Below are 576,716 nucleotides of genomic sequence, written 5' to 3'. Positions count from 1 at the left end.
GCGAGATAAGTTTTACTATCATTTGAACAGGAGTAGATGGCTCGAGATCTAACATGCTTAAAAAGATGAAGAACTCATAGGTCTAGGGTAAAGGAGACATCCTCTAACATACCAATTTACTTAACTCAAGAAGCCAAAATGTAGAAAAATGTTTTTAAAAAATCTCTAAATTTCTGAAATATTCAGTAACATAACTACATTCTTAGGGTCCAAATACACCTGGTCCCACTCACACAAGGAAAGAGCAGCAGACTCATAATCTCTCTTGCTAATTTTAAACTTTTGAGACTCTTCTAATGAAATCTGTTTCATATCCCATTCCACGTGATACAATGGAAGTTATCCAGAGCTTAGTTCCCTAAATGTGGCCACTATGAAGAATCAATCTTGCACACATTCTTTTCTGGATTTCCTACCCCTGCATTATCTGGTATTTTTCACTAGCTAGTCTCTCAACATTGCTCAGCAAGAATTTTGCTCAGGTTTAAACAACTGCATTCCTGATTCCCTAATAAAGCCTGTTTTGTAAGCTCAAAAATCCTCTAAATTTCAGCAGTAGTTTAGGCTTAACAAAGTCCTTCCCTTTTTTATCACACACACACACACACAATTATCAATACTCTTACCTCTCCATCCCTTCATCATTACTCAGATCCAATACTAACCTTTCCACTATCCCCTTGATCCTAACTCCATCTACCAGATCCAGAAGCATCACAATAAAGATCATGTTTTCTTGCTCTAAAAAAGTTGCATTTAAATATCCTTCCTGCAATTGTGAGCTAGGTGATCTTGGTCATATAATAAATGGTTCAGTTTCCTCTATGGAAAACTGAAGGTATTAATCTTCAGTTTTCTTCCGGAGGACAGTTAAAAGAGATAATGTATGTAAAGTGCATGTCCTTCACCTACCTTAACCTCACCATAAAAAAGAAAAAGACAAGAAAAGAAAGTCCTTATTAAGACAGTTTCCCTTAACAGATAATTTTCTGGCTCATACCACTCTCCAGTTGTGTAACTCCTTCCGTTCTGTCTTTTCTTTTCATTGCTAAGCCTCTTGAAAAGCTAGTATTTATTTGCTCACTGATCTCACTGCACTCAGAGCCTCATCTCCAACTCTTTCCTCCTTCTCCCATTGTTTTGTGCTCAGTCATGACTTTCTAATGACTGAATTCACATGAACTCTTCTCAGTTCACAACGGATTTTACCATTCTGTAGTATTTACAGGCAGAGCCTGTATTGTCTTAAAACCATGCTTTCCCAAGTTTTCCGAGAGCATATTCTCTTCTAATTCTTCGTCTACTTCACTGAGCTCTCTTTACCATCCCCTTTGGTCAGCTACTTTCCCTTGTTTATGTGTGTCTCCTGGAAGCGTTGTCTTCCTGGTTTATCCCTTGCTGCAGTCGATGTCTGTAAGCTAATCACTGACAACAAGTCTCCTCTTTCCTGGACTTGAAAATGTCCCTCTGCACATACTTTTTGTTTGTTGGTTTGGTTTGCCCATCTGGCAAATTATTGGCTGTAACATCACTTTCAACCCTAACCAGGTAACCCCAAATCAAATGTATAACTTTAAATGATAAAACTCTTTTATCAAAGGATTTCCTGTGTAACCCAATTGAATGAAGAAATAAACACGGGGGAAGAGAAAAAATGAGCAGCACAGAAGAAAACAAGCATAATTCTATAGTCTACCCTCTGAGTGCGCTGGATTGCTATGTGTTTGTTCATTTTGTAAAACTGCAAGAAAAAGAAGCAGTGCTCTTTATCATATTCATAATATCTTTAGCCTTTTATCTTTAAAAAGTCTTCTGAAAATGCTCTCCAAGTTCTTAAGGTGTTAAAGCAACACTCTACCATTCACTTTAAGAGCAAAATGAGTACCTAGGAAAAGAAAAAAGAACATGTTTTTGACTTGACTTTTCCTGAAAAAAAAAATTGTCCCTAAAATGTCACAAGCACATAAATGCATATCCCTGACTCTGAAGAGGTCTTATTCATTGTTCCCCCAATTTGCATCTGTTTGACTAGTTTTATGAATTCTTAATTAAGCCTTTGTTCACAGAAAAGTAATATTTGGTGAATCTAATTATTTCTTGATTTGATATGAGTTAGAAAAAATCCTTGCCTCTGTTTTCCCTCTCCTCCTTTTCCTCACACCTGAGCTTCCATCTTCATATTACACAGTCAGTATTGCCTGAAAACTACTTCTTCTACTAAGGCTGTCTTTGCCTACATCAACGTCTGGTGCCTCACTTCCGGACACTCTGCATTTTATCCTGTGTTCTGCTCCCTGATCCTTCTGTGACCCCAGCCTTCCGGCCTCTCCAACAGCTCCCACTGAGTAGCTCACAGCTTTTCTCACTTCTCCCACACACAGCCACCTCCTGGCACAATCTTCCTTCAAGGGCTTAGAGCTGCTACTAAGAAACAGAAACTTACACAAGTGAATAAAAACAACAACACAAACCCTATAGCTGTGCACTAGAGGATAAATCAGATGTTCCTATGCAATAACCTTTAATTTTTTAAAGATTTTTCTGAGAGTAGACTTGTATCTTCAGCTAGGAATCAAATAAAGGGAGATACCACATCTGAGATGGCTTTGCTACTGCTCTTTTCTCTGTCTGGAATGATTTTTCCTGAGATATCTCTTTGGTTGATGCCTTCACTTCCTTCACTCAGATCTCAGCTTATCAGTGAGAGCTACTGTGAACACCTTATTTGGTGCTTCAACCTCTACCACCTGTCCCCTCTGGCATTCTGGGTTATCTTTACCTTGCTCTGTTTTTATTTATTTTGCCATGGGACTTAAAATCTGATCATATATTAGGTCATCAGTTTACTATATTTTTCATCCTTATTTTTAATTCTTCAGCTCCAGCAAGGCAGAGACTTTTGTAGAATTCCAAACACAAAGATCCTGGCAGCAGTGGACATTTAAAAAATACTCTAATAATGAATGTAAGAGAAGGAAGGAAGGAGTAAGGAACCTAGGGAGGGAGGGAAGGATAGGAGGAAGGAAGGAATGAAGGATAGTAATTAGAAGCCAAATAAAGGATTAATTCTCTCTTTCTGCAACTTTAGTGCATATTTATTTCAGTTCAGTTCAACGAGGGTTTACTGAACACCACTATAATTTAACTATTACTGAGTGTTACAATACATAGATAAATGATAAATTCACCCTTAGTTAAAGGAGCTTGTAATGATTTGGGAATACGACCATCTTTTCATAATGCAGGGAAGTATTATAGATGTTGGAATATTGTGTGATGGGAATGCTGTGCTAGATTTTCACTTTAAACCCATCCTCGTTGCTTCTCGATAATCCAGTGGCGAGGATGGGGGTGCTGTGTGAAGCACAACAATAGAGGCTTTGAGACCAGTCAGGAGGCTTATGCAATAGTCAGGTTAAAGAGGATGTGTGCCTGAACTACAGCAATGGTGACATCGACAGGAAGGCAGGGATGGACCTCTGAAGTATTTGGGAGATAACATCAGAGGAACAGGATGAATGGTTAAGGATGAGAGATTTGCTGGTAGTAAGGTGTGGATTTCAGAATAAGCAAATTAAATTGATTCAGCATTATGACAACTATTATTTAATACAGTTACCTGACAGTAGAAGGGATACCCAATCCGGTGATCACAGCAAAGGAATCAGGAGAACCTGATACTGAGAAACCCCAATTTGGGGTGTTCCTAGTGTTTCCAGCTGCTGAAAGTTAACTGATATTATCAGAGCCAGGCATTGGGAAGGAGTCAGGGGACGCATCAGCTCAAAGAGCCAACAGTTATTCAGTTTTGTTCTATATGTTTACTTATTTGATTTGCCCTAAGACAAGTTACTAATATTTTTTTTTTTAATTTCAGAGAGTGGTAAGAAAGGAGAATATGCCAATTCAGTCCATTTTCTATGAAACCAAAGATTTAGAAAATAAGTTGAGAAAAATGCATGAAAAGTGTTGCACTTACTTAAAACAAGAATGCCATGGAAAGTCCGACATATTAATACATGATTTAACAAGTATCTGTTAGTGTCATAGCGCATAATTCATCACTCCATGTGGATGGGCACATTATCTTGTTTGTCCCTCTGACTCTAGGATCTAGCCCAGGTCTTGGCAGTATTGGATCTCAATAAATCTTCTTTTGATAGCTGAACAAATGAATGAAAAGAAAGATTATTAACAACATGGGCTTTGGAACCAGAGAGAAATGTTTTATCTCCTAGAACTGCCACCTTGAGAGAGCTACTTTATTTTCTGAATTCAGTGTCCTCATATGTAAAATAGAAATAATAATAACTCTACCTCATAGGGCTGCTGACATTTAAAAATAATAATAATTATTTAAAACACTTAGCATAGTGACCAGCATGTAGTGTGTGTTCAATAAGTGTTAATAATTACTATAATGTTTCTGTTTGTGTGCCAGGTGGATTTTAAGCCACAAATAAATTTGAATTTTTAAAGCAGCCTTCAAAATCGTGACCATTATTGTGTACTCAGTAAGCCAGAGGGCAAATCCCTTGAACTGAATCTCAGTGAGGAAAACAGATCTTCAACCCCTTTTCCTATAAACCTTCAGTTGCATTATTTCACCATTTTTTCTCTTTTTTGACTACCCTTAATCAAAGATAAGAAATATGTCATATAATTAAATGCTTAAAAATGAAACCGTTTGCCTTATAATGGAAAGTGCTGAGAAATGACTAGTCATATTTTAAAAATAGTTTATTCTTTTAGAGAATATGTTTGAATTATATTTATGTAATGAATATATTCAGTGGTTTCTACAAACTTAGAGGTGTCTTAGAAGTGTAATGCAAGTTTCATTGTACTCCCTGGAAACTGACGGGATCCTATGTAGCACATGTTGTAGGTTTAGTGCTCTTTAGGAAAGTTCCACAATCACAAAAAGCCCAGGACCCACTCTAGCTGTTGATGAGATGGATAAAAACTGCATGATCAGGTACCATCTTCCTTTTAAGAAGTCTTATCATCCATTAACAAGGCAGGTCTGGAGGAGAACATAAGAGAAACTGTAGTGTTAGACTCACTGACCACCTAGTGGCTCAAATACAAGATCTAGACTAAGAAATACAGAAGGCACCGAGGAGCTTCGGTAAAGGGAATAAAACCTAGCGACCCAAATGGATTCATAAGAACAAGTCCTGTTTTTTAATTCATTCATCCATTCAGGCCCTTGGTTATTTGGTCAGTTATGCCACCCATGCTAATTAAATGCCAAATAAGAGCCAGGCCTCTGGCCAGCTGCTGCCAGTGATTGATAATCATTATGAGGTCTTCTATCCAGTCAACAAATTAATGCAGTCATTCGCCTATCTTGACTCTTCTGTGAAGTTGTGAATAGCTACCTGATTACTAGTGTTAACTACATGACCAAATTCTGAATCCTGAAGAGCAATCGTTAGTTTTGTTTTTGCCAAGAAACAAACAAAAAAATACACGATACACTGGGAATAGATACTCAAGCAGAGAAATTTCCCCTGAGTGCGATAGAGGGCTATTCTAAATCAATCAATAAATTGAGTTGGAAATGAATTATGTTTAGGCAGCATTGCCTACAGGCAAGAAAACTTTCCTGAAAGACATTTCCGTAAAATTCCCTTTGCTCCTATGGATGATTGATTTTAAAACCAGACATTAGCATTCCAGTAGAATATTTTTTAAGGTAGTGTTTTGCCCAGAATTGTAAGGAAGATTACTAAGGCCGCCCATGTGTATTGCAACCACTTGATGTTTATAATTCCCACTCAGGCTTCAACTGTAGCTAGGAAAACATTCTTATTGATCAGATTATCATCCTGTTTTTCCCCGACAGACATGGGGTTCAGAATTAGGATCCTTCTCAACACAGCAGAGTTAAAGGTAAGTCCTATTTGTCTCTCTTAGTTCAATAAATAGATGGGCTGACTAGTGATCTGGAATGTTTATGTTATTGATATAATTCATCATTAATTTTGGTGATACCTCATCAAGATAAATGAGCTTATATATTTAATATAAAGAGTCATGTAAAATTCCTTGTTCAGTACTTTGAAAATTAATAATAAGTGCAATTTTTGATAGATTATATCAACAGCCATGTTACAATGGGTGAACATTTAAGTTAGAATGAATGTCAGAAGCAATGACTTGACTAAAATGTTTGCTATTTTTATATAATCCGTTAAGTCTTTGATTATTTGAAAAGCATAAGAAAATGAGTTGAATAATATATGCAAATTCTCTTGCCCTTCTCAAAGGAAAGATAAAATGTAAAGCTTGGAATTAATTCTCTCAAGCATTATGTTTCCTACATAACTAACTTTTTAGTGCTAAAATGTATTTACTTCAATAAAACATGACTGTCTAAATGAAAGAATAAATCTTTAAAACACAAATACCAAATTTCTGTGGTTAACATTCAGTAATTTCTAAGAAAAATTTTGACAAATCCAATGGACAGTAGTCAGAAAACAAATCTATTTTATATAACTTCACTCAAAACCAATGAAATATTAGAAATTCAAGTGAAAAATAAATATAAATCCTAGCTTGGAAATAGTTACATTTCAAAATGGGAGTTGGGGGGAACTGCATATATATAGTCAATTAACCAATCAAAGTGAATGTGTTACAGTTATTCTGTGTCATGCATGACAAAGTAGAGGTCAAAAGCTGCTTAAATCAATGGAAGAAACATATGGTAAAGGGTCAGATTCATATATTTCATTCTCAGATAGGCGATCCTGGAACAATATTCATAAAATACTTACATATGATATATAGTGTTGTTCTTCCTTAATAAATGCTTTTCAGTTAGAAACTATAGCTACTTTAATTGCATTTACTGTAAACTCTAGACACTTGAAAAACGTGCAGAGAGGTTATCAACTAGTGGGAGAGATTGTACTACAGAGCTTGGAAGAAACTGGTTATCTGCTTGGAAGTTCAGTTTTTCTAAGTCTGTCTTAGCCTCAATGCACATTAAAATAGAAGAATGCACAGTATTAGATTTAGGAAAAATTCTCTTAATCAGCAATTTGGAGGAGAAGCCTAATAATCTACATTTCTTATGTATATCTGATGTAATACTGATGAATAACCAACTTTGAGAAATCCTGATATAAAAGTTTGATAAGAAGATCTGGGTACTGAGTAGAAATGCTGTCACCAAACTGGGACAAGCTACTCACCTGCTATGGTCCTTAGTTTATTTATCTATAAAATAAGGGTGTTGGGCTAAGTAGGATCTGCAGACATCTAGCAACACTTAAATGGTTATGGAGACTGTTGTGTGTATTGTGACAAACATTGGTAATAATGAGGTAGAATAGAATAGAAGAGACAGTACTATAGGGCATTACACATGCTAAATGTAACTGCTGCATTGTGAAACTTTTTTTGGTTGTGTGTGTATATGTACACTGGGATATGATTTTGTTTACAGTGAGATGTGGTCAATTAAAGAACACTTGACTAGATGACTTCTAAAATTTCTTTCATTTGAAAATATTAAAAATATGATATTTCTTCCCCTGGGCTAGGGACTTCAAGGGCAGAATCACTGAAGTGTTTAAAGAGGAAAATCAATCTACACATCACTTCTATGTCTAATATGTATTAAAGGAAATGAAGTAGAAAACTGCAAACATTAGTATGATTTTAAAAATATTGCCCCATTCAAGATCAATATATTTCTGTGTGCTAGAAATAACAAACGAAAAAAAAATCTAGGGAATAAATATTATCTATTTTAATAGTAAATGAAATATGAAACATTCATGAATATACAGAGCATTATACAGATATTATTTAAGTTAAAATAACCATTTTTAAGACAAATAAGTACAATAAAATAAAAACACATAGGAACATATGAAAATGTCTAGTGCTAATTTTTGTTAGAACATGAATGAATCAACAATTCAAATAGATCAGAAATCAGTGGAACAGAAAGTCAAGAAATAAACACGTAACACATACACAAATACATGCATAGAGGATTTAATAAAGAATGTATAGTACCACTCTGAAGCAGTGATTCTCAGCCTTAGCTGTACGTTATAATCACCTGGGGAGGTTTAAGAAGTACTGATGCCTGGATGCCAACCCCAGAGATTCCAATTTAATTGCTCTGGGGTGTGGCCTGGGTACTGGGAGTTTTAAAAGCCCCCTAACTAATTATATATAATATTCAGCCAAAGTTGAGTATTATTGCTTAAGGGAATTGAACGCTTTTATTTACAATCACACATCAAAATCTGAACTTTGACAACAAACCCTCCAGGTGCATAAAATGAGCTAGACCATGTATTCTAATTCATCTTGACTGTCATCTTCATGGGTTTTTCTGTCCCCAGTTACTACTGTCATTATCAATTATAACCCCTAAGCATACTTGAGATTAATCAGAGTTAGAAAAATGCCTTGTTACTTTGGTATATTATGAAGAATAACAAAGAAAACCATATAGTATATAAAAATATATATGCATTTCAAGGGGAAATTATTTTAATCACTCACATTTGACTTATAACTAAAGCCCATAGGCTTAGTCCTATTTTATCCTTTACTCCCCATATCTCCTTGACCCTTGACACGTTTCTGTCAAGGCCAAGGGAATATATATCTTTGCCCACTGTGGGTCTTTTCACTCTGCACAATTTTTCATTTTTCCTGATATTCATGCTTCTTTTCAGGTGAGTCAAACATACCAGTGGAGATACTTTTATACATTAAACATGCTTATTCTCATTGTGAGATCAGAAGTATAATATCATGTCCATAAAATTCTTATAAACACACAAACACATTTGAATTAAAAAAAAATGTAAGAATAGTTTAGAATGTTTCAAAACAGAAGAGGTTAAGGGAAACTAATTTTCCATAAAAAGATTTTAAGAAAATGAAGGATAATAATAATGTGTATTGGTTATTGGTGATCTGTTAGGAAGAAAGTCAAGTATGAGTCCTACAGTACACTAAGATAAATTACAACAATATTAAAACTCAATAGAAAAATCAATGGAAACCTCAAATATTAAAGCTTACTAATCAATTGAAGTTAGGGTAGGGAGATAAACTGGATTATACAATTTGGCCAATGTAGTTACTTGAGCCCTGACAAGTAGAAAAAGATGGCAGAAGAAATGTGTAAAAAGTTGAGGTAGAAGTCTAAGTGTGAGAGGTAACTGACCAGCCTCTGCTGGCTTTGAAGGGGACCATGAGGCAGGAAATATGGGTGAGACTCTACATGCTGAGATCCCTGGCTGGCATCCAACATGGAACCAGGGACCTCAGTCTAAACACATGGAGGTGAATTCTACCATCAACTTGAATGAGTCTGGGAGCATGCTCTCCCAGGGCCTCAAGAAAGGAAGGCAGCTCTGCCAACACCTTGATTCTAGCTTTGTGAATTTGAAGCATGGAACTGAGTGAGCCATACTGTCTATAGTCTTCTGACTCATGTAAACTGTGAGATAATAAATAGGTGTGTTAAGTTGCTAAATCTGTGGTAATTTGTTATGGCAGCAACAGAAAAGTAACATAGCACCTCTCCACTTCATACAATGCACCGAAGTTACTGGTAACTGATGTACATTCAATGGCTCCCAGTTGTCCCCAGGATGAAGACCAAGAATTATAAAGTACTTCATGATCTGACCCTTGTTTATCTCTCCAGTTTATTCTTATTCATTCCCCACTCCCAATGTCCAAGCCCCAAAGTATTTGTTCTTCATATGGCTTACCATTCTTCTTTTTTTCAAATCTCAATTTCCCAGCTTTGGATAGCCAGCTCCGCTAATCTTTTATATCCTGGTTTACATATTCTGTGGAAACTTAGGGACTGGTTTAGGTTCACCATTTTTATTAACTGTTATATAACCTGCACTTACATTCTCATAGTACTTTTATCATCCAGATTTATAAATGTCTGTTTGCTTATTTATAGTTCCTGTAGACCTATCTCTAATTTCTAATTCATGTAAACTGAAAGCTTATTAATGTATTCACTCATATATATTGTGAAACAAACCCCAGTTGAGCATACACTAAAAGGTAAAGAACTAAGGAGACGGAATTACCAGAGATGAGTTTTCTGTGGAAATGATATTCAAGAGGAGATTTAAAGTATTAGAAAGGACTAGCCATTGGAATCATTGTGAAAATCATTGTTGGGAGGCAAGAATGTCTGAGGTTAAATCTTGAGTTTTTGTTGATTTCTAGAACAGAATTTATATTTTATGCTTATTTCTATGAAAGTGATGCAATGTAGTGATGGGCTACATAAAGAGTGGTTTGGAGGACACAGGATAGGACAGTTTGAGTTTATCTTCTTAGTATCAGAGATGTTAGTGAATTGGTCTAAAGTGTTGGCCATAAACAAAGAAAAAAGAATTTGGATTAAATCAAAGGAACCTACTAATAGTTTTAATGTGTACATGATAAAGAACTGTACATCATTGAAGGCTTACTGTTCACAATTGTTTACCTAAAAATGACATAATGTCCTTCATGTAGTAGGCATTCCTGAATAATTATTGACTGAATGAGTGAATAAGAGAAAGAATAACAAAATACTTATGAGACTAAAAGTGATTTCCTTGTGGAAGGGAAAATATGCCATCTATGATGGCATAAATTACACAAAGCAGAGTCCCTGTTACATATTTGGTGCCCAGTAAGTAACTGCCTGTGAAAGGAAGACAGATTTTCTGTAGAGTTTAATGTTACTTGAATTCCAAATATTTCTTCTCGCTATCTACATTTGTCTTTTGTCAAACTTGATGCATAAAATGAAAATATATATATTAGCATGCATTAACCAGTTTCTTTGACATAATGAGTATTTAACAAAAATGATACACAGTTGAGTAATTTTGATACAGTGCCATTTTCTTTTTGATAACTGTTATATGGATTAATTTTCTCATTTGCTCCTTTAAAGTGTAAAAGTTGAAAAAAATGCACATTTTAATCACAATATTTGTTTTACTTCCAGTTTTTGAAGTCAAAGACAGAATTCTAAGTAAATAGTTGAGCAACATTTGAATATTGCAATGACTCAAAACTATAAAATCTAATCTATCGAATTACTATGCTTAGAATAATGTTAATATTTCTAAAGCAATTGAGAACCACTTCTTCAATAAATTAATTAAAATGTTAAATTTTTTTTTTACTTAAATGGACTTAATTTTTCTTGGTATAAGATTTAAACAAAGACTAAAATTTAAACGATAACTAATTTTTGCTTTTCAGGTAAATGTCTGCTAACAATTTTTAGCAATTAGTAAGCTATACATTCTTAATTATCAATATAAAATATCTAGTTGTGTTGTCACTTGGGTGTCTGGAATTAGACATTTTTCTTCTTTCATTAATTGCATCTATATAAAACTATTTTTTTCTGACAATGCTAATGTAATATTCCTTAAATATTGTTAAGTATGCTCTACAATTTCCTTTGAGCTATATAATAAGATATTTTACATACAATATTAAAAGATGAATTATTACTTCAAATCAAGCATATTAAAAACAAATGTTTCATTACAGAATATTTTATGCTTTTGTTTAGTGAAAAACAAGTGGATGGTAAGATTACATTTAAGTCAAGCTTTATTTCTTTTTCCAATAGGTAACCTGACAGTTTCTAATCCTCAGTGTAAATCCTCAATTTTTTTTTAATTGAAGTATAGTCAGTCACACTGTGTCAATTTCTGTTGGTTTTTTCCCCCCCATTTTTTGAGCACTTATAAAGTAGAAGGACTAACCTGAGCCCTTTTTAGAATATTAATTTCAGAAAAGTGTTCCAAAAACATTATTCCCAAGACATGGGAGTATCAGAACAAGTACTAATTATTTTATGAAGGGTCAATGACATTCTCCCTCTATCTACCCATCCCTTATTTTCTTCAATAATTAGTTCATTTATTTGTCCAACATATATATTGAATGCTGGCAATGTCCTCGACACATGAATTTACACTCTTGAAAATGATACATATGGTATCTGCTCTCATGAGCTTATCATCTAGTCTAGGGCACAGACATGAAAACATAAACACAAATTATAATAGAAGCAACAAAAGATGAAAATAAACCTAAGAAATCAATTTTGCGCTTGAACTCCTTTACCTCTGATTTCATATCTACTATTAATATAGTATGAAAATAAAAAATATGATACATTCAGGCATTAGGAAGCCACCAAATGGTTAAATTGTGCCCGTAACCCCCTCCCCCCAAAAGATGTTTATCAGGAACCTATAATTGTGAACTTTATTTGGGAACAGGATCTTTGCAGATATAATTAAGTTAAGCATCTCAAGATAAGGATACCCTAGAATTAGAATGGCCCCTAAATCTACCAACAGGCATCTCCATGAGAGATGGGCAAAGAGAAATTTGAAACAATGACACAGGGGAGAAAGCCAAGTGAAGATGAAGGCAGAGACTGGAGTTACGCAGCCGCAAACCAAGAAGCCTCTGGAGCCAACCAGAAGCTTAAAGAGGTAGGGAGTTATTTTCCCTTAGACCCTTCAGAGGAAGTGCAGCCTTGCTACCTCCTTGACTTAGGACTTCTGGCCTCCAGAACCGTGGGAAAATAAATTTCTGTTGTTTTAAGGCACCAACTTTGTAGCAATTTGTTCTGAAAGCCCTAGGAAACTAATATAGAGTGGCAGGGCCTGACTTATTTTTAAAAGGCTATGGAAACATAATTTTAGAAGTGTGAAGGCCAGGTGAGGGCTGCCTTCATTACCCAACTAAGGAACGTTTATGGTCTGGACCAATATGTAAGTTGAGATGGAAGCAGTGGATCGGGGAAGTCAATCAATATGACTCTCAGAACATTTGCAGAAATAGTTGGGTAGATGGGGATATTGTTTACTTAGATGTGAAAGACAGGCAGAATAGTGGGGGAGAGGGTAGTTTTTATTCAAATATGAAATAGGAGATAAAAGAAGAGGAAATGTCATAGTAAATTTTGATTGTCACTATATACGCAAGATTTATGGACACAGACACACACATGCTTTTATTTGTGTTCTAAGCTCCTATTTAAATTACATTCTTAATGTAGATTACAATTTCAAATATTTGAAGACCATCTTTTAAAGGATAAAACTTTGATGTAAGAAGTTTATTTACCTAAGGGAGGCAAAGGAAGCAACGAGCACAGAGAAAGATTTCACAGGGCGCTGACGATGCAGAGTGGTGAGAACCCATCTCCGCCCATGATGGATGTTTTAAAGGTCAGCAAGTTTCAAGATTTACATCATAAACATGGATAGAACTGTGTCACGTGGCCACGGGAGAGGCAAATGCTTTCTAGTAGACCAAGTATAATATGCAAAACCAATGATGTAGTAACGCAGGTTATGTTGCAGGCACTTTAGTAATGAATAGATCGTTGCCCAGAGCAACCTGCTCTTCTTCTTACTGGACTGGGAACGTGTCTAGATGGAGCTCAGTGTCCTTAGCTTGGCCTTGCTGGAGGGCTCCATTCCGCTGCCTCGGCAGTGCCTCCTGGCTCTTGGAAGTAGCACATGGACAGGAGGCTGTGCTCTGATCAGAAGCCCAAGAGGGGTGTCCTGACTGCTAGTCAAGAGTTCAGGCTGCCGAACTGCTCATCTTTCGGTGGCCGGTCAGAACGTAGTGCCCATGTATTCATATTCGGTACATGTTAATCAGCAGACTCATTCCAAAATTTCAACACTGCCTCCCACTGAAAATGCTCGGGTTTTAAAGTTTGGTTTACTTTTGAGCTTTTTCTCCTTCTTACGTGGCTCTCGATAGCAGTGCAGTTATAATGAGCCAAGCCAGCCATTACTCCATTAGGGTGTATGTATGCCTCAGAGCAGGGATCTCAAATTACCTCTGAGCACCCTTCCCCAAAGCTTCACCGGGCTGAGCCCCGGGCCCGGTGCCGGGGCTGTGCCCCCTTCTCAGCCTGGGGGAGTCTCAGCAAGGGGGCTGCCTGACAGCTGCCTCTCTTGCTCCTTTGCATCTGTGAATCCAACCTTTGCTCCCAACTCCTGCAACCTGCTAAAGACCTCCAGTTAATCAGAACTGCTCATCCGCAGAATCAGGTGCCTTTGTTCTTTATATTTTTTCCCATCCTTTATTTTCCTTTTTAATCTCCTAGTTATAGTAGAGAAAAAATTTACTTTAATCAAGCTCCAGTATAGCTTGTGTCAAGACTTAATAAAGCGCTTGACTTAATAAATGAATAAATAAATACATAGATAAATAAGTAAAATTGAATAGGTCATTGCAGATGTACGTGCGAGTATACAAAGAAGGGGGTGGCCCATGTGGAGGCAAGAAGTAGTATCTCATGGTCCTAAAATGTCACACAATAGATTCTGCTTGGATCTTTGTGATTTGGGAAGATGCTGATGGGTTTTAAAAGGTGGTGTTCAGGATCTGAACAGATTTTTAGTACCGAGAAGCTACATTCTGTGTCTCAGGAAGTTTCTAAGAGTGTATATTGGCTTTAATTAGCACAAAAGAATATGTTACTGCTCTATTTGTTTGAGACAAATATACCTACAATAACTGAGGATGGAAGCAATGCCCCACTGCTCCCTCACTTCTGAGGATAACAACAATGTTCTGTGATTCTCTTCTGTTTTCATCCTTCAAGACAATAAATATTTTTAAAAGTAGAAGTACAAAGAACATTTTTAGAGTCAAATTGGTGGTGGTGGGGCTTTAAACTTGAAGAAACATCATCAATAAGGGCATCTGAATCCAGTTTTTTTAGATCCAGTTTCTCTCTCTCTCCTCTGATAATCTGGACAGTGAGCTGTGTCACTGAATATAGAGATAGTCCCCTGTAAGGATTTTAAATGTTTATATATATATTTTATATATATATACACACACACACATATATATATATACACATACAGACATAATACACACACCCATATATATTTATTGAAGTATAGTCAATTTACAATGTTGTGCCAATTTCTGGTATACATCACAATGCTTCAGTCATACATGAACATACAGATATTTGTTTTCATATTTTTTCACCATAGATTACTACACTATATTGAATATAGTTCCCTGTGCTATACAGTATGAACTTGTTGTTTATCTATTTTATATACGTTAGTATCTGCAAATCTCGAACTCCCAGTTTAACCTTTCCCACCCTCTTCCCCTCCGGTAACCATAAGTTTGTTTTCTATGTCTGTGAGTTTCTTTCTGTTCTGTAAATAGGTTCGTCTGTCTTTTTTAGATTTAACATATAAGTGTTATCGTATGCTATTTTTCTTTCTCTTTCTGGCTTACTTTACTTGGAATGACAGTTATTTTCAAAAAAAAATGGAAGAAATCTTAGTACTCTTTTGTTTTGGTAGTCTAGCATTATTTGATTCAATAAAGTTTCATGAGTTCCTACCAGGTATGAATAGTCTTCTAAATTGGAAGGAACAAAGATGGTAAAGAATATACTTAATTTTCAGTAGCTCAAATCTAATGAGTGAGAAAAAAATAACTAATGGTTTTTAATGATCAGACTATAATGGAGCATACAAAAGAGATTTAAATAATTTTCTTTGGAGTGTCTATGGTTACTGAGGAAAGGATGGTGATAATTATGACCAGTGGGATCTGGGAAACCTTCTTAGAGGAGGTAGACTTTGTGGAAAATACTTAGGAGTGTGGAGAATTGGGAGTGGGGTCACAGCATCTTTTGAGGAAGTAATCTCTGAATGTCAAGGTGCTAGTGCTGAGGATCATTGAAATATTTTTTGAACATACTGGTGGCATCAGAAATTTTGTTTTTTCATAAAATCATGCTCATGACAGTGCTTAGACCCTGCTAGAGTGGATATGCTGGAATAAATCGTCCTGATTCACAACCTTCTTCACATCTGCTAGCTCCTCCTTTCATTATTTTCTTTACCTGTGTGTACTTACAATTCATTCATTTATTCATCAGATTGAGGGGTTTTTGTTGCAAGTTATCACAACCATAGATTTAAATATTCTAAAGGGACTTTTTGGGCTTATATCACTAAAAGAGTCAGAAGTAGGGAAGGCTTCAGGCTATGTTTAATCTCATTGCTCAAATCATACTAATTTTTATTTTTCCCCTCAGCTCATTCTGCTTCATGTGGATCCTAATCTCATAGAACTTTCTCTTCGTGGTCACAAATTGTTTTCTAAGGTCTGGGCTCTAGATAGTTCCACATTCAATGGGTGTTTCTATATTCATATTCCATCGATAGACCCTCATTGTCCCAACCATCCAAAAGAAAAAAAAAACAAAACTCTCCAATCTTTGTTCAGATTAGATCAATTTAGATCAGGTGCTCTTCCCAGAACCAATTCCTGGGGTTAGAAACATGACATTAAACCACGATTTTCAGCATCCATTACTACTGACATTTTGGCCAGATAATTCTTAAATGGGGAAAAAAATTGTCTTCTGTATTGGAGATGTGTGGTAACATCCCTGACCTCTACCCATTAGATGCCATGCTATTAACTCCTCTCACAAAAAAAGTCCCCAAATATTGCTGAAGGCCCTCTGGAGGGCTCCTGGTTGAGAACCACTAAATTAGGCTGATGCAGTTAAGTCTGAACTCTAAGCCAGGAGTAGAGAGGGATTCCCCTGAAGCCAGGTCCTGAGAAAATAATGGTGTAGAAAGACTGTGCTTTTTATTTGAGGATAATTAAGAGAAAGGGAGAAAGACGCTAGTAGCCAAAAAGACAAAGTATATGCTAAAAATACATTTTCTCATTCATTCATTGAACATAAATGAATTACAAACTGATTACATATGTGATAATATGATAGGAAAAGTGAAGAGTGAGTTAAGTCTGGTGTCTACACCTAACAGCACAAAAGTCTACAATCACGGTCTACATTCCAAGTTACAGACCTTTCAGAATTAAAACACACACACACACACACACATCTGTCTCTATAGCTTTCTAAGTATAACTCTTATATTTTTTAATCAATGATTTACTTCTCTGTTTTACCCCTAAATACACAGTGATCTCCTTGAGAGCAGATTATTATTTATCCCTGCTACATATCACCAGTGCCTAGAACAAAGTAGGCTCTCATTAAATGTTTTATGAAAGAAGGAAGCTCTTTTTATGCAACAATTACCATTCTCATTAATGCCAAGGATTCTTGATATAGAATCTCTATATCTTAATAATCATTGCTTTGTTGTAAAGTCCCATGATTAATAGTAACATACCCTATCTTGTATTCTTATTTACAGTTTGATTTTACATAAGTAGTGATAAAATATGGAGGAGAAGGAATTATGAGTTCCCATACAGCTGCCATAACCTGATCTAACAGCTAATACACCAGAGCTTCATTTGACAGGGACATAGTTTATATTCGCCAACTACCATGGCTTTTATATCACTTGTGCATAATAAGACCTGCTTTGGGGTATTTTTTTTTTCCTAGCTGTAACTTACTAGTCTCTAAAATAATGTATCACACAGATGCTATAAATTTTCTACTGGGAAATGTATTAATTGATAATAGCAGATGGTAGATAAGAATGAAAGAGTACTAGGGCATTTGGTAATATACAAAGAGGATTAACTAAAGCAGAAAAAGTAGTATTTTATTCCAAGAATATCAGGTGGAATTGGAGAGAAGCTGCACACCTTGGATGCAAACAACTAGCAATTCAAAGCCTTGGTCCCAATGAGGATAATGTAGACCCTGTTCCTATACCTTAAAATTTGGTCTAGCCCTTACCTAACAAAGCTACCAGTATTCAATAAACAGAATCTGTAAGTTATAAAAATTAACATTGGTCCCTGATAACACAGTCTAAAGCCTCACTGCATGTGCCTGTCTTATTCTTTTTCTGGGTTATTTGACTCTGAATCTCTTATTTTCTGATTTAGGCTCCATGCTTGTCCTTTAGACCTGAGAACAAGTCTTTTTTTTTTACAGCATCATCGTCTTTGTTACCATGTATTAAGTGGTAAGTGCTAATCAAGATGCTAAATTCATTACTTAGGATTTTTACTGTTGAGTCCTCACAACCTTTTGAGATTGTTACTTTCCCCTCAGAGGGGAGGCAAACTCCTAGATGGCACCCAAGATTTCCTGTTCCTTGTGCAGATGCCCTGCCAATACCTGGGGTTGTGAATAGGAGGCATGTTATTTCCATGATCAGGTTATGTTATGTTGCATTTATGTGACTTTAAGAAAGAGGGATTATCCAAACGTGCCTAATTTAATTATATGGCCCCTTTGTCTCACACTGGTCAAAAAGAAATCAGAAATACCTGCTCTGGCTGGCTTGGAGGAAAGCAAATGCCCATGTTGGGAGCTTCCCAGGAAAGGGACAGCTTCTAAGAGCTGAGAATAAAACCCAGATGTTGGCTCTAGGGGAAGAGAGGATCCCAGTCCTCTAATGGCAGATGATATCTGCCCCATTGCAAAAATAAGCTTAGAAGCAGATTTTTTTTTCCCCTGTGAACCTCTACATGAAAAAACAGCCTGGCTGATTTCAGTCTTAAGCAGAAAAATAAGCCATCCTATTCTGGACTTCTGACCTAATGAACTATGGGCTGACGAATGGATTTTTCTTTAGCCATTCAATGTACGATATTTTGCTCCTCAGCAATGGTCAACTAATACTTCTCATATGTATTTCACTTAGCTATCAACTAGGTAAGAAATGTAGGGGTTCATAAGGGCTATTAGATAAGAGTGGAAGCTTCACAAAGAGTTTTCCTGGCCTTGAATTCTAACTCTGCCGTGTCTAGCAATGTGACTTTGAGGAAACTGTTTAATCACCACAAAACCTCAATTCCTCATTTGAAAGTGTAGTTGATGGCAAGATATACCTTGTAGAACTTTAAAAGATTAAAACAGATGAAGATGATAAAGCTTCTCATCTGGTGTGAGGTGCATATAAACGTTCATATACTGGCCGACATGTTTACCACAAGGTCATCCATCAAACCTTCAGGGCTTGGAGAAATGAGAAATTTAGCCAAGGTTGCAGACCTACTAAATTGCGAATCACTTTTCCCTCAAACCTGTATGGCTTTCCAATCTCTGTACTTACCCCTATTGAATTAATTCACTCCCCTTGGAATAGATTCTGGCATATTTGTCCTCAGGCTGTGTTGGCTTCTCCCACCTGTGTTAACTAAGACATCTCACAAACCTAGAGGAGATCTAGATTTAAAAAAAAAAAAAGAAGAAGAACATTAAAAATGTAGATCTTTTCAGTAATATCTCATGTCTTTAGAATTCTAGATCTCTGATACAGCAAATGGTCCTTTGAAACAGCCTCTGAAGTACGCGATGGAGAGTTTTTCTGCTGGGGCTCTGAGGAAAAGTGCTGTTATCTGTTCCTGACCTTTTCTCTTTCTCTCACTGGCTAACCTTCACCTGCCTTCAGGAAGCGTTAGCAATTAGAATCTGACCCCCAGGTGTAATAGCGCCTGCCTACAGCGGGACATGGGGCGCCTAACAGACCAGCTTTTGGTGTACAGATCCCTAAGGAGTATTTGCAGTCCTGTAACCAGTCCCGATCTGTAGTAATTCAGGTGAAATCATCTATCTACTCATCTAAAACCATTTAAAAACCTTTTCCACAGTAAATGAAGCCCTAGAGAGGTGGTGGAATGTTATTAGAAAAGAACATTACTAAAGAATTCAAGGTTTTACAATTTCATAAACCAAAAAGAGTAACTCTAAAGCAGAGATTTGGCCTCTACCGGCAGATTTTCTCCCCAGCTTCAAGACTGTGCATTGATGAAAATGTGGACAAATTGATTGGGTTAGAAAGATAATCGTCTGCTACAAAAGTAATTGAAAAAGTTAACGAATTTAGAGTGCTCTAGTGGAGGAGAAATAGCTGCAGGCTACGAAAACTGGCTTCTGCCAGTTCTATTTCACACAAATAATTATTTCAAGAGACAAGTGAAGTCTTATTTATTGGCAGTAGGACATGGATCCTTGGTGATCACCAATGAAAAAGGAAACTGCGAAATTAATTTATACTAAGCAAAACTGCACTCAATGCAGCAAAGCTGCCCTTTGAATTTCAGTTGGCATTTGGGCAATTATTATCACCTCAGGTCATTTGAACACTGCAGCCAGTGCTCCGTCAGGTTTCACGACAGTCTTCCAGTTGCATATTTCATTTTTTACCATGCGTTGATCTATAACATATGACAAGAGTTATTACCTGTGATGTGTAATGATGAGACTATCAGCTGAGAAGAAAATGCTTAAAAATTATTTAATCTCATATCAGTATTATCACTCAAATGAATATATCTTATGCCTTAAGAAGAAAATCAGTCACTAGGAGGTTTGAATTATTTATTGCTATTTGTTCTGGAGGTTCTTAGAAAAGAGAAAAGGGGAAAAAAAAATCACTCTAAAACTAACCTAAGCATGCAAACCATGCCTTCACATATATGAGGGAAAAAGTGTAAAATGTCAAGTTGTCCTAGCCTAAAGACACAAATGTATTTTCCTTTTCTCATCAACTGTTTTCTTTTAGAATTGTACGCAGTAGTGTATATAAATTACTGTATAAATATTTTGAAAGTGATTCTGGGGTAGTGGTGAAGGAAAGTCTTGATTTTTAATATTTGTTCACTTCTTTGTTGTGAATATCCCCCACCAAGGATAGTTGCAAGTGGTACCAACATGATATCATGGAAGGAAGAGTTGGGAAAAGATGCTCACAGTCAGCTTATCTGAGCCCTTAGGAACTGGCCTCAACATACCATTGGTTGTGTCCTGTTATATTAAGAGCTTCAGAGAAAATGCCCTGAGAAAAATGACTCAAACATCCCCCACCCCCGTGCATTGTGCTTTAATCTATCATACATTGTCATTATTTTTGTTTACTAGTCTGCATTTCTCACTAGAATGAAAGACTTTTTTCTATGATATTGATAACCATAGTAGCTAGCAGAATCCTTAGACATAATAAATACTCAATAAACATTGTTAAAAGAACTTCCCTGAATTATCTTATCTTATCGCCTCCCAAGACTCAGACAGGAGCCAAAATTGAGCTAAATGGAAGCATAATTTTGTGGTGCTAAGAGTTGGTCAATACTTTAAAGAAAATCTCAAACCTGATATAGACCTTTCTCTCTTTTAATTCCCAGACTGCTTTTGTATTTTCTCAGCTATCGAACACAAAACAAGTATTCTCAAGGATATGCAGAAGCATGCCAAATTCAATAATAATATTTTGCATGGCAGTTAGGATATATTTATCACTTTTCATCTTCCAAACAACACAGAGAGTCAGATATCCTTTCACAAATGACAACAGTTATTTTCCCAAGGTCATGAAGTTAGTTGACCATGAACCTGAGTGCGGAAGAAAATATGTTCCATAGCTAATTTCCTCCTTCTCCCTTTGGTACCATATTTCAATCATTTTATTACTTAACAGAAAGATCAACCACACTGAATTCTACTATCAAATTGTCTGCCTTGCACTAAGTGTTGAGAGCATGAGGATAAGCTTACACTTCTGTTCTAATTCTTCAGACGTACGCCAAGGATAGGCGCATGTGACTAAATAGTATACACTGTTATTTGTGCTGCAGAAGAGTTATTAACATAGTATTATGACACTAAGAACAGTGGGCGATTATTTTTACCTTGTGAATCAGAAGAGGTGTCACAATGTAATTCTGTTCAGTGATGCACAGAATGAAAGCATCTAGCTTTGAATCTGAGTATGACTTGAAATTATTAATGTCATTAAATTATATCTTCCTATTTTGATTAAGCACTTAAATTCTTCTTTAAAGCTATGCACTAAATATTGTCTGTTCCCTTATTTGTCATGCCGTGATCTTTGGAGAAGCTATTATCTTCCCTTATCCCAATCCTAATAAAAGTTGTGGCCAAAAATAGGCACGTGAAAAAATGCTGAATACTGCTAATTATCAGACAAATGCAAATCAAAACTATAATGAGGTTCTCACTTCACACAAATCAGAATGGCCATCATTCAAAAGTCCACAAACGATAAATGCTGGAGAGGGTGTGGAGGAAAGGGAACCCTCCTACACTGTTGGTGGGAATGTAGTTTGGTGCAGCCATTATGGAAAACAGTATGGAGATGCCTCAAAAAACTAAAAATAGACTTTCCAAATGATTCAGCAATCCCACTCTTGGGCATATATCCAGAGTCAACCTTAATTCAAAAAGATACATGCTCCCTAATGTTCATAACAGCACTATTTACAATAGCCAAGACATGGAAACAACCTAAATGTCCATCAGCAGATGACTGGGTAAAGAAGCTGTGGTATATTTATACAATGGAATACTACTCAGCCATAAAAAGTGATAAAATAATGCCATATGCAGCAACATAGATGGACTTGGAGATAGTTATTCTAAGTGAAGTAAGCCAGAAAGAGAAAGAAAAACACCATATGATATCACTTATATGTGGAATCTTAAAAAAAAAAGACAAACAAAGTTATTTACAAAACAGAAACAGACTCAGAAAACAAACTTATGGTTACCAGTGGGGGAGGGGTAGGAAGGGATAAATTGGGAGTTTGAGATTTACAGATACTAACTAATATATATAAAATAGATATATAATTTTTAAGATATATAACAATTTTATACTGTATAACACATGGAACTATATTCAATATCTTATGGTAACTGCAGTGAAAAAGAACATGTGAATATATGTATGTTCATTATCTGACTGAAGCATTATACTGTATACCAGAAATTGAAATAATGTGATAAACTGACTATACTTCAATAAAAAATACAACATAAATAAATAAATACAGTTATGATGAGTAAAAATATTTTGTTATATTTAAAAAATGTTAAGTGGCCAAGAAAAAGATGGTCAATTAATTTATAAAGAACTATATAAATGGAGTCAACATTTTACCATCGATTTGGAAGTACAAGATGTTTTTATAATTTTTTTTCCAAAATATTTTCTGTGGCTCTTTGAATTAAATGCTTTCATAATATACATGCATGTATATTATAAAAAATTCTGTGAAAATCTCACAGAATACTGTCACATGAACACAGCTGTGAAATTTCTTTAAAAATTCAGTATTTGTTGAGTGCTTTTTTGTGTACTATGGTGAACCCTTCATCTCAGGAAGTTTTTAGAAAATTGGGATACCTTGTAAAGCCTGTAACAAACCTAAAATCGGGCTGAGGGGGTCAGTGATAAGCAGTTTTGTGTAGAGTACATGTTTCAAAGAGAAGCAGGACATTTAAAACCTGAATACTCTCTTCATTTCTATTTTTACATTTTTTGAATTGACTTTACTCTGTCTCTCGTCACCAGCTTCCCCATCTCTTCTCACATAACATTTCTCCCCAACACCCCTCCAGCCCCTGCAAAATGTATTCCTCAACTTTATTGCTTTAATTTTAAAGAATAGAAAGGAAAAAAAAAACTTTTTCAAAAGGTTTCAAGGACTAGCAGTCATCACATGCTCAGGGCTAGGAGATGGACCTTAGGACCTTAGGACCATCTGCCTGCTCAGTAGCCATTTCTTTTCCTTCAGTGTGTGGCATTGTGGTGGACTATCAATCAGAGTGAAAGTCACAGCCAAGGGTGAAAGGGGGTCACCTCACCAAAGTGTGACCAGTCAGTCTGCCTCCCTTGGGAACTGTGGACACATAGGGTGAGAAGCAGTAAGTCAACCCCAGCAAAACCGAATTTGGCTAAGCCATTAACTACTGCCATGGTGAACACCATCAGAAGCCCCAGCCGACTCATTTCTGTTAGACCCATTACATCAAGGCAACTCACTCTACCCCTCTGATCTTCCTTCTATGCAAAGAGTTCCACAATCAGTCTACACCCCACATTCTGTAAACACCCTCTGGGCAGCTGCCTGGAGCCCAGGTTCTCTCTCCTTTTCCCACTTCCTCTTACTGCTCATGGGACTCCTCACCCCGAGATGCCCTATGCTTGCATATTCCTCAATAATAACCCATTAAGTTATGTGTGTCCCTGTCACTGGTGTGATGATTTTTTGAAACTGACACCTTTAAAATGGGCAGAGTGGCAGACCCTGGCAGCAGACAGAGGTAGGACTGTAATAGGAAACTTGAATCTTGAGAAGCATGAAAAAAAAAGCATTGGCATTTATTCATCTGGCAGAGATACCCAAGGGTACCCTGAGTAGTTCCAATTACCAAGGCTGCTGGGTTTCTCACTTCTCTGTGCCTGGTTCTTGACCCTCCCATTTGATAGTGCACATTCCCCCAAACATCAGATACATTTTCTTTAAAAATAATTAGCTAAAGTTAGATTGACTGTAACCAAAGAATTACAAGTTATTTAATGGACTTAATGAGACTAGTCCTTTATTTGGGGGGGAAAAAAAGGAAACAAAAGCAAATCAGAGCTGCTTTTGAATACCCACCCACCCACACTCACACACGTACAATCATGCACACAAACGCATATACAAACACACACACACACATCTTAACAGCTGGCCAAGCCAAAAGATATTTCTACTAATCCACAAAGACTCACCCAGTTTACTCATTACCTCTGTGGCCACACATATTTTCTACTTTTATTCAAGAGAGAAATTTTCTCCCTCCTCTTAGCTCCCATGGCTCTGAACACAAGCCTGTATTTAGACTCTGCTTTAAGGATAATGGTAAAAATAACTGATATTTATTTAATGGTCACCGTGTGCCAGCGCTGTTCTAAGAACTTTGTGCTCCTATTTCATCCTCAGAGCAGGCATTATTATTATCATCCCATTATGCAAATGAGGAAACCAAGTTCAAAGTAACTCGCCCAGGGTTTCACAGCTTGGATGACAAAGACAGAACCTGAGTCCAATGTCATTCATTTCATCATTACCTTACACTGCATATAACTTGGATTTTTATACTTTTCTTATGTGACGCTCTCAACCTGTCCACACCAGAACTGGGGAGTGTGTATTGGACATTATATTTGCCTAGTGCCCAGCAGAGTACTTAGCACATTTTAGGAAATCTATATATATCTGTTAAATAATTTTCTTAAAGGAGTCAAAAGAGATAACTTGAATTTTTCACTTTTCAATCAGCTATTTTGACATAATTTCAACATAGACTAGGTTTCTTTCAATGCAGGTGAAAAATTAAGTTAGCGATCACCCAAGAAAGAGTCTGGAAAAATAAAAATAGGAGCTGCAGTTCTGACAAGACTTCAGTGACTATATTACATCAACCTCTAAATGAAGGGGCTTAAATATCTGCATGAAAGAGAAAAGGGCAAAGGGATTTGAAGATTATCAGCTGATAATCAGGGACAGGAAAGCTCTAGAGAGGGTATTATTGAAAAATATAAACCACCAACAAAATACGCCCTAAAATGTGTGTGTAAGACAGAGCTAATTGTCCATTTCTATCAGCAACTAAGGAAATGTGATGGTGTGTTTTCAACTCAACCCTTCAGACTTTATATATACTTCTGGGGAAGTTGAAGTTCCATTGCTTAATATAGCATGACACTCTGGAGATTTTTCTTAAAAAAATGAATTGTATTTCAATGGTAGGAAAAGAATGTTGATGGTAAAACAGACCGTTATCTTAGAAAAGCAAAATGCCCCTCTAGGTACAACACAGCACCATGGGCTGCAGGAGACAAATGACACGGAGAGGGAGAGACTGAAAAATGTGATAGGCAGCCTGGCTTTAGGCACCTGGATTGCTAAAGAAGCCGCATGTCAGGTAAGCTCCCCAAGGGTCGTTTTAGTCACTCATTTAGCATAACCTGAGGTCGAAATGTCATGTGTCTCAACAAAATCCCAGCGATACACCCAAGGAAAAGTGCTCGTTTCTCTCTCACCCGAAGCCACTGAGCCCCGTGAGCTCACACAGGGTCCTCTTAAAGCCAAAAAGAAGTAATGAAGTTAGTAATGGAGGCAATTAACAAGTGATAATGTGACTTACATCTGTCACAATCCAGATATCAGGAACTATTTATATTTAAATATCTAGACACGGATTTGGGTTACTTACCTATGGATAATGAGACTTCATGCTTTCCAGCCATTTTCACTCTCCAAATTATGTGCATTCCAGGCTTTCGGGGGGGGGGGGGGGTTGCAGTGTGTTTAGAATGCTGAATATACTTCAGTGTATTGAGGCCAGCTCATGACTGCAGAGTAAGAAAGGAAGTGGAAACGTTCAGAAAAAGTAAGGTTATTAAATCTACAAAAAAATTCAGTGAAAGTTGGCTTGAAAGGAAATAAGGCTTAGATTTGCAAATGTATAAAGAGTGACAATAGGCTAAGTGACCCCCACCTATAACAAGTTGCTCATGTAACTACTGACAGGTCTCTAGGATGGTTGCTAGTAGGAGTGTAACAGCACAACAGAGCACCCCCACCACTGTCAGCCCACCAAAAAAACCCCAATTTTTCTCTTGGATACCCACTTTAGGACTCTGTACAGATTTGTCTTTTCTAAGATCATACCCACATGCTGACCGTCATCCCATAGGCATGTCATAGGACAGATTCTGGCTTCCTCATGAATACAGTCTTATTCTTTGCAATGTGGACACTGAGTTGTAAGTCAGAAAGTAAAACTTATGCTGCCTGGTTTCATGTGTGCTTGTGTGTGTGTGTGTGTGCGCACATGTGTGTGTGTTGCCTTGTTAGTGGTGGTAGTACTCACCTGGCTCAACCTGTAGGGACAAGCCCCCATTGTTCAGCTCAGTCTGATCATAGATGAACAGCAAGGCTCCACCACACCCCCGTGCTCAGCCACGCCTGTAATACTGCAACCTGAGACGTAAGTACTATTTATGGGAGAAACACCCTTGTGTATTTCCATTTTCTACAGATAACTGTAATTTTGAATCTCTCTGCTGCAAGCATCTTACTTTTCACCTTTAATAAAAACAGTGGTTCGTGGAAGGGGTGGTCAAGATAAATAAGCTACCATACTTTCAAAAATGGAAGTCAAGTTACTCTCTTTAGGGAGGGTATAGCTCAGTGGTAGAGAATGTGCATACATGCACGAGGTCCTGGGTTCAATTCCCAGTACCTCCATTAAATAAACAAACAAACAAACAAACCTAATTACCACCTTCCCAAAAAAAGATACTCCTTTTATGTACCCACAGCTATTCAGGGAATCTAGGTGTCCTACCCCCACCCCCTTTTGTTTTTCCCACTTGTTCACATCTATGGTCAGTGCAGGGAGGGTTGGTGGGTGATGCGTGCTCACAGACTGGTGCCGAGTGGCAGGGCAGAGGAAGCAGGGGGCCCTGGCTCTGAGGCAGCTCATCCCTTAAAGACATCAGCTCTGCTCCTTGTTCTGCAGTGGAGGGCCCCAGCTCTCTCCCCACCCCGGATTACTCTCCCTCTTTATCTAATTTTAGTTACCAATTGACCTTCTCACTGCTCTTTTCTCCAGACCCACTTTTTGTCTCCCTAAGGAAAAAGCCAGAACTGCAATCAATTAATATATTAAAGACATCACTCTCCTACAACATGCTAGTTTGAAGTATTTCATATCTTCCTATGTTTAGTTCACTAAATATAGTGAAACTCTGGTAAACTCTGTGTCTATGTGTGTGTAACTGCTCATTGTTTTACTGGTTAATACTGTATAAAGAGGAGAATTTAATTTGAATTTGCCCAACACGTGAGCTAGGTGGGCTCACACGTTGGTGGCCTGGCTCAACCTGAAAGCTGTGGCATGCTCGAGGTCCAAGCTGAGTCTAACACTGAAAAAACAGTGAACAGAACTATGAAGCCAGAAGCAGCACAGACAATCCAGAAATAGGGTCAGCATTCAAGGAGATTCTGTATAAGAGGTTTAACATAGCAAAGTTTATGTGATGTTCAGATCATCAACAATCTAAACCAGTTCAGACAAGTTCACCCTGGGATAGATCTGTATGGGCATTTTTTAGTGTTACTGATACACCTTCTGTCTTTCGTACAAATCTGGGCCACAAGTTCAAGCAGGCATAAAGTGCGACTTTAACACTGCCTGACAAAAGTGTTTCTATATTAAACTCAATTCTGATGGATGGTTAAAAGACAAAAATGTCAGTCACATGGAAATTTCTCTCTACTGTGTGTTTGGTTTTCCCTAAAGTCTGAAGGACGGTGCCCCAGGATTGTGGATGGGACCATCTGGCCATGATTGGCCATTGATCCACTTCAGGGTCCTCTGAGGTTTACCTGGTCCTGCCTCATCCTTTGTTACATGAAGGTTGCAGCTATTCTGTCCTTTCTTCCCAAATACGAGGTCTCTCTGAATCCAGGTCTAGCAAAGCTCACTTGTTATTCCTCTGGGGACCACTCTGATGCCCCTAGAAACTCTCTGGTGGAGCTTAGACCCTCTCTGTCTAGAGACATCAACCTCAATTACTGCCACTCCTTCTCCTGCGTCTTTCTGGGCACAGAGTTTTAATCTGCCTGGAATATACTTTTGAAGTGAAGCATGAGCACCATTTACCTTCACTAGACCTACCTGAAGTTTCTCTTCTCCTTCTGTTCCCTTGAGTTTGGCTGAGACGGAACATCACTTTTGAGGACGATTCCAGCACATGGACACTTTGCTTCTCCTTCTCACCCCTGACTCCAAGTGAGAACTGTATCTCCTACTCCAGGGAGTGGGGAAAACCTAACTCAGCTTTGTCATCTCTTCTTCCAAAACTTTTTATTCTTATATCTGGCTCTCAGTGTTAAAAACCAAATGGATGCATGACCAATGTAAGAGAAATATCAAGAAAAATCTATGCTATGTATTACTTGCATCCACACAGGACCTTGTTGTTTCATGTTTATTTACTTTTTCTTTAAAATGGCCAAACTTTATGGTCATGGTAAATATTATCAATAATTAACAATCAGAAATAAAGTAATAGTATTCACATAGGTCAAGCTGTCACCCAAATCTTGGGATAAGAACTAGATTAGAACTCAAGTCTAGTGACAGGTCAGGACTACAGCATGCATAGTAGAAAGAATGTTTCAAATTGTCTTCACATTTTTATTCATATGACAACACTAACAAAAATGCTAAAAAACCAACGTGTTCAGTTTCTAATAAATGATCAAATGTACGTATGTTGGTGCAAGAAAACAAGGTGTGTCCTTAACTTGTGAGATGGCCACTGTGTCAGAGAATATAAAGAAATTTATATCTGGAGGAAACCTCATCATACTTACCTGAAGTGTCTTGAGGTCAGTGAGTCCCCTCACAATTGTTTATTATACCCATTTCTGATGTTTGAGGCATGGATGTTATTTCTAACTATAACATGTTTACAAATTCAAATTTTACAAGTTCAAATAACATGACGAATATTCAACTCTATCAAGATACATCTCATCCTGTTCTGTATACCCTTAGACCATAGTCTCCCAACTTTTGCTTCATACTAGAATTATCTTTGGAGATTTATATTTCCAGAAATATACTGATTTAATTGGTCTGGGTTAGGACCTAGGATTGGATTACTATAAATTAGCTCTTCTAGGTCATTCTCAAATTCAGTCATGGTTGCAAACTATTGCCTTAAAAAATTGTCCCTGTATTAGTCATAATCTACTTCTGTTGTATTTAAACTTCCAGTAGGGTGAACAACACCAGTTCAGTTGCACTGAATGAAACTACATTTGGGTCCTGATGAATCTCTCTGTCTGTCTGTCTCTCTGTCTGTCTGTCTCTCTCTGTGAGCCTGCTGTCCATCTCTCTCTCTGTCTTTCCCCCTCATCCCTCCCTCTGTCAGTATCTCTAGTAGGGAAAACAACCTGTGAAGAGTGATGCTCCCTTGCCTCCCAAGTTCAAATATTCCTAATGCTGAGACTTAAATTCTCCGTCATATTACAAGTGCCTCTCTCACTCTGACATTTTCATATTCTATTTGGGCACCTGTAAGGAGTGAGTAAGGTGAAGGCTATTGTAAAATGAAGTAAACATCATTCTAAATTGATTTTCCTTTCAGAACTCAGAACATCCAGTCCATGCTCCAAGCCTGTGGACCAAAGCTTACTGACATCCTTTTAAATCTCCAGAGTGATGATATTTCCATGTTCGTTGGGAAGTCGTCCAGAAGAACATGTGGCAATATTGACTTTAGTGAGAGAGTTTATTTCTATGCCTATGTGTTGAGTCATTCCATAGACTCAGCTTTGCTCTTACTTCATTGTCAGCCCTCCAGAGCCCAGTAACCTGTGACAGCTGAGTTATTGTGTTCTTTATGAAGACTGCTTCTACCATAAGCCCTTACTGCTGTTTTTCTTTGAGCCAATTCTCCTCAAAGCAATTTATCATCTTGTCTACTGAAACTGCTATAGCTCTCGTATCATTTCATTTATATGTTCCCTATGCAGCAGCCTCTAATGACCATTTAATAATATGGAAGAAGAGGCAGACATGTCCTCTGGGCAACACCTTATTTTAAATAATAGAATAGCTGGTTTACAATTAGAAAAGAATGGAGCATTTCAGCTCTAGCAGTCAGAAAAAATCTCTCACTCAACTGGACTGACTGGTCGTCTGTCTCTCTGCACATACGTGGCTCTATTGTAGGTACTTGTGTCTAGACTTGCCTCCACCGTTAAACAATCACACGGTTGCAGCGAGAGTTGGTTTCTTTTACATCTTGCTCTTCATGGTAGCACTTGGAAGCGATGTTACCGAGGCAGAGCTAAATCTGCTGTACAGATAATCTTGCTTTATATTTGAAATCACTGCATATTAGAATTATATACAAGAATACTCTGCCAACGCTCAGTAGAATGGCTGGCTTTTAAGAAACATATCCTTAAATATCAAATATGCAAAGAAGAAAATGGTAAATCAATTAACATGCTTGTTTTAATGGTTTATGACTAATACATTTTGCCTCTTTGAGTAAGAACTCAAAGGCATGTTACTCAACAGATGCTCATTGATCAAGTCATTCAAGCAAATATGTGATAATATGTTTACTTTCCCTCAATTCTTATTGTCATCAGGATGTAAGTCTCATCTCTCCCATGTCAAGTACACTTTGGAGAAATGTACCTGATGTGCGTAGGAGACTTTGTGTATGTTTTCTTTTGGGCTTTTGAGGTTAAAAACAGAAATTTACCTTCGTGAGAAAGTACTTGAGATTTGACATCAGAATGAAGGATAAATTCAAAAGACAAGATCATAAGGCTTGTGGGTAGTGTTTAAACTGGGTATGTTTTTAAATATCAGCGTATCAACTTTCTACAAACTAGCCAGACAAAGAGGATGTTGACACTGTCCCTGTTCATAACCTTCAATGGGTATGTCTGAGTCATAAAAAATAAACTCTCATTTAAGAATCTTGCATTTTGAAAATGATTTTATATGACTTCATATGGAGTAGATGGATACATCATTTCATATTCTACTAACTAATTAGGCGAACTTCTAATTAACAATGTTCATATATACCCTTCTCCTTTCAAGCAAGTCAATTCAACAAAGAGCCACTTGTAACTTATGGATACTATGAAGTTACATCAGCCTACCCTGGTTAACAACAACAAACATGAAAGATAAAATGACAACATATGATTATCTCTTACAAGGTAGTTTCAGGTAAAGTTGCCCTTGTTTATCCTTCCTCCATAAAGAGAATCTCAAAATCCCTAGAATATAGCAAAATAGGCCAGCATGCATAAACATTTAATAAATGTTGAGTGAATAAACGTAGAATAAGCCCAATTAAGGCTGAATAAATAGACAGATGAGCAAATAAATTCATGAAAACAAAATATGGTAACCATGAGACATGCCAATGATAAAGAAATAGGCTGTACCACAAATGATAAATATTGGAGAGGGTATGGAGAAAAGGGAACCCACCTATACTGTTGGTGGGAATGTAGTTTGGTGCAGCCATTATGGAAAAACAGTGTGGAAATTCCATAAAAAATTAAAAATAGTCTTACTATATGATCCAGCAATCTCACTCCTGGATGTATATCTGGAGGGATCTCTAATTCAAAAAGTTATATGCACTCCAATATTCATAGCATCACTATCTACAATGGCCAAGACATGGAAACAAGCTAAATGTCCATTAACAAATGACAGGATAAAGAAGATGTGGTGTGCATATACAATGGAATACTACTCAGCTCTAAAAACAGAACAAAATAATGCCATTTGCAGCAACATGGATAGACCTGGAGATCATCATTGTAAGTGAAGTAAGCCAGAAAGAGAAAGAAAAATACCATATGATGTCACTTACATGTGGAATCTTAAAAAAAAAAAGAGACACAAATGAACTTGTTTACAAAATAGAAACGACTCACAGACATAGAAGACAAACTTACAGTTACCAGGGGGAAAAGAGGTAGGAAAGGATAAATTGGGAGTTTGAGATTTGCTGATACTAACTACTATATAAAATAGATAGACAGGTTTCTACTGTATAACACAGGGAACTATATTCAATATCTTGTAACTTGTAATGAAAAAGAATATGAAAAGGAATGTATGTATGTATATGTATGACTGAAACATCATGCTATAAACCAGAAATTGACACAACATTATAAACTCTATCTTTCAATAGAAAAAGAACACAAAAAAATAAAATAAAGTAGATGAACAAGTTTCTACTGTATAGCACAGGGAACTGTATTCAATAACTTGTAGTAACTTATAATGAAAAAGAAAATGAAAACAAAAAGAATGAATGAATGAGTCATATTGAGAAAACAAAAAAGTTAAAGATGAAAAAAAAAGAAATAGACTTTAAAGCTCTACCTTTCCTGACATTGGATCATACTATCCGCATTAGTCTGTTGTGTAGGTCACAATTTCCATCTCAAGATCTTTTAAATAGGTTTCCATTCTTCCTTACAATAAAGTGCTATATATATTAGCTTTACATCTTTGCATGAAATTTTCCTTTTGTTGGTAAAAATGGGTTTTACTTTTTTGCCTTTCCTATTTATAGAAACCCATACTTAACTCTACCAATAAAAGTTTCAAGACTTCTTCAAACACCAATGTATTTGCACTGGGGTTGGTATTTTCTCAGTGAAAACATTCATCCAATTCTAATAACATGTCAGTAGAGAGTTTAAATTTGTTCTTCCACATTCTGTATGGTCAGTGATGCTAAAGGATGTATTCAAGAAGATATGTGGGGTATACATCATGGGCATGATTCTGAAACCAGCTGATCTATAAATGCATTTGCTTTGCAGTTCGAATGTTCCCTGGATGCCTCCAGATGGATTTAGTGGACATTTTAAATCAGTTCTCTATACTGGTCTATCACTGACTGGAGAGAAATCATGCAAAAGTTTATACAGTTTGAATCACTAATTTAAATCGGTTCTGAGAGAACATGTAGGTATTTTTTCCACCTGTGCTCTTAAAGTTTCTTCCATGTTTACCTACAAAATCACATATCATATAGTACTGGACATTTTCATTAACATGGATGTCTTCTCTGTTTATCTTAGAAGCAGGGACTAGGTTTATCTAATTCTAAATACACAGGAGATACACATACACTTGTGCATTGCTGTTCTTGTTGTTGAGTAAACTCCTTATTACTTGCTTGACCCATCCATCTTACAGTTGCTCAGAGGCTAAGAAAGAAAAATGGAAAGAGACACCAGGTGGCTTTTAGCATTCTACTTCCATGCAAAGTCAACACTGTGTTCTGGTTTACTGACGTGGAATACTGCTTAACTTATGAACCAGATTTGATGGACAGACACAGGTTGATAAAATTCACAAAAGTTTGCATGTGTGAGTCAAATTGCAAATTTTTTAATTTGCTATTACCTCTATGATGACATCTTCTTTCCATCCAAAGGCCTTCTTTTGGATATCCAAAAAATGATACATGCTTCTCATCAGTGATGGCTTCCTTACCATCTTCATGTGGAGCTGAGCATCACAGCAGGTATCTGCAGGTGACATCTAAAGAGCATCAATCATACTAATTGGCATTTATTTATCTTCTTGTTCTTTTCCATGGCTTGAGTCCTTTGAGACAAGGACTTTGACTCAGCTACTATTGTATGTATCACATGCAAAAGAGTGGCTGACCTATTATAGACACCCCATAGGTGACATTAGTACTGAAATCTGCTTATTTTATTATATGCAAGTAATTAGGCAACCTCTTTCTCTGTGCCTTCTCCATAGGTTACTGCTGCTGTACCAAAGAAGACTCTTACAAAAACCCTGAGATGATAAGCTAGATGTTCCTTTATCAGAGGTTACCTCTGCTGCCTTGGGCAACTCATGCATAGGAAAGCATAAATCCTTCCAGCTAGGATCAGATATATCTCTGTTGGTAGACAAAGCAGCTATCGGTTGAGCTTCTTTAATTATAAGTGGGTTCTGCAGTATCTATTATTATTGTAGTTATGAATACTAGGTTTTATAAGGGAGCTCAATAATTCTAACAAATTAAAGTGTGAAATAAAAAGCAGATATAGAAAAATTAGATATGAGTGTAGAGTGTACACCTGTCTTTGTGACTGAGTACATAAAGGTACCACTTGAAACATTTTGCCCCTACGAAACTATTTCAGAGGGATCATTGGGCTGTTTTTGTCTAAGTATGTTCACAGCTGCAGTTAAGGCAGGATGATGGAAATGATCAGCCTCAGGTCTGTTGCCATTCATCTTGAGCCCAGGATTCCAAGAGTTTGTAGCTATTATTATATCACATCCAGCAATTTACTCAAATGAAATCTTGCAGAAATTCTGTATAATGTTTGAAATGTGTGAATTTAAGCTGTATAACCACGTAGTGCACAGGATGAAAGGTACTGTAAGCTGTGATCTACACTACCTGAGCATTACAAGGTCTGTGTCAATGAAAAAATCCATTCATGACTAATGGCTTCAGTTCTGGTATACCAAAGTCATCCTATTATCTACTGGTGATTTAATTGGTGGATAAATGATTTATCCTAGCTTCAGGGGCAATATATATTGAACTTGAAAATACTAAACTATTATTTGATGTAATTTGGTCATCAAAACAAAAACGAAATCATTGCTAACTAATGCAAGGTGAAAGAAGATTCTTGAATGGTGTCTCTAGTTTGGAAGTATTTAAGCATCCCCATGACTGACCAATTTTATATCTATGTATATATGCATGTATACATCATGCATTTGATAAATTTGTCTAGCATATCATGCTTACAAAATCCATATTTGCTGAATAAAATAAAAGGAATAGAAATGTTATGTGCATGAACTTTATATTATTAATGCATTAAATATTAATCTGAAGCCATAGTGCAAAGAGGTTTTCTTCCTGCAAACAGAAATTATTACTTTTTTTTACATTTACCTAATAACTTTGTGTGCCAGTGTTTTCAGTAAGGATGGTTAGCACCTCTGAGAGAACATTCAATCTGCCTGGCTATCCAAGTAATAGCAAATTGAGGGTACAGATCATAGGATCTTAGTCCTGGATGGGAGCTCAGAAATAATTTAGTCTGCATAGATGAGGGCCCTTAGGTCCAGAGCTGCTGAATGATTCATGTAAGTTCCCATAATTGCCTAGTGACAGAGCTGGGATTAGAACCCTTGTCAGCTGACACAGAACCCAGGGCCCTATGCTTCCCCACCAATGACCCCTAGAAAATGACTACCAACATATCAGCATGACCTTGGTTACTTAAAATTCACTTCTCAGACTATAGCAATGCTTATGGAAATCGTAATCCAGAGGCTGCCCTAAAGTTCATTTTTGTACAGTTAGCTTTAAAAAATTTGGGGAAATCTGGGGCTGTTCTTAGGAAAGGGACCCGTGAAAGGGGATTTCTGACTTTTCCCAAGGCCCTCAGGTGCCTGGAAGGGGCATTCTCGGGAGAGACTGATGTGCTAGAAGGTACTGTTCTAACACTGGTGAGAAGCATGAGAGTTCACATTCACACAGAACTCAGTTGGGTTATAGTTGCTCCACAAAACAACGAGAGGTATTGAGGAAAACATTGAGGTATGATGCTTCCCCGGTCTCCAGACCTGCTTTCTTAAGGTAGCGCTAGGGAGTGTGGGCTTTTAAAGGATCAGCTCTGGTAAGTAGTTTATAGCATCAAGGTTACCCTAGAAAGCTCAGTGGGTGGGGCACCCTCATCCAGCTGCCTTCCCAGATGTTGCTAGGAGAAGACTGCCCTGACCAGCTGGCTAGAGGACTCAGGAGATCCATAGACTGTTCAAAGGAGACACCCAGTTGCTTAAGGAAGCAACATCTGGGTTTGTCACGATGTCAACTTACTAACATGAACTTCAGATTTATCTAAGAAGATACGTTTCTGAAGTTTTACTTCGTCAGTCATCCCAAACACGGATGCAGTTCTCATTTTCTGCCTTGTCTTGTGACTATCAAAAGGGAGGGAAAACTGATTCAGATTATTTGCTACCTTTTTTGGTACTTCAGTTTACTTTCTGCTAAGGGACACAGAGATGCAATCTCGTTGAATCATCGCAATGATCTTAAGAAATTTTTAGCAATGCCTTATTTTTGAAAATGTGGAAACAGAGACTGAGATACGGAAATGGCTAGCCTAAATTCTTTCTAAGAAGCTATGCAGGATTGAAATTCGAAAACAGGTCTGCCCCACTCTAAAGTTCATGCTTTTCCTACTGTACTGGGTGTTCCCTCCTATTCTTGTCCTTTTACTCTACATCTACCTAAGAAGACTGAATTACAGTCTCAAAAAAACTGTGGGGATACTAGCTCTGGTCTTCAGATGGTACTCTTCTTACTCAGTTACAAGAGTATAGACACAATATTCCAGATGGGGAGATTGAAAGCAAGGTACGGCTGATAATCCATTGTCTTCCAAGCTCTCAATGTAGCTTCAAGTGCAGGAAGAATATCTAAAGAATTTGAAAATGATGACATGACATGCTTCATTTGCTGCTGTAGCTGTAAATCTCGGAATACCAAGTGGCAGACAGGACACTTGGCCAAGACGGAATCAGGGGCATCTTGTCTTGCTCCTTTATACACACAGGTTGCTATGGTTACAGGAGGTACTGAATTGAGAGGGGCTTGAAGAAGCCACTCTAATATTTCAGTTCATGGGATGTTAGTGAACGTTTCTCTTTCTGGGAACAGGTGGTAGAGTAACACCGTCCCAGCGCACAGTGAACACAGTGTGACAAATAAAATATTGCCAGAGTGATTTTTTTGGTGAAATGTTTCTTTTTCTTTACCTTTTCCTTTATATTACCCTATAATACAAAAGAGCTAAAGCTGTAAAGAGGAGAAAGTGTCCTGGCAACTGTGACAGTGTTACTCTCAAGATCACAGAGGGGAGAGTTGAGCTCAGTGGCCTGATTACATCCACAAAGCATTTTCTCTACAATTTGCTGCCTCTTCTTTCCCTAAATAGAACCCATAATTAAAACTACTTTGGGTTCACTAAGGTTCACTAAATGGGTCTGAAGCTGGACTTTATAAATAAGCTTTTGTTGTTGAAGAATGAATATATATATATATATATATATATATATATATATATATTTGTTCAAGAATATATATGTTGCATTTCTATACCTCATTTGGGGATAGAATCAGACAGCTGTTTTTTGTCCTTCTTCCTTGTACTGAAATCAAACTTCCAAGCTTTGTATACAGTCAGATAATAGCTATATCAGAATAATTGTATTTTCTTTAAATTAAAAAAAAAAAAACCTATTCTAACCACTAGCATGCTGATTACAACAGTCAGAAAAATGGTAACATCTGACCTGCCCTTATCAATGTCCCAGCCAATTAAGAGGATTAATGCATTTCTTGTAGACATCAGGCGCGTGCCTATGGGAAGCAATGGTTCTTGTTTTGAAAACTTAAGGGCTATAGGACACTGTCACAAGATAAAGTCTGTGTATGAACAATAGAGATAGGTTTATTTAATTTAAACACCATCCTGATTTGTATTTCAAAATAAACAAGATGGTCTTTGGAAGAAAGCAGCAAAATGTTTCTAGGGGAAAATAGCATTTAGAGAAAAATGTAAATTATGCCATTTCTGAAAAGTAAGTGCATCATTTGATGCAATCTGAAGTGACCATTTCACTTATCTGCATACATTGTTTCATAAAATATATGGCTCCCAGATTCTATAAAATAAAATTTTTTTTAAAGGATGATAATTGAAGGCAAATTTGATCCTTCTAACCCCAGCTAATTTGACAGCCTTATTAAAACTGAGGTCTCTAATGAACATTCTAGATAGATAAAGTCAGAGCACATTGGGTGCAAAATATTCCTGTTAGAGTATAAGCACATGTACTTCAGAAACACAAGGTGTCCCTCTTTTTTTTTAGTTCATTTTTGGGGGGTGGGGAGGTAACTGGGTTTATTATTTAATTATTCATTTTATGGAGGTACTGGGGGATTGAATCCAGGACCTCGTGCATGCTAAGCATGTGCTCTACCACTAAGCTATACCCTCCCCCACCAAGGTGTTCCTCTTTTTCACTCTTCCAGCTCCAGCACCCAGAAGAGGGACTTTTGTTTTATCTCCCTGACACCCTCTACTCTTTATTTTCCTTTAAAAACTGTTTCTTTCTTGGCTACACAGAATGGGAAAATTCACTGAACTCATCTCTCCATGGTCCAAGGGATGGTCATATGACTCAAGACCAACTAGACTTCTTCCCTACGATTTTAAATTCTGTAATAAAAAGAATAGGAGATTTTCTTTGAAGGTGAAAAGCTGTTAGAATAAAAGAAAAAGACACCTACTGCCATAATTTTTGATGTTCAGAAGACATCCACACACATAAAGAGAACACAAAGCTGGTATGTGAAGTAGAGAGAAGAGACAGCCCGAACTAAAACTAAGTGCTAACTTCCAGTCAGCCCTCAGTGCTGCTCACCCTCCACTATGTCATCATTTGCTTACATGAGTTAAAATTTCCATTTTGTCTTAAGCTGACTCATTTTTTTAAATTGTAATAGATATTTTTCTTGACTAAAACCACAGTGTCTACTTCTTCTAATACGGGGATGTGAGATCCAAGAAAAATCTCCTCACCTTCTCCACATCTCATTTTCCCATCTGTAAAATGAGAGTGTGGCTCTGAATAATTTGTAATGACCGTCTAACTCTCATAGTCTGATTCCCCTCGAGCTATGGATCTGTAAAACTTGTCTCATGTTTGGTTGCCACAAGTGTGACTGATGATTAGCGTATAAAACAAATTGTCCTTGCATTATCCCATTTGTTTGTAGTCATTTTCTATTCTGATGGCTCTGCTTCTCAACTGTTTCTCTCATTGAAGAAGCAGTTACCAAAACTTTACTCACAATGTGGAACTCAAAACTAACCTCTACTTTCTCCATTCCAGGCCTAAGGCTGTTGTAGGAGGATCATGAGGGCTTCTGAACGATTGTCCAACAAAGCGAAATCCCAGACTTTTTAGGCAGTTATTCTCAAACTTTTCTACAGAAATGTCCTCAATAGCCGGAGAGTTAAATATGTTTTCTGTGGGGTTCCAGAGCTGTGTGAACAGGAAATAAACTATTGCAAGGACAAAATGTATTTTAAGCTAGAGACTTGGCTTTAAAGAATCCAACATATTGTATATTCTATTCAGTAATACAAAAGCAGTGCTGTAATTTACTTAAAATGAAGGAAAATGCATGCTTCAGATGGATACACCATGTTTAGCTTTTCATATCCTGAATATAATAACCCACAGGTGATTGAGAAGCACAGGCTGTTAGTACTTATGGCTCCTATTAACATGTTTTCTGAAAGTGAAATCATATAAAGCCAGCAGTGTTACCAAGTCCAAACTGGTTCTATTCACACAACAGGCCAATAAATCAGGAGACAAGTTGTTGGGGCAAGGAATAATGACTTTATACAGAAAGCTGGCAGACCAAGAAAATGGCATACTAACGTTCTGGAGAACCATCTTCCCCAAGTCAGAATTCAGGCTTCTTTTATTCTAAAAGGGGGGAGGGGGTGATTGTTGTAAACTTCTTGGTGTCGGAATCCTTTGTTCTTGCAGCTGTCCAAGTAGGTCAGGTCATGATGTTCTTATAAATTTCCAACAAGACAAATGTTATTCTGTATTCTACAACTTTTTATCTCTATGTGAATGGAAACGTGTTATATCCTTAAAGGTCAGAGCCTTGAGAATGGGCTATTCTGTACACTCCAGGCTCTAGGCAACATGCTTTTACAAAAGGTTCAGAACCAGCATGACTAAGTATAGAAAACAGAGCACAGGGTTAGAGCTAAAGGAGCAGATCTCACATTGACCATTATTCTTCCCTGTTGCAGCAATACATATTAACAGAAGCTTGAATCATCTCATCAGGCTTTCTTCATTCAATTTTAAAGAGAATGGAAAACACAACAGATAAATTTGAAGAAATGGAAGAGCTCAGGAAAAGTTCAAAGCATTAAGCAAACTCAAAAGGATACTTAAATATCCAGAGGGCAGCTTCAAAGCAGGGAGTAGCTGAAGATAAAACAGTAGAAGTGAAAAGAATTGCTCACGTGGGGTGGGGTTGCAGTGGTACCCAAAGCATCTCTGTTACTATCCCAGGAGAAGAGTGAATAGTAGCTATGACAAAAAATATGTGGTAGCATCAGAGAAGACAGAATCTTCAGAACCTTGGAGAAACAGAGTGATCCTGAGACAAACAGGGGTTCCTGGGGCTGGACTGCAGAAAAACCTGCTTATGGAGAATGAGAGCTACCACTTTCTTTTCAGAAACTTGCTTACTTTTACTTATCACATGGCATTAACAGATTGTTGCCTAACTTTGGACATTTCAAAAGGAGAGGAACTTTTCTGTCAGTTCTGATATGATAATTGCAGAATATACATCCTTTAATTGAACATCCTTTAATTGAATCACTTGGCCAGGATTCCAAATAACAAAATGTCTATTATGCTATTCTCTGCGCAATAGAAGTTACGCAACATGTTTCTTTTTAGAAGAGAGAAGAAAAAGTAAAAACCACCCCCAGATGACCACTTTTCACTTTTATTTTATCGAGAAAGGTGAGGAACATGCATAAAATACATGTTCTTGAATTTATCTCCATTGGGTACAGAGAGAAAAGAGCTCATTATTCTTCTAATGTGCAGATTTGACTTTATTGACACCCTAGCAGTATGTCAATCGCTCAGTATATCTCCCTAGGCTGTAGTCTTACAGACTTCCTTTTCTTCTGTTTTTTTTTTTTTTTTTTTTTACTTAGCATTCTTGGTACATTTCCAAGGATGTCTCTTTATGCAATCTTACAATCCACTTCTGAAATAATAACTATAATTTCAAAGATAACTGTTCATTACGTGCTCTGTCTACCACATAAGCATGTCTAATTATTTGTAAATGGACCACACCTTGCACGTATTAGGTAGTAAACATATGAATTCAGTTTAAAAACTATATCAAGTAATACATTCTGGTGAGGGTAGGCATTTCTTTTTTAATTCATTTTGTGTCTCCATGGACTGGCTCTGTGCCTCACATCCAGCAGGTATGAAACAAATGCTTGTTGAATAATAAATGAATGAATAAATTAATGATTAGATGGATTAATTAATAGGTAAATAGTTGTAACTACCAAAAATTTTGATGAATGCATAGAATTATAGAATTTAATTGCCAAGTGAGATCATTTAGTTCTACCAAAATCTGACCTGGTGACCAGAATAATGGCCTTAAAGATGCTGAAGTCTTATTTCTCCAAAACCTACGAATACGTTACCTTACATAGCAAAAGGGACTTGGCAGATGTCTGTTAAGGATTTGAGACAGGAAGAGAATCCTTGATTATCCAGGTGAGCCTAATATAATCACAAGGGTCCTTAAAAGAGGGAGGCTGCATGTCAGAAACAAAAAAGGCAATGTGACCATAGAAGCAGAAACAGAGAGAGATTTGAAGATGCCTCCTTACTATCTTTGAGGATGGAAGAAGGGGGCAAGATCCAAGGAATGATGGGAGCGTTTAGAGGCTGGGGAAGACAAGAAAACAGATCATCTTTAGAGCTTCTAGGAAAAAAAAAAACAGCCCTGCTGACACCTTGACATTAGCATGGTGAGATTTATTTTTGGACTCTGACCTCCAGAACTGTGAGATAGTAAATTTGTGTTGTTTAAAGCATTCATTCAGTGTGTGGCAATTTGTTACAGCAGCAAAAGGTATTGAGTAGTCCTACTCAGTGGATCTGGAATAAAGTCAGGAACCTGAAATTTACCAAGTACCCTCAGTATCTCTGAGGCAGTAATTATGTGGGAAACCCTGATATATTTTGTCACACCCATTTTGTACTTGAAAAGAACCACAATGTTAAGATCTCAATAGCATTAGTATAGACATAAGTTCAATTTACCATGTTCCAAAAACATGTTTGGAAAAACAAACCAGAAAAAAAGCCCCAAACTATTAACAGTGTATTTTGTAGATAGATATTGATTTTCTCCCCCTGCTTTTACAAAGAGAACAATGGCCAGCATGTGTTTTCACAGGGGGTGTTCGAGATAATACCCTCTATGCATTGTTTCAAGCAGAAATTCTCTGTCTATCATTTCTGCTGTATTATTTTACATCTTTCAAAGACGCTCACATTTCACTGCAGGGAGCCAAAGCTGGTCTGTGTTAACATCTCTAACTGCAAACCATGGTAGTGTTTACTTTCCTTTCTCTTGAGTAGACTGTTGGTGGTTTTCTCTATCTCCTTCTGTGAAGAGTATGATAAACATGTGGTGTGAGCACATATTTTTCTGTCTCCTTTAAATTATGTTACTAAATTATACTAACTGTGGCTTCATTAAATACATAGGACACATTTGGAGTTTTAACAATTTTAGAGCCATTCAGTAGGTATGTTAGTACTGCTTGTTTTCTAAAAATATTAAAATTAAGGATGGAAGTCTAATGTGCATTAGTAACTTAGTATAAATTTAGGCTACAAATAGAAAAGGGAAAAATTATAATTCACCAAGGGAATTCTCAGAAATGACTCTTTCAAAATGATAGAATTTTAAAGCAGGTGTTGGGAAGACATCCTATATTCTTACATCTACTTTTTTCATTCCATTTAACAATCAGTGTAATTATTACTGTTTAATCCTTTTAAATTTGACATTGTTCTAATGTGTGCTCTTATGCGAACATTTCCTTTGGCGCTTCATCTCACACTATCTCTCTTTAAAAAGCAAGTTTCTCTATAGGGACAAATTTTACTGTGGCTGCCCGATTTCCTCCTTTCAGCATGATTATTCAGCAGGTAAGCTCTGAGACTCTGTGTGTATTTTTTTCAATTTGTCTACAGAAAAATAATGGACTCAGAGACGCACAGTTGTAAGGGCCTGTGGCTGTCATTTATGCTGCTTCCCATCCAAGACTTAAAGCCTTGATTTTAGTGACTACGTGGAAAATTGAAATGCCATTTACAAGATTTCAAGGACCCTCACTATTAAACTGAGATCCTCAGCCTTTTTGCTGGTATATTGTTATTGTCGGAGACATTAAGCAACTAGACCTCTCTTGGGGACCGACTGTAGCTGCTTCACTCCCGGATTAATAATGAGGGAAGGAAATTTTCCCTGGTTTTGTCAGTGAGACTCTGGAGCACTCTCTCTGTTTTCCTTATGCCTGCTTTAGTGACTACAGAGGGTTTTCTTGCCAGATATACACACAGTAGCAAAAACTGAAGCCTCTCTCTTAGCTAATGAGCAGCAAAATATAAGCTTGGGACCGTCTCTGTGGAAACTTTTGAATACGGTGACCTACCAGTGCTGAATGTGTTTGAGGTGACAATTCTCATAGAAGGCAGATTGTCACAAATGGGAGATGGTAAGACTGTATGAGAGCTACTAAATTTATCTCTGCCTCAGTTTCCATCACTGGAAAGGCATCATCATCTAATTCACAGTCATCAGGATTAATGAGTAATCTAAATTATATTAAATTTCTCAGGGATAGGCATTATATAAATAGGAAGCACTCTATTAAATGGGCAAAAAATTCAAGAAAGGAAGGCTAAACTTAATATATAAAATGTGGTCTCAAATGTAAGTAATTGACCACAAATCAGGACTTTGGGCCAATTACTGGCCATCCAATCTGTGTCATTTGAAAAAAATTGTACAGAACATCCTTTCTTCACTTACAAAATTTGCTTTTACATGAAGTAGATAATTTAGCACCAAATAAGAACATAGTTCCATTTCCTCCATGTATCACTGCAGACTGCTAAAAAAAGAATTATATTAAATTGGTAGTCAGAATCTTTCCTCAAATGATAATTGGATCTCAGATTCAGAGAACACCATTCAATTGGAAAGAAATGGCCAGAAGAAACATAAGGCCTCTGTACATATAATATTTTATATATAATATTATATATATTATATATATATTATAATATATTAAATATATTATATATAATATAAAATATTGTTTATTTTCTTAAATATTACATCAAGTTCACTCCACAGAGGGAGAAAACATTGATCCTAAACATGTATCTGATATTATGCTTTAAAATGCCACTTGTAAATTGTTTATACTTGTTATTCATGCTGTGAAGTCTACTTACAGACAGTAAGAATCCTTATTAATTTTTACAGAATTGTCCATTGAATGCACAGTACTCTGCTAAGATATTTTGATGGACTTGGTGCAGAGAAACAATAAGGGCAAAAGTTATCTGGACCCTTTGTCATAATCAGTATGCTATTGTTAGTCTTATATAAGAATGTCTCCATAGTTAAGAATTTGTGTTTTTATCAAGTAATATTCAGACTTTTAGAATATGCATACAAACTGTGATCTGAATAAAACTAGTATTTATGATGGAAAAGAAGTAGACTCACGTAGAAAGCCTTCATAGTTTGTCACTGGGGATTTTGGTAGGAAAGTTATTAATATAGATATTTGTTTATCAGGGAGCTCTTCATTGAATTGAGAGCTATAAGCTATGAGGAATATTTTACTGGAAATATACCTGCAAGAAGCCCTATGCATTTTCCAAACAAAGAAAATAAACATCACTTATCTGGAAAACAGGTTGAAGATAAGTTCTAGCATGATAAGATATATTTAAAGCACTAAAGACAAATCAGAACAACACATGATCCCCAAATAGAATTGAACACTTTTTGGCTAGATATGATTCTAAAAACTCTTTGCCTAAATGATTCAGACTGGATTTGTGTGATTTCCCCTATGTCCTCTTCATGACCACTGGGAAGTCTTGTAGATCCCAGGGAAACATAAATTGAGTTAAGTGAGTTCACAAATTCCACTAAGACCTGTGTGTTGTCCAGGATGGTTGGTATTTCAACCCAGATAATTATGTAGTATAAATTATGGAAGGTGAGAGAAGGAATAAAATTAACATATTCAACAAAACTCCCCATGTTTCATGGGGTAAATACAGTCTCTGGGAATCTATCTGTAAGTAAACATTTTACAAATTCTTTTATCCAGAAATATTTTGTTTCTGAATTAACTCTATATATGTCCCTGCGCACGCGCACGCACACACACACACATATCAAACATTTTATATTATTCTAAATATATGCCCGGAATTGTGCTAAGCATTTTATGTGTATATTTATTGCATTCTTTACATCTAGGAAGTTGTCTTGGCCTGTTTAGGCTGCTATATACCATACTAAAATACAGACTGGGTGGCTTATAAACAACAGAAATTTGTTTCCCCATACTTGAGCCTGGAAGTCCAAGATCACGGTGGCGCCAGCATACTTACACCCTGGTGAGGGTCCTCTCCTGAGCAGCAGACTGCCTAATTCTTCTGTGTCCTCGTCAGGTGGAAGTGGTGGGGATGCTCTGTGGGGACTCTTAGAAAAAAACACTAATCCCATTCATGAAAATTCCACCCTCATGACTTAATTACCTCTCAAAGGCCCCAGCTCCTAATACGGTCGCCTTTGGGGGTTGGGTTGCAACAAACTAATTTTGAGGGGACACATTCCAACCATAGTAAAAGGTAAAATATTGATATAATGTTTCCAATTAATACTGACAAGATTTCTTGTTAAGTGTAGTGACTAAATACTTGAGTCAAAGGATGAAGAAACAAAGATAAAGAGTAGTTAGCAAAAAAAGTTTTACACGTAAAATGCTTTGAAGTCCATTAGGAGTGATGCAAATATCATAACCAGAAGATCTTAAGGACTTTCATCCAAGAAAGGAAAATACTAAATGATACCCATATCAAACTGCTCATTCTATTTAAACGTCAAAACCCTATCTGAAACTTCAGAGTGTAACTCTGCCCCTTAAATTAAAACACAGTATTGGTTTTACGTATTGCTTCTTGAGTGAAAACATGTTCGCCATTAAACTATGAATTTCCAAGTTTTTCTTCCATAAACCACTTTTAGAATGCCTCTTCGTTCCACCTCATTATAGAAGAACACTTGTTTCCCCCCATAAAGCAGTGTCTTGATACAGAAAGTATAATATATCATTCAAGTGACCCTTTAAGACATTGTACTTTGAAAACTATAGTTTTTGAACTAATGACTATGTTGTAACTATACAGAAATAATGAAGTTATTGTCCTCTATATCATAGAATTTTGGTAGAATGAACAGTTGCTAAAGCCAAAGGGTGAAAGCATTATAAAAGTTATTTTATATGTCTTAATTTATACATCAGTGTTTCAAAAATGTCACATCTCAAATTGTTGATGTCTACATTTATTTTGGCTTTGTATCTGCATACATCTAAATGTGCTACGCTTTGGTTAAAGTTCCCTTCTGTTAGCTACAGCTGTCTTACTCCTCTCTCTAGGAAATACTATTTTAAGAAGGATTAAAAAATTATCACTTAATGTATGTTTCTGTTTGAAAGTTAATTTAAATATATATTTGGTTATATTTGATGTATATTTATGTGTATTATATTTACATATTTCCAAACACTTTGTAAGAATCAGAAAAATGTGAGCTATATCAGTTGATATAACAACTCAAAAGTAATCATTTCTCACCCCAATGCCTTGTCTCTTTTCTTCTGATATAAAGACGGTACAGAGAAGTCAGCTTTCTTAAACATGTTCCATTTTGACTCACAGTTGTCAACTACTTGTAGGGAGAAGTAAATGTGAATTTCTTTATTTAGAATATTGACCCTGGGGGGAGGTATATTTCCAAAGGCAAAAGCTTTTATAGGCTTCAGTGGCTCAAATTTTAAATATATAATTCCAGAGATCATTTCTTCCAATTTTCTTTTTTCGGTTAGGAAGAATTACAATGCAATTTCAAATTCAATTCAAGTCTCTGACCCTGATCTACTAGATCATAAATATACCCAATCCAATTACATCAGTGACCAAAGAACACTTTCTATTTTCTTGGTGATGCTTCTTCTCATTGTTTCCCAAGAATGCGACAGACTTAGTGAGCAGAAGTCCAGTTATATGGGAGAGTAATAGCTAACACGACAGATTTTCCCCCAACTGCTATAAGAAGACATCACACTTTGACGATGATGTGAAATAAGCATTTCAGCCCAGCTGCTTAACCCAATGCTCCTTTTAACACTTTAACCTTTTAATGTAATGGGGAAGGTTAAAAGTTAACAATATTTCATTATTTCTCAAATACATCAATTTCAAAGTAAATCAATTACCCAGACAGTAATATTTCACGTTTTCATTATCTATTAGGTACTGAAACCCAGAGAGTTATCTGTGAAAGAAATAAAAACATATTAGAGATATTTTTAAAAAGTCTTCATGTCCAAACCATGGAGCAGATCAGTTAAGAAAAATGGATCAGGAAAGAGAACAACAGGATTCATGGGTCTATTTCTTTTATTTTGTTTTATTTTTGCATTTTCAAAATGTTTACTGATACATGGAGCTTGCTTTTAAATAAGCTGCATTTTTGCTTACATTTGAGAATGCTTATCCTTCAAACGGTAATATGCAATGGTAGGTAAAGTTACTAGTGCAATGTGACCACTGAAATCCAATTGAGGGCTCCAGGAGAGTGAGCCCTTTGAAGAGTCTTTTGTTGTGATTGAATAAGGACAGTCACAGGCATGGCGAGTAATATGTTCTGAGCAAAGATGCCCCATGTGTCCAAATATTTGGACTCATTGGGGTGATGTCTTTCTCAGAGATGATGAGAGCAGCACATTCTTCTCTCATTTTCTACCTATTTGACCTTGGTCTAATCACCAAGCCTCACTGTGCTATGATTCTCTTCACCAAAACATAAAATACTAACTTATTAATAAGAGACCAGTGAGAACAATAATGAGTATTAGCAAATTAGAATGTGTTCCAAATCCATAGTTAAACTGTTAACACAAGGAAGGTAAAAAGCCCTCAGTTTGTCGTAGCCAGGAAAAAGAATTTGAATGGGAGACTGAAAGTGTGATATAAACAGAAAGTTTGTTAATAGAACAAAATTCAGTATAATACACCTTCAAGAACTGAAGGCGGGCCAACCCCAGAGAGAAAAATGGTGGTGCTCGCTTGTTTCTCCTGTCTTATATCCTGGCGTAGGGGCATCTCATGACTGAATGACAGCTCACATCCATTGAGTGCTCAGGTAGCCCAGCTCTTTTGTGCATGTTTTTACCCACGATGCACACAGAAAAAACCTACTGGGAAGGGGCCCAAACCACAAGGCTAATTATATTATAATGAGTATTGGGTCATGTTAAGCCAGGTCCTTCTCTCTACTGCACAGCTGCAGCATTCAATTCTAACTAGCTTCTCTATTGGCACTCATTTAGAGAAAGTAAAACCCTTTGAAGCCCCTTATTCTGAGCACAGGTGTAATGTTATCTTCTGGATTGCTCCCTCCCCTTTCTCTCCCCTTGCCTGGTGCTTATTTCTATCTAACTGCCTAACAAAACCATGAATTATCCATTTTTGTGACTATTAGGACCCTTAAACAATCAACTCTAAACATATCCAAAATTTCTTTTGTAACACATAGTGTAGTGTTTCTCCCTTGAAATTGTAATCAAAACACTCAAATCATATGAGGAAAAAAGTTTCTTTGATAATATACTTTCTTTTCCTTTTTAGAGACTTCTGAAGTAGGTGGAAATTTCAGCTATAATTGAACAGATAAGTTATCTGTGACCCTCTGTACCTATTCATTTGGAGGACAAAAGCAGTAGGCTCATTAGATCCAACCAGATCACAGATGACTTTGCTTGTGTATGGTTTTAGTTAACCAAGATTGTCTACAGGACCGTGAGCCTCACACTTAGCTTTCAGTGGAATTTGACTTGTAAGAATAAATCAGTGCTTTGGAAATGTCATGTTCTTATGTTAATGAGCTTATAATTAAGCAGAACGCACATGGTTTTCTTTACAGAGTTCCACCCACAAGGATTCTATTGATTTACTGCTTCATTATATGAAATAGCATGTCAGGGTGAAGGTGAAGCAGAAAACAAATTATGATCTAATCTAAGATGTAGATCTGTATTGGAGTGAGAGTGCTGACCTGTGAAATAAATTCAAGGAGGATTTACAAAATCAGTCCTATTGTCAAAATGATGAAAGGAGATCTTCTCTGGGTGTTGCACTGGGGACTGCAAAGTCAGGAAGTTTCTAGAGGTACTCATGAACTTAAAATGCTAAAATAGTTTGCACATATTTGCATTAATCAGGAATGTATTTTTTTTAATTGTAGAAGGAATAATTTAGTATCCTTTAACATATCTTTATATATAGAAAAAATAAGTTGTGGAGAACAGTGTTGCATGGAGAGGAATTACTAAAATTAAATGTGTGAGTGTTGAATATGATATACATACAACTATATGTAAATAATTTAAAATGTGAATAAATATATAATAACATATACAATATATAAATATATATATATAAATATAAAATATATACAGTTTAGTTTTGTATATATTCTCAAATATCACTGTTGTCACTAAAATTACTTTGAGACTATTAAGTTGTCATGGAACTTCCTCACTTAGAAACCTTCCTCAAGAAAGGGAATCTTCATCTTTATCAAATGAAAGAATGTCTACATATAGACAAAGCATTTGTAACTGTAAAGCAAGAACTTAGTTATCATTATTCTTTAATTATTTAGTCAACATCATCGAGCACTAATTTGTATCAAAATAAGTATAATTCCTAGAATAAAGGAATGAACAAAGCAGTCCCTGTCCTATGGAAGTTCATAAAAATTGACAAGTTAAATATGACACAAAAGCAGGGTGCTATAAGACCACTGAGGAGGATCACAAAAAAGGGGTATGACCTCTAGAAAGGCTGCAAGCTTAGAACCCAAGAAAACAAGAACCTATCGTAAGTAATGTGTTTAAACAATTCTAAGAACATAGACCATTTTTCTCATTTATATAATTAGTGCTTTGAAAGAACTATTTATAGGATCTTGAACTTTAAATAGCCTATGATTCTAAGGTATTGTGCCTAGATCATAAAATTACATTTGATAAAATAATGTTTGAAAGTAAGCTTACATCTGATCTGAGGTAGAAAATTGGTGTTTTACTAGATTGACAAATGCATTTTACCTGCCCAAATGAATTTCTGATGTTATTTCTACTTCATTTAGAAGTGCTTTAATTAGATGGCTATGGCACATTCTCAAGGTAGTTCTTGTTTCTGAAACAAGATCTGATCCATCCACAGATGTACATTATTCCAAGGAGGTGCACTCTTGTCTTTGTTATTTGTATTTGAATTGGAACTCTGATCCATGTAGAACATATGAATTAAAGATGCATTCATAGAGAGAAGGAGAAAGAAAAAAGGAAACAAAAGAAAGAGGGAAAGAAGGAAATCTTAAGTTTTGTCTGCTCCTCAACTCAAATTATACAATCTATAGACTGCAAAAGAGATAAAATGCTATTTTGTGACATTACTGAAGTTAAAGACTTATCCTATATTCAGTAATTTTCAAATAAATCAAGTTACAAAATTTTATTTGAGATCTTCCAAAGAGATTGTAAGGAACTAAGGCAGATAGAGAGAGCATACTTAGGACTGAGGTGGTAGAGTCCCATTTGAATTTTAAGGAAAAACACCTGTATTGGGATATGCTTACCTTAAGTATAATTTTTAAAGATTACTTTCAGTAGCTATTGTTGATAAGATAACCATGAGAATTCCACTTAAGTTTTATGTCTGATAAATACAAAGAAATGCAAAGAGAAACTGATTATTAATTTGCCCTCTTGTGAAATGCTGACTATAAATTTAATCTCAGATAACAACACAGAGAAAGAATATTAGTTTTGAGGAATCTGGTGTCTCATATATTTGCCACAGATTGTTATCATCGTCACTATAGAGAATGTTAAATTTGTAAATTAGTATGTATCGTAAAGATAATGTCTAGTTAAAAAGCCAGTTTGAAAATCACTTCGTTTTAAAAAAAGCTTAAAAAAATGATATTCTGTTTGACATATCTTTAAAATAGAAACTCATTATTTCCTTTAGTTGAAGATGATTATTATAATAAAGTATATTATTTACTAAAATCTTCTCAGTGCCAGAAATATTCATTCACTCATTCATTCAACAAATAATTGTCTAGTACTTATGGTGTGCTAGTTACTGTCCTAAGCAGTGAATAAAACAGTTCAAGGAGGTCACATTTTATTGGGACAAAGCAGGTAGCAAATAAATAAAAATACGTATTGAACATGTCAGTCTGTTATGTAGAAGAGTAAAACATGGTATAAGGGTGGAGACTGATAACGGGAGGACAGATGCTGCTTTATGTAGAGTAGTATCTTAGTCAGCTGGGGCTGCCATAACAGATTAACACAGTCAGGGGGGTTTAAACAACAAGTATTTACTTCTCACAGTTCTGGAGTGGGAGGTCCAAGATCAAGGTGCCAGCAGATTCGGTTCCTGGTGACAGCCCTCTTCCTGGCATAGAGATGGCATTTCTTGTTATGTCCTCACACAGTAGAGAGAGAACAAGTTAGCTCTCTTCCGTTTCTCATCATAGGGACTCCACTTTCATGATCTAGTTACTTTCCAAAGACCCCACTTCCAAATAGTATCATCTTAGGGCTTCAATATATGAGTTTTGGAGGGACACAAAAATTAAGTCCCTAGCGGACAGGCAAAAAGGTTTTTTCAATGAAGTGACATTTGTGCAAATACATGGAAGAAAGGGGGGAGTCAGGCCTATAGATACCTGGGGAAGATTGTTCTGGAAAAAGTTCCTGAAGTATGAGGTGATTAGCATGTTCAAGCAATAGGGAAAAAGCCAATGATGAAATGAATGGAGGCAGAGGACACTGACAGAGGGTAGTGTAGTTGGGTAGTGATGCCTGTGGTTTTGTAAGCCAGGGAAAAGGACTTTGACAAATAGGAGTTGAAGAGGGGGTATACCTCAGTGGTAGAGCATTTGACTGCAGACAAATAGGAGCTGAATTCAGCATACATTTTTTTTTTATTGAAGTATAGTCTGTTTACAATGTTGTGTTAGTTTCTGGTGTACAGCATAGTGATTCAGTTTTTTATATATATATAAATACAAATTATAAATATAAATATATATGTATACACACATACACACACATTCTTTTTCATTATAGGCTATTACAGGATATTGAATATAGTTCCAGGTGCTATACAGTAGGACCTTGTTTACCTATTTTATATATAGTAGAGAGTATCTGCAAATCCCGAACTCCAAATTTATCCCTCCACATCCCTTTTCCACTGGTAACCATAAGATTGTTTTCTATGTCTATGAGTCTGTTTCTGTTTTGTAACTAAGTTCATTTGTGTTATGTTTTAGATTCCACATATAAGTGATAGCATATGGCACTTTTCTTTCTCTTTCTGGCTGACTTCACTTAGTATGATAATCTCCAGGTCCATTCATGTAGCTGCAAATGGCATTATTTCATTCATTTTTATGGCTGAGTAGTATTCCTGTGTGTGTGTGTGTTATCATTGTGTGTATGCCATGACATCTTTATCTAGTCATCTGTTGATGGACATTTAGGTTGCTTTCATGTCTTGGTTATTGTTAATAGTGCTATTACGAACATTGAGGTGCATGTATCTTTTTGAATTAGAGTTTCCTCTGGATATACATATTTAACTTAGAAAAAACAGCTTTAAGGACTGTATGTAGATTGTGAGATTTGTGATAAATTATCCAATGATGACTCTAAGTTTTTTGTTGTAAAGCAATGGGTCAAATGCAGTTACCATATACTGAGGTGGGGAGGATTATAAGGCAGACTAATTGGGGAAGTCACTGAATTTAGCTTTGTAAATGCTGTTTTGAGATATCAATTAGCTATCCAGATGGAAATTTCAAGAAGGTGGTTGAACATCAGAATCTTGAGTTTAGTATAAGGTCAGGACTAGAAGGGTACATTCATAGATAAAGTCTTACAAAAACTATTAGTGGAAATATTATTCTTCCTAATATGTAAATGAAAAAACTGAGATCTATATTGTTTAATTTATTTTCTAATAATGAACTCTAAGTTAATCCAGCTCTGTCTGATGGTATATACCATGGTCTTTCTTTTAGTATGGCTTAAGTTATAGACATTAAAGATTCAAAATAAACCAACTCCAATGTAATATTAAGAAGGAAAACTTCTTAATTATCCATTCTCCTTTTTTGTGGAAAGTCTGACCCAAAGGAACTTGAATTCATTTACTAAGTCATTAACAGTGTGTATTGAGCTCCTTTATATGCCAGACAGAAAGACAGGTTATGTCTCTGACTTCATAAAGCTTATGTTCAATAAAGGGATAACTACTAGTGTACACTTTTAGATTAAACTGAGTGCTTTCATACCATTGAGAAAATGAGTGAGAATGAGTAGTCAGGGAAAACCTCTACTTAAGTGGACTACCAAGTATTGAGAAAAAAACCAAACATGTCTAAATCCAGGAGTGGGCATGGGAGAATGGTTGGGGATCGGTATTAGCAAGTTATTGCAGGTGTTGGAGATGGAGTGGAGGGGAGGGGAGCCAGAGGACTTATCAAGCAGATGGACTAGCAAGTAAAAAGTTCCTGAACTAAGAGAATCACCAGTTAAAATTCATTTTTATTTGCTGCCAGTTATTTTTAAATAATTTAGAGCCACTCACATCTTTCTGGTCTATAGATTTCTTATTAAGGTTGCCTCCAATAGATTCATGGATCCCCACACTAAACCCCACATGTACACACCTAAGAAACATTGGCACGACTTGTGATCTTCAAAAGCATGATGTTAATCTTTATTCCAGCAGCGTGAGATGGTGAGAAAGATTGAGAATTCAAGATAGGTCATGGAAATCAGAAAGCTGATAAAGCTCAACAGAAGAATGAAACCAAAATCCTTCCTCCTGCTGTGTTGCATTAGGAGAGAAAATATTTCTGTGACATATATTATCTTGGGTCAAAAGGCACTTCTTTGGAAAGATTGTGCTATGTCACATTGCTCTCTGTGGGGTCTCTCTGGTGAGGGTAATGAAATTCTTCTAGCTCTCAGCAGCCAGACGGATGCTTGTCTTTTCTGGATTACCCTATGTGCCAAAGAATGCCCAAAACTTCTGCGAGAAAGGGCACTGTACTGATGCTTTCCATTAGCTTTGGGGACCTACCTAAATTTTTCTAATACTCAGATATTTTGGATGTGGAATCTATGCCTCTGACTACAGTGCCAAGTGAAAAGGAGAATCTGGAAAAAAAATTATGAAATAAACTGTTAGTAAAGGATAAACATATCAATATATTCCAGAAGGCACCCGATAAATCCACGGAAAATACATATATTCTGGGTCAGACAGAAGAAAACAACAAAGACATCCATTATTTCAGAGATCAATGTGGATAAATAAATACACCTAAATGGCAGTTTAATTAACTCAAACGCATATGCAGTCCATATCACCAATGATTTTAAAATAAACTCTGCAAATACTTTCTGAGGCCAGAATATAATTAAATGTTTCAATGCTTATATGGAGAAAAAAATGGACCTAAACTTCAAGAAACCCAAATAAAATCTACATTTACAGAGAGTGTTCTAGGTAACAACGCATGTGTTCATATTTTACCTTTCATATTTTATCACTGGTAAATTATTAGTCTCAATTTAAGGTTCACAGAGGATAAGGAAGCTTCCAGATTTCAGAAAATAATAAATGATAGATCCAAGTTGCGGAACTCGATCCTAGTATAGAAGAACTCTAAATTTCACAATTCTTCCCAAATGGAAGAAAGCCGTAATTGGTTAGTTGCGTTCACCAGGCCACTTCCCCATGTTCTCACTTCCTGTTCATGTTACACTGAGTGGGGAAAAAAGGAAAATAAACACCATAATGTTTAATTACAGTCATCCTTTAGTTCCATGATTTTGCATGTAATTTATAGAAATTAAAATATTACAAATTGAATAAACTTTATCTTCCGTATTACACATGGCATCCAGTTTCTTCAGGATTTGGGTCATATCTAGATAAATAATTTCTTTCAATTAACCATAAAAATAGTAAAATAACTGATGTTGCTTTTCTTGAAGAAACTATTCATAATATCCACATTAAGAACGCCAAGGTCTTGCTCAAACATAATGATATTTTAAAGTGGAATGAATCTTAGTATTTAGAGAAAAGGCTATTCTCTTAGAAAAGTACCTGCAATTGTACAGAAAAGCCTCCACAAACTAATTATATTCTAAATTTAAATTCCATCCTAAATAGAATTAAATTTATAAACTCTTCAATGGGGGAAAACCAAAAGCCACAAATCAAAAAACTTGGAAAAGAAGAATAGGTCCTGGAAAATGATTCGTTTCCAATGGGAACGAATCTTCCATAAAGATTTTACTCTAGTCACATGCAGGAGGTTTTCTATTATGCTCTATCTCAATTTTTCCAAAAGAAGAGAAACACAAAACAGGTTCTCCTTTATAGAAAGAGGAAACAAAAGAAAGGAGCAGATTGCACTGCATGGAAAGGTGGTATATGAGTTTTTAAATAGAACTGACAAAAGCTGACTGCTTTTCTAGATTGGAATAGAAAGAACAGAAATTCTGCACAGCAAGAGGACTTCATAGTCAAGCCTAACTTCTCTCAAAATTTGAAGGAAAAAGGCTTATTAGTAATTGGATATCTATGGTAATTTTTCTTAGTGATATATATAATAATTTTTTCTGTAAACTTATAAATGTGATATTAAATCTTTTGATCTCTGTGCTACTCATGAACACAGAAGAATCGATTACTTCTTTCTCTATGACGTCAACACAGTTTATAATTATCTTTAACTTTGCATTGTCCTACTGTGTGGGTTGCCAAATATTTTCTGGACTGGGTTATCCAAACCTTTTCAATCCAACTTGTAATTTGTAACTTTGATTTCTTTTCAATCAATCCGATTAAAATTCAAGAAAATAATAAGGACATCAACCAGTTTTCTAAGACTCTGTCTATCCTGGTTTTCAAACAGGATATTCTCATAATGTAGATCTCCTTTTCTTCAAGAGGCATGTGACTGATGGCCAGTGTGATGTTAGTGAATTCACCTGGATTAGGCACATGAATTCCTAACTTTCTCCTCTTGGGAAAGCCAGAGAAGAAATCATACTGAAGGATTTCTTTGTTAGCTCCCCCCTCGCTGCAGCCTTCAAAACAGAGCCAGCTCCTGACTGGTCCAATGCCCTGCCAATCTGTAATATAAGAAGCAGAGGTTCCTGGGTAATCATTTTATATCCTTACAAAACTAAGCCAGAGGGGTAGGTGTCTAATTATTTTCCAGGCTCAGTTGCTTTATTTTACTGATTGACACAAAAGGTACCTAACACAAGAAAGAAAATGACCTGATCTGTACAAAGTCACCTTTGAATCTTTGTGTTCACCAATGGCAAAGCCATATACTATATATTTTCCCTTTCAACTCCCTTAAAAGCATTATCTAATTAGATGAATGCTTTGATAAGGAGGAAACCAGGGTCACTTTTCTAAAAAGAAGAAATTTCATAGTGATTATAAGGCTATGTGAGAGCTGTGATACATTAAAGACACACTGATGATAATAATAATATAATCATAATAAAAGCACTGGTTTAAATTGACAGACTTTAGAGGGGAAAATGATGGTCTAGGTCAACTGGTCTAGTAGTTAATGACACTGACATCTTAACCTTCCCTTAGCCTGATGCATTTGCAAACATCTGAACCCACCAGGGATTTAATTTTTACTAATTTTTTTTCTTTCCAGAAACCACGATGATTACTAATCAACAATCATAGTTTAATAGTGTCTTCACAGTGGTTTTCTGATGCAGCATGAATAATTGCCTACCATATGCATCGCTCAACTTTCATAACAAACCTCAGCTCTGAATTGAAAACTAAACGTGCTAATCTATTCACTGCACTGAGCTCATGCATGAAGTGCAAGAGAATGTCAGAGAAGTTATCCTTTTCTTCACATAGCCTTTATTTTTTCCCTCCATTCTCTCTTCAAGCTTTTCAGCACATCACTGTCACCACCAACGACCACTACACGAGGTGGTAGCCTGGGCTTCTAGCTGATCCCATTCGTGGACCCCCAATATCGATAGTTCTTGACTCATAAGCGGAAGTGAAAATGATTGGTTAGCCCCATCCTTTGCCCTGGAATAAATGTGCTTGCACGCCTCAGAATACTTTGTATTTCTTTATTCAAAACAGGACAGTAATTGTAAAGACTAAGAAGCTGAGACCAAGTGTCCTAGCAAAAGGGGGAGTGTGCACTAAAAAATTACTTACTGATGGAGAGGGTAGCTGCTTCTATTCAGAGCTATTGGTTCTTCCATAGTATAAGTACTAAGTTGACATAACTTGCAGGTGCTAGCCATGATTTTCTTAAAAAATTGTTCGTTTTTACACTCTGAAGTGATAAAACTCCCTCTTTCCTGAGTACATGTTTCCAGTGCATCTGTAGAGTCCTCAGAAAGCAGGGAGACAATGTTCAGAGTGAACAGTGTTTATGGATCTAAAAAACCCTTTTGAGCTGTAAAGAATGAAAAATAGGTATTATGACCTAGTGATGAAAGTATCAAGTGCAGGGCTCCCCCAAGGGGATTTAAGGCACAGAATTTATCAAGGATTAAGCTAAAGGGCAGAACCAAATAGAATATTTGGTGGGGTTGGCTAATAATAGCAGAGTCCCTTATGGAGAGTGTCCACTGTTGATTTCTGTCCCCTCACTCTGCTGCTCTGCTCTGTCTCTACCTCCTCCCTCCACTCCTCCAACTTCAGTAAAGAATCTTTTCCCCACAGAAGTTTCATTCAAAGTGATTCACTGTGTTTGGAGTCAATCGGGTTTAAATCGTACTTCCATCCATGACTAACCTGGGTGACTCTGACGAGTTTTTTTAGTGGTGGTTGCTCTTTCAAAGTTTGTTTCCTAACTTGGAAAATGTTGATAATTATAGTAACTCCTTTATATGAGGGTAGTAGGATTAAACGGGTTACCATAGATGTCAAGTATTTGCAAGATGGTTGGCACACAGTAGGTACCCAATAAATAGTGTCAATGAATACTAGATCTTATGTCGTGGAGAGAAAAACAATTGCCTATTGAATACATTGGTACCTCTACCTGGCTGTAGGCTTTCTTGGTCCAGTGGCTTTTTTTTCTCATGAGCAGGAGTCACGGAGATATTGTATTCTTCATGGGACTAACAAATGCCATCAGCACCAGTTTTCAACTTCCCTGGGCAGTTGAAATCAAGCTGTAAGATGGTTGTCTTTCTAATAGAAAACAAGGTCATTTTCATTAAAACAAATGATACAGGTGCAGACAAATGTCACCAGCACTTTTACAAAGTTCCTATAACAATGGGGATTGGAAAAAGTAGAAACTCTTTCCTGATGAACATTCTAAGGTGAATCCAGCCGTGCCTGGCCCTGGTGCACCTCTCCAAAGTTGATAGAACCCATCATGTTACCTGTTAACTATGGACTCTGTCTGAGATTACAGATGTGTACGCGTAACATTTACACTGTTCATTTAAGACATTTGCTGAACTCATTGTGATCATCTTTATCATCATCATCAGCAGCAGCATAACAATCATCATTAGAATGGTGTTAAAAATGTCTTAAATATGGTGGAAAGAATAAAAATGGGTAGCACTTTGTTCTGCCCTCTCAGGTGCTTATAATTTAGGTGGTTATATAATAATAAGACCTAAAATGTGTAACTCCAACCCAAACTAGCTCCCTGTCTTCCAACTCTGCTATATATTTGCCTATTTAGCAATTCTACTTGGCTCTCTAAAAGGCAATTCAGACTGTACAAAGACAAAACCAAACTCTTAATCCTTTTCCATAACTCATTCCTGTTATTACAGTTTCCTATGTAAGTAAAGACTTTCGAGCTAACAGAGTGTTCAGATCCAGAACCTTGGACAATCTTTTAATTTCTCTATTTTCACTATAATACACATTGAATCTATAAGAAACTGCTATTAGCTTCAACGCCAAGGTATATTTTACATCCATCTCCACTACCATTATCTTAGCCCAAGTCAACATCTTTATATAAAGTATGTAAATATCCATGGATTAGAGTATATTTCCTTGACATTAGCATTTGTTTTATATTCACAATACATGATCCACCTGAAATTTCAATCAAGAGGGCTTCAGAAGCAGCAGAAGCAAACAACAGAAAAAAAAAGTAACAAAATTAAAGGTCTAATCATGGTTTTATCTCTACTTTTTAACCATGATTAAATGGTTTAATCAGTTTAAAAAACCAAAAAACAAAAATAAAAACTGTTTTGCCTAAATTACCCCTTTGTAAAATGTGCATATCACATTTGTCCTATAGGACAGTTTATTGTGATCTTCTTTTTTTCCCCTTGCTCTGGTATGTCAGATGAAAAAAATAAAAACTCACAGTGATTTTATCTTCCCACTTCCGTTTTACAAAAGTCATTCTTTAAAGCACCTTGGAGGGACTGGCTGGAGGGTGTGAAAGGAGGATTAAAAATTTCTTTCTACTTTGAAAGCCTCATTAGATGATCCTCCTGTTAGCAGTTGAAAGACTCCCTCTTAGAATGGAGATCTCACAAGAGGTGGGTTCTTGTCTGCTGACTGGAAAGAATTCATAGCTGAGGCACAGGGACAGAGTAATAGCTGCTTTATTTCTCAAAAGAGGAAAAGGAAGAAAAGCACTCAAGCAAGGAAAAAGGAAGAAAAGCCTTGAATGAGGAAAAGGCATTCGAGCAGAGCGCCATCAGCCAAGATGGTCAGTAGAGACAGTTTGGCCTGGGTCAGGTCACATGGACTTTTATGAAAGGCTTCTGCCATTATGTCCTCTTTCCCGATGTGATGGAGCCAATCAGTCCTTGTATGGGCTTTTCCAGTGGGTTGTCATGGCAATCAACTGTCATGGTACTGGTGGGTGTGTCATTTAGCATGCTAATACATTACAGTGAGTGTATAATGAGGCTTAAGGTCCATAGGAAGTCACATCCTCCACCATTTTGGGCTCTGTTGATTCTAACCAGTTCTTATTTCTTCTCATTGCACCTGCCTCCTGAAACTTAGATAAAAGTCATTGGTTTCTAGGAGAGGGAGAGACAGGGTTATGTATGATCCTGGGGGCAATAGCCTTGGTAACAAAAAGGAAAATTGCTTTTACTCAGAATGCTTGCAATACGGTGGACCCAGTGTTCCCCCCAATAAGCCGTCTGATGATTCTGCTCAGTCATAAACAAGAGGCAAAGGTTGGCAAGGTGGGGGAGGGGGCTTTGTTCCTGCAGAAGAACTTAAACATAATGTTATGTATACTCCTCAAGGAGGAACCAGGACTCTGCCACAGGTCTACACTGTTTCTTCTCTGCTCCCCCGCTTCTCTCTGCATTCCCTCCCTTCCCTGATTAGCAACTGTTTGAATCTACCTTTTGGAACTCAAGGAAGGTCAAGGAGACTGCAGGAATTCTATTTCTTTCAAAAGAGAAATGGGGACAGAAAGAATTTGTACCAGGGAGGGCCCACAGGGTCCAGCTTACTTTCACTCCAGCTAGATGCTTTGAGAAGAAGCCAGTGAAAAATAACAAAAGTGGGAGAACTGAGCACTGAAGCCTTTCTAAGCTACTGTACTGAGTGATACTTTTCACAAAATGGTGAGTTCCTGATTCCCACTTACACACAATATCCTAGATAAGGGATGGCAGACTTTTTATACTAAGCTTCTTGTCTTGCAAACAGAATCACTGACCCATTGTGAAAGAGTCTACAGTCAGAGAGTAGGTCTCCTGGGAAGACATCCCAGTTCTTTACCCTGAAAATGTCATCTGATAGTATGTGGAGGGACAGTTTGGCAGCATTTTGCAACCAAAGTATATCAAGGATGGTGATCATCATGGACCAGTTCTCATTCTTTAGAGACACAATTTCATTCAGTTGGAGAAAGAGTCCAATGATAACTAATACTGGACTTCTCATCAAACCTGTAAGTGGAAACTGAACCTAATATTTAAATAAAATAAAATAAAACACTTTAATTAGTTGAATCAATAAAAATAATTATCAGAGCTGAATTTATGCCAGGATCCCTACCAAACATAGGGGTATCAATAAGATATAATGAATAAAAACATAAGTAGGCCCTATCCTTATGAAATTTATACACTGATAATTTCTCAGGTGGACTTTTATCCAATGTACCTAACTCCCCAAATACCGAATTTGTTACTCTACATTTATTTAATCAATAAGCAACTATTTTTCTACATGATATTTTCAATAATTACTTCAGTAACTTTTCTCAATCAATTCAAATCAGTCACTTAGATTTCAAGATTATCCATTACCTATCTTTTAATTTCACTCATTTTTCAATCCTAATTGCTACTATAATAAAGAATTTGTTTCCATCCTCAGTGTTTTCATTCTAGTTGAGAATGCAGCTTTGTAATATGCTTTGGTAATTTACGCCCTTCATAAAAACTTATTTCAATCTGCCAGCATTTATCAATTATCTACCAAGAACGGTCCAATCTGTGGAATTCTCTTTGGTATTTAATCAATTTTTTTTTCAATTTTTTTGATTGGTTGATTTCTGGCATTGTAATAGAATAAAAATTCTTGAGTGCCTCTTACAGATTATTGCAGTAATGGCCCCCAACTTATCCCAGTCACTCCCTGGCCACATTTTAGGGAACCATCCCCACACTGATTCTGGGCTTGACAAGTAACTTTGTTTGACTAACAAGACAGTAGCAAAATTGATGAAAGCTTGGAAAGAGATTTCTCATTGGTGTTGTGAACAAGGCCAAACTAGATTCCTTGAATATGAGAGGCCACAGTGAGTCAAACTAAGGCCCCTCAGCTGACTGTCGGCTAGCCCTAGCTGAGCCGGCAACCATGCGCAGATCCAAGATTGAGACCCAGCCGAGATCAGCTGATCCTGGCCCAGATCAACAAAACCATGTTGTTGGGCCAGGCTAGCTTGTTAATTCTCTGAACAATAAGCTAAACAGATGTTATTTTCTTAAACCACTAGATTTTGGGGTGATTCATTACACTACAAAGCGAACAAACACAGAAACCAACAATTTAAGTATGTAGATAATACTCAACTACGCTAGTTCTCTACTCTCATAAATTTCTTGTGGAAATTAAATTACTATAAGGTTTACCACATCCAGAGCCTTGAAGCTTCAAATATAATCTGATATAGTTCAGATTAAAATACAACAGACTTTGAATATTCTAATACATGATTGTTAAAATAAAATGGAGCCTAAATAAAAATCGTATATGTTTAGCCTTTTATGATTATGAAATATTTTTTCAGATATGAATGACATTTTTAGAAAGAGTTTTTTTTTTATTATTTGTCTTTATACTCTTAAAATAATATGTAGACATTACAAGTAATGTTGAAATAGTTTGTAGTTTTGCCTCTTTAATTAGTTAAACTTGATCTTTCCCATGGTACTACATTAAGTTACGTGTGTGTGCTTTTTAATATATTTGAGAAGAGTTTGAAAAAGCTTAGAAGTAAATCTCAGGGTGACTTCAGCTCTTACGCCCTCCAAATAAATCCCAAACACCACTAATATCTTAGAAACTTTGTTTTATTTTTCTATTTTAGAAACTAAGCAAAATTATAATCCTTTGACAACTTCCCAAGTCTCTTGAAAATATTCCAAAATATATAGGAAACTTAAAATAACCCTAGCCAATAAATTGAGAGTGGAATTTTGCATCTTTGCCTCTCCAGAATGGGTTTTACTCTTTCCAGTATACACAAGGCATATTAATACATGCAAATGCCCAATAAAGTCCTGGCTATTTGGAACCACATACTGTATTTTAGGATAGCTTTAAAAAAATTCTTGGTTTTCTTGATTTCCAAAACAAATTGTTTTAAGGTAATTTAGTATTGGTATTCAATTATATGTAATAAATGTTGTGAGTTTTGTTTTTGAGAATGAGTAAATTTCAAACAATAAGTAATGTATTTCACTTAAAGGATAAACATGTTCCAAAACACTGTCAATCTAATGTTCTAACTAACTAGAACTCATTGCGATTGCAAACTCTTTGGCTGTCAGCCAGAGTTTTAAAATTCTACACCAGTTTTCACAGCACTATATTATGAAAATCTTAAGTGTTTTCAAGCAATTGTTTTGCTTTTACTAGCCTGCATTTCTGAGAACTTTTCTTAACCTCGAATTCAGTAAACAAATACACGTTTTTAATTTTATAATTTTAAACATTTTATAAATATTTTTTATAAAAATAGTTCGAATTCATAACAGTGGATGTGAGGTTTTAATAATAACCCTGGTAATGCTAAATATACAGAGTCCTTTAGCATTTTCAGGGGATATGTCTTCCTTGGAAAGTTACTTAAGGATTTTCTTTTACAGAAAACCATGTAGGCTGTGCTCTCTTGAGTTATAATTGCTTAGACAAAATGTAAGTGGGTTTTGTGTATCTGTTCACATCATAGTCTATGACAGCTATTGGTAAGAAATTCATTATAGAGATTGTGAGCTAGATAGTTTGTAGGAAGAGTTCAAGATCCCTGCCCTGTAGTTAGTTATCAGTTTAGGAGACATATATGTTATGTAGTTAGATAAGTGGCAGCACTGGGCAGATAAAGTGGAAAAGATGGAGGATGGTCCAGAAGATGGCTTTATGCCCACCTTCAGCAGAAAGGGGCTTTGCTTCCTCTAAATGAGTGCCAGCAAGAAACAGGTTAGATCCTGACAGCTGCACCTGCGCGGTAGTGACAAGGACCTAACTGGACATGACCCTATGCTCATCGTAACATAATTAGCATTAGGGTTTAGGTTCCCTCCCATGGGTTTTTCTGTGTGCATCATGGGTAAGGACATGTGCAGAAGGGGACTAGCATGACTGAGCACTCCAGGGGCAAGAGCCAACAATCAAGGGACCACCTCTAAGCAAAGGGGTAAGAGAAGTGGCAAACAAAGACCACTGCTATCTGCCCTTGAATCAGCCTGCCTCCTGTTTTTAGAGGTGTACTTTCCCTTTGCTGAATAAAGCCCTTGAAATCTTTCGCTATACAATGCTTCTGTCTTCTGTCTGAATTCTTTTCTTTCAGTTATGACAAGAACTGGGGTCTTTTCCCTTCCCCTTTTAGGGTAACCTATATATATTCAAAATGAATATATATATAGTCAAAATGAATATGCTAGCACATTTATATGTAAAACATTCCATTTGTTCTTAGACTTTTCTCTTTGACCATAAAAGTAACAATTGATATTTAAGTATTACATGCCAAGTGTGCTAAGTGTTTTATACCTTTATTTACCCAATACATTTATTAAGTGAGTTCTATCATTATTACCATTTTACACTTGGTGCCCGAGGCAGCAAAGCTAGTACTGTTTGGATCATTCGTCAAACACTGATTGTCTAACACAAAAAGCATACTCTTTATCCAAGTGAAATTTGTAGAGATACAGTGAAATATTCATTCAAAAACTTCCTATAGTGTCCAACTACTTGAGTGAATTTATACTACTGCAGATTTTAAACTGCATTTGGCTTAAAATGATGCAGTGATGGAAAAAAAAGGCAACAAGCAGATAATGAGGCCATGATTCTGTCATTTGTTCAAGCTGATAAATTATTTGCCACTTCTGTCTGCATTTTTTTTAAATTGGCTTGGCAAAAGAATTAGTGTTAGGTCTGAATGTTTAATTTTCCTGAATTGTCCATCAAATCTGGTAGGTTCAATCTGTCCTGTATCGAGAGAGGCCATCCACAGGCAAAATAATTGTTATTTTCTATTACTCATTTTTATAAAATAATTAAGTATGCCAAGGGTAGAAAAGTACATACTTTCCATTCATTTTGTAAAAGAAGATTAGGAGGAAGGATTCATGAGCATTTCAGGACTAATAGAGAGGGACAAAGCACAGATTTGATTTCTTTACCAGTAAGGCTTTTTAGGCAAAACAGGATTTTAGAAGTTTTTAGTAACATCATGGTGATGATAGCTGTAAAGGCAAAGTTAGAGAAGAGGGGACATTTCACAGCTGGGGCAAAATGATCAGGTATGGTTGAGTATCATTCTGTGTGATGCTTTGAAGCTCAGCCTGCTTTAGTTTGTAATATAATCAAGCAGGAAGGCATTGTTGATCTTTAACTAAAAGTGTGTCACAAGCAACTTAACACAATGATGTAACTTAAGTAACTTTTATACTAGTGTTAACCACAATTATTAATATGGGGAAAACTGCCAAAAGAGGCAGAAATACAAAGAGAAATCTTTTGTCTTGTTTTTGTTTTCATATAATGATCTGAACACATTCTCTGTGTAATTTAAGTATAAATAAAAGCTATAAAACTCTTTTAGGATGTTTTGGTAGATTTCTTCAAAGTCCCCCAAAATTCATTCTTTAAAGTCAGTTACTCTTCAAAGAGTCCGTTTTCTAACTTGAAACATCTATGATAATGCTGTGGATTATTTTTAGTTGATTCTAACTCATGTTATTTTTGAGAACATAAGGAAAGTTTATTGTGTGATAAAATTGGAAATCACAGGATGTGTATTATGTCAGAAAGTGATGGCAGATAAATGTCTGATAAGAATACCTATTATGAAGAGAGATGGAACTGAAACATAATAGACAAGAGCCATTTTAAGGAAATAAATTACATCTTATTCTACATTCTCATGTTCTTCCTCTTTGCCACAGATATTATATGCTCTATTTCTGTCCATAAATGTTATTTAATGCAGTATAAAGGTTCACATTTGCTATTCCATATTTTTTTGCATCATAGCACAATATTAACTGAAGACTGCCTACTGATAGGAGAGCATGTTCATTGAATTTTTCAAGCAATTTCATTTTCTTTCATAGATGTGCAAAAAGAAGGCAAAGATTTAGAGAGCCTTATTTGTCATTAGTTCACTTGTCACTGATAAAGATGACACTATCTAGGAGTTATTGCAGATTGCAGATCATGACCTCCTTTGTGATTCCAATTTAACCCTTAGGGTGAATTGGTTAACTCTTATCAACTAGGACCTAAAAGTCAATTTCAAACTGATGAAACTGATATGTAGTTGTGATAATTCCAGAAATACAGAGCTGGAAAATTCTGGAATGAATTTATAACTAAGCATCTGATTCAGTCCCCTGTCACTAATTTTAATAATGAAACTTGCAGATTCAGTTTAAAAGATAGGTATATATACTTTTTTTGTTGTCACATCCTTGTCCTTTTTAGACTCATAGGACCTGGTGCTTACCTAACCTAAGATTTGTCAAGTTGTACTGTTGTTGCCTGTTTATTTGTCTGTCTCTCCTACTAGACCGATGTGCTTGGAGGGACTTCATCAGTCACAATTGTTGTGAAATGAAAGGAAGGAAGGAAGGAAGGAGTGGAAGAAAATAGGGAGGATGAAAAGAAGAGACAATGAAAATAGAGATGAGCCTGAAGAAGAATGAATCAAAGTCTAATTCTTAGAATATGTAAAGAAAAGGAACAGGCAACTTTTGGTGAGGAAAACTAGTATTAATCATTTGTACACAGGTGTTTATGAAGGGTAAGTAAGTGTTCATAGTAAGAAATATGCAATGCTGGTAAATGAAAGCAGCTGCAATGAAAGATGGATTTGGGGATGGTTGATTGTTGACACAAGATTAATGATGATGGTGGTGGTGGTGGTGGAAAAGAAGAAATTTAAATAATAGCTTTGAATTTAGGGTAGGAAATTTCTGTCAGTAAAGTTTTACAAAACTTCCAAAAAACTCTTTAATCTTTTAGAAATACATTGTAAAATCTGCCCTAAGTGTAATAAATTAATTCATACTAGGAGAACTTGGAGACCAAGACTCTTAGGTTTATGACTGTTTTGAAGTGCTACAATGTGCTTCATATATATAGAGAGGGAGAGATTTAGAAGATTATTGAACCCAAAAATCAGAAAATAAAATATTTCAACAGCCTTTAAAAAATCAAAACCTGGGGAACACACTCTCTCTACATAAGCACACACCTTATTAACATACCCTTATGTATTTACTATATATACATATATATAAAATATATATACTTTAAGTAAATATAAATAAAAGATATCTTTCCTCCCCATTTGAATAAGAACATTAATTCTACAGAGAAGTACTCAAGGCCACCAACTAAATATAATGAGAGGAAAATATATTAAGATCTTGTTAATGAGTATGTCAAAACATACTCCTATAAGCTGTCACTCAACTAATTTTCTTACTAGCTATCAGCAGATTGGGGCTTGTCAAGACTTGGGTAAAACAATGAAAATCAAGGAATTTTAAAGTGCATACAAAGTCTGTTAAAATATTTTTTCTTTATTTCCTTTTATATCACACCATTGTAATCCATTTCTTAGAAGAATTTGCAAACTAGTATGCTTTTTACACATATTTAAAGACAAAAATAAGTCTTCACTAGATCAGCTCCACCTAAGAAGTGCAAACTTGCTCTCATCTTTCATCATAAAACAAAATCTTTTTTTTTTTTTTTTTGGTAACAACAATCTTTCATCATTACTTTTTGTTAAGGTTATGCACATTTAATTAAAAGAATTGTTTTGAATTTCAGCCTTTGTTAAAGTAAGACTCCATTTCCGGTTACATCAGTTGGAATAGGAATCTTAAAGCACAGTCTTCCTAGTAAGATGATGGTTGCTCAAGGACCAGCAGCATCTTCTGTTCTTCTTGCCTTTCAAAGCAATTCAGGCCCACAGTTCTTCTGATATCTTGGCTGAAATCATCTTTTTTTTTTTTTTTTTTTTGCAGTAGATAAAAAACATCTGAAATGATCTCAATGTGCTCTCATCTCCAAGGAAAAATTCTTTTACACCATGACAAATTTTTCTGGGGCTAGAGAAACTCAACACAGCAAAAACATAAATTGTTTTGCCTTCTGAACCCAGTATATACAAATATGGGTCAATAGGAGGCAGTGCAATATAATAGTTAACAGCATACAGTGTGTGATTACACCGCCTGGGCAGGATTACTGATTCCACCACTACTTAGATGTGTGATCTGAGGCAAGTTACTCAGCCTCTCTCTGCCTCATTTTTTTTCATCTAGTTCTTCTGGTTGTTATGAGCATTAAGGAAGTTAGTATACATTAAATGAGTTAATATTTGGAACAGTCCCTGGGACATAAGAAACTTTCAGTATGTGTTTGCTATTATTTTAAATACAGAGATTTTTGTTATACAGTATTGGTGATAGACCATTTTTAAACTTCTAGTGTTAGCTGAATTTGGGTGCTGAATAACTATTAGTTCCTTTTTCACTCTTCCACTCTTCTCTGCTTCATAGAAAATATACAAGTTAATGGATATGAAATCTGTTTTGTAATGGTTTGTCTCTCTGAAATAACTGTATTACAATGACCCCTCAGCAATTGATCAGACAGGCTTATAAATATTAATTAACTATCATTTCTGTGCCAGATTTTAAAACATGAATATTTTCAGTTTGTTTACATGCACAGTTTGGGGGCAATACACAGTAAATAATTTGCTTATATTGGTATAAAAATAGTTAATTCTGGAGAATTAATAATAAAATAGACCCAAGTTTGTATATGTAGACATGATTGTATGTAAGGCACTCTTAAGTGTGACTGTTACAAGCACAGTGAAGCTGCAATAAATCACCCCCAAAATGTTAAATTCCTCAGAGAGAGGAATTTCTCTCGCGGTAAAGTTGCTCTTTTATTATGGCTTGGAATTCCCAAAGAAGACTATTCTAGGGTCCAGCTGGGGAAGGTCACATTCATAAATCATGGATTTCCAATTCATACTCTCTCAGGAAACAAGATCATTTAACTTGGAAAGAAAATTGCACCACAACTAGTAGTTTTCAGTTAAAATTTCCTTCTGCTTCTGCAGCATTTGAAACCCAGATAAAACCTAAAGAGCAACCCATTTGAGAATGAAAGTGACAGATGAATGTAAGGAGATGAAAAGATGGAATTGGGGCAGAAGGAGGTCAAATAACCTTAATTGGTCCATTCAACTCACTTTCTTCCCTTTTATTTATTTTTTTATGGCAGCCAATACCTGTAATCCTTAGTCATGTTGAGACACTTTTCTAGTACTTTTTACTCTTTAATAATAACATCGTAAATACAGCAGGCCTTCTGTATCCTCAGGTTTGCATCTGCAGTTATTGGAGGAGGGGGCTGTCCAACTGTACTATGCCATTTTGTATAAAGAACTTGAGTATCTGCTGATTTTAGAATGAGGGGGTGGTCCTGGAACCATTGCTTCATTATCTGAAACAATAAACATGCATTTCCTTTTAGTTAATTCTAAAGCATATTAATCCCTTGACTTTTAAAATATCTTCAGAACAAGTACTAAATAACAAGATTCCACATCATGCTTTGTCCTCTGTAAGTTGACCAATCAATCTATTATACCTATTATTATAAATAGGTTACACCTATTAATAAGGCAGTCAGTGAAGTCCCTTTGAACTTGGGATGTAGTAAGGGTAGCTCACATCACATATTTACAAACGTGCATTGAAATCTAGTATTTTAAAGACTCCGTAAACAGTATTCACCTAGTAAGTTCTCACAATGTTCTTACTACGTCGCAATCTAAGTGATAAGTATGTTATTAACGTAACTCATTTATTCCTCATACAATCTTTTTATATGATTAAAATTTTATTATCTTCATTTAATAAATGAGGAAAGCAAAATACTTGAAGATTAAGGACTTTGCCTAAGTCCTTGATTGAATAATATTCAGAACTTGGCAGTTTGACTCAAGTTTATACTCTTAAGATGCTAGCATGCTGCTTCTCCATCAGCAACAGCAGAACTGCATGGTGCTGTCCTTGAAACTAATCTTGGGGGTTGTTCCTTATTGTGATTTTATATTTAATTGTTTTTAAAGAGATCTGTATTAACCAGGATAAGAATCACATCTGTCTTTGTCTTCTTGAGTCATTAGTGCTTAACCTGGTATCTGGTAAATGGTTGGTGTTATATAATTACTTATTTATTAAATGAATAATTTAACAAGAAGAAATGAATGAATAATTCTGAAAAGCTAATTATTCAGTTTTCTGAAACATGACTTATAATAGGGAACTCATAATTCGAAAGTCAATCAATTTCCAAAAAAATAATCAATATTGCTAACTGTGACAATATAACCCTTCATCTTTTACATTTGGCTACTTTTTTTGCTTCACACTATTTCTCTGTTACTACTCAGATAATTTAGTTTATCTTCAATTACTACTGCTCAAGTCTACCTTATTTTTATTTTTATACCCAGTCTTGGTCCCATTAGAAATATTTGAATCAATATTCAAGAAAGTAGAATGAGAGTAAGTCATGGGAAAGTTGGGACTAGTGTAATAGACTATTTACTTTTCAACCTTATCTTACAGTAAAATATGTTCCCCATTGCTGTGGTCTGAACTTTCCCCCAAAATTCATATGTTAACTTCTAACCCCCAACGATGATGGTTTTAGGAGGTAGGGCATTGGGGAGGTGATTAAGTCATGAAGGTAGAGCCCTTATGAGTGGGGCTAGTGTTCTCAAAGAGACCCAACAGACTTGCTGGCCCTTTGCACCATGTGCAGACACAGAGAGAAACTCAGTCTGCAGGCCAGGAGGGAGCCCTCACCAGAAGCTGACCATGCTAGCACCCTGACTTTGAAATTCCACCTCTCCAGATCTGTGAGAAATCAATCTCTCAGTCTGTAGTATTTTGTTACAGCAACCGGAATGACTAAGATGATCACATATTATATAATATATTAACTACACAAATATATATTTACACATCTCATTTCCTCATTCATTCATTCAACAAGTGTTTTTTTCTTTAAATACTAAGATATACTGGAGATATAGTATAGTCAGCACAATAACAAAAAAAAATCTGCCCTTTTAAAGCTCATATAGAAGAGAATAAAAGTTTGTAAAACCTAAAATGACAATATAATAATTTTTTAAAAAACTATATATATCAATCTAAGACATAATTTAGTTTATTTTCAGGGACTATTTATAGTAGTAGTAGTAGTAGTAGTAGTAATAATAATAATAATAACAAAAATAAGCTAGAAAAAATTTTAAATGTCCCTACTGTATAAGATTGGGCCCTCCTTCCTTATCTCTGATCACCTGGTACTACACAGCCAAGTTCAGGTTGCTTCTTCCACTAGAATAGGACAAAGAGGAAGCAATGTTTGTCATATAAACCGGGTGCAAGTCTAAATCCACCGGGGATTGCATTGATGATCTCTATTTGCTCTGGAAGCATGATTGTTTTTACTGCCCTCCTGAGCCTCAGGTCCGCCCCACACATTTGTACAAATTGTATCCTCTTCAAGGGCACCCAGCCAAGAGGGCAGGAGTGGCAGCTGAAATCTAGCTGCAGGCTTGCTTGGCAGACATGACCCTCAGCATGAGGCTGCGTCAACCTGGAAGAAGGGATTCTTTGCTGTAATTGATCATCTTAAAGGGAGCTCCTTTTTCCCAGTTGGTCTGCCAGAGAAGACTCCTTTTAGTAAAGTATCCTCATAGATTGAGCACTGTTTTCTGACACCGTCCCTGCTGGTAACCCTGCTGAGCCTGTCACTATCTCTTCCAGACACTTGCATGGTATTTCCATTATCTTTATCCTCACTTTACCATTGTCTTATGAGTTGACGTCTTCAGTAAACCCTCCTGGAAGTCAGTGTTTAAATTAATGCTCTTATAGATGTGTGTGTTCTTGACATTGCTCATATTTACCTGTTCATGTGCATGAGTTTGTTTTCCCTAACAAAGCAGTGGGACTAAAAGTAGGAAATGAGATAGAGAAGTTGGGAGGATGACGAAATATTGGCCCGGATGGATATCAAATCCGAATCATAATTTTCTGCATCTCTATTTACAGTGTGAAAAGAAGGGAAAAATTATAGATCCTGAGTAACCAAATTACTATTATAAACATGAGTGGATGTTTAATAAACTTACTGGCTGAATAAGCTTTGTTACTTGAAATGATAGCAAAAATAATATAACAACTCATAAGTCTGTTGTTTTCATGAAATGAGGTATTGAATGTGAAATTCTTAGCAAGGTGCCTGGCAGACAGAGTTCAAAGAAATTAGGTATTTTTAAACTACTATATACAGGCATTGTCATAGTGGGGAAAAAAAGCCCTTACAGCTAGACCATGATAGGCTGCGTAAATTATCACCCCCAGTCCTCAGTTTATGGATCCTAAAATTAAGGGATGCACTTGAGCTCTTAGGTGATCTTTCAAAACTTAAAATTCTGTTGTTTTATAGCAAGAAATGGTAGACATGAGGAAGAAAAGAAAATGAAGTTTAACACTAGCAAAAAAATGACCAGGATTTTGGTTGGCTGAGAAACCGTATAAAAACATTTTAAACTGAGAATATAAAAGTGAAACCTGTTAAAAGATGAATTGAGGCATATTAAAAAATGTAAGAGTTTATTTGAGCAAAATCCATTCCAAATGGGCGGCAATGAATGGGAAGTGGTTAGAAGGGCTTCGCAGATGGGAACTCCCTCCACCGCCACCTCCAGTGGAGTGGAGGGTAAGGACAGATTTTTATAGAAGAAAGACAGAAAGAAGCAAAGTAAGAAAATAATCAATTTTGGTTTTCAAAATTATCAAGTTGGTTTTCAATTTCATAACACTGAGGCATTTTCAAGTTCAGGGTTTGATCTTCTTCTGCAGGTTACCATCTCATTAGAGCCACCTCAGTCCAATGTCCGCCTTGTTTAATTGGTTTAACAAGCTTTTGTTCAGGAACAGTGAGAAGCTTACTTTTATAAAATAAATAATCACTTTAAAAGGAAGCATCTGCCCCTGGATCCCAGGTAAAATGCAGACTACCTAGAATTATGACTGATTTTAATTTTAAAATATAACTCATATTGTGTTTAAATTGAACATCTTAAAATTAAAGTTAGTCCTGCATAAGCTACGCTCAGTTTTGAGAGTAAATGTTTGTCATTAATTTTAGAAGAAATCCTAAAAGATACTTGGGGTCAATGACTTGCCACCATGATGACTAGGATTATTATTTTTTGCTTGTCTCATCAGTAGTAAAATGGACACATTTTAGTGAATCTGAGTTAGTTAAATCTCATTGAAATGAATTTGGAAAGCTGTCCTCTAAAATATCCCTGCCTGTTTTTTTTTGTTTTTTTCTTCTTTTTTCCTTTCTTTCTTACTTGTTAATCCCTAGAAAGCTTGGCACATAATTATTCATGTGTAAAGGACAGAAAAGATGGGATTGCGTGATAGAGGACATTGTGACTGCCTCTAAATGTCTCATTTTGCATACCTAAAATCTGTCTTGACCCCCATCTCTCAGAGTCATCAATAGAATAATTGAAATATTTGAGAAACAACTACCCATTTCAAGTTACAAAGGCTTTATTACTTTGGCAAGGGTTCCTTTGGCTACAGCAAATCTAAAATGTGGATGGGAGAAATGTGTTTAGTGTTTGCAAAAATAGGTGCTGCTAAATTGTTTCTTTAAATAAAATCGAAGTCAGCAAAAATGTGGTTCTACAGCTGCTATTTCACAGTGAGTTCCACTGCCTACCAGAATAGAAGAATTTTTAAGCTTTTATAGGAGAATCTACTTCCGTTTTGTTAATTATTCCTTTTTTTCATATTCACGATAAAAAAAAAAGAAACATAGTTTTTACAAATCTCACTTTCTTGGAAGTTGATGACACTGGGAAAAAAAGAAGAGTAGTGTTCTTGTCTGGGATATCTATAAAGTCAAGGCTTAATTTTTGCATGGAATTTATGTGAATATTATATCAAGTGTTAAAAAAAATGTGGTCAGTACTCTTTGGTTTCTTATAAATTGGTTTTCACTTGAAATGCTTTATATAGTATAATAAATTGATTGCCACTGTATATTGGTTTGTGTTTATAATATATTGGATTGACTGAATAATAAATCTTTCTTTTCAGCAATTACTTTTATTGGTGTGAGTAAATTATACTGGATTCACAGTGAGTCAAAATGTTTTGCATATAAATTATACTATCTTTGGTCAGGTGATGTTGAGTTTAACACTTAATTTAAAGATTGGAGAAATACACACACACACACACAAACACACGCACACACACACACACACACACACACATGCATATCTGTGAATATTGCATCCTTTATGACAATTATATCATTTTTTGCCAGTAACAATCATTCACTCCAAAGCCTAATAGTAAACTTGAAGAGATTTGATTAAATTATATAAATCTTTTCATGCTCTATACCAGTTTGTGTTTCAATGTTTGGTGTAAAAGCTGCACTGACTGAATGTGTTTTATTATTATTCTGAACTTTATCAAGGTGTGTAGTACATGAAAAATCACATTTCAGTCCAATATAAGGAAGAATATTTTAAAAATTATAGCTTTGCAAAAATAGGAATTGCCTCAATTTTTTTGTGATCATACAAAATGGCTATGTCTAATAACAATATATTTATTTGCAGCTCAAATTTTTGCACTTGTTAAAAGTTTGATTTAGGTGGCATTCCTTTTAAAATGTGAAGATTCTATTATTTTCTGCAGTTTATATAATTTTATAATTCCTAAATATCACTACCTATTTAATTACTTCAGTCTACATTAAATCAGTAACAGTTTTGTGCCTACTGTATTGGATATCACAGATACAGAATATTTCCATTGTTGCAGAAGTTTCCACAAGACATCATTCATTAAAAACAAAGAACTTTAGCAATAGATTTGTTATAATTTAGCATTTGTTACTCTGAATTATTCCATGGCATGTTATATCAAGTGTTAGATAAATGATTTTTTTTTAAGTAATAGGATAATGGATTTTTTAAAAAAGACTATGCTAGACAAAATTAAACAGTTTTATTAGCTCAGGATTCAATAGATCCATAATAAATTTAACGTGTTTGAACACTGTGGCTCTTAAAGAGGTTGTATGTTATATAATATCTCAAAAATTTTTATAACTGTAGGAGTGCCACATCTCCTTATTTTTCTTTTGAAGAGTCTCTTTTAGAATCGCATCTGTGAAATGTTATTTTATTTTATTTTATTTTATTTTATTTTATTTTATTTTTTAACTTTTTATTAAGTTATAGTCATTTTACAATGTTATGTCAAATTCCAGTGTAGAGCACAATTTTTCAGTTATGCATGAACATACATATATTCATTGTCACTTTTTTTTTTTCGCTGTGAGCTACCACAAGATCTTGTATATCTTTTCCTGTACTATACAGTATAATCTTGTTTATCTATTTTAACAACTATCAAAGAGAGGGAATTTTTTTGTATTACGGAAAATATTTGCATCAAGATATTTACATCATGCTCATTTTAGGTCATTATGATTCTATTTTATAAAATACTTTATTGCATTAATGAGATCTTAACTACAATAGCCTTTAGCAGATACCTATTATCAAATTAGAAAATGCATGGCATCAAATAGAAACTAACATCCCAATGTACTACTATTCATTAAATAAATAGACTGTATTTCTTTTTTTATTGCAGTGTGACTGACTTACAATATTATATTAATTTCAGGTGTACAACATAGTGAACAATATTTTTATAGAGTTATCCATAGACTATATTTCTAATGGAATGTGGTAATGATTTATTTCAATTTACAGAATCAATAATAAGAATACATTACTTACACATCTTCTAACCAATTCATGCTTCTCTCTTTCTTCTTAAATTTCTTCACAGGTTACTTTTCATGAAATCTTTAACTACCTTAAAATTTTTTTTCCCCAAATACTAGCTTAAATATTCTGTTGGTATCAGTAGCTAGTATGTACAGAATTTTTACTATGTTTTAGGCAATGTACTGCTCTTTTTTCCAATATTTTTACTCTATCTTCACAATATTCACTATAAATTTAAATATCCTTACCCTTTTTATGTATCGCTAATTTGGTACTTGAAATGATTGGTGTGTCCATAGATACATCTACAGCTAGTGAGTGGCAATAATGGGTCTTGAACCTAGATCTTTTTGACTCCATGTTCTTTCCAATCTTACATAGTGTCTCAAGTCTTAAAGAATTATTTCCTTTTTTGCTGATACGTTTTTATTTGGCTGGAAGACATATTTCTGAATTATTCCAAAGTTTATATTGTATTTTCACTAGACCTATGTAAGCTTCATGCTTTGAGGCTTTGTGCCTCAGTTCTTGAGAGTGTTCTCACAGAAAGTATGACCACCATCCTAACCTTTTTCACACTATTAGGCCAAATGTGTGCAACTCCAAGACCTGGGCATTATGTATCTCATGCCCCCCTTTCTCCATCTTCAAAGCCAACAACAGCAGGTTGAGGCCTTTTCTCATTGCACCCCTCCAACCCCCACTTCCGCCTCCCTCTTCCACCATGCAAGAACTTTAAGATTACGTTAGGCCCACCCAGATGACCCAGACAACGTTTCCACGTTAAGGTCAGTTAATTAGCAAACTTCATTCCATGTGCAATCTTAATTCTTTTAACATGTAATCAGGTTCCAGTGATTTAAACACGTATATCTTTAAAGGGTCATTATTCTGCCTAATGTAGGGTGAAATACATGTGTGTGTGTTCTTTTTACTCTTGAATAAAATGTCTAGAATTTTGTGTATCTGTTTAGTCTGCATCCTTTCCTATTGTAATAAACATGTCAGGACAAACTCAGGAAAACCTGACCATCTGCCACGCATTTCTTTTTGTTAGGGTTAAAGACAAGATTAGTGACAAGGAATGTACAATCCATGAGTCATTTGCTTTCCATCTGACTTTGTAATGTGTCCATGATATGATTGCATAGGGAGTACTTATTTAAAAACCTCATCTTGCTATTCTGTATTTATGCCTCAGTATTAATGTATGGCAAAATGTAATATCTATTTTCTCATTGGAATGCTTCTATTTGATAAATTAGGTAATCTAAACTGCGAGAATATTTTCCTCAAGAGGCAAAATAAGTCATTTTTATTTTGAAAGAAAAATATCTTACATGCGTATTTATTTATAACAAACTAGAATTTGGCAACAGTGTGTAATCCCTGCTCTCATTTTTCAAACCCCTTCGGGGAATGTGTTAAAATGTGTTAATGTAGCTGAGATAAACTGGATTTTACATTTACAGAATCCCCTTCACTGTACGTTCCTGGGTTAGAATTGGCCAGAAGAATTTACGCGAGATTAAGAGATGGAAGCAAAAGAGAGGATTTTGATTTTAGGAATTTATTTCTGCGTGATTCTGGGAAATAGATGGGCTGCAGGGGGGTTTTCAACAATAGCCCCTGTTATGGATGCTAGGAAGGTGACCATGTGGGCACCTTGTATCCTCTTTAACCCAAATACCCAACTTCGTGGTTGCTTTAATCTGTGGGAAAAGACCTTGGTGACTGAAAGCTGAGCACAAGGTGGGTAGGAAAGAGGAACTTATCAGCCCAGTTCTGCCATGTGTTATTCTTTAATAATCACTCTGAAGGTCATCACATGTGTCCTTGGCATTTTTGAAACTACAGCATCTTAACAGCTAAATAATATCTAATAATAAATCCTTAATTCTTCAACAGATAATTGAGACTTGTTTTCTTAGTTGAATACATCTGTTGGCTTTGTATCTTTAAGGCCTCCTTTTTTTTTTTTTTTTCTTTTTGGTATTTGTTTAATTTTCTGAGAATATACCTTCTTGGTTTTCAAACTATTATAATTTTTAAAGAAAAATCTTCTTCCATTTCTCAGCACTTTAAAAGAAAGAAGAACTACTTTTATGTGCCCTGTCTGCTATCTTTCCAAAGTTCAGTTTCAATGTTTATTGATAAAACATGCTTTTTTCTTTTAAAATGGTTATGAGAGGAAGTAGCTTTAGTATACGAGGTGCCTCACGCCTGCTAGGAATCCACGAAATTCGTGATCACTCGGGCAAATTGTTCAACTTGTCTCTTTAAATTGACTATATTTATCCCAAAATAATCCATACAAATCAAAGTGAAAAATGTTTTTAATAATGACTTTGAGATTTAACTTCACTTTGAATAGTTGAGATAAGCACCTATTTTTTTATTCCCTCCTGATTTTCACTGATATGAAGAATTTAAAACTGATTAAATCCCATGTGGAATATTCTGTGATTCAAACATCTACCTGTATAGACTGCATCATGAAAGACTGAAAATTGTACTGCAATTGTCTTTCTTTTTTTTTTTGGTGATGTTACTTAATGCCAATGGACATTCACTTTATATTGATTTTTGGGATCTAGATCTCCTTCACACGTTGATACCTCCACAGATAATTAGCTGTAAAATCATAATTGATATTTAAATGAACAAGATTATCATGGTCTACACCATGCTCAACTATTGGCATTTATTGCGAATATAAAGATCACACATTGTAAAGATCAATATCAAAATCATCAACAGATATTTCAAAAAGTAAAGATATCAAAACAACTGCAGACCTACTAAATCTAGCTGACATCATTATCATTTTATCTATTTATCATCTAATTTCTGATCATTTGCTATCAAAGGTAGTGAATCACTATAGACTTTAGATGAATTGTATAGAAATATAAACCTTCCTTAATATTCCCATAATAGGGTGTGTGACTGTGTCACATTAAAACTGGAAAGAAGTAATGGCATCTTTCATCCTTTCTTTTCTTCCTTTCTTTATGCATTTTTTTTTAAAAGTGAAAATGTTCTAGCAGTTTCTCTACTGAATCCCTCTCAGGTTATGTTAGCCACAATTGGGCCATATCCTCATTTCCAGTAAATAAAATGGAACCATGCTGATTGGCTTAAACTTAGATTAGGCATGGCTCACCCACTGACCAGGGACAAGAATTACCTTTCCTGAGTTTTACAGAGGCAAGTTGGACATATAAATGAGAACACCAACCAGGAAGACAGGTAAGCGGATGGTGACAACAACCAATAGTATTGGATGTACATTTTTTCACATTTGTATCATCAGTACCTTCAACCATGCATAGCATAAGTGAAAAGCATATTAAATTCATCCTGCCTGAATTGTAAAAACTTACATTCAGGCTGCTCTGCACCTTGCTATTGCAATAGAATAAAATTCACCATTGTTTTTAAAGTAATTAAAGAGTGGTAAAGAGTGTTCAATAAAATACTGAAGGTGAACTTAAAAATAAGGAAGTCGTTCCACAAAGCTACCACACTATTTGTCCGAGGTAGAAGTGCCTTCCTCAGTTCCATCAGTCCGAGAGAAACTCAGTTTGACATAGTGAGGGATTTCTAGGTCATTAGGAGTTGAAGCTTTGTCAGAGTTTACAGTACATGCCAAATGGTGTGTTAAGCTCTTTGAAGAATTCTCAGGAATAAAAAGTCTATTTCTTCCCCAAACTCTAACTAATTGAGTTTGCTCATAATTTGGCAATAAGATGCCATAGCAACTTCCAGGCCAAAAAAGAGAACTTTAGTAATTTACAAAGCTAAGGCATAGAAGACAATTTATATCTTTTACTGATTTCAATAATTAACAGAATAAACTTGTTCCTTTTCACTCAAATATATGCATTCTTCAGGAAGCCAAATATAAAAGGTAATCTATTTTCATCCAAGATTTTCTTCCTATATTGACTCTTTATCCTGCTTTTCTAACACCTAGTTGAACAATCTGAAGCAATATCACTGACAAAAAACTGTGAAAGAACTTAAAAACAGTTACATTTTGCTGATTTTAGATCAACATATTGGATAGCAGAAGCTAAAATCTTATAGACCTAAATTTTTCAGTAGTGTTTACAGAGGTGTGTTCCTGTATGTTTTCATTTTTATTTGTTTTGCTTTATTTTGCTTTGTTATGTTCCGTTTTGCTTTTGAGGGACTAAGAAATACACAAAAATTTCAGACCTTGCAGTTACATATATCTGGTTTTAAATTATTGTTCTATAATCATGGGCAATTAACTTCTCTGTTGTTCAATTTCTTCATTTATAAAACGTTTTCACTAATATCCAAAGAGTTTTGCAAATTACACATAATACGCCCAGCATTGCCTGGGACATAGTATATGCTCAACAAATGGTAGTTATTTATGTTTTATTAATTATAACTTTCACGACAGAAGACCAAACCATCAATTCAGTCTGATACATAATATTAGGACTTAATTTTGGCCCTTCTTAAAGTGTGTAATCTTGGACAAGTATTTTGTTCATGTTGATTTCCCAGCAGATCACATCACACACAGCCTCTTCTGGCTAAACTGATTTTTTTTTTCAAAAATATTTTGCATGGCTAAATTGCAGAACCTTTAAATTATATCTCTAAGCCCATAGTACTTAAAAATAAACTCTTGATTGTCGGATTCCATTAAAAGTAGAATGAACTGACACTTTGACTATTGAGTAGTAAAGGAAAACCAAAGGACAAAATGGCCTGTACATTTTCAAAATATTTGTCTCTAATCAGTTATATTTAGCATGAATTAATAGGAGAGTTCTAGCTTTCCAGTTTTTTAAGAGGAATTAATTTGATACTGCCCACCCTACTAGCTTCTGACTTGGAGGTCTGACTTCATCAATTAAATTCACAGCAGATTAATTAGCTAGTAATTTAGGAAGTTAATCATCATTCAGTTATACTTATTAAGTGTCTTTGTGTTCATGAAACTTGTGTTGGAAGATTGGTTTGGGAGGACTGAAATCTTGCTTGAAGAAACATTTAAGTGGTTTGGACACCCCAGCTTCAACCTAAATGATATTCTTGGTGCTGCTCATCCCTTTATCACTGTTTAAGGATAGATACTGAGTACAATACAAAAGTGTGTAAGAAACGTATTATGTGTATTAGAGCTGACATGGCTTTCATTAGGGCCTGATTAAATTATATTCCATGTTAAATATCCTGAATGATTTTCAGCTTTATGCTCACAACTTGCAATCTTTTTTTCTTTCCTTTCTCTGGGAAATTTTTCACATCCAGTCTTAGCCCACAGATGAAAGTCAGTTTTGTGATTTCTTCCTAAAGGCTAATGGAAATTTGTTCAAATCACAATTTGCCCAATTCAGTGGAAATACCTGCCTTGGTTCACTCAGCTAATGAGTAGTCGAATTTGGTAGAGTGAAGGAGTTTGAAGTCACGAATGAGGCAAATCTTCAAAGTCTGTGAAATATTTACATAAATTGTGGCCAAATCAAGCTAGCCTTTTAGTCTTTTTATTTTTAATGCTGCTGTTTCCTTAAAGATTTATGTAACAGTTACTGCAAATCTAAAAATAAAATATACTTATAAGCATGTATACATATAGACCCATGTATGCAGAAGCACCTGTACACATATCCTGGGTTGCCTTCTGAAAATTACATATTTACATCTGTGACTGCAGAGGTAGGAGACACTGCTGGCTGGTGAGAGACCACTCATGGATTTCCCTGAGTTGCATTGTCTTCCTTTTCTTTACTTTTCTGTATTTGTGAGAACTGATGAAAGAAAGTTCACCTCTTCACTTAGTTTGCCATTCTTGAATTCTTTACAATTAGACATAACTTCAGTGAGGATGCTAACTGTAAGATTTGTTCTCATATGTAGAGAATTCTAGCAAAAGGTTTTCCAGAACAGCTTTAGTCTGTAAAACTTTAACCTCTTTCAAGATATGCTTTATTTTCTCCAATCTCCTTTGCACGTGGTGCAGTACAAGCATGCTCTTTCTTACTCTGGCTTTAGTTAACTACAGAACAACAGGCTTGGCACCACCTTTAACCTCATGTATCCTCTTGTATAAAGTAAGTGATTACAATGTATTTGCTCCTTGAGGTCATTCCCTAGAAGAATCTCAGAACTGACGACTTCAGAGACATAATCTCATAGACCAGCTTGCTACAATGCTTTGTGCAGAATATTGTGTTAGATTTACAATGATCTGATGCCCTCCTGGGGAGCTGGAGGAGTGGGAAGAGAGGTGCAGGCAAGGTGACATGACATTTGGTACATTCTTAGCAGCCATCAGAGCTAAGATTTCCAGCAACACTGATTAGTGTCGCTGTCAAGAAATTAAACCATTCAAAATTTTTTGCAAAGAAATCTACTATAACAATTTTACAAATGTTTTAAACAGTTTCTTTGCACTTAATAAATCCTATTCTTCTTCTTCTAAAAACGTTAATAAATGAAGATATGAGACAACCTGAATCTTCACACACAGAACAGAAATCTTTACAGAATCTTGTATTATTCTTTTTTAAAGCATGAATGTGTTTCCTGCACATTTTATTCTATGAGGAAAAATAAATTTGTCAATATTTGGGTACATACTTTTACTTCAATTACTTGCCAGATTCATACCAGAATAAACACTCAGCATATGATTTATTATCATTTCAACAATCAAGTTTTAACAAAGTATTATAGTTATAATTCATCTTTCTTTTTGAAGGATAAGAAAGGATATTTCACATAGCAACATTTTAAAATAGCTATTTGTAAAGCCATTTTTTAGTGAATTAGGAACAATGGTGACATTTGGGGGGTAAAGGGTAAGATGTGGGTGGAAAAGAGGTGTTCTGCCAGATATACTAAGACACTCAAGGTTGCACGTGTGTGCAGTGGACCAACAACCATTGTTTGCTATCATTAAATATTCTTCTACCTTAGACTTCCCTTTTGTGAAAGCTTTTTCCTTTTGTGGTTGACCTTGATGTTCACATTAACCTGATTTTGTCAGTTTTGAAGCATCCAGTAAGGGAAAGGTTGAATCCGTGTTGTGATTTACCACTAACCTAAACCCAGAGAGATGCCCCTGGGTGGTGCTCTCCCTGTGTCCCCACTTTTGTTGGAGAATTAACCAGGAACATAAACTTGCTTCAATTTTACCTGCCGTGGTTTATCTCTGACCCCACTCTCCACTGAGGATACAGACATGGAGTTTTACTGCTTACACTATTTTTGACAGCCTAAGGTGAACTTTTCTTGTAATCTACCTCTAAATCAACTCAGACTAAACTTGAAGAAGAAGAAGAAGGAAAAAGCAAACTATTGTTGTATATGTAAAGAAAGAGAATGTTTTATTTTGCAACTTCTAAAGTTTTATGAATTTGACTTCATCACATTTTTGAACCCACATCAGTTCTTCTTGTGTAATAGAAAAGAACAAATCTGACTCCATATTAGATCTGTTTCTTTGGCTTTAACCCTGTGCTCTGTTTCCTGGGGTTAGTCATGCTGGTTTTGTACCTTTTGTAAAAGAATGTTGCCTATAGCCTGAAATATACAGGAGAGCCTATTCTCAAGTCTGTGACCTTTAAGGATATTAATGTTTTTCACTTTATATAAAGATAAAAATTTGCAGACTAGAAAATAACATTTGTTTTGTTGGAGGTTTTCAGGGACACCATGATCTGACCCACGTGGACAGCTGCAAGGAGTTTGTAACAACCACACCCCCTCCCCTTTTTATTACAAAAGGAGACTGAATTCTGACTGGGGGAAAGATGGTTCTCCAGGACATTAGTCTGCCATCTTCTCGGTCTGTCAGCTTTCCAAATAAAGTCATTATTCCTTGCCCCAACACCTTGTCTCCCAATTTATTGACCTGTCATTGGTGAGCAGAACAAGTTTGGACTTGGTAAAATTTGTTTTTCCCAATGGAAAAACTTATCCATGTGAGTCCCAAGGTTGTATTATATGTCTAGTTATATGATTGACATAAGGTTTCATAATAACTGAAAGTGTAAGTTGTTCTTTGCGTACACCTCTGAGGGACATGTACAGGGTTGTTACAGACCCACCCAATCCTACCCCACCTCATTCAAAAGATCAGGCAATGTTTGTCACCCTCAAAGGGGAGTAAAAAATATGTTCAAATTTTAAAATTTGTAAGAGAAAAATAATTTTTGCTTGAGGTGTGACTTCTAAAATATTGTGAGAATTTATTTTGTGGTAAACTACATCAGAATTATTTCCTGAAAGTAAGAAAATGCCCGACAGCCCCTTTTCTTTTTTTTCTTCCTTTTTTTTTTTTTCCACAGTCAGAGGAAAATCAGAAATTATTTTGGTAGAGAGTACAAATTAGTACACAAATGAACACACGCCTGTTAAATTTTCTAGAGATTCGTGGAGTGGTTGAAAACAGAAATTTAAAATTATAGGTAGGTCAGAGATAATCATGATGTTTGAAACATTTTCCTGTGTTTACGCATTCGAAGTATCCTAATTCTTTATAAACTAAGTTTAATTAATGTATGTGTGTATGTATTTCCTTCTTTCCTTCCTTCCTTTCTTCCCTTCCTTTCTTTCTTTTTTTTTATCCCTGTGAATAAGCTGGAATTTTGTTAGGGTGACTTGCCCTGCAGTGGCTTCTTGACCCCATGGACTGCATGTCTACGATCTTGATGAGATGTACGGGACATTGACCCCAACTAGCCAGAAATTCACCAGCCTTTTTTTTTCTTTTTTGGCAAGGCAGGTAATGCAGAGATGGGAAAGCAAAATTAAAGTACATAAAAGAAAAAAAAAATAGGAATCTTAGGAAATTTGTATCACTCCTTTGGACCTCAGTTTATACACTTGTAAATTGAGGAAGAAAGGGCAATAGACTGAAATTAACATTTATTTACTGATTTCCTCACCTTTTTGTTCTTCATAATACCCAAATGAAAAGTTATTTTATCCTTATTTCATTGAAATGGATTAAGAGAAATATTAAATAACTTTTTCTTGATAAAGACACAAAAACATCAGAATCCTAATTTGACTCTATCTTGAGTCTTCATGTCTCCAATATTTATGTTTTTCTCCATTTTATCTCATTATACAAAATAAGATTGCCTTTTACATAAAGTAAAAGAAACAAAAACCCCTCTCTTTTATGACAGAATTTAGAAGTTAAAAACCCATGTTTAAGATCTTAATGAGATACAGCTTTATAAACATTAATTCTACTGTGTCCTTAGATATCCAGAGAGAGATCTAATGGTGAGATTTGGTAAAGGATAGAAATGAGTTTGAAGATATAATAAAAAGATGAGTAGGCCCTTAGAGAAGGCAGAGTGAAGAAAAGATGGAGACAGTAACCAAAAATGGACCTCTACTAATTCTGGAAATCATATAGAACTCTTTTTTAAGAACTGAAATAGCTAATATTTCAATGATTAAATTGTAAAGTCACCTTTGTCTCTTTATATCTTCCTGAACATTTAATAAACTTCGTTACATGGATGATTTTGCTTCATGCAAGGTGATTTCCTGTTTTCAATTTCTTGGTTACTGGACTTCAGTTTATATAATAAATATACTTGGTACAAAGTGTGATGGCCTTGGGCACACTTAAGTCATTTGTGTTTTCCAGACCACTTGTTTTCTATGATTAAATATAGACAATAATATTCACAAAAAGTACTTCACTGGCTCTATTTCTATCTTTTGTAGGAATTCAGATCATCATCAAATTTGTCAAAGTTTTGGAAATCTACCAGAGAGTCTTTGTACAGTGTAGATGGAAAGCTCTGAGCTACTTCTGGTATCTTCCACAGCTTTGCCCTATGTCAGAGCCAAGCTGGCACTTTGACGCTGCTGACCGATGTGGACACTGCTCCCATTGGTGCCTGGCGATGACAACCAAGCCAAATTAGTTGCTTTTGAGAGTCTGCTGATATTGGCTTTCTGACTGCCCATCAGCAATACTGAGCACATAAGTGTCGTCATATTCATCACGACTCCCACACACATCCCTTCCATTCTTAACGGAACGTTTAGCACCAAAATGACTTAACACTTAACACATAGAGTTTTCATTATACCAAGGGCCTTAGCAAAACGTAATTATTTCCAGTTAAAAACTTCCTACTCTGTCATCTTAGGACTCAATCATGGGTGATGTGCCTCAAGACAACCTGAGTAAGACCCTCCATACTGTCCTCAAATTGATTAGCAGGCAGGCCTGACATGAGCTGATTTGTGACATTCAAATGACTACTACTTTACTATTCACATGATTTACATATATATAATCTGTATCTGTATCAAAGCAACTAATGGATTGGGTTAAAAACAAAAATTTAGATGTGTTATTGAGTTAAGCTTCCCATTCCTTCATACACACACACACACACACACACACACACCCCTCAAGCTGTGTTATTTGAAGAAATGTGTATTGACTCTTCCAGGAGAATGACAAAGACACATGGAGGTCAGAAGCTCTTAACAGGAGAGGCAGTTCTAGGGAACAGAAGTCGATTATACAAACTATCAATTGATTATGAAGCCAAAGTAAATGTCAGTCCCCTTATATACCTTTGAGAAAAGGATGCTGAGACATACAATAACAGCACAGTGGTTGGCCAAGTTCTCCAAACTCTGACAAAACAAGCGCCCATATGTAGCTCCTTAATGTGCAGCATAATGAGACATAAAACAGTGAAATCAGGCATTTTGTTCTGAATAACCAAAGTCATCATTCATTGAAAAGGACATATGTGTCTCCAAGATGGGGTCTTAAACTATAGTAAAACTTTCAATTTATCACCATCACCTTCCATTTCATGTTTCCAACTTCTTTGGCCACATCAAGGAAACTTGGGGCAGGATAGAAAGCCTTGGAGGGAGGGATTCACCGGAATTAAAAACTCAGTTTAAAGCTAGTCCCTTCTGCTCTGTGGATCTTTGCTTTAGCTATTTATACTTGAGGGAACAAATCACTGAGAATTTTGATTCTGTGTTCTGGGGGTGGTATTAATTTATTTCCATCTGCATAGGATTCAAGAGAAAAAAATTTTAATGAGCTCTGCACAAGCTTTTAACCAGACAAACGTGGGTTCAGATCCCGACCTGGCGGTGTTATCATCAGAAAGTTGTCACATTTCTCGGTTTACTCCTATCAAAAGAAAATGATAACTACTTCATGGAGATCATTGAATGGGAAAGTTATTAGAAACTCTGTTGTAGGTCATGGTAGAGTAGATATTCAATGCTTCTTCCCTCCATAAGAAGACAAAGTGGCCACTTTGCACTGTACAACCGTATAGAATGTACCAGCCTCTTAAATCATTCTGTATACATTCCCTAAATGGTGATTATGTCAAAATATTTACTATGGGGGTTTCCGAGGACTTTCTTGATTCTTGAGGAGCCAAGTGCAGGGGAAACTGCATCACTTTCTGTCTGTTACTCAATTGATTCCCTCTAGTTCCCTGGCTTTCCACCCATAGCTCCCGAAGGCTCTTGGCATCCGCAGCCCTGCTCTAACCCTTCACTGGGTTAGACTGAGCTATCCATTTAGCACCTAATTGAGTCATCGGACAGTATCTCTGACATTGCCTGGCCACAAAGGACAACTGATCGACCTGCACACCCCATGCCCGCCATCCCTCTGCAAATCTATCTGTCTCTGTAATTGACACCATTTCCATCCAGTTGCTCAGCCTAAAAGCTAAGGAGGATGCACGAGCTTGCTGGTTTCACTCCTTTGTGATGGTAAGTTCACTCAGGTTTCCCTTAAAAATGATATCCCCAAACAACCATTTCTTCCCACTTCCTCTGCTAAAGCTACGAACATCTCTCATCTAGACTAACGTAAGAGTCTCCTAATAGGTTTCCCTGCCTTGACTCTTTAGCTCCCTTAACGTACATTCTCTGCCAAAGATTCTGACAAAGACCCTTCTAACAGAACTAGGCAGTCTCTTCTGAGCCCTGTTTCAGACTGAGTCTCATCCCTGGGCCCTGTCCTTGGCCTGCTGAAGCCAGTTTTAGCAAAGAACCTTGATAAGTCAGCTGAACAAGAACGCCTGCCCTTGGTACCTGAACACTCTTGATATCTGATCAAGTTCACCATCCCCTACTTTGACATGTAAGACCTTGGCAGGTCTTTGGCAAGAATCTCCTTAGATCAGTTCAGCAAGAATCTCCTTATTCTTGAGGTCTCCTCTTAGTGATTTTCCTCCCACTGACTTTCTCACTTGGCTTGTTGGCTCTTAACCCCCAGCTGTCTTTGCTGTGTTTGGAATTGAGCTCAGTTGTCTTATGGCAGAAGCCTCCTCCTCCAACTGTGGCAGTTACTGAGTGAAATTGGTCTTTACTGCGTTAGTGTCCAGCTGTTTTTCTCTTGGAGATTAGTTACCTTTCTTCAGAAAGTAGTCACACTTTATAAACTATGACTCACTTCTTGTTATTTCCCAATGAAATAGAATGAAATCCTATATTCTTTGCCAGTCTTCAAGATATTACATAATCTGAACCTCTCTGATTTTCCTTCTGCTTTCTTCCCTCTTTTCCTCTTAGATTTTTCATATAGCTGCATCTATCTCATCAGTTAGGATGTTGTTTAAATGCCAATTTTCTCGGAAGGGCTTCAGTGAATTCCCTACCCCAAGTCACACCCCCTCAGTCCCATCACTATGTCATTATTCTGTTTATTTTCTTTGTTGCCCCTCCCAGTGTCTAAAATGTTCTTCTTATTAATTTTTGTGATTATTGTCTGAGTCCTTGCAGTAAAACAGAGCCAGGCTTTTGATGTGTGCTGAGTAAATATTTTTCACTAGCTATCTGCCTGCCTGCTTGTTTGTCCTATAGAACCAGGAGGTAAGAATCATAAACGCAAAATAACATAAAAAATAAAGAAAACACACTACAACCGAGGGGGGAAAAACATGCTTTGCTCTTCAATAATGAAAACAATTTTTCAAAAGTTTCCATCAGGAGTCATCCTATTGGAAATGAATAAATAATATATAGAGCAGGAAACACACATTCTTAATTCAAGGACAGATTTTAGATCAAAAGCTTGACTAACCTCTTAAAATCCTTAGTGTTCTAGATGAAAAGTCACCTCAGGGGGCAATTAGAGGATATACTCATTAAACCAATCGTACAAAGGCCGTGCAGCCTGGGTGAAAGAGGTTAGGCAGGACCATTAAGAAGTAACCTGGAAAACCAGTCATTTGAACGACTTTGCGTCGGAGGGTACCTTACAGCAAGCAGACACCAGGCAACTGCATTTGGTTTCAAGTTCAAAGTTACAGAGTACAAAGGATAAAGGAACTCTGCCCTCCCTTCTTATTTAACTAGTTTTAATTTGAACTTCAATATGGAAGTTGGGTGACAAAGAAGTATGTCCTAAAGACTTTACAAAATGCTAAGGTTATTTAAGTTACATAAGGTATTTAAAATTGGTCCGTAGCTTAGGAACAAGGGTAAGATCTCTTCCACCTCTCCCATCAATAATAGCCCAAAGTGACCAAAAACTTTGGTGTTTGGTGGCTAAAGCTGAGCCCTTCAATCATAAAATTGATGTCCCCTTTTTATATAATTGTCTCTGGTACATCTGGAGAAGGAAAATCAGGCTTAAGAAACTAAGAGAGACTTAGGCATGATGGAGACCTACAACAGAGAGAAAAAATGATTTATCTTTTTATCTTGTGAACAAGACCTATAGCAAAGTAGAGATCCAAAACCTTACACAGAGCCATCATGAAGATGGATCAGACAACGTCAGAAAAAAAAATGTTCATTTCTCCATGCCTTTCTAACCTCTGCCACCAGTTTCAGAATTAAATTGCTCTTTTCTTTTTGAGTTAGTAATTTGTCTCTTCGATTTCTCAGTTATTGAGAAAACAACAAAATATCATGTCTGCTGAAACTCAGGCAGAACTTCTTCCTTTTCTGAAAGAAAGGAGACACCTCCATGGGCCAGGTCTGGAGACAGTCCTGAGAAATAACATATTGAGTCATTCTCTGGGGCTGGGTGACCCAATCAACAGCACTGATAGTTTTTCCACTTATAAGCTTGGACTTCCTCACCTAGGACTTAGAGGCTTAATAAATCTGTGGTCTGTTTCAAACAAGGCTTCAACTGACAAAGGTAAGAATAAGAGGGATGGAGATAAATCATGATTCTTTTCTTCCAAAATTATTATTTTATTTTATATTTTGGTGGAGGGATGTAATTAGGTTTATTTATTTACTTATTATTTTTAGAGGAGGTGCTGGGGATTGAACCTGAGACCTCATGCATGCTGAGCATGTGCTCTACCACTTGAGCTATAATATACCTCCCCCTCAAAATTACTTTTTGTCACCAAGGGTAAGATTTCAATCTAATTTTTTAAAACTATATCTGGTTAATATTTACGGCCTTTAAGAAGACAACGTTCTTTTAGGAGAATGAGATAGCGACATGAGTTATATCTCTGGCACTGTTTTTAAATCTTGAGAGTATGACTTTGGGCATTCCTTGAGACTGATGAGCCAGTGCATTGACTAGCCAACGCAATTCACATTGTTGAAGTCAACATAAGCAGAAACTCCTGAAGTTGTCCAGTCCTGGTTCTAAATACCTGAATCCAGTGGACCTGGCCATCTCAACATCTATGACAGTCACTAACAGAGAGAGGACTTGGAACTCGATAATTTCTAAGCTTCTACACAGTTGTAAAACCATGTGGTTCTTTCTGCTTCTTCGGCGCTTTACAAAATTAGCAAGATCTCTTAGCAAAAGGGTTCCCAACAAGAGATTCCAGACTTCAAGGATTCATTGCTTGAATTTTGGAAAAGGCCCAGCCACTGTCTTTTTGAATATTACCTCCTCATTATGATGTTTTCTTTCTTCTAGAAGCTCAATTACTTTTACGTTGAAACTTTTTAGCCATTCTTCACATCTCATGTTCTGTGTAATAGTCCCCATTTCTGTACTATACTCTATTTACTTTATTTAGATTGAAAAACTTGTTTACCAATTTTTTCTACTGTGAATTTTTACTGGTTTAGCATTCAGATAAGTAGTTTAAAATCAATTTATTTTTCTTTCCTAGGATTTGAGTTTATTTTTGTTTGTCTTTTAATATTGCTCTATTTTTATGTCTCTTGTTTTATAGAATCTTAGTAGCTATTTTTATTTACTTAAACATAGACATCATTATGCCATGTGTTTGGGCTCCAAATTAAAAAACAGATCACACACTAGGAAAAATATTTTTTATGTATCTCATGAAGGATTAGCATTGAGAAATTACTCCTAAAATTCCTAAGAAATCAAGCCAATAAAAGTGATGGTAATGACATGGATGGCAGAATATATTTTTAAAAGTTTAAACTGCAGTAATAAACAGGGAAATAAAAATTAAAACTACAGTAAGATGACTATAAATCCAATAGATTGGTAAAAATTTTAATTGTCTGATAATACCAAATTTTTTCAAATATGTGATGTAATGGGAACTGTGATATCAGTACTGATAGAAGTAACATTATTAAAAACAATTTGTAAAATTACTTGTTATCTTTTGTAAAGTTCTACATTTCAAATTATATAATTTACCCATCCTTTTGATTGAACGTACACACTTTACAGAAACTCTTGCACATGGACACCAGAAGACAAACACAGTAATGATTGAGTTTGTAACAGCAAAACAAATGAAAATCTAACCCAAATGCTCAACTGTTACCTGAAAACTGAGTTCACCTCTTGATGGTTGTTGACCCAAAAGACACAACCAAGCCAAAGAGTGGGAGAAGGAAGGATTTATTACTTGCAGCAAGTGAGGAGAACATGGGTGATCTTTTCCAAAGCAGTGTCTCCCCAATAACAAAACTGGGGAAGTTCTAAGCTAAGGGTACATGCATATTCATGAAAGGGCTTGGATGATGTCATAGAATTTGGGCAAAGGTCAACAGAGTCCAAGCTTTAGTTGACTGACATCACAAGGCTCAGAAAAGGTCACAATCATTATCTTTTAGGTTCCAATTGATCTGGTGGTTGAGCGCTTCAGGTTAATCTTTCTGACTGAAACAGAACTGGGAGTCTTTACAACTGATATCTTTGCTGTTGTTACTTCTCTTGCCTGATAACAGTCATTTGTTCCTACATTCCTTGTCCCTTCAAGACCATTAATTACTGAGACCTGTTCAATGACAGGATTATTCAAGGATAAGCATTGTGGCCAAGTTTAGATCACAAATTGGCTTAGGTCAAAATGACTTCTCTTATGTCAAGAAAGCCATGCCCAGTTCTCTTTCTCCAGGGACCCACTACCCTGTCTGCTTCTAAAACAAGAGAATGAATAAATACACTACAGTAGATTAAAAAAAATGAAAATTAAGTGGTATTTAGAGTGAAGCAACAGTAGTTACACACGATAGATGACTATTAGAATAAGTCACATTTTTGCTATTAAAAAAGGAGATCATAGGAAAACAAACAGAACTAAAAGTGATATTTATGGATATATATATATATATATGGTAAAGATGTAAAAAACAAAACAAAAGAATAATTTAAAAAATAAGCTTAAATCAGTATTCCATGTTGTCTTTAAGAGAACAGCTAAGGTTATCGGGGATAGACAGGTGTTAAAAAAAATTCAACTGAATAAATTAAAGATCTAATTGACTTTATTCAGTGATTTATGAATTGGGCAGCATCCCATCTAGCAAATATAAAGGGGCTCCAAGAAGTGTACATAGTGGAGGATTTTTTTCAGGTAAGAAACGCTGGGACAAGGAAGTTACTAGCAAAGAGTGGGTTATTATAGGCAAGGTCACCTTCCTTTGGCAAAAGGCAGGGGACTGTCCGGCAGATTACCTCACTAGTGCTAACCAGGTAATTCCAGATGGACTGGTTTAAAATTCCACTTCTGGGACAGGTTGAAACTGTAATTAAGCTAGTTGTTATTTCTCAGTTTGGTGATGTGAGCTTAGCACAAGTGACACCATTTTAAGCCTGTTGACTTTTTTTAACACATGGAACTACAAGTTTATATAATAATTGTTTCTTTGATTTCTGAGTCTTCTACAAGTGTTAAGTTTATTGTTGTGCTTAATTTAGGTTACATACTTTATATATATTAATTAATCTAAGTTAAAGTATAGTTTTTAAGTCCAATTTTAAGTTAATATACACCAGTCTGTTAACTCAGTTTAGTTCTAAGGATGGGGGCTTGTTAGATTATAAAGGATCTTCATTTGATATATATATTATTAATCATCTTTACCTTTGCACATATATGTGTTATTTGATAGCTGATGATACTTTCCAACAGAGGATATTGTCTGATGCAACCATTCCTTAGAGAACAAAGGAATGGAAGAACCATCCATACTATCTGCACCCCAAACATGTTAATTTCTAGACTTTCCCTCAAATCAAGATCACACCCACATTTCAAATCTTCCTTCTCTGGATATGTTATGAAATTGTCCCCAGATCTCAGGAGGAAAATCAAACACGTTTCTACTTTGAGGTGTTTCAAAATGAAGGAAAAAAAGATTAGTGTATTTTTCAGTGAAAAAGATGCTAGCATTTTCTGAAAAACAGTTACCAGAAAGTTGTCATAAAAATGGATGCTCCATTGCTCTCTAAAAGTATTCAATTACAATGTTGTTTTAAGTACCTAATATTTCAGACTAACTAAAACCCAATTTTTCCTTAAGCTACATTTTTTCCCCCTTGAATTGCTTTTTCAAGGCATCCAATAAATAAGGCAGGCTTTCTTTAATTACTGAAGTCTAGCTATGAAAGGAGAGTGATCAGAGAAAAGGAGGTTGTAGTTGGCTTTCACTGTTCTTTTGTTATCTCTTCTGTTTCCTGCTGTGATACAAATGATTCTCTTTAGCTTGCTGACAGTGGCATTTGCTTTGGGCTAAAAAAAAAAAAAAAAAGCTTCAGAACACCAGCTAGAAAAATGAATGTTTGTTATTTCAACAAATTGCAACATCTTCAAAATCCAACATTTGTCTTTATCACACAGTTGTAATAATATGAACAATGTAGCCTATCTCTCTGCTGTGGAATATCCTTAGTGCTCAGCTTCTGGGATGAAGTCAAAGATACATTATCAAGAACACCATGGTGTGAAGTTTGAAACAATTAAATTAACTGGGATTAAGCATAAACACATAATAAAATCATCTTTGAAATCATTTAGCAATCCTTGGGACATTCCCTCTTATTCTTTGGAAATGTTATCTCCTGGATTAATGTCACTGTCCCTGACACTGCTTCTGTCATAATTCTAGCTTTTTTCAGTACCTAGATTTATGCTCATTCTTATACTCTCTTCTCTTGGTTTGTTTTTCTTAGTCACTCTACCTCGACTTCAGTAACATTAAGGTCATGATCTAAGCTTTGTCATTATAAATATTGCATCTTTCCATAATTCCAATATCAAGTATTCCATTCTCCACCACAAACTCCTCTCTCTCGACTCTCTGACTCTGAAACCTAACTCCCACAATGCTTTGACCCTATGTCGCTTAATTTTTCTCCCATTCACTATCCCTCACTGATGTTCTTACTTCCTTTCTCACAGAACTTAAATTTCACGGTTAATCATTATAAATCTTCCCATACATACACTCTGAGGAATGTTGCCTCCCTTGCTTTGTTGTAATGTCTTAGCAAGACTCCAAATCTGGTTAAAACTAAACTCATGTTTTAACTTGTATCCTAACTTGACTGTTAGCTAGGGTAAAGGATAAATTGTTTGAATAAAGAAACCTCGAAAATGTAAGGACCTAAATAAAAGAGAAGTTCATTTTTTCCTCAACTAAAGATACCAAGACGAGTGGTCCAGTTAAGCAGCGAGCCTGGACTCCATGCAGACATTCAGGGACGTGGGTTTCCTTTTTCCTTTCCCATTGTTACAGCATTATCCTTACTTCCTGACTAGAGTTGGGTAACTAGGCATGACCATGACTTAATTCATATAATCTGGAAAGAGCGGAGATGTAGTTTAATAACATTCCTTTTAACAGCTGAGGCAGGAGTCTCCTTTATCACTTCTGCTCACACTCCCAGGTAAGGTGTTGTCACATTTCTACACCTCTGTAAGAGGGAATCTGTGAAATAGAAAAGTCTAGGCTGGATAGACATTTGTATAACTTGACCTGATTACATGAAAGGGATTTTGGTGGAAAGTTAACAGCTGTTGTATCTGAACAAAGCTGGAGAAAAACATATACTCTTTTGACAAATATTATGTCAAATTCAGAACTACTGACCATAAGTGGTCTCTTAATTATGCTTGACAATTATAATATTTTTTTAGGTGTTTCCTTTCTAGACCCATTTTATATGTATCTATACCTTTTCTTTTATGTCACTGAGTAAATAAAAACAATCGGAACGTCAATTTGAGACACATCCCAACATCTACTCATCTCCCTACATTAGCTTCCATGTATTGTTTCTTCCCATTTCTTACTGTATATGAATCCTCTGTGACTGTAAGCTAAGCTCATCGTGAGTACATTAGATACCATCTAATTTCACCTATCCAGGGCCACCTTCGTAGGAGTTTTCCCCTTCTCTTCTGTATTATCAATTCCCCCTTTTTACTGAGTCATCTACATCACCATAAAAATACATTTGTAATATATATATGGTATATATTTATGGTTTACCATATGGAATAATTAAATATGCCATCTTTAAAATAAAGGAATCCCTCTTGATTTCATATATCACACTAGTTCCCCTGTTTATGTTCCTAATTACTGTAAAGTGTTTTTGAAATAGTGGTCAATAAATGTCTTTGTTTCCCTTTCTCTGTCTCTGTCTTTCTCCCTCTCTCTTTATATATGTATCTTTATTGCCTCCAGCATTCCCCCAAAGCTACTATTCTCAGGATTACAAATGACATTCATTTTGCTAACTCTAATGGCCGATTTTATTTTCAGTGCTCATCTTACGTGACCTTTCAGCATCATTTAACACAATCACTCTACCTAGGAGCATTACATTAGATATGCATGGGACCACAAGCCTCTTGTTTTCCTTCTACTTCACTAGCCAGTCTTTCTCATTCTCATTTCGACTTCCTCCTTATCACCCTGCTGCTAAAGGTTGGAAATACCCTTTGACTTAGTTTTTTTAGTTTTTTTGATCTATGCGGCTTCTTGTAGTAACCTCACCCAGTTTCATGGCTTTAAGCATTAACTATATGTTAAAGAATCCAGACCTGTGTGTCTTACAATGCACTTAACATTCTCCCTTAGATGTCGAATAGGGATCTGAAATATAAAATGTTTAAATATAGCCTCTTCACCTTCACCCCTACATCTCATCCTCCCATTTCAATTAACGGCAACTTCATTCCCCTAATTGTTGAGACAGAAAACAGAGCTAACTTTGAATACATTATTTCATGCCATGCATTCATTCTTTCAGCAAATGCAATTGGTTTTAATTTCACAATAGAGACAGATTCTAAATATTTTTTCACCATCATTATCACTCTGATCTAAGCTACACCATTGTTCACTTCTATAACTACAAATGGTTCCTAATTATTCTCCCCAGTTCTGTCCTTTCCCCCAAAGTCGTTCTTAGCAAGATAGGTAGAGTGATCCTGTTAAGGTCAAGGCTAATCATGACACTCCTGTGCCCAAAACATTCAAGTGACTTCTCATCTCAAAGTCTTACATATTTATAGTGGCCTAGCCTTTCCTTGTCTTTCTAATTTCACCTCCCACCATGCAGTAGTTCAGCGCATGGGCTCAGAAGCCTGATGTTTCTAGGTTCAAATGATGGTCCCATCACTTTCCAGATGTTATTTAACCCTTGTACTCCTCAGTGTCCTCTTCTGTATAATGGGGATAATAACACCTATATCACTGGGGTTTTTCTAAGATTAAATGAGTTAAATAAAAAGTACCTAGAATATTCCTGATACAGTATCAGTGCTCAATAAGCATTAGTTTCTACTTCTTTCTTTCTCTCACTCAGTTTCCACTATCCAGTGACTCCTTATTGCTCCTTAAATATATCTAGTCTATTCTTTCCTCAGAGCCCTAATACCTGTTTCCTTTTTGCTTTGCCTGAGTTCTATACCCCCATGTATTCTCACAACTTCTATTCTCATCTCATTTCAGTCTTTGCTCAAAGTTCAGTGAGGCTTCTATGACCACCATATTTAAAGTTGAATTGCCAACCCTGCATTGGTCCTCCCCATCCTCATCTGCATGAACTTGTCACTGTCATGTATATATTTACTAATTTTTGCCCCTAAACCCTAGAAGAGGGGCAAATGCTTAACAAATATGTATTGAATAAATAAATGAACAAAATATAACTTATTGTGTGTTCACTATTTCTCAATTATTGTGTTCAACTTACGCACACTTACCATATTTTATCCTTACAGCAATCCACTAGGCAGACATAACCTCTGTTTTACAAATTCAAAACCAAAACCTCAGAGAAGTTGTATAATTTGCCTAAGATCACAAAGCTACAAACTGATAGAATGGAACTCAGACTGGTATCTTTATGACTCTAGTACACATTTTATATGGTCCTTTAAATAACAAATCAAGTTAATTTTTATGACATTATGACATTGCAAAAAAATTAAGATTGCATATGCTTTATACCTAGATGCTAATATTTATCCTGGATGATATTTAAAGATTGAAACTTGTATTTTAGGTTGTACCACCTTTAAAAATGTCTAAAGATCCTTTGTATTCTCTAACATCATATTCAAAAACAAACTCAAAATAGGTAGAAAACCTAAATATAAGACCAGATACCATAAAACTTCTAGAGAAAAATATAGTCAGAACACTCTTTGGCATAAATTATAGTGCTATTTTATTGGATCTGTCTCCTCAGGCAAAGGAAACAAAAACAAATATAAACAAATGGGACCTAATCAAACTTAAAAGCTTTTGCACAGCAAAGGAAACAGTCAACAAAATGAAAAGACAACCTACTAAATGGGAGAAGATATTTGGAAACGATATGACTGATAAAGGGTTAATAGCCAAAATATATAAAGAGCTCATAACACTGAATATCTAAAAAAATTGATTTAAAAATGAGCAGAAGTCCTGAATAGATAGATATTTTTCCAAAGAGGACATGCAGATGGCTAACGGGCACATGAAAAGATGCTCAACATTGCTAATCACCAGGGAAATGCAAGTCAAAACTGCAGTGAGATATCACCTCACACATGTCAGAATAGCTGTCATCAAAAAGAACATAAATAACAAATGTTGGCAAGGATGTGGAGAAAAGAGAACCCTCATACACTGTTGGTGGGAATATATATTGGTGCAGCCACTGTGGAAAAGAGTATGGAAGTTTCTCAAAAAATGAAAAATAAGACTACCATATGACTCAATAATTCCACTCCTGGGTATATCTCCAAAAAAACCAAAAGCAGTAATTTGAAAAGATATATGCAGCTCAATGTTCTCAGCAACATTATTTACAATTGTCAAGATATGGTAACAACTTAAGAATTGTTGTTTTTCCAACAGATGAATGGGTAAAGATGTGGTGTGTGTGTATATATATATGTATATCTATATATATATGTGTGTGTGTGTGTGTATACATATAAATAAAATGAACTACAATTCAGCCATAAAAATTATGACCCTTTGCTGTTGTAACAACATGGATGGACTTAGAGGCTGTTATGCTAAGTGAAATAAGTCAGACAGAGAAAGACAGATACTGTATGATATCACTTATTTGAAAAATCTAAAAAAATACAACAAACTAGTGAATAGAACAAAACTGAAGCAGACTCACAGATACAGAGTCTAGTGGTTACCAATGGGGAGAGGGAAAGGGGGGGCAACATACGGGTAGGTGATTAAGGAGTGCAAACTATTAGGTTTAAAATAAACTACAAGGATATATTGTATAACACCGGTAAGATAGTCAATAATCTACAATAACTATATATGGAGTAGAACATTTAAAACTTGTGAATCACTATGTTGTACATCTGTAACTTATATACTATTATATACCAACTATACTTCAATAAAAAAGCACCGCCCCTTCAAAATTATGTATATGTGTCTGTGCATGCGTGTGCGCGCGTGCACACGCACACACACACTATTGTGGGCTAGATTAGTTGAGCAAAAAAAAGAAAAAAGAAAAACTAGAACTTGTATTTTAGTTGTGCCATCTTTAAAAATGTTTAAAGATATTTTGGATATGTCTAGTAAAATAAAAGCACACATGAGAGCTCAGTTTTATCTGAGGACTTACTGAGGATTATAGCCTAAGAGACAGTCTCTCAGACAGCTCTGAGGAACTGCTCCAAAGAGGTAAGGGGGGAGGTTAGTATGTAGTGATTTTGGAGCAGGGGTACCTGCAACCCAGTACACATCTCTGCAGAAAGTTGCACGAGGCTTTGTTAATGATTTTAGTACTTTTCTATGTAGAAGCAGATGCAAGAAACTGGGTCCATAAAATTTTCTCCTGAAAATATCTTACTCTCTGAAGGCCTGTCCCACCAGTTTTCCAAAAGCAGAGAGTGGCTCATTCCTGATCTCCACCCTGAACTCCTTTCAGGGTGTATTAAAAGTCAGCAACTTCTTCGTGACTTCATTCTTACAGAACCAGATGGTGAGCAACATTTTTTAACTGTCATATGTATCTAAAAAATGTTAAATCACGTCTCAAAAGGAATTGACTGGTTTTAATGAATTGCTCTGATACAGAGGCACACAGCGCCATTATTAGAAATTTATTACCATACTATATAGTAAACAGTTTTACTATTAGTATAAATACATTTCATGTGGTGAAGAATTACATAAAAATTTCTGAAAGTCTGAGAGCACATAAGATTCTGCTCTTTGTTCCTCATAACTCACCTGTTTGAAAAATGATTAGGTCCTTGACCTCGATTACAAGTAAAACAACACCAGAACACAACAGCTTTACATCTAATTTCTAGCTCCAAACTTACCAAGGTACTAAGTAGAAACACTTAATTTCTGTGTCAAAGTAGAAACTATTGTTTTAAAACCTAGAACCAAAGGAAATAAGTTATATTTTGCTTGATGCCTGTTCAAAGAATAACATTTCCCTTGAATTTAAAAATAAAGCCAATAAGCATTTGATCAGGAATAATTGCATCAAGGAATAATCTCCTCCTTCCTGGAAGGAGAAGATTGAGGTTAGTTAAGAATCAAGTGAATTAGTTTGAAACTGATCTACGATTTTAAAAGGGTAAATATTTCTAGGTAGCTGACCTTTACTATTACTGAACTAAATAAATTGGTTCTCAGAAATATGGCAGAAATCAAGAAGAACTGTAATTTTCTCATTAAGGAGATAATTACCCAAATAGGAATGCAATTACCCAATGATGAACAGTTGGGAAAGATAGATTCAATTTTACGAGTGAGAATTGAAAAGCTGTCAGAGAAAGTTCCAGAGGGAACAAAGGAGGCACTCACCCTGGTCACAGATCTCCACTATTCTTAATGACAACTATGAACATTTTACCTTAAAAGAGACACCTGCTGAGCCACACAATGGAAGGAGATCTGGGTGGAATTGATGCTTTCCCATATTCAGGGCATCTTAGTGCTAGCTGATTGGATAGATAAGGTGAGAAATAAGAAAAATGCTCTGCTACTCCATCTTCAAATCTGTCATATTATCTCATAGCAAGGCATTTTCTCACTTTCCTGACTAATCTTTTGTCCTTTTTTTTTCAGTCATTCTCAGAATATCTGGTATCTCAGCAACCATTTTAGATTTTTGTTTATTTATTCAGGCTGATTTCCTATACATTAAGCCTTAAGAAGGTAAGATTCATAAGGTTGGCTTATAATTTGGGAGAATTCCCATTTGAAAATAATAGAATTTAATCTATTTGGATGTTGGTTAGGATCTATGATACTGAATTCTCCAGATAGTGTGTATCCACCAAAATACAAACAAATCTTGGATGAGACTTTTTGCAATGTGATATTACAATGAAGGGTACCAGAATATGTCACCTCAAAACACACCTTTTTGGCGTACAAGTTATTTTGAGCTGGAAGCCATTTAGAGCCAGCAGACCAAAAAAATCTCTGAATATAGGGCACACATTTTCTTTGTTTAAAGGTAATTTACATTTATAAAGAAAATTTCTATTTGTAAAGGTGTCTCCCTCTCATATACCAGGAAGAGAAATGTTAGTGGATGGAAGACTCCCCCTTGAATGGGGATCCCACAAAAGATGGGTTCTTGCCTGATGGCTGGAAAGAAGTTACAGCTGAGGCAGAGGGACAAAGTGAAAGCTGCTTTATTTCTCAAAAGAGGAAAAGGAAGGAAGGTGCTCGAGTGCAGAAGAGGAAAGAAAGGCGTTCGAGCGAGGAGAAGGCACTGGAGCAGGGAGCCGTCAGCCAAGATGGCCCAGTAGAAACAGCTCCAGCAGTGGCTTTGGGCCACCTGGACTTTTACGGGAGGCTTCTGCCATCATGTCCTTGTTCCGGGTGTGCTGGAGCTAATCATTTTTCTTTTCCATCCTTGCACGTGGGCTTTTCTGGTTGTTGCCATGGCAATCATCAAAGGTCAAGGTGCCGGAGGGTACGTTGCTTAGCATGCCAGCGCATCACAGTGACCGTACAAGGACGCCCAAGGTCCAATGGAAGTCAAATCCTTGGCTCTACAGGTCCCAACTAGTTCGTATTTCTCCTCTTTGCCTCCTGAGACTTAGAGTAATTTGTTTCTATTTGAGGGAGGGGTATGATCCTGGAGGCAACAGCCTTGCTAACCAGGACCCTGCCCCAGGGCTGCACTATTGTTTCTTGACTGTTCCTCTCTTGTTTCTGCATTGCCTCCCTTCCCTGATTTGCAACTGTTTGAATCTGCCCTTTGGAACTCAGGGAAGGTTGAGGAAGCTGAATGAAGCCTATTTCCTACTTACAAGAAATGGGAAACATGGAAAGATTTGTACCAAGGAGGACCCCACAGTGTCCTGCTACATATCAGGAAAGCTCAGCAACTCTTATTAATGATAAGGCATTGACTTAAATCTGCAGAACAGACTTTACTAAACAACTCTTGTTCACCTTATTTGTCTTAGTCACCTTCCCATAACTTGCCTCCCCTTCCCGGAATCCCACAACCTCTTCCCCTTTGTTTAGCCTAGGATGGTATATGCAACCTTAATTATTTAACCATTGCCTTGAGCCCCTTCTCTTTGCATAGGTGTGTAATTAACACTGTGGGTTTCTTTTAAACTCTTGTTAATCTCTCTCTTAACAGTTTGATTCACAGGCCCCAGGCAAGGAATCTTAGATGGGTAGAGGAAAAAAAAATGTTTTTCATTCACTGTTGCCTCCCATCTGCCTTTAATTCACCTGCTCGTTTCACTCCTTACTTCATCATGTTTAGACTCAAATACCATGGAAAGACCTCTTTCCAACCTACTTTCTCTAAAAATAATAGTCCCTGGCCTCTCCAAATCTGTCCCTCTGCAGTTTGCACTTACTCACTTCCTTCCACTTATCACTATATATCATTCTGTTATATGCTTACATGCTTATGTTGTACACTTACATGCTTACGTTCTGTCTCTCCTTCTAGAAAGTAAGCTTCATAAATTCAGGGTTACGTTCACTGATTAATCCTAACTACTAAGACATTGCCTAGAATGTATTAGATGATTAATATGTAAATGTTGAGTAGATGAATGGATCCCCTCTTCTCAAATAATTCTTATAAGCAGCTTATTTTTCTATTAAAATTAAATCTTACCCATTCAGAATAAAAAAAAAAAAAAACCACTACAGAATATTACTAAAGGTTCAAGGATAAGACAAATAAAGAGTTTAAAGGTAAAGTTATGAGTATGTTTTGAAGACAAGTGTATTGCACTTTTTTTTTTGCATTATCCGTAATTAGTATTTTTCTTTGTATCTGGTTAAGATTTTACCCAAGCAAAAGAATTAGAGGAGAGGGGAAGAGAAAAAAGGAGTAGAAACCTGTATTTGGGGATGCCTATTACGAAATAGCACCATGCTTGTGTATTTTAGGACAGAGTGATGGCCCACAAGCACAATTTTCAAAATGAGAACCGTGAGTCTTAATGTACCCAGCAATAAATTTTAAAAAGGGATAGAGAGAGAATTCAAACTGGACTTAGCTAACTCAAAAACCTGAATCATTTTTGCTAGTACTAATGCTATTTCATTCAAATTTTATTTCGGCAATTCTTAGATAACATTTAGGCTATGTTTGGGAAGAAGGAAGAATGAAATGCTAAACAGAACATTTTTTAAAAAATTATATAGAAATAATTGATAAAATGAATATAAAACAGTGTGCCTTACTTTCAAAAACAATTTTTTTCTTTCAGTTTTTCTCCCTGCTTTATTCCTCATTTCTCCCCTTTCGCCAGGTTATGGTACACCAAAACTGATACCTGGAATTGCAAATTTAGGGGAGCTAGAAAAGGGAAGGCTTGGGATGTAGATTTCAGACCTTTATAGTGAAATTGTATGAAACCTGGAAGGACTGACAATTTTCCACTGTGACCCTCACTCTTCTCACACACCTGTTTCTCTACATCCCTTCTTACACACCTGTTTCTCTACATCCCTTCTTACACATGAATTTACCCCCTAAATTTTCCTCCCAACACCACTTGATAAAATCCACATTGCCAAAATTCTGGCTGCTAATCTATAAAAAAAATTCCTCCTTTTTCCAGGATCTATATTTGATTGAACAGTTTCTGAAATCAGCTGGGATTTGACTGAACATTCCCTGGCTCCCCAACCAAATGAAAAATTTGCACTCGCTTTCTCCTAGATAGCATGCTCTTTCAGAGATGTCTCACACCTGGCATTTAAAAATAATAACTTACGGTAACGATGTTCTGGTTGATTTTCATCCAGAGTACATTTTCCCAGGGGGGCTTATTGATAAGACAGGGCTTCCTCTTCTGTGAAAAACTGCCTTCAAATTTATCCTGAGTAGATTACAAGTGTAACCCCAGAGACTGACTTCCTTGGGTGCTCCTCAGTGTGGCCCTAGCTGATAGGGGTCTGAGGACACTCCCAGCAGTCCCAGCAGGCAGGCAGGGAGAATGATGAGCAACATCGATTCCACTGTGGTGCACTGAGCATTCCCCAATAGGGGCTCTGTCTGCTTCAGAAGCCAGCCTCGTTTTGTGCCTCTGTCCACCAGTGGACAAGGTCCCCGTGGAGCTTCTGGACAGTTCCTTGGTCCAGGTGCTGGAGAGGCATGCTGTGCAGCATGAAGACCAACCAGTCAGACAGAGCTCCAGCCAGTCCACCTGAATGGCTGAATTCACATTTATTAGATGCTTCTGTCTCTTTGTCTCTAGGGGCATCCAAGCCAGAGTCCTCGTGACTGCTTAACAATGCTTCCTCTGGACTTAGAGTTTCACCATTCCTTTGAAATGCTGATTCGTTTTCCATCTATTCTTCTAATCTAATTCTTCTAAATTTTAACATTACATCTGTCAATGAAAGCAAAGGAATTATTATTAGATTATTTAAATAAAAATTCAAAAGTATAAACTTTGAAATGATTTCAAAGATCTGTTTGAAAATTAGAATTGCTTTTTTAATCCATTTTTTTGGTTTTCTATGTTTGATTTTTCCTTTTTTTGTTGTTAACAATGTCTGTGAAATTTTTCAAGATATCAGTATTAAAAATCTTAATCAGGTATTCTGAATAACTCCTTCAATGATAAAAAAAAGTCATACTCACTGATGTAAGCACATTTTTTCTCATTAAAATTTTGAGTATTTTATTTTAAAATTTATAGCAAATATTGTTATATTTCTCAAAACTGGATTTGTTTTCTTAGAAAATGAAATGAGTCTTTTCAACAAGCCTCTTATAAATAAAAGTTCCCAAATCCAGTCTACCCCATTGTGACAAGTAAATTTTATTATTTTCTATATATGGCACAATGTAAACAATGCTGAGAAGCCCTGACTTAAAGAATTTACAGAGGCTTCTGGTCTCTGGGCTTAGAACTTGTGATCACTGAATACTTGTGTATCCATTGGCTGAAAAGATCACGTAAAAAATACAGCCAATCCATATTGACGTAACTTCGTGAGAGTTACACAGTGCAGGCATAATCTTGAAAATCACCTCTAAACTCTTTTTAAATAGATAAGAGATAGACAGAATGAAGAACAGATAGATAGATGGTAGACAGATAAAGAAAAAAAGAAAGAGGAGATATATAGGTATATTCTCAATAAATGTTCATATGCCACAGTTTCATTTTTGTATTTTCTGGAATTCAAGTATTTGAGGACATGCTGCCCTCTGCACCAGCACCCTCCCCAAAATACCAACCCAGCTAGCATGATTCACCCCTTATGATGACATCTATCAGCCAGTTATTTCACTTTATTTTATAATGTGGAAATTTGTAGCTAATTATATTGTTACCTTCTGTAGCCAAATAGACTCCACATGGCCTCTAACCCAAATATTGGCTCTCCAGTTGAAAGAAGAAAGAAAGAAAGAAAGAAAGAAAGAAAGAAAGAAAGAAAGAAAGAAAGAAAGGAAAAGAAAAAGAGGTTAAAAGAAGCTTTAAGCATTCCTAGTAGCACAGCCCACTCCACCGTTTAGAAATCCAGTTTCTAAAAGAAGTAGTTTTGCATTTGCAGACATTTCTCTTGGTTTGTGTCTACACAAGTACTCATGGACTATGGATGATGTAATGTCCAATAAAAGGAATAAATTTAGGGAAAATTTTTAGGCATCTTGACTTGTTGGTAGCAGAGAGATTTTCAATATGTGCACGTCTCCACTGCAACTTTCTGCTCCTTGATGTAAAGGTTGCCTTTTCTAACCTGTGTTTCAATCACTTTCTATGGTGGTTTTGGGGCTACCTGTGTCCTGTACTGATGTGATTGTGTTGGTATCATTTTAAATGACAGGTTTTCTAGTTTATGTTGTTTTGTGTTTTTATAATTTGACTAAAGGTTTACTTGTACAAAGAATCAGATAAATAATAACTATATGAAAATTATTAATTATGGTGTGAGCATGGAAAGTGGTAAAATGAGTAGATGTGATCTGTTTAATATTTCAGAGACTGAATCAGCTTTCAAGTTCATCTCTATGATAAGTTTAGTTACTTAAATCTTAAAATCCCTTACATATGATTAAGGTGCCAATGCGATTAAACACTTAAGCTTTGAATAGCCTCCAAAAAGATGATCGCAGAGGAATTATCTGTCCCTATGAGCAAATAAAATCTTTGATAATATCATCACCGATTCTGTTTACAATTTCTGACTGACAGCTTAGAGCAGATGGGAGATGGAGAACCAAGGGGCTTCATTACTTTAAAGGTTTTAAATTAATGCCCACAGGATTTAAAGAAATGGTGGTGATATATGAAAACAGGTTTCTATAGGGAAATCAACATTATTTTTACAATGTGCATCATTTTGGGCCATTCTAATCTTCTGTAGTAGAGAGTAACCTTTGTTTTGTTGGAGGTTTACATGGACATCATAACCTGGCCCACGGGGAAGGCTGCAAGAACAAAGAACGCCTGCAGCAAGAAGATTGCAACGATCAACCACACCCCCTCCCTTGTTTTTTTGTATAAAAGGAGCCTGTATTCTGACTAGAGCAGAATGGTTCTTCAAGACCTTAATCTGCCATCCTTTTGGTCTGCTGGCTTTATAAATAAAGCTGCTATTCCTTGCCCCAACACCTCCTCTCCCGATTTATTGGCCTGTCGGGCAGCAAGCAGAAGAGTTTGGACTTGGCAAAAATTTCATTCCCTTTTTAGACAAAGAAACTGAAGTTGATAGAGGAAAAATTTTGCCAATTCATAGGCTATATTTTTAAATTCTGAAAAAATAAGCCTAGAAGAAAAGCAAATATGAACAAGAAAATATCTTAATAAAATTCAAAAAATATATATTTTTAATAACTCACTGCCATTTGGTGTATCACTACTTGACTGTGAAAAGCAAGAGATCTGTAAAGGATCAGTTAATGTAAAATTTTTTTTGCTAAAAGCATTTTGGTTATTGTCAAACATAACAGGAGGGAGTGACTTGGGCCACTTGGAAAAGAACAGTTCAATAAACATCATTAATATATACTTTGAAAATAATTAAATCTAATGAATTTATCCATTTTTGAGCAAAGCCTAATATAGAGTATTTAGCTCAACTGTATTATTTAACCTAAGATGAGAACTTTCTTTTTACTTATTAAATCTCACTGTAAATGTCTGTATCTCTGGGATGTGATGAAGAATCACAGTGAAAACTGTTTAGAAAAAGAGAAAAAGAAAATACACTTGCTCAGTAATAGCCCTTAGCTTTCTTCCTTCAAATGTCCTGTCTACCTCTTACAACATTTCTAACCAGGAAAGATCTTAACAGGTGAGTTGGCAATTATCAATCCTTAGGACCCATGGAATTAAGAGCAATATATTTCAGGAACAAACACAAACCAGAATTTGTACCATACCACCTTTTTGGGGGTAGGATTGCAGAATAGAGTATAAATTCAGCAGCTCAGACCCAAAATACATTTAGACCAACAATGATCCATTGGTCTAAAACATTGTACACAGGGGAGCTTTAAATAAGATGTAATCGTTTATTATCAGGGTGATTTATTTTTGCATGTCAAAACCAGCCCACTAACTAACGTTGATTTTGCCTCACCTTCATATTTTCTTTGTCCTTGTTCTCTCATTCGCCCCTTTCTTCTCAGACCCATCTTTTTTTTTTTTCTTTAATCTTCCTCTTCCTTTTTTTTTTTTTTTTGAGGTTTAAATCCAATTTGGAAAAAAAAGGAAGTATGTGAGATCAACAGAGAGTGCCTGGAAGCACATGGCTTCAAAACTTTGACTATTAAATGCCCTTTTTGTGCAATGAATGTAGAATTTAAAAAGAAAAGATAGCTGTTCAAATAATTAGATGTAACCAGAGAAAGCACTCTAACCCCATCCCTCTCTCCCTCTCTCATAGCCACCCTGTTATGTTTTTATACATAGTTTATCTACTGCTGACTGTAGGCTATTTATGAAGAATTGCTTAAAAACAAACCAAAGTCCGAATCTGAAGATAATTATTTTGATCATCATTACATTAGGATGGATTTTAATGCAATCAGTGCATTAATTTCATTATCTAGTACTACAATAGAAGACATAGCAATCTAGCCTGTCCTCCCTTATTTCGCAGATAAAGATGGTGAAATCCAGAGAGGTTATGTATCTTTCCTGAACACTGGTTTTTTAGTGAAATATCAAGTACTAACACCCAACTTTCCCATTGTCACCCGTCTATACTCTACCATGTAACAATATTTTAAGGAAAGCATGCTAAATTCTTTCTCATGTATTAGTATGTCATAAAAGCATTTTTACATTCATTTAAAATAGTAAATATATTTTAATATTAAACCCCCATAGTAACTTCAAAATCAACAATTCAACTGACACCACTTTATCTCCCCTCAAAATCTACTAATATTTTCTTTTTTCTCTCTCAGATTTTGATTAATTATGGAGTGATTATCCCAATTTTCTAAGCAAGAAATCTAGGAATCATTTGAGAGCTGAGGTTTTTTTTAAGTTAATTTTATTTTTTAACTTTTTAATATATATTTTTATCGAAGTACAGTTAGTTTACAATGTGTCAATTTCTGGTGTACAGCACAATACTTTAGTCACATACGAATATACATATATTTGTTCTCATATTCTTCTTCACCATATGTTACAAGAAATTGGATATGGTTCCCTGTGCTATAAAGTATAAACTTGTTGTTTATCTACTTTATATATATTAGTATCTGCAAATCTTGAACTCCCAATTTATCCCTTCCCATCTCCCAACCCCCCTGGTAATAATACGGTTTTGTGAGTCTGTTTCTGTTTTGTAAATAAGTTCGTTTGTCTCTCTCTCTTTTTTTTTCTTCTTAGATTCCATGTATAAATGATCTTGTATTTTTTCTTTCTCTTTCTGGCTTACTTCACTTAGAATGACAGATGACTGGATAAAGAAGCTGTGGTATATTTATACAATGGAATACTACTCAGCCATAAAAAATAATAAAATAATGCCATTTGCAGCAACGTGGATGAGCCTGTAGAATGTCATTCTAAGTGAAGTAAGCCAGACAGAATTTTTTTTTTTAAGGCAAGATCTATATATGAGTGTAATGGTCTTTTTGACAACTTCAGTAGGCTAAGTTGCCAGTTATCTAACCCACCCTTAATCTAGTATTACTATAAAGATATCTTGTAGATGTGATTAAAATCAATAATCAGATGTCTTCAAGGAAGAGAGATTATCCTAGATAATCTGCAGCTTCAGCCATGCTTGAGAGTTTCAGTTAATCCTTCTTGACAGCCTGCCATAGAGAATTGTGTAAGTTAATTCCTTGCAATAGATAGACAAAGATACAGATGTAGACACAGATACAGGGATAGAAAATATAGACAGATGATGATAGAGATAGAGATAAACTCCTACTGATTTTACCTCTCTGGTTGAACTCTGATTGATACTCTGAGCTTGAATTTCAAGGTATCTGAGAAAACTACCTGTAATTATATGTAACATTTGTGTGTGCTAACATGTGTGTGTTTAATGAAGAAGGGGAGGATTTTAGAATCACTTGTGTAGATTCTTCCTTTTCATTTAGTCCCCATATCTAATTGGACAAAAAGGTACTTTCATGTCCAACTTCTTAAAATCATGTTAATCTATCTGCTTCACTTATTCTCCACTGACTGCCTTATTTCATGCCTCCCTGATTTTTCTCTCAAACCATTTGTAATAGTCTTGTTAATGGGTTATCCGGTTCTAGTTTCTTCTCCTTTGCATGCCACTCTCCACAATGGTGCTAGAGTGATCTTTCTGAAAACCAGTCTCAATCAGTCAAGTGTTTCCAGTCACCCAAACTCCTTAAATGTAAGAACAAGGCTAAGACCTGATAATTCCAATTTTCTAACTTCAGTTACTATCAGTTTCCCATATGTTCTGGGGATCTTGCGTCTCTGAGCCCATTTATAATCCCTGAACTTGGCACACATTTTAAAATACTTGTTTCTACTGCAAGAAAGTCCACCATTCTTGTACCACTTGTCTGAAAACTTTCCTTTCCTTTGACATTCAAAAAGATGGGAACTCTTTAAGACGTCTTCCCTGTCCTCTCCAGGCACAGTTAAAAACGTCTTTCTTTCTGAGTCCATGTGTACATAATTGTACCATATCTTGTTTGTCTTTATCTCTTTATTATCTATCTATCTAATCTGTGAATCTATGTAATTTTGGTTCTCTAATTGAAATATGAGTATGTGAAGGGAGGGATCTTTTATTCCTCATATTTCTAGATACCACTAGTTTAATTTTTAGAATTTAGTGTCATCATTTTATTTTAAATGAAAATTATAGAAATAATTGCATTCTATCAATATTTACATCAAATAAGATTTGGGGGTGTTTTGTGCCTACAATAATTTTTGCAACTGTGCTGCTCAGAGATTTGCCATAATCCACTGTGATGATTTCATGAATGGTGTTATATTTTCAGTGCTTTTTGTTAAATTGTTGGCTTATTGACATTTAAAGTTTGTATACATAAGTCGTATACACCTTAAGAATTAGCCCCTTCTTTATCCCCAATTTGCCTCATACCTTTGAATGGGTACACATAATCCTACAGAAAATAAAGAAATATACAAAGCAAATAAATAAAAGATAACCAAAATTCCGTCCTAAATGTAGGAACCCATGATTGGGTTAACAAATTGTAACAGACCCCAGCCGCTTGTCTCCTTAAAGAAGAGCAAATGTGCTTAGTAACTGCCTTGCTTGCATAGTTGAGGTTTTAGATAGCACTCTGCTCCTTGCAAATTAACGACCCAGGCCCTCGGCTATAAACGCTGGGCGTGCCTACTGTTAGACAGTCTTCTATCCCCAAAGCAAGGAACTGGCTGGGCTGGTGGTCTGCTTTAGCATATCTATAAGAATGTATCTTGCTCCCCTCTTCCCATGACTTCCCTAAAGGTAAACTGTAGGCCCCCAAAGGAACGAGTCTTGGGCCGGAATGGTAAACAAGTTATAAGAAGCTGCAGACTCAGAGGTGAGAAGGCTGGTTAGCCAATGATAGGTAAGACCCCCAGAGGGGGGCGACCTAAGACAGGCACAGCCGCCTGAGTCCAAAAAAAAGGTTAAGCAGCTTCTCAGACTTCTGCCCTGATAAGCTGTAAGGCTCGCTGATGCCAACACGAACATGATCTACCAAAAGATAAAGGGTCTTCTGACCTTGAACCAGACTCTACAGTCTCGATCCCACCCTGTCTTTCCCTAAATTCCTGCATTCCATCACACAATTGTCAATGATTTCTCCTTTGATTGTACACAATAAATATGGGAGCATTTGAGAGGTTCGTGGAGTTGGCTCCCAACTCCCTCTCGCTCTCTTGACTTTTTCCAGAGTCTCGAGTAGTTCATTGTGACTCGGTGGGACTTCTGCCAGCCAGAACCCACAACTGGTGATGAACCCACACCTAAGTTTCTGAACTTTGTGTCCTACTATTAGACCTGCCTTACTAGTTCTCACTGTGCTGTGACTTCTCCCCCTTACCTTGAATCATTGACAAAATCATACAATCTTGGCTAGATTATAAACTCTAAAAAGAGAGGAATTGTCAGTCTTACCCTAGCACATTGTCTGGCACATGGTAGTTCATAAATACTTTCTAGACCTTGAATGAACATATTTTGCTCTCACCATTTTTCTTTTATTTTTTCATAAATCTTTATGACTCTATAGAATATTTGCTTTTATTTTTTTGTCATATTTTAATTGATTTAGAAATGTTTAAGACCCTTCTACTACATGATTTCTAAAGTTTCTTTTAAAAATAATGTTTGTTAAAGTTCCACATAAAGGGATTTGAGTCAGTACATTAGGCAGTAATCCAGTTAGGCTGGCATATCTGACCATGACTGTTTTTCATTCAGTTTTTAACTCTTCAAGGTGATTGTCTCCTTTTTATCATTCTACAAAGCATTTCTCTTTGGGATAAAGTAAATACAAACTTTTGATAAACATATTATTATAAATTAAGCTCCAGAATTTCACATATTTTATTTTGGTTTAAATTTACATTCTTGAAAATAATCAGAAAAATTTATCTATTTGATACATAAACATCAATTATATCTGTAAGTAGATATTTGATTTATTTCCTCATCATACACAAAATAATTCATTCCTACCTTATATATTTTTTAAAAAATTTTAAACTTTTTTGGGGGGAGGTAATTATGTTTATTTATTTATTAATTTTAATTTTTTTTTTAATGGAGATACTGAGGATTGAACCCAGGACCTTGTGCATGCTAAGCATGTGCTCTACCACTGAGCTATGCCCTACCACCTTCCTACCTAATATTTGACGGCAGGCTGTATTTTCCCTCAGAAGTTCTGACTGCTGGATAATTTCAACTTGTCCTTCTGATTGGTTGGTTGTTTTTTTGTTGTATGTTTTATGAGCGACATGCCAACTTATTTCAAAATGGCCTTCAGCCAGGATGAAAATCGATGAAACTCCTTCAAGTTTAAGGAGTCGCTTGTCCCTTTAATGCCATCTTGAGTCTTCTTTGCTGTGTGTGTCGAGATATAACTGAAAGATTCATCTCCGGAAAAAATTGTAGACTTTATATTTTGAAATGACAATTTCTAATACCAGCTAAATTATTATATTTTATAGCATAAAAATCTATAGAAATCTAAAAATGAACATATTCTTTGTCAATAAGAACAAGTCACATTTTGTCGGTAAGTTATACTTGGACACAAATCCTGGCCCCAGCATTTAGCAAATGATCTTGAACAGCTTAGGCTTCATTTTTTGAATGTCAGGTTCCTCGTATCCAAAGTGGGGCTTATAGTGCTAACCACCTCTAAGACCCCTGTGGGGTTTCTATTAAACAATCAAGTCAAGGACTGGCCTGTAGTAATTCAGTAATAAACAACTGTATTCTAATTGCTAAATTAGTATAGAAGCAATAATTTCCCCCATTCTTTTAAGGCAGTTTTAAAGATTGAACTCACTTATTCATTTATCTTATTAGCATATTTTTAAAACATGTGTCAGGGTCAGGCACTTCTGCACTCTGATAATACAGCACTGTGGACAAACCTTTGATCTCTTAACACTTATTGTCTGCTAGGGGAAAAATATGTATCAGTGCAAGTCATTAGGAGTAAATTTCAAAGCAATTTGGTTAATAATAAAATTACTATAATATACAGTATATACTATGTTCCGAGGCATTATTCCTAGCACTTACCTATATTAATTCATTTAATCTTCACAAGACTATCCCATTTATATTCTTATCATCCCATTTTAAGGTGAGAAGCATGAAGCAATGGCATGTGAAGTAACTTGTTCATTGTCAGGGAGTCAATGTCTTGTAAAATTTGGGGACTCTTGATATTGTTTTCAAGCCCAACTCTTAATTACTAAATAATTTTATCTCATTGCATAAAAAAATAGGAGCTAAAAAAATGTTCAGAATGTCAAAGCTATTTCTATGAACCATTGGTAAACTCATTGAGAACCTCTCTCTATTAATCTGGCCACAGCAGTGTTACATAGTACATACAGTAGATGGCTCAGGCCCATGTATCGTTCTCTAATTCACTTCTGTATTAACAAGAAGTCAAAATTATTAAAATCTAAACCAAACAGTTTTTGCTCTTTAACTATTTTTCAGTGAATTCTATAGAAAATGCACTAAAGTCCTATATACAAATTATTAATTGCTTAACTTCATAAACAAGAGACGTGACTATTACAATGAAAAAAAAATCAATGTGACATGTGACCATCCTTGCGGGAGTCAGCTGCAGTACGGTTGGGATAGTGGCTTTTTTCCCTTCCCCAAAGGGGTTGATGATGCTTCTTTCCAATTGATTATGCATTACAAAATTTAACAAACCAGCCCTATTTCACTGTAGCTTCTCACACTACAGTAATTGAATTTCTATTATCAGATTCTCTTGCAGAATCTCTTTGCAATAAAAGTTTGCTATAACAGAAATGTACTTATACTTCCTTGACTCCTAGAACACAGGGTACCATTATCAGTGTTAGACAACTTCACAAGCTGAACAGATATAGATAGGAAGTGGATCATTTTTCCCTTTCCCTAAATTGTTGCTTTGGAAAGGATAGAGAAACAGTTCTTTTTCTCCACCACTCCCATCCAAGGACCATGTTGTTAATGTAAAGGGGCAGAGAATAGAACAGTCCTTGGATATGTTTCCTCAGTAGGTTGAACAACTAAGACAAAAACCATCTGATCCTTTCTATGTCCTTTGCAGCCTCTTCTACCCCCACCACATATTTGTGAAGAGGTAGAAAGTTAGATGTTTCTGGCAGTCACATATTGATAAGATTAAACAGAAAGCTTATTTAGCCTTCCTGGACTAGTCAGGAGGCTACAATATATTAATTAATCTATCTTCACATTATGGGGTATTAAAACTTACCCCATCTTTAATGAATTAGAGTATTTTTCATCAATTGGCAGTTGTCCTTAGGCTGTAAGCTTCTTTAGACATAAAATTCAGAAAGTAGGAGTCGTGAGAGCTTGGATGATCATAACTCTAATCTCTAACATCCAGTAACATTTAGAAGTTATATTCCTGAAAACAGGCAGAGTGAGAAAGCAAGAGAAATGAAAGAAGGTGAATAAACAGTAAGGATGAGGGTGCTAACCTTTACATTTACCTAAAAACACTTTGTATATTTTGCCGTATTAATTCTTACAGTTACCACATGAAACTCATTTCCAATCATCAGACCTCAGATCATGTAAGTAGGTAGCTAATAAGCAGCAAAAATTGTATTTGAACTTAGCTCTTTCTTACTCCAAATCTTTTCAATACTCATGTTTCTTCAGTAAGGAAGTCAAATAATTCTAGTTTCATTCCCAAACCCAAATATAACCATGGGGCTGTCTCCAGGACACTATTACCAAAAGACTTTAGGTGGCTTCCAAAGAAATGATGTGATTCCACAGTTAACTCTGACAACGGATGATCCACAGTGTAGGGACAGTTTTCTTGTTTCCTGGAATTTCAAAGAAGAAATCCTGAAAATAATTTTATAGGTAAATAGGCTTCAGTATACAATAAGAATGAGAATCTTCAGTTCAGTTTCTAAGGATGTAGAATTCTGGTCATATTTTTGATTCCATGCCCTGGAGAAATAGAAAAGCCAAACCTGTTATCCTGGATTTGAAAACAGTCTCAAATTTATACTGGTACTAAATATCTATGAGCCCCCTAGATAAGATATTTTGAATCACAGAATTTTGTTATTGGAAGTAGCTGAAGAATAAAATCAAACTCCCTCATTTGCACTGTGGACATTTAAAAATGCCTTATTAACTTGCCTAAAGTGACTAAAAAGTGAGGGACAGAGCTGGAGTCAGAATCCAGTTTTGGAATTCATGCCTGCTCTATATCTTGTAGACTTTTTAGTCCCTTAATCAAGCATATTACTTCAGTTATTTAACAGTTTTCCATTTTTTAAAATATTTAATTTTTTGTTTAATATTTTGTGTTATATATAAATAACAAAAAGAATATTAACTTGTATAAATAATTGGTCATTTTTAATGCAAATGTCTAACTTACAAATAATATTGCAAATATCTTTGAAGAAAGCTTAGAACAACCCTAAGAACAAATTTTCAGACTCATCTTTAATCTGTGTTAAACAAATATGTCTTTGATTATTCAAGACAATGAAAGAATGCCTTGGCCTTAGATTATCAATCACAAATAAAACAAACAGGTATGTAAATATAGTAGAAACAAGTGACATTTAATGAAATCTTAATTTTTAACTTGTTAGGCAGTCTAACAAATTAAAGTGAAAAATTTTCCTGAATGACTAGAGTTTTACACAAAACACTTGAAATTATTGTTTTAATACGAATGATCGTCCACCTTCTTTGGTATTTCCTGTCTTGAGTCAAATAAGACACACAGTGTCTAAGCAGATCTCTAGAATATAAACGGAACATATCACAAATTGTAGCATAGTAAGCCTCTTTTTAAATCTGAGACTGGTTCTCATGTACAAGACATTCCCATGAGCAACATTGTCATACCTCAGTCCTTTTGTTCACGTTTGTGTTGCTGTTTCAAATAAGGAACCGATTTGTGTCATGTTATCTTTATATCCTCAGCACCTAGCACAGTATCTTGCATAGAATAGGTGTTCAACAGAACTATTAAACTAACAAATGATACATAGGGACAATTATGCTAGCAATATAATTATAGCAAAAAGATCACATAGTAACAGTATAAAATTCTGATTCATAAAACAGTATATTCTAATATTAGTCTGTAAAAAGTCTTAGTTATGGTGGAATTTAAAAAATACTTTTGTCTGAGATCTTTGAATCTCCTAGAACGGCAATTAAAATGATAACCAAAGCAACACCTTTCACAAAATGTGTATATTTGACAAAGGATAAAGATACATTTTGGTAAACAGTGGAAAATTTCAGGACTTTCTAAAAATAAACAATGTTGTTTGGAAGAAAAGGAAAGCACTGATTTTAGTTAATGAATGTTTGTCAACTATTTGCAATACAGGATTCTTCATACTGGAGATGTTTTCTTTACAGCCACAGATAGATTGAACGTTGCCTTGAAAATGCCATCTTCAGGCTTCTTTCTGTTGTGAGCATGCAGTCAGTGCAGTCAAGTGTCTGTTGCTGCCAGTGCTTGCTCTGGTTTTCAAATTAAAATCCATGCCCTGGAGTGGTGTCGTGGAAAACTGATGGACATTGAGTGGCCACACAGGCAAAGTAGCAGGGATGATGGGACTAACACCAGTTTAGCAGATCAATACCGGTCAGGGCTGATTTTCAGATTCCCTTCCTTAACCGATTTTGGTGGAAGTGCTAATAAGCAGTGAAAGAGACAAAGCATGGTCTAAAGTAGAAAGAAAAAAACACGAAACATTGCTTGCTGAATTATTTTTCTCTTGATTCACACAGAGGAATCCAAATATCTAGGTTTTGGACAAAGTCCTCTCAGTTTGGGTTGCTTCAGATCGTTTGTTCTTCCATTTGTGTAAATAAGGACAAACGGGATGAGCGGGGCATTGCTTTCTCAATTAGTCTTCTGACTCGGTAATGAACGAACAGCCACATTTTCTGTCCTTTTTGGACAGTCTGTTAGCCTTCAGACAGTTCCCTAAGGTTTGATTATCTGGTAGAAACTTAAGGAAATATGTACTGTCCAGATAATGCCTGTATTTTCTAATTCTATTGACAGAAATTTCATTTACATATTTATTGTGCATAGGTTAGAGCAGGCAGCTAATTAGGTATGAGCAGAGAAAGGGAGACACAGGCCTAATGACAGGCAAAAAAAGGAGGGTCCAAATGCCAGAAACCATACATCATGTAAACAACAGGGGTCCTTGGGCAGGCAAAGCAAAGCAGAAACCTTGAGACTGGTAAGAAATCACCGATTTGAGGGTGACAGGTGACCTGGAGGCCAACAAAGAAAGGTGAGAAAAGGCAGGAATCTCCAGTATCCAAATGTAACCTTTTGCTCATTATGCCCTCATTACAATAAAATTAGCCTTGCAGATTAGAAGTACCTGTCATGCACCGATGCCATGACACTTTGTATCCAGACTAAATAAGGACAAAAATCCCTCCTCCCTTTGGGAAGGTGGAGTTGGGATGAAAATCAGGGAATACGACCCCAAGCCCTTGCATCTCTAATAAATATTCCACCCACTCATTTTTGTACCTTATGTAATCAGCTTCCCAAAGAAACACAGCACAGCTGCTCCCCTGAGCCTGCCTGCTCTCCTCTTAAGAGTGTCCTATCCATCCCTAATAGATCCGCACTTTACTTTTTTAACCTCTGTGTCTTGTCTCGGAATTACTGTGTGACGAGACAAGGACCTAACTGTCGGCAACACACAGACGTACACATACATACACATATACATATAGTTATTTACTCATTGTTTTCTTAAGATATTCTAATGTTAGACTGTTTTTTATGTGCATCCTTTAGATTACAGTCAAGAAACAGTGAATATACTGATTACTACTTAGCAGCGGCTAACTTCTTGGAATCAGAACCCCGAAGTTACAATGACTTAAATGTAATAGAAAGGTTTTTCTCACATAGGCAATCCGAGATAATTGTAGATTGGCCGATGTGTGGTTCTCACCCACTTTATTATTTAAAGACCCAGGTGGTAGGGACTCTGCCTTCTTCCACACACATCTTCTAATCCAGCCCACACTTTGATGTCCAGCCAGTGAAAAGGGAAAAAGAGAACGAGCCAACAGGATCGTTCACATAAGAGGAGGTGGAGCAGGAGGTGGGGTTGAGCAGTGGCGGGTGATTAAGAACGAAGCGTGGAAGTTCATGTATTATTCCGCTCACGTTTTATCAATTATAATGTGGCCAAAACTGAAACCAAGAGAAATTGAAAAATGTGGATGACATCTGTGTCCAGGAAGAAAAGAAGACAGGTTGTGTGGGGCACCTGGCTGTCTTTGTACAAATAATACACACAAGGAGTGGGGGAGGATGCTGTGGAATGCCGATGCTGCTTTAGTTTCGCTTTAGATGACTTTATCTACATCCCAAACTATTGTTTCTTATTTTATTAACTATTATTATAATTATTTCTCCGGGACAAAATCTCCCAGAGAAGTTTTGTTGATTCTCTTTCCCTACAAGAAAATAGGTCTTTTAAGTAAATTTTTAATGCACATAACGGAAGAGACCGTCTTTATATTCAAATATGTCCTGAATGTTGAATTAATAATGATACAAAGGATTCTCAGTGGTGTATTTGTGAACCAGGATCCACTTTATCATACTTTTTTTTTTTAATCGATGAATGAACTGAATAGATATTCCTGTTGTACCAGTGGCTTCATAAATCTATGTAGTTGACATAGCTGGTTGAAAACACTCTTTCTCAATTTCTTTCATGCTGTTTCTCCAGCATTTCTAGCTTAGAGTTCTGGAAGCTAATTTTTTTCCACAGATAATTACCATTTTATGAGGAAATTCACCAATGAAAATTATTATACATTCGGAAGAGTACTTCAGAGCCTATTTACAAACCAGGCAGGAAGTATGTAGATTTCATGCCTGGAAAAGCATAAATAAAATTCATTTTTAATCATGTAATTGTACTGTCATTTGTTTCCATGTAATTGGAGAGGAATTACAATTCTATTCATACCCTGGGTCCACTTCTGGAATAAAGCAAATGTACTGTGAAAATGTCAGGAGCATAGTTTTGAATTATTGCTTTTAAGGGCTATAGTACTATACTTTTTGGTGTTTGATCAAGTGTAAGGAATGTCTGGTAGGATAACACTGATGCAAAGCCTGAGTTTCTAAGCAGAGGATTAATTAAACAAACAAAATACTGAAATCTTTCTTTCACATAAGGTCGCTGCCAGGGGAAACGATTTTTTTTTTTTTAAATGCAGTTATCCAATAGTTACTGCTTTCTTTAACTTTTTAAGTGGATATGTCTGTAACACTCATATTTTATAGGTCAGTTAGGGAACTTCCCTTTCCCTGAGCCATAGATTCCTCAATCTAAACAGAGGAGCAAAATAACATACAGGTCACAATTAATTTAAGGGAAGGAACATAAGTGAAGCCAAGCCTACCACCCGGCGTATTTATAAACTTTTCATAAATACTGCTTTCCTTCTCTTTCCCCTTATCACAGGCACACAGGTATAGGCAGAGCTAAAGCCAGGATCTGAACTTGAATTTTCTGATTTTGTAGTTGGTATGTTTCTGTTTTGTAACCAGCAACTGCTATTTTAGAACATTCAAAATGCCTTAGTACACTTGAATGCAGGTGTTTTCATGGTGTGAATCTATTCAAAATGATCTTCTACCATCACCACCGAAAAATGATAAGGAAAACAAACAACAAAACGAAAAGAGTAAACAATCCAAAGAGAAGATTAGTAGTAAAGACAGTTCTGTGTCAAAGGTGAGAAGAGCTCTGTCATACGTGGAATAAAGGTGTCCTCCTCTTTTGTGCTTTTTAAAAACGATCTCAACTGCTAAGTCAGACCGAGAGAGGAAAATACATGATGATCTCTTTTATCAGGATAAATTGAAAAAAACAAGCAAACAAACATCATCATAAATACAGAGAAAACAGATTAGTGGTTACCAACACTAAGGTTGAGGGGGAGGGGAGGTGGTGTGGGAGAAATAAGTAAAAAAAAAAAAATTTAAATAAAAAATGACCTCAGCATCCACAGTGCTTGGTATTTTCAAGGAAAGTGTCTCATTTCCATTAACAAGGAAACCTCTTAATTCACAAATATGCACAGTGGGGGATGTGTGTTAATAGCACTCTTCGCAATCGATAATGTGGTGCAGTTAATGTATCTCAGCTTGAATTAACTTTACCACAAGCCATTGTTTCCTTTTCATACAGCACAGGATCCTGTGGAAAAATCTCTTAGAATCTCACAAGGGGAATTCAATTAACATTACTCACTACTGTACAGCGACATAAAAATGGAGGCTATTTTAACCTTTCTCAAGTTTCCTGCTGATCAATTCAATGCTCTCCATTACTTTTAACTCCGGTTATTATAAACTCACCTTCATTTGTTCAGAAAATACCTTTCCACTAATGGGGCAGAGTACGTCTGCCAATAGGAAGTCAGAATAGGCTCAACAGACTGAAAAGATTCCTGAAAATTGTGTGTAGGTTTGTCCTTGGCATGACATCACTTAACGTGGTGTATTTTTAACCCGGGAGCTTCTACTACTAGAATTTCAGCCCCACGACTGCCTTTTGACATGTAGCTCCTCTAATTGGAGTACACTTTACCTTGTAAAATCCAGATTTTTGTCATTAAAAAGTATTAAGAGCTTTAGTTACCAGAAAATGGTAACACAGTTTTGCTTGAACACACAAGTTACTTATCCTCCCTGAAATAATTTTATAGGCAAGAAAATACTTTATAGGTATAGACATAAATAAAAGACTAAAGTGCCCTCCTTTGCTTCCTTCTCCCTCAGTGCGCATATTCTATCACACAGTTTCCGATAATTTTATTTCTCAGATAGTGCCATTTTTCACAGTCCCTGAAGTCACCACTCAATGTCAAGAGGAGGGACCTCCAATCGGTCTCCCATAACCACTCTAGCACCCCCCAACCCCTCTCTCGCACTACAACAAGAGTTGTCTTCAAACTTCAAATCTTCTCATGACATATGCTTTGATAAAATATTTCCATGGATGCTCCAAGCTCTTAGGATTAAAGACCAACATCCTTGCAGACAACCTTGCTTAGCTCAGCCTTTCCTCAACCTCTTAAGTGTCACATGCCTCACTCTACCTTTCGATCTCTGGGTCACATTGAATTTTCAATGTTTTAGCTATGCTAAGCCTTTCCACGTGTAATTTGTTAGTTTTATTATTTTATTAACATATGCAAAGAAAGAAAGCATACCATGAGAAGAAAGACTTTTTCTTTACTGGCTGTCACATTGTTGGTACTAATAAATACCAACTGAATGAAGAAAGCGAACAGAGAAGATGTTTTATCAGTGATGCTTTCCATGAGTCCAGGAGTGGAGAAAAGTTAAATTCAGTTCGTCAACCACATTTATATCTCCCATCACTGATTTCCTACATTTGGCTTAGTCATGCAGTATTAATTCAACAAATTATGAACAAAAGAAAGAGTATATGGCCACAAAGTGCTTACTATATATTTAGAAATACAACAGTGAAATGGACTAGACTATAAAATGGGAAAAGAGCTCCAATTCATCCATTACTAGTTATTTTGTATCACGAACTCTTTTTCACCTCAGAAAGGCAATGTCAGTTAAGCAGATAGCTTTTCAATATGAAGATGGTTTAGCTTTTGGTATTTAAAGGAAAGAAAACCATTTCTTTAAGACAAAAACATCTTTTATTGTTATTGTTGTTAGGATCCATAACATGTATATTATCCAATAGTTATTAATCAGTCAAATTGAATCAGTTTCTTTCAGCTCTTAATACAAAAATAGTTAAATATATGTATTTATGTATATCTTGCTATCAAGTAATGTTCTGACCAGCCCTCCTTACTACCCATCTGGATTGTGTGTCTTCCAAATATACAATTGTTTTACTTTAATCAGATGTATGCAATTATTGTTTAACACACAATCTCTAGCTATGTCACATGACTGTGTAGGGACAGCAGTCTCTGAATACCACTTGCCTGAAATCCTTACTCAACAACCAACAGAGCAGAGTAGGAAAATGGGAACAGTGCTCAAAAGCTTGAATTCTAGTTTTGATGCCAGAAATTCCTCACTAGTGGTTTTGTACAAGTTATTTGAAAATTTGAGCTTCAGTGTTCTTATATTTAGTGTAGAGATAGCAGCTCTTGCCTTGACAAAAGGATGATTATGAATATGATATGATGTAAAAAGTATGAAGTAAACTTTCTCCAAGATAATCCTGAAGACCATTGGTCCCAGAGATTGTCCTAAAGAAAGATACCTGTGGTCAAATAAGTTCAGAAAATATTTTATAGTCTAAAAGGTCATAAAAGGTGAACAAAGCAATTTAGTATATTAACATTCAGGTGGGTCATGCCTTAAGGGAAATTTTTTTTTTTTTTTGTATTTAACACAATATTTTCCAAATTTATTCAATCATGAAACTTTTTTATATCAGTAAAGCATAATAACACAATTGCTGAAATGCTATAACATTAGTATGTATGTTTATGCATGAAACATATTGAATCAGATTTCCAAGGAAGAAGGAAAATATTAATAAAGAAAAATGAAATGATTACATATGTATATTATGTTTGGCATCTGTACGATATTGGCATTCCATATTATATTATTTTGATGACAAATAAAATATTTGGTTAAATATATGTATTTCTCACCTCTAGGCTACCACATGTAACATAATGTCAAACTTTGTAAATATTTGCTATCAGATATAATTAGCTAGAAGATCAAATATAAAACTAGTCTAACTTTTTTTCCTCTTACAAAGGTAGTAATGATTACTCAACTTCAATCTGAGACTAAAAAGGCAGGTGGAGAAGGGGAATCACACTACTTAGGTGGCTCACTGAAAGCTTCTAGAAACATTCCTCATCCCTCCAATTAGCCTAAACTCTTCAGATGTTTGCTAGTACTTGTCACGTGTTGTAGAGTAACTTATTCTTGGGGGACATTAGATTTCAGTTATTCAGGTAATATAAGTTGTGCGTTAATATATGCTCAGAGTAAGCTTGTGTGGGGAAGCAACCATTTGTATTATTTCTCTTTGTCTACTTGGTAGCCACCATATACTTGTTTATGTTCAGTTTGAATTTAGAGCTAAAGACAAAATTGGTGAATGGCTGTAGCTGAATCACAATTTTATGGGCCTTTGGCTTTAGAAGAGCATACAGTTTAGTGCAATTTCACTAACATCTGTTCGCCTCACAGTACTATACATAAGAAAGGTAGTACGGACTAATGACACATGTGACTATTAGTGGTTTAATTTTAAAGGTTGCTCAATAGTGATTTTTTAAAATTTTATTTGTTTATTTTATTACTATTTCTTTTAATGGAGGTACTGGGGATTGAACCCAGGACCTCCAGCATGCTAAGCAAGCACTCTACCACTGAGCTATACCCTCCCCTAATGGTGGTTTGGTTTTATGATCATTTCTGTTTTATAAAAACTAAACCAACCAAAACAAACAAATGCTAATGCAGAAAATTCCCCAATCTTAATTTCAGCTTAAAAATTATTTTGCAATAATAATTGTATTGTTCTTTGGAGTGGTGACTCTCAAAGTGAGGTCCCTGGACCAGAAACTTCAACACAAAGATCTCATGGAAAACTGTTAGAAATGCAGACGTTTTGTCTCTACCCCAGATCTACTGAATCCGAACTTCCGGGAATGGGGCTCAGCAGTCTGCTTTCATAAGTAGTTCACGTGATTCTAATGACCTGCAGCTTGAGGTTTTGCCTCTCCAGGGACATTTGGCAAGCTTTAGAAACATTTTTGTTTGTGAAAGCTGGAGAAGGGCCTGGCATTAATGGATAGGGGCTAGAGATGCTGCTAACCATCCCCAACATGCAGTCCCGATGAAAAATTAGTATCCAGCCTCAAGTATCACTATTGAGAGTGAAAGGTCTGGCTTCAAAGAAGTCCTGTAGGGACCTGTAATACTGAGAACACCACCCATCGAGGTGGACCCCAGCAGGTTAGCAGTATATTTCATACATTTTTGTAAGCCAAGTACATCTACCTTTTAAGGATTTTTATGTGTTTTACACAAACTTAATTTATAGGCTGGATCCCTGTAATGTCTTTGTGAATTAGTGATTAGATGGACTCAGTTCTTTACTACTTTCAAGGACATGACATGTGGACTAACTAGTTACTGAAGTCTTTTGATAGAGAGGCAACTAAATTTAAACAAAAAACTATCTCTCTTCTCCTTCATCCGATGACCTACAACGTGTTCTTCTTCCAATTTGTGATTTTGTCATACTACTCAGTGTCACTTAGTCATTAGAACTATTCTATGGCATGTACAAGGAGGATTAATCAAGAATGGAAATAATTAGTCCAGTCCTTATAATCTAACGCCACTGTGATGCCACTGTAATAACGACTGAGAAAAGATATATTTATTCTGAATTTTGAATTTGGAAGACATTGCACAACATGGGAGGCCTCTGTTTACTTCCTCTATTTGACTATGCAAGTCTAATGGTTCCCAGTAGCTGTGGCATGTGGTTTCTTACAGAATATGATCTATCCACTTGTTCATTTATTATTTCATTTTCTTAGCACTTCTTGAATGTTCTATATAATTGACATTTTTTTTCAATGCTAAATATACAATAATGACTCAAAAAGGTAAACTTCTACTAGGGCAGGAAAAAATTAAAAAATAATATAATGCGAAGTTTAGATGTAATTGGTTATTACATGATTAAACAATAGTCCTTGACTATTTCTTCAGCCAAGGAACTATGAAGGAGTGTCGTATAACTTCACAATGTGCAATTACTTTCACTTTATTTTGTTTTCTGTTTATTTGTGTTTTTCCCTTTGAAGACTAAACTACAAGTATTTCTTTTCCCTGGAGGGACTTAAATATACTGTGTTTTTCATCGCGGCAGTGTGAGAGAGGATTCTAGACAGAAGAGAGAAAAAGAAAAGGACAGGGCATGCAGGTCAGGAAAAGCTGCAGGGCTAAGCACACAAACTAAACATATTCCCAGGATAAGAAAAGCAGATAATCAGCACTTTGCAAAGCATATTGGAGAGAAAGAAGTAAACGTCTCTGTGGTCTTCATGTTAAAAAGACACATCTCCTCTGGAATAACAAATCATCCAATCCTGACACCACACTTGCTGGTCTATAAACTTGCATGAGCTATTTAATCTCTCTGAGACCAATTTCTTCTTCAGAAAAATGTGTGAAAGAATTGTACCAGCTTCATAGGATTATTGTGGGAATTAAGTGAGATTATTCACATAATATTTCCCTACAGTTCCACATACAAATGAAATGCTCAGCAAAAATTTATTTTACCATCATTATTGTTAACTTTTTAAAACTAGAAAATCTGGACTCAATAATATGGGCATAACACATCCTTAGATAATGCTAACTGACTTCAACTAAGGTATTTTACAATAATCATGCAACATTTATCATAGAAAAATACCGAGAGTTGATAAAACAAAATGAAAACAGTTACTGCTTCATTTTGTTGATATAAAATATTTTTCTCGCTCATACTTCCTATAATTTTGAAATTTGCAACAATTTAATATGAGTTACTTTTAAGATCAAGAAAACAGTATATTTGGAAAAATGTTTAATGCATCAATTCTAATAGTGCTACTTTATGCCTATCTGCATGCAGAGTAATTAATGCAAATATATAGGTATATAGGAGTAGAAAAGTAAGACCAGATCTTATTTTCACAAAGATTGAAGACAAGATTTCCAAATTTTGATGACCTTGAATAAATTTATAAGGCTTAGTTAGAAGAAAAAGAAAAATAAGAGGACATTCAAGTGAATTGAATAGCAAATGCCCTGGCATCAAGGAGAAATGGTAAAGCATCTTTGCAGAATTACAAGTGGTTTCATAGTTCAGGAGTAAAGAATACTGAGAATTAGTGCAAGGTGAGACTGAAACTGTGGCCAGGGTTTTATATGACTCATGAAAGATTATAAATTGCACCATTTTAACAAAGCAAGACCACTCTGGATTGAGGACTGTGAGCTGGAGCTAGTTAAGAGACTACAGCAAAAACCACAGTGGAAAAAGAAAACAAAAAAATTAAAATAGCCATCTCAGTGGGATTAAATTATAAGAATCAGACTAATTATTTCCATTTTTGATTAATCCTCCTTGTATATTCCATAGAATAGCTTTAATTACTAAGTGACCCTGAGTAGTATGAGAAAATAATAAAATGGAAGAAGAACAGGTTGTAGGTCATTAGATAAAGGAGGAGAGAGAGAGTTTTTTGTTTAACTTTAGTTGGATATATAGGTTGGCTATGGTACAACTATTTCTTGTCTGAGTAATTGGAGATGTCAATAATCTGACTGAGAAGCATGGGGAAGAATTTGATAGCTTTTGATGATAGAAAAATAGTTAAGGTGGATACAGGAATGAAGTATCAGCAATAATCTGTTTAAAATAAAGGACAAAATGTGTCATGAGGATGATACAAAGATATGGTTGGCAGAAGCATAGAGTTTATGTAAGGATCAGAGGAGGGAAGGAAGATTTGAGCTGGATTAGAAATGCTCTAGCAAGCCAAATGTAGAAGTTAATACTTAAGTCTATTTGGAAAGGAGTACTAATTATCTAGGCAGGGCAACAGCATTTCTATTTAACATATGTTTTGGTATAAAAATATAACATAAAGATCATAAAACACGACTATGAACAATTATACATCAAATAATTGGCAACCTATAAGAAGTGGATAAATTCCTAGATACAACCTCCCAAGACTGAATCATAAAGAAATAGAAAATCTGACCAGACAGATTACTAGCATAGCTATTGAAACACTAATGAAAAAACCCCCCAAAATGAAATTCAGGGCCAGACAGCTTCACTGGTGAATTCCACCAAACATTCTAAGAAGAATGAATACCAATTGTTTTGTTTTTAAGCATATTTTATTGATTTATAATCATTTTAAATTGTTGTGTCAAATTCCAGTGTACAGCACAAGTTTTTAGTTATACATGAACATATATGTATTCATTGCCACATTTTTTTCTCTGTGAGCTACCACAAGATCTTGTATGTATTTCCCTATGCTATAATATTGTTTATCTATTCTACATTTTGAAATCCCAGTCTATCCCTTCCCACCCCTTGCCCGCTTGGCAACAAGTTTGTATTCTATGTCTATGAGTCTGTTTCTGTTGAATACCAATTGTTAAACTTCCTTGAAGAATAGAAGAGAAAATACTTTCAAATTCATTTTGTGAGGCCAACACTATCCCAATACCAAAACCAGGCAAGGACACCACAAGAAAGGAAAACTATAGGCCAATATCCCAGATGAGCATCAATGCAAAAATCCTCAACAAAATATTAGCAAACCAAGCTTAAAATTCATGAAAAGAATGACACAATCAAGTGGGTTTTTTTCCAGATATGCCAGCAAGTTTCAACATCTGTAAGTCAATTAACATGATACACTATGTTAATCAAATGAAAGATAAAAATTATGTGACCATCTCAATAGATGCAGAGAAAGCATTTGACAAAATTCAACATCTATTTATGATAAGAACTCTCAACAAAGTGGCTATAGAGGGAACATAACATAATATGGGCCATATATGACAAATCCACAGCTAACATCATATTCAACAGTGAAAAGCTAAAAGTTTTTTTCTCTAAGGTCAGGAACAAGAAAAGGATACCCTCAATTGCCACTATTATTCAACATAACCAGAGAAATCAAGCAAATAAAATAAAATAAAATAAAAGGCATCCAAATTGAAAAGAAAGAAATAAATCTGTCACTACTTGGAGATGACATGATATTATATATAGGAAACCTTAAAGACTCCATCAAAAACTGTTAGAACTAATCAATGACTTCAGTAAAGCTGCAGAATTCAAAATCTGTAGACAAAAATCTGTTGTGTTTCTATATACTAATAATGAACTATCAGAAAAAGACATTAAGAAAACAATCCCATTCACAACTACATCAAAAATAATGCAATCCTAGAAATAAAGTTAACCAAGGAGGTAATAGACTGAAAACTAAAAGACATCGGTGAAAGAAATTGAGGCAGACACAAAGAAATGGAAAGAGATCTTGTGCTTATGAATCAGAAGAATCAGTATTGTTAATCTACCTACTCAAAGCAATCTACAGGTTTAATAAAATCCTTATCAAAATTCCAGTGACATTTTTCATAGAAATAGAACAAATAATCTTAAAATTTGTATGGAACCAAAAGATCCTGAATCACCAAAGCAATCTTGAGAACAAAGCTGGAGGCATCATTCTCCCTGACTTCAAACTATGTTTTATAGCTATTGCAATCAAAACAGTATGATACGTGGGAAGAAAAGACATATAGATTGATGGAACATAATAGAGAACTCAGAAATAAACATTTTATATTTGGTCAATTAATCTATGACAAAAGAGTCAAGAATATACACTAGAGGAAAAAGCAATCTCTTTAATAAATGGTAGTGGGAAAACTGGACAGCTACATACAAAAGAATGAACCTGGACAACTATCTTACAGCATACGCAAAAATTAACTCAAAATAAGTTAAAGACTTGAATATACAATGTGAAACCATAAAACTTTTAGGACAAAGATTGGCCTTGTAATAACTCTTTTTTTTTTTTTTTATTTGCTGCCAAAAGCAACGTTAACAAAAGCAAAAGTAAACAAGTGGAGACTTCAAACTAAAAAGCTTCTGCACAGCAAAGGAAAGCATAAAAAAAAAAAAAAAAAAGGAAAAGGCAACCTACTGAATGGGAGAAAAAAACTTGCAAATCATGTATCTGATAGAAGTTAGTACTATTTAAAATATAGACAGAATTCACAAAACTCAATGGCAAAAATCAAACAATCTGATTAAAAAATGGGCAGAGATCTGAACAGACATTTTTTCAAAGAATGGAATCCAACAGATGGACAATAGGTACATAGAAAGATGCTCGAGATCATTAATCATACGGAAATGCAAATCAAAATCACCATGAGATATCACTTCACATCTATCAGAATAACTATTATCAGAGAGGGAAAAAATAAAAATTGCTAGTGAGGATGTGGAGAAAGGATACTCTCATACACTGTTGGTGGAGAATGTAAATTGGTGCAGCCACTATAGAAAACAGTATGGAGTTTCCTCAACAAATTAAAAATAGAGCTACAATATGATCCAGCAATTCCACTTCTGAGTATTTCTCCAAAGAAAACAAAACCACTAACTTGAAAAGATATATGCACCCTAATGTTCATTGCAGCATTAATTACAATAGCTAAGATATGGGGAAAAAAACTGTCCATCAATGGATGAATGGATAAAAATGATGTTTACACACACACACACACACACACACACACACACAGGAATATTACTCAGTCATAAAAAAGGAAATATTTCCATTTGCAACAACATGGATAAAACCTGAAGGCATTATGCCAAATAGGTCAGACAGACAAAGACAAATACCATATGATCTCACTTATTTGTGGAGTCTAGAAAAAAAAGAAAACTGAAGCTCATAGACACAGGGAACACACTGGTGCTTACCAGAGGCTGGGACTGAGGGTTTGGCCAAAAAGTGAAGGGTGACAACAGGTACAAATTTCCAGCTATAAAATAGGGGAGTCATGGGGATGTAATGTTCAATATGGTGACTCTTGTTAATAATACTCTATTGCATATTTGAAAATATGCTAAGAAAGTAGATTTTAAAATTTCTTATCACACACACACAAAATGTTTATCTATATATGATGATGGATGGTAACTAGACTTACTGCGCTGATCATTTTACAATATATACAAATATCAAGTCATTAGATCATATGCTTGAAACTAATAAGTCAATTATAACTTCATTTTAACGATGTATAGTGTAGTGTTAGGAGAAAAGGTATAAAAGCAATCTGCCTAGGTTTAAATCCCTGCCCTGATATTTACTACCAGTGTGATTCTGAGCAACTGGTTAACCTCTTAGTTTCTTGGTTGTGTCATCTGCAAAATGGTGTTCATAAGATTGCCTGTTTTTCTTGGTACTTATGAATGTGTTAATATATGCGCCACTTTGTAGAAAGTGATATATATACACATATGTATAAAATATATGAACATAGATACAGCAAATATTGTTCTGTCATATTTCTTTTATTCCACTATTGAAATATGAGATCCTCTCTGTTTTCAATTATGACTGCAATCAAAAAAGGGAACAGCTCTCCTCTTTTTAATGATAATGTTTTATTTTTTTTCTGGAGATTGAATTACAAGATCCTTCTCATTCTGAATATCATAATCATGTCATATTTTGATGTGTATAGACATCATAGTTAAGAATTTGCAAAACAGTACAATTTCCAATTCATCCTAGGGTATTGGGTTTTTTATGACTATCTTTTTAAATCCAAATTGAATTATTTATATGTCAACTTATTGACAATTTTTGCTAGTATTTCTAGAGTATTGTTTTTAAAATAATCTTAACAACTAAATTTTATAGCGCAGATGTCCTAACAGACGTGATTTCTTATGTTTTTACCTATTTACACTTTTATTTATTACTGCTTTCTGAAAGAGTTAGAATATAAACATCCAAAGTCATTTCAAAACATTTGACTTGATATTTTATTTCTTTTATATGATAATCGTGCAGCTCATAAAAATTTGCTGAGCTCCTAAAATGCTCCAGGTTCTTAGTGAGTACTGGGGTTAAAATCATAATGTGACATGTAAAGTGGTATTGTATATTCAATAATATCTACTGAAGGGAGCATTATATGTATCAGTAAAATATACATAGTTGCCATGGAAGTTCAGTTCAACATATATTTTTTGTGCGCATAATATATCAACCAGATCAAATTCTCAGGGTACTGTGTCATTTACCAGCTTATTGGCCTCAGTCTTAGATTTATTCTGCGTTGCTTTTTCTGAACAAATTAGCATGGGTCCTTTTAAACATTTTCTTTTTCCCAGATGGCACAGTGTTAAGCTTTGTCAGCAGTTTGTGCTGGAAACGTTGTAAGATGAGGATGCGTTCCTTCCTTATTCCAGTGTGCTTCTCTTAGACCCTTTCAGTACACCCAGTGCCCAGTTCCTGCAGCAAGGGTGACTTTTATAGCACATATGCCTTCTATAGCTCCCAGATTCTGTGGTGCACGGAGGGGAACATCATCCCTGTGGACAGCTTCCCCTGGTACCTAACAAGTCAGATTTCCAGCAAGTTCTACTGATGCAGCACCAGAGGGACTTCCATGCCAGTCAGTGAGCCATGTTTATTTCCTCTCTAGTGAGGTCTAGATCACAGCCCTTGGAGCAAGGAGGTTCCTTATATTTGCTTTTCCTCCATTTTTTAGAGTTCTCCTTAACTCTTACTATCAAAACTTCATTACTCCAAACCCCTGTTATAATTAATATTCTTTACATTATACTTTCTATTTTCAAATTACCATACATTTTCTCTCTCCTGAGAGAACCTGGCAGATACAGAGATCAAATCTAAGCTAGAGGTCTTTGAGAAGTTTAACCATAAGAGGTGTCTTCTTGAGACGAATTTTGATATTGGGTAGATGCTAGTTAAGAGGATAAGGGGAGACAGATACGAGTTTCAGGCAGAGGTAATGAGTGGCTAGAACAGGAAGATGTTTAAGTCATGGTTCTCATTCTCGAAGTGTGATCCCAAGACTAGGAGCATCAGCATCACTTGGGAAAGCCGTAGGAATACAAACACCCAAGACCTACTGAGTCAGAAACTCTGGGGATAGGCTCCGCAATTTTTGTTTCAACAAGTCTTGAGGTGATTGTTACACACACTGAAGTCTGAGAACAACTACTTGGACTGGAAATGATTTAGATGTGATATTGTTCCATTCTAGCCCTACATTTTAATCGCAGTAAACGTGCTACTTTATATATGTGTCTACTTTCCAAGTTCTTGAAATCTGATACTATTACCACAATGAAAAAAGAAAAAAGTCAACACAAAAATAAAAACAAACAAAAAAAATGGGAGCATGTAAAAATGAAATATGATGAGTAAAGGAAAAAGAAGCATTTTTAATCAAAAATGTCAGCTTTTAAAATCCTGTTGTACTGTTGGTGGGAATGTAGTTTGGTGCAGCCATTATGAAAAACAGTATGGAGATTCCTCAAAAAACTAAAAATAGACTTACCATAGGATCCAGCAATCTTACTCCTGAGCATCTATCTGGAGAGAACTCTAATTCAAAAAGATACATGCACCCCAACGTTCATAGAAGTGCTGTTTACAATAGCCAAGACATGAAAACAACCTAAAAGCCCACTGACAGATGACTGGATAAAGAAACTGTGGTGTATTTATACAATGGGATACTACTCAACCATAAAAAACAGAATAAAATAATACCATTTGTAGCAACATGAATGGACCTGGAGATAGTCATTCTAAGTGAAGTAAGCCAGGAAGAGAGAGAAAAACACCATATGATATCACTTATATGTGGAATCTAAAAAAAAAAAAAAGACAAATGAACTTATTTACAAAACAGAGACTCACAGACATAGAAAACAAAGTATGGTTACCTGGGGGGGAAAAGGAGTGGGAAGGGATAAATTGGGAATTTGAGATTTGCAGATACTAACTACTATATATAAAATAGATAAACAATAAGGACCTACTGTACAGCACAGGGAACTATGTTCAATATTTTATATTAACCTATAATAAAAAAGAATATGAAAATGAATATATGTATGTATATGCATGACTGAAATGTTAAGCAGTACACCAGAACTTGACACAACATTGTAAACTGACTACAGTTCAACAAAAAATTTTTTAAAAATCACATTGTATACCTTAAATATATACAATTTTCACTTGTCATTTATACCTCAATAAATTTAGAAAAAATAAAAACAAAAGAATAAATTTGGGAGTTTGAGATTTGCAAACTTGCAGACATAGTAAACAATTCTATAATTACCAGGGGAAAGGGGGGTGCGAAGGGATAAATTTGGGAGTTTGAGATTGGCAAATGTTAGTCACTAAATATAAAAATAGATTTAAAAAAATCAAGTTTCTTCTGTATAGCACAGGGAACTATATTCACTATCTTGCAATAACTTTTAATGAAAAAAATATGAAAAAGAATATATGTATGTATATGCATGACTGGGACATTATGCTATACACCAGAAATCGACACATTGTCACTGACTGTACTTCAATTAAAAAAATAAAATAAAATAAAAAACTAAGTGTTTAATACTATGTATTTTAATTCTTCTAATAATGCAATCTCCTGGCGCACAGAGGATTAAACTCTATATTAAAATCATTGTTGTCTTTCAGCTTACACTAAGCCATATACATCAATGTGACAATGTTCTCTGCATGGCCTAGTATTAGGAACTTCTCCACTAACAAGGTTTTGATCATTTCATTGATTTTTTTTTTTTTCAGTTGCCTAAAGTCATTCAGTAGAACTCATATTATTGTGGAGTGGTAAACAGGATGTGTTTTAAGGTCATCTTATTCATGTGAATAAAATGTGAAATATATTTCCATTAGCTAGAATGCGAGGCACTCCTTCTCAAGGTTAATTGTTTCCTCTGATCTCCAGTTAAAACTTGTTATTCTTAAACCAAGAGAAGATACTAATTGGAGGCTTTGGTTCTTTTTAAGATAAGGAACAAATAGCCTTCAAAATTAGCTCAAAAACAATTATGATACATTATATGATAGGTTCACTCCTGGATGTTCTGTTTTTAAAAGTCAAAAGATATTTTAAAGGGAGAAATAGCCAAAAAAAAAAAAAAAAAGAAAGAATTATTTTATTTTGCTAAAGTAACTTAAGTTAATCTTAGAGCAATTTAAAAAGAATATGTACTTTCCCACTATTTCATAGGCGATAATAATCATTAAAACAAGGTACAGCCCAGATCAAAAGTTTTTATAAAGTGCTTTAAAACATACGTGTTTGCAGGTTCATAGGGAAGCAGTGACAATGCTCAATTGTATGAGCACCAGAACGTAACACTCCAGTAATGATTAATGTAGTGTCTGAACCAAAAATGATGACTGCAAGTTATTATTTCAAACTATTGTAACTTTTTCCAAACGCAGAATCTCTGTGATTCATTCAAGTTTTGGAAATTTTTCTCTTTACAATAGTACGGACTGCTGAAATTTATTATAAGAAGTTTTTTTCCTAACACTCACTATTTCCACACTATTTGTCTTGTACATTCATAGGTATTTACAATCACATGCATAATACAGTCCATTTTTTCTACCATTGGAGATAAAGCATTTTCAACCATTATAATACACACCTGGGGGACTCTATATATTAGAAGTTGGCAGGTAAGAAGCTAAGTTTCAAAATATAGTATCTTGCGTGATGAAACTATGAAGTTATTAGAAGTTCTTAAAATCCGTAATTAGCAGCCTGAAACTTTGGTATCAATGCAATAAAAAAGTACCCTGTCATTCTGGTGAGTATGATTTTGAATATATTACTAATCCAACTAGTTGAACCAAAGAAAACAAAGCTAGAGAAACAGATGACTACAGTTTTCCTTTTTAAAATACGCAGACATGGGAAAACCCTGATGGGTAATGGAACTCAGATAAAATCAATCTTGGGTCCACATTCACAAAAAGAGAAACACTGAAGAGCAGACAATGGAAACAGACAATCAATCATCAGCTGCTTGCCCCTGTCATCTTTCTGCCTCTATCCCACTAAGCCAGAAAGGCTTTGAGTAAATAACAGTGATGAAAATTGCTACTCTGAGAACATCATATTAAGAGACATAGAAGTGCAACGCTTAGGCCACTATTTTATAAATATTTGGTAAGATGATATCAAATAAAAGCCATCTCTTGGGGCCCATTTAGCTAGGTGATAGAAACAAATAGAGAAGTAACTAGAAACTATTCTCAAAGTCACAGTATCGTTGCAAAATGATACTGAGCAAACGGTATCCTACATCTTTGTGGTGTGAAACTGTAAGAACTCAAACAAAAATATTGATGCTGAATCACAGTGCTCCTGTTACACAAAACAGAAAAATGGTTTTGGAAAATCGTATAGCTTTTAAGCACTAGAAATATTAGGCCATACACAATGGAACAGAGGTAAACAGAGTGGAACACTGCCTTCTAACAACGCCTTCAGTTACTCTCATCTGTCTTTTGTACATTTTGCTAAATCCATGTACCATCTTGTGGTCTTGGCTGTACATGATTACTAGCTTTTTTCTTCCTCAGTATATTTTATGGACCATCTTCTTGACTCATATAAATATATCTAAAAAGGAAACTTTATGTTACCACTTTATTTATAATAATAAAGCCAGTGTTGTTTAACAGAAGAAAACATTTAAAATGAGACAGCACCAGCAAGAGTGGACCAATATTTTCCTTCTAGCATCTTCTGTCTAGCCAAACTTTCAGTCAATAATTCAGAGAGGAAAGCATTTCTGAATTTTGAGCAAGAGCTTAAAAATTATCTAACATGTACTCATTCTTAGGAAACCAAGAAAAATGAAGAAATGGGATCTAGACATCAAAATTTCTTACATTAGAAGGCAAGAAAGGAAATTTCAAGGTGTGAAATTTGCAGTAAGTCCAGAAAGCAAATAGTTTAGACTGAAGTAGGAGGACAGAGAATGGTGATGTAGAACCCACCAGGAAAACAAAACATTAGATAGATAGATAGATAGATAGATAGATAGATAGATAGATAGATGATAAATAGATAGATAGATGATAGATAGATAGATAGATAGATAGATAGATAGATAGATAGATAGATTATGTGGTATCTTTGAGAACTAGAAATTAAATATTGATAGTCAATTGATACATAAATTGGCTTACTGAAATTGATAAGGGATAGTTCCTTTGAACATAAGCAAGTGATTTTTTTTTTTTAATAGAGGTACTGGGGATTGTACCTAGGACCTCACACATGGTGAGCATGTGCTCTACCACTCTCCAAGCAAGTAATTTTATCAAGTAATTTTAAAAAGGCAAATTTTAACCCCATAAACATAAAAGAATATTCCATAGCACAAAAATAACCATCAAAGAGTTGTTGAACTTGCAGTGACCCAAATTATGTAGTCATAACATGGTAATAATGAATACATTTTAATTCACATTGTGATTTATCAGTATTGAGGGAAATGGCAAAGAAGGAAGTGATATCTAAACCACACTTTAATAGGAAATAGGTGATGATATAAGCAGATATATCTAAAATTAATGAATCAGGAAATGGAAGCATAAATATGTTATTTGAAAATAAATAATACAAGGAAAAGTCACAACTAAAAGAAATGAATATTGTTGCTCAGGGAGTGAGATTAGGTTGAGCTGGAAGATATTCGGTAGAAAAATACTTCAACATTTACATATTTTTCTTTGACAAAAATAGGATTCAACTTGCAAAGAAAAGGAAATTGCAGCAGCAAGGAAATGAGTGTTCTCAGTGTAATTCTTCCTGCCCAACCTGTGACAGGTACATGGCCTGCATGTCATGAATTGTGGGTCTTTTGTGATCCTTCTGAGCAGATAGAAAATCATTAATCACAAAAAAGAGGTATCTTTTCTTTTTAAATAAAGGTTTCTAAGATAGCTATCTATACAAATAAATCTAGTACAATCTTACGAGCTTAGAAAATAAATAAAATTCACTTTTGTTACAGTGGCTATTGTATTTCTGAAACTTTAAAATTGTGTTATATTTTACTGTATGAAATCATGTTAATGATATTACCATTATTGCACTGGCTCCTATAACACACGTTTTATCAGATACATATATTTATATATTTTAAAAAATATATAGAATATATAAATATTAAGTATATAAATATATTGTTGCTAGTGGAGTCTGAGATTCTTGGGAGAAAGAACTTTACATTCTTCCCTGATTTTGGGGTGCCTGGAAGAGAGTAAGTATTCAATATATGCTTTTTAAAAATGATTATGATTAATTGAAGAATTTAAAACCTTACGTCTCACTATTGGTTGAAAGAGGTAAAAAGTTTTTTCACAAACTTCAGAGCTTAGGTTACAGAGCGCAGACAGGGTGTCTCCTTCTACTTAATGGAGAAGAAAACTGATACTTACTGAGGTATGACAACAGAATGTGTGTTTCCTGGACATTCATTGCTTTATTGGCCATAGTCATAGTATCATGAAAGAGATACTATTATTTTTCTTTATATGCATGAAGAAACTGACATTTTTTTCTTGAGCTAAGAACAGCTAAGAACAAGTCTACAGCTAAGAACTGAGACTTGAAACCAAGTCAATCTGACTCCAAAGTTCAGGGGTCTTTTCTAGTCTACTCTACAAACTTATAAAGAGGGAAGACACTCAAATTAGGACTCAGAGGACGAATCAGTAGTAAGACAATTGTCAATTCTATAGAAGTCTCTATTGTCTTTCTTTCACGTCTACAAAAGAGAGACTTGTAATGTGTTGGAAAGTCTGAAAGTATTTAAGTTCTTGCAAAATCATAGGAGCCAATGCAATCAATAATGGTAATATCATTTGCATGATTTCATACAGTAAAATATAACACAATTTTAAACTTTTAGAAATACAATAGCCACTTCTTTTTAAATTTCTTATAATTGTGTGGGAAGGAGTTTGGCTAAGATATGTGAAAACTTGAATAATCATTGCAATAATCTGGAGAATTAATTATGAAATTCTCTGCATTGAATCAACAATTTCCAATTACATTTAAGACCATTCTTTCTAGTGAGTGTCTTGTTTGTTTGCTGTATTTCTCCTCATGGACTACTTTGAGAAAACTATTCTTTAAAATATGCTGTAGATTTATTCAGAAGCACTTCATAATTTTAGCACAACTATTTATGTCAAAAGGCACACCGTGGAAAGATGAAAGTTTCTAGCCAGCACATAGGACTGGGGAGTATTTTTCCTGGTACAAGGCTTTGCTACTCTGTAACAATAAATGGCCTTTCTAGTTCTCAGTGTGTCTGGCTCCAGAAATTAATGCCAGCAGTCAAACTGGAAATCTCACTGGACTGAGCACTAGAAAAAATTCTGAAGGATCATAGCAACAAGGAAAAAGCATTCAAAGTCTAAAACCAAGAACTAATCTGAGCTATTAGAAAAGCTTTGCAAACTATTTATCCTAGTGTTTACTTTTAAATAAAGAATTAAATGTGTAATATATTGGGCAAGTGGAAGAAAGTGTTTGTTTTAGCATCATATAGTGGAAGAACAGTAAGCTGGGGTCTCTGATTAACTAGCAAAGCATTTACACAATAAGTAATGAAGCATTATAAAAATAATGATTTATGCCAATGAAATAATAAAACTTCTTGTTCATTGAGAATTGTATACTAGAAAACCTGTGAAAAGCAGTAAAATTCATTCTAATTGAAAGTCCACATCTAGGTCACAAGAACAGGAAATGTCTTGATTTATTTTGTAAAATACATACTCAGGTCCGTAATAGTTACATGAATTCCTTAGAGCAGAAGTGCTTCAGAATATTTTAGTTTTGTGCTCTGATTATAAGAAGTTAATACAATCTCTACACCTTACAGGACATCATTCACAAGATTTGACTCAGCATTTCATGACTACATATGTTAATAGTTTAGAAGCCAAAAATATAGTTATTCTCAAAAGTATAATTCTGAAGATTTAGCTACCAGTGTGCTTCACGTATGAGAAAAAGTACCCAGAGGAATATGTAAGGTTGCAACAACCACCGTATTATAAACTAGGAAACAAAAAACACATATAAAGAAAGAAAAATATGTAAGAAATGATGCAGATGTAAATGAGCAAGGGTATTCATAGATTCAGGGAATGGTAGAGTTTGGGGAGACTTCAGAGACCAGACAGCAAACACCTCATTTTTCAGCTGGGGGAAAATAAAGCTCAGAGGTGTTACAACACTCAAACCATACAGTCCTAAGGCAAGTCAATGTTGCAAAGTTACTAGACTCATTATTAAAATTACCCAGTCTTGTTTACATGACCAGGGATATGCTCTATTTCTCACTTTCTTAGAATATACCTCTAAAGGGAAAGATCAGATCAGTAAATGTTTCCCATTTACTACCTAAGTCACTTATTTTATTTGTCCTGAAATCAACAGAGGTTTAATATAGTGATGACCAAGAGCCCAATTAACTTCTTTGCAAGTTCTTTATTGCTGCTAAGTGTATTTAAAATCCAGAATGTATAACCATTAAATAACCTTTGACGTAACTTTTTATACACTGTGAATTTTATAACAGTAAATGTGTTCTAAGTTCTTGACCACAAAATAGCTTCCTTTTCTGATGGCTTTGTTGCCTGGTATTCCATTAGTGAAGGTCATTTTCTGTCTCTCTGTCTACTTCTAACAACAAATATTTATCAAAGACAGTGTGTGCTCTAGGCACTGTGATAGCTGTGGGGACAATAACTGAAAATCAAGACATAAAGGAAAAACCAGTAGCTGCTTCTGCAGTTTTGGAAAAGTGACTTAAGCTCTTGAATCCCTTATATCTGTAAAATCAGAGGTTATTAGGCACACAGGAGATTAGGAATGGAATCACTAGTGGGGTGGTTTCCCATCACAGGTTGTCAAGAATAGAGTAGACTTAGAGGTTCCTGTGACATGACTGGGGTTGGGAGACATTCATTTTACAGGAAACCACCTCATGAAGAGTTATTTTACAACTAATATTGTGGGAAATACTCAGCTGTTAATGGTATACATTATATTTCATACCTCAGTTAAACAGAATTATTTATTTCAAGGCTGCTAGTTGAAATCAAGATATAGTGGAAATAGGATATTTGGGGGTGTAAAAGAGGAGAGATTATAAATTCAGAGAGAAAAATATAAGGAAAGTGGGTATTTATCAGGAAAAAAGAGAGAAAGACTACTAAGAAAGGAAAGTAGGTACAGAAATAAAAGGAAGAAAGTATTAAACATAAACTTTGTCTATCTAGGTGACAATACTCTTCCCTCCCACTTTGCAAGGATAAACCGAGTTTTCCTGTATCTCAGTTATACATCAAGTTGGAAGAACTTACTTTTAATTTTACATCAAGGTCATGATTTTGTGCATATTGCCTATTGAGGATGCTGCACTGCCAGATACTGCCTTCAGTTCTAGAGGACTTATTCCTTCCGCTCTTGGGAAGGTTGCTGGTTGATAATTCTTAGCCGAGAGTTCACTTTGGGAATTGTCTTAAACGAAGATGACCAACTTCCCGAAGGACAAACTCTGGTCCCTGGGAAGATCACATCCAATGACAGGTAAATGCTGGAATATAAAGACGTGGCCTCCTTACCTCAACTTTGGAAACCTCTAAAGGATTATCTCAGTTTCAGTGTGTCCCATGGGATCAACTTACCGTGACTGCTTTGTAAGCTGACTTCTCTCCGTGATGCACTGAACCTGAGGGCACGTGCTAACAAAACTCCATCATCTAATCTCCTTTGCTAAGTCTGCTTCCCAGGAAACCTGATCTACGACAATGCCTTCCTTTTACCATAATTTATTATATGATGTTCCTTGGATTACTTTTGGATAAGCATTTCACTTATTAGACCAAACTATATGGAATCTATTTTCTCTTCATGCACAGAACTACACAGGCCCTTAGAAAAACAAGAGGTTCACTACATTGGAAGAGTGAAATAATGAAATGTTAGTTTTCAAGATATTGGCAAAGGCCAAAAATAGTTAAGCAAGGAAGGAAAAGAAGAGGTAAAATGGAGAAAAGCCATCTAAACATGATTACAGGGAATGAATGACACTTGACCATTATAAAGAGACATGTATGTTTTTTCCTTTCTTTCAAAAATATTTTAATCATTGCATGCATGCTGATTTACAGATGCAATAAAATATTGCAAAAGGATAAAGTTAAAACATTAAAAATGATTTTATTTATTATGTAGGAAACATACAAAGAAAAGTAACATAATGGACACTGTGAGCTTTTACAAAGTCACTACTTTTTGCTGATAAACAGAAATGTGAAGTTAGGTTAGAAATTACCTTTTACTGTATTTTAATTTGTTTTTACTCTTGGGATTATATATTGGCTGGATTCATCATTGTCTTTTCAGTACTGAAACTTTGTGGACTTTTCCAAAATTTTTAGGTGTGTCAAAGTAACAGACAAATAAAATCATAAAGACCATGCTGCAATTCAATTTTCCAAAGGATTCACTTGTTTGGGTCTCTCTGATTCATGACTAAAGATTTGGGTCCCCTTGCCCTGCTATCAAAGCTCAACAAACAACTTACCATAAATGAAGAACATTTGCATTGGTAATAGGATAAATTCATATACATATGTACAAGCATATGTGAAATCAATAAATATTTGGCTACAAAGGTGATATTTAGAGTTCCTTGTTCATACTCACTGGTGCTATGGAACAGGAAGAATGTCGAGTGGTATGATTTGTCCCAAAAGCTAATCAAATATTTCAGATAAGGCTTAGATATAAAATATAATGTGCTGAACCTTTGTTCCTTTGTAAGAGTAATTCAAAAATAAAAACCTCAAAAGAATCAATAGTGAATTGCTGATGATTTTGGAACTAATAGGGTAGGAGAACTAGAAAGTGGATTGCAACTCCAAAATAAGAGTCTTAAAAAAAAGAACACACTTATTAACCTCAAAGAAATGTTCAACTGGTAATTGGTGAATGTACTCAGATGAACATGAATTATTGTACATTTTTAGTTACCCTGTAAAGTCTAGAGATCTAACAGTGAATTAAGTTATATTCTGTAGTCGTGGTATGCTGACAATAAACCAGAACTCCTTCAGAAGGGATTTTAATTGAGGATTTTATCTTAATTATGAAAGGGGACGTCTAAGAAGTGGTTTAAGCCTAAGTGCAATAGAATTTAACAAGAAACAGTTCAGATTCTGGCTAAAGGCGATTAACCTGAATAAAATCTATTTTATTTAGGAGTGCAAGCACCTAAAATTGAAGAGGTAAGGAAGTAAGCATCATCTCCTTTTGAATATGTAAAATTGTCCAATCTATAAATGAGTTGGAAAAGCTTTTCAGTTTCTGTAGAAAAACTGTTCTTAAGGAAAGCTTAGTTAGCTGTCATATTACACAAAAATATCTATAGTTCAAAGACGCTATTTTCACATGGTTGGTTAATCTAGTAAAAGCTTCTTTGCATTTCTAAAATACATTTTTGAAGTGTTTTGGCTGCTGATAATTTTTTCTTTTGAAAATTAATCATACCAAATGCAGATATGCATAGCCACTAACACTTTCAGTATTAATTTATATTTAACATATATCAATGCTAAATAAGTGTATGAGGCATATTGATGGGCATGACAAATATTGATTACCGTTTTGCAGCAAATAAAAAAATTAGCACAATTATTCATTAGATTTTTTTAACTCTCACATGTTGTGAACGCTACTATTTTCAAATTCTACATATCTAATATTTTTAAAAAAGCTTACATAAACTCATTTTGAAATGTTTTTTAAGTTGTAAGGCTTTATTTTAAAAGAAATTAAATGGATAAACAAGGAGAGGACACTGTTTTCAAATTAGTGTTATCTCTTGACTTTCTGAGGTGTCACTCAAGCCTTTAGATCTTAAATCAACATAGCTTCAAAATTATTTCTGTATGTTCATTCATTTCTTACTTGAGCACGTTTATTTAGGACTTCATATGTTCCAAGTCAAAAGGCTAGGTGCTGGGGATGTTATCAGAAGGCAGAAACTACTCCTATTCTGTGAGCATACACAGTCTACCTGGGGAAGCTAAATTAAAGCTCTGTAGTATGGCTTAATGATGGACATGATATGTGATACAACAAGGACTAGGTGGGCACACAGGAGGAACACTCAGCCTAGTCTAGGAGAGTCCACAGAAGACTTCCCAATGGAAAAACATCAAAGTTATTTGGGTTAAAATGGTTCAGGTTGTTTTAGTTAGTTAAGGCAAGTGTGTGGTGATAATTAAATGATCTAAAATATATGATGTCTGAAAAATAATCTTACTTATATTATTTACAAAACAATTCTAGCCTGTTACTCTTGCCTGTAGCCTGTCTTTCTTCCCTTTAGTGATATGGTGACCTAGGACTCTTCTTTTTGGGGGCTTCTATTCCACCATCTCCTACTTCTTTATCATTATTTGCACTCAGCTATTGGAAGTAATGAAATAGCATGGAAGAGTCAGATTTGAGTTTCAAAGACTTGAATCAGAGCTAGGATACTTATGTTCATTCTTTTGACAAAAAAACTAGACACATGGCCAAACCAAGATGGAATAGTGGCTAAGAAATATATTACATGGCTAGAAAACTGTAACAAATCTGTACTATGGAAAGAGTTAAGGAATGTTAGTAGATAAATACCCATCTCAGACAGGACATAAAGGTGCAGGTGTTAGGGAGAGTGGTTAGAATAGAAAATGTTAAGATATAGCAGTCTAGCATACGTTCATGCTTTATTCAAAATAATGAATACAGTGCATACATACTGCTCAGGGAAGGAGTCTTGAGAAAATAAGAAAAACAGAACAAACAAATGAAAATTTATCAGAAACATCTACAAACTTTGAAAGAAACATATTATATTGCGGATGACTAAAAAGAGAGTCAACTTTTGAGTTTTTTTAATGGAAACAAATCATTGAAACTGTTTAACGAAAAAAAAGAGCTATTCAGGATTTAAGAACCCAACTCAAATTGATTAGATATAAACTAAAAAGATGATAAACAATTTGGGGAGGAATTGGTCTGTCCTGATGCTCTGAAGTTAGAATCCAGTTTACTTATATGAGGAGCACACCATTCGCACATTGATCAGTTCCAATATAAAGCTAGGTCAAAGCACTGAGTTCCAGGATGATTTAGGAGCTAATAGAGCAAGGAAGGTAGGCTCTGGAGTCAGGTTTTTCAGAAGGTTTATCCTTAGGATGGCCAGTAGTTAAGTCCCAAAACAGCAGTTAATTTTTCACAAAAGGGACCAATCCCTGAGAAGAGAGCAGTCGCGTATGGTGGATCCAAGCAAGAAGGGGGTCGAATTTAGGATATTTATAGTGACAACACAATGCGCAAAAAATCAAAAGACCAGGTGAAATATATGACAAAAAGTTTCCTAGGTCTACGTGAGGACCTGCAAAGCGAGAAAAGAGTAGTAGGGGAAATAGGAAAAGTGGTATTTCGCTTTCTCTTAGGTCCCAGATACCCTTCACTGGGACACAGAACCAGCCTGTGTGTCCCTGGCCACCTGCATGACACTTGCTCAGGACTCAGGCTGCCATCCCTACTGATTTACACAGTGCCTTGCTGTCTCCAACATTCCAGTTCCTCCCCTGGGAAGGCAGGTCAAATAAAAGAAAGAAATGGAGACGAAAGAGAGAGAGAAAAAATTTGACAACTTTTTCATTTTTACCTTGATTTTAATTATCTACTTAAACATCACTATGTGTCTATTTATGGGTTATTTCCTAGCATATAATAATATAAGCTCTATGAAAGCAATATGAATACCATGTTTTCTTCATTGCCCAAGGCACAGTAAATTGAATAAATTCTCTTTCGATAACTAGGCCATCAAATATTCTCTACGTCTCAAGATGAGAATCTCTGGAGCAAAATATGAGAATCAGCAAAGTTTGCGTAGGACACGTACAATATAATTGACGGTTTAAAGGTTAGTCAGTATAACACTCTCACAGGAAGTTACAGACAGAAGATTCCACTGTGAATTCTCTTCATTTGGGTTTTCTTTGTTTCAAGTTTAAACGTATGTGGTGAGCAGTATGCGAGTCAAGCTGGGTTGAGTTTGACAGAGGACAGGCTTTATAACGTCTCTTGTTATTCTTGCCTGGGTGCCACTTGCTTTATATGAGGGCCTCTCAGTGTTAAGCAGTTTCTGTAACTGCTTTTTGTTGTTGTCTAGCTCTTTCCTAACAATCTGACAATTCATGAGACTATATGTCAACTTCCATGAAGGAGGAGAGTTAAGATGAAGTAATCTTGATTCTGTGGAGTCAGACCAAATCTCTTTTTTGTCTTCTTCTTTTGAATTTCCACCTTCGCTAGACCCAGCCTACGTAAACAGATGGAGAGGAAGTAAGGATATTTTCTGGCCCTGTTGCTACATTTCAATAAGCATATATGCATTTGCTTTCTATTTTTCTAGTTAATATTCTTCCTGTACTGCAATGAGTGGCTGTTAATTACTCTTTAAAGTTAGAACCGTTAGTCTAGGCCAGACACTCTCAGTTTGGTCCAAGCTAGTTAACCAGAGTTGGGAAGCTGTTAATAACAGCACCATTTCCTTTATCTATTTCTTGTGCCCTTTTGCACAGATATCTCCCTGAAGGACTTCTCAGGAGAGGGGTATCATTGGGTTTGAGCACAATTAGAAGTTTCCTGGCTTGTCTAGCCCAGAATGATCTTAATATCACCACTGATCTCTCATTTTACCATTCTCATTAGTGCATTTAAAATTTATAAATTTATAAATACCCAGTTCCAAATAAAACTAATATTTTACTCTCTCAAAAACAAAATGGTGCTATCCATGAGATTCTTCTTTAAAGAACTAAGATATATCAATTTATAACCTTTTTAATTCTCTTGGAATGAAATAGCTGGTTTTAGAAACTCTCAATTTATTTAAACCACCAGAGTGGCATTAAGAACATTCTGGCTTCCTAACACTTAGGGAATGGTGCTCCAATAACCTGGAAGACACCCACCATACAGTTTTAAAACATACTTCTAGGAAGAAATTTTAGATCACAAGAATTAACAAATTAAAACAAATTTGGATTAACAGAATAAAACACAAAGAAAATTCTCTCTGAATGATGGAAGTAGGACACTCAGTAACATTTTTAACCTGAATATTATCAACGTATTAAATGTAAGAGTGAGTGAGAAGTATGGAATGACACTCACACTAAATAAATTTAATGCAATAAAAAAATTTTAATGTTTTAAAATGCATTTTTTTTCTTTGAAGGAGATTTTTCATGAGCCTTAAGGGAGGTGCTAATTATTACTTCTTCAGCGATTGGGAAAGACACAAATTTCTTATTAGGGGTCTAAGAAAATAGTTTTTGTCATGCTTTAATGCTCCAGTTTTAAATGTCTAATTGCTTTAATTAGTTTCTTCAAAGCTATATGCATTTAAAAATAATAAATTTAAACAGAGTTCACAGTTTTGGAAGAGTTTATATGGTTTCATCGTCAGAAATTAAACGTACCCAAAAGCAACTTTGTGAAGTACGTATGTGTTAATTGGGACATTAGAGAATGAATTTTGGCTATACTTCTAAGAGATATAAATAGCAAATGACTGTGTGATTCCTAAATACACTGTATTAGAGGGTAGGTTTACTATTATATCCCTGGCTGGAATTTAAGCATCTTGAGACCTGGAAGCATGCTTTACTCATCTTTAAAATACCAGCATCTGCTAAGGTTATAGTTCCTACTAGGCTTTCAATAAATATTTCTTAATAAAAAGAATGGAAAGATACATTTAAAATATGAAATTAGTTTCTTTAAATTACTTATAAATGGATAATTCGTTTTTGGTTCAACTAAGTCTTAACCTGCTATGATTTTATCTGTTAAACAGAATGCTGCAGTGAGTTCATGCCATGGTGTACAGAGCAGGTTATAACTTGCTTTGAATAAAAATCAAAGGTTATGATACTTCTGTAAACCAAATCAGGAAGTGTTTTTTTTCCAGAACGTTCAATTCTGTAGCCAGTAAGTGTGGTCAGGGCGACAATGCTGCTGCTGAAACACAGAGAAGTGAAGAGTGAGAGTTGGTGAAGTGTCCGCGGTGTCTGTGAGACATCATCATGTTGTAAGAACACAAGAGCTCTACTTGTTCTATTTGTTTGATGTGATTTTAGATCTTACTTCTTTCAAACACATTTCTTTCAAACAAAAATTCTTATATTTCAAAAGTTTGCCTCAACTCCCTGGCATCTTGCAGAAGCACTTTGTGATGCTACAGACATAGTGAGCGAGTGTATACTACAAACTGAAAAGGACCTCAAGTCACACAGGAATGACTCAGTATTAACTAACCTCATATGAATAGTTACACACCGTGGGTTAAATTATGTCTTACTGAAAATGTATATAGCTCTATGTGGCCAAACCCTTATATTTGCATTTTAGGCCATAAGTGTACGTACTCCAGAAAAAGCTAAATTTTTCAAGCTTCAGAAATCACCTCAGTAATCATTTGGACCATGTTAGACTGCATAAAATAGTCCGACTTAAAATAAAATACATTGTGTGTATATATTTCAGTAAGTACCTTTGTCTATATTTAAAGAATTGTCCGAGTATACATTCAATTGACAGAATTATACACACCTTTCTACTAGTGTAGACCATTATGTCTTTGCTATAAAATTTGCCAGTCTTTGGATTAAACATATTTTTTAAACTAGATAAATTTATTGGGCTATCACATAAAGCAGATATGTCAGTTAATAAAATTACTAACATCATTTATAATCAAGATAAATATATATTTTGATGTTATAGTTATTATCTCACTGAAAAACCCACAATGAATAGATTTGAGATCATAGAAGTGAAGTTAATTTAAATTTACCTACACAGTCATCTCTGAAAGTTCTATGTGTACCCCTCTTATAAAGGTTAATTTTTCTTCCTAATAGTCATTTGTGGGTGGAAATTAATCCTTATATTTTTGGTTGATATTGATATCAAATTATTTTATGTGCTGATGAAATTTCCAGAATAAATTTCTTTCCATATTTCCTCCTCACTCATTTTTCCTTTTAAGAGTTACATATAAATCTCACATGTAGTAATACATCCAGGCAGGCAAACGTCCTGACCAAAGCTAAGTCAGTCCTTGTCCATCCTTCCTTCAATGTCATCGGCAGCCAGAAGGCAAAAAAATTATTCAGTGCTTTCTTTGAATCGTATACTAGAATATTCCCTGAGTTTATACTGAACTAACAATAGATATCAAAAATTCTCCTTTCCCTGGACTTGTAGCTGCATAGTCAGCATTTTATGCTTCTTTGTCTATTTGCTTTTCTCTGTGGATGACCTTACATTTGAGAACTTTTTTTCATTTGATGTTCTTTGTTGTTGTTACATACAGCTTAGAAGCACACTATGTTCACTATAATCTTAGGCAATTAGTTTCATGGATTTATTTCTATAATTTTGTTGCTAAGAGTCATAGGAAAAGACAAAGATTGTTCAAATAAATTTTATCAGCCCTTTCCTGCCCCTCCAGATACCATGTTCAAACTCTGACAGATAACCCAGGCAAGCTGCTGCAGTGAGTGAGGATGTGATTTTAGAAGGGCTGTGCAATGAAATTTGTAGCTGGCTTACTCTTCAGCATTGTTTCTTGCTTAAGGACTTGAAATAAATAGTAGGATATGATGGGCAATTTTGGAAAATCCATGATACAGAATGCTGTCGATTTAGGCACTTTCTTGACCATGGGATTACACATCCAGTGTTCACTAAGAAAAATAAATCTTTCTCTCTTCCAGTTTGGCTAACATTTACTGTCAACAAAAAGAATCAAACAAACAAAAAAAACAAAAACAAGAAACAAGGATAGATGCATAGCTAAATTTTCTTCCCTTATCCTGGTTAAAAAAAATATACTGTATCTTTTGGGTACCCATTCTACACAGAGAATCATCAGAAATCCTTATAAATGTGATGCTGAGGGCAGGATGTCCCCAAATCTTCCACTGTCCTGTGGTTAACACTTCCTTTCCCTCTGTACTCCCTCATAAGCCCAGAAACTTAGTATGAGAGTGTTTGGGGAAGGGAGAAGAAAAATCCATTCCATTTTGTAACTTCTAAAGCAGGGGTGCTCTTATGGAATTCTCCATCTCACACTTGGTCTCACCTTCGGAGAATGCCAACTGTCTTCTACATCATGTTTGCCCTACTGGACACAAAGTATGAGGAAGATGGGACTGTGTGCACAGAAACTTTCTACAAAATATTTTGGTGAGTGGCTGAGGGGTTTTCTTTACAAAAACAAAAACTCAGAATTGAATATTAGACAATCTTGACCTAAAATGGACCTACTACTTTCATTACTGGGAGTGCTTTTCCCTCCATGATAGTTGGCATGAAGTTGAATAGAATGATATTTGATTGTTCTACGATTTTGAATTTCTCTGTTCAAAATTTCCTGTTGTAAGCAAAGAATTCTTAATTATGTGAAAGCTATTTACACAGGAGTAAGGTTCCAAGAGTGATAAACAATGATAAGCTTTAGATGGGCAACACATCTAAAATGTCCTCAATGACCACATTAGATACAAGAGACCGTAGTGTAATGGCTTGACATGAGCCCAGCTCTGGCACCCCACCGCGTGGGTAACACTGAAGCCACACGCTGCCTGTGGCCCTGAGAAAACTTCTGCATGTCTCAGTTTTTAAATCTGCAAATTGGAAATAATAGTGGTATCCATTTTGTCGGGCTGTTTCCACCTTTAAATCTGTTGACTGGAAATTCTGCGTCAGTTGCAAACAGGTATAGTCTTTAAGATTTGTAATTATGATAATATCAGAAGATTTTTTTCCAAGTTTTTTTATAAATACTCCAAACAGAAATAAAAGTTTAATGAATTTCCTGTGTGTGAGTGATTTCATGTTCTACTCTGTTCCCCCAAATTAGGTAAATATTCTGAAACCTGATCTGCTTAATAAAACTACTCAGTTGACTGGAAAAGATTACATCATAGAGACCAAAACAAAATTAATTCTCACCTGTGAGGCTATGGCTAATTAAGGTAAAATTAGATCATTCCTTTTTAATTAAATAAATATTGAGTGCCATTATTAGAACCAGACTGTAGGTAGCAGTCTTTATCACACTTTCACGCCCTGTGTCTGGGCTTCTGACCTCTCACCACTTCCCTCCCTCACAAGGATTATTTCCTTCAACAAAAGTGTTTATTCTCAAATCCTAACCACAGACTAGTGACTTCCTAAAATAAGTTTATCAAATTAGTGAAAGACTGAGATACATCCTGTTTTGGCTATTTGTAGTCAAATTCATCTCTTTCTTCCTGGATGGTACAAAGTTGTGCCCTCAGAAAGGTAAAGTAAAAAAGTCTTTTTATTTATTTATTTTTGGTCTGATTCTCTGCTTCATCTGTCCTTAACTAGAGCGATGGGTGTACAATTGCCTATGTACTGATAAGGAAGGGTCACAGGCGGGGAGGTCTAGTGGAGGATTTCTCCTTAGTAATTGATGTCTCTAACTGCCATGTCCCTCAAGGCAGTGGGGCCCATCGCTGATTCACAGCAGGGGGTACAATAAAGGAGTACTACATTTTCCAACGGGCAATGGGAAAAGTCTTCATTTACATCTGTTGTCCTCATGAGTTCTTCCTTCTGGGCAAAACCAACTTCTTCATGACAGAGAATCTGGAGTGTGTCTATGAATGGCCTTGAAAGCAGGTATGTGGCCCTCAGTCAAATTACTGCTGGGAGAAAAAATTGTTTCCTTTCAATCATCATCTAATCTTTACCTTCGTTTTTAAGCTACTGACCCAAAGGTAGAAATATATATTTTTTTACTCTGTATGAATCTAGAAAATGTCACTCATTACCTAGGTAGAAGGAAGTAAAAATGTGAGCTCTGTGCAAGGAATGTGGAAACTGCTTGTATCCCAATTCTGATTTCGCCACTGTCTCTCTGACTTTGATTAAATCTCACTTTCTCTACTCACTTCTTTGTTCATTCATTCATTCATTCATTCAGATATATACTGAATGGTTACTACATGCCAAGCCCTGCTCAGTTTATGAACAGTCCCCAGGCAAAATGTTTGTATGCAGTAACTTAGTGGACAACACAGAATAACATAGATGAAAAATGAATAAAAATTAGAGGGCAAAGAGTCCTCTAATCAGGATTTGATAGTGGAGAACAGTAGAGTGAGTACCTAACTCTGTTGCCCAAGAAAGGAAATAAGACCTTTTCAAAGAAGTAATGTCCAGCTGAAAATTGAAGAATGATGCAAGCAAGAAAAAGCCAAAGAACAAGGATACATATAGACATCCTTATCTATCGATCTATCGATTTTTCGATCTATCAGTTTATCTATATTAAATGTATAGTTCTAGATGTATTCCCAAAGGGACATATTTGGGGAGGAAAATGAGATTAAATTGAAATAAAATCCTGGACTGAGTTTTAGTCACAGTAAGGAATTTTAACTTTATCTTGAATACAATGGAAAATCATTATTAGTTTTTTAATACTGAACTGACATATTGATTTTAGAAAGAGTTCCTGAAAATCAGGGAGTTGAAGGAGTTGAGAGAATTAAAACTGTAAAGCTCCACAATTAAATGATTTCTGATCAACACGATCGACATAAAATATATGCTACCACATAACCCAGAGATGGGCACTATATTCTAAGATAGAGCATATTATAATATAAAAATCTAATGATAAAATACAATGCTTTGCACCAGGAAGTCATTTAATACATGTTTATTGAATTAATGATGAGTGAATTGTTCCAAGAAGGTCTTAGAAACTGCGCAGAACAAAACTCATATTTATGTGTAAGAAATGAAACACTGAAATATGGTTCTTTATTGTTCTCTCCTTTCTATTTTAAACAATTATTATCTCAAATTTGGGAAAGTATTTTAAAGTGCTATGAAATTCATTGAAAACTCCAAAGTAAAAGTTAATAAAATAGTATTTAGTTAATTAACATAACTGAATAAGCATTTAAACATATTTCAGTGAGGCCACTCTGATATATTCTTTGAAATAACAGTGATACAAAGGACTTAACAGAAGGCTATACACAGATATTCTGAATGCAAAGGAAAGTATGTACTTAATTTCCACTTCAGGACAGATGAATGCAGGTTGGTTGCAAGGCATTTCAAAAACACATTTCAAAGGAGATAATGTATTTGAATACATTTAATCCAGCACAATGTTAGAAAGTAAAGCTCTGAGCCTCTCTGAAATAAACTAATATCTTCTTGAAAACAATCTCTTGAAACCTTGGAAGACTACCCCATCACTAAAAAAGAAACATGTCTAAAAAATAAAGGTCAACCTGGAGAAATTGTCAATTTTCCTCCTGTAAAGTTAAATAAGCTTTTCTTCAGAAGGAGTAGGTGAGGGGGGGTGATACCAAGGTTGAGTGAATCTCTATTCTATCATTCAGATTTCCAGTTGGTTTCTTCAAGCAAGTAATTGCAGAGAAATGAGTTCTTCTCTCAATAGCTAGTAATTTTTCTTACTCTTCAAACTATGGCTTTCACATCAGTCCTAGAGGCCTTTAATGCCAGTTACACTTCCTCAGACTTTTAACTAGCACTAAGGCTCTCAGTCAAAACGCACATGAAGGAGAATTGGATGACTTTTAGGGCTGACGATAAGAGCTCAGGGCTTTCTTCTTAGGTGCATCCGCATTATTTTCTCTGATAGATTGCTTTTAGCTTTGTTATAAAGTTATTTTGTAGCCTTCCTCCTATTTCGGTTATTGATTAAGAAACAAAGCATTTACCCTCCAGATATCTAACTTAATTCTAAGTAAGGTGGGTAGCGTTACAAGTCTGTGTTTTCTGTACTTGCAAATAGTGTTTAGTTCATTCTGTTGAAGTCTATAAACTAGGTGTATTTATCAATCACCAGAATCAATCATTTTATTAATTTATCAGGAAGGACTTACAGTAAGAAGTCTAATTATAAGGAATTAGCTCATCTGATCATAATCATAATTCCATTGAATCTGGTTATTCCTGAAATGTGCAGTCAGGAAGCTGGACACCCAGGAGAGCCTTTTTTTTTTCCTTTCTCTTTTTTTTTTCCTTCTTCTTTTTTTTTTTTTTTTTCAATTCATAGGCCAAAAGTCTAGAAGCCCTGGAAGAGCTGATATTTCAGTTCAAGTATGAAGGCAGGAAAAAGCCAATATTCCTGTTCAAAGACAATCAGACAGAAAGAATTCTCTCTTCCTCAGGAAAGTTTCAGCCTTCTTGGGCTATTCAGGCTTTCAACTGACTAGATGAAGCCTATTGCATTATGGGGGGCAATGGGCTTAACTCAGTCTTCCGATTTAAAAGTCAAACTCATCCACAAACATGCTCACCAAAACACCCAGAATAAGGTTTGACTAAATTTCTGGGCACCCCATGGCCCAGTCAAGTTGACACATAAAATTAACCATCATGTTAGGAATAGTATTTCTTTTTTCATGGCTTTGGAGTGAATTACCAGTTAAAATAATTCAAAAAACCAAACCAAAACAAACAAACAGACACTATGAATTCATCTACAAAACAGAAACAGAGTCAGACATAGTAAACGATTTTATGGTTACCAGGGAAAGGGGGTGGGGACGGATAAATTTGGCAGCTTGATACTTACAAATGTTAGCCACTATATATAAAAATAGATTAAAAGATTGTTTCTTTGGCTAGCACAGGGAACTAGGCTCAATATCTTGTAATAACCTTTAATAGAAAAAATGAAAATGAATATATGTATGTATATTCAAGACTGGGACATTGTGCTGAACACCAGAAATTGATACATTGTAATTGACTGTACTTCAATAAAAAAAAAAAGACAGGAATTAACAACTAAACTCATCAATTTTTTTCAAAATTAAAAAAAGAAATCATAAATATATATTCTCTATATACTAGTAATAGAGTAATTATAATAAAAGTAACTTCTAATTCTCCTTCAGTTTTTGAAATGTGCCAAACATTGAGCTCATAATTTTACATTCACTGTTAATTAGGAAACTATACTTACTAATCAAAGAAAGATTCACAGCCAAAGTAAGTAAAATCCAGATAGAACTGAACATTTTTGGAGCACAGCCAGTTCCCATGTCTTCATTTCCACGTTGCATGAAGTGTATAGATTTGGCCCAGAACCTCAGCTGGACTATGTTTCTATTTATCTGAAACTTGCTAAAATGTGGGAGATGCTACAGTGAGGCAGATCCCTGCTCATTGGAAGGAGACTCTTTCAATTATTAATGGAATCCAATAGCAGACAAAAGCCATGCACTCTTATCCAAGCAGGGTCTGGAAAAGTACTTTTGTGTATTTTACTGAGGATATTCAAGGACGAGGTAAAAGATTGTGCTGGAGAGATGGCTCCTTTTAATTCTGAAATCCCTTCAAATGTAGGAAAATATTTTCTTTTTTGGTAAAAGTTTAATTCAGATTTTTTTTCACTCTTTGAAAATATACATTTTTGTAACCTTTCAGAAAATCAATTTGACACTTATACGAGGAGACTTAAAAATATATATCACTCCTAAGGTCAACTATGGACTTTGGGTAATTATGGCATGTTAATCTAGGACCATCACTGGTTAAAAAAAAAAAAAGCACCGTCCTGAAGATTGATGTTGACAACGGGGGAGGCTTGCAAGTGTGAGGGAAGGATATATGAGAAATCTCTTTACCTTCCTTTCAAATTTGTTCTATACCTAAAACTACTCTTTAAAAATTCTTTAAAAAAGTGTAACTATATTGATCCAATAATTTCAGTAATTCCACTTGGAGTTGTATATTTTAAGAAGTAATCAAAGTTAGTGATAAAGATTTATAAATAAAAATATTCTTTACTAATATATATTTAGTAGATTAAAACATGGCAATAGCCTAAATATTCAATCCTTGGAAATTAATTTAATAAATTATGGAGTAACTATAAGATGTAATGCCAAAAGCCAAAGATAATATGATTACTTAATGATATGGAAAATATTCAAAGATGATGCCCAAGTTGGACAGTTTATTTGCTCAAGAGAAGTGAAAACACATTTGAAGACTTGTACCCAATTATTCATAGCAGTTTTTTGTAATGTCATTTCCACTCCCTCCTCTGGACTGATATTTTTTCATTACATAAATGGATCCTGAATAATGAGTTCATGGAACAGATCTGATGTTAGCAAGGATTTTTAATTGCATGCATAAAATTAAAAAACTTCTCCCACTAATGTGTGAAAAATATAGATCATACTCTGCTCAATGAGAGTTCATAAAGCTGTCTTAATGGTAAAGCTGTCTTCCTTTCCTCATTCTGTCAATGATGTTTCAAAGTAAAAGAGATGTCGAAGGGTGATACCATCAGTGGAAAGATCACCAAACACCCTGCCAGGCCCAATTCCTGCTGGAAGAGGCTGAGTGGGGAGTTCACCCCTTTGAGGAATCACAATGGCTTGGCATTGCACAAGGAACTTAAAGATTTTATATAAAATAATTCTTGAGCTTATGTTTGGTGCGCCCTAGAGTGCAGGTACCACACGGGCCATTTCTCTTTTTATAGCCTCCTGGGACTCGTTTCTCTGGGACTATGGAGACTAAGGACCATATATTCCCGTGTGCAGGCAGTGGATAATCCCTGAAGGGATGGAGTGGCTGCATCTGTATACTTTGGAGCTGACTCTGTCGGTAGAAGAGTAAAAATGACTGAGTGGCCTCTGAGGAGCTTCTTAACCTTGAGCATTACATTTTCTAAGAAGCATGGACTACTTAATGAACTCTTGGGACTTTTGAAAGTGTAAATGAGTGGGTAACTTGATAAATCCAATAAATTAATTTTTTGTGATGGTGGTAATGACATATTGGCATTTTGCAAAAGCTCATTTGTTAACGACTAGTGAAATCTTAGACATCATTTCTCATTCAAATTTCCCATCAATATCTCGTCAAATAAAGGCCACAGAAAGTCTGCCAGATGCAAAGTGGCCTTCGTGGAGTGAGTAGATTACCTTACGAGGTTCTGCTTTAAAGGAAGTCTTGCTTTTGAATTTGCCTGTACAAAGCTGACATTGTTCAAGCTGTTGGTTTAGCGCTCAAATGAAGCACAGAGTTGTGAAAACTCACTCTCTACCTCTGGAGTTTACAGTAGCTGTTTGGATAGTTACCTGTTCAGGTTCTGCAGCTACCTTAGAAAGAATTGGAGCATCGCAGCGTCGGAACCCACAGTGCAATCACCAAAATACTGAGGTCATTTTTTTTTTTTCAGTCTGCATTTACAGATATAAAGGTACAATTTGGATTCTCAGAAAGCAAAGTGAAGTGGTAACAAGATGCTTTATAGATCAGTGACCCAGCCCTTTCCATAGACTACAGCTGTAGAAATATTATCCACCTCCCCACATTTGAGATTATAACCTATAGATGTATAGTGTGTGTGTGTGTGTGTGTGTGTGTGTGTGTGTATTGATAGTAGACTCATACTGAGGAAAGGTCATCTAAACTCAATGTCTGATGTATCTTCCTTCTAGAACAAAAGAAAAAAAATAAATGAGAGACTTACCGCATAAAGGTTTTCAACCTAACTGGGAAATTCTATTTATTTATATAGAAACTTTGACTTTAGGATGAAAATAATTTATGTATTTCACAATAGAAAAATTTGGAATAAAAAATATGGGTTGTTGAATAATATCACTTTAGTTTCTCGTTTCTGCTTCTGAATAGTTCTTTCTCTAAAGAGCATGGATAGCCCTACCACAAAGATAGTTCAGAAGTGTGAAAGTGATTTGAAGATAGTAAATAAAATGAAAATCTGTAATTTTCTCTATTAATTACATGGAAAAAGCGCACATGATGATTCCAACTGAATGAAAAAGAAAGCCTTATAATTCATATTTTTTTAAAGTCTGACTGCAAAGATCTATGATATTTGCATATGAATTCCCTTCAACTTGCAAGATCTCAGTTTGTAAAGTAAACTAGGAATAGAAAGAAACAGTGAAAAACCTTGCTTCTCAAAAAATGTTCTCTTTTTATAAAATGACTTTTATAATATTTTTAAGAGGACACTATTACTTTCTGAGCTATTGTTTGAAGAAAATCTATTATTTAAAATTGAGGACTTTGGGATTGTATTATACTTTCTGCTTCATGGATAATACGACTCTTTCCTTTATCAGATATTCTTTTCAGTGAGAGACAGTTTACATTTATTACATGTAAGTTTCGATTGCAGTTCAGAAAACGTGTTCTTTTAACAGCCCTTGTTTCTGAATAAAAACCCTTTTAAGGTGTCCTCGCTGGGCTGTACCTCTGTAGACTTTCTTTCCTTTCACAAAATGAGCAATATATATTATGAAGAAGAATTATATTTTTGGCTCCTTGTTGATTTTACCATATTCTTCATTTGTGGGTATGAAAGGTGTGCCCCTCTTTCCTAGTTAATACAGTAAGAAAATAAAAGCTACAAACATCCAATACAGGGCAAAAATAACCTTATTTTCTATATACTATGGAGTTGACCTGAACACTCCATTAAATAATTTCTTAAGGAAAGTAATTATCTCAAGCAAACGGCATAATGATTTTGAATGGTCTTAGTGGGAGATTAGAAATAAGCATAAATCATATCTTTGTACCTATATGTTTACCTCATGAAATCTAATAACTTCAATTATCAGGATTTTCCTAATGTTCTTTTCTAAATTTGTCATACATGAAATATGAAGTATCTAATAATTACTTTGTAGCCCTAAAACTAACTTTAGGATTATTAAAGGATACAGGTTAAGTGATTTCTAATATGGAATAACTCATATTGAAAACAATGTAATGAATATAGGAGGGGTGTAGTCACGCAAGCATTCTGACAGTTTATATATATTCTGGTCTGAACCATTGTTTTCTGTAAAATTTAAGAAAAATCCTATTATTTGAATTTTTGGCCAAGTGATTACTGGTAAAGTGTTTGGTACAATAATAACACTGATTCAACCACAGTTTTGTTTTCAAATATGTTTAATGTGATGATTGTAACAGTTCTGATGAAAATGAAAAGGTAGGGTATCAAAGTGTAATGAGCATCAGTCTCTCAGGCAGAAGCATCTGTGTATATTTTCCACTTCTGCTGATGCAAAGTTGTACAATATTAGCAAACTTAACTTCTCTAAACCTCATGTTTAAAGTGGACAGAATAATGCCTACTTCTCATTATTGTTGTGATGACTTAATGAGTTAGATGATGGGTATAAAGTGTACTACCAGCTCCCAGAAGATATAAAAAGGGATGATTATTATTTGTCACAGAGACATGTTAGCTCTTTGTCAAATTCAGTTTTCTTCCTTTTAGGCAAATAGATAGACAACATTTTCCAGCCTCCCTTGCATTATGGGGTGACTGTGTCGCAGAGGTCCAGCAAATGGAATGCAAGCAGAAGTGACATGCATTACTTCCAGGCTTGGCCCGTGGAGACCCCCCACGGAGACCCCCCACATGGGATTTTCCATATTCTTCCTCGTGCCATCAGCTTATGTAGACAAACTATGTGTTGAAGGTGGGAGAGGTATGAGATAAAAGAATTTGGGGTCCCTCAATCACCAGCTAGGGAAGAAAACTGCTCAAAAGCACCCATTTTGGATTACATATGAGTTAAATATAAAATACCATATATTGCCCATTATCTATTTTTGTGCCTTTTTTTTGTTAGAGTAGCTAGTGTTACCTTAATTGAATGTGTTGTTATTAACAGTGCTATTTACTCTTTTCATCATGTCAATAGAAAATAAAAAGAGTGGAATATGAATTATCATTTATAGCACAAATGCCATGCTGCCAGGTGCCACGTCCCAGATTCTCCGTAGACTATATTCCATATCATACCTTTATTAAAGAGAATTAGTAACAAGCAAAACTAATGTTGGTTAACTAAGTGGAAAGTCAACTTTTAGTGCAATGATATTAAGTAACTCAAAGAGTCAGCCGAGGCAGACTGGCGAACCAATGTCAGAATATAGAAAGACACCAAGTGAAAAATATGTGACGATGGGTGTCTTTACCCTGTAGACAGTCTGAAGGGGATTCTGTCCTTGGCTGTGTGCCATGAGGTGCTTCAGCATTCAGGGGACACTGACGCTCCTGCTGGACATCATCCCTCCGAACTGTTACAAGGCTTCTGTCACTAACACTAGATCCAGAGCCCCCTGGGAAACCCTGGTTGACTGAGTCAGTGCCACGGTCCAGTGCATTGATTCACAGTTGTTGAGGAGAGAGAGTTCTGGCCCCCTTCAGCTTTGCGAGTAGAAGGCAGAGGCTTCTCCTTCTGCACATTCACATATTTGGAATTCTTAAAAGTAAAAAGGCAGTTGGGGTTCTAGTAAAACAAAATCAAACTCAAAAGAATGCTGCAGCTCACTATTTTGAACTCTAAATATTTACATACATCATTTCTCCCCTTTCGTTCCCCCAGATACGCTCTGTCCTAACTAACTCTGGGGTAATGAGGCCTGGACTCACCTTCCCTCCACAGGGGGACACACAAGGTTTCCATCAATATTTACAACCACGTCCAGGAAATCTTTATCTTTGGTAACTTATAATCAAAAATCTTAAAGGTTAATTCCACCAATGCTTCTCCCAGTTGATGTTGGGAGAGGAGGGAGGAAAATAATGGAAATCAGTTGGAGACTACATTCCTCCTTCTACAACTAGTCAATTAGCCAAAGTCGATTAGCTCCTCTACTGTCTGTTTCACATTTTCTTTCCTGCCAGCCATCACTTCAATTGGTTGAGAGACTCCTTAATGCAGTTTATATTCAAAATCTGTATTCCCTGGGAATATGTGACTTTCCAAGCCCTACCTGAGTGTGTGCTCTGGTCATCCATTAGCTTCTCTCACTCAGTGTGGAGGGATCAGGAAGCATTGAGTGAGTTCGTTAATATATTCATCTCTGATTCGTAGCATAGACCCTAATTCACTTTAACATTGCAAGGTTTTTTTTTCCCCCGAAGCCCATGGACCGTGGTGCTAGCAGAGGCATTCCAAGTAAAATGGACTTAAGTATCTATCCCATCAGAGATAAATTACTCCTCCTCCATGTCTGAAGAGGTCTAATATAATACATATGCACCTGTCGTCATGATGGCCCTAATAAGTAATAACTATACCGTGTGCCAGGCACTGATCCAATACCCTATTCAGTGGGGGATTGCGGTCGTCTCCATTATACACTTTTGGACTCATACTGGAGAGTGAAATCGTTTGCTACTGCTGACAATTAGCATCAGTTTTGTACTTCAGCAACAGGCTAGTCAGTCTAGCCTTACTAAGGAGAGGATTATCGTTGAATCTGTTCATAGCCCGTCTTCCTTTCCCCCCATTGTGGCCCTTTTTGCTATCAATTTCATTGGGAAAATGTTAGGTTTGCTGATTCCCATCCCCAGGACAGTTTAAGTTGTTGCACTTGGTAAGTAAGTTTCTGTGCGGTTAGAGCTAATGGTGAATATTCGCAAATGACGCATGTTCTTACACTCTGGCCCCATTCCAAAACGACCTTCTATGAAATCTTCCCCCAAACTTCTTATTAATAATTCATTCTTGGTCCTGCAAAGCCCTTGGTCATTTTTATAAAAATTAACCTCCCTTCACAAATTGCTGTAGATTCTAACATGCCAATTTTCTTCCTGGAAAATTGAAAAAAAAAACACCCAAAACAAACAAACCCAAAACCCCCCAAAAAACCAAGATGTACTTCTTGCTACTCAGCCCATGAGAAGTTTTAACATTTCTGTCTTCTTTCTAAGGTATTTCTGAATGCTACTGAAATACGTTAGCTACTGTTTGCTCTGCACGTGCATTGATTAACCAGATTCGCACTATTTTTTTTTTCCTGAAATTTATTCAAACGGTGAAAAAGGAACTCTCCATGAGATTATGAAGGTGGATTGAAGGAAAATCAGCACTGGCAGCAGCAGGCCAGATGACAGGATCAACTCTCTGATCATGAAATACACATATGACTTCAGTGCCTGCCCAGACCCATTCCTCGGACATCTGTCACTTGAAAACGAAATCGTGCTGGTTACAGCTAACTGATGGGTCAGTGGAAGAAAGAACAACCATTGATGGCGGCTTGGTCTCCATATCAGTTATTTCTTTTCTATCAGGTTCCACTAGTTAATCAAGAGCTACTTCTTACAAGGAGAAGAAAACCAGATTGCCATCTGCCCTAATTCAGAGGCTCGCTGTAGGCTCCGTATGACAACAGACTGCAGAAGATACTTTGAGCTTCATGGAAACTAATAACTTATATGCCCCTAGTGAAAGAGTTAATGATTTTGGAAACTAGTCCAGCCCATACATCTTCTCTTGCTGCGTACTCCCCTCACGATTGGAAACTTTCGGGTTTTAAGTGAGCAAGAACAGCACATCCCAAAGTAGCATATGTTGACTCTATTAGCATCTAAAAATAATTATACAGAGAAATGATGTTATTTTCAGGATATATATGCTGTTTCATGGTGAAAAAAGAATAAAAGTTTAGCCACACCAGGTAATGGATCTTTTAATTACCATGCTTACTCAGTTTCTACAGCTATTGTTTACCTCATTTACTATACCTACTTATTTTATTATTATTATTTTTTTATCTTTTTCTTCTTTTCTCTGAAAGTAGCCAAACCACCATGTAAAGCCAGATGCAGGTCTTCTGCCAAATTGCTTCTAAACTAAGACAGGAGGTTTTCAGTGTCGTAGCTCTGAGCCCCCATGCTTCACATTGCTAAGACACTGTGGGGGTGAAACACAGGTTCTCACATTCCTGTTTAACTCAATCACTGCCATAAATGTAAGCTTTCTTCAAGTAGTACCTCTGACCTTATAATTCTATAATTGTGTGCATATATCCTCAAGGACTCAACCCTCTCCCCCACCTCCACCTAAACTACTCCAGTGTGCCCGTGGCTAGGGAGGCGTCTTTGTGTCCCTTTTCAAGCACTGAAAACTTATATTCAACGTGATGATATTTTGAGGAGGGGCCTTTGTGAGGTGATTAGTTCCTGAGGGCAGAGCCCCCATAAGTAGAATTAACGTTCTTACAAAGAGGCTCTGGAGCGCTCCCTGGCCCTTTTACCACGTGAGGACTCTGGGACAAGGCGCTTCAATCTCGCACCAGATACTGACCATGGTCTTGGGCTTTTCAGTCTCCAGAACTGTGAGAAATAAATATTTGTTTGTGAGCCACCCAGTTTATGACATTTTTATAGCAGCATGAACAGACTAAGGCACCCGTGGAATCCTGAAACGCAATCAGCAGTCTCCCCTTGATTCTTCAGCATTTGGCAGTGCACTCCTTGGCCGCTGCTCAGCGCGCCCCTTACACTCAACTGAGAATGTGTTGGTTCTGCTAGACAAACAGCTGTCGTTGAAGCCCACCGAAGCGAAATATGTTTATTGTCACACATTTCAGAGACACCAGAATCAGGAGTTAGAGCCACCACTCCATTCAAATGTCCCTGCAAATCTACACTATTTGGGTTAAAGTCTGCAAATGGTACTTTTTTTTTTTCTTTAAAAATGTTCTCAGTTGATATTAAATGCATCAGAAACTATTCTGAGGCAAGACACTAAAAGTATGTTGTTCATTAAACATGTAAAGAGGACACTGAAATTTAGGTCATGGTTATACAAATAACATACTGGGATTTTAATTAGAAATGTAATATGAGTAGCTGTGCTGTTAACACTCCCAATTTGGAAATGAATTAAAATATTTTAAGAGAAGTTTCATGGAAAAAAAAAAATCAAACATATAACTTTGGCTTGATTAAAGGGAGTTTTCAAAAAATAAAAAAAATTTCCTGGATTGGCCACGATGCTCATTTTGACTCCTCATGATTATCAAGATATTCTGGTTGCATTGATTTCTTTGCCTTCTCACTGCTTCTGCTCATTTAAGCAGCTTCTCCAGCATGTGAAAGGAGAGAAATTAAAACTCTAATCAACCTGGCTTATTACTTACAGATTTATAATAAAATCAAAACCCAAAATGAGTTCTTGCTATTTGTAAGTTTCATTTATTAAGGAATCATTTACTTTGACACATAATAATAATATAACAAAACTAGACACAATAAGAAAACCAGTAATTTGCCAGTAATTTGGCATCACAGCACTTTCTTACAGCCCTGTTCCATGCGTGGTAGGATCACTGAAATAATAATTGTTTATAGCGGTAATAAGTACAATCTGAACTGAAGTCACCACATTTGGAGGCACACACACAAAAATGCCATTTTTCAAAAAAAAAAATCATCTTAAGGTTGTTCTTCATCTTGTTGTTTGTTGTTGTTTTACTTTGTGTTTTGGAAATTAGTACAATAAAGACACAACAAAAGCTCCGGAGTCCTGGAAATGGTTAGAAAACATTAATTTCAGCAGTTAATGGGAATTCAGTATGACCAGCTATTTAGTGTTATTCATTAGTATTTATTTTTGTCACTGGTTTGACTTTTACATTTGGAAATGCATCTATGAGGCATTACATTGCAATGCATTCTCTGCAGAAACCTTCATAAATATTCTTTATAGCATCTTTGTTTGCATTTCCTTCAATTGCACCAATCTATCCTTGTCCCTATTCCCTGTACACTTTAAATTTATTCATCCAAAATGGACTACAAAGCCTGTAAAACTTTGAAGTCTAAGTGTTGCTATAGGAGACTTCTTTTAGCATCTTTCTCCTATTATCTCATATTTTTCTTACTGTTCCCAGTCAGAGAAGTTCTTTCTGCTTTACATGTTTCAGCCGTTTCTTCAACAAGCTAAACTTAAATATTAAATTTAAATATTTATCATGGCATTAATATTTTTAGCACTGCCGTGTGCTAAGTGGCTGATGCTGGTGTCTGTGACTTGTTAGGGATGTTGACTCCTTTTGATCTTCCAGATCACATCTAGTCTGAAGGCCTTCATTATTATTAATTTAGTGGCTCTGGCTGAGAACTTTGAATCAAATTAGTTAATGAAAAATTAAAATGTAAAGGTTACTGAAAATATTCTGTCTTGTTTTCTTTACTTGGTTGAAAGGGATGAGGAGAAATTTTGATATTTCACGATAGCTAGTGCTACATGGTGTGGTGTGTCCTACATCTACTCAGGTGAGTTAGACTTTGTGATGGTTCATCTGTGATGGTGCAGTGGTTCCAGGGGTCTATGACCTTGGCATTTGGATTTGGTCTTTCAGGGGTAGGGGGCGTAACTTACGTGTTTTCCCCTCCAAATTCTTAACGGCTTAAGGCCATTTTGTTTCAAAGTGTTAAACCTCGGGGGACCTGGGGCTGGCTTATTAGCAATTTCAAGTGAGCCAGAAGAACTAACTGTATGTACTTTACAAATCTCTGTAACATTATAAGGATACTATATAACATTATAAAGATGTTATGTTCTAAAGTGGATCACAACGTTTATGTTTCAAAATGAGACCTAGTAGAACATAATGAGATGAATTGAAGTTTTAAAGGTGTTTTTCGTTTGTTTGTTTTTTTAACATAGCATTAGGGGCATTTGTTCTCACATATTCGACCCCTCCCTTTCTGATGTGCTGAACCTGTAACCACCCTGACTCAGAGTACACTTATCTGAATATCCGGGAAAGGAGAACTTCCTTTTGGTAGAAGGGAGGTGATTTTGCTATTAACTTTTTACCATATCTTCTTCCCTATGATTATACTTTGGGGAATTCTATGGCTTGGATGCTCTCCTTTATAAAAGAACACAAGATAGGAACCAAAAGTGAACGTACCAGCAGTCCCCTCTGGTACTCCTCTCTGCCTAATGCTGCATTTGGGGAAAGTGATATTTTTAACAGTTCAATGGCAATAATAATATAAAAAAACCTCCACTAAAATCCAATAAAAATCCCACTTAATAGGAGTATGGTGTGAGGGGTAAGAAAGGGTTTTTGGGAGATACTCTCACAAATTTTAATATAGAAGCAAGACACCAGGCTCCAGTGTCTTTCACTAGGAGTCTGCAATTTCAATAAACTTATAATCTCATCACTGACTCTTAACGTTTTTGTTATATCAGAGACAACACAAAACCGCTATATATATTTATCAAGCAAGATGTTGCACCATAAATGACCCATCAGTGTTTCTATGAACATAGAAACTGTGTCTAGCATGTTCAATTAACCCCAGATTTTAATCCAAGAGAAATAGCATTTTGATAGCCTTTCCCACAAACCTAGCCCTCAATTATGCTTGTGAAGGGCAAGCACGACTCATCTGTCAGGTCCATTGCTCCATGTGGATATTTTAAACTGTTTTCCTCAAAGGTGAGAGGAGTGCAAGACACTTAAGCGTCTGTGGGTCCTGACTAGTACATACATGGTGAATGCTCACAGTCTCAAGAATAATTCTTTCCCCGAGCATTACTTTTCTGAGAAATTGTCAAAATGTGCTTGAATAGAAGTCACTTCTTTTATTGTTAAAATCACATGCTAAAAACAGTGAGCTACATGGCAATTTCATGTGCATCCGATTGCCAGTAAACAGTCTTGAACTGTAAAAATATCACTGGTACAGCTAAAGGGGCTTTGGATTTTGTTCTTGTCTGCTGTTTAGCATTTGAGGGACAGTCAGCTCTCAAGTAAGCATCTGCACTATAAAACCATATTAATAAAAGAGTAAATAGCATTATGATTATTGTTATTATCATTATCTTTGTTTTAATCCTGTGTTGGTGGTTCTGGGCATAGAAATCAACAATGGGGAATTTTTTTTTTTTCTGTATTATTTAAAGTAAATTTTCCCCCCCAATTTTTATTTAATTTTGTTTTCCAGAATATTTAAGATTCTATAGACATTAGGTATTTTTTTTCTTTTCAATAAACATGGACTTTAGGAGGATGTATACCTTGCATAAATTTTACTTATGTAGTGACAGAAAAAGTCACAAACTTCACCATTACCTCACTGTTTGCTAAGTTGATCAGATAGCACAACCACAGCCCCACTCTAATCCCATCTCCGAATAACAAACAAAACAAAACAAACAAAAAACAGAGGAAAAAAACGTTACACAGAGATACATGCTTTACCCAATTGAATTTATGCCCAGCTAACGAAATGTCAAGGCCCCTTTATCCTGAGCCATGTTTGTTATTTCAAACAATACAATTTTTAAAAAATGTTTTTTAAATTTTCATTTTGTGATTCACAATGTTGTGTTAGAGCGCGCTGAGGCAGAGAGTGAAAACACTTTTTAAGCATGACAATCGCCCGTGTAAGAAAGGAACCTGAGTGCGTGTGATTTGCACTGTCCTTAGAGAAAGGCAGATTGCTCAGAGCTGTGCTTTATGAAGACAATCATTTGGCATCTCGATGGTTTGTCATGCTGCTTAATCTCTTCCGTGGGTCAATTTGATTCAACGGAACATTTCTGGAAAATGTAACTATCTTCAAAGGATCTAAATAATCCATAGACACTGGAGTTGTGACATATGCTAGTATTAACGACTCCAGTCATTGCCTAGACAAAAGTAACAGTAAATACATCCCTTAAAAAGCACTTAAATTACCCATAAAATATAGATGTTATCTGATATACTCTCAATTACAAACCAGGGGTTTGATGCTTGTAAAATGACAGATGAACTCAAGAGTTCTTAAGATGTTCTAATTACAGTTATAGCTAGTGATTACAGCTAACAATTATAGAGCCTTTTCTCTGAGACAGAAAAACACACTGGCATATAATAAATGCCACAAAACTTTTAGGTATTATTATTGTTATGTTTATGATGATTATTCCTAGTTGAGAGTTCTTTGCACTCTATCAAGTCTTGATGTTTTTCATTTTCCCACTCTTCATCAACTATATTATCTTATTCCTATTTCACTCTCTCTCCTTTAACCCTACCAGGTAGTTCCTGAATAAAACACAGCAAGAGAAATGGATTTACTCTGAAATTAATAAAGCATCAATTTCAGGGCTCCACTCGAATGGACCCCTTCCAAAACCTTGTCAGGACCTTAGCAATGAGTGGGTTGTGTTTATTTGCAAGATCTTAAAATACAATATTTTAGCTGATCAGTTAAGAATACTATCCCCTACTCCAAGTTCCCTTTATTTTCTGCTGTCAGAGTGGTCTTGGGATATTTTTTCCTTGATTAAAGTAAAGAGACGTTGAGTTGGAGATTCATTTAATTTAAATTTAATAGGGTATATTTATGTGGTCCATGTATGCATAGTCAGCTAGCCATCCTGGTATAGGTATGACTCCTAAGAACACTTGTAACAGGCACTGTGTTGATTCAGTATATTAAGACTCTAAGATTATGACCTGAGGTGTAACTGCAAAGTATACAGCTGATGGAGAAAAAACAAAGTTGGAAATGTCCAGAGGCAGAAGTTCTTGAGCCTTCTCCAATCATCAGACATGTAAGATAATAAGTGATCAATTTAGTTACATTAAATATCTAATTACACAGAAGTTCTTTTTTTGATAGAGGTTTTCCTGATTTGATAGCATTTTTTAAAGTACACATCTCACCTACAGTAGAATTACAAAGTGAAGGAAATTTACCACGTTTTGTTATCTCTAAAAAAACACAAATTTTGATCAGCCTCAGAAGAGGACAGTCTACATTATCTTTGTATTTTAAGTGTAAAAAACAATGTTGTAAACTCATTTGAAGAAGTAATCCATGTACAGCCAAAGAGCTGGGAAAAAGAGAAGTGCCAGTTAGTTAAAAAATAATGTTCTTTTTCTGTGTTCTGTCTTTTGGTATTTGCTATCTTGTTTGTGTATTTTCAGTTTTCTCAAAGGCTGAGATATCTGGCCTTCTTGGAATCCCCCTCCAGCACTAATGTGTTTTATTAAAGATTGAGGTTGGTAACCACAACCAGAGAACAGTTTTTCTCTAGTTGTGAACCTCTTTGAAGAGGTTGTAAAACAAGAGCCTCTATCTTTGACTTGAATTTGGTTATAATGGGCAGCCTATTTATGCATGAAGTCCAACTGAAACTGAAACCAAGGAATTACCTTTGTTCCCCCGAATTTACCGTAGGACATTCTGTTCCTAACTGCTGTTTTAAACCTCAACACCTAATGTCAGTGGGGAGATACTCTCATTAGGAGCACACATGGTAGACATTTTGAAAGTATGCATGCTCAAAACCTCAGTCCTACAAATATTTGCCTAAAACCAGGTAGAACAAGCTTGAATCTGTCAGGCCACAGGAGACGAAAGGGTATATAATCACCGGCTGGCACATTTCATGGTCTCAAGTCCCATGCCTTCGCCTTTTCTTTTTCTTCTCATTTAGATGTTGACCTAAAAAGGTATAGATCATTCTTAAATGTGATTTCAGCTCAGCTACCAGCCTACACTTGGGAGTTGGAAAATTATTATTGTTAGTTCTGATAATAAAATATTCAAGAATGCTGACAGACTGCTAGGTGCAAATCCATATTAAATCTGTCTTTACTGAGTTTGTTCTAAGAAGATGCAGCACTGCATATGAAATGTAGGATTGTGGAATCCAAATAATCCAACTTATGTCAAAACTAAACAAATCATCTACCACGGTCTCAAGAAAATAATAATAATAATAGCCTGTCTAGAGCACATTATCTGTAGCAACCTGTGAACAAAATTCTTCCGTGAATACATTAGCATGCAAGTGCAGATCTTGCCAGGTGTAGATTCTGCTTATTCTCAGTCCTCAGGTTTTTAAAATTTCTTTGATAACCTAATATACCAATTTGAGATATGAATTTACTGTCTACGGGATTTTAAGCTTCAGAAATGCTAGATTGCCAACTTTCCAGTCTTTCTTACTCCTGCATTAATTAATGCAAACCAGTGTGATGAGTTCCACAGGGTTCCACTGGCAGTTGCCTGAAGTACAGCCTGCTTGCCATCTATTCTATAACGGAAAAGTTGAATGTAGAAACTCAGAAAGTGGGATGTTATAAATATCTCCTTCACCATCCCTTGCAAGTAGATTAAAGTCAGTGACAGAGAGCAGAGTAAACTTCAGTTAGAGAAATCATCTTCCTATTAGGAAGAAGTGTGGTGTCCATTTGGACTCTCCTTCTCAAAATTATCCTAAGGGACTTGGACAGGACCAGAACGGAATAATGAGAATTATTAGGCAGGGGGAAATCTGGCCTTCTTCTACTCTAGTAGACCTGTGCGTAATTATACCCAACACCCATACCTACCGACAGTTGCGTTTTACTTCAGCTGAAAGGATAGAAGTTGAAGTGGGAACTTTAGTTAATACCTCAAGATGTTTTTGCTTGATAAGAATGAAAAGTAATTAACTATATTTAAAACATGTAGTAATCATAATATTTGGTAGCCGTTTTTAGGATTGCATTCTCGATACATTGAGAATGAGTGACATCGGATTTGAAGACTGCACCACAAAAGTAGTTAAGCCTGCATCTTCTCTGATGCTATTTCTTTTATGCAGTAGTTCCTGGGTTCTTTATGACTGATTCAGATTTTATAAGGATCCTTTTGATGCCTCTGGTCATCTTGATGTTCAAGGTCATGGCTGATTTTTCTGAAAATTTGAAGTTTGTTACTATTTCTGTCACTACCCTTGACACCCTTGAGTCGGGAACAGCAAGCTCTTAGCCACTGGTGGAGGCAGAGCCTTCCTGCCCACCACACAGCATCAGAGTGGCTCCAGGCTTAGCGAGAAATCCTGGAGAACCAGGCCCTACGCAGTCTGATGTGGAACCGGGGACATAATTGACATTTTTGATTTGCAATGCCTTTTTTTCCAGGAGTCTTTTAATTTCATTCAATTCTAATCAACTGATTGTTTTGTAAACTCCAGCTCTGCGGCAGGCATTATGCTGAGAATAAAACACAATCCTGCCTTCAAGCAGATCATATCCTCTTCTATAAAACAGACAAATATACCAACAGTAAAACGCATACTATAGTGGCAATTTGCTCCAGTGGTTGCTTCTGAGAGCAACCAGTTATGGGACACCTCTCTCAGCCCGGGTGAATCAAAGAAAACATCATGAGTGGGTAATAGATGGGCTTAGTCTTGAAGGATGAGTAGGTATTAGGGACTGAGAGATGAAAGAGAAATACAGAAAGAAAGCAACATGTATAAATCTCAGCCAGCTTCTTGAAGAGTCATGATTGTGGGGGAAGAAGTGCAAATAGCTTAAACTGGCACATGGAGGTGGTAAACAGAGAACATTGTATAAAGAGAGCCAGCCCTGATTTGGAGACCTGACTTTATGCTGAAACAGTGAGGAGCCATAGATGGATTTTAGGAGATATAAAAAGAAAAGTCATAATAAGATTTATATTTTAAATGCATCACTTTGGATATGTATGAAACATGGATGGAGGAAATTAGAAGTGGAGTAGTTAAGATGAAGGAGACAAAGGAGTTAAGTGGAGTACCCTTTATTGCAAGTGCTGCAATGTAGAAACCACGTGATCCTTTTAAAAGGTTGATTGACGATGACAGTCCTGGGTTGCAATTCTGGTTGTGCCACTCATTACCTATGCAGTTTTAGTTAAAATATATTTAATCTCTCTAGGTCTCAGCTTCTGCTTTCTTAAATTCTTGAGGGATTAAACGCTGCAGCATAAGTGATGTTCTTGGCATAGTGCCTGGATTATATTATACAATAAATAAATGTAGGAAATCCACTATTACTATTAATCCCAAAGACAATAGCAATAACAGTTAAAAAAGAACAGTTGTAAGTGATTAGTCAAATACTGTGGCAAAATGTCAGCTAATTTCAGGAGTAATATTTTTGAAAAGAGAATGTCACAAAGATGCTCCCTTGGGTAAAAACACAAGTAAAACAAAATTATCAAGAATCCCTCACGTGCAACAACAATCATACCATAACAATGACAACAGCAACCACCAACATCAACCACAACTTGAATGAATTTGATTCTTTCTTTGTCATGACACAGAGCAAAAACCAAGAGGCAGTTTGCTGAACTGTTCACATATATAATATCATCGCAAATAGCCAATCTTCCTGTGTCATTTTACCTCGTGAATTTTACTAAAAATACAAACTCAAAAGTAGGAGGAAGCAAAAATGATTCTTCACTGATTACATGAAGAAGAGAGAAAAGAACTAGGAAAAAGAGAGATGAGGGAGTGGGAGGGAGAGTATGAATAGATAAATAGGTTTGGGGGGAAGAGATCCACGATTCCTTAGACATTTTCTAGGCATGATGCACTGTTTTGCGCATAATGAATCCTTGTAACAACATTGTAAACTATAGAAGATTGCTACTATTTTATTGACTGGGAAACAGAAATTCCAAAAGGTTACATTAGTTAGTGAAATTTACACCACTGGGAGGAAGTTGTGGTCAAAACAAAGAAAAAAATAAATGTATACAAACCAAATGAGCTCCAGAGTGAATCTGCTCATGGCTGAATCTGAAGTGTTGGAGATTCTTCTGAGAGGTTTGACTTAACTGGATTTGCAGGCAAATAGTGCTGTAGAGTCAAACAGTCCTTTGGATAAATGTGTTCTTCCAGAGTGTTTAGTAAAAATCCACTCACCTGAATAAATGCCCTGATTAATAGTCAATCAAAAATAGTTTAAGGAATGGGAGTTATCTGATCAATTGTTGCTGTTGGCTGGCCCTGTGTATACACAATATTATCTTATTTAAAATTATTGCCTAGCTACATTAGGTCAGGTAGAGAGGATGGTTGATTCCCATAGGGTAAACTATTTCTCAACAGAAAATCCTTTGGTGAGGAATCACCGAAGACTATGGTGAATGAACATAAAAATTTAAAATCCCTACATTAAGACAAAAGAAAAAAATACTGCCAGAGGCAGTTTGCAAAGAAATTACATCGGGGTGCAGTGAAGAGAATCCTAAGAGGAAAAGGGTTCATTCAATGAGTGAGCTCTTTAGGGGAGCTATTATTTGATTAAGCAAGCTATTTATTTAAATAGAGTATGCTATAGGACTAGTTTAATCCAGGTCCTGAAGGCTATTTTAATGGGTCTGAGGAGTGCTTCTGAAAAAACATACCTGATTTTTTGATCACTACAAATTTAATCACAGAGATAAACCCCTTTACTGAAAATCTTGTTAAGCTTCTGGTCAGGTTGAGAGGACATGTCCAAGAGAAGTTGAGAACTATAAAGTTTAATCTGGTCCTAGGTAGCCTTTCAATTGAAGAATGTAAGGATCTCAGAAGCAATGGGAAAGTAATATCGGATTTTAATGACATCTGTTGAAAAAGACATATCAATAGGGAAAGAAAAATAAAATTAGGGATCTCCTTTAGATCCAGATGGTAACTTTGATGTAAACCTAAGTAGCCCGGTCAAAGATGGAGACCACATGGACTGTTGCACAATTTAGCCAAACCAGTTCTGACCGATGTACACTTTTTGGAAATTATGTTTTCATCTCATGAGCTTAGAGGGAATTTTTAAGGCTAAAAGAACAACGAATGAATATGCAAAGAAGATCTCACATCTATATTTGAAAATGTTCAAAAGTGATAATATATGCGCCCTGTATTCAGCTCATGTGCCTTATTCTAGCTCTTTTAGTTGTATGTGGTCTGTGTTCTTTTTAATTGGTGGTCATCCTGTATCAGTTGTTACTAACTCTGAATGTCATCTGGCAATGAGAGATACTATTTGTTTTCAAACAGACAACTTGAACATTTGTTTAAAGTAAAGAAAAATGCACTGAAGTATCAACACTGTATTTTAAAAGACACTTTGGGAGGGATATTGGATTGTGAAAGAGAATGAAATGGGAAAAAACCAAGGTGACTATGTGTACTTTCCGGCTGCTTTGAGTATTTGTAACAGGTATGTGCATTCATGTATTATTACTATAAATTTAAAAATTAAATATATAATAAATCTATGAACAATAAGCAATAGGCAGAATTATAAACTACAGGGGTTAATTCCCAGGGTTATTTTCTACAGGAAACTAATGGACAAAATCTTTAAACACTTGGTATGTGACTCTGTTTTTTGATCAGTGACTTTAATTCATGTCCTCTATGGACCAGTCAAGATGGATACAGCTTCTTTTCCAAAGGGAAACTCATAATTTATTATATATTAATGTAAGGAGACAGTGACCCTCCTTGGAAAGGGTTACAGAAGTAATTGCTGATTTTCTATCCACATACCACAGTGAAAACTAAGACATAGTTACCTATTGAGATTACTACAACTCTAACTGAAGAATGAGGCCATAACAATTTGAATTTTCAAAACGTGTACAAATAAGGTTTAAGAAATTGAGCATGTGATCAAAACTTCCTTTCAGTTAAGCTGAGAACCCACATCAAAAGCACTCAGTGCCCCATGATCTTTAAGAAGAGAAACAAAGAACAGATGAGTCAATTTTAGGAAATAAATGTCTGTATCCCCATGGGGGTAATCTTCACCCAGCACAACAGAAATGATTGTTTCCTTGGAAATTGGTAGGATGATCCCTTCTAAGGACTTAGGCTATTTTATAATACTGTATGCAGGCAACAGATACAAATATGAAATGTTATATTTATTCAAAAAAATAGGAGTGGCTATATTAATATCAGATACAGTAGACTTCAGGTTAAAGAAAATTACCAGAGACAGAGAGGGGCATTTATAATATAATAGTAATTACATCTGGAAGACCTAGCCGAACTGCAATATATGTGAAACCACAGTTGGTAGAACTGAAAGGAGACATAGACAAATACACAGTTAAATTTGGAAAGCCAATATCCTTCTAAACAATAGTCAAAATTAGCAAGGATTTAGATGAATTTAAGAACACCATCAACCAATAGCATGGGATTAAGAATTATAGAGCACTCCACCAAAAAGAGCAGAATATATATAATAATTATCAATTGCCCCAGAAGACATAGGAAGATAGATTTTATATAGTGCCATAAAACAAACTTGAAAAAATTTTGAATTATTTTTATCATGCAGTGTTCTCCAGTGACAATGATATCAAATTTAAAAACAAAAAAATTAAAGAAAATACCCAAACACTTCCAAACAGAACCACACACTACTAAATAATCTATGAATCAAAGAAGAAGTCTTAAAGGGAAATTTAAAAAAGTACATGGAACTCAAGAAAATGAAAATACTCATATTATAATTGTGGAAAGTTAAATCAGTGCCAAGAGGTAAATTTACAGTATTAATGCATGCATTAGAAACAAGGAAAAGTCTCAGATCAGTAGTTTTAACTCTTACCTCATGAAACTAGAAAAAAGGAAAACTAAACTCAAACCAAGCAAAATAAAGAAATAATAAAGAACAGAACTTATTAAAATTGAAAACAAACAAACAGAAAAATACAGAAACTTAAGAAAACAAAGAGCTGGTTCATTAAAAGATTAATAAAATTGAAAAGTAAGTAAGATTCTAGTAAAACTGACAAGGAAAAAGAAAAAGATAAAAATTATGACTATCAGGAGTTAAAAAAAAAAGAGAGATATCACTGGAGACCCCACAGACCTCAAATGAATAATAATTCTGAACAATTCCAAAATATAAATCTGACAACTCAGATGAAATGAAATAATCCTTTGTAAAGAACTAATTACTAGACTCATGGAATATTAAATAAATAATCTGAATAGCCCTTATAACTATTAAGGAAAATGAATTCATAATTTGAATCCCTTTCAAAAAAATACTCCAACAATAGATGATTTTACTGGAGAGACTCTTTCAGAGTTGTCTTATGTTTGCTTTATGTGTGATAAGCATTATGTTTAATCTCCATGGTTTTTAGTTGTACTTAGCGATAGGAATAAAATAAGTGTTTCTACTCTATTTTCACAAAAATGGAAGCCCATAATGACTTATTTTTAAGCATCCCAGCTGGAATAAAGAGCTAATCAATTTACAAATGTAGAGAAAAACTGGTAATGTACAATGTGAGATAAAGAATCTCAGACTCTGCTTGCCAGTGGCAACCCTGTTTAAGACATAGATTTTTACAGAAGAAAAACATATTAGAGCTAGATTATGTTTTACCTATTGGAAGCACTGTGTAAATAGTTAATAACACAGATCACTTCTGCTAACTTGGAACTCAATAGTTATTTAAATTCTACCAGATGTCAGAATGAAAATATTCATCCAGGACATAAAATGACAATAGAACACTTTATAGATGTAGGACAATTGACTTCTTAGGTGGGAAGGCAGGAATTAAATATGTAAATGAGGTAAATAGAACAATAATGTCAAGTAAGTTCAGATGCAGAAGAGTAAGGAAGAAGATGAAACTGAATTTCTTCAATAAATTTGGGAAAGATACAGAAAAGGAGAAATTAAATAAATTATTTACATAGGAAAAGATATTAGACTGTATATGAATGTAACAAATAATATTATATCTTATTATAATACTAAATATTAGGCATCATAGAGATTTCAGTATATGTTACAGCTTTTTATTAGACTTCCCAGGACACAGTAAGGACACTGAAAACTCTAAACTGAGAAACTGAGAAACTCTATATTGATAAGAATACTTATATGTAAATAAATGCTTAAGATATTTATTTATTCTTTATCCCAAACATGCTCGAGGTGGATTTTTGTCTTTTTTCTTAAAAATACAATTATTGTTAAATCAAATACAGTTTCCCCCCACCATCAGAAAGTAGAGTGTTCCTATGAAACCTTTCCTAAGCCAAAATGGTGTAAAAGGAAAAAGCAATTACCTGGGACACATCTTGCTAAGGGATGCAGAGAATAAATTGAGACAAAGCACAGATGCTCACAGACACAATTCAAGGTTATGATGACTTGATGCTGAGATGCTCCTGTATTTTGCGGGGAGGGGCTTGGTGGTGCCCCTCTCAGTGCCTCATAATGGCTTACTGCAAAACAGACACTGAATGATATTTTAGCTTTTCACCTTTTTTTTTTTTCATAAAAGTGAATATTCTCTTCGGATATTTTTTTTCCAGTTAGCAAACACAGGTATTAATGTAGGTCTTTTGTAAAAGTGAAATAGCATAAAGTGAACTTTCGAAAAGTGGGGGAAACTTGTAATTATTTCAGTAATTGCAATTTGAGAACCTGTCAAAGTTTTAAGTTGTTCTATGCAAGGAGAGTGAGTCAAAACTTTTAATTTGTAAAATCCTTTGCTTGAGGCACAATGTTACTTTTTAAAAAGATAATTGTAGAAAGTAGAATAACATTTCTAAGATACTTCCCCCGCCAACAATTGTCCCTTCAAAAAGGTTTTATTACATATGAAAATACTAAGGAAATGGGCTGTCAAAGCTTCAGTGAAACAAAGCCTAATTTTGAAGTATTGTATCTGTACGTGTACTTATATTGTTAATCCTCCGAGGTACAAAACTATTTTCTAATCTACTATATAAGGCAGAAATATAAATGCCTTTCCTTTTTTATCATTTAAAATAAGTTTTAAAAATAAAATTGCCTAGGGCATTAGAAATAATTGTATGGGTATGAACTTTTTCCCTAAGTTACTCTATTAGGGCACATTGGGTAGGAAAACTGATTTTTTTGTGAATAGAAGTGAGAAGAAAAAAAAAGGCAAAAGGTGGTAACAGGTAATTCTGTATTCCTGTTTCCCACTTCTCTCTCAGTTTCCTTCATTTTGTACTGTAAATCAAAAGGGTTATGTAAGAGGCTTCATGCCGACAACTATGGGCCAGCGGTCCCAAGGTTCTTGCCCTGCTCTTGCTGTCCTGAGATCTTTGGTGCATCGCTAAATCCCACAGTGTCAGCTTTCTCTGTGCGCTGAGTATGAGTGCTACATTAGCTGATTGTACATTTCTGTTCTTTATGAATATTACACAATTTATACATTTTTGTTCACTCTGAGGAAATATAGCTTTTCATCACAATTCATTAGTTTGCAAATTAATCTCAGAGGAGAAACCAGATACGTAACAAAAATGTATACATATATGGCATTCAAATCAATGTACCTAGACACCGTATCTTTCTAATTGAAGGTTGGTGATCACTATTTTGCTGAATCATCTTGAAGAACAGATTCTTGAAAATGTAGGCTTTGAAACTCAAGGTCTTGAGTGGTTTCTCATTGCTAATGGTGTAGTAGTTATTGGTTTAGACATGAGGCATCACAAGAGACAGGTAGAGTTGTGAATATGTGAGAAGCTTCTAGGCAAGTGTATGGGGACCATGGAGCAGGAACCAGTGAAGCAGGAACAGGGAAAACTAGTTGTTGGACCTTAGTGGGTATTGGGTCCCAGTAGGTCTGCACCCGGGGGGATAGACTTCTGACCAAGTCCAGCACCTAGGGGACTCAGCACCTTGCAATGTGATCAACTCTTTCCCTTTAATCAAAGCATGAACTGCTTATTTTCTGTTTAACCTATTAAGACAGTTGTTAATTTTATTCTATTAAATGTAGAGGCTCTGAAATAACCATGATTTTTTTTCAAACTCAAATTCAAGGAATTTGTTAGCAGCATTTATTTAGTTTTTACCTTGAGCATCACAGCTGTCACGAGTAGCACATGTAGGATGCAAACTTTAAGATGCGAAAACCTTTGTGTCTCAAAAAGTATCCTATAATTACCCTATGTTAAAGGATTCAGCTTGCCACGTGTAGTTTCCGTAAAATATGAGGATTAACATGATTTCATATTTTTCTGTTGGTCAGCTTTAAACATTTATGCACAAGTGTATGCATCATAATAAGAGGCTCAAGAATCCAATCCTTCAACTTGAGAAAAAAGGCACTTCTTTCATATTTTCAGTCATTTTTGTTCTGTTTATAACATAACTATGTAAATATAGTCTATTCTCAGAATATATTGTAGACATATACATTTTTGACACTTAAATGCATATCCATATACCTAAGTGCAATTCAAACCCTCAGGAGAAGATTTATTTTTCTTTTAATTTTAAAATTTTTTATTGATGTACATTCTGTTTACAAATTGATGTTAATTTCTGGTGTATAGCATATGTTTCAGTTATACATATCATATATTCCTTTTCATATTATTTTTCCTTATGGTTTATTATCAGATATTGAATATAGTTCTCTGTGCTATACAGTAGAACCCTGTTGTTTACCTATTTTATATATAAATAGTATCTATAAATTTTATTAAAGTTTTACTAAAAAGAAATTAATCATATTAAAAATTAGAAACTTTAGATATAAGTCCATGAATTTATCAGCTCTCATTGTATATAAATTCTATCAAAACACCCTTTAGGTATCAGATATGGACGTAACCTTTGACTGTTTCCCAGATGGTGATAAACAACTATTTTCTTTCATCTTTTAAATAACCTGCTTATCACAAATAATAATAAAAAAAATTACCCACCATCAAACTTACCAAACAAAGCACTAATGATACTTAAAAACCTCAGTGTATGTTTTTCTCATCACATTTTCCTTTAGACCCCTCAGGGGAGGCCACCGCCCTTAAATCTGTATTTATCATTTCCTTGATTTTTTAAAAAAATTTTACTATTACTTATCTGTCACTTAAAATTATTGTTCAGTTTCACCTGACTTTGATCTTGATGTCAGTGTTGCAAGGTATTCCTCTGAAATTTGCCTTTTTCCCTATTCAAACTTACTTTTATGGATTCATCTACTTGATTCATAGAGGTAAATTTGATTCAGTTTAATTGCTGATTGTACATTATATTTATCCATTATATGGTTGATTATATTTAAGCTATTTTAATATTTTTCTTATTAGAAATAATTCACCAGAAATATTCCTATAGTTACTTCTGAATGCACTGATCCAAGATTTTTCTGGATTTACTAAAATGGTCATATAAATTGAATACAAATTGGTTCTCTTAAATCAGGAATAAGGCAAAATGGCTAGTTCACCACTTTCTTATTCAAAATTTTTCTGGGGTTCTAATCACTGAAAAAAGGCAAGAAAAATTACAAAAATGAGAAAGGTGGAAGTGAAACTCCCTAGATGCAGATTTGTGTCTGTTGGAAATTCACAAAACTACAGAACGGCTACTGAAACTCAATACTGAACTTAGCAAGGTCAGAATATAAAAGGTTAATATAAAAGAATCAACTACATTGTAACATACAAACATAAAACAAGTGGAAAAGTGTTTTTTGAATCCTATTTTCAATAATGTCAAAAACATAAAAATATGTCCCACAAAAATAAATGCAAGACCTCTTCTCTGAAAATTACAAATATTGCTGGAAGAAATTAAAAAATACATAAATGGCAATATACATTAAGTTCATACAGTGGAAGACTCACTGCTATGATGACAAGTCTTCCAAACTGGTCTATTATAAATTTAAAACATGTCAATAAAAATTCTGTCAAGACATTTTTTGTGTGGAAATTGGCAAGGTAATTTTAAAATTTAGACAGCACTTAGAATTATGAATGCAAATTTAAAAAGATAATGTTGTTGGAATTATGATACTGATTTTATGACTTAACTATAAAGCTACCACAATAAAAACAGTGGGCATTGACAAAACATAGCAGTATAATTCATTGTACAAAACAGAGATTTCTGACAAAGATACAAAGACAGTTCAGCAGAGGGAAAGATGATCTGTCTCATTAGTGTCACTGGATCAACTGGGCATATACATGGAAAACACCCCCAAAATCATAAACATCAACTCTTACATCAACCACACACAAATAACTCAAAATATTATAGACCTAAATATAAAACCTAAAACCTAAAGCATTAAAATTCTAGAACAAAACAGGAGAAAATATTTGCAAACTCATGGTAGGCAAATGTTTCTTAGAACAACAACAACAAAAAAAGCAAAAACCATGCAAGGAAAAGAAATAACAAATTGGATGTCACCAAAATTAAAGCTCTTCAAAACATTTGACTAGGAAAATAAAGATGGCAAACCACAGACTGGTAGAAAATATTCATAACATCCAGACAACAAAGAATTTATGTACAGATGCATAAATATCTTTCTTAATTCAATAAGAAGTAGATATAACACAGCAAAAAAACAGGAAAAAAATGACCAGACTCTTCATTAAAGAAGATGACAAATGACCAATGAGAACATGAAAAAATGACATCATCAGTTATCAAAGAAATCCCAACCAAAAACCACAGTGAGATATTACTACATATTTTTAAAAATAGCTAAAGTTTAAGAAAACACAGGAAATACCAAGTGTTGACAGGATGTGAGGGCATGGGACCTCTCACACTTTGCAGAGGGGAAGTGAAAATGGTCCAACCAAACTGGAAAACATTTGGCAGTTTCTCAAAATGTGAACATATCCTACCGTATGACTGAGACAGCTGATTCCTAGGTATTTAGCCAAGAGGAACAAAAGCACATATCCATACCAGACAAACACTATAGAAAAATGTTCAGAGCAACTATATTTGCAATTGCTCAAAACTACAAATGATTCAAAAATCCACAAATTATACTATATTCTATCCAATTGTCCCCAAATTATGGTATCTTCTTACAGTAGAATACTTACAGCATTTAAAAAAAAAAGGTTGATACACGGCAACATACATGATGAGTCTTAAAATTATTATGGTGAGAGAAAGAAAGCCAAGCAAAAATTAAAACATATGACATGAATCATTAATATAAAATTAGAGAAAATGCAAACCAGTTTAGAATGACCAGAAGAAAATTAGTCATCACCTGCAGACGGAGCTGAGGGAAGGAAGGGGATTAGAAACGAGCAAAAGGAACTTTCTGGGGTGATGGAAGTATTTGCTAACTTGATTATGGTGATGATTTCACAAGCATACACATACTCCAAAACTGATCAAATTGTACAATTCAAGTATCTTCTGAATTTCAATTATATTTCAAGTATCTTCTGAATTTCAATTATATTTCAAAAAGTCATTAAAACAGATAATAGTCTGATACCCGTGGGGATGACATAAAGAGTATTTTCAGATCAGTGAATTGTGAAGTGGAAAATTCTATTCCTTTTATTGTACCATAAGCATACTCCTCACCCCCAATTAAAATATATCATCCCTGTCAGCCTGAATTGTATTTGTGAGTTTTCATACAGCTTCCTCAATTTTCTTTATATACCTAGTTGATAGCAGATAATTTAACTTAATATATTACTTATTTACCCAGTAACTATTTATTAAGCACCAATTTATGGCAGAAAGTATTCTAAGCCCTGGATACAGCAGAAAATACAGTTTCATTCTGGTAAAAAGAGACACAAAACCAGTAAGTGTATTCTAAACTAAGATATATGAAGTAGAATAATATTCCCAGTTATTGAAAAAATGGATGAGTGAAGGAATGAATATAAATTTGTCTTGCACGTCTGAACACATTTTATGTTTAGCTGTGCTATAGAATTGCTTCCAACTTAAAGTAAAAGAAAACCTAATCCATAGTAGTTAAAGAAAGAGTGTTTATTTTTGCCATGAAGTGTGAACTTTGGAGCAAGGTGATGGCTCGCCTTGTTCCGGTTACTCAGTGTTCCATGTTATCCAGGCTCCTCTGGCTTTCACTTTTTCTAGCTTTCTTGTAGTTTGTTTGTTCCATTCTTACTGCCTCATTATTACAACATGGCTGCTGTACTATCAGGCATTTAGAGTGGGCTTAAAATTATCAGTAGTAATTCTCCTCTCTCTTCCTCAGCTCCAAAACCACTGAATAGATAGACACAGAAATCACACACAGTTAAATATGTCTTCTCTGTCTCTGATTATCCTCACTTGGTGACAGGTCTCGGCACTGTAGTCAAATGAGGTCTTTAAAACACACTTGCCCAGTTATGCACACAAAATGTGCTATGACCCTCCACAGCTAGACTTTTGAAGGCCTCCCTTTCAAGGTCAGGTGAATGTGCCACCACCTGAATGAACAGAGAAGACCTTTGTCCTGAGGACGAATGCTCCAGGGACTAGGCTATATACATGTTGTTTCTTTCCTCAGTCTTTCTTCCCCTCTGGGAAGGGAGTGCAAGAAGCAGGAAGACAATGGAAGCTGTTTCTGCGCTGATTATAAACCAAGATCATTTAGATAATTTTCTATGGAGTGTTGGGAAAAAAACGGAGCCTGAATATCTACTTTAATTTGGAGTTGGGTTTCTTCAGTCTTTACATGCTTTATCAATAAGAAGAAATTTAACATGGAAAAGAAATAACTGGACCTAGGCAATAAATAGAGGTTTACAATCAAAATCACACTGAATTCGAAGTGAAGTGAAAAAAAAAGGTTTTGTGACCTTGCATATTGCAAGCTTCTCCATCATAGTCTCTGAATTGTTACTATGTTGAAAGGAGTTACCATGTAAGCACTCAGTATCTATCTATCTATCTATCTATCTATCTATCTATCTATCTATCTATCTATCTATCTATCCATCCATCCTTCCATCCATCCATCCATCGTAAATGCCAGGTCCTAAGTATATGTGCATACATCCTAAGTTTAATGTATGTACACTTGCTATATGACAAACAGTCTTGGTTTTGTTCTGTGACAAAAGGCTAGACCTCAAAACCAAACCAACTGCCTTGTAAATACTGAATCTGAGTCAAAGTGATAATAAAATAAAAAGATACAGATTATCTCAAGCACTGGACAAAAAGCATATTCAAAGGCAGGTGAGTGATACTGGATGCAAGAAAATAAACAGAGCTATGGTAACAGAATAATAATAGTGATCATAGAACAGTTGGCCAAGTTGGGGCAAAAAGAAATGATTCAACCTAAGTTTTCATTTTATGAATAGTGAAACCGAAACTCAGAGAAGTTTAAGTGATTTGGTTCAATGCATTCCGGGAGTTAGGGAAAAAAATTTAGACTGAAGTTCCTGTCTCCTTTCTCTCTCTTTGATGTTCTTTCCATGATAGGAGTGTTCCGTCAGTCATTTTGCACCGTATGGTAAGGTTCAGAAAAAAATAGTACAGGGAGTTACAGACAAACTTGGTTTTTGGTATTGGTTGTAGAGAGAATGATAGACAATGTCCAACTGTGTGTCTTATGTCACTGAACAAGAACAACAAAGCACACACAAAAAATCTGCATTTAAATTGCTGAGGTTGTCTGTTTGAAAGGGTACTGGCCACTGATGAGTTGCACACATGTTAAAGTCAAGGGAGGTAAAAAATAGGGAAGACTTGAAAATGGCCCCTGGCAAATATGGAAGAATGAATTGCTATACTTGGCTAAACTGGCTTAAAGTTTAACCTTGCTCTTGGATTTGCATCAATGCCGTTTTAACTGTCTTGCTCTAAAAATCCAGATTTTCTATTTTATATAACAGCAACCTCTTATTTAAACATAATTAGAGAATGTGCTAGCAACAGCCTCAAGCACTGAAAGTCCAGCATGTCATAAATGTCTAGCATCAAAGAAATTCAGCAAGGCAGCCACTCTGATGTGCTACCTAGTAGGAAGGAAATTGGCAAGCAGAAATAATTTCAGTGACCTCCAAAGACAAAGGAAGAGTAGGAAAAAATATCGAGCATATTCAATTCGCTTTCACATTTAACAGGAGGGCTCTGAACATTTAGAAGCTCTACGATTATTTCATACTTAATTTAACACCTTGATAATATACTTCTTTCACATCATACTTCGTGACTCTTGTACAACCTGCTTCCCTAAGATAGTCAATTAGGTTGACAATGGCAACAGATGTGAAGTTTGGGGTTTCTTTCACGCTGACTTCTTTGTAAAGTATCAGAGATCTTAAATAAATTTAATTTAAAATTTAACAAAAAGACACATGTGTGGCTTAATAGCAAAATCATTTACTAAAAGAGCCTGTCTTCTCATTTTGGATATAAAAGTCTTTATAATTTGATTTTGAAGGTAAATGGCAACACAGATCTTATAAACTGGGAGAGGTTGTGTATACCCAGAAAGCTCTTCCGAGCACAGGACCTAACCGCTACCAAGCTTGAAGTGTGCTGACTTTTCCTGAGGCCACTTACCCCATGGGAGATAACATTCCTTTTCTTAGGGTTGTTCAACTCTGTATCACTTGGAAATTGTCATGTAGAAGAGAAAGAAACACAGGATTCTGATTATGTAGGGAATGCTTATGAGATTTATCTCCCACCTGACCTCTACTACAGGGACTTTACAAATTAATCTTCATTATCATATTGAGAGAGGCATCTTGTCAAAGTCTTTATCTTCTATATCTATATTCATTAAAACTTTGATTAATAGGAACTTAAGATTCAAAAGCCTCAATTAACTGATTTTTTTTTTCTGTGCTCCAATTTTAAGGGAGAAAAGTAATTCATTAAAAGAGGGAAAAAAGATAATTTCAGGGACTTATTATAAAACCTCAACTTTCAGCCTCTTTTTCAAATCAGTGAGTCTTTCTTTGTACCACACCTTCTACATATCAGATATCATTGAAGATAAAAGAAATTCAAAGATCATTGCCTTCTAAATGCTCAAGTCCAAGAGGAAGGGCAGATATACACAAGTTACAGATTTAAAGACAAGAAAGACTGAGCAATTCTACCTGGAAAAGAGGAAGAAAACTGTTAAGAAAGGCTTAAGAACAGAGCAAATTTTTCTACTATGTCCTATTTCTTCTCTAATTACATTACTTTAAAGTGATTCTGAAACCCTCCAAATCATAAATCACCAAAGAATAATAATGCTTATTTGGTAAGGAAGAAAAGTATATTAAATACAGTTATATATATTTAATAAATATTATAGGTATGGAAATCAATGCACATATAACAAGAAAACTGATCAACCACAATCTCTCATATAGTCAATACAACACCTCTTATTTATGCCATCCTCTGATTAAAGCACAATTCATGACATGTAATCATGTATCTGTATTTTTTTTCACTATACCTTTAAATTCATTCTCTGGAGCAAGGATTTTCCCATGTTACTGACTGAAATTAAAGATTTATTTTTGTTTTTTTGTTGTTTTTTTTTTTGACTTTCAAGTTAGCCAAAATTCTCTAGATAGTACTTAATGTCTAGTCCAAAATATATTAATAGTAAAATACAGTCCTAAACTGTATTGCAAGCTACTCTTAGTTTCTCTTTTGAGAATGTGGTAGGATTATGGTGAGAGAGGGGTGGGGTGGCCTCCTTTTCTCTCTCCTTTTATTTCTTTCTATTATACATTTTGCTATCAGCTTTTTTTCTTTTTCTTACTTTTTTTTTTTTTTTTTTTTGACTCCAACAGTGTAGGGTCTGAGGTTGAGGACAAGGGAAATAGAAAAAGAAGAGAGTTTAGGGAGCATGGAAGGAATGGTTGGACCAACGTTAAACTAAATGTTTACTTTGGCTGCTGAAGAGTTTTAATGCTGACACTTTCTTTCAATGGTGCTATATTGAATTCCTTGGAAATTCACTCACATGCCCACTTGGAGGACATTTTGCACATCCACTCTGTTAAGAAGACTGAAGACCTCTCTTTCCTGGATGACCCTTTACATCTTTATCAGTCCTGAGACACCTAAAAATCCTAGAAATCCCTCTTACTAGTGTATGCTTCTTTATGGAGGAGATGGGTAGCTAACCACCCAGGAGGCATATTTCTCTCTCGTAGTGTAGAGATGTTTCCTCGTGGTGGTGCCTTAGCCAGAGGCTACATTTTGGGACATCCCCTTTGTATCTGTGCTTGGACATGTGTTCTGAAAAGAAGACCCCATCTATATCAGTTCTGGATCAAAGTGGGTAAGATGTGCCTTTCCAGCACCCAGCTAAATGGGGAGAAAAATTCTAAAAGTCTGGAGTAGCCATGCAATAGAAGGACCTTGGATCCCTAAAGAAACTACAAGGAAGAAAGCCTCCTTTCTACGTGCTTGGACTTAATATAAGCTGAAATAACATTCTATTTTGTTCAGCCTCTGAAAGTATAGGATGTGTCTTGACAGTAACAACCCAGCATGACTATAACCAAAATATCCCTCGATGAAGTTACGGGTCTGAGTATTGTTATTCTTTCTGTTTATTGATCATGGTTCAAATCTGGTCAAAGGTAAACACCCAACATTGTCTTCCCTGACAAAATTTGGGCACACAAGTTGTTTCAGGCGGCCGCTTCTCCTTTGCTATGCTGTCAAAGCAGCTAACAGCTATATTTTGTTCTTCCCTATTTTCCAGGTTGGAGTCACACATACAACCACTGTGATCCCAAAATTTAACAGTATCAATAATCAGCTTTCAAGTGATCTCCTTAAAGCTCTTTTTTTTTTTTTTTAACACCTACTTCCTGCTGGAAGCTTTTAAGCAACTCAAACCCACCTTCTACCATATTTTGCAAGTTCTTGGCAGACGTCTTATGACTTACATCAAAAATATGGTATCTATTTTCTAAGGGCTTCAAACAGCACTTCTATTTTAACTTCCTTTTATATTTATATAGCACTTTGAAATACTCAAAACTTTATCACATTTACTTATTTATTTGACCTTACAATAATATCTATGCAATAATATAGACTCACCCCCAAAGAAGCAAGTACTGACAATATGTTGGGAAAATTATTTGCCCCCAAGATTTCTGGAGTCTTCCAGTTATACTTTCTCAAAACCACTCTAATTTGACTTCCATGAATTTATACTATTTAAGGAGAAAAAAAGAGGTTGAAAATCTTTAAAACAATGACGGTAACATTGTTTTTTCCTTTCAGCAAATGGCGAGAGCGTTGGACTAGTGGTGAGGACTCCTTGGGGGGTGGTGATAGAAATGTTAGCTCTCTTAATTGTGGTGGTGGTTTCATAGGTGTATACATCTATCAAAATTCATCAAACTGTACATCTAAAATACATGTAGTTTCCTGTACAGGAATTATAAAGATGTTAAAAAAAATAAATGGAGAGAATGAGAGAAAGATGGAGATAATGTACCTAGTAAATGGCCCCGTCACAGGCATTCTGCAAGCCAGCATTGATCATGGTGTTCTGTAATGTTCGGCCCATGTAAAATTCCAAAGAGAGGTAATAAACCCTCTGAAACAAACAATCAAACAAACAAAAAATAGTGGTGAGGAATGAAAAAGAGAAAAAAAAAGAGTGGGAGGAGAAAAGAGTCTAATATCGCGTAAGACAGTGATATTTAAAAGGAACTCATTAAATTTCATAGCATGCTATCCAACATAGTCTGTTCCTTAATTTATCCTGCATGTAGCATCTTTTTATTTCTGGTTAGGAGGTGAAAGGGACTCTCCTCAATAATCTGTGTCCCGTAATTGATTTCTAAGTAGTGCAGGGGGAGGAGAGGTCAGCAATAAACAAAGGGGAAAAAAATGCCAGCACTGAGTGTGGGAATCCTACACGAAGATATAGGTCTTCCTAATTGTATCGAAGCTTAACCCTCAAGGCATCATCAACTAACCCATCAAATCAAAACCCCCAGCATCAAGTTCAAGGACAAGCAGCAGTGAATTACAGAATGCCAGGCTACTAGTAATCCCGCCAATGGTCTCTTAGAACCCCTCTGCATCCTCTCATTTACCTTGGTTTCTAAATGAAGACACAAACACCTGTTCCAGCAGCGGGTGGCATTTGTTTACTATAGCATTACCTGCTGTGTTTTAATCAGTCTGCAGCTGTAGGAACCCGCCTAAATAACAGTTTATAGGACCAGGTTTTTACAGAATGGTGTTTTCCATGAAGAAGTGAAGTTTGATACAACACTTTCATCATACACAAAACACTATATTAGTGGCATTTATTCCTCCATTTCTCTTCCCCTAACATTTAGGGCTACTAATTAGTGAATCATTTCACATGCAGAGTTAGAAAGCTAAGCTCTTATTTTTGTGCCTTCAGGGAAACTCTTGTTTTGTGCTCTTATTACAAAAATCCCTGTTTCTTACGAAGAGAATGACTAACCCCTCCCTGCTCGTGTGTTCCTCTGTTATAAGCCTCCGAAAGATTGTCAAGGCAACTTCCATCTTAGGAAGGAAGAAAAAAAATAAAAAGAATCAACACGAAAAAGCAAAACAAAACAAAAAACACTATGTCTAGATGACAATGAATCTCTGTGTTCAAACTCCATAACGACTCTTTAAAAAACACACAATAAGAATTTGAAAATGACTCAAATACTACAAGGTAAAAAGAAAACGTTACAAGAAGTGAACTTCTTTCTTGACGATACTGAGGTTTTCTGTAAATGTTATTCTTCCTCTAATTTTTTTAGTACATGTGTTTGTTCTTTCTGTTTCTTTTGGAGGACGATCATCATTCGATTAATGTTGATAGAACACTTATAAAGTTGGTGACTAAAACAATGAAATATATTAGTTATTCTGAACCTCTTCAGGAGAGTAAAACTTTCACTTATGTTTTTAAGCACTCATATTTCAGGGCTCAGCAGAGATGTTACAAAAATTAGAACCGTTTGAAATCTTTGAGAAGAGAGTGAATGAGTGAGCGTATCAGGTCCCCGTTTCTCTCCCCATTAACACCTTTGCTCAGACGCCATATTTCTACAGAGGACTTTCTTACTTCGGTAATTATTATCTATGCCATTATTTTGCTTCATTTTTCTTCATAGCAATTATTACTCCTGACATATTGTATGTTTATTCATTTGTTTATTATCTCCTTCTACTTAATACATTACAGATACATTTTACAAAATCTATTAGAGTGGACCTTTAATAATTGTTTTATCAACTTATCTTCTAGGTCCAAAGGACCCAGTGTGTCAGGGACACTCTAAGTGATCAATAAATACACACTGAATGTAAAAACGAAGTTAATGGGTGAGTATGTGAGTGGGTAAGTGATTTAGTGAGTGAGCAGATTCAATGCTCAAATGTTATGAGAACCTCTTATGTACAAGGAGACAAAGTAATTTAAAATAAAAATGTGTATTCTCTGTTTTAGGCAAGAGGAGGACATTAGAGTTAAGAGAAGGTCTATATAAAAGTAGGGGTAGGTGAATCACAGGGCAATTTAGAGCAGTGAAACTATCCTGTATGATGCTTTAATGGGGGGAGTATGACATGATGCCTTTGACAAAATCCACAGCACTGTGCAACACAAAGAGTGAATCCTGACATAAGCTGTGGGCTTTAGTTACTAATAATGTATTGAACTGATTCACCAATTGTAACACCAACTGCATACACCAATGCAAGATTTTAATAATATTGCAAAACGTGAGAGGAGAGGGAGTATATGGGAACTCTCTGTACTATGTGATTCTTCTATAAAGAGAAAACTACTCTAGGAAATAAAGTCTATTAAATTTTTAAAAATAGGTAAAAAAAAAGTGAGACACAAGGAGAAATTTCAGAAACCTAGGTGTCAATTTTTAACAGCGTATAAAAACAGAGAAATTTGTAGAATTAACTTTGTAGTTAGAAGATTCTGGACTAACAAAGTCTCCTTTTAAAAGCTGAGTACTAATTTTTCATTAAAGTGAGCAAGATAAAATGCTCAGGACCAAATTTTTTCAAAAATTTGTATAGAAGAAATTAGAACATGGAACCAAATAACATCCCTACAAACAGTGAAAGACTTGAAAGATACCAGAAAGTCGTGCCCACAAACCAGAAAAAACATTAATCTACTATTTATTTTTCTCCCCAGTTCTATTGAGATGCAATCGACATACATCGCTGTCTATATTTAAGGGGTACAGAACAATGGTTTGGCTTATGTATGCTGTGAAATGATTACCACAGTAAGTTTAGTTAGCACCCATAATCTCATTCAGATACAATAAGAAAGGAAAGCAGAAAAATAACACTTTTTTTCTTGTGATAAGAGCACTTAAGTTTTACTTTCTTAACAATTTCGTACACATCATACAGCAGTGTTAACTACAGTCATCATGCCATGCATTGTATCCCTGGTACTTATTTATCTTATAGCTGGAAATTTGTACCTTTTGACCACCTTTCTCCAGTTCCCACTCACCCCATGTCCTTCCTCTGGTACCACAAATCTGATCTATTTTACTATGAGTTTGACATGTTTTAATATTTTTAATGATTCCGCATATAAGTGAGGTCATACAGTATTTGCCTTTCTCTGTTTGACTTATTTCACTTAGCATAATTACTTAAGGTCTGTCATCAATGTTGCTGCAAATGGCAAATGACAGGATTTCTTTTTTTGTGGCTGGATAATACATATATAATATGTATATATATATATAACTTCTCTATCTAGTCCTCTGTCAATGAACACTAGGTTGTTTCCATATTTTTGCTATAGCAGTTAATAATACTGCTATACATGGGAGGTGAAGATTTTTGGGGGGGGTTAGTGTTTAGTGTTTTCATTTCCTTTTGCTTTATTCTCAGAAATGATATTGCTGGATGGAAAGGTAGTTCTATTTTTATTTTTCTGAGGATCCTCCATACTATTCTCCAAATTGGCTACACCAATTTACAATCCCACAGTGTACAAGGGCTCCCTTTTTCCAAATTCTCTCCAGTACTTGTTATCTCTTGTCTTTTTAATGATTGTCATCCTAAAAGGTATGACATGACACCTCGCTGTTCTCTTTAAAATTTTTTTAATTTTATATTTTAATTTTCAATATGGTTAAATATTGATCATTGTGGTTTTGACTTGTATTTCCCTAATGCCTAGCGATGTTGACCATTTTTTCAAGTACCTATTAGCCTTTTATATATCTTCTTCGGCGAAATGTCTATTCAGATCTTTTACCCATTTTTAATTGGGTTATTTATTGTTTTGCTACTGAGTTGTACGAGTTCTTTGTATATTTTGGATATTAACCCTTTAGAGATGTATGGTTTGTGGATATTTTTGTTGTTTCACAGGTTGTCTTTTTTTGTATATAAATATTTTTATTGAAGTGTAGTCAGTTTACAATGTTGTGTCAATTTCTGATGTACAGCATAATGTTTCAGTCATACATGAATGTATATATGTTCATTTTCGTACTCCTTTTCACCATAAGTTACTACAAGATATTGAATATAGCTCCCTGTGCTATACATATGAACTTGTTTTCTGTTTTATATATATTAGTTAATATTTGCAAATCTCGAACTTCCAATTTATCCCTTCCCACCCCCTTCCCACCCACTTCCCACCCTGGTAACCATAAGTTTGTTTTCTATGTCTGTGAGCCTGTTTCTGTTCTGTAAATAAGTTTGTTTGTATTTTTTTTTAATTCCACATATAAGTGATATCATATGGTATTTTTCTTTCTCTTTCTGGCTTTCTTCACTTAGAATGACAATCTCCAGGTCCATCCATGTTGCTGTAAGTGGCATTATTTTATTCTTTCTAATGGCTGAGGAGTATTCCATTGTATAAATATAACATAACTTCTTGCCTTTGCTGGCCAGAGCTTTTAAGTCTGATGTAGTCCCACTTGTTTATTTTTGATTTTGTTGCTTATACTTTGGGTGTCATGCCCAAAATTGTTGTTAAGACTCATATGAAGAAGCATTTTTTTCTATTTTTTTTTTTTTTACAACTTTCATGGTTTCATATCTTACATTAAAGTCTAATCCATGTAGGATTAATTTAATTTTTTGTGACTTTTATAGGATAAGGGTCTAGTTTTATACTAATTGACTATTTCAAAACAACTAAAACATATTTTTAGAAAGTTATACAAGATATGAAAAAACCTCATAAATCTGAAATATTTTAATATAAAGTAAATAATGAAAAAGTAAGAGAAAAATAATTTGTTATGGGAACTAACCTAACAAAACATAACAGTGAAAAATTATAAGAGGTAATGCCTTGAAAAGAATAGAAAATGACAGAGAAGACTTTTAAAAATAAAGTAAAAGAAAGATAAAAGTTTTGAGAAAGTAACAAATATTTAATCAGGCAAGGAATATATTCCATACGGACAATGGGAATCTTAAGAAGAAACCAAAATAAGACAGCAATACAAAACAAATCTAGAATGCAATGTAACCATCATTAAAATTTTAAAAGCTGCTTGAAGCAATATATTGAAGGGGCACACACACACACAAGAAAAAATACTAAAATCAAGATATATTCTTTAAAATTATTAATACGTTTAGAAAAATAAAAACTTTCTACATCTAGGCAAAACAAGTAAGAACTTGCAAGAAAAAGAAAATTAGATTATCCTCATATGGTTTTTTAAGAGCAATGTATTTGCATAAAAAATGGAAAATAAAATTTAAGATAGGTAAAGGTAGAAAGTGTCCAGGGAGTTATATTGAGTAGAAGGTAGAAATGTCTCTCAATGATAAATGATACAGACAAGCTATTATCAACATGCAAGCACTTGGGAAATATTATTCTAATGCACCATTCCTGAGGAATGTGCTAGAGAAAGAGCACGAGATCACAAAATGAATAGAGACATTGACGTAAGGACTGAGAGCGAGGATTAGGTAGATGGTCACTTCTAGAACTAAGACTTAATTATAGTGAAAGAGAGAGAGTGTAATGAGTAATGGCTATATCCCATGACAATATATGTGCCACTGCAAAACTGTAGAGGTGGAGACTGGGGAAGGCAAATGCAAAGTTTTTTTGTTAATTATATTGCTTACTTTATGAATATCAGTTTTATGGGTATTTGTGAAATATTATCCTGAGACCATTGTGTGTATGATTTGCAATTAAAAATAAAGAAATTCATCAACCCTGTGTCCTGGAAAAACCAGGATTCTCTGTGTGGAAGAAAGAAAAAAAAGAAGAGCTAAGGTAATATAGAAGGCTTTAAGTATAATCTTATAGTCCTGAATTTAAAATAGCAGTACGACAATTGAGATGTTTTTTAAAAATATATAAAACATTTCTAAAGAATTCAGAATTGAAGAAGCTCACAATGTTCAAAGGTGAGAAATTTGAGCTTTTAAAAGTAAGAAGATTTGGAGGGTAAGGTTTAACTCAAGTGGTAGAGTGCTTGCTTAGCATGCATGAGGTCCTGGGTTCAATCCCCAGTACTTCCCCTTAAATAAATAAGTAAACCTAATTACCCACCTCAAAAAAAAGTATAAGGTTTGCTGTGGATTGAAACTCATCAAATTTGTTTACATTCATGAATATATATATATATATATTATGTGTACACACACACACACACACACAAATATATGCCCATGTATAGTTAGCTCTGGGAGAGAGTAAGAACTAAATTTTATCTTAAAAGCTGGTAAATTAAGGGGAAAAATAAATGTTTATTCTATCTTTCTTATGTTAATTAAAAACTGTGTAAGCAAATAATTGATGAAAGAGAGTTTCCTTTTGTAAAAGTATTCAGCAAAAATATTAAAATGAAATTAATAGAATTTGACCATCATCAGTGATTTCCGCCTCTGATATATTACTGGATCTCAACACTGAACAACAAACAGATACTAGTAAAGACAAAGGGAAACTCCAGACATTATGGGCCTTCAGGTAAAAACAAACCAGCAAAACAATAAGCAGCAGCAACAGCAGCAGTTTTCAGTCTTGCCAAATAATTGAACTCTGAAAATGGATCTGAACAAGGCTCTGACCCCCCATTCGCAGTAAAAGGTGCCACCATCTACCCACTTGCTCAAACAAAAATTCTAAGAATCATCTTGGGATCTCCTTTTTCACTCACTCCCTTCCTCTTGCACTGAATCCATCAGCCAGCTCCATAAGGGCCAAGACACATCTGTCTAGTCACTGATAGATCCTCAGACTAAACACTGCCTGTCACAGACTAGGTTTTGAGGGAGAAAATATGAATAAATACAAATATTTGTCATCATGTGCAATAATTTTCTTCCAAAAATAATTCATATTTCTAGATTGGCATTACAGTTTTATAGTTAAGAGTCTAGATTCCTTTGAATTCAAATCTATCCTCTAACACTTACAGGTTCCTAGATCAAGCTCTTTGGGCATTATTTTTCTTATCTGCAAAATGGGTAAAATGTTGGTACTTACCTCACAGGCAGTTTAGAAAATTGAATGAGTTACTATGTGTAAAGTACTCAGAATTGTGTTTTGGTACATAGTGAGGGGAAACTAAATGTGGGTTAAAAATACATTGCTTATGTTCACATTAGAAATGTGAATCCACTTATTCACATGACATTGGTTTAAGTCTTTGTGAGCGCATAATCCTGGTATGAATGTGGTAGGATCCTTCTCCTGGTTCTTTCTTCTAATTGAGTTTCACAGTATTTGAAAATGGTTCTCTGTGAGTAACAACAAGATCAATGGTCAATTTACTGAGCAGTTTCTGTCTGACTGCCCCATCTTCCTCCGATATTGAAGGTGCAGGATTATTCTGATTCCTTCATCCACAAATTTAAAAGAGGGAAATGTAGGATATCAGGATTATGGAGGTGATAATAATATAAACAGAAGCAAATGAGACTTGAATGAAGTAGGGAATGCAGTGTGAATGAGAATCCACAAAATGCAGCACATAATTACATATGGGTAGGATGAGAAGGAAGAAGGAATTTAGGAAGGCTGGAAAGGAGGGAGGGAGGGAGAGAGGTTTTAAAAAATCAAAGACTCTTGGGATGATAGCAGTGCTATTCACTTATTCATTGATAAAGGAGAGATGAAAGAAGATACTTTATTAGGACCTGATCTGGAGATTTGCCTGAAACCTCTGTCACAATTCTGTCTAGACATATCTTTGGTTTAGAATGCAAACCATACTCTTGGATGTAATATAAAGGGTAATAGAAATCCAAAAGCAGGTAAAATTTGAGACCCATAAAATTAAACAAAAAGAAAAAGAAGGCAGAGAAGACAACAGCAAAGTGTAGGAGAAGAGTTGGAATAACAGGAAGTGAGTCACAAGAAAACGTCCTCGGGGGAATAAGATGTGGTGAAAACACCAAAAAAGGGGGAAGCGACAGGGAGCCAGCTGCCTGCCACGGGGAAGTGGAGCAGGAAGATGGACACAAGGAGATGACAGGATAGGGTGACTGCTAGGCGTTGGAAGATGTGCGGCCATGGAAAATACATTATAAGAGCATGAGTGGTAGGAGAAGAAAATAAAGTAGAAGCAATTTGCGTGCACAACTCTTTTACAAATTAGAATAGTGACATTTTAAACTTGGTGGGGAAACATAGTTGATGATTTTTTCTTTGGAAAGGGTTTATTTCAGCTGGGGTGGAGGAGATAAGGATTGAGGCTGAAAATCCAAAGAAGAGAGACAATATACGGATACAAATCTTGGGATGAGACCAGAGGGAGGCCAGATTGGAGGAGGGGCATGATGTCTTAAAGGGATCTCTGGAGCAGGAGCCCAGGCACTGGGTTCTCCCCTCAGCTCCGATGCTGGTCAGCACTGTGGGCTGGTGCATGTCATCTCTCTCAGCCTCAGATTTCTCCTTCTAAAATGAATGTTGTGAACTGCACTTGAATAATTAAGGCTGCTTTCAGCAGTAGAAATAACACTTTTTCAACAAGATAAGTTGCCATTTTGGGACAGCAGTTGTGAAGAAAAGAGGTGATTATAAATGGAAGTTGAGGGGGAATTTTTGAGAGAGTGTAAAAATGCTTGGCCTTCACCAAGATGTTTTTCCAATTTATTGAGCGTTTATATTTTGTAAGGGTACATGTATTACTCATATTTTGGAAAAAGTCCAGCAAAGTGAACCAAAACATATTTATTCCATTTCTATCTATATTATTGAGGGGAAAAAATCTTCGAAAGTGTATATATTAAGTCAATATTATCTCAGGGAAAGTTGAATATTCTAGTGCCAGGAACATATTTTGGGGTTTTCCTTTGTTTTTTACAACCTTGGAAATTGTCTAGAATTTTTGCTAACCTCTCCTCTTTTTTTCAAGTTAAGGGTCCACAACTTTTTCTGTAGAGGGAAGAGAGTAAAGATTCTAGGCTTGGGGGCCATATGGTTTCTGTTACAAGTACACACCTCTGCCATTGATGCATGAAAGCAGGAACATGAAAGCACAGAGAAACATGGGCGTGCCTGGCTTCCAATTAATTTTATGTATAAAAACAGGTGAGGCAGGGGCTGGAGTTGGCCTCTAGGCTGAAGCCGGCCAACCTCTATATGGCTGGAATATTTTAATTAAGAAGGAAGTAAGTGTGTCTTCATCTCTGGTTCATTTCAGAACTCTTTATATGTCACAAATATTTGATGTTATAATATATAGTAAGGAAAAGCCCCAAAGGTGTTATGTGTTCTATGTTTACCCTGATATTGAAACTTCACAGCACCCTTCTGAAGTGCAGAGTTTTAAAAAATTTATGTCTGAAGAAATTACAGTGCAGTGAGGTTAAATAGTTTGAGCGAGGCCACACAGCCAAGTGTCACAGTCAGGATACGAAAACAAAACACTTAATCTTTCCACTGTATCATGCTTCTTGCTGTAGACAAATCCCTCTGGTGCTTCTTTTCTGGAACATTCAGAATGGACATTGGACAAATGATCCTCTGAAATTCAGCTTTCTCCTTAAGATTTCCCCTAAGTATACTACCAGGAAGTGGTGTTGAGTCTTTGAAAGGGGAAACTGGTTTATGTTTAAAAGGATCATGCTAGTCTAATCTGGAATTTCATGCCATAAGCATTGTTAACTTATAGAAACTGAAACTCTGGAGCAAGACTGAACTCCAACAAGACAGTCTTCAGTTGCTGTTGAGGGATGAAAATTGGAGCTCCACAAACAGTTCTGTGTGAGATTTTCACCTTCTGTTGGTTTGAGTTGTTTCTGCTTTGTCTCTTTATTTTTACCATTATTCATTTCCCAGAGACAGAGTAAAACAAGTTTCTTTGTTCTTCTCTCATTTGATAACAGAAAGAAAAAAAAAAAAGAAATTGCACTCTTTTGAACTTATGTCTTTGGGTTTTATAACTGAGTAAGGATAGCATGAGGTAGAAAAGGAAAGATTCTTACTGTTCTTTTACTACTTAACAAAACGAAGCATCATGACCCACATTGTCAAAGATGTGGCCTTTTTTTTTTTAACATTTTTTTATTGATTTATAATCATTTTACAATGTTGTGTCAAATTCCAGTGTTCAGCACAATTTTTCAGTTATTCATGGACATATACACACTCATTGTCACATTTTTTTCTCTGTGAGTTATCATAACATTTTGTGTATATTTCCCTGTGCTATGCAGTGTAGTCTATTCTACAATTTTGAAATCCCAGTCTATCCCTTCCCACCCTCCACCCCCCTGGTAACCACAAGTCTGTATTCTCTGTCTGTGAGTCTATTTCTGTCCTTTATTTACGCTTTGTTTTTGTTTGTTTGTTTTTGTTTTTGTTTTTTAGATTCCACATATGAGCGATCTCATATGGTATTTTTCTTTCTCTTTCTGGCTTACTTCACTTAGAATGACATTCTCCAGGAGCATCCATGTTGCTGCAAATGGCATTATGTTGTCGGTTTTTATGGCTGAGTAGTATTCCATTGTATAAATGTACCACCTCTTCTTTATCCAGTCACCTGTTGATGGACATTTAGGCTGTTTCCATGTTTTGGCTATTGTAAATAGTGCTGCTATGAACATTGGGGTGCAGGTGTCATCCTGAAGTAGATTTCCTTCTGGATACAAGCCCAGGAGTGGGATTCCTGGGTCAAAAGATGTGGCCATTTTTAGGCGTCTTTCCTCTCTGTTGTGCTTTCTCCTGGGAGAACAAAATCATCACACCATTCACTACGTACTTTCCTTTGTCAAAGCAAAGAAGATTATTAAGGTCTCATCTGACAAGGACCCTCTCATTTGGGCCATCTGTTTTTTTGTGCTTTCTTGAGGAAATACAAAAAAAAAAGGCTTTTATTTTCTCCCTCTCACCCCTAATTTGTGTTTCATGATAGTGTGTGTTAAGCCGTATTTTAAGAATTTGAACAAGCAGAGATTCTGCCTCTTTGAACTTTTTCTTTTGTGCTTGCCATCTCAGTTGGAGAAATCACAAGTATTTTGTTTTTTTTCTCTAATTATTAATATTAAGGGAAAGGCTATCTTAAGATTACTGCTCTCAAGGCCAATTTTTTCCTCCCATTATCCTTCTTACTTCAAGGATGTGCCCTCAGGACTGATGTACACAGAAGCCTAAACTGCCAGATGGTCACTTACAGAAAACTAGGTGATATACACCCATTTCTCAAATGGTCAATTGCACCTTTACCAAGGTGAAGTATTTTGCCTCTTTGGTAATAAATGGGAAAGGAAAAGGGAGTGGAGTTGGAAAAGGGGGTTCCCAACTCCCAAAAGAAAAATCCTAGCATTGTTTCAAGTTTCCTTTTCTGAATTTAGCTGAGAGAGGTAGAAAGACAAGCATTTGCGATTATTATTTCAATAAGAAACAAAAATAAATTAACAAATTAAATATTTTTGTAGGAAGTCCATCAATACTTATCATATGTAATAAAATAATACTTAATGATCTGTAGTTTGTATGAAGTTATCACTGATCTAAGAAAAACAGACTAGGAAGCCAGCTAATTGCCATCTTCTCAATTTCGAAACTTGACACAGCACTGTACTATTGTTTTAGAGCACAATTACACTGGGTGGTCATTATGATGACACTGAGTTTAAATTATCTTAAAAAATTCTTACAATAAGAATAGCTTTATGGTTGTTAATATCATGTCGTATTAATAATAATTGTTTCGCCTATATATTCAGTATGAACCATCTACTCTGTGCCGGGCACTGTGTTAGACACTGAGAAAGTGGAGGTGTCAAGACAGACAGGTCTCTGTGAGAATGGAGTCTATAGTTTACACAAGAGTGCATCATTTTCTAAAATCACAAGATTATTCTCATTGATGTTTATTCAACCTGTATTTATTGAGCCAAACTCCAAGCACCATAAGGGTGTGATGCAATGGTGAAAGAAACGTAACTTGTAGAAAAATATCAAAAATATACACAAATAAATAGACATTTGGAATTTAAAACTGCTATTAATTTTAATAATTTAGTATATAATTATTGAGTAACAACTACGTGCTGGTAGTTCTATATGGCAGGCTCTTGTAATATCACAGAAAACAAGACAGATACGATTTCTGTCCCAGGGAGAGAGATTATAGACTTACAGCATGATGGGAGTAAGTGTGAGTTTCTGTGGGAACTCAAAGGAGCATTCTTTAGGAGTCAATGCAGTCTTATTACAAACGATTTTATAGCTAGGAGCTAAAAATAATAGAAGTCAGTCAGGCAAAAAGAGGAATTCAAACCTTTTGGCATATTTCAAGGTGATAACAAAGGCAAAGCCCTGTAGGAAACAAAGAGCATGGCCAGATTCCTGGAGCCTGGTGAGAATCATTCAGTAGAGCTGGGCTTAAATTTCAAGAAGTGGTCTGATGCAAAAAGGCCAGAAAGATTAGCAGAGGCCTTGTGAGTTCGTAAAAGTCCTTGTCAGCTGTATTAAGCTGCTTGAACTTTGTACTGAGGGCATTGGGACTGTGAAGAGAACTAACAAGACCATGACATGACATAGTGGTTCCTCTTTGGATGACTCCCAATTCATACCAGGCTTTTTCCTTGAGAAGCACCAAACGTATTGAGTTAGGTCTTCACCAGCTCTGATATCTTGCCCTTGTGGCCATAGCTGATTTTATTCAGATTTCAACACCTGACACCAGTTAGGCCCTTTGAAACTAACAATGGAGTAACATCCACAAAAAACCAACCAACCAAACAAACAAACAAATGAAAACAAACAAAAAATTGGTATATCAGCAGAGTTAAGTCATGTAACCAGTATCACAAGAGGGACTAATCCTGTAAATTCCTGCTTTTGAGATTGCTGGGGTGATCCTGGTTACATTCCTTCTCAAATCTTCACTGTTTATTTCATTTTTTAAAATTTTTTATTTTTAAAGAATTCTTTATTTGAGAGGAGTGGGGGAGGTAATTAGGTTTCTTTCCTTCTTTCTTAATGGAGGTACTGGGAATTGAACCCAGGACCTTGTGCATGCTAAGCACAGTGTTCTACCACTGAGCTATACCCTTCTCCCTTCACTGTTTATCTTTTTGTTTTAATGGGTTATTTTAGTGTTTATGCATTCTCTTGTTGAATAAGTTAGTGACAGTTTCCTTTATTAGCAAATAATCCCAACTCTAGGCATGCTTAAGTGTTATCTTTTCCAAGAAGCCTCTTCTGACTCCCCAGGTTTGAATTATTTTACTCCTTCTCTGTGGTCCCATTGAACCCCATGAATATCCCTATCATAACTATATTCATCAAATAGTTTTGTAATTAATTTTAATTTAACTTTCTTATGACTAATCCACACTCTGTCCAAGCTATGAATTTGACTTTCTTGTGGCCAGGTACCATGTCTTATTTATCTCTTTATTCCTAGCACTTTGTAAAGAATCTAACACACAGTAGGAGCTGATTAAATGTTTGACAGTATATTGGATGAATGAATATAATTATTTGAAAGAGAAGACCCAGTCAAGAAACAATTTAGTTCATATCGTCAAAATCTTAAAAATTTCTACCTGTTAATCATATTCTTGGGCAAGAGAGGAACTTGGTTATGACCTCCTATATCTTTGTTCTTGCAATAAGATATGAGCAAACAATAGAGGTTTGAACTGTGCTGGTACACTTATAAATGAATATTTTTCAGTAGTAAATCCTACAGCACTACATTCTGCCACTTTGAACTTCTGTGGTTGGTTGAACCTGTAGATAAAGAGGAACCACAGATATGGAGGGCCAACTATAAGTTATATGAGGATTAACACCTTCATTGTTCAATGGTCAACTGTAATTTAAATATACTTAAAGTGTGCAATGACTGACAAGCAAGTTAAATTGTCTTTCTTCCCATGGAAGTTCTTATCCTTCACTTACCAAATTTCATGTTACGGTCTGGTTTCCTTGTACTTCTGCTAACTGGGAAGCAAACTAAGTTTGATTATTTCAGATCTTTTAACAATTTACATATGTCATTCTTAGTTAATATAATGGAACCCTGACTTTTCTATCAGTCTGATTAACTTGGTTAATATGACTCAGTCCCCAGGACATAATTCATTGTTAGTGTTCTGTTAGATACAGAAAGAAATTAAAAACTTGAGATTGAAGAACTGAGAACCATATCTTGGGGGACACCTAACTCACTAGGGTTTTCCTACCCAATGGTCACACTCTCCCTAGTTCTAACATTTCCATTTAGTTATATAGAATATATTCCTTTAGAATGAATCACACTCGAAACACTAAGGGTACAAGATACACTATCCAGGCTAGAAGTGCTCATGGAGGTCATGCCTTTGGAATGCAAGCTGTGAATTAGTATGGCTCATTCTAAATCAGATGACCAATGAATGGGGTCAGAAGGAGCCGTGACCAATCATTTTTAAAGGCCTTATTTTTGTTCCTGGTGACATTTTGCCTTTGTGCACAAAGAAGGCTTCAGGAAGGAGCTATTTTTATTACTTTTTTTTTTTTAATTACCAAGAGGGTTAGGGCATTTTAGCCCAATTACTACTTCCCCTTGCCACCTGAGCACAGTCAGCAGTCAGCATGAGAAAGCGATAATGGAAAGATAATGCCCAACTCTGCCACATGACCCTTCAAAAGAACAAGATACATATAAAATGCATGGTTTTTTTTTTCCCCAAGCTTGACTTCCGTTTCCCTATTATACTTGTCTGAAAATTTAGCAGCCATTGAAAGCAACCATTTCAGAAGAGAAATAGTGGCAAGTATTGAGATAACATTGAAAAAAGCCCTGTGTTGGACTACGAGTTTGGGTTCTAATACTTTGTTAGTTGCTGTCTTTCTCTGAGTGATCATGGGCAATGACCTGCCTCATTCTGACAGCGAAATGCAATCTACTGCATTGGACACTTGAGATGGTTTAAAGGAAGGGAGTGATTTGAATCTATTATGAAAGCAAAAGAAGGATGTTTCAAATTACTCTTACAATTCTAGGCAATAATAGAAATCAATATAAAGGAAGTTAGCAGGTCATTCTTATAGCCACTAGACTGGGGTGAGTACTTAAAACACACTATGGAATAGAATCCTCACAAAAACACTAAAACACTCATAATTAGTTCCATTTTACAGATGCGAAAATGGAAGTCTAGAAAGTTTAATTAACTTACCTAAGATTATCCAAGTGATGGATCAAGAAGATCAGAGTTTAAAGCCAGACATGGCTGCCCATGCACTAGATTATAATTGCAGTGTCAGCTTCTGAACACACATAAGGGAAAAGCCTGAGGAACAGGATAATTTTGAAAACATTACATGAACAAAAGTATGTACTAGGTCTATTACTTATGCTAAGGGATCTTTTTAGGTATTATGTGGTAAAAAAGTTCTTGAACCATGTAAATTTAAGAAATACTGAGTTAAAAAAATAAATCAGATTTCTTTGATATAGGACTTCTTGTACTCTGTAATATGAATAATAAATTTCTAGGACTTTATAAGGATACAGTGTTTTTCAACATATTTGACTGTGAATCAATTTTTTGAGTAGCATCTTACAAGATGAGTTCTCCATGTAATATACATTTTGTGATTACTCATATACAGCAAGGAAGAATGACATCAAAGATTCTCTGGTATTTATGCTGAGTGAGGGCAATCCACACAAATTTCAGAAATTTAGAAAAATTATTGTCTTAGGGATCCTGTCTGAGGAGATACTCTAATTAGAGATTAGAATAAATATTGAACAATCTGTATTATTAGCAGAACTCTTCTGAACATATTCCTTTTTCTGGACTCTGAAATAGAAAGAACCAGATGCTGTCTTTAGGGACGTCGTAATCTAATTTAATGATTTGCAATATAAAGAGTCAAGGCATGACTGAATCACCCAAGAAGTTCTTCCAAGACCCACATTCTGTTCCCTGTGGAGTGCCAAATTCATTTCATGCATTCATTCATTGAATGGTACACTAACTCCATGAGGTAGGTACTCACATTGTCTCTTTTTCACAGATAAGGAAACTAAGTAGAAATGAGGTTAATTTGCCCAATATTCCATAACTCTAATGTGGTAGTATCAGAATTCAAACTCAGATCTGTAGCCTTGCCTTGAGCATTAAGACCAGAAGAATAAAAACTTTCACAGGCATGGGAATTTCTGGCAGTAGGTGAATCATGGAGATAATTGGTTCCGACTCAAAACATTCTGACTCCCACATATATGAAAATGTCTAAAAAAATGCATTTTTACAAAGTGCTCAAGGAGATTTTGATGCTGATGAGTCATATACTAAAGTTGAGAAACAGTAGGCTTGTCCATGCTGTATTCCATAAGCAAAATCATAATTTAATTCTGTAACCTATAACTTAACTTACGTAAATTTTAAATAAGCAGCCACTTAAACTCTACTATGAAAAATACTTAGGCAATCCTGCTCTTTCAAATATGACATCATCTGTACTTTCTGGTTTGCTAGTGAATGTGAACCCATTCTCCGGTCATAGGTAGTCTCACTAAACGTCATGTGTATTGAAAATGAAAGACTAAGAAGCAGAATCTGGAAGGAGGTGCAAAAATCTACCACTTCAAATGAAAATCTTCAAAATGATATTCTCCTACTAGTTGCTCAGTGGAGACAATTCAAATAAAAATAGTTGACTGGCATATTATCTGCAAATGCGGAGATGAGAAGAAATACTCAAGAAACTCTCAAGCTACCCCAATGTTATTATTAATGGTAAAGGTCGGAGCAATGCCCTTTAATGTAGTGAATTATCAGTAAAGGAGCCTAAAATGTGACATATAGCTAAAAGAGCACTAGTATGCAGTGTGACCTTGGGCAGGTCACCTACGTTCTCTGGGGTTCCCTTTTCGGATCACTGAAATAAAAAGCCAATGATTCAACTATAAAATTATCTTCTATCAAACATTTCATATGAACACAATTTTGTGTTAGGTGCTTTATATATGGTCTAATTTTTGTTCCTCACTACAAAATTGGGTGATGCATTTTATGTCTTCACCTTATAGTAGATGTAATTGGGGCACAGGAGGATACATGGTTTGGCAAGTGACTTGGGCAACATATGGTTAAGCTGGGTTTTAAACTGTGGCTTTTCAGCTACAAAATCTATTTTCTGGAAAGGATTCTGCAGGCTTTACTTATGCAAGAGGCTAATGCCCACCCCCAACCCCTGACTTTAGCTATATAATTCTTTGATATTAAAGGTGTTAAAGTAAAAATACTACCTTAATGCCACAGAAGAGTTCATGTAACTTCTGATAATTGACTCACATATTTATAAGACATTTTAGATTGAGAAAATCTGGCTCAGGGTTGTAGAGAAAATCAGGAAGAAATTTTGCTTTGTATTTCATACCTTTTGACAATTATAATTGGTAGAAATAATAATGAGAATAATGGTATTCTTCAGTTTGATTTGTTAACTACCTATTTCCTGCTTGTAACCTTACCAAAGAGAAATATAGAAAATCCTAGAGAAGGGCTTTGTTATAATATTAGATGTCCCTAATTTCTCTTTGACCTCTTTGAATCAGGTTTCTTATCTGGGAATCTGACCAAACTCTTCATCTTGGTATTTTTGATATGCTCGAGGTATAGGAAAAGAGCCAAATTTTCGAGTTCATTATTTTAGCTTCTTAAGTTTCTGATACCAAGACGCAAGTGATTATATCCCAGAGAATAAAGCACCACCCTTGACATGATGGTGTAAATTCTCAGAGATGATGAGAGCTCTGAGACCTCCATGTTCAGTCTTAGCTTATCACTGAGTCATTGAGCTGGAATAAACTTTAGAGCTCAGACAGCCAATATTCTTTTTAAAATAGATAACAGCATAAAAAAAGAAGGAAGGATGTTAGGGAGGGAAGGAGGGAGGAGGGAAGGAAAGAAAGAAAGAGGAAGAACAGGATAAAGTCGTAAGAATAATTAAGGTTGATTTAATTATTTGCCAAGTACTGTATTACATCTATCATGTATGTTATCACAGTTAATGAATTCATGATTAATACTCAATAATTTGTAGATCAAAACAAGATTTTAAATACGGCAAGAAACCTGCCACAGGTGTGTTTTATGGGATTGTGTTGGATTAAATTCTAAAATGGTTTTATATGATGCTGCTCTTAGGGGTACTCAGCACTGTTCGTCTTCCTCCACATCACAAATTAAACAGTAAAAGATCTGCAATTTGAATTAGTTTTTCTTATTTCTTCCCTGATGTCCTTTCCATTGTATCTTGCCATCTCTTTTCCATGACATGTAAACCTATCATGCATTACATGATCTTCAAAGTCACTGGATTATATGTCAATCAAGAAAGCACTAAGGTGAGGGGAGTGGTTCCTTTGAAGCCAAATTCACTCCAATTTTAGGAAAAGGGAAATGGAGACAGGTGCAGCTGTCAGTTTGATAAACCCAACCAGAGTGAACATGTGACTGTCGATATGAAAATTAGTTATATTTTGGTGTATGTAAGGGTTATAGGATAATTCAGTTTATCTGAATTCAGAAAATTCACAAAAAGAGGTTCCATTTGTGTGATGCTTTAGAGTTCATTGTTTTTAAAATTGCAACAATATTCACAACAACCCTGTGAAGATTTTGTAATCCTTAACAAAAAGAGGGAAAAATGAAGCACTGAGAATTAGAATGACTTCTCTGTAGACTTAGTAAGTGTCAGACTTGGGCTTGAAGCCAAGCACTCTCAGTAACAAATAATAGATAAAAACAGAGTATATGTTAAATTTTTGATAAATAGTCAATACAAGAGTGAGAGAAATAGAGACAGAAAAGTTAGGGAATACATAGGTTAAAAGGTACTTAACATATCAAATTCTAGTGTATCTATTTTATATGAATCTTGATTTAAAAATACAATAATCTGTTAAATAAGTAAACTCATATATAGTTAATGATAATGAATTGTAATTTTTAATGTGAAAATGGCATTGTGACTATGTCCAAAACAAAAGAATTCCTATATTTTAGATTGGAATACTAAAATATTTAGAGAGAAAATAATGTGATGTGTGGAATTCACTCCAAACTAATCTGAGGTGGGTAAGAATTGGTGGTGGGGGGGGGATATAAATGAAACAAAGCTGGCCATCCACTGGTAATTCTTGAATCTAGGTAATGGAAACAGTATTATACAGTTCTCTTAGCTCTGTTATGTGTTAGAGGTTTCCCACATTAAAGTGTTAAACCGTTGCAAAACAGACAAAGAAAACTGGAGTAGAGAAAGTGAAATGAATGCTTCATTTTTCATAGTGGTTTCTGATTCAAGTTCATTAATCAAGTTGTAAACATATGAACTTATCAGTTACTATAACAACTTGAAGAGCAGAAAACAAATTATTATCTAGGATGTAATAAAGAGAGAACTGAATATTACTTTCACATTTCTCTGTTCCTTTTGGTTTTTTTTTTCCCCAATTTGCACATATTGCAACTTAACTTAAAAAATAGTTGGATGTCTTTCTAAGAGAAAACAGTTGTTTAGCTTTTAAACAAGCTCCATTTTGGAAAATATAGCAAGATTGTGCCTCCTTTTATATTTATTTTCTAAGTTTCTAATTTAAACACAAATCAAAGTATTGATCATTTAAAAGCTATTATTTGAAACACCTCATCTCCCAATACTTTAAGATTCTAATAACCCTTCCCCTGGGAGAAGTGGGCCTTATAACTTCAATACCCACTTTGAAAATCATGAATGCAAACCATAATGTAGTGCCACAGTGATATTTTCAAGATGATTTCAAAATGTGCCACAGCTTCTAAAAACTCCAGAAAGATAAAAAGGGTAAGGGCTTTCAGTAGGGAGATGAGGTAAGAAACTTTATTAAATAACAGATAGATTGAATAAACCTATGTAAATAAATTCATAAATTAAAAAAAATCCCCATCACATTTGGCCATGAAAGGTATAAAATATTATGACTTCAGTGTTAAACTCCTTTCACATATAATCACTGATAAAAAAGAATCCTCAAGGATTTTGCAGTATCTACCCATTTATCTTATCACGGAATGCTTGTTTTATAAATTAGTTTTTGTTCGATTTATATTGCCAGTGGTAATACAGTCCAGGTGGTCTGGGAGTCAAACTGCACCTTGACATAAATTTCTTTCATTATTAATCTGAGTAGGATTGTTTCTAGAAAAATGCAATCAAGAAAACATCCTTTCCAACTGGAATCTGACTTAATGTATGTGTGGAAGGGTGATGCTAACAGGAAGAACCACCTTTGCTGGTCAAGGGTCCCATTTCTGAGTAGGTAATTACATTAGTATGAATACATGCACATTTTGTTTATAATGTGTGCCATGAGGGAAGAGATCATAAAGGATTATTGACATACACTTTGCTCGTATATGAGTTAAGTGAGTTAAGTTTGTGCTGCACTAAATGAAGCTTTCCCAGGAAAGCAGAACCTACCAAGTGATTGGCTAAACTCTGCTTTGGTTACCACTAGCAACATCCTCCATGAACCAATCAACTAGCTGATTCCAGTTCCTCATTTTATTTGATTGGTTAGTGATGTCCAAGAGAATTGATCATTCATTTTTTCCTGAAACACATCTTCTACCTTATCATAGAACACTCCTCTACCTCATCATATGACACTCTCCTGGGTTTCTCCTCCCTCACTTCTCCTCTCTTCACAAGCTCCATCCATGTTTTACCTGATATCTAAATCTTAAAGTTCCTCTCCTTAAGAGACCTGATGAATTTCCATGACTTTAATCACTACCTATGTGCCAGTAACTCCAAAATACATACCCTTTAGCCTAGATATCTCTTTTTGATTTACAATAGCTTGCTTGACAAATTTACTTGAATATGTCTTAAGTATCTCATGAGTTATATATTTAAAACAGCAGTCATGATTTTCCCCTCCATATAGTTCTGCCCAGATTTTCATTTTAGGAAATGCCATCATCATTCAATCAATTACTGAAGACTCTTGACCTGAGACAAAGAGACTGCCAGAAATGTCTCCAGCAATGATGGATTTATTAGGGATCAGCCGAGAATTGCAATTCGGGGACTGCAATCATGGTGAGCCTTGTGCAAACCACACATGGCAAGAGAAGGAGAACATTTTATAGAGAGGAAAGAGAAATTGGGAGGGTCATAGTGGACAAAGGTTATGGCTTTTCATTGACTGAGTCCTTGCCAGAAAAGAAGAGTAGTATTTCTTCTTCCTGGCTGGCTCTGCTATCTTCACAGTTGGGAGAGCTCCCCTCTGGTGTTCCAGACTTATTTGAAGTTTCTGTTTATTAATCTTTTATGAGGCATAATGTAGGTATTTCCTCCTTTCCATCTCCATTACCACTATCCTACTGAAAGACAACATTTTTCATCAATTCATTGATTTCTCTTATCCAGAAGAAATCCATTCTTCACATAGCAGCCTATATTTAATTTTTAAAATGCAGGTCAAAGCATGTAACTCCCCTGCTTAAAGCTGTTAATTGTTCTCTGTAGTATGTAGAATAAAATCCAAAATGCTCGTCATAGCATTCTGCTCACCTACATCCAGCCTGTCTTCTAACCTTATGGAACCCCATGTTTTTCTTTCTAAACACTGATCAGCACATTTGACTCCACACTGTGTATGAAGCAAACACTCATCCTTGCAGTTGTGTCTCCCGATCACTCGGTCTTAACTAAACTCACGTATCACAGTCTTTCATGTAAACATTTGTTATTTCATCAGTTGTACAAGTCTGACATTATTTCACATGTTCGATGACCATTTTTATATATTTCCTATTTGTCCATCTAAAAAGCAAGATTTCTGAGCCAGTGTCATCTTGCTCTTTTATTTACACTAACTACCATGCTGTTTGACACACTAGACACAAGATAATGTTAGTGGAACACATAAATGAATGAATATTCAAGTTACTCCTTGCTGGGGAGGCCGTGTTTCCTCATGAGGGGGAGAAAGAGCCAGAACAAATGACTTAATAAGATTCTGGCCCTTCGTTAGCTTCAAAGATAAGCAGGAAACATCCTCTGTGTCCAAGAAACATGAATAAAATGTTGCGTTGATATCTGTTAATTGGGAAAAAAAATTAACCTGTTTTCACTGGCTTCTTTATAATGGAAAATTCACAGATGGGTGGTTATTCTTGAAAGAAAAAGAGAAAAAGGGAGGAACAAAAGAAAACTGGAGAGGTCTGAGGTGCTAACACACTGTCACTGTGTTTGTGCAGGTTGTTGAAGTAATCTATTCAGTTACGTATTCATTTTCTAATTAACTGATATGAGCAGTTCAAGTGCTGCCTAGTAGTTTATTGCTGCAGGTCAAAATGTCTCCGTGGATGTGCAGTTCTAAAAATGGCTCTGCAATTACAGTAGTTTTATTTATCCGCAGGCACTCACAGCATCAAGCAGCTTCTAATTGCTTAGCAGAGAAAGACCTAGCCTTTTCCAGCCTGTCCTCCTCCCTGACCTACATGTAGAACAGATATCGTCATTTCTGACAAGAAGACTGAGGCCAGCCACAGATAATACGTGACAAAAGTAATTAATTTGCACGTGGGAGAACCTATCAATCCCTTGCAGCAAAGAGTTCTCTTAGGAAGAACAGTCACAAGATTGCACAATTTCCAGTCAGGTCCCTTGATAATTGATGAATGTGAAATGCAGTGCCGGAACTTTAGAGAACCTGGTTCCATCTCACATATGGCCTGTGATGCCCTAAAATTAGAATAACTGGTAGGGGTGACAGTGACCCAAAACACGGCGTATCTCACTTCTAGACAATCACTGTTAAAGACATAACCTATTTAAACAAAGTAACAGAGAAATGTACATAACATAAGGTTATTAGCAGGTAAAAATAGCAAATTAGCTTGCTCCAACTGTCTCCAGTTAGAGGGAAAGTTATTATTGGAATCCAGATGGATCTAATATTTATCTCTGGAAAGCCAGGCAAGTGAAGCTGAGGTTGTGAAGTTCAGGTGGAAAGATCATGAAGAAAGTATTTACTGTTTTGTTTATTTGAATCACACAAAGGTTCACTGATGCAAGTGTCATTTGGTAGAACAGTTCTCTACAACAAAGTCATTTTCATGTTCTAAGGCATGGCTCACTGTAATAGGACTGTGAAAATCTAATTAGAACAAATTTACTTATTAGAAATTCTTTGTGAAAAATATTTCTAAATTTTTCTTTGTGCTTCTTATAATGATGGCACCTGAGTTGTGATGAGAGATTGAAACTTCTCTTACGTTGACTAATATGGAGGGTCTGTTTTGCCATTACCAGTATTTTTTGTTAACACCTTTCATTTTCTTTCTTTAATGATCGTATTAAATATCCTACCAAAACTACAAAACAGCTTCCTTTGCTTTTATAATATCAGAGGCAAAACATACATATAACATAACTCCTCTGTTCACATACGGAAATTTTCTAAAATCTAATTTTTTTCCTCTTTATTTGCTTATGTTTTAGGATCTCTGCTAAGAACTCTTCCATTCTTCCAGGATCATGAACATGTTCACTGATTAATTTTAATCTTTCATGAAATACTGATTATATACAAATAATAGTTTGATCATGTGTGTTCAAATGATGAACTGTAAAGTTAATAACTGTGTTCTCCTCTAGACCATCACAAGGACCCAAGAACAGTTTAATTCAATTCACTGTTCTCCCTCTTCTTTTCAATTCTTGTTTAGATTTTAGTATCTTATTTTCATCCATTATGTGGATTGATTGTGTCCCCCAGAAAGACATGTTTAAATTCTAAACCCCCTTGTCTGAGACTGTGACTTCAGTTGGAAATAGGGTCTTTGCTGATGTAATCACATTAGAACGAGGTCACACAGGAGTGGGGTGGAACCTAAATCAAATATGACTGGTACCTTTACAAGAAGAGAAGAGATACACAGACACACAATGAGAATACCATTGGGTAACGGAAAAAGACTGGACACTAGTGACTAGAGCAATGCATCTACAAGCCAAGGAATGCCAAGGTTTGGCAGCAACACCAGAAGCTAAGAGAAAGGCATGGAACAGACTCTCTCCTAGAGCCTTCAGAGAGAGTGCTGAACTTCTCACCTTCCAAAGCACAAAAAACCAATTTTTGTCCTTAATAGCAACCTAGTTTGTCGTACTTTGTTACAGCAGCTCAAGGAAACTAACACACCCTTCATATGTGATAAAAGTATTCTTGCTTAGTTCAATAAGTGTTTGTTTATATAGACCCATAAATTTCCAGTACCTTGGCTCATGATTTTTCATGCAAAACAATTTTCTATCTGGGATTCATTCCCCTCTGTCTAGAGTATAACCTAGAATATTTGTAATGACGGTTTTGATGGTAAAAAAAAAAAAAAAAAAAAAAAAAAAAAAAAAAAACAGCAAGCAGAAAACAAAACAAAACAAAACAAAAAAACCCGAAAAATTTGTATTTATCCAAGCATGTGTTTATCTTGCCTTTATTCTTGGAAGATAGTCACTGGGTATATATTCTTAGGCTCACAATTATTTTCTCCTAGCCCAACATACGAAGTGATATTGCTGTTGGAAAGTCAGCTCAGTCTCATCTTGGTGACTTGTAGGCAATTAATTTTATCTCAGTATGTAATTTTCAAATATTTTCTTGAATGTTTGTTTTGTGCAGATTGACTATGATGAATCTAAGTTCAGGTTTCTTTTTACATATGCTGTTAAGAATTGATTAGATTTCCTAAGTCTGATAATTATTCCCTTTAAGCATAGGAAAATTATTGGATACTGTATCTTCGAATATCATCACTTCTCTTTCTTACGCATCTAAGCATGTTACACCTTCTCAGTCATCCGTATCTCCTGTCTTCTCTTCAATATATTTATCATTTTTTCTTCAGTGATTCTATTTGCAAAATTTATTCATCTATATAATTCAGTATGCATTTTAGTCAATCCTTTTTCTTATCTCCTCAGATATTTGCATTGTCTCCTAAGTATTCATAACTTAATTATTTTATCTATTTATCTAAAATAATGTATACTTCATTAAATTTTAATGTCTTATAACCCCTATATCTGTACTTTTTGGCAATCTGACTTTTCTGTCTCTTGTTTCCTAAGTTCTTGCTCGTGATTGTTTCTTTTATTATTGGCTGTGTAATTTTTTTTAAACTGTGGTTTTATTTCTTCTGGAACATTATCTATGGGATTTTTGTAAGGCCTGACTGAAAGAAGCATTTCTCTGGAGAGTACTTGCGTTTGCTTCTCTCTGGTGCCTGAAGGTACTTACATGGGATCACTTAAAAATAAATTCTCAATTCGAAAGTTTTAGCTCACTAGCTGCAAACCCAGATGAGGGCCACTTTGTGAGTATGAATTCTCAGGAGAGATTTTTTTTTTTGAGATTTTTTTTTCTTTCCATCCAGTGCCAAAACCCCAACAGACAAGTCTCTTTGTTATTTTTTTTCCCCTGTAATAAATTTATTCCCCTTTTACTTCATTCTGCTAGTGGAAGTGCAATTAAGCACAACAGGCCTTGAAAACTGTTCTATTACTATTAATAAATTCGAATATACATATGCCCTTTGGTCCCATAATTTGTCTCCTCTGTGTATGTTCAACAAAAATGTGTGCACAAGTGCAACAAAATTACAAGCATATTGATGGATACAGTAGCTTTACAAAAAGACCAAGTGTAGCTTAAATGCCCACTAAAAATAGAGTAAATAAATTGAGGTATAGAATACAGACTATTACACAGGAAATAGATGGAGTATACTACTGCTGCTACAGGCAGAATCATAACAGAACAAAATAACCCAGACACAGAATATTTACTACATGATTCCATTTATGTTAAGTTTTAAAGAGGCAAAACTAATCTAAAATATTGGGTGTCAAGAAGATGATGGACTCCAGGGAAAGGATAGGATAAAGTCAGGGAGAAGTTCTGGGGTGGTCTCTGACAACAGGTACGGTTACAAGGCTGTATTCTCTTAGTTATTATTCTTTGAATACTGTGATGGTTAGTTTTATGTGTCACGGCCATGGGGTGCCCAAAGTCTGGGTGTGTCTGTGATGGTGTTTCTGTATAAGGTTAGCATTTGAATTGGTGGGCTCAATAAAGCACATGACCCTTTTGAATATGCGTGGGCATTGTCCAACCCCCAGAGAGTCTGAGTAAAATGATGCATAGAGGAAGGAGGAATTTGCCCTGTTTTGCTTCCTGCCTGCCTGCCTGCCTGCTTGGGCTGGGACATCTCATCTCACTTTCTCCAGCTCTTTGACTGAGGAACTGGGATTTACACCACATGAGCTCCCCTGGTTCTCAGACTGATTATACTATTGGTTTTGCTGGGTCCCCAGCTTGCACCCATCAGATCATGAGACTTCTCAACCTCTGTAATGATGTCAGAGAATTCCTCATGATAAATCTATCTGTCACCTGTCTATCTATCTCCCACTGTTTCCAGATTCTATGAAGAAACCTGACAAATGAAAATATACATTTATGACTGTTGCACTTTATGCCTGTAAATATACTTAACTAAAAAAAAAAAAAAAAGAAAAAGGAAGTATGTATTGAACCATACTTTCAACTTCCTTAATTCCCCTGACTGACTCACTGGGTACTTAGGATATAAAATGTATAATTCTCATCAAGGTGTACTCAGCCAGACAAGTCAACTGCCCGTCTTCCTCTGCAACCTAGTGGAGAATCATTACCCCTCTCTCAACCACACTGATACTTTGTTTCCTTCAGATACCAGCCTGTTTTCCACCTTAAGGCATTTTCAAGTATCATTCTTTCTTTCTGGCTTTCTCTTTCCCATACTTGCAATATATTTGCTTTTTATTCAAACTTTAACTCTCTGATAAATGTCACTTTTAACAGGACACTTTAATGGATCCCCAATCTAAATTATAGTCTACCTCAGCCCCAATTTTGTTTTATAGATCCTATTATTTTCCTTTATAGCTCTTACTATGATGTATAATTTTGGTAGTTATGTGAATGATGTCTGTCTTCCCCTGCTTTACTGTAAGTTTCATAATAGCAGAGTCCATTTTATTTTATTCTCCATTGTACACCCTTTTATGCTCCTAGCCTGCACATGGTTCAGAGTGGATACACTGTTCACTAAATGAATTAAGAATTTGATCTATCTTTATTGTAACAAAATTTAAAGAGGGGCTAGGAAATGGAAATTAATCTTCTACCACTCATTGTTTTATTTTATCACTATTGTTTTAAGGAATTATGAATGTCATTTCAGGGGTCACTATTTCTTACCTTTGTTATCTACATGTGATATACTCTGATGCAAGAACTAGAAAAGCACCAGAAAATATTTAAAATAATTAAAATAAATTATATTAGGGTAGCACTGAACTGAGAAAGAAAAGTTTAACATTTATTTATAAAAGCAGTTTTTCTAAGACAAGAGAATTGTTTTCCATGAGTATCCATCCTCAGTCATGGAGTGATGGATAATCTTGACTGAGAAAGAGACTAAAATAAAATGAACATGAAATTCACTAAGAGATGAGAATTTTATATGTCTTAGGTCTGAAAATTTTGTTTTTCATCGTGCAATCAATTTTGTCTCAGATCTCAGGTCAAAAAATATATAATTTCTAGAGAATAATACATGAAAAAAAGCAAGCAACATAATCCTGTACAATGTTGCATCAGTTATCTATTGCTTAGTAACAAACCTTCCCAAATCTTAGTCCCTTAAGTAATAACCATTTATTTTGTTCATGATTTTGTTGATCAGTGATTTAGCCTGAGCTCATTTGAGTAGTTCTTCTGGTCTCAATTGTCTTTCTTTTGTGTCTGTGAAAACTGTGAGCTTTCAGTCTGCTTCTAGGTGTAAGCTGCCTGCACGGTGGAACTCTCTTACAAGTTGTCTCTCATACTCCAGCAAGCTAGTCCAGACTTTTTGTCATGGTGGAGATAGAGTAAGGAAAGAGAGAGAGAAAGAGGGAGAGACAGACAGACAGATGAAAAAGAGGGAGGAGGAGAAGGAGAAGGAGAAGGAGGTTAATTTGTCTTCAGAGCTCTTAAGGACAAATCTTAGAAAACATTGTATTCCATTTAAAAAGAAAAATTCTGCACATATTTCAGAAGTGGAAAAATAAATTTCACTTGTTGAAAGAATAAGTTGCAAAATCATATTCTATGGATACAAGAGGTCATTGGCTGGGGCCATTATTGCAGTCAATCTACCACAAGTATTTATCAATCAACTGACACTGAATTTATTGAATATTTATATTATACTCAGTATGTATTTAATATGTTGAATATTTATATTATATTCAGTATTTATTGAATATATATGTTACAAACTTTATTACCATAAACCAAAAGGGACACAGAAGTATGACGTATTACTTCCTACAAATTCCTTAAATGTAACCAGTTAGTTATCGTGATATACTGTTAAGATTTTCACTCTATTTTTGCCCAATTTAATTTAAGAAATATGACACCATTTCTTTTACTAAAGGGGGAGTATACTGCCAGAGACACTCAATGAGAGAAGGAGGGTGTTAAAGAAAGAACATGTCTTACAAAGTAATGTAGACATTTCAGAAAGTCAAGCTGGTGGTCTCAGAAATTGTAAAGAGGTCATCTAGGGTGAGAAGACAGCCCACGAGGAAATGCTAGTCAATTATCACAAACACAGGAAATCAAAAGAGTAATGAAAACCTTATGGTGGAGTAATGACAAGAGAATGGAGAAGAAAGTTTATACATATGATTGTCTTAGTAAAGCAGAGTTGACAATTCTGAGAATTATCTCTCCCTCTATAGTTTTACATGAAATTCTGATTCCTTAAGATAAAATGATCATAAGACACCAGCATTAATTTATGGGTAAGAAAACAGATCCACATGGGTACTGTAATCAAGATATATTGGTTATTTATCATGCTGATCATCAATATATCAAAAGAAATGAAAATTTACATAGAAATTTTACACACATCAATTATCTATCTGTGTGAGGTTGGATTTTTATTTTTTCCACACATGCCAACCAAAACAACATATTGTAAACACTTGTGTATGGAAGCAGATATGAGAATCTGAATGCCATCTATTAAGCCAGACATTAAAGAAATTTGTAAAATGTAACTTAATGCCACTCTTTCTCCTTTTTTTTCTTTTTCAACAAATATAGCTAATTTTCACAAAAAAATGTTTTATGGTAACATGTAACTTGTCTACTATTATTTTAAATAAATTAATACATTATTACTTTAAAATTAGTTTTATTTATAATACAATAAATGTCAATTGATATAACCCATATAAACCAACTTGGCAACCTTGGTAACTAAAAAATTGTAAAGAAGTTGTGAGAACAAAATGTATGAGAACTTCTGATATAAACAAAGTACTTTAACGAAGTGATAAACAGATTATTGCTGGGTGTATTCACTGCATAAATAAGGGACTTGGGGAAGACTGAAGGCTATAACATTGCCTTGTCCTGAAGGAGAGCAAGAAATAAAAATTTAAAAGTATAGGTATCTATTTAAGCTAGAGACTCAAAAAGTTACTTTATTATTTCTTATTTATTTTCTATGATTTTTCAAACAAGCAGTATGAACAAACATACAAAACCATAGAAGGACCAATGTTTTCTGGAGATAGTAAAAAATCCAGCACACCTTTGGAGAAAAACAGAAATCAAAGAGGCAGAGGAGCAAAACACAAGACAGCTTTGAATGCTCTGGTGTGTATATGATTGGCCTTTCTTCTGCACTGGAGGGCTTCCGAGAATGGTATGAAGATAATGGAGTGGTCAGGTTTGAGTTTGCAACGAGAATTTGCGGCAGTGTAGGAGAGACAGCAAGACCATCATTTGAGAGGCTACTATAATAATCTTGGTGACATGATGAAGGCCTTAACCAGTCAGGCAGTGTGATCACAGAAAACATGGATTAAAGGTATGCAAATGACATTGATGTGATATGTATGCTTCCCTAATTAGAAAAGAAAAAATATTTAGAACAAATGATAAGTCCTGCCCTTAGAAGTTTATGCAAAACTTACATTTTAGGTTTGAATAGATAATTAGCACATTTGATAAACAACTAAAATGTGTTACATGATAACAAAACTTAATTACCTACTCCCAACTGTGGTGGCTTAAAAGAGATTAAGGTTAGATTAGTCAGGGCATGAATGAAGGCAGGCAAGTATGGGGTATTTGTAGTTCCCCAAAGGAGAGCTGTTGGTTTGAGAGTAGAGAGGAGATGCAGTTGTTTAAGTTGGAGGATTTAGATGGGTAAGGACTGAAAATCAGGTGGGAGTTAACTTCCTGGAACTGCTGGGAAACTAGCTAGGGAGACCCAACACAGGGATGTTGAATGAATGAGTCAATTCACATGAGTGAAGTACAGTTAGGAAAGGATTAGTCTGGTTAACTGTTTCTTTAGCAAAGGAGAAACCATTAATTAACAGTCCATATCTGGATATTTTGAAGCCCACGTGGAAGTAAACTCAACAATATAAACCTTATAGAAAATTACTACACTTACGTTACTGCTATGTAAAATCATTTTAACTTGCATGTTATTACAATATCTCTTTATAACTTGCAAAGCATAAGCCAAATGTGGCTGTTATTAATTTTTAAATTAAAAAAAAGGAAGAAACAGTTTACCTAACTTTGTTAAAGCACCATCTTTAATGAGGTAAATACCTATATGATGTCATAATTTTCATTTACATTTTCTTGCATTTTCAGAAATGCTTATAAAGACTACTTATGTGTAAAATCTAACAAATTGATAAAAAATGGTAATACAAATGTTCCTATTACAAGAAGAGCAGAGTTAACCACCTGAAGGTAAGGAACTGAACAGCTATGCTGCTTTCTGCTCTTTGAAATAGTCAAAATATAATTTACTCTGTTTTCTTATGGAAAGCACCAATAAACAGGATTCTTACTAATTTAAAACACCAGAAAGTTCCTGCCATCCTTATTTTATTTAACATAGATAACATACGGTTGCTGATATATCACAAGCTATCATATTTTAATGCAATTTCAATAAAATGTTAACTGTATTGTGCATTTAATATAATGGACAATGTATAGCACAGATTTGAGATTGGGTATAAAGCACTGTATTATACTATGATGTAATATGCATTCCACTGCAATGTACATTTAATTAGAAATACAATATATATAGCATAGGTCATGCAGATACTTAAAAACAAAATTGTAAATATAGAATATTATAGCAACATTACTTAAAACTTCCATATCAATTCTTGAATTGGAATGATAAAGGCAATTGTGACTCCTATTTAAAAAAATAATTAGAAAGTTAAGGTACTTCTAAAACTCCATATTTTCCACTGAAATTAAAAATAAAGGTTATTTTCAAACTGAAGATGAGATGTTATATATCATGTGAGATTACTTTATAAAGCTTGCTGGGGCAAACAGAAGAAAAGCTTAACATTTAATGATTGGCAAACTCCCAAACACCCTAATTTTTATTATCCTAGATATTTTTTATGGCAACATAGATTTAACTCTCTAACTGTCAAATAGACTGAACATAACAAAATGCTTTTTTGGTTAAATTTATATTAGAGATATTGACACTATTAAAGCTGCGAAATATCTGGATTATTTAACCATCCTCTCGGGGATGCCGTGACAATAAATTGTTACTTTTTCAAAGCATTTGTAAATAAGCAGTTTGTATCTGTGTTCCAAGCACTTCCTTGGCATAATAGGATGTTGAAGACTGCATTTGAAAGCATTCCACTATTTGTTCATTTTACCTTATGTGCCACTTTTCCCTTTTGGGAAACAATGTAATTTTACACAAAAGCAAAATCCATATATTATGGTAACATATGAGCCATAGTAGAGGTGATATTAAAAGTGAAAATGAAATACATCTTGCAATGCAGCGTAAATACTATGCACACATTATTTGAGCTTACATTTAAGCCGAGAGGGAGATTATTTAGCCAAGGAGAGGAAACTAAGATGACCCTGGGCGATTTGTTAACTCAGGACAGTCATACAGTGTTTCTGAGTGTTCAGCATTTAAACTGACAACTTATATTTCCAAACTGCACTTCAATTCCATAGGTAATTTTCTATTTTGGGGAAGGTATCAAGTGTCAGCCATACACACACAAAAGAAAAAATGAAAAGAAATGTAAGAAGAGAAGAAGAAAACATTTTAACTGGGAATAAATAGAGATAGCTAGCTAGCTAGATAGCTATGACAAAAAGCATGGAGTCAGGGAAAAAGTCACTGGTCTGGAGACCTAGAGGCCCCACTGGATGGAACTTCTGCTACTAACTCTGCGACCTTCACCAGCATGGCCAGCTGTTACATGGACGTTTAAGGTATACTCACCAAAATCTTAATAATTTATAGTAATCATGATAATGGTGTCATTAGCCACCACCACTGCCCCAATCATAACAACAAACAAACATTTTTTACTTAAGGAATTTATAAATAAGCAAATGATCGGAGGAAGAGGAAATGATAAAATTTAATAAGTAAAGCTAATTTTAAAAAAATCAAGTAAATAAGTAAGTCATTATCAGAGAATTAAAAAGTAATTTGAAAAATACAAGAAAAGATAGATTAGGATAAGAGGGTTTAGACTTTTGGAAAAGAGGGTTGGACTTTTAAATAGGATGGTCAAAATATTTCAATGAATAATAACTCAGTCCCCCATGGTAACTATTCAAAATGGCAATAATATTCGGATGCTTAAATTCTGGTGTATTTTACTAAATAGGGAAACAACGACAACAACAATCCCAAAAAAACCACTATTTTGAGCAACAGGGAATAAATCGAATTCCTCTGCTGAAAGTTAGCCCACCCAAAAATCAAACAGACCTATAACATCTCTCAGCCGTCTCTTCTCTCTTCTAAGCAGTTTGCAGTTTAAAAGACTACACTTCATTTCCTGTGCTCAAAGTACTTTACATATAAGAGAATAATTGCAGGGGTACTCAATTGATCTAGGTGTTAAGTATTATTATCCCTATTTTATGGAAATGGAATTACAGTTGACAAGGCTCAGGGGGTCAATCCAACTGGGAAAATAAAAACTATTAATCTAAATCAATAGCATAATGCTGGCTGACCTAGTGCCCTTGAATAAGTCATTTAGCTTCAGTCTCCTTGTCTGAAGACAACGACAGAAGGTGAAAAAATTATCATCAAAGAGTTCAAACCAAATATAGAATGGGTATGAGCTTTTATAATAATATAATATCCTGACCCTAGTGTCATATGGCAAAAAGGAGGTTGCACTGATTGAGAAATGGGACACTAAATGTTTAAATAAATACTACACGGCAAGCAAGTGATATAGTTTTATAAAGTACTTTAAACTGACTTCCAGGCAAATATTTTTAACCAGAACACTCCAAGCAGCATTATATATATATTTTATATATGTATACATATACATATATATAATATATATATATTCATGTTCATATATATACATATATTCTTAAATTTTATTTTTGATTTAAATTCTGGAATATCTATAAATGTGTTTTCTTTTACTTAACAAGTATGTATTTATTTGACTTATTGTCAGGAACCTTAAATCCATTTGTACTGGCACATTTATTGAGTTGTAAGTGTCCAAGCTGTACATTTCTGAATATGGAATTTCTGATTTGAAATAAAAAAATTGTGTTTATATTCTGTTTGTGCTGTCCTTGATCCATTTTTTAAACTAAGATCTGTATATCTCATTGAATATTCTGTCAGCTGAAAACATCTCAACAGGATCACATTCTAAAATGTGAATACATGGCATAGGGTAATTTTAGCTCCTTCATTTGTTTTTCAATGAGTGTTCCAAATACCTAGTCTTGTTTCAAAAATGAAAAGAAACAGAAGAAGAAGAAGCAGCAGCTAATTTTAAAAAATTATTTTGTTGGTTTTAAAATGGGAGATGGGGCCTCTAAATAGAATTTAATTCAGTTATTGATCTTTTGTGTTTGATTTATTGACCAGAAATACCATATTCAAGTCACCAGTAAACATTACTTTAATTAAGATGAATATTATTATATAAAGATTTTTTCCCCAGGAAACCATTTGAGTCCAATCAAGTGTTTATAGAATTTTTGACTGCACTTTGTCACTTAGAAATTTTGACATTTGCTAGATAGCTTGTCACGTATTAATTGTTTCAAAGTAAAATTATTTACTTACAAAGTATATTTTTGCCAAACATGAAAGGAGCTACTTGTGTTACACTCATTTATCCTCATGTATTTTTACATAAGCATAGGTGGGAAACCCTACAGTCCATCCTAATGACCTTATTTTAACTCTATCTTTTAAAGACCTATCTGCAAATAGAGTTACATTCCAAAGAACTGGAGGTCAAAAACTTCAACATACGAATTTTAGGGGGACACAATTTATTTCATAACAGGTACATTAATTTACCTTCAAGTTATTAAACTTTCTCGTGTTTGTTATACTTTATACATAGTTGTACCACAACATCTGCAACTTTTGTTTGTTGATGTATTTTTAAAAATACCACGTATGTGATGGTTTCTCTTTATAGCACTCTGTTGTCTGAAGAACAAGGTATACCTTTTGTTTTTATTGTTGGGTCATGCATTGTTGACTTTCTTACTCATTAATCATTAATAGTAAAATGAAAAGCTTGCAAAGTGGATGTTTCCTTTTCATATGCAATTCAATACACACAAATATCTTGATTTTAATAAAGATCTGTTTGCCCACGCTACATTTCCCTTAAATTTGATATTCCGTGTTTCTCTAACTCAGGCGGATCATTTTTCCGCTTCCCTAGATTCAGTGGTATTTATATTTCTAACTTTTTCTAATCAATGCTCAAAGTATAATAACTCTTTTTTGAAAGTTTCAAACCGAACCTATTTTAAGGGTAAATGCAATTCTTGCAGTTTTGTTCCCTGGTTCTTTTGAAACTTGCTTCCAGATGCATTTATTCAATTTCTTTAATATTGATTCCTGTTAAGTTTGTAGTTGAAATTTCTGAATCTTATTTCAGAGTGATCATTTTAAGCAGGTTTAGTAAGATGGTTATTTTATACCTCTGCATGAATGTATATTGAATGAGCACTTGAATAAATTATGTTTTATGTAATTTCAGAACAGTATTTTCTTAGATAAACTTAATCAATTCGAATACAATTCCAGATGCTGACAACATGTAGATTCTTGGTAAATGTGTTATTGATTGAATAATAAGGCCTCCTTTTCAGAACTGTTTTAAATATTGGATTTGATAATCTTCATGCTTCTTTTCTTTGCTACTATTGAAAATAGATATTTGTTAAATATATGTGAAATGCAGCTCTTTCTGTCTTGATATGCATTGAAGAAATCATGCTTTGTATTTTGCTATTTGAGGTGTTTTTTCTGACTTCTCACCCTTTTCCTGTCATCATAATGCATATATGTAGCTTGCTTATGAGAGACTCATTTGATGAAGCCTCCACAATAACATGATTTTGATGATTTTGCCTGCAGGTAACATCCTACCTCTCTTGGTTGAATATTTTCACCGTAAAACCATTATGACAAATTTCAACTCAATCTTTTTACCTTATATGGAAGAGCTGATTGGAATCTATCACTTATCCTATACATTAAATTAAATTGTCCTTTACAAATATTTGTAGTATTCTTAACCCTTTGAGGAGCACAGGCTGCTGGAGGAGGTCATCAGGAGGACATGACTGCCAACTGACTCCAGAGCTGGGCCTGGGCATTGGAAGGCTCCTCACTCCCCTTCTCTGTCCTTAGTAATTACACTCTGCCCATTGTTCCAGCAGTGGGAGCTGCTTTCAAGGACCCAGACTTGAGAGAGCAATGTGTTGTTGAGACCATCTGGCTGGTACAGATGACTGAACCCAGTTAAAATCTGTATATGAACTTTTAGATTCTGGCAGGTGGGTGTGGAGATTACTCGTCTTGCGGCCACTCAAGACGAACCTTGTATGTAAGTTCCCAAGCTTATTAACCCTGTCACCTACCAATCGGGAGTGGCCTGGCTCTTCCAGTCTCCTCATGCCCTCCCTGTATGGGGGCCAGTTCGTGAACCGACAAGTGGCAAGCCAGCCAGGAGACTGAAGAAACGGGCTTTGGGAAAGAGGCGGCCACTGGGGAAATCCCAAGTTGGCCATCTGCCTCTATGTGGGAGGGGTGGCCCAGAAGTTAGATGCCTGTGGACTACCACATGAGTGCAGGGACACCCCTGAAATGCTGGTCTGATGTGACTATTTGAGGAACTGCACAAAACACACTGGGGCAAAGATGGAAGATGAATGGCTGCTGCACTGAGCAGCCTTTACTGTGGACTGGTCGGCTGAACACTGATAACCTAACAAGAGGCTGAAACTTGCATCAGAAAGTTGGAGGAAGAGCTGAGGACATTAAAGGATGTGCAGATGTCCACTGCTCTGCAGGCTTCAGAGCTGGCCGACAAAGTGGGAGAGCAAGATAATAAATTAGACACCTTAGGTGCCGTTTTGCAAAGCTGGTAGGGAGCAAGCTGCCATGGATTAAGATCTGAGCTCTTGTGATAAAGCCTGATTAGGATGATGAGAGGTGGAATCCCTGGGAAAATGAGAACAAAGGAGAGGATGTTGTGGTGATTGACAATGCAAGGGATGGACAAGCTCCCCATGCAGTTCATTTTCTGATAAGAAGCAACATTTTAAATAGCAACTGCCTTAGGCTTATGATAATAGAGGAAATGTACCCTGAGCCTCCTAGGAGGAAACTTGCATTCTTTCTCTGTTCTTAGAAGATGTAAATCTCCTTGTGTCTTTGAAATGTAAACACCCCAGGAGATATCTAAAACCCTGCCCAGGATTGCTTGACAATGAACAGAAAAGAAAACAAAAAAAAAAAAAAAAAAAAAGGGAAAAGAGCCTTTTTAAAAAAACAGACTGCTATAAAAGCTCCCTTTCCCAGACTCTAGTCCACGATCTCCATGAGATTATTTGTCAAAGGCAAATACAAATCTTGAAAGTCTTCCTCTTAAGTAGTGTGGGCTGAAGGCTAGGCCTCATGGTTAAGTGGGCTGCTGATTTTGCTTCCTTTTGGACCAAGTCACTGGCTGGGCTGTTTGGTTGGAGGGGCCGCCACCTGTAACCAGCACACGGGTGGGACCAGAGATGGTGTGCTTGGACGGGGTCAGTGTCTCGGGCTCCCTTATCACGTGGAGCTGTAAGCTCTGCTCTGTGACTGGACTGGGTCACTGCCTGGGCTCCTTGCCTGAGCAAGGCTGCAGACCGTGTTCAACAATCAGGCAATGTCTAGACTGGGCTCTGCAGCTGGGTGGTACTGTAGGCTGGGTTCCAAGGCCATCCAGGGTCACTGCTAGGTGTCCCTTGTTGTGTGGGGCCCCAGAATACCTGTCACAGCTGGGCAGGACTGCTGGCCTGGCACTCTGCTTTGGGATGATGAGCTCCAAGGCTGTGGGGGTTCTCTGATTGAGCTTCCTGGTCATGCAGCACTGGGGACAATATTCAGCAGTAGGAGGGGCTAGTTAATTGCTTTCCTCCCTGGGCAATATCAGAGCATGGATTCTGGCTGATGACCCAAACCAGGCAGACCTGTGCATTAAGCTTCCAGGCAGAACAGGTCACTGGCTTGGATCTCCTGGCTGGGAACTCAGCTGGGGCACAGTTTTTCAAGGAATAATGCTCTTTGCCAACATCTGAGTATGGGTGGCTGTAATCCCTGCCCCACCCTTCTCTGTTTCTATCTGATCCTCAGTGGTCAAGCCTGGCAGATTTCCCCAATGATCCCTGTGAAGGGAGACCCAAGTGGGCCACCTTGGAATTGCAGGAGCTGGGTGTCCATCTTGCATTATTTTTCCAACTAGAGAAACCCTAGATCCAGCCTTGGGGATGGACAATGTGGTCAGTGTATCTACTCATTCGCTTTTCTAATGCTGCCCTTCTAGGTCTCTGTGGCTCTGGGATTGCTTCAACCTGGCAGTAGCCAGTTTCTGAGATTTTTACATACATGTCTTATTTATGGGTAGTTGATGACTGGTCTTCTTGTGGTGGGGACAAAAGTCGGGAATATCCTTGAAGATTTCATTTTTATCCATTTTTCCCCTTTATTTTCCACACAGTATTCTCATTCTCTATTGATAGAAATCATTTAATTAATGAATATCTAGCTCAGCTCATTTTTCTATTAAATCTTCCTTGTAGACTCTGTCCACATTAGATCCCTTCCAGTTCCATGAGGTCCAGGAATGTGTTCTTTTCTGTGCAATGTTATATTCTCAAAGGCAAATACAGTGGCTAATTCATACTGAATGTTCACTGAATATTACTGAATTGATGCTTTCAATAGATTGAAAATGAAGTGTTCTATAAAGAGAATTTTCCTCAACCTTTTGAGAAATAAAATCTCATGCTTTATAATACGTTAAAGTAAAACATAATGAGGAATAAATTAGCAAATAGATTTTCCACTTGAATGTAATAAATTTAGTAGTTAAAAATGATAATTGGATATCAGTAATGACTGGTTAGCAAATCTGTAGCAAAAGAAAAATCAGCTTTGAAATTCCTTATGGCCAAAAAACTTTACAAATATTTTCATTTAATACATTTTTAAATTCCTCTTAAACATATATTATGAAAGGAAATTTAAATCCAAGTATTTTTTTCTTGAACACCATCATCTTCCTGTCTACTATTCATCTATTTTCTACAGACATGTCTCCGTTAGTTAATTAAGGTGATATCAATGCTTAGGGGGGAAAAGAATAAAAGGAAAAAATGAACAAAAGAGAGAAATCATAAAAGAAATTGAGAGAAAGAGAGGGAACGTCATGCATTTTACACTATTTACTTTTTTAAAAAAAAGTTTACTGTGTCTTACTAGTTACAGCTTATATCATTTTCTTTACTAATTTAAAACATTCCTTTTATGACTATCTTTCCAGAAAACAGATGCCAATGATGTAAAATCAACAATAACCCAAGGGTTAAATTGTTTTTAAAAAACATAGAGCTCTTAATACTAAGTACTGTCATATTTTGTATGATCTTTTGATGTCATTATGAATCTATTTATTGATAAGAAACATTTAATTCAAGAGAAACATTTAAATTCAAGAGAAATAATTTAAATTACTACCTGACATACTAGATCACACTAATCTGGAAGCACATGGAACAACTGCTAGTAATAATAGTCAATCAAAGTTGTGTTACAAAGGATTGCAAAGTGATTCATGCCTAAATGTCTCGGCAAATTCTCAAAAGCTCTGATTTTTTTGCAACATTTTCCCATACAAGTATATAATCAATAGTCAAATTATTTTCCCAAGGAAAGTGAAATATGAAGGCCTAGTTTTTCACTTAATCTAACTTTAGATTAAATCTCAGATTTGAAATACAAACTTTTAAAAAGAACTGTATATGTAGACATATAACAGTTTATAAATATAGTCATCTTTACTGTAGCCAAATATTTTTATGGTCATTTATTTTTTAATCCTACCAAAACCAAAACAAACAAATAAAAAAAGTGATTTCTACAAACTGTGCCTGTAAAATTTTTGCCATAAAGGGAAAGATAAAAAATGCTTGTGTTCTTAGAAATAATGTTCAAGTTCAGTTGATATTATCATGATCTCCATAAACTAAATCAGAAGTAGTGTCCAAATATGTTTACATGACTTTGTTTTGGCATAGGCATACTAAAATACTGGATATATGCCCCCTTCACCATCTGACACCCACGACTGTCAACACAAAAAACATAGAAGATCACCAGTAAAACATCATTATGCAAAAATCATGAAAATATATAACTTTAGCTATAATCTCATGTGAGATGTATTTTTTATGAGAATTGACTATAAGTGATTTGATTCATTGAGTACTCACTTATAATATCTTAATCAAGATCACTTTAATCATCGTCTTCTTTTTAAGGGAGCAAATACCTAGATCATCTCATCTGTCCAACTGTCATGAATTTTCAAGAGGCGGAACTTTAAGGATCTAATGATAGAAATAAAAGTGTATGACAAGATCAAGTAAAAACATAAATGGAGATCCCTGGAAGTGTGGTTGTCTCTTCTATTCCTGGCAGGATTATTTACATTTTAGTATCTTTTTCATCAATATTGCCTTCATGGCATCCATTCTGAAGAAAATGATCAATCCTGCTAGAGTAGAAATAAATTGTATCCTTGAGCTCTCTGAATTTTTATTTTACACTCATGGGTGCCTCTGACGATACCTTCCACTTTTACAATCCAAAATATGATTGCTCTTTCCATGGCAAAATCAACCATATTATAAGAAACAATAGGAAAACATACTTATCAACTACCAATTCAATGATGATAAAATTTGCAGTGTAAATTTCTGGTCAAAGTTTTTTTTTTTCTCCTAAATTTTGCTATTCTGATTTTATGAACATTTGCTTAAGTGTCTACTAATGAGGGATAGTGTATAATATGAGGTATGCTTAAATTTTAGTATCATAGGCATCTACTTTTTACCTTTTCCCAAGAACTTCATTCTTAGTATCTTGAACATAATATGAAATGCTTGTTAAAGAAGAACTTAACAGACATTATTTTTTAAAATAGTGCTCAGAATAGCATTCCTCTTTCAGCGGACCTACAAGCTGTGTTGACAGTTTGAATACCCAGGCCATTAATTAATTCTGCTTTATCTGTAAATTGACAAGCATTCAATTATCTATGCTTCATCAGATGTCACAGGTTGTCTTTATTTTAAAGTTGATTCATTTGTGTTTATGAACGATTTTGCTTTATGATGCACTGTCATATTAACAGATGGCAGATGTAGTTGGCAAGTAAGTCTTCTTGATTCCACTCATCTCTTCCTCTTTTGAGTACCTCCTTGATATCTTGTACCACTAGTGCTCATATCTGGTATTCCCTGTCTGCCGAGTACTCAGGCAAGTTCGTATATTCCCTGTCCTATTACCATTGCTTCATTGCACTGGCCTTCTGTTACAGAATCTCTTTCCACCTGCTTTATCATGAATGCTCTGCTAAATAATGATTTTTCGATGTACACAACTCTCTTTATTCTTCCTCTCTCCCCGTCTTTCAAATTAAAAATTCTCATGACCCAAAGATTCTATAGCAGTATAATTCCCATTCTCTTTGTTCCTAGATTATACCAATGTCTATATCTTAATATTTGAGTAAAATGGTTTAATACATATCTTCTGCCTGCTAATTAAACCACACTTACCTTTTTCTGTAATTTTTTTTACCCTTTCATTTTTTCTTTTGTTGTTGTGTACTGCTCCTTCATAATTAAAATTTGCTTATTTTTTTAAACCCAGAATGCCTTTTTTTCCAATTGGTTAAGATAAATAACTCTTTCTACTCAAGCGTCGCTTCAGTCTCACTTCACCTCATGATGAGTTGTCTTCATCTTAGGGTGACCATGCGCATCTTTAAAATCTGCTAAGGAGGCTCTGCTAAGGATGGATACATTTTATTTGGGTCTAGATGGATATTCCCATGGTGTTGCAATCACGTCTGTGACTAGTACTTCTAGCAATAACTAGTATCTCTAGTAGAAAGACTTCAGGAGTTTTTCGATAATTATGCAAAACTGGAAATCCCCTGAAAATGTTCTGCAAAACTAGGATCTAAATTATGTAAAAATGGAAGGGGCAGAAGAGTTAAAATTAAAATTGGAGCAGAAGCTGACTTGTGTGAAATTTGTGTAATCATCAGATGTATAAATGTTAAGAGGAGATTTGTTTCCCTTCAACAAGTCAAAACAGTAGCTCTTCCCCGTCATCAATATATTCAACTATTCAGCCTTTTCTTAAGAAGTCCGCCATTACGTTTTATCACCAACTGTCCCTAAAACAATTGGATTCAACTCTTCCTACACTGTTTTCTTTTTTTTTACTGAATAAATTGCCAATATTTTAAAGTAAAGCATGATTTTTATATACCCATAGCATATTTGAGCCATTTTAAAGTATATAATTCAATGGCATTAGGTATTTGCAAAACTTGGAAACTGAAATTCTGTCTGCATTAAAGAGTAACTCTGAATCCCCTCCTCCTTCCAGAATCATTATTCTATTTACTGTTTCAATGTATTTAACTACTCGAATTACCTCATATGGGGGAAGTCATATAGTATTCACCCTTTTGTTACTGGCTTCTTTCATTTAGTTTAATGTCTTCAAGATTCATCCATGTTGGGGCATGTATCAGAATTTCCTTCCTTTATAAAGGTGAATAATATTCTATTTCATGTATATACCACATTTTACTTATGCATACCTGTCAATGGACACGTGTTGCTTTCACCTTTTTGACTATTGTGAATAATGCTGCTATGCATATTGGTGTATAACTGTTTGAGTCCATGTTTTCATAATTTTAAGTATATATGCAGAACTGGAATGGCTGGATCATGTGGTAATTCTGGTTTTAGTTGTTTGAGGAATTACCATACAAGATGATTTTTATAACAGAAAAATTTCTGCTTTCTACTGGGAAAAAAATCTGAAAGTCTAGGAAGACTAGAGTTCTCTTTCTGGAACGACCAGAGACTCAAGTATCTCTGAGGTTCTTCTGGAGCCAAAAGGATGCTCAGTCTATCATGAAAGGTGTGAGTTCCTCATTTAGCCACAGATCCCTTTTCTACAACATTCAACTGCATCCTTTGCTTGTCCCTTAGTGGTACGTATTTTTGGGACCCCTGGCCTAGAGCTTAAGAGCTTAAGAGGATCTACACAAAAGAAGTGATAAGAGAGAGAGTAGGAAGGAGGAAAACACCAAATACAAACGTGCTGCTGATGGACTAGAGCCTGCCTCATTACTTAGGTCAAAATCAAGAAGGGAACAGAACTACAAGAACAGGTAAAAGATTAAAAAAAAATGTGTATAAGAGAAATAAATAATGGAGTTGACTGAGAATCATTTATGAATATGAATGAGTCTGAGTTGTCATGGTTTAGTTAACTAACACCATTATCCCTCAGGAACATGGTTCAAATTTCAGTTTTCAAATTAACTGTAAATAACTGTGTAAAGTACAAACTTTGTTACTTGGTTCTGAGTCCACAAAATGCCTCAGACTTAACAGATATACAGTGTAATCAGTGACCAATTATGTCACTTCTTTCAAATGCTGGCAGTGATGGGTCGCTGCACATCTGTTAGTCAGGGCATGCACGGAGAGGAAAGCATGTCATTGTGTTACCTCTCCGTCTTCCAGTGGTAAACCAACATCACATGCCATTTTGTAAAATGAGATAATTGAAAGAGAATTGGCCATCAGAGATGAAAATGCATTGTATTTGTGAATTTAAGGATTTTCTGGTTAGCTCTGGTGCCAGATTTCTAAATCTAAGTGGAAATAGCAAGATGACTCTGCCTACAGAAAGTAAGGTTAGGTCTGCCCTGTAGTCTAATCACAGGAAGAATATACATTCTAGTTAGAAATTTCAAAGCACTTGGAAACTCTGCAGTGAGAATTTTCAATGAGACAGCGATGTCTTTAATGACAGTCAGGGTGAGATTTCACAAACCACAGTAGTTTGAAGGAGGAAGCATTAATGTTCTAGTGACAAAGTTGATAAAGTCATCTCAGCCCTGTAAACATTAGAGACAATTTAATGATTCCCAATCATCTTCTTCCAGCTGGATTACTCCGTAGACTTTAGAACATATTCAAAAACAGCTTCCTGCCTGATGAAGACTTTATATGCTATAAATCAAGACAACAGATATTTCAACGACAGACGAGACAGCAACCAGAGGTGACAATGCCCAGCCAAGCAGACACAAAACACAAATGTGTCCAGTTTTCATAACAGAAATTTGTTTCTTCACTAGCATCCTCAACACTGGGGATGTGATGAGAGGTGACACAAACAAGGGTAGTGAATCAGAATTGATGTTTGTCAAGTAAGAACAGAAAAGAGATACACTAGATAAGCTTTTGGCACTTACACTTAGAATTTGATGTGGAAGCATTGTGCTGGGAGGTGGAGAAAGAGGAATGAATATATTGAGAAAGGATGTGAATATGAATGGTTGTGCCATCAGTACAGCGACATAATTGCTAGTTTGGGGATCACTCCTCTGTATATGTTAGTGATGATTTGATTGATAGCGATAACACAAATGAAGGCATTAAATATTGAATCCCTATGTGGGTCACCTCTCTCTCTCTTTCACACACACACAGAGGCAAACATGCACAAAACTATACTTGAATGAAGACCGAAACTCTGTTCATAATATTCGCATTCATGTATCTTTGTGTATAAAAACTCTTATTTATACTATATCACCTGTGAATAGCATTATTTGAAAGGAATACACATATTTCATAATAGCAAAAGATGAATTTTTTTATTATTCAAACCTAAAAATGAATGTAAGGAATCTGAAAAAGTACTGACAGGATTGGTGAAATTATTACTGAAACAAATGTGATATTATTAATGGAATAATATTAGTTTTTTTCTCAAATATTAACCCTGAAATCAGGAAAGTTAAAAAAAAAATGTTTTTCTAGGTCCATTTGATCTTGGCTTAATGCTGCTATATTAATGATCTGTACCTGGTTTAAATGAAAATATAATGTTACTGTTAAGGTATTATTTTGTGTATAGATTACTTTTACCTATACTGATATATTTGAGAAATAGCTAATTTAGGGAGCTAACAGAATGCATGATTGGATCATTTTTTAAAGAAGAAGTGTGACTATAAACAACAGAAGATCAGTTGATGTGTCAGATGGATAAAAGCCCTAAGGGAAAGAACATTGGATTAGTACTATACAAGATAAATCTTGAAATTATATTAAATAAACAAAATTCCTCTTTGGCTGAATGTGAATTATAGTGGAGCTATAAGTGTATTTTCAATTCCAGATAACTGAAATAGTTTTTAGGCCATTGAAGTTCAGCAAACCACCACACTCTTATTCATTGTTTGACTTTGTATCACAATGACCAGGATTTAGGCTGCCTTAACTTAGGTGAAATTTGAGACAATTATCATGAGTTATATATAAATCATCTGACATCATAATATGCCTCATCTCCTTTACCAATATTTCTCTTTCCAGTATCCCTGCTAAAATGGTCTCAAAGACTTTGGGATCTTATCTAGCTCAAAGTCCTCCCTACAAAATGGCAGACCTTACTATCAAGGGCCATATTTCAGGGATTTTCTGGATGCCCTGAATGGAGACTCTCACATATGGGGCAGTCTCAGAACATGTCCAAGTCAAAAGAACACTGACTGGCCAGTCAAAATAATTTCAAAATATGTTATTTTCTTGCATACCTTCAAATCTGTGAAAATTCTATAGCAATGTCTCTTAAAATTTCTCATGGTTCTATTGCATTCATGTTTCCCCTAGGTCAGAGCAGCATACATCTTCATCTACTCCAGCCCAAACTCTTTCTGGGCAGTAGTAATAGATTATCTTATGTCTGCTACCATCTTACATCACATTCACTGCCTTCATGAAGGGGTCCACCTAGTACCTAGTCCAGAATCTTTATTCCACCACAATCTGTGTCTTATTCCATATGACCTCTCCATTTTACTTTAAAATGTCAAAAGTAGCTCAAATAAAACATTAATTCAATAATGGGCATTGATTGAATGTCAACTGAGACATCTCCCAGATAAGAAAATGCCTTATTCAACAAAAATGAGTTCTAGGGTGAAATTTTTGCAGTGTGTGGTTTTAAACTATTTTGTAACAAGTTCTAAGACAGAGGCAGACATATATTCCATCTATGCAGAGCACTTTCCTTGGTTCTTTTGGAATAATAAACATGTAAGACAGCAACAGAGTCTCAGGAAACATTTTCTCTACAGGAAGTATGTTCTGAGCTCTATAAGTGTATAGGGCCAGAAGGAAAAGGACAGAATGATTTTAGAAATTGAAATAAGTTAAGTATAGTATGGGAGAGGAAAAGTGATGGGAGCAAGAGTAAGAGCGAGATAAATAAATCAATATATATACTGATAATTGTGTTCAGTATGATATTTCATGACTATTCAATTCAAAACATCTATTCCATTCTATGGGGAGGCAAAATTCAGAATATTTAAGAGACTGAGCCAAAGATAAAGTTAGTGAGGGAGATAGTATTCACAGAGGTTGCTATCCCTCATATACAACTATAAGAGTAAATCCTCAACACTTTATTTAATTTGCCTGGATAATTATTTGACATTTAATCTGAATTCTTGGTAAATACAGGGTAACCCTATTGCACCTTAGGCCCTACTTTTACTACTAAAAAACATTGGACAAAACACAATCAACTAGTATATGAAAACTCTAAAAGCTTGAAAGAAGAGAGCAGACTATGTAAGGACCTCAGCACGTGAAGAGTGAAACAGCAATCAGCCCAATAATTACTGGCCTCACATTTCTCTTCTGGAAAAAGGAATTCCAAAAGTTTCCAATCTGGAACATCCAATAGACATAGAAAAAATGTCTCCAGGAAAAGCCTCTTTCTCGTAGCCAAAGAAAGGAGGAAATACTCACTCTATTCCAGCCAAACATCAACAGATAATGTGCACCTTCACTTTGAGGTATCAGCAGGGCTGAACAGGCAGCTGGTCCTCCAGCCCATTCTCCTGCCTTGCAGAAGCAGGGGACGATGCTCCAAATCTTCACCTGGTGGTAGCTCTCAGTAAGCAGGAAGCGAACCTTCCATACTTTGCTTAGTGGAAACAGGTAGAGCTCTGATTCTTCTGCCAGGGTATCTCACAGAGTTCAAAGTCTGAACAAGGAAGTGTAAGCTGGGGCTTTTTAGTACTCCAGATTCCCTTTTGCTGGAGTGGTGTCAACAGATGAACATCTATCTTCACCAGGACCTGTGCACTGCAGCTAAACATGGTAGCTTCCTGCAAATTAGTAGAATTTCATAACATGATACTCAAAATATCCAGGGTACAATTATCAATCACTCATCATAACATGAACCAGGTCAATCACACCCTGAAATGAGAAAATAAATCAGCATAATACAATACTGAGATGATGCAAATGTTGGAATTACCTGACAAAAATTTTAAAGTAAAATGTTTCTCTAGCAATTATAGACACTCTTGCAACAAGTAAAAAATATCTATATACATTTCATATCTATCCATGTCTATCTGTCTATAAAAGTTTTAGGTAAGAAATAGAAATTTTAAAGAAGAATCAGATGGAAATCATAGAAGAGAAAAAATTACACACACACACACAAAATCTTGCTAGATGTGTTCCATAATAAAGTTGACAGAGATAAAATTAGTGAACTTGAAGATAGATCAGTAGAATTTACCCCATCTGGAAAACAGAGTAATAGATTACAAAAAGAAGACAATGGAGTGGGACCTGTGGGACAATAACAAAAATAACAACATTCCAATAATTAGAATCTCAGGAGTAGAGACAAGAGAGAAGAGGGAGTGGGGCTAAAAATGTGTTCAAATAAATAATAGCTGAAAACTTCCTGAATCTGATAAGAGACAGAAACCTACAGATTCTAAAAGTTCAGTGAATTCCAAGTAGAGTAAACCTAACAAGGTCTACACCAAAGTATGTCATAATTAAGCACATCGTAGTACATCAGAATACTATCTGATGTATTCAGTGCATGCAGTAGAAACATTAAAGACGATTTACTTGAAAAAAGCAGGAGAATTTAAAAAAAAAGAAAAAAACAGGAGAATAAAAAGGCCTCAATAGATGTACATTTTCAAGTTTCTTTTGAAAGGGTTAATTGTGTATGCATACTGTATTGTATAAACTAAACTCTAAAAACTTATAATAAGCAATATACTCAAACACACTATAAATAAATGAAGATAGAATTCTATAAAAATGAGTAAACCACAAGAAAGTAAGAGAAAAAGAGGATTTTTGAATCAGAGAAAGCAAACAAAAGAAACAATATAAAATATCAGTTTAATTAACACAATAATTATCTAAATGTTTATTAATGATTATCTAATGGAACAATAATTATCTAAAGTGCAAGTGATCTTCACCAATTAAAACACAAAGATTGACAATTGGCAATGTGGTTAAAATATAATGAAACAGGTAGGTTTGAAAGTAAAAGAATGAAAAGAGATATGCCATGTAAAAATTACTTTAAAAAGTGACTATATTATTATTAGATGAGGTAGACTACAGAGCAAAGAAAATCACTAAAGACAAAAAGAAACATTACATAGTAATAAAAGAATCAGTCTACCAAGAAGACATAACAACTTTCAATGTTCAAACAATACAGCCACAACATGTACAAGTCAAAATCTGCTAAAGATGGAAGGAGAAATTGACAAATTTTCATTTATAGTTTAGTATTTCAACACTTCACTTTCAGTAATTTATAGAACTAATAGATAGAAAGTTATCAAGGGTATAGAATTGAATAACATGACGATCCAAAAGGATCTAATTGATATACTAGAACCCTTCACTCAACAATAGCAGAATGAACATTTATTTTCAAACACTCATGGAATACTTACCAAGATAGATCACACGCTGGATGTAAAACAAAACTCAACAAGTTTAAAAGAATTGCAATCATACAGATTATTGTCACTGATCATAAAATAATTAAACTAGAAATTGGCAATAGAAATATAACAAGAATTCTACAAACACTTGGGACATTTGGCAATACAGTTATAATAAATCCATACATCAAAAAGGAAATCTAAAAAAAATTAAAAATACAGAGAACTGAATAAGAATGAAAATAGATTAACATATGTAGAATGAAGCTGAGAGGGATATTTTTACTGCTAACTGCTTACATTACAAAAGAGAAAAGATCTTAATCTAAGTTTCTATCCCAAGAAACTAGAAAAAAAAAGTGCAAAATAAATACAAAGCAGATAGAGAAAAGGAAATAATAAGAATAGATATAAGTGAAAGTGAAATATGAAAACAATAGAGATATTAATGAAACCAAAAGCTGGTTCTTTGAAGAAATCAGTAAAAGTAAAGATCCTCCAGACAAACAAAAGACTGACAAGGATAAAAAATAAATAAAACGAGAGAAGACATAAGTCACCAATATATGAACTGAGGCTGTCACTTCAGATCTTGCATCCATGAAAATAGTAACAAGGGAATACTACAAATAATTTTGCAACCATACATTTTACAAATTAGACAAAATGGACTGATTCTTAAAATCTGAAAGGTTCATCCTATGGTGCCTGACAATAAATTATTTCAGCACTCAGTATATGTCAATCTGAATTTTTCTTTTCTCAGAGATAATAGTTTCTATCTCATAAGATTGTTATGATCATAAAAATGAGAAGATACATGTAGAGCACTAGAACAGAGCATGAGAGGGCAAGGCTCAAAAAATGGGTATCACTTGTATGTGGCATCTAAAAAATAAAGCAAACTAGTGAATATAACAAAAAGGAAAAATACTCACAGATGATAGAGAACAAACTAGGGGTTACCAGTGGGTAGAGGGAAGAGGGTAGAACATGATAAGGGTAGGGGCTTAGGAAGTATAAGCTAGATCTATAAAATAAATAAGCTACAAGAGTATGTTGTACAACACAGGGAAGATAGCCAATATTTTATAATAACTATGAGTGGAATATAACCTTTAAAAATATAAATCACTGTATTGAACACCCATAGCATATAATATTGTACATCAACTATATATCAGTTAAAAATTAGTGGACAATCAAAAAAAAGTATCATTAGCTAAATATAAAATTATTAGTTGACAAGGCAAGAAAAGAACATTGAGATATCTTGGAGGTAACAATTGCAGGAAAGAGCTGTTACTCTCAGAGCTCAAATAAACAAGGTAGAAACTGAAATTATTCAATCTCAGAAGCTTAGAGGAAGACCCCTGTGGGACTGAAACTCCAATAACTAAGGAAGGTGTTGTTGGAGTTTCTGCATAATAGGTCTGGCTCTGCAAGTGCTGGGAAAATGGCAACATGGATTTAGCTACTATTATGAGAAGGAACTGCTTTATAAGAATAAAGAAGTATTTATTGGGTAATGCTCACAAGTTCTGGAAGCCCACAAGAAGAAATGAGTATTTTCTTCTCCCTGCAAACCTGTAGTCACTCCATACCACCATCTATTTAGAGAGTTTAATAAAAGCCTGCTTTTGGCAAATCAGAAATGTGGCTTGCAGATTATGGATTGCAATTCAGATTATGATTTGGAGTTCAGAGACAAAAATGTAACAGCTGGCACCATCCCTTTAGCTACTCAGCATCCATATATATCCTCTTCACATAGTTGAACTTCCTAACTTAACACAATTTAAAAAATTCTGTATTTCTGGAATAAAAAGTCAACAGGATTTGAAATAACAGCCCATTTTCTAAACACTCTATTTTTCACTTTTTTATAATACCCAGCAAATATTCGGGTCATAAAACTTATCAACCCAGTTAGAATTTATTAGTTTATTGTCTATCACTTCTAATAGACTGAGAGTGGATAATGAATAGTTTCCATAAATTAGAATAACGACCCATAGAAGGGATACCCATAGAAGTAAATGTGGTGAGGGTATAGAGATCTCACAGCCTGAGTTAAGCATAATTACGGCAGCTAAAATTTACTGAATGTTTCCTCATTTTCAGATAATTTTCAAAGAGCTGTGTATATATATTGATTAATTTAATCATTAAAACCACTTTTAGAGGTCTAATGTGCAGAGAACTGTGTCATGCTAAGCCTGGACAGTGGTATCAAACCTCAACAATAAACAAAGCCTGGACAAGCCATCTAAGGGAGGCAATATTTTTATGGTAGGAAGGAGAAAGGGAAAAATATAATATAGGAAGACAAAACAGGCAGGAATGTGGTAATCGGAAGATAAGTATTTGGAATATGACATCAGCTTACTTGATTTTGCAGCCTTTTTTTTTTTTTTTTAAAAGCTGGAAAATGAATGAGTGGGATCACATAATGTCTCTTATCTATTTTATCTGTGACATTTTGTGATTACAGGTCTTAGGGAAAAGCAATCATATTGCTGTTAATCATTCTTTAATTGGGCATTGCACAGTATCTCTAGGCTTACTCTATTTTAATTATAAAGACAGGAAAGTAAGTAATTATGATTTCTGCAGAGGACATGATTTTGTGTTTGTGTATGTGTTTAATTATCCAATTTATCTTAGCCTTAGGTGACCTAAGGTTTTCATTGTGAACTGAGGTCCTCTGAGAACCTGGATGGAAAGAAAAGCTTGAGTCTTTGGTGAAATAACTTGAAAATTTCACAAAATGACATAGACATGCTCCAAGTAAAGAGTGTAGCCTTAAACTATGACTGCTGATGCCTGGAAAGGGTAATGGGGATTGTTAATCCAGATTTTGTACATGAATCATGGAAGAACTCTAATGATATGACACAGAGCACATTAGAAGGCAGTTCCATGAAGATGCAATTGCAATTGTTCAACTCCATTTCCCACAGTCTGCACAAAGATTTTACTCTTGGAGATGGACAAGCGGATCTGAGAAAATTATATGTGAATACAAATCACGATGTACTTTGTTTTTTAGGCTCTTTCAGCTTTCAGAAAGAGACATACACTCTTTTTATTCTTTCTTTCTTGAATATTTAGTGATCACTGTAACGGGGTATCTTCTAAGTACTGGGGATGTACCCGTGATTATTCTGGCTATCTGAGGTGCTGGAAGTTGAGTGAGGAGACACAGAGAAGGAAGAAGAGCAGAAAAGTCAGTAGGCATTCTGAACATCGGTCTAGTCAAGATATAATCAGGGGGAGGATACAACAAGAGCACCAGAGAACATGCTTAGTATGCACAAGATCCTGGGTTCAATCCCCGGTACCTCCTCTAAAAATAAATAAATAAATAAACCTTACTTCCCCCTTCAAAAAATAAACAAAATAAAAGATATAATGTTTCTCTAGAACTCTATTATCTTGTTCATCACTCAGATTAAGGTGTCATTGCTTCCTTCCATTGCTCTTGTGTTCTGTAATTATTGTGATTGCTATTATTTTATGTTTATTTTTGTCTTTGCTGCTACTAATTCTCTTTTTATCTTTATTAATTTTTTTTTCCTTTACTCATTGTTTTGACAGTTCTGTAGCCAGGAAAGTCCCAGCTGCATTTTGTGACATGCTTTCATTACCTGGATTTGGTTGTATTAAGACCCTGGATTTGGAACCAATTATAAGGAGTGATGGCCATTTTGTTTTCAGCAGTTGTCTGTGTTACAGTTGGTCTATGAATCCTGTCCAGAGTCTTGAATGTTATGCTGCAGACATTTATACATCTGGTAACTCAAAAATTTGGCCTGCAACAAAAAGTTCAAAGAGGACTGATGCACCCACCATATTTTCTTGACTCCTGAACAATGTTGGCAATGGTAAATATCCAGACATGAATTAATATCCTGAAACCTAACTTCACCTGCCCTGATTTAAAAAAAAATAAAAGAAATCTTTGAGTTATCTTCTCTGGCATTAAAAACTAAGCCATTGTTTTCTCCTATTAAACATAAAAAAATTCACTACCAAATTCAGATAGAGTCACTCAGTGACTGTGATGGGATGAGACAAAAGAAAAGATCATTTCATAGACAAAACCAATAACACACTACAATCAACAGATATGACCAAGATCTTCTCACTAGACTAACATGAATGCCTGCTAATTCCTTACGAATACAGATTTAACTTTTCTTCATTTCTTCCCATTTCTTCTGCTAACTAGATGCAAATTATTAGGACAGTGAATGGGAAAGTTGCCCTATTTTTGTCAGTACCCAGTCCAAAGCAAAGTCACACTTCCATGAATCTTCCCTAAAATCATTTAGCACAAGTCCAAATCTTACAACCAGTCCCTTTTAATATCTTCCTGTGGAGATGCCCAGTATCTCACTCATGGTGTTTCATGTCTTTTGCTACAACAAGTACCGATCAACTCAACTTTTGTTTGACTAAATTAGTTTGATGGAAAATTCTACCAGTTATTTTAAACAAGGAAGGGAAAGAACTGATAGGATTTAAGTTTCAAAAGCTCACTTTGGCTGCTGGGTAAAGGACCACAAGGGTGAAGAAATGAAAACATGAGATAGAAAAGTGGTCCATTTAAGCATGAGTAAGGCTTGGAAGATGGCAGTAGCAATGGTAATGGAGAGAAATAGATAAATTTAGGATATATTTAAGAAACAAATATTTTGGAGTGATGAGATGTTTACTTTTATTGGATCTCAGGTTTGGAGTATTGAATTAATCATATACCTTCAGTGCATGAAATATTATCATTTATTCTTTCAAAGGTGTCTCTAGTTTCCTTTATCCTTAACCCCCCTCTTAATCCACCTTCCACAAACAAACATTCTGAAGTGTTTAATGCATTGTTAGTCTGTGTTTTTGAAAATGGGCATTATTCTTTTCTTTGTATGCATTTATACTTTTTATTTTGGTAATTACATTATTTGTTCTCCATTTAATTTTCCCCCTTAGTAGTATATGTTTGCTTCAATCGTGGTTTGAAGAGATTGGTTACTTAACCACTTTTGACTGTTATGAAGACCTTCATGGTTTGTATTCACAATTGGCCTATCCACTGCCTCAAAGATGGACAAGTAGATGTCCATTTCATTGACAATAGAATTACTGAGTTTATTTGATCATACTGAATTTGACTGCTATGCATACAACTTGATAAAAAATGCCATAAAACAATGAAAACGAGGAAACTATTGCTATATTCCAAAGCATGAATGAATCTCATGAGGAAAATGTGACCATAAGAAGCCAGACACTAAAGAATATGTTCTGCATGAATCCCTTCATTTGAAGTAGAAGAGGAAATACTCATTGATAGAGCTATAAATTGGGATGAATCAAGGTGGATGTAAGAGGGAATATAGTTTTGATGGCCAACAGGAACCAGTACATACAAATGGAAACAGCAAGAGAATGTCAGCAGGCAATGGCCAAACCAACAGAAAACAGATAGAGGTCTTGTGGGAGAATAATGATGGAGCTTCAGAGCCCAGGCATGTAGCCAGAGCTGGGATTATGAAGCACAAGCCAGGCACAAACTACCTAGACAGTGAGTCCAAGTTCCTTTGCAATCAGGAGGCTTCTATAGTAATCCCATCAGGACAGAAACCAATTTTATATGGCCATTACAGAAGTCTTAGATAAGGAAGAGAGCCTGAGAAGCCTGGTAGGAAGTGTAAACCTTTAGAACTGGTAAGAAAAAAATGATCCTAGACACATACCTACTATAATAAAAAGCCAGTGTCATCCATCATGTAGTAAAGATACCAAATAGCTAAGAGTTTTGTTGAAACTTGCTAAGATTCACTTAAAGTTTCCATTGAGTTCCTGTGAGCTGAAAATCTGCTTGATGAGATGTAGGAGATTCTAGTAATGTATAGTTATTTATACAAAGTTTATAATATTAATATTATAATAGTAATTTAAAAAAATCCCCAAGTTTTTCTGACCATCATATTATCTGCTAGCAGGAGTAATAAAAAAAAATGACTAATCAGAAGACACTTTTAGTAAATTATATAAACATACAGGAAATATGAAATAGATAATACTTCTAATTATTAAAATGGAATTTTCATATTTAGAAGGAAACTAACAAAATTATAGCATGTTATAGATAATTTAACAAACTCATCATGTGCTCTTAAGAATCCCTATTTTTTTAAAGCAATAGCTGTTTCTGTTTAAACTTAAAAGGTTGTTTCATTTGATTTGATTTTGTTTTTAGTCAGAGAAATCATACATACTTACCATTTTTTGTGTGCAAACCCCTTGATTCTTTAACTAGTAATTATTTTACTTCAGGTTGGGTAGAGTCCCTTTTTCTCTGAATGAAGGGAAATGAGAACCCTGAGACAATGATAACATATGGCAGGGACAAGACAAAAATTACCTATAGCTTTATTAATCTCGCCTTTTAACAACGATTTGTAGTGCTCTGCCTGCGAATGTTGCCAGTTACATTTCTCCAAGTACATTTCTCCATGTCATGCCATGTCTGCTCTCAAACAGAACATACTCACCTGGAAAAGCTCCACCTATCTTTCAAACCTCAGATTATGAATCACTTTTTATGTATTGCCTCCTTCATAGCTACAATCTTATCATTCGCTTGGACCCCACACTCCCCTGACCAATCAGAATTAAGTGTTTCCGCTGCTTTCATACTTTTCCTGTATCACTTACCATGCTGAGTTTGACTTGTCCGTCTTCCTCACTAGACTAGGAGATTTTTAAGAGTCAAGTGTTCTGAGTCTGTGGCACTTAGTTCACTAGTTGGCATAGAAGAATTTTATGTATGTTCGTAAATCATATACAATATGCCTAGCACTGGGCTATGTGCATATCAATTTTTTTCATTGAATTTGTTGACTAATGGAGGTTTAGATTTAGCAAACTCATCGTGGATGAACTATATCACTTATGAATCAAAATAGATTTCTCAGTTACAGCCAAAAATGCAAACAAGAAGTTGTAAACGGTAGATGGAATTCCACTATCAAAAGACTAATTTCTATAACACACTTTATTATTTTTTATAACACACTTTAATTTGGAAGAGGAATATATAGAGTATGTGTAAAATAAGGAAAACTGTAATTTTTGGCATATTATACCCTAGTTTGGATTAAATTTCTCACTCTTGTTCCAAATGTTATGAAAGTATTATCTTAATTTCCAAGGTAACTGTTTACAAATATAGGCACATTACAATTAAAATTAAAATTAAATGTTCAAACAAATATATATATAATGTTTATTTTTAAGGTCTTGATTTCCAAGTAGTGACTTTTAAAATACAAATTGCATAGTCTGAATCTGAGAGAGAAAATTTCAAAATACATTAACTAACTTCTTGGTGTTTAGTGACTGTGCTGAGTCCATTATAATAACATATATTTTTAACATTTAGGATATTTATATACAACACATTTATGCTTAGACATGTGGAATTTTGTTTACTACCTAACTGCTAAGTGGATTCATATTTAAATGTAAATATCCTTGCAGAGTGCAGTGTGTTGAAATTACTAATTTTCATACTAGACATCTTAAAATTTGCATGTATAATTGCCCATTCCTTCATGTAAATAAAAACTTACGTTTTTGCCCTCTTGGAAAAGGTATTTATGCATTTATCTATGCACACTCAACGTGTATGCAAACACTTGGATTTACATATATACATATTTATTGTGTTTATATACCTATTGGCTTTATATAGTGCGCTCTACACATTTTATTTTTAATATGATAAACATTGTTATGCTCGATCCTCATCAAGTCTACAGAAAGTAGGCTTGTCACTTTGTCCATAGTTTCTGAATTTTATGACTATTCTATCTATTGAGTACATAAGGGGTATTTCTTTTAAATGGTTTACAAAATATCAGATATTTAAGGGCTCAGAAATCTTATTTGGTGGAATGATACTCAAATAATAATTATGTATTTAGTACATATTTAATATAACTTTTATGAAAAGGAACATATTTGGGTAGGATAAGTTAAGGACATTCTTAAGCCTGGATAGTACTCACTGTCAGCTCTGCAGCAATATGAAGGGATGACACAGAAAACTGCTGTATATATTATGCATAACCATGCATCCACGCAGAATTTCCCACTCACAGATGCTACCTGGGACATGGAGTATGTCACAGCTATTTTGTACTCAATTCTTTTTCTAACTATAAAGGCTTGGTGTTGTCATGATACATATTTAGCTTCTGAGATTGATGGATTGCTTGAGTGAACAAGATTATATGGCATTTTTTTTTTCTTATCTGAGTCAATGTTTTCCTCAATACCACGAAGTAAATTAAAATAAAGTGTTTAAATCTACTGCTTATGATAAAGAGGACCAAATCTCATTCTAATAAATGTGAAATACAGCTTGTCATGTTCCTTTCGCACTGTAGAAATGCTACCACAGGGCTTCGCCAGTTAAGTCTAATATGTTGACATTTATTTTTGCTGCAAAAAATGTTAGGATTATATTTTTGCATTAAATTCTGGCATTTTTAAAGATCACGATGACAAGTAATTTATTCCTCAAATCACTCTGGTTTGTTTTTACTTTTTGAATATGGATTTGGCCGTGTGTCTCCAAGGCACAGTACAAAGCATATTTCATATGTTTTGCAACCTATTAGTTTGATTTAAATCCACTTTTTCCATCTGGATTTACACAAGCCTTCCTTGATGTTATTTGCTCTGAATTATTGCCCAGAAATAATCACACCGAATCCAATTTTACACTGGCTGTGTGGCTTACCAAGCTTGTCGCTGTAAAGCTTTAAGGCTTTTATAGTTTGTTTCAATGAAGGCAATTTCTCAAATATTCTATATATTAATACGTAATATGCAGTTTTGACAAACATTAAAAAATTTCCCTTACCTGTTCTTAAATATGGAATAAATGATGACGTATCTTAGAATCATGACAGAAAGTAGAAAGAGCAACACATAAAAATAATGTTTTTTGCATATTCAGTATAAAACCTACATATAATACATTTGGCCAATCTCAATGACTTGAATCGAAACCTCAAAGATAAGTAATATAGTGTCAGGAGCACTGATTCAGTTCTTTTGCACTTTAAAGATTTATTTCTTTTAGTAATACAGCAGCTAAAGGAGAATGTAAATTTGAAATTCATCTTTTTTTCTTTTTTGCCATATTTTTAAAGGCCTATCTTTCCTTAAGCTGAATGAAGAGTGAACTAGAACATTTTTCAAAGTAGATAATAAATCTAGATAATCCAGCAATAAAACTTTGTCTTTTGCTTTTTCTTCTCATTGGTAGATAGTTTTGGTCTATATCCTTTAGGGGGAAATAAAAAGAAAAAAAAAAAATAACCTCAATTCTACCTATACTTAGTCATTTGTTTTCACAGATCTTAAGAGAAAACCTGAAATGTTGAATTAATACCCCTTCTAGTAGAAAGCTGAATTGTTTTCTGAATTTTCACCCTTGGGGAAAAAACCCAGAGAATTTCCATTGGCTAGTTTTCAAAGGCAAATGTGTGGATGGTTGCTCACATCTATGTGCCTAATTTGCATTCTGACCACTTCTGAGAAAGTTCGGACTACTTAAGATTTGCTAACTAGAAACATACAAGTTGGCCATCTTTCCTCTTTGGAAAATAGGGTTTTTTTTCTTGTGATAAGTTTACTTTTTGCCTCTCTTGCTGCATGATTAGAATCAGAATCTATATTGAAGAGTTTTTTGAGAATTAATTCAAGTATTTTTAAAAATACCCATCAAGGAAAAGAAAAGAAATATGTGTGCTGAAAGATGGTCTAAATCACAAAACCAAATTATTTATTTGGATGAAGTAGCTCGGTAAGGTAAAATGTATAGCAATCTTCTGGACACTTCTAATAGGGATAACATTTCATGATATTGAGGTAAAATATACATAGGCAAAGTGAAATGGATAAATGAGGTAATTATTCATGTAATTCTAGACTAAAAAAAGCCTCAGCCAAAATATTTAGAAAACTGAGAAAATTTTCCCTTGCCTTATTTAAATAATTGCCTTAATTCTCCTTTCCATCTATTTACTATGGATAAAAGTACCTTTTTTTGTTAAAATAATTCTAATTACATTGTTAGAGAATACCAGGTAAATAATTATTCCATTTAATTATCACATATCATTTGGAGATTATCATTTAAACCGTTTTGCCTCCACATACCTTTCTGCATGATAGAGAAAAATTGTTGTATTCTTTATGGGAACTTTTGAAAGATTAGCAAGGTAACTTAGGTAAACTAAGGCATCATAAGGAACACTATATAAACTATAAGTAGTGTATTTTATTTTGCTTTACTTAGAAATACAAACTTTTATACACATCCAAATTTTTATGATATAAAATTGTTAAAAATTTAATTCATTTAGTGGCAAGGACTTAAAATCATTTTCATACTAAATCTTTAAAACTTTGGATAATTTTCATATGACATTCAGATATCTGATATACCCAGTATTTTCATGGTTTATACAGGTTGTAGCATATATCAGTGCTTCATTACTTTTATTGTTGAATTATATTCCATTATGACATTACACCATATCTTACTTATCTTATGCATTCATTAGTTACTGGATATTTGGGTTTTGTTCAATTTTGGCTATTAAGACTAATGTTTCTAAAAACATCAGTGTTTAAGTTTTAGATGGGCTGTGTTTTCACTTACCTTGGATGTGTATCTGGGAGTAAAATTGCTGGACCATATAGCAACTCTATGTTTAACATTTGGAGAAACTGTCAAACTGTCTTCAGTACAGCTTCACCAGTTTAATGAAGGCCAATTTATCTTCCTTTTTTTTTGTTTTGGGCTTTTGATGTCATATCTAAGTGGCTCTGTCTAACCTCAGTCAAAATTTATGCCTACATTTTCATCAAAGTGTGCTATAGTTTTTATCCTTACATTTATTTCTGTTGCCCATCTAGAGTTAATTTTTGTGTGAAGTATAAGAGAGGCATCCAACTTTACTCTTTTGCATGTGAGTATTCAGCACTACTCTTTTCCTCTCCCAATGATCTTAGCATCTCATCCTTGTTCAAATCAACTGACCACATGAGTATAAAGATTTATTTCTGGATTCTAAATTCTGGGCATTTATCCATGACTATCCTTCTGTCAATACCACACTTTCTTGATTATTGTAGCTTTGTAGTAAGTTTTGAAACAGAGAAGTATTAGTTATCTAACTTTGTTCTTCTTCACTGGGAAGCTTGCCTACCATGACCCTAAGCCACCATTCCCAAACAAAATAAGTATTTTAGTTGCCTAGGTGTGAGAGTCAGAACCAGTGGTTTAAAGAGTGTATCAAAATTAAAGAAGTAAAGAGAGCTAATAGAGATGTTGTAACAGTCTGACTATAAAAAGATGAAATAGCAGTTTCAGGGGCCTGAAGGACTCAAAATGGTTTCTATTTTGTATTTTTTTAACATAGGGTAGTAGCTTGAGTAAGTTTAAATCATAAGAAAGATCTAGATGCAAGGCAGACTTAAGGGAATTCATAAGTTTAGTGGCCCAAAGTTGAAGAAGCAGTGAGCTGGTGACTTCAGTTTTCTGTGTGAATGATGAGAGATGACCACCTGCTAAGAGATGGGGGTAGAGAAGAGTCAAGGTTTGAAGGTAGAATATGGAGAAAGTTTGAAATTGTCAAGGTGGTTAATGAGACAGCACCTACAGAAAAATGTAGTCACGCTGGAATTTAACTTTAGAAGTACAGCAGAGGCTGATAAATATAGATTCAGGGTCGCATTGATTTAAATACTTTATCTGCAAGCCCATAATTTACTTGTTTGGCATTTTCTGAAAACATGTTGAATATTTGAATAGGATCTTCTCTCAGTTTAGTAAAATAAAGAATTTGTTTCTTCTCTAATATGAAAAAAGAAATAACTTTGAGTCAGAATGCATTTTCCCTAGCTGTACAATTAGATTGTTTTCATTTAAGTTTTTGCATAGGCTTATGAAGTGCAGACTTAGCGTGGATGATCATAAGTAAGTTATGCTTAGGGCAACTTCCTACATTGGCAAACTCTCATTGATCTAACACCTTTGGTAACATTTTTCAGGATCACAAATGAATCTTTGTGAACAGTGATTCAGATGTGAATTTTCAATATGACATTGTGTGTGTGGATTAATGGTAATTGTTCCTGACATCTGTTGAATTATAATAGCTACTAATGAAAATATTTTTACTTATTGCCTTTCTTCTATTGTAGTAAAGAATGAAATTAGTAACCCCAGCTATCCTTCTCATGATGACTGACAAGTAAAAGGCATAGTCTTGTAGTTGACAGTGAACGAATTGCCTCTTCTTCCTCCTGAGGGCAGTTGGGGCATGATATTTTCTTACTTTTCCACCAATGAGAAATAGGTAAATCTCTTAAGACTCTGCGATTCGATTCCATTTGTATAAGGTTTGTCTCTCAAATTGATATATGATATGACATGAATCAGAGCCATCTAAATCTTTCCACCTAGCTGAATTAGTGCTTCTCTTATATCTAATGATCTCACAGTCTGTCACAAATGAACCCATTACAACCCACTTTGAATTGTTCTACTCTGACTTCTAACTTTGCTTTCAAATCTCACTTTAAGCCCAAATATTATCTTTCTATCTTATGGGCAATAAATGATGTGTAGGTTGGCATAGCATAAATCAAGGGTAACTTGAGGCTCAAAAACTTGAAAATGAGATTGCCTTGAGAGAGAAACTAACAACCTAATAATGTATATGATCAGTGACATAAATTCTTCTGAGTGTGACAGAATAGCTGCTGGGAGGGAGTAAACCTTTGACTTATTAACACATCCAAATAGATGTGCCACAATTAAAAGAGGTTTGATGAGGAGGAAGGGGATCAAGTAAATGATTTGGCCATTTGCCCAAGTATATAGACCATTGAATTTGGAGAATATATGTTGGAAGTTTTGCTGATAGCAATGATGTCTACTAACATTTATGTATTGCATAACTTGTTCCAGGTCTTTTTCTAAGGGCTTTATGAAAATTACTTTATGTGATGCTCACAATAGCCCTATGAGGTAAATTTTCTTTTTAATCTTACTTGGCAGACAAGGAAACACAGGACTTGGGGATTTTAAGCAATGGGCCCAAAATTCCACAATCAGTAAGTGTTGGAAATGAGATTGAATTCCATAGCCCCTCTCCCTCTAACCATTTCTTGTACTTGGTAAGGTTAAGGGTGATGAGGAGGGAGAAGACTTTGTTTTACCATTTTCATCTGTGAAACTTGACTGGAAATTTTTTATTCCTAACTGGTTTTGGCTCTGGTGAGCATCACCTGAGACATTGTACAAGGAAAACACTTTGCTCAAATATTTTGTGGCTTTAAGTCTCAGAGCTTCTTGAACCATTACTCAGCAAGTGTTACTTGTTAATACCCTGGAAATTCACTGGTTGAGTAATAACGTGCTTTCAAGACCACACTGACATGTTAGAAAGGATAGTATGATTTGAAGGTATATATCAGAGAGGCGATCAGTACAATAGGTAGTAACACAAGTGTGAGGAGTGTGACCTTAGTGATGAATCGGGTGCATAAAAGCAAGTAGCCAAATACCCACAAGTCAAGGGGTGTGTTTGTGAAGCCTCGTAATTAATGAGCCCTGGAGCTACCATGACTATTGCTACCTGTAGTTTCTTCAGAGGACAAACCTCTTCACACTTCTGGGTATACTTACTTTATAAATAACACAAGTATTTGTGGACACACTGATACTTCCCTCCAGAATTGTCAAATAGCCACACAATTAGCTGTGAATGAATTATTAAGGTTTTCAGACAATGTTCTCTGTGTGTATGGGAATTAAGGTAATTGCATTTTCCTTTATAATTCTTCATCCTTTACATGTTAAGATTCATATAGGTTTAATTAATATTTAAATTTTGATTTGCATTACTATATTATGTTTCACTCAATCTCCTGCTAGTTATTAAATTACTTGAGAGGAATTAGCAACTGAGATTATTTGCTGTTACACATCCACAGAAAATAACTAGATTAGTGCTTTCCAACTCTTTTTTAATCATGGCACATATAACAAATCTTTATCATGGTGCCTGGAAGAAGGTGTCACTGCCTTTGGGACTGAGGAAAATAATATCTGGGTAGGTCACTATATTGTGACTCAGTGTTTGGCAAACTATGAGAATGGTGGCAGTATTCATTTCAAAGAATAGTTAGTGAGTCACAATGAGTTAGAAACTTACAGAGTCATTGACATGAAGAGGCCAAAATATAATGTTTTTATTTCTAGAAAACTGAATATAACCTTATATTAAGTAACCCTTTCAAAGTCTTTTTCAAATTAAAATATTTACTTCTGACCAAAAAAGATAATCTGTTTTGATTGACTTCAGTATGTCTATGGGAACTTTTGTCCTAGCTTTGGTGGAAAAATCTATTCAAGGAAAAATATAGCATTTCTTTATCAAGGAAGATGGATTAACTCTAATATTAAAACTAAACAAGCCTATTACAAAAGAAAATTTATCTACCAAAGTTTAACATAGATAGATTCAAAATCCAAATACCCCACGTTTTATAAGAAGTGGGTGAAATTCATTGTGTGAGGATTTGGGAAAGTTCTTTAAAAGAGTTTAATTAACTTTAGGCAATATTTTGCACTCTGTCCATTTCCTCATTAAACTTTACTTATTTATTTATTTGCATAAAATACAGATGTGATGATTGGACCTCTAGTATTCACTCTGAAACAGTGATGCAGCAGAATGGTAAGATAAAAGAAAGATACATTCACTCCTTCATCCAGTCAATAAATATTTTTGATACACCTATTAGATTAAAAGCTTTGTTATCAAGTACTATGTTATTCCAGATTTGTGGGATTCTTCAGTGAAGAAAACAGACAAAATTCTTTATCTACATAGAATTGTATTACATTGATGATAAATAAAATGGAAAAATAATAAACAAGAAACTATGTGGTATGTTAGAGAGTAGTAAGTACTAAATAGAACATACAAAGCAGTGATGAAAACAGTAATTTATTGGGTGGAAAGGGAGTGCATTTTAGTTAGGGTTGCCCAAAGCACCTTACTGAAGAGTGATTTTGAGAACAGACATGATCCCACGGGAGAGAAAGTCATCTTGTTATTCAGAACAAGACCTTTTTGGGAAAAGGAAAGAGCAGAGGCAAAAACCTGTGATAAGAGAGGTCTGGGCATGTTTGAGGAACCTTAATGAGGCACCTGTAGCTGGATAGAGAAAATCTGGGAAGAGAATTATAGAATTAAAGTCAAAACATTTATAGAAGCCAGATTTGGCAAAGCCTTGTAGGTCACAGTAAGATCTTTGTGGTTGCTTCATGTTTGGGTTCCCTCAAATTCAAATGTTGAAATCCTAATCCCCAATGTGATGGTACTCTGAGGAAGGGGAGCTTTGGGATGTGATTAGGTCATGAGGGTGGAGCCCTCATTACCCAGTTTAGTGCCCTTATAAAGGAGACCCTAGAAAGCTCACTTGTCCCTGCTGCCATGTGAGGACACAACAAGAAGATGGCTATGAGGACGCAGGCTCTTGCCAGACACCGAATCTGCTAGTGCCTTGAACTTGGGTTTCCTAGCTTCAAGAACTGTGAGAAGTTAATTTATGTTGTCTATAAGCTACCCAGTTTGTGGTATTTTTGTTACAACAGTTCAAATGTACTAAGACAATATTGACTTTTAATCTGTGTGGGATGAAAAGCCATTGGAAAAATTTTAGCATAATGTTGGCTTGATTTGACTCACACATTAGTATAATTTTTCTGGCTACTGTGTTGATAATATGGGCAAAGGTACAAACTGGAAAAACTAGTTAGGGGTGTATGGAAATAATTCAAATGAAATTTGGTAAAGAATTGGATCTGGGTGGTATAGGAGGGCTGGTGAGAGGTGGTGGAATTCTGGATGTGTCTTGATGGGTCATCCTAAAGATTTGCTGAGAAACTAGATATAGTGTGAAGAGAGAGAAGGTGGAGTCAAGTATGACCCCCAACTTTCTGATCTGGAACAATTGGAATGGTGGAATTTCAGTTAATTCAGATAAAGAAGGTAGTTGAAGGAGCATGATAGACAGGAGAGGGAGCACATCAGGAGGTCAGTTATGGAAATGGTAAGTTTGAGATGCTAATTATATGCCCAAGTGTAAATATAAAGTTGGTATTGTAGTTTTGTTCTGTGAAAGTCTAAGGAGAGATCTGCACAGACATATGCATTTGAGAGCCAGCCACTCGTGGATGGTCATTGATGCCATGAGTCTGAATGAGATGACCAAAAGAACAGGTGTAGATAGAATTGTTTTTTAAATGCAAAGACTGAGACTTCAAGTAGATGAAGAAGAATCCATAAAAGAAAGCAACAAAGAGGAACCAGTGATATGAAAGGAAAACCAGTAATGTAGTGTGCTGGAAACCAAACAGAAAAGAATGTTCACGTGTGTCACTTTCTTCAGATTTGGAAAACGGCCATTCGTTTCAGCAACATGGAGGTCATTGACGGTCTTTGGATAAAAGCAAGTTCAAAGGAGTAGGAGAGTAAAAGCATGACTGTAGTGATTTTAGGAGAATGTTGAAAGCAGCAAATACAGAAAACTACTATAAATTGTTGTGCTCTAAGAGAAGGGAGACAAATGGTGCAGTAACTGGACTGGAGTGTGGGATCTAGGAAGAATATTTTATTTATTGGAGAAACACGCTACATTTGAATATACGATGGCATTGATTCAGGAGAGAACAAAGAGAAATAAATTTCCATAACAAATTTTTTTCCTTTTTTAAAAAAATTTTAATGTGCAAATGAATCACATGTGGACCTTGTTAAAGTACCAGTTCTAATTCAGTCACCTTGGTGACGGCCTGAGAACATTTTTATGTTGCTGTTGTCGATATTATTATTGTTATTGTTATTGTTATTATTATTATTATTTACCTTTTTTCTCCTTTTACCCATTTCTTCCATCCCCCCCACACCCAAAATATGGCAATCACCAGAGGTGCTCTCTTTATCTATAAGCTTATTTCTGCTGTTTGTTTTAGATTCCACATATAAGTGAGATCGTATGGTATTTGTCTTTCTCTGTCTGACCTTCTTCACTTAAAGTAACTCCTTTGAGGTCCATCCATGTTGTTGCAAATGGCAAGAATTTATTCTTTTTATGGCTGAGTAATACTCCATTATATGTATACACCACATATTCTTTATCCATTCACCTATCAAGGGGAACTTAGGTTGTTTCCATTTCATAGTTACTGTATATAATGCTTCAGTAAACATGAGAATGCATATGTCCTTTCCAATTAGTATTTTTGGTATATTTGGATAAATACTCAGTAATTGAATTACTGGACCATATGGTAGTTGTATTTTTAATTTTTTGAGGAACTTCCATACTGTTTTCCATAGTGGATGCACCAATTTACTTCCTCACAAACAGTTCACTAGGGTTCTCTTTTCTCCACATTCTCACCAACACTTGTAATTTTTTGTAATTTTGCTAGTAGCCATTCTAACAGATGTGGAGTGATATCTTCCTATGGCTTTGATTTGCATTTCTCTGATGATTAGTGATGTTGAGCATCTTTACATGCAACTGCTGACCATCTGTATGTCTTCTTTGGAAAAATATCTACACAAATTGTCAGCCCATGTTTTAAAAATTGCATTGTTTGTTTTTGCTACTGAGTTGTATAATTTTTTATATATTTGAATATTAACACCTTGTCAGATATATAATGAGCAAATGTTTTTTTTTTTTTTTCATTCAGTAGGTTGCCTTTTCAATTTTTTGAAGGTTTCCTTTGTTGTGCAGAATTTTAGTTTGATGCAGTCTCATTTGCTTAATTTTGTTGCTTTTACTTTTGGTGTCAGACTAAAAGGTCATTGTTAAGACTGATGTTAATGAATTTACTGCTTATGTTTTCTTCTAGGAGTTTAATGGTTTCAGGTCTTAAATTAAAATATTTAAGCTATTTTAAGTTAATTTTTGTGTATGGTGTAAGATAGTGGTTGAGTTTCATTCCTTGCATATGGATGTCCAGTTTTCACAACATCATTTATTGAAGAGACTATCATTTCCCAATTGTATATTCTTGATTCCTTTGTCATAAATGAATTGACCAAAAATGTAGGTTTATTTCTGGCATCTCTATTCTGTTCCATTTATCTATGTGTCTATTTTTATGCCAATACCGTATTGTTTTAATTACCATAGCTTTGAAATGCAGTTTGAAACCAGGAGCATGATGCATCCAATATTGTTCTTTTTTTTATCAAGATAGCTTTGGCTATTTGGGATCTTTTGTGGTTCCATGCAAATTTTAGGATTATGTGTTATATTTCTATGAAAAATTTCATTGGAATTTTGATAGGAATTGAACTGAATCTGCAGATTTCTTTGGGAAGTATGGACATCTTAACAATACTGATTCTTCCAATCCTGAGCATAGAATATCTTTTAATTTATTTGTATCTTCTTCAGCCTTTCATTAGTGTTTTGTAGTTTTCAAGACACAAGTTTTTCATTTCCTTTGTTACATTTATTTCTGGATATTTTATTCTTTTTGATTCAGTTGTAAATGTGATTGTTTTTCTTAATTTCTCTTTCTGATAGTTTGTTACTAGAGTATATAAACGCAACAAATTCTTATGTACTGATTTGTATCCTGTCACTTTACTGAATTTATTAGTTCTAACAGTTTTTTGATGGCTTCCTTAGGGTTTCTGTATATAACACCATGTCATCTCCAAATAGTGACAATTTTAGTTCTTCCTTTCCAAGTTGGATGTCTTTTATTTCCTTTTCTTGCCTAATATTTCTGGCTAGGACTTCTAATACTATGTTAAATAAATTGGCAAAAGTGGGAATAATTATCTTTTTCTTGATCTTGTCTTATACCCTGATGCCAAAACCAAAGATGCCACAAGAAAAGAGAATTACAGGCCAATATTCTTGATGAACATAGATGGAAAAATACTCAACAAAATATTAGCAAACCAAATTCAACAATACAATAAAAAATCATATAACATGATCGAGTGTGATTTATTCCAGGGATGCAAGGATGGTTCAACATCTGCAAATCAGTGAATTTGATACACTACATTAAAAATTATGGATAAAAACATATGATCATCTCAATGGATGCAGAAAAAGTGGTTGACAGGATTTAACACTCATTTATGAAAAACTCTTAACAAAGCAGGTATAGAGGGAACGCACCTCAACATAATAAAGGCCATATATAAGAAGCTCAAAAGTAATGTCATATTCAAGGATGAAAAGCTGTAGAAAATTTCTTGAATGGCAGAAAGGGACTTGGGTCTCAAGAGCAAATTTCAGTTATTCTTAGCCAGGACCATGGACTCTTCAAAAGAGCAGAAGATATAAAAGAGCACATGGGAACAGACAGTAATTAGAAAAGGAGATAGGAGTTTCTAGAAGTTTCTTTTTTTGTTTTAATTTGTATAGAAAGAAAGGTTGAAGTTCAGAGAGGGAATGAAGGAGAAAGATATTGGAGTTTTGAAGACATAGGGGAATAAACAAAATTAATCTGGAGAGGAGAAGATAGAATGTAATTGGGCACAGAATAATTGTCAGGCAGCATCAGAGACCTTCTAGAGATTAATGATTAGGAGTTTATTATGATACCAGTTAACACGTTTGTTTTTTTCCAAACAGGTCCTCATCTTTAATGTAGGAATTATGTAATATGTAGAGTTGGATTTAGGCTTTATGATAGAGTGTTCCTACTGGACCAGCCCCCAACTTGTCTACCTCTGGACTTATATTTTTGGAAGATAATAGTAAACTCTCAATTTGTTTAAAATACTGTTTTTCAGGTCTCTGTTGGTAGTAGTCAAATACATTTCTAACTTACCAAAACATGATATAAAGTCAATTAGGATGAAGCCAAACACAAAACAAATTAATATAAATTTTGAAAAGTGAAACTTAGAACTGTTATTTACAAACATAATTATCTACTAGAAATCCTAAAAAAAAGCTATAAACTACTAGAATAAAAGTAATCTAGTTAAGTGAATTAAAAAAATATACACAGATATTCATAAATCAAAAATTCACCTATAAACTATCAATAAAAATTCTAAAAATAGAATAAAATGACTAGTTAAATGAACAAAACTACAATTTTTTTGCTGTAGCTGTGTTTATTTGCATCAAGAAAAATATCTAAGTCATTAACTCATGTCCATTTATATTTAAATTCAATGTAATAAGCATAAGAAGATTTTTGGTGAGTATATTGCCCCATACTCAAATGAATAGATTTGTTCTATTTTCTTTCATGCAAATGCATAAATTTTAAGTTAATTTCTGATACACGAGTCAAATAATCTGGTTTCTTTTCTGCTTATTTTGAACAGGTCTCTTTTTCCTTGTATTTATCTACAAAAGCAATCTTTCCTATCTTGCATATAATGCATTGCATGTTACCAGACTTCATTTGATCCTCAGAATATTACAATGGATACTGCATTCTCATTTTATAGAAGAGGAAGCAGTAGCAAATATATGGCGATTTTATTAATGTAAATTATGTAGGATGTGGCGATAATCAAATTGAAAGGTAGGATTTCTAATTCCAAATTTATTCCCCATTGGGTAAATAATTAGCTCTGCTCACTGGTACCTGGTTCTTCACACTTTCTGAGCAGATAAAAGGAGGGACTTCCCAGCCCCCATTATGTTTAGATGAGGTCACATGACTGATTCTGGCCAATGAGTAATGATGTATGTCATGTGTACTTAATTGCTGGTGTAGGCATTCTCCTTTCTGTCTGGCACTGTGCCTGGTAACATTTAGATGATACGTGTCCTGTCAGTAACTATTTGACACACTGACTGCTTGAGTGACAGTGAAGCCAATCTGCAACAGACATATGACATTTAGGTGACATAAAACTTTGTTATTTAACCCACTAAGATTTTGGAGTGTTTTATGTCCTTCGTGTAATATAGACATTTGTCTTCACAACTATCTCTTAGAGTTTCTGTAAGTCAAACTTATAGTTTCTATATGTTTTTTTTAAAAAATGATTAAAACTCTTCAATTTCCATGTAAATTATGGTTCTTTATTTTATAAAACAATGGCCATAAATATAATTTTATTCAGAAATATGTAAAATTAATTTTGATGTTTCAGAAAGATAATGATTTCTTAATCAGGCAGGGAAGTTATATATTTGAAAATCATAATCACAAATCCCAAGGCTATGTGAAATACCTCAGTGATTTTCAAGTGGAAAATATGCTTAAAATACTGTTTGAAAAGGTAATTATTTTAAATGTTCATATCCACATGAAATATTTATACATCTATTTCTCTGTATATAAAAAGTAATATAGACAAGTACAGAAAACTCTAGGAAAACTTTAAAGGTGTAAAACCCAACCACCAGATGGACGGTGAAACTGACAAAATAGGATATGAAACAGTCTTTGTTTTCAAGGAGAGGAAATTCAGGAGGAATTTTATTTTGAGCTATAACTATTACAATGCTTATGCTTTTCTCTTTCAATTTTGAAATACTGGAGATGTCTGAAGATTAACCACTACAACTTCTTCAGGGGAGAAGTAGCTTAGCTGAGAATTATGCTGGCCAGTCCATCTGAAAAGAACATATTTTGATTGAAGAGCCAGCAAAAGAGCTTTGCAGTATATAAGAGATCTGCAGCAAGGAAGAGACTGAGAAAATTCAGACTTGTGCACAATGGTTAGAAACACTCATTGAACTGAAAACATTCATCCCTTGTGTATGACATCCTTGAAACCAAAAATTCAAAATTGCATACCAAGTGTTACAGTGACAAAAGAAGCACTCAGATTGACCATAGCCTCTGAACAAATGACAAAGCACTAAAGTCATTTCACAGATGTTGAAATTATGAAGAAATAAACCAAATGTTTATATTCTATTTACTAAAATTCATGGCAACGAGTCAAGTGGCAAAGTCTTCCTATGCTTCTTTGTTTTCTCTTCTTTGTTTCTCCAGTGACCTTATCACCAACCAGAACTATAGAAAGCAGGACAAATACACAGGGCTTATATCACTCCAGAACAAGGATATTCTTTGAATTTTCAGGAGAAAAAAGATATGGCCCTAGTCCAATATGAGTTGTATCTTTATAAAAGGGGAAATCTAGAGGCAGATACACACAGAGGGAAGGTGATATAATGCTACACAGGGAGAAGACAGCTACCTACAAGCCATGGAGAGTCCTGGAGTAGGCCTTTCCTTCACAGCTCTCATAAGTAATCAATATTTGCAACAACTTGATCTTGGACTTCTAGCCTCCAGAACTGTGAGACAATTCATTTCCGTGGTTTGAACACCCAGTTTGTTGTACTTTGTGACTAGAAGAAAAGTCATTTTTAATTTCGCATTATTGCCATCTCTGGTGATCCAGGTTGGTTACACTCTTGCAAAAATAGGTGTGGCCAATTATCAACTTGGTTCCAATCAACTCCATGTGCTCATCTTATTACTCCAAGTTTTATTTATTTATTTATTTTGTTCTTTTTCATCCTTGCTACTTTCTCTGGAAGTAACTGTTAGGTGCTCTGAGTCTATTTACCTTACACGGAAAAGTCACATCCTCAGTGTTTTCCTCTGATCCATTTTTCCACTTGAAAGTACTTACTGTGCAACATCTGAATCCATTTATTGCCAGGCGATGTAATTTTAATCAGTCTTTGTGACTAAAGTATTTCCTAAGTTTTACTTTTATGATTCTAGTTGGACAAAAGTTGCCTCTTTCTGTTCAATTAGAACCAAATTTCTGTACTCTTCATTCTCCTTTAATCATATTTGTGAACTGGCCTTTTTTTTTTTTTTTTTTTTTTTTTTTGAGAGCATCTCTTTCCTGGGCTACCTTGTAAAATGCAAAAGAATGGTAAACTACACCTGCTGTTAGCATTTTATTTTTCGAAATTCTTTCTGTAAAATTACAAGTTCAAAAAACAATTGCGAATTTATTAGATCCAATCTCTCTCTTTCAAGGTATACATGGATCAATGTCTCACCAAATGTTTACATTGACACTAATAACCATCCTTCTAGCCTTCACTCATGGGTCTGCCACCCGACTCTCAAGACAATGCTGCTTGTTTTAGGTACAGTATTACTTTAATGTCCCATTCCCTGTACCAATCTGTTTATGAATCAGGATCAGCTTGGTTAAGTTTCAATAACAACTTTAAAAGCACAATAAACTATAGTTAGAAAGGTTTGTGTTTTTGTTTTTACTTTTCCTATCGTCCGACACTGGAAAGTGAGCTGGGGAACTCATACTAGTTGTCCCTGAACAGAAACTCAGGCTGATGGAACAGAAAAATATGGAATGATGCTATCAGAGTTGAAAAGAAAAATAGAACACCGGTTGTTCTCACATAACCATTCCGTGATTGGCCTGAGAGTGAGACAATATCACTTGTGTTTAAAATTCATTGACGAGAACAGGTCATGTGGTCCCAGGCAACAAGAGTCTCAAGACATGCAGTTCTGCTATGAGTGTTAACGGAAGGATGAACTGAGACATTTGACAGAGTAGTGGCGGGGGGGGGGGGGGGGGGGCCGGGAGATAATGATATTATCCCCATTTCTTAAAACTAAGTAACTGAAGCTTAAGGGTCTAGAAACCTTATAAATAAGTAGGATCCCTATTTGAATCATTGTCTTCAGTTTCCAGTTTTTTTATTCTTACCACATTTTTCCCTTAGATTGAACCATCTTGAGATATTCTCAAAGACGAAAAAAGAAATAGAAACCAACAAATAAGGGAACAGAATGAACTCTAATAGACAGGACAATATCTTTATCAGGACAATAGAGACTGAGATAAAAACGTGGATCCCCTGAAAAATATTCATTGAACCCCTTCTTATGCCTGATACTCCACTAATCACTTTCATTTCAATAATAATAGTTACTCCTCATAAAACAGCGTGAAGAAAAGTACCTGTGCACACGCAGCTATGCAATTTAACTTCTTTGAAATAAATTCACTTTTCCAGATACAATAATGATTGAATAGAGAGAGTAAAATGTAATCCGCTTATGTAGGTTGATGAAATAATGGAATGGCATAGCACACAAGTCTGTGGCTCACCCAGCACGTGGGCTTGAGGTGAACATGGGCAAACCATTGTCTCCCATATTCCCAAGCATGCAAGGTGACCCTGGCTCTTTCTACGAGGTGTGTCTCAGCAGAACGTTCCTGGCCTAAGGGTCCTAACCATAATAAATGTGTTCTCTCCAGATACAGGTTTCTCCTCCCTCTCTGGCTTGCCTAGTGAGCTGAAGACTCTCCTTAATGGGGCTGCTAATGGGCCTCTCTAGCCTGAAGGCAATTTTGCCTTTTCATAGTAAATAGACTCCGAAAATTTTGAAAAGAAAACATAGTCTGAAACTCATATTAAAAGGGTACTGGCTTCTCTGTCTCTGAGCAGCCCTCGTCTTGAGAATAAATTTTTTTTTTCATTATACATTTCCACACCACTCCCCTCTGCCTGTAACTTCTTAGTTTTTTTTTTTTTTTTCTTCTTCTTATTGGCAGATACTTTTCTACTTTCATATCTCTCCTGTCTTAAAATAACACTTTATCTTCTTAGATCTTGTCTACCTTCTGGTGATGCTTTTCTCTTTTTGTCTTTTGACTGCTGACCTCCTTGAACATATGGCCTGTCTTAATTCCCTAAATATTGCATTATCTATCTTTTAACTCCTGAAATTCTGTCATTTGACCTTGCAATTCCCCTGAAAAGATTGTTGATGATCTCATCAATTCTTTCATCAAGTATCTTGCTTTTTTTTAATCATCAAGAGCTAAACAGTAGTGAATCAAATGGATGCAGCACTGCCTCCTATATTTCCTTACTTAAATATGTAAATAAAAATTAAGCTGTATTTACTCACAACATTTCTGAGTCCAAATGAGAGGTTATTTTTTTTTCCCTCTGACACCAAAAACTCAGGATCTTTTTTCAACACTAGCTGAACTCCCTGACAACAGCTGGGTGTCAAAGAATTCAATTCAATTGTGATAGTGTTTACCTGGAGTTAGTATCAGATGCCACAAGTTAAAGGGCTCAATCCAACAAGGCTGTCCCCACCTCAGATACTAATCTCAAGTCCCAGGCCTTCTGTGCTTCTGACCAGTTTGATTTACACATTCTATATGTGAGGGCTGGCTCCTCACTAGAATCGACTTTTCTATAACCCTGAACTCTCCATATATTTTGAATACAAACTTTATTTAGAATTGAGAAGATGTTATCTTCTCACTTTTATTTCCATCTCTGCCCATCTTAGAAAAGTTTCCAACTCCCTCTGACCCCTTCTAATAATCACTGAAAAAGAATCTTTAACATTTGGTTCATCTCCATAGATATTCCAGAGATATTTACAATGCCTCCTTTTGATGCGGTACTCAAATACTTTTTATTGGAAAGTCAAGGAAGAGATAAACCTGTATTTTAAAAAGAAAGAAAAAAGCATTGACTCTCATGAAGATAAATTGCATTGCATCAATATTATTTATTTTTATTATTTAAAATTTTTATTTATTTTATAGCTTTTTAAAAATTGAAGTATAATTGACATATAATATCATATTAGTTTTAACACTGGTAAGAGTGTTAAAATCTTCAAGGGAATCCTGGGGAAACTCGATAAACCACAACAGTAACCTTTAAGTATGCACTTAATTTGTAAATTAAGCTTCCATAACTGGAAGTTTACAAGCAGTCTGTTTACTATTACTGGCTAGTTCTTATTCTCCTCCGAAGATAAATGTGCTGCTCTCGGTGTGAGGGGTACTGTAACCTCTTTGGCTTAATAAATACTTTGGTTGTCAGAAAAGCCCTGGCTTCATTAGCAGAATAAAATTTCCACCTGCCAGGGATTCCCCAAGTTACATGGCTGAATAGAACATTCTAACTTAAAAATTCTTTTCTTCAATTTTGAAAGTTTTCTCTGACTGTCTGAGGGTTTTCAAGCTTTGAAGCCTCTCCTGAATGCCCAGGACTTCCTCGTAAAAGTTCTGCTGGAAATAAACAGGACTAAAGTGCTCGCAGGTCCAAGGCTGTGAGGCCGTGAGACAGAAGTGGGGGTGCTCTGGGATGAGAATCCAGGACTCTGTTGATCCCCTTGTATTGTATGGACACTTGAAAGTTGTAGGAACCCCGTAAAGTAAACATGCATAAAATTACTTTGGCTTTAATCTATTTCACTAGAGACATTTTTCCTTCTTGATGGAGAATGCTGACCTTCTCCGTCTCTGTCTCTCTCTCTCACACACACTCTTCACAGGATGTCAGATCTTCTTTATATATTTTTCTCTCTTTAGGCACACACCCGTGGTATCTGGTTTTGTTTCCTCCTTGTGAAATTATTATAAATACTATTTTTCTTTTCTTCTTACAAAATTAATTCATGATCAATGTAGGGTCCTTTAAAAATAAAAGTAAGTCTTAAAGCAACTGGACAATCATTTATAACCTCACCCATTCAAGTCAGATTGCCAAATGTGTACACACTGCTGGATTTTGTCTTTGTCTGTCTGTCTCTCCCTTTGTGTGACACACTGAGCTTGTTTACTTTTCAGTTTTGCTGTCAACAATCATGGAGTCATACTATTTTATAACTGTATTTTTAAAAACTTGAGAGTATATTGAAATACTCTTTCTGTAATGTCATATTACATTTTCCATGGCTGCATAGTAAATAATTTATTTGTTGAGCTATACTTCACATAAAATTCATAACTTTAAAATGCAAAATTCAGTGGTTTTGATTACATTCGTTGTACAACTAACACCACTAATTCCGTATAACTTTCCTCACCCCCTAAAAGAGACCCCATACCTCTTGTCAGTTAGCCCCAATTTACCTCCCTGCCACAACTTTCTGCCTCTAGTGAGTAAGTGATGCAAATAATTGCACAAATATTGGAGGTAATTTCAAAAGGGAGGAATATCTGGCAAGACTTAGAAAACACAAAGCTGAATTACAATACGTAGCAAAAATAACACAGTTGGCAAACAAAATTATTGCTTTACTGCATATTAGAGATAATAAACACTATAGGTATCTGAAAATAGGCCTCATCACTGTGTCTGGAGCAGTCAAGGAAGGATCTTTTGAAAGAGATGGGACTTCATCAGGGCCTGGAAGGATGCACTGGATTTGAACTAAAGAAATGATGTTGGGGAGGCTATAGTTCAGTGGTAGAGCATGTGCATAGCATGCACACATTCCTGGGTTTAATCCCCAGTACTTCCATTTAAAAAAAAAATAAACCTAATTACCCCCCAAGCAAAAAAATAAAATTTCTTTTTTTAAGAAATGACATAAGAGAATAGTCTAAACCAGAAAGACATAGAGCACAGTGTCTTGCAAACAGAGGGCTGCAGACTCACTGCATTCAAATCTTTATTCTACTACCTTCTGAGGCAAGTTCCCTAACTTCTCTATGCTTCAGTTCCCCTTTTGTAAAATAATTATAATTGTACCTACTTCATACAATGGTTGTTTAGATTGAATGAAATGATTTAGCAGGAATTCTGACATTTAAGAAGTATTCAAGAAGCTATTATGACATTTATAATTAATCAGAAATGGTGGAAGAGAATGTACTTTATATATGTGATTGGGGTAGGTTGAGAGGGACCAGGATAACTTGGAGGAAGCCGTGGTCCTGATGTGGAGATGTCCAGAAAGGACTGGCTATCCGTGGCCATTGACTGGTTGAAGTCTTGATGTTATTTTGAGGATTTCCTTTGACTGACTTGAATACAGACATAGAATACAAAATTCTAGGTTGTATTTGTGGAGGGGATTACGAATACGTTGATATGCTGGCTTGGTGAATATGGTACTTGCTCTGTCAATAGCATCTTGATTTACTTAGGATTTTGGTTTACTTAGTAGTCAATCAGTAGTAGTAGTAATAATTGGGTTACTTACTCTCTAAGGAACATTCTGTTTCCTTATTACTATCATCACTACGACTATATAACATTTATTGAAAATATTGAACGTCTGTGATATGTAGGCACTCTATTAGGCCCTTTCCATGGATTATCACATTTAATTTTGACAACAACCCTCTAAAGCAGGAATTATTATTAATTTCCACTGTGTAGATAAGAAATGTAAGAATCAAAGAGTTTAACTAATATGTCCTAGGACAAATAGTTTGTAGGCAAATGAAAAACGACTTTGCTAATAATCTTGTCAAGGGTTCATGCTTAGAGCAGGAACTCTTAACAACCACACATTAATAAGGTTTTTTTTTCCTCATCAATCATTTATTGGTATTATGAATATTTCAGGATGCTCTCCCAAAGAAGGGGAAATTTATTCTAGTGCACTCTAGAACTTTAGAACTTATTTTAAATAACACGTGCGAAGATTACTTTAAGTGTCCTTGTGTATGCAGAAGTATACTGTGTATACTATAGAATCTGAATTAAGTACAAAAGAATGAGAAGTGTTCTCTTTTTACCTAACATTTTTATTTTTTTACAAATATAAATATGATGGAGATTGCTTGTTTTGAAAAAGAGGCTAGTAACTTGCACAGTCCAGATTGCATTAATCTCACTTATTTTCCTACTCATCCTTTCTACACCTACCTGCCCACAACCTTGATCCCAGTAACTCCTCCTTCTTGCAGTAATACCTTTGCTGACCCATATTTTTTACATGACAATTACCTACCTGATCGCAATTTTTTTCCTGCATACTACACTCATATAATTTTTAAAACTTGATTTTAACTTTTTAAATATCAGGAATTTGTGTTATAACCACGTATGGTTCTCCTTGAAGATCAATTACACAGGGGCTCACAAATACAAGTGTCTAAATTAGAAATGTCATGAGCTTCAGATGCAGAAAACCTAGATTTGAATTCCTGCTCATCCATGCACAAGCTGGTGATCTGGAACTTCACATATTTGGGTCATATTTTCTTGGTTTCAGGGCCCACAAAATGGAGCAAATAGTACTGTTGATGTTAATGGAATTTATAGTATAATCAGAGAAAAGGTATATGGAAGCATATTGCAACTAAATATTATTAGTACGCTGGAATGTGTTGTGAGTAAATGTTTGCTAAATACCTTCACAATTCAATTAATGAGTTTATCAAGTGGGAAAAAAAGAATAAGGGGCAAAATATCTAAGGATGTGTCACGAGTAGACCAGGGTCCTTAAAGAATATTTTCTGCCACTAGATCTTATGCCCATCTTGTTGACTACTCTTCACAAAGCCAGGCTCACAGCAACTACTTATTAAAGAATTGGTAATTTAATATGCACTGTGGGGTTATTGGGGATTATTAATGTTAGTGAAGAGGAAATAGTCTAGTGTTTGAAGGATGAATATATTCTGGAAAAGAGAATATAGAGGGAAAGGTAAGAATAATGTTACAGAAGCAGAGAAACACCTCTTTCAGATTAGTTAGAACATATGAGTTACGAGATGCAAAAAATAGTGGAAGGGAAGCCTAAAAACTAATAAAAGGGACAGGTTATAAAGGGACTTGAATGACAGGTTAATGACTAAGAAGTTTATGTTGAAACTAAAGATAGCTAATATATACGTGTACTATCTGCAAGGCACTGTTCTAACCACTAATCCTGTACTAACCTCATTAACAATTTAACTCTGACAATCACGTCTTAGATTAGAAAAAAAAGTGAGATACATGGAAGTTAAGTAGCTTGACCAAGGTCGTGCAGCTAGTCAGTGGTAGAACTAGTATTTGACCAAAAGCAGTCTGGTTCCAGGTCCGCTCTCTTTACAGTGTCATTCATTGCCCTGTGGAATAAGCAGTTATTTACTTAGTTCATTGGAGAGTCCAGTTACAGTTATCTTTTGTTGCATAGCAAACCACCCCAAAGCTTAGTGGCTTAAAACAAAACCTTTTTTATTTCTCATCACTGATCGATCAGTTCTTCTAGTTCAAGTGATGTTGGCTGGGGCAATGGAATTGATAGAAGGTATATAATGGCCTCACTCACAATCAGAGCTGGCTGTTGGCTGAGGGCTTTGCTGGAACTGTTGGTCTGGGGCCTCAGTTCTTCTCCGTGTAGGCCTGTTCATGTGGCTGTTTGGGCTTCCTCACAGCATGGCTTGTGGATTCCAAGAAGAAGCCACACAAGAAAAAAAGAAGAGAATGTTGCCAGTGTTCTTATGGATTGGGTTCAGAAATCCCAGAACACTGCTTGTGCCTTCTCCTGTTGGTCACAGCAGTCATGAAGCCAGAAGAGACTCAAAAGGAGGAGAAATAAACTTCATCTTCAATAGGAAAATGATATGCATTTAAAGGGAGGAAAAAAATCTGTGATATATCCAGACAATAGAATATTAGTTAGTGCTATAAAGAAATGCTATATCAAGCCCCAAAAGACATGGAAGAATCTTAAATACATATTACTGAGCAAAAGACACCAATCTGAAAAGTCTACATACTATGTGATTCCAACTGTATGATGTTCTGGAAAAGGCAAAACTATAGAGACAATAAAAAGACTGGTGGTGGTTAGTGGGAGGTTTTTTAAGGAAGTGAATATACTCTGCATAATACTATAATATGGATACATGTCATTAGACATTTGTCAAACTTGTAGAATGTACAACACCAAGAGTGAACCCCAATGTAAACAATGGTCTTTGATTGATTATGTTGTGTCAGTATAGGTTCAGCACTTGTAACAAGTGTGACACTCCGGTGAGGGATGTTGATAATGGGGGAGGCTGTTCAAGGGATGGGTAGGGGGTATATGGGAAACTTCTGTACCTTCCTCTCAATTTTACTGTGAATCTAGGACTTCTCTTAAAAAAAATAAAGCCTTTAAAAAATTAATGGCAGCCCTCTCTGGAATTCTACTTCACATCTCAAGTTATGGGAAATATACAGCCATCTGTTGGACCCTAAATTTTCTGAATTTCTAATCATCATATATTGAGGAAGAAACATCTATTGTGAAGATTAAGCATTCTTGTCTAGCTTTTCTATCATAAGAGGCTGTAACTAGCGTGTAGTGTAGTAAAGGCTATTATTTGAGCAACTGACTTTGATTTCACATAAAATAGAATGTACATATGACGGCCCAATAATAATGACATGATTATTATAGTGGTTCAGAAAGGTATTTCTAAACACTTGCTGATCCTTGCCAGTTTGTCTTTGCCACTGAGGAGTGTGAGATGCTGTTATTTAATGCATTTGACACTGGATTATAGTAGAATTAAATGCTAGTGGAAACAAAGTTCTGTTAATGGCTCTGAATAATCTAAATGCAGAAATTATTCTAGTTCAATGGAGGGTAAAATTATAGGATGTTGAATTCTTTCCAACAAGATGAATTGGGAAGATGGGATATGGAGATTAAACGCAGACTACTGTACAGGTTTGTACTATAACACCAGGAAGACAATTAGGCTGGAAGAGTGGGAGAGAAAGACAGAATTCTAGAACACAGAGAGGGGGATTCCAGTTCATTAACTATAGGGCTGTCATGGAGCTCACAGACTTTGTGACAGTATAGTGAAGATAAATAGTTCTAAAAACTCCTCCTGTTCAGTGATAAAAATTCCAACTAGTGAAAAGATTTTTGCATTTGTGGATGAATGGTCTTTGCTGGATAAAACTGAAATGATGACATGTCAGCTCATTTCATCTGTTGTGAAGTTTTTTCAAGAAAAGTTCTTGACCTATTATGTTGTTTTCTTAAAAGAGGGATAGGTGATTAAAATATCTTACAATTTTTTGGCAGAATGTTACTATGCATACTAAAGCATTATTATATATTTGGATACATTATATATTTGCCTTTGGATTATTATATATTTAAATATATATTCAAATATATATTATATATTTGAATGTTGCTTACTAATAAGAATCTGTATTTAACTTCAAATCTGTTGTTTACTGATCACTTACATCTTCAACAATGTTTTCTTGAATAGCTGCATAATATACTGCATCATGCTGGGCAGTGGTAATGTAAAAGTGCATCAAATCATCTCCGTCCTAGACAAACTGCACTCAGTCCAGTTAAGGATCTAAATGTGCCCAACATATTATGACATGATCCTTTTAATAAAGTAATTGGGCCATATGTGGGCCATTTGGAGACCACAGGATTGGTCATGTTCTGGATTAGATGCTTTTAGGAAAAACTTCACAGAGGAAACTATATATTGTGGAATACGGGTGTTACAAGGATGTGCTAAAACATGGATAGAGGCACGGCAGTGCAAGAAAACATTAAGGATCTGAAATGTTATTGATATCAGGGACGTGGGGAAAGAATGCTAGATGAAACTGGAAATATTGATAGAAATCATATGATAAAGGATCCGGCATGTCAAATCTTGGGAGTACTAATGTCTTATGAGTGATGGATACTGTAGCAGACAGGGTAGGTTAGGTTATATTGTCACAGGAAATGACACCATATTTTCGATGCCTAAAACCACAACTTCCATTCTTCCCCTCACAAAACACATCCAATTAAGGCCATTCACCACACTGGTCCATGTTGTCCTCACTCAAGGTCCCAGGTTTATGAAACACCATTTATCTGGCTCAACACTAGTTATAACGGTGGGAACTGTTTCTTAATACTTTTAGCCAAAAATGTCATGTGTCCTTTCTACTCATATTTAACTGGCCAAAGCAAGTCCTGGGGCCATTACTGATCCTGAAGAAAAGGAAATGGAAACATTCGGTAAATGATAATACAATCTATCATAGATACACAGGGATTATTTACATGTTAAGAAGAAAGGTTGATGTAATAAATCATTTGTACCATCTCAAAATCATTTTGGAGTTCAGAAAGCATGGAATGGAGTTTAAGAACTTGTTGCTAATATCCATGGTAAAAGAATCTGACAGTCATCGCAGTAGAGAACAGAGAAAGAAATTGAGTTCTTTTTTGAGGTGTCAAATTCTTAAAACTTAACAAATGACTGAAAACTGAGCAAGAGAGCAAAATCTAGATTTTTTTTCCCAGTGTATTAAAGGTGTAGATATCAAAGTTGTTGGAGGAATCACTGTTTGTATAAGGGAATTAAAGAAAAGGAGAAGCTTGATTACTAAGATGATATTCCAATGCTAGAAAAAACATTCCTTAGCAAGACAAATAATTTGGACAGTTAGCAAAGCCTAGCCTTAGACCATGAAGTTACATGCTTAATGTCATTTTATGCCAATTATTACTTATAAAGTTTTTGGAGTCAGGCATACTTGACTTGAATCCTAGCCTTAAGTCTTGCCAGGAGAATAGTATTAGACAAATGACCTTGCTTTCCTAAAGTAAGTTTGCTCGTACATATGATGAGGATAATAAAGATGCTTATTTTATAGGTTTGCTGAAAGCTATAACATAAAGCATGTATAATGCTAAATAAAATGACATCAAATTACAATTCTTTATTTTAAAGTTTTTTCAAAAATTTTGAAAGATATTAATCTTTGGGTTTTGGGAATAATAAATGGGATTCCTGGGAGTTCTTGGGAATCTCAAATCACTGGTTTTCTGGAATTTCTTTAATACTTTATATGTATTAAATTTTGTGATAAATATATATTTCAATATCATGAAGACTATGTGCATATGTTGTAGATATTTGAGAGTAAAACCATTAGGAAGGAGAATATTAACACATATAAATGGCAAAGTTTTTAAAATGTCCAATAAAACCATTTACACATTGAAAGATGATATTGTAACGCTGAATACTTAGAAGTTATCATTTATTTCTCTCCAGATATAATCTTAAACATGCAAAATATTAATTGCTTTATGTAATTGTTTTGGTCTTTGTTTCATGACATGTATGTCACAGGTAGAATTTTTTTTTCATTTTCTGTTGACTGTTGAATTAAGTGTGTCTATCAAAGCGTCTCCATGTTCATCACTAACATGCATGTTGATTCATATAAGCTCGTTTCCATTTTTATGACAAAAATATTTGTCTGCTTACATTGATTTTGGTTCTATCTTTGAAATTGACACCATTTTTCTTAATTCAAAACTGTGATCATTTTCTGTTTCATGTGTGAGGGAGCATTCCACAAGAACATTCACCCTTTCTTTCCTTTGTATTTCTTCTGTTAAAAACATTTGCAAAGAATTGTAGCCTAGAGCAAATTTTTAAGCACTGTAAAATTCTAGTGAGCATTATTGGATAGTATTCAAACAACATATTTGATTGTACTAGCGAGGTTAACGGCGCTACACAGGATTATGTGTCGAAACTGACATTTAAGTACTTATTTTGCTTCTAAAACTTATTATTTTTTAGGACACTACTCATAGAATTTGTATAAAGTACAGTATGTGATTAAACTTATTTGCTCTGCAGTAATGTCTCAACATTTATAGCAGAAAAGTCCATGACTGGATCTATAGAACATAACAACAGCTACAAGTGAAAATCTGTGTTTCTCTTATGAGCTCCTGTCTAGATTCCCAGAAATGTCAACCTTAAGTTTTAATAATACTCTGCTCTTGCTTCAAATGACGTCAGTGCTTTCTTTGAACCAGTAACATCTCTATGTAAACTTTAATTCCTGTGGGATAATTATATTGTTAAGTGATATCACGTATTATTAAATATTATGTTTCCCTATTTTCTCATTTTATTTTTATCAGGAATCAGGATTAAAGAATCATAAATATCCTAAGAATTTCTAGAAGCAATTTCCACATGGAAACATTAACTACCACATGTTAAGGACCCAAGAATGTTATATGCCTTTTTCCCTTCTTCCTCCTTATTTCCTTTTTCTCTCTCTCCTTGTCTAATAGTTTTTTCCTTATGATGATCATCTTCATCTTCACCACAGTTACTATGTATCAGGATAATATGGGAAAAGGCAGCTTAGGAGCCATAGGGGCCTGGTTTCCGCTGGGTTCTGCTACCAAATACATAATACAAGTAATACTAACACTGCAATTCTGAGAGCATTAAGTGGAATGTGTATTGGGACAGGTGCGTAATACATACTCAATATATTTGACCACAGCAATCAGTAAGTGTGTCTATGTTTGTAAGCGTAGCAGACACACAGACACTAGTGTTAGTAAATTAAGGAGAATATATGGGGCTAAATATTTCTTCTTTTTTAGTTTGAACACATTTTGGTAAGGGATTGACCTAGAGATTGTCACAGAGCACAATTCCACAATGGAAAAGTTCCCATGATTCAAATAATCACGGTGGTTTTACAGACATTTCTTTTGACATTATTAGCAAAATTTAAGGAAACAAAATCAGGTCAATTACTGGAAAAAATAAAACTCCACATATGAATTATACTCTACATTCAAATTGCATACATCCCAATTTTGTATTACTTCTAAGGGTGCACTGTTTTAGGCGAGAACTGATGCTCAGAAAGACCATTATGAGGCATCACTGACATGCTGGAACATTAAGGAAAAAAAAGTGCAGTCATTCTAATTAGAATCTTCCTTCCAGAAAGCTGGAATTATACTTTGCTTTCAACTACAAGATTTGATATACAAAATAAATGTTTTCCCATCTTTATCACAAGAATGATGAAGTGAACTAGCATTCTGCCTTCCCCTGTGGCTTGATCTTTCCAGGTAATGGAGGCTGCATGGACTTTCCAATGGTTTGAATGGAATCATAGGCATTATTAGCCTCAAGGCATTTAATGAGTGCCTTTCTGAGAAAGTTATTATGCATATTATTCATGCGTGTATCCATCTCCTTAAGAAAAATAATCTTATTTGGCAAAAGTAGAATAATTGTTCGAACAGATTTTAGAAAAGAAAGAAAGAAATCTGCTGAGTCATGTGTTGCCCATCTCCACTATTTTTCCTGTGGCACAGGTATTCCTTCTTTCTTTCTGTCCTATTCCAGTGGAGCAAGCTGATCCAGAAATATTTAATGAGGTGAAACGTATTCTGCAGGCCACCCAGATTTGCCACCGAATAGCTCACTTTGCAGCAGAGACAAGATCTGTCACCTTGTGGGCCCTGAAATGTCCAGAAGACCACAGATCATTTCTATAGGACTGAACCCTCAGGGGGTTGAACAGACGAGCTTCTATTTTAGTAGTCCAAAAGGAAAAAATTGGGTATTCTCAGCTCTTTCTCAACCTTTGAAAAAATATATTCCAAATCATATATTGACCTATTAATTTGCATGTACTAAACGGTTGTTATACATTTTGTCAACATCTTGTAGAATTAGGGAGATAAGAAGAACTTATGGTTGAATCTTCTTTCACTGTATTTCTTTTTTAAGTGAAATTTATTCCATAGCATTTCAACCCTGTTCTCCTGGACTTAAAGATATGCTATTATCATATTGCTTATGAGACAATTTTTTTTCCAAGAACAAAGAGAGTAATTTTGAATGTTAAAAATGGGGTAACAAAGTACTTCAGATACAAATTTGATTTCAGTCTTATTCTTTTTTAGTGGCTGTATACTAAGTCTAGATTTGCTTTAGTTTCAACCTCTTCCATAGACTTTAATAAAAGAAATATAAAAACCCAATAAAATTGCAGAGATTCCACATTTCAATAAGATTAGTACTTGGCTAAGTGTAGAATTTAAATTATTCATTTACTTCTGTCTTCAATTCAAGGCTCTAGTCATTCGACAAACACTTTCTGCAGACTTTTGCACACACAGATTCAAGGAATGTTTTCTCTTTGCGTTTCATGTGAGATTAGAGGTGCATCTGCCAGTCCTAGAAATAATACTACACAAAACAAAGACAAAAGCAAAAACTAAAAATCCCCAAAGTGTATCCATCTTTGCCCAATTCAGTCATTCTTGCTAGTCTTCTTTTCAAGGAGCCAGGTTGTCCCCACCCATGCATAGGAATATGCAGCCAGTCATGACTATAGAAATCATTAGAGTTCTCTAAAATATGCCTACAAGAAGACTTAGGGCAAATTTTCTCTAGAGGTCTTTGAAAGTATCCAAACATTTCATAGAATTTCTTAAAAGATTTAGGATTAAATAAATTCTTAATGACACCCTCTTGACTTAAAGTTCTCATATTAAACAGAAAAATCAGCCACCTTTTCCCAGTATTATCAATTTTTGTAGATTATTTTGAAGGATAAATGAGCTATCTGAACTGAAAATTTAGCTTTTGTGATGCATCAGACTTAGTCATCCATTCCCCCTCATTTTGTAGTTTATAAACAGACTTCCCTAGTCTATAACTTTGCTCCCCATCTACTTACAGCCTATACACTGTGACTCTACAAATACTGCTAAAAGAGCTCAATATTCCAAAGTGTGATCGTTACACACTGCCCCCAAACAAACAAACAAACCATCCATGAGTTGTGCTTGAGTCAACACGAAACTCTTTCTACAATATTGCAACTGACAGTTTACAGCTTACAAGACACAATTGCTATTTCTATATTCATAATAAAGACCCAACTTTGAATAAGCAAATGTAGGAGTATAGTGGCCATAGGAAAAGTAAAAAAAAATAAAATTGTAGATCAGTCTGGTCCTTCTTTCTGCCTGCACATTGAGTTCAGTGTAAACACCTTGCTCCCAGAAAAATTCATAGCCCACAAGATGATCATGCCATAAATTTGTCCTTGGCAATGGTATTTTACCAAAGAAAATCTCTTGACGTCCAATGGCCTTAGAGGCATAGACTTGGATTTAATTTTCATTCCCGTCACATTACTAATTATGTGACCTAATTGAATTTATTAATGAATCTATTCCTATTTTCTCATCTATGCAGATAATGTTTTTCTCCATCAACAGTTGTCATGGAGATCAAATAAAGAGGATAGTTGGCATAAAAGATGTTGCAAAATGAGGGGCAGAGAAAATACTGACAAAACCCACTAAGAAAAGGAAGTCTTTGCATATTTACTTGTTCTTTAATACATATTTTTGAGAGACATAACTAGGTCTGGCTTCTTTCCTGCATAAACAATGACTGATAAATGATAGAATTCAGTAAACTTTTATTAGCTGAGTGCTACTTTCCTTTTTGAACTCAGCTTCTACCATAATTCCTTCCTTTCTTATGGCAACCAAGCTGCACTAGTTTTTCTGCTGTTCTTAAAACACATCAAACTCATCCCCATCTCAGGACCTTTCCATGTTTTATTCCATGAGCCTGAATTGTGCTCCCCGATATATTCAAGAGGATTGTTCTCCTTGTCATTCAATTTGCTGCTTAAATATCATGTTCTCAAGAAGGCCAAGCCCCAGCCCCAATATCTAAAGCAACACACCACACCAACACTCTGCCTTCTGCACAGTGCATGTAGCCATCTAGCACTTCAATAGTATTTTTCTGTATCCCCCATGAAAAGAGAAACTCACTGAGCACAAGGATTTGGTCTATATTGTTGTCTTATATTTCTATCTATCTCTGACTGCATTTGCTGATTTATATTTGTGGCCAAAAAACATATGAAAAATTGTTCAATGCTATTCATGGTTTGAGAAATAAACACCAAGATCATAATGCATATCCTACACAATAAATTGGTTAAAAAAATAAAAATTGTGGTAATATCAAGTATTGGAGAGACTGTCAAACACAGGCTCTCCTATATTGATGACCGAGTGGAAGTGTTTGCAAACATTTTGAGTAACAGTTTGACAGCATCCCCTAAAATTAAACTTCACATAAAACGGGACACAGAAGTTATATTCCAATTCGTGCATATAAAAGAGGAGACATGGGCAAGACTGTTCTTGGAAAAAGCAGGAAATAACCCAATTTTCCATCAGTGTGAGAGAGAATAAATAAACAGTGATCTATTCACACACGTAAAAAGTGACACAGAACTCTAAGTGAATGGTATATGGGTCAGAATTATCAACATAATTAAGCTGCATAAACCATTACTCTCACTCTTTTGCTGATATCCTGAATTCAATAAATAATCAATATAAATCCATCAGGCCTCCTCCATATCTCATGAATCCTTACACTGGTCTTTACTTTGAATGTCCTCACTGTAATTCATTGTATCAAAATATTTTGCATAAATTAATGGAAAAAATCCTCTTAGATTTCCTCTTAAATCACTCCCCATCTTCTCTGCCATGAAGTCCAAATTCAATCGTTTGCATTTTGTACTTTGTGTACCTGTCTAGTTATTTGTCCCTTCCCAGTCTGTAATCTAGGCTTACTAAAAAAATTTACTTACATGATTTTGCCATTCCAGAATATTTTTACTTTTTCACCATTAGAATTGCTGTTTCTTCTACTTCAAATACACCATCAATAGTTCATCATCTCTGGAAAATATGTCTTCCATAAATTTAAGATCTCAGCTTAGCATTTTAGCTTGGACATCACTTTAGCTCTGAGCTCTTCCTTATCCTACTAAAGAACAGATTCTTGTCCTTCCTATTTGTATCAAACTGCCCTTCCTCCATGAGACCACATCACATATATTACCCCTTTACTTGGTCGTATTCTTCACTAAATAAAGCCTTAATGAAGCTTAATCTATAAGATTAATCACAGAAAATGACTCCTATTTGTGGTCATATTCCTGATTTTTGGCAAGGTGCCTGGTACACAGTCATCCTTCTGTGTATTTGTTAAATTAATGAACAAAGGAAAAGAGAAGTTTGAATCACAATGTGCAAATTTTTGTATTTGCATGTGGGTAAAGCAAAATATCTTGTGAACTCAAGTGCCTAAATGTGTTGAATGAATATATTAACCTCTCCTTGCCTGGAGTGCTCAAATTACTTCTATTTCTGTTGATACATATTACATATTTTTAGTTCTTTAAATATCCTGATATAAGTTTTGGGGTAATTTTTACATTTTTAATAATGGCTGGAAAATTGGGAAAGTAGGAAAAGCCTCTGGGTAATGCTCCATAATACTAACTAAAGTGATAATTGATCAAATGTTTATATGCAGCTGTTTTACAAATAAATGAAAAAGTACTTTGCAAATAGTAAAATACCATGTAAAATTAAGATGTATTTACTCAAAGTGTACCAAGTACTAAATATATCTACTTTATTTCTCATTGTAAAACTAACAATCTAATTGTGTATACAAAAATTAGAACCACACAGCAAATATGTGAGATATAGGAAGTAAGGGCTAGAAAAATATTTACATGGGAAAAATCTCAGTATTGTCTAGAGAATAAAGACTTGAGAAGGACTGAACATACTGTGAGCTTTAAACCGTAACCTGAGCAAAGTGTGGTTTTGGATACACCAACATAGAAAGGGCTAAGGGCAATTCAAGTGGCAGGGGAGCATTTTATTAAGCAAATGCAAAAAGAAAGATTTAGAATATCCTGTGTCACAATTAAGCTGTCAAGTCTCTGAATGGAGATGGTTGACAAAAATACTAGCAAACTCCTTTTTGATTTAGTACTGGATAAAGGACAACCTGAATAGAGTTTGGGAATTACAGTTTGCTTTGGCTCCCTGCATACCCTGGAACTCAGCTGCTGCTTCAGGGCACAATTCAATTAATACTTTCCAAGGGCCTAATTCAGTAATTCAATGAATGGGAGTCAATCTTTGTCATTGTGCATGTGGCTCGTAAATTCTCTAGAATTTAAAAAACTTTACTGACGTATATTAAAATGTAGAGATGGATATATGAGTTATTTTCTCCCAATGGCAGCAAAGGCTCAGTGGTCCGTAACAATAGGGAGATTTTCTGTGTTGTTTCACTGCTGAATCTCTAGGGTTGGCACATAGCAAGCAATCAGTAAGTTTATGCTGAATAAATGTAAGAATATACACTGAATTTATAATTTCATTTACATATTATGAATCAATTAAAGGAAAAGAAGGGATATCTGGGTTTCAGAATAAGTAATTTTATATAAGAACTCTTTTTGATAGTTTGATGATTGCTCATTTATTGTATGTTAAGACTTCAGTAATATGGTGGAAAAAGTAGGAAGAATTCAGAAATATCTGGGGATGAGGAGGGAGGAGAGGAAAAATGAGCAATTCATAGAAACTATTTCTTAAGAAGTATCTGACTGTCCATAGGATAATCCAGGGCTCACAGAAAACACATGATTGGGTAAAACAATAGACTAAAGGAATTCAACCTAGATTCAGTACGTGGTAACCGATGGGTACACGTGGCAAGAAACATAGTAGCATTGAGAAAGAGAGGGTCATTCTAATATATATATATACATAGCAATATCCTAGACAATGATTGTTGCTGTTCAGCAAAGTTCAATCCCTCTGGATCAGGAAGAGGGAAGCAGGACAATGTTTATGGTGGACTATAGTCCTCATAATTAACTAGAGTCACAAGCAGCAAATCAGAAGTAGAACAGACCTGTAGCAGGATGTACGCCAGGAACACAGGGTATCAGATCACAAAGGTAACTTAAGTGACTAGATCTTAGATGTGAGGCTGAAAGTTCTAAAATACATTCTACATGAGCTAATTAAAATTAATTCAGATTCTGCAAATTTTTCAGCTAAAAGAGCTAAGGAGAGCAGCTATTCACTTTTTCTTTGTTAAATTGAAAATAAAGTGCTCTCCAGGAGAATGGAGCCCCTGCTAAGCTGTAATGTCTTTGGGATTTACACTAGATGGTATACAGAGATTTATGCATATAAACTCAGTAAATGGGAGAGCTACACTAGCCACAGTAACTTTTCTAATATTGAAATACCCATATTAATTAATTAATTACTTTTATTCATTTATTCTAAATTTTATATGATCAATTATTAAAAAGCTAAATCTTAGTTTTATAGATATATGTCTATTTCCTTTAAAAAAAAAAAAAAGATGTGTATGTACTTTTCATACAGTGATTAGCCCAAGATATTTTCCTAAGCTATGGACCTACATTACAAAAAGTGCTAGCAGAGAACTTCGAAAGCAATTAGATAAAAGTTAGAATTAATTTAAAAAAAAGACAGACTTGACAACATAAAAGTAAAAATTCTTTTGTTGTAAATTCTTCTAAAATAGGGCATTGCAAGCAAATGGGAGAAATTTTAAAAATGAAATAAAAGCAAGAAATGGAGGGATAGGTAGGATGGTTTTAGTTGCATAATATAAATTAGAATCCAGGATCTGAGAAGTTTAACCAGGTTAAGTCTAGGATCTCAGGGAAGGTGAGCTAAGTAAGTGAGATTAGATTAGTTCTACAACAGACCAAAAAGAATAGTTCTATAGAAGGACCCAAAGAGAAACACAGTACCACAATCCAGTGAGACGTCCATCCCAAAGACCAGAGGGCAGAGACGTTGAGACTGAGATAAAATACTGAAGAATGACACTCTTGAGTAAATATATGCCCAGTTATAGCCAAAGTCTGTCAGTTGACCTTAGGTAGAGGCATCATATTCCTTGATATGGAAAGACAAAAGTGGTAGGATTACTCTTCATTGCTGGAAAACTATACACAGTGCTCACATCTAGTGAATACAGCATAGGCAGATGGGCAGGTCATTTAAAAAACTGTGACATGACCAGGAAGAGAGATAATCCCACAGGAAGGAGACTCACCCAGGTTTAGTCTAGGGCTGCATCTCCATATTGCATTAGCTCTGAACATTTGCAAATAAGTGCTTTGCGACTGAGATGGGAAGTGTGAAGGCAGGTGGTGATATGAGGATGGGAACATTTCACCTGTCTTATGTGTTTGAGAACACTGAGTCAAGGAAAACTAAAAAATGTCTTAGTTACTAGAGCTTACAAAGCCCGTCATATCTTCAGGCACATCATCAATCTCCGGGAGTGAAATAGCCTACCTAGGCCCTGCTAAACTTAATTGACCACAGGCTTAGTTTTTTTCGTAGACCATCTTGTAGAACTGTCAAGTATGCAATGCATTCTGGAAATTGCTGGGTTGGGAAATTAACAAAATTATTTTCGTAGTTTGGAAAGTATGACTTGAAGTAAGATAAATGTCAAGATATATGAACACAGGAACAGAAAAACTGGCAAAAGTCTTAGCAAAGCAGGTTGGTTCAGAATCAGTCAATTTACATCAATTCAATCATTTATTAAATTCTTATTTTGTAGTCTAACACTGTGCTAGGCATAACAATGAGAACAATAAGACATTGCCTCTCCTCTCAAACGTTTTAATTAACAACAAAATTAAGAATTGATATTTTCATTAGTTTTCGATTAGTATTCATTATTATTCTATTTAGTTTTAATGTTCACAACAATTCCACAAGGTAAGAATTATTATCCTTATTTTATATTTGAAGATTCTATCATTAAATAACATATCTGAGGCCATATATCTAATGCATGTGATATATATATCTATATCTACTTGCTAACCTGTGTGTAAAGAAAAAGCAGTAGAAGCAGGATAGTAATGAGAGGAAAACAAAATATCATTCTCTGAGTTATTTATGTTTTCTGTTCATTTTAGACAGAGGTTGACTCATTTGAACTTCAATCTTTCAGAAACACTCTAAATGTATACTGTCAGCCCTACTTTACATAGCAGAAAGTGCAAGCTGGAAATCCTTACTAATAAAAGTTTGCTGATGGTAATAAAACACATAGTTAGTAGGGCTGTGTTTATACCCAGATCCCCAGATCTACTGAGTCCAAATCTCTTGTTTCCACTGCATTATTGTTTCCTGAATATGACAAAACCAGTAAGGGTGGTATGAATTTGAGCAGGAAGACTGAAGAGGAAAGAGCCCCAATCCTTGTAAGAAAATGGGAAATAAAATTGATCTGAGACATTGAAATCTGAGGTTTGTAGCAATGTCTTGTCTCTCCGTCTGTTCATTTTTGGATCTTGACTGGGAGAAGAAAGGGCTCAGTGTCTTCAAGTCATTGCTACTTTTCTACTCCTCCTCCCACACTTCCAACTTTATGGCAAGATTTTGTTAAAAAAAAAATCACTGAACATCTACCCATTAAAATGCTCACAGGTAAAGAAGTGTGCACTCCACAGTGATGACAGCCATCGTGTGTCATATTTTCTATTCCAGCACTAACTCTAAATTCACACAAAATAACTGTGTATGAATCATGATAGATTAACTTTTGTAACAACAACAATAAAATAAGTGGAATTAAATAGTAAAAGTTTATTTTTTACTCATGAAGAGTTTAACACAGAGTTTAACACATGGATGCATGTCTGTCCTTCAAGCAGTGACCCAAACTCAGGCTTTTTTTGCTCATTGGCTCTACTGTACCCTTGGAATTTTACCGTTCTCCAGTGGATATTTGACATTTGGCCACTACACCACATCAGCCAGGAAGCAGTCACGTGATTCCAAGGGTGACTGGGAAAGGTAGATTAGCTCTGTGCTTAAGAGTAAAAGGAGAATCATCTGGTGAGCAATTAGCCAGAGTCTGCCACATCCCACCTTTCCTGACATAAAATGTCTGCTTCCCACCTCTTGCACAAATATAGCAGACATCTTTTACCCAAGAGATGTGTCAATCAGGGCTGATCAGGAAATTGAAATCTCTCCAGAGTTTATAAAAGAAGAAATGACTTCATACAGGGAAACATATGTTTAAAACAATTAAAAAGCTGAAGCACAAATGTCAGGGATAATTGCTGCTGACTTTGGCAAATGCAGAAAGTTTCTGATTTGAAGTAGCCACTGTCATGATTGCATTTGATCATAGCACCAGTAGTCTCTATATGCCAACTCAAAAGCTGCTCAAAATTCATGTGTGCTGTCTTCCTACACAGCTTTCTTTCTCATGAAAGTGTCTCTTATCACTCGTGGAATCTAAACCAGATCTCTCTGGCAAGGAAAGCTGAGAAATATAATTTGCAAGAGCGTTGCCTCTATTGCACAGAGACAAAGTAAGAAAAGCACAGAAGTTTGCAAGGTATCAACAGACAGTAGTTGGCACAGGAAAAAAAAAAATTTAAGAAGGATCTCATTGAGTGATTATAGCCATTTCTAAGTGTAAGGTTTTATGGGGATTATTCACACATTGCTCTTTGTGGTTTGGCATGATATAGACTAAAAAGACAAATTATTTTAGTTCTTCCACCCACTCCCTAACAAGGAACTCATTATGTAATGACTTCAAACTCTAGTTTGAAAAAAAGAAAGAAAGGGGAACACAGAGGAGAATACTAATCCACAGTGATACTGGAATCCTGCTGGGCGTGGGGATGACAGCCTTTTCAATGAAACACTGATGCTACTCTCTGCTAGGCACTGTGTTCCTTGCTCTTCATGACCTCTGGCTTTACCCTTATGTATTACTCTATTTGGCTGCATCAGATGCAAGCCCCGTAAAGTAAATTTTCTGATGGTATTGCACTGCATTGACAGAGAACTTACTGCTGGAGCAAATTCATGGCCCCTGCAATTGCCTTTCAAGTAAACAAGTGGTTTTTAGGCATGGCCTTGGTTCTTTAGACCACAATTAACAAAAAACTTGGTATGTGTTGGAATTAATTGTTCCTAATCAGTTCAGTGTGTCAATCATCAGACTTGAAGTGTTTTTCTTTTTCCCTCTAGACTTAATGTTCAAGACTGATTTATTGTTTATCATCATGGCACCCATCTTCCATAACCTAAAGGAGTTGTCTTGAAGTTATCGGATCTATCTGGAGGCTATCTGGATGTTATCTAGGATAGGTCTGAATGGGCACATCCTTAATCTGATCTTTGATCCACGGCTGAATCTTAATAAGTTCTTTGCCACTCAGAACCATCCTCAGTCTTATCTCTTACTGCTTGAGTCTAAAAGCAATCAGCGTTTCTAGCCCTGCAAGGCCCCATATTTCTAGTCATTTGCTACTCACTTTCATTTATGTTTTTCAACTGGCCAGTTCCTATATGAACTCATCTCCATCTAATTATATTGTGTGATACATACCCATAAAGCCAACACACAGTCTAAACTTCTGCTTTCTATCCTTTGCCCCGAGAGCTTCAATGGACACATGGTCTGACATCCACATCATTGTGGGTGATTTTGACTATGTGATTTAGTACATGCTTTAATTTAGTTGTAGGTCACATTGGTAGCCTACTTCTGTATTAGTCAAAATATATTAAATAATACAGCAAACAATCATACTTTGTCCATGGTTTTAGCACAATACTGTCTTAACTTCTAGTCCAGCATATATTGGCAGTCCTCCAAGACAGCTGTTTTGTAGCCAATGATTAAGAGACTTCAGAGGTTGGATGTGATGGAACCTCTCCTTTGGCCTTAAAGTCTTCCCCTGGGTTTTCTGCAGAGCAGAGGGGGGATAAGAACAGATCATTGTGCTAGAAATCTGCACTTGTAACATGTGGCAGAACACAGCTCCTTGATCTCTCCTGTTGAGGAGGATGGGCTAGGTAGTTTATTCATGTTCAGAGAAGAAAAATAGATATTTGTGTGAAAAATTAACTGATTTCTATAACAAGATGTATCTTTTAAATGCTCAGAATAAAGTCAAGTTTATTATACATGAAGAATAGGTGTAAAAAATGAGGCCATATTTTACAAAGAGACACATATGTAAGTGGTTGTTATTTATAAAAAAATACCGCCATGGTAAAATGTACAATCCTTTTACTGCTACTAAAATTACGTAATCAATTTTAGATTTCCTTTTTAATTTTTAACTTTTGGGTAACTTGTAAAACCACATAAGGGAATCATTGATTACTTTATGATGATGATTTGAAACTGTCAAAATTTCCCTTTGCTGTAGTTTATACAGATAATGTTTACGTAAATAGATTTTACCAATGGAATAAACATCATCCAAATGAAAGCTGTATGGTTAGAAAAGAAGCTTCCATTAATAAATCTGTATGTGTTTTTAGTGGGTTTCATTTTCAGTAAAAGCCTGCATGCATTGCAAATAACTTTGTAAAAGAAAGAAAGTTTAGAAATAAACTTTGATATAGTTATTAAGCTTTTACCATTGTCAGCCTATTCTTTGAAGAATTGAAAGTGCTTTGAAATGACAAGTTTCTCTTCTAGCTTAGCAGGGGTGCTGAGTCAGACTGATTTTTTCTTTTTTGGTGAAATGACAAGATATAGTTAGAAAATATTGTTTTAAATTTGGTAGCTAGACTAACTCCATATTCTGTATGAAAACTTATATTCAAATTTTCAAAAGAAAGGTTGGTTGATAGCCATACTTCTTTGTAGTATTAAATAGAATATATGCAAGTGACTAAACTTTGTAATTCAAAGTAAAGCATCAGATCTTTAGATGATTTGGCCTTGTTATATCAGTTAGGAGTGACATTGATTTAGAAGGCCACCATAAGTGTCAATAATAACACAAACACACACATACACAAATACAAAAGAAACTACTCCAAAAATTACAATTTTCAGAGAAAAAGAATGATTAAAAATGCCAGATTTACCAGACTAAGATATAGAATACAAGAATTTGAATCAAAATTCTGCAACATATTGTTTGATCTTATAAATGCCATGTAAGAATTCTAAACCCTCGTTGAATAAACTTAACAATGGAAATATATCTCTTTTGCCAAACATATTGTCATGAATCTTAGATCCACAAACATGGCAAGGGCTTATTTTATATCAAGCACTTTTGAAAATGAATAACATCTAGAGATAGATAAAGATTTTTACTTTTCAGAAATCACAGTCTTGTATGAAGGAGCAGAAGACAGCCAATGATTATAATGGATCTTGGTGTGCTATGATGACACTTAGAGAAGGACGGAGAAGGAAGGCCTGGAAGTAGCCTTGGTGGAAGTGGACACATGTTCCCAGGAGGGAATGCTGTTGCAGCTGCTTCTCAGTGAAAAAGTAGATGTGTCCAAAGAGGAGAAGAAAGAGGATATTTCAAGCACAAGAATAATGTGAACAAAGGCGTTAAAAAATGAAGGTTCTGAATACATTTAGAAGAGGACTAATATGTTCTGTCTGATTCAGTGGCTTTGAAGAGAATTCAGGAGTTTGATTACATTAAGTCTTGATGATAAGTTTGGGAAGTTGATGAAAAGTTTGTTTCTGAAAATCACTGGAGCTCAAGAAAGGATTGTAAGACAGACGTGTGACAGACGTACATTTATGAAGAAGCACTCAGCATAAGTGAGACAGTTGGAAAAGGGTAAGAATGAATTCAGAGAGACCAGTTCGGAAGCTACTGTATCCAGGTAAGGTGATGTATAAGCCTGGAACAGAGACTGGGATAAATACAGAAAAGAGACTGAAATGAAATAAATGTAAGATTATGATCCAGGCCTTAGACATGGGAAGAAATGGATGCTCATATTCCCTTCTTCTTACTTGAGCAGCTACACAAAGAAGGGGGCTATTTACCTATATGGAGAAATCAAGATGAAATTGCAAATTTTGAGAGAGTTTAGTGATTCATTTGGAGGAACTATTCTTGAATATATTATTGTGAACTTCGAAATGCACCTTGATAGGGATGTAGAGTCATGGCATGTGCATTTGGATGCTGTTAAATACATGCACTGGGATTAGGTTGCCCCGGAAGCAACTCCAGAGATGGACAGAAGGGCTCCAGATATTATATTTTATAGGAAGTGCCACTATCATTTAAAGAGGGCAGCAGAAAAGAGATGACAAAGATTCAGCCAGGGAAGGAATGACAAGTAAGGTGGAAGAGAGGGATAAGGTGATCTTATGGAAGTCAAGAGAAAACTGTGGTTTAGATAGATTTTCAGGATTCCGTTCTGCTGGAAAATTATATAAGAGTTAAAATGTATCTACTGCACCTTAAAATAAAGAATGCATCGGAAGTCTTGCATTTATATGATAATCTGCATGTGTACACATCAAAATGTGCTCATTTAATGAGAGGAGAAGTAAAAAAGCTTTCATCGCATTTTTACACCTATAAAGAAAAGTGGACATTCAGGTACAATCATTTAATGTGAACTTACAAAATTAAATAAATCCATATTTTGTTGATAAGCCTACAATGGCCTTAATTCTTTCATTATGGATAATTTGTAGACCCTGTAGATCCTATATTTCAGAGAGAGAGAGAGAGAGAGAGAATAAATGAATGAATATCAAGCGCATTAATTTTCCACAAATCCTCCAGACATATATGGAACACAAATCTATTTGCATCACTCTCTTGTAAAGACATTGACATCAATGTGAGTTTTATTCAATCATCATTTAAGTTTAAAATAATCTACCTGCTAAGGGACTTATTTATTTTTGCCTTGGGATAATCATAAAAGCATCAATCCATCAAGATTTCAATTTATGTGGGAAAATATATTCATTTCCATTACTACAATTCTAGCAATTCCCAAGTTATGATTAGAAGTTATAAATAGGCTATGTCCCCTCAATTAATTTGTGTTTTATCTCATAATCCATTTTTTCACAAAAAAATGTGATAAAGGTTGTTTTAGTTCTCTAAACTAACTCACAAAAATGCCTATGAATGACACTGAGTAAATTCAAATAGTAGTTAACATTTTTTGATTACTAACATGCTAAGTGTCCTACAAATATGAGTACTTTAATCTTAATAACAATTCTGTGGTGTATGTACTATTTTTTCCTATTTCGTTGATATATAACAAAAGATAGAGAAGTAATTAACTTGTCTAAAGATACATAGCTTCTGAGATGTTGACCTGCGACTAGAATCTTGGATCTTATTCTAAAGCATATATTTATGTCATTATAAAACTTTTACTATAGATAAATTTCAAAATGTATCAAAGTAGAAATAAAAGTATAATTAATCCCCTATGCAGCCATCATTCAGCTTCAACGGTTCTTATCTCATGATCAACGTTTCATCTGTATCACCACTAAACCACCCCCTCCTCCACCTCCTCTGTATTATTTTGAAGCATTCAACACAGCATGCAGTTTCATCTTAAGATTTTGTTCTATCTCTAGAATATTTCATTTTAACATAGCTCTAATAGTATCATTCCATGACTCTACAAAAGAGTTTCACAAAGTGTATGTGCTCTGCCTGAAGTCATGATAAAATATATGTCATGTGCAATACCTTGATTAATGAAGTTCAGAAAATTCTGGGTCAATAGAATTTAAATACATTTATTTTAAGACATCTCATCTTTACTAGTATTGTTAATATGTAGCTTTAGTAGGCCTTCTAAACTAATAAGTAGGATACATAGTGTATAATATCCCCAGAAATCATTTATCTATTGAATGTTTTCCCTAACAGAAGAAATTTCTTTCTGCAAACTTGAAAGAATACACATCCATACACACCCATGTTGGGAGTTTGTGTGTGTTTATAGATGTATGTATGTATACATGTATAAACACACACATATTCATATATATATGTTTATAATCATATGTAGTATCTTACTCTTTATCATAACTTATCAGTAAATTCAGTGCATTTGAATAAGACTTAAGTTTTTACCAAGAAGATAAAGAGAAGTTTGCAAGGTAAAAAAAAAAAAAAAAATATATATATATATATATATATATATATATATATATATATACACACAAAAATATATATATACACACACACACACACACACACACACACATGAAAAACAGAATGGAAAACAGAGCATCACACAATGGCTGCTAGCCTGTCATGGGAAAGAAACTCTGATTATTTCTAATATGCAATTCATATGTTTTTTGTATATAGCCCACAGCCCATTGGATGGCCCAACATGACATTACAACTTTTAAGACATTTGAGGGCAATCTTCTGCATGATTCAAGTTTGTATTATCAGCTGTGATTAGCACTGTGTCTTGGACATAGAGTCCTGGGAAAAATTATCAATTTGTGAATTTATTTACTATTATGTTAAAGAGTAGATTTTCAAGTGCTTTGGGGAAAAACATAATGTGAGCTTTGTCTTTATTGAACTTGATTCATGAAGAGACTGGGAGCATAAAACATTCTATTGCTTAGCCAAATCTTCTGGAAGAGACTCCCTGAGAAATTACCTTTTCTCAGGTATATTAGTTCCTCTTTGTGCCTCAGGAGAGGCAATTTACCTTTCAAGTATGAAGAACTTGCTTTGAGAAAGTATTTTACTCATTCTGACTTCTTGGAAGATTGGGCCAGATTTAAAGAAATTACGTTTTATTTTTAGCAGATGAGGGTCAAATGTGACCAACACCACATGGATCTTGCAAGGATTACCTGTTTTATCTCATTCATTCTACATCTTATGCAATTCCTGTATCCCTGTCAAGACATAAAACTCTTAAATAATCCCAAGAATTTATTCCATTATTAGAATTGAGTACATATTGAAAATGAGTTGGGAACTCATTTCCATTTTGCACAGTTGCTGACTATGTAAATTCAAAAGTGTACTCCATTTTTGTATGTTCCACAGTTATAAGGTAGTTTCAGAGACATCTTATTTAAAATTTAGGATAGTTCTTTGAAATGAGACTAGAGTGAACATAAGTGATTTTTTTCAAGGTCATCTGAGAGTCAGAGTCACATTTTGAAATCAGGACTTCTAACCCCAGGTTAGTTTGGTTTCCATAGCACTATCGAGTTTTGACTACACATGCTAGAGTTAGCAGAAACAAGAGATAGAAAGATCAGTTGTAATTAAGTGGATTGATTCAAGATTTTACAAGGACAATCTTAAAATGATTTGGAATTTTAAATTGTATTTCAGAAGTATTAGGATGTATGAAATATTTATTTTTAGCTGTGCTAGAATCTGTGTTTATCCAATCATATAGAGAATCTGTCTTATTAATGTAACGTTATTTTTCTTTAACTTAAATCTTTATACATTCTCTTATCCATATTAGATAATTCAAGAAGAATCAAATGGGATAAGGAAATTCACTGTTGAGAATAACATTATATTTTTGCTTCATTTTGTTTTTAATAGACATTTTTAGAGCAGTTTTAGGTTCACAGTAATTACACTTCTAAAACAGTGATAGACTGCATTAACAAGAGATCTAAAATTATTTAGTTGGTCTTGAGATTTGGGTTGGTTTTTCAGAATCCAAAAAGAGGCACCAACAGTAATGAAAACTACACAGAATGACCAATAATCAAATGATACATATGTAAAATATAAAACTTAAAAAAAAACTAATATAGACAAACACCAACAAAGAAAAAAAAACGGAAAGAGCTTATGAGTCAAAATAAGAGTTTTCATGGAGAAAAATGTATAATATAAAAATACTATAAAACTCTTAAAATGCCAACAATTAGTTATATGACTTTTGACCTCTGTCATAGCTGTATTTGTTCCGTGATACAACAATCATATTTTGATCAAGATAAATTAAAGCAAAAGAGAATTATTAACTCTTGGGTATGACTGAATTACACACACTTAGTCATCATGTTTCAGGTCATATTAAAATATCTATGCTAATATTGTAAGTAATTTTCTGTACTTCAAAGTATGAAAGCCTGAAAATTATAATTCCCAGACTCCCTTGCAGGAGTGTTAGTATAATAGGTAACAGAGACTTTGTGAGGTTTGAAAACTGGAATTTAAAGACAAATCATGTTCTCAGGTGAAAGCTGCAGACAGGTATGTGGGCTACAGAGAAATCCAATGATAGACTTTGCTAAGGTTTTACAATGTTTCTTTTCTCTGGATCATCCACGGTAGTACTGCAGGCAAATAAGATAATTGGTGGAAATTTCCAGGGGCTTTTCCACCTTTATTAGCCTTTACTATCCCTTTGGTGGTGCTTTATGTATTTAATTCTCTTCCTAGTTGAGATACCTAGAGTTGGCTTACATTTTCATGTGGCTCCTGAATGAGCCATCTCCCTAGTAGGAATATTTATTCTGTTCAATGTGAACCTCTGCTTAGGAGCCAATGACTCAGTTTTTGAGGATTAGTGTCATTTTTGGTAAAAAAATATCAGCATATTTCTCCCTGTTATTAATACGGGTAATGTAAACAAAGGTTAAAACATGGTATCAATTTTGATAAAGTAAAATATTTCATTAGCTTCCAAAATAAAGGAAGTATTTTCTTTAAGTAAATTCAATTTTAAGGACCACTCAGTAAAGTTGATAATAACTGATGGGTGTGATTGGCTCTTATAAGAGTACAAACATGAGAATTGGATTCTTGAATTTGAGAACTTGAAGGTTAAAATTAGATGAGATAAAAGTCTAAAATAAAGACAATTATAAGTGGCTTACTTCAAGTGAATTACAACTTTCTTTTTAAATCAAACTTCAGAATATCAGGGCAGGGACTGCACTTTGTAGAACATGCAAGAGTTATGTTTAGGACAAATACAGTCATGTACTCAAGTAGACATATTGCACACCGGTTAAACACATTTTCTGCAAGTGGTGGTACACAGGAAATATAACTAGATATGCAAAATAATTGGACATCTTGAGAAATGACAGAGCTCTGGTTAGGATATAGTTATAACTGGGGTATCTCTAATCTTTAAAGAGAGCCTTAACAAAGCTGTGGTTATATGATTTTTCCACAATGAACCAAAATTCAAACAGTAGATAGTCTTTCAATAATAATTTAAGAGATTGTGTCATTTTCATATTTAGATCTACAAGCTTCTTCAGCAGCTCAAAAACAGCTGAGTTTAGCAGCTACATAGTAAGGATGATTAGTTTGAGGAGGACTCTCCTTGACACTGTTAATTGTAATATCTGACAATTGTGAACTATGCATTTTATAAATTAAAAAAAAAAGTGATATTTTTAACATTGCCTCCAGTACTTAAATTTTAGCCCCAAGGATGAAAGTCACGTCCCTCTGATAACCAGTCTGTAAGAAACTGAAAACTAGGTTAGACTGACCATGGAATCAACCAAGGATTACAATCACCATGTGTAAATTTTTAAGCTTTTTGTAATTTAAAATTCAATTTTAAGGTTTACTTCACTCATTTATTTTTTCAGTTTTTCCCGTGTATCCTGTCCGTTCCCTTGGATTGCATTTTACAACTTTCTTTTCCTGTTCTGTTTCCCTTTCCTTGCTCCAGGCATTCTTAGTGTCTGCCACTGATTTCTCTTCTTCTTACCCACATATTTTGGGGACTATTAATCAATGTACTGATTTGGGTGCTTTCCTTTTCCTTCTTTATGAAATTTCTCTGTGTAATTCTCCCACTGCTGTAGTTTCAATTATCACTGCTGTGTACGATATACCTGTAGTAGGTTGAATAATGGAATATATTTTACCTTCTTTGGATAAATTATCTTACAGATGTAATTCAATTAAGGATCTTAAAATGAGAATATTACTTTGGATTACATATACTATCATAAATAATGCCATCGTAAGTATTCCTGTAAGAGAGAGGCAAATAGAGATAACACATCATCTATTAAAGAGATTTGGAAATAGTAGGTTTTACCATAAAATACATTTTTGTCTTATGTCCCTTTCCTTTGACGATGCTCTCCTCCTTGACTGGGGTAAATTTATGTACCTCCTCCACTTGATGAATTTCTACTTTTTTTGTCAAAGTCCAACTCCAAAGTCACTTTTTCTGTATGGTATATCCCCACCCTCTGGAAGAGATCATGTCCCACAAGAGAGACCATAGCCTCTAGTAACCACAGATCTGATCTCTTTTTCTTCAAGTTTGTTTGGGTTGCTGTTTGTTTGTCTTGGAAGCACACAACATATTGATTTGATATTTCTATATATTTCAAAATGGTCACCATGATATGTCTAGTTACCATGTGTCACCACACAAAGATATTACATAATTATGAACTACATTCCCCACATATACACTTCATACCCATGATATTTATTTTGCTCCTGGAAGTTTGTGCCCATTAATCTCTATCACATATTTCCTCCTCTAACATCCTTACCCTTTGGTAACCACCTATTTGTTCTCTTTATCTGTGACTGTTTCTCTTTGGCTATGTTTGTTCATTTGGTTTTTAGATTCCATGTATAAGTGAAATCATACAGTATTTGTCTTTCTCTGTCTGACTTATTTCACTTCATATAATACTCTCTAGGTCCATCTATTGTCACAAATGGCAAGATTTCATTCTTCTTTAGGGCTGAGTAATATTCTTTATCCATTCATTTATTGATGGACATGGGTTGCTTTCATGTTGTGGCTACTGTAAATAACGCTGCAATGAGTATAGAGGTGCATATATTTTTATGAAGTAGTATTTTAATTTTCTTTGGGTAAATACACAGGAATGGAATTGTGGGAAAATGTGGTAGTTCTATTTTTAATTCTTTTGAGGAATCTCCATGCTTTTTTCATAGTGGCTGCTTCAATTTACCTTCTGGCATGAGGGTTCCCTTTTCTCCACATCTTTACTAACACTTGTTATTTGCTGCCTTTTTGAAAAAAGCCATTCTGACAAGTGTGAGATGTTATTGTGGTTTTGATTTCCATTTCCCTGATGATTAGTGATGTTGAGCATCTTTTCATGTGCTTGTTGGCCATCTGTTTGTCCTCTTTGGAAAAATGTCTATTCATCTCCTCTGTCCATTTTTTAATTGAGTTGATTGATTTTTTGATATTGAATTGTATGAGTTCTTTGCATATTTTGGTATAAAGCTCTTATCCAGATAGATTGCTTTGCAAATATCTTCTCCCATTCATTTGGTGGTCTTTTCATTTCCGTGATAGTTTCCTTCGTTGTGCAAAAGCTTTTTAGTTTGATGTAGTCCCATTGGTTTATTTTGGCTTTTGTTTCCCTTGCCTGAGAAGACATATATAAAAAATAATACTAAAAATAACGTCAAGGAGTACACTGCCTATATTTTCTTCTGGAAGTTTTATGGTTACAGATCTTATTCATAAATCTTTTACCCATTTTGAATTTATTTTTGTGCGTGGTGTGAGAAAATAGCAGTTTGATTACTTGCATGCAGCTGCCCAGTATTTCCAACATCATTTATTGAAGAGGTGGTCTTTTCCCCAGTGTATATTCTTGCTTCCTTTGTTGAAGATTAATTGCCCATATGAGAGGGAACATGTGAGAATTTTTGTGCACCTTTTAAGTGTGGCATCTCTATTTCCTACAGCCCTCTGGCTCTCTCAAAAGTAAGCCCTGCTGGCCTCCTTCTGGGGAGGGGCGCTTGTCTTCTCTAGGCAGGACCCCTGTGCGGGGAAACTCAATATTGGGCTCGTGACCCTCTCTCCTTGGGATGAATCTTTGCGACTGTAATTATCCTCCTGTTTGTGGGTTTCCCAACCAGGGTTATGGGCCTCGACTATAAAATGTCTCTGCCCCTCCTAACTGTCTCTATTGTGGCTCCTTCTTTGTATCTTTAGTTGTCAAAGATTTTTTCTGATAGTCTTTAGGTGCTTCTTATCAATAGTCACTCTATAAATAGATGTAATTTTATTGTGCCTGTGGGAGGAGGTGAGCTCAGGGTCTTCTTGATTTGCCATCTTGTCCTGACCTCTCTTAAAGTCTTCTTATCTTGTATTTGCCATTAGGGCAGACAGCCTATTTATTTTTGTGTTTGTAGTAACTGTGCTTATTACAGAGCAGGCATCTAAAAGCAGGGCTTCATGTAGCAGTGTGCTGACACATATTTAACAACTGTATTTTTTAAAAATATGGCATTTTCTCTTTTTATGATGTAAGTATTCCCACAATAGCCAATTTCTAGCTGCCAATATGACACTGCTGAAAGTGGAATTGGAAAGGTTGCACAATGGCACATCAGTGTATGTTATTTCACTGTACACATGAACTATACATAAATAATCATGGACCTAAATTAATGATAAAACAGAGAAAAACGATCAGGAAGTGATGAGTTTTGAGATTTTATTTTTTTAGTGTAATACATTTAGGAGTAAATTTGTGTAATTAATCTTTAATAATGTCTGCGTTTAGCAGCCAGCAAGCAATATTCCTGAAAAATGAATGCTCAGCTCTCGTGAGCCAGGACGAGCTGGCTTCAGTGCATCATTGATTTTATGACATAATACACTGGTCCAGTAAATGTAAAGCCTTGTTTAAAAAATTCTAAGAATCATATTCAATCTATTCACTCAGTAAGTAAGTTTATGATGTTTCCAACTATATTATATTTTTTGCATGAAAGTAAATAGAAGCAGTGAAATACACAGAACATTTTTTTTGGAGAGAATGAGGAGGCATAAAGCATGCAGTAAGATGGCAAATATTTTTCAATGAAAACACCTGTTTTAAAATATAAAAAACTTTATATTGGCAATAAGGTATAAATAAAAATTTGATCGTATACTTCAAATAACTCTATAAAACCAACCACAGCCCAGAGTATTTTCTCTTCTGATAGTATGTAATCTCTTATTACAAATGACTTTGTTAATTCTTTCTAATCCATTTATATTTTAAGGATAATTACAAATTAAAAATCATCAAAATATATTTGATGAATCAACTAGTATTTAAATATTTTATCACTACCAATCTTTGTTGTACACTAGTGTAGCTGTATGGCAGAATTACAAAATAAAAGTAGAATAGAAAGTTAAAGGCATATTCGAAATACTGAGTCTAACTGGGAAGTCCTCAGCAAAGGCTAAGGCTAAATTCAATAATCTTTTTAAAACTATAACTCAAAATTTTCTTTACATGATTAAATATAAGCTATTGCTTCTAAAACTGAAGGGATAGTTATTTTTTTTAAGGCAAATGATTTATTTTTTATTTCTTGATGTGCCATCTTCCCTTTCCTCACTTTATAAAACATTTTATATTTCCAGACATATGAGGATACTTTACATATTTTTTTCTGATTTTTCCCTACAGTTTTGTCTTTTATATAATGTCAAAAAAAATAGACCATAAAGTTTTTTTTTTTTTGAGTGGAATTAAACCAGGTCAAATTATCTGAAATTTTGTAAGATGCATGATGTGTACTGATAATTCTTTAGAAGTTTTTTTTTGACCATATAGTTTTAATTTGCATTTCTCTGATAATTAGTGATACTGAGCATTTTTTCACATGCTTATTGGTCATTTGTATGTCTTCATTGGTGAACTGCTTGTTTAGGTCTTCTGCCCATTTTTGTATTGGGTTGCTATTTCTTATTAAGTTGTATGAGCTGTTTATACATTCTGGAAATTAAACCTTTGTCAATCGTATCATTTGCAAATATTTTCTCCCATTCTGTAGGTAGTCATTTTGTTTTGCTTATGGTTTCTTTTGCTGTGCAAAAGCTTATAAACTTAATTAGGTCCCATTTGTTTATTTTTGCTTTTATTTCTATTGTGTAGGTAGACTGCCCTAGGAGAACAGTGCTAAGATTCACGCCAGAAGTTATTTTGCCTATGTTTTCTTCTAGGAGGTTTATAGCGTCTTGTTATGTTTAAGTCTTTAAGCCATTTTGAGATCATTTTTGTATGAGATGTGAGGGAATGTTGTAACTTCACTGATTTACATGCAGCTGTCCATCAAAACTACAATGAGGTATCACCTCACACCAGTCAGAATAGCCATCATTAAAAATTCCACAAGTGATAATTGCTGGAGAGGGCATGGAGAAAAGGGAACTCTTGTATACTGTTGGTGGGAATGCAGTTTGATGCAGCCATTATGGAAAACAATATGGAGAGTCCTCAAAAAACTAAAGATAGACTTTCCATGATTCAGCAATCCCACTCCTGGGCATATATCCAGAGGGAAATCTAATTTGAAAAGATGCATACACTCCAATGTTCATAACAGCATTATATACAATAGCCAAGACATGAAAACAACATAAATGTCCATCAACAGATGACTGGATAAAGAAGTCATGGTATATTTATTCAATGGATTACTCCTCAGCCATAAAAAGAATAAAATAATGCAATTTAAACAACATAGATGGACCTGGAGAATGTCATTCTAAGTGAAGTAAGCCAGAAAGAAAAAGAAAAATACCACATGATATCACTCATATGTGGAATATAAAAAAAGAAAAAAGAAGACACTAATGAGCTTATCTACAAAACAGAAACAGACTCACAGACATAGTAAACAATCTTATGGTTACCAGAAGGAAATGGGGTGGGAAGGGAATAGGGTGGGGATTGGGTGGGAGTTTGCGAAGTGCAGATATGAACTGGTATATATAAAATAGATAAACAACAAGCTTATACTGCATAGCACAGGGAACTATATTCAATATCTTGTAGTAACCTATAATGAAAAAGTGTATGAAAGTGAATATATGTACATATATATATGACTGAAGCTTTATGCTATACACTAGAAATTGACACATTGTAAACTGACTATACTTCAATAATAAAAAATAATGACCATATAAAATGTAAGAATTTGTGTCTGGCTTTTTCTGCCTAGTGTAAAACTTCTGAGACTTATCCATGTTGTTGCATTTATTGGCAGTTTGGTCCTTTTAATTGCTTAATAGTATTGAATTTTATAGATGTAGTACAGCTTCCTGAGGGATAAGTCATGATAGATATTTAGATTGATTTGGATTTTTTTTGGAGAGTATAAAGTTGTTATAAACATTTCTGTACAGGTTTTTGGGACAACATGGGTTTTCATTTCTCTTAGGAAATACCTAGCTGTAGATTGACTGGGTGGTGTGGCAACTATATATGTTTAATCAAAAAAAAAAACCCACCAAATTATTTTTCAAAGTGGTTATTTCACTTTATATTGCCATGTGAAATGTCAAAATGTTCAAATTACTGCACATCATTGCCAGCACATGGCAGTACCAATACTGATGCTAGTTTTTTGTTTTGCTTTGTTTTTTTGTTGCCATTCTGGTCCAAATACAATGGTATCTCATTATGGAATCATGAGGAATTGATCTATACATTAATTGTGTATTATATGCAACACAATGCTGTATATTATATTGTTTCTGTATGCATTTGCATTAGTTATTACAGAATTAATTTATATTTCCGTAATTACTATTCATGTCAAGCATATATTCATGAAACCATTTGCACTCATGGATATATGATATATATCTTTAGTGGAGTGTTTGCTTAAATCTCTTGTCTTTTTAAATTTGATTCTTATCTGATTAAATCTTGGGTGTTCATTACATATTCTGGACATAATTCTTTTTCAGATATGTGTTTTGGAAACAATTTCTCTAAGTCTGTGTCTTATCTTTTTATTCTCTTAACAGTGTCTTTTGAACAACAAGTGACTTAAATTTCTACTGAAATCCATTTATGGAAATTATTACTGCCTTTTAACTTCCAAGAAATGTTTTCCTAACCTAGGGTCATAAAGATTTTTTTTTCTAGAAAATTTTCATGGTTTTGAGCTTATGATTCATTTCAAGTTTTGTTTTTGTTTTTCCTTTGTGGTATGATGTAAGGGCCACTTTGTGTGTGTGTGTGTGTGTGTGTGTGTGTGTGTGTTTGTGTTTGTGCGTGTGTATTGATGGCTAAATGTATCTGTTCTGTATGTTGAGAAAATTATCCTTTCTCCATTAGCTATTAACTGACCATAAATATGTGGTTCTAGTTCTTGAATCTCTATTCCATTCATTGGTCTTTTTTTCCACCATATGTCATGCTATTGGAATAAGTACCTTTATAGGAAGTCTTGAAATCAAGTAGTATGAGTGCTCCAACTTTATCTCTCATTTTCAAAAAAATTTTTTTGGCTATTCTAAGTCCTTTGTTTTGTGATATAAACTTTATAATTATTTTGGCAATTTCTACAAAAGGCTTGCTGGACTTTTGATTGGACTTGCATTGAGAATCTTGAAAATACTGCTTTTTATAATCCATGAACAAGGTATATCTTTTATAATCCATGAACAAGGTATATCTCTATATCTAAATATATTTAGATTTTCTTTGATTTTTCACATCACTAGTTTATAGCCTGCAGCATACAAATTTTGTACACATTTTGTAAGATTTTTCCCAAAGTAGTCATAGGTTTTGATGCTATGTAATTAATTTCAGTTATAGCCACACACAATACAGCTGCAGTTCTCTTTCTCAAGGGCTCATTCATCACTTTTTGAACTTAGTTCTGTAATGTTCTATTCCCCTAATAATTAAAAAAGAAACAGCAACAAAAAACCCAAACAAACAAACAAAAAACTACAAATGTATAATGTATCTGGCTTGTTTTACTTATTAGAATCAGGATAACAGTCCCTTGTTCTTTTCTAGGCATAACTTGAGGCAAATATATCACATGCATATTATGACAACATTTTAAAACAGAGGATCATAGTTTCTGCTTTACCACCTAACTTATTCCTCATCTCTTGTTTTGTCTCTGAAAATAAATTTCAGCTATAAGCATTCACTAATAAGTTTTATTAATGCAGTTATTGGGAAAAAGGAAAACTACTGACTGGAAATAGAAGAAGATACAAGGTTTGTTTTATCATGCATTTAATTTAAATATATAGTACTATATTTTGCTTGATTCATGTTATATTTTCATTCTTTTTATGTTAGCCTTTATATTAAATGTCATATATATACATACCCTCTAAAATGCTAGTTTACTAATTATAACTTCATTGAAGACAATTTTACCAATGAAGCCTTAAAAACATTTTCAGGGTTACTGCTAAAATTCAGAGCAGGCAAAGAAAAGGAGAATTCAGATTAGCAATTTGCACTCTCAATTTGATGATAACAGCATTGCATTTCTTGGGAAAATAAATAAGAATTTAGAGGTAAATATCCTAAAACAAATACTTACTATTAGTAAACAGCTAGTGAAAGGAAACAGTAAAAGAACTCTTATTGAATGAAACTAACTTTTCATTGACGTTGTTGGTTAATCATTTATTTTACTATGTGCTGAAATTTACCATTTTTGCAGTTTTTTAAAAAAGTACCATATTCAAAAATATGCATTATTATACTGTGTATATATCAGTAAGATTATTACTTATATTAATTATGGACTCTCATAAGAGATTATCTTAGAATCAGTCTCAGGATTGTTAAAGAATTCTTAATGATATGGCTGGCTTAGGAACAAAAATGATAAAATACTAATATTACTACTTCAGAGACTTGTGGGATGGCTGTTATATTCTGAGTTCAAATTAAAATGATCAGAAGAAATCACTAGGACATGTAGCTCCTATAGGGTACAATGCTCACAATATAGAACCTGCCTTTATGTTCCAGCACTCCCATCTAATGATCATGTAGAAAAGAGTCTATATGTGAAGAGAATTGGGGCCAGACATTCTGTTTCATGTTACTTATTTTTAGTTGGTTATGATTATAAAACTGTCATCGGCTACCCAGAAGATACTCATCTGGGTATAAGGAATCTACACTCAAAGTTCCTTTTAGTTTTGTCAATGAAAAACAAAAAATATATAATGTGAGAGTTGTGAGTTAAGTTCTATTTGGAGCAAAATGAGGAGTATAGCTCAGGAGACAGCCTCTTAGGTAACTCTGAGGAACTTCTCCACAGGGTGGGGAGAGGACCGTATAGATATGATTTGAGTAAAGGGGTGGGGGGGACAAGTGCAATGAAGCACACATTTTGGCAGAGGCCGGGCATGGGGGCTAGTTGTTGTCAGTCACAAAGAGCAGATGTCTCTGTTAGTGATTTTAGTGCTTTTCCAGATATGAGAAGATGCAAGACATTGGGCTCACAAAAATCCTCTTCTGAAAATATCTAACTATCTGAAGACCTATTCTGCCACTTTTTCCCACAGCACAGAGTGCCTCATTCCTGATCTCTACCCTGAACTCCTTTCAGGGTGTTTTGAAGGTCAGTGTCTGCAGTGGCTAGTGGCTTCTTTCTTGTAGAACCGGATGGGAAGCGATATTCTTTAGATGGCAGTTTATTTGACCTCTCTCATTCTTTCACAGCCCACTTCCAGTTTATCAGGAATTTCTGTTGATTTCATCTTCGTAATATATCTAACTTCTGATTGTTTATCTTGACCTTAATGGCTGGTCAAAGCCACAATTGGTCCGCCAGTATCTCAACACAATTCTCTAGCTTCTTGCTTCTATTCCTTGCTTCTACTCTTGAAATCTTACATTTTGTTCTATCAGTTTCTCGATCTCCAGTCCTCACTCCTACTCTGTCCTTTGAAGATTAACAGAGGTTTATTTTATTTCTTAAATCTTCAATGCCTAGAACAGTGCCTGTCAAGCCACGTGTGTTTAGTAAATATTTGTTGGAGTGAACAAATGAATTGATTTTGTTAGAGGCTGACAAAAGGGAAAAAAAAAACACGCGGAATTGAAAACGTTTGTCAAACTTTGACTCCCATTTAAGGGCACTGTAGAAGTAGGGGGATAAGAGACACAAACTATTAGGTAAAAAATAAGCTACAAGGATATATTGTACAACATGGGGAATAGAGCCAGCTTTTTAAAAATAATAACTATAAATGGAGTATAACATTTAATAATTGTGAATCACTATATTATACACCTGTAATTTATGATATTGTACAACAATATTAATTTAGTTTAAAAATTGTAAAAGAAAAAAAGCAGATCAGCAATTATACCAATTACAATACTAGTCCAGTTTAGCAATGGCAGTTTTTGGTGAAAGATTTAATAGATTTGACATTGAAGATAGATGACACATATTTCAAATGTTATAGAATGACAGTAGATCCTTCCTTCTCATTGGCCACAGCCATATTTCTGCACATCTACAGTACTGCCTGTATCATTTTTAGTTTATATCAAAAGGGCAAAAGGACATTAATGGTATGTCCTTTTAAGAGTAAAACTCTCAAGCTTTCTCAACTGCTGTTTCTTGAGAAAATTAAGCCTTAGTATCCTAAAACGCCCATTGGCATAACAAATTAACTTCTCTCCTATACATCTAGTATAATAGTTATGAATCAACCTTGAGAAAATCAATAAAATAGTCACTCTACGCATTATCTTTTCTGTGATTCATATGAGAAATTCGGTTGAGAAAAGCCAGATGGAAGTGATAAATTTTATGTCATATCAACATTACCAAAGCCTACCATATCCAGAGGACTGGGAGAGCTATATAAAAAGGTTCCACATAAGGTATCAGTTTCAAAGCTTAATTGGCATTTTATTGCAGAAAACCATTAAAGCTTGTAGCTACTTTTCTATATGTCCCTTTTAAAGACATTGTTTTTGTTGAGTCAAACACATTGTTGTGCTGAAAAGATGCTACGCATGTAAACCCCCTGTAGGCTTGCAGAAGCCTTGCAATTTATACTTGACAAGAAATTGCTCTCATGCATGAGAATCATACCAATATGTATTTCCTAAAACTATATGAAATTTTTACCGCTGCGAATAGTATTCCTTAATTCATTGTTACAGATATTCTTTTTTCTTTGTGCCACTTTTTAATGAGTCTCTGGAGGAGACAAATGTTAATTTGGGGTAGCTACCAGGACTGCCCCCTGAAACTTTGTGTCATAAGGAATAGAAATTTCACAGCATATTTTCATCGATCACTTAAAAATAGGTACACTGGTGAAATTCACACTCTTTTGTTTTGTGTGTCAATAAGCATCTCGGAATACAAAGCTTAAAACTATACTTACAGATCTTCTGAAAAAATAATACAGTTTATTTGGTAACTAGCAAAGGAAGACATCTACAATACATTTACTTAGTGAAACACGCCCCCCCCATACACACATTTATATTTTCCTTCTCTCAAAATTATTCAGCTTTTGATAATTACACTGTAATTAATAATAAATCACAGAAAAAAATGTTTTCTCCTTTAATAAATGTTCATGGCCAAAGAACAAATCAAAAGACTATTCTTTAAAATTTTAATAGGCATGAAGCATTTTAATGAACACAAATACATAAGAACAAAAATCCTTAACCCTGCATGCAAACAGAAAAATGCAAATTAATTAGGCATGTAATACATAATTATTGAGTGAAATTTCTTCCAGTTACCAAAAGTACCAGTAGCCTTCTACAAATTAGACAATTTCAGAAGTTACATGGTTTCTTTTTGTTTTGTTTTATCTAAATTCCAGTATGTCTTACCTAGTATAAAACATATAAAATTTTTGACCTAGAAACCACATCTTCTGTTTGCTCTCCCGCCTGGACCTCTTTTGATAAAAAGAAAAATTGTCAGTTTTCTTATCTACCACTCACCTCCAGGCACTTCTTACTTTGAGATTACCTCTTCTGTTTTTCTATTTTGCCAACAAAGCCCATAAATTTAAAAGCTCAAGTTCATAGGTCAAAGCAATTAGCTAACAACATAAAAAGAGAGGGACTCAGAGAAAAGTCAAAATTCTACTCTTTTCTGGCCTTTTGACACTAGGAGATGGTCCTGCCATTTCAGTTTAGAAAAATGAGACACTCAAAGACCTCAGTAATGTGAAAGTAGGCTGGACCCTACACACTGTCCTTCTGAAGAGTGGTTTGCAGCTGTAGATGGCTTCCCCCAAAAAATTAGTATGTGAACTTCTGGCTTTGAAGATAGCTATAACTGAGGATTTTGGTGGAGAGAAGTGAGACTATTACTTTTTTGTTTAAAAAAAATGTTTTTGCTTTATAAATTTAACTCCTACAGAGTGCAAGAGAATAGTTCTAAATAGAGATGAATGAAAGGAGTCAAGAGTTTATGATAAAATATAATGAAAAGTGTGCTGGAAATACATAGATATATTAGAGAGATACTGTATAATCGAATTGATATTGGTTGCTTTTGTGAATAGCAGCAAGTTCCTCTCTTTATTCTGTTTTTAACTATTCTGAAGTCTAACAGTGAAATAAAAGATTTTACCAGATCGGAGAAACTCTTTTATTATGCTTTGTTTGTTATAAATATCTTTGAAATGTAAAATAGAAGGCCAGAAGTGCTTAACATGTATCGTTAATAAAAATGTGTGAACAAAATAAAATTAAAATGTTCTGCAAATAAGAATTTTATTTCCTCTCACTTCATTTATTAAAAATACTAAACAATACAGAACACTTCCTTTGAAATACATTGCTCACTTACAAAGTACTTTTTCCACCTTCTTTAGCCTCACTTTATTATTAAGTGTATCCATGAAACATGCATGGTTTGATTTAAAAATAGAGAATACCTGATGTTTTACAGAAGTCAGTTATTTAGGTGTCAAAATTATTGCCTTTTCAGCTTCATAAACTGCGTGGCTCATATTAGCATCGTTGAGAGACTATCTTTTCTCTGGTCCCTTAAAATATCTAGTTGTTTTTACTATTTTAAAGATATATTAGCTATTTGTTTTAATGCTAGATATCCAGATACCAAGAGTAGCATTTCTATACTTGCTTTTATTCAAATCAGTCTGATAAGATTAAACAGTATGCCATTTTACATGTTTATTACTCAAATAATTGAGACTTTTTTATGCAAAATGTTTTTGTGTTACAACTTTGAAAGCCAGTAAATGGAACTGAAAATAAAATGACAAAAAAAAAATCCCATTGTTTTGGACAGTCATTTCCCTTGATATGATGACCTGTATTTCAATCAGAGAAAAAAGTAAATGCTCTGTTCCACTTGATTTTCATATTCATATAAAATTGACAATGTTTTCCTGGAGGCAAAGTATTATATCCACACTATTTGCTACATATCTCATTGAATCTTTGAACCAAAATATTGTCAAAATCCTGAGTGCTTTTGTAACGGTTAAGGTATTAAAGGTAACACCACTGTAACAAATGAACAATTTCTTTTCTATTCCCAATTCTTTTTTCTCATACAGAATATTGTCCATCAAACTTGAGATTCTCTAAAGGGCAGTAATCTCTGGGTCTTATTGACTGTAAGGAGGAGGTTGTATGCTGTGGTGCACGTCTTGTTGAGACAACAGGTATACCACTCTCCCCCGCTGCCATTTCTAATTCCATTGCAATGTGGTGGCAGGTGGTTATTTCTAAAGATTGTTAGCAACATAGTCAGCATAATCTTTCTCATGGGGAACTAAATAAATTAACAGCAGCAGTACCTAGAGTTTCTGAGAGAAGCTGGAAAAGAGTGTACTACAGAGACAGATGTTTTCGGCCTTCCATACTTGCAATGCTGTTAAGCAAAGTTGACTCACCTGTGAGATCCTAGAGTTACTTCCAGAGATATTCCAGCAAAATATTTCAGTCTTGGGGTTCTTAAACAAGGTGAGATTGAAAACAGAGGGACTATAAGCCCTGTGGAGATGAAAAACGTAATTTTTAGAATACCTGAAATCATATTTATAAATTGTCCTTTCTTTCAAAAAATAGTTTTTAAGAAAATAACCAGGAATGATAATTAATTATAAACCTTCTTTAAAAATAGAATAAAATGTACAGCGTTCATGAAGTAGAATACTTTATGATATTATTCAAGGAGTTTGTATAAAAACTGTTAAGTGGAGGATTGTATTGAGTCCCACATTCATCCAAAGACTTCAGAGATCTTCTAGAACATAGAAAAGGCAAGGATACCATTTGCCTATAGAAGCTTCCAAAAATGAGCATGGCCCTACTGACACCCTGATTTTAGGTCAGTGAGACTCACCCCAGATTTCTGAACTGCACAACTGTAAGATATTATATTAGGTTTGTTTTATTCCACTAATTTTGTGGATAATTTGTTACAGCATGGAAAAAAAAAGGTGGCTTGTGACCTCTTCCTCTGCTTTTAAATAGATGACATTTTAGGATTAGAAAACATCGAGTTCATATAATAAGATGAAAAAAGTTTAACTGATTAGGCATATATGTAAAGGTCAGTGAATTTTTAAATTTTTGTATCACTTACTGAATAATTATCTTATTTTTTAAACTTTTCATTAATAATAGTATATTTAATTATTCCTAAGTGTTTGTAAAAATTAGTTTGATTCTCAGGATGATGATCAATTTATTTGAACACAGTAATAATTTTTCAACTATATTAATGATTATAAAGAAGCAGACATGCTTTTCTTTAAGAGAATGAATATAGTAGCATTTTATTATTTCAGAGCTTGACACTTTTGAGAGGAATTAAATCCTACTAGCTAGTGGTAACGTATTTATCTTTTTCCTGCATTTTTATCAGAATGCCTCAAAGCTTTCAGAATGATGCACATTGTTTAGACTTCGGTCTTTAGTATCCTTGCTTTCTAAGTAATATTTTAAATTCCTTTTAGTTCTATTTCTGTTATCCTCTAATGTGATAATGTGGATAGTGTATATGAAGATAGTAATATGATGAATTATATTGTTTCATAAAATAATGATAAAAAGCCCTGAATTCAAGAAATGATTTTTTGATCATCTATTTTCATAACTGCTAGGTTTGAATTGTTTGTATTTTGTTAAACATTTTTTTTATGTCTTGTAAGTGATCATGGTCAGAGATAATTAACAATATTAGCCAGAACTCATTTAACATTGACCATGTACTAGCATCTCCACTAACTCCCTTACACCTGTTTTCTCATTTGCTCTTCACAGCAAACCTCTAAAGATGCTCTATTAATATTTCATTTTTATATATGAGGAAGGTGAGTGCAACGGACTGAAATGTGTCCTTGAAAAATTCATGTTGAAGCTGTAATACCCAGAGTTGTGGTATTAGGAGATGGGGCCGTTGGGAGTTAATTGGGTTTAGATGAGGTCATGAAGTTGAGGCACTCTAGATGGAATTAGTGTTATTATAAGAAGTGTAAGAGACATCAGAGAGCACTCTCTGTGCACTATATGAAGACACAGTGAGAAGGTAGCCATGTGCAAGTGAGGCAGAGAGATCTCACCAGAACCCTATTTTGCTGGCTTCCTGATCTCAGACTTCCAGCCTCCAGAACTGTGAGGAAATAAATCTCTCTTGTTTAAGCCACCTAGTCTATGTTTTTTTTTTTTTCCATTTTTATTATTTTTTACAGTAGCCTGAGATGACATGCATTTGTAATATTTCCCAATGTTACAACAGAATAAGGAATGAAGACAGATTGAATTCAGTCAAGTTCTTTACAAAGCATTTATTGTTAACCACTTTTGATGTCAGGATTATGTTTATTTCAGAAAACAAATCGGGAAGTTTTTCACAAATTTCAGAATTATGTGAAAATTAATTGATCATATGCAAAAATCATAGCACAGAGCTTAGTGATTTGTTTTATTTTTAATTTTGATAAACTCTTTTCTTCTGCCTGTGTGTTGATTGAATGTTTGTTTTTCTTTTATTTTCCTTAAAAGTCAAGCATTCCATTAGCATATTTCCAATGTGGCTTTGTTCCCTTTACTTAATTAGTCACGCAAATCAAGGGATATTTTTGTCTGTAGAGTCAATGATTTCTTTATTTCAGAAAATATTTTCTCTATAATAATTAGAATATTTTTATTCCTCCCATTTATTCTTGACTCTTCAAATAACTTCAATGATCTAATAATGTGGCTCCAAACCTAACACTATCCTAACACTTGCACTGGGTAAATCCAATTCTTATTCTAGTCCTAACCCTAACACATCCAGGGTTCATCCTCTTCTTCTTTCTGATGATCATTATCCCTCAAACTTCCCATCATGAATTCTCAACTATGAATGTAGGTTTGTTCTCTGTATCACTGGTTTGAGTTTTTACATAATTGACTTCATTACTAACGACTTAACAAAACATTTAAAATTATTTGTAATGTGTTTTCACTTTTATTAAGTCATTTCCTTATTTCATGTATTTTTTAACCTCTTTTCCAATGATAGAATTTCAATGAAATCTTTGGTCTTGTCATCTTGTCTGCAATCTTTTGTTTCATAGATTTCATGTTTTCTTTCATTTTACCAGGAGCACAAATCAGAAACTCTCTATATTTTACTTCTGTGTTTGGTAACACATCTTTTTCCAAAAGTTTTGTTTTTAATTGCTTTCTTTTGAGAGCTTGACTTTCTACCTTTGGCTTGAAGAACCCGTTATAACCTCAACATTTATTTTTATTTTCTTATTATTTTTCTTTGAATGATGAAATTCTTCCCCAAACTTAACATGTTTCCCCAAATGCAAAATGAGTGTCTTCTTGATTCCCCTCTCCAACTGGATTTTATTATTGATTTTTAATGTCTTAAGCCATAGGCGGATTGTCAGAGAACAAGGGATTGTGCTGCTTAAACGTGCTTAAAAAGAACTTGAGCTAGGGTAATTTAATGGGTAAACTAGGAAATGGGTTTTTATTTTCACCGTGATTCTCTTTTCACCCTTAATTCTGACTATACTGAACAACTTGCCGTTTAGATGAAGAATCGGGCTCTTCTGCAATTGTCTCCTGACTTACTGTTTCTCTCACTAAAAGTGTTCTTGACAACTTAAAGCAACCAGTTAACTCCCACTCATCATTTAAAGGTAATTTTAAGTATCATTTTTTGCTAGAATTGTCCTGTGAAATCTATGTCTGAACCAGTTGGCTCTAATCTCAAATTCCATGGCAACCTATTGGTGCTTCTATCACACACCACACATAAAGGCATTTATCACTGCGTGTCTCCCAAGAGACTACATTTGGGTTACAAAATCCTTTGAGCTTCTGATTAAGATGAGAATATTTTCCTTACAAAAATACTTAAAAGAAAATACATGACCCTTTTTACATTGAATTCCATCAGGTCCATGAATTCTGCAAAACTCGTATGAATACTGCCTAACATTTCACACAGTTGGATGAATATTCCAGGTGGGCTGCTTATTGTTACAGGAGACCATGCAGATCTTCCCTGTAAGATTATGATTTGTTTAGCCCTAAAAACAAAACAAAACAAAACAAAGTAAAAAATTTTGCAGCAAGAAGAGAGTTAGCTTCCAGACATGCAGCTCTGGTTGACACTCAAAGTGCAATATACTGTGGGAGGTCAGAAACAGATAACTTCTCTGTGCCTGTTCTTTTCTTTTTTCCTTCTTACAGACATTCAGCTCTTTTGATATCTAAATAGAACTTGGCATCAATGAGTTCATATCCTCTTAGGGAGAGGAAGTAGAATCAGTTAGCTGGTCAACCCTAGTGCTGTCTAAGCCTCCTGCTGTCTAGGGTCCTGGAATGAGGATCCCTCACGTTGGTATAGGGGTATCTGTAATAGACTACCCAACTTTCGATTTTCATCTTGCCTATTATCTGACTCATAGCTGTGGATTCAAAGCATGCATCTTAACAGAATGTCCTTGAAGTCCACTATGCTGATTTTTCCTTAACTTCAAAAAGAAACAATTGATTTCTTATTATTATGAGTTATTTTTCATGTTCTCAATTTTTCTGGCCCTCACCTTAATTTTATGTAAAATTGAGGTAGTATTTAATTATCAAGGCTGATGTAAGGCATAGGAATAAAACGTGTGTAGTATAATCACCGAATAGAAAACTGTTGGAATTGTTGTTGCTGCTCTTGTTGGAAGCATTCACTCATTTACCCATTACCAATATATCTTGTGAGCATCTGCTATCCACTGGGAACTATGCTGCATGGAGATCTCATGACTATTGATGCAGTACATTTGCAAGGATACCTGTGCCTGATATGATCATCGTATTATCCTCTCTCTGAGTGTAATCTAGGTGTGTTACAAATGAATATTTGACATAAGTTAATCAGCCCAGGGGATTCTATGGCTTCAATTACAGGTATTATAAGAGAATGGTTTGTATTTAGAGTAGGGGAATTTAAAATGAATTGGCATTGCACCAACACTGACTACCTGCATAAAGGAGAGAGCACTTGGCCCTTTGGGCATCATTAACGAATAAGCAAGGAAAGATATCTTTTATTGGGTCTCCATTTTAATCCCCAGTACATGTCTCAGCCTCAGGTGTGTAAGTAGTGTTCTTTAAATAATTTTGATTTAGCAAAATAATAACTGAACCAATGGCAATATTAACTTTTAAATTTGTTACTTAGATTGTGAATATTACTTTATAGATAAATCTTACAGCTACATAGGCTTAGTACAGAGGGAAGTGGAACTAGGCCTGTGAGAAGCCGAACAGAATGGAACATTTTACTATATAATTTGAAATTGGGTACCTCCACCACACTGAGGCTCTTACAGTTACCAGGACTGATTCTGTACAACACTGGCATACCTGTTTAATTCAGGTTATGTTCAATTTCATTCAAAGTGTTAAATGTCACTCAGAGAACAAAAATGAAAAAAAAATTGTATTTTTCCAACATGATTCTACAAGGTAATATTTTTCTGAATTGCTTAATTTAATGTAAAAATTGAACTAAATGGTAACTTTAGGTTGGAGTAAAACATAGCTGTTTCACTTAAAATAACAATTAATTATCCTTATTAAGTTTTTACCATGCTTTAGGAATGTTTCTATGTTCCAACATTGCTTAGTTCTTATCACAATCTTATGAGGAAAACTGTTATTTCCCCCACTTTACAGATTGTGGAAATAAGTCAGAGAGGGAGCGTAATTAACTTTATTGTAGTTATAATTCTTAAGGTGTTGAACCTGGATTTTGATCCAGACTCTTTAACTCCGTATTCTTAAACACAATGTGTACAGCCTTTCTGCCTGTGCAAAGATTAGCTCACTTTGTGTTGAACAGTATGCTGCAAATTTATAAGGCTCTCTTATTTCATGGTTACTGCTAGCCTCTGAGGTGGGTTCTATTTTTAACCCTATTTTTACAGAAAACTAAAGCTCAAATAGGTTATTATGTATAGAGACATGTAAATAAACTGTAGAGGACTAAATACTATGTATCAGATCCTGCGGACATGAAATCCTTAGACATGGCGACTAGTTTTGGCAGTCATCATGCAGTCATCTGATTAACAGATTTGTTGATTTTTTGGAGAGGTGGAGGGGCGGGTATTCACAGATGTGGCCTCATTCTCTGCTTCCACAAAATTTAAAATTAAGATTAAAAATTTGCAGGTGCTACAGAGATACTTTTTCGACTGATAAATATTCTTTCTAGGCATTCCGTTATTTCACATTTTCTTTATGAGCCCATTAATTTGCATTTAGACAGTGCCACTTTGCAAAAGGCTTGATAAAATGAAAGTTACTTTGATTTTAAATTTTACACTAGGATTTTCAAAAAAGGACTCTTTGCTTAGTCTCATGCATTACTGAGAATCACATTTCTATGTGTGTTATATGTAATTCTAGCCACAGACTCCACTGGAACCTTTCAAGAGTGTGATGCCACAGCAGGGACACTTATTCTGGGGCTAGAAGTGTTTTAAACACCTCCTCAGAGGTTGCCTGGAAACGACACTTGTTGCACATTAAGCATCAGTGTTAAGGCACTTTAAGTGGGGTTGGTTCTTATTCTCTCAGAACAAAGAAATTTGCACCACATTTGTACAAAAATGGCTGGCAATTGTTTGCTTGGATTTTACTCTGGGTATTGTTTTTGGAATTTTATTTTTGAATTCATTCATCCAAATGCTGTATTTGCTAGAGATTTCTACATGTAACTTGTATTGCTGAAATTCCTATTTTTGATTGATATACATCTTCTAGAAAAAATAATCTGAATGTAAAAATGTGAGGAAAACAATTTGAAAAGGTACAGCACAATTTAAGTCAAATTGTTATGCTGGAACAAAGGAGGGTCACTGCAAAATGTGCAGGAGGGGTCTTAAACTGTTCTCGTCTCAGCTCATACATTTAATAATGATCTTCACAAATCACTCCCATCCCTGACTCTTACGATTTTCATCTGCAAAATGGGGATAATAACACTTTACTATATGCTGCACAAGATTTATTAGATGAGCAATGAATGACATGCTTAGAAAGTATTTATAAGTTATGAATGTAAAGTATTCTTGTGTATATAGTCAAAGTCATGTATTCATTCATGAAAATGTATGAGATTTCCTGCAACTGATTAATGCTTTGGAAACAGTTGCTTTTTAAGAAAATAAGACCTGATGATTGAACTCAGAGGAATCAATATAAACTACTCCTACAAGTGGGGAAAAATTAAAGTGCTCACTCAACCTCAGAGATTTAGCAGTGTCATTTTTCTGCATGAGGGACAACCAACTACTGAGTCTCCACACACTGACTAGTAACAAGAAATTGCTCCCCCAAGTCAGTTTTTATTCCTGAGTGCCAGTTCCTACAGTAAAAATCAATAGATGACAGTCTCAACTTTTACACTGCACTTATTCAATTAAGCCTCATGACAAACTTTCAAGATTCGTGTCGATTTTATAGCTGAGGAGAGGGAGGAAGAGTGAATTTATGCAAATTGCACAGAAGTACCTCAAAACTTACTGACATAAAACAACTATCGTTTGATTATAGCTCATAATTTTGCAGGTCATGAAGGTCAGCAGGGATCAGATGGTATCTCTTGTGTTCCATTTGGCATAATCGAGGCCACTAGGTGACATTCAGCTGGTGGCTGGTCTGGCTTGGGATGTTTAAGATGTCTTCACTTATAGGTCTAGTGCCTAGAGGAAACAACTATAAAGTAGGACTCAGATGGGCAACTCTTTTCTCCACGTAGTTTCCTATCTTTTTTTTTTTTTTTTCATGGTCTCTCCAGCAGGGAACCCAGACTCCACATGTGATGACTCCAAGAGACTAAGAAAGAAACTGCCAGTAGCCTGGATCTGAATCATTGTGTCCATGGTGCTCTCTATTGGTCAGAGGAATCACACTTTCAAAGAGTGAAAAGTTACACTTTCCTACTTTTAAAGGGATAGAAAAGTCTTCCATCCTTCAATAGGAGAATTTGCAGCCAAATTAAATCCACTACAATGTTCAAGTCTTTTGGGTCACGATATTATTTTTCCCAAATAGCTTTTTCACATATTTAGTGAAAATGCTTCCATTACTTTAAGAGATTTTATTGGGTGATTCACCAGAGTGTTATCTTCCTTCAACATTTCGTGCCATTTCAAACTTACGCCCATACACATACCAAAGAATACGCCCTGGTTTTGTTACAAACAATCCTTCCGTGAAACATAAAGTGATCACTCAGGCTCCTTGGCCCAAGTTTGACTGTCTTTAGAATTGATTTGTGGGTCAGAAAGAAAATTTTTTAGATCAAATATTCTGTACATTTATTCATAAGTATTCCCCTTACGGTCACACATTTATAAGATGGTTGTCTCCATGATGTTTGAAAGTAATATATTTAAAATACAGTCATTCTTCACTTTTAACAGTAAATGTACTAAGAACATCTGTACGATTTTCAAAATGCTCTCAAAATTTTTTTTATTATTTAACATTCTAATTTCTTTTTAGGCTTTTTATGCAGTGAAACTATAGATTTCTAGACAAACTTCTATCCAATCAAATTAAACAAAGCAGATGAGCATTATGTTCTTAACCAACCTTTATCTCACAAATAGTTTCCTTGCTGCCAATGGTTAGCTATTTGCTATGTGCTTCTCTGAAAGTTAAAACAACAAGTATTCTCTGTTCTATTAAATCTTTAACCTTGATACATCTTGTACTTCCAAAGGATGAATGTTATAGATTTCCTTACTTCTTGATTGTTCTCTGGTACGTTTCATCTCCAGAAAATATATATGTTGAATGGAAAATGATACATGGTGTGGTTTATGGCCCCTTGCCCAGTGAGTCTGCAGTTGAAGACAGCTATAAAGCATGGATTAGCAAGTATGTAACACACAGAACCTGGGGAAACTTTTTGGTATGTCACTCCCTAGACACTTTCTGTACAACTCCTCCAGGCATAACGGATGAATACTGCCTTCACAATTGCTTGGTGGTCCCAAGGGATTCTGTTTCTGGAGATGCAGTTTTCTGGAAGTTATATATTCCTAAGTGCTGTATTAGCCAGGGAGGCATTATGCAAAGCCATATCCTTGGAGCATTTGGATATTCCATTTCTTTCCTGAAGTAAACAAGACTGGTTTATGTCCTCAGCAGCACCATTGTCCCAGCCATGCTGTCTTCATTCCTATCAGCAGCGATCTATTAACATGGCAGTGCAGTTGCTCTATGATTTGTGACAAGTTACTCGGTTGGGCTAATTTGCAATTTTCTTTTTTAAAATTGGATAGTGATAATAATATCCAGCTCATGGAGCTCACATAAGAAACAAATATAGCAATGCATGCAAAGTTCTTAGCACAGCACTGCCTATGTTGTGTTTATTTTACTTTACATGATGTATTTTATAACTTGGAGATCTTTCTCTTGTTTAGCATGTTATATTTCTGATATCAACACATTCTACCATTATGACATCTTTCATGATAGTCCCTTCTTTTCTTTTCTCATTTCCAGAGAATTTAATCTAATTATTGCAAAGACCACCTGTATTTCCTAACTCTGAATGTCCTTCTAATTAAGCCTTTATGCTTCACTCAACTCTGCTTTATAAAATGAGAATCTGGCATATTTCTCACTTGAATTACAAATGTTAATAATGTTCCCTTTCCTTCTAAGGTATATGTGTTAATTTCCCATGGCTACTGTAACAAAATTTCACAAATTTAGCAGCTTAAAACAACCCACATTTATTCTTTTATGGTTCTGGAGGTCAGAAATCTAAAATCAAGGTGGTAACAGGGCTATGTTCTTTTCAGAGACATCAGGGGAAAGTCAATTTCCTTGTCTTTCTCAGATTCTAGAGGCTCTCTCGTTCTTTGACTCTTGGACCATTGGGAGCATCCCTCTGACCTCTTGCTACTGTTGTCATATTTCTTGCTACTGACACAAATTCTCCTGCATTCCTTTTCAAGGGACTCCATGATTACAGTTAATATAATTCATAATATAGGGGAATATATTAATATTACATACCCTAGTTAATAAGGGATAATCTCCCCATCTCAAGATCTTTAATTTAATCATATCTGTGAAATTATTTTGACCATGTTAGGTAATACATTCACAGATTCTAGGGATGAGGATGTAGGCATCTTGGGAGGGGCCATTATTCAGCCTACCATAGAATATATTCAAATTCATTAGAATATTTTTAAGGGCCTTCATCATCTTCATTATCTGGTCTCAAACTGCCTTCTACTGCTCTCCTTCACTCTCTGCTATTTTAATTCTATCCTATGACTTCTACATTACATAACTACACACAACATTGTCAATACATCGTTCACTTTCAATCTATGTGAGTTTCCTTATACTCTTTTGTCCTCATAAGATGCTTTTTCTAAGTATTTTGCACTTGGGTAAATACTACACATTTTCCCAAAATCCAGACTAAATTTTGGGGTCTTCTCTGCTTCTAGAATACCCTGATATTTGCATTATCATAGAACATATCATGCTATACAGTAATTAAATATGTATTTGTCTACTTTTCTAGACTGTTAACAACTTCAGACTTAGGGCCTTTTAAAATTCCCACTGCCTTTTTCACATAAAACACAGAACGTAGCCAAAAAACATTGTAGTTTATGAAATTAATGAAATTGCTTGACAATCTATATAGGTGATGACAGCTCTGAGGGACACAGTGCCTTGATTTGTTACTCTTTATATCAGCTGGAGGTCTTAGTTGCAAAAAAATAGAAATCCCTTACAGCTAGGTTTTTGAGACAGTTAATATGATAAAGAATGTTAGCTAGCTCACAGAATCTCCCAAAAGACAAAGAAATAGGCTTTGGGGTTATGTAGCCAGGAATAATAGCCAAATCATACCATTAGATGGTTCCTTTGGGGCCCAGTGAGATGCTACTGCCTCATGTAGACACCTAGAATCACATACACAAATGTTACCACTAGGCCTTGGCCACTGTTGCTTCTAAAAACTACTCTTTCTGTTCCCTTTGCCAGGAAGGTGCTGGAAAGACTGATTCTTCCCATTTGATTATATGACAGGCAGAACCCATGGCACATGCCTGTACACCAGTGGTGTATTAGTTTGGAATACTTACTTCTGGCTATACTTTTAGATGAATGAATTCTTTAGGTGAGAAACATCTCCAATTTGAAAATATTAAAAATCATTAAGTTGTTAAAGAGGTTAATAATTTTAACTATGCCTTTTAGAGAAGTAATGCAGATGTAGGTAAGTCTTTTCCGTAAATTTGCCTAAAGAGAGAAATTGCAAATCAAAACTATAGCTTATGGGATAATGACATTTTTTTTCATTTGGAGGGGCAGCAAACATCCCAAGAAATGTTGATTTTTTGTATTATCAAAATGAAATATTCATTTTTATGTAAGGGTCCAGTCAACCGGTTAATGCTATGAGACATGCACTTAGCAGCAGTATTGAACAGTGACTCATTTGCATTAAAAGATGATAAAAGTTGTCTAGTGTAGTAATGGATAGTTCATTAGATTAGTAATAGAATTGTGGTCCATTCTGCCTTAGGTTACCAATCAAAATCCATCAGTATGCTTTAGGCATAAAAGCAACTCTCTTTCTGGTGAGGTTAATTGTTTTGTCCTGTCTGAATGGAAAGCAACTTAGTTTTTAAAGGAGTAAACTCAATGGGGGAATAGGATTAAAAACACTGGGCTTGGAGTCAGGAGACCAGTCTTTTAATGCTAGTGGGGTACTGACTAGCTAACAAAAAACAGAGAGAATCAAAATTCTCTTGCCCCTTTGCTGTCATATATAGAATTTAAGGGGAAGACTAGATCTCTTATGTCCCTGTTAGATTTAATATTCTGTGAGTAACTAGAAAGATAATTTTCTAATCATATGTTTTACAGACTGAAAAAACATCTAACCCACAGTGAATAAAATAAAGTAAATTTTATATGGGCTGTTACCTATTTTTGGCAATTGGTAAAGCTGTTCCCTTTGTGTTTCTAGAATATGTAGCTGCAAGATCCAAAAAAAAAAGGTTTCGTTCCTCATCCCAATTCCTCTGCCCTTGTGCAAGGAACTGATTTCTTCACGGCTCTGTGTCCTCTACCATAAGGTGGACGTCATTGCGCTGCTTTCCTTACACTACATTTGCATTAAAAGATGGTGAAAGCCAAATGAATAATGCAGAAGGAAGTTATTTGCAACCTAAAATTCTCTGTTATTATAAGGATCCTTTCTATGCATGTTACTTTCATAGCTCAGCTAATGCAGAGCTTTAAAGTCAAACAAATGGTCAATAATTTATTGAAGAACTTGCCCTGTAAAAGTCAAAATACGAGGTTAGACTATTACAAACAGTCCACACACCCTGTTAGTGGACAGAGATGTGGGGAAAAAGATTGTGAGGAAAACTGTTACTAGAATTATGTGGCTTCTTCACAATTACACCTTGTACGATGTAGAAACATAGTGATACAGCAAGTCAACAATTATTTTTAAAATGGCACCCATGATTATACACACACACGTGTGTGTGTATACATACATAGAGTTAGAGATATGTATAAACAGAAAATAGTCATATATAAACACACACATAAAAATTGACTTTTATTTTTAGATTAGCAGAATGTTAGAAACAAAACAAATGCTCAGCATTAGGGAATAGTTGACTGTGTTACATGCATTTTGAATATCATGTAGCAATTAAAACATTATTTAGAACTGTACCAGTGGATTGTATTTCTGTCGGGCATGTAAGGGATAGTCATTCACTAACAATTTTTCTGGTTATAGTTGTTAGTGAGAAAGGATGATGCAGAAAAAACTGTCAAGGAAACAGTGATTAAAAGGAATGTGTATAGATGTGTGTGTTCAGGAGGCAACCTGGGAAATCCTGGAGAGATACAACAAAGTGATAAGATGATCTGGGGCTCAATATAATGGATGCATGACTACAATTTAGAAAAAGTGGAATAAAACACAATCAAATGAGAAGATACAGCACCATCAGTGAGGGAGGGGTATGACCTAACAGTTCAAGTGTTCTATCAAGGATAATGAGGCTCGGCTATTTACAGTCCAGATGGGAGGCAGTGAGGTATCTGATTGATAGATGAATGGAACTGATCATTTTTGTGAGAGTTCTAGAAAAAAAATGAAAAGATGGGTTACAGGAGGCAGATTTCAGTTTTAGTTCGTATGTCACTACGGAAGTGTTAAGTGGGTTGGCTGCTCCCTTCTGTGCCCTGAAGTTCGGGGCTAAGCTCCACTTGCTGGTGTCAAAATGTTTGGCTGCCAACATTAGCTCAAGTTTTTGAGTCTCCCTCCTACAAATGTATCTTAGATTTCTTTTAATATTCTTTCTAGATTAGTGGTTAGCTCTCTAGTTAGCTGTCATTTTTTTGTTAATGTTTTAAAATATTTATTAGGTAAAATGCTCTTTCTAGTCTGTAAATTTTCCTAGAGAAAAAAATGAACAATTATCAGATGTGAGAGAGGTGGCCATGCCTCATTTGTGAGTAGCATCTGATATACAAATAATATTGTATTCAGGAAATTTATAATGTTGATCTTTATGAAATTAAATAGTATGACCAGTTTATTTCAGTTGTTGATATATCTAACTGGAAACACACAGACGATTTGACCATGTTCAAATTCCAGCTCTCTTTGCTACTTATATAACTTGGGCTAATATACTTAGTTTCTCCAAACTGCAGTTTTCTCACTGAAAAAAGTAACCTTGTGTTTTATGTATCAAATGAGATAATGTTAATAAAGCACTTAAAAGTGCTTGCCAAAAATTTAATAAATGGCAAAAGTTACTATTATTAAACAGTGTTTTCATAAAGGGCTCATTTCACATATGAAGAATGCATCAAATAATTTCATTTTAATCATAAAGTTAAGAAGTATTACACCTAAGGCAGTGTGGCAATATGAATGAAAGAGAGATTTGGGATAAAATTTAGTCAAACAAATATCCTGCACATTTAATATAGACTAGGGTTTAAGAAGTCACTGAGATGGGCCTCAAATTTTTATCTTTAAAATTGAGATGATTAGGAGATTCTTTATTCATTTCTCAGCTTTAACTTGAGAATCAAATTACACAAAATACACTAAAGGTCTTTTTAAATTGTAAAGTGCTATACAAATGTGAGCTGTTATGATAATTTTATAGTTCAAAATGTCTCTATACTAACTTCTTTTAAATGCCGGATTTTGTAGGTCTTTAGGAAATTCACTCATTTCATTATCAATTTTTTAAAAAATTAAAGGAGGTGCAGCACAAGAGAAAAATGACTTTAAAACAAGAACAATGAGGCAAACTGTTCATGAAAGCTAACATTTTCAAGATTGAAAGAGGCTATCTGAGTAGGTACCCCAGTGAGACTTTGGGAAAAAAAAATCGAATATGATAGTCTGTATGATCTCCTTTTTTAAATTTTTCAAAAAATTTTATACAATTTTAAAGGTTATTTTCCACTTACAGTTATTACAAAGTGTTGGCTATATTCTCCATGTAATACAATACATTCTTGAGTCTATCTTACACCCAATAGTCTGTACCCACCATTCCCCCACCCCTATGTTGCCCCTCAAGTGGTAACCATTAGTTTGTTCTCTATATCTTTGAGTCTGCTTCTTTTATCTTATATTCACTAGTTTTTGTATTTTTTAATATTCTACATATAAGTGATATCATACAGTATTTATCTGTCTCTGTCTGACTTACTTCACTTAGAGTAATGTCCTCCAAGTCCATCCATGCTGCTGCAAATAGCAAAATCTCATCCTTTTTTATGGCTGAGAAGTATTCCATTGAGTATATATACTACATCTTTTTTATCTATTCATCTGTCAATGGATACTTAAGTTGCTTCCATGTCTTAATAGTGCTGCTATGAACATTGTGGTGACTGTATCTTTTAGAATGAGAGGTTTGGTTTTTCAGATACATACCCAAGAGGAGAATTGCTGGGTTATATGGTAGTTCTATTTTTAGTTTTCTGAGAAATCTCCATAATGTTTTCCACAGTGGCTGCACCAATTTACATTTCCACCTACAGAGGACAAGGTTTCCCTTTTCTCCACATCCTTGCCAAGATTTCTACAAGAACTTCTTATCACTTCCAGTTATCCATTTCATAAAAAGCATTTGCCATTAATGTTATTTCCATAGAATTTTAACATTAAACTGTATATTATTTTCAAGTAACTCCTCGTATTCTATAATACTGTCTTGCTTTGAGATGAATATTTGTTTTCTGTTTTTCTTTTTTTCCCCTTTTTTTATTGAAGTATAGTCAGTTCACAATGTTGTGTCAGTTTCTGGTGTACAGCATAACGATTCAGTTATACATATGTATATATTTTCTTTTTCGTTTTCTTATTCACTATAGGCTATTACAGGATGTTGAATATAGTTGCCTGTGCTACACAGTAGGACCTTGCTATTTATCTACTTTATACATAGTGATTAGTACTCTCAACGTATCCCTTTACAGCTCCACCTTTCCCTAAAAGGAGAAAGAGATGAATATTTGAAAGGGAAAAGTAAAGAGGAATTATTCTGAAAGGAATAAGGAAAGGAGAAGAGTTGAATAAGGGGAATTATTGATTCATTTATAAATGCCAAATAACTGTGTTTAACCACAGTCAGAAAAAGCAAGGAACCAAGAGGAGTTAGCTCCATTGGCAGGGGATTACGCTTTAATCTTCCACCTGTGATGGCATTAGCACTAAACCAATCCCTTGAAAGAATTTTTACAAACATAGATAAAACTGATCTTGGACTTATGGGCCATGTTGATTTTAACAAAATTTTGATTAAACTTGACTGTGGCATAGTTGTTTCTTCCAAAGGAATATGGAGTATAAACTGAGTCCTGGGAGACCTCCACATTAATTCACTGTCATTCTGAAGGTCCTAGATTAAGTGTATAGTTTGATCACAAAACTCTGGGCAAAGGCTCTTTGTTTATTTTTCTGACTAGGATCTGCATCATCAAAATGCAACCAAGAAAAACAAACACATTATTTTTCAAAGAAGACTTCATTTCTGTATATTTAAAAGAAATTTCCTCATTTGTATGTTTCTTCAAAATGCTGAATGTTGTCATTTAAAAACAGTGTTTGAGAGTTATTGATGATCTTCCATATGTCAAATATTTTTATACACTAGGGAAGTTCTCCAGTCACCCCAACACCCCACCCCCACTTACCCACCTACCCACCAACCCACAACATCAATGAAGTGATGTTGTTAACGGTGGCTACCAAAGAGAGAACTCATCCAATCACTTCCATTTCTTGGCAGGAGAATACATAAAGCCAAGCTGGACCAGCAGTATGAAATGTATCAAATATCTGGTCATACTGTTGATCTAAGAATTGATCATTGATCAGTAGACTAGTCAGTATTACTGGAGTATTTTCAGATGCTCCAGGGTTTGCAATCTAGAGTGGAGTAAAACGTCATTTTCTCTCTAGTAACCATCCTATGAGGCTTTGAGCCTAATGCTGACTGTAGAGACAAGATGCTTTGAGGGAGAGACTATGGAAATTTGTTCCAGGTTACAGTCTTCTCAGCTAGCCCAGGTACCTTTCCTGTTTATGCACACTTACTCTGTGCCTACCCCCATACTAGTCTGAGATGCATTTTTATCACTTGAAATAAAGGGAGATAAATGAGCATAAATGTAAGTATATTTAGCCAGTTAGTACTTTGACCCATGCAACATATAATGTTATAAATGGAAACTTTCAACCAAATATCTGTCTGCTAATTGTGAAGACTGAAATTGATGTTTGATTGCCCAATTTAGCGAATGACTATAATCCAGGTTACATATATTTTTAGTTAATTAAATATTCCACTTTGTGTATGCAAAGATAGAATGAGATTGTAGACATTGACCTGGAATGCCTGAGGGTCATGGTTTTATATAAAAAGTATCAGTGACAGCCATTGAAGAGAATATAAGTTCCAGAAGGGTGAGCTCTGTATGATATTTATCTTGGCATCAATAACACCAGGAATAGTGACTGCCATGTAATAAGCACTTAGGAATATTTTTGAACATATTGGTAGGTGAATTTAACAGAAATAATTAAAAATATGGCATTAGGAATTACAGTGATTGCAGCCTCTATTTGGAGCCCTGCCTCTTCTGTTTGTTAATTGTGATTTCAGGAAATAATGCAACCTATATGCTCTATTTTTGTCAACTTTAACATCTGGATATAAATAAAACCTGAAGTATTAAGACCATTGCAAACTGGCAATAGTGAATCCATTCACCATTATGAAAACAAATGGAAATAAACAAGCAAGAATAAAAGATTCATACTTTTTGGTTTTAGATTGCTGCACTCCTCACTGATAAATCTGAGCAACACTTATTTTAAAACTGTCCAAATAAATTATTAAAATTGCAAATAAAATTGTTTCATTTCTCTTAGTTAAAAGTGGTTAATCACTAAGATTAATTTTTTTGTTTTCAGCTAATATGGATGTTAGAATAAGAACCAGAGGTTTTGGATTGGAAGTGGTTTGAGGGATTAGTGAAGCTGAAATGATCAGTTTGCAGAGGTGACATAAGAGAGGAGAACATACCAGTAGATTTATAAGTAACTAGATATGGCCGTACATTGAGTCCTACCCAGAATTAGTTACCATGCCATTACCATGACAGGGACTAACTGTTGGTATTTCCTAAAACCCTGTGTTCCTCTTTTTGGTGGCATATTTGACTATATTCTCCTGGCCCTTTATTTCTTAAAGGGGACAGTCACTACTTCTGACCAATGCGCATGTTGCTGTGGCAACAAATGGAAAAAGTTTGGGCATCTAAAGGAGTTTATACACCAGATCCCTCTAATTACTCACACTGGACTGCGGTGTAAAAAAATTATTTTAATGTTATAAGCAACTAAGATTTTGTCATTACTTCTTACATTTATCCTAATGTACTTACTATCTCCTGAATATTTAAATCTCTATAATTTTATCAAAAAGATCTTAACTAGTAAACATTTGACCTATTGCTCTCTGTATAATTTTTAAAATTAAAATGTGGGAATAATTACAGTATTTTCCAACATCAAAAATTATGGAGCAACATTTAATTAACTATCATGAGACTATTAGTTAATAAGAGATGATATTTAAATAGAAATATATATAGTATATATATATATGTATTTTATTTTTTATTTGTTTTGCATTTTTAATAAGTGGGAAATAGTTTATTATATGTAAGATAATTTTTTGAGTTATCATTCTGCCAAGCCTATTCTTTTTTAAAGTTGTTGAAATGAAATATTTGAAGGAAAAGTAAAACCTATTTAGGTTCAGTGAAAACTTAATAGAAGTTTGAGAGTAATACTCAGAATAATGCAGTAAAAGCAACATTTAATTTCTATATCATTTTTGGCAAACACCGTAGAATTGTTTAGGGAAAATGACCTAAAATTTCTCATAAGTGAGTCTTTTTTTGTTGTTGTTACATAAGTTGTTATTCTTCCCAGAAACAAATACTTAAATTATATGCATTGAGCATAAATAGTTTTTAATTCTTACTCTTTGTGCTAATCCTCAATCAATTCAGATATATTTAGATTTTCTTGAACTAAAACTGACATTTAACAGAGGTTGAAATTACAGACATGTGTCACTGTGAGTATGCATTTCTATGTATTTTCTTCTTAGCGTTGTATTTCAGCATTCTGATCAAGAATTCCAGAGTTGAAAAAGTGACTGCTGCCTGTGGAAAGGAATGAGGAAGCAGATCTTTCAAATTTTATAAGGGCAAAAGCAAACTACACCTTAATAGAAATTAGTCTCTCAGAATATTTTTCCTCTATTAAATTAGAACCCTAGTTTGCTACCTGCTATTGGTATAGCTGTGTTTGAAAAAGGCATCCAGCAGAATCTCTGATGACATTTTCATGAACAAGAGGGAAACATGTGAGCAGGTTGACAATATTTAGTTAAATTGGAAGCTATTTGAACAACTTCACTTTTAAAGAATACTGATAAATGAATGAATCAATGTTCTCTAGATCTGTTTCCCCAAATATTATTTGTGCAATGAGCCTCCCCTTAATTTGCATGTGTATGACACTTTCTAAATAGCCATTGGTTCAAAGATACCAGAAAAATGTTAAAATAGATAATGTTTTTATGGTAGCATGGGAGAGTGACAATATTTTGATTTAGTAATCATCAATAGTTTCTCAGTCTATTAGGTGAAACTTTGGCAGATGAGTGGAAAATACAGACAGCACTGGGCAAGAACATACGGACCTGGCTTGGGAGAAAGTTGATGCGGAACTCTGTGTCACCTCAACAGAGGATGCTAATGGCTTGAAACAGCTAGATTATGTGTAAGCTTCGTAAAGGCAGAGGCTGTTGTCTCCACTCTGCTTATTCTTAGGTGCTCCTGGCTCCTGCGGCTCTTCTGCTTGATCGATTTTGTTGCCTGGGGGATAGCATCTCATTATATCCTTCTGCTTCTAATCTTGCCTTCCATCCAGTCATTCCCAACTCACCATTAGAAAACAGCTTTTTAAAACTCAAATTTGTCTCTATCTTCTCCTTAAAACCTTAAATCTATTAGCACCTCGAATTTTTAATTTGTAAGACAATGAATGTTACATCAATTCCCTACCACCTTTCTAAACTCTTGGTCTCACTGTCACATTTTCGATGAGGCCCATTCTGTCCATCCTCTTTGAAAGAACAAATCATCTGTTCCCACTTTTATCTTGCAATTTCCATTTTACTTATCACTTTGAACAAAATAAGATCTACTTGTTTACTCTATTTATTATTGTTAGTTCCCTCTGCCATTCCCATCAATATGAGGTTCTTCATCTATTTTTTTTCACTGTTGTAATCTAGTTCCTATTAGCACTCAATAAATATTATTGTTTAATTAAAGTTGAGTGGATAAAACTGATTCCTACTGAATTTCATGTAATAATTCTAAAGATGCTTACTTTCTATGAAAAATACGTTTTCAAGAGAATATGTCATTTCAATAGCCAAAAATGTTTGGAGGAGGTTATTTCTCAGCAGAGGAAATATCCACACTAAATTTTAATTTAATTAAACTAAAACATAAAAAGTCAGCATAACAATGCATTATATTTCTATTCTGTAAACATTTTTTTTGTCCTCAGTCCTCAAATAGATGTTTAGATATAACACAACAAAGACTGTGTATTCCAGACAAAATTGAAGTGTCAACATTATCATGGAATAATGTTTAAAAATATTTTAGATTTTTTCTGCAATAAAAGACGTGGCAGAAAAACAGTTCTCCAATAGTGTTGAGTGTCACTCTGATAAAAAATAATCAATTTCCTTCCAAACTGTTACTGTTATTTGATTAGATTATTTCAATATACATCTCATGTACCATATACTCTAGCTGTATGTTCATTTAGGGACATAACATGTTTCCTGAGAAACTAGAAATTCCCTTAGTTTGGGACTTCCATCAAAGGAATCTTTTGCATTAAAGAGCATTTACAATAAATCATCACTTTGTCATGTCTTTTATTTTTTTTTTCCCTTTCTTAATTCCCAGAAAAACTCATTAAGTAAACACAATAAGACACATGGAGTCCACTGCATTAGAATCTAGGGGGAGGTGGTCATGGGGAAGTTATTTCATATTTCTAATCTACAGAATTCTAATCTGTAATATGGTGATAAAAGCAATGTAAATCACATGGCATAGGGGAATTAAATAAGCTAAAAACTAAAAATTGCTCAAAAGAAAGCCTAAAACATATTGATCACTAATATTTTTGTTACTATTGTTCTTTCTACCAATGCACATTAGAAACTTTAAAGAAGAGTGTATCTCACTAAAGAAACGAATTTCTGAACAACAAGGTTATCACTAAATAAAAGAGAAAATAAATAAATAAATAAAGCCCTGAAGGAGGTAGGAACATCAATAAATCACTGCATTCTAATCTCTCTGAGAAGGTCAGATTTGTCAACAGAGGGTACAAAGGATGGTGTTAGAGGGGTCCTGTTATTTTTTATTTAATTCCTAGATATATAAATTTGAAAAAGACCATGAGCAATGGGACATGTGGGCTTCGATTAAAACTCAACAATTCTAAAATGGGTCTGGTCATTTGTAAAATTTCCAATCACCCTCAGTCTTACTGTTCTCATATGTAAAATGAAATAGGGTTATCAGACAAATTAAATGACTAAATGTAAAAATTGGTCCTTAATAAAGTAGTTCATTTTGTCCTTCCTTCTCCTTTTTCTCCCTGTAAGCAGAGCTATTGATCCCAGCACCTCCTGTGTATTTCCCTTCCCTGTCTCTGAAATCAACTCAGAATTTTAAAAGAAAGAATTTAAAGAGGCTGTCACATTATGCTTTAACAAATTATTTTTATCTTTCAAGTGTTCCCGTCTAGAACCTATCTTAGAATAGTTATAACAAAAGAAGGCATCAGCCTATCATATTAGTTTCTCTCTTTACATTTATGTATATATTTTATTCTGGTTTGACAAATAAAGTTGTAAAATCATTAAAGTGTACAATGTGATGTTTTGATATACATACACGTTGTGAAAGGATTCCTCTCACCACATTAACTAATGCATTCATCACCCACATATTTATCCTTTTTTTTTTTTTTGGTGAGAACATGTAAGTTCTATTTTCTTAGCAAATTTCAAGTATGCAATAAGGTGTTATCAACTATATTCACCATAGTTTACATTAGATCCTCAGATCTTATTTATCTTAAAGCTAAAAGCTTGCTCCCTTTTACCAACTTCTTCCTATTTCTCCCACCTCCCCCAGTTCCTGGGAACAGCGTTTTTACTCTGTTTCTATGAATTTAACTTTTTTTTTTTTTAGATTCCATAGGTAAGTGATACAATACAGTGCTCATCTTTTCCTCTCTGGCTTATTTCACTAAGCATGATGCACTCTGTATTGTCACAAATGGCAAGATTTCCTTATTTTTTAATCCATTCATCTGTCAGTGGACACTGAGGCACTTAGGCCGTTTTCGTTACTTGGCTATTGTGAATGAAGGTGCAATGAACAAGAGACTCATGTATGTCTTCAGGCAATGATTTTATTTCCCCCAGATATACATCCAGGAGTGAGATTACTCAATCATATAATAGTTCCATTTTTAATTTTTTGAGGAAATTGCATAGTGTTTTCCATAGTTTATAATCCTACCAGCAGTGGACAAGGGTTTCCTTTTCTCCACATCCTCACCATCATTTTTTACCTCTTGTCTTTTGGATAATACCATTCAACAAGTGTGAAGTGATTTATTTACATTTAAAACTAGTAAATACATGCTGAATCTCATCTAATACTGAAGCGTATGTAATCTAGGCAACACTTGCTTTAGATCTCACTTCCATCTACATAATGTCGAAAAATCGGTGGAAATTTATGTGAAAATCACTTCCAAATCTGTTACAGTGTCTAAAATAATGAGAGTGTATGGACTTTGGAATCAAATAGACTTGAGTTCAAGCATTACATTTGTCACTTCTGACCAAAAGATGGCCTCTCTGAAGCTCAGATTCCTCATCTGTTAAATGAGAATACTGATATTAATCATTAATAATACTTATATATGGTATATATTTATAGTAAGTTATTTGTAGACTTTTTCAATGTTTTTCTTGAATGAATGAGTGAAGACACCAATGAATGAATGAATGAAGGAGATTGGTGCCTGACATCAAATTTCCATTTTATATCCTATTTATCTTAAGTGGAAAAACTTTGTTTTTTTCATCTAAGATTAGGGCAATACATTGTTCTTGCCAGGTGAAGCCTAGAGAATTCTAGATCTGCCTAAGAAATCTTGCTTTTTGCTTTTGATCTTGTTATAAGTTAACAGATTTCCCTGGTGTGAACTGCATTTACATTCTGCCATTGATCTTAACAGATTTTTTTAAAATCTTTTTTTCTCCCAATGCCAACTAGTTATCATCATTATTTCCTTAAATACAATTTCCTGACACCCACCTGGACTTTGTCCCGGAAGTAACAGTTGACTTGTCCCCCAGTTTCTGCCTCCCTGAATTTCCATGCATGCCTACTTAACCTGTTGGAGGTAACCCAGTGTTATGGGGTGAATTGCGTCACCTCCTCAAATTCATTTGTTGAAGTTCTAACTCCCAGTGAATGTTACTGTATTTGGAGATAGGGGCAATTGCCTTTTAAGAAGGCAATTAAGTTAGAATAAATAATGTCATTAGGGTAGATCCTAATCCTATATGACTAGTATCTTTATAAGGATAGGAGATCAGGACACAGACATACACAGAGAGAATGCCATGTGACATACATGGGAAAAAAGTGAGCATCTTCAAAGCAAGGAGAGAAAGCTCAGGAGAAGCCATCTCTGACAATACCTTGATCTCAGACTTTTGGGCTCCAGAAATCTGAGAACGTGCATTTCTGTTGCTCAAGCCACCCAGTCTGTGGCATTTTTTTTTTAACAGTATCTCTATCAAACCAATAATCGAGACACTTGTTGGAGATTTCCAGTAAACTACTGGTAATGGCAAAATTCCATTGAATCTCCACTTCTTTTAACAAATAGTACTGAGTCAGAGATGGGACTACCATCGAAGGACAAGAAGAAAATTAAAATAGAAATGTTATCCTGAGCATTGGGGCACTTACAGTCTAACCTGGATAAAAGTAGAACTAACTGGAATAATATGTTTTAAGGGAAAAGAAGAGAAAACATGTTAACCAAAATCAAAACGGCTCATAGTGTTCTCACAGTCATGCAAAGTCAGCGGTTGTCAAAGTGCTTCAACAATGTAATGCAGCCTGTAACCTACAGATAATATAACGTCTGTGACCTATGACACACGGTTGCTTTAAACTCCTGAATTTTGTGTCTGTTTTCGTTTGTCTGTTTTACTTTTTTAAGACAGTCTTTAAATTGAAACTCTAAAGTTCTTTAAATTTAAAAGGCTGGAACAAATAATACAAAGTTATGAGAGAACTACCTTAAATGAACCATAACGTGTTTACAATTCCAGACAAACCATGGCCTTTGGGCAAAAGAAACTTACAGTTGTCACTTTTAGAACAAGCTGGAGTGAAAAATTAAGTATATATGGTAACTGCAAAACAATTGTCCTAGAATTAAAAACAAACAAACAAACAAACAAACAAAAAAAACAATGCCATGAAAGACAAAACACTTTGGTGAAGTGTTCTAGATTAAAGAAACTTAACAGCCTTTCCAATTAAGATGAGCATGTGCTTCTTTAATTCTAAAGATATGAAGCAGCTATGAAGATTAGGGAAGAATATGGAGATTTTTGAATGTAAACTGCATATTATATTGAATTCTCTCAGTGTCATAATTATACTGCAGTTATGTGGAAGAATGACCTGGTTCTTGGGCAATACATGGTGAAATAAATGTCAGTGTCTGCAACTAAATAAAATCTTTCAGCAAAAACTGTGTATATTTAAATATACATATGCACATATGAAGAGAGCAGAGACAGAGAAAGCAAACATGTCCTAAAGTTTAAAAATGTGAACTTATGTTGATATTCTATAGAAGCATAAAAAGATATTTTATTCAACACTTTAAGCTTGGGAAAATATTGTACTCAAGAAATTATCAAGCAGTAAACAATTAATTGTTGAAAAGTTCTAGAATGGATTGCCTAAAAGATAGTTTAAAATAATCTAATAATGAGTAATTATCTATTAAACTAACACAGTTTGTCTTAATCATTAAAATATGTTATGCTATTTTTACCTTATTTTCTGTTAGGAGGGAAATGCCAAGTCACACGTTAAATTCCTCAAAACCTTTTGTGGTAGACTTGTGATTAAGTCAATGGAAGATGGGATATGTAATAAATGGAGTGCTGGAAGACCCACAGATGCATTAGTCTATATTTGCCTCTTCAATCCATCAGTAAGTATAACTCCTAAATTTAATATTTTCTATGTTTTCTTTACAATGATTATAATAGAATCAGTGGTCTTTACGACACTACTTATTTCCAGAAATCTATGACTTACCATACATGTGACAATTAACCAGGATTGAAAGCACATGTGAACGTAGTTAATTATAATTTTGCTACTCAGTTTTCTCTGCATGTTTGAAAGTTCCAATTATGATGGCTACATGTGGACAAACTGCAAGAAAGTCACATTTAACATATGCCTATATTGACCAAAGGACAATTAAAAGCCATTAAAATGACAAACATTGGACATGGCATTATTAACCTGAGCATAAACTGGACAAAAAAAATCTATATTCTAGCAATTTAAAAATAATTTAAATGCAAAAATACCTCATGCATTTAAAATCATACTGCTTTGAAGCCAATAAAATCCACTCACATGGTAAAAAATAAAGAGAATTGGTTATTTATTTTGCAGCTGAATAAATCCTCCTAGATTCCTAGGCAAATAGTAAACTCTGAGTTCTAACTTATTTAGGAGGGAGGCAAAAAACAATGATTTGTTCTGTAAATGTCTGCTTATAGGAGTGAGAGAATTGAGGCTTAAGGAGATTAAAAAAATTGATTAAGGACACATCTAATTAGGGGAAAAACAGTGTTTGGACTCACATCTATATGACCTCATTTTCTGTGTTCCCTGTCATTGTACTGTGTACCACACAGAAAGCCATCAATATTCATGTTGTAAAGTTTGAATCCTGGTCCAAATATTCACTGTCATGAATTTGGAAAGTCCTGATTCTTGCTCTTTAAAACGAGGACAATAAATTCCACATTTGGAGACAAGTTTTGGAATTAAATGTCGTATTATAATTATTAAGAGTTGAAAAGGATACAATGCAAAGCATAGCTAAAATAATTTTAAAACTGAAAAGGTACACAGTGAAGATTATATCCAACCCTTTCACTTTACACATAAAAAATTCTTAGTTAAATACCCTTATGATAATTGTTTTAATTCTCAAATACTGTGAAATAAAATGTATGTGCTAGCAAACCTGAAACACAAGCAAGCTGAACAGCCTGAATAGTACTTCATGTCAACTCAAGCACTGCATTATTTTAATAAATTTTTTAAACATTAGAATAGTTTTTCTAAAACATTTTTCAGGGTTACTGAATACGAAAAAAATGTAAAATATGAAATATATGTAATATAAAATATAGGTAAAATAATTATTGATAATATGTAATATTAATTATATAAACTATATAAACGCTTTATAGAGATGAAATAATATGAATAGGTAATACATTATTTAATTAACATGTATGAATATTTATATTATGCAAATATAAACATTCAATATATTCAATGTCTATATAAATATTTATGTTATATAAACATAAACAATACATATAAAAACAAAAATAGCAACAGGCTAATAGAAAGCTGTTTATAAAAATTGGCTAAATATAAAATGTATCATTTGAGACTTTTCCCTTCCTTCCCTTCTTTTCACTCACTCCTATGCCCTAGAACATCATGTAGCACTTTATCTTTTCCGAATATTTTACTGTATTATGTATTTTCTTAGGCTAATCTGGGCTTTCTTTTATTCATCAACTATCCTCTCACCAGCCTGCCTCTATCAAAGTGTGTCAATACTTTGCATATAATTTCTTTTGACTCTTTGTTTTAGATCCTTTGCCATTCAAAAAAAATACTGCCTTATAATTTCACGGAACACTTATCTCAGGCAGTGATGTTAACTGGCTACAAGAGAGTGGAAAATGCAGTGTTTTATGTCCAGCCTAAGGAAGGACACAGAAGGACAACAACTCACCTTCCATGTTCAGGGTTGTCTGAAAACTTGCATGCAGTCATTAACAGTGGAGATTTTACTCAGGAGAAAATAGGAAATACTTTTGATTTTTGACCGTGATGTCATAGGATGATATTTCTCTTGTCCACTCTTACTCTATTGTGCTACTTTATCAGCTACAGTCATTTGAAAAGACCTGTTTCTATATGTGGAGATACTGCACAGTGTTTTATTCTTCTTCCTCCACCCTAAGGTAGTAAAAATTACATTAACATATTTCATATGTGGGAATTGACAAAAGCCACCTTTAATCAAGTAATTTTATAACAATCACAAAAAAAGTATACATTTCCTGGGAAAAAAGGGTCATAAAATTTATGGAATAATAGAAAGGAAAGTCTATATTAATGATACTGTGTTTTTAATTTCAAATTCCACTTATTCATTGCTGCTATATAGGGAAGCAATTGACTTTTGTATATTAATCATGTATCCTGCAATGGCTGGTCTGATAATGTGACTAAAGTCAATCTATTCCTTTCATATCTGAGTCTGTTCTGTCTATTCAAACTGTGATTTTTGCCTTTATTACACCTTGTCTTTTTTTTTTTTTTTTTTTTTTTTTTTTTGTGAAAGCCTGAAATGATATAGTTCATTAAAGGAACTTCTGCAAATAGACTTTAGTGATGTGGTAGTAACCTATAGGAAGAGAGGAAGTGTTCTCTAGTCCTATGATTAGATCTGTCTTTTAGTGAGTCTGTGTTCCTAAACTATGACCTTCACAAGTGCGTCTCTGAGGGAAGAATGGTTAGGAGGGGCAGGAGTTCAGTAATTCCTTTTCCCCGTGTAGAAGCCTAAGCAGAGCCTGGAGTTGGATCTTTCCCTTCCTCTGGGTCAGTTGAGCTGCAGTAAAATTCTGATAGGTTAATAGTTACTCTAGAAAAGCATAATGGGGATTTTCCTCTGATAGCCACTGTATGAACCTGGTAGGCCTCTTGGAGGTAGAAATCACTGACATGCAGAGCATCCATAGCATTGGATCCCTCTGGAATTTTTTAGTACTTAGAGTTTCCCACACTGAGCCTCTGGCAATTTGTAAATTGCAGTTTAGATTTCCAAGTATAATACTGAAATGTGAAGTAAGGAGAGAAAATGACACCGTGCTAATTCTGGATGTAGGTATCATAAATGTTAACATAGTTAAGCCACAGACTCACTAAGTGAAAGATATGTACTTACAGCCCTGGCTTCATTTTTCAGGTTAAATGCTTAGGAATTTTGGTATAATATAAAAACACCTAAGTGAAAGACTAATAGTATTAACATTTCAAACAATATTGCCTCTATTGAATTTTAAGAATAAAAGTGAGGTTGGCTGAAACATCCTAGAGAATTACCTGGTTATTTGTTACTTCGAAAATGTAGATAATTCCTCAATTAAATTATTAAGAGTTTTAACTGAGACAAAATATGAACTGACTTACTTGTTTCTGTCATCTCCCTGGGTTATATCATAATATCATTTAATTATCAGAAGTATATCCTTACTATTAGTTTACTAAGACTATTATGCAAGGCACCATGCATGGAGTGGCTTATGTAACAACAGCAATTTTAGTCTCATAGTTGTGCTTCATAGTCAGAAACCAAGGTGTTAACAGTTCCTGCTCCCTCTAAAATCTGTAGGGGAAGTCTGCCTAGCATCTTCCAAATTCTGGTAGCCCCAGATGTTTTTTGGTTTGTGTTAGCATAATTCCAGTCTCTGGCTCCGACTCACGTGGTGTTTTCCATTTAACTCTTCACCTTATCTTCACTGTGTGTGTGTCCATTAGCCCAAATTTCTCATTTTTAGAAGGACTTCAGTCACATTGGATTAGGCCCACCCTTAGGACCTCATTTTAACATAATTACCTCTATAATGATCCTGTTTCTGATTAAGGTACTGGGGATTAGGACTTCAACTTGTCTTTTGTGGGGAGGACTAAATTCAATCCACAATACTTAGAATTTTTTTTCTTTACTATAATAAGGTATCTATTATATTTTTGCTTTGTCAAACTTGCCTAACAAAATCCAAAGAGTATTTTATTTATTTTTTACTACTTTCCAGAACTGCATAAAAATATATACACTTAAACTCTAAGAGATGGGGAGCTGGCTGACAACTAGGGCCATTGTCTGTAAGAAAAATGTGTGAAGAAAATCAGCTTAAAAATAACTTTTATTTCTATAATGCTGAGTTACATAAAATTTTAGCTTGACTAAAAATCTTGGCTCTTTCTTTTGACTGCAAAATCTCAGTTCTTTCCCAAAGCAAGTACATCCTGCAAGAGAGTCATTTAGTATTTGGTAATGAGGAACTGCAGAAAAGATGTAGTTCCAAAATAAATTTTTTTCCTTTTCATTATCTGTGGAACTTCACTTATTTCACAGTTCAGTTCAAAATCCTATAGTTTAGATTTCACATTCATGATCATCGATCTGTTTGCAGCCTGGGATGCCAGCATCCTCTTTAGAATCATTAATTTCAGAATATCAATATTCCAGAGGGAAGAAAAGCTTCCTATTTCTCTTTTATCTTTATGACCTAAGTTTTAATAGACTGGAATATAATAAGGAGAAATTGCAAGTAATTAAAAATATGGTAGTTTTAATTAAATAAAGAACCTACCATAGTAATTATGATGATATCGAATGTGTATATAAGATATATGTATATTACTACACATAAAATATAAGAAGGGGTTCATTTTATTTGAATTTAATACAGCATGGTGTACTTTTCATATATTTATCTTGTTTTCTACTATAATTCTATCATTAAACATGAAATTTATTTACCATAAGTGGTGCTAAACTCATAAACATAATCTAGGTAAATTCCCCCAAATTTTATTCTTTTATATTTTAATCAGTAGTTAACATCTTTCATACTATGTACCACCAGTATCTACTACAACTGTTTGTTATCCCAGTTACTAGAATATTCTCTTTCTACAAGACTATTGACATATTCTAAATGATTAGGCTAAAATGGGAAAAATGTATGAAAACTATAATTTTCTAGTAAAATGAACGATTTATGTCACTCGGACATAGCATCATTTAAAAGTTATCACCTACATGTTAGTTCTTAAAAATATGTTTGGTGAACATAATATTCAATTTAATAAAGAAATGGTATGGCAATGAAAGGCATGAGATGAAATAATAGAAACACTTTGGAATATGTTTCTCCTTTTTTCCCTGTCTTTGTGAAATAAAGCTTATCAAGAAATTTTGCATATATATTGAAACTTGATTGTGTGTGAGACTCTGTACTACATAAAGGACATACTTTCTGTCACAGTCCAATGACAAAAAGCTTGTCTTGATGGTCTAAATGACACAATATATGCCCCTCATACTTTAGCTATGTCTTTTACATATGTAATAAATGTGATTTGCCCAATCGATAATGTGAAAAGAGAGATTTTTTTTAATGTTCGAACATTTCAAATCATTTTTCCAATCTTTCCTCACCAAGGTGAGTGAGAATTCCATTGTCAATATATTCTTTTTTTAACCATCATTTCTTAAAATCATTTCCTATCTTCTCTTTCATCTTAATATCAAAATAGTAACAGTTTAGTAAAGTGTATGTCACTGCTCCTACCTTCCTGCACCTGCTCCCTTGGAAACTTCAAGTCCTCTTTATCTAGGAAAGGATTTCAATAACAAAGGCTTATTAACTCTTAAAAAGATCAACTATAAAAATGTAACATGAGATTGCCCCATTCTTCGTCTGAAATCTTTTCAAACCTTCCTGTCACAATTAAGATAAACTTCAGTCTCTTAGCTGACCTAGCCCCTTCCTCCCTCTTCCACTTCATCTGAGATCACTCTTCCCTGCCCACTTGGCTACAGCAGAACTGTCCTTTTTATTCTTGGAAGAAGCTAAGTGTATGCTTTTACAACACCTAACTGGACTATTCTTCTCACTTATAAATTCGTCTAACGATGTAGGACATTTTCTTGATGTCACATGGATCGTCCTTTATCAGATGATGCACCCGTCCACCAGCCACTGTGGAGTTTAGCAGTTAATTATCCTGGAATTTATCCTGGAAAATTATGCTCAGCGTGTATGTCATCTTACCCAGCTATGACCACGAGGTAGTTACCCCTTGCAGGAGGGACAGCCTGAAGCCAATGACCGCTTGATATGGGAGTAGGAAGTCCAGCTTCCTTGACTCAAGAGATTAACAACCCTGAGGTGCAATTCATGCTCCAGAGCTTCCCGTGGCTCAGGCCAAGAACACGCATTTTACATAGCTTCTTACCCCAACCAGTTCTGATTTCCTCCCTCCCTTTTACGTTTTGCCTAAATCACATCCTTGAAGAAAACTTTTGCATGAGAATCCTCATCTGAGGCACTGCTTGGAGAATAAAACCTAAGACAGTTGATACCAGATACACAGTCCAAGAAAGTGGACTTTAAGAATGAAGTTCTAGATTTTGCACAATTTGTTTCCTGGATCACAGTGCCTGCCTTGTTGCCCTTGGTGTGCTCCAGCAGCATGACTGTTGAAACATTCCCTTTTTGTAAACTAGGTCAACATAAAAGTAGAAAAGATGCTCTGCCTTGTGCAACGTCTCTGATATTTGAGAAATTGGAGGGGAATAATACCCACAAGGCTTGTGGAATTGGGTGGATACTACTAAGGCCATGGATTTGTATCCGTTAGTCATAACTTTTTAACAAAAAATATGAGAGTCAAAGGGCCCCTTTGAGAGTATTCAAAGATGCCTTAATTTCCTTTAGCTGGAGGGAATTGGTTGCAGCCACTCCACAGAAATAGAATGTACCTCTACCTAAAATGTGGTTTGCTTGTCAAGGTCAATGATGTGATACACACGCTGAGAGAGTATGAAAGATGTGTTAATTATATAATCTGGCTTTCTGGAGAGAGCAGGACAGCTTTCCAGGAAGTGTAAAACATCTTGAGAGAACAGGGAAAGGATACTGGATTGGGAGTTTTCGGGTAGTGAGGTGTTGGGGTCAGTCATATGGTTTGAATCACATTAGTACCAAGGGAGGGAGCACACAGGCTTTCTTGTCAGATTTCTCTGATATAGGGCAGAAAAGGAAAGATGGAGAGGTTAGGTCGAAAAGATGTCAGAAGTCAAACTTGAAATAATTGATTCTGACTAGTACAGAAGACAAAGGTGAAAATTTGCACCTTACCGTAAGATCATGAGACATTCAGAAAAGGTTGCATTTCTTAGACTAGGCAACTCTTTCCTGCCAAAGTCAGGGTCCTGATAAGAAGTGGAATGAGTTTGGGATGGAGATGTCTGTGCAGATGCATCTGAGAAACTTAAAAATTAGAGCTCTCTCAGAACCTTCTGGATTTACAGAAAGTGACTCCCTCTGCTTTGTTGGAAGATCAAACCTCCATCAATCCTAGGATTGAAAGGAATCTTCAAATAAGATAGATGCTTTGCAATGCTTGTCTTTCTAAAGATCTCCTCTCACTGTTTCATGGCATAAAACCAATAACTAAGATCAAATTTCAGCATTGTCTGGGGAAATGTCAGATCTGATAAGGGAAGAGAGAAATTTTACACTAGAGAAGCTATAGGACATAGCTAGCATATACTAGAAGGATATGACTGAGGAGGGCTGAAAGATAATCCTTAGGGTGCTGAACCAAAGTTGGGGGGAATGTAAAGCTGAATAAAGGAGATTTTGTTGGTATAGATATGCTGCGTCACACCTGAGGATGTAATGTCTTGGCAAGGGTCCCTGAAGCTTGTTTTCACATGCTGATGAGATGACTGTTGGAAGTTTGGAAAAAGTGATGGTTCACATTAAATGCAGTATAGATGCCAGATCTGTCATGGCAGGCTTTGGAGAATAAAAAATAAATTAGAAAATTGGCAATTACTAAATTAAGCTACTGTATAGTTCTGGAAAATTGAATGGCTGACTATATTTTTTGAAGGGGGTAGACAAGAGTTTTTCAACCTCCACCCTTTTGACATTTTGAGATTGATCATTTTTCATTGTGGAGGTAGGGAACTAACTCATGGATTGCAGAATATTTAGCAGCATTCCTAGTCATTATACACTAGATGTTAATAGCACCTCCTCAATTGTGTCAACCAAAAGTGTATGCAGACTTTATTCCTTAGGGTGGGGGGAAAGCATTGCTATTGGTTGGAAATCAGTGGTCTAGAAGGACTCTATTTACCAAATTAGCAAAGGATGTTTGTGGGAAATGATCCAGCATTGCTGGGAAGTTCAATAATGGCTCCCCAAGGTAGGATGAGGCTGACAGTAGGAGATAATGTTATAAAACTGGACTTCCTAATGGCTTTTGGAATAATATCTCAGAATAGCAGAAGGCAAATGACAGAAACAAGACAGACATAAAACCATAATGGGCATAAAGATTGTTAACAGAGCATGGGAACTCAAGGGAAAAGATCAATGAGCAGCAAAAAATATCTATTTCTTAACATCCATCACAGATATTTATCCAGGTTGAATGAGCAAGAGGGTGAAGTCAATTCTCAATGGACTCCCATGGCCCCTGCTCTAGTTTTTGTAGCTTATCCATTTCTCAGCCCAAGAAATAATGGTTTAAAAGAGAGGCAAAACCCTATGAAGTAAGACTCTGTAACATTATAGCAAATGTCTGCAGTGATCATTCTACCCCACTTCTTTCCCGAACACATCTGACAATTGATAGAGTAATTATACACTGAGGTGAAGGACTTCAATGGCTAATTGGAAAAATTTGCTATTTATACAGATATTAGATACCTAAATTGCCATTACAGTTGACATGGTAGAGCACAGGCACATACAATCCAGTCATAAAAGGACTTCAGGTCCAGGTTTGACTCACGGAAGATCCATTAGGTCCCCAAACCCTCATGATGATCACTTTTCTAAGTTACAAATATATAATCAGAAGGGACATCTGCTGTAGTCTGCAGACATCACAGTTAATTTCTGTGGAGTAAGAAGAATAGTAGGAAAGGCCAAATGCAATTCCATCAACATTATGCACCCAATCCAGGAGTGCCTAATATATAAAACAAATATTAACAGACATAAAGGGAGAAATTGACAATAATACAATAATAGTGGGGGGCTTTAACACTCCACTTATATCAATGGACAGATCAGACAGAAAATGAGTAAGAAAACAGTAGTCATAAATGACATTGACCAGTTGGACTTAATAGATGTCTAAAGGTCATTTCATCCCCAAACAGCAGAATACACATTTTCTTCAAGTGCACATGGCATATTCTCCAGGATAGATCACATGCTTGGCCACAAAACAGTCTGAACAAGTTTAAAAGGGTAGAGATTATATCAAGCATTTTTTCTAACACAGCACTATGTTTGTAAGTTGTTCTGTTCATAATCCTTGGCTCAACTGGTTTTTAGGAGTTAAGATGGTGAATTAAATAGTTATACCATGGGGACCACAATCTGCATTTTAAAACTTTCCATAGGTGCCATTATTTTCCCTTGGGCTGTATTTTGTTCATGATTTATTGTATTTTATGAAAGGGATCCATTTAAGAGGCTTCCATTTGGCCCTGTATTCAAACCCTTTCTCTCTCTCTTCTCCTGAAAACTATCTAATGAGAATGTTGATATGCTTGATATTATTCCAAAGATCACTTAAACTGTTCTCTTTTTTTAATTTTTTGGTTTTTGCTGTACTTATTGGAGGATTTCCATTATTCTATCTTCCAGATCACTTATGCATTTGTCTGTATCACCCAGTCTGCTATTCATTCCTTCTAGTATGTTTTCATTTTATTTGCTATATTCTTCACTTTTTACTGGTTCTTTTTAATATTTTCTAGTTCCGTATTAAAATTCTCACTGTGTTCTTCAACACTTTTCTAATTCAGTTAGCATTTTAATTACTAATGCTTTGAATTCCTTATCTAGTAAAGTATTTATTCTGTTTCATTAGTTATTTTTTATTCAGGGTTTTTCTCTTGCTTTTTCAATTGAAACAAATTCCTCTGTCTTCTCATTTTGCTCATCTTTCTCTTCTCTGTGAAATTATGTGAAACGTTTACCTATGGCAGCCTTGAAGGAGTGTCCTTATGTGGGAGCATCCCTGTACAGTCTGTGTGTGTCCAATGGCTTTGGTGGGGGGCTGGGTTTGATGTGAACATAAGTCATGTTTTTCCTCATGGTGTGTTGGCAGATATCACCTTGGTAGGAAGGAAGGATGGAGATGGAAGTGTTAGAGTCAGAGCCAGTTGTGAGGTGGGGCTTCCTCTCTGCTCAGAGGCTCTCACTACCCTGTTGGGGGTGGGATCAGGTCCCAAGCTGCTGGAACAGAAGCCCTGAGTTCCCTTTACATGTGTGCTCTTTCCCCTCCCAGCACTGGCACCCTCAGCCCCAGGGGAGAGCAATGCTGGTGCAAGTGAGGCTAGTTTAGGTATTCAACAAGGGTCAGGGTACAGGATGTGGTGATCTGGTGGTTGTCAGAGATCTGATCTGCCTCTGATGTACAACTTGCAAAATTGACAGTAATGGCTGCCCCCTTCCTGCTTAGACACAGTTTAGGGTTTGAACCTTTGTAGCATCTTATGGCTGAGCTTTTTCCTTGGTCATGGCTGCGCATGCTCCAGTGTGGAGCTGTAACAGGAGGCCAAGGGTGCTGGAGTGTTCACTAGGTTTAGCTGGGGGTGTGCACCAGGGAGGTCATGAGAAAGCAGTCAGCCAGCTGCATGGTTTCAGTCCCTCCTTTCCTCCCTGTTTTGGGAGCAAGCAAGCGTTCACTCATTCCTCAGGAGCAGAGTCCAAGCTTCCTACAGCCCTTATGTTGGTCCCATGAGCACTCCAACCAGACAATGAGGCTTGTCTTTCTTTGGTTGAATCCCAGGGCTGGGGTGTCCAATATATGACTTGAACCACTCACTCCCCAGGGGCAGTCTCTGTGCTTATAACCTGCCTTTTCTTCTGAGTTTCCTCCCAGGAACACAGGTCCTGATTGCTTCTCTTCCCTTCCTACCTGATTCGGTTTGTATCTTCCTTACAGCCTTGTTTGTACAGGAGTCATTCTGCTAGTCTTCAGTTAGTTTTCAGTGAGGATTGTTCCACATGTAGGTGTATTTTTGATGTGTTCTTGGTAGGGAGGTGAGTTCCAAGTCCTCCTACTCTGCCATTTTGATTTGAGTCCAAAAAGAGAATTTGGGAGTACTTTCAAATATAATGGTCTACAGTAATAATACCGTTATAAGACGTAATATTTTTTCTAGAAACCTACAACATTTTAAACCTGTAGATGTTTATAAAAATGACAAACTCCTAATTTATCCCTTCCCCTCTTTCCCCTTTGGTAATCATAAGTCTGTTATAATGCTAAAAGAATATGAAAAAGAATATATATATCTGAATTATTAGGCTGTACACCAGAAAATAACACTATATTGTAAATCAACTATACTTCCATTAAAAAAAAAATCACAGTGGAACTGGAAGTACATAAAATAAAAAGAAGGAAAAAACACAATCAGGTCTGCAAGGCCATATAAAAATCTTCATCTGGATACCTTAGTAAAACATCACTCCCAACCACTTGCCTAGCTTAGCTGCTTTTTCTGGTGGGTTTGTTTACACTTCTTAGAGAACAACCACCACCTACGGTGCTAAATTCAGCCCTTGGATACAGGCTGGCAGCTTCCCTTGACTGTCATGTACTTGCAAGAGCAGAATTTGGCCTGCAGTGATTCACGTGGATGGGGGGCAGATAAACAACCTTCAAAGAGCTAAAGTGGCCATGAAGCTGAGGCCCAGAAGAGGAAATGGTGAAGGGGATTAGGCGGAATGAAAAAGGGATTTTGTACAGCAGCATTGTGGGGTCTCTCACTTACACTTTTTGAGCAGTAAGAACATCGCAACCCCCTGGAGTTCTTAAAGAGCATCCTTAACTATGAAGTCTGATATCTCAGTCATTCCTTGGGCAAAGTAGCATTGCCTTAAAAGTTGTCAGTCAATAGAAGATATGCTTTAAGGACTGTCAATGACTGACATTGCAACTTTTTTGCCCACTAGAAAAGAAAAATACCACCTTTGTCCTCCGTTTTTACTAAAATCTCATCTAATGTAAAGTGCCATAAGAAAGGAAAGAGAGAGATAAGGAGCCTGTTGATGGCACCATTCTCTCCTTGTCTTTCATACGTAGTTAGGAATGGGGCTTAAACATGTTCCTACCGATCAAACATCTTCCAGAGAAAACAGCTCTTATGGAAACCCACCCGGAGAAATATAATTCTGCTTTAGAAGCACCCTTTAGAAAAGTGGTTCTTTTGAATTTGGAGTGCCATTTTTTAAAGCAGAATAACTTTTTTATTCTGTTTGAGTTTAAAAAAAAAAAAAACAATTCCAAAAGGCTCTTTATTAGATTTTTTTCCAAGTGTTTTGCTTTCTTATGTAATATAGTTGGAAATATATTTTGTAACTTTTAGTTTAAAAGTGTTTTGAAGCATATCACCCCTTATTAACCAAACAATTCTGCAACTATATCTTACTATAATGGCTTGCACATGAAGAAACTAAAGCTTTGAGAGGTTAAGTAACTTTTCAAAGTTCCATTGCTATCAAAATCAAAGCTCAGATTTAAATCTAGTTCTCTAACGTCAAATTCTATGTGATTCCCACTGTCATGCCCTGTTATATGGAAATAGAGTTTTAAAATACCAAGTAATTTTGCTGTTATGAAAAGAGATAATCATATTCTTCAAGAAAAATCAAAATAATTTACTTATTTGCAAGATTTTTGGAATCACACCCAAGGTCTTCTCCATAAAATGAGAAGTTACTTATCACTCTGAACCTCAGCTGCGTCATACAGTGATATAACACACAGCACATAACAGACATTTTTCCATAAAGCCCAATAATGTTGTATTTATAGTAGTTTCCAATAACTCTGAATAATATTAGCCTTGGATGTTTCCCATCTCCCAGACTCCCTCAACATGAGTTTATTTTTCTTTTTTATGTCACAGTAGCCATTTATTCACTGAGAGTCAGAACTGTTATATTATTCTTGTGTGTTATAGATAGTGTGTGTCTGTGTGTGTGTGTAGAAGATTTAGTATAAGCCAGACACAGAAATACAAATACTGCATAATCTCACTTTTATGGGGAACGTGAAATAGTCAGATTCATAGAAGTAGAGTAGAATAGTGGTTGCCAGGCTTGGAGGTGAGGAGGAGGAGATGGTTGCCAAAGGGTACAAAGCTTCAGTTATGCAAGATGCATGAGTTCTGGACACCTAATACACAGCATGGTGAGGATGGCTAACAATACTGCATTGCATACTTCACATTTGCTGAGAGGATAGATCTCTAGCTGGTCGCTTTTTCGTATATATAAGTCCTACCAAGACGTAATTGAGCTCTCTCACTTTCTTTTCACTTTATTGTGTTGTCTACCATATAGAGCCACACTTCTTCATCATTATAATTCTGCCAAAATCACTGATCCTTTCAGTGATTTTTTTCCCATGTATGATTTTCATTTCAATTACTGTCAGAGAAGTACCTGACATTCAGGCAATTCTATTAAGAAAACATGCAGAGTATTATCCTTTGAATGTTTCTTCACTTTTTCTTTTCGGTTTACATTGACTATCTTCTCCATCTTAACCCCAGTTAAGTGCATCCACCTTCAGTATCTAGGTATTTCATTTCTTACTGAATTTTCTTCAATGAATCAGTGATTCAATTATGAATAGCTCCAGATCAAGCCATCATCCATTTAGAGAGCTTAGGCTTTTGCCTATGATCCATTATAAGTGGATGTTAAATGGTATATGGATTAAAAAAATAAATTTCCTTTTCTAACTCTGTAACAGTGTTTGAGACTGCAAGTATCTCATTTGAGATTATAAGAAATTTGTCAGTGTTTTCTTGCAAGGATATTTGCAGTTATGGACAATTAATGCTTATTAATGAGTCAATAAAAAAAGACCCTGAAGGGAGGAATGGTACATGGAACTTTTTGATTGCTATTCCTGGGGGAATTTTTTTTTTTTTTCATCTGAAACGTGAATTCCTTGGAAAGGAAGGAAGGTAAAGCTTCTACTAAGGAGTCTGGGCAAAGAAGCAGCAGTATAATTTGTCGACTTATTCAAAGAACATGTATTGAGTGCCTAATGTGTTAAAGCAGTTCTGAAGAGCACAAAGATGACAGACTGAACTGTTTCATTAACCTCAATTAGCTCACAATAGCGAGTGTGATAAATAAGTAATCAATTAATTTTAAAAAAGTAATTATGGGAAATGGCTTGATAAAAGTGGAAAAGAATTGACTATACAGTGGACTCTTGAGCACCACAGGTTTGAACTGCAGGACCACTTACACACAGGTTTTTTCACTGTATACATATGCAGTACTACACCATCAGCTGTTGGGTGAATCTGTGGATGCAGAACTGGGAATATGATGGCCAAATGTAAAGTTATATGTGGATTTTCGACCCTGTGGAGGGTCAACATCCCTAACCCCCATGTTGTTCAATGTTGTTCAACTGTATCTATATCTATAGAATTCGATACCTAAGGAATTCCAAATGCATGCCATTCAGTATAAAGTCATCACTCTGGCTGCTGTTAAATTAAAAGTCTGAAGTTTGTAGGAGAATATGACTGTAACCTAGGCATGATGATGACTGTGGAGCAAAGGGGTAGCAAATGTGATGAGTTTGGGTATATTTGGAAGCTGGAGGCAACTGGATTGGTGGATTAAAGGAATTTGTAAGAGAACGTGAGGAGTCAAGGAAATCTCTAAGAATTTTGGACTTGATGAGTGGAAAGGAGAAGTTGCTGTCAATTGGGATGGGGAAGGTTTTGGATACACCAATTTTCAGGGAGATTTTCAAAGTTCTACTTTTAGGCTTTTAAATTTTTTTTGGCATATGTTGAAAATATTTTTCTTCTTTAAGCTTTTTGTTCTAAATTCTATTTATGTTTGTTTTTGATATATAGGAATTGTATAATCATCCTAACTTATTTATTTATTAAAATATGTTAATTTTGCATCTCTTAAATGTCAGATACCTTAGTCAATATAAATATTATCTTTGCTCCCATGGTACTTATAGTCTGTTTATTGGGGAAAATACTAAAGAATTAATAAATCACTATCTGATATTAATATACATACACATATTTTATTTATATGCTGTCACATGCTGATAAGTGTAAGATGAATTATTTTAAAATAAGAAGAAGTTTTTCATGTATAGCGGACTTCTATTTAATCTAGGCTCTCAGAAAAATGCCTTTCTTTGGACAAGAAATTTGGGCTGGCATCTGTATGAAAGAAGAATCGGTCATGGAGCTATCTAGAAGAATATGAGAATAAATAAGCCAATGACTCCAAAGCAGGAGAGTTTTTGAAATGTTAGAAGCATGGCAGAAACTCAATGAGGAAAGAAGAGGCAATAAGAGATGAGTAAGGGAGCAGTCATGGACCTGCTCATGTCAGAACCTAGGAGAAAATGTGAATATTTTTCTGAGTGTGATGGGAAACCATTGGAGAACTTTGATTAGAGGAGTGTCAGGGACATATTCAAATCTAAAAGAATCATTTGAAAAAGATAGACTTATAGATATATATGTGTGAGGGGTGCTAATATTGGGGGAAAAAAGACCATTTGAGAGGAGATTTCAATGTTCCAGTTCAGATATGTTATAAACTTGGACTTAGGTGGTATTTGTGGAAAGAATTTCAGAAACATTTTGAAGATTGAACTACAGAATTTGTTGATGGATTGAATAAAGGATGGGAGAGAAAGAGAGTTTCCAGGACAGTGCCAAGATTTTTGATCTGAGTCACTGGAAGAAAAGAGATGCCATTATTAAGATAAGGAATATATGGGGACACTGGGTTTAAATGGAGCTTAAAAGTGAGTTTTATAGTATTACAAGTTATATATTCCAAAGGAAATATTGAATAAAAGGCTGAATAAACATGTCTCTTGTTCAGCAAAGACGTAATGGCTGGACTTGAACCTATGAACTTGGGTTGTCTGGAAGAAGAAAACTAGGAAGTCAGTATATAAACAGAAGAAAATTAGTCTGAGAAGTAGCCAATGGGGTTAAATTGATTATCTTTTAAAACATGTCCCCCACCCACCTTGAGGGCCTAGCAGAAGACACCAGGTACCTCATGAGTGAGAGTCTCTGCTGATCACACGTCTGGGGGGTGGGGGGGGGGCACATGTGGAGGCGGGGCTTCTAGCTCCCATGAAGGATACAGAACACTAAGGAGGTATGTCTTGGGCCCTCGATGCAAAGACCAGGTGTCCCTGAGGTATGTCGATTCTCAGAGCCGCTGGTTCCGGAAGCTTGCTCCCCAGCCGGCACTGATGTAAGGTTCTGGGCTACAGGCTTCTGCCCAGTGGGCCACCAGAACTGCTGATAGGGACTGAGGTTTCAGCAGCTGGCTGGCAGTTGACTGTGTTTCTCTCACTTTTGCTAAGTTTGAAGGTGAATGGTACCTGAAGCCTGTACCTCCCTGATGTCACTGGAGGACAAGGATGATCCCCCGAGAGGAAGCCTGAATATGAGCCTGTGATGTGGCTGAGCATTATCAGACGCCACCAAGGCTCTGACTTTGTAGAGACCAAGCACTGCACGACAGCTGCATGTCTCATCCTATGCTAAGTCCTGAGCTTCAGACCCTCTTTTTAACCCGTTCTGAGGGCCTTCGACCCTAGCACCTCATCTCCTGCTTGCACCCGGGACATTACTCTGTATCTCTGACTCTCCCCGTTCGTTCCTGCCCCTTGAGCTCTGAAGCCCTGCTCTGCCTCCCGAAGTCTTACATCAACACTGCCCAAAGGTTGCAATATCCAGCAGAAGTGAGCTTACTTAGAGAATTTAGACACATCCAGGTATATGGTGACAGATCTTAATTAGACTTATTATGATGATTATTTCACAATATACACAAATATTGAATTATTATTTTGTATACCTGAAACAAATATAATGTTATATGTCAATTATACCTCAGTTAAAAAAATAAGAACAAAATAAATCTTTTTGATGTATGTCTGAAGATTAATATACTCTTCTAAATATGATGAATTTTGTTTATATACCTGGTGACAGGTAAGTCAACAAACACAAGTATTTTCAGCATCACATTTGTTTCAGGGTATATGGAAGACATCATCCTTACCAAGTACCAAGCTTTTGAAATTCTGTTGGAAAGTGTTTAGATGGCAATCTGAAGACTATATCCTTATCTTTTGAGAACCTGTTATGAAAAGTTCCCATTTTAAGCAATTAGACAAAACATATCAAACAGAGGCCAGTCCTCAAGGATTTAAAATTCAATGTAGAAAATAGTTTATACAGATAAAGTGATGAATAACAAGTTCCTACTATATATGACAGGGAATTCTATTCAATATCTTATAATAGCCTATAATGAAAAAGAATATGAAAAGGAGTATATGTATGTATAACTGAATCACTATGCCGCACACCAGAAATTAACACAACGTTGTAAACCAACAATATTTCAATTTTAAAAAAAAAAGATAATATGATATTCAGGCTGTCCCAGTTCATAGACCGACCAGTTGCTTGGCACTTCAAAGTTCAATGTCATGTAGAAGTGTAGTCACTGAATGTTCTACATATCTCCGATATCAACTACCATGCCTACTCATGCTGCTTTAAAAAAAAAAAAAAAGTGTTACAGAATCCAAGCCCATACCGCTTGCCACATAACAGCCCAATAAATCGAGAGACAAGGTGTTGGGGCAAGGATTGGTGATTTTATTCAGAAAGCCAATACACTGAGAAGATGGTGAACTAGTGTTCCAAAGAACCATCCTACCTGAGTTAGAATTCAGACTGCTTTTATACTAAAAGGGGAAGGAGTGTACCCGATTGTTGTAAACTTCTTGGTGCAGAAATCGTTTGTTCTTGCAGCTTGCAGAACATTTTTGAAGTTCAAGTATGTTTGGTCACAATGTTCCTGTAAACCTCCAAAAAAAAAAAAAAAATACTATTCTCTGCTCTGTGACTTTTTATCTCTAGAAGAATGGAAAAGTGTTAAACATTTAAAGGTCAGAGCCTTGAGAATGGGCTATCATGTATATTTCAGGCTATAGACAACCGTCTTTTACAAAAGATGTAGAGCCAGCATGACTAAGCACAGGCAACGGAGCACAAGGGTTAGAGCTAAAGGAGTCAGGTTTGTTCTCTGTTACAAAAGTTCAGGTGCTGGCAAAGAGGAAGAAACAAGGGTGCATGATAACTATTTCCTCAACAAGATCTCTAATTGTACCCTTTTGTCTAACTGCCTGGAAGAATAGCCTTTTTCATGGTGCTCGTTGTTTTTAGTAGGCTTTGCCTCATCTCAATCTGACCCCAAGTTAAATAACGTAATATTATGGGTAAATGCCGTAAAATAGATACGGACTTTGGATAAGCCTAAATCTGAAATCAAATCCCAACTCTCCTATTAAGAGGACAGATGTTATCTTGGGAATATTACTTAACTTCTCTGACACAGTTTCTATTTCTGTTAAAAGTGGATAAGCAATATTTCCTTAAAGGGATTGCAATGATAATAAATATGATATAAAATACATATACATAGTTCAGAAAAATGCAAAGTATATTTTAGGTAGTCAATATACCATAATTCTTTTTAAGTAAGCACACCATCATTTTGAGTTTTATAAAATTATTTTAACACTAGAAAGGATATTATAGTGGCAGAAAATACATGGTGTACTTTTCTGTCCTTTCTCTTCTACTTTTTCCATTACATAATTTTTGGAATAAAAATATTTGTGTATGTTAAGAAAATATTTTTAAGTGCTTCACAAGTCTATACCAGTTAGTGTAGACTCGGAATACAACTGAGGCCATGACACAAGACCTAGCGCCTGCTTTGGTAGTGATTCCACTTATTTCAAGCTTTGAGTTCCAGTATTTGGTCAATGAGAAACTCAAGGAATAAAGAAAGACAACAGATTTCAGGAAACAAGTAGATATAGGAAATTATGGCAATTTAACTAAGGAATTCTGGCCAGGTGAGAGGTAGGTGAGGGGAATAGAAAAAATGTTCAGTTTGCCTAATGAAGTTTGGGAGAGAAGAGAGTGGATATAGAGGGAAAGAGGAGTCCCAGAGGATTGATCATTCCTTCTTTTTCCCCTTTTACTTTTCAGCTCAATACCTTTAATCCTGCCATTATAGATGGCTCCCTGAACTAGCTCTGAAAAGAGGTGAAAGTCTGGATGGAGTGGTAGTGAAAGAGTGTTCTTGTCAGCAATTACCTAAAGACGAGAGAAAGAAGAGGACACTTGTTACCTCAAGCAGCAAGGAGAGAAGAGAATGCCAATATGCACCGCAGAATGATTTATATTATTTTTTTACAGTTTGTGTTAACAGTCTATTGAGATATTCTGAGGTTTCAATAGACGCATTCAAATACAAGATGGGCTTACTAGACAAAGTAGAGGACCTTACACCCCTTTCTTGAAAAAGAGTATCTCTATTTTTTCCCTATTGTATTTGTGTTTAACATATAATTTTTACGACAAAAATTGTTTCTCTGGGGAAAAAAGGAAAGAAGGAAGGAAAGAAGGTAGGTGGATAAAAAAATAAGAAGAGGAGGAAAGGAACACCTATTCTACATGCAGAAAGCACATGTTAAAAGCCAGTTGATTGGTAGAAGCAGTAATGTATCCAGTTTTAGGAGGGGAAAGAAATGTAGTGGAATGGTAGTGATGAAGATGGTTTTATGGAGCTGCAGCTGAGGTTCCACTTTGGAATCTGTGTAATATTCAAATAAATAAGAAAGTGTAGCAATCTAAAGATTGGGGGAATGAATTTAGACAGATGGAGATAAGAATAATCCTCAAATATGCCTATTGTTAACAATTTTGAGTGTTCCTCTGATGGTGACTAACATTTGTCCCTGTGTTTCCTCATTCCACAAAGCTAAGGGGGTTTTAGTAAAGTTCTCTATGGGCCACCAATCTCCCCCCACTGATAAATGTGTTAGCTTTCTATACTACTACTGCTGAAACCCACTTGGACAAATTGAAAACAATTCTGTTTTCATCAACATTGAATTACAGATATAAAATATTGTATGGGAATTATAATTTGATAAATGGGAACATTCTGAGTCCCATATTGAGTCCAGATGGTTACAGTGTCTTTAATACATGCATCCATTTGGCATTGGCAAGTTTGTGTATCACAGTCTCTTTTTCATTTATGTTTAATGATGGATAGATTCCAAATAATACAAGATGTTCTTCAACATGTTAAACTTCTGGTGAGTAAGTGAGCAGACAGTGCACTCTCTTTTTCCCAAGGTACTGCATGCTTTCAACATAACTGTTCAGAGGGGATCTGAACTTCAGACTGATTAACTGATGTTTTCCTATCCCAGGCGAAAAAGAGAATAAAATGAACAATTGCTTCCTTCCAAAAGGAGGAAATATACTTAATCTGAACTGTGAAGTTTGAAGTGCACCTAAAATTCCAGAATATTTTCTTCATTCTGCAGCCAAATGTTGAATTCAGGGCAACTTTCAATGAGGTCTAGGGTTTGGGGGCACTGGGTATTTTCAGAGGTGTCTACAGCCAAATTAGGGACATAGGAAAATGTTGCCTGAAACATGATTCACATTTCCTTATTACTTTATCTATTACATCTACTACAAATGCATCTCTCACCTGTCAGGTTTTCCTATCTTCAATTTTCTCCCCTTTAAAGCCAGCAAGGGTTTTCAATTTGTTTTCCTTTAATGTTTCTTAGTTTTTTCAGCCTACTTTAAGATTTGATGGTTCCTCACTCCCTATAAAATACACAATCAAATTAAATTTGGCCTGGCATGAAAGTTTACTTGCATTTTTTATCCATTCTAACTTTGCAACATTATCTTCTTTTTATTTCTTATCTTTTTATTTTTTTTCTGTCCATTAGTACACTTGGTATTCCATCAAAATTAAACTATTTTTCTCCCTCATCCTTCAACAGACCTGAAGAAAAGTCCTACTATGAATGGTTACATCTTGGAATGTCTGAGATTGGCCCCAGTACAGCTTGATCCTCTGCATTTCTTCTCCATTATGTTATGTGATGACTTCCACTCACTAGCTACTATGTCGATAAGAGGAAAAGGACTCAGTATTTCTACAGCAAGATATACTCACATCCTGATAAAGTTCACGTAGACTGTGTGCCTGGCTGTACCAGACCAGTCTGCCCACAGAGTCAGACTGAGTAAGTTTGTATGTCTCAGAATAGTAGAAAATAAACAGAACGGTATAAATTTCTTCCACTTGAGAATAGCAAAAAGGGTTTCCAGAACCATACTGTTTGACCCCCAGCTTCATTACTTCTAGCTAAATAGAACAGACTGTTTCACAGGCAACATCCATTTTCCAAATTTTCCAAAGTAACAGAATATTGATCAATGTGCCCAGCTAAAAGACTGCATTTCTCAATCTCCTTTGTGGCAAGTCTGACAGAATTTTGGTCACAGAGAAAAAGAAAAGCGAAGAAAAGAAAAAAAAAGGAAAAAAAAAATGTGTGTCTGCACTCTGGAAGACTCTTAAAAGGCAAAGGGAAGTTTCTTCTCCTACTATTTTAATGAGGCATATGTTAGATGCTTTGAAATTGTTCTGTACTTGCTGGATGTTCTGTTCTTTTATTATCATCATTATTATTCTTTTTTCCCTTTGGATTTCAGTTTGGGTAGTTTCTATTGACTCGTATTCCACCTCACTGATCATTTTCTTGTCTACATCCAGTCAGCTGATGAAAACAACCAGGCATTCCTCATTTCTGTTATAGTAATTTTGATTTCTAGAATTTTCCCTTGAATCTTTCTTAGGTTTTCATTTCCTTCTCTCTGCTTACATTACCAATCTGTTTATATATGTTATCTATATTAATCATAGTTATTTAAAAATTTCTGCTTTATAACTCTCAAATCATATATTTGTCTTCTTTTGAAGACATGCTCTTGGATTGGAATAATTAATATTGTTAAAAAGTACATACTACCCAAACCAATCTATAGATTTAATGCAACCCCAATCAAAATACCCGTGACATTTTTAACAGAACTAGAACAAAATAATCCTAAAATTTATATTGAAACACAAAATTGCAAAAGTAATCTTGAAGGGAAAACAAAACAAAAGAAAACAAAAAACCCAACTGAAGGCATCATTATCCCTGACCTCAGACTACACAAAGCTACAGTGATCAAAACAACATGGTACTGGAACAAAATCAGACACATACATCAATGGAACAGAATAGAGAGCACAGAAATAAACCCACCCACTCAATGCCAATTAATCTATGACAAAGGAGGCTAGAATTTACAATGGAAAAAAGACAGTCTCTTCAATAAGTGATGTTGTGAAAACTGGAGAGCTACATGTAAAAGAATGAGATTAGAACATTTCTCATACTATACATAAAAAAGAAACTCTAAATAGATTAAAGACCTACATGTAAGACTTGAAATCATAAAACTCCTAGAAGAGAACATAGCAGAACACTTTTTGACATACATTGAAGCAATATATATATATATATATATTTTTTGATCTGTCTCCTAGGGCAAAAGAAACAAAAGCAAAAATAAACAAATGAGAACTAAGGAAATGTTAACGTTTTTGCATAGCAAAGAAAACAACCAACAAAACAAAAATACAATCTACTGATTAGAAGAAAATATTTGAAAGTGGTATGACCCATAAGGGGTTAATATCTAAAATATATAAACAACTCATACAACTAAATGTTAAAAAAAAAAAAAAACTACCCAATTAAAAAATGAACAGGAAACCTAAATACACATTTTGCCAAAGAAGACATACAGATGGCCAACAGGCACATGAAAATATGCTCATCATAGCTAATCAGAGAAATGCAAATCAAACTCACAATAAGATATCACCTCACACCTGTCAGAATGGCTATCATTCAAAATCTACAAATAACAAATGTTGGTAAGGATGTGGAGAAAAGGGAACCCTCATACACTGCTGGTGGATGGGAATGTAAATTGATGCAACCATTATGGGAAACAGTATGGAGTTTCCTCAAAAAAGCTAAGAATAGAGCTACAATATTATCTAACTATCCAACACCTAAGTATATATAAAAGAAAATGAAAATACTAATTTGAAAATGTACATGTACCCAAAGTTCATAGCAGCAGTACTTACAATAGCTGAGATATGGAAGCAACTTAGGTGTCCATCAGCAGATAAGTGGATAAAGAAGATGTAGTTTATATGTAAATGGAATATTACTCAGCCATAAAAAGAATGAAATTCTACCATTTGCAACAGTGTGGACAGACTAGAGAGCATTATGCCTAGTGGAATAAGTCATACAGGGAAAGGTAAATACTAAATGCTGAATGTTATCACTTATCTTTTCTATCTAAAAAGCAAAACAAACATGTACATAACAAAACATAAACAGACTTACAGATGTAGAGGACACTAGAGGTCACTAGAAGTTACCAGTAGGTAGAGGGACTGGGGGAAAAGCAAGTCGGGAGAAGGGGATTAAGAATACAGGACAGGGAAATGCAGCTGTTATTTTGTGATAATTTCAATAGTGTATAAACTACAAAAATATTGAATCACTATTTTGTACACCTGAAACTAATATAACATTAACAATAAACTGTTCTTCAATTAAAAATAATTAAATCAATCAATAAATTTTAGCATATATCAGAGTATCTCTAGTTCTCATTAAAACACATATTGCCTAGTTCTGACCCTCAGAACATCTGATTCGAGAGATCAGAGGTGGGAACTCATAATTTGCATTTCCAAAAAGTTCTTACGTGATGCTGAGGCCCTTTGAAAAGCAATGTCTTAAATCGTCTCTTATATGTAACCAGTTTTCTTCTCTCCTTTGCATCTAGAATAGTACTATTGCAAAAAAGTCCCTCAAACCATTTTCTATGTGGTTTAATTCTCCCATAAATTTCACTGGAGAGTGCTTGCCTGAAAATGTCACAGTCTTTATGTAAGATACCTCTTACCTCCTCCTATGAGCTGTTTAGAAACAATATAAGAACCTCTAACAGTGAGAAACACTTGGCATCTGTGAGATTGCTTTGAAAATCTCCATGCGCTGGAAATAAATACTTTAATTTTGTCCAATGGGACCTCTTGGAAATGACCTATGATTAGAGTAGCCTACACAAGTTTGAAGAACAGTGACTGTTAATTAAATATATCACTGAATAAATTATTGGAAAGACTTATACACTAACAGAGTCACTGATTTGCAGAATGTGCTGACACGCCCTTCTTCTCTGACCTGTTTTGTGTCTATAAGTACTTATGGAAACTTAACCCTGAAAACTAAACCTGAAATTCTTTCTGCTTTGAGCCCTTTATTCCATATGGCAGTGAAGACTGATGGTTTAACAGTGAGTGAGTATAATTTTGACAACAGCAAAATATTTATCTACATGTGTTTAATAAAGAGTGAGCTTATCTCAAGTCTGCCAGATACCTTAAGATTTATGGGGTAAAACTTGCACCTGCTATAATATTCTTTCCCATTTCCTAGGGCTTCCTTTCTCCTCTTCTTTGAGTGCATCCTTTCTTGTTTGAGAAAATGAAATCTGAATCTTACATTTCTTTCCTCCCATTCTTTATCATTTAGCTTAGCTTGATTATTTATTTTTGACTTTCACCAATTATTTTCATGATGGCTTACCTTTTTTATTTTAGATTTTGTTTGCCTTATTTCAGTTTGCCCTTCTCTGTGTTGCTGCCTTTATTTCATGTTCAGAATTGTTTGCCAGGCTTTTGGATTTTTTTCTGCCTTTTATTTTCCCTCTGTTGATTGTCTGGTGCTCTTATTTTGCTGCTAGAGTCAAAATGGATGTGAAACCAGTGTCTCATGTGGATTTACTCTGTTCCGCACGACATTTTTCTTTTATGTTTTTGTTTGTTACAAATTATCATGGCTTATAAACCCTTCCAGGCTTTTCAAAGGGTTTTGTATTACTAAAACATGAAAAATAAAAGGATGTAGCAGTTTCAAAAGGACAGATTCCCATTTAGAAGTCACAGAGGATGCTAAAGAAAAGCAACAAATGGCAGTTGAATGTATTTTCCAACATCACGAGGTAATATGGCTGCTCTTATAATGTCACGGAAGTTAATGAGGCAATTTCCTGTGGAGAGGCAAGGTGGCTCAGAGCAATGCTCATGGCACATTCTGACAGAAAAACAAAGCCTCTTTGCTCACTGGAGATTACAGTTTCAAAATAATTTAGAAATGAGCATCTACTTATGAAGAATGGAATCACTGACCCAGGTTTATCCAGGGCTTCAGATACCTGGTAGTGAGGCAGGCATATGGTTAGCAGAACATATTCTTTGCTAAGTACCCTGTGGGCCCAAACTTGAAAGAAAGATCCTAGGCAGTCTATGTCCATCTTAAGATCTTGTTAGACTGTTAGATGGTATCTCACAGGTTTCCTAGTGGCAGGCCCTAGCAATCACCTCGCCTCTGGCCCATTAAGGAGAAGACGTCACTGAAAGTGTAGAGGCTTACACAGAGAAGTTCCAGGAGATTGGTGACTTAGACCAAAAACAATAACAAAAACAAAACTACATCACAGGTCAAAAGAGGTTAGACTGCTAGAATGTCAACCAAAACCTCGCCAAAGAAAGATGCTGTTGGAGACTACTGTCACACAGAACACTGGTCTTGTGGCATCATAAATTCTTCATGGCCCTGCCTTTACTTTAGACTGGAAGCTCCAAGCAGGGTATTTTGACTGGCTGAGCCTTGATTGTATACTCACGACCTAGACATCAGGGTGGTGCTAGAAGTACCAGCTTCTCACCTGAGAGGTGGGCACATAGGAATTCTCATGGTGTGAAATTCCTTAAATAGAAGGAAGCCACGATGCAGAAGAGCCAAGAAAATAACAAATATCTCATATCTATGTATTATGTGTGCATTCCTGAGCTCTATAGTTTTATCTGTTTTTGAATTTTATAAAATTGAATCAAAATGTATGTTCAGTAGAATAACATTCTTTGATTCAATTTTATGTTTGTAGGATGCATGTTGATATGTGTAGCAAATAGGTTTATAATCTGAGTGATATTGTATTCCATTTTATAACTGTATTACAATGTATATATTTATTTATCCTATTTAGGATTTTCTCAGTTTTGAATACTACAAACAATGTTTTGCACGTTCTTTTAAATGCATCCTGACCTTCTCTAGTGTATTTGCCCAGGGGTGGAATTTCTGGGGTTTAGAGGAATAGATACATATTTGATAAGTAATGAAAAATTATTTTCCAAAATGTTTATACCAATTTGTGCTTCTGCCACCAGTCTGTGAGAGTTCCCCTTGCATCTGCATTGGTTCGTTATTGCCACAATGATGTGTCTAAACAAGCCACCTCAAACACAGTGGCTGAACGTTGTGATTGTTTATTCTCATTATTATAATCCAAGGGTTGTCTCTGCTTCACACTGCAGTTGTGCGGGTCCAAGTCTGCTCCATGTCCCCTCATCCCATCTTCCTATTTCTGATGGCAGATGCCTGAGAAAGCAAGGCACACACACTTTCAAAGCTCCTGTTAACACAACTTTTGCTAATATCCCACTTGCCAAAACAAGCCGCCAGGATAATCAACAATCAGAAGTAAGGAAAGGTACTCCACTTTTGGTGGGAAATACTACTTGGTTATATGGCAACGATGTGTGTTAGAGGGAAACGTGAAGAATTAGGACCAGTAATTTATCATATCTCTGCATTCTCATCAACATTTGGCATTTCCAATCTTCCAAAAATGGTATATAAATGTATTTTATTGTGGCTGTAATATATATTTACCTGTTTATTAATGAGGCTAGACATATTTTTTATATCTTCATTGGACTTTTATGTTTCTCCTTTTGTAAAATGCCTGGTTACATGTTCTGCCCCCCATTTTTTAAAAAAGATTCTTTGTCTGTTTCTCCTGAGAGCCATTCTGTATTTTGTTATTCGTCTTTTTCCACCACATGTATTCTTATCAAGTCTTTTAACTTCCTTTATAATGATTTTTACCAAAAGTTCTTACTTGTAACTTAATCAGATAGATCCTTTGATATATTGTTAATACCTTTTGTTGTTGTTGTTGTTCTGCTTAAGAAGACCTTTGTCTAGACTGAGGTTATGAAAATATTCTCCTGTATTATGTTATCTCTGGAAATCTTTATAGTTCTTCCTCACACATTTAGTTACTCAATGTATCTTGATATGGCAAATCTTTCCACTTGATCTTCTTTAAGTGTGTCTTGGGCTACTCTTGTCCTTTTGTACTTGAAATAAAATTTAAATTCAGCATTCCAAGTTCTACAAAATAGCAGTGTGTTTATTTTAATTTATAGCACATTGAAGTTACACAATGAAGTTACACACTGAATTTTGACAGATGTTTTTCCAGTAATGAACTTAATGAGTTTTTCAATTCATAAAATTAGTTTGATCTTTAGAATTTTTCTAAATAGTTTTGTAATTTTCTCAGTAAAGGTCTTATATTTTTTAAGTTTATTCCCGGATACTTGGTATTTTTGCAGCTATGGTAACGGTGTCATTATAAAAAATTTTATTTTCTAGCCATTTATTTTCTAAGGATTTAATGCTGGACTATAACATTAATTTGTGAGGTTCTTTATTTTTTGCCCAGCAATGCTTCTGAGTTCATTCATTAATTCTAATAATATTATCTATTAATTGCTTTGGGAATTTCTATGTATGAAGTAATATCATCTGTGAATATTGAAAGTCATTTCTTCCTTTCAAATTCTTATAACATTTATTTTAATTGCTTGCATTTAATGTATTGGCTGTGATCTAAAGTAAAATGTTAAATCAAAATGTTAATAGCAGGCATTTGGGCTTTAAATTGAATATGAAAAAGAAGGGTTTGCACATTTTACCATTTAATATTGTTTGCTCTAACTTTTGAGGACACTTTTTTAATCCCTTTTTGAAAAAGCCTCTTAGATTTCCACTTGAAAAAAACAACATGAATGGTTGCTTAATTTTTAAATGCTTTTATGGCATCTATGCAAAAGACTATTTCATTTTTTTTACTCCTTACTCTTTAATATGGTTAAACTTTAATTTTCTAATGTTAAATTAACTTTACCCTCATCAGATAATCTAAAGTTAATTATGATGGCTTACTGGAACAGTTTATTAATACACCATTTAGGGTTTTTTTAATCATTATTTATGATTTAAGATTGGCCTTAAATTTTTCTTTCTTTGATGTCTTTTTCAGGTTCTGATAGCAAGGTAGCCTAAAATGAGCTGAAAAAGGTCTCTTCATAGTTTATTTTTTAACTGTTTTTATCATATTGGAAATAAATATTCTTTGAAAGCTTGGAAAAACTTAGTGGTGAAGTCTTTTTAGCCATAAGTTATTTCATGGGAATAATTGTGTCTGATGATTTAATTCAGAAAAATATATAAATTTTAAGGTTTTAAGATTTTAATTATATTTGTATATTTCATTTAAATATTCAAAATGCTTCATATTTTCTAAAATTTTCTATTTTTAAGTATGTTTGACATATCTGAGTTATTTTTTCCTTTACATTTGCATAGTAGATTCAACTTTTTTCCTCCATTATTTACTTTGCTCTCTTAATATTTTTTCCTTCTAGAATTTTTTTCTATAATAGTTTTGTCCAACTTCTTGAATGAATGTTTAGTTTACTACCTTACTTTTATAATTGCCTAGTATAAGATTTATGGCACTGTATTCCTTTTAAATTCTGCCTTATTTCTAGGCTTTAAGTTTTGACAAGTGATATTTTTATCATTTAGTTCAAAATACTTGCCAAATTTCATTGTGATTTTTTTAACTAAGATGTAACTTAGAAGTGTTCATTAATTTTTCAGAAATATAGGAGATTTAAAATTATTTTTTAATTGGTTTCTGTTTTACTGCATCATAGTTATAAAGTATGATCTAGAATTTGAAAAAAAAATTTTTTGAAACCTCCTATACAATTAATAAATGTAAGGTGATAATATTACTTATTTTCTGATCTGTTACACTTTTGAGTGTGAAAAAGAGATCATAACCCTCAGAAAAACAGCTTGAGCAAATCAGGCTGCATGGTTATCCAAATTATGTAATACATCTTCTTAACTTTTCCACAGATGCTGGAAAATTAAGTGTTTTCTATAGTTGTGTTCTGTGTCCTACATATAAAGTAGTAAATTGCAGGGAAAAAAAAAATTAATAGGAAGCAGAGATGTAGTAAAGTCACAGATCTAGACCCTCTTTAGAGTTTCCATGTGTCATTTGCCAATTAAAAGAGGAATTATAAGACTATTCCAATGACCACAAGTAAAACACCTCACAAACACACACACCCTTATACATATACATACATTTTTATAAAATGTCACATCTAGAGCTTTCAATACAATTTTTAGAAAGGAACTTATTGCTTTCTGACTGAAGTTAATACAGAGTCCTTTATATGTGTACCAGGGCAGCAGTATTTCCTAAAATGAGCAATACTCTCAATTTGCCTCTCTAGCTAATACTCTTAAATTATGTTAATTTACTCTCTACTCTTTCCTACCTTTCTCTGTGACTATGGACCGTATCAGTCAAACCCCCTTCCCCTCTGGGTTTTGGGTGCCTTCAGCTTTTGGAGAGCACAGGTGATAAGAAGGCAAGGTCTGATTATTTAGTATTTACCAGGGTAAAGCCCTAGTTCGCTTTACTGGTTCTCAAGAAGTCAATCGCCAGTCTCCTGTGCCCAAGGCCATAGTTCTCTTCTACAGCTATAGATCTCTGTCTGTCTTCCCTTCCACTTGCCCCTTCAAGCTTAAAGGTAAGAATGGCTTTCCCACTCTTGCTTAACCCTGGGTGCTTCATAATTTCTTTTTTTAAACTCCATTCACATTTTTCTATTTCTTTAATTAAACATTTTCTATTAACCTATGAATTACCTGCCACAACCCTGATTAGTAGAGCATATTACTATATTTTAAAATACATGTAAAATCAATTCATAATTATAATTCATAATTCAAAAATATTCATGTAACACCTAAAATGATCTAAAGTATCCCCAATTGCATACAAAGTCATGCTTTAGGGAACACTGTCCTGTACACTGTTTAAATTTACTCAGCTTTCTTAAATATAACTGAGATTTGGTTTCTTAAGAGGATGTAGAGAAGATTTCCCAATAGTGAGTAGCATTCATTAAAATACAGTGACTTTTATATAATGCAAATAATAGGTATATCTAATGAGAGCTATTATTAGGGACAATAATATATTACTTCTATGTAGGAATATCCAATAGAACTAAGGTAGATTATAAAGCTGCTAAAATGCTCACTTAGGAGTAGATATCACATTATACCCTCAGCAAATATTTGTTGTATTAAATTTTCAACCAATACCACTAATTGCTTTCAAATCTGTCAGTTACAGATCAATTCACCATCTCCCTTTACCCAAAGGTGAGACTTTCATTGATCAAGTGAGAAAGAGTTAATCATACAAAAATGAGATGAGAGAAAGTGAGAAAAAGAGTCCTCATTTTGAAGATGTCATCCTCAACATCCTTAATGGAGACAAAGTTACATTCGAAGAATCTTGGAATTTGAGCATTTAAACTTTCAGGTAGAAGATTTCAGCTTTATTATCACCTCTATACTTAACAGGGGCCAGGAGTCTGGGAAATTCTGAACTTAAAAAGGGAAGAATTTGGTGCCAGAGTGATAGGAGTGAAGTGGGAGATATATTTCACAGTGTGTCTTGTATAAACACTTATTCCTGTCTTCTGCAGACTAGGCTCTTTTGGAAAACCCTCTTATAAAAGGACTGGACTGCCAATTTCTTAGCAAGCTGAAATCCTAGAAATATCATCACTGATGAATCACTTCTTACTGAGGAGCCAATTTAGAATAGAATTGGGCAGGCAAGCTGCTAACAGTAGGGTAGAGGCTTCTGAGGTGCATAAGGACAGAAGAAGAGAAGAACAGCATGTTTTCACGTTAATTTGGTCCATAACCTTGGCACTAAAGTGATAATGGAAATCGCAGAAGGTGAGAATGAAGATTTCCAACCAGGCTAGTGAGGATGTTACATAATACATCAGTTATAACACTTCCTTCAACTACATATATAGATTGAGCGTCTCATACCTCTTAGCACTTAACCTACTGTTACTGTGGAGTCATAGAACAAGTGAGGATTTTGAAGTTAGATGAGTGGGAGTTAGCGAATATGACAGGTGAGCCGTTTAACCTTTCTTGCCTTTGGTGTTCGCTTTGGTAAAACAAAGGAATTTGGTTAAATTATTTGAAAGGTCTCCATAAAACCTCTGGCTCCATATACATTTAATGATCAGATTCTAAGTATGGCAGATACGGTATAAGAGGAAGGAAAGTGGATTTATTTCAAGAGAAAACAGTCCTGGTTTTGAGGCGTAGACTTAAATCTTTTCTCTTCTTACCTTGTGATCTTGAACTGAAAACTGCAGTTTCTTTTCTTCAAAATGGGCATAATAATTCTTGCTGAAGGTATTTCTGTTAAAGAAAAAATGAGAGAAAGCATAGAGAACACACTTTCTGAACACTACATAAATGTGACAAATGGACAGCTATGTATCAGTCATGGATCCTGGGTCTCAAGTTAAACTTGGGTTGCCTAAATTTAGACTTTTTTTGAAAAAAAAAAAAAAAAAAACCTCTAGTTCCAGGCAGTGAAGAACAGACGTGACTTCTTGCTCTCTCTTCCCCCTTGCTGAGGATACTGTTGTGTGTTAAGATGTTGGTGTCACAAGACGGTGGGTCCTCTGTCATTCTTAGACCCTGATTGACTAACAGAGTCAAGTCCCCAGCAACCTGAATTAGACAAGTAAAGCTAGTGGAAAATAAACTTTGTTGTAAGGCCACAGAGATTTAGAAGTTACTTTGGCTTCGTAGCATAAGTAAACTTTCCTGAGCAATAGAGGCATTAATATAGGGGAAAAAGTCTTTGTTGAATATTCCAGGCCATAGAGAAATCACTAAGTCAAAGGAACATATGAAGGATGGATATTAAGCACACTTGAACTTTTAAGGAACACAAGGACTGAACAGTTGGGTAATAGGAAAATGTCGTGGACATGGCTAAGGTGATGCATTTTAAAGTAGGCTGGTCCCCAAGGCCCATGGTTCGTATTGGGGATTACCAGAAATTGAACCAAGTCCACGTCAGTAAACAAGAAGGTTCAAACCACAATACATTTCTATCAAATGGCATTGTGTGTCTGGAGTGTCCTTTTGGGTTCCTTTTCTCTAGAAGCTCATTATTCTGAAGAAAGAAAAAAATGTTTGTCCCCTTGGGAACGGAAAATGTTTTATTCTGGCAACAATCATATAGGTAGAAATTCAAGGCAGTCCTCTATCTGAAGTGTGGTGATAGAATTTACATATTTATATGTATATATTTATAATGATATCATATACTCTTATACATGTAAACTGTGTACCTGCTTATGTTAGTCTCTGTAACTAAAATAGTCCATGAAAGCAAGCATCTCTTGTGTGGCTTTGTTTTTTTTCTCATTAAACTTTGTTTTAATGGGTCTCGAAATTCTGTGATGGATTTTTAATTAAGTTGTTTCCATTAAAAAGTATACTGATTTTAAAAACTAATAACTTAAAAATGCCTCACACAAAAAAACAAACGGTCCACAGAACATTCTCCTTTCCTTTGGAAGGTTTTACAATGCAATGTTATTATTAACCCATCTTTTACTGTTCAACTTAAATGGCCAATTGAGACAAACAGTTCTGAGACCATTGTCCCACCACTGATGAAGACAGGGGCAGCAGGCATTGGGGATCCTTAGGTCAAACTCACTAGGTATTTGATTGATATACTCATAAGCTGAGTAAATTATTGAATTAAAGCAGTAGGCACGAGAATAAATGGGTGAAAGTATAAAGATTGGACACAATGTCTTCAGAGCAGGAGGCTGTGGTTTCGTGGCATAGGGATGCTAATCATTATGTCAGAAACGATGGGAACTGGGTTTAGAGCGGCAAAATGTGTGCTCGGCCACATTCTCACCGGTAGACGCTGGCCCTTCAGTGTCTTTCCCATTTGAGTCAGCACTGTCTCAGGAACTGATGGTGCAGATGGATTATTTTTACATTCCAGGAGTCAGGAAACTTCTAGTTTTGGGCTGTGACACTCTTTTTCTCAGCTGTCTGCAGTTTGTTCTCTCTTCTAAGCAGATTCTTCCATATTGATCGTTTAACTCCACACTCCACCTCTCCGTATGCCTTTATCTGGTTAACTCCTATTTATCTATCTTTATAAAGCTTAATTTTCATTCTCCCCAAACTGAATAGTTGATTTTTCTATGTGTTTCACAGTAATCACACTTTTCTATCGTTTAAGATCAGCTTCTCTTTAACCTCTAATAACCTGGAAGCTCCTATGTGTAGCTTGCTGGGTACATAATCATCATTCAATAGAGAGAGAATGAATGGGTAAATAAACAATAAAACTAAAGCCCCCTAATATGTAAAATTTAGGGACTGTCAGCTATGTTTTATTTAGTAGATTCATTTACCCAGTTGTATTTCAGTGCAGAACATGGGGGTTCTATAATACCCCCGAAGAAAGGAAATGTATCTCTACTTTTGCCTGCAATTGATGAATACATAGAATATTTATGCCATCTAGTTTCTTTAGAACTTATATAAAATGTGAGATTCTTAGGATCACACACATACCCTTGGTGAAGTTATGTAGATCAAAAATGATTTTTTTCCAGGTATCCATACTACTCTGCAGCTTGTAAGGCTAGCCAGCAGGAAACCACAAGAAAGAGCGTGATGGGAGAGATCAAAGAGAATACCAAATCGATGCTGGTCTGGTATGAATAATGGTAGCATATCTGTGTGTGAAATCTAAACACAGAGGTCAAACTTTCTTGGACAATGACATGAAAGGTGATAGAATCATATCCCTGATTTTAGGTAACAGTAACGCAGTAAGTTTATTTCTAGGCATTTTATTGTTTCTGATGCAATGGAAATGTTTATGCCAGTTATAAAATTCTGGCTTTTGAAGTGGAAAAAAAAAGTGAATGAAGAGCCGCAGAAGGCAAAATATCCTTCTTTCCTGTTGGTGAGTTGTATTTCATTACATATATATGCTGTATCTTCTTTATCCATTCATCTATTGATGTGCCCTTAGGATGCTTCCATACCTTGGCAATTATAAATAATGTTGCTGTTAATAGCGGGTGTATGTATCTTTTTGAATTAATTCTTATTTTCTGGTTGGCTTTATTCCTTTGATAGCTATGTAAGTTTAAAAAGCTATAGCTCCAAACATTCTTGGAAACAATGAACAGTAAATTAAAAAACATGCAGTATATTGTATTTACATGCAATATATTGTATATGTGCAGTCAAATTGTACCAATTTTACTTAATAAAACTGAAAAATGAAAAAAAAAAAGCAGTGACAGTAAGTGCAAAGGGTCTGAGCAGGTGCACATTTCTGATGTTTTGGAAGAAGTGGAAGGTGGCCAGGTGGCTAGGGTAGAGTGGGAAGAAGGGAGGGCATGAGGGCAGAGCCATGCAGAGCCAGGATTTTGCAGGCTGATTTAGGGAGTTTGAGTCTCACTTGGAATCAGAGTTAGCCTTTGAATAATTGCTAAAAGGAGAGTAACACAAACTGACTCAATTTGTATCTGTATCATTTCCCAATGCTGGGTGGGGAAGAGACTGTGGAAGGTCAGGTGCAGAAGCAAGGGTTCTAGTGGAAAAGGGCAAGGCTCCCGAGAAGACACAGGTGCCTTAGATCAGGCGAACAGGGTGAGAAATTAATTCAAAGGGAGGCGGAGTTACCCCCTGTGACATCATCCGCACCCCGCCCCGCACTACTGCAGCTGCTGCAGTTGTGCAGTTCAGCTCTGCAGGCAGGAAACACATGTAGGAGAGTGTAGGTCACATGGTGAGCAGTTTCTCAATGATAGCTGAATTTTAACCTGATTTTATTGTATGGGTACTGTCTGTAAGGGTGATAGTTGACCAAAAAAGGTAGGATCTAATAAATGGGGCAGAAGCAGGACTGTAGATTGAGATGACAAGGGGGCATCATATGATAGTAAGTGGAAATAAAGGAAACGGTAGTGGTATCCAGACTTTAGACCTCAAAATATGTATGTGTATATAGAATATTGATATCATGTGTGTGTGTGTGTGTGTGTGTGGATATATATATATAAAAAATATTAAAATGACCACAGGAGTCCCAAAATTAGTGGCAAAGGGATCCACCAGAAATATTAGGAGTATTAGTTGTAGAACAGGATAACTGGTGATTCTCCACCAGGGTAGAGCAAGGTTTTGCCGACAGGAGGCTGACACAATTCTTAGTATCCTCCTTTAGGAAAAGAATAAAAAAATTATGAACACAAAGTAAGATTCAGAGTCCTGCAAATGGCCTATTCAAGTGAGACGCTCAGAAGATTAAGTTTTATGAGCTCCCTGGCAAGTCCACTACTAATTATAGGATATTCATATGGAATGCATTTTATTTTCATTTATTGTTAATAAGCCTCACTAAACATCAACCTATAGAAATAATAAAAGCAGGAATTTCTTTAATAAAAAAATTATAAACTGAAGTACGTATCTCAGATTGTTCTCAGGCTGTTCTGTTATGCTTTTCATGATACAAATACTTTTTGAAAAAAAATCATATTCGGAAAAAATAGTGCACAATTTGGGTTACTTACAATTTCTATCATTGTTTTAAAGTGAATGTTGCAATAGTTGTTCCAAATACCTATTTAAAAAAATTGTTAAACTCTGGATAGCTGTTAAGAAAATGAAACACAGATCTGAAGTAGTCTAAAGATTGGAAAAGAAATGAAGATTTAACCTTTTAAGAAATGATGGGGAAACCAATATTACCTGATAAAGGAAAGACAAGAGTGGGCTGCTGGTACTTGACCATGCCCCAAGTGCCATCCTTTATCTTGTGTACAGGAATCCCCGGGATGAGGAAGGCTGTATGTCCTTGGAATTTCACCCTCTCATTCCCATAAACTCCTGCCACGGCCAATGTCTAATCTGCACATTTTGTAGTTGAATTAAAAGAATACAAAATATATCTTTCTCAAAATCAATTTTTATTTTCCTCCAAGTGTTCAACTTTCCAATTTTTATAGCCTCATTACTTCTCTAAGTTCTCATTTTCCACATATCCAAGTATTTTCCCCTTCTTTTGGACTCTAACAAGGAATTTAATGAAAGTTTTAATGATGATTAAGGAACAGGTGTTGCATTTCTTTGGTCAAGGAGTCTGTCTAAGTTATCCTTTAGTGGAAAATAAGGGGAAATCAAACCTCTCCTTTGGCCCCCTTAGCTCCAGCCTCCGAGGAGAGCACTAACGTGGAATAGAGCTGCTTCCTCTGCTGCCATTCCACCCAGGTTCCCTGAGATTACTTGTAACTGTTTGGTGCACCTACTGCCCCTTAGTGCTCAAATAAATAAACTCAGCTTTAGGTACAGGAGAAATAAAGATAGTACTTGATGGTGTCCTAGGTTAGTTCTTAACCATTTGGATTCATCTAACTTGGGTAAAGTGCTCTCCCAACATATTCAGCAAAAATCTCTGGGTCTTGCAGGGAAGCTTGGGGCTAAATCTCTAGCAGTGTTTGTGTGTCCCACGTACTTTACCAGCTACTGCCTTGGCCTAACGTAGGATCAGTTTTCACATTAAAATCTAATTTTTAAGTGTATTTGAGTATAGTAGCCAATAGTCTAAATGTTGCCTAACTTTACTCTCCTTCCAAATAGAGGTTCTTAATTTGAAACCTAGTCACAAAAATGTAACTTTTAGTTTAGCTGAGTAATAGTGGAGCATGTACCATCACCTGGCGCCAAGCTAACAACAAGGGCCAGTGGACAATTTACTCTCGCCGTGAATCCTGGAAAAGCAAAATGCAGTGGGATTTGGTAAACATAGCCACTGTCTTTGCTATGTTAACCAAACAGGAATTTTAGTTAGCTTTTGCTGACTAAACCACACATCACCCCCCTCAGATACAGTGATTTGAAACAATAGCAACGTTATTGAGCTTATAGTTCTGTGGGTTGTCTTGATATTCCTGAGGTCTAGGCCAGTTCTGCTGGTCACGCTGGGCTCGCTCACTTACCTATGGGCAGCTGGCAGATTGGCTGGCTGTTGGACGATCTCCTAGGGCTCCAGTCACGTGACTGGCAATTGCCAGGCATGGTGGAATCTCAGGTCAAGTGGCTCATCTCAGCCACATGTGGTCTTTCAATTTCCAGTAAGCTAACTCAGCTTTGTTTGCAAGTCAAGCCATGTGGTCAAGTCCAGATATAAGGAGTAGAAGAATCATCTCCATCTCTTGGTTGGGAGAGCTTCAGAATGACTTTGCTAAAGGGCATGCATATTGAGAAAAACTCCTGGCTACTGTTTGCAACCTGCACTGTAGGCTAGTTGCTATTGTGTTGAATTGAAAACCTTTGATGGTCACTCTCCTGTCCCTCTGCCTTTCTCTTGCAGCGTTCTGGGTACATTCTTAATCTCTACAACTTCTACTTAGAGACAAAATGCTCTCCTCCCACACCACCCTAGTTTTCTGTGTAATTTTTTAAACTATTGATTGGGGGTGGGGAGAAATCTATTTGACTTAATGATTCTATATTATCCTGTTTGTCTCAACACATCTTTAGAGTTAAATACAGTAATAAGATTTTTAAAAAGGATATTTATTTTCTAAAAAGTGAGAGTATCTTACAGTATTTGAGACTCCAAGACTACAGAACACAATTCTCGTTTTCTTCTTAGCTCTGCGATTTGTGTATTATGTATATGCTTCAACTTCTCTGCAGAATTTCCAGGAATCTACTTAATGATGTCCACATTAATTTCCCTAATAAATCATAAATTTGAAGCAGATGGGCAATACTTACTGGGAAGCTGGTTGACACACAGTATCCCTACAAAGTTTTTAAATGCTGGGGCTTTTCCAAAGCAACAGGACTAAATGATGTCATCTTGTAATATCCTCTCTAGGGATGGGGTGAAAGTTAATGAGTCTGATCTTTCCAGTGGTCAGTAAGCTAACGTCCATTATATTAAGATCTTGATCATGACATGGATTCAGTTGATCAAACTACTGGCCCCTTTAAAAATGGAATCTGTGAAAGAAACTCCGACAAATGCCTAAGAATGTCTGTGCTAATGGTTAACTGTGTACATAATGATGCTGTTTATCCACTGTTCCTCTTTTACTGATTGTTTGAATTTTATCTAGCTGTCTTCAGCCAAAACATCTAAACACCAGGATCATAAGCTGTTAAGAATGACATACAGAAGAATGTGACTTTTTTCCCCTTGCATTTTGACTTTTGGCTTGCCTATCTACACAACCCATTCTTCAAAATAATTTGGAGAACTGAGAAGTTTCAAAGAGAGAAATGGAAACTTGGAGAACTTTATTGAAGCATTTGTACCAAGAATAGTCAAAAAGGAAGAAAAAAATCATTTCTCTAAAGACATACCATCTTGAGCTGTGATCTTGCCAATTCTTAGTAGCTGAGTAGGGTCAGTTCCTCTCAGCACTTGAATGTGAGATCTCAGGAGATAAGATAAAGGATTGAAAGAAATGGTGTTTGTGATTTTTTTAAATAAGTTATAACTTTATTCTTTCAGATTTCGTCCAGGCCCCGTAATAGGGCTAAGGAGACTATTGACATGTTAACTTTAAAAAGAAAGTTAACAAAAAGCATTAGGAATTCCTGTGTATTTTCTAAATTCATTTGTGTTTTCAGTATCATTTATAAACTGACATTTCATTATTGCCTTTGTCAGATTAAACACATTCTTACTACAAAGTTTCATATTCTATATGCAAAATAGGTTTAGGATAACCATGTTTACAATTTTTTCCCTGAACCTCTTATTTCTTCCATCCTTTTCCTGATCACAAAGAAGAGAGGAGTAAGGCTGCAACTAATGCTTTAAAGTGTATGAGGAAAAACCTAAACTCTGCTCGTGATGAGCAAGCATACACTTGCTTACTCCTGAAACAAGGCTGAGGAAAAGTATTTAAACTGCCTAGTATGCTGGCTGGTTTTCCGTGACTGCCTCTCTTAATAGATATTTTTCTAAACAAGACATACAGATGATCAATAGGCACATGAAAAGATTCTCAACAGAGCTAATCATTAGAGAAATGCAAATCAAAGCCACAATGGGATATCACTTCCCACCTGTCAGAATGGTTATCATCAAAGAGTCTGCAAATTAACAAATGTTGGCAAAGATGTGGAGAAAAGGGAACCTTAGTACACTATTGGTGGGAATGTAAATTGGTCCAGCCACTGTGGAAAACAGTATGAGAGTTCCTTAAAAAAATATAAAAATAGAACTACCATTTGATCCAGCATTTTCACTCTCAGGAATATATCTGAAGAAAACAAAAACATTAATTCAAAAAGACACCCTGCACCCCAGTGTTCATAGCAGCACTATTTACAATAGCCAAGACATGGAAACAACGTAAATGTCCATCGACAGATGACTGGATAAAGAAGTTGTGTTATTTATATATTTATATATATATATATATATATATATATATATACACATACACATACACACACACACACACACAAGAATACAATTCAGCGATAAAAAATAAATAAAATTTGCCATTTGCAACAACATGAACGGACCTAAAGCATATTATGCTTAGTGAAGTAAGTCAGACAGAGAAAGACAAATATTATATGTAATCCCTTATATGTGGAATCTAAAAAAAAAATGTACGTAACAAAACAGAAACAGACTCACGGACATGAAGAACGAATTAGAGGTTATCAGTGGGAGGGAGAATGGTGAGGGGCAAGATAAGGATAGGAGATTGAAAGGTACAAACTATCACATCTAAAATAAACAATCTACAAGAATATATTATGCAGTACAGGGAATATAGCTAATACTTTATAATAACTTTAAATGGAGTATAATCTATAAAATATTGAATTACTATGTTGTACAGCTGAAATTATTATAATATTATAAATCAACTATACACACTTCAGGGAAAAAAAATCAAGCTTTTATTTGACTGGGCACTCTAATTATCATGAATCTTAGCATCCACACACCCCTAAAACTTTATGGGTACATTCTTTCCATTGGCCCATCCTACTTTTTATTATTCCTCTGTTCTTAAGTAGTTTTTTTCTGGTTCCCCAATGCTGTCTTCCAATGTTGCCTATGACTATCAGAAAGAATTCTCAAAGATGCAGAGCTAAACTTACTGCTTATCTTGAAGACCAACACTGCTCACTATCTACAAGCCTCCCAAACTTTGCTTTTTCTTGATACAAATTCCCTTTCCTCCAGTCATATGTAATTACATATAATTTCTTAAATATTTTATGCTTTTAGGAACTTCCTATTTTTCACATTTGCTCTTTCTGCTATTGGAAATTCCATTTTTATTCTCATATCTGGATCATGGATCTTTGCCTGGCCCCCATAAAATTCTATTCTGCTTATCCTAGCTCTATTCTCATACCCAGTGAAATGTGTTTGCTTGTATCTCTAGCAGAAATGAAGTTTCTCTAGAAATGAATTCCTAACTTCTCAACACCTAATTGAAGGCTAGCTTAGAATGGATGGTCAACAAATATTTGTTGAATATATGAATCAGTAAATGAATAATACCAAGATATATAATGATGGAAGAAAGTGAAAAAGGAAGGGCTATAATTTGGGAATATATAAACAACTGTTCTTTAAAACCCATGACAAATTTAATGACAAGATTTTTGCTACTCTTAAGTGTATTTAGGTCTTTGTTCCATTACTGTTTTATGAGTTTACTTTTTATTGTAGATTATTTTCTATTCTAGATTGCTTCCTGATGGAAGCAACTATTTTCAGAAATAAGCTTACAAGTATATATAAAAGACAGAAATCTCAATGGCGTGGTTATAGAAATGCTAAAAAATTTTTTCAGACAGATGTAATTGTACTAGGAAAGAACAAATCTGACTCAATATTGGATCTTTTTTTTTGGGGGGTGGGGAGAGTTTGCTTTCTTTTTTTTTTTTTTTTTTTTTTTTACTTTAACCTTTGTATTCTACTGCTTTTGCTACAAGTCAGTCACTAAAGAGATGTTGCCGATAGCTTAAAGTATACATAATGGCCCATCTCCAGGAACTCTGCCTCCCATGCCTGAGCATTAAGCTGAAATACCTTTGTTTAGCTCACAGGAAACATCGTGACCAGGCCCACCTGTGAATGGCTGCAAGAAAGAAGACATTTTAACACACCCCCTCTGGAATCTGGCCAGAATCAGGAAATATTTGCAACAATTTATTGCCTTTTTTATTTTACTTCCTCAACCCCTCCCTTTGTTCTGTAAAAGAGACTAGGTTCGTAACCGAGGCAAAATGGTTCTTTGGGACACTAGCCTGCCATCTTCTTGGTCTGTTGGCTTGCTGAATAAAGTCGCTATTCCTTGCCCCAACAACTCATCTTTTAATTTACTGGCCTGTTGCATGGCAAGCAGTATGAGCTTGGACTTGGTAACATAATTATTTTGGAAATTAGAGAATTGGATTTATGATTTATAATTTTAAAGTTGAAAACTTGAGGATACAGTAAAAGAGTGTTTTGCTTTACCTCAGTGTCCTTCCATTTATGCCATGAAGTAAAGTATGGTTAGTGAAGTAGAATAGAGTTGGATTCCAATATCCGACTCAATTATTTATTATATTGTGATACTGAACTGGTATCCTAATTGTTTTCTTTTATACCTGTTAAAAACCCATGCCTCTCACAGAGTAGAAGTCCAATAAATTATTGTAATCTGACATTCTTTTCACAGATATGTATTAAATTTCTTTTTATATATAAAGCATTTCATCTTAGCTTTGCAAAACTCTGGAGCCATTTCCAGCTTTTTCAAAAGAGAGATCAAAATACTGGTTTAAGGGGAAAAAAGTTTCCTGGGGTTGCCTATAAATTCAATATTTCAGATCACTAATCAAAGCCATGTTATTTGGAGCCCATCTCATTTTTACAATAATTAACCAAGAGTCTCATGTAAAAGAAATTGAAATCAACCCCTCCACTCTCCTCCCCTCCAAAAAGAAATAAAAAAGCCGTGAGATTTGAAATACAAGGAATAGCAGTAGGCTCTGAATCTTTTCCCTATTCATATGTTTTGTTGTGAGTATGAGGTGAAGGATATGAACTTGTGGAGAGAGATTCTTAAAGGAGGTCATTTTGAAAGCTGTTGAAAGTGTCTTCCAGATTGGCAATAGCCCTTACCTTGGCCTCATACTGAGAAGCTTGGCCCAACATATGTGATACTAAACTTATGCACACTCAAACAATTTTGAGTTTCAGTCATTAGATTTCAGAAAACATATCCAAAATAGTCTCCAAAAATCAATTATACAGCAGAATAATACTGATATTGAAATATTAATAAAGGTCCTAAGAGACTGTTCAGTTATTTTTGCTCCAAATATGGTAAATTTCTCCTCATGTATTATACATGGTTTAAACTTGTGTAACATAAATAATACATAACTAAGTAATTTATTTATAAGAAATACACATTTTTATTCATCTTCTCAAGTTCCACAACACATTGTTATTCATAACCTTAGATAAACTAATCACCTTGTCAGCTGACTATTGGTCAATGTGCATAAAATGTAAAACCATTAGGATGACTCATATCAACTTCTGATAACTGCTCAGAGTCATTAAAATGTTTAATTTTAAAGGAAAGGTAAATATTCATGAATTGATATTCTTATAATCTAGTCCAATAAATTTTCTTGTGTAAATCCATTTCATTATTTTGAATTTAGTACACTGGTAATATAGATAAAATTCTAATATTGAAAAAATATATTTAACACAATGCAGTATCTAAGCTCTTCATAGAGTAAGTAATATTCTTTATTTGATCTGAAGAAATAAGCTCTTAGAAATAAGATGCAATGTCTTGACAGACATAATTTTTGCAAGGATAAAGTCTCATTAGTCTCAAGGAATTCCAAATAAGGATTTCAGAACTCATCAGATTAGTCAATGTTAACAATAGCGTAGTTAAGATTTCTTGGTATATGAACTAATCTGGAAAAGTCTTAAAGATTATCATTCCAGTGAAATTCTTCCTTCACTTTTACTCTCTGGGAGTTAAAAATAAAAGCAAACTGTGTCCGTGTTCTATTCAGTCTGAATGCAATCAAATGGGTTTGTTGATTTGAGCCTAACTTTATTCTCACATGAGATGCTATGGAATAAAATCAGAAATAAATTGGCACTGCAGTTACAATTCTATTCCCAGCTTTTAACAAGATGTTCACGGGGATTAGTTTTCAATAGATTTCAGAAAATGCAGCAAATGCAAGTTAGTATTTTTTGAAATTTTTTCTTAAAATAAATTTCAAAAAAAAAGGCATAAACAGGTGTGTGGGCACAAAAAAACTTTTTTCTTAAGTAAATGCCAAATCAAGAAAATGAGTATCCACTTCTGTGTTAAATTCCAGTCTTCTGGGTTCATCTTCTTTTCACTTTCTGCTTGTTTGACTTCCATCAGCCCAGAAAGCGATACAGTTCAGTTAGTCATCAATATGTAAAGCCATTCTGGGATGATAATAGCGACAATACTATCAATAAATCAGTAAATAAATTTATTGAGCAATTATAAGATAAAGCCAGTTATTTAACAAAAATTTTAATTTAATGGATTCATTTTATAGATTAGTTTTTACTTAATCCACAAAAAAGAAAATGCCTTTAGGAAGTTACTTTTATAGTCTGCATTTTACAAAAGAAGAAAATATAGAGTGGCCACATGGCACAACAAACTTAAAAGAACTACTACTGCAAAACTGATGTTAAAAAAAAAAACACTAAAAGAGTTGCTTAATTATTACATTACATTCATCCTTTATCTCACTTTTACTTTAATTTCTACAGTCAATGATCAAATCTTATTTATCTTTAACATCCCCCAGTACCAATGTCATGTAAAGTTCATAGTTGATAATACTTGATTGGTGGAAACATGAAATATATTTTTTCTCTCTTCTATTGGTGGAAATATGAAACATACTTTTTCTCAATAGTTATGCATTATCAACTGAGTGCTTTACAACAACCTCCTTTGACTAGTTCTCAGTGCTCAGTTGTGAAGGGGTTTCTGTTCTCCGGCAGTAATCTGTTCTGTTGTCATTAGCTTCATTACTGGCCTTTTGCCTGAGTGGTGGTTGGCATTTCCTCCAGACACTGCAGGATTCCCATTGGCTAGGTAGCTTTGTCAGCCAGCACGCCGTCTCTTCCTTTGACTTGATCATGAAATTCCTAATTCTTACCTCAGGAAAGACTTTAGATCTCATAGTGCAGCAGAAGAAACTGAATCTTGGAGCCCAAGGAGGGCTCAAGAAATTCAGGGGGCTAAGTAAGTATTTTCCCATTTTTTCAGGTTTCCTGGATTACTGTCTAATTCGATTATGCCTGTGAAGGGTAATTTCTCAAAATTTAATTTTTGCTGATTGGCAACGGGACAAACATGTTCCATGCTTCTTGAGAAAAGAATAAAACTTGGAGTCAAGAGGGTAAACAATACATTCATTACAGGGAAACTACAAAATCACCTTCCATATGACTTTCTCTACTTTTTGCTGACTTTCCTTATTACTCCCTCTCCCTCCCTTCCCCTCCTGCCTCCGTCCTCTTCTTCATTCTCTTCCTCCTCTTTTTTTGCTTCCATCTCTATCTGCTTATCTGCAAACACACACACAAGAACACATGCATATGTACACATCTCCATATAGATATGAAGACTGGTACGTGGTAAATGGATGGATAGATAGGTAGATAGATAGATGGATAGATACATAAGTCAGAGTATTCTGCTGCTTCATTATTTTTATAGAAGCCAACAAAGATCAGAATAATTCATTAGATTACAAGTAATCACACATTCTAAAACCAGGTGCTTGAATGACTATGAGGAATAGACTAAAGACTGTGAAACTGCTTTTACTTACAATATCCCTTACCTCAGCCTAGGCTACTTAAGCAAAGCTGAAAAATTCACTGGAAGGTTGAAGGAACTGATAGCTAAAATTTCCTTAGAGATATCAAAGTGCATTGTGATCCCCTTGCAGAGTTTGAGGAAGCAAGTATTGGTATTTGGAACTAGCCTGAGACAAAAGAGCAAAGGGAGACAAAATTCCATTAGCAAAATCTGTATTTACAGGTTCTGCCAGGTTCAGCAACAGGTCTGACAGAACTTACTGTGGATTACTTTGGGGGAATAAAAACAAGAAGTCCTGTCCAAGACAGATCCATGATGCTTTGTGATCTTACTGGAAAGTGGCTTGAGGTGGAACATTCAATATGGAGCTGATAGGTTGTAAGTTACCAGCTGGAGTGGTATTTCCAGCAAAAGGAGTGGTAGGCAAGAGATTCCCAACAGTGTGTAAGTGTGTGTGTGTGTGTGTGTGTGTGTGTATGTGTGGAATAATACAAGCTCCCTCTGAAAGAAAGGATTAATAAATATTTGGTATCAGCCACACCCAGATTACAACTGTAAGCAGTTCATTAAAAATATTTGTGTCCCTTTTCTTTCCCGTCTGTTCAACCCTTGCTCAGGAGTTGCATTTAAACAGCAGCTGAGTGAGAGAAAAAGGAGATGAACTGAGAAATAGAGAAGGGAAGGAGACAACTTCACTTTCTTCCTCACCATAAGTTTCTCGGGCTGAGATTGACTCAAGCTACACAAGGGATAAATATACACATGAGATTGTGACGTTATTATATTTCTGGGCTGAAATTAGTACCTGGCAAAGAGGAGAGTCACTTATTATCTGGGGGTGATCACAAAGTTACGAGGCAGGCCAGGGATTGGAGGAGTAGGAGTGGAGCCGAGTGGGATCGGAGGAAGGAAAAAGACAATCAGTAAGGAAAATAAAGCAGCCATTTGAAAGGGCAAAGAATTACTCCCTGTTTGACCCCTACACAACACAGCTCATTCAGTTATATGCATCATCATGATTACCATGTGCCATTCGCTGGGCTAAGTGCTTTATATACATTCTCTTTTTTAAAATTCATTTCAATTTAAACTTAACTGGCAAACATTGTCTTACTTGGTAATTAAAACACCATTATGGAAGAAAAGCAGCTAGAACGCCGTAAGCACAGTCTTTGTTGGCAAATGGTGGGCATAAAAAGGCTCTGGCTGGGCGTTCAGACTTGAGGAAGGCGGGGAAACATGGGGCTTCAGCAGGAGGATGTCCATCGAAGCTCAGCTAGTTTCAAAAAAGTGACTAGCAGAATTGTTCTTGAGGACTAGTAGCCATTGTTTACTTATCAAGAGTGGTGAAGAGAAGTCGTATGCAAGAAAGTTTAGTAAGAAACTGATGCAGGACACAAAATCTTGGGAAGGTGAAGTCTTCAGAGGAAAATTCTCCAGCACCCTCAGTGTCACTCATGTGGCTTTCATATCAGCAAAACTTTAGCATTTACTGTCCCATCATGAAAAAAAAAATGCTTTGGAGGACTGGTTTTAACTTTTAGATACATTGGCAGTAGAGAAAGAGAATTATTTTAAAGACAAATATCTTTTTTCATAGCATCTTTTTCAAGCCAAGTTAATTTTATTTGGAAAATTAACATTCCAAAGATTCAAAAAATTCTTCCAGTCTTGGGGGAAAATGTTTTGAAAGGTTAAGGGTGCTGATTTTGTGTTGTTTATCCCAAAACCAGGCTCAGAAATTCTTTTACCTATTGTAGGAGCCCATGATTGGGATAACAAATTGTAACAGACCCCAGCCGCTTGTCTCCTTAAAGAAGAGCAAATGTGCTTAGTAACTGCCTTGTTTGCATAGTTGAGGTTTTAGATAGCACTCTGCTGGTTGCAAAGCAACGACCCAGGCCCTCGGCTATAAACGCTGGGCGTGCCTACTGTTAGACAGTCTTCTATCCCCAAAGCAAGGAACTGGCTGGGCTGGTGGTCTGCTTTAGCATATCTATAAGAATGTATCTTGCTCCCCTCTTCCCATGACTTCCCTAAAGGTAAACTGTAGGCCCCCAAAGGAACGAGTCTTGGGCCGGAATGGTAAACAAGTTATAAGAAGCTGCAGACTCAGAGGTGAGAAGGCTGGTTAGCCAATGATAGGTAAGACCCCCAGAGGGGAGCAACCTAAGACAGGCACAGCCGCCTGAGTCCAAGAAAGAGGTTAAGCAGCTTCTTCTCAGACGTTCCGCCCTGATAAGCTGTAAGGCTCCCTGATGCCAACACGAACGTGACTTACCAAAAGATAAAGGGTCTTCTGACCTTGAGCCAGACTCTACAATCTAGATCCCACTCTGTCTTTCCCTAAATTCCTGCATTCCATCACACAATTGTCAATGATTTCTCCTTTGATTGTACACAATAAATGTGGGGGCGTTTGAGAGGTTCGTGGAGTTGGCTCCCAACTCCCTCTCGCTCTCTTGACTTTTCCACAGAGTCTTGAGTAATTCATTCCATCTCGGTGGGACTTCTGCCGGCCAGAACACACAACTGGTGACGAACCCACAACCTATGAGTTATGATTTGGAGAACATGTTAGAAGTGTTAAAGACACATCTCTGTGAAGGGGTTCAGAAGGATCCTACCCAAAATGTGCTGCTTTGGCATGTGGATTATTTTGGGCTGAAGATGATCAAAGACAAAAATACTCAGGAAGAACTTTCTAACCCTCCCCCTACCCCGCAACTCCTTAAGTACCTGAAATAATCTAGATGGGGGCCTGATTCAGAGAGAGAGAGCTATTACCAGAGATAACCTTTATCTGAATTACCTATCTGTATAGAAGGGCAAATATCTAATTATCAAACATCTGCTTTTCTTATCAGACTGTGTATTACCCTCCTCCCCTCTGAAGCCCCAGGCACTATCCCATTCCTTAGCTCAGGATAGTTTATAAGCCTCAACTGCCTTACTTGCCTTTGAGTCTCATATCCCTAAGATATGAGACCCTGTATATAAAATATTAAATTTGTTTTTCTCCTGTTCATCTGTCTTGTATCAATTTAACTATTAGATCACCCAAAGAACCTAAAAGGGTAGAGATAATGTCTTTCCACCATAAGATTTGTCACTATGATCTCTAGTTTTTCAACCACATTCCTTAAACCACCCTTAAAAAAAAAAAAAAAAAAGCACATTTTGAGAGCAATTTTCACAAACTGGCCAAAACCAAGACATACCACTTTAAGCAAATATAAAGGGGGGAAAAAAAAGAAAGAAAAGAAAAAGTAACAAGTATGCAAGACTCCTCTACCTATTTAAAAACATTTAAAATATGAGTTTTCCCAGAATGTAGATAAGAACAAGGTGGGAGTTTTCTAGCTATTTACAGATAGGAAAATTTATATCTACACAATAAGGACAAGTATTCTGAAAATGTTTTCTACTTTTATGCTTCATGTAAAAAATATATGTTTCAAAACATTGGTAGATACTTTATCGTTCTCTAACGATGCATGTAGTCTGACCATATCTTATACTTGATCTTAGAAAAAGGATGGTACTTATAGGGTGACGGCTCAAAGAACCAGATCTTATCAAATATAAAAGATTGATTTTGTGATCCATCGATATTTTAGGTAATGTCAAGAAAAGAAAAAAATGCTGACAATTAGAATACAATGTTTTGTCGACTGAAAACAAAAATGTATAACCTAAAAGCTGAGAGTTCCATTTCTGAGGACTTAAGTTCAAGATGTTACGTCTCAAATGGCTCTTAGAGACTTGCTCTAAAGAGGTAGCGGGGGATCCAGGATATAGAGGAGTTTTTTCAACAAAGACAAAGTAGTCAGAACATTAAAATTAAATTAAAGAAGGCCAGATATCACAAGTCAAGGAATTTAGTGCTTTTCTATGTATAGGAACATGTAAAAGTCCAGGGTTACTGAAATCATCCTTTTAATAGGCACCTACCTATCTAGAGCCAGTATCCGGTTGTTTCTCAATCGTAGTTCTCTCTGGCTCACCCTACGGGGTGGCAGTAGTGGCTAACGACTTGACCACGGCATCCTTTGTTTACTGACATGGCAAGCAGTATTTTTCATTCACAGTTTTCTTATCATTTAGAATTTTTTTCTGTTTTTTAGACTCATTTTGATACGTTTTTATCATATATCATACTCGAGCACATGTAAAATGAAAATACAAGTAAAATAAATAATGGTTAAAGCATTCCAGAAATATCTGTTCATTCAGCATTTGATATTTCTGAATCACACTGTCTCACAGTGGTCAATGCCAGTTTTTCCACATAGCATCATTCTCTGTGCCATCAAAGCATCTGCAAAGTAACACTTTCTAAAAGAGTGTCCCACCATTTTCTTTAGGATGTTCTTTCAAACTGATAAACCCTGTACTGCAAGTTTGGATTCGCAAGCGCCTGCTTTGTCAGTGAAAATGGCATCAAACTGCTGCCTGGATGGTTGTGATTGTAAACTGTCCTGGATTTTGTAGCTGTTTAATGTGAAAAATGTGCACCTTGGAACTCATAAAATATTGTAGGAGTGCTTAATAGTGTCTTTCAAATGCTCTCTTAGAAAAAAGGAACACCTTACATTTCCTCAGGACTTGATTTAGGATGTAAAATGCTGGGAACAAAGTAGCATTTGCATTTGAAAGATTTTCATTTAATTCCTCAGTTGTAATGCAGGGAAAAAGTATCGAAATCTTATTCATTCTGTGCTTTCTTACACTGCGGTTCTTTATTTTTTACATTATTATTCTTTTCTTTTTGTCTTTCCTTTGTCTCTTTTGTTTCCTCTAGTCTTCTTTTTCTTACCTTTGACTATCCAAAGAAAATGAGAGACTTTAAGAATGGCATTTACCTCTGAGAGCATAAAAAATAGTTCCTAATATAAACTAATTAAAATAATTACTAAACATGAAAAGCCACCTTTACTGTTAACTTTTAAGTTAACCAAGCTTTTTTTCTTCCTCAGCTGCTAAAAAGGATTCAAAATTTATTTGCTCTGCCTGCTCCCCTAGCGGTCTCTTAAGAAGTTCAACCTTCCTTGTTAATTCCTTGGAGCTGACAAATTCTGAATTCTTCAATTGTCAGTGATCAGTTGGGAAAGGACACATAAGAATAATAAGTACTTGAACTAGGCAGATTTTAAAAAGACAGAAAGCCTGAAAAAGTTACACCGCTTATGACATACTGCATATTTAAGAAGTACCAGTGTGTTCTGTGTATTTCCTCTCTGCTTATTTAGAAACTGTCTGTAAGAAACTTGAGCCATTGCAGAAGTAATCTGCATTATTTTTTATGTTGTTTTGATGAATACACCGTAATGAGAAGTTGGCCATGTGGGTCACAAGTTTGTCAGTGGTACAGAGTCCCAGCTGCAAATGCATCTAGAGAGCATCTCATGAGGGAAACAGGCAGTGCTCCTCTTAATAGAATCGTGGGGAGTATGGCAAACTGGAAAGGACACGTTCCAGTGAAAACTATTCAAATTCGAACATTTGCTTAAGGCTTTGGACATACAAAACTGCAGCCTCAACAAAATAAATTGTAGCCTCAATTCAACTGAAGGTACACCGTGTGAAACTTAGACATTACACAAATTATTTTTTAAAAGTAACTTTTTGATTACACTTGCTGTAGTGTTGCCAGATGTGTTCCAGGTCTTTGCTCAAAACCCTCCAACCCCCACCTTTCGCTGGAGTGCCCTTGCTCACAACTCTCCCACCACCATTAGCAGGAGTATTCCTGCTCAAAAGCTGCCAGCCCCACCCCCACCACCATTTAGCATTTACTTTTAAGTTAAAGAGTTCAGAGATAAGAAAGGAAGCTACAAACAAATGAACAAACAAAAACAGATGGAACCAGCTGGGATCAAGATGATGACAAATCTGAACTTCAACAGACTCTGAGTCTCATTACAGGCTGACTTTACTACATTCACATATTAAACACATCTACCAGCTGCCATGACCTGACATTAAGAACCAAAAAACGGATAAAAAGAGAATGGTACCCCACTACCTGGAAAAAGCCCTTCTCCTTTCATGGTAGACAATGCATTTGCCTCCTCATTATTAGCCTCATACCTCCTCCTTTTGTCTTCACCATTTTTTTTTTTTAGTTTTTAAATTTATCTTTTTATTGAAGTATAGTTGATTTACAATGTTGTGTTAGTTTCTGGTGTACAACATAGTGATTTACTTATACGCATATATTTATATTCTTTTTCCTGTTCTTTTTCATTATAGGTTATTACAAGATATTGAATATAGTTCCCTGTGCTATACAGTATAACTTGGTTGTGTATCTCTTTTATATACAGTACTTAGTACCTGCTAATCCCAAATTTCTAATATACCCTTCCCCCTTCTTTCCCCTTTGATAACTATAAGTTTGTTTTCTAAATCTGTGCATCACTTTTTAGATTCTACATAAAAGTGGTATCATATGATATTTGTCTTTCTTTGTCTAACTTACTTCACTTAGTATGATAATCTCTATGTCTATCCATGTTGCTGCAGATGGCATTATTTAATTCTTTTTTATGGCTAGGTAGTATTCCACTGAGTGTGTGTGTGTGTGCATGTGTATGTGTATATATATATATGAATATGTGGTCTATATATATAGCTCAAATTGTCTTTATCCAATCATTTGTCAATAGATACTTTGCCTCCATATCTTGGATATTATAAATAGTGCTTCTATGAAGATTGGGATGCATGTATCTTCAAATTAGGGTTTACTCCAGATATACGCCCAGAAGTGGGATTGCTGAATCATATGGTAACTCTATTTTTAGTTTTTTAAAGAATTCCCATACTGTTTTCCATAGAGGCTGCCCCAGAATACATTCCCACCAACAGTGTAGGAAGATTCTCTTCTCTAGCATTCATTGTTTATAGACTTTTTAAAGGTAACCTTTATGATCCATGTGTGGTGATAATTCATTGAAGTTTTCTTCTCATTTCTCTGATAATTAGCAATATTGAGCACCTCTTCATGTGCCTATTGGCTATCTATATGTCTTCTTTGAAAAAAATGTCTGTTTAGGTCTTCTGCCCATTTTTTGATTGAGTTACTTGTTTTTTGTTATTGAGTTGTATGAGCTGTTTGTATATTCTGGAAATCAAGCCCTCGTCAGTACATTCTTTTCAAATATTTTCTCCCAATCCATAGCTTGTCTTTTAATTTTGTTAATGGTTTCCTTTGTTGTGTAAAAGCTTATAAGTTGGGTTAGGTCCCATTTGTTTATTTTTGCTTTTATTTCTATTGCCTTGGGAGACTGACCTAGGAGACCATTGCTAAAATTTCTGTCAGAGAATGTTTTGCCTATGATCTTTTATAGGAGATTCATTGTGTTCTGTCTTATGTTTAAATCTTTAAGCCATTTTGAGTTTGTGTGTGTGTGTGTGTGTGGCGTGATGGAGTGTTCTAACTTCATTGATTTACATGAGGTTGTCCAGCTTTCCTAACCACTTTCCAAAGAAACTATCTTTTCTCTATTGTATATTCTTTCTTCCATTGTCAAAGATTAATTAATCATAGGTGTATGGGTTTATTTCTGGGCTCTCTATTTTGTTCCATTGATCCATGTCTGTTTTTGTACCAATACCATGCTGTTTTGATTACTCTAGCTCTGTAATATTGTCTGAAGTTTGGGAAGGTTATTCCTCCAGCTTCAATCTCTTTCTTCAGTATTACTTTAGCAATTCTGGGTCTTATGTGATTCCGTATAAATTTTAGGAATATTTGTTCTAGTTCTGTGAAAACTGTCCCTGGTAATTTGATAGGGATCGCAATAAATCTGTAGATTGCCTTGGGCAGTGTGACCATTTTAACAATATTGATTCTTCCAATCCAAAAGCATGGGATATCTTTCCATTTTGTTAAAGCATCTTTAATTTATTTTATCAGTGTTTTAGAATTCTCAGCATGTAAGTCCTTTATCTCCTTGGTCAGGTTTATTCCTAAATATTGTTTTGATCTAATTTTTAAAAAGGATTTTCTTTTAACTTTCCTTTTCTGATATTTCATTGTTCATGTAAAGAAAAGCAACAGATTTCTGTATGTTAATCTTGTATCCTGCTACCTTGCTGAATTTTTTTTTAATCAACTTAGTAGTTTTTGTGTGGCATCTTTAGGGTTTCCTATATATAGTGTCGTGTCATCCACATATAGTGACAATTTTACCTCTTCCCTTCCAATTTGGATCCCTCTTGTTTCTTTTTCTTGTTCTTATTGCTGTGGCTAAGACTTCTGATGCTATGTTAAATAGAAGTCATGAGTGTAGGCATACTTGTCTTGTTCCAGATTTTAATAGGAAGTCTTTCAACTTTTCAACATTGAGTATTATACTGCCTGTTGGTTTGTTATGAATAGCTTTTACTATGTTGAGATATATTCCCAAAGAATTTTTATCATGAATGGATGTTGAATTTTATCAACAGATTTTCCTGCATCTATTGAGAAAATCATGTGATTTTTGTTGATGTGGTGCATTTCATTAATTAACTTATGTGTGTGAAATCAGCTTTGTCACTGGGATGAATTCAACTAGATTGTAATGTGTGAACTTTTAAATGTGTTTTTGGATTAGGTTTGCTAATATTTCACTGAGAATTTTTGCATCTATATTCAATGATATTAGCCTGCAATTTTCTTTTATGGTAGTGTCTTTGTCAGGTTCTGGTATAAGAGTGATGGTGACTTCCTAGGATGAGTTTGGGAGTGTTTCCTCCTCTTCAATCTTTTGGAAGAGTTTGAGAAGGATCAATATAAGTGCTTCTTAGTGTTTTTGGTAGAATTCCCCTGTGAAGCCATTTGATCCTGGACTTTTATTTGCAGGGATTTTTGCAGGGAGTTTTTTGTTTGTTTGTTTGTTTGCTTTAATTACAGATTCTATTTCACTTCTAGTGATCAGTCTGTCCAAATTATCTATTTCTTCTTGATTCAGCTTTGGTGGAGTGTATGTTTCTAGAAACTTGTCCATTTATTCTAGGTTATCCAGTTTGTTGGCATATAATTGTTCATAGTATTCTCATGATTTTTTTGTATATCTGTGGTATTGGTTGTAATTTATGCCCTTTCATTTCTTATTTTGTTTATGTGGGTCTTCTCTCTTTTCTTCTTGGTGAGCTTGGTCAGAAGTTTGTTAATTTTGTTTACTCTTTCAAAAAATCAGTACTTGGTCTTATTGATTTTTTCCTCTTATTTTTTAAATCTCCATTTTATTTATTCTTCTCTCTGATTTTTATTATTTCTTTCCTTCTGCTGACTTTAAATTTTGTTTGCTCTTTTTTTTCCTAATTCTTTTAGATGGCCAGTTAGATTGTTTAAGATTGTTCTTGTTTTTTGAGGAAGGCTGGTATTCCTGTGGATTTCCATCTTAGAACTGCTTTTGCTGAATCCCATTGATTTTGTGTAGTTGTTCTTCCACTGCCATTTGTCTCAAGGTATTTGTAAATTCCTTCTTTGTTTTCATTGTTAACACATTGATTTTTTTAGTAGTATGTTGTTTAGTAACCATTCAATCTTTTTGTTTGTTTATTTGTTTGTGTTTCTTTCCTTCTGTGGTTGATTTTGTTTCATTTCTTTGTGGTCAGAAAAGATGCTTGAAAAAATTTCCAATCACTTAAATTTTTTGAGGCTTCTTTTGTGTCTGAGTAAGTGGTCTATCCTACAGAATGTTTTATGTGCACTTGAAAAGAATGTATATTCTGTTTTTGGGTGTAAGGTCTTGAAAATATCAATTATGTTTAACTGTTCTATTGAGTCACTTAGTATTTCTGTTGCCTTATTGATATTCTCCCTGGAAGATCTGTTCATTGATGTTAGTTGGATGTTAAATTCTCCTACTCTTATTGTATTTCCATTGTTTCCCCCTGTATGTATGTTAATATTTGTTTTCTGTATTTAGGTGCTCCAATATTAGATGCATATATGTTACCTGTACCTGGGTATCAATTGCCTTCTTTAGTTTTGAGAAGTTTTCAGTCATAATTTCTTCAAATACATTTTTGAACCCCTTTTATCTTTCTTCTCCTTCTGGGATCCCTATTATGTGTAGATTAGCACATTTCATATTATCCCATAGATCTTTTATATTGCTTTCATTTAAAAAAAAAAAAATGTCTTTCTGGTGTTTTGATTGGGTGATTTCCATTATCCTATCTTCCAGATCATTTATTTGTTTTCTGCATTATTCAGCTTTCTATTTATTGTCTTTAGTTAGGCTTCCTCAGCAAATGAGCTTTCTAATTTTAATTGGCTCCTCTTTATACTTTCTAGTTCCTGGTTACAGTGATCTGTATCAACAATGGGACTTTATATGGCAGACTCAGGCTCCACTGCACACACTCTCAGTGGTAGCCCATATCACACTGTAGCCCCTTCAGGCTGTCCCTGCACAGCCAACTCCAGTTCTCTCCCCAGGTCTGTCATCTGAAACTGAGTTTTAGCACCCAGCCCCTGAGTGCACCTAACAGATGTGCAGCTTGGCCTGGGGATTGCAGCAGAGTGGTAAGGACCCTTTGTGCTGGTCTCTCTCTGTTCTACCTGCTGCATATTAGCCACTATGATCTCTGAGTCTCTGAAGCTCCCTTCCTGTCCTGGCTGATCGCCTAGCTAGTGAAGGGGCTTCCCAGAGTGAGGGAAGCTTTCCTCTTTCATAGCTCCCTCCCAGGGCTGCAGGTCCTGTCCCTTTTTTTTTTTTTTTTTTTTGTCCTACCCAGGTACATGGTGTTTTTCCTTATAGTTTTGACTATATAGATCTTCTGCCAGAGTTCAGTTGGTATCCTGGGAGAATCGTTCCACACATGGATGTATTTCTGATGTATTTGTTGGAGGAGGTGAGCTCCACATCCTTCTATTACGCTATCTTTATCTCCCTCTTTATTCTTTAAAATTAAATGACTTTCCTCAAGTGGGCAAGAAATTGATCTATGATCTTAGTTCCCAGTTTTCCATTCTTTGGCATCTGAATAAATCCCGGGTTGTGTTGATCTCAGCTTTGGTTTCATTATTCACCTACTTGAACCTGAATGGAAAGGGAACACTCCCCCACTGAGGCAGAGAGCCTTAGCTAGGCTAGGGCCCACGGTCCATACAACTCAATTTGGTAACAACATGACCTGAATTAACAAAAACAGAGAGTTGGGATTTGAAGCTGTCTTTAAGACCTAAAATAAAGCTTGATATTATGTGCTACTTTGGCATTTGGTAAAACAAAGAGGACCATGAATGGTCTAGCCAAAGTTCCCCTCCCCACTCTGCTCCTGAGGATAAGGTCCCTAGACAAACCACCTTTCTTACCAAGGAGACAATGTATGGTTCTGACTTATTCCTGAGGACCGGGTTTCAGTTGCCAACCAGGTCGTGGGAACTGTTCCATAAATTTAATCACGCTCTGCGTGGGAACCAGAGTTCAATTCATCCTCTTGATACAATGAAGTCTACCTTCCACAGCCCCAGTTGTTCACTGTTTCTGGGTGCAACCCTCAGGGGGCCCTTTGTGGCATGTGATGTCTTTCTTCCCTAAGCTGTTATTATATGTGACAAATAAGCTGCTGTCTACCTCATCTGTTCAGTGTCAGGTGTCCTGCATTTGATTATCTCCATAACTCTGGGGAGGGAGGAGCCTTCCCTCATCAGTGGGGTGAAGAGGAGCCATTAAAGCAGAGGTAGTAGCCTCATGCAGAATAAACATTCAAAAACTCTGTGTTGAATTAATATATGTGATTAAGAACAAGTGTAAGAGTTAATATACAAAATTTCATATGTGGCCAGTTGCTACTGTTTGCAAAGAATTTAGATGCTTTCAAACACTGAAGATTAAATAACCAAACTTTGCAAAACCAGTAAATCTCTATCCCATAAAAGAGAAGATGTTTTATAAAATTTAGAGTGTCAAAATAAGTACCAAGTACTGAATTATTTCTGAAGGGCTGTTTTGCAAGCTTTCTTTCCTTGGAGCTTCTGGGAAGTTTGGTCTTTAACCTCAATAGCCTGAAACTGCCTCAGGGCAGAAATGCCTTTACTGTTTCCTGCTTTTATTATCCTGCCTCTAGGCTGTGTTAAGAGTAAAAGATAGCCTCTTGGTTTGCTATAACTTATAGAAAGTTTACCTGTCTGGTCATGTAAAGAAAATCATTGGGGATTTGTTTATGTGTTGCTTCACAAGTTTACTTATTATGTTTAAAAAAAAAGTCAGATAAACCACCATGTGTATATCACAGAGTTCTGTGCGTATTCAAGGGCAAGGTGCTTTGTTGCTTAATCTTTGCATTTGGGAAGCTTTTTTTGTTTAATATAAAATAGCTACGCAATTAATATCTGCTAACTGAATATATATGCTGTAATTGCTTAAGAAAATACTGTGTTAGAGGGCTAGAAAATGTGTCAGTTTAGTAAATTGTGACATTATTATTATGTACTTTTACCTATATTTCTAAATTATCTCCTTTGATAATAATTCCTCACATCATTTTTCATTTTGTCATTTCATTTTTTTTCTTTTCTTCTTTACTGGTGTTTATTAGAACATGCACAATCATGAATGCTAAAGTTAGGGATTTTACTTTTGTTGGTTCATAACCTATTGCCACAGATAACAATTGGGAATGTACTTAAATGGTCTTCTCACAATTCATGACCATGTATCAACACATACTATTACTTTGTGTCTTTGTCACCAATAGCTTCTTTCTTTTTTTACCCCCAGGCTTCTGTCTTGGAATAGACCATAGAAAGATGAAACATAATTATCCAATACACATAAAAATTTATGGCATTAGATTAGCTAGTAAAAAGTGTATTAATTAAATTCAAATATAACAATAGCAATAACTTATTGAATATTTACTACGTATCAGGCACTGTTACGTAGTGATGTACTATAAGGGGACTTAAGCTCTGTTTAATTTTTCTAATAGTCCTACAAGAAGGTAATGTCAAGTCCATTATACAGGAAATGAAACTGAAGCTAAGAGAAATATTTTTTCCTTATAAGCTACATAGTTAGTGGCAAAAATGATTAATTTTATGTGTCAACTTGGCTAGGCTCCAATACCCAGCTATTTGGGTAAAACTATTCTAGAAGTTTCTGTGAAGCTGTGTTTTAGATGGGATTCATATATAAATCGGTAGACTATTAGTAAAGCAGATTGTTCTCCATAATGTGGGTAAGCCTCATCCAATCAATTGAAGACTTTAAAAAAAGACTGACCTTCCCTGAGGAAGAAGGGACTCTGCCAGCAGACTCCCTCCAGCCTGGGACTGCAGCTTTTCCCTGGGCTTCCCTCCTGCCAGCCTACTTGGCAGATTTTAAACTTGCCAGGTTCCACAATCACATGAGCCAAGTTTTTAAATCTCTTGATAGACAGATAGGGAAAGAGAGAGAGAGAGAACCATGATATATATAGTGGCAGAAGCAAAATTTTAAAACAAGGACTTTCTGATTTAAACCTTAAGATTTTTAAAATTCTGGGGGTAATGCAGTATCAGTCATGCTGTTCTAGTCAATCCTTTATTTTGTGCTTATCTTTCTGTAATGTGTGTGTGTCTGCTTGACATCACTTTGGTCTAGCACCCATGCACCATGTCTGTCAGTGTGGCTCTGGTCAGATCTCTCCCATGCCCTGGGTTAGAGGAAAGCTCACACTTCAGAACTGACCAATTTAAAAAGTGCATTGTTTCCATCACAGGGATTGGTTTATCAAAGGGCTGAAACAAAGTGGGCCAGTTAAAGCCATTCTGGATCTCTCAGGTAAGAGGGATTTCCTTCTAAAATTATTTTCATTGAGGACAATGTAGATGTTCATATGTCTTGAGCTGCCAGAAGATAAAGTAAGCAAAGAAGTACGCAGAGGAGAGAGACAATATTAATGAATCACTAGAGCTTTTAGGGCCAACCTTGTTTAAACACATTTAGTTTTCTGATATTATATATTCTGATAGTGGAAAGTAATTTATAAGTTAGTTTAACTTAGAGTAATGTTTCTGTCTCTTAAAATGAAAAGAACTCAGTTAAATTAAAATTTAATTACAAGAACTTCATTAAAAGAATAAATACTTCGTGATACAGTTAAGCATTTTTGTTTTTGGTTTTGGGGTTTTTGGTTCAGAACATTTTGTGACACTCAATACGTTAATATAAACATCACTGTGGGAGAAATTATAGTACAGACAACTGTTAAATGAAGACATTCATTTACTTATTCATCACAATAGTAGATTCAGTTTATCTTCACAGAGGTGAATCTTCCATGATACTTATAGATAGATGTAACCTTCCATTTTTATAGAAAATTCTGGTTTTCCGAATGCTATTCCATTAGTTATCTCATTCAGATAGTCATCAAGCCCTATGACATGGTTTGAATCAGTATGATGACCACAATGTATTGATGATGAATTTATTGCTAAGTTTTTTGAAAGACTTAATATTTCACAATTAGTTAATGGCAAATAAAGACTACATAACTCGTGCATACAAAAAATACAGAGATTTTGTCACATAGTAACCAAACCATAAATTTGAATAAGTAATTGCCATATATATATGAATTTGAGGTATGTATACAGATATATGTATACATAAAATGCATTTATATGAGTATACATATACATAGGAGCTACTGTAGCACATATTTGGGAGATTTAGTTTGTACTGAAAAGTGCTTAGTTTTTCTAGTTCAAACACTTAGTAATGATTTAGTGTTTCTGACCAAGGAAGGACATGTGCAGAAGACCACAAACAGGTTGCATCTATTATGGAAGACTATCAGGAGATAATCTGAGAGCAAAATAGAATTAAATGGGTAGAGTTTTTAACTTTTTTCATCTTTATTTAATCCACTGGAAAAGGGAGAAAAAGAGAAGAAATTAACAACTCAGCATAGTTTCAAATCTTTCCCACTCAATATTTACAGAGATCTAAATCACAAAAGTTGTAGAAAAATGAGGATTCATGTTAGAACAATTGTTAAGTAAATCCTAACACACACAGCAGGCACAAAAATGGGATTAAATCTTTAATAAGGGATATTGATTGTAATATTGTGAAAACATTCTTTCATGAGTTAGGTATACTGTTACAAAAGTTAATAGAATATCTTACTTGAGAAACATCTCTATAATTGAATTTATTTTAAACCCTGAAGGTCACTGAATGAGTATGGAAAGCTAAAATTCTTTCATTAGTCAAAAGAAAACAAGGCCTCAAGGGAGGAATTTCAGATAAATAATTTCTTGGCTGATGTTTTGAATATTTTGAAGATTCTATAAAAGATGATTCTAAGATCAATTTAAGATATACCTCTGGTAAGTCTTCTATAAGAAGCATATGTAATAGAATATGACTATATAACACTGTGATATTTTTAACATGGCAAAGTTAATCTAAACTTTAATCTCAGACACTGTGTTATTAATTTCTTCTGTTGAAAATAATCCCTGGGATTAGAAAAAAAAGTAGTGCCTTCTAGGATGTAGCAATGTTCTGTTCCTAGATCTAGGTTGGTAAAAAATGTTTTAAGCTGTTCACACGTGATCTTTGCGCTTGTGTTTAAGTTTTTGCTCCATTTTGAGTTAATTTTTGTGAGTGGTGTGAGACAGAGTTTACTAGGAGGCTGGTGTCACAGGCGCTGCTGCTGCTGTTGGGGGCACTGGGGTTGTGGGTGCCATCGTCACTGCTCCCTCAACTCCACTACTGCTCTCCTGGTTCAGCTGCCTCTACAAGGTCCAATCCATCCACCTTCAGAGTGGTGGATATGGGATATGTGACTCTCTCCAGCATCCTGATGTGCTGTGCGCGGGAACCTTTGCTGGGTTATGGCAGTAAGTGACACTCAGTGTCATGTAGGCATTGTTGGTATTGTTTCACTTGATCAATGCTAGCTGTCCAATAAGTTGATCTACACACGTATTACACCTTAATTAAAATAGGAGATTATGTGTGTTTCACATATACATCCAAGATGTTTCCAGGGAGATGAACATCTGATCTACAAAGTCATTCAGGGACATGGACTTATGGGATTCTATCATCTTTAGTACATGGCTTTCAAAGCCAGTGTTGGCATTCATATTAGCAAAGAGAAAGTGAAAGAGTACAAAAAATAGCATGTGGAAATATTTTCATTTTTGTGTTTGTTTACTTTTAGCCAGACCTAGGACTGGTAGTGCTGCATATGCTTTTGCTCACATCAACTCAGTCACATGGCCACATTTAATTGAAAGAAAGACTAGGATCATATAGGATAATTTTTCAAGAAAAAGAAGAAGTAATTGGTCAAAGCTAGCATTAACTGTTAACATCTATCTACTGTTAACACCTTGATAAGCATAAGATGCACTATGTATGCAAAATCCCTGAAATGGTTCTCAGTACACTTTCTTTAGTTTGCACATGAACTCAACCCTTATGATCTCAACCATTGTCTATTTGTCAAACACCTCAGATTCTCCATTTTTTTGCATAAAAATGATAGCTAAACCACATGTTGATTCAACTTTCAGAATTCATTGTTTTATTTGTATGAAAATCTTCTTACTATTATATCATCACCATGATGATGCTGTTCAATCACCGAGAAAATCAAGATTGATTCTCCCATAGACTAGGCTTTGAATTAGTTGGCCAAGAAACACATAGTTATGATGTTTTTCCAATGCACATAGAACATGAATTCAGTTTTGTTGGTCTATCAAATCACCTATAAAAGTGTTCCTAACATTTAATAGAACACACTTATTATGACTTTAGTAATGGAAGTATTTAATGTTCTGTCCTCGTTATCTTATGATTTTTTTTCCCCCAAAGCTTCCAATCTCCACTAGTTAAATTGAATTCACTGATCTGATACACTCCTTTTGTAATTAAAACTGGTACGTTTAATATTTCTTATCACAATTATAAAACATATGCTTATATGACACCTATTTAACAAAAATAACCACTAATAGTAAATAAACACTAACTTTTTGTAAACATTGTGCTATCTCATTCAACATTATAAGAAGAAAAACTAATGTGGAAAATGCAATTTATTTATATTAGGAAATAATCGCCATTGACATGATAACATAAGTCAAGCAGCAAGATCATTTATTTAAGAAAAATATCCTCTTTCCTGTTTTGTCTTCAGCTTCTTTCTGCTACCTGTTCTGCTATCTGCACATCCTCTGAATAGCACTTAGGTGGTTTGTGGGAAGGAAATTATTCCACTTAAGTGGTACATTCTAAGTTAATTATCCACTAATGTCTGAATAGCCTTCTTCATTTGTGAAATTATATTTTAAAATTATCTACTGCCTCCATTATTTTTCTTCTCCCTAGAATTCTCTTTCAACTAGTACGACACCTTTTCATTAAAGTAAAGCCTGATATATTAAAGTTAAATGTCTTTAAAGGCAATTTAAATCACCTTCCATATGTCATTGGAAAACATATAACCACCAAGGGGAAAGGAAAAATGATCAGTTTCACTGGTCTATCACAGAAATACATTGAAAGTTTTACTTTAAAAATTATAAAACTTTGCCAAAAAAGAATTATGGGACAACAAGAGTCTTTTTCATCTCTAGATCCTTTTCATGAGAACTCTCAAGAGAAAGCTCATAACTGCTGTTTCTGTATTCATCTGAAGGGGAGGAAGAGGACAAACAATTGAAGGTGATTTTAGCAAGATTTCAAGCAGTAACACTGGAATTAAATGTTGAAAGCAGAAAGGCTATCATGTCAGGGTACTTGTGAAGAAACATAAATCTGGGTCTTCATTAAACTTTCAGCTTAAGCTTTTTAAAGGTTGAGTGAAATATTTTACTGTTGTGTCTATCAGAAATCATGAATTAGATTACTGAAAAATTTGCTGTGGTCTACTTTTTAGTGATGGTATTTACAAAATTCCAGTTATCATATACCTTTTAAATGACAGGGGCACATCTTGTGAGTAACTCCAAGAATAATAACAATATCATATTAAATAACTATGATTTGATAATGGTTGCCAGTGGTTATAAATTTGAAATCAAAACAAAATAATAGCTGTAAGTAAATATTGAAAAGACTATGCAAAGTCATTTGGGGTACTTAGGGATCAGGAAAGAACTTAGAAAATCATACCCAACCCTTTCTCTTGCCTCCTTCTGTATTCTGTCTTAGACGGTAGTACCTTCATTCACTTACTCACCAGAAAGCTGGAAATCATCTCAGATTCCTTTATATTTCAATATCTATAATCAATAACGTACTCACCTCTGGCAGATTTAACCTCCTAAACAACTCTCAAAACCAACTTTATGTATTTAGAGCTTTATTAAGATATAATTCAGAGACATTATAATCCATCCCTTTAAGAGTGTACAAAACAATGGTTTTTAATATATTCACAAAGTTGTACAACCATCACCACAATCAATTTTAGGTCATTTTCATCACTTTCAAAAGAAATCTTGTTGCCAATTTCCAGTCACTTCCCATCTTCACAATTATCAGCCCTTAGCAATCATTAATCTATTTTCTGTTTCTCTAGATTTGTAAATTCTGGGCATTTTATATAAAAAAATCAAATATTACAATAAGTAGTCTTTTGTGACTCATTTCTTTCATTTAGAATGTTTCCAGGTTCTGCCATATTTTAGAATTTGTCAGGACTTCTTTCCTAATTATGGCTGAATTAATATTCTGTTGTTGGATATACTGCATTTTACTTATCCATTCATCAGTTGATGAACATTTGAGGATTTCCACTTTTCAGCTATTATGAACAGCACTGCTATTAACGTTCATGTACAAGAGTTTGTCTGTGCCTGTGTTCTTACTTCTCTTGACTATACGGCTAGAAATTCTGTATTTTTCATTTGAGGAACTGCCAGATTATTTTCCAATGTGGTTTCACCATTTTACTTTTTGATCAGAAATATAGGAGAATTCTAATTTCCTTATATCCTCCTGGGTACTTTTTATTGTTTGTCTTTTTGGCTGTAGCCATCCCACTCATGAAGTGTTACATCATCAAGCTTTTGATTTGCATTTCCCTGTCAACAAGTGATGTTGAGCATCTTTTAATGTATTTATTGGCCATTTGTATATTTTCTCTGGAGATAAGTCTATTCAGATGCTTTGCCTGTTTTAAATTGAGTTAGCTCTCTTTTTATTATTGAGTTGTAAGAATTGTTTTTATATTTTAGGTATAAACCCCTTATCAGACATTTAATTTGCAAATATGTTCTCCCATTCTATGTGTTGTCTTTTCATTTTCTTGATGGCATCCTTTGAAGCATAAAAGTTTTTAATTAAAAAATAATTTTGATAGAGCAAACTTTCTAGTGCTAAATTATTTCAGATTACTGCCTTCATTCAGGTCCCATTTCTCCTCCCGATGCCATTGCTCTAAGCTCAAAACTAATTTCCCTGCTTTCAGTCCAGCCTCCTCCTGTATATCTTCATTTTGTTAGCAGTTTGATCCTTCCAAAAAATGTAAGTTGATCATTATCCTTATTTCTAAAGCAGTGTACCTTGAGAAAAGTACATACTTTCTGGTAAAGAAAATAAATTATCTGCATGAAATCACTTCTGGTGGCCCCTTCAGCACTTCATTTCACTGTGCCCCACCTTGCAAGTGACATTCCAGATATCCCATAACTTTCTAAGTTCAGTAGATGGGACCAAACTCACTCTGGCCTCTGTCCCTCCTACCAACACGCATATGCACATGGGTTTGTACCTTCTATCTCATAGGACACAAGCTGGTTATTTATGGACTGTCTCAGGGTCACAGATACATTCTCTGATAATGTTTGAGACACATGGTTTAATTTTAAATAATTCCCTACAGGTTGATATGAAAACCTGGATTTCTACTTTATCTTAAAAAATTAGAAGCTCTAGTAAGACTAGGCCTATATTCTTGCATGTTTATAACCAAGTAAATTTGGGCAGCTGTTAGCTTTTTAAAATAAGGTATGGACTCTTTAATTACCATTGTCCTAATCATGACCTTTTGAATCCTCCCCAGTGAGGTCTAGTGCTATTGTAATTTGTCGATTCATAGCTAATTTATTTCACTCATTTAGATTACCTGACTGGTACCTCAGTGTATTTTATAGTTATCTCTATTTTATATGCTTCTCAGAAGGAAATAGTTGCATTTGATTACCTATAACAACCTGGGTTTGTGATTAAGACTGTAGGTAGGCTCTTAAACTCAAGTATCTGGGTCAAACTTTGGCTCTACCACTTAAAGGCTATTTAAACCTTTTTTTATGTTATTTAAATTTCTATGCTCCAGTTTCTTCCATGATATAAAAAGTACAATGGTGATAACTATCTCAAAAACTGTGTCTGTCTATGTTACAGAAATTATATGTCATCATGTGTATGGTCCTTGAGTACTATGGATATATCTCATAAGTGTGTATTTTTATTCCATCTCTACTTCACTTAAAAAGGCTATTTTCTTATTATCTTTGTATGTAAGGTACCCAGCATTTTGTCTTGTAGACAGTAGATATTCAAAGCTTACTGGATCACTTTGATAAATGTAAAACAAGTCAAAGCTGGAGGAAATACTTTTCTGATGTAGTTTATGTAAACTTAATTAAAAAACAGGAAATTGCTCTTATCTCATTCAGGCCTCCTCCCAATTATTAATTTCTTTGATAATTTATTTCTTTGTTTATTTTTACATTACCTGGCTTATGAGTCCATGAGGGTGATTCATTGTTCCTTCATGCTTTATAGGAAACGTCCATTATTTTCAGGTGTAGTTTCTGGTCCTGTTTGGAAGAAAATGCATAGTGATTTGTTCAAATAAATCTTTTGCCACAAATGCTTCACATGGAGCTGTAACTTCTCTTCTAAAAGTCAGCATCTAGTCTATTTCTTGATGTAATCCCCCACTGCCCTGTCTATGTAGTGTGCATTATCTAACATGGTGGCATTCATCCCACATACTTTACCGTAGAGTACTATTTATGGGTTCTTAGTTCATCATAAATACATCTACAGATATTTATCTCAGAAGTTCAAATTATAGCATGCACAGATAGTCTCCTGAGAATGTAAAAGGAAAAATAGTTTGCAGTGCCAGAGCTTTGCATAGTCATAGATTACACTAGTTCAACCAACTCTTTCAAAAATGCTTTAATCAGAACAGTTCTTAATACATTTAAAATATGGATATATTTTAGAATGAGTTGATGAATTATATTCTGTATATCAAACATTTGCAGAACAAGTTTCCCGCACAACATTCCCTGGAGTTCACCAGGTACGATGTGGTACTTGAACTCAGCCAGATGGAAAGTTAGATTTAGAAATGCAAGAATGAAACAAGTGCTCAACAGATTTATAAGCTAATATCTGTGAAATACAGGTGGTGGGGGTATAAATAATTAGTACTGGGATTTTAGTAAGTACCTATACAGAGCAGTGATTGGATGGTCCATGATAAAAATGAAAGTCTAGGAAAAATATTCCAGGCGAAGAGCACAGTTTGTCTCTACCAATGTGAAGAACCATCCTGATCTGCCCAAGGCTGAGAATAAAACAGGAAAGTCCCAGAAAAACTGGGATAGGCTTGTCATCCTAAATGAAAACAATGAGAAGATGGGGATAGAACATCATTTTAAAGTTCCACCTATGGTGAAAGATTACGAAGATGCTAATAATCACATCCCTTGTTTCTATCCATCAATATGAACTCAGTTCACCTGCATCCTACCTGATCTGAAATTGTCAGTTTTAGAATCATCTTTAGATTACTACTCTTTAAGTTCTAGCAGGAAAAGCTGAGCTCAGACATTTAGTGCCTTTCTTATTTTTTAAGAATTTTTAACACTAAATTATAAATACATTGTGAAAGTTTTATATAGCACATTCATAAAACACCGACCTATAAGAATTCTTAGGAAGTGTTTATGCCTTTTCTCAGACTCATGAACAACTAGGCTTTCCATGAGCTTTTGTCTTATCTTATGAATTCTGTCAATTCTATCATTTACTGGGTTTTATCCTTCATTGTGGCTGTTAGAAAACTTAGAGACAAACTTCGACCTATCTTTTATATACGCCTATAATGGTCAATAACATGTAATTTGCAGATAACCTCCAATGAGCACCACTTTCTTTCTTATCTTTTTGGTTCCCAGTGTTTTGTCTTTCTTTATTCTTTTTAACATTTTTCACATTGTCAAATTATTTACACCCTTGTATAAATATACCCTTGTATTTTTCCTGGAACAAGATAAGGCATAAATAAGGAAATATTTTATGATTTATGTCTGTTACCTTGGGAAACAACAGAGAAATTTGATCAATAGGATATTAAAATGCATTTCACTGGAGTATTAAAAACAGGACCCCTGTGTTATCACAGCGAGGAGATGAAAAGAGAACACAAAAATTATTGTTTTAGAAAAAAATTATTGTTTAAAATGAAAGATAAGATTTTCCTTCCTAAGAATTATTTTCTTCAGCCCAATTCCTTATTCACACAAAGGGAACACAGCACAATCAACAAAATTAAAACAAAATATCTCTGAGCAGTCGTTCTCTGTATTCATAAAAAAGGCCAAGTTCTTGCTAAGAGGTCCCCTGCTACTGAATGCTGTTAGAGGGCACTCGGTAACCTGTGGTCTACTAGTGTCACTTAGCAAGTTCTCCTAAGACCCACTTGAAGAAAAAGGTACCAGCAACCTGGAGTGAGAAGCCAGCAAGTATATGAATAGTAGTTACTAATGAGAACCATAATAGGGCCCTATATACTAAGATGAGCGTCAAAGATGGAACTAAATTCTTTGAAAGGGTGCCAACTAGTTTAAGAAGACTTCCTCTGTTCATGTGGTTTAATGGTTAGACTTACTTCAGGGACCTAGAGCAATAGTAATAAAGTTTGTATCTTTCTTGAATAGTCTATTAATGAGTGATTAGAAAGACAGAATTTAGACATGATTTAGACTTATCTTGATGAAGTGGTGCTTCAATATGTTTTTTTATGTCAATTCCTTTTTTTCCTTTGTTCATGCTTGACATTAATGCCCTTATTATTGAGCTATAGGGTTTAAAAACTTTTGAGCATTAGTTGTTTTCAACTTTTCTTTATCCATATGGGAACTGATTTTTTAAAAAAAAAACTTATAGCAAACAAAAAATAGACAATAACCATAATGACAACTTTTACTTTAGGTTAAGGAATATAAAAATATACCAACTGGGTGGATATTTTTCATAAAAGTGAGGCCAAATGGAAACTGAAAGCTGAGTTAATGTCATTGATCTGCTGGTGCCACCAGCTGGGCACTGCTTTCTCAGAGAAGAGGAAAGAAATATTGGCACAAGGGAATTATTTCAGATCCAGGACGCAACTAATTGAACCACTTCTTACTTCAAACTTTGACAATGTACACATATTTTAAAGATACCATTAGTATCATAAATCTCATAAAGTTTTCTGTGATGTAAGTAATGGCTATTCACTTAAAAGAAGAGTTTCAAAGGAAGAAGGAAAGATTATGTTTGTTCTCATCAGACTTGTATTATATAGGAGCCAGTGTAATTTCTAGTTCTCCATGTCTTCTACTGAGTGGCAAAGCCAACACCAGGAAGTCATTAAAAGAAACATTTCTATATTGATGAAAAAATTAATTTATTTTTAATCTGAATATACAGATTTTTAAAAGAGTTGTTCTTTCTGTACTTCAGCTTTATACACATACTCTCACACACATTCATGGTTACAAACTGGCATAAATTTAGGCCGTAAGCAATTGTATTGAGGTAGATTGATGCATTAAAACTTTTAATGGTTTAAAATATAACAAATTGTACTTACTTGCAAAGCGGCTACAGATAGCTTCTGCTATATGTTCTAGGTCACCACAAGTTTCATGTGCATGTCATATTTATAGAACTGAGAGCTAAATTTCTTATGTTATTCTGACATTGAATATATAACCGATTTGTTCTTTTATCAGACACATTACATTGTTAAGAACTTTATGTTGACAGCATAGCTGGTGTTATAAGGTCTTTTAAAAGAAACAAAATTTATATTCTTCATAGTTTGACATAAACTCTGAAGTGGGTTGCCATGGCTAACTATTTTTTTTTAAGATATAATCATTTCTTAATGAATAATCAGGTAGAGATAGCATTTCAAACTGAGCAACTTTTTATTTTAAATCTCAGCTTTCAGTATCTTTTTTTCTCTCATTATTTCATTATTTCAAAAATATAACCAACATAGTGACACCTACATTAAAATAAACATTGTAATGCATGGTCATAGAGCAGCCCTTAAGCATCTTTAGCAGGCTTTTTTGTATACTGCCCACTGTGCATTAACACCAGCACTCTTAAGACCACCACTAAAGTTGACCTCCACAGTCACAGACGAGGAGCTCAGGATTCCATTTGGGAATTCCAATTGTTGGGAGTCTCAGTTATCTCTTTAAGGTATGACTGTATATAAAAAGTTCTGGAATATTTATGAGTCTCTTTTTTGATGGCTAGTTATGAGACCCTTCTACATATATTTCAAAAAAGAAAAATGTGGTGACTTAAATAAGGTGTTTATTAGCTACAAAAAGAAACCAGATATGTTCCAGTTACAAAATCACTTTTATATATTATATTTAAGTATAGTCAATTTACAATACTGTGTCAATTTCTGGTGCTTCAGTCATACATGAACATACATATATTCATTTTCATATTCTTTTCTCTTCACTTCTTTCTTTTTAATATATTTTATTGAAGTATTCATATTCTTTTTCACCATGAATAGTAACAAGATATTGAACATAGTTCCCTGTGCTATACAGCATGAACTTACTGTTTATCTATTTTATATGATAGCAAATTAAGTACAAGAAGAGATGCATTTACCTCTGGACTTCAGAAATAGTAAGATTGTACATTTCTACTACAAACCAGTGCACAGAAAAAAAATATAGTCTTGGCAGAAACCTTAGATATTGCCTGGTCCACATGTTTTTAATGGAAACTATCATGGCTTGTGTCACAATTAGCTACAAGATCAGCCACAAACAGTCAGTTCCTAGAAGTCATCAATATATTGGATTTTGATTAAATTACTTTTCTTTTAATAATACAACTAAAAAAAATTCAAGACTGTCACTAATAAATTTTTTTACTTAATTACCTACATCTCTGTATTTACCTGAATGAGAAGAGAGGAATTTAGTTCTAGCTAAAATTGTGTAGAACTGTGCACAGTCAACCAATGATCTTACCTTGACTGAAGCAATATAGCTGACTGGTACTATGTTCCCTTTTATAGATAATAAAAAGAAGTCCAAACATAATAAGAGGCAAGTCCAAGACACTGCTAAAATACATATCTCTGACTCCTCATTTTATATTTGTTTTTATCTGCCCTGCATGACACAGCTTTCAAGCATAAGAAGAACCACGAAGAACTGTGGAGAGTCTGATATTTTACCCTATTTGAAGGCTGCTAAATTAACTTCCTACAGTTTCCCAGGTGCTGACAGAAGACATGAGCGTTCTGAATCTGAGACAAAGGACTTTATTACTCACGGCACAATAAAATGCATGAACTTTCAGTTTGCGTTGGGTTCCCTCCACCCTCCCGCCAAATCCCACAGAGATGATGTGGAGGCCGGTACAGGTAAATGCTACATATATAAAGAACCTGTGTCACAGTCAAGGGATGCTGAGCTTAGAAACCCACCTCTTAAAAGAACTACCGGCAAACAAGTCTAACCATTATCCCAGAAGGAGACATTATCTTTATCATCTGGGTCAGAAACCAAATCTGTCCTTTTCCCCAGAGGGATACCCTGTTTGCACCTTCCAAGACTACTTACTATTTAAACAATCCTGGGAAGATAGTTCAAAACAAAGGCTGACAGGACGTGCAGAAATGCCACAGATCATTGACACGCAACAGGACTCCACTGCACTGTGGTCTTCAAGGGAGCTGCAAACTATGGATGGGATTACAGCCTAATGGGAGGGTCTAAGTAAAAAAAGCCTATCATATGACTGCAACAGCACAATCATGGTCAACTCTCTAGGTAAATATTCACAGAAATATCCATTTCTTCATTGTGAATTTCTTCTGAATGACAGGTTGTATCTTATAGGAAGAGCCTGAGTTTATCCCATGCTAGGATCCTAAAAGCCTTCCTAATTTTGGCACCAGGAGGGAACCTGGCAGTAAGCTCTTTCTGGCACACAGGCAAGAACATGTTCTTTGGTCTTCTTATCTCCCCTTACATGCAAGTCTGAGCTGCCTGCAGTAGGATTAGGCAGGTCAGTTTGTTGTAGAAAGTCTTGTGTCAGAATGAGTTATCTATAATCCATTAAGTTACGTTCTCAGGTCTGCTTGTGAGAGCCCCTAGGTGAAAATCTTTAGGTGCCATGAGATTAACTCTTTCCTTTAAATTTAAGATTAGTTAATTTTAATTGCCTTAGGTACATTGCCCTGGAAGAGAAGGAAGGGAGTATGAAATAGTGTTCAAAATTATGCCCACATGGCACAGTATCAGTGATTCTCTCTTGCCCACACACTGTTTCCTAGGAAATGTAAAATTCTTTCTGAAGACTTGAGTTAGGGTGGTGGAATCTGTATATTCACTTTGCTACACAATGATATGTTTCTAACTCAGAGAACTTCCTTCTTCAGAAAAGCATGTAACAGTAAGAACATTAAAGGACACAGTGCTTAACAATGAAATGTGCTTCCTGTGTTTATCTATTCATCAAATATCTAATGAGAACCCATAATGTGCCAGAGGAAAGAGTAGTAAATATAATCTGCATGGTCTCTGAATTCATGGAACTTATCTTTTTGGGAAAGAGTGACCCTCCCAGAGAGACAAATAAGTAAAAACTAAATAAATAAGATAGTTTCTGAGATTGGTAAGTATAATTAGGGGAGAGAGCACTGGATCAGAAATGAGTTGGGGGCTATTTTCAATTGCATGATGAAAGCAATTATTTTTGAGATATTTAAGTAAAGCATGAATAATAAACACAAGCATAGAATTTGGGAATAATGGTAGAGATAATTAAAAAAAGTCCTAAGGTGGGAAGTGGCTGGTCATTGTGGAGGAACAGCAATCCAGTCGGTGTGGCTACTGTAGAATGAAAGTTTCAGGGACAGTGGTTCACCAAATGAGCATTTTCCCTTCATTTTGTCTCTAAGTTCTAGTCAAAGTGGCTGACCTTATTGTACAAAAGGCTAAAAACTTATTGCAATTCTAACCACTGAGAAACAGAAAAGTCCCTGACTTCTGGGTGCTGGCTTGGAACTGCCAGCTAGACCATGGTGTTGTGATGAGCTGGCCTGACACTCAGTTAGGTATTGGTGCCCACTTGTTGAACACAATTTTACACACAATTTTACACAAGATCAACAACAAACTAGGCAACTCTATCATGATGGATCAAGATAAAAATAAGACCTCTCCACTATTATGTGTGATTACAGACAAGTTGACCCAAATCCCCTTATCCCAGTTAATTTGAGTGACTGCTGCTTCTTTTCCAGTTACAGCTTTAACTTTTCTTCCTTCTAGGTAAAATTAATTAAGATAGCAAATCACAGAATTACCCCTGCTTCCCAATGCCCAATCTAATTTAGATCAAAGCTTTAATTCCTTGTATTTCCCCCCAAATCATCTAACACAAGGCAAAATCTAATGATATGTCCTTTTTAGCATCCACTTACAGAGATGTTCCACAATTCCCAATAGTTACACTCTTGCAGTCACATTGAACATCATTCAATCCAAGGCAGAGCCCCCATGTCTTCCAAGACAGCAATCTTGTTCCCTTAGAGACCCATGGCCAGAGCCAAACCAAACATGCAAACAGGCAAGCCCAGCATGAAGTCAGCCCAAGGCCTCAGTATGTCTCACTGCTCTCCCACAGTCTGCAAGCTTTTTTCACTTTTTGGTCTGAGATTTGGGAGCCTAAGAAGATGTTCTCATCTGAGGCTTAGGGATGGTAGAGGTGGGATCTTGGCTTCATTGAGAAGCAAGTGCTGCCTGTAAGAATGATTAATAACTTTTATTGAACACATTAAATTATGGGTCTTCCATTATGTAAGAAAATTTAGATTCATCTTAAAGATGAGGGAAATTAAAGCTCTCAGAGACTGAAGGCTCAAGATTACACAGCTGGTGAGAGTCTCCTTATGTTGTCTCCTCCATGGAAGCTCCAACTGATGGAGGATTAAACAGAGCTGAGCAGGGAAGGAGAATACTTTCTGATCGGCAGCACATAGTGGGAAAGAAACCCTAAGCATGAGTCTGCCCTCCCATATGTGCAATAAGTAATAAACCCCAAATGTTCAACTGCAGGTGTATTCCCAGTGGCCTTTGACTGCATGGTATTTATACAACTATAATCATTTTTTACATCTACTATAAACCTAAGAGTAGCACAAGGATTTTATTTTCTGATGTGCCTTCTTGATTAGACATATTTTAAATTATTTTTGCAATTTGTACCTGGGGATGGAGAGGAGAGGAGAAACATTTCCAGATTGACAACTGTTCTTTATGCTCATTTAATATTAATATTACTACAAATTAAAGTTATTATGTCCTGAGCACATTATTAAAGAAGCCAAACTTCTTGCAGATGATGTAAATGAATTATAAAATATCTATGTAGAAAAAAGTTTATTGAGGAAAGTTAAAGATAATTTTTTCTCAAGAGTAACATTTCCAAGAACCCTAATTTGGGTATAATTACCAATTAGCCTACAAGAACATAATAACGGTGTAAGGTATGGAAATTGCCTCAGAATTACAGGGAATTGGCAGTTCATGCTTATTATATAGGGTGCTTGGTGAAATGTACTCATGCCAAATGACTTGAATTAGAATTTTGGGAGCAAAGAATAGTTGAAACATATTTACTTATTGAAAAAGAGAGAGAGAAAGAGAGTGAGAAAGACCTAAAGTTACTCAAATATTAAATGCTTGGAAAAATGTGACTTAGTTTCAAATAAAGTTCAACATGACTTCTTTAATACCAAGCAATATTGAAAACCTGGAAGAGCTTTGAGTGTTATCTGGGAAAGAAAAATCCATTAATGCAGTTGGAGCTAAAATACATAGGTTATAGAAATGGGGTGCTGTCTCACATTAGATTTGTTTCTCCAAGGATAGAGAGGTTTCCATTCCCAGGTGAATGACTGGTCAAGAATAAAGTGTGTAAAATTAAAAGTACATAAATTTTTTAACAATAAGTGAATGGCCACAACTTAGGGTTAGGATTTAATACCTGGTAACTATCAATATTTGAGTTCTGTTCAACATAAATATAGGCACATATACTAAACTTTTAGTTGGCAGAAAGTGATATCTGTCAGACTTAGATACTATGGATCAAACAGGTTGTATAATTTGGGCCAAAATATCATGATAAAAAAATTTATTTTATAAGGAAATGTTTGGTTTAAAAAAGTAGTATGTCTGTTTTTGTTTTTTGTTTTTTTTAAGACATATCCAGTTCTGGAAGTACTAGAGAATGAATTAGGCAGCTGCCTGGGGCCATTTATTCTCAACTTGAATGAAGGACCTAAAAATAAAAATGTCTCCTGCCATATCATTTTTCTCCCCAAAAGTTAGAAAGAAGAGAAATGCATCAAGAAAAGTCATTTTGTCTTATTAAAGATGAGGCTCAAACTTGGGAACCAGCCCTCAAATGACTCCTAGTCAGAAGTATCAGACTTTTATTTTCATTATTAACCATGATCCAAAAGCCCATATAAAATTTGCCAATCTTTAATCCCTACTGGTTCTTCTTTTAACAAAGAGATTTTTCAGATATTTTTCTATGTGTGTCAATACCATTTCATTCCTTCCCCCTGACTTGTCTTGAAATCCTTGGTCTTGTCCATTTTGTGAAAGAAAAACTAATGGGCTGCATATTTGAACACATATCTGGATTTGACTGGATGCATATTTAGAGAAAAGGAGTCAGTTTAACAGACTTCATGGTAACCAAACATGGAAAAACAGACTATATCAAGGTTTGCATGAATGTATGTGTGTATGGACCAATGTGTGTGCGTGTGTGTGTGCGTGTGTGCATTTCAGAAGTAAGAGGGTGATGAGCCATACAGGCAAGACTTCTAGTAAAAAAATTGGAGATTTCAGAGCACATTTCAGAAAATGCATAAACTTTCAAAATATAGCATTATCATCAGAATAAATATGAAACTTTTATTTCACATCAGAAATGTTATTAGAGATTTTTAAGTACATGTTTACATTTCAAAATTTCAAAAATTGAAAGTTTTGAAATTTTTTCTGGTAATAGAAAGTTGTACACTTCAGGTATCCAGAGCCAAAGGACTATAAAGAAATTAGACATAATAATTCTACTTCTCAATAAATATTCATGGAACACCTATAATGTGCTAGGCATTACTCTGTGTATTCCTGGTACAGCAGGGTACCCACAGCAATGCTTTGTAACAGGCCAAAATGAGAATTAAATTAAAAATATTGAGAACAGAACTGACTGTGTACCTATATGTGTATGTGTGTACTGAGAGAGACAGAGACAGAATGAGGGAGAGGTATATTTAAGGAACAGGGATATAGGAATGCATATATTAGAAGTGAAAAGTAAAAAATAAGATTATATCTATATCACAATATTTATTGTGATGAATCTGCATACTCTCAAACAAAAGTAAATATATTTTTCCAAGAAAATATACATATGCGTATAATGTGAAAAAATGCAACATTAGCTTCCGGTATAACTTTCAATAATCTCTGACTCCTGATATTCACACTTTTGTGTAATCCATTCTCCTCATGTGGGCTGAATCTAGTGCTTGTAATGAATAGCATATGGTGGAAGTGATGAGATGTCACTTCTGTGATTAGATTATAAAGAAGTGGACTTTCATCCTGCTGGCATTCTTTCTTTATCACCATTTCAGCTGGCACACTTTCCTAAAGCCAACTTCTATGTTGAAGAGGCCAACCTGGAAAGAAATGGAGCATGGACTCCAGCCAGTGAGGACCTGAGGCCTTTAGTCCAACGGTTCTTGAGGAACTGAGTCTTGACAGCCACCATGGAAGTAGACTTAGACACAGATCCTTCCCGAGTCAAGACTTCAGATGAGGCTGGAAACCTTGATTGCAGACTTTAAAGAGACTGTGAAGCAGAAAACTAAGGTGTACTTGGATTGACCCTCAGAAACTCTGAGGTAGTGAATATTGATTGTTTGAAGCCACTAAATTTTAGCTATGCATCAAGAGTTAACTAACACAAATGCTATAAAATATAGACATATATATCTAAAGATACACTGCAGGAGGAGGGAAATGGGACTCCATATATCAGATAAAGGGAAAATATATCTTTTAAGATACAAAAGAAGAGACTCAGGACCAAAAAACAGTTGACAAAAAAGTAAAATGAATGATTAGTTTAATGTGTTTGTGTCTTCTATAAATACAAATTCTGAAATGGTAATATTCTGGGGAGAGAATGTGTGTGGTGGGTATATTAGAATGCTGGGGCTCCCAAATCAAATTACCACAGACTGGGTGTCTTAAATAAGAGACATTTACTTTCTCATGGTTTTGGAGGCTAGCGTCCAAGATCAAAGTGCACTCAGGGCTGGTTTCTAGTAAAGACTTTCTGGTTCATAGATGGTTGCTTTCTCACTATGCCCTCAAATGGCTTTTTCACTGTGAGCACTCACAGAAAGAAAGAGCTCTGGTGCCTTTTTCTCTTCTTATAAGAACACTATCTTAATTGGATTAGTGTTTCCCTCACCATTTTCACCTCATCTAACCATAATTAGCTTCTTAAAAGCTCTGTTTCCAAATATAGTCATATTGGAGATTAGGGCTTCAACATGTGAATTTTAGGGGGACACAAATTCTGTCCATAAGAGTGGATCATTTTGTTTTCCCCACCTTTTTTTGGGAAAAATATTGTATATTATGAAGCTTTGTTCTTCAGGGAACAAAGATCTGTCTGTATAAACAAATACTTATAAACAAAACATTCAGAAATCATGTCAAGTATAGCAACATGCATTTGCAGCAACTGAAAAACACTACAAGACTTTTCATGTTTAGCCATCACTCTCAACAACTTTCAAATCTTTTCTTGTACAATTCACCATTAGGCAAACTCTACAATTCAATAGCCATTTTACTAATTTTTCCATGTCTTAGAAAAAGAGAAAATAATTTAAAGACAGTTGTCTATATTTGTTTTCTGATTATGCTTCAGCTAAAATTCTCAGTACTAACAGGTTTTTACATCTTAGACCTTTTATTTTCTAACTATGGAACAAAATGTTTCTATTTTAGGGAACTTCCAACCATCCAAAAAAAGATTATTTTTTTTAACCTACAAATCTATAAATGAGTGTGGACAATGTGGGTTTAGGAAACCCACCTGGGATTCCTAAATTAAACCTAATTTGCTCAGCATAGATTGTGTGAAAAATTGTTAGGGGCTCCATCCTATGGCCTATAATTATTAGAGGTCATTTTGGAATTTTCTCACAAAATGTCACTGACTTTATTTTCCCACTTCCTTCCTCATGTGAGAGCAGGCCAGTCCCACTTCTTGCGCTGCAAATGCCCAGCCACCTCTAGGCATCTTATTACATAGTTGACATCTTCATCAATATTTAATAATATTTTGTACCACGATTTTTCATATTTGGACATCCAAAAAGGATTCCCAAGACTTGTATTTTATTTTAAGTACGATCTGACAAGTGAGGGGCATTGGCACTGTTCCCTTTGCTAACAGAAGCCATTATAGACATTTCAACTTCCTTTCTTACAGTCATGATATTTCTTAACAACAGACAACATCCTGATACCAGTGACTACAGACCTAAAACTGAGTAAAATTTAACAAAATAAGAAAAGTCTAATTCTGATTCTAAAATAAAATTACCTACTTCCTTAAATATAGGGCAATGAGAAAATGACATTATTTTAAGGAAAAAAATTCTGTACTGGAGTTCACATTGAAATGCACATCTCAACAATATTCAGTGAGAAAGAATGCACACTGAGTACTACTTCTGGAATGTAAAACTGAAGGTCATATAGAGAGAGAAAGATTTAGGTAGGTATTTTTATAAAAGGGAATACACTTCATAATTATTGCCTTGTTTAAGCAATAATTTATGAGTTGAGTATAGGAAAAATATATGTATGTTAATTCAAAATGTACTATAATTTAACACAAGCAGAATTATTTAGGATTTACACTGAACAAAATCACCAATAGGTGGTGCTGCTGTGATTGAATTTGATTAAACTTCATGTAAATCTGACCCTAGAGTTTCCTTTTTTTAGTTTCCTACATCCCTCTATCTCACAGTCTACTTAGCAACTGTTCAATAGTGAGCTGGTGATAAAACGTCACTGAGGATAAAATGCTTTTAAGTATTTGGTAAGCACTTTCTATCACCATCATTTAAAAAGATGAGAAATAAGTCAGAGATCATAGCTATAAAAAATAGCCTGCTTGAGGTGGTACTTATCTGATAAATGAATACACAAGAGTTTGACTCAAATGGAGGTTATGAATTTTGCATAAAGCCCTTCATCAAGGTTGAATTACATAATGTCTCAGTTAACTGCCTATCTATGTGACATTCCTTGTCAAGCATTATTTTTCTTTGTCAGACTAAACATTTGATTTGTAAGATATAAAGTGAATTTCACTGACAGTAAAAAAAAAGCATGCTTGCAATTTGCAATTAAACGTGAGTGATAAGACACGTGAATGCATGATACATTACTATAAAAAAGCTATGACTTTGGCCATGTGATATTTATGGTAAAACATCAGAACTATTAAGGATTCCTTTGACTTTGTTTTAAAAACATTTAATTAGAAACAGATTTTAAAATGAATTCAGTTAGTCAATATCAGAATTATTATGATAAAGTTTGATACTTGCAATGACTTGTCAAAAGAGAAATCACTTCTCAAAATTAAATGTTAATAACAAAACTTTAATTTGACATTTATATCATAGGTTGAAAGTGCACTTATTTAAAACTCTGCTGGATTGTTAAAAAATTAACTACCAAGCCAGCTCAAGACAGATATTCCAAAGATGAATTGTTTTAATTATTGCTTTCCTTCTTTGAATAAATTCATACACAGAAATTAAAATTTCCTTAGCCAGTAAAAATGGGATTTTTAAAGTATAAATCATAAGTTTTCTCAGTAGGATTTGATCTCCTAGACTTCTCAACTTCGCCTATTTTCCCTCTTTCTCTTAAACACATCGTAGCCACTCTGCCATAGAACATCATGGATTACTGTAAATTTGTGCTGCTAAAAATAAAATTTCTTTAAAATAAAGGATTACTTACACAACACATTTCCTTACAGAAAAATATTAAATGTTATGGATTGAATTGTTCTCCCCTTAATTCATACATTGATGTCCTAACCCCCAGTACCTCAGAATGTATAAGGTCTTTATAGAGGTAACCAAGCTAAAATTAGGTCATTAGGGTGGGCCTCTTATCCATATGACTAGTGCCTTTATCAAAAGGGGAAATTTAGAGACAGACAGACTTGGAATACAGATTTGAAGGGGACAGAGAAGCCAGCCATCTAGAAACCAAACAGAGAAATCAAAACATTCCCCTTCCTCACAGACTTCAGAAGGAACCAACTCTACCTGTAACTTGATGTGGGACTCCTAGCCTGCAGAACTGTGAGACCACACATTTTTGTTGTTTAAGTCATTGAGTTTGTGGTACTTTGTTTGCAGTCCTAGCAAACTAATACATTAAAATTATTTACCATTTATGACATTTGTGAAAACCTTGAATCTTTATGTTATGATTCAAACAAGTTTACAATGTCAGGGAAAATTCTATTTCAGAAAATAAAATTTCTGGTGTAATTTCAGTTCTAGTTTGTCCATCATTTTCTCATATTTTTCTACAGTAAAATGGTATGCAAACCTACTCTATAGGTTTTCTATTTAATTAGAAGATGATTTTTGGATTAATTTAGACCAAATTTTTCTACTCTTATGACACTTCAACAACAACAGAAATAATCATAATCACAACCACACCACAGACACATACACACACAGACCCTATGTAATTGGAGCAAGGGCATTCATCCTCATCTTCAGGGTGGTCGTCAGACAACATCTAAGGTAGTCTAAACTCATACAAGTTCTGTATTTCAGATATTATTCACAAAAATAGTAGAAGTAGTCAGGTATATTAAATGAAGAGTCATCAGATAATGTAGGGCAAATGTAGACATGATCATCTTTGTTTTGTTTTATAAAAATAAGTTGAAGGAGCCATACTGCTATGAAAGATGGTAAGGTCGGTAGATAAAAATAACCCACAGCCTCTTCAGGGTTAAACTGTGTCAAGCCTGTATAAAGTTCTCAGCTGTCAAGGTAAGCCTCTTGGGAACTTGCAGTTCTCACTCTGGAGAGCTGAATACAGTCTGGAACTTGGAGCCTCTAATGTAAAATCAATGTGAAAAATACATACTCATATATTTTAAAGGGTAGGAAGAGGAAAAAAAAAAAGACTTTTGGTGACAATTATAATTCTGCTAGAAAGACTCTATTCTAATTTATTTCTTTAATTCTTGCTCCATTTTTAAAAAATTCTAAATAGATTGTTGGTATAGTATAAGAATTGAACTGCTTTATTGCATTCTCTTAGTTATGTGTTATAATTTAAAGCACTCAAAATATTTACAAAACCCGTACATTTTCTAAATTGTTTGGTATGAATGTGTGACACTGGGAATTCTGTTTAAACATACCCCCTCCCCCCAAAAAAACTTAAACAGAAAGTGCCCTTCCTTTAAGACAGAATGTGATATATATGGGAGAAAGATGAGGCATGGAATGAACAAACCCAAATTCAACAAGAAATAGAAATGTTGAAAACAAGAGTTTTAATGATATTGCCAATGGCAGTTTCAGGGCAAGGTTGCTTCTGAATTAGGATGTCAATATTTCTGGAAACTCCCTAACCAGAGCAGAAAGGAACAACCATGATAGCATTCTAATTTAAAATTTTAATCATGTCAACAACAGCTTAAACAATTGCTAAGATTCTGCTCCATGTAGCTTCACCAGCTTTCCCTTAATTTCCACTCCAATGCCGTCTCTTCCTACTATTTTTTACTATTCTATTTCCAGATCCACTAAACTTATTACTTTGCCCCAAGTGTAATATTTTTGTGCCTCTGTAACTTTTAAAATATTATTTCTTTTAGGTATTATCTTTCATCTGTCTAAATGAAAAACTGAGTCAAATATCTACAGAGCCTTTATCAAAAACAAAACAAACAAACAAAGAAAACAGCCATTCCAAATTCTGTGCTGTCAGGTCACGTTGAACGTTATCTGCCCATATGGTTAAGGTTGACGTCCAAGTCAGTTTGCTTAGAAACAGAGCCAGAGGTTATAGATGACTGTTAGATAGGTGATTTGTTAAGGAAGTGTATTTTGGACAAAACTGTAAAAAAGTTTGTGAAACAAGATAGGATGGGGAAAGAAGCTAGGCAAAGAGGTGTTTTCAAGGATAGCCCAGAGATCCCAGAGGCAGCTCTGGCCCGTGAGTTGTGTTATGGTGTTTGTATCCCCCGAGGCATGGCCATTTGCCTTTATACCAGTGATTGGTGCAATTCCCAGGCATCTTTCTAGAGAGCTGTCCCCATTAGTTAAAGGACAATTCTCCAGGAAAGCATGGAAATGAGATGGGGGTCTTTAGCAGCATTCGTTCAGATGTAGATGATGTTTGACAGTAGTGATGGAGAAAAACAGGAAGAATCAGATATATTTTCCATGTAGAAATAATACTTTTGTGGTGTGGGAGGGTATAGCTCAAGTGGTAGAGCACATGCTTAGCATGCACAAGGTCGTGGGTTCAACCCTAGTACTTCCTCCAAATATAAACAAATAAACAAACAAACAAACAAACCTAATTACCTTCCCCTCATTAAAAAAAGGGAAATAATACTTTTGCAAATGTATTGCATATAGAGTATAAAGAATCAAAGCTGAAAATTAGTTTATGTCTTGAGCTGTTAGAATAGTGTTTTGTTTTTTTTTTAAACTAAAATGAGTTGGATTGCAGCAGATTTTGAAGCATAAAATCAAGTCTTCCAATTTAGGCATACATTTTGAAATCCCTTCTCGATAAGCAAATTAATATTTTAAGTGAGGAACTGGGCATAGAATTCATGAACTCAAAGAAGAGATGTGAGTTAGGGAGTCTTCAACATAGACATGATACATGAAACTATGGAAACAGATTGGACCACTTGGAAAATCATTGGTTGGAGCAGAGGACCAATACTGATTCTTAAGATATTTCAATATTTGGAGCTCAGGTAGAGCAGGGAGAGCAAACAAATGGAACTGAAAAGGACTGACCATAGACCTAGGGAATAATCCTGGTGAGTATGGTGTCAATGAAGCCAAAACAGGTTTTTCAGAGAAGTTATGTAATGATCTTGAGAGACTGAATAAACTGGGAACAGAGAGTGTCCTTTGCACTAGTCAGATGAATGCTGTTGGAAATCTTGCAAAGAATATTTTCAGGGCATTGGTGTTACAGAAACCTCAGTGGGAGTACTTACATAGTTAAGAGAAGGGAAGGAAGTAGGGACCGAAAGTGAATAGAACTGAAAAACTTTTTCCCTGTAGGGCAGAAAAAGGATGAGGGAACTTATGGAAGATGAAATAAAGGTCAAAAAGATGAAAGGTATGAACAGTCAATGAAGTTCTGTTATTTTGTTATAATGGAAAGCACTAGATGATGATGAAACACTGGTAGGAAAAATATCAATTGATTGATCAAATCCGTCTTTCCTTTTAGGATTTCTTAATTTTAAACATAGGTATTCTCCGAAGTTAAACTGCGTATAAAGTTTACCTATGCTTAATTCTATTTTCATTATGCTTTTATGTGCATCTCTGTCTTTCAATATTAATTAAATACTTCAGCTTTCCCTGACTAATTTAGAAGGCAATTTCAGCACATTAAATGTTTACTGTACTTTTCTTCTGAATCTGATCTTTATATTATTTTATTCTGTTTCTTTCTTGATGCTGAAGTTCTTTATTACTGTTGTTTCATTAAAATATTAATATCTAATAGTGCAAGTCACTTGATACTTTCCTTTTTATTAAAATTACATCATCTATTTATTTTCCCTTATGAACATTACACATTTTTTGCAAAGCATGCTGAAATAAATCCTATTGTGAAATAGCAAAATAGGAATCTTCTAGTACAGAAGATGACTGGTTGCAAAATAAATACAAATATCCTATGAACTTTAAAAAGGATGCTTAAACTGGCCCATAGTTAGAAATATACAAGTTGAAATGACAAGAAACTATTGCTCATCTATTAAATTAAGATGAAAAGTGCGATATGGCATTTTTAGAGAACAGTTGGGAGAAAAAGTGATGTATGATATTGCTGACTGTATATATTAAAGTGCAAAACTTTTGTAGAGGAATTTTGAATAATCCTTCAACTGTTACATATTAAAATGTTGATCAAGTATATATTGATATATAGATAGACATAGATACAGATATAGATATAGTACACATACATAGACCAAAGGTGCCTGTTGAAGTATAATTTGTAATAACATAGTCTAAGAAATCCACTAAGAAAGACACTGAATATAAGCACAGAAAATGAAAAATACATCTGTCTTCACTGTATTCCTTCAAGTCGGAGAACAAAAAACAACAGGTGGCAGAAACTTCCATTGCCTCTAAAAGCTTATACTACAACATGGCAAATGTCAAACCCATTCACCTTCCGCTGGCCAGAGTAAGTCAGGAGGCAAAAGTGAAAGTCAGTGAGACAGAGAAGGCAAGAAAAACTAAAGATACTAATGGAGGGGAATGAATGAATAATTAGAAACAAATAATATATTCTACTAAGCACTATTAAGAATAATGGCTAAAATTAATTGAAACATATAAATTAAAAATTTATGATTTTATAATGATGATTACATATTAAAATAAATTTTAATCTTTAAATATGCAGAGTCAGCAAATCATATTCTAAATTGATAAATAAGGGAAAATGGGGAAGTCAGGCATTTCACTGCCTTTCCTCCACAATCTGTACCTAAGTGTAGCTGAATACTTGATGGTAGGAAACTCACTCTTTAGCTTAGAAATTAAGGAAAATGATAAAATTAGACTATGATTTTTTCAGACCTCTAGAGAAATAACAGATCTACGGATCGAGGCAATGGGCATGGTGGTGACTAATATTGCACAGAGAGACAACTGGACTTTATGAGTCTTACGATGGAAGTACATACACAACATTACCAGGAAGTATTATAACCCTCTCCCCACTGCTGCCCTCCACACACACAAAACGAATCCAGCTTAGCACGATCAAGCTTTTAGGTCTAACTACCTAACCATTTCACAGAAATATAGTAGCCAGGAGAACTTGTTAAATGACCTAATGGGAAAATAATTTGTGAAATCCAGAATATTCTAGCTCCACAGGAAATATGATTGAGTTTCTTTAAAAAGTAGATTGCAAGGAAAATAAAAATGGGGGTTATGAGTTATTTATAGGTTAAGAGATTTTCTTGATATAATTCATCCAATGTATGCATCCATCCTGACTTTAGTAAATCAACATTTTCTAAAAAAGCATTTATAGGATAATGAGAAAAGTTGATCACTGACTGCTTATTTGATGATATTAAGCAATTCTTAGTATATTGAAGTTTTAACAGTGGTATGGTTGTTATTTTTTAATGAGTTTTGGTTGTAAACATGTATTTTACAATATTTATGGGTAAAATGACACAAGGTCTGAGATTTTGCTTAGAGCAAATCCAGTGAGGGTAGAGAAGAAAAAAAATGTCTTTGAATTAAAACTATGGAAGTTCATTTAAAATACTCTCCATTTATGCATATGTTTAAAATTTTTATAATAAAAATTATTTTTCAATATAGGAGTCCATGAGACATGTATTAATAGGAAAAGTGGAAATCAATAAATGACAATAAATCTATAATAATGAGAGAGCAGAAAGTAAATCATTACATAGACACACAGTTTTATATTTGCTGTTGTCATTTGAAATAGCTAATTAATTTTAGCAATTTTTATATATTGAAATAAGTATAACTCTTAGTGATAATGAAGTTTTGGAATTTAAAGTAATTAGCTTCAATATGACATTTTTAAAGTAAGTAATGAATAATTACTGTATATTGTCTTGGATTTTGATAACTTCTTCTTCTTAGGGATATTTAGAGCTAATCTTCCAGCAGGGTATAATTTAAGTGTCCTTTTCCATTGGACATTGGGGTCATTCTCAACTACAAATAGAGAACAAAAGAGGGGACTAATGCCATCACTAGCACACTTCCCTTATTCAGTTTGCCCACACATGTTTTAGCTATATTAAAATCAGTGATCCTTGATTCTAGAAAGAATTTAGAATGACACATAAAGTTTCAGGAAACATCATGTTTGGAAAATTGTTTTATGAGTTTGGAGGCTGTGATCTAGGTCTGTTATAATCTAGGATTCTGCCTCCTGCACCATTTCCACACCACAGTTGATGGAATCCGGCAATTTGCTATCTAAGTGAAGAAAATCGTTTTTGCAGGTCTGGATCAGATTGAGACAAGTAATAAAATTTGGCCTCAGCTATATAAGATTAATCCAGTAGTATGCACAATACAAGCAGTTCTATTTTGCTGTTAAATAGGAAAGCTGAGGTCCAAGTCTGATGGCGTCACACACATGACAGAGCAGCAGTTATCAGCATGTCTACAGCAGCAAAGATGCAAGTGATTTGCCAGAATAAAAAAGAGCCCATGAAGCCTATGGGAAAAGGCAAGAAAAATAAGAGTGGCTCACCTCTCTGTTAGCCAGCATGACTAGTTACTTCAAACAGGAAAGCTAAAGGATTAGTAAAACTGGACATCTTGTAGACCTGTCCCTGACACACCCATGATGTGTCTTTCAGGTGCATTCATTCACTTATGAAACTTGTCTCCTTTTGGTGGCACCTAGTTTTTTATGAGCTTATGAGGGTAGTAATGGGAGTAGATAAGCAATTTTCAACAATAAATAAAACTCAATGGGAATTTTCTAGGAATGATTAACAAAAAATAAGCTAACTAAAAGATCAAATTATTGTACTTGTAGGTAGGATGAACTCAGTGATATTTCCATTTTGAACAAAAGCTATATTTTGTAATTTTATATGTTTCCTAAACATAAGCTAGATTACTAAATACTACATTAGAAACAGTTTGATTAGTAAATTATTTTAAGGGGAGATACAGGGGTATAATACTACTACTAATAATAACCATTTTAGAGTTTTTATTCAAAATTCAACATATCACAAAATTATGTTTACATAAGACAACCTTAGCTAAAGAATTATAAATACTTACAGTTTCATAAATTTGGTTAAGATTTTCACAGTTCTAACTTGATGGCCAAATACTTTCCATTCTTTCCACTATGGAAATTTATTAATATGTTTCACAATATCATTACACAAATGAAGGGATCAAATATGTGATTGTTCTTTAGCACTCAGTTCCATCTCTGCTTTCAATATTTGAACAACTGATTATCATTAACTTGGAAAATATATAAAATTAGCAGATTCTAGGCTATGTTTTTATCCTATATTCAGTGTCTCATACATTTAACTCATGGAGATGCTACTCTTTGCAAAAGTTACTAACATACCAAATGCTACTCCTTGAGCATGGCAATGTATTGATGTATTTATAACATATATGAGAAAACTATATAGCCCAAAAGAAGAAAAGAAAAAGTTCATAAATGAAAATTACCCATTTAAAATAGTCTAGGTACACAATTTTTTAAAAAGTTTATATTAACACAATCCTGTTAAATTCAGATTTAACAAAATGAAAAGAAAAATAATTTAACATAATTGTCTACCTCTAGTTTATGCATTAATTGACATTTGAGCATTGATTTGGATCTGTCAACACAGTGAGGAGTAAATATCAAAATAATGGAACTTCATATTAATATAACTTTAATAAAGCTGAAATATTATAGACAGCCCTATGTGGCACTTGTTTTGTTTTAGTTTATTACAAATATTTCTTAAGGATTTATTAGTTTCTAAAATTTTTATTGAAAAGTACTTTTTTTGAAACAGTAGATGGAACTTCAAAACAATTGCTTAATTTTAAGAAAAATTCACTGAACTTAAAAAATTCATAAAATTACTCTGAGTGTCTTGTTTCCAAAAGTTTGGAGAATAAAGAAGATGACAGATACAGGGAATACGAAAAAGAGAAATGTTGCAAAAAATCATAACTTGAGAATTTCTAGTCAACTCTCTAATGAGGAAAAAAGTATTTGTGCAAGTTTGAGATGCAGATAATTACAATTTAACCACATTTTCTGCCTGCCTGACACTGTGCAAAAATTTTCTGACCAAGACAATGGTTTGAATAAGTAATCATTTCAATGGAATTGATCAATTAAAATTATTTCAGCAGAATTAACAAATATGAGGAATCATGATTAAGTTTGTCCAAAAAAGCGTATTTGTCACCAATTTATATTTTTACCTGCAAATTTGAAGCTCATATATCAATTTCCTCAGCATTTTAATATAACCAAAAAAAGCAAAATGGAAATAGCATGATTTCTCATGCAGTTCATAGCATAATGTCTATTTTGTACTTTAGTTTTTGAGAGAAAGAAAATTCCTTCTACTTGTGCCTCTTATTACTACTAAAGTGATTCCAGCTACAAATCTATTAGTTTTCACTGTTCTGCAAATACTATTAATAAAATTATCCTAACTTCATAGACCTCCTATCTCAGTCTTGCATTCAATCACTAAATCTTACTGCTTTTAAAATTTACTAAAAGATATTATCTAAACTTCTTAGTCTGATATATTTACAATATAAATCCTTGTTTTTCTTCTCTTTATATTTCTTATAAATTCATAGTACGCATCAAGTTGATTAATCATTATTTTTCAGTAAGGTTGGCTTTCATATATCTGCATCAGTGCCTTTATTCACCTTTGAACTTTCATTTGAAACAGTCTTCCCTTAACTTCATCCTGCCATGAAACTTGTTGAATTGTTTATTTTTCTCTTTTCCCTTCCATGAAAAGATCTGTGATTTTCTACTCATGAGTAATCATCTTATTTTAAAAACTATATTAGTGTTTCTAGTTCTTTTTAGCAAACTTTCATGGTTATTTATTTAGATGACTGAGATTATATATTATTTGTAAAGACTCCAATAGACAATATATTATTTTGAAGAACTGATAATATACATCCCCTGTAGGAGTTGACATAGTACTTAATCAACTTGCTGTTCAAAAATATATATTTGGGGGGAAGATATCAGAAAGACTGCAGGCTAGGAAGCTATAGGCCCTTCTTTCCTCAAAGACACACCAAGTTAACAACACTATATGGACCAGAAACCTATGTGGGAACTCCAGAGACCTGCTAGGAAGCTACAGCACTCAGACCATTTCAAAACCAAGAAGGAAGCCCAGCAAAAGTTTAGGAATATTATCTGAATCTGCATACTCATGCATGCCCTTCTCCTCATGCAGCAGAGGAACCAGAAGGAACCCTTCATACTGGGGCTCCTCCTTCAGGATGGGAGCTAAAGAGTGGGTCCAGTGTCCAATGCTCTGGCTCATCCAGGGGCAGCCCTAGAGATGGTTGCTGTCTCACCTGGCTCAGAGCACAGGCAGGAGTGGTAGGAGTTTGGAAGTTGCTGAACACAGAATAGCACTTCTACAGCATTAGAACTGTTGTTTTGCAGGCAGACAGTGCGGGGAGGAAAATACCAGAAAAGTTTTGTGAGATCCTAGGTCTTCCCTGCAGAAGGAAACTGCAGACTCAGAGACTGAGAGAGGTGGCTGTTTTTTCAAATGCCCTCATCCCAGCAAAAAATTAAAAAATACTATATACAGAATAGATAAACATCAAGGTCCTACTGTGTAGCACAGGGGACTATATTCAATAAACTGTAATTACATAATGAAAAAGAATATAAATATATATATATATGTATGTATAACTGAATCACTGTGCTGTACACCTGCAACTAATATAACATGGTAAATCAACTATACTTCAATTGAAAGACAAAGTATTCAAAGAAATAGAAACATAACCCAATCAAAGAAACAAAATAAAACTTCACAAAGTGGCTCTGAAGAAAAAATCTGCTAGCTGCATGCAAAATAATTTAAAATAACTGTCATAAAAATGCTCAGTGAGCTAAAAGAGAAAACAACTAAATGGAATCAGTGAAACAATTCATGAATAAAAGGAGAATGTCAACAAAGAGATAGGAATATATCTATAAAAAAGACCAAACAGAAATCAGCCATAAAAAGAAGAAAATGCTGCCATTTGAAAAAACGTGGTTGAACCATAAGGGCATTATGCTCAGTGAAATATGTCAGAGAGAGAAAAACAAATATTGTATGATGTCACTTACTCGTGGATTCTAGATGGCCAAACTCATAGACATGGGAGTAGACTAGTTATTGCCAAGGGTCAGAGGATGGGGGAAATGGGGAGATATTGGTCAAAGGGTGCAGACTTTCAGCTAAAAGATGAATAAATTCAGGGAATCTAACGTATAGGATGGTGACTATAGTTAAGGATACTGTATTCTATACTAGAAATTTGTTGAGAGAGTAGATCTTAAATGTTCTCATCACACACACACACACACACACACACACACACACACACTACTATGTGAGGAGATGGATATAGTAACTAATACTATGATAGTAATCATTTCACAATATATATGTGTATGCATGCGTTTGATATGTGTATCATATCCTCACATTGTATACCTTAAACTTCAACAATGTTTTTTGGCAATTGTTTAATAGGTATAGAATTTTGAATTTGTAAGAGGAAAACGTTCTGGAGATCTGTTTCACAGAAGTATGAATATGTCGAACACTGCTAAACTGTACACTAAAAATAGTGAAGATGATCAATTTTATGGTGTGTTTTTACCACACTTAATTTCTTAAGATTAAATTTGGAAAACAAGTTTGTTTTTTAAATCCAACAGTTCGCTCATGTATTATGGATTCATTGGAAAATATGTAGTTTATCATAAAACTACCTGGATTCAAATACTGGTTTGCCTCCTTACTGAGTCGTGTGATCAGGACAAATTTCTGAATTTATAAAATCTTTTTTTCTTTATCTGCAAATTTGTCATAAGACCCTCCTCACCTGTTTGTTGAATTTCTGTGTGACCTCCCTTTGCTTCCATGTGGAAAATAGGCAGATAAGAAGCATTCAATGCTGAACACATGTTACTGGACTTTAGGAGATTAGTTATCTGATTGCTCTAGCCTTACAGTCTCATTACTAGAAGTGGGAGAAATTAGAACTTCCATTTCAAATGGCTCCTTATTGAAAAAATTATCAAGAAGAAATTTTACACAGTTCATTACTGGAAAATGAGAACAGCATAAATCAGTACAAACATTGTAATAGTAAATATTACAGTAGAAAGAAAGAATTTTGAAGCACTAATTTTGAACTTGACAGGGCATAGAACTTCCATTACAAGTCTCAAAATATTTAGCATTTTTATCAGTGTTGCATAACAATATATACTTCCGAGAAGAAATAATTTCCTCCACCTCCCATTAAGAAGACCAAATTCTTTGATTACTCAACTTCATTTGTTAGAAAAATAAAGCAGTGGAAATATTTTTCTCTCACTGAGTCATAGATTCGGGCAGTTAAGACAGTTATTCTCCAAAAGAAGGATGTAACTTACCTTGGTTAAAGGAGTATTTTATTCTTTTTTTTTTTAAGGAGTATTGTATTTCTTAAAACAATTGAAAGAATCTGTCTTGTATATTTAAAACAAAATAATTTAATTATATATATAATACTTGCTTTTGGAAAACTGAGAAAATATAAAAACTAAAAGAAATTATTGAATGAGAAATCAGTTATGTAACTGAAACTCTTTTTTTTTTCAGGATTTGCTAAATCATTTGATTAAAATAAAAAAGCTCAGGGTCTACTACTTTCATTTAAATATCCAAATAATTTGTAATAGCGTAAAATAATTTTTGAGAGAGACATTTTTAACAGTAAATTCAAAATTGTTTTTTCAGATAAAATTACTATATTTTAATCATTGTGTTATCCCTTTACATGTCATTTGAATAACAAAAGCTGGAAAATATATCGAAAGTTTTAACGCTTAGAAACCATAAGAGTGGATGTTCAACTAACAGATATTAACATTGAGGATACATTTAAAAAGTGTTCATATGTTAAATTTCTTCAAAACTGAAAGTATATACTTATAATACTTATAATCAGTAGAAAATATGAAATCTAAAAGAAAATCTTGGAGAGAAATCAATCATATAACTAAAGCCTCTAGTTTTGTTTCAAGATTTGCTAAATCATTTGACTGGACTAGGAGAGTTTAGAGCTCTCCCAGTCCAGGTGTAGTTTTTTAACAAAAGTAACATTGCCTAGGAACACAAATGACAGAAAATATCTTTACCCATTTCCAGGGGTTAGGAAGTTAACCAAAGGACAATTACCCATGCAGAACAATGAAAAACGGATTTATTATCTATTTACTCTGTTATTGAAACGAAGAATGGTCTTCTCTCAGAACTGAGAGCTCTTCCAATAGAGAGGATGCCAAGTAATATTAGAAACAAAAGCAAACTAAGAGGTACCAATTACTTATCAGAAAATTCAGAAGAAGGTAAACCAAAATTGATTTTTTTCAGATTTAAATTCATTAGGTATTCATACAATTTACAGGAAATTACAGTATTCAATGATTTATTCAAAACTAGGAGCTAGATATTCACCATTAAATGTAGAAAACTGAGAAGCAAGCTTTAGTCAATGTTTTCCACTTTTTGTACATTGTTCTGAAGTTGTTTCATTAAAAAAATTTTGAAAGAGACAATAGCATTGAAGATCCACATAAATTATGGGTAACGAACTATTTTAAATAATCTGCTTATTCTCGATAACTTTGTTATTGAGTGAACAAACACAAAAATAGAGTTTCTTCTTAGTACAAGAGATTTTTTTTGTTAAACTAAAAATTAAAACATAAAAAAATCCTATTTCAATGTTTCAAATTCAGTTTATAACTGGAGATCTTGGAATGAAAATTAAAAAAAAAAAACTTTGTTTTGGTAATACCATAAGTGGTATAGTAAAGGTATTTTAAAATGCTATGGGAATAATTAAAAGAAAGTGATTACTTATATTTGCAGATTCAAGAAAATTTCATTGAAGGACTGGTGTTTGTTTTTTGACATTGGGAAAAGTAGAGGTTACTAGACAATGAAAGCTGTTTCACCCAAGGAAGAAAGTAGAGTAACTTCAGAGACACATGGAAACATTCAGCGTGTTCCTGAAAATACATTAGTTGTTTGTTAGAATATAGAGCATTGGAGACTAAGACTGGGAGCTAAACAAAAGTCCAGGAGTGGCAGCAGCAGCAGTGAGAAAAAGTAAACAATTTTAAAGGGGATTTGTGTCAGATGTGCTGTCTCTAAGAATCCTATACAGAGAATTTTGCAGCCTGTGTTATAAATAATAAACCTAAGACCCAAGGACATTATGTCATTTTTTCAAGGTCAGTTTTCATTAAATATCAACACTAAATTTAAACCTAATTCTGTCTGATTCAATATTCAACCTCTTTCCATTCAGCCAGATTGAGGACACTTGTATATCGTGCTTATATGCTCAGATTTTTCACATAGGATTTGTGGAGTTATTAAATTGTTTGTAAATTATTGAAAGTATGGTCACGTGAAAAGGACAAAAAATAATGATCCTGGAAGGGAATAATATCATTCTAATCGTGTAATAGTATATCCACACAAAGATCCTGTAAAACACACCTGCAAAAAAATAATAAAATAAAACACTTGTAGTGACTTACAGGTATTTCCTTTGTTGGGTTATGATAGTTCCCAAGAAATTTACCCACTCACATTTATGTTCAATAATTTGTCCCTTTTTGTGAGAGTAGGAAGTTCGTTGATCTTTGGAAGCTCAAGTTAACAAAATATAAAATGCATGAAAATATAAATCCGTCACTCCCTGTTTCCTTTTCAGCTTTGCTGGTTTAACATTGTTTTCCTTTCATGTGGGTGTGTAAGTGCATGTCCACACACATGCACACCATCAGCACCTCACAGGCTGTTTTAACATTGAGAATTGAGATGGGACTTGAGAGAAAGTCAGGGCAATTTATTTAACCATTGTGTTAGTATACATGATAATTTAAAGAGTGTACAACGTCTGGGTTGCAATACTTAAGGAAAATGTCCTAAGCCATCAGAGTAAGTGTTTCTCCATCAGTTGTATTCAATCCTGTCAGGAAACAGTTTCAAGTGTGTAGTGTGTTTGAAGCCTGCTGTGAGAGGTAAAGTTCCTTGGCAGAATTCTCTCTTCTCATTGCAGTGTCTGATCAGTTTGGGTGAATCCTTATCATTGTTAAAAATCGTGAACAGGAAATAGAATGAATAATATCCTATTTTAAGACTGCAGGAGTCAGAGAGTATGGTTGACATCAGAGAAACATTATTCCTTTTACAAGAGCAAACACTGCAGTGCCTTGTACAAAGGCTCAAATTTCCTGATTTAGATTGATAATAGACTGACCCAGACATTTATGTTTAAAAACGAGGAAGCCACTGGCAATTTTAATTTACTTTTGGACACTGACCCTATTAAATGATAAGGACAAATAGCTCCAAAAAGATCATAAAGATGGATTGGGAGCAAACGTGTGTCAGAGATTCTTTTACCTTTCCAGGAATTTATCTGAAATAATTGGTAAGCAAACAAAAGAACCCCTGTTCAGCTAAATGGACCTTACGTGTTTGCCATGTGCAGTGTTTATGTCTATGGAAAACTACAGCAGCATTAGAAATTTGAATCCAAAAAATCTACTTGGGAAAGGAGCTGTATTCAGGATAATCAGAAACTTCTGAAATAAGTCCTGTTCATTGTCAGGCACTGCTGCACCTGCTCAGACACTGTTCCAACTGGCTTGTGGTTTAACCATTCCCTCAGCACTCTTGATTAACAACATGTCTTCATCAGATAGGTTGGGAGGCTCTCACACCTGTTTTTGAATTTAGATTTTCTTCTTTCAGAGGATGATCTTAAATTTTGTACAGAAAATTTGGTACTCAGTTATTTCTCTGTATCTCTGCCTCAGAGGCAGTTTTATTGTAGCAAATATGTGATCCCACCACTCCATAACAACAGGAAGACATCAATTATCTTCATCAGAAATTTAACTTCATTTATTTGTCCAAAACTAAAAGAGAGTAATCAATGATAGGAGTATTGTGAGCATAAGCTTTATTGTCAGATCGCCTGAAGTTCAAATTCCAACTCGGATACCTACTGACTATTAAGCCTTAGTTAACATACTTTAGCTCTTTAAACCTCATTTTACTTGTCTGTGAAATGGGTATAATCATTCATTGTTCTCATGGCTTTAAGCATTAAGAGAGATTATGTATTAAACATTCTAACAGCATTCCTGAGGCATAGGAAGCTTTTAATAAATTAAGGTACAATTTTTTTTTAAATTTTAAAGCCAAGGAGATTCAACATAAACATACTCTTAATTATTATAGCCCAATATTGAATTTATTCCTAAGGTGTCTCTGTCTTTTGCCATGTTGGGACTTCTCTAGCAACAAAAATCTTTTCCTCTTTCTCTCTCACTCCCTCCGTATGTCTTGCAAAATAGTAAGTTTTCTAAATGTTTTTCACAAATGATAATTTTATAAATATGCTAGTCAATATTTAGTGTTTGAGGAAATTACATAATCACATAATATAAACAGGGATATTAAGATTCTCGTGTTCATGAATGTAACTCTAAGAGCATGAAGAGTAGTTTATAGAACCACATAATAATGGAGAAATAATGTAGCAACCTAAATGTCCATCAACAGCCAACTGGATAAAGAAGATGTGGTATACACACACACACACACACACACACACACACAATAGAATACTATTCAGCCCTAAAGAAGAATGAAATAATGTCATTTGCAGCAACATGGATAAACCTAGAGATTATCATGCTAAGTGAAGTAAGTCAGAGAAAGACAAATATCACATAGATGTGGAATCTAAACAGTGACACAAATGAACTTATTTACAAAACAGAAACAGACTCACAGACATAGAAAACAAACTTACAGTTACCAAAGGTGAAACAGGGGATAAGGAGGGATAAATTAGGAGTTTGGGATTAATGGATATAAACTACCATATATAAAATAGATAAACAACAAGTTCCTACAGTATAGTATAGGGAACTATATTCAGTATCTTATAATAACCTATAATGAAAAAGAACGTGTGTGTGTGTGTATGTATGACTGAATCACTATGCTTTACACCAGAAACTAACATAACATTGTAAATAATTATATGTCAATCAAAAATGTAGAAATGAATTAATAATTTATTTTTCATTATTATTGCTAAGCAAGTAAATGGGTATTTTTCAGTTCTAGATGTAAAACTTTCTGACTTTAACTTTTATCTACACAAACAGGACCACTCTATAGGCAATTAGCTAATAGAACTTTTCTATTTCTGTTTAATGGTTAGCAGTAGATGTGAAATCCACCATATCATCTTATTGTTACCCATTCAACCACCTATAGATTTTCCATTACTATATATCTTTTTAAAATAATCAGATATAGATACGTAGAGAATTTGAAAGGAAGGTATGATCTTATAACTACATTTGTAGATTAATTTTATAAATTGAAAGACTATACTGTATTTCACACCAAACCTTCACACTCCCTAATTAGACCTGGTACCAGCGCATGACAAGGTAGATTACGTTAGCACATTTGGATTCATAATCTCTATGGAAGTCTACACAGTATATGCTGTTAGCCCAGAAACAATGACAGACAGATAATCCCGTTTCAAACACAATTGCCCTTAAGTAACTCAGTGTTTCTAACTATGGCTATCCTTCTAGATTTACTTCCTTAATATAGCTATGATTTTTAAGGTCATAAGCTAGGATAGAAATTCACTTAGAAGAAAAATCCTACAGCAAGGGGAATCACTCATTTTTAGGACTTGTGTGTTTTTAGTTCTTCAGGGTCTATACCATTTGAGAATGAGAGAAAAGAGTTTAGAGCTAACCAAGAACATCATGCAATTATTTGAGGGGATACCTAGCAGACATATATTGGATTCTTTAACAAAATCATTTTGTATCTCATATCATTTCTCCTTCTCTAAAAAATTGACAGAACACTGCATCTTCCAGACTATAACAGTGGATTAAAATATACACAGATGCAATGTCTGGCTTTTCAGATAATTCTGTATATTGTTTTTCAAACATCATTTCAGCTGGAAAACAAGTTTCATAATACTAAGAATACACAATAGCTTAGGAAATTTTTGATAAATAATTTTATTCTACATGTATGTTTGTGCCACAAAAACATAAACCACTTATTTCTATCAATATGAGTTTATCCCTTTCAACCTACTTTTCATGGTGGGTCTTGTTCATTTTTCAGTTCATTCAATTTTGAATTTTGCCATAATGATACCATTCCTGTGGTTGAAGGCAACTCATTTGTTTCATCTGTTTTTATCTGAAGTTAGGTACATCATGATTTTCCTTTCACAATAATGTTTCTTTCTAACATGAACTCATCAGAATTCTTATTTTTTAAGGATAGCATTTTTAAGATCTTTAAAATTAATGCAGGTGCTGTTTTCAATGCAAAAATTGTTTTGTAATCATTTGAGTTAAGAATATGACTCACACTTATTGTGTCCTTTACTGGATATTGAGTTTCTTGAAAGCGGTGATTAAGGCATGTTGCCCAGGACACTATGAAATGCTGGCTGACTTAATCAGCCAATGGGAGATTTGAGTCCTGAAGAGTGATTGGATTTTCACAAGATTCCACGGTAAGAGGGAGAGACAGGGGATAAGACATTTTTATGATTCTCAGTGCAGTACTCTTTCCGCTGTGGTCTGCCACTTCTTGAATAAGATTTTGGTACAACATAGAGTTTTGAGAGGAGAAATGATTATATTATTTCTGTGGGAAATAATGTTATATATGCCTTGATAGGTTATCAAGGAGGAACTCTGTCTGACCTGAAATGAATCTTTATTCAATCATCACTATATAAAAGCAAAGCTTAGCAGGCAAGAGCTTTTGAAAGAAGAAGAGGTAGTGTGGGCACATGAGATGACATATATTAAGAAGGCTCTCTTCTGAATCACATATATTTTGCCATTAATCAAAAACCTAACCCCTTCAGCAATTTACTGTGTTTGGGTTTTTATCCTAGTGACTTTCTATCTCAGATTAATGCAGAGTAACTGGATGACAAGGAGAGATTTAAAACTGTAAATGTTAACCTAATTATTTACTGTTAATTTTCTATTCAATCTGCCTTGTATTTATTGGGATGACGTGACCTTCCCTGGTAGCAGGAATGGACAGGACGAACAACAAAGCAGCAAGCTTCCACTATTACTAGTATCTCAAGCTAATTTTCCAAAGCCACCAAACCGAGAGAATGAGCCATTCCTAGGGACTTCTCTCGTTCAGCAGTGTTACCATGTTGAACAGCTGAGACGAAATGAAGGCTCTGATACCTGGCTTAAACTGGCTGTACGGGGATAGCTGCAGCAGAGGACCCAGCCGGTCTGCGGAAGAGACTCATAAACCCACAGGTTTAGTTCAATGTCTTTTACACACAACTTGGTATCTTTTGATGACATTATGCTTTCCCCACCCCAGTAAACTCTTCAAATAAACCCACAAAGCTTCCCCCAGGGAGAGTTTGTCATACCATGCATTTTTCTGTCTTTAATGAATGCTTAATTCATTTGCCTGAAGCTTTTCTCACTTTAATAGCATTAACACATGTAAAATCAGGACAAACAGTGTGTGATCAGGACAAACAGAATTGAGGCTGGAGCAACGTATTCTCAACTGGACTGTATACTTCATCTTATAGGATGTCATATGTGTTATTTGATCAGCTCACTCCTATGGTCTTGATAGACTAATAATCCTACAGATTTCTCTTCATTTGCTTTTCTACTTGTCAGAACATCTTGTGCATGATACATGTTTTCTTTAAACCACTAATACAGCAAAACTTAGTTCTACAAATTAAACCTAAGATATTAGAATCTTATAAATTGTATCCAATTAAAAGATGGTCTAGAGCAGAGATTGGCAAATTATTGCAAGGAGTCAAATCCAGTGTATTGCCTATTTTTATAAGTAGAATTTCATTGAAACATCACCAAATCTGTTCATTTCTCTGGCTACTTTTGAACTACAATGACATTGTTGAGTAGTTGTGACGGGGACATTATGCTCTATGAAGTCTAAAATATTTTCTTTCTTGTCCTTTGCAGTAAAGGTTTGCTAATTCCTGGTCTGAAGTGGTCCATTGAGATTTTATTATTTGTGTAATCCACCTACATAATTATATCATAGACATTTATACTAATGCCCTATAAAGTAACTTGTCCTGATTTGAAAATGTCGCAGCATATTGTAAGGGTGGTATTATGATTTAGTGTTCTTAGGAAGTGTTACCAGTTGAGAAGCAGCAATAATGTGTAAGATTGACTATACATAACTGAACGTAAGCAGAAACAATAGTTGTGTTTCTTCTTTCAACAAGTCCAAAAATTGGGGAACACTAGTACCTTTTCCGTGTCTCTACACTGTAAGCCAAGTTTATTGGACTGCCTACACCCCTAAGAGAAACTTCTTTTTACTTTTAAGAGTGTTAGAAGCAGAAATATGATTCTTAGATAACAAGGGACCATGAAAATAGTCAAAGAGAGGAATGCATTTATTGGGTCTCCTTAAAGAGTTTGAACTTTGAGGCATGCCTTCCTTCTGACAATGTGAAGAACAGTGTAAGTAACCCTTCTGGAAGATATTTGTAATCCCAGTGCGCAGAAAATGTCAAGAAACATACAGAGATACGTGGAAACAACTGGAAAGCTAACAAGTAAATTCATGATTGACTTTTTCATCTGCTCTCACAGTTCATTCATGATCAAAACATTTATTAAGCTACTGGGGACCAAATATTATGCTAATCATTGAGGATAAAGAGATACTTAAAAAGGTTTTTGTTCTGAAGTAGCTCAAATTCTCCAGGTTAGCAAGATGTGTGGTAAGGGGATGGATGGGCAGATGAGAACAAGACGAAGATAAAAGCAAGTGGGAAAGAGTTCTCATTCCAAGGTATAGTAAAGATTTGTGAGGAAATTTAAACTTAAGAGCTCTTCACAAAAATGTTATTTTGGGGCAAGTTGAAAAAGAGATCAGATCTTTTGTATATACACATATACATATATGTCCATTCATGTTTGTGATATGAATATATATGCACATGTATAAACAGGTAGAATTACTTGACAACTTATTTTAACCTTAATCTTAATTATAATCAGTACTTTTTAAGTTTAAACCATAATAAACTGCTTCTTACTGTCACTCAGGAACTTGGTGGGACGACATCTCTGCCATCTCGAAAGTGTGATACCTAAGGAGATCCTCAGCATTAACATTTGGTCAACGGCAGGTAAGAGTGAGATAGTAGAGGCTCATGCGGGGTTTAACAGGGTTTTGTAAGTAATGCCTTGAACTAGACATTAATTATCCCACAATACATTGGCCAAAATTCACAAAGACTGTCCCATTTGGTGCAGGGAGGTTTACAAATGCAGCCTCTGGCTAAACAGGCATTTCCCAGCAATTCCTTTACACTACAGAACAAATCCATTTGGCAGAGCTGTCTCTGTATCATAAGTGTTTTACAAGTTACTGGTTCTTAAGTAGCTAAAGGATAATCTCAAGGACCTTCAGGGACAACCTTGATTTCCTACAGCTCTGGAAGTGCTTTTAAATCATCTATAGTTATCTATCTGATATCATAATTGTTTAAAAATATGCTTCATATTCCATAATAGAATGTATATTCTTGAACATAGAAATACTAAGTTCATTTTTCAAAATACTATTCAGAGTTACACCCTCCCCATGATTGTCCAAAGTGATAGTTAATATACACTATTTTAATTTCACCTGGCTATTTCAATGGGTAAACCTGATGGATATTTATTTACTTCGGTTAAGTTTATTGGGCTCATTCTATGACATAATTCCTCCACATTCGTATATTTAGAGAAGCTGAAGATTGTTACATCTTACTGACATCAGCCAACTTTTGTGAGCCTAATAACAGCAATTCTGGGAAGTCGCTTTTGAAGGCTATGGCCATGACACTACATTATGGTAAAGTGATCAGGAATATCTTGTAAAATATGGAGATTGCATCATTAAGATTTCACTGCCTTGCTCTGCCATGAGATCATAGTTTACTTTCACTCAGCTTTTGATATTCAGAAGCAGTTTTTTTCTGCCCACTTACTGACTTTTAACAAGACTTTTTACCAGTGCATTGATTTGGTATTTCAGAAAGTATTTTCAAGCAAAGTAGCCAAGGACTTGAATCTATTCCAGAGCAGTATATTATTGGCACCAGGATCCCAAAAGGACTCATACTGCTAGTAGCATGAGTATTAATTTAACGGAATTTAATGTGCTCTGAGAGGAAGTATATAAAACGGTATAAAACTGTTAAATTAGGCAAGGAAGTAATTATGAGCCACATATTGTTTATTATTTTTTTCCTTCTAGTTTTGTTGAGATATTGACATACAGCACTGTATAAGTTTAAGTTGCATAGCATAGTAATTTGACTTACATACATCATGAAATGATTACCACAATAAATTTAATGAACATTTATCATCTCATATAGATACAAAATAAAAGAAAAAGAAAAACATTTCTTTTCCTTGTGATGAGAGCTCCCAGGATCCACTTTCTTAACAACTTTCATATATATCATTCAGCAGTGTTAATTATATTTATCATGTTGTACATTACATCCTTAGTACTAATTTATCTAATAACTGGAAACTGGTATTTTTTAACTTCGTTCATCCAATTCCCCTCCCGCAACCCCTGCCTCTCATAAATACAAATCTGATGTCTTTTTCTATGAGTTTGTTTATTTTAGAAGTATAATTGACTTACAGCACTATGTTTGTTGCTGTTACATAGCATAGAGATTCAATATTTCTATACATTACAAAATGATGACCATGATAAGTCCAGTTACCATCTACACCATGCAAAGATATTGCTTATTTGTAAAGGAAAATAATAAAATGCCAATGACTGAAAAACTTTCCCTTCCCTGGTAGAGAAGTCGCAAGTCTTTGTAAACAGGATGGTCAACATAATGTATTTCACAAAACAGGAGAGTGAAAGAAAACAGGAGCTACTATGTCATTAAACCAAATATTGAGGATATTCACCTTTCATCTTTAAGAAGATTAAAGTAGAGTAGGATGTAAGACATGACATAAGTAAAACTCTATCTAAAACAGAACACTTGAATTCTGCAAATGTAAACCACCGGTTCTGAGCAGTCTCCAGATAAAAACTGCCCTTTAGTTAAACACAGGCAAAAACATACTGTCAAACTTCAAAGTCAGAGCCACAATATTAGCAAGAACAACAACAACAACAATAGTAAACTATATTAACTACAAAAGAGAGAAATAAACTATTGGGAAAAAATGAAGAGCTAGGAGTAGACAGAGGCACAGTGGAAATGTATGATATTCTAAAATGGGCACGAACACTGTACACTGAGGAAATTTCAGAAAGTTTAGTATATGATGTTAGAAAAACTGTATTAGCATACAGAGAAAAGTAATACTGAGCTATTTTCTAAGATTCTAAGTAATATTGGATTGTACTTTCTACATAAAAATGGATTCTAGTTCAAATAAAGATAATATATAATTAATAAACATGGAAAAATACCTTTCTGTCCTGGAGTGGGGAAGAGGTTTTTTTTTTTTTTTTTAAATATACTCCCTTTATTCTTTTTTTTTGGGGGGGGGGGTTGAAGAGTGGAAGGGAGGTAATTTGGCTTATTTATTTATTTATTTATTTTAACGGAGGTACTGGGGATTGAACTCAGAACCTCACACATGCTAAGCATGCATTTTGCCACTAAGCTACATCCTGCCCCTCAAGAGGTTTTCAAAAGAAAGTTCAAAAACAGAAAAATGAAGTGAAAAAAAATGATTAATAGATTACATCGTTTTTAAATTTTTGTGTTCACTGAATGGAAGCATGACAGAAGTTAAAAGATATGTAAAAGTTATGAAAATATACTCTAGATATTTAGAAATGACAACAGATTCACATCCAGAATAGGCAGGGAACACCTGCAGATCAACAATGAGAAGCTCAATAAAAATAGAAAAATCTTTCAAAGAGATAAAAGCCCAGTTTACGGAAGAAGCAGCTGACAGAGTTAATGATGATATGATAAATGTTCACAATCACTAGTAAGCAGAAGAAAGAAAACCAGAGTAACAAAAAGATATGGCTTTGCCTATTGAACTGGCAATAATCAAAAAGCTGGAAAATGTCAAGTATTAGCAGAAATGTGAGTCTTACTGCTGGTAAGATTGTGGGGATTGGCAGTCATTTTAAAAACTCCATATGGAGACATGCAAGGTTATTCACTGCAGCAATGTTCTGAGCCAGGGAAAGGAGTCGGAAGCAAACTGACTGTCCATCATTTGGAGAGTGGACAGATAAAATGTGACAGATGACACCATAGAGTGTTATAAAGAAGAAAGTTTTGACATAGATGTATACACAGCATAGTAGATAGATCATAGATATATAGTGCTTCGTGAACAGCAGAGAGAACAAGGCATGAGAGAGATAATACAATAATATTTAATTGCTAAGTAGAAACTTGCATCCTGTAATTTAGTTTAAATGCCTCTCTGGTGGGAAGTTTTGTTCTATGTCTTTTGTAAGTGTCATGTAGTTATGTCCCCCTGGCCACACCCCTCCTTTGGAGTCAGTATACAAGTTGCCTTCTTCTCTTGTCTGTATTTCTAATTACACTTCCATACCTCTAGCTAGAATAAACCAGGGTGTACACAGCTTATGTTCCAATTGCCTACTATCATTTCTTCTTCCTTGTATCTTTATTTCCTTGTTATCTGGTAACCCCTCAAAAGTGTGAAAAATAGAAAATACAATATCCAGTATGCTGTGCTTTCAAAAATCAGTCTTGTTGCCAGCTTCCCTCGCAAGTTGGTCACATGCCCCAGAAAGCCCTATACCACTAACAATAAACAACCTCTCATAATATATACGTGTATTTTTTCTTATCATTTTCTCACAAAATGTGGAAAACTAAAGGATCTGTGTCCTTCAGTTTCGATTTGTAATCAGATGAGATATGGAAGGGAACAATACTCTGCTTATTGAAAAAAATTGCATGAATTAAAAAAAAATGTGTTCTCCTAAACTTGTTTGACACAAATGACTTTTGAGTCAGAAGACAGAAGAAATTGGAAAACTAGATATCTTCCCATATTTTCAAGTTTTTTATTTCATATAATTAATCAGAGGTACCGTGTTAACTTTCACAGGAGCCAGAATCTATTTTCCCACAATCCAACCACATCTGTCTTCTAAACAGTAAATTTACATATCAAATGTTATTTCTCTCTCCTTCTTTCCTTGTATATGAAAGAATGTTATATTATATACATATTTAAATTTGAATTCTATATAACATAAAATATAAAATATATTATAAAATATTATATATGTAAAAAGTAAAAATAATATATATAAATATAATTAATATACTCAAATTACATATAGAAATTTAGATTACATACATAATTGGAAAGGATATATTTATTTGCCTAAGAAATGAGCAATTTATACATTAGGGCTTCAAAGATAAAACCAATTAAGTCCCTTTTTCTATCTCATGCCATCCTGTTATTTTCAGTACCTCATTATACCTGTTCAAACTTTTTGGACTCATGAATCCAAGAGTTGGCATCACTCTCGACTTTATTTTAAACAATAATATGAATGATATGAGGATTAAGTCTTAATACACATAATTGGGAAAAAAAACTGCAGTCAAGAGTAAAGGACTTTAGGATTGTAGAGCTCTCTTGCTGATTTGTGATCAGTCTAAATCTGGGTGGGTAGACAAAGTCAAGATGAATCTATCCAACTTCACCATCAGTCAACTTCTGTTTCTTCATCAATACTTAACTGACAGTTCTGCTGCTCAACAAAATAATTCAGTCAGGGCCAGGCACTTTTCTATGATCTGAAAACATAGAAGGAAAAGAATAGACAAGGTTGATGCTCTTGTAGATCCTCCATTTTAATAAACCAGTCAACACATAAATACAATACTTTCATGAATTAAAAGGGCTACAAAGAAAATGAAACAGAGTGATGTGATAGCAAGTACTCTCCAGGCTTGTGTATGTGTGCATAGCTAGGAGGAGACCCTTTTGGACTGGGTTTTAAGAAGACTGTTCAAATGTGACGTCTGAGTGGAAAATGGTGGGAAAGAAGAAAACCAGTCACGGGAAGATCAAGAGATTGCAGACTTGAAGTGCTAATGTGCTTTCTATTACTGTTCACTGTCTCCAATAAGATAGGCTATTTTTGTTTTAAAAAGGGTTTGTATATTAGTTTCCTTATTTAATTTAATATATTTAATTTAATGTACTTGGAGCTTATTGATTTTGTAGTTCTTTATTTTCCCTCAAATGCCTGTAAGAGATAAGGAGAAGATAGCTGAAAGGATAACATTAAATTTTGAATTACCATATTCATTATTTTAATTATTAATCTTTTAACAAGTGTTCTAGAGTACAAACTCTCTAAAAGAAATAAAGAAAAGACAAATTTGTTCAATTGAAAGTCATATTAAATACATAGATACATATATATATATACACACACACACATATATATATATATATATGAAATGGTTTGAGGATGAATTGATAAGATGAGCAAAATTCCAAATGCAAAAACATGCTAGAAAATCATCTTAGGAATCCAAATGTAAACATCTAAATGAAGATAGCAGTGTTCAAGTTTCATAAATGTGCAATAGTTAGGTTAGAAACAAAATATGTGAAAGCAGAGAACAATCATATGTTAACCTAGTCTGATGCTCAGAGAACAATCTCAGGTTCATTTGAAAATTTGCAACTGTTCATAAGTGTTTTAGATTGCTTTCATGCTTAGTTCATCAGTTTGAAAAAAGTTATGCACATATTGTAAAATTCTTGTGCATATGTTACCAGCTTTTCTTTTGCTGTTTATATCACCACTAATTAACATTTTTAATTAAGACAAAAAACACTGTTAGCATAATACGTGAAAAATTGGAACAGGTGCTTAGGGTAATAATTTGTATAAATAGCTATTGCCCTACACTAGAATCTAAATTATAATCATTAACTAGCTTTCAGTGGATCAAAGTGAAATTCTGCCTTTTTTTTTTAATTTAAGGAGAAAGCAAGAAAGAAAAACACACCACAGAAATAAATGCAGACAAAATTCTGCTGTTCCCATTATAATCCTAGTGTACCCTACACTTAAAACTTAGCCTTCTTGAAGCCTATCTGGTCTTCTTCCCCTCCACCGCCTCTGATCTGGTATTTCTCAGTTCATTCTTGAAAGCACAGTTCTAAAAAGAAATTTTCTTCTTGACTTTTTTTGTACTCCAACTTTCTTCTCCCATCCGAAGAACAATGGGTTTTTACAGCGCTTTGTATTCTACTCCATTAAAGTAGGTACCCACTGAATTAAAATTAGTTAATAAATATTTCCATTTTGTCTATTAAAAGAGCAAAGTTCTGGAGGACTTATATCACCAGCACATTGCTAAATTAAGTTCATTTAGCTCACGGAAGGAAATTAAATTAAATTAGCGTCTTAAAGAGAGCTACTTACAGTAAATGCATAACATGCGATATGCCAAATTATATGGCTCCAGACTTACCTAAAATTCAATAGCCTCACATCTTATTCCTTTTACAAAGGCTTTTCTTCTGCCTGTGCTCAGAATCTAAGTTAATGGCATCATTTGCCTCCTAGATACCCAGGAAGATACTGCAGACCTATCTATAATCTTTTTCCCCTCTCATCTCTGATAGTCAATGCTTACAATGCATCATGACAACTGAAATTTAATGAACATCTATTATGCACTCTGCTCAGTGCTGACAATGCAAGAAAGTATAAAATACTATATCCTAGCCACACTCTTTTGAAATGCCTCTGTTACCATCCTTCTAACACTTCAGTCTTTTGCCCTGTTCATGTTCTTGTTTGCCTGGATGATTCTAATAACCTTATTTTGAGTTCGCAGCCTTCAGTCTTTTAACCTTCACATTGTGGCCAAATTATTTTTTTTCTAATTTCTTTCTTATAAAATTGTTAATTTTTCTTCTTTCCTATAGGTAAGTAGTAGCACTAGTTGCCTTTCTATATAGTAACTTAATTGTAAAATATATATCACATATTCAGTTCACAAGCATTTAATTTTTAATTATTCTAATTAACTTCAATCTGACCATGGCATATTTCTCTAGGGTTGTTTCTTCTCCTGTCATTCTCCAGTACACACAGAACTCTGCATCATCACCATGACAAAATATTATGTATAATTCCCCTTGGAAGATTGCTCAGACACTCAGAGTGAATTAAAGAATAATAATTGTTGTATTAATCAGAGTTCTCCAGAAAAACAGAACCAATAGGAATTATGTTTGTGTGTGTGTGTATATTTATATATATATCTATAGATATATATATGTATATTCTTGATATAGATATCTAAGAGGAGAGTTATTACAGAAATTGTCTCACATGGTTGTAGAGGCTGAGAAGTGCCATCAAATGCTTTCTGTAAGCTGCAAGCACCAGAAAGCTGGTGGTGTCATTCAGTCAAGTCCTACAAAGGCTGAAGGACCAGGGGAGCTAATGGTGTCCCAGTCCAAGACCAAAGTGGTATAGATGGTGGGGTGAGAAGAGAGGCCACTGGGCTAAGTCTCAGAGCTTGAAGGAAGGAGCTGAAATGTCCAAGAACAGGAGAAGATGGATTCCTGACTCAAGAAGAGAAAGAGAAAATTGGCCATTCCTCTGCCATTTTGTTCTATTTGAACCCGCATGGATGGGATGATGCCCATCCATGTTGATGAGGGTGGATCTTCTTTACTAGGTCTACTGTCTTGAAGGCTACTATCTTCCAGAAACATCCCCATCATGTTTTACCAGCTATCTGAGCATCCCTTTGTCCTGTCAAGTAGACAAAATTAACCATTTAAAGTCCACTTCTTGTCAAATCGACACCTATACACATCTCCTTCAACTGTACTTACAGCCCAGTCAACTGAACACATAAAGTTAACCATCACAATCACTAAGACTTATCTAGTATTTACTCTAAACCATATACCATCCTAACTGCCTTAGAAATATCAACTTGTTCAGTACCTTGTGAAGTAGATATTAACATTTTATCCACTTTATACATGAGAAAGCTGAGGTACAAAGAATTTGTTCAGGCTTACTTAGGAATTAAATGGCAGGGTCAGGATTCAAATTCAGAAAGTTTTCACCCAAAACTCATACTCAGAAATGATAAGCTGGACTGGTCCTCTCATCAAGTTCCCATGTAAGAGTTGTGTATACCATAGCACCAGTGCGCTGTACATCTTATTTTAGTCACAGCAAAAATTCAGCTACAACATATCATGACTCTGTATCATTTATCTTCCACAAGCATGAGGCAGTGCTGCATATAAAACCTGTAAAGATAGAATATATTTTGTCTTTATTAAAATGAGATTGCTACAGCACAATATATTTTTTGATGTCAAATGATTGATGCAGTAATTCACAATAAATTCAAAAAGAGGATTAGATGTAAGATGACTTTAAAGTTATATAAAACTATTCGCCCAATAAAAAAAGAGAAATGTTAAAACATCAATCAAACTATAAAATGAGTGATTTGAATTATATCCACTCCAAATTATGATATGCATATTTGCATATTAGTGATTCATAATGTTCAGTTGTACTATTTTAAAATATTTACAAGCTAATCATATAGAAAGCAATTTTGAGGATTTTTTTCTATATTCATTCCACAGACATTTTTAAGTTTATAATCTTTAAATATGTTTTCTCTTTTTTATGTATTCACTTGTCAATTTTACTATAACCAGAGATAGGACACACTGATAAATAATCTAAAAAAGGTCAAAAAAAGACATTCAAATCATTTATAATGTTCTTTTAATTGCAAAAAATACTATTATTTCATTTAAAATCGTTACTTTATGTGATTTTAGCCTATTAATTCTAAGACAAAAAAGAACCATTCCATAAATTTTAGTTTTATTTTTCATAGTCTTTACTATTCTCTGAAGTTATAGTGTTTATTATACATTTCTCTGTTATCTGTTCTGTAAGTAGAAATTAAGTTTCATAAGGCAATCATTTTGTTTATCATATTCTCCATTGAATAACCAGAATCTGGAATAGTTTTTGGTTCACAGTAGACATTCATGGAGAAGTATAATGATGTGTACTTCAGTTTCCATACCCAAATGAATTTGACTTGAAGCCTGTAATGAACTGAATGTGCTTTCTAAAAAATCATGTGTTGAAATTCTAACCCCAAGGTAAGGATACCAGGAGGTGGGGGCTTGGGCAGGTGATTAAGTCATGAGTGTGGAACACTCACAATGGGAGTAGTGCCCTTATAAAAGAGATCCCAGACAGCGCCTTTGCCCCTTCTGCCATGTGAAGACAATAAGAAGATGGCTGTCTATGAACCAGTAAGCAAGCAGGCATCAGACACCAAATCTGCTGCTGGCTTCATCTTGGACTTCCCAGTCTCCAGAACTGTAAGAAATAAATGTTTAAACTACTCAATCTATGTTATTTTTGTTCTAGCAGTCTGAATAGACTAAGACAGAGGCTGGAAGTTCATGAAGATTTACGGAAACAATCAAGACACGTGAGCAAGTCCCATATATAAAATTGTATCCCCATGTTATTTTATGTAAGTACATACTTTCTTTCAAAAAAGTACATGTTAAAAGACATTTAGAATTTAGACTGTATTTATTTTGCTACCAAATCTACTTACAATTGTTATGTTACCTCAAAATGTGAAAAGACAGAAAAACAGGAAAAATAGTTTTGAATTAAGTTATTTCAAATAAACAAATATAATAATTAAAGAAAATCATGAACTTCTTAAGAACAAGGACTATGAATAAATAACTACAGATTTTGATGTTTTATAATAAACATACTTCATGCTCAAATGCAATGGTTAAGATTTAGTTGGCTATATGTTTGCTACTATTTTATGAGTATATTTTAGATGATAAAATTTGTAGTCAGTTTCTAACATGTACACACTATATCTTAAGATTTTCTTAATAAATGTTTCCCTAAAATCATGTACTCAATTGCATTTTTAAATTATTCCATTCAGTATGCATAAGTGACATTATATCAACAGAAATTGAAATTTCAAATATTCATCACAATTGCAACCTATGAAAACAACTATTCACTTTTTCTAACGTTCTATTATGCATTTCTGTATTCTTATTTGTGTTTGTGTCTGTATGCATTAGCTTATGCTTTATGTGAAAGTTATCATAGCATAAACATTTTTACATCGTTGCATCGTGTCCGTAGATATCATTTAAGTAAACACATCAAATGTATTTAATTGATGTAACCTAATTTCCTTAACCGTGTTATCTTGCTTAAAGACAATTTTTCTTCCAGATTTTTATCACTGGTGATAAAGTCACAATGGATAACTTCAGATATTGCAGTTTTCCTCTAATTTGGATGATTATCTTAGGATAATTTACTAATAGTCAAAATATATGAACATTTTAAGACACCACAATTATCGTCAAATCACTTTTCAAAAAAGTTTTACCTGTTGCATTTTATGTTGTCTTTATTGTTAGTATTGACTACACTACTTCATGGGCAAAAACAATGGAAACAAACACTACAAATACTACTTCCTGGAGAAGAACGTGTTTATAAATCAAGCCTAGTTCTTGGAAACCCCATCTACTGTGGGTAGACACTGAGATCCCGAGGAGAGGGGACAGTATTCAGTTACAATCTGAATATGTAGGACAGGAGGTTGATTTAATAAATATGTTGAGTTCATAAACATCAAAAGAAGCAGAGAGAAATACAACTCAGAGATAAAGAAGGAAAGCAGGAAGAGAATCACTTCTCGGACAACCTGGTTTACAGGAATGCATTACACCACCTGCAGTGGCTCAGGAAGAACGGCACCAAGGAGAACCGTTTCCTCCCACAAAATCAGAAAGCGCATGAGTCCCATCCAGATGGACAAGGGAGCAAACATTCAACAGTCTGCCCTTTCCTTGAATATATTTATGATTTCTTATTTTTGGTTGATGTACAAGTAAATGACCACTCTGTTGGTTTTAAAGGTGAAGGTAGTTAATGTGCTCTCTGCCAGGGGTCTCAGCGGTTCCTAAGAAGATGTGGGGCACACCTGCAATGGATATCCTGCAGAATGTAGACAGCTGAGCGGAGCCAGAAGGAGGAAAGGGGGGCAACGGGATTACCTATAAAATGTGCAGTGGCATCTTTAAGCTCCATTTTTACTTAATGGATGCTAGCTTCCTACTGTCTTCCTCGGCAACTAGCTTGTCCTTATTTCTATTGTCTTATTTAAAAAGTAATATGTAGTTTTCTTGTTAATGAGAATGACACACTATTTAGTAAACCTTAGATCTTTCCAAAGGTATTTTCATTCACCACATAAAATATTAATTATCAGCAAAGTCAGTGTGTGTACATGAGAAAGAGGAGAGAAGAGAGAATGAGAGAGAGAGAATCAATCTTTTTTAAAAATGGGAAAAATCTATAAGATTTCTTGAGGCAGCTATTCACTATTCCCCCAAGCTCTATTTATAACTGCTATGAAATAATAATCCCCTTTTCTTGTTCACTTTTATAGGCCTGTCTACAAGCCTTAGAAATATTGTGTTTGGATGAAGAGGCAGAAATCTTAAAAACAGAAAAATCAAGATTTCAGCCTTTGAGCCTTAGCAGAGGAACCTGCTGGCAGAGGCTGGTATTTTTATTTAACCCCTAACGAAAAGATTTATTATCAAATGTTTGTGAGTTTTGAACAAAATTATATGTAACTGGTCTGCCACACACATACAGATACAATTAGAATTCCAAGCCTGTTCCAAGTTGTGCTTCTGAATTATTTATCTATGAAGTCAAGCTGAATTTTTCAGATCATCTTGAGACTTAATTGGGTCCCACTTTTGACCTAAGGAAACCACTTGCCTAACCGGTAGTCTTCTTGTTAAAAAATAATGTTTCAGAAGAGCGTTGGTTGAAAGTTAAAACCAGGTAACAGTAGAGAGTACAGTGCACTGAAAATGACAGAGAGACAATATATTGTTTTTGTTTACTTTCATCATCTCTTCCCTCAAATTCAGTTAACCCACATGAAATCATTAGCTTTAAAACCAATGGAAACTTGACTTTCATACCTTATTGGTTTAACAAGAAAAAAGAATAGCTTTACTTGAATTTGTCAGAATATAGAAACCTGTCATAACTCTTAGATTTAACTCTTTTAGATGTGTACTCCTGGCCTTAAGACAGGTTATTAACTTAAATTGGTGCTTTGAGAATCACTCGTCTCCTGCAAACAATAGATACATTTGTCTGCACTTAACATAGCTGCGCCAGAGTCTGAAAGGTCGCACCTGTAAAGTGAATGTACTGGCATGATCCTTTATTTAGGTATCAGACGTAGACATTTTAAAGTTTCTACTAGGAACTAGCTCATGTGAAAAATCAAATGTTTCAACAGTATTTCAGAAATAAGTATTTTGGAGTAGATGAAATGGTTCCCCAGTTAATATCCACCAAGTAAACTGCGAACAATCCCATGACGGCAAAGTTACCAAGCCAGGTTTCTGGGAACAGCAGCTCGTTTATACGTGCTCCAGGTAGTTCCAGAAAATGTGAAGATCTATCAAGGACCTTGACAAATTTTTAGGACCTATAGAATCTTTGGTCCTGTGTATCTACACACTGAAAATAAAGAGCAATAAAATGTATGGTGGTGTTTAACATTCCGAATTTTGGAGTTAGACAGCTCTGGAATGGATCCTGGCTCTGCCTTTTAGAGGACATTTGATTTTAATCCCACTGAGAGTCTTCAGTTTTGTCTTCTTTAGAGTGAAGAAAACATCTATTTCATAAATTTGCCATGAGGCATAAGTAAAAAATGTGAATATGGAACGTAGTATGATGCTTGTGGTAGTTGCTAAATAAATCATAGTGATATAGTGATTTAGAATATACTGATTATATTTGGCTTCCTACATTTAGAGGAATAAATGATATATAATATTAAAGTATGACATAATATATTATAGTTTCTTATATGTATGTTATGTATTTTTCATTTAATAACTTGATTTGAGCTCTCTTTACTTGACTCCCTCACTCATTCTTAATGTGTGAACTCCTTTAATATACCATTTCTGTGTTGGCTTATTCTTCATGTTTGTGAGGATTCTCTACCTCATCTGTCTTATGCTAGATTAGTGACTAATACTCTAGGCTCCCCAAATAACATGTGCTTATTTAATCTTGTTACTTTTTACATTTAATTGCAATACTGGCTTACTTTTATATAATTCAGTGAAAAAAGCTCTAAGAAGGCATAAACCCCTTATGTGTGTGTGGTGTGGTGTGATGTATGTGTGTGTGCTATTCCTCCAGTTTAGCAGTGTCTGATTCGGAGAAGGATCTCAATAAAAGCCATTGTCTGAACTGAGACATGTTGGGCTATTCCACCACACCGGTCACGATGGAACCAAAACATTTCAACTCACCAAAAATGAAGGTGAATCACATTTACTTGTGTTTCAAGGATAAAACATTTTGCATTAACCCGCTGGCCCTTGCTGATTTGTAAAAGCTTATATCTTTTCAAACTGTTAGAACAGACAAGATTGAATAATAATGATGCTGTCGGCAGAACAGCTGTGAAACAAATACTCAGAACAAATTTTCTTTAGTTTTCAATTACTTCCCCTTTTATAATAAAGGGTTAAAATAGGTAAGTCACAGTTTAAAAGGAAGGTTAAGTTTTTAAGAGAAATTTTTCTTTAGAAGAAAAGAAACCCGTAGTATATACACCTTAACTTACAAAATGTTACATGTCATGTATACCTCAATAAAGCTGGAGAGAAAAATGAACCCATAACAAATTCCATATACTCCAAGAAAATATTTTAGTATGTTATATAAATAAATATTAAACAGAGGCGGCTTCATACATTACAAAATATTCTCATGAATTCTTCCACAGGTAATTGAAAAATAATATGATGCGTCTGAAAATGCTCAGAATCATGGAAAAGTAGAAGACCCCCTCCCATATCTATCCACCCAATGAGACAGAAACTTTTCAGACAATTTGAGAAAAGGCTTTGCTTATTTATTTTTATATTTAAAAGCTGTCATCAGATGGATATCTACTAGACAGTTGGTTTTGCTTCAAATCATAAATCTGTCATGACCAGCTTTATCATTTGCTGTCTGACACTTTCCAGTACTAATAATCTCTGTGAAGAATAAGAAGCTGGAGTGGAGAACTCTCTGTGAATCCCCTCTGTAGTACATTTGTCAGTTTCATGTTTTTAACTCCCGTCTGCTACTGTGGGGACATTTCTAATTCATTCTCATTTGAGAGTCTTCATTTTATCTACTTTTCAGAGTGCAGTGTTATCTGATGTTATTTCATGCTGAGATGAAACACTGACTGTATCAGTGGGGATAACTGCTGAGAAGAAAGAACAAAAGAATTGCATATATCTAACAGTCCAGAATTTTCACTGGGGTTGTGCTGAGCTAGAAGATTTACTTATATCCCAGAAGGATTGTTTCATAATATAGCAGTTTCTATAAACTTTGAGACTTGCAAAGGAAGTAAGAACTCAACCACAAGTTTCACATGTGGGTGCAATTTTCAAAGTGATCTTATTTTTGTCACTTTCTTTTTATTTCCCATAAGAAGACAGTTTTGCATATGCAACGAAATTGTCCTTGGGAACTTTGATCTAAAGGATAAAACTTAAGGGCTTAATCTCTGAAAATAGGCAAAAACTTTATATTTATTGATCTGATTACTTTGCAAATGTGCTCAGAAAAGTGCAGTTTGGAGTAAACATTTAAAAAAACCACAGAACAATGAAAATAATTGATAAGACTATGTAATCCACAGTTTTAAAAAAAATTAACTACAGTTTAGCTTTTTTTCTTAGAGCATAGTTAAGTTCCCATGCCTAACACACATTGTAAAACAAGTTTCATTTTAGATGAACAGAATATGAGAATATTAAAAAATTTAAACAATCTGAACATATCTTGAAAGTCTTTAAAGATCATGTGATAAAACTCCTAGCAGATTTTAGCTTTACCCTATGTGAGACTATCGGCAATCGTTTTCAAACATGATACGTTGTTACACCAGTTTGGGGGTAAATTAGACAATATTTATAAAACTCTTCACATCAGTCTTGAAGCATACTGTAATATAGCAGTTGATGAAAAACAGAAGTCGGTGTAGTAGTTAGTGATGGTAGTAGTAATAATAATAATTTTGGTAATTTCCTTTTTTGAAAAGCTAGTTTAAAAGATACTAATAATATTTGACATCAGCGATTATCAGAGTCACTAATGAATAGATTAGATTTGTAGTTTCCATGCCATAATTCATGTTTGTATGCAAATTATGTTATTATAATTACAGGCCATTGCTTATAAAGACAAAGCTATTTATGTGTTAGGTTAATGTTTAATTGGCATGCATAGAATTATAATCAAATGCAAAATAAGTGTGCTTCATCTTAATTACATTCATATTTGTAAGGACTTTCTCTTCTCTTCCTCTCTCACAGAAAAGAGAAAATATTTCATAAAAACCTTCATAGTAAGAAACACCATATTGTTCATTATTCAATCCATTAGCGGAAATTAAAGAGAACAGGTTGTTCATTTGTAATGCAGTGATCCTCACTTTACCTTCCATTACAGTGAAATTCTGACCTCAGAGTTTCAGGATTGATCCCAAATCTTTGATCCTGGTTATCAATTTGTTAACCCACAGCAATATATTTGATGCACTTCTAGGTTTGATCGTTTATATAAGAAAGATAATACTCTTGGTTGTCAAAATAATCATTGAGTATTCAATAGTAGACATGTTTATATTTTACTATATGATAAGTGAGAAGATAGAGAAGATAGTATAGTTCAAGGTTACTTTTAACCTTAATATATTCATCTATCTTGGAAGACTATAACACATCAAAAACCATGCTGTGGCTGATATACCATAGAAATCCTCATAAAGCAGGTGACTGGATGGGGGAAAATCTGAAGAAAAATTAAAATATTTTATCAAAATTATTGTATACCAGTACTCAGGTGATTACAGGAATACGTGAAACATTGCAGGGCATAGAAAAGTATAAGTTACTTGAATTATAGCCATAAACAGAATAGTATAATGATCACAGCAAAAGTGAAAAGAGAGTCCGTTGATAAACCATTCAGTAGAAGGGAAAGGACGAGTGCAGTTAGGACATGACACAAGCTTGTTTCCCTAATCTAAGAGTTACAAATTTAATTGCGTAGAGATGTGGGATACATTCCTTAAACAGAATTCAGTGGACTGAGTGGCATCTGATATTCGGTCTCAGTATCCAGTATCAACAGAGAATGCTGAAATGTAGTGACCTGGAGGGCAAGGTCCCTGTCCAAAGGCACAGACACTGATTCGCATCTGATAATTATGATAATCTAGTATTGTCATGTTTTTCACAAAGAGAAGTCCAAATAGCTATGTGAACTCTATCCTATTTTGTTTTTCATTAAAAAAAGCAAAATTTAACTTTTGGTGTAATTTTTTTTAGTATATTATAGTTTTTTTTAAGCAGCATAGATAGTTGCACAACAAAATTGAGCAGATGATACATAAATTTCCCATGTATATCCCCTGCCCCCACACAGTACAGCTCCCTCCATTATCAGAATCCCCTACATTTGTTACGTTTGATGAGCCTACACAGACACATCATTATTAGCCAGAGTCTACAGTTTACATTAGCTTTCATTTTTGGTATTGTGTACTCTGTGGGTATGGACAAATGTGTAATGACATGTATCCATTATTATCAGTATCATACAAAACGTTTTCATTGCCCTAAAAATCTTCAGTATTCTGCCTCATCATCTCTCCTTCTCAGTTAACTCCAGCAACCACTGCTCTTTTTATTTTCTCCAAAAGTTTTGTCTTTTCAAGTATGCCAGTCATATAGTTAGAATCATACAGTATGTAGCCTGTTAGCTTGGAATCTTTCATTTAGTAACATACATTAAAGTTTCCTCCACATTTTCTCGTGCTTTGATAGCTCATTTCTTTTAGCACTGAATAATATTTCATTATCAGCATGTACCACAATTTGTTTTTCCATTCATCTACTGAAGGACATGTTGGTTGCCTCCAAGTTTTGGAAATTATAAATAAAGCTGCTGTAAACATCAGTGTGCAGGTAGACACGAAAGTAGACACAGATTTTCAGTTCCTTTAATATATCTTCACCATCATTTGATGTTGTCAGCATTTTGGATTTTGTTCTTTCTAATGAACGTGTAGTGATATCTCTTCCCTGTTTTAATTTGAGATGCCTTAATGACATATGAGGCTAAATACTATTTCATATGCTTATTTTCCATCTATATATCTTCCTTGCTGAGATGAGTGTTCAAGTCTTTTGCCCATTTTTAATTGAATTGTTTGTTTTCTTATTATTCAATTTGAAGAGTCCATTGTATATTTTGAACTGTCCTTTACCAAATACCTCTTTTGCAAATATATTCTCCCAGTTTGTGGCTTGTCTTCTAATTCTCCTGTCATTGTATTTCACAGGACAGGTTTTTAATTTTAATGAAGTCCAGCTTATCAATTTTTTTCTATCATGTTTCATGCTTTTGGTGATGTATTTAGTCATAACCATATCCAAGGGTGGTTAGATTTTCTCCTATACTATCTTTCAGGAGATTTATAGATTTGTGTTTTATACTAGGTCTATAACTCATTTTACTTAATTATTATGAAGAGTGTTATGTCTCTGCCTATATTTTTTTCTGCACGTGGATGTCCAATTGTTTTACCACCATCTGTTGAAACGACTGTATTTGCTCCATTTAATTGTCATTGCTCCTTTCTCAAAGATCAGCTGATTATTTATATGGATCTATTCTTGTCTGTTTATTCAGTTCTTTTGATCTATTTCTCTATTTTTTTAAAAAATACGCTGCTATCTGATTCCTGTAGCTTTATAAAGTCTTGGGAGTCACATAGTATCAGTCCTTTAACTTGGTTCTTCTTGTTCAATATTATGTTGACTATTCTGTTTTTATTTTTTATTTTTTGCCAAATCAATCCATTTTTAAATATTAAAAAAGTAGTTACTTTATTTTTTAATATTGTGTGTGCCAATACTATACAGGTCAATTTCAACATCTTTACAAACTACTTTTAGACCACAGATGGTGAATGTGTAAAGCCCGCCCAGTGTAGCAATACAGTATTTTGAAAAGATTTCTAGAGAATTTCTGTTTAGTATTATGGAAGGAAAATGAGAAGAAAATTTGGGTTCTCTTCGAAACTGCTGTTCAGAAGGACTAGAGCAGAGCTGACCATCTGAGAGCTCTCCCAGCAGACCAGATGTCACGATGAGAGCCTGTGTTTACTCAGAGCAGAAGCAGGGACTGTGCCTACCTAGACTCACAGTAAACTGACCACCAAGGAAACTACATCCAAGAGAAACAGATGCCAAGAGGGACTCTTGGTTGCTTAGAACGGGAATAACTGCTGGAACCACACAAGGAAGTATCACTGAAAGATGGAAATTTGACAGAAAGGCTCTTTCTGTTTCATTATAATATGGCCTTCTCATTTTCATATTCTGGGTGGAAACAATAATTCCTTGACTTAATCATACCTCTACTTGATTCAGGTCCTTTGAAAAATTTATGCCTGTCATTCAGAATGCTTCCTCTGACTTTATACTAAAAAAATTCAAGCACTATTTCCTTAAATAAGCCTTTCTGATCCCCAAGATTATACCAAAATTTTATAGCATAGACTCTCATGGTACCTTATAGTTCCACTCCATATACTTATCCTCAACCAAACTGCTAATCTTATATCTATGTGTTCAATTTTATATCATCTACCAGAATATAAGCTTCTATAGTGGCTGGAGCCACAAGGTTTATTCCCCAGTATATTTTTTGAACCTAACACTGTCTTTTGCATAAAGTCAGAATAAGGTAATATTTGTTGACTGAATGAATAAATGTAAATGGATATATGGTTGGCCTTTGTGGGTATACTATTTTCTGAAAAGACAGTAAGGAAACATTATTTCATTTAAATACTTGGTGGAAATAAAAATTAAAAAATAAACCCACAGGTGTACTAAAAAAACCATAGATGACTATAACCTGGGCAAAAGAAGTCCTTCAGTTTTGAACCATCATAGCCTAACTTGAAAATAATTGCCAAATGCAAATAAATCATCAGGAAACGAAAACTATACTGTTCACCTTGTTGTGAGTTAAAGGTTAGTTCCTTTTTCGTACATCTATAACTATGTTCACATTAATTCAAGACATACCCACTGAAAGCTTTCTTTGTTTTATGGAATTAGTCATTCATTTTAAGTGGGCAAGTTCAGAATCGTGACATGATTTTCCTTACAATTTGTAAAAGCCTTAGATTATTATGTTGGGATTTTATTTTCTTGAAATTTCTAATAATAAAACAAAATTGCAGTTTCACAGCTGTGATGGTTCCTTTGTTTCCATAGAAGAGTTTTTTTTTTTTTTTTAAATAAAGCAAGGACTGAGAATCCATCCATATTCAAACGTTCCCCTTGCATGATGGCTCAATTATTATTGTTGGTACTAATCATCTCAGTACTTGGCGAGACTCATTCATATTGCAGGAAAGCAAACTTTCCCAGAAATCAAAACACCAAATGTTCTGAACAAAATAATTGGAGGATAAGAGTCCCCTTAGAATCTGAAATTTTCGCTTGACAGAACCTTGACAAATGTGAGTGGGTGTTTAATCAAAAGGGTATTTGTCATAGAGCATAGCTCACGATTTCCAACACAGCAAAGGAAATATTTGATTCCTATGGTGCAGCTGGAGTTTAAATCCAGGCAGACCATTCCAAGTCTGTGATCCAGACTGATCTCTAGTTCAGAAGTCAATGGTTGAAGATTCAGTTTCTGGGCTTTGCACAGATACGAAGGGAATGGCTTACTTTCCTACTGAACACTCACAGGTTCTAAGAGCCGAGACAAAGTGCCTGAATGAAAGAAAGATGATGCAGTGTTCCTTTTTGCGTGTTTATAAATATAAATGTTATCATCATCAGAGACGTAATGTTTATGTTTATACACATTCACCTTTTGAAAATGATTTAAAAAGAGAGAGAATGTGAATTTATAATTTACTTTTTCTTTACAAAAAATTTTTGAAACAATTTTAGATCAACTGGCACATTTTGGAAAATGCCATTTATGAAGTGTGAGTTAGAACACACTTTGGGGAATGTTTAAAGTCACTTATATCTTCTAATAAAAATCCATCTGGCTACTAGAGTAACACTCCTTTGTCTAACCTGTTTTTCTCCCCATAAGTATTTATTCATTAGAGAAATCAGAAGCTATATAAAGAGTATAAAAAGAAGAAAACCCTATTCTTGAAAAAAAAGGGCATGTGTACATATGTAATACTACATATTCAGATTATTTTTTTGAAAAACAATATAATAGGTTTTAATTTATATTATACATAATATATTTTACTATCTCTCTCTCTATATATATATATATATAAAAATTATTTATTTGGGAAAAACAAAAGATGCTATCATTTTTGAGTCCTTACTAAATATTGGACATATCATAAAGGTTTATTTAAAGTAACCCTATTTTACAACTGAACATATTTTAAAGTACATAGTGGTCCATTACTGTACACAGTGAGATAACGAAAGAGCCTGGATTTTTAATACAGAGTATCTGACTCCTGAACCCATTTTCTCAATTGCTATGTATAAGAGGTCATTAACTTTATTGGATATGTGCTTTTTCCTTCAATAACATTATTTTCATGTAACTTTTATTCCCATTGGCATGCTATTGCTTTTCACTGACTGGTACATCAAACTATGCATCTCAAATCGATGTTTCAAGATTGTTTCGATGTTTTACCCTAAGGGGTTATTCGTATGCATAATCAACCCACTTCAGATCAGTCAGAGTGTTGATTGTCATACATAGAACCAAGTTCATTGCTTTACTTTTGTGATCCCCTATGACTGGAATGCAATCTCCTTCACCTTGGAGTCCACTTCTCACTCATTCTCCATCATCCTGTAACCTAAAGCCACACCTCTTTCCTAAAGCACTCCTTATAACCTAGTCCTCCAGCAACTTCCGTCTCCTTTAAAACTGTACACATCATCTGCCCAGAGACAGGAATGTATCACATTATACTTCCTATAGACTTATTGCTTTCTTTCTATAACTTTTTATGTGCCCAAACATGTACATCACTGTGCTAGAAATTGGAATGTGAAGATGAACAAAATTCATTTCTTCTCTTGATTTGTTCACAGATTGATAACTGTATTTTTTTTGTCACTACAATGGAGACTATGACTGCTACATTATATTGAGTATTAAGATCTACAAATTATCTGAATAGCACATTCTGTAAATCTTAATTTGCTAGTTACCATGTTATCAAACCCACTATTCAAAAAATGATGGCTACATCTCACAATTAGATTCAAGAGAAACCCAGCATCTTTATACTCCTGCGAAGCAGAACCCTGTGGACCAATACTAAAGGACTGCACCTACATGCAGGGTAGCAAAGATCATCACGATGCCAGCGAGAAGGGACAGAGCAAGGTCAGCTCTGAAGGTGTGCATTGGTCCCCACCACTAGTAACACCCCCCACACACTATCCCTGCCCCCCCTCAAGCTGATGCAGGGCAACTGGCCTACATGCATCCTCTAGTGCTGCAGTAGGAGGACGTCTTTCCCTGGTCCATCAAGTCTGAAACACTGAAAGTCGGGGCTTGCCTGAGAGCCACTGTGGCACATGAGTAAGCAGAACAAAGGAACACTCACTGAGCACAGAACAGGGGGAGATATCCCCACACAAGTTGCTAAGCCTGGCACAGGCCATGTGGGCACTTTACCTCAGTAAGGAATTGTTTCAGGCCCAATATCCATTCTTAAGTGACTGAGCAGGGGTAAAAAGGCTACATGCATGCTTTTTCCAACACTTGTACTATATGAGAAAATATATTAACAAATACAAATGAATTGACCCCAGTGGAAAGGGTAAGTGATCCATTTACATTATGTATGGACAGGCTGCTCAGCCATTCCCTCGTATCTACTGTACGCTATTAGGGATTCCTGTTATGTTCAACTGGGATTCTCACCTTTAAAATGAAAAAAAAAAAAAAAAAAAAAAAGACACAAAAGATAAACTGGATTTTGGCAGCATACAGCAGATGTTTTTATTGGTGTTCATGAGTTTAAGAAAATCACTTACAATAATATCCTGTTCAATAGGTTCTGGGAAATTTTGAAAGAAATAGTGGCCGCTAATCACATATTTGTATGTCAATGACAATCCAACCTCAATTATGCTTTACTGTTTGTCCAAATTTTCCCTCAGCGCATCAGTTTTTTTTCCCCATAATCAGAAATCTGTTTTCTTCCAACACTGTAAGATCTTTGAGACAATGAACAAATATATTTTACTTAGGCATACTTCATCACATGCCTAATATATTACCATGTTGGAGAAGGAGCAGACAATAAAAGTGGGTGGATTAAAGAAATAGTTTCAGATGGAGGTGAAGATAATTTGTCAACATTACATTCTGTTTCTATACAATCCTTTCACCTCATACTCTATCAATGCGATATATTTAAAATAGCATTTACCACAGAGGGTGTATTACATTTCTATTGGTGTATGAAGAATACAGCAAACTTAGAGCTAACAACTCCACACTATTTCACAATTTCTGTGCATGAGAATCCTGGGATGACTGCTGAATCTTCTGCTCTGGATCTCACAGGCTGCAATTAAGATGTCAGGCAGGTGGCATGGTCATCTGGATACTTGACTGGGGATGAAGGTGCTTCCAAGCTCAGCCATGCTGTTGGCAGCATCTGCCTCCTTGTGGCTGTGGGACTGAGCACCTGGTTTTCTTGATGGCTGCTAGTTGAAGGTCACTCTCAACCTCTAGAGGCCACCTGTGGCTTCTTACCACATGGTCTTCTCACAGGATGGGAGCTTATTTCTTCATGGCCAAGAAGAGAATCTCTCTCTTAAAATGGTTGCAACTGTAATATAATCTGACCTTGGGAGTGAAGTCCTAACACTTTTGAAATATGACATAACCTAAACAAAGGAGTACCATCTTATCACTATTTCCATTTTTTATTGATCAGAAGCAAATCACAGGTCTTTCTCATACTCAAAGGGAAAGGATTATACATGAGTGTATCTACCATAATTGATGTTCTTTTGTCACAGAGGAAATATTAAGAAACATTTGCCTATGAAGTTTATTACTCTTCTTAGTGAATTTATAGTCTAATGTATTTAAATATGTATGTGTGTGTATATACACACACATACACACACATGCACACACACACAAATAGATATAATCTCAAAGTGGACATAGGTCCTCTTAACCAGCAGAGAAAAAGACTGTTAATTAATAAGAGTTTTACAAAGCCAAGTGTCTGTTTTTTCCCTGATATTGACCTCTTAAAATGAAGGCTTTTAACTGACAAATTTTAAATAGATCAGCCAAATAGTGATAGTCTTTTTCAAGACTGTATTTTAACCCACTCTCACTTACACATTCTATTTATGCACATCTTAATTAGCCAGGAGATGAGTGGCCAGAAAAATACAGAGTTTTAAGGTTTTAGAACACAGAATATTAGTGTGTCTGACTGAGAAATCTGTTTTTCATGAGAGATTGTCTGCTCACCAAATAAATTCCTTACCATCTATCTATCACAGGCTTCAATTTTCCAACAGAATAGCCTGATTCATCACTGTTATGCCAACGACACTCTGCCCTATCTGTTGGTGCCTACTGATTCCCCTGGGGGAAACGTTAATATTTCAGGCTTCTGTGGAAGGTATTAGGTTTGATATCACAGAATTTCTCGCACCTAGGAAATACTAGAAGAGAGGATATGCATTGACTTTGACTATTCATACAGGAATTTTAGACACTGAAAGTGGAAAAAGATCTCAGAGAATTTATATTTAAAAAAAAAAAAAAACCTTCATTGTGTCCATGATGAAGGTGAGACCCAGAGACGAAAACATGATATGGCTGACCACCAATCCAATTAGGTAAAAGATTCAAACTCAAGTTTTCTAATTTTAAACCCTGTATTAAATAGTCTATATATACCTTCCACCCCAGGCCACAAGACACGAGACAAATTGTAGCCTCAACGTGATAATGCTAGAAAGACTCAGTTACATGATGCTGACAGCAATTTTTTCTTTCCCTTTATATTTTGATCACTCTACCACTCTTAACACCTTCTGGATCTCTGTACCTCTTTTGGTCCTCTCCTCCTACTCTTGGTATTTATTCTTCTAATTACTTGTTGTTGTCAAACAAAGTTTTACTCAAAGAGAGAACACTTCAGTTTCTACCATTGCCTCTGTCCTATTTTCACTACACATGTTGCCTTTTCTCACCCATGCATATTTATATTCTGTTAGCCACTGTTGTCTACTGCTAGACTCCTATTTCTGGTTCTCTGGCTTCTAAAACCAGCCTCCTAAGTTCTGGGGGTGAAAATCACAATCATTCATTGTCCTGCCATCTGACCCTTGGAGATGCCATCTATGATGGGGTAGAGTTTTGGGAAAGGTGAAATGGGAACAATTTGGAATTACACCATTTATGTTTTCATTCATTCACTTGGGCCTGGGTCTCAGTGGTTTATGAGAAGGCAATATAGCAGGAAAAATTCAGAAAATCTTTTGTCCTCACAAAATTTATATTCTAATAAGGGAGGTAAATGATAACAAATAAAAATAAATGGCTACATAATGCAATGTTATGTACAGAGACTGCATGAAAAAAAGTAAAGCAGGGACAGGAAATACAGAGTAATGTAGTTGATGGGATGTTTTAGGTTATTATGCTCAGGGAGAGTTTGTTAAGGAATAAGTTTTGGGCAGAGATCTGAATGAAGAGATTATTCTAATAACTCTGAAAGGAGCACTTTTGGAGTGAGAGCAGTCATGTGAAGATCACAATAGGGAGTAAAATGTTTCATTTGTGGAAAAAATAACGAAGGTCAGACTGACAGGATGCACAGTAACATCTTACATACAACAATATGGGTGGATCTTAAACCTTCTGTTTAGCATAATAAATTACTATTTGATTACATTTCTAAGAAGCTCAAAAAAGGACAAAATAATTTATGATGTTAAAACAATAATTTATGTTGGGGAGAAAGGAGCAAACTGTATGGTTCCCTCTAAAGAGTTTGGAGTATTTCATTTTTTGATCATGGAGTATTCTTTTCATAAAAATTCATTGAGTTTTACACACATAATTAATGTTCTCTTCTGTAGCAACTTTACTGCAATAAGAATGTTTTAGAAATCTAAGTGCAGGGAAAGGACATAAGCCACACATTGGGGAAAGTCAATTGCAATACCAGGAATAGAGAAGCCATCAATCTAGGTCCTGAAATGAAAACACCATTGTATATTGTAGTAATTCAGCAGATATCTACTAGCACATCCTACAGAATAGATGAACTTCTAAAAAGCTGTAACATTACTCAGGTTCTAACAGGGAGGAACTTACAGTAGCTTTTAAGAGCTAAACCAGACAATTGAAATGCATTTTAAAACAATGGGACTTCCAAAATGGTGGCAATCATACTATTCTATGGAATATAGTACAAAGCTATTGTTCAGTAGAAGAGACCGAGTACATATGAGGCAAGTGAACATTTGTTCATTAGGAATTTTATGAAGACAGATATTAATGAGCTGACATGTTGTTCCACTACTTAAGGTCCTTGGTTTATTTCTCCATGCCTATTCAGATAAGATCTGAATTCTTCATAATGGCTTATTTCTCTCTTTTTTCTTCCTCACATGCTTCATTTTTCACTGAACACATACATCCTGAAAATGCCTTCTCTTATCATTACACCTGTACTCACTGCTATTTTTGTGCTGAAATTTGCTGAAATATTCATCTGGCTAATTCTTTCTCATCATCTATACATTTCTTTCTCAGTGATATTCCTAACTCCCCAATACAGACTTTTGCGCCTTGTTTGAACCTCTAACATAGGACACTGACATGGCAACCATCACTATGTGTTATTAGTGCTTCTCCCCTCTCTACTCCTGGCTGAACTGTAGGGCAGATGCTGTCTTGTCCACTGCTGAATACACACCACCGAGCACAGAGTCTGGCACATAAGTGAGGCTTGATTCTTCTTGCTGAATGAATAAATGGAATGGAAGGAAAGAAGGAGGAAAGAAGAAATCAAGGAAGGACTGGATGGTGGAAAGACAAGACTGGACTAGAAATCTCTTTATTCCTGGCTCAAGGTTTTTCCTTTAAGAATAATCTACTCAAATGGATCTAGGGACAAGCAGAAATAAAAATTACAAAAATGATTCAAAAGGAAATTTGGGGGCTCTGATGACTCTTTAAAGGCATCTCTTCTGTTATAGTTTACTTGTGTCTTCTGAGAGTGCTAATGTGTGGCCAGATAATCTGATTTTTGTTTGTTTAATTGCTTAAAGGTAATCCATTGAAATGGTGGCTAGTAATTCTAGTGCCACTGTCATCTTTATATTACTAATTTGTAATTGATATGCTTAACAACAGTGCAAAATCTTTCTGCCTCAATTTTAAACCCTGCTTTTCGCTAATCTTCTACCATAGTCCATTCTAGATATTTCATCTTCAGAATGATGATGATATCTTCAATTTTTCTTAAAGCACTGCCCTAAAATTCTGAAGTTTTATTTGGAACATTCTCATGTGTCTTGAAAAAAAGTCAATAGTGGTCGGTCTCAATGTGACAGAAAGAAAGACAATGTTTTTTATTTGACCTGATATTTTAACAAAATCATCTCATAAATTAACAAGTATTGGGAGCTTTTCCTTAATTTTTATTTTTTCCAATAAATTTGGAAGACTATGATATATGCTCTCTTGTCTTCTAATAATTAATTCTCTTTAATTATTTAAATGTATCATTGGACAAATAATTCTGCATTGGATTTGATTTTACATTTTTCTTGTATTTGAATTCCTATTTCTCTGTTTATGTTATGACACTTTTTTTGTACTCAGTTTTGAACAAAAGCAGCTAGAAGATCACATGCAACTGAAACTATAGTGACACAGATTATTTGGGCATAATCTTAAGCAACTCAAAAGAGTTACCTGTTTTATTTTTTGCCTGTTGAGCCATAGATGGCTCTCTCAGTTGTAAGTTAGGATTACCATTAAAACTTTTTTGTAATAATATATCATCTACCAAAAGAAAAAGTATCCATTTGACCTCTTCTAACTCTGGTTTATTATTGAGCATTTAGCAGAATATTCACAATTTTAATGAGGTAAACTAAATTCTCCAATAAAGAACTTTAAGTTTATAAATCTGAGATCTTACATCAGGTTGTAAGCTGGGGATAACAGCATATTTCCAGGGTAATTAAATAGTAATAAAATAGGCACATTTCCTAGGCCATAGTCACAGATGTGAGAAGGGGAAAATTTTCAGCCTCGTGCAACACAAGAAATATACATCTTTTAAAATCATCATTAGCTCCCAAAATTATAAGTAATATTTGATATTTTCCCCAGAATTTTCTATAATCCCAATTTACCTGTGTTCATTTACTCTGGGATTCACTTCTAAATTGCATGGTGCATAGCATCATTTTAACTTCTCACTGTCTTTATTCTTAGTGCCCCCACCCCAGATTTGTTTCTGTGAAGGCTAATAGGCAAAGTTGGACATATTGAGGAGAAAGTCTTTGCTATGAGGCTTTCTCACATATCAGTTTTCATAAGCCTCATTAAACATATGTTTGTAATTGAGTCTTACTGTGCTCAATTATCTAGAGTAATCCAAGACAAAAGCATGGTTGAGCCAACATCATTGATTTTAATTTCCTTTCCATTATAGTAGGTACATGATTAAGTTGCTGTCTCTTGGTAGAAAGCCAAAAGCTACTATTTTATAGAAGATTTTTGCTCTTTTCTGAAAAAGTTTGCAATTAATTTACCAAAATGTTATTGATCACCTTCTATTTTTAACTTAACTGTCTTATGCTGAAACTTGAAAGAAAAGGAGAAACAAGAAGCTCAATGGAGGCACAAGCCAGATATGCAAATGAGTGGCTGTCTTTTAAGGTGACCTACAGATTGTGCTAGAATGATGGTTACTATGGTTACCTTCAGAGAAATAGTGAGGATTAAAAAGAAAAACATGAAAAAATTTAACTATTCACCTGTTCTGTTACTATTAACTATGTTAATTATTTATCTTTGTTATGATTGAGAAAAAAATACACAAGAAGAAAATAGTTTCTTCATTAAAAAACGAGTAAGAGAAAACATTTAATACCTCTGCATGAACATTTAAAAATTCACTTTTTGTAGGAGAGTATAGTCCTATATCAGAGATGTAGCTCTCATTTAGCTAATCCAACAGCAGAATCTTCAACTGCTGCAAGCTATGATTTCGACTCTGTATCAGTTAGATTTTACTTTTCAGTAAAAAAAAAATCAATACAATTTAACAGTTTAAAACAAGACTTGAATCAGTTTCCTAATGCTAGATAACAATACCAGGAATTCAGCAGCTTAAAATAATACAGTGTTATTACATTACAGTTTCTATGTGTCAGGAGTCCACAAAGCTGAATCAAAGTGTTGGCTGGCTGTGTCTTCATCTATAGGGTTGATTTAGGAAAGATCTACTTCCAAGATCTCGCAGGTTTTAGTTTTAGGCAGAATTCAATTCCTCGTAGTTGCAGAACCAAGGTCTGGGTTATCTTGCTAGATATTGGCTGGTTACTGTTTCAGCTCCTAGAAATTGCTCTCAGGTCTTTGCCATTCAGCCCCTTTCTACTCCACCCTGAAGCAACTCTCCTGAGTCAAAATCCTCTCATGCTTTGATCTTACTAAGCACTTTCTTTTGAGAGTAGCCAGAGAAAACTTTTAAAGGGCTCATGAGATTAGATCAAGCTCATCCAGATAATCCAGATAATCTCTGAAGGTCAACTATGCCGTAAGACATAACCTAATCATGGAAGGAAAACCCATCAAATTCAGAATCTCAGGGATAAAGTGTGTGTATATAAGACAGGTGAGAAATCCGGCCTGTCATAACCAATTTATAAATCTCATTAAGGCACTGGCCTGAGCTCAGCTAGTGAATTCTTCTGTATGGGATATTATTGGGGTTACATATGCAGCTGCAGTCAGCTGGACATTAGGCTGGGGCTGGATTTTTTTATGATGACCTTCTATGGAAGAGTTTAATGGAGAGTTGATGGAGGCCTCTCTCCAGCTTGATTAATCCTCCATCAGGGTAGTCTAGTGCTTATTACTATAGCAGTGGTAAGAGCTCTGAGACGGAGAGAGAGAGAGAGAGAAACAGGGAGAGACAGAGAGAGAGAGAAAGAGGGAGGGAGGGAGAGAGAGAGAGAGAATAACTGTACAAAGCCTTAGATTCTGAATTCATGCTTTGCCCCTTCTACCATACTGTGGCCAAAGTAAGCCAGAAGTCCTGCCCAGATTAAATGAGTGGAGAAATACACTCCACATCTTTAAGAAAAAGAAAGAATCTGTGCTTATTTTTACTATCTACCACAATTACTTCTAGGTAAGATTAATTAGGAGAGAGAAGAAAAAGTTGCTAAGGGAAAATACATATTCATAAATATATAATGATTTAACATTTATATAATGTATTCTAAGAATTAATACTAGAATTATACAGTCAGTATTTTTGGATTGGATGATCTGGAAGAAAATTAAAATTTAGAAGAGCCAGATAAACAAAACTAGAAAATAAGTTAACTTTTACAGCTATCTTGATGCAAGAGGATAGGTAAGAGGGGACACTTTCAGCTAAAACTACATTTATTTCTTCTGTTTCAGTCTTGATTTGACCGGATTCTTCATATTTCAAATGGTGGAATAAAAATCTTTGACTTGTCTTTCACATTTTATTCTCTGGGATGTATGCATATACAATGAGAGTAAAAACCACTAAACATCCTTCCTTTGTAACCATTGTTTTAACTTTTATAAATATTTCTATTTCTGTTTATCATAGCAGGTTGAAGGAAATTTGCAAAACCTAAATACATCTAATCAAGATTTGTTATGTGTCAACATTTTCCCCTTGCTTTGCAAAATCTCACAGGAAGACAATGGATAAAAGAACTGAAGGAGACACATCTATTTATTCATTGGATTCCTAGTCTCTCTTAGACAATTATATTCAATTTACAGCATGAGTCAAGTGGGGGGAACTGAACATCTTCTCTACAATCAATATTACCATTATTAAGGACCTTAGTAGCCCGAGTGGTAGGAGTACGGCATCTAACACATTTTGGACATAAGAGCCATTTTAAATTTTATCCCCATTGGCATTAAAGAGCTTTGTTTCCATAACAGTTCAAAATAGTAAAAGATACTCCAAAGGCTTATATATATAAAATGTTGGTAGTTTTGCCTTTTGCTAGAATACAGGACCCTGAGAGTGTATATAGCTCAGCTTGTTGGACCAAAGCAGCCAAAGATAAAGGTGCTGCTTCAATTGCTTTAAAAAGAGTTGGTATGGCATATCCAGCATAATATCTGCCACTTTCATCCTTCAAATAGAACCATCTGTGAGCCATGAGAAATCTACATTATCCAAAGGACTTTCTTGTGAGTCGTTATGAGGGGTCCAAAGATGATTTGTCAGAGTCACACAGTCATGAGTATTCCCCTTTGTTAAAGAAGGAAGATGTGTGGCAGTGATAGAGTTATTAGAGTGAGAATGAGTTAAATGGGGAGCAGCTAGCAAGAGAACACATGAAAAGATGGTCAACACCACTAATCATTGGGGAAATGCAAATCAATACCACAGTGAGATATCACCTTACACCTGTCAGAATGCTGTTATCGAAAAGACAATAAATAACAAGCATGGTGAAGACATGGGGAAAAGGGAACAATTGTACATTGTTGGTGGGAATGGAAATTGGTGTAGTCACTCTGAAAGACAATATGGAGATTTCACAAAAAATTAAAAATAACACTACCATATGATACAGAGATTCTACTTCCAGCAATTCCACTTCTGAAGAAAACAAAAACACTAATTTGAAAAGATATATGCACCCTTAAGTTCATTGCAGCATTATTTATAATAGCCAAGATATGAAAGCAACCTAAGTATTCATCAATAGATGAATGGGTAAAGAATAAGTGATACATGAATATAATAGAATATTATTCAACCGTAAAAAAGAATGAAATCTTCCCATTTGCCACAATATGATTAGCCCTAGAGGGTATTTTGCTAAGTGAAATAAATCAGATCGGAAAAGGCAAATACTGTGTGATTTCACTTATATATACAATCTAATAAAACAAAACAAATGAATAAACATAACAAAACATAAAGAAACTCATGGAGAACAAACAGTAATTTGGCAGAAGAGAAGGGAGTGAGTGGAAGAGTAAAATGAGTGAGATTAAGAGGTACAAACTTCCAGTTACAAAATAATTGTCATCATGATGTAACATACAGCATGGGAAATAGTGTCAATAATATTGTAAATAACCCTGTATCGTGACAAATAGTAACTAGGCTTACCTTGATGATTATTTTATAATTTATAGAAATATTGAATTACTGTGTTATACACCCAGAACTAACAGTGTTGTAGGTCAATATACTACAATTAAAAAATAAAAGCTACCTGAGTAGACTCAATATTTGAAGGAAGACCAAAATTTTATTTAAAGACAATTTGGAGCCAGTCATAATATTTGTACATGAGCTCATTTGGCTTCTGAGTACAAGCCTGAATCTTATTGCAATCAACAGGATTTGAGAATGCCCTAGGAATCACCTGATGAAGGCATTTAGCAGTTGTATAAGCCTGATCATATAACAAGCCAGCAGGGTCAGGTCCTGGTTCTAAATCTAAAGACCTTTCAGGGTTTTCCCAACTAGCAGTTTTCACACCGTGTTAAGCCTGGCCTTCACTGACAAGCATATAAGCTAGATAATATAAGCCAGAGAAACTAGGTTAGTGAGTTCAGATTGGTATATTCAATTCCTCAGAAAAACTTTGAGGACCCCTGGTTACTCTGGAAGAATCTTTTAATATAGTTCATAGCTCAGCTTTAGCCCAAAGAATGTAAAAAATTAGGAGTTTAGAATTTGGATCCTCAGAGGTTCCGACTTGAAAGGGATGGGTGGGTGGGTAATAGGTTCAGAAGAAAAGAAAATGAGGAAAGATTTGGAGAAAAATGGAAATTCAGTTAGAGATTAGAAAGTGGAGGGTATAAAGAAGGTGGAACTGATGCAAAAGCAAAGGAGGAAGATGGTTCATGGGTCAGGCTTCAGTATCAGATGGCTGTTGTGTCTCTGGGGACAAAGGAGATGGAAATAAACAAGATGGTACTTGAGACAAAAAGGACAGTGGAGGGGAGACAAGACCTCTGCAGCTTTTTCTGTTTTCTTTCAATTGTTTGCCTCAGATTAGTTTCAAAACGATTTTTTTTTAAGAAGGTAATTTTAGAATTCTAAATATAGGGATCCTCAAGATACCAGTTAAAATAAGTATCCCATATAATTTGTTTAATTTTAGAGCCATGGCTTTGGAATTTGGTTCTTATAAAAACAAGTTTGGGGTGGTCAAAAGTTTCCCATAATGGCCACTAAAGTTCTAAATTATTTTTGGTTAAGTAGCCCCATTTAGTTAAAAATGCACATGAGGTGGAACCATAGCTTTTAAACATAAAACTAGCAGAGATCCCAGAAGGAGAATCCTCCTAAAAGAATTTAGAGAATGTGGATGCCATTAATCAAGGTCAGAGGTTCAGGAAAACAAATGAGTACTCACAAGAAAGTGGAAAGTCTTTAAATAAATGCACAATAAAATCAAAGAGTTCAAAACAGAAAACAAAAAACAACAACAACAAAAAAAACAGCACTTAGATCCAGGAGAAAACTTACCCTCAAACTCAGCAAGAAAGGTTGAGCAAGAAAGCAGTGATCTCAGTGGGCTCTGTGGATACTGACACCTTCTTCACCAGCCTCAGAGTTGTTGGGGGTTGTCTCTGGATCCCACTTCTGACATCATATAAAGTTGATCTTAAAACTAAAATACATGGTTATTTTAGTAGCAAAAAATAGTTTATTCAGGCTTAGCTGAGAACTTCAATTTGGGGAAAAAAAACATGTTATGACAAAAACTGTAGGCAAGTCTGGAGAACATAGAAGAGGGACTTGCCTTTATAAAGGAATAGAGGAACTAATAGAGGAAGGAGATGATTTCGAACTGAAGTTCTTTGGAGAAGAGTGAGAATTCAGGGTGGTGATGACTTACTGGCTGAGCTGTGATGATTTTTATTTGCTAGGCTATTGCTAGTCAAGGAGGAAATATTTCTTCCCCTTTCCTCAGGTATGTAAAGAAGGTCCTTCCTGTGGAGTCTGTAAACAATGGCTAGTGATAGTGCATGAGAGCTCCCATTTCTGGTCCTCCCAGCTCCATTTTAAATAAGGTTTACCCTGTCTGCTTCCACAAATGTATGAAATATCCAATCTTCCATCTACTGATAAAAATCTAATTACAGATTTTATTGTGTTTTTGAAATCAATAGGAATATTTACAGTAAAGTAATGATTTTTTGAGATTATGATTCACTTTAGAAAAAAGATAATGTTTCCTTCATAATATCCCCCAAATGAAGCACATGGTTGACACTTAAAATGTGTGAGGAGAGACCATATTCAAGATCTTATAAGATGGATGAGGGTCCTAAATTAAACAAGAATATTCTTGGTTAATTGCCCTGGTTTAATGTTTATCCTAAAATACATAAGTAAAAACTTTACATGATGTTCAATAATTTCTTCTCTCATATTCCATCACTTACAAAGATGAAGTGAAATAATTTAACAATTGTTCTAAGTCATTGTTAGCATTTGCATTCCAGGATCCCAGATCACCAACCATAGCTTTCTAGTGCTGTCTTAATTCCATATTTTTTTCTCCTCTCCCTCCTTCTTTCTTCCCTTCCTTTTTTTTCCTTACTCTCTTCTTTCCTTCCTTCTTTCAGCAAATTGAATTATTTGCATATTTACTTTTACAAGAAAAGACTCCAGTGATATAGTGGTAAACCAAAAGCATAGTCCTAGTTATCGAAGAATTAGGAATTTGTGGTCCAACAGAGAAGACAAATATTAATAAACTAATTGAAAATCTAAACATTCAGTTATATATGTATTCAAGATGCAGGGACATGGTATCATTGATTGAATTCATATGTTAAAGCTTTAGCCCTCAATGTGATGGTATTTGGGGTGGGGACTTTGGAAGATAGATTTAGATCAAGTCATAAGGATGGGACTATCATGGTGGTGTTAGTGTCCTTATAAGAAGAGGAAGAAGGACAAGAGCTCTTGCTCTCTCCCCTACATGAGGACAAAATGAGAATGATGCCATCTGCAAGCCAGGAGGAAGTCTCTCGCCAGGAACCAAATCTGCCAGTATTTGATCTTGAACTATTAAGCCTTCAAAACTATAAGAAATAAATGTCTATTGTTTAAGCAATCCAGTCTATGGTACACTTGAGAACAGCCCAAACTGACTATTCAGATGACACTCAGAAGCAAATTTATTTCTTTATACCTAGACCTTTTTCCAGTTTTCAAGGCTCTGTGGTAGCAGAAAATACAGTCCTGCCAGTTGAAGGTAGGTAGTCACTGCTGGTTCTGTCAATTCATGATTCTCCTCCTTTCCTTCTTCCTTCTTCCTTTCTTTAGAGGAAATTCCATATCTTTTTCTTTTTTAACCTCATTTGGAAAGATATCTGTACCACTGTTCATGGGAAATTATTCATGCTAGAGCCTGTAAAATGAACAATCTTCTTCTCCACTCCTGTGCTGACATGTTTATTGTCCTACCTTCTACTCTGATCCATGGGATACTTTGGAAACTATGCTTAAAATTTCAGGCAACCACTGCACCTCTCCTGGAAGGGAGATCAGAGATTATTTCTTTGCACTGGATTGGAACACCAAATATTCAAGAGATCAAAGTAGGAAGAGTAACAGGTCCTTTCACTTCCTCACTTTCTAGATTTGCCCTGATGCCATTTTTCTTTTACTCTGATTATCCATGCAAACAATTCTATGATGTTGCCTTATCCCAGATTTGCAAATAAAAAGGAGATTATGGTATTTCTGTTCTTTGATTCCTAAACCTTAAGGTTATTTTTCTTTCTTTCTTTCTTTTTTAATCACTACAGTTCTCTTGATCTTTCATTCTACTGTTCTTAGCCTTAGATGGGGCCAATGTATATGGTGCCTTTATCAATGAACCACACATATGCCTCCTCAATTCTGCCATCTCTAACCCACTCCAAAATACACTAGGAGTATACAACTGCTCTCATGTCATTCATCACTTTTTCTAATTCTATTGATTCTCTTGTTTAAGAGAGAAATTTTTACTCAGATATTGAATGCTTATTATTAAAAATATTGAAATCACAGGTCTTTTTTTGTTGTTCAAAAATGTACAGCACTTGTAATTTGAAAGTCATGAATCTTCTACTATGACTATCAAAAAGCAATATAAAAGTAAAAGTAAAAATTTAATTTTTTTTAAAGTTATTCAAGCTTTAACATTGAAGACATAGCATACAGAAAAGTATCTGTTAATAGGAAGATGAGGCTAAGATGAAATTGGAAATAAACAAGGTACAAAAACAAAAAACCCAAAACAACTTCAGGAAACACTTGCTACAAATCTTCTGATAATACTGTGAAAGGCAGCTGAAATGTGCTAGGCAATTGCACGCCTAAGAGACAGTATTGAGCTCTCTGCTTCTCTAAAAGAGTGACATTTATGCTTAAGCCTGAACCATGTTCAGAGAATACCTATGATAAGCAAAGATTTAGAGTTTGGTGAAGGCAGAATATTCAGAAAGTATCAGTTCAGACACAATAAGGAAACAAATATTTTTTTCAAGGAACTGAGAAGCAAACAGTGTAGTCAGAACAAACAAAATGCGGAGTCAACTGCCACAGATAAGATTGCTGAATTGGTACCAAGCTTGGAGGCAAGTAAAGTGCTAAATGATTTAGATTTAAACCAGGGAAGGATTTTCAACGTGGTGTGATTTGTACTGTGCAATTATGTGGCCACCACAGCTGTGAGGCTGCACTTCCAGAACCATGGTCAGATGGGCAGCGCTCTCCAAGTACACGTGCCCCTTTAGGGGGATGCTCTAACTTGCCAATTATTTTTTTATAGTGCTGCTGCAGAGCTAGATCTTTACAGATTTGTGCAATGGCTGTAACGGTCCCTATAACAGCTGGTCACTTTAAAATTTACAATATTTGAGACAATATTCCATTGTATGAGTGTGATCGAAAAAAACAAGCCTTTTTTGGTATATTCTGTATATGAGTACTCCTTCCCGAGGTTCCCAGCTTTATATAGTACATGCTTTGACTACATCCACCTGTGGATTTATGTCGTATATGCTGCCTTTACTACAATAAAACACCCTCACATATGCACCTTTAATTGTACATATGTGTGTGTTTGTGTTTTTTCTAGAAAGGTTTGTGGAAGCTTTGAAGGGATACACTTGGAATGATACAGATAGGGGTAAAGGTGTTATGTCATCTTTTCTGATTGGCGTATAGAAAATAATGGCAAGTTTGGATGATCATAAAAAAGGTAGAGAAGTGACATTATAGCTTATGAATAGAAAAATATAGTTTCTAAATCACAGAGATGTAAGCATATTTTATTTTTTCATGAGATGAATTTCGGAGAAATTCTACTGTGTCTAGCTGAATTAATTTTTATGATCATAAAACACCCTAACATGTTTAAATGGATTACTGCCCATTGGCATTAATAAATTATAAACTAAAATGAAGCGGCCATTGGGAAGACATTTAGATTTTGGGTGCTAAACTTTAACTCATGATATGGAAAAAGTCAAATGATACATTAGTTAAATGAATATCTGGTCCTAACTAGTAGGAAGGAGCAGAGGATAAATTAGAAATAGTCACATAAATGTTAGAGCTGAAGCTCTGCATAAAATTTTGTGATTTTTGTGAAATGAAAAAAGTTATTTGTTTGCTGTACACCAGAGACTAAGATGACATTGTAAATTGACTATAATTTAATAAAAAAAAAGTTATTTGTTTAAAGTAGGAATAATAGCACAGAAAAATATATGATCGAAGTCTAATTTTAGGGGTTAAACATCTTCAAAATAGTTTTATTTCTACAATATTACATCAATTCTAAATTAAATAATTAAATAAATATAATATTTTAAAATTAATTATATCCCCAAATATGATTGTAGATTTTGTACAATTACAAAAAAATTACATGGAATCACTTGTAATGCTTTGGTAAATCATATGTTTCCTTATGAAACATTTAGTTCTATTATTTTATAAACTTATCTGATCTTTTTTCATTTTTTGAGACTAATCTAACATGTACATGCTATCATTTTAGAATCACAGAATGTAACATCCAGCTACCTGCCCCAACCTTTTCTACATTTTAGATAACAACATACATTATTAAGACTTATTTAGTCTTCAGTGTAAGGCAAGGATGTAGAATTACGTTTTTATAGTAAAGTGTATTAACATATAATGCCATGGCAAGTATTTCCAAAGAAAAATTTGAACTGTCTTTCTTACAGTCTAATCAGAGATGGTTTTTACACAAGAAGTAAAGAATCTCTCTCCCAAGTAAAGAATAACTTCCCAACCTCAGACCAAAGTGGCAACAGTTTTAGAAGTTGACTGACATTGTTTAAAAATTAATTCTCAAAACAAAGATTATTATAAGATGGTATACATTAATGAGCTAATTACATAGTTCAAAATATTCCTCTCCATTTAAAATACTGTTATTCTTATGACAAGTCTGGACAATGCCATATTTCAATAACACTAAATAAAATAAAACAGTTCCGAATATTTGAGGTAGAGGTTGAATTAATTCATTTTTATTTCACATTAGACTATTGCAAAATATCTCTATGAGAATTCTTATAGGCCATTTTCTGTATATCTAAATTATATTTAATGAAAGAACTCTTCTGTTACTTTATAAAATTGGCTCATTTATTTTATATTTTTAATATAAACTGACTGAATAAAATAGTAGTATGGAATTTGCTTTCAAATAGATTTTACTTCAGTAAATACTTTAATGATATTGATCTTCTTTTAAAATAGCCAATGAGATGTTCAAGAATAATACATATAAATCTAATCTAAATGATGTAGTATATTTGTGTTTTGTCATCAACAATATTCTACACAGTGGAATTTTCTCCAGATGAGAATGCTAATAGGTTATACTTGGAAATTTAAAAATAAATAATTTTGCCTCTGTGTGCATATGAATATGTATTTAAAATGTCATTATTATTTTATAGTATTTTACATGTTTTATACTGATTATATTCATAAAGTTCCTTAACTTTAGGAAAAGATAAAAGTTATATGTTAAAAGTTTACTGTGTTCTTACAGTAATGTGTATAATTTATAAGCCTTTGAAATTATTTAAAACTCTGACTTTAAACAACTTATATAAAATAATTGATTTCTTCTCAACTCCACATCTAGTACACATATACACTGGTTATTTATTGTCATATAGATTGAATTTAAATTTTTGGAAAACATAAACAGAGAAGACATTTAAAATTTTGCATTTGTCTCAGCATTTTTCAACAATAAATGAATTAGATGAAAGTAGAATCATTGTGCTAACATAGGTATTTTGTGCAAATATTATACATTTGAAAAAACACAATGTATCTACACTTTAAATGACAATAATGGTATTTAGTAGAAAGGAATATTATAAAACAAATTATATTTATCTTATTTTATATTGCTTGTGTATAGGACAGTACTAGTGATGTGGGAGTGTATTAGTTATTTATTACCGATTAACAAATTATCCCAGAATTTATTGGCTTAAGGCAACAAATAATTATGATCTCACAGTTCTATGAGCCAGTAATCTGGCATTATTTAGCTGGGACTTCTGACCCTGATCTCTCACAAGGCTGCTGTCAAAGTACTGCCCAAAGCTACAGTCATCTCAAGGCTCCTTTGGGGAAAATTCCCTTTGAAGCTCACTCATGCAATTGCAGCATAATTCAGTTTCTCCCGGGCTTTTGGACTACAGGACTCAGTTGTTGGCTGGTATCTATGTTGGTTGGAAGCTTCCCAAAATTTTCTCCGTAAGTCACCTCGTAACATGACAGCTGGCTTCATCAAATTAATCAGGTGGTAGAGAGCAAGAGAATGTCAATAAGATGAGGTGACAACCTGTCACCTGTTGTATTTTCTTTGTTAAAAGCAAATCGACCATACTTCAGTTTAAAAAAATGAATCACTAAGTTTAATTCATACTGAAAGGGAAAGAATTATACAAAAATGTAAATACCAGGAATCAGGAATCTTTGAAGGCCATTCGTGAAGTATCTCAAGCATAAGGGATGTTAAAATACATTCTTGCTGCAAAAATTTTCCAAATTTCTGAGTAAGAAACTGATCCCTATGAAAATCTGGAAAACTCTCAAAGTAAATTTTAGGATATGTTCTTCAGCCAGCCAAATGTCACATACCATTTTTCTGCAAATAATACTTTGATACTGATGTGTATATTGCATGGGTAACTCATGATCACAATCTGTCAAAAAGTAAAGGCACACTGCAATAGTAATTATTTTCTAAACTGATCCTATTTGATACTAGAGTACTGTAAATCAAGAAGTTCTGTTAATGAAACATAACTTCCATTTCTGCATTTGTCATGATTTCCAGAGATTTTACCTGTCTTCTTCTTACCTGGCTTGTACACAGAGCACAGTGGAAAAGAGAAAAATAAAATATATCACTATTAATTGTCCACATTCAAATAAAACACTAGGATAAAAATTCGTATTTCTCAGATGGAGACACTGTCTTAAAAATCCAATGCATTTTGTAGTACTTTACACACTAATGCATACGTGCAAGCCAGAGCAAAAATAAAAATAACTACTCAGGTAATATTCTTTTATACTTACCCAGCTACTGTTAGATGAATTCCTAGAAAATGCAGAAAGATATGGAACATTATTCTTCTTACGCTGAGTGATTCATTAATGTTCAACTACCTTGGATGATAATTGAACTATCCATGCACATTATTGGAAAAATGTAGCTTTGAAGAGTTAAACAAATGTAATGCAGGGAATAATGTTTCTCAGGAGGGAATGTGTGACCTACTCACTGTATTAACTTTGTATTGTCTTCGCTTCTATGATTGGTTAAAAAAAACCCTATAAAAATGATTATTAATATTTTAGAGAAGTGTTGGAAAGGTTATTACTCTGCATTTTATAAAGAAACCAACCAAACTACTGAAGACTACATTAAAAGATCATTTTACATGGTGATATTTACACAATATGCATTCTTTGGTTTGGAATATGTTCACTCTTGAATTGAGCTATTTTTAAGAGAAGTTTGTCCTGTTTATTTGTGATGGTAAATTAATAAACACATTATTATTGATTATCTACTATGTTTTAAGTACTATACTGTGACACAAAAAACTATGACTTTCTTCAAAGAGGTTAGAAATACAGTAATTCAAATTTGTACATCATTTTAGTATACACAAAACAATTTCTCATATAGAAAGGAGATATTACCTACTTGACTTTTATTTCAAGTAATAACTTCAAGACTATGTGGCATACAATACAGTATACTTGAAGAATTCTGAATTCATTGTTTTATTCCTCCTACTAAGTTTTTATCAAAGCATGTCCACTGTAGCTTAGTACTTCCCTGCATGTCATCCGTGGATTACCTGATTGGAATCACCTGGACCATGTGTTAAACATGCATATTCTGGCCACAAACATCATCATTTTGTATCAAAGTCTCTATGGGCAGCCAGAAATTCTCCATTTTAACCAATCTCTCTGTCATTATTCTGCACAGTGAAGCATGTAAACCACTTCCATTAGTTTGTGCTAATCCATATATCTTAACTAGAGAGATGAACTTTCATTTGTGAAACTAATAGTGAGGGCTTGAAATATATGGGAAATAAACAGTAGAAAACTGGAAAGTGGTAAATTGTCCTTAAATGCACAGGAGTTTGTTTATTAATAATAATAATTGAAAGTTTACTGTGTATCAAGCATTGTACCAAGTACTTTATGTATAGTGCCTAAATTAAATCTGTAAAGCATCCTTCTATAAGAGAGAAATTTCAAATCCCTAATTTACTGATGAAGAAACTGACACCAGGACTATGTACTGAACTGACTAAGATCATACAAACAGTCATCAAAGGAGAGATTCAAAATCAGATCAAAATCAGATCAGTCTCATTTAAATTCTCAACTTCTGTGTTACCCTGGAGAGGATAACGTAGTTTGCAGTGGTTGAAGTCAGTTTCACTGGGAAAGGCAATTCATTTTAGGCTTTGGTATACAGAGAAGTGGGAGTCACAATAGTCACTAAAGAATAATTGAAGTTTAAATACACATAATATAGGTAGGAGGGTGTTCTTGCTTTGACTAACAGTGTAAGTAAATCTTAAATTTGGACGTAACCAGGAATGTATATGACACCAAATACCAAAGTGTAGAGGAGTCGGTAGAATTGACTTCCTGGAAATAGAGTGACTATTTCTTTGGTAGCTCAGAGGTGAAAATTTTTACTTCCAACAATGAAAAGAAAGGAAAATTTGTATTTATGTGTCAGTATTTGAGTAGAACTTCCTTCTGCACATATTTATTGTTACATCTTAAGCATTTAAAGCACTTGACCACTCTCTTCCTGAAACTCTCTTCACCTTAAGGTTGAGAGCCCTTGGTCCATCTGATTTCCATTCATTACTCTCTTTTTTTGTCAATTCTCTGTCTCATTTCTCCTTCTATGCTTAGCCCTTAAATGCATGTTTTGTTCTGCATTCTATCCATGGTTTTAACTACAATATCTTCTGGGGGTTTCCTAAACTACTGTGCAAACTATTCAGACCTTATATGGCTTAACAGTAACTGCTGGGTGCCAATTCACTCAATATTTATTCCTTACTTGTTCTTGGCTGTTAGTGTTTCAATTTAAAAAAAAATTAGCACAGCTTTATATGGATCATCCTAACTCCCTAATAAAACTTTTATATCTTCTTCCAAGAGATTGGTTGAGAACTGAGTATATTCAATCCTAGCAATAAAATATGGGATAAAGTTGTCTGGAAATGGTTCCAGGAAAGGTTTCTTCCTTGGTAAAAGAGATAGAGATAGAAAAATTACCATTGTCCTTCAGTTGGACATTGTCAGATCTGAATGTTATTCTGGGATCTGATGCACCTATCTTACATTCATATAGAGGACTAGTCAAAGTGCAAACTGACATGGCAAGGATGGCAGAGAGGAAACACAAAAAAGTATTAATAACCATTGCAATATTTTTGAGTGTCAATATCACCAACCTTGGAACTTAATGTTAAGTATGATAATGAATTTTTCTTCTTATTTGAATTATTTTAGTTTGGTGTTTTCTCATACTTGCAGCCAAAGTTATCCTCACTGATTCCAATGGAGAATGAGATGGATACAACTTTAAAATTGTGAAATTTTGTGCATGTTTCAGAGAATCAATTTTCTGGTCTTCATTAAATATTTTAAAAATACTTAGTAGTAATAAATTCTTTGAATGTACTGATTGACATATTGATGGCTTGTAAATATGCATCTTCTTTATGAATAAAGTTATTTTTCATTAATTCCAATCTTATATTCACTAATACAATCACTTCTCTGTTACCATTTCTATTTCCTAAATGAAACCTGGTCATGTTATTCCAGTACTTAAACTCTGTTCTAATCTCCTGAGGTGTTTGCCTTTAAAAGAAAAAAGTCATACTGCCTACAGTTTTAATGTTTCAATTTCTTTATAAAAACTTCATTTAATGGCTCTAATCCTTCAAAAAAAATCAATAAGAAATGCATGCAAAGCTTCTTGAGTGATGGACTTGCCATGAATAAAGAAATAAGAAAACAGAGTAGAAGGGTGATCTGTCTATACTACATTAGCTTTTCTGCTTCTGAAGATGAAGCAGTGTCCCCGTGAGGGGATGTGTCCAGGATACTAGGTGATGCGCATGGCAGGAGCCCCTGGCAGAAATGGGAGAGCCAACGAGAAGCAAAAGATACCGAACACAATTGAAAAGAGAAGAAAAATAGTATCTTTCAATTTTGGAATAAAGAAAGCTAACACTGGGATGGGAAGGAAAAAGACAGGAAAATTAACATGTTATCTATTGAAACTCAAGGGATGAACTGACTTAAATTTCAGCTAATCACTGAAATCCTTCAGAGCAGCAGCTGACTGCATGCAGGGAGAAGAGCAGTGCAGTCTATCTTTGATTTGCCTAAGACACCATCTGTCTCCTCTTCGAGGTCCAGCACCTTTAGTGTGTTGTTTTGTGAAGAAAAGAATTCTCTTTCTTTAAGGTTCTGAGTCTTTACTGTTATTGTGGAGGGGAGGAAAGAAAAGAGATAAATGTGTTTCCACTTTACAGGTAAGCCTTGTGATCCTCCCTCTGCTGGTGGACAATGTTTATATGAAGCTGTTCAGATATTTATCTTCTGTCTATGGAAGGTGTTCAAACATGGGATACCTAAGGAGATGCTTGCCTTCTCTCAATTTCTCCACTGGAGGTTATGTAGAGTCTCCTTGTCCATAGCCTGGTCTCATCACCTCTCTCAGAGCCCAAATTCTTTTACAACTAGAGCTGTTAGCCCCCCAGGCACTCCCCTTAGCTGGAGTAACAGGTAGGTGCCTTGAGAACAGCCACTATCCTTGTGGGAAAAGTCTCACTTCTCTAATGTTTTTTGGTCCCCACTGTGTTGCAAATGTATAATACTGTGCACCTCTGTGTTCATAAGGCCACAGTATGACTGTCTATTCTGAAAAACAGGAGAACAATCTATCAACAATTTTAAAAATTGTATCATTTAGCAAAAACAAAACAAAACTAACAGTATTAACTGTTTCAAGTTGGGGTACATATACTCTCTTATGTGTTTTCTTAACACTCTCTTTGCTTGTTTTCTTAAATTCTTTCATTACTTCATTATTGCTTTTTGGTAAAATCTGTAATATAAACTAAGGTAAATCATACAAATACATTTTATGTATTTTAGAATTTATTGCATGGACAAAATACCTAAAACATTAACTGTTAACCAAACTATTCCCAACTGTAGTTGTTGATATTACATATTAATTTCTTTGGGCAAAGCTTATTCTCAGGAGTTCAAACTATATGCATTGGCTATATTCAAACAAGCATGGACAGATGACCAGACATCTACTTGAAGAAAGGACTGAGGAGTTTCCTGTTATTGAATGCATGCAAAATGAAGTGATTAAGAATATACAGGTGACCTGATAATAAAACCCTATTCATTAGAGAAGATGGAAGATTCTCATGTCTGTCATTTTCGGAAAATGTATCAATTCTCTTTTCTCTCTGCAGCATCTAAGTGCTTCAGTCCTTTGTTTATGCCTAGATGTAAAACTCAGCACCTTTTCAGGTTCTCCTAAGAAAAATCTATTAGCCAAAAATATACCTGATTAATGGTTGTTTTCTTTAGTTTTTATCTGGGAAACAGAGAAGGATGCTTCTATTATAAACCTGACAAAAAACAGATAAAGAATTTACCCAGTTTTATTTTCCACACTCACATGTATCTCGGTCCTTCTTTCCTTCTCCTTCTCTCATTTGATTTTCACTTGGGATTTTTCCTGAGCACTTCGTATTTATTTATCTATTACACAGAGCAATTCGTCTTCCTCCTGGCTCTTGCATACAATAAAAATTAGCAAAAGCATTTTTCAGTTATTAGTACCCCCAACTTGAAAGATCATCCATGTGTTTGCATAGGAGATTTACATAAGTTTCTTGTCGCCAGTCATGACCTATGTTTGAACCATGAAAAGTAGAGAAAAAAATTTGCGGGAGGGGGAGGTAAAAGATTGGCTAAAAGCTAAATGACAGTTTGAATAACAAGCTATGTGATGTCAGAAATAAGATGGTTCCCACATGATGAAGCATAATATGGAACTAACAGAAAATTTTCCCCACAGCCTGGAGATCTGAAGTTCTCTCGTGGACCCCACTGGTGGGTTTGACAGTGAGTTGAACTTAAGCTTCCAATTTCTCCAGAGGGAGCCTGAGAAAGAGAAGAAGAAAATAGCATGATTTATGTTGTAGTTGGAAGATTTGTATTTGAACATGTGGGAGAACCACCCTGTGAACTTCACTGATAATCCAGGAGCACACTGGAGGGGGCATCAGATTCTGCACTTGCAGGCAGATCCTGCGGAACATGAGTTTGCTGATTGCATTACCATCCCTTGGGAAAGAATGCTTGACACAACATGAGCTACCCAACCATGGACAGCACTTGAGAATTTGGGAGCTGGAGAGGACTTCCGGAGACCTAGGTCTCCTGTGTCCTATGTGCTCCTTCTCCCACAGCTTCTGAAGCTTGCATGCATTCTCAAAAAAAAATCACTGTTATCATTAAAATATGTCCCATTGTTTTCTAAACAGTCCTATTAGATGTGATATGTATGCTACACAAACCATCCATTTAATGACATATGTGTCTATTTTCTAAAGATAAAGTATCTTTTAGAAAAAAATTACTTTTCATAATCTATAAGGATTTCATCAACCTTTTGTCTAAATGTCTTTCTGCTTTCTTCGAGGTATTATTTTTTGTGGATAATGTAATCATATTTTCAAAAGAGGAAGAATTTAGTAAATGGTGAGAATGCAGGCTCCAAAAGCTACTTTTAAGACAACAAAACAAGACTATGAAGACAATTAGAAATATTAAGAATTTCTGAAACAAATTTATGGAGCTGAAAGAATATTTTATCAGGTAGGAATATAGTTTTGTATAAAAATAATCTGATTCTTCCTACTTAGGCTATATTAACAGTTCTAAATTAAAAATACAAATTGACTTTTATTAAGAGGGTTTTTCTATATGCCAGTCATGGTTTTATCTGTTCTTAACTTTCATTCAACCTGATTACTTTGAACCCATAAATAATAAAAATTACCAGTAAAATAAACTTGTCATAGGAAACATAGATTTTGTAGTCAAACAGGCCAAATTAAATTTTCAGTTCCTTTCTTTACTTCTGTCCTAAATCTGGACAAGATACTTAAATTCTTTACGTCACTGTTTTTCTACGCGTGTAACGGTAATAAACTCATTTATTTTCTTGTGAAAAGAATTAAATGAGAATTTATTTGGCATAATGTTTGACATTTAATAGTTTCTCAATACATATTGATTCTAATTCTTACTCCATTAGGAAATGGAAAACCGCATTTTCATGATAGACCCAGATTAGATGCCAAAAATAATTATATTAATGTCTAAGCATTGAATAATTGCTTGCTATGTACCAGTTCTAAGCACTTTACATGTATGGCCTCATTTATTTTTCAGAATATGGATATGAATATAGTAACTTCTGGGATCTGAGTGTGACTCTGATTAACAGTCAGCAAAGAAATAAAGACCTTCGTATTACAAAAAACTGAATTATTCCAACAAGAATGTGTTTTCAAGTGAATTTTCTCTCTGAGTTTCCAGAGGAGAACTCAGCCTGGTCAACACCTTGATTTCAGTCTTGCGATACACTTGAGGAGAGAATCCACTAATGTAGGTCTGAACTTCTGACCCAAAGACTGTGAGTTAATAAATGAATGTTTTTTCAAGCCACCAAGTTTGTGGCCATTTGCTATGCAGCTGTAGAAAACTCACACACGCTCATATGTGCCAAGCACTACTTTAGACCCTTGCAGTGACAGTCAAGATATGCTATATTATCTTGTGAAAAAAATAACAAAAACAGCAAAACTCCAAATCTTTGTGGTTTAACATTACAAAAGTTTGTCCTCACTTATGCAAATCTCTAAGGCAACTGTAGAGTGTGTAATGATGCTTTAACCTAAGCTTTGTTAATCTTGTAGCTTCGCCATTTCAACAACAACCTCTCTCTCTGATTGCTGAAGCAGGGCGAAAGCACTGGTCTTACAGAACCAACAATTATTTTCCCCTGGAAAAGACATACATCATTTTCGTCTATACCAGTTGGTTAGAATTAGCCACATGGCCATGCTTAAAGGTGTGGAGAACCAATGTGCCCTGTAGGAGAACAGGGTATATGCGAGCAATAGAAGTTTCTACTCTATTTGGGCGACAAAGGAAGCATTTAAATCAGTGACCAAAATCCTTGTCTGCATGGAAACAGTGTCCTAGGTCTTTAAGGGAATCATCTGCCTTTGGGAGCAAAGGTGTGTTATTCGGACATTTGAGCATGAGTAAATCAGAAGGTGAATTTTAAGTTTGACTTCCAAATTTACAAAATTAACATTGTCAGCCAGTCTGTGTCTTAAGTTCCTACTAACTTGCCCAGGACAAGATGGAAGCAGGGAGGAGGAGGAAACCTTTCTGCTACTATGAAATTGGGAAGAGTCAAGGAGGCAAATGAAGGGGTCAGAGAAGCCCATGTTCTCATCCTTATCCCAGTGCTGCTGTGAGCCATGGGAATACTGCAAGCCTGTCTCCACGGGGTATAACAAATGATGTACACTAGAGCCAGCTCCTTCAGAATGAGAACATGTTTCAAAACACATCTCTTCCCTTATTTCACAGACATTTGAAACTCTGCATCAGGTAAATTCATGGGCAAATAACCTGATGGTATTAGGCAAATTGCCTCCAGTAAAATTAAAATGATACTAAAGGAACAAATTATAAACTAAATATGTAAATAAAATATGAAAAGAAGACAATGTTGTAAGATCACATGTCGGTTCAAAGATATAGTGGCCAGACAATTCTAAAAATTTACTACGGCTCTCTGCACTTACTACTCAACTTCTATGTTTTCAGAGATGACCTTGGACCATCTTAAGAAGCCATTTTTTACCTGCAATTTCTTTATTGCTCCGTGACTTTCAGTTCCTTAAAAAAATCAATAGATGTATTCAAATAGCTAATACTACAATAGAAGACACTGTAATTGTTAGAAATTTGATTTCCCTTGCCATTATTAAGCTACTTGTCAAAAAACAGATTCCTATTTGTATGAATAACTGTGATGCAGACACTTTGACTCAATTGTTTTAATATATTCTACATAGTTAAGTCCAATTCCTTAATTAGTTTTAATTTTCTAAGTCCCAGAAAAAATAATTGCTCATTTTTATTGTTTTTTCACCTTCTAATTCAAATGAAATATCATTTTGTGTCATATTACAATGCAAATTAATTATACTGCTTTAACAAAGGATAGTTGTTCATACTTTAATCTTAAATAGTTATGGTTTGAAGTTAAGTAGAGATACTTTTATTTGTGATGTATTATATTCAACATATAAATGTCACTATATTTCTTTAATAAAATGTACATAAACATATGCATATATATATTCAGAAACTTATTTTAAAAGACTATTGTGATACATTTAAAGTTTTACAAATCTGTATTATGAACTTACAACCTTATACCAAGTTCCACTAAGAAATGCATATAAAATTCAGGGTCTTTAAGGAAACTGGAATGAAAAGTGAGACCAGAAGGTAACAGGTGAAAAAATATTTTTAATACAAATCAGAGTAAACCAAGTGTTACGTGTTATGTGAAAAGGACATACAATGTACTGCAGAAAACAATTCATTTCTTCAAATGTTAGTTGAGGTTTATTATATGGCAGATTCTTTGATAGGGTCCAGGGGTGCAATGATGATCAAAAGTGCGTGTTGAGGGGTGGAGAGTGGGAAGGGATAGACTGGGATTTCAAAATTGTAGAATAGATAAACAAGATTGTACTGTATAGCATAGGGAAATATACACAAAACGTTATGGTAGCTCACAGAGAAAAAAATGTGACAATGAGTGTGTATATGTCCATGTATGACTGAAAAATTGTGCTGAACACTGGAATTTGACACAATGTAAAATGATTATAAGTCAATAAAAAATGTTAAAAAAAATAAAGATAAAAATAAAAATTGAAAAAAAAAAAGTGCGTGTTAAGTCTTACTTCATAAAGCTTATAGCCTCCTGGGTGTGGCATCCGTCCACCCAATAGTCATGGACGGAGAGGTAAAGTGGCAACTTGGTTAAGCTGTCCAAGAGGTAATGGCCTAATTACAAAGCATATAGAAGGATTCCTCCAGAAGTAATGGTTGGATCAAGAGGCAAAGAATGAGGAATAGGAATTAAATAGTCAATGAAGGAAGTAAAGAACATTCCAAGAAGAGAGAATATCATGTTCATGAGTCTTGTATTAAGGGGAGTGTAGGAGGTTCAAGAACTAAAGAAGGTCCTTGTTGTAACTGCAACAGTGAAGAGAGTAAGAAAATATTTAAGATAAGTTGGTATCTGCAGAAGCACACCTGCCCCTGTCTAAAGCAACTCTCTCATCCAAAGTCAAGCATCTAGTAAGAGTGAAAGATTCAGGTATTATTTATGCAGATATTAAGAATATTTATTTCCTATAGTTTCATAAAACTGGGGGAATCTCAAATGCACCCTGAGCTAGCCATCTCCTTTTCTTATAAGGGTCCAATGGAAGATACAATAAAAGAACAATGATGAAAAGAAAGTAAAATTCTGTTTTCAGATTTAACCTTTGTTCAATGTTAAAATTTAAATGAGGAGCTCTCTAGTAAACAAAAATGCATCACTGAGTTATACGTGAACCCTTCCTACCAAAATGTAACCATATACTTTCTAGTTATTTTAATCAGAGGCCAAGCTAGTAAATTATTTCATATGAAGATTATTAGTATAGGAGATAATTATTTTACTGGACTTAGTGCCATACACGAATGCATTTGTGATTTCTACCTAGAGCACTTATTAATCCAGGCACGTTCAAGAAGAAAGCAGAGTAGAACAAAGTGTGAATTGTCCCTGAAACTTTCCACTTACCATTTCTGTAGCATAGATTTAATATAGAAGACAGACCTAGAGAGTCACAGTCATGTGTATGACAATAAACAGAAAGCCTCCTCTTCAACAAGTGTGGCCCAATTCGAGTCTGAAATACAATCAATTGAATTTATATTGTCTTGTCTGGGGGACTAATGAGGAGTGGGCATGAGAATTTTAGTTCATCACTTTGAATAGGAGCCTGTGGAACTCAGTATCACTGGCAAACACTGTAGATAAAATAAATAGGGTATGAATTAACAAGGGGTTGAAAGGTGGTTAAGTGCATTCAAGACTTTTCTAAGGACAGTAATTAAATAGCTTTGTTATAAACAAATATGTAGATGTAAGGAATAAATGTATACTGTTAAAGTAATTAAATGAAGATGTCTTTAGACTGGGGTGGCTCTAATGTTTTGTAGCTTACACAACAAACCAGAACCTAAGCCAGAGTCTGATGGTGGGGGTCTTCCGAAGCACACGAGCACCAGCTGGTCTTGAAGCTGGACCCAGGCAATTGCACACTATCTACCTTCTCCCCTGTCCTTGGAATTTATACTTTGCCTACCCTTTTCACAGCCAAAGCTATTTTCAAGAATACAAACCTGGGAGAGTGATGTGTTATTGAGTCCATCTGAACAGCATATGTGACTGAACCCAGTCAAGGTCTGTAAGTAAGCTTTTAAAATTCAGGCAGGCAGGTGCAGAGGTCTATTTGCCTTGTGATCACCCAAGACAAACCTTGTAAGTTCCTTTGCTTGTTAACCCTGACACCTACCACCTCCTGGAGCAGTCTGGCTCTTTATTCAGTCTTTCACTGACCTCCGTCTATGTGGGCCAGTTCACAAACCACCAGTCAATGAACTTGAATGTTAGAAGATGAAACTTAAGAATAACCAATAATAAATCATCAATGGGACTTTCCCAGATAAGGCAGCTGCCTACGCTATTGCCAATCCATTTCCTTGCTTTGTTTCCAAATCTCTATAAAAACCTCTCACTTAGTTCCCAGATCCTAAAACTTCCTAACCAATTTGGCTTTCATACTGCCTGATTCAAAACTATACATGCTCAGATAAACTCTTGAAAATTTTAAAGTGCCTCAGCCTATCTTTTAACAATACTATTTAATGATTAATGGAAAACATGAAATATATTAGTATGGGCACAGAGGTTACTTCATGATGATCACGAATTTCAACTACAGAAGGGATAATACAAACAAAATAATGGATAAAACAAACATCACTGATAGTGTAGTTAAATACCATATTAAATTATTCTTTTTCTGCCATTATTTTCCTATTTCTCTTCCATTCAGTTGAGCAGATAGCAAATATAAGCTTTCTTGCTCCAGGGAAAGTTTAGTTCCAAGAATCTAAATTCATGTTTAAGATTGTGCTCAATACTTCTGAGAGAGATTAATGGAATGTACCAGAGAGTTTTAAGGAAAGGAGAAGACAGACTTTTCCTCTGAGCTTAATGATTCTCTGAGATGGGGGAGAAGAACAGATAAAAGTCATGCGTAGTACTCTAAACACAAGGGACATGTGACTTGTTCCCTGAGTCTCAAGGATAATGTAAAGTATAAAAAAATTAACAGTTTTGGCTTGAAGCTTGTTGACTGGGGTAGCTTGACAAAAGAGAGACATACAAAAAGAAAAGCTGCCAGAAATGAAGGATTGCACAAATCAGGGCTATGGAGGTCTCAAGAACAATCTGTATAGCCAGATAGCTGCACAGAAAGGCCAATGCCTTCGTCACCCCCACCCATCCAGACTTTGGCACCAGGATCACAGAACAGTGGCACAACCATAGCCACAGAGGATAACAGGAAGGGCTGACATCAAAGGTTCTTTCAGAAAAATCAAAAAGGAAGCATGCAATGAGAAGTTAAGCCACATACATGAGTTTGAGAATCATGGCTCCTTCCCGCTACTACTCATGCAAATAGCATTTGGAAAACTAAGATTCAGAATAAATAATGGACTGTAAAATATACTGCAAATTAGGAGGTGGGGAAAGTATCATTTTGCTTAGAGCTTGAAGGATAAAGCAGAGAGGACATTGACTCCTTAGTGGTAAGGATACAGTATATTCATGCTGTGTAACTCTGGACCATGTACTCTTAGGCATCTGTTGGCAAGTAGGAAAACAAAGATAGGAAGCAAGGGGACTATCCTGTTCCCTCTGGAAGCATCTTGTTACAAACTGAATTAAGAGGAAGTAGATAGATATAGATTCATCCAATTGGGGGTATGGCATAGAGAATCTGATCTATATGCCCTAAGGAATCTCAGAGAGTAATGGCTCCATACCCCATTATTTTACACAAGATTGTATTTCTTATAAAATATAAACTAGGAAGGTTAATATGTGTTTGTTTTGTGATATTTTACTAGGAACAGATATGCTTTCTTATTTCTACTTCTACATCATCCCGCAGCTGCCATGTGATTTCCAACTTCCTTTTGCTATACTACTCCATTGGAAGCTCAGGCACATTAACCTTTAGCATTGCCTAAATACCACTGTCTTCTCAGCCTTATTGAATTCAAAGTCTCCTACATAAACTGCTAGGAGACTTGCAGTTGCAGATAAAGTGGCTTGCTCTTTAAAGGTTAGCTATGGACCTATTCTTGTGACCTAATAATTGCTCAGAAGACTTCAGCAGTTATTAGGTAAAACAAATCAATACCAAGGAAATCAATATTAAAGAGAAAATTAAAAAAGATTAGACTTAATTATTATTGGATCTTTTTTCTACCTTAAAAATGAATGGTTGTTCAAAAGCTCCATTACCTATCTTTCTCCAAAACAATTTTGTTTATCACGGTATGTGTGTTTATCATGGAGTTGCCGTGGTCTAGTCTTTCTCTTCTTAACTAAAAAAAAATTTTTTTATATAAAGAATATCTGTTTATAGAAGTATTGTTATAAAAAGCAAAACAAACAGAAAAAAGTAATCAGAGTATTACTTCTCACAGTTAAGGCAACTAATGCCCTAGTATCACAAAATCCTTTACAAAAGGAGATGGCTTAATAAATTCTACATCAAGGATTTTTGTTTGTTTTTGGTAATTTTTTTTAAGTTTATGCATTTAATTTTTCCATTTTTATTAAATTTTATGAGTACTAATAAAATACTAATAATTTTATACTTGCCACAGGCCCTTCACATCAATTCTTACAACTTACTATTTTGTCAGTCACCTTTGAACTAAGGTTTCTCAAATACCAACAAAACAAATCTATGTTTCACCCAAACTGAACCATAGATATACAATAGCAAAGGATTTTGATATTTTATTCTATGCTTTTATTCATGCTCTTAGGTTTAGAAGTATGGGAATTCCCTCTGTCCTTTCTCTCATTTGGTGAACTTCCCAAAGTGTAAAAAAGGTTGCATATACTAGGGGACTAGGTGAGATGCCCAGATGGAGGGAAAACTGTCGCTGGTGGGAATTGGCTGGACCACATCTTTGTTTGCTGTAGCCTAACTGATAGGAAGCTAGATATCACACATAGATCCCCAGTATCTGAAGAGCTATCTGAGCAGAAGTAGCAGTGGTTTTCTCCCTTTCATAGATTCCCTAATGTCCAGAAATTTTCAGTAATTTAACATGGCATTTATCCATGCAAATCCAAACTATAACTCAAACCAAAAGCTACATGTTTTTGAAGGACAACAAAGCATCCTTTAATTAACTTGTATATACTTACATACTTTTCTTTATTGGTTTCTCTGACTTCCATAAATCTGCAGTAGTTTATAATCATGCTACTCAACGTGAGGTCTGAGGACCAGCATGATTGGCATCAATTAAATTTGACAGACATGCAGAATCTTAGGTGTTACCTGAAACCCACTGGATAAGAATCTCTATTTTTTAACAAGATGTCCAGGTAATTCATTAGCACATGAAAGTGGAAAAAGCACATATGTTGAAGTTATTCCTGGTATATAAATGTCAACTATGGCTTCCAAGACCTCAAACCGGCATTCAGTTTGTAACAGGCTGTGTATCTCAGTTATTACTCCCATTCCTTAGAAGAATATCATTGTGTAACTGACATATGCAAGGATGCTTCTAGGTTCTGTGAATTCAGCAGTGATAGACAGATACAAAATCATCTGCTCTTATGAACTTACATTCTAAAGGAAAAGAGAGTTACTAAAAACACAAAACAAGTAAAGTATTTAGAATGTTAGTGGAAAAAAATATGGAATTAAATAATTTATTGGGAAAGGAGAGGAAGGTGGTGGGGTGAAATTTTAGATAGTATGACTAAAGAAGATCTTACTACAAGTTCTAATAAATTCCTGTAGGAACTGAGGCAGCAAGTTTAACGGATATTTGGAAGAAAAAACGTAAACAATTTATGGGATAAGATGCTTTATATTAAGCCTGGAATACTTGATTAGCGCTACTTCCAAGGGCAGAAAAATAATAATATAAAATATTAAGGGAAATGACTTTTTCCTGAGTGACTATTAGTTGCAGTTATTGTGATAACTAATTTATTGATATTGTCTCCTTTAGTTACCATGACAACTACACTGGATAAACATTATTATCTTGATGAGACAGAGTCTCAAAGAAATTGGCTAACTTGCCAAATTTCATATAGTTTGAAATACATGAATTAATATTTAAATGCCAAATCCATCTGCCTCAAGAGCCCATGCTATTTCCTCTAATTCTCCGTGTGTAACCCCCTCATAACTAGGATCAGGTTTAATTTGAAAGCAAACAAAAAGCCCTATTTCTTAATAAGCTGAAAAGTGTGATTACAAAACTGAATCAAGAAAAATATATTACTGACTTCCTTTGTTTCCAGAACATATGAGGGAAGATAAAAGGCTTAAACGTAATACTGACCATATTGTCATTTTGAATCAGCAATTTTAGCATTTGGGCAAAAATATCAGCAGTGGGATTTTTTTTCAAAACCTTATGTTGCTTCCCTCTGACCTATGTTTTAGATTCATTAGTTCAGTTTTGGGGTTCAGGTATCCTTTCTATAATCAAAAGTCCCATAAGTAATTCTGATGTATGATAATATGTGACAGTCACTGGCGTAAGCTTTTAAAGAACCTGATCAAAATCATCCAAAAGCAATTTCACCTTGGAGGAAATTAACAGAGACAAGATTGGTTGAGAGTCTCGTCCACGTCCTTTTCTATTAAGGACAATACATCTGCCAATAAATAAGCTAAATTACCTTTGTAAACTCTTTATCAACTCTGGCCTGGATAGTGTGCAATTTCCTCTGCAGTGTGCTTCCAGATAGTCCATACTGATTGGACAGTATCAATCTTACAAACTGCATTCATCAGGTGTTATTCAAAAGGATATGTGATGTGATCAAGGAATAAGAAGAATGAGTTGGAACACTGGAAATAGAATATTCCAAACTCTATTTAGTAAAGTTTAAATGGATTAGATATATATTTGTACATTCAGTTTCTTCAGCTGTTTACCTATCTAAATTAAAAAAAAATTCTATATGACACAACTTTAATTTTATAGAGTTCTGTCACTTTGGATTGTATTTGAACTTTTAATTCAAAGTCCTTGAAGAAAAATCTGCTTTAATGTAAATTTACTTTGTGACTGACAACTTGACAAGAAATAGCAGAATTGTGAAAATTTGAGGATATTGTCACAAGACTATCATTGAAACTAGACAAACAATAGTGATATTATAAAGAAGGTCACTTACTGTGATTTTTGGAATTAAAACTTATCCAAGAGTATACAGTTCCACTATGGATAGTGAAAGCAATTTATTGCTGCTTTTCAGTATTGGAAAAGAAAAAGTTCATGCTGTCATTGATTGACCTTTAAAAAGAAAAATGTAGCTAGCTTACAGGTAATAAGAAAGCAATATATATATATATATATATATATATATATATATATATATATATATATATATATATATTTTGGTCACCTTTACAAGTAGACTTTCTTCATTTGAGTTCATTGCATAGGTTTTTCACTATAATCTGATTGAATAAACTAATCACTGCCAAGTCATATTACCATAATGGATATGTGGTTCCTTTTTTGCAAAAATAAAATTATAAAGTAGGAAGACTTTTTTTTTTAAATGTAAGTCATAATTTCTTCATTTGATAAATAATGCAGCATAGAAAATATGTAATAAATGCTATCATTTATAAAAAACTAAAAGCCTCATTTTAAAAGAGTAATATTGTTGAATATCTTTGCAGCTGTAAGTTTAACCAAATTCTCTTTTTGGTAGAAAATATAATTATGTAGCATAAAGACAGTGAAAGATATAAAAGTTTCCATGAAAAATGATCATAATCATGGTCAGTTTTTGCAACTGAATAAGGAATGATTGTCTTGGAAGTATGACATTTTTCCTATTTAAAGTTACCATCATATGTTTTTCCTCTTTTATCTTCTTTTCAGATCTTCACTTTTTTTTGTTGTATCATATATTTTATGGAACACTAAATAATGAAAAATACCCAGTTGTGCCATGCTACCTTATATTATTTTTTTATTTCAAATTTTAGCTTAATTTTATCTGGTTAGATAAAATTAACAAGCTTATTGTATTCACAGACTCCATAAACTACTTGTTTGCACAAACAGAATGTACTTATTTTTGAACACCAATTTTACTTCCAACATTTAGTTCTTTATCTCTTGGCTTTTCTAGTTCAATCTGAAATTCTGAATTAGAGTACATGAGTTTTATGAGGTCTGATCATAAAGAAGATGACATTTAAAATTATAAGCCTAGTAAAAATATGAACTTAGTTTCTGACACATTTACATTAGGCGATATCAAATAAATGTTTTGATTTGTTAAACTCATTATATTTTATTTTTAAAATGAGGATTTAGTGATGATATCTTTTAAAACATAATTTCTGCCAATTGGTACAGAACCTAATGCCAGACCCTTTCTCAAAAGGTCTCCCAGCTTTAAGTTTGAGTTAATTTATGTTAATTAGGTTTGAATTCTCTTGAATTCATTGCTCTTTCTTTCTTTGAAAGTTGAAGGTAAGCATTTTCTTATAAGGCTTCAGGGATTTTATATTTTGCTGTGTGGTTTGATTTATATTTTAATACTTCTTCTAAGTTTTGCAAATCTGCTATGTTGTTGCCAGCTATAGGCCCAGCTTGTACCATGGTATCCTTCAATGACCTGAACTTACAAAACCCAGGGGCCTCAAAAGATTACATCAGCAAGGTAGCCTTCTGTGATAGGGAACACTTCTTGCTCAGTTTATTCAAACACCTTTATAGAAACCAAGTGCAACCTCTTAAAGTCCAACATCTCAAACCTCAAACATCCTTATAGAGGCCAAGGCCTAATTGTACAAAACATCTGTACTGCTCAAACCCACATTTAAAAAGCCAACTGAAGATTTATCTTTTGACTTGCCTATGTGATTATCCATAATATTCTCTGCTTAGTACCTCTAGGCAAAGAGTCATTTAAACATGCTTTTCTTCATAATCTCCCTCAGTTTCCCTTATATCTTATTACAAAAGACTGGTGGAAATGAGTTAGTATGGGCATGTTTATCTCGATATCCACCTTGTTTTCCAATATTTCTGCAGGCTATCTATGGAAGATGCATAAAGGGAACCTACTTGGAGTCACGGGAAGTTGGAATTTAGGACTTTAGGTATATTTTCAAAGATACGTGCTGTCTTCACATCTATTCTACCAGGCTGAAATCTAACTGCGTTTTTATCAGAGAATGGCAGTCAATTTTATCAGAGTTATTTGCAATAACATATATTCTGATATTTTACTGGCTTATTGCAATAAAAATGTACTTCTCATTTAATACACCATCCAACATGGGTAGAAGGAAGAAGTATCCAAGGGACCAGGGCTCTGCTCTACACAGGGCCAAATTTTTCCATCCTGTGTCTCCACCGTCCTAAATGCACTTAGTGTCCTCTGCATTCAATCAGTCAATGGAGAAAGAGAGTCAGAGTTCTGGAAGGAAAGTGTGCATGGGACAGTCCTGAAAGTAATGCCCGTCAGGTTCACTCATTAACTCTACTGACAACTGACAAAATCCGAGTCACATGGCCACATCTAGAAAGTGAGAGATGCAATGCATCCCAGCTAAGCACCTGGATTAGCTGCTAAGGACCCTTACTGATGGGCACTGGCAATCTCAATTGTGAGTTTTATGGTTGAGGTTTCTATTTGTCATATATATTTACGTATCTGTACATATTCTTTCTCTCTGACTCTGTTCAGCTTTAACTAGGTCTTGTGTGACCTGTCAAACACAGGTGTAAAGACTGTAACCTATTTAACTAACCCATCACTATTACTTGGGAACTTTGTAGACCAGTATTTAATTTTAACTCTAAAATTCAACCTGTTAAGCTAAAAATCCCTTTAGAATGTGCTGATGTGTTCTACCTTCCATCCCCTCTTTTTAATGAGATGAATTATAAGATAAATGAAAAAAGCAAAATGGGATCTCTGTTTCCACTGAGAAGACTTCTTAACAAGAATTGCATAAATGTTAAGGTAAAGTCTCCTATATGGGACTTGGTAGTTTCTTTGGAAGACATGAAGAGGAATTATTTTTGTCTTACTCTTCTGTATCAATTTCAATTAATAGTCATATTTAGACACAAATTCTGGTGGTTAGTGATGGGCCTACATTAATTGTAAAAATAAATGAAATAAATAAAACTTGACCACTACATAATTATTCAATAACTGTAATAACCAGCTGAATCTTTAAGGTTCTGTATGTTCATAAATGTTTAATATTAGCTTTTATATCCTCATGAAATTACTGATCTAACAGAGAAACTTAACGTAGAAACATAACATGATTACTTGTATCAACATGCTGAGTATAATTTACTAGATAGGGCATGTTGGCTAACAACTATATCAACTAACACAAAATTTCAGTGGCAACAAATATTTATTGAACTAAATTGAGTTCCGCATTTCTTACCTTTGGAATGTCAGGCATTCTTGGAATACACTAAGGCACTCAAATTTACCAAAAAAATATATTTTAAAAGAGGACAATTGCAGTTTAAACTGCTATAAATATCTCTTTTAATATACACAATTCTTAATAGCACCATTTCATAAAGACTTGTTTGGGGCTGTGAATGATACAAAAGAACATGAAAATGAATGAAGCCAAGAGACAGCAGTATTAAAGAGGAGAGAATTATATTTGCTTTAATAGTTACCTAAACAAATGGCTCAGTATTGAGGGAAAGATAAGGGAGGACTGAATTATATAATTTAACATTTGATTCTTTTAAATAAGAACCAAAATTATTTAACTTTATATATTTAAATTTTTTTTTTTTACCAGTTACTAAAAACTGATTAAGTCTGTTAGGTTGGTCATGCTGGTTCTTTGAAAATTTTAAAAGTCTTCTTAGTCTCTTAAGTACAAGAAATTGAAGGAAAAATATGAACTTTGTAATGTTTATAAGTAAGATAGTCTCAGACTTCTTACAATTATCCTTATTCACTTTTCAAGTAAATATATGGAATTCAAACTATTCATTGATTTTTGATTTAATCAACGGCATGATATTTAACTAATGAAGATGCAAGAGAGGACAACACAGCATTTGGTCATAAAAACACTAGGTTTACAACCCAATATTTATGCAAAAAGAAAATTATTTCAAAGTGTCATGGAAAGCAAAACATATCTGAAGTCTTGTCACAATATCTAAAGATGAAACTCGTGTAATAACAAAAGGAAACCTACAGATGCAATGGAGTGTATCTCAGATATTGCTTATGCATTACATTGAATATGCAGCCTCACACTGTATTCTAGCTATTGGTACTATGACCAAATTTATGTTGATACATCTTGAAATCCCTCACCTCAGTCTAAAACAACGCTTATTTTTTTTAGCTCAGCTATGTTTTTGTGCTGCATGAATGGAATGCAGCAGAAAATGACTTAAAGCTCAGTGTAGCAACCTGGAAGTGTAGTGGCCTGGCAGGGGTAGGGGTGGGGCAAATGATTGTCAAAGGGACATAAGATACAAAAGATTCTTCTGTTTCTGTTTTCCAGTAGGATTGTCCTGAGTCATATCTCTTGGGTTTCTCACATCCTCCCAAGGGGTTGAGTAATTTTGGTGGAATTATAAATTGGTGCAGACACTATTGAAAAGAGTATGGAGGGTCTTTAAAACTAAAAATAGGATTACTGTATGATCCAGAAATTCCACTCCTGGGCATATACCTGGAAAAGATAAAAACTCTAATTTGAAAACATACATGTACCCCAATGTTCATAGCAGCACTATTTACAATAACTGAGACATGGAAACAACCCAAGTGCTCTTCAAAAGACGATTGGCTTAAGAATATTACTCAGCCATAAAAAGAATGAAATATTGCCTTGCAGCAACATGAATGGACCTAGAGAATACTATACCAAATAAAGTCAGACAGAGAAAGACAAATATTTTATTACTTACATGTGAAATCTAAAAAATATGTAATACAAATGAATCTATACACAAAACAGAAACAGATTCACAGACACAGAAAACAAACTATGGTTACCAAAAGGAAAAGGGAGGGTAAAAGGAGTAAATTAGGAGTATGGGATTAACAGATACAAAGTAGTAAACATAAAATAAGTAAGCCAAAAGGATTTACTGTACAGCACAGGAAACTATATTCAAGATCTTGTAATAAACTATAATGGAAAATAATCTGAAAATAATGCCTATAACTGAATCACTTTGCTGTACACCTGAAACTAACAAAACATAGTAAATCAACTATACTTCAATTAAAAAGTAACTCTTAAAGATATTGGGTATTGATCATGTAGAAAAAAAAATCTTATTCTTTTATACCATTACAAAAATTCATACAAATTACCTCATTTATTTTCAGTAGGCCCCTCCTTTCTTTTGCTTGTTTATAATCAGCTGTAATTTAGAGTGATGGGGACAAAACAAGTCAGAATCAGAACTGAAGTATACTAGAATCTTGCATGGTACAAATATTACAAATTAAATAACCAAATTGTTTTACTATGCTATCTTCTGAATAAGTTATTTTTTAGATGAATGGGAACAATAAACATTTTAAGCAGTAAGTAATTTTTTAACCTTGACCAGGCTAACCATTCTATAATATTTGTCATTCATAAAATCTGACTTGCTGTTGCTACTACCAGGAGGAGGACCCAGACCAACATTTTTTTTGACCTTACTCACCCCAAGTTCATGTGATAATCCTCTCTGAAGTGAAAAAAATATAATCGCACAGACTCTCTACCTTGTAGATAAGATATTTATAGGTTTTGAAGTACAAACAAGGTCTAGATATATTTACTTTATTGTGACATGTGAGTTGCATTGATTTTTATGTTTGGAGTTCACAGTTTTAGTGATGAATGTTGTGTAAAGAATTGCTGACTATATATTATGCTTCATCTTTAGTAATCTCCAAAACTTTAGAGAAGAAATAGAAAAATGCCAACTGAACACTATTATAGGTCTGGTTTCCCTGAAACAGAACATGATAGTTTGTATTCACATACGTGCAATTTATTAAGGAGATGCTCCCAAGAAGTCAAGTAATTTTGACGAAATCCGAGCATCAGCCCTATTGCAATCCAGACGGGAGCTCTAAAGCTTAGTTATGCCTCTTATTTTGTTCCATTTGTAGGGAGTGTGTGTGTGAAGAGTAGGATGGAGATGTGGAAACTCTAACCACCCAGTCATTTCCTCCTACCCCTCCAATCTCTTTGTGTTGCGGGGGAAAATGGCTCTGTAGCTTAAGGGCAGTCATTAAAAGCAAAACACGGGCACCTGGGGACATAGAGACAGGCACACAGAAACTATGAAAGTATCCAACAGAGACCTCTCCATTCCCTGTGAAACAAATGATGACGATGGGAAATGCTTCTTCTGTCTCGAAGGCAGGAATGATGCAACAAAGTACTTACTGATTGGTCCTTAAAGACAGGAACTATTTCTTAATTGTTTTTATCCCCAGTGCCTGGCATAGTGCATGATTTATCTAGTAAATGTTTAGTAAATATATGTAGACTAATTAAACACACACACACACACCTCAAAGGACAGAGATAATTAATGAAACTTCCCAATTTGCCTAGCTCATATGTCAAAATTTTGAATCACAATGTTATAGCTGTACCAAACCATCTATCAAGACTGTCTCACATAGGATTTTAGTATTTAATCAAATGAAAGAGTATGCTGTGAAATTTTATTTTCTAGTACATGTTCATGTATCTCTTCTGTACTGGACCCTCCTGTTGATTTCAAAGGAGACTTGCTCAGCAGTGCTAACAGCATAGGAATAAGAGTTTCATGAAAACAATATTCTATATTTTTAAGTTGTTAATTCAATACCTAAGGGGAAAAAAAGAGGAATGAGAGAAGGAATTCTGGCATTATACTACACTGACTTTAAATGCAGCAAAGCAAGTTTTCCACAATTATCTTTACTTTCTTTTACTTCAGTGAGTTTTCTAGATGAGAAAATACTTTCCCATATACATTAATGTTAGTTCATAGAGTAATTTATATACACTGAACACTTTAAATTCTGTTTCTCCTCTTCTTCCTTAACTTTTTTATTAATTTCTTTTCTTATTCTTACTTCTCAAATAATATGTATACATATGGAGTATATATAACATAGCAGTTGTATAAGACATAATTGTAGGCACTTTTAAGCAACATGCTAAGCCTGAGATATTGTCACTAGGAAACTTCTAATGCCATTTTAAAATATCCATTAGAAATAGGCAGAAGTTTCTTCTTTCATTTTTTTGCTTTTAGATGTGGGGAAAAAGTCATTTCAGTGTTGTGACCTTAAAGGTTGACTTTTTTATTTTGATTTTGCTTGTGTCAGTCTCTAGAATATAATTTTAAATTCAGGAGGATTATAAAATTTTTTGATTTAACATATTTGATGCATTCCTGGAGATAGAGAATGCAGACACTTGCCTTTGTCAAGTTATCTGTAAAATTGTATATATTCTAATCATAGTGTGTGATATTTATTAATGGTTTTATTTCTTTAACATGGCATCTAGCATAGAGCTCGAAAGAGAATTATTACTCAAGATGTATCTATAGCATGACTTTAGTAAAGTTTATAATGTCAAAATGAAAGTGTTTAGTACTTTTTTTTTGATAATTTCAGGCATTATAACCTTAAAATATAATAATGAGAGACTTGAGAAAGAACATATTTACTGGATTGGATAATTCAGATCATTGATAAAATTCCCTTTGCTTTTTAAATGGAATCTTTTACCAATTATTTCTTAGTATCAGACAAAGATTCCCTTATAGTTACTGTTCAGGATGCATAGTAATTTTGTACAAGTGAATTGGTCTCCACTATATTATAGGGATTGACTATCTCTGGAATTACTCAAGGTGAGACTAGAATATCACTTTTTAAAATTGATAAAATATTTCGATGAGACTAAATGCTAAATACTTGCTACTAAAATTTAGTCAATTCATGTTACTTCTTGCCTTGAAATCTTTCGTGTTTGCTCTTTGCTTTAAAGATAGATTAAAAACATGTTAAATTGTCTTATAAATCTATGTATAATTGGATTTATTGATTTTTTTAGCCTCTAATCTTACCACTCATCAGTTCAAATTCTTGGCTTCAACTATTTTGAATTATTAACTCATCATATATTCCATGATCCTGTCTCCAGTCCTTGTAAAGATGTTCGATTATCCTTAATTATCATTTTCTTCTCTTTCACTTTGTCCATATCTACAAACCCCCTAGGTTTCACTTTCCTTCTGATAATTGTCCTGCAGGTATTCTAAGATGAGGTTCAATGTCTCGTGTAGCTCCATAGCATCTAGTATTTGGGCAGATGGTGACATTTCAGCCACTGAAATTTTCTATTACCTTGTCTGCATTGATCCACCAGACTGTAAAAATCTTGAACTATTAAATAATTGTACTTCATTCATTTTTGTATCCCAGCAACTGGCAGAGTGTTAGGCACTCCACATTCTACAAATAGTATATATAAATTCTCACACACACACACACACATTCATAATATCCTACACAGAAGAGATTGATGAGATTATTTTTTATTCTGATGTGCCAAGGAAACTTGTATATGAGAATGCTAGGTAGACACCTCGAAATAACTTTATGTGGCCAGCTTAACAATGACCACAGCAGAATATGCCAGTTACTGCTACTGATTCAAACATATGCCAAGCCTAGTTAGATTTGAAAGCATCTTTAGATTTACCATATCTGTTCCCTCTTTTCTTCATCCAGGGAGAATTACTTGACGAATCAGTTGATTCATCTTTAAATCGACACATTATTTCATATTCATAACAGTAAGACAGTGGTTTAAAATGTACAAAAATTAATTCTTAAAACAAATTTGGTATGTATATTGTTATGGAAAAATTAATCTATTAATACTTATTATGGAGAATTAATCTACAGTACCAATGAGAAAAACGTCTTGAAATACAACTGTTATATTGAGGTACAAACTCATTAGTCTCAATAAAGCCTCCTTTTATTTTGGTCTCACTGACAACTCACCTCCTGTCAATGAAAATTCTTTAACATCAGTCCATGATTTATATCTAAATATTCTGGGCTTCCTGCCAGTGCGTGCCCTCTATATTGAGCTAAATTTTAATTCGTGTGTATTGTATTATTTCTCTATTGCTTAATAAGATGTAGTTTTTACCTATTTATTTTTCTAAATAAACCACTTATGAAATAACTATATATGTTTACACTTATAAAACTGTTTTATTTTGATAAATATTCATAAAATATAAATATGGATTCATGATGTTTTGATGTGAAAAAATGTTGTGTCTCAGTCTCATAATCATTAATTCTTGAGGATTTGATGCTGTCTATACATCTGAGTATCTGGAAAAGGATAAATTCAATTAATATGTAGTTAAAACAATGCATACATGCATTAAAATGTAAAATGCAATTACACTTTCATTTGATCAATAAATGCTAAATTGTTGATTTATATTCAATTACTGGATAGTTGACCTGTGAAATATGATTTTCTAAAACTAGAGGACAAAAGAACTAAATTCCCTCTGCCATTCTTTCAGAATTTTTCTCTTCTTAAAGGTCAAAGAGAAGCATTTATCCCAAACCATGTTTTACTACAGTTTAATTAGAGTATGTGTTTTATGCAACCCTCTCTTTATGTGAATTTTAAGATCCCCAGTTTGACCAGGGAAGTGGATTCTAAAAATAGTTTCATATGAAATTTAAATAATTAACTTACCAGAAGCACATTTTCAAAAGTCTTTACTACATTCTGTTACCCTCCAAAATATGAAGTATCCAAGACTAGAACTTGAGAGGTCTTTTATTTGGAAGGTGGTCCCAAGAGCTTTACTGATAGTGTGCTTTATTAAAAAGCATACTGAATTGAATGCCTTCCAGAAGCATGCAGTTGAAAGATGGAAGGCTGGAGCATTATCCAAAGTTTCCATTTGCTAACTAACATCCGAGAGTTGTCCCACACTTCTGGGCTAGAAGTTTCACCAGGATCTAAAGTTCTAGAAGCCTTGGGTCCTGGAGCACATCTGGAAAAACTCATAAATATGCTTGAGATTGATACTTAAAGTCAAGGTGAATCAGTACGTTGGCACAGTTTGGCTGAAATCAAAGGTTGCCCAAAAGGATGTGACATCGGTGCCTAAAACACCTGCTACATCTGTTTTCTGTAGAACAGACATAACTCTAGGTGCTTAGGATACACAGGTGAGTAATACAAACAAAAGTCCGAGCTGTTATGGAGCTTCTATCCTGGTAATGGCAAAATGCTCAAGTTGAATTGGATGAAGATTTGGTTAAATATATCCTTTTGTTATTTGACTGAGATTTGAAATTGTGAATAATTTGCAACATTTCACAATAAACCTTTCCCTTAGAAGCATTTACCTCTATTGTGATGTTGTTTTCCTTTTGGGAAACACAGGAAATTACACTGATATTCAACGGTAAGAAATAATAGTGCTAAGACATTATTATTAAATTATATATAAATATCTTCATAATCAGAACATAGCATTTTTATGCTAACATGTGTATTTATTGAATATAGGAAAAAAATTCTGTGTATAACATAAACAGTATCTTTCCTGAACTAAAAATTAGAATAGTGTGATTTGGATTTCTTTTGAAGACATATATCATTTGTATGGCTTCACATGAAATTTTATAATTGACAGCATAAACAAAAATCACTATATTTATTATCTTAATTTGTCCCCATTTTTTGCAGATATTAAACTCCATAAAAAGGACTATCATCATAGTCAAGTGTTTTCCAAAATGGGAAAAAAATGCAAGTTCAGATACCCAAGGCAATTATTATAAGATCTACCATAAAGATAGAATATTTTTAAAAATTAGTTGAAATAAGGAAAATAAATTTTTTAATCTTTATGTAATTGTTTCAATAAACAAATCTACAGGCTATCTTGTCTCTATTGTTCTTGCACCAAAACACTCAAAAATACTTTTGACCAGCTTGTTAATTTGCTAGTGCCAGTGTCTAGGAAGTTCCATAGTACTGAAATAAGATTCCGTTTAACTACTCACCCAAAGCTTCTCAAAGTAGCTATAAAATTGGAATTAAAAAATAATATTTATTTGAAAAGAATGTTTGAGATGTTGAAGTAGTGATAATATTCAATACACCCTTTTGAGGAGAAATTTCTACTTTGGTTGTGCAGAGAGAAGGAGACATCCATTTATAATATTTGGGCTAATTGCACTGCATCCTGTGGTAGGCACACTATTTTACAGAGAAGGCCACAACAGTAACTTCAATCCCACATTGTGATTTTGCCATTTTTATGAAGCATAAAGGGAACTCTTCATCTTATGAATCTGAGTGAATCTATTGCTACCTTGTAACCAGTGGAAAGTAGTGGAAGTGACACTGTTTAACTTCAGAGACTAGTTCATAAACAACAGTGGACCATTGCTTTTTTTTGATTAGACAGATATTTTGGGGCCCAGAGCTACTATATAAGAAGCCCTATGGTATGAGGAACCCCAAACTAGCCCATGAGGAGAGATCATATAAAGAGACTTTTAGACTAAACGAGGAGGTGGGGAGGGAGGGAGAGAGAGAGAGAGAGTGAGAGAGACACATGCCTGGTAAATTTATCCAACTCTTTCAGCTCTGGTCTGTACCTGAAGGCAGTTACATGAGAGAGAGAGAACCATCTCCCTGAACCCTTTCTGAATTCCTGATTCACAGAAACTCTAAGAGACAATACAATTATTGTTGATGTTTTAGGAAGATAAGCAAAACACTCCTTAAGGAGAATGCCCATCACTTTTCCATTTGTTTAAAAATCATTTCCACCATGCCTTTACCCCTATAATAGAAAGTCTGAATGTAAGTGCTTAATATATATATTTATTAATAATTTAATTTACTTTAAAGGAATGATGTATTTGTACCTAAAATTCCTTCAAGTACTTGAACCCAGAAAATCATAGACTATTTCCACACAAAACTGCAAATATATATATATGTAAAATAGACAGTTAAAAGACAGTATAAACTAGAAACTGATAATGTATCTTATTTCTTTTCTTCATCATTAGCTGAGAAGATGCACAAATTGTTCATTAGATACTGGCCTCAACTAATAAAAGAGTTTTATACAGGTAAAAGTATAGTTTGAGTCAATAAGTCAGTATCTAGAAACTTTAAATGTTTTCATGAGTTACTATGAGGTAAGTAATTTCTCAGGCCATTGCTGGATGGTTAAATCTTACTTTTGCAACTCATGGAAATACCTGAAATATCTGAAAGCTTAGTTACTAAAATTACTATAATAACAATAAGCATAGCAAAACACTAAGAAGGTAGATTCAAGAGATATAAAGCGAACTTAATGGGTAAAAACCATTTATCTTACATACAAACAATACTTGATAGTTTCTTTTGATTATGCATAAAGGCCTTCCTAGTGCACTGACATCTATGTCCTTCCATTCAGATTGCCCAAGGTGTCAGTCTGCATACTTTGGAAATGGTCCAAGAATTTTCCAAGATATAACTCAATTAACCTGCTACCTTTTTCCCCCCCAAATTTCTCCAAATTCTCTGTTTCTTGAACTACAGTCTTTTATTTCTCAGTTTCAAAAAATCTACAGACTATGTGTTAGCATTATCAGCTATTCTTTCCTGTGTACAAATCTCTCCAAAACTCAGCAGTTTCATACAAAAGCCATATATTTTTACTGATGAGTCTATGATGAGTCTATGAGTCATCTGGTGGTTTTACTGATGTAATTCTCACCTGTCAATTGAGTTTGCTCTTATGTTTCAGTCGATTGAGTGCTGGGTGGTCTAAGATAGCATCGCTTGCATAATTGGTGGTTGGCTTGCAATCATCTGGGACCAAGGAGAGACTACGTGTCTATTATTCTTCTTTAGGCTAGCCAGGGCTTCTTCACAAGGGGCTTACAGACTTTGAGTCCTAAGTCAGAACTGGTATATCTCTTTTATTACTTCCTATTGACCGTAGCAAGCCACAAAACCAGTCCATATTCAATGGATGTAGAAACAGACAAATACTTAAACTTCATCTGTCAAAGGAAGCCTTTTAACCCCTGATTCAACTGAGCAAAAATACAGGTTGAGAAATAACTATATCATTTTTGCAAATATTCTACCATAGAAGTCTAATGGCCAGCTAGGGGTCATGTTACCAAGAGAGAAGGAATGTAATTGCTTTCTCTGACAGTCACCTTTCTGCCTCTGGACCCTTTCTTATATTTGTTTTTCTCATCAGATTTATTTTTTATACCCACTGTGATATCAAGTGATGATAACAAAAACAACAATAATAACACTAATGATATCAGTTAATATTTATTGGACACTTACCATCTGCTGGTTACTATACTAAATTATTTATAAACATGACTTATTTATTATTTATTCCCCTCAGCAACTGTATATAGTAAACACATTTATTACAGTATAAAATTATGAATGAATAAGTGCACACAATTTTTATTATTTATTTATTATTACTATTAATTTGTCTCAGAATAAAAGCAAGCAATTGTACATTGGCATATAAGGATGTGCACACAGAAAGTTCTTTGATTGCATCTTCTGTTATCCCTTTCTGTCACTCCACTACAGAAACTCTGGCCTCCTTTCTCATTCCAAAGCAAGACAGACAATATCCCTGTGCAGCGGGCTTTCCACCTGCCTGGAGCAATTCTGCCAGATGAATGAATAGATTTTTTTCCTCACTTCCCTCCATTCTTTTCACACACAGTACTTTCTGAATGAGGTCCACCCTGACCATTTTATTTACTATTTTAACCTCTTCTCCACTTCCTCTTCCCTAACCCATCCTTCTGTTCTCTCCTTATGACTTGTCACCTTCCAGCATATTATAAAATGTACAGTTAGAATTGAGGTCGACAAACTATGTCCCATAGAACAAGTCCAGCCCAACTTCTCTTCTTGTAAACAAAGCTTAATTGGAACATAGCCACACTCATATATTTATGTATTCACTAGGGATGCTTTTATGATACGATGGCTGAGTTGAGTATTTGGAACAGAAATGTAAGACTCAAAAAGCTGAAAATATTTACTATGTGAATCTTTTGAGGAAAAAATATTCTGACCTTTGTCAATGTAAACTCCAAAAAGGCAGGGAGACATTCTTTGATCACTGATGTGTTCCAATGTCTAGAAAAACAAATTAATGGTTTTTGAATGAACTAATTTTCCAGGCTACTCCTCTGTAGTATGTATCTATATACTAACACTGTTGTAAATACTTTGGGCATAAATTCATGTAACATAGGAGGGAGAATTTTGAGGTGGACAGCATAACACAGTTTGAAAATATTTCCAAACACAGTATAGCTTTATTTTATGACTGGCTTGATACAATGGACTAATTTTTCCATACTAGAGTTTACTATTGCAATATTTTTCTGACATATATCTTGATGTTTTTCCCAATATATTATCTTTTAAAGTCAAATTAAAGGTTCATATCTTTTTGTCAATCCCTTTCCCAACTATTTCAGTCTAAAATATGTAATATCTGCTTAATTTCTGTATCTCCTGATAATTCTACTATAGGCATGAACATTTGTTATATTTCTAACTTACGTTTTCTGGATAGAGATACAGTCCTCCCTCAAACTACTTTTAAAATACTGATTTCTTAAATGCTGGAATTTTGCCTTATTTTTCTCTACAGTGACTACTTGGAATTCACTAGTTATTCCACCAATACTTGATTTTATTGTCATCGAAATTTAGCTCTGCTAAAAATAATTTTGAACCTTTTAAGTACTTATCTTTATGTATAGAATATTATACTTCTTATATTTCTTGAAATGGTAAAAGCAGCCAAATATATATTTTTAAATATCATTAGAAGTCCCTCAAAAAGAGAACTTTTCAAATGCCCTGCCCTCCCTTTCTTTATCCAAGGTGTAAATATCACATCCAAGCCTGTGTCATTCTACTCTGTTTCAGACAATATTAAAAAGTGTTGACACGTGAGAGGTGGGTACAAGTTTTCATTTGAAAAACCATTCAACCTCAGAGAAGAAATGTTATTTCATGTAATTAGAGGAGTGAATTAAAGTCAGGATTTGTATGAAATCCAATTACTTTTAAGCTCCAATATAAGATGTATTATATTCATTCCTTTGTCAATTTGTGCAGACTTTTTTGTGAGACTCTGTGGGTACTAAGATAACTAACATTTGGTCCTTAATATCAAGGAGCCCAAAGATTTGGAGATATGGGCAGACACAGAGAGGTACCCATGAATTCACCCTGAATTCTACATTGACATGTGTATTTACAAGGTTCACATGGGCTGGGGTCAATCGACATAGGCAAAGATTTTACAATTAAGCTTGTTTTTCTGTTTGTTCTTTATAACCATACATAGGGATTAACTTTACATGTTTTTTTCCCCCTAAGTTTCCTGTAATTTCATCAATTTCTAAAGCAAATTTTAAAAGACAATTTTTGGAAATTTCTATAAAAAAATTGATAAAATATCCCTTTCAAGATAATTCCTGGAACTACGCAAATTGATTTAGTGAATGAAAGATATATATATTTTTAGCCTTTTTTGAAAACTATTGCTTCAAGAAAATTCATAGAATCTATATTCTCTTAAAAATATTTGACATTGTCACTTTCCCTAATATACTGGTCCCTGACTATTTTTGCTTTATGTGTTCTCTTTATATTCAATGCAGTTGTTATATATAGCCACTATTTGGCAGCTATATAGTTTTCTGTGTGGCTATACAAGTATCTATATGCACTTTATCTTGTTAATTATATTTCAGACCCCATAATAGCAAGAAGAATGTTTTATTTATTTGCTATTACTCATCATCCTTAAAACAGTACTTTATTAGATACTCAAATATATTTTAAATGAATAATATTTCTAAATTTTTCAATAAAAGAGATTTAATTGCTATTTTATTTCACTTCCATGTTAATAAGCCTTTAGGGGCAAACTCCCCATCACATAGAATTGGTGATCTTTTTATAATTATGTACCTTGAGGACAAAACCCTGTATTTTTATTCTTAACATAAAAATTGAGATCTTATTCTTTCTTGCCTTCTACTAAAATGTTTAACATATAGTACATGCTTGAGTCTTGGTTGAACTCATATTTGCTCTGTCTGGAAGACACCTCCATCAGACATCTTCATCCTTTGCTCTCTCATTTATTTCCAAATTTTGTTCAACATGATTTTATCAGAAAGAATTTCTTGGCCTATTTTATATAAAAAAAGCAAACTAGATCTCATATATTTATTTACCACATCCTTCTACATTATATTGTCTATTTTCTTAATGCTCTCTGAAGATACCTATTCATCCTTCTGTCTATATTGTTTATTTATCATCCCCAACCCAAGAATAATACTCTCATGGAGGGTAAAGATTTTTGTCTGTTTCCATCCTGCTGTTTCCTTAGTGCATCAAACAGTACCCAACATATAGTAGGTATTCAATAAATCTATTTTATTCACACTACCAATTACACATTTTAAAAGTAAGATTGAAAATATTTTAAACATGGAATATGACTGATATTTTAGTATTTCTTAAATGTTAACTTGCATCCTAAGTGTGCAAGTATGAAAATAAAACAATTTAATTTGCTTTTAATTTAAGATTAAAACTTCTCTTTTTTAGCTCTTTTTTGAAAACAATACTGAAAGTATAAGTATTCTAAATGTTTGCACTATCTATTCATAAGTGATTTTAAAAACAAAAAGATTAATCTAATATTAGTAAGAATATTAGGATTTCATTTTCATAAATTCCTAAGATATACTGAGAAGAATCTCATTTTATTCAAAGGAGTATCAAGACAAAAAATTTTTTGCCCTAAACTATTTAATTAGTGGTAGATTTAGTGGCAGAAAATTAATGATTTTATTGAAGATGTTCATCATTAAATTAATTCCTAGAGTTTCAGTATTTTTATAACAGCACTACAAGAATTCTCATCCTGAATTAAAAAATGAAAACATGTGGCTGAGTATGTGTGTGTCATCAGTCCTTCTCATGATGCTTCTATGTTCTATCATTTTATTTTGTAACAGAATGAGGCTCCTTTAGCACAGAATAAGAAGGAAAACAGACATATTTAAGAGCCAAAGTAATGTTTTTCATATATTTTTAATTGGTGACAGAACCTTTTAGTGAAACTGTCTACTTAACAACTTGGAAATTAGTAGCTTTCTAGGTACTATATAAGCTACTACTTTAATTATGGCCGTGAGTTGATTGAATCAATGGAACTGCAACCAAAGTATTAGACTAACATTTGCCCAAAGAGCTATCTTGAGGAATGATTAGCTTTTTCTTTTGAAGAAGTAAAACAAAAAGCACAAAAACTTTTAGAAAACAGTGGTAGGTATTAAAAGTTCACTATTAAATGCATACTTTTGAACCCCTAACACTTGCAAAATTTACTCCAAATATTGAGAATGTAGTAAACAAAACAAGACATGAATTCTTTGCAGCATGAAATTTAGATTCCAATGAAAAGAGAACAATGAACAGATTGGTAAATTAAATATTAAGTATGTCAGATGGTAATAAGATCCACAGAAATAAGCCAAGCAGGGAAGGGAATTTGATGTGGGAGCATGAGGCATGGCCTGGGAGCTCTGGATTTCTTTTACACGTCATATCAACATACACAAGTGATCACTTACTTGGAGGTAAAAATGATCAAATGTATGATTACATACTGAGTTATGGGTTATGGCCAGTGGTTTGGCTGGATGATCAGGGATGTAGATAAAATGTGACAGAAAAGTTAGTGACAAAAAATTTAGGAAAGGAATATCTGGATATACTTCTCTGAATGGGCAAAAAAGTGAATATATTTGTGTCCCATGTGAATGCTCACCAAAGACTGACCTCAGTAGAGGAGGATTTTAATCATCGAGCAGATAGAATGGCCTATAGTGTGATTACCAGCCAAGCTCTTTCCACAGCCAGCCCTGTCATCCCCAAATGGGCTCATAAACTTAGCAGACATGGTGGCACCAGGACACAGGCTGCGTCCGCAGCTGAGTACCCAATCAGCTGCAGAGATCAGCACTGAGTCCCTGAAGTGGCACCATCCCCTGGGGTGGTCGGTCAGCTGCTGGGTACATGTTGAACTGATTCCCTCATAGAAGGGACAGTGTTTTCTTTTTACTGAAATGGACACTAACTCTGTCCATGTATTTGCCTTCTCTGCATATAGTGTTGCTGCCAACACTACCATCTGTGGACTTACAGGCTGTCTTGTCTACTGCTTGGTTTTCTGATTAGAGAACTAAATCTTCTGTTAGAACATATTCAGATGAACTCTTGGGGGTTAAAAGACCATCTTCATGTTGGAAACTAATGTTTTAGGAACAAATCAAGTGTAATGTATAGATACAAGTGAGTAAGAGTTCACGGGTGATGTAAAACATGAATGGACCTTACAAGAGAACTAGATTTTCAGTATGTTGGAAAAATAATTATGGAAAGTGAATATAATGCATTTGTCCCTTCTTCTTCTAGTCATTTTTATGTGATTCCCTAAGCATAGAAAGCCATGATATTTCCTTCTTCCCATGTCTTAAAGAAATGCTAAAGACATGGATGGTGATGAGACAAATAGTTCTTGCTTTATATATTACTTCTCTCTGTTGCCAAATACTTTGCTAACTCAAGGAGTTAAAAAAAATGTCATCCTCAGAGTGGGCCATAAGAAGGGGCAACCTGACGAAATAGAATAGAAATAAGAATCCCACTGCAAGATAATTACAGAATCATGTACAAACCTTTAAAGGTTAATGAGCTCTCTAGAGAAGATGAATGACAGTGCTGGAATCCGTTGTCTGACTATAATCCATTTTCAACATAATCCTAGTTGTGAAGATTTGACATATTACAGGTAATTTGGGGTGAATGTTAACTGTGAAAATGGTAATTTAAGTATTGTGAGTGTAACTGATACTCAAAGAAACATCATTTGGTCAAGAGATGAAACAAGAGAATTTAAAATTTAGTGACTAGAAAAACTAAAGCACACTTTAATGATAAGAAGCAAAGTAAATGACTGGAGGATGATCTTTGAATTCATTCATCTAGATAGGAGGTCAGATGAATCCTATCTTTTGAGTCCTCTTTTATGTGAATTTTTAAGTATATAATTAAGCAAAATTATTTCTTATTTCTTTCTAGCCAAATAGCATCATGATAGGAAAGAAAAAAATGACACAAATAGAAAAATATTTAGCAAAATGCACCTGAAACACCTAGATTGCTTTTACACTAGAGGCATAAGGTATGATACTTTTTGAAATAGAATATTCTACTTCATAGTTAATATAAGATCACACACTCTATAGCAAAACAAAGATTTTAGCATGGACATATATGAGGGCAGTCAATTCATTAATCGAGGAATAAGTTAAAGAAAGAATAATTTGTAAAATTAAAGTAATAAAATTAGTAAAATTAAATTTTATTTTGTATAATAAAGACAGATTACTCAAACATTTTAAAAAATGTGTATTGCAAATAAGAGAAACCTTGATAAAATACATAAATTATTGCTTATATTTATGCTTGTCCTCATGTCAATCTGCATATGGAGAATCTTATTATTATTATTATTATTATTAATATAATAAAGAGGGTAGATATTTACTGAAAATGATCCAGTCCATTTTATTGCTCCAGTAACTGTGTTAATCACTTTAAGTGCATTATTTTATTTAAGTGTGTTAGCAAATTTACAAAGTTTGTATTATTGTTATTAGTGATATTATATAATAAGGTTACTGAGATTTTCATGGTCATGTGATTTATCCAAAGTTACATAGCAAGTAAGTCGAGAAATTAGAATTTTAATTCAAGAGGTTTCTGGTTAGAAATTGAATTTTTAACATTATCACTTTGATATTCTCACTTTTATAAAAATTAAAATGAGACATAATAATTTTATTCAAATTTTAATGCTTAATAAAAGTGGCCAGAAATAGCTTTGTATTGGTCTATATAAATAAGTTATAAGGTGTTAGATGTAGTTGGGTTCTCCAGAAAAGAAGCCAATAGTAGATAAATAGATAAATCTCTTTCCAGAAGACTGGAAACTCAGGCAGGGTTTCCTTGTTGCAATCTTGAGGAGAATTTTTTCTACTTTGGGAATCTTTAGTCTTTGCTCTTAGGACCTTCAACTAATTGGATGAGGCCCACCTATGTTATGGAAGACAATCTGCTTTACTCAAAATCTGATTTAAATATTAATCACATCTAAAACATAACTTTACAGCTACATTTGGACTGGTGTTTGACTGAAACAACTGGGCTCCATGGCCTAGAAAAATTGACAAATAAAATTAATCATCACAAAAGTCAAATCCATAAGCATAACTAAACTTTGTCATCCTGAGAAATCTAAAATAAATGAGCCAACAGTGATTCACCCAGTGTTACCTGAGGGGTATTATAATAATAAATGAGAGAGAGAGAGAGAGACTACTCTGTTTCTACTTGTCAGATCTCTTCCTTGACCACGAAATCCTTACAATAAATTTTATTATTGTTTAAGGTAGTCAGTTTTCTTGGTTAGTTAGTTTTTCTGTGACTTGCCACCAAATAAGCCTAACTTTTATACGTTATTAAGTTTGACAAAAAGTAAACAGACAAGTTACTAGAATGTACGAAATAACTTTCTATAACAATCCGTTTCTTACAAGGACTACATTGAAGTGAAAAAACAAAACAAACAAACAAAAAACTCTAACTTTTTCTTGAGATTCTAAACTGAATTCTAAAACTAAAATATGAATATGAATTAAAAGTCGTTTCTATACATTATAATACAAAATCACAGTGCTTGAGCTATTATGTTATTCATATGCTAGATTTAACTTAAAGAAATCAAGATATGTCTAGAGGAGATGGCAAGGCATGGAAGAATTCTTTAATTTTATAATTATAGTGATTTAAATGTTCATGAATTAACTTCATACCTCTTCTTACATTAAAAATATGCTAAAATGAATTTGCACCTGAGTTATTTTAAATGATTAATATATGCAAAAATCTGCATTTAATCTAAATACTATACTTATGATTTTTACATTTGTGTTGCTTTTGTACAAGGAGGATGATCATTTATTGATTTTGTTCAACAGACTGATGTATGTTTTAAATGTTCTGTCTTCTTTCAAACACTTAATAGTTCTTTAAAAATGTTAACACTAGAAAAGTACAAGTCAAGACACTTTCTCTTGGATCTCAGTTTTCTTATAGGCAAAATGTGAAACTGTATGAAATTTTAATAAAATACATAACAGTTTTTAAATTAAATTTGAATCATTATGTGATATATTCTAAATACATGAATATGTATACATGCATCGATAAACTTTTGCAAGATGAAAAGACCCAACATTTTAGTGAGCAGGGAGTAAATAAAAGTTTTAGTGAGCAAAGAAACAAAAACAGTATAATCTTTTCAGTAAGTCTGTTCATATTTGATTAATAGAACAATTGCCTTGTGGATACTATTTCTATATAACAAAGAAGGGACTCTAGGCTTAAACAGGGCATAAAGCACAGAAAAGCATGTGGTACCGTCTATGCTCGTGATTGAAAAGAGCAGCTATTGCTCCCTTTGCTAAAAACGTTTGAGTGTAGAAAGGCTGAACAGTTATGATCATGAAAGACACTGAGTTTGCAAATGTTCTTCCCAGAGCCAGGGGAGCATTTCAAAGTACTACTTGGAAGGAAGATAGAAACATGATCAGAATCCCCGAAATCCCAGAGACAATTCTATCAGTATTTTCATGGGCTTCCGTAATGGGGTATCACATTTCCAGCAAAGTGCTGAACTTTCCTGCTGCTGTCAAGCATTTAGTGTCTTTCCAGTGGTAGGTTTAAAAAAATCAGCATTTCTACTCCAACTTTTGGAAGTCCTTTTGAAAGGGGAAAATTAAATAAAGAACGTACTGTGAATACTGAGACGGGGAGATTTTTCCAAACGTTTTATTTTAGAATAGCACAGCAGACAATGGAATGATGGCTGTATAAGATTATTTTTTAAATCATGTGCACTTTTTTGTTTCGTACATGCCAGATTTTCTAATATTTTCTTTGTCTAGCTTAAAATATTTAGAACAGGAGAGAGCAATTTCCCTTCAGAATTCTGAGTGTGAGATTTGTGAGCTAAATTGAAGTCTCCATAAAAATGGAAGAAGCAAAGTTATTTAAAAGAGAAGACCACAGAAGCAAAAGGGAAACAATGCATATATTTTTCACCTGTTAGGAAATAATAAAGCAAGCACTGGCTTGTGCAGGAGCTGAAAAATAATTTTTCTATCTAAATAATTTCACAGCATACATTAGCCATTCCTTCCAGACATAAGCGTGATGATTTTCCGTAATACTGTTAATAGAATGGAATTGATACATGCGAACAAACTGAGATTGGCAGAGGGTAGTCTTGGATATATTTGGGATACAATTCCCTAAAGATAATATGACATATAACCATTAAATATATATTTGTAGTGGGGTAGACTGCTCCTTCTGAGTTTGTTATGAACATTTTTCATTGTTTCTGGGTAATGTCTTTTTTCCCACTGATTTCTCTCCCTAAAGAAAACTTAAGGTTAATAGTTTGTCATGAGCTTTTGCTAATGCTGTATGTTCCAGCATGTCTCTAAAGAAATGTGAGATAATAATTTACTTGAATTAGGGAAAAAATAAATTTTTAGTTCCACTTGAATCTAAACATTAGTTAAGTTTTTACAAAGATAAAATTTTGTATATTCCAAATATACTTAAACAAATTTTCATAAAATAAGACAGAATGGCATCCCAGGATATGCATCCAGGATCTCAGTCACACTGTGGGAAAGTCTGTGTAAACGATCATTTTTGTTGTTGTTGTTGCATTAATAGTCCAATATTCATGCATTTGTTTTCTTATTTGACTATAATAAACTCCCTCACTTTGAGTTGATAATGTTAATTTTTGTTATAACTTGCAGGGCACTACCTTGATTATGCAAGTCATCATTAATATAAATTAAGTAATTGGCTAAAGATCACATTTTCCAAGTGACTGAATATATTATTCTTGTATTGTTTGTTTTATGAAGGGAAGGTAATTAGGCTTATTCATTTATTTCTGCTTGGAGGAGGTCCTGGGGATTGAACCCAGGACCTTTTGCGTGCTGAGCATGTGATCTACCACTTGAGTTATACTGTTCCCCCTGAATGTATTATTCTTGATACTTCCTTCTGTCTCTTCTGTGCAAAAATCTGACCTATATGATCAAATAATTTCAGCTCTATCTTTTTAATATATCCAGAATTTATCATTTCTCACTACCTTCACTGCTACCACCTGGGTCTAAGTACCAAACTACCTAGTACTTTTTTCAAAAGCCTCCTGACTGATTTCCCAACAGTCTATTTCTAACATGGTAGCCAGTATGGTCCTCTTAAAATATTTTAGACCATATTATTTCTCTGTTATGAGGCAGCAGTGATTCTTTTCTGAACATTCTAAACAAAATGGCGTTACTAACTCCACACTCACTCTCTAAACCCTTTTTAGATGCTTTAATCGTCTCAGAAACACTCATAACCATGTGACATCCAACATTCTTGTGTATTTATTTGTTTACTATTTGTTTTCCCTACAGTAGTATAATGAAAGGGAGTAAAGTCAGGGACTTTATTTTCCTCACAGTGATATCTCCAGTGCCTAAAAACTTGCTGGTTCACTGTAAGCGCTGAATAAATACCCATTGAATAAGTGAATGAAATTAAGTACACACCAAGATTCATGATTGCAACAAAAATAAAATTAGCCTGATAATTGTACATTGATTTAAAAAGGTAATCTCCTTTAATGTAGATTCATTTTATCACTGGAAGGCAAACAATTATGGTCAGGAAGGTCCCTTTGACACTGAAAATTGAGCGTTTTTCCCTTAGAGGCTTTTATCTCTTCAATATTGGAGAACATATTGGACACTGATAAACTAAAAGGTCAAACTTTGCAAACCTATATCTATGAATTCTACCTAGGGATTAGAATAATCAAACCAGTGCTGAGGGGAAACACCAACTGGGCACCAGTAAATCTACTGCTTCTGCAATGAATGATAACTGTCAAACAATATAAATTGCCGGGTGTTGGGGGGATTATAAGGAGACAGCAGAAACTGTCTAAGAACTGCATCAAGTATAGGGTGTTTTACACCCTGCCCATAGTATTTCCAACAGCCTGGTACCACCAGTAAAAAAGCCAGTGACTCATGGTGGACAATTATAGACTACTGAGAACTGAACAAAGGAGTGTCCTCCCAACCATATGGCTGTGCTGAGCATTGCCACCATCTTTGATTCCTTGGCCATGGTCCTAGGAGCATACCATGTTGTACTGAACTTAGAAAATGCTTTTTTTCAGTATACCATTCGCTGCTGAGTGTGATCAATTTGCCTTCACGTGCGAGGGATAACCATGGACCTTCCAAGTGCTTCCCCAAGGCTACCTGCACAGCCCCACCGTATGTCATGGGATCGTAGCCTGAGAGATGTCCCTATTCTCTTTCCCCACATCAGTAAAATGGGCCCATGAAACTGATGATACAATCTTCATAACAGAAGACTTGCCTCTGCTGCAGAACACTGTGTAGACTTTGCTGGAACATCTGTGAGGAAGAGGAAGAAAGGGAGGCCCACAGAAAATTCAAGGCCCAGGTACTGCCATAAAGTTTTTGTGCATGATTTGGTCAAGTAAGTCATGTGTTGTCCCAAAAGCTGTGACCGATAAGATGAAAGCCTATATTAGCCTCTAAAACCATGAAAGCGATTCAAGCCTTTGTATAGTTTCGGGGGCTTTGGAGAACTTTTGTTTTCCACCTGGCACAGTGCCTCTGTCCCTTATGCTCTTGGTAAAGAAAGGGCACATATGGAACTGGCGATCAGAGAAGCGAGCTGCCTTTGAGAGGGCAGAAATACTAGTGAGACAGAGCAAAGCTCTGAGTATCTTTCAAGCAGGGCTACCATTTGAGTTAGATCTATCTGTGACTTAGGAAGGTATGGATGGGGCATTGTGGCAGAGACAAAATGCCTATATACCCCGATAAAGGTCCTAGCAGTGTACCCGGTCCTCCCTCAGGTAGTGCCTCTCACAAAGAAACAGCATATCATACTGCTAACCTCCCTCTTCTCAGGGCCAGATGGACATGTTCTGTTTCTCACTGGTCCAATCATTTGACCTCCGTGTTTTCCCCTGCATTGGCCTGGAGGATGTTGTAGCACACACAAAAGCCCTTAGTAACCTCACCCAGCAAGACTTAAATGATAGAGGGTAAGGCCTGTCTTTACTGGACTCTGAAACATCTCTAATGAGAAAAACTGTCCTTCGAAATAGGATGGGCTTGAGCATTATTATTTCTTCAAAAGGAGACACTTGCACAATTATCCAAGCAGAATGTTGTATGTTCATACCTGATGAGTCTGTTAATGTATCATCTTTGTTCAATCAAATGAGGACACAACTGAATACTTTGAGTGATCGGACTCCAATCCTAGGGGACTTATTAAATCAGTGACTTGGATAATGGGGCTTTTTTGGTGAAAAAGGTGTTACTTATTTTGGGAATCACTATCTTAATCTGTGTTTCTCTTGCATGTGCCTAATGGTTGCTGTGGTGTCTTCCTCTTCTTTGCTGACAACTCAGGTCACGTTGCAGAAGAGGGGATGCATGTAAGATTAAGAACCAGTCATGAGGGTTGGGGTGTTGGAGGAAGTTATCCAGGGACATGACCTCTGACTGACCCCCTTGAGCTGCATCTGGGCAATTGGATGTTCCTCCCTCACCCCATCCCTGAAATGTATGTTCCGCCCACCGTTCCCACAGTGAAAGCCATTTTCAAGCATGCAGCCATGAGAGAGCAACGTGCTGTTGAGACCATGTGGATGGTGAACATACATGACTGGACCCAGTTAAGGCTTCTATATCAACTTTTAAGATTCTAGCAGGTGGGTGAAGAAATCTACTCACTTTGTAAGTTCCTTTGCTCATTGATCCTGTCACCTACCAACCTGGAGTGGCCAGCCTCTTTCTTCAGTCTCTTCTTGCCTTTTGTGTATGAGGTCCAGTTTGCCAACCAACTGTATACATGTATATACTCAAATAAATTGTGTTTTTACTAATTAACTTTAGGACCACTAGAAATTATGCTTTTAAAAAATTATCCCAGTATGCATAGGGTTACTATTATTTTTCCTAACTGGCCTTTTCATAAAGTTTTACCATTCATCCAAAGCTGGGCTTTTTGTATCACATTTTGTTTCTTGAAGTATGGTCGTTTTCTGTGGAGGAAATAATACATCAAGCATACAGAGTGTGCATCTTTGTCAGGGAGGGGTGGAGAGGAATGTGAGATGTGAATTCTGTTCTGCCCACAGCCTTTGTCAGCTAGCAGCAAGGAAAAACAATGGCTATAAAAATCTATTGCTCTAGAGGAAAAGAAATAGGCAGCAGGTACAGTCGCTTTAAAAAGACAGTGATAGCAATTTTTGTTACTGTTTGCAGCTGTGTTTTTCTGCCAAAACAAACATGACTGTGTTGTGTCTCACCATTTCTCTTTCTGTATCTCTTAGTGAGGAGAAAGGGAAATTCTCACTTTATTGATGAGTTAAATCCTAATTTTCAGAGGCAAAGAGAGGGAGGGAAATGTTCTCAAGTGTTTTCATGGATGTTACTCAGTATTTTAGTTTGCTGTTGGAAAGTTGATGGACAGGATTATTATTATTTTTCTCTTGACTAACAATGCTATCTCTAATTTGCCAGTTTCTAAATTACAAATCAGCAATTTCATTGGCCATAATTTACCACATCCACATTTACAACATTTTTTTCACCAGATAGGTATGTATCAACATCAAATCTCCTAAAATTTGGCAAAGAGAGAGTGGATGTGATATGTGTGTGTGTGTGTGTGTGTGTGTGTGTGTGTATGTGAGAGTGAGAGAGAGAGAGAGAGCGCTGTTTTAAAATTTAGATAACGGTTTAACTCTCTGACCAATAATTCAGAACAAAGCATCATCAATTTAAGGATGCTTACCCTTAAAGGTTTTTGTGTCGGTTATTTAAGGTTCATTGAATGTTAACGAGTCTTTTGGCAAAGCAAAAAGCAGAAAATGGAGTCTACCTTTAATAAGCACTTTCAGGGCGATTTCTAAGTAAAAAAAAAAAAATCAACTGCAAAAAAGTGAGACTTCAAATGGGAATTATATTTAATGACTATTGTTTTAGCACCGTATTAGTTTCCTATTGCTGCTATAAAATTTCTCCAAGTTAAGTGGTTTAAAATAATGCAAACTCATTAACTTATAGTTCTAGACATCTAAAGAACAAAATAGGTTTCTCTGGGCTAAAACCAAGGTGCCTGCAATGCTCAGTTCCTTTTTGGAAGTTCTAGGGAAGAATCTCCTTTATTGCTTTTTCCAGCTTCTAAAGGCTGACAGAATTCAATAGCTCGTGGTCCCCTTCCATCTTCAAAGGCAGCAATGGGGCAGTAGACAGATGAGTCAGTTCCACATCTCTAGGGTAGCAGAATATGCCACCCCAGAATATGCCTCTTTGGTTATTTTGAGATTATTTTGAGCTGATTTTTTTGAGAAACTACAGACATAGGAGAAGCTCTTTCTTAATCTGTCTTTTATTATAGGGAGGCTCAGCCAAACCTCAGAGAGTATATGTTTATAATAAAGTATATTCATTAACGAATTAGATTCATTAGCATTATTACTAAAATACTATGTGACAAAGTAGGGAATAACTTCCAATAGCTCAGGGAAACCTGCAAGATGGAAATGCTCTTATTTTTGACTCTCACTTTATAGATTTTTTTTTTTTAGAGTAGAAATGCCTTGACTACTAGATGCCACTGACTGAGGGGAGTTAACTTCAATGCTGTATCAATCTAATTTTCATTAGGTCTTTTTATAATTTTTATCCCACTGACAATATAGAAGAATAAAAATAATTTTGATCTAAAAAGCATCTATGGCTTTGGAAATTCTGAAAAAAATGCTATTTTAATTATTTCTTGACAGTTCTTCATAAGTTCCAAGAGTATCTATGAAATGCCAAGTTGTTTCCATGAGGTATGAATCAGTCTAACTTCATTTTGGAAGAAATGTTGATCGAAAGTCTTGAACAATTATTGCATACTAGGTGCGGGATAAACAAAGATGAAAAAGACACTGACCATTTCTGTGAAATGCACCATCATACTAGAAATACACTCAGAGTATTAGGGAGATAAGGAAAGGACATTTAAACAGCTTCAGAGTCAAACATCTTGTAGGAGGTGATAATTTGATTTTTTGAAAGGAGTAAGATTAATTTATGAGCTCATACAAGAAGAAAGAGTAAAATGTATTTAGAGTTTCATTATTCTTTGCATCTGCTCCAATTTGACAAGTTCTTAGATTCAATGGAATCACTATTTTTCAAATCCTAACAAGATGAAACATAAGCGTAATTGTAAAAAAAAATACAATTAGTTCATGAGGAAGGGTAAGACAGAGTCTGTGGTACTAGATTAGAGTCAGAGTATCAAAAATGAATAAGACACTTTTACTTTATATACAGATAGATATATACACACACACATACACATATGTATATATTTTTTTATATGGCTTGCTATACATACATATATTTCAAACTATGTTGAGAGAGCCTAGAAGCAGTGACACCCCAGTAACAATGAGCAATTCAGCACTACATCATAGTTTACAAACACCTTTCCATAATATAAACCAAGTTTTCCTGAAGTGATGGCTGATTCAAGGGCTGGGGCAGGGATTATATAAGATAAGCCCAGTACACTATGTAGTTTCGGAAAGTGAGAATGTGCTTATAAAAACGATGACATATGTCAAAAAGATATTGGAGCCAACCATTCAACAGTCTCAATGGCCCAAGCTAGAACAATTTGAGCAACAAAATAATAATGAGAGTAGTAGATTATCACCCAGATCATAAACAGAAATATACATGAATCCACATTGATATGAATAAATTATTGAATAAATCAAAGGATAAGAAGCAATAGAGTTTTTAACAGAAGAATTCCGCATACATGTAGAAAGGATGAAGAAAAGAGAATATTAACATTAGAATATTATAGCAATAATTGCTATAAGTAAGTCCCTAGATGAATGCTAAAATTATTGTGAAAATTTAAAGCAGAAACAATATATTCTGCAGTGTCAAAGTAATTTCCCCAAATATTAATTAATAGATCTGGCAGTTTTATTATATATCTATAAATTATTTGATACTTTTCTTTCCATGAGGTGTTTTACTTCCCTCTCCTTGAGAGTAGGCTGGATATAGTGACTGCTTCTAAGGAATAGAATATGAAAAAGAAAAAAAATACTCATTTTATAGTTGAGAAATCTAGCGGACACCCCCTTAACCAAGAAATTAAGATTAAAATTAACAATTGTAAGTCATGCCAGTATCATATTCTACCTGATATTATGTGATAAGAATGTCTTTTTACCACAGCTGTATTATACCCCCAAAATGTATAACCCAAATCTAATCATAAGAAAACATTAGACCAACCTAAATCAAGGGATATTCTACAAAATACTTTGCCAGAACTCATCAAAACTGTCAAGGTCATGAAAAAGAAGGGAATGCTGATATTCTGTCATAGACAGGATACTAAGGAGATATGATGACCAAATACATTATGGTGCTCTAGAATGGATCCTTTACCAGTAAAAGACCATTAGTGGGAAAATATAATAAAATCTGAATAAAGTATTATAAGTGCTAATAAAATGTTAATAAAGTCTAACAAGTGGTGATGTATTAGTTTTTAAGTATGTACCATCATTACAGACAATGTTAGTATTAGGGGATGCATGAAAGTTCATGCGGACTCATTAAATCATCTTGACAAGTATTTAGTAAATCTAAAATGATTTCAAAATAGTTTTTAGAAGTTGACAACTTGTCAGAGAATTTAATAGAAAGACCGTCAGAACTTTGCTTTCATTTTAGGTTTTTCTCAAACAAGTTGTGTTTCTTCTCTGGTTCTCAGCCTTCTGATTTGTAAAATGCAGAGGTAAAACAAGGTAATGTGCCTGCAATGCCGTCTTCAGTGTTCTGTTATATGTAAGACTCAAGATATGCTGAGCTATAGTCTTGAATTTTTGTTAAGTGGATTGGCAGAAGCAGACATTGATATTAGTGGAGCAGGCACCCTGCAAAATGGGCCCCAAAGATCTTCACCTGCTGGTATCCCTGCCACATTGTGGTACCCTTTGCTTGCCTGTGGGCTGGGTTTGGTGACTCGCTACTAATAAATAAAACATAAAAGAAGTGATAGAGTATTATTTATTTGATTATCTTATAAAACATGGCAATTTTTATCTTGGGCCCTCCTTGTCTTTTACATTTTCCCTCTCTCTCTAACTAGCCCTGAAAGGATCCAGACATCACGCTGTGAGACAGCCGTGTGGACAGTTCCAGGTGATGAGAAAGTGCATGACTGACCACCTGGCATATTGATTTTCATTTCAGTGAGTGTTTATCTATTGTGTCCATTCTGCCTAACGATATAATTAGTGAAGAAAATTAAATAGCATATGGTAAGACACCTTATTCTAAATACGCATCTTTTAGGGACTATGACTGCCCTTTAGCTTCTGATTTCAATATTTATTGGAATAGGGTAAGGCCCTAGCTATTTTCATGGCGGTCATTGTTTCTTTCACATGGTGTTTTATTTCTACAAGCAGATTCACTCCCATTTTTTTCTATCCTTGGCTGCTGAACAACTTCTTTTGCGAGTTTCTCCAATCATTCTTAAGTCTCATCTTATGTAATTTTGCTTTCCTTGCTTTAATCTTATACCAATTTCATTCTTTCTCATCTTCCTACCTACAAATGTTTTTGGTCCAACTATTAGAAGTTAAAATATGGTTAAAATGGAACATTGGTATTATCTAATGGGATATTTCTTACTTTTTTTTTAAGACCATATGCATCTATTTTCATTACACTGGATCAGTTTAAAAATTTATCTTTAGATTCATTCTAATGGTATAAAATATAATACTAGTGTCGGCTGAAATAAATCCACAGCCTAAAAGTTGAGAGTTATGTTTTATTGGCGGATATTTCTGAGGACTCTTACCCCTTCGAGCCCAGGATGACAGCCTCTCAGATCGCTCTGAGGGACTCCTCCAAAGAGGTAGGGGAGAAGCTAAGATATATAGCAGTTTTACTACAAAGACCAGGTAGTTGGAACATTAAAAGATTACTTGTTAACTAAAGAAAACTAGGCATCTCAAGTTAAAGAATTTAGTGCTTTTCTATGTATGGGAGGAAGCAAACATTTGGGTTCATTGACTTCATTCCTTTGACAAGCACCTGGCTATCTAAGGCCTGTATCCTGTCCTTTCTTATTCTGAGTCCCCTCAGGGTGCACCACTGTGAGTGGCTGCAGAGGCCAGGCTGCAGGCTTGTCTTCACTGGCAGGTAGCAGCCGCTAATGACTTGATGGCTTTAGCATTCTTTGTTTACTGATATGGTTTGCAGTATTTTTCGTTTACACTAGTAATGGCAAACAAGAAAAAGTATAAGAACATTTCATTATATATGATGATGAAACATCAAAGTGATTTATGATATTTCACTGTGAAATTAACACATCTAAATCTTGTCAAAAGTACATTCTAAACATTCTCAGAAAGAGTTAACCTTTTTTTAGGTCAAGTTTGAAATATTAACTTTTGCTATATTTTTTCTACCTCTAATATTGAGGTTGATAATTTGAAGATACTAATCTTAAACTTTCAAGAAAATTGCTAGTTTGGCTAAAATAAAATATGTCATTTTTGGAATTAGCTATTTAATTAAAATTTTCATTCATCTTCTTGAAAATAGAGATAACTGACAGGCAAATTTTAATCTTCAAGAAATTACTATTTATAATGATTATTAAACTTAAATTACAAAAATTTAATTTTTGCTTTGTGTACTTTCCAGGTATTTTATTTTCACAGTTGAGGTTTAACTGTATGAGAGAAAGTTCATATAAATATGTATTTAACACAAGATTGCCTCAATTTTATTTATTTACTTAAACTAGTAAACTCAGAACTAACATTTGAATTTATTCTGGACATTAATCAAAATATGTTACCACTAAAATTTTCTTTTACATTTTTGGACAAACCTAAAACATGGTTTTTATTTATTCTACACAATACATTGATATTATTTTAATTATATTTAATTTTAGTTAATTAGAATTTGGTAACAGTGTTGTTTGTTCTTTTAAAATCTGTAGACTTCTATTTCATAAGTTAACATATAACTCCAAAACCAATTCTCACATTTAACTAGCTGTCATAAACATCAACAAGAATAAAACATTAACTTTGCAAAACCAAGAATTTATGATTTATTGGCAGTTTTGCTCTTTTAATCATATCATAGTTTGGATTGAATTACCTGCTAAGAGATGAAGTAATGAGTCTATAAACTGCACATTCAAGATCCATTTAAATATTAAGATCTACATTTTTATTCACATATATGTAATGCCCTTTAATTTGAAAACAAAAATGACTTGAGAAATAAGCATATATCTGTCTGTAACTGCTAATTCTGCTTTCTCCTGCTGTTACAGTGATTCTAACAGTGAGAATATTATACGAAATCCCAAAGTAATGGAAAGGGCGATTGTGTTAAAAGGGCCGAGACACCAGTCAACTGAGACTCGTGATGTGATTACCCCTACTCTTGGCAGTGCCACTATGACGTGATGAGTGACTGCAGAGTTAAACGGGAAAGAAGAAAATGTGATGCTGATTCTAATTTTCACGTAGATTTTTCTCTGTACTTGGAGAATATGCTGCATCACATTGCTTCCCAAACTGGAAACTGCCCTGCTGTACTCTGCAACTTGCAAGTGTGAAAGAAACATATAAAAGACAGGTATTCAAGTCTGACATAAACAGTGTCTGGAAAACCAGAGTGGAAATAAAGACTGACAATGTGTTAGCACTGGCTGAGAGTGGATTAGCCAAGGAATCTAAAAGTGACTCCGCTGTTTGAAGTTCCATTGCCACTTTTCAGCTGTGATCTTCAACAAGTTATTTAACTTCTCTGTATCTTGGTTTTTCAATTGTGAAATTATAATAATAGTAAAAATGTTAATATCCACTTCATCAAATTATTGCGAGGCATAGAAAATTAATAGATGAGCAAAGCACTTAAATTAGTACCTGGAATACAGTAGGCACAAAGCTTTTATTTTTATGGCTCAAAAAGTATCTCCATGGCTGATTTTATGAACTAATAAATGAAATTGCTTTCCTGTTTAGAAAAGATATACAAGTCAATTGTAGGAAATTTGGAAAATAATGAAAATAGTAAAAAGTCAAATCTTACTCATAATGTCAAACTCACTAATGTCTATTATTTATTTAATTCAATTACTTTATTTACCTATTAGAAATATTTTCCATAAATTAAATATACCTTTCTAATATCATTTTTAGTGACTGCATGGTATTTATTCCATTAGATTATTCCATAGTTTATCTACCATTTAGTATCTGAGGAGACCTCAGTTTCTCATCCCTAAAGTACACTTAGTAATAAATATCTACCTCTTGGTGTAATATGGAAAATTAGGTTTGACAATGCATATAGAATTAACAAAATCTGAGCATGAAACGAACATTAGCTATTGTTATTATTTAATCATTGCAACTTAAAGAATTCCATTTTGTTTTACTTAATTCTTTTCACATATTTATGATGTACTGGGGAAGTGTGTATAAGTTGAATTAATGAAGCACACATTTTACATGTTATTAAGATTTTAAATCTAGGAATCATTTTTAAATTGCAGTTAAGCATAACCATTTTAACTAAATTTTCCTTGTTTTCCCTCCAAGCAATTAAATTCCCAAAATCCCTTCTCATTTTCTCTCTTATTTTAAGGACACGATTCAACTGTCCTCCAAGCAAAGACTTAGTATACCCTTTCAATTACATGATTGCAGTTTGCACAGTCTCATTTATCAGACTTTATAGAGCTAATAGGTTTCTTTTGCCTTGAACCATCTTTTAAGATATTTAAAGGTGATTTTTTAATGCAAATAACTTCAATTTTATATCTCTGACTGTAGGGAAATTATTCTAATTTGCAATGATACTAAATGCAAACCAAGTGAAAAGTACTAGTGAGCAACTGCAGAATTATTCAGTTTTAGGTTTTTTTCATAAATATCTCTTCTCAGTTCTGTGCTGGATAAAAATTACATAGAAAGTAAATGTATATATCTGCAATTAAAATTATTAACTTATTTTTTAAATATGAGCTCATATTTAAACCAATTTCTCATGTCTTATGTAAGGACTAGGTTAAAAAAAATTGTGGGAGCTTTGTTCATGTACTGCCAAGTATGGGATCCTGGCAATCAAAGCAAAAATTTTGAGATCTATTTCTTAGATTATAGTCCTTGGGCACTCAAAGAACTAAGGACAAATTCTCTTGAATGATGGAAAATCTATTAGAATTCACTTAAATCTTATGAATTCTACTATTTTAATTTATAGCATATGCATTGCTTCTGTTTTGACAATTATTAGATATTTTAACAATTCTCTAGCATTATATTCAGTAATATGCACACCCATTGTCATTGAACTATGAGAAATTATTTTAACAAATGATAGTCTTACACATGACTATGACACTTTTAGTAACCAACAAAGTAATTCCTAATATTCTTCTAGTAGCCTTATCTTTTTACTATCTAAAAATTCTAGTTTGTTTATAAACAAAATAATACTAAGAAAACAGGGAGCAAGGAAGTAACAGTAGTTAGTCTTTTATTCATGACTATTATAATTCTATGTAAGTAACGGAATAGCTTCCAAATTTTATGCTAAATCTGGAGAACTCTAATAAGGATCTAAAATCGTGCCAAGAACAAAAGTAAAGAGATCTATTAGCAGTGTTTGCTGAAAGATTATTAAGGAAATTAGTGACATGTACACCATATATTAATCATGCCCAGTGAATTCACATTCTCAGACTAAATTTTTCTGATCTAAAATTTCTCTTTTGAATCGTTATTTCATTAGTCAAGCTTCTTGCAGCTGCATGAAGTAGAATTAAACTCAGAATGGTCTAAGGAAAACAAATTTGTTATTTGATTGGCTGATGTAACTGGCATTTTCAGTGTCAAACTTATGTTCAGGAACAAGTAGACACGAGGGCTTTGTCAAATCTATCTAATCTCTCTTTGTCTCTGTGTTGCCTTCATTTCAATGTACAAGCTGTCTTTGTAGTGGCAAACATGATCACCTATATCTTAAGACTTTTATATTATTAGTTTATAGAACTTAGCAGAAAAAAGCAGGTGCAGAATGAATTACATGTTACTATTATTTGCCCAACCCAGAATGTGGCTCTGTGGTGAAGGATTAATTAGATCCAACAGAGGAACATGGACTAATGGTGGAAAAGAAGTGAAACACCAAAGGAAATTTAGGAGGCTTTTAACTAAAGAAGGGTGAAACAACAAACGGTCATGATATCAACTAAAATGTTACTTTGATAATATTCACTGTATTAATTTTCTATTGTCACATTAAAAATTACTATAAATTTAGTGACTATCAATGACACCTCTTTATTATTCTACAGTGTCTGTAGGTTAGAAATCCAGATATAGTTTACCTGAGTACCTTGTTCAGGTTCTCATAGACTGGAAACAAGACGTCAGCATGGGTGGTAATCCAATATTTACAGTCTTCTTCCAAACTCAATGCTTGTTGACATAATTCAGTTCTTTTTGGCTGTAGGACCAAACCAACCAATCAGTTCTTAGAGGCCTCCCATTGTTACCTGCCATGTGACATGGTACTTTGCTTGAAGTTTCTGTTGCTTGCCTGCCTCTGACTTTTACATCTAGACCTGCTTCTCTGATTATGTCAGGCCTAGCCAGGATAATTTACCTCCTGAATAGTTTAAATTGATCATATCTGTGAGATCCACCTTTGCTATATAATATAACCATCATGAAGCATAAAACTTGGTCACCACTTTAGAATTCTGCTCACCACATCTGCTAATCAATATCATCAATATATAGCTATAACATAAAGGCTTATATTTACTAAAATAAATAATATTTTCAAGGTTATAATTTTTAATAATTTCATTGACATCTCTTACTACCATGCTTTCTTTAACACATTTTGGTTGTTCATTTATTTTTTATGTTTCTTATAGTACTTCATAATCATCATTTAGCCATAATCCATCAAAACACTCAAACATTAGATATCATGTCTCTCCATAATGTGAATCTTCAAAAGAAATCAATTTCAGTTTAACAATTTAAACTTACATAGAAATGTACGTAAACACACACACACACAACCAAAGAATTCCTTTGTACAGAGGTTTAAAAACTTGTTTAGGGGGTCATGTTAAGTATTGCTATGGCCAAGAAAATTTTCCCCTAAAAACAGCTATAAAGCAGGACCAAATTGACAAAAACAATCATTTCAGTGCTTTGGAAAATGACCACATATTTATATGAAAACTGTCTATGTTTGAATAAATATTGAACTTCTAGAAAGAATGATAGGAATCTGGGATGATCCACCCTTTGGATGGTACCCCTCACCTCCACCCCACTCCTACTCAATAGCTGACAAACACAGAGGTTCTGCAGAAACAACCGTTTCCTTTCCACAATGGAAAAAAGCTCACTTGATATGGACCTGTGAGCATTGCCTAAATCCAGTAGCATTATTGATGGAGGTAACAATTTGTACTAGCCCAGAGTTTCAGTCATAACTGGGGCAACTTTATTTATGACCCAGAATATAAAGATAAGTAGCAGGGAAGAAATGGCCAAAGTCAACCACAAATTCCTGGTTGACCCTAAAGATTCATATATATACACAGGAGATAACTTAAAAAAAAAAGCCAAACAAAATAAAATATGAGAAAAACTTGAAAATAGCCAGAAAATGTACATTTTTTAAAATTGTCTGTAAGCAGATCTATCAGCAGAAATCACAAGCAATACTGGCTAGAGGTTGAACATAATGGTCTAATCATTGCCCTCTAAACACCATGAGCACAATGGTTCTAGTAATCCAGTCTTAAAAATAAAAATTAAAAAACAAACAAACAAAAAAAAAACTGAGCCAAGGCATTGTGGCTGCTCACCACAGGAGAGCAAAATTTTTTGTTTCATCAAGGCAATTTTTTTAACAAAAAAAGAAACAAACAAAACCATAGCAACAACAATCTTCAGGAAGATAGATCAAAATCTGGAATATTCTAGATAAGTAATCATGTGTTGGTTAGATGTAGGAGAGGGAAGCATTCTATAATCCTATGATTTGGCCTCAGTCTTCTAATAAGCCCGTGGCCCTGGGCTCTATCTTTCACAAGTGCTTCTCAGCATTTTTTTTACCCCTTAGGTGAGTCTAGAGAGGCCTAGAGTCGGTTATTTATTTCCCTTCCCCATGTAAGTCAGGCTCTGGTAAAATAGTTTCCATTGAGGCAGTTCTTTTTAAGGAGAACAAACTACTTTGGGATTATTTCAAGATTGCTACTTTCCTCTCCCTCTGTCTGAAGATTTAGGACATTTCCTTCAGATACTTGCCCTGAGAAACTGCTGAGGCTCCTATTGGTAAAACTCATAAAATTGTTATTTATTCATATAAGCATTATCTAGTACTTAAAATAATGATCATATATTTCATTCTTCTATGAATGAAAAATGTATCTAATAACATCTAGGTTAAAGATATAAGTGATTTTAAATAAGATAATTGCTAATTTTTAGAAATACAAGAGTGAAAATACATTTATGGTAGTATTTCAAATATTTGTTCAAACTCATGAATGAATAGACAAGTAACCAGTTGAGGAAAAGAAATCAACCAAAATTTTCAGAGTCTATAGATTAATATCCTACATAATCCAAGTAGATTCACATATCATACCAACTTTCTGGGCATCCTTACACTTATTTAAGTTTAGTAGTAGTAGTAGTAATATTAGTGATTTCTATTTTTAGACACATTCTGATATTATCATGCACTTTTGCACTTTTACATATTTTTTTAAAAAAATGTATTCAGAATAGCAGATTCTAAAATCTCAGTGATTTTTGATCTTGCTTGTTCTGATATAGATGGATCATGTATTTAAGTGTCCATTTAAAGGGGAGATTGAGCATTCTTACAACAGGCTGTCAAAAAACATTATTTTATAAATCTCATGATTCTTAAAATCTAATCTATATTAATGTAGGCAGAAAAAAATTCAAAACTTTGAATTATCAAATATTGGTGTTGTAAATTATCTCTTTGTATTTAATAATTATCACTTCAATAAGAATCATAAATATCAGATTTATTTCTCATTTACATTTAGCAGAAAATTTTATCCTCTTTATTCTGAATATCTGACATTCTTTCCATGAAATAGGAATCTGTATGAAAAAGAAAAACCTGGGAAAATTATTGACTGCATTAAGACTTTACAAGTTAGGAGGAAAAAGAGAAAGAGAAAGAAAGATGAGTGAGAATGACAAAAAGTGAACAAAAATGAGGAACTCCACTTGGAGTGAGTTGGTTGATTTTAAAGAAAGAAAATCCCAGCAAGAAAAAAATAAAATCTGGAATGAGTGTGTAATTATAATTATACTCTGGATTTTCACGAAAAAATTTCGCTTACCAGTGGCAAGCAAAACAAATTAGTTTTACATGAACACTATAACTTTTATTGTAAAATTTTAAAAATATGTGATAAAAAATATAACTTACTCTATTCCATTAGATGTATTGAAAAAGTTTTTCCGTACAAACTAAGACATTAAGGCACATTTACATGGAATGGTGAAGCGTTGAATTAATGAAGGCTGAGCAAGAAGTCCAGGCTTAAATTACACTCCTCGAGAGATGCAATCTTCTTGATTACTTTAAAATTTAGGATGTCAAGCTGCTGTCTTTTTTTCCCAATAATTTTCTTTCAAAATAAAATATGTACTTTTTTTAGCCTATTCATTTTGCAAAGACCAAGTGTATGGCAAAAGCAGAATTCCTTACTTTATATTTTATGGGCAGTCTCTTTACTCTTCATACATTCTGTACCTTCAGGTATATGACACTTAGTTCATATTTTTCCAGAGACCTAATTCCAATTAATGTCAGAAATGGTGTGAGGAGATTTCAAGTGATGAATGTACTTGGGTCTATTAGAAAACTATCAGGCTTTTTGCATAGAAACACAAAATCCATTCATCAAAGGATGGGATTTACTAGGTGTAAATATAGGATTTTGCAGATTGACAGAAAGAGAATCAAATTTTTTAGTGACATCAGATGATGTGATATGGCCAGTTGAGGAAGAATCATAGTTTTTATCTTTTGTATTAGAAATAATTAAAATTTAATTTTCTTCCTTATTTTATTCTCATATGTCCACTCTCTTTTTTCTATTTATGATTGCAAATTTTATTATTTTTCACAATTTTTTCCACTCAGTTTTTCATGTGTGCACTTCATTCCAATTAGATAAATGTCATTATACAAATTATTTTTCAACTTATGCCAAACATATATCCAGTAAATTTCTTTAAACATCACTAGAATAAGATTTCATCATATCAATGTCATAATTATACATAGTTTTATTATAAATGTAATGCTTAAGAAAACTCAAGCAATATAACACTTCACAAAATAAAAAAAAATTACAATTTTCTCACCCCCTTATCACTTCATCACTTCAACCATTTCCACTGAGTCATTAAGATGAAAATTTTTGTTTATATCATTTAAGATCTTCTACAAACACATGTACACACATACACTCTAATATTATTACTTTAGATTTGTGAATGTTAGAAGTTTCACTTTATAACTCATCAAGTTAGCACAACAAATGTCATCTCTTTTCTATAGCGCCTGCATATAGTTCCATGTTACAAATATACCATAATACCCTTATTATAGTACATTTAGGTAGTTAATGGTATTTTTCGCTATTATGAGAAATATAATTTGTATGTATGTATCACACTTATTAAATAGTTGCTTAAGATAGATTCCTAGAATTAAACTTGGATGGTGAAAAGTATGCACATTTATATTGTTGATAGGTATTGTCAAGTTGATCTCCAAAAACTATGTAAACTCTGTAACAGTTTATTTTCCCTTATTTTCATTCATTGTGTTTTGGAAAAATTACCTGGCTTTTTTTTTAAACAAAAAAACCCGGTGTCATAACCCTAACTTTTGTTAGCATTTTAGTACAAATATTAACCAGGAGGGACTCAAAGGTTAAGATAGTTGCTAAGCAACTACCAACCAGCCTACCTTGAGAGCAAGCTTTCAGGGCATTTTTCTGGAGACATAAATCCACCTTCTTAATTTTGCTTCTCACATCATATACATACAGCTCAGTGAACTGAGCCATAATCTACCTAACTTGTTTTGGTTAGATTGTTCATGATCACTTTCTCCTGCAACGCACATAAACACCTAGCAGTATAGAAATATTACCTGCCAAATTAAATGATCTTATGAAACTAGGTATTCTTTCAACCCTGCTCAGTATTTTGATTTGCCATAGGCATGTTCATTGATATTTACAATAACACCATTGATTTTGGAATCACAGATTATTGATTTTAATTTTGCTACTGTGCTCTTTCTTTGGTGCCCTAACTTTCGGTCTTCCAGATTGACTCTTATTAAGTTATTTCTATTCTGCCTCTCTAATCTCTACAGCTTTGCCCCTGCAGATGTCCATAATGCCTGCCTACTTGTGTTTAATTAGCTTGATGGTTATTCCCTTTCCAAAATCATTAATAAAGATGCAATACAAGATCCCTCCACCTCATCCAGAAGAGATTAGCAGTGCCCTTGCCTGGTGTTACCTCTGTGAAATGAAAGAGGCTGTAACTTCTGATCTCTAACCTCCCTCCTTTCTGATCTTCCTTTTCCTCATTACTAACCTCTCACTCTCAGCTATATTTTTCTCCACTTTCAAAAGCACTTTTATGCCCTGAGAGGTTTGTGTTTCTTTGAAACTTTTCTTTAGAAAGCAGTTCAAAACACTTATCTGTCATCGTTTTGGTTAATTCTCCTCATTCACCATAAAGTCTCCAAGTAGTAAGTTCTATATTGATAGTCCCATTTTACGTTGAATCTAAGGAATAAAGACAGCAAGTATTTTTTAAGGACACATCACAAGAGAGAATCAGAAATAAATTTGTACTTTTGAACTCATTCTTCAACAGCTATCAATCACTGAGTGACTCCTTTGGCAGGGCTCAAATATGACAAAATTAACTCCTTCACTTTTTCCCAAGTAAAATGTATGATGTGCTTGTAAGCACATAAAGAGATATAGAGCTTTACTATCACTGATTTATTATTATTCAAGAGTAGGGACACTTATTTGTGTATGTTTGTACATCTATTCTTATTTCTAATAAGTAATAAAATATGTGTAAAACTCACTTGTCTTTCATTTACCCACATTTTTCCAGAATTTTCTTAGGGAATTCTGACAGGGCTGAGATTTAAAAATAATCTATGAGCAAAGATGCTGGATCTCTACCAATATTTAATGAACTTTAGCAGCCTTTTCAAAGGCTTTAATACTTGAGGAGTAGAAATTATATTTTCAGGTTGCCTAATTATAGGGCTCATAAAGTATCTTCATGGGTACTACCCAAATAATCTCAGCAGCCCTTTAAAATGCATAGACTTATTCAGGTTTTATAAATGAGGGAATTGGGATCAGAAAGCTTAAAATACTTTTAAAAGGGTTAAGGGTGTCTTAATTCTTAAATGGACGAGCCGAAATTCAAATCCAAGTTTTCCTGATCCAGGTCAGTAACTTTTGCTTCTTAACACAAACAATATTCATAAGGGTTTATAATATGCCAGGAACTAAATGTTTTCTATGTTTCGTGTCACTTAAGCATCACCAACACTGAATGAAATAACTTTTAAAAGTACTTTAGGTGTACAGAAGAGGAATCATTAGCATGAGTCCCACGGCTAGCTGAGGGTGAAGATGGGAATCAAACCCACATGTCTGAGTGCGTAGTCAATACTCATGATTCTGACTGCTTTCACTTTTTGACACTAATTGAACCAAAAGGTATTAAGCATGGTGAATATTTTATGCATGTAATTTTTAAAAATTCACTTTATTTATTTATTTATTTTTAGAAACTTTTTTTTTGGGGGGGAGGGAGTTAATTAGGTCTATTTCTTTGTTTTATATGAGGTACTGTAGATTGAACCCATGACCTCGTGCATGCTAGGCATGCACTCTACCACTAAGCTATACCCTCCCGGTATTCATGTAATTATAACCAGTAGAGAGAAATTGCTTTTCACTTCTAAAACTTTCCTGTACATAGTATCCTGGATGAAGTCAAGAATGTGTCTTTAGTGACTGGCTTATCAAGGTGTGACCTGCATAGCAGGAAAAATAGCTTCACCTAAAATCCTGTGAGGAATTTGGCACCTAAGGCTCCACCAGGCAAACCTATTGAATCTCAATCTTTATTTGACTAAGGTCCCCTGGGGATTCTACGCAAGCACATAAAAGTTTGGAAGGCACTGCCTTAGTGAGTTGGCAACAACCAAAAACAATTTTGAAAACTACAGATATATTAAATAATATTTCAAAGTTATTTCATTTTGATAATTTTTGTGGCGATTATTTATTAAGATAATGTGCTTTTCCTCATAATGTTTTTGGAATCGGGGGTGTTCCGTGGTTTTACGAGTAACAAAATTTGAGAAAATGTCTTCTATATTCAACTCTATCAGCCTTTTTTTTTGTTTTAGCCCTCTAGAGTTTTTCTAAAGTTTCACATTGATCTAATATATTGACGATAATGTACTTTGTATATGTTAGCGTTATATTTCTGCAGTGTAGACTACATGTAAGAAAAAGCAGGAAATACTAGTAAGGAAACTTGAAGCATAAATCAGACGCTGGTCTCAGGAATATTTAAAATAATATCCAAGGAAACCGTTGAAGATAATAATGTACATAAAGCAGCTTTTCTTTTATTTGAACACTAAAGTACAATAATACACTCTTCTGTAGCGTCTCATGAATTTTTAAAAATTTCATAATATCCTTATTCACTCTGAATCTGTCTCAGTTAAAACTATCAGAGAACCTTTTGTCTGTATACGGGTGATTTGTATCTGTTTAAAAAATGTTTTTAAAAAGAAGCATCACATATATATTTATATCCTCATAAAGCTTAGACACCTAAAGAAAATATTTTTTAAAAAAGAGAAAAAATATACCAAGAATACCATAAAGAATCTTTCCAATCCATTCTGCTACCAAGGTTATGTTTCGAAGTGTAAAATGTTTTACTGTTATTCATTATATCTTTTAATTTCTCTGCTTTGTATCATTTTGAAGGATTTCAGAATGTAAGGGAGTATATTATCTGTTAAAGCAAGACGAGTTTTCTGTCTTCATTTTTACCCTCAGGCAGCACGTTGACAAATGGACATGAATTGTGCCTCTGAGTGTCCCGTAAGCTGGTATTGTCCTGACACTGCAAAGTGTTTACCACGAAAATCCTCCACATCCATCACCCAGGGCCAGCCTTTGCCTGATTCTAATTCCACTGACGTTGAAATCTGAAACTCTCTGAGTCATTTATTACACTTATTAAAATGTTCCATTGTGGATTAGAATATCAATTCACTATTATTTCAGAGTGCTGCCCAAGGGGCATTCTTCGCAGCAATCTTAATACTTTATTGAAATAGTACTTTGGTTTTAATAAACGATTCTTCGCAAAGGTACCCAGCTTTCAATTATGAAAGGTGATGTTGGCTTTTTAAATCTGGCATCTGTGCCCAAGATTATGAAAATCCCTTAGTTTAATATTGCATTTTTCTGCTCTAAATATTCCATCCTTGATATTTTAACATGGATATGTCAATTGGATTAATTAGACTATTGTATAAAAAGTATCTCTCTTAAATTCCCTTTTTGAAATGGAGTCAAATGATCTACATATAATGAAAACTTCAAAATAACAAATATAGCATAAGAATAAAAAGAAAATACCATTTTTTCATAGGAAATTAGGTATGCACAATAGATCATTTCTGAATAGAACATATTTTGTACAACAGGCTTCTCACAAACCATGATGTGTTACAAGATTTTTTTCAGAAAACTTTGAATATATTGTAGCCTAATCCACTCCTCTCTTTCTCTTTCTTCTATTTTTCTCTTTCTCCCTCTCATTCTCCTATCGTGAATGACAGCTGACTAGGAAAAAGATAAAAATAATTTTGTACAAGTTCTAATTCTCTGCTACCACTTGAAGATTCAGTCACCAAGACTCTGAAGAAAGTTTTATTTTTGAAAGAAAAAACATTTAACTTATAATTTCAAAATTTAAATGACAAAATTATAGATGTTATAAATTAGTGCTTTCTCGGTAGCTAAAACATATGAAAATGGTATATATTTCCCCCTTAGATGTATTTCCTCCTTAGCCAATAAAGCGATGAAGCTACAGGCTAAATATAAATTATTTAGCCACAAATATACAGGAAATGAAAGATGCAGAAATAATAGCTTTTAACTGAGAAATTATAAAGACTTTTCCTGATGCTAAGTTGTGCCTACTTCTCAACTTTAGCATGTCCTTTCAAATACCTGCTTGTATATACATTTTTTTAACCAGGAAAAATAAATTGAAAATTAAAGATATTCATTTATTTATATACATATTAAATTTATATTTTTCTAAATTAAACTCTGACCCAGTAACTTTATAGCAATTTATCATATGGAACCAAAGGAGATGGAAATTTAAGGGGAACTTTATTTTTCTCTGCACTCTTGATAATTTTTTAAAATCTTGATGGAACGTTTTCAGGTGACTATGATCCCCATTTATAGTAACAAGCAAGAAAAAGTGGCTTACAATTAGATTTCTTATGCTAGCCAACCAGAAGAATGCCAGATAGCAAAAATTTAAAAAAAAAAAAAAAAGGAGATTTTAGGACAACAGAGTGAACAGTGCATCTAGGGAGGTAAATCTGAGGGAGGCAGATGGAAACAAGAAAGTTGCATCTGAATGAAAGTGATCCAGACTTCTAAAACCATTCAAGCACAACTGTAGTCCCACTGTTACGCTGTCTTTTGTCCTCAAAGTGGAGAATCACTGCATTGTGGTTCAGAAGACTGTTTCATCTATAAATGGTGATTCTAAGCCAGTCCCATAAATGTGAGGGAGAGAGGAGCCTCTGTGTGCCGGGCCTTCACCTCCTCTTCAGAGTGAACACTCAGCAGTGGATCTAGGCACTGTCATACAATTTAATGGATTCACCCTGGTTTCACAAGAAAATTTCCAGAACTTCCAAAGCTAAATTAAAAAAAAAAATCTGAATAAAAGATAAGCATAGACAGCCCACAACGTAGCTTTTGAACTTTTTGGTAGCATATTGTATTTTTTATTCTCATATTCTAAAATTGGATTTCTGAGAGGCAGGAGAGATTCCAAAGCCTTACACAATTCTGATACACATACAGAACCCTAGATGTGAGCATTAAAGTCAGGGGACATTGGATATTCTCTGACCATAAATATCAGGGGTATTTATACTTTATTGGAGAGGAAGTTGAATGGACCACTAAGCACAGTTCAAAAACAATTAAAAGTAGAAAGAAAATATTATTTTCTGAACAGATTAGGTCTATCTAGAAATTGTTTTTTATTTAAAAAAAAATGTTCCTATAATCACCATCTTCACAGGATGAATGAATTCCCTATGTCACACCCCAAGTAAGGTGACTGACTGTCATATACACATTAATTTACACTATGTTAAAACTGTCAAGTTGAAACTATTTCTGTTCCAGCTACACATATTCAGGGCCCTCTGAGAGTATGTGAATAGTGATGACACTAAATTATAGCTAATTAAATAAACGAAAGAAAATGAAGATTTAAATAAGAAAACCTGATGAGAGGGAAAAAAATCATCAAATTGAAGTTTGATACATGGTGTCTTTCATGTAACTTCTTATTACAGAAATAATAATTAGCCCAGTAGCACTTTATTTTTAAATAACTTACCAGTGAAAATGATACTGTTAAAAATGTCTGACAGCCTTATTAAGAACACACGAATCTAGTCATATAGTGCTAACATATTTTTCCATCTCTACTGCCAATATAATGTCCACACAAGTTTGGAGTTTCCCTTTTATGTTAAGTAACAACCTGGAGTTGAAAAAATGATTTAATTGATTGTAAATATCAATTTGGGTGATTTTTATTCAGGATAGTTTTCATGGTCCTGTTTTATAATAAACATGTACATAAAGTTCACTTACCAGGCACCTAATTGCCTCGGTTAAGAGAATAAAATAAAATAAATAGGTTGGATTCCAGTTCATCCAAATCATGTAAAGTGTTTGTAAAAAAGGCCAGAAATACAGATATTGGAATGACATTGCAATAAAAAGTGGATTTTAAAAAAAAGTTCTAGTATTTTTATCTATATTCCACCACATTTTAAATATAATGGAAGACTTACTTGATGATTTTCAAGGTTCTGATTTGTTGTGAAGATATTTAGATATTAGCATATGGAAAATTACTATACGTTTGCTTCTTGCTTACTTAGAAAGCTCCCCAAAATAAATTCTAATACATTAGAATTACTAATTGTTAAACTGGAAATTTTATAAAATCAGATTTTAAATAATGAGAAAAGCATGCAGCATACAGATACAGCAGTGTTCAGTGGAAATTTTATAGCCTGGACTTCCATTTTAATAAAAGTAAAATGACATTTTTTTCACTCTTAGATTGGAAATGTTAAAAAATAATATATTGTATCAGCATTCTCTTAGTTCGCTGGAGGGTGTTGAATTTGTATCCTTCTATGAAGATTCAAAATTTTGTATGCTTTGCTACCCATTAATTCCACTTCTAGGGGTACATTATATAAATGATTTACAAATAAAATTGACATGTGTTGGCTAGTGACTATCACACTGGACAATGCAAACTCAAGCCTGGTTGTCCAAGTGTCCTAAACATGATTGAATCATCGCAGATGTCATTTAGCACTTCCGGGCTCCCAGCTCCTCAACATCTCTCCTCTGGTGGAGATCGTCCCTACCCAGATCATCCTAACCCTGAGAGGTAGATGGGACATTTTTCCCGCTACTGTATTATTGCAGAAACACAGTCAATTTGCATGCTTCATCTGGGTTTCTAGGAATAGAACTGAACTTTTGTAGACTAAGTTCCAGAATATATTGAAAATGTTAAAGTAAGTTATTGTGTGTGCATATAGGTTTTCATTGTTAATTGTTACTGTAACTATTAAAAGTAACAGCTACCCTTTAAAATTAAGTAAAATAAACATGTGTTCAAAGATATTTATTCATTGCAGCAATTGTTACAATTATTCGGTTATTCCTTTATAGTGTTATTGGGTTATGATCAGAGCTAAGTATCTCCCTTTTGGAGTTTGTTGGATTTCTTTTGGAACTAAAATTCTGTTACAATATTTTGGATACTGGAAAATACTATTATTTTCAGTGTATGATAATATGATATATTTGCTTTATATTTAACTTATTAATCAATTAATGTGAACCATATCACTTAGTGCTAAAACTTTTGCTATTTCTGCTAAAATTCTCCGGCTCAGGGAAATTTTAAGTTAACTGAGTTGAATTTCATCATACATTTCATGTACCATTCTGTTAGGAATTTTAATATTCAACATGTGTTTGTGTTTAAATTATGTATGCCAAGAAAAACCTTGTCCTGAAAGAAATATATTGAGTATTTATGAAAATAAATTTAGAAAAATGTTAAATAATTTTTTTTCACATACTGTTTTAGGATAAAAATATACTGAGAGAAGCTTACTGACATTGTGACTCAAGCTCAAAACCCTCTACATTTTTTTCCTTAAGACAGTAAATTAATATGTTCTATTTCTACCTATGCGAGCTAAATGAATTTCTTTGGTTTACTCCATCCAAAGTTCATTTGCATATACAGGCATAGTTAGAATTGTGGGGAATTGACTGAGAAAACTCAGTTGGCACCCAGGTTCTACTGCTTAATAAGAATAATAAATAATTAACCTAATTTTTCTAAACCTCAGTTACCCCATAAGTTTACTTGAGGATTAGCTATTAGCTAAACTAAGACACAAAGTTCTAATTATGCCCAGTAAGTGGTAACTTCTCAGGATTTAGACTCTGAAAATACATATTAGATTTAGTTTATTTTTATGCTATTTATGTCTTCCAAACACTTTTTTGTTCCTTGATATATGTGGCTAAGAGAGTGGAATTGATTTTTACTTCTATTAATGTTTTGCTATGTTTCCTCATATTCCCATAAGTTTTAATTTAAAATATTATATTTAAGTATATATAATATAATATATCTTATGGCTTATCAATATTTTAACATTTCTTATTTTAGATCATGTACTTTACCATTAATCAATAAACACTCTTGCCTTAGTTAAGGTTTTTTAATCCTACTTTAATTTAGTTTGATTTAAGGATAGTGAATCCCAAATTCAGTTTTTATTTTGCCTGGTATGATTTTCTCTATTTTGCAAATTTCAATCTCTCTATGCAATTATATCTTTTAATGTAACATATAAACATGTTTTCTTTGTAACCCACTTGACCTGTTCTTTTTAGAGGTGAGTTTAGCCCAGTTGCACATATTGCTGTCAGAGGCATATTCTGTTGACATTCAGCATTCTTCCATTTCACATTAGATATAGTCATAATTTTTCAAAATTTTATTATATACTCTGTGATGGTTTTTTTCTACCCCCCAAGCATATTTCTTGTAGTGTTTTATGATGAATTTTAGCATTTATATTTTTCACTTCCTTTTGTACTTGAATTTCATCTTGGCTGAATATAAAATCTCTTCATTACATTTTCTTTTCTTTCCTTTCTTTTTCTTTTCTTTTTCTTCATTTTTTTCATCTTCCATTTTTACTTCCTTCTTCTGGGTGTGTCTGTGTGTGTTTGTATGTATGTTTGTGTGTGTGTGTTTATGTGTGTGTGTGTTTGTGTCTGTGTGTGTGTGTGTGTGTACGTGCAGGTATTTTTGAGGCATTTCTCTGTTCTCTTTAACTGATTTAATTCTAGATTAATCTGAAGAAAATCTAATTTTTTGATTATTTTCTCTTCATAAGTGGTTTGAAATTTTGCTTAGTTGCTATAATATCTTTATTTCCATACCTTTCAGCAACATTGTCTTTACTTGAAAATGTCCCATTGTTGATAGTCCTGTATCATTACTTCTTAGGTTTGTAAGTATTACTTGTTATTTCACTGAAATTTTTTGAATTATATGTTTAAAAACTGCAGAATAAGCCAAACAGGTATATGATAATCTTTATCTCTCTTCAACATCAAGCATTCCTTCGATGACACCTGTGATTGATCTCTGGTCATTTCAATTTTTGCTTATTTCTTCTACATTGAGCAATTTATGACTTACTTCTTATTTTTTGTGATAGCACTGTATTTCCTTTTATTTCTTTAGTTCTGTTGCTCATATTTCATGTTTTCAATAAATGATGTATCCCTTCATTGTGCTTTTATTGTACAATGGGAATTGATTCATTAAGGTTTGTTTTTCAATTTATATTAGCATTTGGTCAAAAATTTTATTTTTGTTCTGTAACACCATTTCTTATTGATGATCTTCATCTGCCAACATTTTTATTTTTCTTTTCTTGCCCTCCCTTTTTCCTATTCTTATTTTTTTTAATTTTTCTTGCACAGATTCCGTTTTGGTTTTAGGTTAAATATTGCACTTTTTTGAATGAGGTTAAGTTCTGGCTGGACCAGATATTAGTAAAGGGTTCATGGTGGGGAGAGGTCAGCAACTTTTTATAAGGTACTTTGTTTCAGTGATTGATAAATCTTAAACTTCCCTTCTCCCCATCAACATAATAGACACAGTGTGAGAGCTCACAGCCATTTTTGGTTCAGCAGTTGAGTACTGAAGCCACTCAGTGGATTAAACTGAAAGAATGGAAATGAGGAAGTTTCCCATTCTTGTTGCAGTAGTACGTAGCACCAATCTAAAATAAGATAACTAATCTGTAAAGAATTAGGGATCTTGTAGACAGTTTTGATGCTCAAAGTAAAGCCCTCTGTTCTGACATGAATGGTGTTCTATGCCTTATACCTGATCCCTTTCCTTTTATTCTATCAAAGCCTTCTGGTGGCTAACTTAGAGTCAGCACTTACTTTCGTGTGTAATGAAACAGACACACCCAAGATAAGAGTGTAGACAGACAAGCTAGGTCCACCAGACCTTACTATTATACACATGTCCATTTTAGTAACAATAAGCGTAATCCTAAAGACAAAAAAAAAAAAACTAGCAATAAATGAATATATTTGACTACAAACACCAGAAAAAATAAAAGAAAAAGATGAATCAGAAAATATGTGCAATATGTATGATATATTGTAAGAAGATGATTAATCACACCAGCAGAAAAAAATAAAAAATATGCATCAAAACGATTTACAAAAAAAGAAAGATAAGTGTCCAGTTTAGATATATGGGTGTATATGTATGTGAGCGTTTAATTAATTTGCATAAAAATGGGAATAAATTGTGTTTTAAAAATTCTGTCCAATATTCAAGGGTACTATGTATACATTGTTGACTGGAATAAAAACAGGTAGTCAATTTATCAATACACATTGATATTTTCAAATATTTGTACTATTTGACCTAATAATTCAAACTTTAGAATCCTAGTCACAGAAAACATTTGGCCTGTTTCAGATAGGGTATTCAGGGACTACCTCTCTGAAATTCAAATCATGAACTTTCCAATTCAAAAAGGCAGTTGCTCTCAGTTGCTTTCAAAATGTGGGAAATCCTCAGCAAATATTCTAGGCCCGTCATAATATACTATCAGTACCAGACGCTACAATTCCACATGTATTATAGATTTCTGACATAACAACTCACTTCGGCTTTAAAATAAACTGGGCTCTTATCCTTCCTAGCATGCTACCCTTTGTTCCATATTTACTCTAGTTTTCTCTCTGCCTAAAATCTCCTTTCTTATACCCATTCCTATCTTTCCCATCTGAAATTGTTTTTGGTCAGTTTAGAGAAGTAAAGTCCCACAGTTTTCACCATCTCAGTTACTGGCTACTCCATCCTTAGAATATCTCAAGTCAAAAAAACCCTTGCAAGTATTCTTGACTCTTCTCTCAGTGAGTAAATCCAATCTATCAGCAAATCCTATCATCCTGCCTTCAAAGTGGATTCTGAATCTGACCAGAGCTCACAGCCACCACTTCTGATAAATGCCGGTCCAAGCTACCATCATCTCTTCACTATATTCTGAAACATACCTCTTAATGAGTCTGCCTTTTTACTCTCTTCAGTGTAGGTCCTTGGTGGCTGTAAGAATGAATCTGTTAAGACATAAATCAGCACATGCTATTCTTTTTCACCCTTCAATTACATTCCTATTTCACCCAACAAAAAAAGGACCAATGTTTGAATAATGGCCTAACAGCCTCAATATGAGCTGATCCTGTGTCCCTCTGACCTCCCCTCTAACTCTTCCTTCCTTCCTCTCTTATCTCTAGGAGCACTGGTTTTCTTGCTCACCTGTACTCAGTCTGTCTATTTCCACTTTAGGGCTTTTGCTATTTTGCTACTTCTTCCATATTCTAGTGCTACTGTGTACTTGTTTTCCATGTAATCACCTGATCACATCATACTCTCCTTGGTGGCAGAAGCTGAATCCTGGTTAGCAAACTATCCCTCCCAGAAGTCGTGAGCACCATCTGCAATTTCTAACTTTGCCATAAAATATTGGTTAAATCGAGTTTAAGTGAACTTGGGTTCAAAGGGGTTAAATGTGTAACTGAAGGTCCTACATGAAGTTAGTATTAGAAGGAATGTGTCCACATCTTTTGATTGCAAGCCAAGCAGCTAGCCTGTTCTACCTCTAGTAGGAATTCATACTGAAGCACTGAGTCAGATTTTGCAGAGGAGTTCTCATTAACTGACTATACTCTTCTTCACAGAGCAAAGGTCTCATTAAAAGAAAGCTGACACTCGTGGGATTTTCATATGGACAAGCAGAAAAAATGCAGATCTCATTTAAATGAAAACATACTGTACTTCCCCTTGAGGTGCTATCCCCAGGATTTGCTATTATCTTTAATAACCCTCTGTGTGTGTGTATGTGTGTGTGTGTGGGTACACACACACAAGTGGGCATGTATTCCAATGTACTCAAGAAAGAGACATATTTACATTATTTTTTTTTTTATTTCTGAGAAAAACAATAGTCAGGTGAGCTACCTGTGTGGAATTTTAAAATTCCATTCCCCCATCCCCATTTTCTCTCTTTCTCTCTCTTTGGTTATTTCACTTTATTGTGTACTCTCCTATTTTAAACGCTATTTAACTTTTTTCTTCTTTTAGTTCATTAAAATCCTTTTGGTGAAGTGATCAGGATGGCTAAATATTATAAAAAAATCATCTCAGACATTTTTAGACATAGGGAAATTTACAAAGGATGTTAAATAACTAATAAATACAAAAATTTATTTTGGAAATATTTCATATTGGCTAACCATACTGTGTTCATCTTCAACTAAACATTAGATAAAAATGAATGTTGGCTAACCCTTTCAAACAAACAAACACAAGACAGTTTTAATGTAACTTTAACTTGTCAATTGAAAGTAAACTATTTTTCTTCTGAATTTTTTGTCACGTTTAAGCTACCCATCATTAACACTCTCAGGGTAATAATAGAATATATTTTTAAATATAGTAATAATTGTTATTTTAGTACAGAATTACTAAAATAATTTAGTTACGCTTGGAATGAATGTTTATTAATGTTGTTGTTTTATGTTTATCTTGACACCGGTTAGTGATCTTTGCCAAAAGATACAGAAACCTGACTTAAGCACTTTGCATTCATATAACCTCATACCTTCATCATTTTTTAATTGGCTTAGTTTGAATGAAAGATAAGTTCCTCTGCCCTTTACAAAGTTGTAGTTTAACTATATAGATACAGTTTAAGATTAAGCTTCTTTCTTTTCATAACATAGTGAAAATGTCTAATTTAAAGTTGCCAGGAGTCCAAAAGAGATTAAATCAAATTGTTTTATATTGAACAGCCTAGTGATTTTAAAAATGTTCCAGAAATAGAATGAGGAATACACAAAAGGAAAACTATGAAACACGTCCAAAGTACAAAGAGACAGCGATGCACCATGCATCATGAATAATGAAAGTAAACATAGGGACAGAGATATAAGAAAATAAGAGCCATGACTCTATTACTTTGCCTCATCTCTTTGCCTACTCTTTATGCAAATAATAATAATTTGCACAATGCTTTACTAGTGCTTTAATATAGATAATACCTTTCATATAATAAGATTTGTTAGAAATAATATTCAGAATTCAAAGAATAAATACTTCATTATCCAAGTGGTTGCCTATATACAAGCTCTTTTAAGAATTTTATGGCAAAACATTTAAAAGAAAAATATTTGGGGACCTGATGGTGATGATGATGATGGTGATGATGGTGATGATGAAATCCCTTTACTCTCCCCATGTAGCATACATAACATCATCATGAGAGCGACATTCCATCTCATTTGCTGTATTCTGTTGATCAGAAGCAACATGCAGATGTCACTGCACTCAAAGAGAGGGACCTACACTGCTCATCAGGGTGTGTGTCACCTTAGAGTGTTTCAGCACTAAGATGTTAGAACATATGGAAGATATTTAGAGCATAGCTTAAAACAAACATCATGGCATTTCTTGGACTTCTTTGTAACTTAAAAATATCCTCTGACTCATTGAGTTTTTGGTTTTAAGAGTTACTCTTCTACATTTAGTACTGAGCCTCTAAATTAGGTATATAAAAAATTGTTGAAATCATGCTCAACTTCCTTAGAAGAAAATTAAATTTGGATGAATAAATTTTGTCTTAAAATTATAAAATAGCAAATGGATTTTAAAAGCTAAATCATTTCACATTTTAGTGAAGTATTATTTGGGGTACTATATATACTGCCTATTTATAAAGTATATTCCAAGGAAATTTGGAGGGAAGTTCACTGAAACTGAGTAACAAAAGTGTTCATTATATCACTATAATAATAATAATAGAACATTGAGATAGGTCTAAATGCTGGAGAATTAACTAAGTTTGTCACACTTCTGAATGGACCAGGCTAAGTAGGGTACATTAAGAAGTAGAATTTTTTCTACACTTATTCAAACACAATCTATCAGATTTCCCATTGCTGCTAGTTAAGGATGTCTTGAGCAAATGGCACAACTTCTATTTTTTAACTTTGAAAATTCTTCACATAGTACGAAAGACCAATTTGGTTAAATCACAACTTTAGACTTAAACCCAATTTTAAGTTTCTGCCTTTCCCCAAGTTCAGGTCTGATCGTGGATTCAAGATCAGCAACCAGAGAAGAGGGGATGTGATCTGGTCTTTTCCCAGTCTTGACATTAGTCTTTTCCCCAACCCTTCTGCTTCTGTTTCTTTTATGCTGAAGAGAGTTGGTATTAGGGGAACACGGTTGGGAGGGAAAATGTCAAATAAATGTTTTATTTGCTTTTGATTTCACTTAGTGGAGGCTAATGGTATTTCTCTTAAGCCCATCAAATGCAATCTGTCCAAATGCTGGTATCCAAATGTTGGCTATTTAGTAGGGTTCATAAGTGAGTTCCTCAGAGAACCTTCAGAAGATGTCTGCAGTGCACAATTCCCTGCTTTGAACCATGACTTCTTACATCTCTTTTTCTATCCCTTTATAATAGAATACTCCAACTTTGGTTCTATGTGTTCAATTATCAGCCAAGTTTGTGCCTTGATGGATTTGGGGGGAGGGAGGAACTTTGTTCTTCCAGTCACTCCATTTCTTAGTGCAGTGATCAGGGAGTAGGAATAAAGGAAAGGAGGCCAACCAACACCCTTTTTAGACCTTAACAAGCAGGACACCTGTCCTGTAGCTTGTATATCATACAAAATGTGCACAAAATAATAAAAAATGGAATAAGCATATTAAAAAATATGTTTGATTGCTTATACAAGATTTTGGCTTGATGTTGACACCAGAAGACCTATAACCATCAAGGTATTTACACTTGCAACTAACAGTGCTGAGAACTCAAGGAAACACTTCTCCATCTCTCTTGCTGTATATCTTTCAAAGAAAAGGTACCTACATCCTACTACCTTGAAAATTTGTATATTCTGTTTCCAGTGTCAGAGTCATACAATAAAAACTTTGAATTTTTAAATAATGTTTGTATAATAAAAATGCTTCGGTAAGCAAAAAAAGACTAATTAAATGGTCACATCCTTTCTTTCAGATAGCGTGAATGCAGCAGATTATTGCTTAATGGATTCCCCCCTCAAGGAGTGCCAGATTTCCATTTTCTTGATATTCCTATTTATGATTTCAGAATGAGTGAGATACTTTCAGTGGTTATATACAATGAGTAAGAAACATTTTTAATATTAAAAAATGCACATTACCTTTTAAATTTGTTCATATTATATGTGTATGTGTCTAAACATAATGTTCATTATTAAGAAGATATCAATTCATTAAACTTGGCAACACATTGCTAGCCTGATAATTTTATCTTTTAATTATTTGAAATATTTCAGAGAACTTCTAAAAAAACTTATAGTTAATGTTATTTAAATAATTTTGAAGTGTTTTTACATTCATTGTTGATAGTTTGTATTTACTCTTTTAATGTTAATAGAGAATTATGAAAATTTTAAAAGAAAAATAATCTTTTGAGACATACATATGGCTTAATTACTTATATTTAACTTAACTGACATTTTTTACAATTAGTCACGGTTTTACACTTCAAAACAATTACATCTTATTTATAAATTATTTTAAATTATTATTATTCTTTGAAAATAAGTTGTGGAAATCTTGATTACAATAATATAATTATTGTTTTTCTGAAAAAGGATGAGCAAAATAGATCATGTGGAATAAATACAAAAATGATGTGTGTATTTTATTTTATTACTCACTAAACATAGCTTTCCACCTATAGAATATTTAGACATGCAGATAGTCATTAAACTCATTTTTCTGTGTGAAATCCATAGCCTCATCCATATTTTAAAATGCTATCATTATGAAGGTAAACTTACCAGATGGGAAAATAGAATACATATTATTTAACAATTTGTCACCCTGATTTATGACTTGATAATTTTTTTATGTATATTATCTGGCTCCTTATTTGTGTCCTTGCTTCTGGCTTTAAGACCCGAGGGGCACTCATGGGTACAATATCTCTTTATTTAACAAGAAAAGCTTGTTATTCTCTCATTGATTTTTTTTTCCCTGAATCTCTGGCTAATAATGATTGACTATCAGTGCCCTCTGAGAGACAAGCATCCAAATGCTGGAACATTTTTCAGGGGAATGTTTGTATTCAAGGCTTCTCCACTGCCCAAGTCCTTCATGCAGGTCCGGTTTACTGCCTTCCGAGTAGCACTCCTGCCTCAGCCACAAGTGCACTCTGTGTGTATGTGTGTGTCCCCTGCTGCTACCGCCTCTTGGGCAAGGGGACAGTGGTCCTGAGTCAGGTCCTGATACCATGGCTCCAGCTGAGCTGGGTTCTGCAGTGCCAACCCTTGATTCTCAGAATAGTCACACATTCTTGATCCATCGCAAATGGAGGAAGTGCCATCCGCTTCACCCAGGTAGCTGTGTTCAACTTGATATTTCTCTCTAATTCACAGGTAAGCACAAGGGCAGATCATCTAGCTGGCTGCCTTGCAGTCTTTAAAGCAGCATATTGAGGGCTACTCACTTCCAAAATGCACTGGACAGAGAAGAAGTAAAATCTTACTGCTGAACTGCCCTGCCTCTGCTTATTTCTCTGAATAGACAGGGAGGGTGGGCACTGAAGTAGTGACTGGTGATGGTGTAGTCTCTTCTTACAAATCTTGTTCATTTTTAGAGAAAGGCACCTGGCCCTGATATTGGCAGCTTCAAATAGGCTCAATTTAGAAGATTATTTTCCTTTTTTTAAAAGTAATAGTCACAATCAGAGTGAAGCCTCCATTCTATACCTTGTTATAATGGTAAGCTAAAGTGTAAGATTACTGGTAATGCAATTCTCTTAAAGGAAAATCAGGCTTACATAATCAGTCAACTTACCATTTCACAAACACTGCCACAAGTTTCACAATTATATATATTTTACAGCTGGGAGCAGCTTGTGACAAAAAAAAAAAAGTGTCGTGTCAAGGGAAGAATACAAATCTTCAAAAAAGAGTATTTTAAATGGTAAAAAACAAACAGTAAGTAATGATTCAAAATTTCAAAAGATGTGGTGCGACCTAAGAGAATCACCAGAGCATGACTTGGACTCTTAAAGGATCTTCCACTTTAAGAAAAAATAATTTTATTTTCCACTCAGAAAGCAATTTCCTATTTTTAAAACGGCATGTCTAGCTTTGACATTAAACTAACATGTATTGATTCCTATCTCTCTGGTTGTACTAGAGAATATTGATTCATATGTTTAAATAATTATTGACACCCTTATCACAGTGTTTCTGAAATTAATATTTTAACATTTTCAAGAAAGCACTAATCTATTCAATCAGTAGATTAATATTCTGCCCTCAAAATTCAGATTTGCGAGGAAAGGGTAGGGAAAGAAGACCTCTAGAAGACTGCAGAATTTTGTCTTAACTTTTCCCCTTTTCATGCAGTCATTTGTCCTGTGGACTCATTACTGTGAGTCCTCGTGTTATGTGGAACAGTTGATGGATAATGGACATACATGCTTAGAAAAATGCAAATCTTTTTCTAACTATATGATACAGGTATAGCAAAGCATTCTTTGTGGGTATGATGTGCCAGGCTCTAGAAGTCTAATGTCTATTAACGTATTTAATATTCACAACAACCCTACAATATAGATATTATTTTGCAGTTGGACAACTAAAGTAGAGAGATATCCAGAAATTTTCCTAAAGTAACAGCTTACAAGCAATAAAGGCAGTGCCTGAATCTAGGCATTTGGCTTTAGACTATCCTTTAACCTACAATAAAGTAGTGTCTGTAAGTGTCAAAGTATTTAATACCTGCTTTTGTTGCAGTGATGGTGTTATTATGGGTTTAGGGATTTGTTTTCTTAGTTAAAACAGAAACTGTTTTAAAGAATGTATTTGTCTAGGACTTAATACAATTATTAGGGAGGAGGAAGTGAAGAAAGAAAAAGGAGGAGAAAGGAGGGGAGGTGAAATGGGGGGAAGGAAAGGAAAAAGTAGTGAAAGAGAGGAAGAAACCTTATTTCCTGTTAACTAAAGCTGAACCAAAATTTATTTACATTTTACATCTCATGTCAAGATTCAAAACCATTTTGCCTGCCCTGTGTGATTGATTTATAGAGAAACTGACTACCTTGTACACTGTAACAAAAGCATAAGCAGACTCGTTTAGAGAATGAATCTCAGAATTAGAAACCCTCAGAATCTTATGAAACCATTGTATTTCTCCCCTCATGATTGCTGATTGCTTTAATATTATACCTTTTTAAAAAACATTTTTCTCTGATGATAGAGGAAAGTAAATAAACCGCCTTGCTCTGACTAACTCAGCTCCATGGATATCTGTACCAGGTATTAGATAGTAAGGGTCAGTTATAGTTTTGCTGATGAGGATAAACTTCAATCTTCATACTTAAAATCTCAATGAGTTACTTACCATTGAGCAGAAGAGGAACCTGTTCTCTATATACAAATTTACCCTCAAACAGTTACATTATGTACAGTATAGTGGTCCTGGGGTGGGCAGAGGTTTTTCATGAATATTTCATTAAAATTTATAGTCTCAAAAATGTGAATAATTTGGCAAGATCATTTTAAGAATTGAAGTACAATGCCTCAAAAAACATACAATTTAGACATGAAAAAGTATATATAGAGAAATAGATTAATGCTGTTCTTTTGGCATACTATTTTTTCTATGCAGCCTCACCACAAAGGACCTGGAATCTAATTTGACCTGTTGAAGTTATTGTTTTTTAAAAAGAAACATGATTGTGAGACCATGTTTTTCACTTGGTTGAGTGGACTAAATCATTGCATAAACCATGCTTGGGTTGAATTTCCTTCTGTGGTGCCACCTCTTCATCTGGCACAGCATCATTTAACCTTCTTTATCACCAGACACTGTGCATCAGTCTCAAAGTTTCTATGCCCTGCTAGGCTGTTAATCCCTTAAGATCAGCGAAAATACCTATTTATTTCTATGTTTTTAATATGTAGGGCTTTAATACCATGTATAGTGAGTACACATTAAATACATGTTTTATCTATTTGAATTATTTGAATACCATTTGGAGTCAAAATGTTCTAATGAGAAAATATTTTTAAAAGTTTATACATATTCTTTACTAGAACAATATCCATCAATTATTTGTTCATTCATTTGACATATATTTATTAAGAACTTTCTATTTGTGAGATCTGCCCTTGACTTTAGAGATACATTGCTTGAAAAAAAATCCACAGTTGGTAGCTTCAAGTAGCTTATTGTTTGTTAGAAAAAGCATACATTGTGTACATACATATAAAAGAGTAATTGTCATACAAATGACATAGAACAAAGTATGATGTTTGTGGTGATAGGAAAAAAATACATGTTATATTAGAGGGAAGAACGTTAAACACCCACGGTTTTGGGTGTTATGACATCTGCCCAAGGTTGCCCTCACCTGCTCATCTTTTCACACATCAATTTTTGGAGAACTGCGTCAGAAAGAGTTGTTTTCATACAATATAACCCAGTTTTGTAGCCACAGTAGATACCATCAGAGGTAGAAACTTGATCCAACCTGAGACAATCAAAATTTTTCCTTAAGGATTAGAATGGGAAAAGTAATGATTACACAAATATTTCCAAAATGAAGTTGGCAATACTGGATACCCAATACACAATGATAAAAAAAAAAATAAATTTATTGTCAGGCAAGTAACTTAAATTCAAGACAAAAAAGAGGTTTTAAAAAAATTAGAGTCATGTGATTGCTTGGCTAGAGATTTTGACATATAATTTATCAGCAGGAAATTGAAATTGTAAATGACTTAGAACTTGGTTGACACCATCTTAAAAATATCTATCTTAAGAAAGTTTACTTGAAAATTTTGAGTTGAAATTTTTTCATACAATAATCTAATCTAATGCTGGCTAACTCAGTGCTTTAGAGATGACCAAACACATAGTACTTAACATATAGGTGTTGGATTGAATTGAATCCAATTCACAACATCCCTGACAAATATTTGACAAGTTTACTTAAATTTCAAAATATATATAAGATGCGAAGTTAAAACATTTTTGCACATGGAAAAAATTAAGTGTCCAATTTCTTATATAATTAACACCATTGAAGTTAAGAATTTTTAAAAGTGACTTAAAATAGTGAAAAAATCGCTTATAATGTTAGTGGTGGTGTTAATTTGTACATTTGTGGCAAGTAATTTAGTATAAGCCTTAGCATTTTCTAACCTTTAAGTCAGAAATTTTAGTTCTAAGAATGTATTTTATAGAAGTAATTGTGGATATACGATATAGCTATAACTTTGCTCATTCCAATATAGTTTGCAATGGAAAATTTTTCTAAACAACCTAATTGTCAAAGAATAGGAAATTGATTGAATAAATTTTCATAGACCATTGCCATATAATACTATGCAGTCATTAAACATTATGCTGTGGAATTATATTTAATGGCTTGGAAAATGGTCATGAGTCAATGTTAATCAAGAAGCAGATTACAAAATAGCACATCAAGAAAAATGCCATTTAATTTATACATATCACATACCTGGGCTGATTTTTTTTTCTTTATTCTGTTTCACTGCTTCAATTTTTTTTTCTTCCGTGTCTACACTTGACTAGTTATGATGGGCTAGGCTATACTGTGGTAGCAGGCAGGCCCTTAATCACAATGACTAAATATAATAAAGATTTAGTTCTCACTTGTGTAAATCACACTGCTTGTCCAAAGGAATCTCCGGGGAAATGTTCCTCCAGCAATCCAGAATGCTTTAGTTTTGTAGCTCCATAATTTCAGCCTAAGTTCCTCTCTGCAGCCACAGTGGCAAAGAAAGAGAATCTAGAACATTACATAGAAGCTTTTCACTGTCTCACTAGAAACGTATCATTTCTTTACATGGTCCAAGGGCTAAAATTTGTCATGTGGCCCCACCAACTGTAAGGGGTTTGAGAAGGACTTTCATTCATCTGTTGATCCAGAAGTGAGGGGTAGACATTGGTGAACTTTAGTAATGGAGAAAAAATGGTTATTAAATACAAATTAAAAAGAAAAAATTTTCAGAAGCTATATTTAAATCAAAAAAGAAAGGGAAGCATGAACTCACAACTTGGAGACATAGTGAAAACATCAACAGTTCTTAAGGGGTAAGACATAATTTTAACTTATGTATTACAAGTGTTTTCAGTCTCAAGAGGCATATTCCAATATGAAAGTTCTATTTAGCGTCTTAAAGATGGGGAAATACCTAAAAATGACAAATGATTAAATAATTTAAATCAATTGTCTTAATTGTCTTAAATTAATTTTAACTTCAAGATGTAAATTACATCCCAGGATAAAGAAAGAATGTTGACCTTGGAGTCAGTAACAATCATTAAAATTAGGTGTCAAAAAGAGAAATTTAAAAATACTTGAATTTGAAGTATATGATAAAGGGATTCAGGATTACCTTGAAGAATATGATAAATATGCTGGATGATAATTCTGACCACAATTTTAAAACAATAGTTTTTGAGCATCTACAAAATAGCATGATAATGATTAGTAGTAATATTGTTTTAAATAAAATATTAAAATTAAAAGGGATCTTTAAATTTTTGTAATAATTTCTGCTCAACCTTACCTAGTTTATAACCATGTCTGTCTAAAAATAACAACAATTATATATAAACACTTAGGACATTAAAGATAACTAATAAATTAATATGGATTTTGCATATGTTATGTAAACTGAGCATGAGTGGTTATTTTGATAATATTAAATCTTTCCTTCTTAATAATTTTTAGAAGTCTATTTGGCTTAGTTTTGTTCAAGATATCATGTATATGATTACTGCAAATTGGTTTAACATAACTATTAATTCAATTAATTTATTTTCCAGCTTGTTTTTTGTGTCTCTCCTTTCATTTTGACAGTTAGGCACCAAAATATAGGAAATATTTTGGTGGCTAATGCATGATGTTGTTGAAAAATATTGAGAAAAATTCTTGATTAAAATTCCAAAATAAAAAAATACTAAATTAATTTTATTTTTAAGATGTTTTACTGAGGTCAAATGAACATATAAAATGTTTGATCTCTTTCAAATTGTATCAAAACTGTTACAAAGACAAATATCTATTCTATGATCAGAATTCTAGTCAAGAATAGTGACTGGCTATTTCTTAATGCTGTGGGGGTAGGATCAGCCAAACTACACCTGTGGGTTAAATCCAGTCTGCCATCTGTTTTTAAAAACAATTTTAATTAAAAACAGCCATATAATTCATTTAGATATATTTTATGCTGTTTTGTGCTATAAAAGCAGAATTGAGTAATTGAGACAGGCAACTTATGACTGATCCTGTGCAGAAAATATTTGCTGAGACTTGCTTTATGGGAACTTTATAGTTTTTATTTACTTGGTAAGTAGTCTACTTGTTCAATAGTGTATGACTACATGAATCAGTGTATTTAAAAGTAAATCCAAATAAGGAATTTTAAATTCAATCTCTGAAATTTAAAAATAACAACAAATGGCTACTATTCTTTGAAACATAATTCATATTTTTGATTTTTTTCACTTTTTTATAATTATATTGCCAACTTTATTAGTCTTTGCTAAAATTTCTTAAATTTACTATCAGTTATAAAACACCGATACAATCTTTAGTAGAACTGTATCTCATCCTCATTGTGTGATTAAAGAATAAATGTCTTCAAATGCAAAACTTTTAAAAGCCAAATATAGTTGACTATACATTTTCTACTTTCTTTCAACTTACATAATATACGTGAACATCTTACCAGTATACAACTATTTCTATATGGCAATGTGACTATGGGAATAGAGTTAGACAACATTTATGACAGATATTATATTATTGTCTTTGCTTTAATTAATTTAGCCATTTTTAACAGACGACTTTAAGAATCTCAGTTAAGCAGCATAATGAAAAACGATCTGAAAATAGATCAGTGTGCATAGAACTATTTGAAATTTTACATATTATACAAATTTACATGTCAATTTACCAGTTGTAACTATTAAATAATGTGTTTTGTGTGTTTGTATGGATGTGTGTGAAGATATGGGTGTGTTCTAAGTAACAATCTACAATTTATAGATATCAATTCTAAATTGTGAAAGATACATCTAACTTTTAATTCCAATAATAAAGGGAAAACTCTGTCAAATATGAGACAGATTTTTAAATTCCTTTAATCAAAACTCTCTTCCAGTTCCCATATAATTGAGGTAAACATCAAGGTGACAAAATGACTCCTTTAACCTCATCTTTTATTAATCTCCCAATTTTTTTATTCTGTTTCAATCACACTCTTTCATAAATTCATTTTAAATCTTTTGTACTGACTAACCTTCTATGCCTTGAGTACTCTTCCTAAGATATCTACATGGCTCACTTCCTCATTTGTTCACATGTTTGATTAAAAAAAAAATCAATATTTCTCTTGGTGAAGCTTTGCTGGTAAGTGATTCCCTAAGTCTGTGTTTATCTAAATGCACTCCTATTTTGACTTCACTTTTCAATACTATTTTCTGTGGATGTAAAATTGTAGTTTGACAGATATTTTCTTTCCATTGTTAAACCATTTTACTCTATTGTTTTCTGACTTTCATCATTTCCATTGATAAACCAGGTATTAATTTTTGATTCTCCTTGGTAATAACGTGCCTTTTAAGATTTTTCCCTCTGTTCTTGTTTTTAAGCATAATGATGTGCCTAAGTGAGGTTGCCCTACTTGGCATTCACAGTACTTCTTAAATATAAAGATTCAGTGTTTGAACCTGTTTCAACAATTGTGAGCCATAGTCCAGGCAAGGGTGAAGCTGTGACCAGTTAAGAACTAGGAGAAGAGTGCAATGGCTGGTGAAGGAAATCTAGATGGGGTACCAATTGTGTTTATTCCAAGCTTGCTACCATGTTGTTTGATGTAAGAGTCAGAAGCTATGCCACATGGGTCAAATAGAGCTTACAACCTGTTTTGTAAGTAATATTTTATTGGATCGCAGTCACACCCATTTGTTTAGATATTATCTAGGGCTATTTTAACACTAAAATAAGAAAGTTGAGGAGTTAATACAAAGACCATATGATTTACAAAATCTACATATATATTGTCTAGCCCTCTATGGAAAAAGTTTGCAAAGCTCTAGTGTAGAGAAAGAATATGGTCTTTGGAGTCAGGCTAACTTGTAAAAAAAAAAATCTAGTTCTAACATATACTAAAACCTTTCACATTTCATTTACCTTTTCTGAACCTTGCTTGATCTTCATATACAGTGGTAATAGTATTTACCTAATAGAATTATTATGAAAAATAAAGAAGAGATTGCATGTGAAAAGCCAGACATGACAGTGTGGTGCATAATGTGCACTCAGACAATGTAATTCAATCAATTTAATGTTCATTTGTATTTGTTCACGATAGACAAGTTCAAGGCACAGATATCTCAAGTCTGGAATATTGTAATAACTAACTGGATATCTGTCTACCTTTTCCATTTTCTTTTCTCTTCAATCTAATCTTTATATGACTGTATTTAATAGCGATATGCTTTTTCATGTTACGGCATAATATGAACAGACATTCTCTCCTGATACAAGATTTTTTTCTTTTCCTTTGCTTCATTCAGCACAGTGACTTTGCCCATTTTAGAATGAAAGGGACTTTCTCTAGTGCAGAATGAGTCCATGCTGAATAGCCAAATGTGTTATATGAAGACTTACTACTGGTAATTCAAGAAGGGGAAATTGAGTTTTTGTTGTTGTTGTTAATGACTCAGGGCACTAAAATGTCCTGTTTGCGATGGATCATTAAAGAGGTTTTTGACTGAGCATAAAGGGCTTTTGTGATAAATGTATATAATGACAAAATAGATATTTAGGGGACAATTTAAGAAGAAATGAACCGCCCAAATATTAGGAGATCTCAGCCTGGGATATCATCCAGTAAAGCTGGCAAGAGAGGTAACCACTGCTTGAACCTTGCTGGCTCAAGGTCCAATCTACCTGATCTCCTTGTCCTCAGCTGCATAGAAAATTAAACTTGCCTGGATTCTAACAGAGTGGCACTAAATGCCTATTCTTCTCATGAGTGGAAAATTAATTTTTTTTTCTGTTAAAGTGCTCTTCCCAGCCACCTACACAATGGAAGTGATGCCCAACCTACATCATATTTTTCACAGTGTTACCTTTGGGGTACTTCATAAAGATTCCTCCCAACAACAATTTCCTGCAGGAAAACTTGAGGACCCTTGGTTACTGTGAAAGAGAATCTTGATTTAAATATAGTGAAAGCCATGAGCTAGGGCGTTATGGAGGGGCACTGCTATTCATGTTGTTTTGCAGGCTACTTTATGTGAAGTTTCATGTTTTGCATTAAGCTTCTTTATCAATTTTTTTTGGGGGGTGGGGATTAGTATACCCCAACGCATCGTGTAAGACATTGGTTCTCAACTGTGGTATGTATCAAAAATCGTCTGAAGAGTTTGTAGAAACCCTGAACAATGGACCCTGACCACAGAGTTTCTGGTTTAGTAGAACTAGGGTGGATTCTGATATTTTTATGTCTAAAAATTCCCCAGGTGAAGCTGGTGCTGGTGATGACACAATTGGGGAGGTATTGATATAACAGAGAAAACACAGAAAGGATGGTTTTATTATGCAATATCCTGTGGGATAATACTTGAATTTTCCATTCTGGTGCACAGTCTTTGCTGCAATAGCCTCAGCTATTGTACGTAGTTCAAATATCCATTTAGTATCTTTTGCAGACATTATTAAAATTTAAAATGGATTCATCACATTTTAACAAATCCTCATAATCAAGTTAAAATATACAATTTACCTGTTTAACTTAAAAATTTAGATATATGTACATGTGTATGTATATATGTGTGTGTATGTGTTTATGTGTATATATATCATATATATAATATTGTATGTACATATATGTTTATCAAAAGATATCAAATCTAAACTTAGTGCCATTTATTCCATTGTAACTCACTCAGATATGATTTAAGCTGTGTCTCTAAGCTGGTCTGTCTTCATTTTCTCACCTGGCTCTGGATAATTCATTGACTCCACGCATTTTTGTTTGCCACATAATTAAATTTGGAATAGCTACTTCAAAAACGATGGTCTGTTAATCCTTCTTCCTGCCTCATTCCCTTCATATTTTTATAAAACATTTTTATTAGATTGAAGAAAAATTCCCTCTCTTTACAATCATTGCTTTTTCATCTTTCAACCATGAGTTTTGTTTTCATAGTGCTAATTATTCTTCATTTTCATTAACACAGTCATTAACTATCCTGACATTTTCAATTTGTACTCTTCAAAATGACAGCCGCAGAGTGTTGTTGCATCTATTTTTTTTTTAATATTTTTTTCTGGTCTGAATTAAGGTATGAGGTATTGATCTTTTAGTGCTGGACCAGTGGAAGGGGTTTACAGCTCCTGGATTTTTGGTGGAAAGAGAACTCTTTCAGGTTTTATGCAAATTGAAAAAAAATCTTTACTCCTAGTTACAAATAATTGACTGATATTTTTTGTTTTAAGATGAGCAACCATCCCACACACTGTAGTCTCCTGTGATTAATTATGTTAATATCACAATGCAGGGCACAAATTAGACACTGTTATTTGTTGACTAATTCTTCAAGTCATAATCAACTTGAATTATGTTACTAGTTTTATCAAATGACTGTTATAAAGTTAAAGAAAAAGGCCTAAACAGAGAAGAACATGCTGAAGAATTCACTGTGACATATGGCTTATATAAAAGAAATGAAAAGACATCAGTGCATGGATAATAAGTTCTTTGGAAAGAATTTTGTTTTCTCAAGCTTTTTTGAATTTTTAAAGTTCAGTAAATAGATTAGCTTTTTAATAGCTCCATTCAAAATAATTTATTTGCTGATGAATATCATACATGAAAAAAATTCCATTTTTCCTTAATCTTTTCTTTGTTATATTAAACAACTAAAACAAATTTTTGTTAGTTTGTAGACAATCAAGCCTTATATTTTCCTTTTAGGGAAAATTTATTCTTTCAGAAGAAAATGCTCATTTGGTTATATATGAAGTTAGTAATAGATCTTCAACTTCTGTTGATTTGGATTAGTTATTTGTTAGGAATGGAAAATTTTTAAAAATTGTTTTCAATAAAGTACAGTATGTAAAAGATGAGACTGCAAGGGCTTGATTTCGAGAATATATAAACAGATCATTAAGACTTAATAAGAAAAAAACAAGCAACCCAATCCAAAAATGGGCAGAAGACCTAAACAAGCAATTCTCCAATGAAGACATATGAATGGCCAATAGGCACATGAAAAAATACTAAATACCACTAATTATCAGAGAAATGCAAATCAAAACTGCAATGAGTTATCACCTCACGTCAGTCAGTATGGCCATTATTCAAAAGTACACAAATGATAAATGCTGAAGAGGGTGTGGAGAAAGAGGAACCCTCTTATATTGTTGGTGGGAATGCAGCCATTGTGGAAAAGAGTATGGAGATTCCACAAAAGACTAAATATAGACTTACCATATGACCCAGGAATCCCACTCCTGGGCATATATCAAGGGGAATCTTAATTCAAAAAGACACCTGCACCCCAATGTTCATAGCAGCATTATTTACAATAGCAAAGACATGGAAACAACCTAAATGTCCATCAACAGATGACTGGATAAAGAAGATGTAGTATATTTATACAATGAAATACTACTCAGCCATAAAAAATGATAAAATATTGCCATTTACTGCAACATGGATGTCCCTGGAGAATGTCTTCTAAGTGAAGTAAGCCAGAAAGAGAAAGAAAAATACCATTTGATATCATTCATATGTAGAATCTAAAAAGAAAAAGACAAATGAACTTATATATAAAACAGAAACAGATTCATAGACATAGAACACAAACTTATGGTTCAGGGAGAAAAGGGGTGAGAAGGGGTAAATTGGGAGTTTGAGATTTGCAGACACTGACTGGTATATATAAAATAGATAAAGAAACTTATACTGTATAGCACAGGGAAATATATTCAGTAACTTGTAGTAGCTTATGGTGAAAAAGAATATAAAAATGAATATATGTATATTCATTTATGACTGAAGCATTGTGCTATATACCAGAAATTGACACAAAATTATAAACTGCCCATATCTCAGTTAAAAAAAAATGCACAGCATCTTCTTCATCATGTGTTCTCAGAATTGGACTTCTCTAGGAACAAAAAAGGCAAAACAAATGATGAGCTTAAGATTAATAGCAAGCCAAGCTGTCCATAGACTTGAGATTTCTGGACACACAATTTAATGATTAAAATTTCTAACATCCAGAGTTGTAATTACAAACAAGCTCTACTTCACGGTTCTCATGTCATTGGAATAATTATTGTTTAACCACTACCCTCTTTATAAAATAGAAAATAAATGGTTACAAACAAAACTCATCATTCAATTTGTGATTAATTGATATAATTAGAGAAGATTTTGTCATTTTATCTTTCTAAACTGATAATAATGTGAAAAATGTGTAGCTACTTTGCATTCTCTTTCTTGAAATATTTGCCAAGCTGGTTTATAGACTGGAGAAAGCATGTTCTCTGGTTTTCAGATTATTTTCAGAAGTTGTTCAGTTTTTCATATATGCTAGGGAGATTTCCATATAAATTTTGATGTTTTTATTGTGGTATTTTTCAGAGATTTATGGTAGATTTAGATCTGTATATGATTTGTCTCAATAAATAATGATTGCTGAAGATACACACATTCTACTTGTCTTCTACAATTCCTAACACAGTAATTTCACAATATTATGATTACTTGAGATAAGTTTTAGGAATTAATCTAAAGCACTGATTCTAAAATGGATTAATTTTGCTCCTTAGACTAAGTTTAGCAATGTCTACAGGAATTTTTGGTTGTTACAAATGGTGTGGCAGGAGAGGGTGTCGGGGGGTTGCTATTGCCACCTAATGAGTAGAGAAGCCAGGGATGCTGGTAAACATCCTATAATGTACAGGACATTTCCCTATAATAAACAATGATCTATTTAGAAATGCCAATAATGCTGATGTTGTTAAGATCGATCAAAGGTGTCTCACTGAATGCAGTCTATAAACACAATAAAGTTTGAAATACTATTTGAAACTATTCTTTCTGTATGTTCTTGCATTCCCATCAACTTATGAAGAACTAGTCAGTCATTCTGTTTACTTTATCCTCTTCTAGTTTCCCTGACAGTTTCAATACATGTAACCACCCTGCAACTTTGCTGTGAAGGCAAGTTGAAGAATGGTAATACGATCCTATTTTTTGGAATGGGTATTTACTTTCTGTGGATAGGTATTACATAATTGTGCTGTCCACTACTGCTGTTTCAACTTTTTATTTATGTTCCTTTCTGTGTGATTACATGGTGTGTGAGATTTTTTAATTTCCTAGGATAGATAGTTTAATAAAACTAGATGAAATGTCAAGTTGCTGCTCATCTCTTTTCCTATAACCCAATTTATAAATGAGGATGTAATTCTTGGCAAAATCAAGGTTAGTCATAAATCAGATGCAAAAATTTGAGTTGCTTCTCTTCTAGCTTTTCTTTGTGTGAACTGAAAAAAAGACAGCAAAAATTAGCTGAAAATTCAAAATTACACAAGTATAGAATTAACAGGAAAATACGCCCCGTTTTCACGAAGAGAGAGAAAGAGCAACCAGTCATTCTGGTCCTTTATGTGTGTCTGCGTGTCTCATCTGTTTAAATGACTCCCCAAAAGAAACCAAACAGGAGATCTCAATAGCAATCAGCCAAGGAAGAGTTTCTAATTTGAGAGTTTGTAATTGGGACACAGAATGACCAAGTAATATTAACTTAATATTACTGAATGAGGTCTATAGTTTGCCATGTGTATGGGAACTGAGAAAGTGGCCAAAGAGAAAAGACTGAAGAAGGCAAAAAAGACAAATAGAAATAAGAAGTAGTGGAAGAGCCCATGGCACCTTCCAGGGCTCCTGTGGTTCTCTGAAGCCAGGCAAGCATACTTGCTTTGCTTTCAATGAAACCCTTTAAATTTTTATGAAAGTGTCACTTTCCACATTTAAGCTAGACCATGCTATTTTGTGTTACTTTCTAACAAAATAATTCTAATAAAATCTATAGCAATAATGTTAATGATAATGTTTAATGAATACTAACTCTGTCAAGCGACATTTTAATATTTTTTCAAGATTTTTCTCATTTATTGCTCTTCAAACTTATGTGATAAAAAAGTCTTTTCAATTTTATCAGTGAGTTAAATACTTGTATTTAACCTATCATTAAGAAAGGAAATGAAATATACCTCTAAAGCTTGATACTTTATACTGACTTAAATTTTTGCATAGACCAGAGATAGAGAAACGTCAGTGCTCAAAGTTGGAATATTCAAAAGCTGTTCAAGAGGTTTGCATGAAATGCAAAACTCATGAGAACTTTATCAGCAGGTTTTTAATTTGCTTTAAAAAGTTACTTTATAGTATTATGTATTTACATTTGTCAGAGTTTAATTCATGTGATTACACAAGCATTTCCTTAGCTCCTCCTCTGTGCTCACACATCCATCCCCCAAAACTAAAAACATATATTATGTATCATGTAATATATAATATAAATATTATATTTGTAATAAATATTCATTATAATATTATAATGAATAAATATAATATCAGAATTGTATAATGTATATTACATATGCAATATGTGTACATATATATGATAAAAATTGGGGCTTAGAAGATATTTCAAAATTAAAACAAAGGGAATTGCTGTCAGCAAAGCACAACATTTTTTCTCTCCTGACTTTTTTTTAGTGAACATTTTATGATTCAAATAATTACTTAGAAGAAATTATTCATAGTGAAAGCACACAGCAAAATTTTGAGTGAATTCTGTTCCCTACAAATGCAAAATAATGCCTCATGTATGTTTCAGATTACACTGGAAAGACCAAAATAAATTGTTTTTAAACAAAGATTCAAACTAATGCTATTGTATAATTTTAATACAAGTTTAAATATAATTAAAAATTAATGCTTTAATAACCTAGTAGTTGAGGTACACAAGAGATTCAGGATTTAAACAGATGACAAAATCTTCATCAAATATGTACTGAGCATCCACCCTGAGGTAGGGCTGTGCTTGGGTTGAAGCTGTAAAGAAAAATCTTGGTCTTCATAAGGCTCATAGTGTGTCCTCTGGTCAAGAAATAGTTAATGCAATAGAGATTACAAACCTAGGAGGGGAGACTGGGTAAAGTGAGTTAGTAAATCCAAGTGTGAGAAGCTAGAATCCAGGAATCAAATTGTAGGAATCAACTCCCTGACTTTACAGATGGTTGTGGAAAATTTCTTCGAATTACTAGCTATTCTGAGGCTCACAGAGTTGAGTGGGAATAGCTGACTCAAAGGATGTGTGAGTTATTAGACAAACTGGCTGTACTAAGCTGTATAAATCAGGAACAATTACTTTGAGTCTAGATCTTTTCAAGTTTAATTGCTATGATGTTTAATTTAATGTGTCAGCCTGGCTAGGCTATGGTTGTTTGGATGCTGCTCTGAAGTTAATTTTTCAGATGGAATTAACATTTCAATCTATGGACTTTAAGTAAATCAGATTACCCTCCATGATGTAGGTGGGCCTCACCCAATCAGTCAAATGCCTTAAGAATAAAGACAGGTTTCCTAAAGAAGAAGAAATTTTCCTCGAGACTTCCAAATGGGAACCACGCTTGTTTCCAGATTGCTGCCCTGGGGAATTTGTACTCGGGAATGCACCGTTCACAATTACCTGGATGTCCAGCCTATCCACTTTCCCTATGTACTTCAGGCCTACCAGCCCCCACAATTGCTGAGTCAATACTTTAAAATAAAATCCTCTCTCTCCCACTCTCTCCCTCTCTCTCTCTCCATAAACACACAATTTATCTCCATAGGTTTTGTGTCTATTATAGGTTCTATTTCTCTGGAGAACCCTGACTAATGCAATTACATACTTTGCTGTATCCGTGTATGTTCATGATGAAAATAGTTATTTCAGTGCCCCCATTTTCCCTTCCCTATGCCTTCCAGCAAGGTGAGGTGTGATGTGACTCTTCCTTGTGCCTTTGGCAGTGGACCTGTCACTATTCTCCTCCCCCTGGGTCTTGATTAAGCTGATTCTCTGGCACACAATTTTGTGCCTATAAAACTGTACCCCAGTTGCTTTCAAAATACTTTTTTGATAACTTACAGAACCACTTTTTAAGAGTTGGCTCAGCTAGCCTTGTGTAGGCTTCTGGTCCTATCCCCAGTGGCTACCCTCCAGCAAATGCTGCTATCATTTTTATAACAAAAAACTTTTGTGAGTCGCAAGAGCTCAACAAAAGCTCCTTCAACTCAATAATTTTAAAAAACATAAAACCATTTGATCTAAAAAATACTGAGCATTTAAGCTTATCCCTCCAAAACTGAGGAACAAACTGCTTGTGCCTTTTGCTGCCTTAAAAGTCTTTGTGTTTTCAGTATGACAGTAACACTAGATTGGCAGAGGAGAAAGAGAAAGACAGAGAGACAGAAAGAAATGGTCTTTAAGTTGTAATATCATTTATCTATTTTCCAGTGGAAATCCTGTTGTCAGCTTGTCCTTTTAATTATATGTTTACTGAGAAAAGTAAAGGATTTATAATTAAGAGGTACTCAAAATTCTACCTTTTCTCTACTGCTGAATTTTTACAATAAGTAAGAAAAAATGCTCAAAGCATTCACATGTTGGCATATATTGATACTTGTGTGGCATGTCTCTTGATGTTTGGGCAATGTGCTAAACAATTTGCATAATAATAATAAGTAAGTAGCAACTGGCTCCAGGATGTGGTTTATTTTCTCAATTCAAGGTGGTTCCTTCTGGATTTGAGTCTGCAATTCTAAAAAAGTACAATTTTACATGAAATATCATTGCTCAAACTTACCTTCATTCTTTGTTGACAGTTAGAAAATGGAATACAAAAATGTGCTGCTGGGTTGACAGTTGTCAGCAATTATTAAGTTTCTGTTCAGAGAAATAATTACATGTTTACTGAGAAGAGAAAAGGATTTATAATTAAGAGGTACTCAAAATTCTACCTTTAATATTATTTCTAAAACTACAAAAAATAAAATCTTGTAGTGTTTTATAGTAGATTCATTTCACAATTAGGTAATTTTGCTCCAAATTTCCTTTCTCATCTCACTATGCCCATATGTATCCAATAGATAGATCCCATCTTTATACCTCATTGAACTTATCACTATTCAATGATTATAACATCCTGATTATCTCTCCTCCAGAAAGCCTTTAGTGTTCTCCTGTAACTAATATATTTTAACAATGAGTTTTCTGATGTGTAGGTTTACCTCACACCCTTACATGAAACCTATTCTCTCACCTTTGCTGTTGCAATAGAATATACATCTATGGTAAGATCTCCCACTTTATATGAGGGTTTTGTTCAAAGCATCTCCCTCTGATGAACTGTGATCTCCTTGAGGAAAGAGAACAAATCTCACTCCTCATTATTTATGTCTGACATAGTATGTGCCCGTCTTACTCATACCATCCTGATATATTGAATTATCTTATAAAAATATATGAAGAAAGTATATAAAGTAAAATACCAGTGTTAAAAGTATTAAGCAAGAAAGTCTACACATACTAGTTTTCTACATTTTAAAGTTTTGTGCATTTTCTTTCTAATGATAGTTTCACTGATGTTCTTGTCCAAACATGTATGTTTAGTTCCATCGCAAAAATTCCAAAGTACTTTTTGCTATCTGGATATGTATAGTAATTTAAAGAGAAAATCAGCTTAAAATTTTACACAGTCTACAGAAGAAATGATTAATCTAAGTTTACCAGAGAAACACCTATGAAACTTTAACAACAACAAAAAAATACATTTCCTGAGTGCTACTCCAGGATAGTTTGATTCATTGGAGACTTATATCAAAGAAAGGTTCAAATGTGAGAAGAAACTACAACTGTGAATTTAAAAGTAAGAACATTTTTAAAAAGAAGACACAAGTGGAATGATAGGCCACTGTGGGTCAGGTGGTAGCACTGAGCAACTCACTTATTTGTGTATGTATTAAATGCCTACTTTGCACCATCCATTGTTCTAGGTTTTAGGGTATACATATCAGTACAACAAAATTGATCCTTGCCCCTGTGGAAGTTATATTCTGCCAGTGGAAGTTAGATAATGAATAATTAAAAATAAAGATGTCAATTTATGGTTGTTAGAAAGTGGAAAGAACTGTGGAGGAAAGGTGACCAAAAAAGGGGTCTAGATGAATCCTATGTGCTATGCTGGAAAGAGAATTTCAGATATAAATAGGCTGTTATAGGTTAGCCTCATCACATAATGACATTTGGGTAATGGCTTTTGTGGGTGAGGGTGTTGTTCAGGTGGATAGCTGGTGTCAGTGAATTCCAGGCAGAGGAATGTCTGATTTAAAGCTCTAAATTAAGGACGTGCCTGGAGTGGTGAAGAGTCAGCAAGGTTAGTTGTGTAGCTAGAGTGAAATGTTTGGAGTGAATGGGGACCGTAGTGAGAACAGAGATCCAAATAATGGGGTAAGAAACAGATTATGTTGGGTTTATGGACCATTGTAGTGACTTTGTGTTTATACTCAATGGTAAGATGAGTACTTGCAGGCTTTTAATCAGCATATTGCCATGACCTGTCTTAATAGTTTAAAGGATGACTTGGTCTTTGTGTTGAAAACTGAATACATATGGACTGAATACATATGGACCAGAAAAGAAGGATGTGTTAAGAAGCTATTACAATAAGGCAGATAAGTATTGATGATGGCTTAAACCAATGTAATAGCAGTAGAGAAATGTAATTATTTTCAAGTAGAGTCAAAATAATTTATCAACATATTAAATGTGGAACATGAGAGACAGGGCAGCCAAGAATGATTCCAAGGACTCTGGCCTCCTAAATTTAGTGCCTAGAGTTCCTATCAGTGAGACCTATAAATGTCACCTTACATGGGGAAAAGGTTTTGCGGGTGCCATTAAATTAAGAATCTCAAGATGGGGAAATTATTCTGGGTTTTCTGGATGGGCCCTAAATGCAATTACATGCATCATAAAAGAGGGGAGGTTTTACATACAAACACTGAAAGAGAGGAAGTGAAGATGAAACAGAAATTTGAAGATGCTAGCCTAGAAGTTGCAGTGATGCATATGCAAGCCAAGGAGTGCTGGCAGCTACAAGAAGCCAGAAGAAGCAAGAAACAGTTTTCCTCTAGAGCCTCTAGAGGGTATATTTTCTTACCAATACCTTGATTTTGGCCCAATGATATCAATTTTGGACTTCTGGCACCCAGAACTGTAAGATAATTTCTGTGGCTTTAAGGCACCATGTTTGTGGTATTTCATTACAGCAGCCACAGAAAACAAATACAGATACTCCAAATTGGTGTACATTGTACTCCAAATTGGTAGTAAAAATTGCAAGTCCCATAGTAATATATGAAAGCCCACATTGTTCTACAATGTTGTCAACGTTTGATACCATCACATTTAAAAAAAAAAAAATTTGCTAATCTGACTGGTGAGAAGTTCCAACCATTTTTGTTTTAATTATACTTTCCCTGTTAATACTCAGACTGAGTGTATTTGCATGTGGTTATTGGCCATTTGTATTTCCTGTCGTGACCTTTGTATTTTTCTTTTTGATTTATAAGAATTCTCTATGTATTCTGCCTGCTATGTAATTAAAATATTTTTTTCCAAAAATGGGGTCATCTGAAAGATTGCATTTTTGATTTAGAATATTTCTTTGTTTATTCCTAACTTTTGAATTTATTGTTTTCTTTTACTTTGTTTTACATGATATGCCCCAAATATATAAACATATTTTTATATTTATTTTTTATAGTTTCATGATTTCTTTTAATATTTAGACCTTAGGAAATTTTTTTAGTTATATGAGCTACTGATATGAATGATTTTTACCTCAGAGAGACAATTTGTTTTAAGATGATTACTGGATAGTATATTCCTTTTGTGTGGGAGCCCATGATTGGGTTAACAAATTGTAACAGACCCCAGCCACTTGTATCCCTAAAGAAGAACAAATGTGTTTAGTAGATTTTAGATAGCACTCTGCTCCTTGCAAAGCAACGACCCAGGACCTTGGCTATAAATGCTGGGCATGCCTGCTGTTAGATAGTCTTCTATCCCCAAAACAGCCTTGGGCTGGAGTGGTAAACAACTTATAAAAAGCTGCAGACTCAGAGGTGAGGAGGCTGGTTAGCCAATGACGGGAAGGATCCCCTGAGGGGAGCAACCTAAGACAGGCACAGCCGCCTGAGTCCAAGAAAAATGTTGTTATGCAGCTGATTCTCATGCATTCCCCCCTGATAAGCTGAAAGGCTCAACACGAACATGATTTACCAAAAAGGGTCTTCTGACCTTGAGCCAAACACCAACAATAAACAAAGCCTTTGCACTCATTGTGATCCCACTCTGTCCTTCCCTAAATTCCTGCATCACACAACTATTAGTGATTTCTCCTTTGATTGTACACAATAAATATGGGAGCATTTGAGAGGTTCGTGGAGTTGGCTCCTGACTCCCTCTCACTCTCTTGACTTTTTCCACAGAGTCTCAAGTAATTCATTCCGTCTTGGTGGGATTTCTGCCGGACAGAACACACAACTGGTGATGAACCCACACTTTTGCACTGATTTAAAGTACAAACTTCATTATACAATAGTTAGATTTTCATTTTTTGCTTTCACTAATCCGTTTAATTTTCCACAAGAATCACATTATTTAATTTTATATAGATGTATGATACACTTTTTATATATAAAAGGTCAAGTCCCCTTTCTGTTTCTCCTTTTAAAAAATTGTCTTTGAGTACAATTTTGGTATTTACTCTTCCATAAAAATGTTACTCTTCAGTATTTACTCATATATACAAATTTTAGAATTTTATCAGTAGCTCAGGAGCTCTAGAAAAATAATTTGGATGTGTTGATGAAGCACTTTATTTATGTATTAGCTGGGCAGAAAAAAATGTTTATTTAATTATCACAGTCTAAATTAAAATATTTAATGTATATTTAAAAATGTTTCTTATTTGATTAGTATTCTGAGAGCTGAGAGAATATATTATTTCAAAGTGTTCATATTTTATAAAAATAAACACAACATTAATTTTATTATAATTGTGTATATATTATGGACTCTAAAGTATGAATTTTAATGGCCAATCCTATTTACAAACAATTGAACAAAGAAAAAAAAATCATCTCAACTACATTGTGAGACAATCTCTTTCATCATATATGTTTATTTTCTAAAAGAGCTGTTTTCAACTTAATTAGATATATGGTTATATATAACCCTTGCATACACCTTAAAAAGGCAGCATAAGTGAATGGAATTAAGATTTTCCTAAAACTCTTTCACCTCTATAGTATAAATTTATCTTTTTAACTCATGAGCCTCATGTCCATGTTTTTAAACACAATGTCATCCTGAATGCCCTCAAGACCACTGTGATATGGCATTTGTTGAAATAGTCCATAAAAGGGCAGAAGCCATTAGGTTCTGTGTCATTAAGCTAGTTCTGCCTTTGTGGAGATCTCATCATCTTTTGGTTCTGATGCTCACATGCTGCTAAACATATCTGATTCATCACCTCCCACAAGTAGTCATTCCTGTAGGGTAAAAGACACCTCCACTATTATCTGTAAGTTTTTTTTTTTTTTCCTAAACCATTGGAATGTAATTTAAATATTTGGATACAGGTGGCTTTGTTGTTCACATATCCACAAACGCAATTATATCTGACTCACCTGGCCAAAGTAATCGTATAATATCACAAATTAAAAGAGGTATCCTGATTTCAAATATATTAACATATGAAAAATCTGCATCTTAGAATAAAGGAAATGTAGAATTTATTTTATTTTGTTGGATTGTATCCTGTACTCTAAGATATCAGACGGACAATGGACATTTCTCAAAAATTTTAAGGGAAAGCATTATAGTATTTGAAATTATCTACAACCATTCAATGTGAATACAAAGAGATTCAGCAACAGAAAAATGAGATGAAAATGAAGGAACACATAGTAACAAAATTAAGTCATCAGTAGAGACAGAAAAAAATTTTTCTTGCTGCAAAAATTTGAATCAGCAATATATAGAACAAATTTAGGCATTCTCCAAACAGGGGGAAAAAAAAGTCCATGAATTTGAACTTGACTGTTAGTGAGTTTTTTGGGCCCTGATTCTTGCTTCTTTTCTTTCTGAAAATTAGCTTCTTTCTTCCTTGTAATTACAGAACAGTTTCTGCAACACAGGAGAAAGGAAAGGAACCTAGTTGCTAGTAGTCTGGGCAAATATCATCTATTTGCAAGACATTTGCTGTATCAGCTTCACCACTTAAACTTTAAAAATTTCTCTCTGTGGGAGGTTGCTAAGGGATTAGCCCTACATCATTTTCCTTGCCTTGGGCCACATAATCCTGGTTCTACAATGTATTAATTTTACTTTAAGACAGCAAATCTTGTGGTTAAATAAGTTAAGAAACTTTTTCTTCAATCTCTCTTGGAAACTTAAAAATATGTTACATATGCAGAGAAATCTCACAGTGAAAAAGAAACCTATTTAAGATCGTTGTTCATTTCTTAAAGAAACATTTCTGCAAGGGAAGGTTTACTTCTCTGCACAATAATTAACAATTTTCCCTTAATTCTGGTTTGGTTCTTGCTTCTCTGGCAAAAAGAAAGGATTCTTTTCAAATTCATATTGTGTTAAGAAAATAGAATAATTGAGATAGAATTATTTAAATGACGGAGGACAATTGTCTGGTTTGCTCATACAAGTGCCAATACCGAGTATCTAACAGAGACAAGTAATATGTATCTAAGAGGACAATTTATATAATAGTAGCTGGAAACTCATGACTTCATAAAGGAAAAATAAATGACTTTGTGAAGAATGACTCAACTTACACTATTAAATAGAAGAAAACAGAACAGTGTGATTTACTATACATGTTCCAGATCTGTCTAGCTCATGACTATGAAATAACTCCCTTTTCCTTTTAAACACAAATTGTATTGGCACAGCTCTTAGCTGGTTTAATTGTTGGATTGTTGGTAATTTTCTGCCCTTCTTATTCCTAGAAGTACCCAGAGTGTTTCATGATAAGTCTGAAAAAAAAAAAAAAAAAAAAAAAAGGTCCGTCAACCTAGGGTCCCACAGGACATCCACACTGTTGTTTCTCTCTTGATCTGGCCCCAACTTGTGAGTGGTGACTTCCAGCGAAGCCACCAGCAGAACCGTAGCCAGTGGGCTGCTCCAGTGATACTGGGCAAAATGTCCTGAGTGTCCCCCTTTGCGTGACTATAATTCAGGCAGATTTCTTCCTGACTGTGTCCTGCCTCCTTTTTCTTAGTGCATTTACTTTACAAACTTGAGGGTAATTCCCTCTCTCTCCTTGGAGAGACTCCTTTTAAAGACCTCTTCCCAGTTTTACAGCCCAGGAATATCTTCCTCAAGGATCTGAGATAGATCTCTGTGAAATGTAAACATTAAGGGAGGTGGTCCCTCACCTTTCAGTTTATGTTGGAATGTAGGACCCTAACTTTGGCGGTCACCTTGCTCCAAGTTGTACAACAGACTACCTCCTGTCACAGAGAAAACTTACTTTTTCTGTGCATGATGCTAATTAGCAAATACAGACATTCGGTGCTTCTGCTCATCTCAGCAACTTAAAAATCCTCCCAGTCTTTGTTTCAGCTGAGTTCAGCTTGAGATCTGTTCTCTCTCCTAAATGGTAATATTCTGTTTAACTAATATTCTGTTAACTTAAATTTTTGCTTTGGCCATAATATCTCTGGATCCTCCAAAATGCATTATCCTTGTGCCAGAGCTTCCTTGCAAGGATAAGATAACTGCCTCCTACAACTTCCTAACTCAGTCAACTGGGCTCTGAAGCAACTCTCCTTGGACCACAGACTTCTCCAGGGATGGCAGCACCATCAGATTCTGGACACTGCCCTTTGCTAAGATCTTACCAAATCCTTCTGAAAACATGATTTCTCAAGTCTGGCATTTACTTTTTTTTTTTTTTTTTTTTTTTTTTTTTTTTTAACTGTTAGGAGCTGAAAAGACCTAGAGCTGTAAAGAGGTAGGACTTAGAGAGAACAGATAACACGTAGTTTGCACTAATCTTTGTCACTTCACTTTGAAACTTCCCACCTCCATCAGAAAATTGAAATGTAGATGGGCCAAGAAGATGTACTGCCGGAATAAGTAGCACACCTGGGCCCCAACTTGGCTAGCAAAAATGTTCTATATCACTCATGTCTCTGTGGTGAAGTAAATAACCTACAAAGTGAGTTCCGATTGTTTAGAAATACTTTTCTGAGTTCCCGTGCCTGTTCTTCCTGACTTAGAAAATCAGATGTTCTGTACTTTAAGATTAAATATGGAGATGATCTAAAAACATTAATTTTTATTAAAATCATGAACTTGCTGGGCTGGAATTGGGGGTTTCACTTACTGTTGTCTTTTCTTAAGCTAACTTCTTATGGGTGAAAATCCAGTTGAAATCCAGAGGAAACACAGGTTTCTAACAAACATAGCCTCTTACATTAGCATTACACAAACTTCTGTTCTGTGCATCTTAATTCACAATCCTTATTCAAAACATGACTTTTGTTATTATGACTGGTACTCACTGTATTGGTGGTGCTTACAAATGGTGAATAGGCTTTTAAAAGTGTTTTCCCTATTACCCAAATTTCAAATGAAAACAATAGCAAAAAATGGTTTCAAGAATAAAATGACACAATCATCTATTGAGACATAGGCCTATTAAGGAAGCCACTTTTGAAAATGCTAAAATATGTCCAAACCTGTTCTTGATTTCAGATATTTTGACCTGTAATTTAGAGCTCCCTTTTTCCCCTCTATATTTCATGAACACTTATTCTAAAAGCTAAAGACACTTATTGCACATTACTGCATACACTTGAAAATAAAACTATCTCAAATAAATCAAATTTGTTACAGTAGAACTCTATGTAATTTAAATATACTATCGCTGGACATTTGTCATATATATGTATATATATATATCATATAAAATGCATCTGATACATATAACATGCATATAACATTTACAGGCAATCTTTGTATCTATGCATTTTTCTCTGTATAATAGATACATTTGCTCTTTCTAACATGTTAAAAAAAATCCATTAAAAGTCAGTTCTTTAATCCAAGTTTTTTTTTTTATTATTATTCTGCATCAATTCTGCATCTTTGAGTTTTGCTGTAAGGTTTTCTTTTTCACAAATGAGCCTCATCCATAATGTACTTAACTGCTCTAGTTTTTATTAAAACCTGCCTCGCATTGCTTTGTTGGATATGACAGTGATAAGTACTAAGGAAGTTACTGAAGGAGCAATATTACAATTTGAGTTTAAAATGAAAAACACATTTTGGTGTAATGTTATGCTAAGATAACTAGATATTTGGGTACAAGGATATTAATCTAACCTGAATTATTTTTCTCTCACTCCAACTTCACCTTTTAGAATTGCTGAAATCAACTTTATAAGCAGCAGAGAAACCAGACACTGTCCTATAATTTGGAAAAAAGAAAGAAAGAAAACAGAGTTTCAGTCAATGCTTGAACCCCATTAGCTTATTCACTCATCATTATTTTACATTTGTCTCAGCCATGTCTTTGTAAATCATTATGTACTAAGACTCAAGGCAGTAAGAGTAATTCTTCCTATGACCTATTTCACTCCATAGTTTCAGTTAAGTCAATAAACTTTTTAGACAATAATCTAAAAGTTTAGATAAAAACGTAGTAAGGGAATGAAACTATTTTCTGTTTCCAATTCAAAAGAGTCCTAAGTAAGCAGGAAAAAAATTGTGTGTGTTCTATTTTTGATTATGCAACTACATTTATTATTTATACTAGAGACAATCTAAAAACTGAGACTAAGGAAAACCATGAGTAGAATATTTTGCCTCCTGGATTTCCTCTATATAATTGTGTCCTTCTGGAAGTCACGCCCACTCACTTAACACTGTTAAATTCACTGGTTCTGTGTTAATCACATCCTCACAACACTCAGTACTAATTTTCTCATTTTATAGTTAAGAAAACTAAAGCTGAGAGAGGAAGTCTCAGGATTTCTAACTTAAAACTTTGCCCTAGGAGAACTCTCTATATGTCATTATATACTTACTGAGTAGATAAATATGTATTAGGAAATTAACTTAGAAAATTTTGAAGACTTACCTCAGGAATACTGGAATTTATTTTCCACCTTTAGTTAAATGATTATAACAGGGTTAAAATTTCTAATCTCATGATTCTGTAGAGAAGGCCAGTGTTCTTTTATGTATTTATTTTGGAAGTGTAATATGTGTCACAATGTGATATTTTAATGGTAATTAGATAATAATATAAATCTATGTAAACCCCAGAAATAGAAACTGGCTAATGGAGTACATGAATGCATAGAATACACACACAAAATTAACTTGTAGATGTTGATTTCCTCTGTGGACAGAATTTGATTATACAAAATAATATAATGTTAAGTCTATCATATTCCTACAAAGCCCAGAACTGTGACCTAGAGTCATAGATACTTACAAAAGAAGAGCTTTTAAATTGCAGAATTGTTTGTTTCAGAGTCCCTGCATTTTAGACAGTGGGAGAGCTCGTAAGAACATATCAAAGGTGGTTTATCTTTCACAGAATTACAGCTCATTTGATTAGTTTGTTTTTCAATCAAAAAAAATTGTATTTGGAAAAAGAATAAGGTTTGAGATTTGACAAGTTATTAGACCTGTATTAGTGCTAATATAAAATATGAGCAGACAATGATGAAATAAACTGTTTAAGATATATACAATTGTATATATATATCCAATAATCTTATAGTATTTAATCCACATTCAAGTAAACTTACATACTGCAATATCTTAATGTAAAAATAGGTCCTATGACATTTTAAAATAAATTATGGTGATAATGGTGAACTTACATAATGGAATTATTTTAATATGTCTCTTTCAGGCTTAAGATGGCTAGCAATATGATATATATTTTCATCAATACTTGACTTTTAAGAACCTCTTAAATTAACTTGTATAAATGTGTTGATACTTGAAGAAAGTTGAATTCATTAAAAAGGAACTTATGAAGAATAAATGGATTGATTTTAATCAATTAGAACATTTTCAAGTAGGGAAATTATTAATCTTTAATATTCAATTGTATAAAAAGCCCTGGAAAAATTAGTCTGTGTTTGCACTTAATAATGGAAAATTTAATGACATAAGCTATTTAAGTAGATATAAATTTTAAAATAAACCACATTTTATCAAAATTTAAAAGAGCGGAAATCAGTAAGACTAAAGAATACTTTTTTGAGAAGTAGGAGTTAATATATATTTTGTTTAGACGAGTTTGCATGTTTACATTAATTTCACCAATTATTTTATTACATCTCATCATATTCACTTATTCAGTAAATCCGCTGACCACCTACAATGTGTCAGGAACTCTTCTCAAATTTTGGCATACAGTGCTAATTTGGGCACAAATGCAGATCTGTCTCTCCTCTCCAAAGCCTACGTTTTAATTGTACCCAGAAAATAGCAAGTCCTAATACGAAAATGAAGCAAATGAGGAGACAGTAGAGAGTGGCAAGGGAGTATTTCAGACTTGGGTATAAGGGAGTTCTTCTCAGCCTATGTTTCAATTGAGGTTAAAGGAAAAGAAAGCGCTAGCATTTTGTAGTTAGAGGTAAAGCATTCCAAGCAGCAGTTACGTCCTCTTTCCAAATTGCATGCTTTTTTTCTCATGTTGCACTGGCTAGAACTTCTTAAATGATACTGAGTAAAAGCAGTGAGAGCAGATATCTTTGTCTTGTTTCTACTGTTAAGGGAAAAGCTTTCAGTCTTTCACAAAGTTAGCTATAAGGTTTTTTTTTTTAAGGTGTCCTAAATCAGCCTAAGTTTTAAAAAAATTTTTTACTTTGCATTCCTGAGATAAAGTCACCTTGTTCAAGATGTATTATCTTTTAATATATGTATTATTGGATTCAATTTGCTAAAAACTTTAGCAATATTTGTATTGTTTGTCATGAATATTGGACTGTGGTTTTCCTGTCTTGTAATGACTTTGCTTTTAGGTTAATGCTGGACTTATAGAACTAGTTGGAAAGTATCTTTTCATATTGAATTTCTTTGAAGAGTTCATATGTAATTTATATTATATCTTCTTTAAATACTTGGTAGAATTCACCAGTGAAGATATCTGGGCCTGGAAATTTCTTGAGTGAGCTTTAGCAGCTTACATCTTACTAAGCAATTTTTTCATGTCATCCAAATGTTTATTTATTGACATAAAATTGTACATAATATTTCCTTGTTTTCCCCTTACTACATGTATCTGTAAAGCTTATCCCTCTCTTATTTCTAATATTAATATTTTATTTCTTCTCTCTTCTCTGCTCATTAATGTCTATAGAGAATCACCCATTTTACTGATCTTCTCATTGAAACTTGTTTTCATTGCCTCAATTTTTAAAAAAATTTTCCATTTCATTGATATTTTCCTCTGAAAATAGGTCAGTTTCACGGTGCTTTGTACTGCTTTGTCAATATACTTTATTGAAAATAGTGAGCCCCATGATTTTTTAACTGTTTTCAGTGAGACCCAAAGAATCCTCTGCCACAGGGACTTGTCCTACATAGGAATATGCCTTTGCAACCAGGTTATAAAAGGTCACAGAGTAGACACTATCTTGGACTCTCTGGATCTGAGAACTTATATTCACACATCGGTGATTGCTGACCAGAGAGAGAAAGCATATTTGATATAGTCCTTGAAGGTTATACCCATTCTCTCCAAACTACTTGCTGTAAGGCAACTTTCATCTGTGACGTACATCTTTATTTTAAGATTATGATTGATACTACAGATAAATGTGCCCCATCAGCTGTTTGGACTGAATCAAAATTCAGATGTTGAAGTTCCAAGCCCTAGTACCTCAGAATTTGACTATATTTGGAGATAGGGTCTTTGAAGAGATAATTAAGGTTATATGAGGTCATATGGGTAAATCCCATGGAATATGACTGATATTCTTATAAAAAGGTAAAAACTGGACACAGAAAAGAGGCACCAGGGATGTGTGCACAAAGAGGAAAGACCACGTGGGGACACAGCAAGCAGGTGGCCATCTGCAAACCTCAGAGAGGGGACTTAGAAGAAACTAAACCTGCAGACACCTTGATCATGATTTCTAGCTTCCACAAGGTGAGAAATAAATTACTATTGTTTAAGCAGTCTAATATGTTATTGTGATAACCCTGGCAAACAAGTATACCATCATGGGTACCATTTGTGATTTAGCTGTCAGGACTTCGGGAGGATATAACAAAGACAATTATAGATCTGTCATCTCATCTTGCCCATATATGACTTCACAATAAGTAGACTGTGGCTTTACAAAAAGAAATAAAAATGATAAAATGGTTAATAATTCAGGTTATTACATTTGAAAGGCCTTAGTTGGTTTATGAAAAATGGTATGAAAAAGAAGAAAATTGTGGATGTACCAACCCAAACTTTGATGGTGTTTTATAGAAAGCTAGGGGAGCCCACAACTATGTCTCCTTAAACTTCCATGAATGTGAGAATTACAAGGAAGATACGCTTAATTTATCTCACTTTAAATGAATTTTATAAAGAGAAAAGTTCTGATAACCCTCCAGCATAACCAAAATATCTACGTTTAGTATTAAAGTGACAACGGTGGAAGATGATTAATTAATAAGGCCAGGGTTTCTTGACACAACTCTTGTTGTGGAACTCAAGTCTTTTACAGACATATGGGTGAAATGGCCTGGCATTGGAGAAAAATTCCTTTTATAGTCTACTTGATCCAGAGATATATAGTACAGCACTTCCTAATAAACTAATAAGCTGCTAATACACACCTTAGGTATCATAAGATTATTTTAGTAGGTTGTAGGAATGAATGCTAAGTTGGAAATGAAAGAAATCTGCTTAAAATTTGCAATGCATGATAAAAAAATGTTTGCAGTTTGGTGACATCTCCCTTATTTGAATGTTGGCTGAAAGTTCCTCTTTTTTAAAGAAAATAAAGAATGAGCTGTATAACAGCCAACCTAATAAACATGCTTCTGGGAGGGGTTTACAACCTCAAAATGAATAAACAGATGGGAGCTCTGACTCTGACAATATGTAAAAATATTAATTTAACTATGTCTTTTGGTTCCTATTTCACAGAATATCAAGAACCTGTGTCAGGAAGATTTACCCAGTCAAATCCAGAGAACACTGACAAATTGTAATATGAATGAACGTTGTGTGGCCATGAATTATGATGATGAAGGTATACAAAGGGTACTAGGATACAGTGGTAGAAGGATGCCTGCTGCATGACCCACTGTCATGACATTATGTATAAAATTAACTATTGGGCAGAGCACTGGAAAGAGTTGAAGAAGCAATTGGTACATTTGAATCACTGACACAGGATATAACTTGGTGGTCTTACAATCTTGAGGATAAAAGGCAAGAAATTTCATGTGAGTGGTTATGGGAAATAGTACTATGTTATACTGAAACCAAAGTCAGTTTGGGAGTGACTACTACTCATTATCTATATTTTCTGATCTCTGGGGTCTCAGAAATGTGGAGTTCCATTTTAGTTCTTGATTTCAATACAGAAGATGTTAGTACCCAGTGACAGCAATAGGTCTAGTGGATCAAAAAATTTGGCCCATTTGACATGACAGTTTTAGCTGAATTTGGACTGGAGATGGGAGTATTGGCTAGTTAAAATTCTCTTTTAATGAGAAAGCATATACCAAAATATAAAGATATTCTGACACTCATAGGACATCTTGAAAGCAAGCATTCTATTCTATATGGACAAAGATGGCAAGCCGCTTGGAAAGACAAAATGGTCCAAATAAACTGGGCTTTGCAATTTGACCATACATTAAAATAATAAACCCAGAGGTGGAAGCAAGCCCATACACCGAAATGACCTGGAATAACAGATATGGTGATTCTAAAAGAATCTGAAATATTCTAGACAAAATGTCTGGTGATTCTAAAAGAAATCTAAGGTATGTACTTACAGAAGATTTATGAGACAGCTAGTTTGTGGAGATTTTTAAGTGGAAAATATTATCTATTGAGAGTCTCTTGAACAATTTTAGTGCCACAGCTGAAGGCCAACCACTCTTTACTCATGAGAAACAACTGGATATTTTAAGACAAATCTTAAAAAAAAAAAAAAAAAAGAATAGAATACTTCCTATGGGAAATAGAAGCTCCCTGGCATGAGATCCTTCTTACTGGAAACAAATATGTGTTAAATTATGTAATGTTAGAAAAGGAATTTTGTTGTGTGTTCAAGACTTTGGAATTCTTATATAGCAGTCATGACGTCTAAACTATATTCCTATGAGAAATTTTGTATTGTAGATTTGGTTGGATGGGACAAAATAAAAGTACTGTAATTATGTCAAGTTTATATTTTGATAATTACTGGAATATTACATAGCAGTATTATATAGGCAAATATAGGAATCACAAGTAAAATTAATAATAGAAAAGTCAGAAAAATCTTATTGTAATACTAGTGATGATCAAATGTATTGGAAGATTGAATCAAAACCCTCTGAAGATATTACATGGGGAATTGATCTGAAACAGATTTAAATGTGATTAATATTAGCTTGATTATGGTTCTTAATTATACAGCAAATGCATACCTAAAAGTAGATAAAACTTTAGATTTGGGAAGAAAAAATTTATAAAGTTATTATAAAAGCAAATTTCATAAAGTTTGTGTTGGTATTATTGATGCTTAGCTGTCTGTTTAACTTCATATCATTAGTTATTTCAAAATTTTTTATCTATATATGCATTTTGATTATATAATTGATTGCATGATGCTGTAAGAGCAATTGTTTTATCATAAAAAAAAGCCTTTGTCCATAGGTCAGTGGGGGTGAACTATGATGTTAGAATTTATTCCAGCAGATCTGGGATTAGCATGAGGTATTTTGCAGAAGTAGAGATGTACCTGCCTGAGACCAACCTCTGATCATGCGCAAAGGTACTGATTGACAGTCCACTGGATCTGGAACAAGTTTGGGTGCATTTTGTGCCACCTAGTCAATACTATTGGTGACAGCAAATTAATGCTTTGCACCTGGTTTAAATGAAAATCTTACGGGTTTCTGCCATTGGGGATGATCATGTAGCAGTAATGTGTCTACATGACCATCAGGATGTATGAAACCCAGCCAAGCCTCTGTGCTGAGCTCTCTGGTTCTGAGGTGTTCTGGTTCCTGTGTCAGTGGTTCCAAGTCTAAGAGAAAAATGAGTCTGGTACAGTTCTGCAAATGGAGGACAAGTGAAGTTTGTGCTCCATATCTCCAGATTGCCCACTGTAAGGCAGCCATTGGCAACATGGCATGTTTAACTTTATTGTTTTTTGTTATGTTGTATTATTGTCCTGAACTAAATTGTAGTTTTATAAGACAGTCCATTCTAGGTCTTGTTTTTCTTCTTTAACAAGCCAACTCTGTTTGTCTCCCACTGTTAGTGCAGTTGACTTATTAGTTCTAAATCTTTCTCACTTTTTTAAAAAAACTAATTTGGTGATGCTTTAGGGTTTAGAGTATACACATATAACATATCACAGTCTACTGTAAGTGGTATCATATCACTTCATGAATAATAGAACATTATTAAAGTATAGTTTCATTGTCTCATTTTCAGCATTGATGCTATTATTCTCATATACTTATAATACTTATATGTCATAAACTCCATAATATAATTTTATTATACAGTTGACCTTTGAACAACATAGGTTTAAACTGTGTGCGTCTACTTATATGTGGATTTTTTCATAGTAAATAGTATAACACTATATGATCTGTGGTTTTTTGAATTCACAGGTGCTGAACCATGGATATGGAGGAATCATGGCCATAGAGGGCTGACTGTAAGTTATAGGTGGATTTTCAACTGCATGGAAGGTGGGTGCCCCCGACCTCTGGATTGTTCAACGGTCAGCTGTATTTGCTTCAAAGTTTCAATTATCAGCTTAAAATACTTTAAAATATGAAAAATAAGTGTAATGTTTATATATATTGTTACCTTTTTTGGTGTTCTTCATTGCTTTGCAAAATACAGATTTTTATGTTATTACTTTCCTCCTATGTGAAAGGAATTCCTCCAACTTGTACTTTCAAGTTCTTTATACTTTTCAAGATCAATGTCTTCTGACATGCATTTTACCTAATGAAAAGTCTGTTGTCCTAATCTTTATTGTTCTGAATATGTCTTTTTTCTGTGGTTGCTTTAAAAATGCCTCTTTTTTACTGGTTTAAGCCATTTCTTTATATCACTTTCATGTAGTTTTCTTTTTGTTTCCTATGCTTGGAGTTTTCTGATTCTTGGATCTGTGGGTTTATATTTTTAAGAAAGCTTAGAAAAGTTTGAGTCAATACCTTTCTTTTTTTTGTTTTTGTTTTTGTCACACTCTCACTCCTCTACTTTGGAGATTCAAATTACACATGTATCAGGTCGCTTGAACTTAGATTACTTCTCTAATGCTCAGATATTCTATTATTTTTTTAATTATTGAATTTTATTTATTTTATTAAAGTATTTTTTCTCTTTGCATTTCATTTAGAGATTACTATTGGTGTGTCATTTGATTCATTAATCTTCTTTTCTGCAATTTGTTGTCTGCTACTGATACTATCCAATTAATTTTTTATTTCAGATACTGTGTTGATTATTTTATTTCTAGAAACTCAATTTGGGCTTCTTTTATACCTTCTATGTCTCTACTTCATATTTGCAGTCTTTCCTCTAGCTTTTAGAACATTTAGGATGTAGTTATGATGATTGTTTTTGTATGTTTAGTTTGCTTTTGGGGGTAATTAAGTTCACTTATATATGTATTTATTTATTTTTCATTAATTTAATTTTTTTAACAGAGGTACTGTGGATTGAATCCAGGAACTCTAGAGTGCTAAACATGCAGTTTACCACTGTACTATACCTTCCTCCCAATTATTTTTATATACTTTTCTACTCTTTCTAATATCTGTGCTAGTTCTGCATCATTTTTGATTAATTGTTTTTCTCTTTATTTTGGGCTGTATTTTCCTGCTTCTTGACATGTATAATAATTATTGATTGGATATCAGAAATTATGAATTTTATCTATTGAACACTTTATATTTTATACTCCTATAAATACCATTGTTTGTTCTGGATTGCAGTTAATTTACTTGGAAGCAGTTTGGTCCTTCTAAGACTATGTTCTGAGCTTTGTTAGTGGAACCAGAGAAGCTTTGGTTTAGAACAAATTATACCCCCTAAAAAGACAAGACCTTCCTGATTATCCAATGCCTCATTAATTGTGATTTTTTTCACTGTTTATGCTGAGGACATGAATTACTCCCCACTGTTGGGTTGGTTCTACCTATTCCTTTTTGATGATTGTTTCCATGAGCTTTGTGTAGCTTTCTCATACGCATGAAATGATCAGTACTCTGAAGATAACATAGGAGAAAATGTAAATCATATCAGAGTATGGTGATGATTTTTTAGATACAACACACATAAAAAAGATCCACGAAAACAGTAAATTATGAGGTAAATTTCATTAAATTATAAATTTATGCTCTGTGAAAGACAATGTCAAGAGAATAAGAAGACAAGCTTTAAACTGGGAGGAAGTATCCTGGGAGAATCACACCCCAGTCTGGGATCTCCCACTTCACAGACTGGGAGAGCACATCATATTTGATCAGAGAAATGCAAATTAAAACAATGAGATACAGCTATAAACCTATTAGAGTGACCAAAATCCGAAACACTGGCAACACCAAATGATGGCTATGTTGTGGAATAACAGGAACTCTCATACTTTGCTGGTGGTGATGCAAAATGGTACAGCCAATATGGAAGACACTTTGGTTGTTTCTTACAAAACTAAACACACCTTTACTATATGACTCTACAAGCAAGCCCCTTGGTATTTGCACAAATGATTTGAAAACTTATGTTTATATCCCTGCACATGGATGTTTATAGCAGCATTATTCATAATTGCCAAAAATTTGAAGCAACCAACATGTCCTTCAGTTGGTGATTAAGTATGGTACATCCAGACAATGTAATATTATTCAGTGGTACAAGGAAATGAGCTACTAAGCCATGAAAAAACATGGAGGATCCCTAACTACATATTACTAAATTAAAGAAACCAATTTGAGAAGACTACTGTATGATTCCAACTATATGACATTCTGGAAATGGTTCCACTATGGAAACAATAAAAAGACCAGTGGTTGCTGGACTAGAGATTATGAATAGGCAGAACACAGAGTACTTTTAGAAAAGTGAAAATACTATGCCTGATATTATAATGATTGATACATGTCATAAGGCATTTGTTCAGACCCATTGAATGTGCAGCACCAAGAGTGAATCCTTAAGTAAACTATAGGTTTAGGATGATTATGATGTGTAAATGTAGGTTCATCCCTGGTAAAAATGTACAATTTTGGGTGAGTAATGTTGATGATCAGGGAGGCTATGCATGTATGAAGGTGAGGGTATATAGGAAATCTGTGTACCTTTCTCTGAATTTTATTGTAAACTTAAAATGATGTTAAAAATTCAAGTCAAAAAAAAAGCAGTCAGTATCTGGAAATTCAAAATAATATACTGGCCAATTTATTTTGCTACAACCATTTTTTATTCCTTTGTTCCAACTTTAAAATAAATAGTAAATCTGCTCAAGGAAGTGAAAGACTTATACACAGAGAACTACAAAACATTGACTAAGGAAATTAAAGATGACTTAAATAAATTGAAAGATATACTATGACCTTGGATTGGAAGAATTAATATTGTTAAAATGGCCACACTACCCAAAATAATCTACAGATTTAATGTGATCCCTATCAAATTACCCAGGGCATTTTTCACAGGACTAGAAGAAGTAATCCTAAAATTTATATGAAATCACAAAGACTCAGAATTGCCAAAACAATGCTGAAGAAAAAGAAGGAAGCTGGAGGAATAACCCTTCCAGACTTCAGATCATACTACAGAGCCACAGTAATCAAACAAACAAAAAAAAATACTATAGAGCTAGAGTAAACAGATAAAAAAATGATTAAAAAACTCAATTGTCTTCTGTATAGCACAGAGAACTATATTTAATATCTTGAAATAAACTGTAATGAAAAAGAATATGAAAATGAATATATGTATGTATATGCATGACTGGGACATTTTGCTGTACACCAGAAACTGACACATTGTACTTGACTATACTTCAATAAAAAAAAGCATGGTATTGGTACAAGACAGACGTATGGATCAATGGAACAGAATAGAGAGCCCAGAAATAAGCTCACAGATTCTTGGTCAATTAATGTTTGACAAAGGAAGCAAGAATATACAATGGAGAAAAAGACAGAGTCTTCAGCAAATGGTGTTGGGAAAATTGGACAACTGCATGTAAATCAATGTAGTTAGAACATTCCCTAACATCATACACAAAAATAAACTCAAAGTGGCTTAGGACTTAAACATAAGACAAGGCACTATAAACCTTCTAGAAGAAAACATAGACAAAACAGTCTGACATAAGTCTTAGCAATGTTTTCTTAGTTGAATCTACTCAGGCAATAAAAAAAAGTAAAAATAAACAAATGGGATCTAGTTAAACTTACAAGATTTTGCACAGCAAAGGAAACCTTAATCAAAACAGAAAGACAACCTATAGAATGGGAGAAAATGTTTGCAAAAGATAAGACTGACAAGAGCTTAATTTCCAGAATACATAAACAGCTCATACAACTTAATAAGAAAAAAGAAGCAAACAACCCATTCCGAAAATGGACAGAAGAGATGTAAATAATCAATTGTCCAATGAAGACATATAA

The sequence above is a fragment of the Camelus bactrianus genome, chromosome 2 (genome assembly GCF_048773025.1).
Source record: "Camelus bactrianus isolate YW-2024 breed Bactrian camel chromosome 2, ASM4877302v1, whole genome shotgun sequence".
NCBI lineage: Eukaryota > Metazoa > Chordata > Mammalia > Artiodactyla > Camelidae > Camelus > Camelus bactrianus.
The sequence above is the reverse complement of the archived record's forward strand: the minus strand, read 5'-3'. Positions refer to the sequence as shown.